General features: G+C 41.0%; 7 protein-coding genes and 1 long non-coding RNA gene across 29 annotated transcripts; 5 read left to right on the top strand and 3 right to left on the bottom strand.

Annotated features, from left to right (window-relative positions):
- Positions 1-6,235: 6,235 nt before the first annotated feature.
- On the bottom strand, positions 6,236-66,475 carry vps36 (vacuolar protein sorting 36 homolog). Its single transcript, XM_072262847.1, has 14 exons — positions 66,337-66,475; positions 56,553-56,621; positions 50,401-50,471; positions 41,490-41,604; positions 32,667-32,756; positions 30,678-30,764; positions 21,503-21,535; positions 18,510-18,587; positions 16,656-16,790; positions 14,365-14,430; positions 13,724-13,788; positions 9,648-9,732; positions 8,755-8,831; positions 6,236-8,672 (listed from the first exon to the last, which is right to left on the bottom strand). Exons 1-14 carry the CDS (start codon positions 66,430-66,432, stop codon positions 8,579-8,581), a joined length of 1,161 nt encoding a protein of 386 aa, XP_072118948.1. The 5' UTR covers positions 66,433-66,475; the 3' UTR covers positions 6,236-8,578.
- Positions 66,476-72,217: 5,742 nt separating this feature from the next.
- Positions 72,218-102,068, top strand: LOC140200693 (cytoskeleton-associated protein 2-like). The gene is made up of 9 exons (XM_072264270.1): positions 72,218-72,333; positions 72,522-72,612; positions 78,652-78,718; positions 81,002-81,969; positions 84,535-84,721; positions 88,629-88,799; positions 98,356-98,428; positions 99,749-100,283; positions 100,632-102,068. Exons 1-9 carry the CDS (start codon positions 72,273-72,275, stop codon positions 100,873-100,875), a joined length of 2,397 nt encoding a protein of 798 aa, XP_072120371.1. The 5' UTR covers positions 72,218-72,272; the 3' UTR covers positions 100,876-102,068.
- Positions 102,069-106,133: 4,065 nt separating this feature from the next.
- Positions 106,134-145,211, top strand: nek3 (NIMA related kinase 3). 9 transcript variants are annotated; one of them, XM_072264264.1, is made up of 17 exons: positions 106,825-106,841; positions 107,207-107,267; positions 110,236-110,366; positions 112,318-112,411; positions 115,335-115,432; positions 116,626-116,709; positions 116,969-117,036; positions 117,989-118,075; positions 120,401-120,455; positions 123,982-124,182; positions 124,284-124,362; positions 124,457-124,518; positions 127,705-127,816; positions 128,348-128,503; positions 128,618-128,752; positions 141,793-141,919; positions 144,421-145,210. In XM_072264264.1, exons 3-17 carry the CDS (start codon positions 110,247-110,249, stop codon positions 144,488-144,490), a joined length of 1,548 nt encoding a protein of 515 aa, XP_072120365.1. In that variant the 5' UTR covers positions 106,825-106,841; positions 107,207-107,267; positions 110,236-110,246; the 3' UTR covers positions 144,491-145,210. The 9 variants fall into 9 exon arrangements, with proteins under 9 accessions (XP_072120370.1, XP_072120365.1, XP_072120369.1 ...); XM_072264263.1 differs by having other exon boundaries at positions 106,835-106,852; XM_072264262.1 differs by lacking the exon at positions 107,207-107,267 and adding an exon at positions 107,609-107,807 and having other exon boundaries at positions 106,837-106,852.
- Positions 145,212-146,412: 1,201 nt separating this feature from the next.
- On the top strand, positions 146,413-192,175 carry LOC140200690 (serine/threonine-protein kinase Nek5-like). 4 transcript variants are annotated; one of them, XM_072264256.1, is made up of 22 exons: positions 146,413-146,550; positions 153,400-153,540; positions 154,738-154,834; positions 155,667-155,764; positions 163,470-163,553; positions 164,306-164,376; positions 166,471-166,557; positions 171,197-171,251; positions 172,627-172,827; positions 173,202-173,286; positions 173,861-173,985; positions 175,329-175,513; positions 176,082-176,160; positions 176,261-176,371; positions 177,570-177,653; positions 179,854-179,958; positions 182,402-182,476; positions 182,616-182,681; positions 185,744-185,885; positions 186,482-186,634; positions 187,960-188,077; positions 188,842-192,175. In XM_072264256.1, the coding sequence occupies exons 2-22, from the start codon at positions 153,424-153,426 to the stop codon at positions 189,122-189,124; spliced, it is 2,421 nt and encodes an 806-aa protein (XP_072120357.1). In that variant the 5' UTR covers positions 146,413-146,550; positions 153,400-153,423; the 3' UTR covers positions 189,125-192,175. The 4 variants fall into 4 exon arrangements, with proteins under 4 accessions (XP_072120357.1, XP_072120359.1, XP_072120358.1 ...); XM_072264258.1 differs by lacking the exon at positions 179,854-179,958; XM_072264257.1 differs by lacking the exon at positions 182,616-182,681.
- A 399-nt stretch (positions 192,176-192,574) lies between these two features.
- alg11 (ALG11 alpha-1,2-mannosyltransferase) lies at positions 192,575-200,634 on the bottom strand. 2 transcript variants are annotated; one of them, XM_072262844.1, is made up of 4 exons: positions 200,378-200,634; positions 196,117-196,350; positions 194,166-195,091; positions 192,575-193,080 (listed from the first exon to the last, which is right to left on the bottom strand). In XM_072262844.1, exons 1-4 carry the CDS (start codon positions 200,413-200,415, stop codon positions 192,803-192,805), a joined length of 1,476 nt encoding a protein of 491 aa, XP_072118945.1. In that variant the 5' UTR covers positions 200,416-200,634; the 3' UTR covers positions 192,575-192,802. The 2 variants fall into 2 exon arrangements, with proteins under 2 accessions (XP_072118945.1, XP_072118946.1); XM_072262845.1 differs by lacking the exon at positions 200,378-200,634 and adding an exon at positions 198,763-200,346.
- A 91-nt stretch (positions 200,635-200,725) lies between these two features.
- On the top strand, positions 200,726-344,374 carry LOC140200087 (copper-transporting ATPase 2-like). 2 transcript variants are annotated; one of them, XM_072262832.1, is made up of 21 exons: positions 200,726-200,735; positions 247,363-248,590; positions 251,186-251,413; positions 257,145-257,305; positions 259,416-259,577; positions 262,052-262,128; positions 262,217-262,388; positions 272,849-273,082; positions 274,317-274,408; positions 282,223-282,350; positions 290,309-290,463; positions 296,987-297,121; positions 313,337-313,531; positions 319,875-320,057; positions 320,874-321,075; positions 321,771-321,917; positions 322,832-322,974; positions 332,079-332,282; positions 332,404-332,521; positions 337,219-337,321; positions 342,799-344,374. In XM_072262832.1, the coding sequence occupies exons 1-21, from the start codon at positions 200,730-200,732 to the stop codon at positions 343,061-343,063; spliced, it is 4,338 nt and encodes a 1,445-aa protein (XP_072118933.1). In that variant the 5' UTR covers positions 200,726-200,729; the 3' UTR covers positions 343,064-344,374. The 2 variants fall into 2 exon arrangements, with proteins under 2 accessions (XP_072118933.1, XP_072118934.1); XM_072262833.1 differs by lacking the exons at positions 332,079-332,282; positions 332,404-332,521; positions 337,219-337,321; positions 342,799-344,374 and having other exon boundaries at positions 322,797-322,928.
- LOC140200090 (uncharacterized) lies at positions 310,051-380,458 on the bottom strand. The gene is made up of 4 exons (XR_011886558.1): positions 380,202-380,458; positions 347,965-348,257; positions 331,710-331,848; positions 310,051-312,364 (listed from the first exon to the last, which is right to left on the bottom strand). It is a non-coding gene; the product is annotated as an uncharacterized lncRNA (long non-coding RNA).
- Positions 380,027-454,398, top strand: LOC140200088 (copper-transporting ATPase 2-like). Of its 9 annotated transcripts, none has more exons than XM_072262835.1 (21): positions 380,027-380,202; positions 386,841-387,340; positions 391,724-391,951; positions 395,133-395,293; positions 401,852-402,013; positions 403,623-403,699; positions 403,789-403,960; positions 408,604-408,837; positions 410,209-410,300; positions 421,289-421,416; positions 426,691-426,845; positions 427,684-427,818; positions 429,985-430,179; positions 431,545-431,727; positions 437,019-437,196; positions 437,387-437,533; positions 439,067-439,209; positions 443,296-443,499; positions 443,663-443,780; positions 452,454-452,556; positions 453,961-454,398. In XM_072262835.1, exons 2-21 carry the CDS (start codon positions 387,316-387,318, stop codon positions 454,001-454,003), a joined length of 2,883 nt encoding a protein of 960 aa, XP_072118936.1. In that variant the 5' UTR covers positions 380,027-380,202; positions 386,841-387,315; the 3' UTR covers positions 454,004-454,398. The 9 variants fall into 9 exon arrangements, with proteins under 9 accessions (XP_072118936.1, XP_072118935.1, XP_072118938.1 ...); XM_072262834.1 differs by having other exon boundaries at positions 380,027-380,379; XM_072262837.1 differs by lacking the exon at positions 453,961-454,398 and adding an exon at positions 452,975-453,952 and having other exon boundaries at positions 380,027-380,379.
- Positions 454,399-486,434: the final 32,036 nt, after the last annotated feature.

Genomic DNA, 486,434 nt, shown 5'->3' with positions numbered 1-486,434 from the left:
ACAACTCTAACAAACCTGCCTGTGAGCATATTGGTCCCCTTAGGGTTCAGCAACATCCCGTCACTTATCAACAGGTCATACCTCCCCCGGAAGAGATCCCAATGATATAAAAACCTGAAGCCCTGCCACCTGCTCCAGTTTCTCAGCCACACATTAATCTGCCGGATCATCCTGTTTCCACCCTCACTGGTACATGGCACAGGCAGCAATCCAGAAATTACTACCCTGGAGGTCCTGCTTCTCAGCTTTCTACCTAGCATTCTAACATTATTCAGGAAATTAATACCTTAATTCTGAATCATTAACCCATGCCCAAGCAGGCACAATTATTCCCAAATCTTTCCTCCTGCTAACCAATGTTTCCTATCCCACATAATCATGAAATTTGATTTGATTTCTTCAGAGAATGTACATTCAGGGTTTGACCGCTGGGGAAACATGAGTTTGACAAAACCAGCATATTGGAGCATCATCGAGGCCTGCATACCACTGTGTAGCCTCCTGTCTGAGTGGAGGGGTGCAAGCAGTCCATGAGCTGGGTGGGTGGAATACTTCAGTTTTGACTCCCCATTGCAGAGCCTTCCTGTCTGCCACAGTGCAGTTTCCATACCATAACATGATGCAGCATGTTAGGATGCTCTCTACTGCGCATCTGTAGAAGGACACAAGCATTGACGTGCATAGTCCAGCTCTTTCAACCTCCTCAGTAAGTAGATGCATTGATGAGCTTTCCTGATTGTGTAAGATGTGCTATAGGTTCACGAGAGATGGGATATGTAGAACCCCAGCTGTTTGAAACTGTTTGCAATTTCCATTGCTGAGGTGCTGATGTAAGGGAGTGAATGGTGTGAGTTCCCCCGAAGTCAATAACCTTCTCCTTTCTCTTGTTGACATTGAGGAAGGTTATTTGCCTGGCACCAGTCCTCAAGCTTTCACCTCTTCTCTGCAGGCCGTCTCATCATCGTTGCTGATGAGCCCCTCCACTGCCGTGTCATTGGCGAACTTGGCAATGTGAATACTCAGGTGTTTGGTCGCGCAGACACACGTGAGCAGAGAGTACAGCAATGGGCTCGGCACACAGTGTTGATGATGGTGGTGATGGAGGAGTGGTCGTTCATCCTGACTATCTGCGGTCTGTTGGTTAGGAAGTCCAACACCCAGTTGCACAGTGACGTATTTAGACCAAGGAGTAGGAGTTTGTTCACCAAGATCTGTGGGACAATAGTGCTGCGTAATTATACTGAGTAGTCACAACAGATATTCAGTGTACAGTCCTTCATTTGTGCAATGTGGAATCGGCAATTTGGGCACAATTTGCTTTAGGATAAGGTTAGTATGTGGGTTCCTCTTAAGGGTCATTTTGTCAGTTGTACCTAGGAGAGGTGGGAAATATTGTAGGGCATTGGTGCCTTCAGAAACAATGTAGCACCATTTACTGACATCAAATAAAACTTTGTGGAAGTATAGATAATTCTGAAAGCAGCATTTTCTTCCTCTTGAAAGTTATGGCCAAAGAGATGCGGAGAGTTGGAAGAAGTAAAAATCATGTTAATTGTCTGAATGTCTTACTCGCAATCAAGTTGACGTTTGTTAAAGCTTGGTAGATGCAAAATTTTATGCATGGTTATTACACAAAATCACAATTTGTGGTTCAATTATTAAATCAATTTTAAAATTAATTAACATTATTCAGTAAAATAATAGCTTAATTCAGTCATGATTGAGATGCCCATGCCCATGCAGAAAGAACTTTTCCCAGATCTGTACTGATTGCGTTTTTTTTAGTTCAGTGTCTCCTGCTAATCAATGTTTCCTGTCCCACATAATCATGAAATTCCATTTGACTTCAGAGAATGTACACTCAGGGTTTGAGAAATGGATTGTTGAAACATCCATGCAGGAATTTATCAAAGAGCCATGTTCACGCTGAATGTAACACTTATTATACAGACATGCTCTTTATCATTCTTGCCGCCCCACAGTTCCAGAGTTGCTTAGAACTTAGTCATCTCAGAAATAGTCTCAATTATATAGTTACCATCACAGTGAAAATGGATTGGCCAAAACTAGCAACACCACAGTTTTACACTTGAAGTAAATTAACTTCATTTAGTTCATTAGAGGTATTTTTCATTTTATTTTTCATTGTTAATAAGCTCACATGGGCTTATAATGGTTGAGTTAGAATGGATACATTTCACTTCAAAACCATATTAGTTTTATATTTAAGAGAATACTAGACCAGTATATGGAGGAATTTAAGGTGGGGGGGTTATATGGGAGGCAGGGTTTGAGGGTTGGCACAACAATGTGGGCTGAAGGGCCTGTACTGTGCTATACTATTCTGTGTTCTATAATAATTAGCAAAAATTAATCCCCAAGACATTAAGTACACTTGTGAAAACATAGTTCTAGGTCCAGCAGTCATCTGCTGAAAAAGGTTCAAGAGACTGAACGTCTTCCCCAATTCTCAATTGTGAAGTGGAATTAAAAGTCAGATTTCAGTTTTAGCAACCAAATGGAATTCTTGAATTATAATTGTAATTATAATTATAAATCCAATTAAGTTATTCTAATAAATTATTGATTCTCTTTATTTATGTCTTCACCAGATAGTGGTGGTAAAATGACTAAAATACTTCCTTCTGCTTCAGATCTCAGCAGACTTATAGTCATGGTTTCACAATTAGTAACATACTGCCAACGCTATTCAGTGAAGTAACTTTTGAAGTGTAGCAGAACAATACCTACGGAACAAAAGCCATTAATAGAAATTTGTTAATAATCAGATATCTGCTTTGTGACCTTAGCTGAGGACAGGCCACTTGTCCCCTTTCCCTTGTTCTTCCAAGTAAGATGAAGATCTTTAACATCCAACAGAAGAGTAATTGAAGGGTTCTGGGTTATTACATCCTACAAAATCTTTTGCAATGTAGAATCTCACACTGGACCCTCAGCCTTGACTTTTACCTTAAGTCTCTGAACCCACAACCTCCAGCCACTTGGAAACAAGCAAAAAGGTGGGGACTCAGCTCGCGAATTATGGAAACCAGCCTCTCCTCCATGGACTCAGTCTACACTTCCTGCTACCTTGGCAAAACAGCCAACATAATCAGAGGCCCCAGCCACCCCAGATTTTCTCTCTTCTTCCTCCTTCCATCAGGCAGAAGATACAAAAGCCTGACGGCACATACCACTGGGTTCAAGGGTCACTTCTATCCCTCTCTTATAAGTGAACAATGCACTAGTATGATAGACTCTTGACCTTACATGCTATCTCGTTATGGCCCTGCACCTTATTGTCTGCCTGCACTGCACTTTCTCTGTGATCCTAACACTTTATTCTGCATTCTGTTATTGTTTTTCCATTGTATTACCTCAAAGTAAAAATGTGATGTAGTGATCTCTATAGATGGCATGCAAACCAGCAGTATTCACCGTACCTTGGTACGTGCAACCAATAAAACAATTTACAAGGGAATACTATCAGTTAGACAAAATCCTTACCAATATTTATATCCTGATAAAAACAGATTCATCCATCATGCATGGTACCACGGAAAAAACCACAACTTATGTTTATCAATTACAATTATTTGCAGATAACAGCTAGAGTAGTTGTATACAAATATATAAAAAATTATTGCCTTGATGAGGCCATCCAGTTTTAGTCCTTTCATGTTATGAAGGATATCGAACTTCTTGAAAAGACCAGAACATAAAGCAGTTTTACCTTAGGACACAGAATAAATTTGTATTTTTTTGCATCAAAGGTGAATTGACTTTCAGGTGATATCTAAAGCTTTAAAGGGGAGAGAGTGATGAAAGAAGTAGATTTTGTTCAGTGAGATACGCTGAGCATACACAAGAAGCGGTTCAATTCAAAATAGAAGTATCAGCTTAAGTGACAGGAAGGACTTCTTTTAAGAATCAACACCGTCTCAAATAGATAGCCAGGATGTTTAGTGAGATTGCTGCATGTATTTAAGAGGAAGCTGAATGAGTATGTTCAAGTTACAGGAAGTAAGGGGAATAGTTGTGACAAACAATTCCGTTTAGTGGAATTTCCAGGAACTAATGTACTTTCCCTTGGGAAATGCAAAGGCACTTGACTTGAGATTTTTTAAACCAGTTCATCTATACGATAATCTGGGCAAAGTAGAGCTGACAGTGCAGATAGGTTGTGCCATGTCTGAAGAGACAGAACAACAAACTTTATAGGCAGTTGGCAATTCCCAGTTTACACATCCTTTTAAGCACTTGGAAACTACTTGAAATGTTAACATTGAACGAATCAAATTGACTAAAGACTGGTTTATGTGATGGTAGCGATTTCAGCAGGAAGCCGAGATGAATCATAGAATGGAACAGCACAGAAACTATATTTATGATGGCCATTATGCCTATATATACTAATCCTACTTTCATGCATTATTCTATATCCCTTAATGCTGTCCTGTCCAAATGTCCCGCAAACTTTATTACTGTTCCTAGTTCATCACCTTGTCTGTCACGTCATTCCAGATACCAGGTACTCTTTATACAAAAATATTATCCCTTGGATTTTCTTTAAAACTCCTCCTTGTAGTTTTAGACAGCCTGACCATGGAAAACTGTCTCTATCTACCCTCTAAATAGTTCTCATGATTTTAGATAACCACCTTGTCACCTCAGTCTCCTTTGCTCCATGGAGAACAGGCCTAGCCTATTCAATCTCCTGTTATAACTCAAACCTTCAAGAGGACCACAACCTTGTCGTGGTTTGGAGGCTTGTGTGCCTTGATGACCTGAGAACTATGCTGGCTGGAGACAGGACTTTATGCTTTGGCTGTAGGAAGGGTCACCCATGCCTAACAGATCAAAGGGTAGAGGTCAGACTAAGAGTGGTCCTCTCCGGTTCTCCAGGTTCATGGTTCAGCTGAGGAAGGGTCAAACAAAACTGTTACAGAAACAACAATGAAGAAACCCTCTACATCTGTATGCAACAGTATTTCTGAGTCTCCACCTGGGACTTGAGAAGATGGCCAAGGACAGAGATGAAGGACTTCCATTGCTGGCCTAAACACCAGCACTGTAACAGGCAGCAAGTGAATTATAATTCAAGTCCGCCAATCCAGGCAACATACTTGAGAACCGTTCCTGCAGCCTCTTTTAACTTAATCACCATCTTTCCTCTAGTGTAGTATCCAACACTGCACACAATTCTCCATGTGCGGCTTAGCCAATATTTCACACAACCATAACATGAAATAACAATTATGCCTCAGCTGATGCAAGCAAACATATTATACATCTTCTTCACCATTGTGTACCTGTGCTGCCACTTTCAGGGAAACACGTACTTGTACGCGACGTCTCTGTTGAGTAACTCTCAAGGCCCTACTGTGTAGGTCCAGCTCCTGTTTACCATCCCACAGTGCATCACTTCACACTCTGGCTGAACCAACTTGTGAATATAAGAACGCAAACACAAGGAATTCAGCAGATGCTGGAAATTCAAGCAATACACATCAAAGTTGCTGGTGAACGCAGCAGGCCAGGCAACACCTATAGGAAGAGGTACAGTCGACGTTTCGGGCCGAGACCCTTCGTCAGGACTACTAGCTCTTCCTTCAGTTAGTCCTGACGAAGGGTCTCGGCCCAAAACATCGACGACTGTACCTGTTCCTAGAAATGCTGCCTGGCCTGCTACGTTCACCAGCAACTTTGATGAGTGTTGTGTGAATATAACAATGTTGTTTTTAACACTTCTGTGCTGGGACTTTCAATTGTAGCCAGCTCCTTCTGACAGCTGTGTCAATTGTGATATCCCCGAGTTTTGTTTATTGCCTGTAGTTAAAATTACGTAATCCTGTGCTGCAGTTTCACTAGGCTGGCACCTCATGTATATGAAGGATGGAAGTAATAAAGTCAATTCAATTCAATTCAAATACTGTGTTTTATTCTGTTCAATTAAGAAAAAGGCATATTGCATTAATCAATTCAAAGTATTGTCAAAGTATGCAAGTACAGTACAACTCTGATATTTGTCTACTCTAGACAGCCATTATATACAGAAAGACCATGGATGTTGGTGAAAGAAAAGACATCAACACCCCCCCGCATGAAAAAGAAACAAAACTCGCAGACTCCCAAATCCCCCCTCCCTTGCAGCAGCAACAATACCGGTCCCAACCCCCCTCACTCGCAGAACAGTGGCAAGAGCACCAGACCCCCAAACCCCCCCCCCTTACACACAAAAAAATTAACAGATCACCCACCCGCCAATCAGCTACAAGAGATAAAACACTGAAATATTGAAGGAAACCAATGTACAGTCCAATAATCACATAAATATCAGAATATCAGAAACATCTTTTAGTCTGCATATGGGGAGAGCAGCCGCCCGAACTCAGACCTTATGACTGCCAAGCCCAGTTCGAGCGCTGCAGATCCGGGACCGAACACGCTGATCCAGCTGCTGACCTCTCCACTGGGGGCCATTGCTGATCCCCACCACATTCACCCTGAAGCTTCAGTCTTCCTTGCTGCTCCGAGATGGAGTCGTTCACCTCATCTCTGGTCTTTTCCACGAGTCAGCTTGTGTTCTCAGCCCTTTGCGGCCCCGCAGTTGTACAACTCTTACTGACCTCATTTTTGGTGGGCTAAGCTCGTGTCTTTATGTTTCACAATATGAATAATGAAGATTATTTTTCAGACATAATGGGTGTGGGTGGGTACGTTTAAAGGAAATACAGAATTACAACATAAAACCATGAAGGCAAGTAGTTATCCTTATTGCATGGAGGAGATTAAAATGCTCTCTTCACACTAACCACCCTAAAGGGGAAGGGGTATATCCAAGGTGACTTGAATAATGCACTGTTAGTTTTATGTTTCCATAGCAGCAATCACCTTTATTAAAGTGCCTCGTCTTAATTAATTTGCAGATATCAACATGCCACCCGTTTCTTTTACAATACATACACTGCATCACAGCAAAATGGGAGTGCAGAAGGCAGCGTAAAGCAAAGGAAGTTCAAATCCGTGTTTGCATAACAAGTATGAAAATTTCCTGCTATACTGGACACTGAGTGTTTGGTTAAAGGATCACAGACAAGCATATCCTCACCGTGATTTGAATTCTGCACTGTAAGCGGGATGGTTCCAGTCAGGAGCATTGATATAGTAAATCTAATAAATAAAGCTGCCCAAACCTTTCAATGATAATATGGCTATGTTATATGGAAACTGGTCATTTATAATTAAATCAATATCCCCATGAAGTAGTGCACATTTTAACTTCTGTCAGAAGTAACTTGTTGATGTTGATGCTCCGATGTACAACAGAGTACTAAATGCAACTCGTTATAAAAGCTTCAGGTTCACAAGATCAGAATAAGTCAAATTCAAAACGAAGAGATCACAATACCTGGTCAGAGGGCTTACAGGTAACCCCTATGTTATAAATTAAACATGCCTGCTTTGTTATCTCATGAACAGTGCAACTTCCTTTGACCTAATTTACCTACCTAATCCTACTGAACCAGTATTTATCATTAGCCGTGCATCAGACTCTTACAACTTAACCCACTGGGTCATCTCCAATATCAATTTGGAATTTTGCCGCCATTCGGCAGAATGGTAAGGAACTGATTTAAAGCCACTGGTCAACTGAAGCTAAAAAAGTGAATTCAAGCACCAAACTCTGGTAACACTAAAAGACAATCACAGCATTTAGAAGTGAAATTCATCATATCCTTTGCTGGATCTGGACTTCTCGAACACTTGGCCTTGGCCACGTCCTGCTTCTCCGTTTGTTCGCCTTTCTTCATTCAACCCCTCCCTGTCCCCAGTGATTTGGACACATCGCTTCCATTTCCTTTCTGTCAAGGTCCTCCCCTTCCTTTGACTTCAGGTCTCTCACACACTTCTTCCGAAACTCAATTGATTCAGCTGCCTCAACAACTTCCTTTTTAACTAAGTCTTAGATTTCTTTTGATATCTTTCTTCAACACATGGAAAAAGAAATGAAAGCGGTGAAGAAGAAAATGCAAGAAAAATGAGAGACAGAGCAAAAGATAAAAGCAATAAACCAGAAAGACAGAATTAAACAAAAGGGAAAAGTACAATAACGTGGAAAAAAAACTAAATCGTGCTTTATAAAAGAAACTATGTAATTTCCTACAGATGACATTTGAAATACCAAACCAAACCGATTATTTCTATAACTTAAAAAAGGATATTTCTTTATTATTAATGCACAATAGAAAAACTCTTGGTATGCAGGATGTTAACAATTCAAACTTGTGGCAGTCTTGCATCATAAGATTTACCTTCACTTTCTCAGATGAAACCATCAGAAAAAGAAAAACACAGTATCTATAAACTGATGAAACTCATATGCTTGTTTTTTGCCTCTTTCACATTTACAAGGTAGAGTCCTGCATGCTGTTTAGCTCCCACCAGCTGTATCTTTCCACGACGATGATCTTGAAGAGCGTCTTGAGTTTAAATTTGTGACGTTCAGCAGTCTGTCATACACAGAGCAGTCACTGGCTCTAAGCAAAATACTGTCGATTTTTTTATTGGTGAGCTTTCAGTCTTGTGTCAAAAATAAATTTGGATAAAATCGCAGACATTCAACAGAATCATCGCGACAAAGGTGTCCAAACTTCTCTGCAAGCAGTAGCCTAAATGTAAAAATAAAGAGGCAGATGTATAACAGTGTTCAGCGCAGTTCTCAAAATACAGAATTCCGTAATAATTTCTCACCTTTCTTTGGCCAGTAGCACCGAAATGCCCACAAGTTTAGCATACTCTTCAGAACTAAGGGAACCTTTCTGTGACACCTGTGTCCAGAAAGAATGAAAACTCTATAAGTAGTTGGTCAAGTGGTAAGCTGACAGATATAAAAAGAGCATTAATTTACATTTATACACTTCTGATCACTTATTAATATGCTATGAGTATCGATTTCACCAATAAAGAGCAATTAAACAACAAATGTTACATTTCCCTTTGGAGGGAAATACTCTAAAGACATTTTGGCACAGGATTTTCCTGCAACCATCTACATCAAGGTTCAATGTGTTGTGATTTCAGAGATGTTCTTCTGCACACCACAAGTTGTAATGCGTGGTTATTTCAGTAAGTCACCTTCCTGTCAGCTTGAACCAGTCTGGCCGTTCTCCTCTCTCATTAACAGGGCATTTTTGCCCATAGATCTGCCGCTCACTGGATGTTTTTTATTTATTTTTCACATCATTCTCTGTAAATTTTAGAGACTGCTGTGCATGAAAATCCCAGGGGATCAGCAGTTCTGAGGTACTGTACTGACACCAACAATCATTCGACGGTCCAAGTCACTTAGATCACATTTCTTCCCCATTCTGGTGTTTGGTCTGAATAACAACTGAACCTCTTGACCGTGTTTGCATGCTTTTATGCGTTGACTTGCTACCACATGATTAGCTGATCAGATACTTGCATTAACGAGCAGGTGTATAGGTGTACCCACTGAGTGTAAATGGCGCCTAACTGGTCCTCAGCTCATGTTGTCGTTTATGTCTTGATAGATCATTGCCTGTACTTAGCATTCTTTTGTGAACAAAATAAACCTCAGGGTATTCATTAGCATACTTATTCTTAAATGGGAAATGCCTTACAGTGTCCAGAGCTGATGCGATCATTTCATCTTCATTGTGAGACTGTAGTTGAACCACCATTACTCCACTATCAAAAACACGCAATCTGCAGGAAAAGCAAACCTGTTTTATTTAGGATATTAAAAACCATAAAATCAACAGAATCTACCATATTTGTTTCATTCTCACATACATGAAAGCCACCTACTCCACTATATTTGGAGGACAAAGAAACAGGGAGATAAATGGTTATTAGGGCAATTTTTCAGCATCTGAAATTAGTCCCTTCCCATTCCTCTCCCCTGTTCTGTAGCTGTCGATCTCTGGTGAAACTAAGTGAATGCAATCTGCACCCAAACTTCGACAGTCTGTATGAATAGCAGATTCAATCACGGAGCTCAGCTTAATTTTGGCATTGCTTTTCAGCAGGCCACAGTGGTTGGTCATTTCACCTCCCAACTCTGGAGGAACCATTCCAGATGTAACAAATAGAGATTGAAGCTGGACTTGTAGTCTCAGTAGTTTACTACATGTTCCATTTATTCTTTTCATATCTGGACTATGCCAATGCCACATGAATAAAGGTTAAACAAAAATTGGAATCAATATAGCTATAATACTCTGCTGCCGTTCAGTGACTGTTTCCCATAGTTGGGGTGTTCACTCACTGATGTGGCTCGAACAAGAATTTCCAATTTACCCTGCACAGAAATTTCACTGGGAAGTGTCAACATGATAACACCCATCCCAACCTTTCCCGCAAACTTCGGTGGGGGAGGGGGGTGGTGGTGGGATACTGTGTCCTAGCTGTCTATGTGATACGCAGGCCAGGGCAGTATGATACGGAGAGTAAGCTGTTGCCCATGTAGCAGGCTCCCTCTCTCCACACAGCAGATGAATCCAAAAGAACGACAGAGACCAATACTGTTTAGCACTGACAGTGTTGCAGGAGTTGCCAGTCAATGTTGAACTCAACATAGATCTGCCTTAGGGACTCCAGCTCCAGATTTTTCCTTGGGGTTTACTCCCAAAGCCTTCCCCATGAGTGGATATAGCTGCAAGGCAGCGGGGGTTTGTGATCAGAGATCTCCTCCTCTTAGAAAAGCTGCCAACCACAGCTGACGAGACCTATTTGCCCAAAGTAATCAAATCACAAACAAGAGAAAATCTGCAGATGCTGGAAATCTGGAGGAACTCAGCAGGCCAGGCAGTATCCATGGAAGAAAGTTCAGTCAATGTTTCTGGCCGAGACCCTTTGGCAGGACTGGAGAAAAGAAGATGAGAAGTAGATTTAAAAGGTGGGGGAGGGATGACTCTACTCCTCAGCTTCTCTCCTCCAGTCCTGCCATAAGGGTCTCGGCCAGAAACTTCAACTGTACCTTTTTCCATAGATGCTGCCTGGCCTGCTGAGTTCCTCCAGCATTTTGTGTGTGTCGCCTGAAGTAACTGGTTTTAAGGCACCAGAAACCACTTCTCCTGTCAGTAGAAATGGTTCCACTGGGCTTAGCAGCTAAGCCACACATGAAGGCCAGGAGCTGGACTTGATCGTCAGAGTCTATTTGAGACGCACGCCATTGACAGCATTTAATAGGAATCGAGAACTTATCAGAATCAGAATCAGATTTATTATCACCGGCATTTGAAGTGAAACTTGTTAACTTAGCAGCAGCAGTTCAATGTAATACATAACTTAGCAGAGAAAAAAATAAATAAAATTTAAAAAATAAAAAGATGGAGCTGACTAGATTTACAACCTTCTGCAGCTTCTTTCGGTCCTGTGCAGTAGCCCCTCCATACCAGACAGTGATGCAGCCTGTCAGAATGCTCTACATCCCCACTACATCTCTTGGCCACGACAACCCATGGAACCACCTGATCAGGAGGCTGAAGAAATTTGGCACTTCCCCATTGTCCCTTACCAACTTTTACTGAGGCACTATAGGAAACATTTTATCTAGGTGCATAATAGCAACTGCTTTGTATGTGATTACAAGAAACTGAAGAGTGTTGTGGAGACAGATTCACACATCATGGAAACCAACCTCCCCTCTACAGAGTCTGTCTACATTTCTCACTGCCTCAGTAAAATAGCCAGTATAATCAAAGAGCCCATCCACACTGGATGTTCTCTCTTCTTCCCTTTCCCATTGGGCAGGAGATACAAATGCCTCAAACCACGTACCACCAGGTTCAAGGACAACTTATATCCTGTTGTTATAAAACTATTAAAATAATTTCCCAATATGATAAAATGGACTCCTCGCTGCATAATCTACCTTGTTATGATCTCACACATTATTAACCTGCACTCCATTTTTTCTGTAGCTCTTACTCTTTATTTTACATTGTTATTGTTCTACTTTAATGCACTGTGTAATGATTGGACTGAAGTGCAGAGCTTGCAAGACAAGCCTTTTGCTGTATCTCAGTACATATGACAATAATAAATCAATTACTCCTTTTCTTCACTTCAGACTACCAATACCTGAACAAGCAATAGTCACTCCTTTCCGAACTAACCCTGACATTGTCATTAAGCTTATAGACAAGAGTAGCATTTGCTGCTTGGGAATCAAACCTCTACTTTATGAGGCTGTTCGTAAATGTACGACACAACGAACAGTACACTGATGTCTTATTAAAAATCATACATTAGGTACAGGGACAATGGTGGATGTTTTGAAGCAGGAGGGCACTGAGAGAGGGAGAGATTAAAAATGTTTGCCATCAAACTGCTTAATTCATGCTGACGCAACTGTATTTCTATATTATATTGACTATCCTGTTATACATAATATTTATTATAATTACTATAATTGCAAAGTGCACATCTGAATGGAGATGTAACGTAAAGATTTTTACTCCCCATGTATATGAAGGATGTAAGTAATAAAGTCAATTCAATTCAAATTCACTGACTAAGACATCAGCACTGAATATCAAACTATTATTTTCCAGATCATCATTGCTTGTTTCCTCCTATTAATGTGCTCATCAACCTCCGAGGTTTGTTTCCACCTTCACCCTGGGTTCAACAAACAGGATTATGCTAAATGTTGGCCTGTTCTTGCCATCTGGAATGGTTTCATTCACTCTTAACCTACGATCACACACCTAACTACTGCCTTTTACTTATGGACATGAGTAACCTCTACATCCAACTCCCATATGCCTTCCGCTTCTCTTTTAAGCTCTGGTGTAATATGATACTATACACTATTACTTCCTCTTTTGTTTTGATGGACATGTTCTCATATTGAATAATCTCTCTACTGACTTCACATACTTCCTCCAATTTATTATATGTACCCAGATCTGTCCTGACTATGTCTCCATTTGGCAGGAAATCAGAAACAATCTTTATAATATTCTTATTTTCATGCACTTCTCTTCCTGGAGAACACTGATGCTACTCTTGTCTGAAATTGGATCCATCTTCCAGTGTGCTTTCAATTCCATCTCCTCCTAACTTTATTTATTTCGATCCCTTCCTCGATGTATATCCAGGTTCCTGAGGATAATTCCTGTCAACAATAATCTATTACTCATCTACCAATTCCCACAGTTACCTGTTTTTGACTTCCCCTTCCCCAGTTCCCTCTAAGAACTGTATTTCGTTATTCCACTTTTTCCTTCATGTTTCCTTTCTTAATGCCGCTTTCCACACAAGTGCTTCTGAAAAGATTTCCATTTACCGTAACTGAGACTGAACAGCCTTAAACTATATTTGTCCCAATTTGTGCATATCTGTCTTCAGTTCTTCCCTCATCACTTAAAAGTCAAATATCAAAATGATCCACAGTACAGGAATATTCTGTGACAGGATTAGTATCTTGCTTCAATCATTTTCTAATTTTTTAATAAACAAATGCTCCAATTAAATGTGTAAATTCTGCAAACGATGTTATTGGTTTCAGTAGTGCTGTGATGTATAAAATAACAAAGAAAACAAAAAATGGAAGAAGCCAAATTAATTCAACATAAAGTCAGTCGAATTACCACAAACTCATAATTGAAGGTGGAAGGAAATGCATCAGCTGTTGCCATTTTAATCTACTGAGCGCATGCAAATTCAATATGGACATACGTCCACTTGCCTCATTGGTAACTTCAGTGCCTCAAACATTTTGCAAGCATTCACTAAATCTTCTGGTGAGAGAAGCTGATGGAAACAAGATACATTAATTACTAAAGGAACTGAAGTTAAACAGAGAAAAACACTGATTTTAAAATATTAAGTCATAAAATGGATATTGATACTTGATGATACTTGGCACACTCTAGATTTTAGTTTTAAAATAGTTTGTCAATTCAAAACAGCAGGCACCAGCTCTCTGTTCAGATGATGTATTCCTAAATAACATCAGGGAGGAAAACTTGTAAAAAGGCAAAATAGTCGGTAGAACTTAAAATCTCAACAGAGAGGCAAAATTGCCTTCAATGAAGTAAATAGGGAAGGGGTTGTATTTGAGGCACCCTCATCTGACTCTTCAGGTGTCTTACCCTGGGAAGAGAGATCAGTTCAAAGACCTGCAACACTTAAGTGCTGATCAATAACAACAAAATACAATGATAATTGCTCATTAACTATCTGCCTTCATGCCTCTGTGTAAAAACCTCTTGAGCAACCAGTGTCTGTTTTAGATGCTTTAGTTGATCGAGCTTACATTGCAATGGCAGGTTTGATATTTTATATCTATATGAACATTGAAATTCTATTTGCGCATTATGGCATTACCTCCATTCCTCGAGCACGGTTTGTTAAACAGTAGACCTCTGTCAGTGCCATCATTCCACCTTGTTCCTGTCAAGATGAAGAGCATTTTCTTACACACTTCTCACCTGCCATCATCACTCCTAGTTTCCCTCCTCCTTCATTTTCTCCCATGGCTCACTCTCTTCATTCCTTCCTCCTCAGCCCTTTACACCTTCCACCTCTCACCTCCCAGCTTCTTACATAACACCCCTTCCCCCACCCACCCACCTTCCCCCTCACCTGGTCTCAGTTATCACTTGTCAGCTTGTACTCCTTCCCCTCCCTCTACCTTATTCCGGCTACTGTCCCCTTCCTTTCCAGTCCTGATGAAGGGTCCTGGCCCGAAACGTCGATTGTTCATTTCCCTCTATTGATGCTGCCACACCTGTTGAGTTCCTCCAGCATTTTGTGTGAAATGCTCAACAACTCTGCTTTTTCTATTTTATACCAATTATGTATATGACACCACGTTGATTCCCAATTAATCATGCCATTATTTTCTAATATGCTGTGCAGTGGTATTATAATGCACCTCTAATAACTTACATTTACGTGGGGCGGAGAGTATCCTTTTTCAATGTCCAGCAGTTTACAATCACTGCCACTTACTTGTGGCGACCGACTAAATCAAAAGCATTACTTTTATTGTATTCTGGGATGTAGCCGCAAAGATTTGTAACATAAGAAAAACTGCAGATGCTGGAAATCCAGGCAACACACACAAAATGCTGGAGGAACTCAGCAGGCCAGGCAGCATCTATGGAAAAGAGTAAACAGTTGACGTTTCACACCAGGACCCTTCATCAGGACTGGAAAAAAAGAATGACGAGCCAGAACAAGAAGGTGGAGGGAGAGGAGGAAGAAACACAAGGTGATAGGTGAAACCGAGAGAGGGGGAGGGTGAAGTAAAGAGCTGGGAAGTTGACTGGACATAAAAAGATGTGAGATCAATCCGTATATGGGTATAGAAGATGGATGAATCTCGGGATTAAGAGTGGCATCACTGTCAGAATATTGGATACCAAGAACATAGTGAGATATATTACAGAAACGGGCCCTTTGGCCCATTGCCAGTGACTACCATCAAATACTCATTTGTACATTAATCATATACCTAATCCATTTTATTCTCCTGTGGAAGTTGCAGTAAGACAATGATAGCCTGGGGCAGTTGTAGTCAAGTGAGGCTGCCAGAGACACGCCTGCTCAGTAAGATGGCCTGGGGTGACTGGCAGTGTGTACTCAAGCCAAACAAGAGACTTTTCCAGAAAGGTTTTCCTAAACCATAGCATCCCCTTACCCAATAGGGGATGCCGGAGACAGACGAGATAACAGAAGGATGTGAAACATACCCAACAACTAAAGCTCTATCGTCTTTACTAGTGTAATTTCAAAATATATTCAACTGTCTGCCTTAAGTTTCGATTGACTTTAGCATCTCTGTTGTGAATGGCAATTGATCTTGCGAATGAGGAATTCAAACAGATACATTTTACAATGGTCATATCCATAATTGATAAACCTATTCTGTATAGAGAGAGCAGTTTTCTGTTCAGACTTCAGAACAGTGTGGGTAATAGAGGCCCGTGCTATTCTCCTTGTGCACAAGTATAATAAAAGGAATTCTTGAGTCGGAAGAGTGCGTGCGTTATTTTAGTTATTTTATTATCAGTGACAACAGTTACTTTGACACCTCCACATTCCCTCCAACTCCCTTCAGATCCTGTCACTCATATCCACACTCGGGACAATTCACAGTGCCCAATTAACCATTAACCTGCACATTTTTGCCAATGCGGATGAAACTGGAGCACACGGAGCAAACCCATGCAGTTGCAGAAAGAACGTGGAAGTTCCACACACTGTCAGCATCAGAGATCACCGCAGCGTGAGACAGCAGCTCTACTTGCTGAGCCGAGAATCCTCTAAGCATTTAGTGCTTTGTATAATTTTTATATGCCAGCCAGTGGTGTAGTGGCATCTGCAGCAGACTTCAAGGCCAGTCACCCTGGGTTCAAATGCAGCTGGCTCCTTGCATGCTTTCCAGCCGCGCTGGGTCGAGCGTCAAGCTAGCAACTCTGCCCGTAAAACAGACAAGCGCTAAAGAAACGGCAAGGTTGTCACCTGATGCACCTGTGATGTTGTGGGAGGATATTATATTATTATAATTTTTATATCAGTGCTTTACAATTTTTAGTCTAGCGATGAGCGTCAGAAATTATTTAGTAGAATGCTAGTGTGTGTGGCGGGAGGAAGAAAAGAAATGCATTTACCTCTAATGGAGCTTGCAACATTCCTGCCAGTTGTTTCGCCAGTTGCATGTGATAATGTGTTCCAGATCCATGTGTTTCTCTGGTAACTGGATTAGCTATTCCCATGCTCAACAGATAGGATTTGAAACGGATCGTCTATGCAATAGAAAACACATTTTTTAGTTTCACAATTTTTTTTTATATAGATTTGTGTTTCATGTAAGAGGCTGGATAAAATTTCAAGTGTTTGAACTTTATTCTAGATTTTAAGAAACAGATGTGTCAGAGGAAAAAGTCTTTCCACTGGGTTCAGTTGATCTGCTGCTATTTATGAGTAAATTTCATCTCATCACTTCGCATGAACTTACAGTATATTGGTATTAGTTTCTTATTGTTATACCTACCAAGCTACAGTGGAAAAACTTCTCTTGCATACTGTTCCTACAGATCAAAACCTTTACACAGTGCTTTGAGTTAGAACAAGGTAAAATAGTAACAGTGCAAAAGCTACAGAGAAAGTACGGTGCAGGTAAACAATAAAGTCCAAGATCACAATGAGGTAGATTGTGCAGTCAAGAGCCCATCATATTGTTCAAGATTCGGACAACAGTGGAACAGAAGTGGTCCTTGAGCCTGTGGTATAAGCTTTCAGGTTTTTATACGTCTGGGGTGGATGGGGTCTTTGATTATGCTGGCTGCCTGGCTGATCGAGTGAGAAGTACAGACTGAATCCATTGAGGGAAGGCTGGTTTCTGTGATGTGCCGAGCTGTGTCCATATGGTTAATGTCATTATGCCAAGAAGTCTTTGCAAACCATAGAAGCAAACAATTAAGGCCATCTTTGTTAAGACTGACAATTGGTTGGCAACAACAATAAAGTTGAAGTATTTGGTCAGGTATCTAGTTTCCTCTAACAAGAAAATCTGCAGATGCTAGAAATCTGAACAACACACACAAAATGCTGGAGGAACTCAGCAGGCCAGGCAGCATCTATGGAAAAAAAATACAGTCGATGTTTCGAGGCAAAGTCCTTTGGCTGGTCCTGTGTACGTTGCTCTGGTTTTATCTGACCTCTTTATCAAAGTTCAAAGTAATTTCATTATCAAAATACATATATGTCACCACATACTATCCTGAGATTCACTTTCCTGCAGACAATCACAGTAAATACAAAGAAACACAACAGAATCAGTGAAAAACTGCAAAGATGGACAAACATCCAATGTGCAAAAGACAACAAATTGTGCAAATCCAAAAATAAAATTAAAATAATAATAATAAAAATAGGTAATAAATATTGAGAACATGGGTTGTTGAGTCCTTGAAGATGAGTCCATAGGTTGTGGTATCAGTTCAATGTTGGGGTGAGTGAAGTTACCCTCTCTGGTTCAGGAGCCTGATGATTGAGGGTGATTACTTTTCCTGAACCTGGTGGTGTGGGACCTAAAGTGATTGTGCTTTGTCACTGTTGGAAGAATGGGCAGTGAAATTGTTCCTTTGCCTTTGTCACTTATTGTTAGTTTTTCTTTCTTCCTTGAAATAAGCTTGACTCAATTTAACCTCCAGTCCAGTGGAGACTAATTGAAATTTGATGTTATCAATTCCAGCTGAAACTTATTCACCTCTTCAAGCTTAGAGAAGGGTGATATTGTACAAACCAACAAGTATTACTAACATACACAATTTTATAAAACTCTGTAATATCCAATCAAAATTAGCAAAAGAAGTACATTGAGCAAATTGGCTAAATTACTTAGATCAGATATGTAAAATAACATTTCTCTGAACAAAATTGATTGATACTTTGATGATAGTTTTCAAATTTGATGTTTAAATCAACTAAGATTCTAAAAGATTTTTTGATATACTTCTTACCTCATCCTCAGAAATATCTCCCTGCTTCTCCTTGATTTTGTTTGCTATTAATTTTGACAAGTCAACCATCTCCTTGGCCTACAAAAAAAATGCACTTTGGTCACTTAATTTACAGTGAACATATTCTATAATTCATTGGTATCCGAACATTTTTTAAAAAATTGCAGGTGCTGGAAATTTGAAAATTGAACAGAAAATGCTGGAAATAATAAAAAAAAAGAGCAGAAAATGCTGGAAGCACTGATTAATTGCTATTGATATGCCTGTCTAAAAGCCCCTTGAACACCACTGCTTCCACACTTGCAATGCATTCCAGAAATCTACTACTCCCCGTGTAAAAAACACCACCCGGTACAACCCCTTAAACTCCCCCCCCCCCATCTTAAAGCTACAGTATGTTTAAAAGTATGCTGAGATTTAAGTAATTCCTTTCACAGCTTATTAAAGTAAGTTACTTAATCTAACACGTAAATCACTGGAAGCATTCAGCATTTTGAAAGAGATGGGGGAGACCTTAAATGGATTTTTTGTATGTGTATACACTCGGGAGACAGACACTGTCTATAGATGTGAGGAAATGCAGCAGCTAGGTTATGGACCCTATACAGATTACATAGGCAAGGGTGTTTGCTATACTGAGGCAGATTAGGATGGTAAATCCCCAAGGTCTGACAAGGTGTTCCCTGAGACCCTGTGGGAGGCTAATGCAGAAACTACAGGGGCCCTAGCAGAGATATTTAAAGCATTCTTAGCCACGGGTGAGGTGTAGATTGGAGCAGGGGTCCCCAAACTTTTTTGCACCGCGGACCGGTTTAATATTGACAATATTCTTGCGGACCGGCCGACGGGGGCGAGTGTTCAAGTAGAGTTAAACTCACCTCAACATGTCTTTTACAGTTAGAGTTGCCAACTTTCTCACTCCCAAATAAGGGACAAAAGTAGCAGTCAAATACGGGACACTTGTGTTTACTCCGAGAAAGACTACCATGAAGCCTTGCGCGGGCACCTGTGTGCACATGTGTGACGTGCGCATGCGCGTATGTGCCGATTTTTTTCCCACAAATCGGTTTTGGCTTAATCTTCCCGACTATACCGTACATACATTATTTCTACTTTATATAGGCTGTATATTTATCATATCATTCCTGCTTTTACTATATGTTAGTGTTATTTAGTATGATTTGGTAGGTTATTTTTTGGGACTGGGAACGTTCAAAAATTTTTCCCATATAAATTAATGGTAATTGCTTCTTCACTTTACACCATTTCGGCACGAAAGGTTTCATAAGAACACTCTACCTTAGCGGGGAAATATGGGACAAGGGCGGTCCCGTATGGGACAAACCAATTTAGCCCAAAATACGGGATGTCCCAGCAAATACAGGACAGTTGGCAATCCTATGTTCAAGTTCAAAAGTGCATGACAGGGAACGAGGAAAGGTGCAGCTGACTCATATCGCTTCCTCGCAGCCCAGTAGCACGTGCTTTGTGGCCCGGTACCGGTCTGCAGCCCGGTGATTGGGGACCGCTGGATTGGAGAATAGCTAATGTTGTTCCATTGTTTAAGAAAGACTCTTAAGAATAAGCAAGAAATTTATAGGCCAGTGAGCCTGACATCAGTAGTGGGAAAGATATTGTAAGTTATTCTGAGGGACTAGATATATAAGTATTTGGATAGACGGGTACTGATCAAGCATTGTTGACATGGCTTTGTGCATGGTAAATCGTGTCTAACGAATCTTTTTTTGAGGAAGTTACCATGAAAGTTGAAGGAGGCAAGGCAGTGGATGTTGTCCACATGGATTTTAGCAAGGCATTTGACAAGGTCCCACATGGGAGGTTGGTCAAGAAGCTTCAGTTACTTAGCATTCAAGGTAGTAAATTGAATTAGACATTGCCTTTACGGGAGAAGCCACAGAGTGGTAGTAGGTGGTTGCCACACTGACTGGAGGTCTGTGACTAGTGGTGTGCCAAAGGGATTGGTGCTGGGCCCATTGTTATTTGTCACCTATATCAACAATCTGAAAGATAATGTGCTAAACCAGATCAGCAAATTTGTGGACAATCTCAAGATTGTGGTTGTAGTGAACAGCAAGGAAGGCTATCATGGCTTGCAGGAGGATATGGACCAGCTGGAAAAAAGGGCTGTAAAATCACTAATGGAATTTAATCCAGATAAGTGTGAGGTGCTGCACTTTGGGAGTACCAACCACTGTAGGTCTTACACTGCTAGGGCACTAAGGAGTGTGGTAGCACAGAGGGATCTGGAAACAGATTCATAATTAATTAATCAATGTATTGCATACAGGAGTTAGGATCCAATTTTTAAATTACATAAGATATTGGTGAGGCCTCATTTGAAGTATTGTGTGCAGTTATGGTCACCTACGTACAAGAAAGATGTAAATAAGATTGAAAGAGCGGAGAAAAATTTAGAAGGATGTTGCTGGGACCTGAGTAATTGGGAAAGGTTGAACAGAAGAAGACTTTATTCCCTAAAAGACTGAGGGGAGATTTGATAGAGATATACAAAATAATGAGGGGTATAGAAGGGGTAAATGCAAACAAGCTTTTTCCACTGAGGTTGGGTGAGACTACAACTCGTGGTCATAGGTTAAAGGTGAAATGTTTAAGGGAAACACGAGGGGAACTTCTTCACTCAGAGGGTGGTGAGAATGTGGAACATCCAAGTACCCATCTAAATTCCTTTTAAGTGTTGAAATTAAACCCACATCCACCACTCACACTGCCAGGATGTTACACTGCCAGGAATATAGAGGGCTATGGCCTGGATTCAGGTTGATGGGACTAACCCGACTATTGGTTTGGCGCAGACTAAATGAGCTGAAGGGCCCAATAATGCCTGACCTGCTGTAATCTTCCAGCACTTACAGTATTCACATTTTCAGGATCTACAATAATTGATTTGAGATGCTAGTTATTTATTTGATGTCAGGTAATGTCAGCTCACGTGAAAGATGATGATAGCTTACCTTTTTCATTAATTTATCAAGATCTTCAAAAGCCTAGAAAAAAAAGGGGAAGAAACTCAGCTTACAGTCAAACCTTTGCAGTCAGTAGTAGTCATAATTATTATCTTTTTTTAAATCACAACAGCGCTGTAATTAATTCTATGAAGGTTAAAGGTCACAAAGATGACTGTAAAATGTGAACAGAATGTTGACCAAGTACTCATGCCAGATCACACCTCAAATGAAGTGACTGATTCTGGTTGCTAAGAGATACAGGAAACATTCATATGCCAGAAACTTTGTGGAAATGTCATGAGGTCTGTTCCTGCATTGGAATCAGTTATCAAAGGAGCTTTAAGAGTCCTGGGGTTGACAAAATAGAGGCATAAAGATGAGTTAAGTACAATGGCAAAGGACGTGAATGGGTTGGAAGCAGTTCAGAGGATTTTCACAAGGGAGGAATGGGATGGTTTGCCTTATGAGGGCAGGTTGGACAGGTCAGGGCTGTGTCAGCTGCGATTTAACAGAGTCTTGACAAGATGGATACACTGAGATTGCAAAAGAATCTCGAACTGGGGGTGGGGTCTCTGTTTAAAAATAAGGATCTGCTTATTTAAGACACTGATGAGGTGTTTTATTTTTCCCTCTCATAGGGCAACTAATCTTGGGATCCCTCTTCCTCAAAGGGTGGTGAATCTTAGAATATTTTTATATAGATAGATATAGGCAGATAGATTGTTGATAAACAGGGAAAGAAAATTATTGGGGTTAAGTGGGAATGTAGAACTAAGCTACAATTAATTCAGTCTCAATCTTATTGGGTGGCAGAACAAAACTGAATGGCTAAGTGAATCTTGCTCCTGTTTTCCAACTTATGAATATAATTTGGAATTCTGATTTAAATTATATAATAGTTGGACAGTGGAAAGCAGGTGTAAGAAAGACAAATTAAAAACTGATACCAGGAGATGCTTCAACTTCCTCCCGGGAGGGGGGAGAAGATGGCGGCACGACTGGATGAATGAACATAAAGGAACCTGCCATGGCATCATTTTACCATTTTCTAATTGCAGGAAACTATTGTTTTTTAGTAGGACAAATATGGGGAGTTTCAGGGCAAAAACTTTTTTTTTTGCAGGGTAGACAGATGGTGATATTTGAGGCAGATTTGTAAAACATTTTTTAAAGTTAGGCTCGAGAATGAAAAATGAAGTGATAAATCTTTTAAAAAAAAAACACAATAAGCAACTTAGATTCAAATGGAAATACAAATAATTCCAATAGCATTGCAAAAATCACTCCCAGGATGCATTCCTGTTCTACACTTTACACTCATAAGAGAAAACACAGTATTTGGAGCAAATTCTCATTACACTTCCCTGAAAGGATTTGTTACAGGCAGCAGTTCAATATTTATAACATAACATGCACTTTCACATGAAAGCAAGCACCGAATAATTCTGATTTAGTTATCACATGTACATCCAAACACATAGAGAAACGTGTCATACAGTGAAATCTAGTTTGTTACGTGTGAACAACTTGAAAGAGGAACAAATAACATCACAGTAGCAACATGAGACTCCATTTAGAACATGAAAAAATACACATCATTCTCCAAGAAACAGAATTGAAAAAAAATAACTCAAGGAGAATTCTCCCCAAGGTGTTACAATTTCAATTACTGTTGTATGAGTGTTTCTCGAAGCAAGGTAAATGCACTTGCAACTTGCATACTGCATGATTCTACAAACAGCAATGAGGTAAATGCCTAGATGAGTTGGTTAAGTTGATATCCGAGGGTCATGAAATTAAAAATATATTCCTGCTTTGCTTGCAGACTACTTCTTATGTGGAGTGAAGACAGAGAATTTTGATGTAACTGGTCCACAAAAGGAATGTGTTTTTTAACAAAGCAGTGATCCTTCAGTAATACCCTGAAATATCAACCTAGACAATATGACTTTAAGCCTGAGAGGCAGGGATTGAACCTTCAAATATTCTACCAACAGCTCCCCTGCCATGAGCCATTTGTAGAAATATGATCACTTCAACTTACCTCATTAATATATACACAGTGTACTCTTTTGTCAACTATCATTAAGGTATCCTAAGTAAGGGGAAGAGTAAATGGAAGATAGTGGTGCCAAGAAATGGTACTCCACAATCTTGCTGAAATATGCACCAGTGCAGAAGAACCTATTAGCTGCTACAATGCTGGAGAAATGCAATGGTCTACTAGATGCTGCTGAACTGCAGGCAATGGTTCTGTACAAACTGAGTCCAAGTGAGGGCTCAGTTCTGCAGGTTATTATTCAATACAATCCAGAATTTCTTGTGAATTATAACAATGTAAAGGTGCTCCTGCATTGGTGCATGGAGCAATAGCTTGTGGCCACAATGAGCTGCCAAAACTGCCATCAGGATGATCTGAGTGTGATACCTGAAGCCCAGTTACTCTTCATGGGACAGCTACAACAGCAAGACCTGAGGACTTCGCTATACCTTAAAAAAATTTACGCCACTGTTGCCATGCGGGCTGGATTGAGCTCAATCCAGTCCAATATACTATTCTAGCAACCTGCTTTTAGAAATTCCTTAAGATAATTCTAGGCAGAACAGTGATACAGCAAAATGAGCCATGTTCACCCCTGACCTCCTGTGGTGTTTGTGCGCACTTTGCATGGTCTCCCTGTGGTGTGTGGTTTCCTCCTACATTCCAAGGACCAGATGGTCGATACGGTAATTGGTTGCTGCAAACTACCCTTAGGCAGGAGAATCTGGTTAGAGTTGATGGGGATATAGAGGGAAATAGGTTTCTGGAAAATAAGTAGAGGAATAGGGCTGCGCTGGGAGCTATCTCACAAGGTAATGATAAATATGAAAAGCACCACCGGTAATCAAAAGAAAACTAAACATCAATTTAAAGAAAATTAATAGCATCATGTTTTAGCTGAATTTTATACACTTACTGTTCGATAAAATTAATCTATAAGGACCATGTATTTCCAGTTATTTGAAATTTGAAATGAAAATTATACCGTACCATTTTGATTTCAAGCTAATATTTTAAAAACATACACTCAGTGGCCACTTTATTAGGTACATCTGTACACTTGATTGTTAACACAAATACCCAACTGGCCAATCATGTGGCAGCACCATAAATACATATAGACATGGTCAAGAGATTCAGTTGTTGCTGAGACCAAACAGAATGGGAAAGAAATGTGATCTAAGTGGCTTTGACTTTGAAAGATTGTTGGTGCCAGATGGGAGGGTTTGAGTACCTCAGAAACTGCTGATCTCCTGGGATTTTCACACACAGCAGTCTCTAGAGTTTACAGAGAATGATGCAAAAAACAACAAACATCCAGCGAGCGGCAGTTCTGTGGGTGAAAACGCCTTATTAATGAGAGAGAGGGCAGAGGGGAATGGTCAGACTGGCTCAAGCTGACAGGAAGGCGACAGTAATTCAAATAACCACCCGTTACAACAGTGGTGTGCGGAAGAACATCCCTGAACACACAGCACATTGAACATTGAAGTGGATGGGCTACAGCAGCAGAAGACTACACTGGGTTCCAATCCTGTACCTAATAAAGTGCATTTATCAACAGTCATTAATGTACAAGCTATTTCTGATTCATTATTAAAAATCTCAACATGTCTCTTCTAAACCGCATTATCGAACATTACAAATTCTTGAAGCAAAAATAAATATAAATGCCAAGAATTCTTTGGGATGATAAACCGAAAGCCTCGTGGAAAGTTGCAGGACTATTTTTCCTTTAAACGCCCACTAAATAGTCTACTTCGGTTACACCAAGACAGAATTGTTCAGAGAGATTCCATGAACAAAGGAGAACAGGCACACACCTAACAGGAACTTCCTCTGATAAACAGAAGGATTCTTATCAGTGACAAACAGGGCCGGCAGGAAACCTTTACTAAAACCTGGAGTGGGGTCACTAAATATGACACAATACATCCAGTAAAATAAAATAGCTTGTCATAACAAAAGGATTTAAAAAGAAATTCAGCAAACAGATTATTTTTACAATAAAGTGTTGCTTGTTTTATCTTTTGGAGAGCGGCAGATTATATTGTACTTTAACCCCATAAAACATGACAACATTTGTCATCTTATTTTGCTGTTTGCATGGTGGGTGGGAGGAATGCCAGAATAATTTTGGGAAGGGGAGTGGGGAGAGTTGGTGCTGTTTGTGCATGGGGAGGGAGGGGGCATTGGGCTTCTTGCATCTTTTTTCTGTCATTCATTCTTTCGGGGTTTTTCTTGTTTCGAGAATGTCTGCAGAGAGTAAGAATTGTATATTGTATACGTTCTCTGATATTAAATGGAACTATTGAACTATTGTGTCACGTTGCTTCAAAAGAAAGTTAAATCAGAAAAACACAGAGCAAATCTGACAGCTGAAAACTCCATTCCATGAGGTGTTGTGGACCATCAATAGTAGTAAAAATGTAAATCTGCCCGATACACTTAGTAGCCACTTTATTAGGTCCAGGAGCGGAACCCAGTGTGGTCTTCTGCTGCTGTAGACCAGGTTTGATGTGTTGTACATTCAGAGATGCTCTTCTGCACTCCATCGTTGTAATGCCTGTGTATGAGTTACTGTCACCTTCCTCTCAGCTTGAACCAGTCTGGCCATTCACTTTTGACAGCTCTCATTAACAAGGCGTTTTACTAACAGAACTGACACTCACTGGATGTTTTTTGTATTATTTTCTATCTAGACCAGCCATTCTCAACGGGGGCCATATGGCCCCCTTGGGGGCCCTGGCACATTGGCAAGGGGCCACCAACTGAAAACTGTGAGAAAGGAAGCCCCAAGGGTTTATGGGGGCCCTGGTAAATGAACCGATGAAATACCCAAGCAGCAACCTTCATCGGAGTTAATAGTTTCCCTCCTATTTATAATATCTTTCCAACACACCGTTTGAATTCGGCACACCTGGTAAATTCATCGCTTAAGCTCCTCCTACACAGCCTCACTTCAGAGTCAGTCGCGAATCAGACTGCACCGGGTCAACGTATTCAGTCAAGGGTTCTCACATCCATTATCGCCATACTTCATTCTCCGAAGATCAGCGTGTCTTGCTAGGCCTTTCTTAGCCTATTAACTTTAAAGTATATGTGTTTGGATATAGTATACGTTAAGGTAGGTTGTGAAAAGGTAGGTTTATTACTGCATATGAAATCACCAAAAAAAGAAATCCCTGGCTCCGGATGACAGCATTTTTTGTCAGTAATGTATCTGTAATTCACGCACTTATTATTTTCAGAAATAATTCTACCCATGAGTTCCTTGGCGAAAAAAAAGTGTTGGCAGTATTCAGTGGCATACTTATCGTATGGTTTCATCACATCTCCGCAAAACCCACCTTTGCCCATGTGTTTGAACTACATGACTACATTGTCAAACGAAAAAATGAGGCCAAGCAAATTGAAAAAAACATTTGGAAACCTCGCATCCGGAGAAGAAGGATAAACACTTAGATTTCTTCAAAAACCTTCAAGATAATTTTGAGAGAAGGCCAACGCTGAAACAAATGCTTATTCAAATGTCACAGAAATTAAAGAAGGGTCTTGTTGCATCATACAAAATTAGTAAACTGATTGCTAAAACTGAAAATGCTCACAACATTGGTGAGTCACTTATCCTGCCTTCAGTGCCCATAATAAAATCTGATGTCATGAATTTGAGTGCCAAAGAAACAATTCAGGCAATTCCTTTGAGTAATTCTACTGTTGCCAGAAGAATTGATGAGATGGCACGGGGCATTGAAGAGGGATTGGTCAGTTCACTACAATCCAAGAAATTCTCTTTACAATTAGACGAAACTACTTTACAAGATAACGACGCTCTTCTCATGGCTTATGTGAGATTCTGGAATGGAAATGAACTGATGGATGAGATGTTGTTTGCCAGGAGGATTAAAACAGATACTAAGGGACTGTCTATTTTTGAAGAAGGATTTTGCAAGGTAGTTTCCTTGACAAAATCCAGGAACAGAATTGATATCGCAACAAGAGGTGACCTCCAACTGTCATTGTCTAATTTGGAGCCTGATATCATGAAACTTGCAGAAAAACACCAAGCTCAAGGATCGCATTAGGCCTGATAGGTGTTTAATTTCATACAGTCTTTTTTTAAGTTTTGTCCAGTATGTCGGAATGTTCAAGTTTTCTTGGTGTTCAATAATAAATGATTTCCTGTCTATCCGTTCGTGTTGTATCCCTGTTTGAAAGAGGGGCCCTGGAACCTGAGAAGAGCTCCTAAGCAGGCTGTGGCCAAAAAACAGTTGAGAATCACTGATCTAAACTATTGTGCGTAAAAATCCCTGGAGGTCAACAGATTCCAACATACTCAAACCACCCCATATGGCACCAAGAATTATTCCACGGTCAAAATCACTTAGATCACATCACCTTTCTTCCCCATTCTGGTGTTTGATCTGAAAAACAATTGAACCGCTTGCCCATGTTTGCATGTTTTTATTGTGACGAAAGAGGGTTACAAAGAGTACACATAGATTAAGATGTTAACTGTCCTGTGCTGGCACCAGTGGGATCAGCAGTTGATCTACCACCTGTCTTCAGGAGAAAGAGAGATAAGGAAGACAATGGAGCAGCATTTGGAAATGTTAATGAAGAGATGAGAGAGTTTAACGGAAGGAGACACTGGTCTGAGAACTGTCAAGATCGGCTCCTTTTTGAACCCTGAACTGTTTGAAGTGTGATGGACAGGCGATACCCCAGCAGGGGGATAAAAAGGGACAGGTTCACTAAGGCAGGACACACACGACACCACGAGGTAACGAGACCTGGAAGCGGTGCGCCTCCCACAAGTCGATGGGATTTTTTAGAGGGCTGGTCGCGGGACCAAGCCATAGACGCACAGGGTGGAAAGGTACGATCGGTGGGAACCTGGTGTGTGTCCGCCCTTGCCTGGGTGCCAGGTTCACTGCAGAGGAACGATCGTATCTGAAACGGAGGGGTCATAGTCGGTGACCTCAGAAGACATTACAAAGGGCTCGCCCGAAAGCTGACTGTGAGGAATATCGAAGGTCTGTTTGGAATCCGATTTGAATATTCATTCGCTCTCTCTCTCTCTCTCTCTCTCTCTCTCCCCCACGGCATGGCAGTGATTACTATGAACTGAGCTGAACTCAATTGAACTGAACTTTGCGTCACTTTGAAACTGGTCATTTACCCCTAGACGACGATAGAGCTTGATTGATCCTATTATCCTAGTTCTGTGGACATGTGTGTTTATCATTGCTGAACTGTTGCATTTATTATTCTTTCGATCAGAGTAGTGTTACTTATTTCTTTAATAAAATTTTCTTAGTTCCAGTAACCCAGACTCTAACTGAGTGATCCATTTCTGCTGGTTTAGCAACCCAGTTACGGGGTACGTAACATAATACATTGAATCGCTGCCAAATGATTGGCTGATTCGATATTTGCATTAACAAGCAGGCGTGCAGGTTTACCCAAGTGGCCACCGAGTGTATGTAGCTAATGAGTTGGGGGTCACTGCTGTTTAACCAGTGAGGGCATCACTACAGGAATTCCCCAAGGCAGAGTCCTCAATTCAACCCTCTTCTGGTATTTCAATGTCCATTATTAGACGAGCATTAACAGGCAGCTTTACTGCCCTTGACATCTTGGTGGTATTTGACTAAGTGTGGTTTTAAGCAGCCTCAGTAAAACTGAAATCTTAGGGCCTGAAAGGGAAAACACTCTAGTGGCTGGAGTCATACCTCACACAAAGGAAGACGGTTGTTGTTGTTGGAGGAGGTCAGTCACAGCAGGAGTTGCCTAGGACAGTTTCCTGGGCACAGCTATCTTCAGCTAACTCAGCAGTAATTTTCTCTCTATCATAAAGTCAGAAGAGGGGATGATTGATGATGATAACACAATGTTCAATTCTGTTGGTAATCCTTCAGCAAGTGAAATATCACATAAGAGCATTCAGCAACATTGATTGGCTGATAACTGGCAAGTTGCACTTGTGCAATTATTGTGCCAGGGTAATGATCATCTCGAAAAAGCAAGTCAACCAGGTACTTTTAGCAGTGATTGGTAGCACCTTTATTGGGGTCCCACCACCAGCACACTGATTTCCATTGCCCAGAAAGTCAGACGTACAAACAACGCAGCTACAAGAGGAGCTCAGAGGCTGGATATCACATGGGAAATGACTCATCTCTTGACATCCTAAATCTTATCAGTATCTACATGGCACAAGACAGGAAAGTGATCGAATACTTTCCACTTGCCTTGATGAGTCTGCTTGAGATAATTAAAGGCAAAACAGCTCACTTGTTTGGAACTCCATCCACCACCCTAAACATTCATCCCTTCAGCACCAGTACAGAGTGGCTGCAATGTGTATCATTTACAAACTGCACTGTAGTTATGAGGCCAAGTTGCTTCAAGGAGGACCCCTACCACTAAGGACAATAGTTTTAGGCACATGGATACATCATGTGTCTTTTCCTCTAAGTCACATACCATCCTGAATTGGAAACATACTGGAAACTGAAAAAGGGTCTGGTGCTTTCCCTGCATTTATGACAAATAAATTCTTATCGGGCTCCCAGCCGGTACTTGTACTCGTACCCATAGCCATAACTGTACCCGGCTGGAAGCCCGAGAAGAGTTTATTCGTCGTATTGGAAATTCCTTACCAGTGGGTCTAAAAACTAGAATTTCCTTCCCCAATAGAATTGTGGAGTCCAAGATTGTGGCTTACTACTATTTTGTTCAGGGCAGTAAAGGATGGGTAATAATTACTGACCATTAAGTTACTAGTCTGTTAATTTACCTCCTGCACCTCCACTGTGCTGCGGAGACACTGGAACAAGCAGCTACACTAACTGCATTGTCTTCTGGGTTTAAACAGCTAACATCTCATTTTCTTTGAAGTCTCTACGGTAGATTAGAAAGCACAAAGTTTGGAATTTCTACCTTATTTATACACAAACTAAATATGTAAATATTAAAAAATATTCCCTTCTTAAATACCATTCAGCCACTCTGATTTTTCAGGCAGTAACCATCACAGAGTCCAGCTTTAACATTGCGCTCATGCCAGCAATGCACAGGAAATGGTCTCAGTAGAATCAGACATGTGGCTGGCCTTGAACATTTAGAAGAACTTACTTCAGAGATGTTTTTGTCGGTCTCCTTTCGTTTCTCTTCCAGCTTCCTTTCAATACCCACAATTCCTGCGGCTCTCACTCTTCCTGCCTGTAAAAATAGGACATTCTTAATTATCCTACAGGACAAATCTTCTATTCATTGTTTTTGGTCTTTCACAAATGCAAATATTTCCTACTATTTATGATTGTTAAAAACTCTCAGAGGAAATGCAGTATAAAGGGAAGTCAGTTATTTTTACTAACCACAGTTGTGACTTAGTTAAACTTAATCCTCTTTCAAGCAAAGAGATGTTGAGCAACATGCTTTTCAAGCCCCTACCATATTGCCCATGCAGTGACAACTGAGGGAAACACAAAATATAGGTTTTGTATTTTCATGTGCAACACACTCAGAATGCTGGAGGAACTCAACAGGTCAGGCAGCACCTAAGGAGAGAAATAAGTAGTTGACGTTGAGCTCAGACCCTTCATCAGGGCTCCCTTCAGTCCTCCAGCATTTTGTGTGTGGTACTCACAGTTTCCAGCATCTGCAGAATCTCTTGTGCCTTTGTATTTTCATCACTGGCATTATGTTTGGAGAATTCAGAAATTAATCTTAACTCTTCAGTCACTACATTAAATAGAATAATATCTCTGAAGAGACCTTTAGATTATGAAGACACGTAGTCCTCTTTTATTGTCATTTAGTAATGCATGCATTAAGAAATGATACAATATTTCATCCGGTGTGATATCACAAAACACAGGACAGACCAAGCCTGAAAAAACTGACAAAACCACATTAATTATAACATATAGTTACAACAGTGCAACAATACCATAACTTGATGAAGAAGTCCACGAGCACAGTAAAAGTTCAAAGTCTCTCAAATGTCCCACATCTCACGCAGACGGGAGAAGGAAGAAAAACTCTCCCTGCCATGCCGACCACGGTCTGACTCTGAGTCATCCTAAAACTTCGAGCTCTGCTCAGCTCTCCAACACTGAGTACTGAGCGCCATCTCTGTCCGAACGATTCGACCTCAACCTCGGTCGCCAACAGCAGGCAAAGCCGGGGATTTTGAGGCCTACCCTCCGAAAGATTCCTGACCACGCAGTAACGACAGCAGCGAACGAGCGTTTCAGAAATTTCTCCAGATGTTCCTCTGTGCTTTCATGTCCATTCTCCATCAAATCAGAATTGTCCACGGCCCCTATTTAACAGATACGACATCATTTTTCACCGGAGGGCTGCGCATGCGCAGGCGCGCTGCTCTCTCTCCTCCCGCCTTTTAGACAATTGTCTCTGTCTACTTACTGAAAGGACTATTAAACTTTGGGAAAATCTAATCTAGTGAGATGGGACAAGGAGTCCTTTCCTTCTCTTTCAGTTGTAAGAGTTTGAATTGAAATTATCTATTTATTAATCTTTCCATTTGCGCCGGGTTGATGTCCAGCTCGCAACTCGGCCTGGTAAAATAATACTGCGAAATGTCTGTGCGAGGAGTGGTGCCCCACACAGCCTTTTGAACTGTGCCTTGTAAGGCATGAAAATGCCCGACGCTGGCCTCTCATGTCTGAGTCAACATCATCATCATCAGCATCATTTATTACTGAATGTGACTACAAAATTATTAGCTTGGCTGAAAAGAAAGTGGTACAAACATGACACATGTTGAAACAATGGTCAACAGAACACAAAATCAATGTACATTATTGAAATATGGAGTTTTAAAAGTCATCAGACCAAATTTATGCTGTACCTACAATTGCCTTCACCCCAACAATAAAATGGAAGTGCATTATTATTCAGCTGAATAAACAAGAAAAAATATCAGTTCAATATATTAAAAGTGTAAAGAAGCAGGCAGCACAAATGGGAAACAGATACAAAGCAGTAGTGGATTCAAGGCTAGGGTTAGTTGCATATAGGTTCTAAATTGGTTTGAGTATATTAATGCACTTTTTTGCCTTATCACAATAAATGACGGAATAGCACAATAGTACATACTTGTGATCGACTAGCTGGCTGCATTGGCTGTGATACAGAAATATGCTCCCATCGCTTTTGAGATAATTCTTCTGTTAGTCGTCTATAAAACTGTAAAAATAATATTAAATATTGATCAAAGCTATACATAATCAGCACTTCACAAATGGTGTTAAGATATCATACTTCGATCTGCAGTTTGAACCACTATAACAACTACATCAAGACCCTTGCAGTTATATATAAAATGCCTTGGAAACGGTAAATTACAGGTATTTGGGGGTTAATGTAAATCATTTAAGAACTATGCGTATGACTTGTTCCCCAGGTCACTCCTCAGAATTAGACAATTTCACCATTCACCACAATTGGTCTTTGGACAGGTGTGTGGATCCCAGCTGATAAAGGACAAAATGGACAGAAAAAAAGAGTGAGAACAAGGCAGAGGAAGAGAGTGAGGCTGTGATTTTGTCCATTTTATGAAGCCATCCATCACGTATCGTTAGACTCAACTGTAAACAAGATGGAAACAAGGCTGAAGTGATCAGTTAGCTGATCTCCATGGTCCACTCTCCTTTCCTATCAGATTCCTTCCACTCCAGCTCTTTACTTTTCCTATCCACCAGGCCCCCCCCCCCCCCACCATCTTCTTATTCTGGCGTTTTCCCCTTTCCTTCCCAGTCCTGAAGATGGGTCTTGGCCTGAAATGTCGACTGTTTACTCATTTCCATAGACGCTTCCTGACCTGAATTCCTCCAGCATTTTGTGTGTGTTGTTCAAGATGAGGTGTCAGACCTTGGGGAGTAAACATTGATCATATGGACAGAACACAGATATGTACAAGATTTCATTAATTCCTCAACCTCTTAAACAATCAGCTTTCTTCTTATGAGCTTTTCAAAATCTCAATCCTATACTTCATTGTATATAGTCATAGTCATACTTTATTGATCCCGAGGGAAATTGGTTTGACTACCAACATGAGATTCATTTCCTAGCAGATATTCACAGCAGACAGAAAATACAATAGAATCGATGAAAAGCTACATACGAAGACTGACAATCAATATGCAAAAGACAAGCTATGCAAATACAAAAAAAAGTAAATAGTACTGAGAACATGAGTTTATAGTCCTTGAGTCCATAGTGCTACATGAATTACTCTGGTTTCCACATTTTTTTGCTTTCAATTTTAAATCATTATACAACGCTTCTGGCCAGCAGGAGAAAGAGAAAGGAAACAGGCACTGTTTTAATTCTAAAATTCAGTAGATCTCCAGGCCAAATCATAAATTGGTGGCACAAGAGGAACCAAAAAATAGCAGCCATTTAACTCTTGTAGCAGAAATAATTTTTGAGGTCCCTAAGTAGTCCATGGCCCTCCAAGTATTGACACTATCAACTACAGTGGTGCTAGAAAGTTTGTGAACCCTTTAGAATTTTCTCTATTTCTGCACAAATATGACTTAAAATGTGATCAGATCTTCATGTGCCTTAAAACTAGATAAAACCTACTCAATTAAATAAATAACACAAAAAACATTATACTTGTTCATTTATTTATTTATTGAGCAAAACAATCCAATATTACATGTATTTGTTGGAAAAAGTATGTGAACCTCTAGGAATAACAGTTCCTTTAAAGGGGAAATTAGAGTCAGTTGTTTCAATTAATGGGATGACAATCAGGTGTGATAAGGGAGCCCCCATCCTATTTAAAGAACACAAACTTGGGTCTTCACTTTCAAGTCAGATTTTCACCACACAAATTTAGTAAGTGTGCCATGCCTCGATCAAAGGAGATTACTGAGGACCTTAAAACAGAAGTTGCTGATGCTCACCAGGCTGGAAAATGATACAAAACCATCTCTAAATTAGAGTTTGGGCCCCACCAAGTCACAGCCAGGCAGATGGTGTACAAATGGAGGAAACGCAACACCATTGTTGCTCTCCCCAGGAGTGGTCGACCAACAAAAATCACTCCAAGAGCAGTCACAAAGAACCCCAGGGTAACATCTAAGGTGCTACAGGCCTCTCTTGTATTGGCTAATGTCACTATTTATGAGTCTACCATCAGGCAAACATTGAACAGCAATGGTATGCGTGGCAGGATTGCAAGGAGAAAGCCACTACTCTCCAAGAAGAGCATTGCTGCCCATCTAAAGTTTGCTAAAGACCACATGGATAAGGCAGAAGGCTATTGGAAGAATGTTCTGTGGACAGATGAGTCCAAAATAGAACTTCTTGGCTTAAATTAGAAGCGTTATGTTTGGCGAAAAACAAACACTGCATTCCAGCACAAGAATCTCATCCCATTAGTGAAATTGAATCTGAGTCACAATTAGGTTTATTATCACTGGCATGTGACGTGAAATTTGTTAACATGGTGGTGGCAGTGTCGTGGTTTGGGCCTTTTTTGCTGCCTCAGGACCAGGACAGCTTGCCATCATTGATGGAACTATGAATTCTGAATTGTACCAGCAAATTCTCCAGGAAAATGTCAGGGTATTCGTCCACGAACTCAAGTTCAAGAGAAAGTGGGTCATTGAGCAAGACAAGGACCCTAAACACACGTCAGTCTACCAAATAATGGTAAAAGCAGAAGAAATTTTATGTTTTGGAATGGCCGAGTGAAAGTTCTGACCCTAATCCTATAGAAATGTTCTGGAAGGACCTGAAGCAAGCAGTTCATGCAAGGAAGCCCACCAACATCCCAGAGATGAAGCAGTTTTGTAAGGAGGAATGGCCAAAAATTCCTCCAAGCTGATGTGCAGGACTGGTCAACAGTTACTGGAAATGTTTGGTTGAAGCTATTGAGGGGGGATGACATCGGACACTGAAAGCAAAGGTTCACATAATTTTTCCAACAAATACATGTAATATTGGATCATTTTCCTCAATAAATAAATGATAGAGTATAATTTTTTTGTTATTTGTTTAATTGGGTTCGTTTTATCTCGTTTTAGGACACACGAAGATCATTTTAGGGCATATTTATGCAGAAACAGAGAAAGTTCTAAAGTGTTCACAAACTTTCTAGCACCAGTGTATTTCCTTGGGTCTCCATCATGTTCAGCTCACCACCGTGGCCTTGACAGATCTCCTTCAGACAGGGTGGTAATATTTAAATAATAGGTACCAGAATGTTCCTTACCCACATCTAAATCTATCTCTACTCATCAATAGGCTTAACACTTCATAATCTTAAATCAGATACAATTTGGTCCTGTGAGGGCAAGATCAGAGGTAAGCTGTGGAGCACCATGTCTACTTATTGAAACTTAAAATACACTAAGTATTACTTCTGAACAATCTGAGTAAGATTTTGGACATGTGAAGATCAAAATAATTAGAAATAACTATTTTGTAAGACTCAGTGATTACAAAGCTTCATTTTAATGGGAAATGTTTAGTTAAAATTAAACAGTACTGCTCCCATAATGAACAGTTTGTTGTAACCACAGGAATGAACATGACCTTTGCTTATTAAGATCTACTGTATGAACATATCTATTCAATGTATGTTAGATAACATGTCTACTCAACAGGCAGAGGTTCCTTGCACTTAAACTGCATTGTTGAATAGCATTTTATTTTGGTCCAACCAGGTTCATTGCCACTTTCCCCACCTGCCTGGAACTCAGTTACTGAAACATGGTGTCTCTGTAGTCATTGAAGACAATACAGTGGCAGTGGAATTCATTACTGAAGGAGCAGAATACAAAAGCAGAAGGGAAATACTAAATGTAAATGGAGATTCAGATAGAGAACACCACTTGTCTAGATACATTAGTGATCTTCAATTACGAAAGGAAACAAAAGCATGAAAGGGCTAATAATTCATTGGGCTGTTTCTAGAAGCAATGCAACTATTTTCAGGCCTTTCTCGGGAGTACAGAATACTAAGACTTTACAATGTTAAGGGGTCTATTAGTGTGGGAAGAATCTGCTTCCACATGGGTAAATGCAGCATCTATGCAGAGGAATAAACAGTTGATGTTTTTGGCCAAGACTCTTCATCAGGACTACAAAGGAAGAGGGAAAAAGGAGAAAGGGGATATTCTTCAGCCGTTTTCCTTTTCCACATCATCTCCCAACTTCTCACTTCATCCCCACTCCCCCACCTACTTACCTTCCCACTCACCTGGCTTCACCTATCACCATTGAGCCTGAGCTCCTTTCCCTCCCCCACCTTCTTATTCTGGCCTTTCCCCCCCTTCCTTTCCAGTCCTGATGAAGGGTCTCAACCTGAAGCACTGACTATTCCTTTCCACAGATGCTGCCTGAGCTGCTGAGTTCCTCCAGCATTTTGTGTATGGTACTGGGGATTTCCAGCATCTGCATGAGTAAATATGGGAGCAAGATGGTACACATACAAGATCATAATTAACTGATCTAATAATCTTAAGAGAAATTTCTTTTCATACACTGTCGTGAATCTGTATCGCACTACCAAATGGAATGTTAGTGCTGGTGGTGTAGTGGTATCTGCATTCTGACTTTGGCTGGCTCCTTGCACACTTTCCATCCGTGCTGGGTTGAGCGTCAAAACAGCAACTCGACCTCATAAACAGACAAACACTAAGGAAATAGCAAGGTCGCTGCCCAAACCGCCAAATAAGGCACAGGGAGGAACTTTACCCTTTTGCGTTATCAAATGCAATAGCTGGAGAAAGCTTATCACTTCAAGAAGATTGGTATCTCTAACAGCTGGAGCCAAGTATTGTAGAGAAGGAGACGCGTGACTAGTCTCCTATTGTATTATTTAAGTTTGTGCTAACTTACGTTTGTCTTTGTCTTGCAATGTACTGTGCTGCTGCTACAAAAAGATAATGTACACCCTGTGTAAGCTATGATAGGAATAAACTTGAACTTGACTATGACTAGAATCATTGACAAATGGCTTGGAAGGATAGAATAGACATGAAAAGGTGCAGTGAATGAGACATTATTATTCCAGTGATAAACTAACAAACACCAGTTCATTTATACTGTATCTTCCAATTGTTTTGACTGAACATATGTGAAAAATACTGTTTAAACGCAGTAAAGCTGACTGTGGTGTAGTGGGCATGGGCTGAATCAAGGCAGTAGGGTCCGGGTTTGGGTCAGAGTGGGGAATGAGCCAATGTTTAGCCATTCCTGCAGCGAACTTGGAGGCAATTCGATTCAGCAGAACCGAGGCAAGGCAAGCGGAGGCCACGCAGAGTCAAGGCAGCAGAAGACCCGAGATTTGATCGATTTAAATGCTGAGCCGAATTGAGGTGGTGGGATACAGGCCCGAGAATGTATCGAAGCGGCAGGGTCCAGGTCCAAGAGCAAAGGTCCAGATGATTTAAGTGCCGGGCCAGATTGAAAAGGACAGGGAGGTACGGGCCGGTTCAAGCCGCTGCTCCGCGAGGTTTACTCGTCTCTGCACCGAACTTCAATTCATTACTCCGGGAGGTTTACCGTCTCTGCACTGAACTGTGGCTGTGGTCTTCAACTATCACAGCACGAACTCACTTTCGTGAACTTCAGTTCTGAATGCTATTTGTTTACTTTTATTGTTACAATTTTTTTTCTCTGCACGTTGGGTGTTTGACCGTCTTTTGTTTTAATGGGTTCTACTGGGTTTCATTGTTTTGCAGCTAAATGTAAGAAGATGAATCACAAAGTTGTATAAGTATACATACTTTGATAATAAATATACTTTGATTTGATCTTGACTTGAAGGTAAGGCACAAAACTGAAGAGGATAACTTGTTGGAGCAGATAGAGAAGCCTGAACAGGATGTAAAGGCAGGAAATTAAAAGTACGGCATCCCAGCAGTCAGCCAAGGAACGGCTGCTAGCTCCAAGGAGATCAAAATCAGGTCAGGTACAAGGGAAATTAAAAAAAAACTGTTTATATTATCATTGAGCTTAAAAAGGAAATGTCAAGGAGAATCACAAACACGAGGAATTCTGCAGATGCTGGAAATTCAAGCAACACACATCAAAGTTGCTGGTGAACGCAGCAGGCCAGGCAGCATCTCTAGGAAGAGGTACAGTCGACGTTTTGGGCCGAGTCCCTTCGTCAGGACTAACTGAAAGAAGAGATAGTAAGAGATTTGAAAGTGGGAGGGGGAGGGGGGATCCAAAATGATAGGAGAAGACAGGAGGGGGAGGGATGGAGCCAAGAGCTGGACAGGTGATTGGCAAAAGGGATATGAGAGGATCATGGGACAGGAGGCCCAGGGAGAAGGAAAGTGGGGGGGAAACCCAGAGGATGGGCAAGGGGTATAGTCAGGGGGACAGAGGGAGAAAAAGAGAGAGAGAGAAAGAATGTGTGTATATAAATAAATAACGGATGGGGTACGAGGGGGAGGTGGGCATTAGCGGAAGTTAGAGAAGTCAATGTTCATGCCATCAGGTTGGAGGCTACCCAGACGGAATATAAGGTGTTGTTCCTCCAACCTGGGTGTGGCTTCATCTTTACAGTAGAGGAGGCCGTGGACAGACATATCAGAATGGGAATGGGACGCGGTGGATGAACATAGAAGAATCAGGCAGCTCGTAAGCTCAGGTGGAGTACATGTAGCTGACAAATACATGCTGGATGAGAACCAAAGAAAAGTGGGAATTGGGACCGGGAGCATACGAGGTGAGAAAGAAATATGTGTTTCGAAGGTGGTCCATTGAGTTTTATGCTGACCATCGCCAAGATTTGTTTCATTCGTAAGGCCAGTGATGTTGTAGGGGTGGAACTGGACTCTCACACGGTGGTGTCTGAAAAGAGGATGCTGTCTAAGTTGCATGCCATCTTGGACAATGTCTCCCATCCACTACATAATGTACTTGGTGGGCACAGGAGTACATTCAGCCAGAGACTCATTCCTCCAAGATGCAGCACAGAGCGTCATAGGAAGTCATTCCTGTCTGTGGCCATCAAACTTTACAACTCCTCCCTTGGAGGGTCAGACACCCTGAGCCGATAGGCTGGTCCTGGACTTATTTCATAATCTACTGGCACAATTTACATATTACTATTTAACTATTTATGGTTCTATTACTATTTATTATTTATGGTGCAACTGTAATGAAAACCAATTTCCCCCGGGATCAATAAAGTATGACTATGATTATGACTATGACTATTTAAAGTTCTGGATTTATTTAATTACCCTGCTAGGTGGTTTTACAACCTGCTTATCTGCATCAGTGGCCCAGAGGTCTAAGTGTTAAGTTCACTATACGAGGAACTTCAGAAATGTCCAAAAGCTGCTTTCTCCACAAGTCAGAAACATCCATTTTCTACAGCAGCCCATATTGTATCGCACTACAATCAGTTGCTATGGTTGGCATTCGTCTGTCTCGAAGGACAATGAGTGATGATGATTATCATCACAAGCCTGGACGGAAGATATTGAGATCCTGGGATGCCCAGTCATCAAGATCCCCCTCTGGGCCTCACCAGTGTAGTCCAGAGGAAAGCTTATGAAGCAACACGTTTGGCACCAGCTTGGCTGCAGGAGCTGCCGGAAGGATGTTCAGTGATGTCCAGCTGCCTGAGGGGCTCCACTCCGGATTTGCTGTCTGGGTTCAGTCCCATAGCGTTCGTCTCTCCCGAGGCTGCCCACAAGGCAGTGGGGCTACTTACCCATAACCAGGGAACTGGTTCACAAGCACGAAGGCACATCCACATGCCAGTAGGCCAGTGTGCTACATGTGCTGGGGCCAGATCTCCTTCCCGACCTCGGTAGTTCAGCCTGAGTCTGAAAGAAGTTCAGTTTCCATGTGTCACCAGCGAGGAGGCACTACATCAGGCTTGCTGTTGGAGAAGCTACGTCCTGGCAGGGAGAGACTTGCACGTTCAGCCCTCCTTTTCGTGAGACTGCTAGCCAGTGGTGGAAGCTGAAAGTGAGAGTGCAAGATCTACCCACCACATTACAACACTAAATGCATCACAACAAACATTTAGACAGTTGCTACAATTCTCTAAATAATCACTATAACGCTACGCATAATTAGACTAGTAGAATAGATAGTGTCCAGTTATTAATGAATGCTAGGGAATATTGTATTATTATTACTACTCATAATACTATTAATATTTATTACTACTAAGTATTTTTTGCACTACCTTACTTTCCCTTTTCTATTTTCTATTCAAGATTTATAATTTAAATTTTTACTATTTACTATCGATTTGTACTCCAGGGAGCGCGAAGCGTAGAATCAAATATCGCTGTGATTATTGTATGCTCTAGTATCAATAGTTTGGCGACAATAAAGTACTACTAGTTTGAAAAATACAAACGTTTGTACTTTAAAATGTGTGGAAGAATTTGTGTCCAGTTGGATTTCTGTAAGTCAATCAATTATATCCATGGAGCCCCTGTACTAGATACCACAACTGATATTTCAATTTAATTTTTTGGAAGCATAATAAATGTAAGCATTGGTGAATTGTCTTACACAATACCGAGACCTCAACAATGGAGCTGGCAGTAGATGATGACACACCACAACGGGAGTGAAGGTGGAGGAAGCTGCGGCAGAGAAGGGTCCCCAGTCATCTTGCCACTGGACCCTGATCCCAATCCGTCAATGATAGTGTGGCGACTGCTCGTACATCAGCCTCCTCATACATCAGCCTCCTCATGTTAAACAAAGCCACGCGCAGGCACCCTCCATTAAGAGAATTCACCATAACTTCTCGGATTGAGTCCTCTGGCAATCAGCAAGTGGCAAAGGAGGCAGGATTATGTGGATCCCAGATCAGCCTCTAGACCCAGCAACAGCCAACCCCTTAGGAGAACATCATACTCAAGGTTCACACTATTACTGACAAAATATTTTAACTCTAGGTATTATAGTTACCTCAATCTGTCCGTGTTCCCTGAAGGATAGTTTGATGAAAGTGTACTTGCTGCTCTGATATGGACCAGGCTCTTTGTTGGATGGAACTGGGTGGAGATGGACTATTATCTTAGCACTGGAAATAAAATAAAAAGGTTCAGTTTTTAGGCATTTACTAAGTGAAATTTAAACTGCCCGGTTATAAATGTACATGGCTGTAGAGACAACAGACACTCAGAGGGATTCTGTGATGTTCATTCTTCTAAATTTAGCCAGAAGTTTACAAAATCTAATCACAAGAAATTAACCCAATTTTGATTTGATGTTCAGATGTTCAGCCTTAAAGAAAATGTTCAGCAAAGTTAGGCATTTCTTCAGAAGGGAAAATATGATTCCACTTTGTAACATGTATTTAAATGAGTGTTCAACGGTTCACTGTCCTCAGCATGGAATGTCTGTGACATTAAAGTACAGGGAAAACTGATATTCTCTTAATAACAAGGAACAAAACAAAACTGCCAATTCTTCTATGGAAATCTACTCTTGATGATTACATGGAAAGTCTACCACAGACAGCCCCTGCTGAAATAGACAAAGGATATTGCAATATAAATTGTCTGTGGAGTTGCAACAAATTATGCACCACAGAGTAATGCAGCATTGAAGCTCATCGTTCTAAAGCCGCAATCTGTTAAACTGACAAATCTTTCAGCAAATTAGCAACCAGATGCTTAGATTCACAGCAAATGTAACACTTCTAACATGATCAAATATCCAGAATGATAATTTTAAAAATTGATAACCATTCACATAACATTCAGGATAGTGATCATAGAGATGGATAGGTTTTAAGAAATGAGAGAGAGGCAAAAATATTATGGAAGAAATTTCCAGAGCTCAAGGCAATTGATAGGGGAAGTCAGGAAGATCTGAGTGCGTTTGGACTCAAGATCAAGAGGAATGAAAAGACCTCAAGAACACTATTGGGCTGAAGGAGATTACTAAAATACTTGGGTTGAGGGGTGGGTACAGAGGAGTGCATGGATGAAGAATGGCTGGAAGGTTTGAAGCAAAGAAGACGAGTTTTGAAATTGCTGGAACCGAATTCAAAGTAAGCCAATGGACACAGGGTTGACAGGTGAATGGGAATTAGTGTGCACGTGAGGGAATGGGAAAGGGGCTTATTTTTCTGACGAAGGGTCTTGGCCCGAAACGTCAACTGTTTACTCTTTTCCATAGATGCTGCCTGGCCTGCTGAGTTCCTCCCGCACCTTGTGTGAGTTGCTTTGGATTTCAGCATCTGCAGAGTTTCTCGTGTTTGTTTTTCTGTTGTCTTGCCTTGTTCCGTTGTTGTTGTTGTTTGTGTTGCTCTGTGTCGTATGTTGTGTTGAACCATGTGTGCATGACACGTTGATGACATTTGCAGGCTGTCCCCAGCACATCCTCGGGTGTGTTGGTTGTTAACACAAATGATGCTATCACTGTATGTTTCGATGTACGTGTGAAAAATAAATCTGAATCTGAAAGCTGAATTAGTTACACCAGGTTAGAACACAGAACATAAGAAGTAGGAAAAGGAGTAGGCCATCTGGCCCATCAGTCCTTTTCCACTATTCAATAAGATCATGGCTAGTCTGGCCATGGACTCATCTCCACCAACCTGCCTTTTCCCCGTAACCTTTAATTCCCCTACTATGCAAAAATCTATCCAACCTTGTCTTAAATATATTTACTGAGGTAGCCTCCACTGCTTCATTGGGCAGAGAATTCCACAGATTTACCACTCTCTGCGAAAAGCAGTTCCTCCTCATCTGTCCTGAATCTGGTCCCCCAAATCTTGAAGCTATGTCCCCTGGTTCTAGTCTCACTTACCAGTGGAAACAACTTTCCTGCCTCTATCTTATCTATCCTTTTCATAATTTTATATGTTTCTATCTTATTTTTTTTGATTCTTTTGAATCCCAGCATTCTGGATACCAGAGTTTGAATTTTTGGAATGTGCAAATTTGACCAGGAGAGCATTAGAACAATTAAGCCTTACAGTCAGAGAACACATCTACGACTAATGCCTATTCTCAATGCATTTGTCATCCTGTGCCCAATACATCTAGCTAATCTTCCATTATTAGATTCTGAATCATTACTGCATTAACACATCCTATGCAGCAGCTGTCTGTCCACTGCATTTTTAAAAATTCTTTCTCTTTCCCTTTCCAAATTCACCAGCCAGAATGAATCTTCCCCGTCCAATAATGTCTCCTTAGTTCCGACTATGATTGAAACAAACCTTGTGATGACACTGCTCCATTGCTTTGTTTGTAAATCAGGAATGCAGATAGATGACCTGGTAAAATTTTTACTGTCTTAAAGACAAAAACAAAAACATTGGTGCTAACCGCGGTGGAAAAATGTGGCTATTGGATGTAAGATTTTGGTAGTAGACCAACCTTGAAAAACATCATTACCTTGCTGCAATCATTATCCAGTAATTTTCCTTCAAAGCCCTAAATGGTAACATATTCCTGGCTCAAAGGTTTTGTATTTCCTCCATCAATTGTCATCTAATGATGACAACAATAACTTGCATACCCATACATCCCAAGAATTGGTGAAAAACTGTTAAGCCTGGCTTGCCTAACAGCAAAGATAAAAATGCACCAAATCTTCAAAAGGAAGTCAATCTATACTGATGATGCTGACCGGCATTTCATACCATGGAACATTTCTCTAGCTTCACATTCATCACCAGCATCAAGATGTCAAATGTCTTAGTTCAGGACAATGAATACCCACATCAATTAACATTAACAGTATGCTACTGAAGGTTGTGACAGCTTCACATATCTAGGCTTCAAAATGACCAAAAATCTGCCATCAATTCACAAAGTTGTAGCTACAATGTCCAAACTTTCAGAGAGCTTTCATTAAAGATTGGTATGCAGAATTAAAGTGTGAGATTGGAAATAATGTGCTGATCTGGATAGAGAATTGGGTGGGTGATGGGAAATGAAGGGAAGGAACAAATAGGTGTTTTCGAAATAGAAGACAATTACTTGTCAGCTACCCCAGAGATCAGAGCTAGGGCCCCAGCTACTTGCAGCATATATTAATGATTTACAAATGAGACAAGCTGGATGGGAGGGTGAGCATTGATGAGATGCAGAGATGCTCCTGGCTGTGTTGGAATGGTTGAAGGAGTGGGCTGGCACAGAATCACATGGATAAGTGTCAGGTTATCCATGTTGCGTTGATTGGTCGTCATTGTGGAAACTCAACTGTGACGTAGGAAGTGGGCCTCATCGCCGATTGGTTGCCTGGCAAACTCTGCGCTGTCTGGAATTTTGCCCACATTGATCTATAGAGGGGATCGAGGTCTATATGTCTGTTCATAGAATCACTTGCGGAAAACGATGCTTCCAGGGATTCCCTTGAATGCCGCATGTTTGCTTCCGCCATGACTTTCACTGATGCTCGGTTAAATTTGTGCCCCTCTCAATCTTCATGGGTAGAGACTAGGGAGAGTAGGTTCCACCCAGCTTGTGTCATCTGCAAATCATTAATATATATTGTAGTAGCTGGTGATCCTTTTGCCCTGTAGGAAGTAGTGGCCTGCAAACCCTGCCAGAGCTGAAATGCATCCATTTCCATATCTAACTTCAATCAGAATTGGTTTTACACTCTTAAAATAGCCTTCTATAGGTCATAACTGGACTTCATGTATAGTTTTGAATCGCCAGTCTTAAATGCTACAGGTCTAGCCCTCCTTTGGTTCATCCATGGCTTTTGGTTTGGGTGTGTCTGGCGTGTTCTCGAAGGCACACACTCATTCACACAGGTCTTGATGAAGTTGGTGACAGCTGTGGCATATTCACTGATTCGAAGATGAATCCATGAATATGGACCAGTCCACTGACTCAAAGCAGTCCTGGTAAATGCTCCTCCACCTCCCTTTACCATAAGTTCTTGGTCTTCACCACTGGTGTTGTAGTATTTGACAATGATAGCAATTATGTCAACTCCAGGCTTAAAAACAAGTTTGATCACCTACACTACATCAACCTTACACTGCAATTCAATCAGCTCTCCCTCAATTCGTCTTTCTTTTCCGGAAAGCTAACATTAATCTAGGAAAACCAATGGGATCAAATGCCAAAATATTGCAGGCACTTCCCAAAAGAATAATAAACTAAACTCATTAATTACTTCAAAACTTTGTTAAAGCACACGCTTCCTACCATAACAACAGCTTCAGTCAGGTTTGCTGCCAAAAGAAACACAGCATATTATCGTTACAGGTAAGAAGATTTTGTAAACAGAGATTCTACTGGGATGAATTATTATCCATGGTTACTATTTCAGAAATCATACCTATGAAAATAAAACAGATTTTTATCTGCTTCTGATTTCAATATTCTCATCAATTCAGTATCAAACTTATAATTTTAAGGCTTTTTAAAAAAAAATTTAGGATCTAAGGCTAGATAATGAGGGCCACATTGTTTCAGAACTAAGTGGTGATTATCAAAATCAAAACTAAGTGATTGCATCCAATATAATTACAATGCATTTTGTGAGTATATTTTTTCCTGAAATCACATCATTAAGCGCTGTAAAGTTTCGGGAACCTCTAGAAAGGTAATCTTCAATCTGCAGACAGAAGCTTGCATTAATGAAAACCATACCAATGATATACTGAAAGAACAGAATGATCTTTCAAACAAGTCATCCTGCAAATCTTGTGTTTTTATTTTACAGTTCATTTTGCTTTATTTTCCGAACAACAACTTCCACTATAGTCCTATTTCAAAAACATTAACTACACCGCTATGACTATAACCAATCACTTTTAACAATTTCATTATAACTACAACTTACACTTCATACTTCTTTACACCTAACAAGGTGGTTTGACATTCCATAATAACAGATTTTGCCCCTTTTTCACATGTCCTAGTTCCCCATTATCACAGTATTAGAACCAATGTCTGCTGTACCAGTATTAACAACAAGAGTCTGAATTGTGTCAGTTAACACTAAACCTCGAATTACATTTGATTTGTATCTTACTAAATTCAACATAAACATTTTACTCACTTGAACTGCAAATAATTACACACTGAGTGCATAATACTTTAGATCTTAAGCAGATTTATTAACAGTTTTAAAATGGGTTAACTATTTTATTTGCCTTACTTTGTTATTTGGAGGTAGAGCCCAGCAGGCCCAGTTACACCCATTTGACCAATTAACCAACAGATCTGTATGTCTTTGGAATGTTGGAGGAAACCAGAGGAAGCTCACGCAGTCACGGGGAGAACATGAAAACTCCTTACAGACAGCGGTGAGAATTGAACCCAGCTCGGCGGCACTGTAACAGCATTTTCAAACCGCTATGCTACCATGACACCTCAACCATCGATGCAATGATGACTCTGATTAGCAGGTTCAGTGTGGAACCTGTGAAATAATGCCAGACCATCTTCTTCCCTCTCGCTCCCGATTCCATGAACCTCCTAACCGCACATTTCACCCATCTGGCTCCATTTGCCTTTCATCTCTCTTTGAATGGTTCCTATTATTCCCCTTCATTACTTACAGTGCCTTGACAAAGTATTCAGTCCCCACAACTATTTTCACATTTTGCTGCCTCATTTTCTAAATTTAAATGATATTGAAGTAGAATTTGTTTGACCGAATCCACAAAACATTGTGCATGTCAAATCAAAAGCAAAGTTCCAAAACCTGTCAACAATTTACAAAAAAATTTTAAAAAAACAAAATTGTGAGGCTGACAAAGTATTCATCCCCTGTGTAATTACTATGCCTACTTTCCTCAGGTGCAATATACAGTATATCACCTAACTAAATCACCCAATTTGTTGAAGTAGAAAATTGGGGATCACCTGCTTTCAGTGAATTCATACGAATAAATACCCCCTCTCTCTGCAAGGCCGAACAGAGTAGTAGATTTTCAACAGAGCAAACCAAACCACTTGTCATTCAAGACAAGTCAGGGAAATGATAATAGAGAAGCATAAATCTGGGGAAGGGTACAAGCCCATCTCAAAAGCACTGAACATACTCAGAGCTCAGTGTAGTCCATAGTGAAAAAGTGGAAAAATATGAAATTATAGCCACACCACCTAGATCAGGCCTCTCCTCTAAACTTCTCACTGAAGAAGAATGGCTCTTGTAAGAGAGGTTACTGTGATACCAACGGTCTCTCGGAATGAGCAGCAGAAACCAGTGGCCGCAACTGGAGATGAAGTTCATGGATCCACAACCTCTAAGACCTTGAACAAAAAGGGTATTCAAGGAAGAGTGGCAAGGAAGAAACCCTGGCTTTAAAAAAACATACTCTTGGCCATAAAGACTTTGCAAATCATCACTTAGAAGATACGGTAAAGATGTGGAAAAAGGTCTTGCGGTCAGATGAGACTAAAGTGGAACTTATTGGTCTTGACACTAAGCTGTAAGTGCGGTGTAAATATAATACTGCAGATCAGCGAGGCAACACCATCCCTACAGTAAACTATAGAGGAGGTAGCATCATGCTATTGGGGAAGCTTCTCAGCAGCAGGGACTGGAAATCGGGTCAGGATTGATGGGAAGATGAATGTTGCTAAATACAGAGATCCTGGATAACAACCCACTAGTCCTTCCAGAAAGCTTTAACTGGGGAGGAAGTTTGTCTTCCAGCAGTGCAACAACTCAAAGCATACTGCCAGAACAACCATGGAATTGCTTCAGATTAGGAAAACTGATACCCTTGAGTGACCCAGTCAGATTCCTGACCTTAACCCAATCAAACATCTCTACCAAGACCTCAAGTTTGCTGTCCACCGTCGCTCCCCAACTATCCTGGCACAGCTTGAGCAATTTTGCAAGGAGGAATGGGCAAATCTTGCTCCATCATGTTCAGACAACCTAATAGAGACTCATCTGAAGACTACTGGCTGTAAGAGCTGCGAGAGGTGGTTCAACTAAGTACCAAACCAAAGGGAATGAATACTGACATTTCAGGTTTTGAAATTTTGGTTTTGCATGCTCTCATTTTTCTCCTTTTTTGGGGCTCTACTGTGAGAAAAGGAGCATGGATTCACAAAATTCACAGTTAAATTGATCAAAATCCATGGTTGTAATCCTCATTTCTGTGAACAAAGGGTTATGGCTGAATACTTTTACAGGGCACTGTATCAGATTGCAGCACTTGTAGCCTGTATGTCTGGTTTATAATCTCCAAATTCTCGCTCACTTTCTCTGCAGTTCACCCACTTGTCGCCACCTGCCTCTCTTTTTTTTATTTCGTCTGCTTCCACCAATATTCCCTCTAATTTGTAATGACCAGTGTGCTCAAAAATCTTGTGCTATGCAGTTTTTTGCCCAGTGACAACAACATGTGCGCACTGAATTTTTAAGTGGAAGTAAACCTGAAGCTATTCTAAGGAATAATAAGCTATTCCGCTTTAAATTAACTAGCAGTTCTTTGGAACTTCATACCCTTTGCTTCTTTGGAATTTGACATAGTGGATCAATCATTTCTTCAATAAAAACAGTATTTATAAGCTGGTTCTGAAATCCGCAGACGAATCATTGCAAACTCCATGTTGTCAACAGCGTTCACCTCAGAAACCAGAAAAGGAAATGTGATTGTGTACGATCGTAAAATATACTTAATACGCCAACAAGGTAGAGGGTGACAACCTTCTATGTGCAGTTTACATTCCTTTGTGCGTTAGAAGCAAAAGATGTGTGTGCACGCACACCTTACAGGAGGCATTGGCTTTCACCAATCACCCACCGGCCTCTGCCTCCCAACTCCAGCTCTTTTCTCCCCCGCCTCGCTGGCTTTCACCAATCACCCTCATTGCCTCGCTGGCTTTCACCAATCACCCACCCCTGCCTCTGCCTCCCCTCCCTTCCCTCATTATACTATCTTCCCTCTCCACGCTCAGTCCTGACACAGGCTCAAGACCCATAATGTTGACAATTCCTATTCCCCGCTCCCCCTCAGCTACAGATGTTGCTCAACACACAGAGCGCCTCCAGCAGTTTGTTGGTTTTATTTAGCTATGAATTATTTTATGCAGATGCTGGAACTCTGAAGTAAAAACAGAAAATGCCGAAAATATTCAGCAGATATTGGCAGCCCTGCATACTGTTTTACAGCCCCAGTGATGGGAAGATTGGGGTTCAACTCCCATTACTGGCTGTAAAGAGTTTATACATTCTCCCTGTGACTGTGTGGGTCTCCTCTGGGTGCTCCAGTTTCCCTACCCACAGTCCAAAAAAACGCACTGATTAGTTAGTAAAATGTGGGCATGCTAAATTGCTGCCAGAAGCACGGCGACACTTGCAGACTGCCCCCAGCACATCCCCTTAAATTATGTGGTTGTTGACACAAAATGACATATTACACTATGTTTCGATATACGTGTGACAAATAAAGCTAATCGTTAAAGAGATCTTTAAAATCTCTTGGAAAGTGGATTGATGAAGGGTCTCTGCCCCAATGTCGAACTTTTATTTCCCTGCATAGATGCCGCCTGACCTGCTGAGCTCCTCCAGTATTTTATATGTGTTGACAGAATTTCTAGCATCTGCAGAATCTCTTGTGTCTATACATTTTTGATTGATAATTTTTTTATTACCATTAGAACATTTTGGAAATAAAGTTATATTTTAAGCAAAGGAAATCAAGCCAAGCAGTGCAGAACAGCAGCCAGGACGTTCAGAACTTGTTCAGGCATGCACAGGAATCCCCAACTTGCTCACACCTCTGTAAGAAATGTTGTCCACACAGCACTAAAAATTCAAGCCAATATCTCATAAAAATGTTTCCATTGAAACCCCTGGTTCTTTGGATTGGATCCAGAGATTTACAGGATAAGGGATGGAGAAGATGAGTTTATTGACATGTTCAATATCTGACCTTTTTCCTATTCCAGCAGCTTGTTCTTCAAAGAAAACAATCTGTGACAGGGGCAATGCGATGCAACATTCCTGCATTCAAAGAAAAAGAAGAAATAATTTAGTAGCTAAACTTCAACAATTCTTCAATTTGGTTTAACAATACGCAGAGATCCACTTCCCTTCAGCAAAAAAAAGGGGCAAGATTCTGGAAACACTCAAATAAAAAATAAAATCAGGAAGCTGACCTTCCCACATTTTTGAAGTATTATCTATCTCTCTCTACCTGTCAACATGCACTCTAGTATTTCCTGTTTTTATTTCATTTTCCAGCATTTTTAACTTGACTCTGAGCAACATTTTGATTTTATAAATGTAAAACTGAAAATAATACATTGTGACTAATAATTGATGCAAAAGTACCTTCGCCAGGTTGTAATTTTATTATTTACATAAGACAATGTGTTGTGATTATCTGAGGGAAGTGAGCGACTTGCCTCCAGGCAAGAAGAGGGTAGACAATGAATGTACAATTATATCAGCTGAAGATGATATCCTCCAATACGCAATATCTGATTACCTTAGCCTACAAAAACTGCATTCAGTAAAATGATCATTTTCCACACCACTCAAATATAAATATGAATAAAAACATTTCATGGTAATTAAATTTTAGACATTTTCATGAGACGACATAAGTAAACACAAGTAACGATGTTGAGCTGACTTTTGATGTCTTTGACAATGGGAGCACAATCTCTGGGTTGTACAGGTGTTATAAATCTATGTATATTACTAACCTCCGCCGCACAAAGACATGTCATCCTACTCCCTTCAGAATTATAACATTAGAGCTCAAGAGGACAGACCATCCAATTTCCAATGTTCCAAACTGGTTCTCTATCAACTAACTGGATGATACTGCCCTCACCTGGATATGAATATTGAAACAGCAGTAATATTCTCTCTTCCTAGATCTTGTTAAAGATCTGTACTTGGTCCCCTCACCTACCAACTACCCATTCATGACGTAAGACCACAAGATTTTGGAGCAGAATTAGGCCATTTGGCCCATCGAGTCTGCTCCACCACTTTACCACGGCTGATATTTCCTCTCAGCCCCAATCTCCTGTCTTCTCCCTATATTCCTTCAAGCCCTGACCAGCGAAGCATCTGTCAACGTCACCCTTAAATATACACAATGACTTAGCTTCCACAGCTGCCTGTGGCAACAAATTCCACAGATTCACTACTCTCTGGCTGAAGAAATTCCTGTCACGTCCGATCTAAAAGGATGCCCCTCTATTCTGACGCGATGTCCACTGGTCTCAGACACTCCCACCATAGGAAGCATCCTCTCCACATCCATTCTATCAAGGCCTTTCACTATTCAATAGGTTTCAATAGGTCACCCCTCATTCTTCTGAATTCTAGTGAATACAGGCCTAAAGCCATCAAACACTCTTCATATGACAAGCTGTTCAACCTGGAATCATTTTCATGAACCTTCTTCGAACCCTGTCCAGTTCAGCACGTCCATTCTGAGATAAGGGGCTCAAAACTGTACACAATACTTCAAGTGAGGCCTCAGCAATGCTTTATAAAGTCTCAACATTACACCCTTGCAGTAGATGTAATGGGTGGAGCTAAGTTATGATGGCGCTAAAAGGCAACTCATTTGTTTGCATCTTCGTAAACAGCTATATTTCTATCTTTGATATCTCTTTTTTTTCCCCCTTTCAAGTTTCTTTTGAAGACCCTCACTTGGAATTACACTCTGACTTTGGTTCTTTCCGGGAATGGGACCTGCTCTCAGGGCCTCACGACCAGCCGCTTTTCGATATCCTGTCTCTTTTGTATAGGTAACACACACAAAAAAATGCTGGACTCCTGACGAAGAGTCCCGGCCCGAAACGTCGACTGTACCTGTTCCTATAAATGATGCCTGGACTGCTGCATTCACCAATATATTTTGTGTGTGTTACTTGAATTTCCAGCATCTGCAGACTTCCTCATGTCTGCGTCTTTTGTACAGGTCATACTTCGCCCAGAAGAAGCTCCTCAGCCACACATTCACCTGCCAAATCATCCTATTCTTACTCTCACTGGTACGTAGCACAGACAGCAATCCAGAGATTACTACCCTGGAGGTCCAGTTTCTCAGCTTTCTACTAGCTCCCTAAATCTCTCTTAAGGACCTCCTCACTTTGTCTACCTATGTCATTGGTGCTAATATGTACCAAGACTTTTAGCTGCTCACCCTCGCCCTTGAAAATGCCATGGACGCGATCTGAGACATCCCTAATCCTGGCACCAGGGAGCCAACATACCGTCCAGTTGTCTCTATGGTGCCCACAGAATCTCGTTTTTGTTCCTCTAAGGAATCTCCTATCAACACTGCAGTCCTCTTCTCTCTGCTCTTCTAAGCCACAGCACCAGCCTCAGTGCCAGAGACCCAGTCACTATGGCTCCCCACAAGGTCATTCGTAAGAACTAAGAAGCAGAAACGGAAGATGGCTGTAGAGACCATCCAGCTGGCTCATTGTTGCTGGCTCAAGAAATTCCCGGCTGATCGTATATTAGAAACCCACTTTTCTGCCTTATTCCTATACCGTAGGTAGGAATCATTTGGCATTGCAAAATCACATTTCATGTCTTTAGTGATAATATCGAGACCTTCTTCAGCACTTTTCTTGACTGCTCCTCTCTGACTAATCATTCGGTTTGTCTGACAAGACTATCCCAAGTAAGCAGAAATTTCCTTGAGTACTGGGAAATGAAGGTGCTATCATTAATCCTCTCTACAAAAACCAAGAATATGCCTCCATCTCTCTCTGCAGTAATGGTGAGATACTGAAGTGGATCACTTGCAAGGCTGCCATTCTGTCTGACTCTGTAAAGATTCTAACCACACATCCACACCATCACCTTCACCGCTACTGAAAATCACTTATCGTTGTGCTACTGAAACCCTACAGGTTTGACTTCTCTTGTAGTCTAAAGGGCTGACTTCACCTAAAACTTCGGCATCCATTTGTAATACCCACACATAGTTCTGGTCACTCCTCATGCCTGTGCTGGCTGATCATTGGCTCCTTACCCACTCATGTCTGGAATCTAAAATTCCTAAATTCACAGTGGTTCACTCTCACCTACCTTAGCAATCTTCAGATTTTAAGATGAGCTTTATTTGTCACATGCACATTGAGACGTACAGTGAAGTGTGATGTCTGCAACCAGCAAGGATGGTGCTGAGCAGCCCACAAGTGTTGCCACGCTTCTGGTGCTGACATAGCGTGCCCTAACTAACCCTAACTATTACATCTTCGGAATGTGTGAGGAACAGGAACAGGAGCACCCAGGGGAAACCCATGTGGTCCTGGGGAGAACGTACAAACTCCTTACAGACAGAAGTGGGAATCAAACCCCAATTCATGATCGCTGATGCTGTAATAGTGTTACGCTAACCGGTACGCTACTGCCCCACCTTCAACCTACAGCTTTCTGAAATTTCTGTCATCCTTCAATGCTGCCATCGTAAATATCAATCGTGCCAGCAGCTGCTTCACTAGTGAATTCCCTTACTGATCCTCCCTTCTCAATTTAAAACCAATCCCCTTGACCAGGATACGGACACTAGTTCCAAAAGCTCCCATTATTGTTGTTTTACATTTCCACAAGGCAAGTTCTTGTGAGGCAACTCAGAACTTCAATTAGTAACTTTTCAGAAAGTCAACGTGAACACAAGAGACTCTGCAGATGCTGGAAATCCAGAGAAACATGCAGTAAATGTTGGAAGAACTCAGCAAGTCAGGCAGCATCAATGGAGGGGAATAAAAATTCAATGTTTCATAGACACAAGAGGTACTGCAGATGCTGGAAATATAAAGCAATACGCACAATGTGCTGGAGGAGCTCAGGAGGTCAGGCAGTATCTATAGATGGGAATAAATGGGCTGAGACCCTTCATCTGCACTGGAAAGGAAGGGGGTAGAAGTCAAAATAAGGTGGGGGAGGGGAGGAAGTAGTACAAGGTGATAGGTGAAACCAGGAGAGGGGGAGGGGGTGAAGCAAAGAGCTGGGATGTAGATCATCAGAAGAGATAAAGGACTGGAGAAGGGGGAATCTGATAGAAGACAGAAGACCATGAAAGAAAGGGAAGGGGGAGGAACACCAGAGGGAAATGATGGACAGGTAAAAAGAGGTGTGAGAGGGAATGGGGAATGGTTGGGGGGGGGGGGTGTAAATACCAGAGGTTTGAGAAATCGATATTCATGCCAGCAGATTGGAGGCTACCCAGATGGAATGGGAAGTAAAATTGAAATGGGTGGCCACCAAGAAATCTTACCTTTTGTGGCAGATGGAGCAAAGATGCTCGACAAAGCGGCCTCCCAATCTTCATCAGGTCTCACCGATATACAGGAGGCTACACCTGGAGCACCGAATACAGTAAATGACTCCAGCAGACTCACCTGTGAAGTGTCACCTCACCTGGAAGGACTGTTTGGGGCACTAAATGGTAGTCAGGGAGGTGTAGGGGCAGGTGTGGCACTTGTCCTGCTTGCCGGGAGGGAGGTCAGTGGGGAGGGACGTGTGGACAAAGCTGGTGGGATCCCGTTAGAGATGGTGGAAATTACAGAGAATTACGTGCTAGATGTGGAGGCTTGTGGGTTGGCAGGTGAGGACAAGAGGAACCCTATCCCTGGTGTGGTGGTGGGAGGATGGAGTGAGGGCAGATGTACACAAATGGAAGAGATGTGGGTGAGGGTAGCATTGATGATGAAGGAAGGGAAGCCCTTTCTTTGAAGGACATCTCCTTCTTTCGGGAATAAAAAGCCTTATCCTGAGAGCAGATACAGCCAACGAGGAGGAACTGAGAAAAGGGAATGGCATTTTTACAAGTGACAGGGTGGGAAGAGGTAGAGTCAAGACAGCTATGAGAGTCGGTGGGTTTATAAAAGATGTTAGTAGACAGACTGTCTCCAGAGATGGAGACAGAGAGATTGAGAAAGGGGAGAGAAATGCTAAAAATGGATCAGTAAATTTGAGGGCAGGGTAGAAGTTGGAAGTAAATTTGGTGAAATTGACGAGCAGAGCATGGGTGCAGGAAGCAGCTCCAATACAGTCGTCAATGTAGCATAAGAAGAGTGAGGGAGCGATACCAGTGTAGGCTTGGAACATGTACTGTTCCACGTAGCCAGTGAAAAGGCAGGCATAGTTAGGACCCACGCAAGAGCTCATGGCCACACCTCGGATTCGAAGGAAGTGGGAGGAGCCGAAGGAGAAATTGTTGAGAGTCAGACAGAGGAGGGTGGCGGTGGAGGGGAACTGGTTGGGTCAGTTGTCCAAAAAGAAGCAGAGAGTGTTAAGGCCCTCCTCATTTTTGCATAAGATTCAACATTTCAGGCTAAGACCCTTCAACAGGATTGCAAAGAAAGGGGCAGAAGTCAGAATAAGAAGGTGGGTGGGTTAGTAGTACAAGCTAGCAGGTGATGGGTATGGAAGGGGGGATGAAATTAGAAGTTGAGAGGGATAGATGGAAGAGATAACGATCTGAAGAAGACGCAATCTAACAGGAGAGGATAATGGGCCATGGGAAAAAAGGAAATGAGGAGTGGAACCAGAGGGAGAAGATGGGCAGGTTAATAAGAAAAGGGGTGAGAGGGAATCCAGAAAGAGGAATGGAAAATGAGGGTGGGAGGGAGGGGGAGAAATTACCAGAAGTTGGAGAAAGTGATGTTTGTGCCATCAGGTTGGAGATAGTGAGATGGAATATGAGGTGTTGCTGCTCCAACCTCAGGCCATGGACAAACATGTCAGAATGGAAATGGGAAGTCAAATTAAAATGGGTAGCCACCAGGAAATCCTGCCTTTTGCGGTGAATGGAGTGAAGATGCTCGACAAAGCAGTCCCCCAACCTGTGTCAGGTCTCACCAATATAGAGGAGGCCGCACTGGGTTACAACTTGCCAGCTTGTACTCCTTCCCCTCCCTGACCATCTTATTCTGGCTCTGCCCCCTTCCTTTTCCAGTCCTGATGAAGAGTCTCAGCCCAAAATGCCAATTCCATAGATACTGCCTGACGTGCAGAGTTCCACCAGAAAGTCAACATTTTATTTTAGGTAAAAAAATTAACCTAGCACATATCAATTAAAACTACATTCAAGAAACTTACAGTTCTTTTCTGGTCTCTCCAAAGTAATCTGTGTGTGCTAAGAAGAAGAGTTCCCAGGTCAAACTGTGTCTGCAATAGAGAAATTACAATTAATTTTTCTACAAAGCTTGGAGCACGGTCAACAAACAACAGAAAAGGGGTTCTGTGAGTCAAACTGTTATGCACTGTATTATCAGGAACTATAGTAAGACTATTTTGCAACTGTAATGTGCAATAGATTTAATAGTGTAATTTTTTTTAATGGAACTGACAGGGTGCCAAAATTTAGATTAAAAAATCATACAAGCAGATAATTAAGCATTCCAGAAGAGATATTTTAACAGAAAAGATACAATTGAAAAGACAATTGACTGTTAAATATTAATTCTCTGTTAATAATCTCATTTTTTTCTCTTCTCAACCTGGAAAACAAAAACACAAACCACTCTTACTAATACCTCTCACGTGATAACATCTATTCCCGTTCATACAAGTTTGATCTACTTTTGAAGGCTTCATGACAGACAAACACAATTTATACATCACAGTCTAAACATGTGAAAACCGTTTCTTTAAAACTATTGGTGGGGGGGAACAAAGCAGCTTGCAAATCCCCCCCACAGTGAAGGAATATTCCCTTTTATTAGTCAAATGCTGATGACGTGTAGGTATCAGTATAAAAACTGAATTCATTTGGAAAGCACAAGTGGTTGTAAGTTCTTCCCTAAGTATTGCAGAATGAAATATCCAGCTGAAAACTAAATTAAACAATACAACTATGATGTTATAAATTAAAGGTAACTGAAATAAGTAATTTTTGTCTGATTTCTCATTGTGGAAGTGTAAGTTTAACTTAGTGAAATTGCAGATCAAACTATTTGCACAGGTTAGCATTGTTCCATGATGCCACCTGGTGGTCACACACTGATCCAAATAAAAGCTCACGTTTAAAGAAAACCCTGCGTATCAGTTTGATAGCACTCGTAAACAAGCTAACAACAGAATACAGATTCTTACACAGGCAGCTACTGCAGCACTCTCAAACAACAAGCAACAGACTACCTTTTGCAACTTTTAAAATAGAAACTAATACCTAGTAATGAATCAGAATCAAGATCAGGTTTAATAACACCGGCATTCGGCGTGAAATTTGTTGTTTTGCAGCAGCACTACATTGCAATACATAATAAAAAAAACTATGAATTACTCTACATATATTTTATTAAATTAAATAATTAGTGTAAAAAGAGAGGAAAAAGAGAAATTTTTAAAAATGAGGTAATTTACATGGATTCATTGTCCATTCAGAAATCTGATGGTGGAAGGGAAGAAGCTGTTCCTGAAATATTGAGTGTGTGTCTTCAGGCTCCTGTACCACCTCCTTGACGGTAGCAAAGTGAAGAGGGCATGTCCTGCGTGATGGGGGCCACTTTTTTGAGGCATTGCCTTTTGAAGGTGTCCTTGATGCTGGGGAGATTAGTGCCGATGATGAAGCTGGCTGAGTTTACAACTACCTGCAACTTTCTCCGATCCTGTGCAGTGGCTCCTCCATATCAGACAGCGTTGCAACTAGCTAGACTGCTCTCCACAGTACATCTGTAGATATGTGCGAGAGTCTTTGGTGACATAAAGAGTTCCCTCAAAATCCTAATGAAATATAGCCGCTGTCACAGCTTCTTGTAATTGTATTAATATGTTGGGTCCAGGATAGATCCGCAGAAATGCTGACACCCAGGAACTTGATCAGGACTTCAACCTCCCCTTCCTAAAGCCCACTGTCAATTCCTTGGTCCTACTGATGTTGAGTGTAACGTTGCTGTTGCAACACTACTCAATCAGCTGATCTTTCTCACTCCTATATGCTTCCTCGTCACCACCTGAAATTCCGCCAGCAATAGTTGTGTCATCGGCAAATTTCAGATGACACCTGAGCTGTGCCTAGCCACACAGTCGTGAGTGTCGAGCAGTGGGCTGAGCATACATCTTCGAGGTGCGTCAGTGTCGATCATCGGCAAGGAGATGTTATTTCCAATCCGCACTGACTGTGATCTCCCGATGAAGGAGACAAGGATCCAGTTGCAGAGGGAGGTACAGAGGCTCAGGTTTTGAAGACCACTATCATGCTGGTGCCAAATAAGGATAAGGAAAAGTGCCTTAATGACTACATCCCGGTGGCTCTGACATCATCATCGTCATGAAGTACTTGGAAACACCACACATCAACTCCAGCCTCCCAGATTACCCCAACTAAATACAATTCAACCACCATCTTAATAGGGCCATAACAGGCACCGTTTCCTTGATGCTACACCCATCTGTGCAGCGTCCGGATAACAAAGGCACTTGTGTCACAATCCAAGTTACTGACTATACCTCCTTTAATATCGTAATTCCATTTCCAGACTCCTGAAACAAGGACTCTGCACTCCCTTCCGCAACTGGTTTCTTGACATCTTGGCCAACAGGCCACAATCAGTAGGGATAAGCAACAGCAACTCTTCCACAATTATCCTCATCACCCATGCCCCACAAGGCTGTGTCTTCAGCCACCCACTTCGCTCCCCATATCTCCATGAATGAGTGGCCAGATTCTGCTCGAACTCCATCTATAAGTTTGTAGGTGACACCATCGTAAAGGGTCAGATCTCAAACAACGATGAACAGGAAGGAGATATAGAACCTAGTGGCATGGTGTCATGACACCACCTTTGCCCTCAATATCAGTAAGATGGAGTTGCTTATTAATATTGTATTTAGAGATGCAGCATGGAATAGAATCTTCCAGCACAACAAACTGCACCACCCAGCAACCTACCTATTTAAGACCAGAATACATAAGAGTAGAATGAGGCCATTCAGTCCATCAAGTCTGCTCTGCCATTCCATCATGGGTCATCCAAGATCCCACTCAACCCCATACACCTGCCTTCTCGCCATATCCTTTGATCCCTGACTGATCAGGAAACGATTACCTTCCACTTTAAATATATGCACAGACTTGGCCTCCACCATTGTCTGTGGCAGAGCATTCCTCAGATTTACTACTCTCTGGCTAAAAGACTTCCTCCTTACGTTTGTTCTAAAAGGTCGCCCCTCAATTTTGAGGCTGTGCCCTCTAGTTCTAGATACCACCACCAGAGGAAACATCCTTTTCACATCCACCTTATCTAGTCCTTTCAACATTCGGTAGGTTTCAATGAGATCCCCCCGCATTCTTCTAAATTCCAGTGAGTATAGGCCCAAAGCTGCCAAACGCTCCTCATATGTTAACCCCTTTGTTCCTGGAATCATCCTCGTGAACCTCCCCTAGACTCTCTCCAATGACAATACATCCTTTCTGAGATATGGGGCCCAAAATTATTGGTAATACTCCAAGTGCAGCCTGACTAGTGTCTTACAGAGTCTCAGCATTAGCTCCTTGCTTTTATTTTCTATTCCCCTTGAATAAATACCAACATTGCATTTGCTTCTTTACTACAGATTCAACCTGTAAATTAATCTTCTGGGAGTTTCGCACAAGGACTCCCAAGTCCCTCTGCACCTCTGATGTTTGAACCTTCACCCCAAAACATTGACAAGCAATGTGAAAAGTAGCGATCACAATACTGACCCTTGAGGAACACCACCAGTCACTGGCGGAAAACAAGAAAAGGCCCCTTTTATTCCCACTCGCTGCCTCCTGCCTGTCTGCCGTTCTCTATCCATGCCAGTATCTTTCCAGTAATGCCATAAAATTTATCTTGTTAAGCATCTCACGTGTGGCACCTTATCAAATGTTTTCTGGAAATCCAAGTAAGTGACATCCACTGCCTCTCTCCTTTGTCCACCTGGCTTGTTGCTTCCTTGAAGAACTCCTAACAAATTTGTCCAGCAAGATTTTGCTTTACAGAAATCATGCTGACTTTGACTTATTTTATCATTAGTCTCCAAGTACCTCGGAACCTCATCCTTAATAATCGACTCCCAACACTTTCCCAACCACTGATATTATGCTAACTGGCCTATAATTTCCTTTCTTTTGCCTTCCTCCCTTCTTATAGAGTGGAGTGACATTTGTAATCTTCCAGTCCTCTGGAACCATGCCAGAATTAAGTGATTCTTGAACGATCATGACCAATGCACCTGTTTCAGTTTGCCTAGCACTTTACCCTTTGTAATAGCAACTCACTCCTGCTCCGACACTCATGGACCTGTAGCACACCACTAGTGTCTTCCACAGTGAAGACAGGTGCAAAGTACCCATTAAGCTCATCTGCCATTTCTTTGTCCCCCATTACTACCTCACCACCATCATTTTTCAGTTGTCCAATATCAACTTTCACCTCCCTTTTACTCTTTATAAAGCTGAAAACACTTCTGGTATCCTGCTTTATATTATTGGCTAATTTGCCCTCATATTTCTTCTTTTCTGCTTCTTATAGCTTTTTTGGTTGCCTTTTGTTAGATTATAAAAGCTTCCCAATTACTTTTGCTACCTCATATGCCCTTTCTTTGGCATAATCTGACCCTTTGTCACCTCTTCCTAAAGACGCAATTCCTTCTCGTACCAACCGACCCACACCATTGCCTATGCCTTCCTGCCTATCCTTTCGATACAAAACATCCTTTGATGTTAAGCTCCTAACTATGGCCTTCTTTCAGCCTCGACTCGGTGAATACCACAACATCATGCCAACCAATCTCTAATTGCGCCACAAGGTTTGTCTACCTTATTCCGAATGCTACACACATTTAGATACAGCACCTTCAGTCCTGCATTCTTTACCCTTTTGAATTGTGCCTCTGTGGTACAATTTAACTCTTTGCTCTGTCTGCATTTGTACCCAAACATTGGCTTGTCCTTCCTTACAATCATGTAAACCTGTTGGCTCATCCTCTGCTCTATCATACTGTTTCCCATTTCCCCGCCATATTAGTTTAAACCCTAGCCTAATCACAGGACAATTTACAATGACTAATTAACCTACTAACCATTATGTCTTTGAACTGTGGGAGGGAACCAGAGCACCCGGAGGAAACACATGTGGCCACAGGAAAGAACATACGAAGTTTCTTACAGAAGACACCAGAATTGAACTCCCAACAGAGATGTCCCAAGCTGTAGTAGCGTCATGCTACTGTGGCACAATCAGTAAGGATAGGCAACGGCATCTCCTCCACAATTATCCTCATCACCAGTGCCTCACAAGGCTGCGGCTTCAGAACCCTACTTTACTCCCCGTACTCCCATTACGGCGTGGCCAGATTCTGCTTGAACTCCATCTATGAGTTTGCAGGTGACACCATCGTAAAGAGCCAGATCTCAAACAACGATGAGATGGAAAACAGGAAGGAGATACGAAGCCTAGTGGCAAGGTGTCACGACAATATCAATGTCAGGAAAATGAAGGAAATAGTTATTAACTTCGGTTCAGTACAAGCCTATCTGTATTGATGGTGCTGAGGTGAAAATGGCTGTGAGCTCCTAAGTATAAATTTCACCCAAAATTTGTCCTGGGCTGTAAACGTAACATTGCTGGATGAAATAACGACAGCACAAAAAGATCGTTACTTATCTTTTCACCCGTTTATTTCTTCGAGCTCAGCCGGCGAATGAACTCGGACCCGACATCAGGGAGAGACCCTTTCTCATCTCCCCGGCGGTTCTACAAGTTCACTGCCTGAAGTCAGAATTGTCAGAAGTTATAAGGCCACCGATACAAAAGAACAATCAGTTTGTTAACTATTCCGGTCAAGTCAATGGACTATTGATACAAAAGTACAATCAATTTGTTAGACACTCCAGACACCTTAAATAAAAAGGGAATGTCTTATCTGGTTTGCTGGAGCCACAATTTAATTACAAAGATAAGAACATCCGTCAAATTTGTGCTTTAATTAAGAAAGGAATGTTGTCTAATTTCCATCAGGTACTGCTTTTTGTCAAAATCAAAAGGTGTGAAAAGCCCAGGGACATTTGATGTGGATTTGGGCAAACTTTAATTATCTTGCTCCAAAGAAGGCAGCTGTGAGACATTATTCAAACACACTGCAGTCACAGACATAGTTAGTACTGAATCCATTGTTTACAGGAGTCTGAGAATCCCCCATTCCATTAAACTTTATCAGGGTCAGCAACATAAATGCTACAGCCAAGAAACTTCACCAATGCAACTTTAACTATATTCTGTATTCTGTTTTTCTCTTTACTACCTCAATGTATTTATATATGCATGATCTGTCTGGATGGCATGAAAAACTCTTTTCACTCTGATTCGGTACTTGTAACGATAACAAACTTAACACCAAGGCAAAAGGACTATTAACCGAGGTGTCCATGGACCCCAGATTGGGAACCCCTGGCCTTCAGGAAGACAGATAAAGATTTTTTAAAAGATCAGCTTTATTTGTCACATCTACATTGAAACATCAAAGCATATAGTTCGAGGATCCTGCTGAGAGCATCCCACAAGTGTTGCCATGCTTCTGGTGCCAACATAGCTTGCCCACAACTCACTAACCCAAACTGGAAAGTAGAACAGACGGAGGAAATCCACACAGTCATGGAGACAATGTACAGACTGGGGTGGGAATCAAACCCCTAGCTGTGATCGCTGGCGCTGAAAAGCAATTGCACTGACCATTATCAAAGATCAAAGGTAACCAGCCAGGTTTTCTCCTCATCGGCCTGTGCGCTGCAGAAGGCAGTTCCATCAGTTTGTAATATACTGTACCGCTGTTAAAACTAATTTTCAATTTAAGCCCTGTGTATGCAGGCCCATGATAAAAGGGACAAAATATTTTAATTATTGCCTTTGAAAGCCAGAAGTCCAAAGTGGGCCAATGCACATCTAGTTTGAAGACAACAGCTACTGACAATTAACTAAATTACAGATGCTGGAAATCTGAAACAATAGAAAATACTGGAGACACTCAGCAGGCCGGGCAACATCCGAGAAAGGGAATTAAAAAGAAACTGTTGGAGGAGTTAAGCAGGTCAAGCAGCACCTGTGGAGGCAATCACCTTCTAGTCCCTGTCTCAACCTACCTTCTCATCTCGTTATACTGGCTTACTTCCCTCTGCACTTCCGGTCCTGTGCATGATCAATGCTTTGGTTTGGGATCCTGCATCAGGACTGGGAGTGCAGAGGGAAGGCAGCTGGTACAATTGATGAGCAGCAGGGATGAGTCAGGGACTGGTAGGTGATAGGAGGGATCAGGTGAGACTGAGGAACGAAGGGTGTACTAGCCCTAGGGGTCCACAAGAGGTTCATAAGAATGATGCCAAGAGTGAAAGTGTCAATATATGAGGAGTGTTTGACGTCTCTGGGCTGATGGGGTATAGAGGATGAGAGGCCTACCTAAAAGATACTAAAAGGCCTGGGACAGAATGGACATGGCAACTCTATGATCTAAGAGCATGGCCTCTGTATAAATTAGTGTCCTTTTAAAATGAGATGAGGAGGAATTTCTTCAGTCAGAGGGTGGTGAATCTGTGGAATTCATTGCCATAGAAGGCAATGCAAGCCAGATCATTATATTTATTAAGGAAGAGATTGATAGATCCTTGATCGGTAAGAGGTTAAGGTTTACAGGGAGAAGGAAGGAGAATGAGGTTGAAAAACTCAGCCATGACTGAATGGCATTAAAAACTTGATGGGCCAAATGGCCTAATTCTATTCTTATATCTTATGGTGGGCAGATGGAGCCAGATGAGGGAGGGGGAGGGGAGATAGACCTGGAAGACCATGTGTAACCAGGTAAGAAAGAGAAGATAAGCAGATGGAACTGGGCGGGAGAAGAAAGAGGAAGGATAGGCCAAAGAAGAAGAAACATAGGCAGATAGGTGTGTGGGTGAGGGACAAGTAGAACCACATAGGGGAGAATGAAAAAAGTGAACAAGGGTGGACTGGTTGGAGTGAAAAGGGAACACAGGGGGTGTTACTTACCTGAAACTAGTCCCATTTGCTGACTATCCCTCTCTAACCTGGTTCTAGTTATCAACATTCAGCTTGTCTCATCTCCCTACCCCAAAAAGGCTCCACCTGCCTAACCCCCTTTCTTGCCCAAATCTGATTTCACTTGTCACTACCAGCTTCTGTCTTTACCCCCACTGCCCACCCTGGCACCATCTGCCCATCATTCCTTCTCTCATCTCATCTCTGGTACAGGGTCTTGACCTAAAACATCAGCCATCCATTTGTCTCCACAGAAACTGCTCGGCCTGCCGCATTCTTCCAGCAGTTTTTTTTTTTGCGGCAATTTGCAGCATCTACAGTCCCATGTGTCTCTTGAAAAAAAGGGAGTTCATGTTTAGTGTTAAAACAGGTAAAGAGAGAAAGCAAGTTAGCTTTAGGTCACCTTAAACCAGTTTGCTTTCAAAAACTCACCTGTCCAAACTTGCTCTCACAGTATCATAGATCAGAATCAAACCCAGGCCACACATATGATAGCAGCTCTGTAACAGCGCCTCAGTTATGTGTTGGTAACTGCATGTTTCTGATATGTATTATAATGTTGTTAAGTCCCTGATGTTTCTTATGAAAAGACTGAAAATCTGGCTGAGTGGTGTCCTAACAACAACCTCTCACTCAATGCCGCCAAGACAGAGACTGTAGTCTTCAGGTGAGGCAAACCAAAGGTCCATGAGCCAGTCCTCATCGGAGGATCAGAGGTAGACAACATCAGTGACTTTAAATTCCTGTGTGTCAATATCTCAGAGGACCTGCTCAGGACCCATCATATAAATGTAACTACAAATAAAGCACCTCTTCTTCCTTTGGAGTCTGCAGAGCGTCGGCATGTCATCGAAAATCTTGGCAAATTTCTATAAATGTGCAGTGGAAAGTGTGCTGACTGGATATGCTACAGCCTGGTATGGGAACACCAACGCCTCTGAGCTGAAAATCCTACAAAAGGTACAGGATTCATCACAGTACATCACAGGTAAAGCCCTCCCAACCACTGAGCATATCTACACGAAACATTGTTGCAGGAAAGCAGCATTCATCATCAAAGATCCTCAGCACGCAGGCCATGCTCTTTTCTCGCTGCTGCCATCAGGACTCATACCACCAGGTTAAAGAGTAGTTACCACACCTCAACCATCAGGCTCTTGAACAAAAGAGGATAACTACACTCATCTATTGAGATAGTCCCACAACTAGTGATCTCACTTGAAGGACTCTTTATCTTGTTATTTCATACTCCCGTTATTTATTGCTATTTATTTATACTTGCATTTGCACAGTTTGTTGTCTTCTATGCTTTTGCTCTTTCACTGATCTTGCTTACATTTACAGTCCTATAGATTTGCTGAGTCTGCCCACAGGAAAAAGAATCTCAGGGTTGTATGTGGTGACATATAAGTACTCTGATAATAAATTTTACTTTGAACTTTGAATGTTAAAAGTAAGTTGGGTCAAGAGGGAAGAGAGAACAGTGTTTGAATTGTTTATTGTTGACAGCTATAATCAGATTATAATAAAGTCCACAGCTTTAGTGAACGTTAAGATATTTTGGCTCCTCCACTAGCAACACCATTGTCCCTAGATCACCATTCCTTCGGGTTACAGCATCTCACATCCTGACTTTTAGACTGGCATTAAGTTGCCAGTTTCTCTTTACCTACGGCTTTTCCAATGACAAAAAGACAGATAGATTTAATCAAAGGTTTTGTTAAGTCGCTAATCGTTTAAAGCTATTTCATCTAAGGAAAAATCAAAACTTTGTTTCATCTTGAGGCCAAAACCAGGCCTAATTCCGCCTGAGGCTCGCGTACACTCGGAGTGGCCGGACCCGACCAACGAAACCCCACTCACTTTACCTTTTCGTCGCCATCGTATAAACGGACTCCGCGCTGCTGGATCACCAGAGTCTCGTTAATCTCCAGCAGGCCGCTGGCCCACACAAACCGGTCCATAGCCGGCCGGCCCGCGGACCCTCCAGGCCCCGCTCACTTCCGGCTCAAGCGACGCCAGCGACACCACCACCTGCTGACCAGCGGCAGCAGCGTCTCCCACTGTAAACGAGCAACCAGAGCATCTTCCTGCGTTCGCTGCATTCGGTTACAAAGCTCTCCCAAATTCTCTTTACTAACTCTGCGGAGAGTTATTCCTTGATTTACGAATTTTCGCTTTTATCACCTTTGGTAAAAGAGCACTGCAGTGTCTTCATTTCCCAATCTACACCGTCACGGCCCTTGCACCTCATTTTCTCCCCTTTGTCAGTAGACAATATAGACAGTAGACAATAGGTGCAGGAGTAGGCCATTCAGCCCTTCGAGCCAGCACCATCATTCACTGTGATCATGGCTGATCATCCACAATCAGTATCCAGTTCCTGCTTTATCCCCATAAACTTTGGTTCCGCTATCTTTAAGAGCTCTATCCATCTCTTTCTCCAAAGATCCAGAGAATTGGCCTCCACTGCCTTCTGGGCAGAGCATTCCACATATCCACCACTCTCTGGGTGAAAAAGTTTTTCCTCAACTCCGTTCTAAATGGCCTACCCCTTATTCTTAAACTGTGGCCTCTGGTTCTGGACTCACCCATCACCAGGGACATGCTTCCTGCCTGCAGCGTGTCCAATCCCTTAATAATCTTATATGTTCCAATCAGATCCCCTCTCATCCTTCTAAATTCCAGTGTATACAAGCCCTGTCGCTCCAATCTTTCAACATATGACAGTCCTGCCATCCCGGGAATTAATCTTGTGAACCTACGCTGCACTCCCTCAATAGCAAGAGTGTCCTTCCTCAAATTTGGAGACCAAAACTGCACACAATACTCCAGCTGTGGTCTCACAGGGGCCCTGTACAGCTGCAGAAGGACCTCTTTGCTCTTATACTCAATTCCCCTTGTTATGAAGGCCAGCATGCCATTAGCTTTCTTCACTGCCTGCTGTACCTGCATGCTTGCTTTCAGTGACTGATGTACAAGAACACCTGGATCTCGTTGTACTTCCCCTTTTCCTAACTTGACTCCATTTAGATAATAATCTGCCTTCCTGTTCTTACCACTAAAGTGGATAACCTCACATTTATCCACATTAAACTGCATCTGCCATGCATCTGCCCACTCACCCAACCTGTCTGAGTCACCCTGCATTCTCATAACATCCTCCTCACATTTCACACTGCCACCCAGCTTTGTGTCATTGGCAAATTTGCTAATGTTACTTTTACTTCCCTCATTTAAATCATTAATATATATTGTAAATAGCTGCGGTCCCAGCATTGAACCCTGCGGTACCCCACTAGTCACCGCCTGCCATTCCGAAAGAGACCTGTTAATCGTTACTCTGTTTCCTGTCAGCCAGCCAATTTTCAATCCATGTCAGTAACCTGCCCCCAATACCATGTGCCCTAATTTTGCCCACAATCTCCTATGTGGGACTTTATCAAAGGCTTCCTGAAAGTCCAGGTACACTACATCCACTGGCTCTCCCTTGTCCAATACTTTCCCTGTAACTGTAATACTGTACTACATTCTGCTTTTCTGTTGTGCGACCTCAATGTATTTATGTATTTAAATAATCTCGATGGATAGCTTGCAAAATAAGTTTTTCCACTGTATCTTGGTACACTTGACCACAATAAACCATTTCCAATACGCCATTCTGCCAAACATTTTGGTCATGTTATGTTGGCTCCAGATAAGTGGCGACATTTGTGGGCTGTCCCCACCAGAGTTTTAGGTTTAGGTTGTGTTGGTTGTGAACATAAATGATGCATTTCACTGTATGTTTCAATGTACATGTGATAAATAAATCTGAATCTGAATCCATTCACTGTGCAAAAGATTAAATCTGTTAATTCATGCTCAGACTTTGATACTAGACAGGCAGATTTTCCAGAATATTGGATACTATTTTAATAATATTCCAACACCTACTTAATTTGTATTTTTTTTAAACCATGCTACAGTGTGACCTGATGTTTAAAGTGGAGTGCAGGAAAGAGATCCAAGTTCTAAGGGAACATGGTAAAGAGAACTGGGAATTCCAGGATTTAGACCCAACCATTATGAAGTATCATCAATATATTTCCAAGACAGGATCAAAGTTCAAGTTCAAAATAAATTTATTATCAAAATACATATATGTCACCATAGACTACACCGAGATTCATTTTCATGCAGGCATTCATAGTAAATACAAAGAAACACAATAAAATCAATGAAAAACTGCACACAAGACAAACAACAAATATGCAAAAACGACAAACTGTGAAACTACAGAAAGAAAACGATAATAACAATAAATAAGCAAAAAATATTGAGAACATGAGATCAAGTGTCTGTGAAAGTGTGTCCATAGGTTGTGGGAACAGTTCAGTGTTGGGGTGAGTGAAGTCATCCTTTCTGATTGCTCAGTGATGATATCTGTTTCCAAACCTGGTGATATGGGTCCTGAGGCTCCTGAACCTCCTTCCTGATGGCAGCAGTGAGAAGAGAGCATGGCCTTGGTGGTGGGAGTCCTTGGTGATGGATGCTGCTTTCCTGTGACAGCATTCTGCGTAGTTGCTCAATGGTGAGGATGTTTTGTTTCCGTGATGGACTGGGCTGTATCCACTACTTTTTGTCAGATTTTCTGTTCAAGGGCTTTGGTGTTTCCATACCAGGCTGTGATGCACCTGGTCAATATACTCTCCACTGCACACCTATAGAAGTTTGTCTAAGTTTTAGATGACATGGTGAATTTTTGCAAACTTCTGAGAAAGAAGTGGCGCTGCCATGCTTTCTTTGTAATGTCACGTACCCCGTGACGGGAATAAAGAACTAGCAGAGATGGAAAACACTTTGGAGTCCAGTATTGCTTTAATTAATGGTATTTATTAGTAACTACGCAATACAGTAATATAAATGCAGATAAATCAAACAGGTTAGCAATGATTATATGCAAGTAAGTGTGGAAATATAGGAAAACCAAGCTTCTTCAAGTCTAGAGGTAAATAGATAAGTCTTACGATGATGAGTAAAGTTCAGTTCAGTTCGTGGTATTGAGTTAAGTAGTGATGGAGAGAGAGAGGGAGAGAGAGGGAGAGATTTGAGTCTTCAGGTGAGCTGACGCCATCGATCTTCCCGTTGTCCTCCGAAATCCTTTAGAAGTCACCGACTGTGACCACAACAAAGGGGACCGTTTTTCTGTGGTGAAACTATCAACCCAGGCGAGGGTTAGACACACAAATAACTCCCCACCGGTCACGCCCTTTTCACACTGTGAGAGCCATCCTCCAAAAACCCCTCTTTCTGTGGGCACAACAAAGCTCATTCAATGTCCAAAACCATGTGTCTATCTGTTTATCATCTGACCTTCTATTTATTTCACTGTGCCAAATACTAGCTGTCTATCAAACAGCTCCTCCCCTCTCTCTCTGTAAGAGTCATTTAACAATACTCAGGATTGATCTCAACTCACCCCTTTTCGGGCTACTGAAAATTTAAACCAGGACCTCACTCACTGGTGTCGTTCATTGATTAAATCCATCTTGACTCTGAGCATGTGTTTCTCTGTGTCTGTAACTGTCCTTGTAAAAAGTAAACACACTGCAGAGAAGCCATAACATCGATTGTCCATCAAATATCACCGCCCTTGGTCACCATGGCGACCCCGAGCTGCTCAGTGCCCTCTCTCTCCAAACTCAGCAGAAATCCAAAAGTTAGACTCAGTTCTTTCTCGTGCCTTAAAGCGACAGTCGACAGAAAATATGAACCTTCGGGGTTCATAACACCATCTCAAAGCAGTCTTCACCTCTCTATCTCTTAATAACAAGGTGTGCGGTGTTGAACAAATCTCTCTCTCTTTTTAAAGGTATAGTCCATAAAAAAATATGACCCCTAGGGGTACATAAAGGTAATGACACAGGACAGATCTAATGAAATGAGAACAGTGAGGAATTTAAAGTTGCTGACCCTCTCCACTTCCAATCCTCCAATGAGGACTGGCTCATGGGCGTCTGGTTTCCTCCTCCTGAAGTCAATAATCAGCTCCTTGGTCTTGCTGACATTGAGAGAGAGGTTGTTGTCGTGGCACCACTCAGCCAGATTTTCAATCTCCCTCCTATATGTTGATTCATCACCACCTTTGATTCAACCAATTATAGTGGTGCATTCAGCAAACTTCAATATGGCATTGCAGCGGTGCTTAGCCACACAGTCATAAGTATAATCTGGTCGAGCAGGGGTCTAAGCACACAGCCTTGTGGTGCGCTTATGGTGATGGAGATTGTGGAGGAGATGTTGCTGCAAATCTGAACTGACTGGCATCTGCTAGTGAGGAAATTGAGATCCAGATGGACAAGGAGGTATTGAGGCCTAGGCCTCGAAGCTTATTGATTAGTTTTGAGGGGATAATAGTATTGAATGCCGAGCTGTAGTCAATGAAGAGCATTCTGATGTATGCATCTTCACTGACTGGATGAGTGAAATGACATCTGCTGCTGTGGCAATAGGCAGATTGGAGTGGATCCTAGTCACTCCTCAAGCAGGAGTTGATATGTTTCATCACTAACCTCTCAAAGCACTTCACCACCGTGGGTGCAAGTGCTACTGGATTGTACTCACTGAGGCAGGTTACCACATTCCTCTTGGGCACCGGTATAATTGTAGCCTGCTTGAAGCAGGTGGGTATTTCAGACTGCCAAGGTGAGAGGTTAAAGATCTCAGTGAACACTCCAGTCAGTTGATCAGCACAGGCTTTTAGTAGTCAGCTAGGTACCCCATCTCGACCAGATGCTTTTTATGGGTTCATTCCCCCCACCCCTGAAGGATGATCTGACATTTGCCCCGAGTCTGAAATCACAGGAAAATCACATAGTGGGCCAGTTGGAAGGGAAATTGTTCCCATGTACTTGTTGCCTTGTCCTTCTTGATGCTAAAGGTGCAGCGGGTGTTGTTGGAGTAGCCTGGATGGGGTTAGCAACAGCAGTACTTTGTGGATGATAAGACCACAGCCTCTGCATGCAGAGGACATGAATGTCTAAGCTGGTTGTTGGCAACCAATCAACTGGGCTTGTTTGAAAATGAACAAACAGCAGATGCTGGAAATTTGAATTGAAACGGCTGCTCTGTCCTGCATTTTATGTGTGTGTGTTGGGGGGGGGGCAGTGAGTGAAATGAAAAAGACATCTTGGACGTACTGGAGTGAATGTGTTCAATCTCTGGTCAGGTCGGTTGTTTTAGAAGCCCAAGGAGAGCTCCAGAAGCAACTGCTGCAACTGACCAGCTAAATACCTCCAACATTACTCGTTTTATTTCAGATTTTCAGCATCCCCGCTATCTGCAGCCCACATTTTCAACTTTTGAACTCTCTCTCCTTTCTTTCATTCCTCACTGCCTGATCAGTTTTTCAAAAAAAACCTGCTGTTGCTTTTCAAAAGAGTTGTCTGAGTATCACGTGATGAACATCGCGCAAAAAATCTCCAACCACAATGAGGATCCTGAATCATTTCATTCAACGTTCAAACTGCGAAGAAGCGGGTTGGCAGAGCTAGCGAATACCAAATGCTGATCATTCTTTTTTTCGCAACATCACATTCTATTTCCGAACTCTCTTACATCATTATTCAAATAATATCTCAAGGCCATCCATGCGCCTGCGTATTCTCATGTCAGGGCGAAATCCTTGATTGGTCAGTTTGAGCTAATTCTGGAACGGAATAACCAATCGCCTGTAGGGAGCGAAAAATCAAATCCCGGAGAGCAACAAACGGCGGTTCGGATTGACAAGAGACGGAGACACATTTCGGTATAAAACGGTGACATGGCCACCGTCACGAGTAGTCATGTTCTGGGAAAGCCTCGGGAGCTGATATCTTATCAAGGTAGTGGCCAATATGTTTTCATAGAGCAGTATATAGTGTCTGGTCGCTCTGTGTTTGTTATAAACTTCTCTGGTCTTTTAAGATCGTCGATCAGCTGATAATATCCATTTCTGTATTTGGGTTGTCGCGGGTTAATACACCTTGTTTCGAAATTCGTAACTTGAATCTTTTTCTCTCTTTCCATGGAGAACAAAGACGTCAGAAGTTAGAGGAATATATTCAGAGGAAAAAGTACGCGAACAGCGTAGCAGCCCAAGCGAGGAGCCGTTTGGAGAGCAGGTGATTTGGATTATAAAGATTTGCACCTGTATATAACGTTTTTGGCGTCATTTTTAAATTATTTTAGATCTGTCTGAAGTACTTAACACGCAAAGATTTTTTTAAGCGCCTTCGTCGTTACAATGATGAGTTTTAGCAAGCTATCAATCAAGGTGCAGAAACGCTTCTCTGGTAGTTACTGTATTTTGAATGGCAAAATGCAGTATGCCGGCTCGCTCCGCCTTGTGTGACTCGTGATCTCAATGTCAATGCCTCGGATAAACACTCCGAAATCTTAGTTCAATGCCCCCGCTTTGGACGTTGGAATAACAGCTGTCAGTTTGAAATGTTACTGTAATTTGCAAATATTGTAGGTTTTAAAACATTGTGTACTGGGTAACCGGCTCTGTAATTACTATTTGAAAAATCATTATAGATACAGGTTAGTCATTCTACTGCTCAAATAGTGGACGTAATCCTACGTTTTGGGGAGCGGCGGAGGCTGTGGGGAGATCTGATAGAGGTTTATAAGATTGAGAAACATAGAGTAATCATTTTTTTTAAAGCAGTGTTGAAATCTCAAATAACAGATGGCATATATTTAAGGTGAGAATGGGTTGGTTCAAATGAGATAACGGAGGCAAGTTATTTTTTAGTGGTTGGACGCCAGAGGTTCGTGATCATGAATGTACGGGAAATGGGAGGACTGGCTAGACAGGGATTAGTTGAATTGAGCGTTTGATTACTAATGTAAGCAGTGTGACACAACATTGAGATTTCCGATTGGCTGAGCTGTTTTTGTTCATGAATCTAGTGATGGTGATGGCAATGGCAAGCTACTATTTCTATAGTGTAATGATGATGCAAGGGGACATGAAGGAAACCTGCACTGTGCCCTCCTGGGTCCATGGGGTGGAGCTACAGAATGTAAAGTTTTCATCTTGTGGTTCTAAGAAGGAGAACTTTACAACACAAACTTGAGAAAGTCTGCAGATGCTGGAAATCCAATGCAACACACACAAAATGCTGGAGAACTCAGCAGGCCAGGCAGCATCCACGGGAAAGGAGTAAACAGTCGACATTTCAGGCTGAGACTCTTTAGTCCCGCTGAAGGGTCCTCCAGCACTTTGTGTGTGGAACTTCACAACATATTACAGCCAATGACAATAGCATTAATTTAAAAACAAAACTTTCACAAATCTTTTGTTTTCATGGAGCAGAAGATGAACTGTAGAAATATAACAAGCAGACATTTCAAAGAATCCTGCTCTGGTTCGAAATTAACTGCACTTAAATTACTTCATCCCAGAATCTTTTAAAGGTGAGAGTTGTACATTGGGTAGGAATGATGGGTGTAGCTTCTTTGGGTAGGATGCTGCATTGAATCTGAATAAAGTATTATCATTGTTGATCTGGGCCCTGACATTTGTTACAACTTGGACTTGGATATTCACATTGCTGCTTTGATCCTGTTCTTCAGGTGTCTGTCAGCCCTGACACCTATTGAAGTAGTATTTCAAATTTGGAAGTGGAGAATCTTGGTGATGGATTGATTTGCATCTTTCATCCAGCCTATTACCAAATTTCAAGATTTACAGGGCTCCAGAAAATGAAATGAGATTAACTCCTGAGGGTTACTTTTGCTGGGGGAGATCAGTAGGATTTCAACTCTGCTTGTGCTAAGTTCCAAAATATTTCTCTGCACCCTGAGTAAAAGACACTTACAGCATGTGAAAGTTAGCATACATAGGAAACAACAAACACAAAAAATGCTGGTGAACGTAGCAGGCCAGACAGCATCTATAGGAAGAGGTACAGTCGACGTTTCAGTCTGAGACCCTTCGTCAGGACTAACTGAAAGAAGAGTTAGTAAGAGATTTGAAAGTGGGAGGGGAGTGGGAGATCCAAAATGATAGGAGAAGACAGGAGGGGGAGGGATAGAGCCATGAGCTGGAAAGTTGATTGGCAAAAGGGATGTGAGGCTGGAGAAGGGAGAGGATTATGGAACAGGAGGCCAGGGAGAAAGAAAGGGGCGGGGGGGAAGTCCAGAGGATGGCAAGGAGTTATAGTGAGAGGGACAGAGGGAGGGGGAAAAAAAGGAAAGAATAAAATTTTAAAAATAATAAATAAGGGATGGGGTACAAAGGGGAGATGGGGCATTAACATAAGTTAGAGAAGTCAATGTTCATGCCATCAAGTTGGAGGCTACCCAGACGGAATATAAGGTGTTATTCCTCTAACCTGAGTGTGACTTCATCTTGACAGTAGAGGAGGCCGTGGATAGACGTATCAGAATGGGAATGGGACGTGGAATTAAAATGTGTGGCCGCTGGGAGATCCTGCTTTCTCTGGCAGACAGAGCGTAGGTGTTCAGCGAAACAGTCTCCCGACTGACGCAGGCTGGAAAACCGTTTCGCTGAAGTCTTCTATATATTGGCGAGACCCAACATAGGCTGGGAGAACGTTTTGCTGAACACCTACGCTCTGTCTGCCAGAGAAAGCAGGATTTGCCTTTGCCTTTGTCTTTGCCTCCTCTACTGTCAAGATGAAGCCGCACTTAGGTTGGAGGAACAACACGTTGTATTCCAGCTGGGCAGCCTCCAACCTGATGGCATGAGCATTGACTTCTCTAACTTCTGTTAATGCCTTGCCTCCCCTTTGTACCCCATCCCTTATTTATTTATTATTATTTTTTTCTCTTTCCCTTTTTCTCTTTTTTTTTCTCCCTCTGTCCCTCTCACTATAACTCCTTGCCCATCCTCTGGGCTCCCCCCCCCCACCTTTCTTTCTCCCTCAGCCTCCCGTCCCATGATCCTCTCCCTTCTCCAGCCTTGTATCCCTTTTGCCAATCACCTATCCAGTTCTTAGCTCCATCCCTCCCCCTCCTGTCTTCTCCTATCATTTTGGATCTCCCCTCGCCCCCCCCACTTTCAAATCTCTTAATAGCCCTTCTTTCAGTTAGTCCTGACGAAGGGTCTCGTCCTGAAACGTCGACTGTACCTCTTCCTAGAGATGCTGCCTGGCCTGCTGCGTTCACCAGCAATTTTTATGTGTGTTGCTTGAATTTCCAGCGTCTGCAGATTTCCTCGTGTTTGCAATAGGAAACAACAGAACATTTAGGCAAGGAATCGGATGTGATCAAGAACAGAACTCTATAGAACACTTGGAAATGATCTGTAAGTTCGGTAGAAGAAATGATTATTGAAGATATGTTGGCAGAATAACTTGATTTGTTGGAGTTGGTTGAGAATTACTCTAAAATATGCAGTGATGTTTATTTCTCACTGATTTTACAATGACTGTGAGCACGTTGTTGATGAGGTGGAACTTGGATTCTCAAGGTGAGAGGGGGAGCACTATCCAGGTTGAAACAATCCAAAGAGGAACTCCAGAAGTGGAAATATTTGAATGTAAGCTGTGCAGCCTGCATCCTTTCAGAACAATGACGTATTGAGAAGGTTGCTGTTGACAGCAACCTTAGAACTGGGATGATTACACCAGCTTTGAAATAGGGGAAAAGTTGCTTGAGGATAGCAAACATTAATGAATCTGGCTTTGAATGACTGGTTGTTCAGGAAATACCAGAATGTGTCAGGTCTCATTGAACTGGAGCATTTTAAGATTTAGTGTGTATTAGCTGTATATTATTGTGAGCATTTTTCTTGCATATTTGTGCCTCACTGTTTGTTCTATGCTCTAATTGTTTCTCATGCTTTCTTCCTTGTACTTTTTTTCTGAAACCACTGATTATGAAATGTAGAAGCATGAGTCCAGTATATACTGTAGTGCTCAAGGTTCTGGATCATTGATCTATAGACAATTTAAATCCCAGCATGGTTGTTGGATAATTTAAGGATGAGGAAATTGTAAAAGTAGAAGAAATGTGATTAGAATTGCTGGTTTCAAAATTAATAAGGATGGAGCTGCCAGGTTATCAATGTTTGATTTGTATTTATAAAAAAAAAAAAAAAGGAACTCGCCTGGTTTTTGATGTTCTTCAAGGAAGGAAATGATGTTGTTATTTTCTAGTGCATCTAGTATGTAACTTGGAACTGCCATTCCACCTTAGAGTGATTATGAATGGATAACATGTGCAGGCTTTAGCTGCAGTGTCCATATTCCATAAAATAAAGTTGGCTCAGTGCATTCTTGTTTCTAGTCTGCCATTCACTAATCAGAATCTGGTTTAATATCACTGGCATGTGGCGTAAGATTAGTTTATGACAGCAGTACGAGGAAATGCATGATAGATAAATGAAGGGGGCTAAAACTGAATTGCAGTACATCTATGGTTGAGTTAAAAGTTGTGCAAAAAAAACCTAGAAATAAAGTAGTGAGGTTCATGGGTTCAATGTCTAATTAGAAATCGGTTGGCAGTGGGGAAAGAAGCTTCATTGAGATCATGGCTGTATCTCAAATCCACTTTTGCATTCCACCCTATATGTACTGATTCTCGTGACCATTTACGCTTTCCACAGTCCTTTGGATAAGGACATTTTGACCACCTCTGCATTAAGAAATTATTCATCTCAGTCTTGGGTAACTGATCTCCTTCTGAAACGACATCCCCAGTTCTAGACGGACAGACACTTCACTTGGGATGGTGTCAAGTAGTTTTGAATGTTGAGGCCATTTGGAGCAGCCATGGTTTTGTTGAACAATGGAATACGCTGGTGGGACCAAATAAGTTGCTCTACTTTGTTCTTGTGTAAATCCTTGAGCTAAAGGAAACTTGTCTCTCAGTAGCTATCCTGCCAATATCTCTCAAAATTCTGTAAATATCAAATGGGATCATATTGGCTTTCTAAGCTTCTGCACATATGGCTAATCTTGTTTAGTTACTTAGTCTTGTCCCAAAATCAGAGGTAATGCCCTTTCCCCTTCAAAACAACTACAGGAGATGCAATTCTTACTTTCTCCCTTCCTATTGTGCTGAGACCTGCATGATTTTTGCAAGTAGAACAGTGGATTTTTTTTATATAAATTCTTGTGAACAGGGAATATACAGTGTACAATTTGGTCTTTTACAATGGGAAGGGAAAACCTAAATACAGAATGTGATCACCTGCTGAGCACCTCAGTCTGCAAGGCCCATCATTTTAATTCCCCATTTCATTCTGACCCTGACCTCTCCCTTCGTTTGGCAACACTATTCAACCAAGCTCGATGTTGCCTTGAGGAACACCATCTCATCTTCAGACTTGGCATACTTTCAGCTTTCTGATCTCAAAAATGATTTCAACAATTTTAGATGGTCTTTTAATCTAATCTTTCATCTCACAATGCTATAAATGTTTTCAATCTCTGTTTGTTAATTTTTGGATTTCATTCATTTCCTCTTGGTGTTGCGTGTTCTGTAGCCTTCGTCATGGTCTCTCAGCTGGCATTGCCACTATTTGGATTTCTTAATGTCTTTTGGTCTCTTTTCTTTCATTCTGTCTGATCCTTCTCTGCCCGTTGGCAGTTTTATGCCATGGTGTTGCATGGTGACACAGCTACTTTGCTGCTTCAGCCTGGATTCAGTGCTCCAGTGCTGTCCATGTGGAGGCTACATGTTCTCACTCTGACCACGTGTCCTCCGGTTTCTGCCAATATTTCAAACATGAGCAAGTTTGGAAGGTAATTGGCCACCATGAATTGACTTGGAATGTAGACAAGTAGAAACGGAATCTGAAAAAAGGTGATTGGTGTAAATGGCTAGCATGGTCTCTGAGGACTGACAGGCTTGTTTCTGCGCTGTATGACTGTAAAGTATTCAAGCTTCATGTGTGCTGTCTGAACTTAATATTTCTGCTTCTGAATCTTTTGATGCAGATTTGTTGGTTCCACTAAGTAATTTCACAACTTAATTTAGCTGGCTTTTAAATATTACCTATGAATGTCTGGCAATTTTGTAGCCTCTCCCTCATTCGATGTAGGTGCATGATATGTCATCATTGTGATGTCATTACTAGGAAATTGAAATTTCTAAGTTTTTAAAATGGCAAGTACATGAGAAATTTTGGAAGCAAGCAGTGGTCACAAATGCTTTTCTGATTATACAAATCACTTTACTTGTAGGGTCTGCCTGAAAGACAAGACAAACTTTGAAAAAGTTCGGGTTGCTAAATGGCAGAAGGAAATAACGGTGGGTAACAGAAATCAAAGAAAAACTTTGTTAATTATTGCATCAATAGAAGTTTCATGTTATATTTTGTACACTCAAGGGTTAATCTCTAGCTTTGCAGTAGTGAGTTCCATTCATGATGAGCAGTGCTTAAGAATCCATGTGATTTTTATTAGTGTTGTAAAACCTGTCATCAGATAGAATTTCATCAGAGATGCTTCTGTCACTTCATTGTTTCAGAATGTTAGTCTGGATTTATTGATGGATTGCTGTCAACTTCAATGAAATATTAGCAATGTTATAACATTGTATTTCAATCTTTATTGATTACCTTTGCAAGTGTAAGGTATTTAGAATGTTAATTTCCTAACAGTACAATATATCAACAGCTATATGCAAAATATAGTATTTTATCTCTGCAGAGAGAGAAGCCTTTGATAAAGCTTGGTAGCTTTACTAGTCTGAGCTTTTTTTAAACAGGGAAATATAATAAATTATTTTAGATGACTGGAAGAAGTTGTAAGGATTTTATTATCTTTCTCCCTTGCTGCTTTCATATATGAGGAAATTGTATCTTGGGGAGCTTGATCTTGGGAAATGAATCTGGGCGAATGGGGCAACACTTTATGAACAGACCAGATACATGGAAGTTTCATAGTTGGGAAAGGAGGCAAGGTTTGTCTTCAAGTTAGTCCTAAACGAGGGCGGTGGGAGAGGCTGATTTTCATAGCATAAAGGTGATGAGTAGATGCTTGAGTAAAATAACGTCTGACAAATGGGTGTTTTATTTTGAAAGACAGTCGTCTAAGTCTTCAGTGCTATTTCCTTCTGATAAGGATGAAGGTCAAAGTTGATTAAGGAACCCTGGATGATGAAGAATATTGAAGCTTTTGATCGGGCGGGGGGGGAAGAAATAACCATATGACAAGTAGAGGCAACTGGAATTGAGTGAATTCCTGGAGGAATATAGAGGATGTAGGAAAGAACTTGAGAGAAAGAGGGAGTGTGCAAAAAGCCTGGAGATGTCCTTGGCAAAAATATCAGCAATTTCAAGGTATTCCATAGACGTATCAAGAACAAGAGGACAGCTGTGGACAGGGGATCTCAAGGACCACTGTTCCCTCCTGGAAGAAAAATTCCTGCTCAGAGGAATGGAATGGGAAAGTTGTTTGGGACTAAAGAGCAGTGTTTTATAGAGTAGAAAATATGGAACGGGTCCTAAAAGAACATTTTTTTTTCATCTGTACTTAAGAGAAAGATGCGCAGATGGTAGTGAATTTGGGGAGAGCTACTAATATAATCTAGAGCAGTGATTCCCAAACTTTTTTCAGTTACTGCTCCTTTGACCCCCAGACCACATTCCCAGCAACTACCTCCCCCTCCCTTTCTGATCATTACATTAAAACTATAAAAAATTTTGATTTACAATACACAGTGAAAGAAATGGGAACTACAAATTCAAAGTGGTGACAAGTGCAATTCCAGGAGGGACATGGAAGCTTGGGATGTGTGGAGAGGAGGTTTACCAGGATGCTGACTGAATTAGAGGGTATGAGAAGTAAGAGTTTGGACAAACTTGGATTTTTCTTTTTCCCTCCTGGAGCATCACTTGAATGTAACTTTAGTGAAAGGGGGGAAAAGCTTTGTATTACAGGGATACGTATCTGGAAAGAGCTGCTGAGAGGTGCAAGCAGGTACAATAGACACTGTTACATTGACACATGAATCTGGAGAAATAAGCAATATGTTGCAGGCAGCAATGGTTAGTATTGTATTCAATACATACATTGTGGGCCACGAGCTTATTCCTGGATGGTACTGTATTCTATAATGTGAAATTATTGGACAACTAACTATTTTTAAAAACTTTAAAACTTGAAAGAAGTTTTCTGTCCATTTTAATCAGTGGAAAAGTACAAAGATTTTGGTCTGTTTTCCCAGTAGGAAGCTCCAGAGAATGAATCCAGATCTAATGGAGGTAATAATGAGTATCAAGTTACATAGATTTAATGCGTGGTAAAAGGATTGGAGGGGAATTGGGAAGATTGTCTTGGTCTAGTCCTAGATCCTATAATCTGATGATAGACACTGAACCTGTCATTTTATTTAAATTACTTTGACAAGAACATCTGTAATTTCAAGACTCTAGACCAAGAGCTGAGAGGTAAGATTAGAATAGATGACTCTTTGTTTTTGGATGATATGACATGACAAGTTTTATAGCTGCTACACAGTAAATTTCTGTTTGGAAAAGTGAAAAGATATTGAAATCTAAAATTAATACTTTTAAGTATTTTATTTTAGGTACCTGAAGGCAAACAGCTGGAGCCAAAAAAACCTGTTCCAAACCATTCTGTATCCCAATCCTGTATCCGATCTGGGTCAACTTTATCAAAGCAAAGAGAAAAGCCATCCATACAGAATACTAACTCGGTTAATTTTAGAGCTAAAATGTCTGCCAACCAAATCACTCAATCTGAAAACCTGCCATCATCAATCCAAGAGGACCATTCAAAAGTTGAACAAGAATCAAAAGAAAATAACAGTGTTGCTCCGAGCAAAACTGGAATGTCTCTCCAAAAATCAATGGAACTGGAGAAAATGCCATTGAACCAAAAGCACAATTCACTCGTGGAGCAAAGAGGAAATATAAAGCCAAGAGCACAGAATGCCACACTTAGCCAATCATTCTTTGCAATGAAAAACAAGCAGGTTAAATTGATAGCTGAAAAGAGCAATACATCTAAGATGCCTACTTCCACCTTTAAGAAACCGGTGTTGGGTTCATTTCGTGGTAAAATTGTACAATCCAAAATCCAGTCCTTCAGATCAGCTTCTCAGCAGAGTGAGAGAAGGGAGAAGTCTGATCCAGTGGCAAGTCTCTCTGATACAGAGATAAAAAATAAAGAACCTCAAGACAAGCTGCACAAGCCGAGGCCGAAGGGGGTGGAAAATGTGCAGCCTGTTCGGAAGATCTGGAATAATACACCTCATAATAAAGAAAGGAGATTAACAGCAGCTTCTGCTCGCAGTACTACAACAAAGCAAAAGGCAATCACAGCCAACGTGCTGAACATCAAAATAGATTTTAAACAGTCTGGGAAAGGTGACACTGCAATAGTGGCAACTCAAACAATCACAACAAAGAGAATCACTGCACCCTCCCATAAAGCCCCCAAAGATTTACCTGCAAGACCCCCAGCGTGGAAGCTTTCAAAAAATTATGGCAGCCGTAAACCCATAAAAGATGGTGAGCCTCCAGCAGATAAAAGGTAAATATTTATTTTCTCTGATTATTCATACTTTATATTCAGAATATGGTAATTGTGAGTCAATAACCTTAATGGCTGTTATTTTAATCAGTTTTTAAGATATGGGAGCAAAATTAGGACATTCGACCCATTGAGTCTGCTCTACCATTTGATCATGGCTGTTTTATTTTACCTCTCAACACCGTTCTCATGTCCTCTCCCCTTAACCTTTGACACCCTTTCTAATTAAGAACCTACCAAGCTCCACTTTAAATATACTCATGAATTGCACTCCACAGCTGTCTATGGTGATGAACTCCACAGATTCACCACTCCCTGGCAAAAGAAATTCCTCCTCATCTCCATTCTAAAGGGATGTCATTCTGTTTTGAGGCTGTGCCCTCTGGTCCTATGATTCTGTCACTATTGGAAATGTCCTCACCTTGTCCACTCTATGTAGGCCTTTCAGTATTCAGTAGATTTCAATGAGATCCACCTCCCCCACCATTCTTCTAAACTCCAGTGAGTACAGACCCAGAGCCATCAAACTCATGTTAACCCTTTCATTCCTTCATTCTCATAAGGATTTGTGCATCACTGGTAAGGCTAGCAGTTATTGTATCCCTAATGGCCTTGAGAAGGTGGTGGTGGGCAATGTTGAATCTTTATAGTCCTTCTGATAAAGGTACTGTACCTTGAGATTCCAAGGATTTGGATGCTTAAATGTCAGTATGATTTCAAAGATGGAATGGTGTGTGATTTGGCAGGGAAAATGTAGTTAGCAGCTTTTCTCCTGCACCTGATGACTGTTGTAGTGTGGTTGAAATCACCAGAGAGACAGAGTCACTGGTAGATACAAAGCAGCTTCTTTATTTGACACAAGGTACAGCAGGCATCATACCGATGGAGATGCTTTCAGGACAAAGGTCTGCTAGCTTAATGTGGGCTCGATATTTATATGCTAAGCACAAAGGCAATCACTACTTTAAAAAGTTATAGACAATGCTTCCTATTGGAGCTACATACAAAATATCTCACTATACTTTCCTTCCAACGCCAACATGTCTGGGTTGGTATCCACAGCCTTAGGAATGTAAGTTTAGTCTACGATACATTTATTTGGCATTTCCTGTGCTAACATAGAAGACAGTTAATATTTATAAAGTATAGATAATACTGTCTTTGAAACTACAGCATCAGGTCAAACTACGGCGCCAGAAGCATCTGGTATTCACCTTTTTAGGAAGTGCATTGTGGTGGACTCGACTCATCCACAGTACTTTGTCAAATAGAAGTCTGGTGGCCAGAGTCATTTAAGTGTAAGCAAATCATCTACCCAAAAAATTCACTCTAACAATGACATTGACCAATGTATTGACAGATAACACCAAAGTTGCTCGAGTAGTGATGTTGAGGGGGGTGGTTTTGTAACATTACAATAGTGTCTCCTTCAACTGGCAAAATGAGTAAGGGGATGACGAACAGATTCTAGCTCAAAATGCATCACTTCACATTTTGGGAAGTTAAACCATCACCAGGACCTATACAGTAAAGGTAGGATCATGGAGCGTGTTGTAGAACAGAGAGCTTCAAAGGTGAAGGAGGTGTATTACTGTGCTTGCCTTCATTGGCCAAGGGATTGAGTAGGAATTTTTAAATAGTTGCGCAAAGTATTGGTTATGTCGTGCTTGGAATACTGCATACAGTTCTGGTTACCAAACTGCTAGAAATGTGTGATGAAGTTAGATGAGGTACAGAAGAGATTAACAAGGACATTGCCTGGATTGAAGGGCTTGAGTTACAATGAAAGATTGATAGGCTGCTGGGTCAGATATTTTGGATCAGGGGAGGCTGAAGTGCCATGAAAGAGATACTAGAATTATAGTAGGCAAAGACAAAGTAGATGGTCTGTTTCCCATGGCAGTGGTCTCCGAAACTATAAGGCATAGTTTTAAAATAAGGAAAAAGTTGTTCAAGGAGTTCCTGAGGAATAAAATTTTCAGAATAGTTGGTGTCTGTCATGAGCTGCCAAAGAAGGTGGTGGAGACAGGAACTGTAACACTTAAGAGGCATCTGGACAGGTACTTGAATGACAAGGGCCAAAGGGATATGGAACTAATGCACACAGGTGGTATTAATATACATGGGCATGATGACAAGCACAGATGCAGTGGGCCAAATGGCCGATTTCCAAGCTCTGCAACTCTGGCTCTTGGTCATGGGTTTGAGATGTTTCTGAAGGCTGAAACTTAAAATGCCAAAGATTTTATTTGGATGCAGTACAGAGTAGGCCTTTCCATCCCTTTGAGCCATGCTGCCCAGAAATTCCTCCCCCCTATTTCAATTCTAGCCTAATCACGGCACAACTTACAGTGACCAATGAACCTGCCAACTAGTCTTTGGACTGTGAGGAAACCGGAGCACCCAGAGAAAACCCACATGGTCATGGGGAGAATGTGCAAACTCCTTGTGGGCAGTGCAGGAATTGAATCTGGGTCACCTGTAGTGTAAAGCATGTTAACCGTACACTACTGTGCAAAGTCTGCACTTGTGTATTTTGGTTCATTTAACAATTTTGTTCTGAAGGAGAACACAACTGATGTCAAAGGAGAAATTAGTAAAACGACCAGAAACGATGCCCTTGCAGAAAAAGAAGTCTGCAGAAGAGCCAGTGAAATCACTTTGGACGACGATTGTGGAAGAAGAAAACCAGAATGAACTTGTGAACAAAATAAACCAGTCCCTCTCTGAGTGTCTGAACCGGATTAATGAGGTATTTACAACTTTTTATACAGTTGCATTTAATATAGGACCTCAGGTGGGAGGGACTAAGTGTAATATTGACTTGTGAACAACATTTCCTGTTGCAAAGGTCATTAAAGGCTCCCTTTAAACACTCCCTCTGCCAACTCATCCATGCCAAATGTGCTGCCCTGCAAGCTGATCCTACCTCCTGGCGTTTTGGCCTGTAGCCCTCTGTGCCTCTCCAAATCTATGAACTTGGCTAAATGACTTTTAAATGTTACTAATGTGCCCAATTACTTGCTGGCACTCATTCTAAGTACACACCATCCTTTTGCATGCAATCACTAGTGTTGGCAGTCCATTCCAAATGCGCACCACACCTTACATGAAGAAGATGCCTTGATATCCCTTCAAAATCTCCTGCCTTTCATCTTAAACCAATGTTGCCCTGTGTTTAACTTCCCCCTCCCTTGGGGGTGGGGGGGGGGAGAGAGGAAAAAATGTGCTTTCATCTGGTCTATTCCCTTCACGATGGTATATCCAGTATCTCTGTTAGGCCACTATTCCCTGAAACAGGGAGACTGAGTAAAGTCCCATTCTACACAACCTATCCTTGAAACTCAGGCCCCCAAGTTCTGGCAACATCCTGGTAAATCTTTTCTGTGCTCTTTCTATTTTAAACATGTCTTTCCCTATTTCTTTTATTAAAGATACAGAATAGGACAGACCCTTCAACAATCTACACTGCTTGGCAATCCATCTATTTAACACTAGCCTAACCTCAGGATAATTTCTAATTACCCGTTCACCTCCTAATGGTATGTCTTTGGACTGCAGGAGGAAACCCATATGGTTCATGAGGAGAACGTACAAACTCTCTGTAGACAGCGCTATAATTGAACGTCGAATGTTGGAGTGCACAGAGCAGTAATAATGTTGCACTAACTGCTATGCTACCATGGAACAGTGTGACCAAAACTGTCCCATTTTTGGGCCCTCGCTGTTGTCTGGTATAAATGGAACATGACTTCCTAACTTTTGTGCTCAGTGCCCTGACTAAAGGCCAGTGTGTCAGATGCAGCCTTTTCACCGTAACAACCTGTGATGTCACTTTAAGGGATCTATGCACTTGCTCATCTGGGTCTTTCTGTTCCACAACACTCCAGGACTCTACCATTCACTGTACAAGTCCAACTCTGGTCTGATCTACCCAAATCTAGATTGGGTAGATCATACCATTTGGCTAGGTATATGAACCAAGGATCATATACCTATCCAATGAACATCCAGTTGTACACCTGTTTTAGTATCCACAGATTTGCAAACCTTGCCTTGCGCATCTATATCAAAGTCATGTATATAAACCACAAAAAAATTTGTCCCTATACTACCCCCTGAGGCACACTACTAGTCATAGGCCTCCATTCCAGAAACAGCCCTCAACCATCGCCTCAGCACCCTAACATTGAGTCAATTGTGAATCCAATCCACTATCCCTCCTAGATCCCACATGATCTAACCTTCCAGACTAGCCTGTCATAATGGACCTTGTCAAGGGCCTTGCTAATGTCTATACAGACAACCACCACTGCCCTACCCTCTTGAAGAATGCCAAGAGATTTATCAGACATGCCTTTCCACACACAAATTTGTGCAGATTGTCCTGAAACAGACCCTGTCTCCAAATGTTGGTGGATCCTGTCCCTCAGAATCCCTTCAGCAATTTACCCACTGCTGCTGTCAGACTCGTCGGCTTATTGTTTTCCAGCTCTTTGCTATTTCAAACACTGGTACCATATTAAACACTCTCCAGTCCTCTGGAACCTCACCTGTAGTTAGAGATGAAGTAAAACTACAAGGGCCTGCACTCCCCCCCCCCCCCCCCCCCCCCCCCCCCGCTTCCCAGAAGGTCTGCGAAGTAACCAGGTCAGGCCCTGGTAAATACCAGGTATTGTAAATAAATACAATTTAATCACAAGCACAGGAAATCCTACAGATGCTGGAAATCCAAGCAATGCACACAAAATGCTGGAGGGACTCAGCAGGCCAGGCAGCATCTATGGAAAAGAGTACAATTGATGCTTTCACGACGTTTTGGGCTGAGACCCTTCAGCAGGACTGGATGGGGGGAAAAAAATGAGTAGATTTTAAAGGTGCAAACAACAGGAATTCTGCAGATGCTGGAAATTCAAGCAACACATCAAAGTTGCTGGTGAACGCAGCAGGCCAGGCAGCATCTCTAGGAAGAGGTGCAGTCGACGTTTCAGGCCAAGACCGAGGGGAGAGTGAAGTGCAAAGTGATAGGTGAAACCTGAAGGGGAGGGATGAAGTAAAGAGCTGGGAAGTTGATTGGAGAAAGATACAGGGCTAGAGGAGAGGGGATCTAATAGAGGACAGAAGACATCGAAGAAAGAATGCACTTTAAAGTCTCCAAAACCACCTTCTAGTAGATGCTCCTTTCCCTACAAACAATCTCACCCAATCAGCCTCTGCAAGATCCTGTCTAATGGCTCCAAAATTTGCTCTGCCCCTGTCCAGGGCCTTGAGCTATGAATCTGTAATTTTCTTCTCCATAATTATTGGGTTGTTAGAGATGGTAATCTTGGAGAACTTATTGAACAGTAAAGGCTTTTTATTGAGGTAACAGCATTCATCTAATAGTTTAATAGTACACTTTGTAATTTTTATTTTCTCAAGTAGTTTTCTACTTTGTCTTACAAACTTTTCAACTACTTGGGTGATTTTTCTACCCATCTCCCTTCTAATCTGGGGACGTTTTAATAATAAATAACTGTTCCGGCCCCAAGTAGGACACTATGTAGGCTACCAAAAGCTTTCTTAAGGGGAGAGTTGTGTTGTATGTCTGGGATCCCCCAATATCAAGTCTTTTAGTTTGCAACTGCAACATTTGGTGATGCCAAAAATGTACTTTTTGTTTGGCTGTGAGATGAAAGCCAATTTTTTTTTTTTTTTTTTTTTTTTTTATTAAACGATTGGCCTTTATTTTGTACCATGGCAAAAATGGAGACTTGGCCTGTTGGGGGAAGGGGGAAGTTTGACCTGCACTCAGTGGCCACTTCTGTTACATGTCTCTTGCCTAATAAAGTGGCCACCAAGAATATGTTCATGGTCTTCTGCTGATATAGCCCATCCACTTCAAGGTTCAACGTGTGGTCCAGTGAGCGATGCCCTTCTGCATACCATTGTTTTAACATGTGGCCATGAGTTACTATCACCTTCCTGGTCAGCTTGAGTCAATCTGGCCATTCTCCTCTGACCCCTCTCATTAACAGTGTTTTTGACCACCGAACTGCTGCTCACTGGATTTTTTTTTGTTTTTTTTTTCCATGCCATTCTCTGTAAACTCTAGACTGTTGTGCATGAAAGCCAAGAGATCAGCAGTTTCTGAGGTACTCAAACCACCCAGTCTGGCACCAACAATCATCAATTTCCTGGTCAGAATCACTGAAGATCACATTTCTTCCCCTTTTTTTGGTGTTTGGTTCTGTAAAACAAACTGAACCTCTTGAAATGTTTTTGTGCATTGGCAGATTAAGGATTTGCATTAACGAACAGGTGTACCTAATAGTGGCCACTGCGTGTCGTTATGCCAGAAATGGCAATGTCAAAGTTCATAGTTCTACTGTAATGTTCCTTGTGTATGTTTTGCATACACATTTTGCATATGTGGTGACATGTTCAGGTATATTCTGATAACTTAAAATATTTCTCACTTCAAAGTTTGTTGTTTTGAAGCCTGATTAATTTGCAATTGTGAATGCACAAGCAGATATTTTGCATCTGCAGATGGAAGATGCATGGTTTGAACTCCGTGCTGACATTTCCTTGCATCCTGCAGATGCTGCTCAACCTGAGTTTCTCCAGCAGTTTACTTGTTGTCTCGGATCTGAATTGTTTTGACTTGTTTTCCTCAGGGTTGCCCAAGTGAAGATGTTTTGCAGACTCTTGAGAATTTCACTGAGAGTGTCCCTAAGGCTAAGAAGTTTGCAAGGTACTGGATCTGCCTCGCCTACCTTGAGCAACGCAAAGGATCTGTCCACGACGTGATGGCTGTTTATGAACAAGCCGTTAGAACCGGAGCACAGGTATTGTTGTCTCTAATTCTGCAACCTGTGGTAGACAGAACATTTCTGTAGTGAAGCTCTACAATTGCGTGCATGATTGCATTTTGTCTATCAACTGAGAAAGAGCTGAGTTATGACTGATCTATCTTGCCACTGGCCACTTTCATTCATCATTTGACATCCATCCTCAAATGTCCCTCAGAACCTGGTGATGAATGCTCCTCTAGGTAAATATTACATTCTGCTCCATCTTTGTACAAATGTTTTGGGGAGCCAAGAAATGAGTTATTTACTCCAGAGTACCCAGTCTCTGTGTACCTGATCCAGGTAAGAATCGTAGAGCACTACGGCACTGAAAAAGCAGGCCCTTTGGCCCATCTAGTCCATACCAAACCATTATTCTGGCTTGTCACATCGAGCTGCACTTGGACCATAACCGTCCGTACCCCTGTCCAGGTACTTATCCAAACTTTTAAAATATTACAATCAAATCTGTATCCACTATGTCCGCTGGCAGCTCTTTGCATACTCGCACTTCTCTAAGTGAAGAAGTTCCCCTTAAATATTTCATCTTTCACCTTTAACCTAAGAGCTCTAGTCTCTCTAAACCGATTGGAAAAAGCCTGCATGTATTTACCCTATCTCTACACTCCACTATTTGTATACAATACCTTCACTGGCTGTGACTGAGATTGGACTATTGGAGGGTGACTAACGAGCCTTCACTTTGGAAAAAGCTGCATGGGCAAGCCAGGGAACTATAGGTTGGTGGTGGGGAAAGTTGCTGGTTGTGATTCCAAGATCTGCATTTGAAAAGGCCAGGACTGATTAGGGTTAGGCTACGTCCACACTACGCCGGATAATTTTGAAAACGAAGCCTTTTCTCTTCGTTTTGACCCTCCGTCCACATTGAAACGGGGTTTTCATCCCCCGTAAAATGGAGCTTTTCTAAAACACTGTCCAGAGTGCGTAAATTTGAAAACGATTGCGAGTTGTAATGTGGACAGGGTAAGTGGAGAGATTTTAAAATGACACCACAACAACAATGCTTTTTCTGCTTCTGTTTAGTACTGTGCAAGCACTGCTGGACGGCTGTTATAACACGCAGTTGGTGTGAACGACACGAGTTAAATTGTAAAGTGAGCTTTTTTGACTAGATCCCCTAAATTGATTTGATTGAGTCTATCTTTATAAATATTTATGTCAGAAATACTGCGCAGGTCTGGCGGCAGAAGATCCCACTCTCTTGTTGATCTTGGGTAGAGGACGGCTTCATGTTTGTGTTTACTCTATTGTCTACGTTAATAGCTTGTTTGGAATTAAACATCTCCACATTCTCCACTGCCTTGCTGACTTTGTAGTCATTCGTAACTCGCAGAAACAGCTCGACTTCACTGTCTGTCTAAACGAAGAAGTCCAGTCTGCTTTTTCCAGCGGAGGTTTTCTTTGTATTCCTTGAAGACATTGTTGAAAACTTCCTTTCACTTGTTGTTGGTACTCTAGTTTTTGACCAATGGAAATAGCACAACGCTGCCGCAGAAATGTAAATATTATACTGTTTCCTCTTCGCTTGTTTTCTGTAGCTGTGTCTGCGCATGCCCAGTAGGAGTAGTTTCGCCCAAATATCCGTTTTAGTGTGGACAGAGATATTTTGAAACACGCATAGTGTGGACGCCTATCGTTTTTACTCGAAACCGGTGTTTTCAAAATTATCCAATCTAGTGTGGACGTAGACTTAGTCAGCATGGCTCTGTGTGCGCGGAAATGTTGCCTCACAAATTTCACTTTTCTGAAGAGGTGACCAACAGGACTGAAGATGGGGATGAGACTGTTGCAGAGGTGGATGTTAGCAAGGCCTGTGACCAGGTAGGCTGGTCCAGGAGGTCTAAAATGTGATTCATGTGATCTTAAATATTAACAATTTGAATAAAATTGGTGGTAAAGGGGACAATGAAGAAGGTTGTCAAAGGTTGCAATGGGATCCAGAATGACTGGGAAGTAGATCACAGAATGGCACATGGAATTTAACATGGACAAGTGTGAAGTGATGCATTTTGGGAAGTTAAATAGGGCAGGTTACACAGTGAATGGCATGCCCTCAAATCTTGATGAACAGTCGGACCAAAGGATACATACTGTAGTTCCCTGAAGGTTAACCTAGGTCGACAAGATGGTGAAGAAGACATCAGCTGTGAATTTCTTGGGGTCATTGTATCCAGTACTCCCAATATGGCTCCTCTGCATTGGTGAGATCTGACGCAAATTGGATGATTACTTTGACGAGCTCCTCTGCTCCATCTGCCAAAAGTGAAATTTCCTGGTGACCAACCATTTTAATTCCTATCCCCATTCCCGTTCTGACATGTCAGTTCATGGCCTCCTCTTTTGCCATGATGAGGCTACTGCCAGGGTGGCAGTGTTCTGTCTAAGTAGCTATCAATCTGATGGCATGAGCATTGATTTCTCCTGGTAAATTTTTTTCCTTGCCCCTTCCCTCTATTCCCCATTCTGGCCTCTTGCCGCTTTTCCTTACCTGGTATCAGCTCCCCCTGGTGGCCCTCCTTCCCTTTCTCCCATGGTCAGCTCTCCTCTCCTGTCAGAACCCCTCTCCAGCCCCTTACTTTTCCCACACACCCGGCTTCATGAATCACCTTCTAGCTCATCTTCCCCCTTCCTTTCCAGTGCTGATGAGTGATCTCTGCCTAAAATGTCAACTGTTTATTGATTTCTACAGATGCTGCCTGACCTGACTTCCTTCAGCATTTCATGTCTTGCTCTGGCATACATGCCTTCAGCAGTCTAATCATTAAAAATAGGAGTCGAGGCATTATATTACAACAAAACAAGATGTTGGCCAAACCGCAGTTAGTACTGCAGTTCTGGTTGCCACGCTATAGGAAAGGTGTGATTGAGCTAAAGAGGGCACAGAAAATATTTACTTGGATTGGGGAGGGACTGAATAAAGTGGGATTGTTTTCTTTGCTGTGAAAGGGGCAGAGAGGAGAGCCAAGAAGTCTCTAAAAACAGTGAGGATAGATAGTCATTTTTCCCAGGGTAGGGGAGTTCGAAACTGGAGGGCATAGCTTTACGTTTAGAAGGAAAATATTTAAGAGGATGTTGGAGCCAAGTTTTTCCCAAATGGAGGGTGTTGGGTACATGGAGCAAGTTGTCGGAGGAAATGGTGGAGGCAGGTACAATTATGATGTTGGATGGATATATGAATTGCTCAAGTTATTGCAGTATTGAGCTCTCTACCTAGGGAATTGGTTCTCTCATTGAGAATAATACATGCAGAAAAGAGCATGTGTAGCCATACCATTCACCTATTTGTGGTTTAACGTCATTAACATTGATTGTTAACAAGGAAAATCAGTTTGCTGAACAAAATGCACTCAGTGGACACTTTATTAGGTACATCTTGTTAATGTAAATATCTCAGCAACTCAGTGCATAAAAGCACATTGACATGGTCAAGAGGTTCAGTAGCTATTCAGACCAAACATCAGAATGGGGAAGAAATGTGATCTAAGCAACACAATGCTGGAGGAACTCAGCAGGCCAGCCAGTATCTGAGGGGGAGACGGGTGGAAATACAGTCAGTGTTTTGGGCCAAGACATCAACTGTACTTTTTTCCCCATAAGATGCTGCCTGGCCTGCTGAGTTCCTCCTGCATTCTGTGCATGTTGCTTTGGATTTCCGGTATCTGCAGACTTTCTTTAAGAAATGTGATCCAAGTGACTTTGATTGTGGAATGATTGTTGGTGCCAGACAGTTGTCGTTTCTTTTGTTACGTAACCGGCAACAATGAATATTAATCGAGACAGGTTTTATGAAAACAACCAAACATTTATTAAACACATATAAGCAATAAGGGGGGAAAAAAAAACAAAGGAAAACTTTAACCAGAGGTTAAACAGGTACACAGCCGTTCATCAACTCCACTCGGCTCTGGTTCTTAAAGCGTTAAATGGGAAAACAGTTCTTAAAGCGATACAGTCAGATACAGTTCTTAAAGCGATAACTTCAAAAGTCCAACAGATTTACACGTTCAGTTGGCAGAGACTTCTCTGGAGAAGGATTTCTTCACTGACGCACCTTTACTGCCAGTTCTGTCCACAGGATTCCCGATGCCGAAATTAAACAGTTTAAATTGACTGACCTTAAATTCCTTTTAGAGACAGCACCTTGTTGCATGAACTCATTGCGCTATTGCAAGAGTTATCTCAATGCAGGTTCTCCAAAGACTCAATAAGGTCGATCCTTTATTAAACTGCCAAACGATGCCGACTTCTCTCAATCCTTCACTTCGATGAATTCTTCACTGTCCCTTCAAAACTGTCGGAATTGAGTAAATTCGCACTTCCAGCCACAAATTTCCAGTCCAAATACAATATATTGTAAGAGAACGCACCTTCAGTTTTAAAAATGAAACTGCGTCACAAAAACAAACACGCAACAGAAATCTGTCTTTAAATTTCAAAACATAATCTAACAAACTAGTGTGTTCTGCCTGGAAATCTACAAACTCAAAAACCTACTGTGTCACCTGAGTCGACCCTTATATAGTCACGGGGCACATGTCATCATGTGACCTCATCTGCGGGAAAATCACATCAGGTGACCTCCAAAAGACCATTACATCATTCTCACAAAAAAACAGATCTCCTTGAGCATGTAACACCTCCCTCCCAAAAAAAAAAAAAATTTTGGTCTCTTGAACAAAACTTTAACAATTTATACACAAAAAATACAAAGGTATAAAATTTACAAAATACACAATATATACAATCTTTCAGCCCTTTACAAACTAATGTACAGTAGGAGTGTTATAAATGATAAAATATCAGTCCAAAAAAAACAGATTTTCATTGTACATTTAACATCTAGACAAACAGTCAATGATCACATTATCTTTACCCTTGATATGAGTGCTCAAAATATTGTACTCCTGTAACATTAAACTGGATTATTAAATTGAAGTTTAATTTCCTTAACCCTTTTCCTTAACAGTCACAGTAGCAACCTCTCTCTCATAATACGGTTTTATCATGTTTATATGACACAACTGTGTTGTCTTTCTCCTATCTGGGATTTTTACCACATAATCCACCTCATTTACTTTAGATTTAATCTCATAGGGACCATGGAATTTTGCTTGTAATGGGTTTGTTTGCACTGGGAAAAGAACCAACACCTTATCTCCAGACTTAAATGACCTCATCCTAGCTTCCTTATACCACATCTTCATCTTCTCTTGAGCTAACTTTAAGTTTTCCTTGGCCAAACTACAAGCTTTGTACAATCTGTCTTTAAATTTCAAAACATAATCTAACAAACTAGTGTGTACTTCTTTATTAATCCACTGTTCCTTCAACAAAGCCAAAGGTCCTCAAACTCTATGTCCAAACACAAGTTCAAAAGGACTAAAACCTAATGATTCCTGTACTGCCTCCCTAACTGCAAAAAGTAGTAAATGTATACCTTCCATCCCAACCCTTTTCATTTTCTACACAATATACCCTAATCATAGTTTTTAGTGTAGAATGAAATCTCTCCAAGGCTCCTTGTGATTCTGGATGATAGGCTGAGGAAATAATCTGCTTTGCTCGCAGTTTATAAACTATCTACTGAAAGAACCCAGACATAAAATTACTTCCTTGATCTGATTGTATTTCCTTAGGCAGCCCAAAATAAGTGAAGAATTTTATAAGAGCTTTTGTCACAGTTTTGGCTGTTATATTCCTAAGAGGTACTGCCTCTGGAAACCTAGATGCTGTGCACATAATAGTTAATAAATATTGATGTCCAGTTTTAGTTTTTGGCAAAGAACCTACACAGTCTACAATGATTTTTGAAAATGGCTCACCAAATACAGGAATTGGTTGCAATGGGGCCACTGGGGTAACCTGATTAGGTTTACCAACAATTTGACATGTATGACACGATCTACAAAATGTTGCCACATCTTGTCTTAAACTAGGCCAATAAAAATGTTTAGAAACTTTGTTCATAGTTTTCTTTACCCCTAAATGACCACCCAAAGGAATACTATGAGCCATAGTCAAAATCTCATTTCGGTAAATTTTAGGAACAACAACCTGATGATTAACTTCCCATTCCTCACTAGCAGGAATTGTAGGTGATCTCCACTTTCTCATTAATACCTCCTTTCCAAAATAATATCCAACTGGTACTTTTCCAATTTCATTATCTGGAAGAGCTTGTTCTTTTAATTTAGCTATCTCAGGATCCCTACCCTGCTCTGCTATCATCTCCTTCCAAGATAAAGACCGATTTTCCTGATCAGACTTACCACCAAAATCCTGATCAAATAAGGTAGGTAAGAAAGTTTCTGATACATCCTCAAAATTCAAATCTTGATTTGAACTGTCATGGATAACAACCACATCCTTTACATCAGTCTTTTTAGCCATAGCTCTTGTTACAACACAGGAAGAATCTGTGTTAGAATCCCTCTGTGGTTCCTCAGAATTTGAATTTATTGTCAAATGCACTTCAGGAAAAACTTGTCCACCCGCTAAATCATTCCTTAACAAAAGAGAAACATCATTCACAGGTAAACTGGATTGTAGTCCTACTTTAACAACCCCTGTAACTAATCCTGACCTTAAATTTACTCTATGTAAATGTACTGGCATAAGGGCACCCCCTACTCCTCTTATATAATTTACCTCACCAATGTCAGACTCATCACTAAACCTTAACACACTATCTAATATTAGCGATTGCGAAGCTCCAGTATCTCTAAGTATCCTTATCGGTACTGCATTGGATCCTTCTTTCAAGGATACAAATCCTTCTGTTATAAAAAGCCTCATATCCCTTCTTAACTTGGTCAGACTCTGGCACATCTTCATGAATATTTTCTAAACCCTGTGGTTTTACAGGTTTTCCAATATGCTGCACACAAGCATCTGGGGCCACTTCTTTCTCTTTCCGTTTCAATTGAAAGTAGTTAGCCACTACATGTCCAGGTTTCTTAGAATAATTACAAATAATACCAAAATATCTTTCCTTCACATGTCTCCCTTCATCCTTTTCTCACTAGCTTCAAATTTAATGTCTGATTTACCTTGACTCTCTGTGCTAGTTTTCCTTTTAAAAAAAATTTACCTGGAGAAAATTTATTCTTGTGAATTAAAACATACTCATCAGCCAATTTAGCAATTTCCTGCAATATAGCAGTGTCCCATTCATTTGTATGTTCTCACTTCAACAGGAAGGCTTCTTTTAAATTCCTCCTGCAAAATCAGCTCTTTCAATTTATTATACTCCCCATTCACATTTTTAGAGGAAACCCATCTCTCAAAACACACAGATTTCTCATAAGCAAATTCCACAAGTTTTTTCCACTGATTTCTTTAAACTTCTAAATCTTTCTCTATACGCTTCCGGAACCATCTCGTATGCTTTTAATATATTCTCTTTAACAATATCATAATCCAGTGCTTGCTCAGCATTTAAAGCTGTATAAACTTGCTGTGCCTTGCCTTTAATTACACTTTGTAACATCACTGGCCATCGGTCCTTTGGCCACTTTAAACTCAGGGCAACTGTTTCAAAATGCTGAAAATATGCACCCACATCAGCTTCATTAAATGGAGGAGCTAAAACAACCTCACGACTAGCAATAAATTGTTTTGTAGAACCAGAAGACTGATTCCCAGACCTTATTTTCTCCATCTCTAGCTCAAATTTCCTCTGGTTTTCAGCTTCTCTTTCTCTCATTTCCACTTTAAATCTTTCAAACTTTAACTGTTCAAGATGGAACTGCATTTCCAGATTACTCATTGGAAACTTCTCTAACACCTCCTCTTCAAAATATTCCAAATTAATATAATATTCAGCAATTTTCCTTTGTATGAAAGCCTTGGTAGAATTTCTCGTAATTCCTTTAATATCCAACTTCATAGCAATCTCCAATACCACAGGTTTTCTCGCATTCTCTTGAAAATCCCGAGTCAGGCATCTTCAAAAACTCGTCAATATCCATTGTTGCCGAATACAACACACACACCAATCAAACCAAAAAAAAAAATTGGGTATTCCCTTTTACCAAATCAAAATGGCAATTGCCAGCACTTAAACTCAAAATCGGAACAGTTCCCGGACGAGCCCCCATAAAATTATGTTATGTAACTGGCAACAATGAATATTAATTGAGACAGGTTTATGAAAACAACCAAACATTTATTAAACACATATAAGCAATAAGGGGGGAAAAAAAACAAAGGAAAACTTTAACTGGAGGTTAAACAGGTACGCAGCCATTCATCAACTCCACTCGGCTCTGTTTCTTAAACTGTTAAATGCGAAAACAGTTCTTAAAGCGATCCAGTCAGATATAGTTCTTAAAGCAATAACTTCAAAAGTCCAACAGATTTACACGTTCAATTGGGAGAGACTTCTCTGGAGAAGGATTTCTTCACCGACGCACCTTTACTGCCAGTTCTGTCCACAGGATTCCCGATGCCGAAATTAAACAGTTTAAATCGACTGACCTTAAATTCCTTTTAGAGACAGCACCTTGTTGCATGAACTCATTGTGTTACTGCAAGAGTTATTTCAATGCAGGTTCTCTTCAACAAAGACTCAATAAGGTCGATCCTTTATTAAACTGCCAAACGATGCCAACTTCTCTCGATCCTTCACTTCGATGAATTCTTCACTCTCCCTTCAAAACTGTCGGAATTGAGTAAATTGGCACTTCCAGCCACAAATTTCCAATCCAAATGCAATATCTTGTAAGAGAACGCACCTTCCGTTTTAAAAACGAAACTGCGTCACAAAAACAAACACGCAACAGAAACGGAGGCACAACACGTTCTGCCTGGAAATCTACAACCTCAAAAACCTACTGCGTCACCTGAGTCGACCCTTGTATAGTCACGGGGCACATGTCATCACGTGACCTCACATCGGCAGGAATATCACATCAGGTGACCTCCAAAAGACCATTACATTATTCTCACAAAAAAAACAGATCTCCTTGAGCATGTAACACTTTTCAGTATCTCAGAAACAGCTGATCTCTTGGTTTTCATACACAACAGTTCTAGAATTTACTGGGTGGTGCGAAAAAACAAAACAATCCAGTGAGTGTCAGTTCTGTGGGCAAAAGTGCCTTGTTCATGAGAGGTCAGACTGATTCCAGCTGACAGTAACTCAAATAACCATTATGAAGAGCATCTCTGAATGGACAGTATGTCAATCCTTGAAGCGGATGGGCTACAGCAGAAGAGCACAAACATGGAAATGCACTCGGTGTATTTCTGAGTATACTTCTATGTTTATAATTGACAAAACAGGCATCATTAAGATTTTCCCGAGCCCCCCCTCCTTAAAATTAAAACCAATCATCTTTTGCCCTTACTACAATGTCACTGGCTAACAATGGGGAGGAGACTGCAGAATAAAGCACATTGTGAACACTACCTGGTCCATTCCTTTGCAGAGATATTGCTGAGACAGGTCTGACCTGAGAATGTAACTGGAATTTCTGGTACCGTGAGAATTGTACTGGTGATTTTTACACCACTCTTATTTTTCATTCAGCCGGCAGAAGAACTGCGTAATACACTGGCAGACATTTTGAGAAACACCAAGACTCCGAAGAAACCCTGTGATGGTGAGTTAGTATTTAGTGCAAGTGTACATTCTGGCTGAACGGGCAGCGCATCACCAGTGTGCATAGGAGGCTCACATCTCCTAACTCACCAGGATATCCACATCATTCTCTAAATGAATAATTTAAACAATGGGGCGGTCTTGGCTTTTGTTTTCACTCCTGCATATAAATCTGCAATATTTATCACTTTTTCTGTTGCTAACCCAAATATTTCCATCCTGGAATTAATGTGTAGATTTGCCTGAAATGTCTGCTCACTTGCTTCCTTTCAATTTGTACTTTACTGTCCTCATTTTGCTTATTTTTGATAATTCATTATTTTAAAGGTTCCCTTAAAATCGAAGTACCAAGCAGGAGCTTAGTACAAGGTACCTAGTTGCATCAAGTACAATTTGGGCACTGATTGCATTTAATAACGCTAATAAATCTGTTAACCATCTAGATAAGTCAAAGTCCAGTTACAGTCAATCTAAAAATGAATATAATTTTGATTATAGCAGCAATATTCTGGTGAAGGCAAATATTTTTGACGTGTGCCTGCGTGTGTGCGCCTGCATGTCCGTGCATGCATCTGTGATGTCTTTTTCAAGGCTTTTACAAGGCGCAGAGCAAGAGGGGGGAGAGAGAGAGAGACTGTGTAGCGCGCCACTCCTCACACAGACATTTTTACAGTGTTTTCCCTTTATTTTACGAGGTCGAGTTGCGATCCCGACACTCAACCCTGCACGGATGGAAGGCATATTCGGGAGCAGACCCGACTAGTTTCGAACCTGGGAACCTCCGCTCCCGGGTCCGGCGCCAATGTCGTTGTGCCACCAGCCGGCCCAATAATATTTCTATTACATCCACTTTTCTTCATCTGTGCTTCTAGCAAATCAGACTGAATTGAAACTGAATATTTCTTTGTAAGAAGTCCAATAATCTGGTCTTGGTTCCTTTCTCATGAAGAGTAACAGTGTGGGTTGTAAGGAAATGTGAATAATTCAAGAAAATGATATTTAAAACTCATCTTTTTTTAATATTTGGAATGTCTGAAGAGAAGCCCTAACTCACTCAACCTTTCCTCATGAGACAACAAAACAGTGACATTGTAGAGTTTCTTAAATCGGCACGTGATGTTTTTTTAAATAAAGTAGAAAACTATGGGCTGCATAGGAGGGACGAGTGGACTGGTCAAATAGTAGGTTTCTATAGATAGGCACAACATCCAGGTCTGAAGGGTCTAGAGTGTGCTGAACTGTTCTATGTTCTAATGATGCACTAGATGGCTTGGGGATCACAGTACAAATTTGACTAATGATACTGTCTCTTTTATCCAAGGCAAAAGCGAGGAGGATGGAGAAGGGCAAACTCCAGAACTGTCATTAGAAAATATGACTGAGCAGAAAGCTCCTGAGGAGACGGAAATGGAGGAGAAAGAAGTGGAAGAGGAAAATGGTGAATGGAGGCCATCTACAGAGGAAAATGAGCATGCTACAAACGATCCTGAGAACCTCCCTCCCGAGGAGCAGAAAATCTGTCCGTCCGCAATTGAAGAACAGAGCATTTCCAGAAAGGATGAAGATGCCACTGGACTGGAATCCGTTTCTAATGCAAAGGAACTCTCCACAGAGCAAGAGATGAAACCTGCAGCCAAAGAGCAACTGCCTCCTCTGGGGCAAATGGTGGAGGGTGTTGATGAAGTCTGTGGGGCACAGTCAGATGGGGATTATGGGATTAAAGAGATTGAAATGATTAAAAACATTAAAATTGAAGACATGAAGACCCCAGTGAAGCAAATGATGACACCAAGTAAAGTGAAAAATGGAGGATCATCTGTTAAGTATAATGTGAAAGCAACACCTAAACTGAAAAGGTATGAAATACTTGAATTTTAGCTGCTTTTGTTTTATAGAAAATAATTTGCATATAGTATCCTTGTGCATCTTGTCCTATGCAACATGTATAAAATGCTGGTGAAACTCATAGTATATCATCTATGGAGGGAAATAACTGGTCAACATTTCAGGCCAAGACCATTTCAATGAGCATTTATTTCCTTCCATAGATGCTGCCTGACCTGCTGAGTTCCTTCAGCATATGCATCTGTGTCCTGCAGAATCTCTTGTGTTTGTGTATCCTGTACTATAACCGCGATTGCTATTGAGTCTGTAACTGATTTATGAAGTTTGTTCACTTGGTTTACAAATATTTCCTCCTGCAGTGCGAAGAATCCAATTCGTCAGGAAAACAGCAATTCCAAGATCAAAGATTTGAAGTTTCTGACTCCCGTAAGGCGCTCCCGGCGCATTGAACAAGGATCTTCCCAGCTGCCTCTAATGCTGCAAGACCATGATCCCTGTGTTTTGTCCTTAGATGATTTGCAACAGTTGGGAGATGCTTCTACTGCCTATATGTTCAGGATGAATGACGCACTGCAAGAATATACAAACACTTCAATGTACTGAAGGTGTTAATAAAAGCAATTCTTAGCAGCATTTGGTTAACATGCAGTTCATTAAGTTTCTCACAATTTTCCTATCATTTGTATTCACTAAAGCAGGGTTCTTTGATAGTATTACACTGCACTAAACATAGAATTATTCCTCCTGCTGTCTCCATTGGAATATAGATTAATTTCTTGATCTCAAATCTACAGTCAACTTTCCCACCCTGTTGCCTAGCTCTAAAACCCTGACATCATTTGTCATATTTAATGAACACTTTACTAAATAGTTGTGTATATTTGTTGTAGTAACCTCATCATCCTCCTTTGCAACCCACTCACCAAAAAACTAGCCAGATTTTAATGTTTTTAAATAATACTTTGGCACATGATCTGTAACCTCTTAAACAATTTTTATTTGCAATATATAGCAACTTGTGCTTGGAAGCTATTGAACATGGATTCTGGGCATGGGAGGGATGGTGGAGTTAAATTTTAATAAAACTTGCCAGAATATATAGGTATGTAATAAAACTTGTTAAATTTTAAAATGTTGTTCTAGTTTGTCTTGGTGCTGCTGTTGAGTTGAAGTCAATACTAATTTGAAAAAAAAATGCTACAAATATTTTAGAACCCTTTCACCTTATTTTAGCCTTCTCTTGAGAAAATTTAACACTAAATCTAAAAAAAATTCCAAAATTATATCAAAAATGGTGGATCAGTTACTTGGTCTCAGTGCTAAACTGTGCATTTCCATTGTTAGAATTTAAATTGTAGGATCTCTTTGGTTGACCTGAAGAAAAGATGAGTATTTTCTCTCAGACTTGTCAGTGAGTGCCAGCATCCTCCTTTTTTTCCCTTTGATTTTCCACGTAAGGGATACTTTTACAATGCAAAACAAAACATAAAGCATTGGACTATCTGGCTTTTACCTTCAGTTGTGGCTGAGGCATTGAGGATGATGGAGAGCTGTCGATGCATCACCTGGGGGAGCAGTTCTATTTTTGTATCTAAGTTTTTTTTTCTTGTAGTAAAACATCATCTTTAATGTCTCCTATAACATTTTTGTACACACTATTCTATAATCTTTCATGTCTTGAGTGCTAATAATTCAAGCATTTATTCTTAAATTAGTGTTGTATTTGTCTTGGAATGAAAATGATCTTTTGTATTTAATGTTTTGTAACATCTTCATTAAATAACAATTCTGCAACACTCCTGTGTGATGCATTTTCTTTGAGTATTGTTTATTGTTATCAACTGAACTTGCCACCCTGAGTAAAGTACTTGGAGTAAATGGATGGCTATACTCCTTCCTCCCCAACATGGCAATTTAAGTATCCAGTGGGGTCAGAATAAATGTGGCCCAGAAAGGTTTTCTGCTGTAGTCAGCTTTCACCAGGATCAGTTTGACTATATTTCTTCAGTTAATTGGTTAGGTCAAATTCTACTTGATTGGGTTTTCTCTTGTGACAATAATAGATGGAGCAGAGTTTATGACCTTTCACATTAGTGCTATTATAGCACAATTCCCTTATCCAAACACTTTGAGAATAACTCCCATTAATCTGCAGGAACTCAGCAGGACAGACAGCATCTATGGAGGAAAGTGGGCAGTCAACATTATGGATCAAGACTCTTCATCAGTACAGATGAAGGGTTTTGACACAAAATGCTGACTGTCCACTTCCACTTCCTTCCATTTATGCTGTCTGACCTGCTGAGTTCCACCAGTATTATGCATGCATGCAGCTGAGTGTTTATGCATGTCAGGTTCCATATATCTTCAGTCTCTTATTTCCACTTGGAGAGCATGTTTATTCTGGACTTTGCTGAAGTAGCCATCAAACTGGCCTCTGTCCACCTGCCCCATGCAGTGAAGCACCATTTCATAGCCTGAATGTGCAAGCACAGTCCATCCCTTCTGGAATATTGCACCAACGCTAAGAAATCTGACACTTTTTTTGCTGAAGTAAAGATGATGTGGGAGGGGGGGGAGAAGAATCTCATCAGTTTAGACAACATCAGTGGAGAAAGCAAGAGCCAATGATTGAGGTCCAACACAGTTTGTCAGAATTCACAATACATGGGGGCAGGCAATTACAAAAATAAGTGTTTCATGCATTTTATTTTGTATTTCCAGTATCTGCAATTTTTTTTGTTAACTTTAACCTTTGCTGCAGTGTCAAACTGTTTTCAGATACTTTCCTACTTATTGTTTTCAAATTAAGGGTGGGGGTATGTGGATGATAGGACCAGCAGGAAACTGGCATCAACTGCAAGTCCAGAATATTGTCTCATAAAGTCTTTCCATACCTTCTCAGGGTATCAACAATAGGACATTGATTTAAAGAGAGAATGGGATTTGAAGGAAAGGTGTTCTTTTTACAAATAATGGTTAATGTCTGAAAGTCATTGCAATGTATTTAAGAAACACTTAGACGGACCCTGAAATTGGCAAGGTATAGAAAGATGCAGTCCTGGTCCAGGTGAATGGGATGATTGTCGAAGGGTAAGGGGATCGACAAGGTTGTGGTGAACTGAAGGGCTATTTTCTGTGCTGTGCAACTTTGGCCTGGTTCGAGGAAGCTATTTGTAGCAACCCCTTGCTACTGTTCTGGAAATAGAAACCAATTTGTAATTACAAACAAGAGTCCTGATGAAAGGTCTAGGCCCAAACCTTGATCGTTTCTCTTTTCCATTGATGCTGCCTGACCAGCTGAGTTCACATTGTATGTGTATTACCAATTTGTAATTGTAATTCTTCCAATCATTGCTTTAAAATCTCTTGACTTTCCATGATCACAGTGGTTTTATTACAAAGTAGTTGCTTATTCACTATTGGCAAATACCCACATCACTGCTTCTTGAGTGCTATATCCACCAAAACTCCCCTCGACTCAACTTCTCCATGACTAAACATTCCAGGTAGAAGATAATTTGACATCAGCCATCTGTCAAAGGAGAGGAATCAACCCCATAGCCGGTTACAATTGTTGTAATCCTCTGTAATATGTAATGTGAAATACTATGCAATTGAATCCTCAGCAGAGGGGGTGACTATTTCAACCTCATCACCTACATACAAAGCATCCTAGTCCATATATCCCAGTTAAGAGCCCATGGTACTGCAGGAAGGATAGCACAGATAGAGTATTGGCTGATTGACAAGAGGGAAGGAGAGGAAATAAAGGGAGCCTTGTCTGGCTGGCTGCCGGTGACTAGTGGTGTTCCACAGGGGTCTATGTTGGGACAGCTTTTTATGTTAGAGGTCAATTATTTGAATAACGGATTTGATGGTTTTGTGGCCAAGTCTGCAGATGGTATGAAGATAGGTGGAAGGGTAGGTAGCTTTGAGGAAGCAAGGGGGCTATGGAATGGCTTAGATTAGGAGAACAGGCAGAGAAGTGGCAGATGGCATACAGTGTTGGGAAGTGTATGGTCATTCACTTTGGTAGAAGGAGTATTTTCCAAATGGAGCGAAAGTTTAAAAATCTCAGTTGCATGGGGACTTGAGGGTCCTCATGCAGGATTCCCTACAGGTTAATTTGCAGGTTGAGTTGGTGATGAGGAAGGTAAATATGATGTCAGCATTCATTCCAAGAGAATTAGAATATAAAAGTAAGGAGGTAATGTTGAGACTTTATAAAGCACTGGTGAGGCCTCACTTACTGTATTGTGAGCAGTTCTTATTTAAGAAAGGATGTACTGACATTGGAGAGGGTTCAAAGGAAGTTCACGAAAATAATTCTGGGACTGAAAGGCTTATCATGTGAGGAGCGTTTGATGGCTTCTGGCCTGTACTCAATGGAATGCAGAGGGATGAGGGAGGAATCTCATTGAAACTTAATGAATGTTGAAGGAACTCGATAGAATGGATGCAGAGGGTATGTTTCTTAGGGTGGGGGAATCTAAGTCCAGAGTACACAACCTCAGAAATACAGGGACACCCATTTAGAATGGAGATGAGGAGGAATTTCTTTAACCAGAGGGTGGTGAATCTGTGGAATTCATTGCCATATGTGGCTGTGGAGGCCAGGTCATTGGGTATATTTAAGGCAAAGGTTGATAGATTCTTGATTAGTCAGGGCATGAAAGGATACGGGGAGAAGGCAGGAGACTGAGGCTGGGAGGGAAATGGATCAGCCATGACGAAACGGCAGAGCAGACTCGATGGGTCAATACCCTAATTCTGCTCCTACATCTTATGGTCTATTTGCTTTCTTTTTTGACTAGATTTTGAACTAATTTTAATTATCTCCCCTCTTGAACCCTAAAATGACATTTCTACTGTTAACTGTTTGCTTGTTATAACTAATTTTCTCTCTCAATGATATAATTGAGATTGCTGTTGTGGATTCTGACTCACTTCTGGCTTTGGTAATAAGTATCTTTGCTTATGAGAATAATTCCAGGAATGAAAGGGTTACTGTATGAGGAACGTCTGGCAGCTCTTGGGCTATATTCCTCGGAGTTCAGGAGAATGGCGGGGGGGGGGGGGAATCTCATAGAAACATTCTGAATGTTAAAAGGCCTGAACGGATTAGATATGGCAAAGTTATTTCCCATGGTAGGGGATTCTAAGACAAAAGGGCACAACTTCAGGATTGAAGGATGTCCTTTTAGAAATGAGATGCAGAGAAATTACTTTAGTCAGAGGGTGGTAAATCTGTGGAATTTGTTGTCATGAGCGGCTGTGGAGACCAAGTCATTGGGTGTATTCAAGGCAGAGATAGATAGGTTCTTGATTAGCCAGGGCATCAAAGGGTATGGGGTGAAGGCAGGGGAGTGGGGATGACTGGAAGAATCATCCCCATGATTGAATGGCGGAGCAGATTCGATGGGCTGAATGGCCTACTTCTGCTCCCATACCTTATGGTCTTATAGTCTCACCCACAGGAGCCTACTCCGCTTGCTGCTTGGATCAGAATCTCAACAATTTGGTATTGGCCGTTTCAGCTCTGTGATCTTCTGTTCACCCCCCTTTTTTTCAGCAATTTAAGACCAGAGTTGAATGGGTCAAATTGCCAACTCATGGCAGAGATAATCATGTTCATGGAGTCAAGAGGTACAGACTCGGGTCTTTTACCTAACTATCAATATTATCAAATGCCCGTCCAGTGTGGCACAGCAGATGGTGTTCCAGTGACACAGATGCAATTCTGACCTCAGGTGCTGATGTAAGAATGTTACAGGTACCCCCTGTGACTGCGTCCCCAAGAGCTGTAGTTTCTTCCCGCATCTCAAAGACATTCTGTGCGGTGATTTCATTGGCCGATGTGAATTGTCCGCAGTACAGGTAAGTGACATAAGAATTCGTGGCCGTGGATCGTTGTGATTGATAAGCTGAAGACAGATCAGCTTTCCAGGGAATTAAGTGGTGGAATGGGGCCGAACGAGCAACAAATGCCTATCTGCTTAACCGAGCTGATCGGACTACATAGTAAACGCAACAATTACCTTGAAGAAAATGAACATTACAAAGTAATTCATGCTCGCATCAGCCAGAAAGAGAAGGAAAACTGGGCAGAGGAAGGCGGAGCTTTAGAAATTTGAATTTAAGTAGTGGAGAAAAAAATGGGCCCTACACTTGCAATGAATAACTTTAGGTGGTAGAGGATCTGAGTGGCAAAGGAAACGCAGACTTGAATGAAGGCTTCACCAACTTTCTAAGTTTGTGCATGTCGTTTCCAGCAACTTCATTCCATTTCAATGTGAAACGGGTAGAGAGATGCTGTTTTTACAAAACTGACAGCTCAGTTGCGCAGAATGGTCCGAAGCTTTTGCCTGTTTTAGTTTAACACTGCATCTGCTCGTTGGCTGAAAACCATTGCACTATCTGGCGACAAATAACGACCAAAAACTGTTACACAGAGAGGAAAGTCTGATCGTAACAGACAGAACACAATTTCCGGGTACCCCAGCCACGTGATGATGGGACCGCCCGCTCTGACCTCAAATGCCGCTTATTTCCGGCTCTTGAAGTTGGTACGGGTGGAGTAAGAGCGGTTTGACTGTTTTATTTGTATTTGATTGGATAGTTTACAGTATTTAGCGGGCAGCCGGGGAAGAGTGGAGTCCCAGGTTTCAGTGAAGTCCCTTTGTTTCATTGTATGAGATCGTGGGTAGCGCCAGGACCTGCTGGTAGAAATTAACGCCTCCGGGCGTTTATATCCAGCCCGGATAGACGGGAAAGGTGGAGACGGCAAACGCCGGCTGCCCTGTTATTAGCCTAGTTCTGATTCCAAAAGTGCTATGTAGGAAAGTTTATGGATTTTTTGATTGTCATTTTCCATCCCCTGTTATATTAGAAAAGTTTACATCCTGTCCTTAACAAAAATATCCTCTCATAGATTTTCCAGTGCTGACTACTGACTGGATCATACCAACCTGTTGGGTTTAACGGTGTTACAGGTACTACCAAATTACATCACCGTTTTGGTACTGAAAGGATTTGTTTGCATATTAACCGGCACCACTGCGCCCTCACTCTGACACCTTTAGCATTATGTGCTTTTGCTGCCGCTCGGAGTGGTGCAGTCTGAAATAGTTTATTTGGACGCTAAAGCCTCGGCCTTCATACCAGCTCTCCTTTAAGTCTAGTTCAGGCATTCAGGTACACAATTAGTCTTGGGTGAGGGAGCAGCGGCCTTTTAGGGTGTGTCTATTTCACGTTACAGCTTTTCTAATACTACGTCTGCAGTTACTGTCCTTTTAGTACCAAGCTGTCTCACAATTTATCTATTGACCTGCAGAGAATTCGGGGTTACACAGGTATCAAACCGAATTTATTGAGGGGGAAACCCCTTCTCCTCGCAAAGAGGCGGGGCATTAACAAACGAGGTGCTGGGAAAAGTATGGTTACAACACATGGAGGAAGCTTCCTGCTTGAATGAACTTTGTCCCTGGGAGCCGAAAAGTGCATTTTAATCCTGCCCTCAGCTTTGTATTCAGGTAGCAACTTAAATGTGTACCAAATATTTGTGATCATTAGATATGATTTTAGAAGTTTGGCTGTTAATGTTGAAAATGTGGCAGCCAGTTTATGTACTGGAAGGTTGTTGTTGCAGGAATCTGGTTCAAGAAATGTGCTGCAGGCAATGCTCTTGAGGGAGGAATGCTGTCGTAGGGAACTTCTTTTCATGGTGATTCAGAATCATGCATTGGCCAGAGAAGTCAGAATGGGCTTTAGCTATCTGTTCATGCAAAAGCATCATCACTTTTCCCTTTGTTTTGTAATGAAATTTCAAGCCTCTCTCATTCAACATGCTGAGTACACTTCAGTTCATTGCTCAGTTAAATTCAGCTCATAATCTTCAGAAACCATAGAAAAACTACAGCACAGAAACAGGCCTTTTGGCCCTTCTTGGCTGTGCCGAACCATTTTCTGCCTAGTCCCACTGACCTGCACACGGACCATATCCCTCCATACACCTCCCATCCCTGTATCTGTCCAATTTATTCTTAAATGTTAAAAAAGAACCTGCATTTACCACCTCGTCTGGCAGCTCATTCCATACTCTCACCACTCTCTGTGTGAAGAAACCCCCCCCTAATGTTGCCTTTAAACTTTTCCCCCCTCACCCTTAACCCATGTCCTCTGGTTTTTTTCTCCCCTTGCCTCAGTGGAAAAAGCCTGCTTGCATTCACTCTATCTATACCCATCATAATTTTATATACCTCTATCAAATCTCCCCTCATTCTTCTACGCTCCAGGGAATAAAGTCCTAACCTATTCAACCTTTCTCTGTAACTGAGTTTCTCAAGTCCCGGCAACAACATTATGTAACATTGAAGTTCAATTGGAGTTAAGTTTAAACCTGTAAGGAAAAGAAAAACAGGACTTACTGTAAATGCCCAATTACATTATAATATTAACTGAAAATAAAAATCCACCATTCCCACAGTAATTTGAGACTTCTGGATTCTTCCAAGGTTCCTGTGAGAGAGACAATGAATTCCCTTGCATGCTGGTAAATGAGGAATTTTCATCGATGCCCATTTTGTTCCATGGTATTTCACGTACTGGTTCACCACTTTCAATGCTGGAGAAGTGACAATACAGTTTAAAAGTAAAGCAAGTATCTATCTGTAGTGGAGGAGATCAAAGTTGTTCCCCTTATGTCACAGAACAGCCAGTTGTATGCTGGTATGGCCCCTCAGAACTTACACTTATGGAGGAACTTCAATAAAGTGACCACTTGATTTGTTATCTCCATAAGATATAGGAGCAGAATTAGGCCACTTGGCCCATCGAGTCTGCTCTGCCATTTCATCATGGCAGATCCATTTTTCATCCCAGCCCCAATCTCTTGCCTTCTCCCCATATCCCTTCTTGCCTTGACCAATCAAGAATCTTATCAACCTCTGCCTTAAATATTTGTAAAGGCTTGACCTCCACAGCTGCCTGTGGCAATGAATTCCACAGATTAACCACACGAAATTCCTCCTCATTTCCATTCTAAAAGGCTGCCCCTCTATTTTGGGGTTGTGTCCTCTGGTCTTAGACTGTCCCACCATAGGAAACATCCTCTCCACATCCACTCTATCAAGATTTTTCATCATTTGATAGTTTTCGATGAAGTCACTCCTCATTCCTCTGAATTCTAGTGAATGCAGGCCCAGAGCCGTCAAACACTCTTCATGTGACAAGCCGTTCAATCCTGGAATCATTTTTGTGAACCTCCTTTGAACACATCCTTTCTAAGATAAGGGGTCCACAACTGCTCTCAATACTCCAAGCAAGCAGAAGGCTACCTCTGATAGCCTTCTGCAACTGTCGCCCATCTACTTCAAGTTTCTACGTGTTGTGCATTCAGAGGTGCTCTTCCAGTGTTGTAGCATGTGGTTATTTGAGTTATTGTCGCCTTCTTGTCAGCTTGAACCAATCTGGACTTCCTCCTCTGACCTCTTACTAAAAAGGTATTTTTGCCCACAGAACTGCTACTCACTGGATTTTTTTTCACACCATTCTCTCTCATCTCTAGAGACTATTGTGCCTAAAAATCCCAGGAGACCAGCAGTTTCTGAGATACTCAAACTATTCCGTATGGCACCTACAATCATTGCACGGTTAGTCACTTGGATCACATTTCTTCCCCATTCTGTTGTTTGATCTGAACAACAACTAAACCTCTTGACCACGTCTGCATGCTTTTATGCATTGAGTTGCTATTACGCGTTTGGCTGATTAGATATGTGCATTAATGAGCAGGTGTACCTAATATAGTGGCCACTGAGTGTAGTTAGATCTATGAGGAATGAATAATTTTCATACATATAATGATTGTTCAATAGTTGGACTTATAGAATGACTTATAAAGATTTTACTATCATGCAAGGTGGTTACCCCGTTAAAATAAAAATGCAATTTTTTTTCCAGACAGATGATTAATGATGGACCGTTACAAGGTACTGAAAGTTATTGGGGAAGGTTCATTTGGCAGAGCTCTTTTGGTCCAAGCTCGTAATGAAAATCATCAATATGTGATGAAAGAAATTCATCTTTCAAAGGTAAAGGTGATGTGAGATTATACTTAACTCGTTGTTGTGGATATTTGATTAAATTCCCTCTTTATGGCCCTTCCCATTCATCCATGGAATAACGATGCAAAACAACACTGGATTAAGAGCTAAGTAAAACGGATGATAAAATGCCGCCATATTGATGTGGCATCAGACGTGTTAAGAGACCAAAGTAATCTCCAGTACTGTGCCATCAGCCCTTATTGACAGCATTTCCTATTGTTGACAGTCTGCTGTGGGAAACAAATGAAATTAATTAAATTAGAGCTGGGGTTCCCAACCTGGAGTCCGTGGATCCTAGGGGTCTATGGCATAAGAAAGCTTGGGAACCCCTGAGCTAAAGCCTGGAAATCCGAAATAAAACCAGAAAATACACCACATACTCAACAGGTCAGGCAGCTTCTGTGGAAGAAGAAACAATTAATATATTAATACTTCACAGAGGCTCTTTGACTTTAAATGTGTAAGCAACATGGCACGGCAAGTGCAACTGACTGGTTTAGAGATTAATATGTTGTCTGGTCGCATGGAGTTGATGCAAATGCAGTAAATGAAAACCTCCACTGGAGATACTGGAAATCTCAGCAAAACAGACAACGTTAGAAAAACGCAGCCGCTATCAGTGGATAGAGAAACAAAATTGGTATTTCAGGGCAAAGACCATTTGTTAGAACACTCAAAGTTCAAAGTAAATTTCTTATCAAAGCATGTATACTTCACCATATACTACCTTGAGGCATTTACGAGAAAATAAAGAAGCACAATAGAATTTTTGAAAACTGTAAGTAACAAAGACTGACACACAACCAATGTGCAAAAGGAGAATAGTCCTTTTAAGATGGCTTCTGGTTAAGATGGAAGCAAAAATCTGCAGATGCTGGAAATCCAAGCAACACACAGAAAATGCTGGAGGAACTTTGTTTAATCATTTCCATAGATGCTGCCTGGCCTGCTGAGTTCCTCCAGCATTTACTGTGAGTTATCTGGTTAAAATGGCGCTACTTTCTGGTTATTAAAAAACTAAAAAATCTGACTAAAAACATCACTAAAAATACCTTCCCTGGAGTAAATTGTGTTAAATTATTGCCACAAACAATGAAAGGGCGAGCGATGGTGAGGTGAGTTTGGGGGATGAGCTGAGATGGTGTGTTGCAGATGGAGTTCCGATGCCTGTACAACTGGTCCGGGAACGAGGTTTGGATTGCTCTGGGCGCTGAACTGATTTGAAGAGCTTGAGAGCGGCTTTGGGCTAGGTGACGAAATCGGGGCCCAGAGTGAATCACTGGGCGGTGTGGTCTAGGCCCAGAGCCTTTCACAGCAGCAGTGCTGTGTCCTAGTGCTAGGTACAAGAGCCAAATTCGAGCCAAGAGCAGAATTTGCTTATTCTCCACTACAGTCATCTCCATGGTACTGAGGCTGTGAAGACTGCCCCGGCTGCTGTGCTCTGTGCCACTAATATGATGAACTGATAAGCGAGGCTTTGGGCCTACTTCGGGCTGTTCTAGGGTTCAGATCTGACGACTCACTTTTGGTTCGGAATGCTGTTGTTCGCTTCAGTTGTTTGCATGATTTGTATTTTTTTTTCCTTCTCTTGCACATTAAGAGTTGGTCTTTTATTTTTTTTTATTCTTTTTCTTTCTTTAATTGAGTTCTTTCAGGTTTCTTACTCTGTGAGCAAGCAAATCTCAAGGCTGTATAATTTGTACGTTCTTTGATAATAAATTGAACTTGGAATTTGAAGTTGTGCAAATAATAAAAAAAAGTAAAGGTGTTTCCAGCATTTTCTGTTTTTGTTCCAGTGATCCTAATAGTAGGGTAAGGTACAATTTATTTAGTTGCATCTATTATTCCAAACAAGTAAGAAACATTATTAATATATTTTTCATAATATCTTTCCCAAGCAAAATGTGGCTACATTCTTTTTACTTTATTTGTTTAGAATCCTATAGGACTACAACAATCAAGGAGAGAAGCCATACTCCTTGCCAAAATGAAGCATCCCAACATAGTTGCATTTGTGGACTCATTTGAAGGTGAGTGATTTGCGAAAGCATTCTTCCTGAGGTTTTATTTTGGTAAATATCCTCATTTTCCTATTGAACACCACTGAAAGGACTGGATTTAATAGGTCTTTCAGCACAGAGATGGGCTATTTCTTGTGACAGGTCCTTGCTGTTGTTTGTGCTCTGCTTGAGTCTTCTTATATTATTATCCATTATATCCCCACCATGGAGCACATGTACAGGAGTGTTGTCACAGGAAGGCAGCATCCATCATCAGGGACCTCCACCACCCAATCCGTGCTCTCTTCTCACTGCTACCCTCAGGAAGAAGGTACGGGAGCTTCAGGACTCGCACCACCTGTTTCAGGGACAGTTATTACCCCCCAACCATTGGGCTCTTGATCCAGAGGGGATAACTCCACTCACCCCAACACTGAAATGTTCCCACAACTTATGGAACAACACACACAAAATGCTGGAGGAACTCAGCAGGCCAGTCAGCATCTATGGAAAAAAGTACAGGTGACGTTTCGGGCTGAAACCCATTGGCACGATTGGAGAAAAAAAGGCTGAGGAGTAGATTTGAAAGGTGGGGGGGGAGGGGAGAGAGAGAGACGCCAGGCGATAGGTGAAACTTGGAGGGGGAGGGATGAAGCAAAGAGCTAGGAAGTTGATTGGTGAAAGAGACAGAAGGCCGTGGAAGAAAGAAAAAGGGGGAGGGGAGAGGAGCACCAGAGGGAGGCAAGGATCGGGCAAGGAGATAACGAGAGAGGGACAAGGAGATGGGAAATGGTGAAGTGGGGGGGGGGGGAGGCATTACTGGAACTTTAACAAATTGATGTTCATGCCATCAGGTTGGAGGCTACCCAAACAGAATACAAGGTGTTGTTCCACCAACCTAAGTGTGGCCTTATCCCAGCAGTGGAGGAGGCCATGGATGGACGTATCAGAATGGGAATGGAAAGTAGAGTTAAAATGGGTGGCCACTGGGAGATCCCACTTGTTCTGGCGGACAGAGTGTAAATGCTCAGCGAAGCGGTCTCCCAATCTGTGTCGGGTCTCGACATACAGGAGGCCACACTGGGGGCACTGAACACAGTAAATGACTCCAACAGACTCACAGGTGAAGTGTTGCCTCACCTGGAAGGACTGTTTGGGGCCCTGAATTGTAGTGAGGGAGGAGATGTAGGGGCAGGTGTAGCACTTGTTCCGCTTGCAAGGGTAAGTGCCAGGAAGGAGATCAGTGGGGAAGGATGAATGGACAAGGAAGTCGCGTAGAGAGCGATCCCTGTGAAAAGCAGAAAGTTGTGGGGTGGGTGGGGAAGATGTGTTTGGTGGTGGGATCCAGTGGAGGTGGTGAAAGTTTCGGAGAATTATGTGCTGGATGCAGAGGCTGGTGGGGTGCCAGGTGAGGACAAGAGGAACCATAACTCTGGTAGCTTGGTGGGATGACAGGTTAAGAGCAGACGTGCGTGAAATGGAAACAATGCGGTTAACGGCAGCATTGATGGTGGAGGAAGGGAAGCCCCTTTCTTTGAAAAAGGGGGACATCTCCTTCATACTAGAATGAAAGCTTCATCCTGAGAGCAGATGCGACAGAGACGGAGGAATTGAGAGAAGGGGATGGAGTTTTTCCAAGTAGCAGGATAGGACGAGGTATAGGCCAGATAGCTGTGAGAGACCCACAACCTATGGACTCACTTTCAAGGACTTTTCATATCATGTTCTTGATATTTATTGCTTATTTATTTATTACTATTATTTCTTTTTGTATTTGTACAGTTTGTTTTCTTTTGAATGCCCAAGTTGGTGCGGTCTTATTACTCTATTACGGATTTATTGATTATGCCTGCAAGAAAATGAATCTCAGGCTTCTACATGGTGATATATGTGCACACTTTGATAATAAATTTACCTTGAACTTTGTATCAGGATCCCATTAAGTGGATTTATGTTCAGGTACCTTTGAGTTAGGAAGAGTCTCCTGATTCATTAACACCTAATTTATATGTAGTTATGAGACTTCAACCTTGGAAACAACTTCTCCAAGCTTAATCAGGTGATCGCTTTACTGTTTTCTCAAAGCAAAAAGCATTCTTTTCCTGGGATGACGTGATGATATATTAGGTTTTGTGCTACTAATTGGCAATGGAATTTATGGACCAGTGTATTTTATAATTTCTGTAGAAAAAAATAATTTTTATAGTAAGACTGCAGAAGTTCACTTCAACAGGCGCAGTACCTCAGTCGAAGTAAATTTATTATGGAAGTATGTATATGCCACTATACGTTTTAGTGGCCACTTTATATGGCACCTGCTGTAGCTAACAAGGTGGCCACTGAGTCTGCTGCTGCTGTAGCCCATCCACTTCAAGAGATGCTCTTCACACCACTGTTGTAACACTTGGTTATTTCAGCTATTGTCGCCTTCCTGTTAACTTGAACCAATCTGACCATTCTCTTCTAACCTTTTTCTGTAACAAGGCATTTACACCCACTGCTGCTCACCGATGTGTTTTTTTTTGTACCTTTCTCCGAGACTGCTTTGTGTGAAAACCCCAGGAGTTCAGCGGTTTCTGAGAAACTCAAATCTCCCCATCTGGCACCAACAATCATTCCACGGTCAAAGTTACATTTCTTCCTCATTCAAGTGTTTGTTCCGGAGAATATCTAAACCTCTTGACCATGTCTGCATGCTTTTATGCATTGAGTGTGGCTGATTAGATATTTGCATTAATGAGCAGGCGTGCCTATTAAAGTGGCCACTGAGTGTATACTACCCTGAGATTCATTTTCTTGCTGGCATTCGCAGTAGATCTAAGAAATACATCAGAGTCAATGAAAAACCATACAGAAAGAGTGACAAGCAACCAATTTGCATTATAGATCTTTTAAAATTTAGTTTGTCCTGTACATCACATTAAACATAACAAGCATAATTTATCTTTTACAGTTGAAGGGCATCTCTATATAGTCATGGAATATTGTGACGGTGGCGATCTCACACAGAAACTTCTGCAGCAAAAGGGAAAACTATTCCCAGAAGAAATGGTATACATGATTTGTTAAAATTGAAGTGGACTGTGATATCAGGAGAGCAGAATTAGCGAGAATATATCATATTCAATTCCAGGGATGTCTGGGAATAAAACTGCAACAATCAGAGGTTGAGGGTGAGATAACAAATATCTCATCCTCATTGAAATGACCGTGTCTTGCTGAGATCTTTTGCACTTTTGAGGTTCCAGACTGCATGTGAGTAATTCTCTAAACTGCTCAGTGCAGTGCGAAAAGGATCCCAAAACCTCCACCTCTTGTTGATTGCATTCTAACTTCCCTGAGGCCATTGACGCTTGGAAAAATTGACCCTTCACATTGGGTAAGGCTTTCCAATTAACTGTTTAGATTGCTATTGATTGGTTTGGAAATTGCCCTCAACTCTGTAATGATCTCAGCAGCCTGGATTTTCCATATCAATGCTGTCAGACACAGGTTTTAGGGGATTTCTAGCATCCGCCAGTGGACTGATGCCCTGGACTTTCGCACAAGTGAAACTTGTTCCATCAGAGCTGTCTCATCAGTGTGGCTCCCATTTGTACCAAGTCAAAATGCTCTGACACATTGATATTTGGAGAATCACAGGCAACAAATTGGGGTGTAAGCAACACTCACAACACGCTGGAGGAACTCAGCAGGTCGGGCAGCATCCCTGGAAACGATGAGTTGACGTCTTGGGCTGGAACACTTCGTCAGGATGTGGGGTGTAAAAAATGCATTTGTTGTAGATGTGATTAAGCAGAAATATCAAAACTTATTTTTTAAATTAAGAATTTTAATTAGCAAGCAATTTTGAACCAATTACAGGAATAATTTACACAAACTAGGGTTGTATTCCAGGGAATTTAGAATGCTGACAAGTGGGAACTGTTAATGAAAATACTTATGGATAGTCTGTATGGGAATCCTGGACATGAAAGAATACTTTAGAAATTAAAACCTGACTACCAGGGCCAGTTGGAATCTGACCTGAGCCACAGACTTTTAATCTTTTTGATACCCAACCCAAACATGACTTGGGTCCCTTTGGGCTTGGGTCAGATGACCAGTCACTAACTATGATCTCATTAAATGATAGAAGAGGCTAGGGTTTCTGTGTTCTGACAAGGTAATTTAATTGGAATATACAGTTATTCTTCATGATGTTTTTGCCCAGTTACACTGTGAATTTATTAATATTCCTACAGGTACTGAATCTGTTTGTACAAATCTGTCTTGGAATGAAGCACATTCATGACAAACGAGTTCTACACAGAGATATTAAAGCTAAGGCAAGTGTGCCTTATAATAGCTTAAAAATAAATTGAACAGAGAATGTGGATTTTGCTAAAAATAATATAATTCTGCCAGATTAATAGTTTTTTTAGTCTGTTTTTAAAATGTGAAAGAAGAAATGCTTGGCAGTGTTAATTGGCAGGTTTATTGAATTCAGTACTTAAAAAGCAATATTACCTTCAATGAATTATGAATATATAATATTTTAGAATATAATAAGCAAATAATTTACCTTTGCTTGATCTTAAAATTCAGAATGTTTTCCTCACTAAAGTTGGAGTGGTTAAACTGGGAGACTTTGGATCTGCTCACCTTCTGAACAGGTAAATTCCAGGTGATGTCAGGGATTTGAGTTGATGCTTTTGATCATAGACCTTTTGACAAACCTCAAGTTGTATTAAGAACCATGCTGCAGAGTCAGCTTGCGTAGGTGGGCGGTCTGGTAGCATTAGTCTATTATTGTGCTAATTGTACGATCGGGGTTCAATTCCCACCAGTGTCTGTAAGGCGTTTACGTTCTCTCTGTGACTGCATAGGTTTCCTTTGGGTCCCCTGATTTCTTTCCACATTCTAAAGACGTGCAATTGGGGTTAAGGAGTTGCGGGCATGCTATGATGGCATTGGAAGCACAATGACACTTGTGGGCTGCCCATCATAATCCTCACTGATTTGAGCTGACGCAAACGATGATTTTCAATTGTATGCTTCGATGTTCAAATTTATTATCAAACTACGTATATGTCACCATAGACTACGAAATTCATTTTCTTGCAGGAATTCACAGCAGAGCAAAAAAAATATAATAGAATCAATGAAAAACTACACACAACAAAGACAGAAAAACAACCTATGAGCAAAAGAAGACAAAATGTGCAAATACAAAAACATATAATAAATAAGTACATCACTGATATTGAGAACATGATTTGTAGAGTCCTTGAAAGAGAGTCTTATAGGTTGTGGAGTCATTTCATATGACAAATAAAGCTAATCTTCAAATCTTCAGAATAAAAGAGTCATAAAATTTTACAGCAGTAAAAAGGGACCATCTGTTTGCTTGAAACAGCTGCTTAACACATACAAACTGCTGGAGGAACTCGGCAGGCCAGGCAACATCTATAGAAAAAAGTGCAGTTGACGTTTCGGGCCGTGACCCTTCAACTCCCCTTCAGCTGCTCAAACTTGTACCTGATAACTTTGAGTGTTATATACTCCCCAATTGCTTCTGAGTTCAAATGTTGTTTTCTTAATGTAATATTTCTTTCCTGTCTACAGCCCCATGGCTTTTGCTCATACCTACGTTGGAACACCGTACTACGTATCTCCAGAAATCTGGGAGAATAAACCATACAATAATAAAAGGTTTGTACTTGCATGCACTTGAGATGATGGGCAGGAGCTGATCCTGTTACGGGTGATATCATACTTTTCTAGGATGGATTTTATTTTTAAAGCCTCAGATGATAAGCAGGACACAAAAGAGACAAATACTTCAAATAGCTCGTATCTTACTCTTCGTTCTTTATGACATACATAGAACATGGAATAGTACAGCACAGTACAGGCCCTTCGGCCCACAATGTTGTGCCGACCCTCAAACCCTGCCTCCCATATAAGCCCCCACCTTAAATTCCTCCGTATACCTGTCTAGTAGTCTCTTAAACTTCATTAGTGTATCTGCCTCCACCACTGACTCAGGCAGTGCATTCCACGGACCAAACACTCTCTGAGTAAAAAACCTTCCTCTAATATCCCCCTTGAACTTCCCACCCCTTACCTTAAAGCCATGTTCTCTTGTGTTGAGCAGTGGTGCCCTGGGGAAGAGGCGCTGGCTATCCACTCTATCTATTCCTCTTATTATCTTGTATACCTCTATCATGTCTCCTGTCATCCTCCTTCTCTCCAAAGAGTAAAGCCCTAGCTCCCTTAATCTCTGATCATACTGCATACTTTCTAAACCAGGCAGCATCCTGGTAAATCTCCCCTGTACCCTTTCCAATGCTTCCACATCCTTCCTATAGTGAGGTGACCAGAACTGGACACAGTACTCCAAGTGTGGCCTAACCAGAGTTTTACAGAGCTGCATCACTACATCGCGACTCTTAAACTCTATCCCTCGACTTAGGAAAGCTAACACTCCATAAGCTTTTTTAACTACCCTATCCACCTGTGAGGCAACTTTCAGGGATCGTTCCCTGAAAGGAGGTCGTTCCACCCATACCTTCAAGCAAAGCCTAATTTCAGCTCAACAGGGGGTCTCCTTCTATGTTAACATGTTAGTTTCCAAATCCATTGTTACGCAGTCACCATTAATCTGGAAAAGTAAACAGGTCTTTCAAATTTAGAGCAAAGCAGAAGGCTATTCAGCCCATCGTGACTATCCTTTGTTGTGCAAGACAATAACAGTTTCCATTTTGTGAAAGGAACAGTGACTGTATTTGTTTAATTATTTAGAGCAGAAGTAACACAAATCATCCTCTGTGGCATCATATGCATATCTGGCTTCTTGATAGAATAAGTAGCAGGTGACCTTTACCAGAACATAAATGTTTGGATGGTGGGTAGGAGCAAAATTGGCCTTGACCATAGGCCAAAGGATATAGGTGCAGAATGAGACCAGTCGGCCCATCAAGTTGAGACTTGGGTAACACCTGTTGGGGGGTGGGGGAAGAAAAGTGCTTAATGGCATTGCCATTAGCTTTCATCTTGGATGAGGTGTTTGATAAATATTGATACCTCCAACTCCCAGCAACAGCATTTTCATTACAACTAGAATCAGAATCAGGTTTAATATCACAGGCATATGTCACAAAATCGTGGACTTTGCGGCAGCAGTACATTGCAATACATAATAAATGTAAAAAAGAACACTATTACAGTAATTATATAATGCATATCAAATAGTTCAGTAAGTAGTGCAGGAACAGAAATAATAAAAGTAGTGAGGTAGCGTTCATGGGTTCAATGTCCATTTAGAACTTGTACGGCAGAGGGGAAGAAGCTGTTCCTGAATTGCTGTGTGTTTGGCTTCAGGTTTTTGTACCCCTCTTCCTGATGGGTAACAATGAGAAAGGTCTTGTCCTGGGCGATGGGGTCCTTAATGATGGACGCTGCCTTTGAGGCATTGCTCCTTGAAGATGTCTTGGATACTACAGAGGCTAGTACCCATGACTAATTTTACAACTTACTGCAGTTTACTTCGATCCTCTGCAGTTACCCCCCCCCCACCTCAAACCAGACGGTGGTGCAGCCAGTCAGAATGCTCTTCACGGTACCTCCATAGACATTTTTGAAATTTTAGGGGATATACCTAATCTCCTAATGAAATATAGCTGCTGTCTTGCTCTTTGTGTAACTGCATCGATATGTTGGGGCCAGGTTAGGTCCTCAGAGATATTAACACCCAGGAACTTGAAATTGCTCACTCTCTCCACTTCTGACCCCTCTACGAGGATTGGTGTGTGTTCCCTCATCCTATTCTCTCCAAAGTCCACAATCAGCTCTTTGGTCTTACTGACATTGTGTCAAGGTTGTTGCTGCAACACCACTCAACTAACTGGCATACCTCACTCCAGAACTAGTTATTGAAGCAAAGGTTTCTTTAGGAAGAGTACACTAATGAAGACATAAAAGTGCTTTTATTTGATTGTAACAGCATTTTCAAATGTATTTCTTGTACTGTTTTAGTGACATCTGGGCCTTGGGATGTGTCCTATATGAAATCTGTACCCTGCGACATCCTGTAAGTAAGTTTTATGATGTTTGATGTGCTTCTGTAAGCAGGGAAAGCAGCTGAGGTATCTGGTATAGTTTAACATAGTTACCTTACCTGGTATAGTTTAACATAGTTATCGTCAAATATAACTTCATGGGTTGAAAAGGAAAAAGGCATTGTTGGCATGGAATACACAAGAAGCTTTTAGTTGCTATTTGGACTTCATATACTTGGTCCTACTGAAGTCAATGGAGCAGAATGTCAGGAGTTCAGTACAAATGTTGGCTGTGGAGAGGAAGATTTCACTACAGAGTCTGGGGTTCACCTTCAGAACAAACTTTCTCTTTACTACAAGCTGATGCCAGTGGGGGAGTTACCGTAGAACAAATGCTTCCTGATCCAAAGCCTTCATTATTTTAATGCTACTTCCACTCCCCCAACTATCTCTACCCAACATGCATTTTTTATACATAGACTGAAGTAAACCTTCGCTGAGTTCTATACCTAATAAAGTGGCCACTGAGTGTATGTTCATGGTCTTCTGCTGCTGCAGCCTATCCACTTCAAGGTTTAACGTGTTGTGTGCCCAGAGAAGCTCCTCTTCACAACACTGTTGTACACATGGTTATTTGACGTACAATCGACTTCCTGTTAGTTTGAATTAGACTGGCCATTCTCTGAACTCATCTCTCATTAACAAGGTGTTTTCACCCACAGAATATTTTGCTCTCTGCACCATTCTCAGTAAACTCTAGGGACTATTATTTGTGAAAATCCCAGGAGACCAGCAATTTTTGAGATACTCAAGCTCCCATATGGCACCAACAGTCATTTCACAGTCAAAATCACTTAGTTCACATTTCTTAGCTATTCTGATGTTTGGTCTGAACAGGAACTGAACTTCTTGACTGTGTGCCTGCATGCTTTTATGCATAGAGTTGATGCCACATGATTGGCTGATTAGATATTTGCATTAACGAGCTGGTGTATAGGTGTACCTATTAAAGTGGCCACTGAGTGTATGTGATATTTGACCTGACCAAGGGTCTCGGCCCAAAACATCGACTGTACCTCTTCCTATAGATGCTGCCTGGCCTGCTGCGTTCACCAGCAATTTTTATGTGTGTTGCTTGAAATTCCAGTATCTGCAGATTTCCTCGTGTTTGCGTTTTTAAATTTCCATCTGCCATTTTTTCAGCTCACTTTTCCAGCTGGTGCAGATCCCGCTGCAAGCTTTGATAGTCTTTCTCGCTGTCTGCACTTCCCAATCTTGGTGTCATCTGCAAATTTTCTGATCCAGTTTACCACATTATCATCCAGATCGTTGATGTAGATGACAAACAACAATGGACCCAGCACTGATCTGTGGCACATCATTAATCACAGGCCACCAGTCAGAGGAGCAACCATCTACTAGCACTCTCTGGCTTTTCCCGCAGTGCCTGTGTCTAATCCAATTTACAATCTTATCTTCAATTGCAAATGATTGAACCTTCTTGACTAACCTTCCATGTGGGACCTTGTCAATGGTTTTGATAAAGTTCATGTAGAAAACATCCACTGCCTTATCTTCATCTACTTTCCTGATAACTTCCTTGAAAAATTCTGTGCTTGGTTATAGGCCTGACTGCTTTGGCTTTCCGCTGCTAGGTTAAACAGTATCCAAAATGGTTCACCTGTTGTTGAGGGGGACGGCCACAGGGATACTCTTCACTGGCTGTCTATCCCTTTTTCCCCTTCTGATGGTCACCTAGTTACCTATGTCATGCACCTTGGGTGTAACTACCTCCCTGTGTGTCCTACTTAACAATCCCTTAGTATCCCAAATAATCCGGAGTTCATCCAGTTCCAGTTCCTTAATACAGTCTTTTAAAAGCTGCAGTTGGATGCACTTCTTGCAGGTATTAGTGGCAGGGACATTTGAGGATTCCTCTGCTTACCACATAAGAACATAAGAAACAGGAGCAGCAGTAGGTATTCTGGCCCATCGAGCCTGCCCTGCCATTCAATAAGATCATGGCTGATCTGACCATGGACTTATCTCCACCTACCTGCCTTTTCCCCATAACCCTTAATTCCCCTACTAGGCAAAAATCTATCCAACTGTACCTTAAATATATTTACTGAGGTAGCCTCCTGTGCTTCATTGGGCAGAGAATGTCACAGATTCACCACTCTCTGGGAAAATCAGTTCCTCCTCATCTCTGTCCTAAATCTACTCACCCGAATCTTGAGGCTATGTCCCCTAGTTCTAGTCTCACCTACCTGTGGAAACAACTTACCTGCCTCTATCTTACCTATACCTTTCAAAATTTTATATGTTTCTATAAGACCTCCTCTCATTCTTCTGAATTCCAGCGAGTACAATTCAGGGTGACTTAATCTCTCCTCATAGTCTAACCCCCTAATCTCTGAAATCAACATAGTGAACCTCCTCTGCACCACTTCCAAAGCCAGTATCTCCTTCCTCAATTCTCCCTTCTCTTCCTTCAAGGGACCTATGTTCAGTTTAGCCACCCTTTTCCACTTTATATAATTATAAAATCTTTTACTATCCATTTTCATATTTTGTGCTAGTTTATTTTGATAATTTATCTTGCCTTTTTTTATTGCTCACTTAGTAGTTCTTTGTTGCTTTTTAAAGTTTTCCTGATCTTCCAGTTTCTTGCAAGAGGAGCATTCTTCTATCCTGTCTGGCATCTGCACTGCTCTAAATGTGCAATAAGAAAGGAAGAATAAACACAGGAAAAAATCTGCCTACGGCCTATGCCTCTACTTGCCGAAGCCTCGATGAGCCAAAGCCTCAACACTCCCTCTAACGTTGGCCCATTCGTACAATGGCTGCCCCGCTTTAATCTAACTTGTTTTTATTGGACCCTGCCAAGTGCCTAATTATGTGCAATCCAATGCCTGCTCAGGAACTGTGACGTGCAAAAAGTGCAGACTGCCCCCATTCGCTTCTTTTAAACTCTTCTCTCCCTCTGTCAATCCAGTACCTGCTTGGGAACTGTGGCATGGACAGTATGCCGAGTGTCACAACTTGCTTCTTTTAAACTCTCCCTTTGCGCAATCTAATGTTCCAGTGTCTCCTTGGGAACTGTGGCATACAAAATGAGGCCACTTATGAAGTTATTGCTAGGGCTAGCAGCCAGGCATGAGTTCATTATAGTGCACTGTAGCCTACAGTTTGTGGTTCTGGCCAGATGAATCTGTAGGGGCCACTTGAAGTTCTTTACTACACACTCTCTCTGCTGTGTACAGAACCAAGAGTTCAGTTTTCCTTTCTGTGGGTTCACTAGCACCTACTACACAGCTGATGCTCGTATATGTTTAGTACAGGTGATCAAAGATAAATTTCTCTTCCAGGATTCCACGAGATACAGCAGCTAAGAGGCAAATAGCAAAAATTGCTAACGGCTATATCCTTTGACAAAGTGAAACAAAATGCTCCATTGAATGAAGTACTCTTTTAATATTATAATGTGTTCTAATTATTTTGTAAAATATTTATGACGGTGCAAATTAAATTATTTTAACTATTTTGCTTCATCAGTTCCAGTCTAATAGTTGGAAGAATCTCATACTGAAGATCTGTAAAGGCTCTTACTCTCCAATCCCAAGGCATTACTCTTATGAACTACATTATATCATAAAACAAATGTTCAAAAGAAACCCAAAGGATCGCCCTTCTATTAACACCATTCTTGCTAGGCATTGCTTTGCTAAGCTAATTAGCAATTTTTTATCACCTGAGGTAAGACAATCTAGTCTTTTTTAAAAATTATTATTTAAAGGGCTATTCTTGTGCTGTAATTTTTCAGCATTTTGGTCCATTGTATTCAATTTTTTTCACAGATGATGAAAGAGGAGTTTAGTGAGCCGACAGCAAAAAAGAAAAGATCTGCACAACCCAAGCAAAAGAAAGTACAGAAAGGTACTTAATAATTTTAAAGACGCACTGTCACGCATATTCTAACAACGGTGAGATTTATTCCATGTGCAGATCAGCATCTGTTAATCTTTTTCAGCCAGTATATCAAGTAAGTTTGAAGAACTGTCCTCCAGTGCAGGTGGAAGCAAAGGAAACACGGTTTGTATGAGTTCTTGGTAAATATGCTCTAATTTTAAAGTGCAAGAACATGCAAAGTACAAATGCTTATACGTTTAAAGAGTGAGTATAACATGGAACGTAGAACATTACAGCCCAGTGCAGGTCCTCCAGCACACAAAGTTGTGCTGATTTTTTAACCTATGCTAAGATCAGTCTGACCTTTCCCTCCTAGATAGCCCTCCATTTTTCTATCATCCATGTGCTTCTTAAATGCCTCTAATGTATCTGCCTCTATCACCATCCCTGGCAGGACATTCCACACACGCATTAAAGTTCCTATTTATTATCAAAGTATGTATATTATATACAATCTTGAGATTCATTCTTCTTGCAAGCAGCCAGAAAAACAAAGAAACGCAGTAGAATTCACACAACAAAGATGGCGTCACATATCCAATTTACAAATGAGGACAAATCAAAGGTTTCAAAAGTACATTTGATGTCAGAGAAATGCGTACAATATACATCTTGAAATTCTTTTCCTTCGCAGCCATCCACGAAAACAGTGGAGTGTTCCAAAGGATGAATGACAGTTAAATGTTAGAACCCCAAAGCCTCCCCAGTTCTCCATCCCACACGTAAGCAGCAGCAAAGCAATGATCCCACCTCCCCCACCAGCAAAAACAAAACATTGGTGCCCCCCACCGAGCACTCAAGTGTACAGCAAAGCATCAACAAAGACAGACTTGCAGTACCCCAAAGACTGCTTGTTCAACTTGGTATTCGACATACCACAGGCTCTCTCTCTCTCTCTCCCTAATAAGGGAGAAAGAGGTGTCTCCATTTCACAAATAAATGGAGCAAATAATGGAAAAAAAGACAAAAAACACATGGAATATGAAGTGTAGAGTTCCCTGTAAGTGAGTCCATGGCTACGGAGCCTGTTCAGCGCAGAGGTGAGTGAAGCTGGTCCAGAAGCTTGATGGCTGCAAGGCAACAACTGCTTCCAAGCTTGGCGGTGTGGGGAGCCAGGACTCTTGCACTTCCTGCCTGGCAGAAATAGCGAGAAGAGAGGGAGACTGGTCAAATGCAGGCAGACGGCACTGAACACCGGTTCAGTTTCCACTCTTATCCTCGACAATTTTAATCTTGCTTGATGCCTTAATCGGCACTTAATAATGGAGCGGCTACATGTTCGTCTTCCACTATCAGGCTTCGATGCAGAGACCACCTCCAGCGATGGACGCCCTGACCGTACCTGCACTCTCGGGAATCTAGTTCGGCAAATTCCCCAAGAGATTGCAGAAGTGCTAGATTGTTTAGTCAATTCAAACGTACATCATTAAAAGGGAAGTTGCAGACTGCAGCGACCGCAGTTCAAAACAAGCGTGTCTACTAGACTATCTAGTAGTTTTGTGAGCTGCCTGCAAACGTTGCTGTTGGTCGCTGATGTCATGTTGCTGAGTCATCTGCATACACTCTCTGTATTAAAAATAATTTAATCTCTGACAACGCCCTGATACTTTCCTCCAATCACCTTAAAATTATGCCCCCTCATGTTAGCGGGAAAAAGTCTCTGATTGTCCACTCAATCCATGCCTGTTATCAACTTGTACTGCAGTCATTTCTCATCCTCCTTTGCTCCAAAAAGAAGAGCTCCAGTTCATTCAACCTACCCTTATAAGACATGCTCTCTAGTCCAGGCAGCATCCTGGTAAATTCTCTTTGCATTTTTTCTAAAGCTTCTACATCCTAAAGATGATCACTGTACCTTCATAGTTGTTCTGAATCTCTAATAGCACCTTAGGGACGGCACAGTAGTGTAGCACTTTAGTATAGCGCTTTAACACGCCAGCAACCCTGGTTTAATTCCCGCTGCTGTCTGTAAGAAGTTCTCCCCATGACTGTGTGGGTTTCACCTGGTGCTCCAGTTTCCTGCCTCATTCCCAAGACCTATGTGGTTAGTAGGTTCATTGGTCACATGGATGTGATTGGGTGACAGGAGCTTGTTGAGCCATAAGACGTGTTACCAAACTGTATAAATAACAAAATAAGATTCATCTGAAGGACAGCATTGGTGTAAGAAGGTGGTTCCTTGCTACCTTTTCAGGGTAATTATCGATGGCCAGTGAATGCTGCCCATGTCAGTATCCTGAAAAATAAGTAACGAACCCAAATTTTTGTGATCTCTTTCCACACCTCTTCCCAAACTGAAGTAAGGTCTTGGAAAATAACACACACCACATTAGAGGATATAACTGATGATTGGGGAAATCCAGATGTCTTGGGAGAAGAATTTGTATTCTCAGTTATACAGAAAGTTGGGATTATGCAAATTGACAATGAACAGTTAATTAACATAAATCAGGGGTCCCCAACCTTTTTTGCACCGTGGACCAGTTTAATATTGACAATATTCTTGCGGACCAGACGACAGGGGTGGTGTTCAAGTAGGGTTGCCAACTTTCTCACTCCCAAATAAGGGACAAAGGTAGCAGTCAAATACGGGACACTTGTGTTTACCCTGAGAAAGACTACCATGACCATGAAGCCTTGCACGGGCACCTGTGCGTGCATGCGTGATGTGCACATACATGACGTGCGTGTACGTGCCGATTTTTTTTTTTTACAAATTGGTTTTGGCTTAATCTTCCTGATTCTGTTAAGTGAAACTAAACTGTACATACATTATTTCTACTTTATATAGGCTGTGTATTTATCATATCATTCCTGCTTTTACTATATGTTACTGTTATTTTAGGTTTTATGTGTTATTTGGTATGATTTGGTAGGTTATTTCAAGTTCAACAGTGTGTGACAGGGAATGAGGAAAGGTGCAGCTGACTCATCGTTTCATATTGCCAAATCGTATCATTTCCTCGCGGCCCGGTAGCACATGCTTTGTGGCCCGGTGGTTGGGGACCACTGACATAAATCATGGGACAAGTGTAGGACAATCCCTGATCAATTCAGTGTTCTTAGGTCATTGCTCTAGTGTGGGTAATTTCACCTAGTTCCCTCCAAGCACCATTATTGTGAAGTGCACCAAGATTTGGAAACACTAGTTGCTCAGAGCTGCTTTCCTCACTAATGTGGGGCTTAGTGATCCTCCACAGTGTTGCGAATATTTTGACAATGATACTGAAATATTCAGAGAATGGGGTGTCACGGGAGATGTTAATTTTGGAATTCAGCACCTGTTTGTTTGATAATTCCTCTGTTAAGGAAACTTCAGAGGTACCTGCAGATATTCAGAAGTGGAATCTGGCAGAAGGGGAGAACATTGCCAAGAGCCTGGCACAGAAGACACTGGAAGAGACAGCTTTGCAAATGGAAGGTAAGGTAGTTTTTATCCTCCCTGATCGGTTCACCTGAACTTCCAAATGTGTAAATTGTTCACTATTACCTGGCATCATTTATAGATTGCACAGATTTTAAACTTACCTTGGCGATGCCACTTATGACATGTATATATTTTTCATAATTTAAGGCAGTCTAACTTAATTATTTCTGGTATATTTGTTTTTGGTCTTTTTATATCCTATTTTCTGTTTTGTTCTGTACATTTGTCTCCGGTCTGCGTTCTGTGTGGAAAACAACTATTCCTGTTGTTGAAATTACATATATCATGTCACGATCTTTATATTTTTTGAAATGTACAATGAGTTATTGCTCATATCTGATTAGATACAAGTTGGTTAGCACAATTAACGCAGCTTTTTCTCCTAAATTTAAACAGGTGGGATTGAAATCCATAACAGAATAAGATTGTACATAGATTGTGTATATTGGAACCTTGATGAATGAAGCAGCATTTTCCTTGCATCCTGATCTTTATTTTTTTCTTTTTCTTTTACTTCATTCATAGCAACATCAAAGGGAAACCAAGCGATAATCCAGAGTAGGAAAGCCTCCAATGTGCATGCTCGAAAGAAGTGGAATGAATTCCCTCCAGACACAGTGTTAGGGATTCTTGAAAATGCTCCACTGTCATCCAGTGTCCCCGCTGAGGAAGTTAGCTGTGGTAAATTTGATTCTCTACGTCTTTGGCATTTTGTACAATGTATGTTGTTCATTCTTAATCTTCATGGAATGTTCTGGTTTTCTGTGGAGATACTGATATGTTGCTGTTCATTAGGTGACAGTGTGACAGTTTATCCTAAATCCAATCTGCGAAAACAATGGAACCAAGTGCCTCCTGAAACAATAATGAATTTCTTACAAAATATTAACATCAACTTGGCTTCTAAGACCTACACAGTAAATAAAGGAGGTAAGAAATGGGTTTAAAATGCTTAAAATCCTTTTCTGTTATCTGTTTTGCTTGGAGTTCTGTATCTAATAATTTTTTTTTAACAAGAGAAAATCTGCAGATGCTGGAAATCCAAAGCAACACACACAAAATGCTGGAGGGACTCAGCAGGCCAGGTAGCATCTATGGAAAAGAGTAAACAGTCAATATTTGGGGCTGAGATCATTCATCAGGACCCTTGAAACAGTCCCGACAAAGGGTCTCAGCCCGAAAGGTCGACTGCTTGCTCTTTTCCATAGTTTTTCTTTCCCTTATTGGTCATTAAATCCTCAGATCTTTCTGACTGATTTTTGTAACTACATAAGCCACTATTTGCATTTCGGCCGAAAGTGGCAGTTGTGTCTGGTTACACATTTCTGCTAATGGTGCTAATGAAAGTTATCTTAATAAAAAGCAAATTGTCATTTTGTGCATCCCCCCCCCCCCATTGAATCTTACAATTAATTGGCCTGACAGTGTTTCTCATCAAGCATTATAGGTGATCTAATTCCCGATTAGGGTATGTTTCCTTGAACCCATGTACTTTCTCAATTAGAAAACAACACCAGGTTTAACCACACACCAATACAATATGGTCCAGCTCCAGTGTGTTGATGTGCTGTTATGGAGTTATCCAGCTGCTGTGCATCCTCTTTCAGCACAAGGAGTCACTAATCACAGAGGAACATGGAAAACCTACAGCACAATACAGGCCCTTCGGCCCACAAAGCTGTGCTGAACATGTCCTTACCTGAGAAATTACCTACGGTTACCCATAGCCCTCTATTTTTCTGAGCTCCATATACTGTCCAAGAGTCTCTTAAAGGACCCTATAGTATCTGCCTCCACCACCCTCTGCGTTAAAAAACTTACCCATTCCACGCACTCACCACCCTCTGCGTTAAAAAACTTACCCCTGATATCGCCTCTCTCCTTCCAAGCATCTTAAAACTGTGACCTCTCGTGCTAGCCATTTCATCACTGGGAAAAAGCCTCTGATTATCCACAGGATCAATGCCTCTCATCATCTTATACACATCTATCAGGTCACCTCTCATCCTCCATCACTCCAAGGAGAAAAGGCCGAGTTCACTTAGCCTATTCTAATAAAGTATGCGCCCTAATCCAGGCAACATCCTTGAAAATCTCCTCTGCACCCTTTCTATGGTTTCCACATCCTTCCTGTAGTGAGGTGACCAGAACTGAGCGCAGTACTCCAAGTGGGGTCTGACCAGGGTCCTACATAGCTGCAACATTACCTCTTGGCCCCTAAACTCAATCCCACGATTGATGAAGGCCAATACACTGTATGCCTTCTTAACCACAGAGTCAACCTGCACAGCAGCCTTGAGTGTCCTGTGGACTCAGACCCCAAGATCCCTCTGATCCTCCAGTTCAATAGCCATTCCACTGTGAGAGTGCTGACCAGATCCCAGTTCCTTTCACTGTTCTGGCATTGGTACTTCCAGCCTCAACAGGAAGCCTCCTTGGGTTATTTAAACGAGCTCCTGGAATTAAAGTAGTGAGATCACCTTGAGGGTTTTGCCTCTCTCTCGACTCTACGCACTAAAGTCTAGACACAACGAAATTAAGATTATCTCAACAACTTTGCATGTTGTAAATGAGCAGAATATGATTTTTGAGCCACTGGAGATTAATATTGGTATAAATTATCCATAAAACCCCCCTTTCCCGTATTCACCTCAACTACGGTATCTCAGGTGGGTTTTCTACGACTACTTCCTCAGATGTAGACAAGTGATCGCTATCCATTTTACGCATCCCCAATTATTCCTTCCTCCACGCCCCCCTGCCCCCCCATTCAAGCTCACTTTCTTCAGTGGGAAAAAAATTGTCCTCAGGTCAGTGACAATGGCACTTTCAAACTCCTGTAGTTTGATGTTAGCCATGCTTGCTCTATCTGGACCCTGTTCTTTTTCTCCTGGTTAACTTTTCTCTCTCCACCCCTCTGCAAGATGTTTCACAATACTTGACAGGGACTTCTTCATTTAGTCAGAATTGTTTACATTGTAGTACGTTTCCTAATGTTACTGTCGCCATTAACTAGCAGAATACATTTAGTACTATAGCCCTGATCTATTATTGCAATGTAATGAATAACCATTCAATTTGAGAACAATGTTTTTAGCAACTTCATGTTTTATTACTAGTTCAAAAACTAGTAGCTTTCTGTTTTAAAACTTTTCATATTAATTTGATTTAGTTATCAGTAAAGGCTTAAAAGGTTTGATTGATATCTTTAAGTTAATGAGTTGACGTGGAGACTGTTGTGTAGTCATTCCATCAGTCGCCAAACAGGCTTGAGGAACCACCTTTTATTCCCCTAATCTTCTGAAGTGAAGGTCTGCTAAATGTAAGGATTTGAAAGTATCTGTCAGAATTAGGACTTCTGATTATGGTTAATGTTCAATCTCTTCATTTTAAAGTATACGGAATACTGGCACAAAAGTAAATATTTAAATTACAATGTCTGAATGTCTTGGTGCAATCAAGAACTATTTGTTTGTGACTTTGGACTTTTATTGAGGCCAATCCAGCTGCACCAAAGCTATGATAAATGTGGCACTGCATCATACTGTAGAAAGATTGAGTATATTTAGCTGCTTCTCCACTAGGTGGAGCTGTCATCTTTTATTAACAGTTTCTTTCAAACACAGTGCATTCCAGGGAATTGCAGCACATTGGGACCAGTTCATTTGGCTCAATTAAGTAGCTGCCCCAAATAGCTGAAGTTTTAATGGAAATATTTAAAAAGACAAACTACCATTTAACTCGTAAAATATTATGTATTTAAATGAAATACAAAATAAATTAGAACACTACCAATGCTACTATAGTACCTTAAAACTGTGCTTTTGGTCCTAATTTTTATCAGCTGAGGAATTAATCCAGTGTACCTACATGCTGCTGTGTACTTTCGACTGTAAATGAAAATTAGTATAGACACCTAGTGTAGATAATGGACTGCCTTCATACAATGCTTTCGATGATTGTATCCTCCAAATCTTCATTTTCATTGTAACATTCAAGATAATTGTCGATACCTTCAAATTTTTCGTAGTTTCTAACTTATTGAGTGGCGCATGGCCAAGTGGTTAAGGTGTTGGACTAGCGATCTGAAGATCGTGAGTTCGAGCCCCAGCTGAGGCAGCATGTTGTGTCTTTGAGCAAGGCACTTAACCACACACTGCTCCGGTCCACCCAGCTGAAAATGGGTACTGGCAAAATGCTGGGGGTTAACCTCGCGATAGACTGGCATCCTATCCGGGTGTGGGGGGGAGTCTGGTGCTCTCAGTTGCGTCACACCACGGAAACCGGCATAAGCACCGGCCTGATGAGCCTATAAGGCTCGGGACAGACTTTAACTTTAACTAACTTATTGAAGTAGTGAAATGGTTTAATTTTCACTCCCAGCTATTTCTGAATGCTTGAAACTGCAGTGAACAAAATGGTCCTGAACTGTCTTATCGCATATTTCCTGTCAACTATCAATGACAAAACCACTGATTTTTGAACAGAAGTGCATACAACTGACACCATTTAAAAACTGTTCACTCTAAGTGTGGTGTAGTGTCTAACGGACACACGAGTGCACACTTCTGGAGCTAGATATTGTTCGACAACAGTCTCCTGCCCCATTTAAGCAGCATTGTGTCCCAAATAAACAATGGGAATCACAGCTAGTTTTCGGATTGGTTTTTGTTCTTAAAGAGTTGTCTCAAATTTTGTCCAAATAAGCCGCTGCCCCGATTAACCAACGGCCCAATTAACCAGAGTTTATTTATTCATTGTTGGGCTAAGGTCTGCAACGAATCAGGCGATAATCCTGTGCCCTGTAACACTAGGGTTGACCCTGGGCTAGACTATGGTCGATTTCTGTACTCATCACGGTGGCAAGGTCTAAATTTGGTAGCTTGACAACGTCAGTTTCAGAATTCTATACCCTGGCTAAGTTCAAGCATGAATGATGGTCCATCCATATCCAATAAATATAGTCTGAAATATATCGGCACTAGAGTATTTTGTGTGGGTTGAGTTTGAGATTCACAGGGACGCAACAACTACAGTGAGACAGATTTCAAATACTTTAAAAAAAAACATGATGGAATGTTATGGAATCTCCAGTCATTTGAAAACAAAAAAAACAATAAAATAAATGTATAATTCTAAAATAAATAATAAAACATGCCCAACTCCTCTCATTGCCTCCCTAGGGGCTGTCTTTATCTTTGGTACAAAGTGCCTTGCTGTTGGGCCTGAGATGTGTTTTCTCAGCTGCTCCCATCTCAAACTTGGATTGTGCCCAGTACATTTTCTCTGCCTCTGTATAATCTGGAAGATTTGTGACTTTCTTGTTGTTTGCTTGTCTGTAAAAGGAGCCACATGCTTGTAATTATCCTCATTTTTTTCAGCAATTTATTTGCACAGCATTCAGTGCTTTTTATACACAGCACCCGCTGCCCCCGCAGTCACAATCTCCTCCAGGCCTCAGTAATTGGTCAGTGTTGCTACTTGACAAAAAAAGATGAACCAACTTCAAAGAATCTTAAAAGAAGAATGAATGAAGATACAGAGAATAAAAATAACACAGAAATTGTTATAAACCAGCGATTAATGTAATTAGAAAGGAGATTTGTATTTATTCTCTTTTCCACAATGTGGACCTCTCTAGCCAGAGCTGCGCTTGGTTTCAGATTTATTATCACACATACAGGATGTGCTGGGGTCAGCCCACACCCAGTGTGGCCACACATTCTGCGTCAACATCGCGTGCCGACGATGCTCGGCAGAACCACAGAGAGCTCAACCAGGCACCGACAGCAAAACAAACCCCGTCCCTCTCCCCCACCGTCCCACGCACATCCACAGTTCTCCAACCCCAAGGTCAGGCCGTTGCTGGACTCCAGCCTTCAGCGGTGGTAGGGTTAAATGCTCCTGCCCGGCTCCCCTTTGAGTAGGTGGTGGCAAGTTGCCTTCTTGAACTGAAGCAGCCCTCCTGAAACACTTGCTTCCATAGTGTTGGGGAGGGAGCTCCAGAACTCAGTCCAGATAACGATGAAGTAACAGGAATGTGTTTCCATGTCAGGAAAATGTAGAAAACAACGGCAAAAGAGATTTGCAAATTGATTTTTTTTTCAAATTACATTACAGTAGTTCTACTACAACAGAGATAGATAGGCTCTTGTTTAGTAAGGAGAAGGTAGGAGAATGAGGTTGAGAGGAAAAGTAAGTCAGCCATGATCGAATGGTGGAGCAGACTTGGTGGGCCGAATGAATTAATTCTATTCCCATGTGTTATGGTCTTAAGGTCTAAAAATTCCCTTTTGAGTGGCTGTAGTTTTAGAAAAAGACTGTGGCCATTCACCCTGTGTATACCCCTAATGATTTTATGGACCCCATTGAGATCACCCCTCAGCTTGTACTCTAGGAACAACAGTCTCAGCCTGTGAAGACTCTGCTCGTATCTCAAGCCCCTCAGTTCTGGCGACACCCTAGTGAATCTCTTCTGCAGGCACATCCTTCCTATAGCACAGTAATATGGATGAGATATTGGAAACGTTGGAGGGTGATGGAATTGCTGTATTTAAACTGATCTGAGGATTTGATCAGGGAGGTGTAAGGTACTTTTGATGGAAGCTGAAACGAATGATCAGAACTTTAAAACTACAGCCAGACCATCCTGGCCTTTGTACAAAAGGCAGTGAAAATCTTCAACTCACATCAGATCAAAAAAAGATGGCCGCGCTGCTGTGTTTGGCTGCTTGTCGTTGCCTATTGCCGTTCTTGTTTGTCCTGGTTCTGCTTGTGTCTCTGTGTATACATGATGTGCAAGCCACTATTGTTTACGATCGTCAAACACTACTGAATATTCGAGCCTCTGTCGTGGATTTATTCACTCGGGATTCCGGACAAAGAAGCTTTAACTGCGCTCTATTTTTCCAACTACCTGAAGGTATATGGGCTGGGCCCTGCGGCTACCACTGTAGGAAACGAGCTAGGAGGCAGAGTAAACGTGCAGGTGCCTTGGTTAAACTGAGGAACCTTGCCCGCTCTCACTCGGCACCGGTCTACCTTTTGCAACTTGACGATGTTGGACCCTGTCGGCCACATTGCTCCATTCCTCGGCGCTCCCTCGAGACCAGGTATGCCTTTCTCCGACCGGTTATCCCAGACACAGACCAGGACGCCAGGCCGCTGCCCTGCGGGCTCTCCACCAGGCCATTTGTGAAGCGCAGTGGAGAAGTCTTCCAGAGCTGCCGCCCTTTGGCGAGGGAGCCGTTGTCGGGTTATACTGCAATCCCAGTCAAAATAGCTCTGATCAACGCGAGATCCTTATCCAATAGGACTTTTATACTCAATGATTTTTTCACTGCCCAAGGATTGGATTTCTTCCTGGTGAAGCACTGGTGAGATTGCTCCACTTGTTGAGCTCTGTCCAGACGGCTGTAACTTTTTTAGCACGCCTAGACCCTCTGGACGTGGAGGGGGTCTAGCTGCTGTGTTTAAGAAACATTTTTATTGCTGTCTACAGAACTCTGATATTTCCCCAGCTTCGAGGTGCAATTAATTAAAGTGGGCCTGGTCGATCCCCTTTTAATTGCTCTTGTGTATCGTCCACCAAAAATACATAAAGATTTTATTACTCAATTTGTGGACTTCCTCTCAAATACTTTGCCCAACTTTGATCGAGTTCTGATTCTTGGTGACTTTAATATTCATGTTTGCTGTCCCGCTAAGCCTCTCGTAAGTGATTTTATGCATCTGCATGAGTCTTTTAATCTGGCTTTGCTTATCACCGGACCCACTCACATGCTAGGCCATACACTCGACCTGGTCTTATCGTCTGGTTTTCCGATCTGCAATGTGGAAATAATTGATGCGTGTCTGTGGGATCATAGTGCTGTCATGTTTGATGCACCTTTGCCTCTTTCCTCCACTAAATTTCATCTTCCTGTATGTTGCTCTCGTTACATTAACTCTTTGACTGCCAATAAGTTCTCTGAGGCTCTCATAGCTGCTCCTAATACCTGCACTATTGAGACTTCTCCCCATCTCAGCACTGAGAAACTTACTTCCTTATTTATTACCACCTGCTCTTCTATTCTGAATACTGTTGCTCCCTTTAAACTCAAAAAACCTAAGCGTAAAGGTCTCCTTTGGCTTAATGACACCACCAGAGCCCTGAGGAGGAAGTGCAGAATATCCAAACGAAAGTGGAAGCGTGATAAGCTTCAAATTTCCTTTGAAATTTTGAGATACAATCTTTACAATTATCAGGATGCAGTTAAGGCTGCGAGAGCAAAATACTTTTCTGACCTAATTTCTAACAACTCTCATAATCCCAAGGTCTTATTCAGTACCATAAATTCTGTCATTTGTCCCGCCCCCCAGTATGAATTTAGATGTGTCCCCTGCTAAGTGCAAAGTATTATTAAAATTCTTCATTAGCAAAGTTGAAAACATTAGAATGAACATTCCCCCCCCCACCACCCATGACCTAACCATCTCACTAGTCTGTTCATCTAAACTGGATTGTTTCCAACCCATCACACTACCCTCCCTACAAAGATTGTGTCCACCACGAAACCTGCAACCTGCCCCCTTTGACATTGTCCCCACTGCCCTCCTGAAGGATGTCTTTGACATAGCCGGTCCCAGCATCCTCTCTATTATCAACAGCTCCCTGGCCACTGGGACTGTTCCAACCTACTTCAAGCGCGCTGTGGTCCAGCCCCTCCTAAAAAAAACCCAACTTAGACCCTACCTTATCTAGTAACTACAGACCTATTTCTAAACTTCCACTTCTGTCAAAGGTTCTCGAAAAGGTTATTCTTAGTCAATTGCTGCCCTACCTACACCTAAACAACATCTTGGAAAGATTTCAGTCAGGTTTTAAGGCTTATCATAGCACAGAGTCTGCCCTGCTGAAAGTGCACAATGATCTCCTCCTCTCTACCGACTCAGGTGACTCTGCCATCCTAATTCTTCTTGACCTCAGTGCAGCATTCGATACTGTGGATCATGCCATTTTAATAGACTTTCTCCAGTACAGAGTTGGTGTTGATGGCACTGCCTTGAACGGGTTCACATCCTACCTCAAAAATAGAAGCTTCTCCGTCAACATAGGCAAATTTTCCTCTTCGCCAGCTAACTTCTCCTGCGGGGTCCCACGAGGTTCCATCCTAGGTCCCATTCTTTTCTCTATATACATGCTTCCCCTTGGCCAAATCATTCAAAGACACAACATTTCCTTCCATTGTTATGCTGACGACACACAGTTTTTTCTGCCCTTGAAACTAAACAACCAGTCAAACCTAGTCAGCCTTATGAACTGCCTTGAGGACATAAGGTTTTGGATGGCAGAAAACTTCCTACAGCTTAATGAAGGCAAGTCTGAAGTTGTCCTATTTGGCCCCCTGAATCCATCAAAGTGATTACCAACAGCCTTGGTAACCTGTCCACCCTTGTCAAACCCCGTGGCAAAAACCTTGGTGTGATATTTGATTCCGCCTTTCAGTTTGACAAGCAAGTTAGTGCAGTAGTAAAAGCCATTTTTTTCCAGCTTCGAACTATTGCCAAAATCAAGTCGTTTCTCTCTTTCAAAGATCTTGAGAAAGTTATCCATGCCCTTATATCCTCCCGCTTGGACTACTCCAGTTCCCTGTATACTGGGATTAGTCAGTCGTCCCTGTCCCACTTGCAACTGGTCCAGAACGCCACAGCCAGGCTCCTGACAGGTGCCCGGAAGAGGGACCATATTGCTTCTATCCTGGCCTCACTCCACTGGCTACCAGTACGGTTTAGAATTGATTTTAAGGTTCTCCTGTTTGTTTATAAAGCCCTAAATGGGCTGCCCCCCCTCCTATATCGCAGACCTTCTAACCCCTTATTCTACTTCCAGGTCCCTCAGGTCAGCTGACTTGGGGCTCCTGGTTGTCCCACGATCTAAACTTAAGTTCCGGGGTGACCGCGCCTTTGCTGTTGTAGCCCCAAGACTGTGGAACAGCATTCCCCTCCCTATCAGATCTGCCCCTCCATTGACTCTTTTAAGTCCAGGCTCAAAATTTACCTTTATTCACTAGCGTTTGAACCTTCCCGATGTGGCTGATTTTTTGGCTTGTGCTTAGGCTCATGTGTTGTTTATTTTGTGCCTATAAGCTGTGTGCCTTGTTGTTTATATCTGTGTTTCTTGCATTTGTGATTTTAGCTACCTGTTATGGATTGTACAGCACTTTGGCCAACATGGGCTGTTTTTAAATGTGCTTTATAAATAAATTTGACTTGACTTGACATCCCCCCCACAAAAAAAATCCCTGAATTCCAAATGAAGTGAAATTACTGAACTTAGCAGTCACTTTCTGTTAGATAGGAGTAACACAGGCTGTGGGGCAAATTAAGGTAAGTAGAGTAACATGGGCTGTGGAACAAATTAAAGTGTGTGGAGTAAGAATTAGTATCAGATTTATCTCTGATATGTGTCTTGAAATCTGTTCTGCAGCAGCAGTGTAATACAATACATTAAAATATACTCTGAATTACAATTAAAAAGTACAGCAGAAATATTGAGTTAGTGTTCATGGATAGTTCAGAAATCTGATGATGGAGGGAAAAGCTTACTTAGGCCCATTACGCCGCTGGCATTTAGGGCAGCAATAAAGCTCCTCCATCTCTGGCTCCGTTCATCATGTCAGTAGCTTCCTCTCAGATCTCATACTATCAGTCATACAAGTCCTGAATGGAGACTCAGGTGGTCTCACTCAGGTGTGGAAGGATTCTTCATTGCTTCATCCATAACAATTTTGTTTTACCAGTCAGGATTATTAGGCCTGAGCTGAACCTCTGAACCTAGGGGACTGGTGGACCACCCTTTGACCTGTTTGGCATGGGTGACCCTACCAACACCCAAAACAAAAAGTCCTGACTCAAGCCAACATAGTTCTCCAGGTCATTGAGGCATGCAAGCTTCTAAACCCAAAGACAAGGTTGTGGTCCTCTTGGAGCGATGGGAAAGAAACTGTTCTTAAAATGTGTGTGTATGTCTTTGGGCTCCTATACCTCCTCTATGATGGTAGTAAGGAGAAGAGGGCATGTCATGGTTGGTGGCAGTCGTTAATGATGGATGCCACCTTTCCGATGCATCGCCTTTTGAAGATGTCCTCAATGCTTGGGAGGCTGGTGCCCATGGAGCTGGCTGAGTTTACAACCTTCTGCAGCTTTTTTCCAATCCTAAACATTGGCCTCTTCTTACCAGATGCTGATATAACTGGTTAGAATACTCTCCATAGAAATTTGCAAATCATCTCAAATTCCTAATGAAGTAGCCAGTGGCATGCCTTCTTCAATATGTTGGCCCCAGGATAGATTTTCAGAGATGTTGACACCCAGCAACTTGAAATTCCTTACCTTTTTCACCACTAACATCTCAAAAAAGTCTGGTGTGTGACTTCCACTTCCTGAAGTCCACAATCAATTTCTTGGTCTTACTGATATTGAGTGTAAGGTTACTAATGCAACACCACTCAGTCAGCCAATCTGTCTCACTCCTGCACATCTCTTTATCACCATCTCAGATTCTGCCAACAACATTTGTGTTGTTGGCATATTTTTTGATGTTTGTGCTGTGCCTGGCCACACAATCGTGGTTGTAGAGAGGCCAGAAAAGGGGCTAAGCAGGAATCTTTGAGGTGTTGATTGTGAGTGAGGAGGAGATGTTATTTCTGATTCTCACTGACTGTGGTCTGATGATAAGTGGATGCAGATTAGATTGAATGTCCGACTCTTGTACTCTTGTTTCACCTTGCAAGGAAGAAATGAACAACAAATTAGTGCAAAGGAATCAAGAAACTATTAGAACTTTTAATTTTTTTAGTTCATCTCAAAGTAAATGGTAAGAGATGAACTGGAGACATTAAAAATTTAACTGCCTGTCTTTTGGTTGTTGTGTTTATGTGCCTGTTAATAAATCATTAATACTGACTCACAGAATCTCTTTTCGGACCTAATGTCTCATGACAGTCTATTGTCACAGTTCCTACCCTACTGTACAATTCTGGAATTTACTGGTATGGGATGGTGAATTTGACAAATGAAACCTTTTAGAACCTCATAGAAGTTGAGGTGGACAGATTCAATTTATTCTTTAATGTTGCATCCAATGCACATTACAGAGGAGATAACATTTCATCTCATCACTCTAGTAATTATATTCCTTTTGTAAATCATATGGAATATATGAATGTCAGCAAGTTTCAGCAGAACAATTTCTTACCACTCCAAAACAGACAATAAATATTTTGTATATTCAATATGGACGTGTGGTCGTATTTCTTAAAAAAATAGCAAAGCATGGTTAAGACTCGCTGAAGCAGTTTATGAGAGTTTAACCCTGTACTTAATACATGTTGTAACTAAACCAACTTCTGCAAACACTTTAAAAAAACTTGTTTTTTTTTAACACAAACCAACATGAAACATTTTTGGGAAGAGAAAGGCCATAATAATAAAAAAATTAGAAGCAATTCTGGAAATGTAAAACTAAAACAAAATATAGTGGATTCTGGTTAATTAGTCCATTTGGCTAATTGTGGCAGCCGCTTATTTGGGACAATTCTTAAAGAACAAAAAAAAATTGGGAAAACAACCGGGGTTCCCTTTGATTATTTGGGACACTATGCCACTTAATTGGGACAGAGTCTGTTGCCAAACATTTTCTAACTAGCTTCAGTCGCATGAACCTCTGTGGCTGTTAGACACCTCACCATGCTTAGAACGAATGGTTTTTGAGTTGCGTCAGTTGCGTGTGTTTGTGTTCAAAAAGCAGTGATTTTTGTTACTGATAGTTGGTGAGAAATAAGCAGTAAGACAGTTGAAAATTGTTTTGCTCACTGCAGTTTCAAACATTCTGGTATGGAGATGCTTGAAATGGCTGAGTGGAAGTGAAACTATTTCACTACTTTAACAAGTTAGGAACTACAAAGAATTTGAAGGTATTGACAGTCATCTTGAATGTTACAATGAAGATGGAGATTTGGAGGATGCAATCACCCTAAGCATTGTATGATAGCAGTCCATTATCTGCACTAGGTGTCTATGCTGAATTTGTTCATTTACACTCAAATCAAAAGAACGTGTCTGCAAACACTGGATGAATCTCTCTGTCGATAACTATTAGGAACTAATACAGTTTTATACTACTGTAGCAATTTTGGTGGTCCAATTTGTTTTCTATTTCTTTTAAATACATTTTTTTTACTCAGTTAAATGGTAGTTTATCTTTTTTTAATACGTTTTTAACTATTTCCATGAAACTTCAGCTAATTGGACAGCCGCTTAACTAGGCCAAAATGTACTGGTCCCAATGTGTCCAAATTAACGGAATCCACTGTATATAAATTTTGTATGTAAGTATAAAAACAGCACGAAAATATGAGTGGTCTTCTGTTATTTTAAACCTCAGCTCAGGAAGCTGTAAACATTCTTTGTGGGAGTGAAGGAAGAGTGGTGCCTTGCTGAGATTCCTGGTTGTCTCCATAGCAACCATTATCCTAATGCTCTCTATAAGTCAAAAGCCTTTCAATTTCCCTAGGTTCAGCTCTCACTAGTAACAAACAAGCAGAAAATGCTGTAAATGCTCAGTGAGTCAGGCAAAATTTGTGCTTTGTCTGAGAGCTGTGAGACCAGTCAGAGCACCTGCACAGCTCTGTTCTCACTCCATCTAATCTGGCCTCTCCTAACACATGGTCACATGGTCCTCCCTCCTGGGAAGCCTCAGGCGGCTGTCCCCGTATCACATGGATATGGAGAGGAAGCTGTCCAGGGTGGTGCAGCGTTTACTGATGTTTCCAGAAGTACTTGGCTGACTTAATGTGTAGGTGGATCTATGGATAACAAATCAGCAGACAAGGGCTGAGTGTATTAAATGTTAGCAATCGCTTGGAAAGTGATCTTCTGCCATTAATATTTCAATTTGATCCTGATTTAACAGAGCATTGTTTTTCCAGTGTCAGGAACCTATCACATTGGCCCACTCTCGGCTGACACCGGAAAGGCTGATAATGTCGATGGTGAAATAGAAACTATTGAGTTGGATCCAGACAGATTTGAACCTAGATCTGATGATGAAGACACGTAAGTTCAAAAATGATTCAGGCAATGGTATAGCAAACTCCTCAGCACCTTCATTTAAAAGGAACTGACAGCATGGGACAGTGAGCAAAAGTACTTTTGCCCTTCTGGATAACTGTTGAGTGGAAGGTCTCTTGAAAAGGGAGGGCAGAGCTAACACTGGGGTTGCTATCAGTATTTGTCTCAATCTCATTGTGGTGATTATCTGCAAATTCACCTGATTGTTTCATTGGCTTGATTTGTAAACCTTGGGCAATTTACTTAGTCCCAATATTGCAAGATAATTACAGGGGACAAGGCCATTCCCTCTAAAAAGATATAGATTAGATTAGATTATTAGGACACTCAGTCTTCGTTTATTGTCATTTAGAAATGCATGCATTAAAAAATGATACAATGTTCCTCCAGAGTGATATCACAAAAAAAAAGGACAAACCAAAGACTAACACTGACAAAACCACATAATTATAACATATAGTTACAGCAGTGCAAAGCAATACCATAATTTGATAAAGAGCAGACCATGGGCACTGTAAAAAAAAAAGTCTCAAAGTCACGATCGACTCCCGATAGTCCCAATAGCAGGCGGCAAAAGGGAGAAACTCTCCCTGCCATAAACCTCCAGGCTCCGACAACTGCCGATGCACTGAAAGCAGCCGACTCTGAGTCCGTCCAAAAACCTCGAGCCTTCAACCGGCCTCTCCGACACAGCCTCCTGAGCACCATCCTCTGCCGAGCGCTTCGACCTCACCCCAGCCGCCGAGCAACAAGCAAAGCCGAGGACTCAAGGCCTTCTCCTCTGGAGATTTTGGATCACACAGTAGCAGTGGCGGCGAAGCAGGCATTTCAGAAGTTTCTCCAGATGTTCCTCTGTGTTCTCATGTCTGTCTCCATCAAATCAGGATTGTGCACGGCACCCTACTTGACAGATAACAGATATCATTCACTGGAGTGGCCGCTGTGTGCTGTGTTGCTCCACCATCTCCTCCTCCAGTTGCAGTTAGGAATGAAATGACTACTGTCCAGAAATTACAACATCCTGTTGCCCCAGTCATTCTGTAATTCTTAAGCTACTTCCTTCCAATCCATTAGCTCTTCTATGCTGTCCAGCTGAATGAAATTTCTTAATTTGAGGCTCTCCATTGGTTGGGGTGGATGCTGGATGTTGTGTCCCAGCTGTCTATGTGATACACAGGTCAGTATGAAAGCCAGGGCAGTACAATATGGAGAGCAAGCTGTTGCCCATGTAGCAGACTGCTCCTCACCACCAAAGGAATGGCAAAGACCGATACTTCTTGGCCAAGTGGCATTGTGGGAGTCGCCAGTCAGCATTGAGCTCAATGAAGGACTGCTTAGGGACCCAGGCTTTGAGTCCTTGGACTTTACTCATGACGCTTTCATCGTGAATGGGTATAGCTGCAAGGCAATAGAGGTTTGAGATCAGAGTTTTCCTTCTCCTAGATGAGCTGCTAACCTTGGCTGACAAGCCTCATTTGCCTGAAGCAACTGGTTTTAATGCACCAGTAACCCACCTTTGCCTCTTATCAATAGAAATGGTTCTGCTGGGCTTGGTAGCTAAGCTACATTTGAAGCCCAGAAGCTAGACTTGGTTGTCAGAGGCTATTTGGCATGTATGCCATTGAGAGCATTTAATAGCTAGTGCAGCTTATCCCTGCTACAACCCCCCAGTTATAACTATCTTAAGGAGCCTTCTTAATCTATGCTTTTCATATAAACTAAAAATAGTTCCAGTACGATTCTGTGGCACAACAACCCACTTGATATTCCTCTCACTATCCCACCATCACGTCACCAGCACAATGCTATCTCAACTATCTACTCAAGTCAAGCTTATTCTCATATGCACAGAAAACAGTCTGCAATGAAAAACTTACTGGGAGCAGCATCAGAAGCACAATGTATCATATAAGGAATATTTACAGGAAAAACATAAATTACAGGTTTGACAAGAAAAAACAATTATACCAAAAAACACATTTAATTGTAGCTTGAAGTTGTCATGGTGTTGCTACTGAGGCAGGCTTCTGCAGGTTAGTTCAGGAGCCAAATAACTGAAGGGAAGTAGCTTGAACCTGAATGTGGTGATGTGGGACTTGAGGCTTCTGTACCTGCTGGCAGTTGGCAGTTGTGAAACGATGGCACTTTTTCCCATTATCGTGTACCCACATTCCTGATTTTGTTTTTGCTTAATGTGTTATATCATTTTTCAAGTAGGTCAGCAAGGTCTAAGATTTGGGGGTTTTGGAGAGTAGCAGGTGTGTATTCTGCACCTGAATGCACTAGAATTCTAGAGCAATGTTAGGTTTCCCATGGCTTTAACATTTGGCATAATTCCTATGAAGGCAGGGCTGTCTGGAGTCATCTGAGATGATGCCAGAGCAGAGCTATCTGTCCAACTCTCAATATGATCCAGATTGAATAAAATACTGTAGAAGTTTGCATGGAGCTTTCTGCTCTCTTACTGTTTGTTTTCTCTCTTACAGGGACTTTGAAGAAGAAGACGAGCCAGACTGGGTGGATGAAATGAAGAGTCTGCTGGAGAATAATCTTTAACCAAAATGTTATTTTCTTTTTTATTTAAATTCTATTAAGTCATCAGGTGTACATTGTTAGCCAAATGCCTGGTTGAAATCCATAAAGAAAATTGGGCTCAAAATGCAGAGGATTAGTAGTCTTCTAATTTTAATTTAGTAATTAAAGTTTGTTTAACTTTTTATTTTAATAAGCAAATCCCTGTTGAATCTTAAGACATTGAGAATAGTTTCTCTGCAATAATAGTAGTCAGTTTATTAACTTAAACTGAACGTTCTCTGGAAAAGCTGTGAATTAAAGGCAATACTGATTTTATGAACTGCACTTTGCACTCTTTGACTTTTCATCTCATCGACCAACAATACTAAGAATTTGTTTCTGCCCTTGAACTACATATCCCTCTCATCCTCTGCTCCTAATTAGCTCTATCTGTCTGATCTGTTACAGGTGCCAGAATCTTCATCCTTCTTTACTTCGTGTTCTCTGTACTTCTTGTCTTGATTGTTTGCTCTTTTCCAAAGCTGCATTGCTACCTGGGCCTCCTGGAGAAGGCACAGTCTTGAGTACACACACAAGCCACTGGAGCAATATTTTAATTGTGTTTTTATTTATTCTGGATAAAGGTTGTTCGTATAAAAAGAACCTCAGAAAATGAATGTACTTGGTGGATTAAAAAAAACACAGCGAGAGAAAAAATAATTAACACAAGATTCTGTAGATGCCACCGGAAATCCAGAGCAACACTCACAAACTGGTGGAGGAACTCGGCAGACCAGGCAGTATCTATGGAAATGAATAGAGTTGACACATCTTCAGCTTGAAACATTGACTCTTTATTCCTTTCCATAGATACTGCCTGACCTACTGAGTTCCTACACTGTTTTGTGTGCAGCATAGGGGAAAAAGGCTGGCTTTATTTGGTTTTCCTATATATCTGCATGAAAATATAGGGAATGTCACATGCCAGTCTTTCAACCATCCAGGAGTATTGTACTTAACATCTAATCTACAATTGCAGGAAACTATCCCTGTTTCCAAGAGAGAGAAAAAAAACACATGAAAAGGAATAAAATGATGATGAAGTTATCACCCATTAACAGGAGCAGTTATTGGACTATGTTAGTAACTTCTCATAGCAGTAAATACTGGATCATTTGAAATTACTTTTTGCGCTGTGCTGTACTTTGTAATCACGTGCCAAATGTTATTTTCATTTTGGAACACTATTCAATGCTCCTGATTTCAATGAATTATTACAGTCTCATCTACATGTCCTGGGTCTTTAATGTTTTCGACTCTGATTGGAGTCTATGAGAACTCTAATATGGTTGAGGAGCCTTCTCAACACGTTCACAGATCCCACAGATATCCAGCAGAGAGCAGCATACTGAAAATGATACCGCATTGTGACACTTTGCTGACGAACTCGTGAAAGTCTGTTGGTTGCTGTCAGTCAGGAAATATGAGCTTCATTGCCAAGGTCAACCAAAATGCTACAAAATAAATTTAAGACCAACTTGCATCCTTCATGGATTTTCACTCTATTGAATATGCTGGAAATCCAAAGCGCGCACACAAATTGGTGGAGGAACTCAGCAGGTCAGGCAGCATCAATGGAAAGGAATAAAGAATCGACACTCCTGCCGCCCTGATGAAGGGTCTCAGCCTGAAACATCGAAAATGCCCTGCAAATCAGCAACTGCGGAGAGGGAAATATGGTTAATGTCTCAGGTTGATTATCTTCCTTCATAAGGCGACACTGTATTATGCTGCTGCCATAAAACGGTCATTTTCGTGGCATTTATTCCTATGATGATAATAAACTTGTTTCTTCTGCACTTTCTGATTGGCCAGTCAGAGCGACAGGACTCATGATTGCAATTCCTGGTTGCAATGCATGTCGGAGGTTGTAGTTCTCCTTAGATCACCAATCTTGGTTTCCTTGCACCCATAGTCCCTGGGACCCATGTTGCTTGGTCTCCTTCTCCAGGGACGCCGGTGAAAGGCTTGATCTTTTGACCGGAGAGGTTGGGGTGTGGGAAACTCACGAAGGATAAGCGCTCCAATGGTTTTGATTGTCAGTAAGTACCGGTAAACTTCAGTAGGTGTTGGTTTAAAACCGAACTTCAGGTGTGCTGGTGCAAGGAAGGCTGTTGTTTGTTAGTCGTCATGGTAACCGCCCGGGATAGACGGTGCAAATCATTTTATGCCCGAGAAACCTGTCGGTCTGCAAACTGCAGGGCTGGAACTGTCACCGACAGCACAAGGCTCAGCAACTAATCCCGTTGTTTTGTAAACTGGAGCAGTTTGTTGGCGCGGTCGCAGTAATCCCGGGGGGAGCAACATTAAAAACGAATCTAGGACTGGGAAGTGTAGTCTTCAGATTAGTCCCGATTTCGACATTTGTTTATCAGGATAATTGTTAGGAATAAATAGGTTTAACCTCAAACTCCAAAAAAAATCTAATCTGAAACAGTTGCTCTGTGTTGCCTGCCTTCCTCTGTTTTTTACATCACCGAGACAATAAATCTTCAACGTCCAACAATGTTCCCTTTAATTTGTTATTTTTCACAGCTGCACGGACCAGCCATTGTTCTGAACAAGAAATTTTTACCTGACCTGAAATCTGCGCGGCTCTTTAAAGGATTTTTTTATTGTAATATTTGGATTAAATTTGAAAAATCACATACTTTTGATTTTATTGATTAATTGAAGGATATAATTAAATACAGTACAGCAAAGAAAATCTTTCACGTTTCGAAAACCTTTTTTCTCGACTCTTTTCATTACAAGTCCATTGTCTATAAACTCTATCCAGATTAATTTCGTTTCCAGATGAAATATACGCCTTAACCCCCATTAGACCATCGAAGTGTTTCTGGATTTACATTTGATTGATTCATACTTCAGACAGCACTAGAAGCTTGATATCCTACTGATATCACCAAGAATTGGCAGTTCTTCAAAGGCTTCATTTCTAAGCATGTAGTTCAGTGTAACAGTGAACATATTAACTTTCTCAAAAACGGGAAATTTGTAATTACTGTGTTTTTGAGGCAACGCTTTCGTCGTAGTTCGTAATAATAACTGAGTATTTTTTTTGTCAGTCGTACAACATTCTCTTTTCCAAATTCATAATCGGTAGCGTTTGCAATAACAACAGGGTCAAAAGCTTGCCTTTCTCTTAACTCATCGTCAGGAAATCTGTTATCTAAGTGATTACACACACGGAATGAATCGAATAATAGGGGCGGTATCGACATCGGAAATTATAGATACAAGCAGATCTTTCACTTTTTCACTTCAATAAGCAGCGTCGCCAAGATACAGTGGCCGTAACTTGTTAATTTTTGGTTTTGCTTACTGAAGAGCTTCAATTATATTCCAACAGCTTTTCTGAAAGAATTTACAAAGAGATGCCGTATCTAACATCGTTAAGGACAGTTAACTCTTCTCGATATTGTGCATTTGTTAAAATCTTCAGGCAGTAGTTGCAAATTGGATCGTTACATTCATTAACTCGGTCTTTGCAATACTGGATCAACACTTATATTATCAAAAAATTATACTAACATTATATCAAAGTAAATTTCAGCTACGTGGGCTACAACAGCTATATGCGCAGGAGCTAATCAATTACTGCGCGGCCACGCACCCCTGCAGCTTAGAGAGAGCAGTGTGCCCAAACCGTGTATTTTGCTACCGAGACCTTGTATTTTGCTATTTGGAATTATCATCTGTTGCTGTTAATTATTCTCTCCTAATTATGAGCTGCTACCATAAACTTTTGTTATGATTTAGTAAAATAAATTATATTGGAAAACAAGGCCTAAAATGAGAGGATTGGCCATGGTCAGTTCTGCTTGTTTCAATGAAAAGACACTGTTATTCTAAGCTTTATATTTTAATAGTGTTAGTCCATAGTGCATTATCGAAATTGGAACTGCTTCATGGGTCAAACTGAAATACACTCATTGGCCACTTTATTAGGTATGAGAGTGGAACACAGTCTGGTCTTCTGTTGCTCTAGCCCATCCACTTCAAGGTGTGTTGCTTCAGAGATGCTCTTTTGCACACCACTGTTGTAACCTGTGGTTATTTGACTTACTGTTGCCCATTTGCCAGTTTGAACCAGTCTGACCATTCTCCTCTGACCTCTCTCATTTACAAGGCATTTTAGCCCACAGAACTGGCTCTCAGCGGAATTTTTTTTTTTGTTTCTGTACCATTCTCTGTAAACTCTGGAGACTGTTCCCAGGAAATCAGCAGTTTCTGAGATACTCAAACCACCTCATCTGACACCAACAATCATTCCATGCTCGAAGTCACATTTCTTCTCCATTCTGATGTTTGATCTGAACAAAAACTGAACCTCTTGACCTTGTCTGCATGCTTTTATGTATTGAGTTGCTGCCGTATGATTGACAGATTAGGTATTTGCATTAACAAGCAGGGGTACAGGAGTATCTAATAAAGTGGCCGCTATGTAGAGTTTTAAAGGGTCACAAAACACTACAGCACTGAAACGGCCCACCTGCTCCATGCTGAACCATTAATATCCCTCATACCATCAACCCGTACCTGGTCCATAGCCCTCCATACCCTTCCCATCCATGTACCCATTTATTATTTATATTTTATCGAAAGGACAGGCAGGTTGGCAGAGGGGGTGGCATGGCTTTGCTGGTAAAAATGAAACCAAACACTTAGAAAGAGGTGACATAGAAATCATTGTGAGTAGAATTAAAGAACTTCAAGCATAAAAAGCCCCTGATGGGAGTTATATACAGGTCTCCAAACAGTAGTCAGGATGTGGGCTACAAATTACAATGGGAACTAGAAAATGCATGTCAAAAGGGCAATGTTACAATAGTCATGGGGGACTTCAATATGAAGGTAGATTGGGAAAATCAGGTTGGTGCTGGACCCCAAGAAGGGGAATTTGTAAATGCCTATGAGATGGCAATTTGAAAGGCGCAGGATAGAGATGGGGTTTAATAGATCAAGATTAGTGAGAAGTTAGAGGATTGGGAAGCTTTTAACAGAAGCCATGAGGGAAAAGATGAAATATGAAGGTACTATAGCCAATAATATCAAAGAGGATACCAAAATTTTTTCCCAGATAAATAAAGAGTAAAAGAGAGGTAAGAGTAGATATCAGACCACTAGACAATCACATTGGAGAGGTGGTAATCGGGGACAAGGAAATGGCGAATGTACCAAATAAATATTTTGCATGTCTTCACTGTGGAAGATACTAGCTGTATGCCAGAAGTTCAGGAGTGTCAGGGGGCAGAAGTGAGTGCCGTTGCTATTACTATGGAGAAGGTGCTTGGGAAGCTGAAAGGTCTGAAGGTAGGTAAATCACCTGGACCAGATGGATCACACCCCAGTGTTCTGAAAGAGGTTGCTGAAGAGATTGTGGGGGCATTAGTAATGATCTTTCAAGAATGACTAGATTCTGGAATGATTCCAGAGGACCAGAAAATTGTAAATGTTACACCACTCTTCAAGAAGGGAGAGAGGCAGAAGAAAGGAAATTATAGGCCTAGTGATTGGGAAGATGTTGGAGTCAATTACAGTATTAAGGAAGAGGTTTCGGGGTATTTGGAGGTACATAGTAAAATAGGCTAATGTCAGCATGGTTTCCTTAAGGGAAAAATTTGTGTGACAGATCTGTTTGAACTCTTTGAGGAAATACCAAGCAGAATAGGCAAAGGAGAATAGCTGGATGTTGTGTACTTTCTGAAGGCTGCTGACAAGGTGCCACACATGAGCCTGCTTAGCAAGATAGGATTCCGTGGTACTACAGGAAAGATACTAGCATGGATAGAGCAGTGGCTGATTGGCAGAAGGCAAAGAGTTGGAATAAAGGGAGCTTTTTCTGATTGGCTGCTTATGCACAGTGGTGTTCCACAGGTGTCAGTGTTGGGACCGCTTCTTTTTACATTGCATGTCAATGATTTGCATGATGGAATTGATGTCTTTGTGGTCAGGTTTGCAGATGATACGAAGATAGGTGGTGGAGCAGGTAGTGTTGAGGAAACAGGGAGGCTGCAGAAGGACTTGGACAAATTAGTAGAATGGGCAAAGAAGTGCCAGATAACTATAGCGTCAGGAAGTATATAGTCATGCATTTGGTAGGAGGAATAAAAGTGTAGACTATTTTCTAAATGGAGAATAAATTGAAAAATCTGAGATGCAAAGGGACTTGGGATTCCTTATGCAGGAGTCCGTAAAGGTTAGCTTGCGGATGGAATTGGTGGTAAAGAAGCAAATGCAATGTTAGCATCTATTTCAAGAGGACTAGAATATAAAAATGACAATGTAATGCTGAAGCTTTGTAAGGCACTTGGAGTATTGTGAGCAGTTTTGGGCCCCTTATCTAAGAAAGAATATGCTGGCCTTGGAGAGGGTACAAAAGAGGTTCATAAAAATGATTTTGGGAGTGAAAGGCTTGTCATATTAGAAGTGTTTGATGGCCCTGTGCTGTACTCACTGGAATTTAGAAAAATGAGGAGGTATCTCATTGAGACCTAATGGTTGTTGAAAGGCCTAGATAGAGTGGATGTGGGGGAAGGTAGGAGCAGAGAGGACAATCTCAGAATATAGGGATGTCCATTTAGAAAGGAGATGAGGGGGAGTTTCTTTAGCCTTAAGGTGGTGAATCTGTGGAATTTGTTGCCACAGGTGGCTGTGGAGATCAGGTTATCGTGTATATTTACGGTGGAGGTTGGTTGATTCTTGATTAGTCAAGGCATGAAGGGATATGGGGAGAAGGCAGGAGATTGGGGCTGAGAGGGAAATGGATCAGCCATTATCAAAAGGTGGAGCAGGCTTGATGGGACAAATGACCTAATTCTGCACTTATGTCATATGCTCTTATGGTTTACCTAATAACATAGCTACTGAGTGAATAAAGACATGGCCTTTAATAAATCCAGCCACATTATAATGTTGTAATTAAATTATGACAAATCAGTTTTTATTGTGTATCAATTGCTCTCACAGCTGATTGGAACATTGGGTTTTATTATTTCCTTACCAATTAATGGTGGTTCATTCCCAGGACAAAATATAAAGGTGACTTGTAAAATCTTGTACATGACTGTACCAGGGGTTTTCAGTCTGAAGTCTGAACCTGTGGGAATTAGTTCTGTTCATGGATAAATGTACCAGGTTCCCAATGTTAAGAAGAGATTAGATGGATTTGTTCAAAATTAGGGTTGATTTGAAGAAGAAAAATATGGAAAGTTATTTTCACTCTTAGCTGAAGCTGGAGATTGGTTCCAAAGGGAAAAGAATATTAGGGGTTCCTTGATGTTAGTCTGGAACTGAGCATCATTTTCATTCATTTTTATTTGCTCAGTCCTGAAGAAATAAGAGACTATACTGTCTATAAAGACAATCATTCCTCAATAGAAGATGTAAGTCTGAAATAATGACATTGCTATGATTAGCCATATGAAGACCTTAAGGTGACATCAAATCCATCAAACTTAAAGTAATTATTATTCCCGCAGCTATTGGTTATACTCCACATTTTCTTGATAGTAACACATAAAATGCTGGAGGTACTCAGCAGGTCAGGCAACATCAATTAAGGGAAATGAAAAGTCAATTCTGGGAAGGGGGTTTCAGATAGGTCTTACAGAACGGATGCATAATGATTTGATTTTCAACTGCTCTGCATGTGACTGCAAAAAAGTGCACCTAACCTGGGTTTGGTTGTACAAGTCGTCGGTTAGGTCGTATTTGGAATATTGTGTTCACCCTGCTTAACAACGATACCATTAAGCTTGAAAGTCTGCTTAGGAGATTTACAAGGATATTGCCAGGATTCAAGGGACTGAGTTATGGAGAGAGGCTGAGTAAGTTGGAACTTTTCTCTTTGGAGCGTAGGAGATTGAGGAGTGATCTTTTTCCTGGAGTTGGGGAGTCACAAACTAGTGTGCATCGGTTTAAAATGGAGTGGGGGGGAAGATTTAATAGGAATCTGAGGTGAAACCTTTTCATCCTGTGAGTATATGGAATGAGCTGCCAGAGGAAGTGTTTGAGGCAGATAAATTATGAACATTTAAAAGGTTCTTGGGCAGGTACACAGATAAGAAAAGTTTATAAAGCTATGGGCCAAACACAGGCAAATAGGACTCATTTAAATGGGAATCTAGGCCAGCAAGAATCTGCTGGGTCAGAGGTCCAAGCTTTGTGAACCTATGGTCTCACCAATGTAGAAGAGGCAATAGAATGTAGCAGACAAGTTGGAGGAAGAGTCCATGCATCACTGCATCACCTGGAAGGGCTGTTTAGGTCCCTATGTGGTGGTTAGGAAGGAGCTGTCAAAACAAATATTGCACCTCCTATGGGGTAGGGGGAAGCGCCTGGGCTCATGGGGTGGTGGGTAGAGATGGATGAGCAGATCAGCAGTCACAGAGGGAGTGGTTCCTGTAGAAGAAGAAAGGAAGGATATTGGTGTGGAGGAGATGTGGTTAGTGTGAGGGTGCCAGTTGCTCTGAGACCCACTCCCACCCATATCTTCTGTTCCTACTCCTTTCTTCTTTCTGCAGGGACTGCCACCTCTGTGACTTCCTGTTCTGCTCATTATTACCCCCTGCGCCCCCCTCCCCAGCAACCTTCCTTTCTGATTCACTTCCAGTCCTCCTTCCGCCCTCCTCAGTCCATCAGTCCCTGTTGGTCCCTGTTTCACTTCTTCTTTATACTGGCTATCTCCCCTCTCCATTTTAAGTCCTGAGGCAGGGTTTTGACGTGAAACAGGTACAAGTCCTTTCCCACCATCGATGATGCTCAACCTGTTTGGTTCCTCCAACAAACCTTTTGGTGTTGCTTCAGATTCCAGTATCTACTGTATCTACTGTCTGCATAAAAATGATCTTCAAATTTGCAATTAAAAGATGTATTTTTTGTTTTAGGTTTCTTACAGATTATCTACCACAATGGATAAATATGATGTTATCAGGCAGATTGGTGAAGGAGCATTTGGAAAAGCTTTCTTGGTTAAAGCCAAAGGTGACAGCACACGGGTTGTGATAAAACAGATTAAAATGGCAAAGGTGAGGGTGACATCCAAAATAAATCTACTCTAGACTGAAAATATGGTTAAATGTAAGATATTTAATGAACAAAACCAGTTGTTTCCTGCCAATAAGACAAAAATTGTACAGATTATATGTGGTTTGCATTTGTAATAACTACCTAACTGGTGAAACGTATTAAAATGGTTCTTTATGATCTTTTTAACAATCTCTCTGGTCTTCACTCTGCTTCCTGATCTTCTCCCCATTCTTTCTGACTACCTTCTAGTCTTTGCCTAATCTTATATTCTTTCCTGCATTACTAAACTTCTCTATGACCATCACCATCACCAACAGGAACCTACGCGCCCCCCCGTACTATACTACTACCTTCTGTCCAGCCCCCGCCCCCCCCCCCCAACTCACCACACTCCCCTTGCTTCTGGTTCTCCTCCACCCTTTCTAGATCTACTGCTATTATGGGTGATTATGGAAGAAATGCCTGCATGCATGCGAAGTGCTGAGAATTTCCTGTTATACTATGCATGAAGCTTTGGGTGTTGTGTACAGCAGAAATGGCACTCTCACAGTCCCAGACCAAAATGTCTTGCACCCGCCCTCTGCCCAGTCCTCTTTTCATAGAAACGTAGAAACATAGAAAACCTACAGCACAATACAGGCCCAAAGCTGTGCCGAACATATCCTTACCTTAGAAATTACCTAGGTTTACCCATAGCCCTCTATTTTTCTGAGCTCCATGTACCTGTCCAGGAGTCTCTTAAAATACCCTATCGTATCCGCCTCCACCACCGTTGCCAGCAGCCCATTCCACGCACTCACCACCCTCTGCATAAAAAACTTACCCCTGATATTTCCTCTCTACTTCCAAGCACCTTAAAACCGTGCCCTCTCGTGCTAGCCATTCCAGCCCTGGGAAGAAGCCTTCTTAACCACAGAGTCAACCTGCGCAGCAGCCTTGAGTGTCCTATGGACCCCAAGATCCCTCTGATCCTCCACACTGCCAAGGTCTTACCTTTAATTCTATATTATATTCCGTCATCATATTTGACCTACCAGGACTATAAAAATATGTCCTGAAGAGTTTCCGGCATCTTCAGTGGGAGGTTAATGACCTGAAAAATTAACTCCTTTCCTCTATCCATGAGCTGAGTTGCTGAGCACTTCCACGATTTTCTGTTTTTATAACTTAAAAATATTTTATCTTTTTGCTCTCAGATGCGCCAGAAAGAAAGAGAAGCTTCTTTTAAAGAAGTGATGCTTATGGAAAAAATGAAGCATCCTAACATTGTTACATTTCTGGATTCATTTGAAGGTCTCTATTTTTCTTTCTTTTCAGATAACTGCAGTATATTTTCAGTTAACTGGTGATTTAAAGTACTGATTTCTATCATGTGGGTAAAGACAACCAACCATTTGGTGATACATTGTCCCATTGCTTCTATTTCACAGGAAGTGTCCTGCTCGGCTAAAATATTTTGACTGAATTGATGTTTGGCACTAACCCTCCTTCTCCTCCTTCCTTTGCAAAACAATATGTTAGGATAAAGAGCTGACCCCAGTCCTTTAAGTACGAAAAAGGATTACATTAAAACTGCAAGTCTATATTTTGTGTTAATATACTTGAACATATATTCTGTGTTTAGAGTCCATTGTTATAGGTGCTGTGCTTCAGAAGCTGGAGAGACCCTCACACATTCGTATTTTATATGAACAATAAAGTAACTTCCTATGTGGGCCAGGTGTGATTGTTGTCTTGATCAATCCAAGGAACGTTTAGGTCTCCCATGGTCTAGATTTCTATAAATGGCATCCAGAACCCCATTCCAGAACCTATAGAAAGCCCTCTGGGCTTCCCATCATTTGGACTCCAGTCTGTACTTCCTACCAAAATATATTGATGCCATGGCTTTAGCAGAAGTCTGGACAGTTGAGTTTTTGACTTATCCTGGCTCCTACTTGTTTAAGCACAGCCTAAAATTAAAGCTAATTCCCACAATCTGTTGTTTGTTAGTTGAATACTTTTTCTTCTTGACTGCTTTCTTGAATTTCATTTAAAGCCATATGGATGATGTTAGTTAAATAAATCTCCTTTTAAAAGCCATGGACATGATTTATAAAAGGAATCATTTGTATCTCATTTGCAGAGAGACAAGATCTATACATAGTAATGGAGTACTGTGATGGTGGTGACCTGATGCACAGAGTCAATATGCAACAAGGTGTTTGGTTTGAAGAGGACCAGGTAGGGACCAAATATGCTCTTGATTTGGTGGGTAGACATGAGGCGTGCTGTATGCTGTAGGATGTGGAGCAGGGGAAGAAATCCTGGATTCACTAGACTTAAACAGAACAATAGAATAGTACAGCACAGGAACAGGTTCTTCAGCTCACTATGTCTGTGCTGAACACAATGCCAAATTAAACTAATCCCTTCTCCATGCACATTCAAGATTCAAGATCCAAAGTACATTTATTATCAAAGTATGAATGCAATATACAACCCTGAGCTATGTCTTCCCACAGACAGCCACGAAACAAAGAAACACCATGGAACTGATCAAACACCCAACGTGCAAAAGAAGAGCAAACAAGGCAAATGGCAAAAATGAGCAGAAAACACAATATAAAACATCAAACCACAAAGTAATCAAAACAGTCTGGAAATGTTCAGTTTAGTTCGGTCCAGTTCAATTCAGTAGCTTGTTGTTCATTAAATGCCAGCCGCAGAGCCAGTCTGCCCTGATCAAAATCGCAGAAAATAGCGATGAAAGCAGGAGTAATCAGAAATCTGAAATACATCATAACATGAACCATAGAGTCCAATTCACAAACCACATTTATTAAACCTTGCCCAAGACCCAAGATTTCAGCGCCATCCTCCTGCAGTGTCTAGCAAGAGGGAGAGAGAGACCGGTCAACCACAGGCACTTTCACTCAGAAGCAGCGAGCAAGAGGGAGAGAGGGACCGGTCAAATGCAGGCAGATGACACTAAATACTCATTTGCCTTCCACTCTCATCCCCGTTGATTTCAATCTTGCTTGATACTTTAATCATCGAGAAATGAAGTCGATCAAGGGGTTGTGCCCTGTCTCCTAACTTCTTGCCCTCAGGCCGAGCACTCTGCTCAGAACTCCCTCACAGACAGCAGAGTGCCAGGTTGCTCAATCAGCCTGAAAACACCATCAACATGTAAATCACTGGTTCCAATAGGAGCAGTATCATAATTGAAAAAAGAAGAAGTAAAAGAAATAGCTTAAATCTCCATTCCCTCCATATTCATGTGTCTATCTAAAAGTAAACACATCTATTCTCAAACAAGAGAGAACCACAGATGCTGGAAGTCCGAGCAACACACACACACAATCTCCTTTTAAGATTTTCCTTCTCATCATAAGTGCATATCATATAATATTTCTACTTTGTCGAGAGGCCTTGATGAAGGATGGTGAGGTCCCAAATGCTGAAGTACCTGAGGCAAGGATCAAGACAAGTTGTGAAAATGGAATGAGAACGGAGCGTAGAACAATATGCTGGACAATATCTTTAGTTGAGCTTATGACTGAGCATTGAACCTCATTTCAGGTGCTTCATAAATACTGAAGTTGGTGCCAACACATGATTGCCATTTAACGGGATGGTCCTGAGCCCATAAAGGTGCTGCGCCAGTTACTCTGGGGCGTTTGAGCTTCTAGACCCCAGAAGCTGGCATGGTTGGGTGCTTGTCATACCAGGACACTCTTCCCCACAGCTAACTCCAGATGGCCCTGGCTGTCCAGAGAGATGCTGATGATAGTCATGGATGAGAACCGGATCCAAGATTGTCCTTTACAGGCATCCAGCACCTTTCCTCAGGTCCGAATACCTCCCAGTCCAGAAGGTGTTGCTGAGTATCCCAAACAGTTCATGAGTCCAAATTTCTGCTCACCATGAGGACCACATTCCCCATTGATAAACCTGGTGGTGGTGGTGGGGCCAAGGGAATGGTGCTGATAGGTTTTGATTTAGAGATGTGGAAAGTGGGATTGAGCTTCAGGGTACTAGGGAGCTGCAAGATGTAAGCCACCGGGTTTACTTTCTTGAGGACCCTGAAGGGCCCAACGAACTTGGGCACCAACTTTCTAGACTCCACCCAGATAGGGAAATCCTGAGTGGAACGTCAGACCTGTTGTCCAGGTTGTGAGGCAAGTTCCTGTCTTCTCCTTCAATTAGCCTTGGTCTCCGACCTCCGGGTAGAGTCCAAAAGCTGCCTTACCTTAATCGATTTCTGCTTGCAGTGTTGGACAAGATCTTTGGCCGCAGAAACCCCAACCGCGGCCTCTTGCTCAGGGAAGAGTGACAGAGAATACCGTGTGCCGAATGCTGTAAAGTGTTGTGGGTAACTTCTGCCCACGTCAAATGACTGCACCTTTCCACAGGTCTTCCTGAGGCCAGGCATCTTAGGGTTTGTTTCAAATCTTGGTTGACTCTCTCTGTCTGGCCATTGGACTATGGGTGAAACCCACGAGAGACATGCTGGTGCACCAATCAGTTTACAGACACCCTCCAGAAACGGGATATGAATTGTGGACCATGATCCATGACAATCTCTACTGGAATACCATGGATTCTGAAAACCTGGTCCAGGACAATTTTGGCCATCTCCACTGCAGATGATGGCATTGTCCAAGGCAATGAATCTGCAGGCCTTTGAAAACTGATCGATAATTACCATGATAGTGGTCTTCCCCTTGGAAGGCAGAAGACCCATGACAAAGTCCATGGAGTTGTGTGCCCCATGGTCTGTTTGGAACCGGTAGAGGACGGAGGAGCCCTTGAGGATGGGTATGGGGCTCCTTGTTCTGGGCACACACCTCACATGCCTGCACATATTGTCCAGCCACTAATACCTTCTATGAACTCGAGAGTCCTGGCAATCCCTGGGTGAACAGTCATTCTTGATGAATGTCCACACTGGAGTACCTGATGGAGTTTGGGTTGAACAGTCAACATGGAGGACCATCCTTAGAAGTCTCCCCTTGTGCCTGGGCCTTGTGAACAAGCTCATCAATACTCAATTGATTGGTGCTATCACCTTAGCTCAGGGCAAAATGGAGGCAAGCTGCATCTCTCCTTCGAGTTTATTCAAATGACGAGACAAGGTTTTTGATTCTTTGACTCTGGTTGATACGCCAAGACAAAATTAAAACGGTTAAAGAAAAGAGGCCACCTGGCCTGCCTGGAATTCAGATGCTTGGCCTCCTGAATATAAGCCGGGTTCTTGTGGTCTGTCCAAACAATTAACAAGCTCATGGCCTCCTCAAGCCTAAGATGCCATTCCTCTAATGCCAACTTAACTGCTAGAGGCTCCTGATTCCCAATGTCATAGTTTCTTTCTGCTGGACATAGCCGCCTGGAGTAGAATGCACGCAGGTTCAGTTAACTGTCTGAAGGTGACCATTGAGACAACATTGGACCCACTCTGATGTCCAAAGCGTCCACCTCCACAATGAAGGGAAGGTCCAGTTAGGTGAAACCAAGTTGGGAGCCTATGTGAACCATTGTTTGAGCTCTGCAAAAGCAGCCTCTGCTTCAGTAGTCCAGATAAAGGGGCCCGTGGATTTCTTAGAGCCCTCAGTGGAGCTACCATGGAGTTGAAGTTCCTGATGAGCTTCCAGTAAAAGTTAACAAACCTCAGGAATCGTTGGACTCGTATGACATTGGATGGTTGTGATCAATCTCTGACTGCTTGTGTTTTGGTAGGGTCCATCTTGAGATTGCATGGGAGATGATGAAACCCAAAAATGAACTGGTCGTCATATGAAATTCGGACTTCTCTAGCTTGACATAAAGTCCATGGTCTAAAAGTCTCTTTAAAATATCCCTGATGTGAGTGACATGCTCCTCCATGGACTTTGAGAAGATTAGGATATCATCAAAGTAGACGATGGTGTACTTATGGAGAGTATCCCGGAGCAAGTTGTTTATAAAGGCCTGAATCTGCTGGAGGTTTGCAAGGCCGAATGGGATAACTAGGTACTTGTGGAGCCTTGTTGATGTATTGAATGCATTCTTCCACTTATCACCTTCCTTTATATGGACCAGATTGTATGCACTCCGCAGGTCTAACTTGGTAAATACTCTTGCTCCTTGGAGAATCTCGAGGGGAGTATTCATGAGTGGAAATGGGGTTACGATTCTTGGCTGTTATGTGGTTTAATCCTTTATAATCAATGCATGGCTGCAGGCTCCCATCTTTCTTTCGTACGAAGAAGATGCCTGCGGCGGCTCATGAGGTGGAGGGCTGAATGAATACCACAGCAAGACTCTCGTTTATATACGCTTACATTGCGCTTCTCTCTGGATCTGAGAGCACGTATAATTGGCCTCCATGGAGGACAAGAAACTGGCAGAAGATCGATAGCACAGTCGTAGGGTCAGTGTGGTGGAAGAGTCGAGGCCTTTCCCTTGCTGAAGATCTCCCTGCTGCACCTGATGACCCCGGGATCTCTGTCTCAGAGGCCGATGTTAGGCTGTGTTTAAAGATAGTGAACCATCACAAGGCAGAAGATCCTGATGGAGTACCTGGTAAGGCTCTGAAAACCTGTGCCAACCAACTAGCAGGAGTATTCAAGGACACTTTCAACCTCTCACTGCTACAGGCAGAAATTTCCACTTGCTTCAGAAGGCAACAATTATACCAGTGCCTAAGAAGAATAATGTGGGCTGCCTTAATGACTATTGCCCGGTAGCACTCACATCGACAGTGATTAAATGCTTTGAGAGATTGGTTATGACTAGACTGAACTCCTGCCTCAGCGAGGACCTGGACCCATTGCAATTTGCCTATAATAATATAGAAATAATAATATAATTGTCAATAATACAGAAACTAGTGTCTTCCACATGATCCCCTATCTTCTTCTGCAACACCACTGTCTGTTGCTGAATCTGCCTGGAACTTAGTGGTTGACTGTCCAAGACAGTTTTGGACATGGACTGGCTCAACCCTTGCAGTGATATGTTGAGTCAACAGGAAGTCCCCAAGTCCAGGTAATTACCAGCTGCCCCAGAGTCCACCAAAGCCTTCACCTGTCTTCTGTTAATACCCCAGGAGATCTCTGCCTTCAGCGTGATGCTTGAACCCTTAGGGTTGGGAATGGAGGCTGTTTCTGTCACAGTCCTCCCAGCCCAGGACAGTCTTACCAGTTGTCCTGATGGCTGCAGCTTCAGACATCTGGCCCACGGGTGACTTGCTTCCCTGCAGTATTAGCATTAGCCTCGATTCCGACGCCAGGACCTCTCATTGGCGGAGAGCCTTGTGTAACTGATCTGCGTGGGGTCGACTGAGTCCCAAGCAGGAGGCAGGCTGATCATCGGGGGGGGGGGTGGAACCGTGATGGGTTGGGGCCAGGCTTGGGTTAGCCCTCTTTGGCCCCATGATGTAGTCCCTCTTATGATCTGCCAGGCGACTATTGAGGCGAATGGACAGGTCAATGAGAACCTCTCCCCCTTGCTGGCTCTCTTAAGGTGATGGCAGCCTTTAGTTTGTCCCGGAGTCTGTGGTGGTATAGAGTGGCTAAGGCTTCTCTGTTCCAACCACTCTCTTGGGCCAAAGTCTAGAACTCAATAACATAGTCAGCCACTGACTGTCCACCCTGTCAAATCTTCATCAGGCAGTCTTCATCTTCATCTGGCTCCACTGGGGATGGAACATCTTCCTCATGGTGGCCATGAATTCCTCCAAGTCCAAACAAATCTCTGACCTTCGTTCCCAATGCACAAAGGCCCAGACGTGGGCTCTCCCAGTCAAGAGGGAGAACATGAAGGCCACCTTTCTGTGCTCTGAAGGAAACTGGGACGGCTGGAGTTGGAACACTAATGAGCATTGAGTGAGGAAGCCATGGCAAGAACCCAGATATATTGGCTCCACAGAGTGACTGACAGGCTCATCCAAGTGACTCTGCCTTCCTGCTTGTGGAGGTTGACACTCGGCAGCCTGGAGGCTGTGCATCTCCAGGCTCTGTCTGGAAATCTTTTCACTGTGGCTGGCCACAGCAGATGAAAGACACTGATACCCTGCCGGATCCATGTTTAGGGTCAATCATACTGTGACGAGAGACCTTGATGAAGGATGGTTTGGACGCAAATGCTGGAGTATCTGAGGCAAGGATCGAGACACGGTATGAAAACTGGAACAAGGACTGAACACAAAACAAAATGCCCAACCATATCTCTGTTGAGCTTACGATTGAGCACTGAGCCTCTAGATGTGTATTGTAACATCTACTCTGGGAGAAAGATTCTGACTGTCTATCTATACCTTTTATAATTTTATAAACTTCAAGCAGGTCTCCCCTCTGCCACTAACGCTTCAGAGAAAATAACTCAAGTGTGTCCAACTTCTCCTTCTCCTTCTAATCCAGTCAGCATCCTCGTCAAACTCTTCTGTATCCTTTCCAATCTCTCCACATCCTTTCTGAAATAGGGCAACAATAATTGCACACGTCTTTTGTGCATGTACTATCTAACGAGTCTCCTCAGGTATCTTCCAATTCTGATGAAGGGTTGTGGACTTGAAATATTAACTCTCCTTCATTCTGCACTGATGCTGAATCATTTTCAGAACTTCATTATTTGATGCCTGTGGTATTTTGATTTTCAATCTTGTGCCGGTGACAGGGAGGATGCCAAGACTAATTTGAAAGGGAAGGTGACTGCTGGGTTTGCAGACTGAAAGAACAAGGCAAAGCCAAATAGCTCAGACACCCTACAGATTCCATTTAATCAAAGGCCCATGACTCACATCTGACACGTGCAGATGCTCTCATCTAACACCAGAGGACTGCAAGTCAGCAATCAAGACAGAAGTTGTTAGTTATCAGTCTCGCAGGAGGTGGAAAGAAGACTTATAAAGTAGGCAGCTTTCCATGACAATTGGGGAAGGCCAAGCTCAGAAGTTGTTCTCATTGTGTTATGGATAGGTACAGTACAGAAAGAGACCCCTTGGCTCTCCAAGTCTGCACCAACCACCAAACATCACATCTTAACCCATTTCGTTTTCCACATGTTCCCATCAACTCCCCAGATTTTATCAGCAGACACCAAGGGTAATTTACAGTGGCCAATTAATCTCTCAATTTGCATACTTTTGGGAAGTGAGAGGAAAGTGGAGAACCTGAGGGAAAGCCAGGCAGTACTTTGGAAAATAAGGCCAGAATCAAACCTAGGTCAGGGTGAGGCAGCAACTCTGCCAGCTGTGAGAAAGTCATTTTACAAGGCCAACCTTGGCTGCCTTGATTATGCTGCTGGATTGAAGTAAATGTTGTACTCCCATATCAATAAGGCTAATGGGTTACAACTTTAATTTGTAAACACGAGATTCTGCAGATGCTGGAAATCTTCAAAGTTTTAAAGTACTTTTATTATCAACAAATACATAAATTATACAACCTTGAGATTTGTTTGCTTACAGGCAGCCACAAAGCAAGAAACCCAAAAGAACCCAATTAAAAAAAAATAAAGACCAATGCCAGATGCACAGAGGAAGGGCAAAAACATAATTCATACAAACAATAGATGTGAGCAAGAACATTCCGAACCAAAATGAGTCCTGAATACTCAAGAAGGGTCTCACCCTGAAATGTCATCTCCATAGAATATTCCCCTCTGTAGATGCTGCCTGACTTGCTGAGTTCTCCTAGTATTTTATGCGTGTTACACTTTAATTTGTATGCTTAGACTCCCACCTTCCTTAAGTTTGGAACCTACATGAGGCTGGATGGGAATAAGGCAGGTTGGAGCCAGAATGCCAAGTTTTCAAATTCTGACCAGTCCAGGGGAGAGGATGTGGGTACAGGGAAGGAAAGTGGGATAACTGCTAAAATGGCACTTATTAGGGTTTCCACAGTTGATTGTTCTTGAACTTAAATGTGAAACCTAAATGGTACTTCGCTAACCTTTCCATTAGGTCTTGGACTGGTTTGTACAAATCTGCCTGGGACTGAAGCACATTCATGATAGGAAGATCCTGCACCGGGACATTAAAACACAGGTAAAAGGTGAAGAAAATAATAATAATAAGCAGATATATTCAATCCTGTTGGAAACATTTTGAGTTTTTTTCAAAATATTTTACCTTTAAAATATCTTATCACTCTAAATATTTGATGGAATGCCAATCGCTAATCAAAATTGAATATACTTGAAACGTTTGTAGTGAAATAGTATCTAGAAATATAATTGTAATCGTTTTCAGCGATTACTAGATTTCAAATTAATAAATGTGAATGGTTTAATTAAAAGCCATTCTAGGAGCCTTTGTGTTGTGCCACACTCAGTTTATTACTAAGCTAACAAGACTTTCTGAAATGTCTACAATCCTAAATATATCTGAATTCCTGTGAGTTTCTTACCTGTGTATTCTTTTTCTGTTCAAAACTGTTTGCTACTCCCTTATGTTGGGAGTACCAAGTGAAATAGGTCATAAATTAGTACCACTGGCCTCGGGACAATGTTCCAATGGCCACTCCTGATAAAGAACGACCATTTTTTTCACTACCTCATTTCATCATGGTGATACAAAACGTTTCAGTTCCAATGAATTAAACACGGTGCAACTATGTTTATGTTCCTTCTTTTCTTTTGACTTTGTGATATTAACTGGCATTTGGGAAAAATAGTGAATTTCATGACTGGAATTAAACATTGGTTTTTCACACTAGAAAAATGGTCACAATTGGCTTGTGAGTGTGCTGTCTTTGTCATAGATATCTTTATGAAAACTAATAATATTTTCATTCTTAGAACATTTTTCTTTGTAATAATGGAAAAACTGCAAAACTAGGAGACTTTGGAATAGCACGTATGTTGAACAAGTAAGTTGTCTTTGAGATTACAGTTTTCTTATGCAAATAATCTAATGGATTGTGTACAGGAAACTTCAACCAAGATATACCATGGCCTTCAATTATGAAGGGAGGTTGAAAAAGTTAAATCAGGTATATTTAGAGATAACTCAACAGATTGACAGGAAGGTTTGATATAAATAGAGAAAACCTATTCCCTTGATGAATGAATCAACAACTGGAAGTTATAGATTTAAAATCATTTTCAAACAAATGAGAAAATAACTGAGGAGAAATATTTTAACTCCGAACGTTGTCATAATCTGTAATGTTCCTTCTAACAAAGTGGTGGAAGTTGGTTTCGCAAGTAATTGTAAATGAGTCATGGAGGGCTGTGGATGAGAAAATTAATCTGTTATAGACAAAAGGCAAGTGTTCTTTGAAATGACAAAAGCAGCTTTTACATTAGGTCTAAATGATTCCTAGATGTTGTGACAACCACCAATATGAGAGAACCTCACTTTGTATATTAACTTTGCACACTTTATTTATTGCCATAACAACATAGAAATTGTGTCATTGCAAGTTTTTGATTCCTAAAATGTAAACAGGATTATCATTTTAGTTCAATTTTTTGAATGGAAAAATATTAAAGCTATATCAGATTTCATATATAGAAGCAAGATATTAGGTCCATGGGTCTGCAAAAGCAATTTTAAATGACATTTAACTAAAGTGCTGAAGAATCAGGTGCCCTTTCAATTGCATTTTACAACCACTTGGAAAAATTCTTGTAGATGAGGAAAATGCTCTGAGATTCTGAGGCAATTTTTCCTCTTGACTTGCATTACAGTTAAGATACTTTAGAAATAGTTTTATACTCAATACCAAATGCTGAAAATCTGTTCCCCATAGGAATTCATAATGCCAACAAAACTGGAAATAATAATGAGCCTTATATTTTATTTTTGAACCCATGAAGCAGTGGTCTATTATTGATAATGGATCACATTTTTCAGTAACAGGATTTTTTTTTCTTCAGCTAAAGTTTGATATTTATTCTGTTTTTAGAATATTTGATTGTAGACTAGTATATTCCTTCCACATAGTCTAATATTGAATGGCTGTCATGATACAAATGAAAATCATTGCCATGAAATTAATTATGTTAATTGAATTAATTAATTGTAACAACAACAGATTATGTAAAAGTAATGCACTAACTAATAACACACTGTTATTTGAATTATTTTGTTTTCTACTATTCAGGAAAAGCTCCAATAGACAATAGACAATACGTGCAGGAGTAGGCCATTCGGCCCTTTGAGCCAGCACCGCCATTCACTGTGATCATGGCTGATCATCCACAATCAGTATCCAGTTCCTGCCTTATCCTCATAACCTTTGATTCCGCTATCTTTAAGAGCTCTATCCATCTCTTTTTTGAAAGCATCCAGAGACTTGGCCTCCACAGCCTTCTGGGGCAGAGCATTCCATATATCCACCACTCTCTGGATGAAAAAGTTTTTCCTCAACTCCGTTCTAAATGGCCTACCCCTAATTCTTAAACTGTGGCTTCTGGTTCTGGACTCACCCATCAGCGGGAACATGCTTCCTGCCTGCAGCATGTCCAATCCCATAATAATCTTATATGTTTCAATAAGATCCCCTCTCAGCCTTCTAAATTCCAGAGTATACAAGCCCAGTCGCTCCAATCTTTGGACATATGACAGTCCCGCCATCCCGGAAATTAACCTTGTGAACCTATGCTGCATTTCCTCAATAGCAAGAATGTCCTTCCTCAAATTTGGAGACCAAAACTGCACACAGTACTCCAGGTGTGGTCTCACCAGGGCCCTGTACAGCTGCAGAAGGATCTCTTTGCTCTTATACCCATGGGAGTGTATTACAGACATCAGTGCTTGTAAAGTTACTGTGAGCCACGTAATAGTTTTTCAATACTTGAGTTAATTAAGCTGCTAATCAAATTGGGTTTTATTTCAGAGAGTGGTTTTATATTAAAATGTATACTGTGGCTCAAAGTGGATCAAAGGTGTCAAATTATTTATGTTGCATCATATAATTTTTGCTATTTTGGTTTCCTGTTTTGTATTCTTCTTGTAGTACCATGGAGTTAGCACATACATGCATAGGAACACCATACTATTTATCTCCTGAAATATGTGAAAATCGACCATACAATAACAAAACGTAAGTATTTTGCATTTATCCTACTGCCGGTATCACCTTTTATTTAGTATCACCAAATTTTGACCATAAAATATTGGAGTGCAAACACATTATGGTCTAAATTTGGTTCAGCATTCATTCAGTTAAGTCCAGTCAATGAATAGGGCAATAAGTTATCGCAGTTCGGATCCCTCTCTGAAATTGGAAGTTTCATCAATTACAGGCCAGTGAAAAGATAATTCAAATGTAAACAATAAGAACATTAGAAAAAGGAGCAGTAGATAATCTGGCCCTGTGAGCCTTCTATACCATTCTTTGTGATCATAAGTGATCTACATCAATGTGCTATCCACCTATCTATTCATTCCCTTAATATCTAGGAATCTATCTATTTCTTTTCTGAATTAATGAACTCAATGACTGAACCTCCACAGCCTTCAAGAATAGAGAAGTCCAAAGATTCATCTCCCTCAACGAGAAGAAATTTCTCCTCATCTCAGCCCTTGAATAGCCAATCCCCAATCTGTAGGTATTGCAGGTGCTGGAATAACGAGCAAAATGTAAATGCTTGGAGGAACCCAGCAGACCAGGCAGCCTCTGTTGAGGCAAGGAGATGTTTGAGATTTTGGATGAGACCCTGCATGGGGACTAACTGTATAAAAGAAGCATAGTCAGCAGAGAGAAGAGAGAAGGAACCAGCTGAGGTGGAGGATGATGGGCAGATAGAGTCAGGTGAAGAAGATGAGGGATTAGTTTTGAGATAGAGCCTAGTAGATGATCAAATTTCAAAGTTCAAAATAAATTGATTATCGAAGTACATATAGGTCACCATATAGAACCCTGAGATTCATTTTTCTTGGGGGTATTCACAGTAAATACAAAGAAACAACAGAAAAAAACAAGCAAAATAATATCAAGAACATGAGATGAAGAGTCCTTGATATCCTTGATAGTAAGTACATAGGATGTTGGAATAGTTCAGTGTTGGGGAAGTGAAGTTAAGTAAAGTTATCCCCTCTGGTTCAAGAGCCTGATCATTGAAGGGGTAGCTTTTCATGGTGTTGGTCCTGAGGCTCCTGTACCTCCTTTTTGATGGCAGCAGTGAGGAGAGCATGGCTTGGATGGTGGGGGTCTCTGATGATGGATGCTATTTTTCTGTGACAGCACTCCATGGGGATGCACTTAATGGTGGGGAAGGCTTTACCCATGATGGGCTGGGCTATATCCACTAATTTTTCAGTCTTTTTCTGTTCAAGGGATTGGTGTTATCATACCAGACTATGATGTAGTCAGTCAATAAATTCTCCACTGCACATCTATAGAAGTTTGCCAAAGTTTTAGTTGACATGATAAGTGGAAGCAGGCTTTACTGATAAGGGATGAAGATGTACTTCCATAATCTAATCAATCATTCCTGGTATGGCAAACCAGCCACTGTTGCAACCTGTCCAGTGAATCTTCACAGCAATGCCTTTATAGTAGATATAGTCTTTCTTTAGGTAAGGAAACCAAAACGGTGCACAATACTCCAGGCGCAGACTGATCACGTTTTTATATAATTGTAGTAATATGTCGTTACTCCAGTACTTAAGTTTCTTTGTGTTAAAGACTAAAATACCATTTGCCTTCCTAATTACTTGCTACACTTGACTTTGGGCATTGGGATGAAATTAGAGCTCCTGGTGAAAATACACACAATCTCCAAATCCTGTGAACTCCACACAGAAAGCATCAGAGCTGTGCCTTGGTGCCTCCTCACCCTGTCCAGATCACAAAACTGACTACTGCTGAGGGTTGCTAAAATATTATCCATGCAAGCTGAGCATCCTCTTAGCTTTCAGCGGTATGTCAGTGAGGATACACCTTGTAGGATTAACTTCCCTAACACTTTGATCACATAATGGCAAAAGAAAATATTTTACATTTAAACAGAATCTGTTAAAATCAAAGTGTAACATTCAAAGAGCTTAGGCAGAAACTGAAATAAAGAATGAAACAATTTTGTGTGATTGTAGTTATTTTATTAGATCGGTGGCAAAACTAAGTAGAATATTTATCAGGGGCTGATCTAGTGTGACATTATGATGATCAATTGTATTCAAAGACAATACCTTAAAGTACATCAAAGTTGCTGGTGAACGCAGCAGGCCAGGCAGCATCTGTAGGAAGAGGTGCAGTCAACGTTTCAGGCCGAGACCCTTCGTCAGGACTAACTGAAGGAAGAGTGAGTAAGGGATTTGAAAGTTGGAGGGGGAAGGGGGAGATCCAAAATGATAGAAGAAGACAGGAGGGGGAGGGATGGAGCCAAGAGCTGGACAGGTGATAGGCAAAAGGGGATACGAGAGGATCATGGGACAGGAGGTCCGGGAAGAAAGACAAGGGGGGGGGGGACCCAGAGGATGGGCAAGGAGTATAGTCAGAGGGACAGAGGGAGAAAAAGGAGAGTGAGAGAAAGAATGTGTGCATAAAAATGAGTAACAGATGGGATACGAGGGGGAGGTGGGGCCTTAGCGGAAGTTAGAGAAGTCGATGTTCATGCCATCAGGTTGGAGGCTACCCAGACGGAATATAAGGTGTTGTTCCTCCAACCTGAGTGTGGCTTCATCTTTACAGTAGAGGAGGCCGTGGATGGACATGTCAGAATGGGAATGGGATGTGGAATTAAAATGTGTGGCCACTGGGAGATCCTGCTTTCTCTGGCGGACAGAGCGTAGATGTTCAGCAAAGCGGTCTCCCAGTCTGCGTCGGGTCTCGCCAATATATAAAAGGCCACATCGGGAGCACCGGACGCAGTATATCACCCCAGTCGACTCACAGGTGAAGTGTTGCCTCACCTGGAAGGACTGTTTGGGGCCCTGAATGGTGGTAAGGGAGGAAGTGTAAGGGCATGTGTAGCACTTGTTCCGCTTACACGGATAAGTGCCAGGAGGGAGATCAGTGGAGAGGGATGGGGGGGACGAATGGACAAGGGAGTTGTGTATGGAGTGATCCCTGCGGAATGCAGGGGGGGGGGAAGGGAAAGATGTGCTTAGTGGTGGGATCCCGTTGGAGGTGGCGGAAGTTACGGAGAATAATATGTTGGACCCGGAGGCTGGTGGGGTGGTAGGTGAGGACCAGGGGAACCCTATTCCTAGTGGGGTGGCGAGAGGATGGAGTGAGAGCAGATGTACGTGAAATGGGGGAGATGCGTTTAAGAGCAGAGTTGATAGTGGAGGAAGGGAAGCCCCCTTCTTTAAAAAAGGAAGACATCTCCCTCGTCCTAGTATGAAAAGCCTCATCCTGAGAGCAGATGCAGCGGAGACGGAGGAATTGCGAGAAGGGGATGGCGTTTTTGCAAGAGACAGGGTGAGAAGAGGAATAGTCCAGGTAGCTGTGAGAGTCAGTAGGCTTATAGTAGACATCAGTGGATAAGCTGTCTCCAGAGACAGAGACAGAAAGATCTAGAAAGGGGAGGGAGGTGTCGGAAATGGACCAGGTAAACTTGAGGGCAGGGTGAAAGTTGGAGGCAAAGTTAATAAAGTCAACGAGTTCTGCATGCGTGCAGGAAGCAGCGCCAATGCAGTCATCGATGTAGCGAAGGAAAAGTGGGGGACAGATACCAGAATAGGCACGGAACATAGATTTTTCCACAAACCCAACAAAAAGGCAGGCATAGCTAGGACCCATACGGGTGCCCATAGCTACACCTTTAGTTTGGAGGAAGTGGGAGGAGCCAAAGGAGAAATTATTAAAAGTAAGGACTAATTCCGCTAGACGGAGCAGAGTGGTGGTAGAGGGGAACTGATTAGGTCTGGAATCCAAAAAGAAGCGTAGAGCTTTAAGACCTTCCTGATGGGGGATGGAAGTATATAAGGACTGGACATCCATGGTGAAAATAAAGCGGTGGGGGCCAGGGAACTTAAAATCATCGAAAAGTTTAAGAGCGTGTCCATCCACGGCCTCCTCTACTGTAAAGATGAAGCCACACTCAGGTTGGAGGAACAACACCTTATATTCTGTCTGGGTAGCCTCCAACCTGATGGCATGAACATCGACTTCTCTAACTTCCGCTAAGGCCCCACCTCCCCCTCGTACCCCATCTGTTACTCATTTTTATACACACATTCTTTCTCTCACTCTCCTTTTTCTCCCTCTGAATATACCTCTTGCCCATCCTCTGGGTCCCTCCCCCCCTTGTCTTTCTCCCCGGACCTCCTGTCACATGATCCTCTCGTATCCCCTTTTGCCTATCACCTGTCCAGCTCTTGGCTCTATCCCTCCCCTCCTGTCTTCTCCTATCATTTTGGATCTCCCCCTCCCCCTCCAACTTTCAAATCCCTTACTCACTCTTCCTTCAGTTAGTCCTGACGAAGGGTCTCGGCCTGAAACGTCGACTGCACCTCTTCCTACAGATGCTACCTGGCCTGCTGCGTTCACCAGCAACTTTGATGTGTGTTGCTTGTATTTCCAGCATCTGCAGAATTCCTGTTGTTTACCTTAAAGTACATATTGCAGTGAAGTTAAACCATGTAAAAGTCTTCCTTAGAATAACATCACAACTATATTGAAGTCTTCTGTACTGAATCAACGCTATTTGAACACAATTTTTTATATTTATGGCTAAATCTTTTATATGGATTTCTTTTCTCATTGTTTGTGAAATTGTTTTTGATTTTTATAGTGATATTTGGTCTCTTGGATGTGTCCTATACGAGTTATCCACCCTGAGCCATCCAGTAAGTGCCATGATTGTCAGAAATAATACCAATGATGTATTTTTATGTGCAATTCTGAATGCTAAACAGCCAGTGCACCATCAATTCAAGAATATAAATGCAAAGTTCCTCCAGCATTTTGTATATGCTTCTCAGATTTCCAGCATCTGCCGATTTTCTCTTGTTTGTGATATAAATGCAAAATATGTTTAATAAAATACAATTCTGTTCCTTCCCACTAGCATGAAATAGTGCTTAAATCATTTCCAAGATTAAATAGAGTTGGGCAACTAAATGTTGAAACTCTACCTAATAGTACTATTATAATACTTTGACTACATATACCCTCAGAACTCAAGGTTCACAATTGCTTTCCTAAGAGAATTAAATATTGCCACAATAAATGCTGTACTTTCCTGTGATGTTACTCATCCAGAAACAAACATTTCTTTGTAAAGAGTGCAATTTTGATGTCAAGAATATTGGCCACTTAATTTTAGCTGTTAACCTCAGGGCCTGTTCTGCACTGTATCTGTAAATAAACAAATACATTAAATTAAATTAATGTGCTGGAAGTCTGATCCTGGTTCACTTTGCCACTTGATTCAGCACTGAATCCAACAGCAAAGCCAAGGTGTCCTCAACTGAGGGGGCCAGATGGACTCGACATCTGACCCCACTGCTCTATGACACAGTGGACTGGCACAATGTAAAACCATTCCATTGGTTTGCATGAGTTGCTCCTGTTGATTGAAAAGATAAATTGATTTCTAATTCTATTTTTTAATGCCAGTTTTAAAAATTAATTTCTAACAGTTAAACACATTTTCAGTAAATTGTCTTTATTTTGCAATTATTTAAGAATATTTAGATGGTTTTTAATGTCACTGATCTTTGGAGATATTTAAAACCTGTTCAAAGACTGCTGATCGTGGCAAGGTGTAAAAGAGCCGGCAGGTAATCAGAGGACCAGGTCCATGGAATCTGCCAGCTGAGAAGTGATGCTGTCTATGGATCACTCTGCTTAGCAGGTTGGCTGCGAGGTCGCAAGGCCAAATAAATTAAATGCAGAGCAAAACGTACATATGGCTGGGAAAATCAAGGCAGAAGATGATGTGCTGGACCAAACATGTTCCTCAATTGAAATGACACCCCCGAACTTGCAAACAATGAATTTGCCGCTGGGTTTAGTTTTCTTTATTAGTATTTCGACCATCACTATACCTTTTGTGTGCTTTCTGGTGTTGGGATATAACAGAGAATAAGAGCTGAATTGATTTAGATTGAGCATATCAAGGTATGTGTGTAATAAAGCACTGCAGATGAGCAAACTGGTATTATTTATACTAATGTTTATCATGTTTTGGGGTAAGATTTCAGTAATTTTATTTTGCAGTTTGAGGGCAGTAATTTGCATCAGTTAGTGGTGAAGATCTGCAAAGGTCACTATGCGCCAATACATCCCAGATACACTTACGACACGCAGATCTTGTTGGCTCAGCTATTTAAAGTTAATCCCCGTGACAGACCATCTATCAATTCAATATTACAAAAGCCATTCTTAGAAAAGCGTATCAGAAAATACCTAAGCCCTGAGGTAAGACTTTGTTCTATTACATTTTATTTTATTTTACTTTCAATATATCCACATTAAGTTTTATTTATTGTCCATTTAAAGCTAAAAACATGAACACTATCTAGAGGTCCTAATGCAAAGAAATGGAATATTTTATAATTTTATTGCAAAATATCGCAATGTAATTAACAATTAATCTTGTCCCATGGATATCCCTGAATTATTAATTCAAAAACTAGAAGCTGCTTTAAAAACTGACCAATTTAATCATAATAAGATTTGTATAAGGGAAAATAATGTCACAGTGAATTGAATCTTGTTCTGCATCTTCAAAATTTTGGTCATATTTCCTGTCAGTTAAATAAACAACATCTGTGTTTGTATTATGTTTCCAGCTGTTAAAAGAAGAATTCAGCCATACGGTTATTCACGGAAAGAAGTCGTCATCACCCAGACCTCCTAAGGCTACCCCAAGACCAGGTAGAACAGCACTTTATTTTTAACTAAATTGGCCTGTGCAATGCTGTGAGAAATTCATGAGATTAAGTGGATGGAATGGGTGTGTGTTGGAGCTGAAGTAGATTGGGACAGTTTATTTTGACTTTGCACAGTAGTGTAAAATAGTCATATTACATTTTCTGATTCTCCTAATTGTGATTGCATTGATTTCATTAACAAAACTGTAATATGGTATTTGTCATTATTATGTATTCAGTTTCCTCCTGTGGTATTTATAGAATGTACTAGCTAGGTAGGAAGCAACTCCCTCCTCTGAAACATCTCTTTGACTTGTAACCCAGCAGCCTGGGGAGATACTGACATTGACTGAGCCAATTCTCGCTACTTTTGTCATTTACTCAACAATATACCAAGTTTTAAAACTTAATAACTTTGTAAGCTGTTCAAAAATATATTTCAAATGAATTATGTTATGACACCTTCTATCTGGGTGCTTTTTTTGTAATTGACAGAGATGATGTATGAAATATACTGTAAAACATTTGGAAATACATCAGTTATTGATCCATTGTCTATTATTGTCTTTACCTGAAAGCTCCAAAGGTACAAAAAGGTAAATGTGATGTGAAGAAACCAGTAAAGGAATGTGTGAATAAGAAACTGCTACCAGCTCATTGTGGATGGAAGCCATTAGGATTGGTTAACAGACCAAATATCAAGGTGCAGTATAAAGAGTCTAAGTATACTCACACATACTGACAGAGATCACAACTGTGGTCCAATGGAAATTATTTGTACCAAGGAATCAGGATTGTAATAACTTAAATACCAAGAAGTGTACATTGTACATGTCGAGCCCATAATGAGCCCAAACTACTTCCAAGTGTGCTGTAGAAAATGAAATGTTTCTGAATTGTCTTTACTTCTGTAATGTGTAGTCATGCTCCTTTCCCAAGTCACAGTAATGAACCACACAAGGTTTTATCATAGTCTGATGTCCCAATCGTTATCATTCTTTTTCTACTTCTTCTTCTTGGACTCTTAACTCCCAGTGGAGCATAGGCCTCCTGTTTGCATCATCCAAAGTTGACGGTATGGTTGGTATGGATGTTTCTGTAATCCATTGTATCCACTGTACATTGGGATTGCCCGATACGGCTTCACCAGGATCCTGTTGGCCATCCTTACCCATTTCCACCTCACACAGCAGGGACATGGGGTTGGTCTTTCAGAGACTATCATTATTTTTACCAGCTTTATATCCCAGAAGGGGGCCACAGTAGTGCAATGCTATTACAGCTTGGGGGGCATTGGAGTTCGGAGTTCAGTTCCAGCACCATCTGTAAAATGTTTGTTTGTTCTCCCCATGACTGCACATGTTTCCACCAGGTGCTACGGTTTCCTCCCACAGTCCAAACACAAGTTAATTGATCATTGAAAATTGTCCTGTGATTAGGCTGGTGTTAAATGAGTAGATTGCTGGGCGGCGTGGCTCATTGGGCCAGAAGGGCCCGTTCTGCACTGTAATAAAATAAAATAATTTCAGTAGGTCATTCTGGAGAAAAAAAATGGGAATATGGGAAGCAATTCAATTAACTGAGTGCAGAATTCCCCAACTATTGAGGTACGATGTAATATTGTACCTCTAAATGCATCTCCAAATGCTAAATCCTAGTTCAGTAACTGGAACACAATGAATCCCCACAACACCCAAGTGTTTCATGAATATCCCTTACATTATGCTAGTATATTGTGAGTTATTGTTTGCCAACAGAAATTCAATACTTCAAGGTAATTCATTATACCATAAGTTACGTGCTTAGTATGTCTCTTAATAGAATATATAATAATGATAATCCGCAGCATTTCCAAATGAGGACAATATTTTGCACTTACTAAAGATGTAATGCAGCTAGTCTACCATCTCTGTTTGCAGGGAATTGAATACAAAGGATTTATTGCAATTATTTATTGATATACATTCAGACATAATTAAATTATTCTAGAACATAATTATTATTAAAATGAAAAAATTAAAACAATTTTGTTAACTATCCCTGCAGCAATTTAACTACCTATCACCTGTGAAACCACAGTCTCCCAAGTTTGATGGACGATATGGACATTATCATGGTTATCTAGATTACTTGGAGAACAGACGAAATGAACGCTTAGCTTCACCTGTGCCCCATTTCAACTGTTTAATTGAAGATCATAGACAGAGAGTGAATCATGATGCAATTCAATGGTACACATCTGTATTCTTTACCAATTACTGTATATCTGTAAAAAATTAAAGCTTTTGAGCCTAAAGAACAAACTGCATTTTGAAATAATACTTTGCATGCATTTTTTTAGAAGACAGTTAAGTGTTAACTGTTAAAGATTGCCTTCATCACTTTTAGCGATATGTTGAGCGAGGAGTACACATTCTTTTTAAATAGAGAAATTTCTTTGAAGCTAACCACAGCAGTGGTAACTGTCCTTCACAGATTGATCTTCCTGCCTTGGGAAATCAATCACTCTGAAGGTGAAGTAGAGCCGCCAAGAAGTTGTGTTGCATTTTCAACTGAGATTGTGATCAGCTACGCTGATATCTCCATATATAATTACCTCTGCAATGGATATTTGCGAAATGAAATAATATGCATTTTGTAGCAAGGTAGGTCTTCCAGGTTTTCATTTCGTTCATTGTGAATGAAAAGTAATTTTGTTTTTCATGTCTCAATTTCAATTGGGGACATGGGAGTTAATTGATAGAGCAAACGAGTCCAATGCAAAAACCCTAACAAACATCTCCAGATTTGTTGTTTCAGGCCACATGTGGCACACGAACAATACATTCAAAGGAAAATGGAAGCACAACAATATAAAATTAAAGCAGAGAAACAATTGGTAAGTAGCTATATTTGAAATTGATCATATGGGAATAGTTTTGTTACTACTTCTAATCAAAAGGTTTTTATTACTTTGATTTATGGCTTGTATGCTACAGGGTATACGCCCTCTGTCATCAGACCCTTCTGGTCATCGAAAACAGTATCCTGATGTACAGGCTAGACAGCATCCTGAGGAGAAAGGAAAGAAAAAAGGATTAAATGATGAGGTAAGCCATTTAAGAAGTTGGAATTTGTTCAATTGAATGTGAACGCAGTGCAGTGAAATGGGATGGATTTTATGGCTCAATTGTTCTCAACTAAGTGAAAAATCAGGCTCAAGGATGAATTTAAGCTATATTATAAAACTCTTTGTTTTTGTTATCCACAAAAATTTGCTAGCACCACACACCAATCAAAATTACTTGTGGTGCACTGTTCCTTATATATGGAGTTAGACAATTTAGTTTTGTGTGGAGCACCAGAAATTGAATTAATTTAGTCCACAATTCCAAAGCCTTGCTGGACAAATAATTATTTTGGGGCCCCACTAATTCATACCTTGTATAAAATCGCAGTGACACAGAAAACTGTGTGATAGTTATACTGTACATCACTTTGTTGATGTTCAAGATAAAATACTGGAATGTAAAAAGTATTCTTCACCAGTAAATGAAAGTATTGTGCTTGAAATTATGTCTTATGTCACTTAAGGAACAGAAGTTAGCTTGCAATAAGCACAATCATGTATTTGGACTTGGGTCAGAACGAGAAGTATATACGTAAGACCTCAGGATGGCACAGAGACACAGCTAGTAGAGCCAGCATCTCCCAGTGGCAGCAATTTTGTTTTAATCCTGTGCAGAGTTTGTACTTCTCCCTGTGACCACATGGGTTTTCCCAAGTGTTTTGGTTTACTCCCGCATCCCAAAAATATACAGGTTGGTAGGATAATTGGCCACTGTGAATTGTCTCTGGTGTGTAGAACCATGGGGTCAGGGAGGGGAGGTGTGGGGTCAGGTGACTGGGACCTGTTCTTATTGGGAACTTGGAGAGAATGAAGTGAGTTAGGATAGGATTGACATAAAAATGAATGCTTGCTGATTGACACAGACTTAGTGGACAAAATGCCCCATTTCTGTGCTGTATCTCTTTATGACTCCATGGCTCTGCTTGTTAGAATTTACTGTGTCTTCACCACGGAATCTCCATTGTGCATGATAATTAAACTTCATGTTGAGCAAAACTGTAATTCAGTCACAATACCGTGCATTACAAAGATTTCAGGAAATCTTACTTTATTTAAATTTTCCTATTTTCTAGGAAGCGTGCACAGAATCTCAGGATCTTAATAGATGTCAATGGCATTTTCTTTATGACTATCATAGAAGTAGTATAGTTTTCAAGCATTGACTTGTTATTTTTCAGGAATACTGTCAGCAACTTAAGGAAATAAGGCAACAGTATCAGTATGAGGTGAAAGAAATTAAAGAAAAAATAGAAGAAAAGAAGGTAAGGAGTGGAACTATTTGCAGAGGTGTAACATCAATTTGATACATGTTAACGTAAGCTGAACAATGCTATAAAACAATGTGACACAGATTGGTGCCTTTGAACCGTTTAACATCATTTATCTTAATTACGATAATTTGGCTGCCTGGCTTTCCATCTCCCCAGGATTCAGGATTAGTTGTTGTGAAGTATATTTTAGTCTGCCGACTACAATAGTTTCATATTTTCACCTCCTACAACAGGTTAGAAAATAAAATGTATTAAGGAATCCATTTTTGATTAAGGTTTTTTATAAACTGCTATGAGATATTTTTCCACATTTAACTTGCCGCCCAATATAATATTATTTCAATAATATTGCTTTAAGGAGATGTGCAAAATATTCTTGTTGAATTAGGAACTAAGAACATTCAGCACCTTGTCCACACCACCCACACCATACACATCCTCTTCTTTGCTAGTCTATTAACATGAAAATGCATGTCTGTGGGATGTTTACACACTTCATCGATAATAAAGGAACTCACTGTAGTATTTCATACAGGAATGGAATTATTATAGTGTTTCTGTACTATATTATGCTGTACTAAGTGTACCATATATTGTTGGGGACGTAGTTAGCTCTGTCAGCCTAGATTTAATCAATCTCTGCTCTAATACAAGTTTGCGTGTCAGGAAGACAACAAATGACACTTCCCCTACCTTTTCCTAATCTGCAATGCTGTCTTTAAGCTCAAAATATTATTGAAGAGTCTGTGGGCAAACCTCATTTTGCCCCTGGGCCCCATTCAATGTGGTCATCATTGATCATGCACTTCGGTACCCAGTTCCTACATATCTATCTATATCTTATCATCCCTTAAGAAATGGCCTGTGAAGAAATGTATCCTTATCTTAATTCTGAATTGTATACTCCATATCCCACTATGACTCCTAGTCCTGGACTCAAAGAAATCTTCCTGTATCTCATCTGTCTGGTCCTGTTAGAAATTTATAGGTTTCTACGAGAGCTCCTGTTATTCTTGTATATTTCAGTGAATATAGACCTAACCAACCCAATCTCTCAAAGTACATATATGTCATCATACACTAACCGGAGATACATTTTCTTGTGGGCATTCACAGTAAACACACACTAACACAGAGTCAATGAAAAACTGCACACAAAGACAGGCAAGTAACCGATGTGCAAATGACAACAAATTGTGCAAATACAAAAAGAAAGACAAAATAATAATAATAATAATAATAAATACATAAGTAAGTAAGTAATAAATATTGAGAACATGAGCTGCAGAGTCCTTGAAATTGAGTCTATAATTTGTGGAACCGGTTCAGTGTTGGGGTGAGTGAAGTTATTCACTCTGGTTCCGGTGCCTGATGGTTGAAGGGTAATAACTGTTCCTGAAACGAGTGGTGTAAGACCCAAGGCTCCTGTACCTCCTCTGTGATGACAGCAGTGAGAAGAGACCATGATCTGGATGACCTGTATCCTTGATGATTGATGGAGCTTTCCTGAGATAGCACTCCTTGTAGATGAGCTCAACGCAGGGAGGGCTTTACCATTGATGGACTGGGCTGTATCCAGTATGTTGGAGGAACTCAGCATGTCAGGCAGCATCAATGGAAATGAATAAATAGACATTGTTTCTTCAGGACTTGGCCCAAAACGTCGACTGCTTATTCGTTTCCATAGATGCTGCCTGACATGGTGAGTTCCTCCAGTATTTTGTGTGTGTTGCTTTATTTCCAGCATCTGCAGAATTTCTCAAGTTGATGGGCTGTCTCCACTACTTTTTGGAGGCTTTTCCATTCAAAGGCATTGGTGTTTCCATACCAGGCCATGATATAACCAGTCAATATATTCTCCACCTTGCATCTATTGAAGTTTGTCAAAGCTTTAGATGACATGCTGAACCTTTCACCATTTCTGCCACCACAGGAATCAGAGTAGTTAAGCTTCTTTGTCCTCATTTATGCCAAGCATATCTTTCCTCAGATAAAGCACACTAAACTCCATTTGGGACTTTACCAATTCCCTATGCATCTACAAGAAGATATCAACGCTCCTGGACCCTTATCTTCCTGCAATAAAGACCAGCATAACATTCGCTCCTGCATTTAGCATTTCATAGTTTCCGTTGGGGGAAAACAGAGGAATATAGAAGCACTGATCCTCTTCTAATTACATGCATTCTAGAATCACACATGTGTTTCAAGTGAGACGTACGATATCGACCGAGCAAATCCCAGAGACAAAATGGCTTATCTTCAGGAGCTCAGCAAAGAGAAAGATCCTGGTCAGGTAGTGAAGATTAATACTGAAATTGCTATAATATTTAATAATTTACTCAGGTTTAATCCAATGAAATATAACAAGGTACATTAACTGAGTAGTTTTTAAATCAATTGTTCAAAGTGGTGTGTTTCATATTCCAACATTTGATTTTCAGTAATTCTCTGTGCCCTATAAAGTCCAGCCTTAGTTCCAAGAGTACAATTTCCATAGGTCTGAGATATGGGTAGCTTCGTTCTGAAAGTCCCAGAATCTGAGTTCTCTGCTGAATTGAAAGATCATCACTAAGTTCTGTAAGACCAGAAAACAGGAGCAGAATTAGGCCATTCAGCCCATTGAGATTATGCTCCACCATTCCATCATGGTAGATTTATTTTCCCTCTCAACCTTGTTTTCCTGCTTTCTCCTGTAACCTTTGACACCCTTCTGAATCAAGAACCTGTCCACCTCCACTTTAAATATACCAATTGACTTGGCCTCCATATCAGTCTGTGGCAATGAATTCCACAGATTCACCACCCCTGGCTAAAGAAACTCCTCCTCATCTCTGTTCTAAAGGGACACTCTTCTATCCTGAGGCTGTGCACTCAATCTCCTGCAGTTGGATACATCCTCTCCACATCCACTCCACATCCACTCTATTCAGGCCTTTCAATATTTGATAGGTTTCAAAGAAATTCACCCCTCATTTCTTCTGAAATCCAGTGATTACAGGCCCAGAACCATCAAACACTCCTTATATGTTAATTCTTTCATTCTCGTAAACCTTTCTGGACCATCTCCATTGCTGGCATATCCTTTCTTAAATATGGGCCCAGAACTGCTCACAATGTCCCAAATGCAGTGTAACCAATGCCTTATTACATCTCAGCATTCCATCCTTGCTTTTTTCCCCCTAATACTCATAAAATGAATGCCAACATTGCATGTTCCTTCTTTACTACTGACTCAATCTTTAGGAATATTGCACTAAGACTTCCAAGTCCCTTTGTATCTCCAATTTCCAAATTTGCTTCCTGCTTAGAAAATAGTCTCATGCCTTGGTTCCTTCTACCAAAATGCACTTCCCAACCTTGTATTCCATCTGCCACTTCCTTGCCCATTCTCCTAATCTTTCCAACGGCTTCTCCAAGACTACCTTCTCTGTCACCTGTCTTTGTATCATCTGCAAACATGGCCACAAAGCCATCAATTCCATAATCTCTTTGGCAATCTCTCTTGCAATCAATCCCTTCGGTAGGAACTTTCTTTTGCTAGTGCTGCTGGAATCAGGCGACAGTTTGTAAGAACTTCTGCACCTTGTAGCTATAGTGTCATCAAGCTAGCTGAGCAACCAATCACATTAAAGGATTCACATAGACAGCAAGAATGAACCAAAATATATAAATTTTAATTAATTTTTCAAAGCTTAAACGTTGTGCCAAAGAAAGATTAGATACAGTACTGTGCAAAAGGCATGGAAACGTATATATAGCTAAGGTGCCTAAGAATTTTGCACAGTATTGTAGTAATTTAATGTATTGCACTGTACTGCTGCCACAAAAAAAAACAAATTTCATGACATATGTGAGTGATAATAAACTTGATTCTGATATGGGTCTCTGTTGTGGACAGAAAGTGGGAAAGGGATAGGGAGAGGGGAATCATGGTTGGGGAAAGGGGAAGGGAGAGGGGAGGGAACAGTAGGCACCAGAGAGACAATAAACTAATTGCTTGAAATCAAATGACCTTGCCTGCTGTCTCAGGGCTGGGTGAGTCTGCACCCACGCCACCCCCGTTCCTGGCACTGCTTCTTTGACACTGGTCCACATCCCTACTATGGGGCTCCAGCCTCGTGATTCCCAACATCCTTTGCTCCCGCCAGATTTACATATTCTCTGTCTGCTCTTTGTTGACAAATACAGTACTGTGCAAAAGTCTCAGGCACCCTAGATTTTTACATATTTTACTAGATTTTACTAAGACTTTTGAAGAGAAATATGTACAGACAGACAACACACATCAAAGTTGCTGTTGAACGCAGCAGGCAAGGCAGCATTTCTAGGAAGAGGTACAGTGTACAGACAGACTATTAGTTTACAAGATTATGTTCAGTAGAATTTGGAATGATAATGTAATGACAAATGATGTTGTCGTTATGCTCTTCATGGCCTTTTCCATCATTATGGTAGGAAGTTTCTTGAACTTACATGAATTTCAGGTACTTTAAACATACAGTACTCTGTGTGTGTGTGTATATATATGCTCAAAAATAACATATAAAGAGAATTTCATGGCTTATCATGTTTTCTTCCTCCCACAATTGTAAATTTAGATCATGAATCAAAATGAACTCCAGACCATAAACACATTAACAACATAATGCATTAACAAAATAGTTAAACAATGGAAACACGTTCTAGCGTGTTTTTAATTTTTTACTCAACTATTCAATATATTTTACACTTCCTAGGTTATTGAGGAAGAACTGAAACACATGAGATTTCATCATCCATTGGAAAGTGAAGTAGTAGAACAAGAACACAAGGTGAATTGTGGACTTACATTTCCTGGCAATACTTTGGAGTATATCACTGTTCATAGTGGATTCCCGATGCAGTATATTTGAAAGGCAGTAATCTAATGTTTCATAATAAGTAGTCACACAAAACTTCTCTTCCTCAAAGGGTGGTATAAAGTTTGAAATACGGCTGGATGGAGAATTGTATCATGAAGATTCCCAGCAAAAGGAGGTAAAGGAAATGGCTGTTATGTTTTCTAAACTTAAAGTATACTGATTCCCTAGGAAGAAGGAATGGTGAAGTGTGACCTTATAGAGGTTTATAAAACTATGAGGGCCAAGGATAAGGGTGATGAGCATAGTCTTTTCCCCTGAATAGATTAATAACCATTCTCTTAAAATATAATATCTTGACCAATCTAAAATAAAGAGGATAACTAGTAAGGAAAAGCTCACAAATTCTTAAATTTTAGCAGACAGTTTACTCTAAAATACTTAGGGGATTAACATGACCTCTACCAGCAAATGTGATGTGTCAGAGTGGTTGGATTTAGTGAAGAAAACTCCTAACAAGCCAATCAGAAGGACACAATAGGGTAATTGACCTGGTCCTCCCACTTGCCAAGTTAAGGCAACCATGTTTAAATTTTCCCTAAGGCTTGGATTGTAAGACAGATACAAGCAGCTGTCCATCTACATACGATTCATTGACAACACTCTTATTCTCACTGATCTGGAAGTGACCCAATGCTCACGTTGAGTAAAGTTTGCAGAATTTCAGTTACTTTGTTCATTTTCCGAGATAAACCTAACAATGAGTAACATCCTTCCAATGAATTACAAAGGTACTCTTCCAAAAGTAACAGAAGATACTTAAAAAGAATGGTTGTTTTCCCTCCACCATAGTGGAGAGAGCCTTTGACTGTATCTCATATACTTCCCACATTTCTGCTCTCAATCCCTCTTTCCCCTAGATTGAACAAGGATAGTGTGCCCTGCATTGGGATTAGGAGGTCAGGGATGAGGAAATCCCGTGAAGAATTTAAAAGGATTAAGATTACTTTTGAGAGGGAAATCATGAGCCAGGAACAGGGAATGAGATGATCCTGGTAGGAAAGTTTCTGGTAGGAAAGTTTCAGGAAATTCTCAAGAGCTTTCTATAGCTATGTTAAGAGTAAGATGATGGTTGAAGAGAGAGTAGGCCCCCTAGAGATTAACAGGACCACCTGATTCTCGACCCCTAGGTGATGGGTGCTGTTTTTAAGGTGGTTTAATCCCCAGTGCCTAACCATAGTCCTCAGACCTTGGGGGAGGCTTGAGAGGAAATTGTAAATGCCCTCATGGAGATATTTGCTTAAGCATTAACCACTGGTGAAGTTCCCAAAGATTAAATGGAAGGCCGCTAATGTTGTTCTATTGTTTATGAAGTGTAGCAAGGTCAAGCTTGGAAACTACAGGCTGGTCAGTCTGACATAAGTGGTGGAGGATTTACTGGAGGGAATTCTGAAGACAGGATCTGCTGGCATTTGGATAGACAATCTGATTAGGAATTTGCATGGTTTAGTGCAAGGGAAGTAGTGTATAACATGTCTTTTTTTAGTTTTTTAAAGAGGTATCCACAAAGATAGATGAGGGTAGGACAGTGGAGGCTGTATACCTGGACTTTTGCAAGGCTTTCGACAAGTACCCACATGATAAGTTGTAGAAGGTTTGCTCTCAAAGAATCCAAGGAAAGTTAGTTAAGTGGATTCAAAATTAGCTCAGAGTTGGGAAACAGAGGGTGATGCTTGAAAGTTTTCCCTTGGAATGGAGGCCAGTGACTAATAGTGTACCTCAGTGGTCAGTTTTGGTACTCTTGCTATTCGTTATTTATATGAATGATTTGGGTGGAGATTCTCAAGGCCTAATCAGTAAATTTGTGAATGGTAAGAAATTAGGAGGTGTTGACAGTGAAGAAAGTTATCATAGTTTACAGGGGAATCTTGGTCAGAAGGGAAGTGGGCTGAGAACTGGCAAATGGATTTCAATACAGATAAGTGTAAAGTGATGCATCCTTGGAAAGTCAAACCAACATAGTTCTCATACTCTGAATAGTAGGGCACTATAGGGAGTGTAATGTAACATAGGAACCAAGGAATACAAGTGCACAGTTCGTTGAAAGGGGCATCACAGGTAGACATGGTGGCGAAAAAGGCATTTAACATGCCGGTGTTCATCAGTCAGGGCATTGAGTATAGGAATTGGGACATTATGTTGTAGTTGCATAAGTTGTTGGTGAGGTTAAAGTTGGAGTACCTTGTACACTTTTGGTCACCCATCTGAGCTAATCCAATTTGGCACATATCCCTCTAAACCTTTCCGATCCTCTTACCTGGCTAAATACTCTTTTAAACATTGTAATTGTACCCATCTCCACCACCCCTTTAAGAAGTTGGTTCAATATACCCACCACCATCTGTATGGAAAAACTTGCCTCTTGGATCACTTTAAATCTTTCCCCTCACTGTGAACCTATGCCTTCTAGTTCTAGATTAATCTATTCAGGGGAAAAGACTGTGCTTATCAACCTTATCTATGGCCCTCAAAGTTTTATAAACCTCTATAAGATCAAATCTCACCATTCCTTCTTTCCAGGGAAATCAGTCCTAGCCTATCCAGTCTCTCCTTATATCTCAAATCCTCCAGTCTAGGAGGACTCTCTAGCTTAAGCACATATTTCTAAAGTGTGGTAACCAAAACTGCATTAAGTGGCATCAAACTAACATAATTGTAGCCTGACATTCCAACTCGTAGAAGTCATAGAAAACAGGCCTTTCAGCTCAACTGATCAACTTCTGACAATTTAATTTAATTTAATTGCGAGGAATAATGAAGAGCCCAGGCAAGTTGAACTCAAAAGGCATATTTCCCTTCGCAGAAATGTCAGTAATCTAGAACATACATTTTAATTCAGTCAGTCAAAGAATTTGAGGAGAGTTGAAAAGTAGATGGTCAACGAGTCTGGAACTTGCAGGATAAAAGGTGTGGAAGGAGAAAGCTACCCCTCATTTTAAAACATACAGTATGAAACCTTTCAGAGCCATATCAAAAGGGCTATGACTAAAACTTGGGAAACAAGATTAACCAGAAATCCGTTTCTGGTAAGCAAGTATATGATGAGTGGAATGTCTTCCTTTGGTGCCATGAATTTCCACAAATTTAAAATTCACCAAAATTATAATACAGCCTTAAATTTGATATAATTATTCTAAAAGATAAATTAGCAAAGATACTTTATATGCTAATATATTTTAGGAATTGGATCTTTTAAATAAGAGACTGACCCACGAGGAAGGCAACAACCTTAAACAGAAGAAATGGCAGTTCATCGAGGCAGGAAGTTTTATGCATAATCTAGCAAGTAAAACTTTGGAAGTAACATCTTCTCACATGGAAGGTACATAATAATTTTACTGTCCATTCATTTTACTCCACTCTATTGATGTGTTTCTAATTCCCATATTAGTACCATTATTTAACAATCAACAGTCTCTAATAGTTAAGCTGTTAATTAATATAACTGAATGAAATGTAACAATTTTAGTCTAACATTGTGTATCTAATATGTTTCCTATGTTATTAGATTGTTAAGTTATTAAGTTGAACAAGAGGGTGCTATAAGAAAGATTATCACCACCTTCTCAAGGACTTTTGGGAATGGACAATAAATAACTGCCTCACCAGCAGTGTCTAACTTCTGAAAAATAATTTAAGTTCCTGATTTGAATCTAATTCACTCTATTTCTATTCTATTCTTCTCCTGTTTCTCTTCAGTCCTCCAATTTTGCTGATTAAGAATAAAGACATCATTCACAAAAGCCACAGGTGCCTCATTTTTCTGTCTTGGGTCACACTTACAGCAATTTGTGACTCCAAAATTTTGAGTTAGGTAACAAAAATTGTGACATGCCACAGAGTTTCTTACCCCAGAAAATTTACAGCAATGTATGACTCTATATGACTGTTTCTGCACTTACTTTATCCTTTGTTTAGTTACTTCTGCAGTTGACCAGGTGGTTGTGATAGAAGCAGATGTTTCAAGAAACAGAAATCATTGGGAACTGAAACGACCAGATACCCTGCTGAATGCACTAATGGCTGCTGAACTGTCTTCAGGTGGTCTAACTGTTTCTGCAGACCACATTGGTAAAGAAAAATTTTGCATTTAAGTAGATACTACAGTAAAGTGGAATTTAACTACAGTATGAGATAAATTTTAATCAGAAAACATTGTAAGTTCTAAATTATGTACTAGTAAAACATAAATTTGTTCCTAAAATCAGTGATATTTAAAAAAAATCAGTATTAATTTAGAAAATGTGAAATACATCCCTGCTTTAATAACAACAAAATGTGCAAAGAAATGTGTATCTTATTATTTTTGAAAAACTGTTTATCCAACTTTGAACACTTAACATTAAGTATAAAAATCATTAGCCCAACCTTACTTGCCTATTTCCAACAATACCTTCCTCTCAAAAGCCTTGAAATATGTGTAGCTCTCCAAATATAGGGCAAAAACGTGTGATGTTCAGGAGGTGAAATTAGTTAATCTTAGCAATAGTGTAAAGAACAGAGATATGCATGTCACACCCCTAATGTAATTGCAAACTAAAAAGGACAGGTTTGTATGGTTGCTAGGAAGATACAGTAAACCAAAGTCAATGGCTTCAGATTTTTCTGTATTTAAGGATATTTCTGCCCATTTTGTACTGGATGTCTGACAATTTAGGGACAAGGGAGGGATAAAGACAGATGGTATTAGGTTCAGATAGATGCTGTTAGTATAGATGTGGAAACTGGTGTTGTTTCATGATGATGCAAAATAGGAGATGGCCAAAGATAATTCTTTGAGTCTCTGGAGCTTTCCAGAAGTGATAGAATGGATACTGGAACAGAAACTGATATTGATTCTCTCGCACTGATTGAATAAAATATTAACGAGAAACATAAGAGATTCTGCAGCAATTTCCTAATACCTGTAAATCTATATGACAAATAAAGTTGATTCTTATTTTTAATTGATTCTTATGGTAACCTCATTAGCACTGCATTGGAAATATGCTAAACAGTTAGAGGAACTGTGTCACCAATGAGATATTAATCTGAGATGCACAGCAAAATGCATTTTTTTTTTGCAAAAGGCCAGTACATGGCTGTAACATAGAATTGGGGAAGCTAACAGAATGCTTTAGTAATTTCTGTAGTATTTCTACATGCAATAAAAAATGACATTCAACAATTATATAGAATGAAGAATTACATGGTGATTAATTTAGTGATTTGGTTTGAAGGAGTATAAGTAACTATTGGCACAAAAGTGAAGTAAATGCCTTTTCATATGGTACTGGATCTTCCTACGACAGAGATAACAGAAAATCTGTGTTCACTGTATTGCAAATTAAGCCGCCGCTTCATTTAGTCTTTTAATACATGCCTATTATTGATTCACCCATGTTTTGGTTCAATAGATGGTAAACCAACTCCGTTGAGACCAACAGAGGAGAACTGTGATTCTGAATCAAATTCTCTGTCTGGCATTGAAGTAGATAATGAACGACTGGAGCCCAGATCTGATGATGACGACACGTAAGCATTTCCTTTTACTATTAGCTTACCAAAGCTTGTCAAATGTCAGTCTTTATGCTCCAAGTGACTCTTATCCCAACTTTCTTAAGTACAGCTGGAGCAAAGTTAATAATAAGCAGCATTTAAAGACTGCTAGTGGATTTTCTGCTTCAGAGCTCCAGCAAGCTAGGTTTAATCTTGACCCTTGGTGCTGTCCACTTGGCATTTGGCCAATCCCTCCATGCCCGTGTAGGTTCCATCCCACACCCAAAAATATACATGATGCCCCAAGTTGGTGAATAGTCTCTCCGGGAGTGAATGGGAACGCGGGAAGAATGTGTGCTTGACTGTCAACACAGACCTGGTGGGTCAAAAGTGCCTAGTACTTCCATGCACTTCAACGTATTTGGGCAATTACATTCCAAAGCCATACCAGATTAAGCTATATGAATTTATTCTGACACAGGATTTTCACATGGGGAGATAGAGGATAAAATTCCTCTTGCATTGCTGTTTTCCCCAGAAAGAACTGAATGACTCTACATAAAATCCATGTCTTTCAGTGACCTTGAAGCATTTCAGATTTTACACAGGTCACCACAATTGATTTGGAAATGATCCAGTTTTTTTTTAAAAAAAAGATATGACTCTAGCTTCATTTTGAGTTATAAGATTCAGTAGTTATGTAGTGTTACTCACAATGGACTATTTTGCACCGACTTACCAATATCTTTCAATGTTGTAATGTACAACCTTATTGTAAAATTTCTATGAATATTCTTTAGAAATTTTGAAGAATCAGAAGATGAACTCACAGAACAGCTGGTGGAGTCCTTGCAAGAACTAATTGCTCAACCAGCAGAAGCTCGTAATCATGAAGGGAAAGGAGCCAGTCAAAGTGCACATGGTGCACAGGGAGAGGAGAGTGAGGACTACACGGAAATGAATGTCTTCAATACTGAAAGCAAGCCGGTACAATGCTGTGATCAAAACAAAATGCCTGTACCTGATTCAGTTAAGATTGCACAGAACAAAATGCAACTTCCTGAGAATGATGTTTATGGGTAGTCATATACTCTTACAGCCAATGAACTAGAATGTCATTCCAAACATCCCAAGTCTAGAATTGATTATTTTAAACAAACACTAATTCCTCAAGCTGTTATTTGCATATTTTCTATTTGACTTTCACTTGCAGTAACCAACTGACAGACCACTTCCAATCTGTATCCAATGAATATATAATTATTTTATGTTTCTCCCCAGCGAGTAAACGTGTGTATGTTCATACCTGGAAAAAATGAGCAAAAATGTCACCTTAGCAGAAACAGTTGTAGGTCTGCTTGCCTACTCATCCCATGGAATTTCCTTATTTAGTCTCAACATTTGTTTTTAGAAAACATGGAATTGAGCCTGTTTATGAAGATTTTAAAATAGATTTGATTGGCACCTTTAAAGGATTATTAAATTTAATGCCAATTATAGAACAGTTAATCATAATCTGACTGATGGAAGCATCTTCTGGTGTATGATTGCACGATTCAGCAGTGTGGTACTGCTGTCACTGCAACTACACATCTTGCACCCATTGCCATCAACTCTTAACAGTCCTCTTCTCACAATCAACTCTGCTCTTAAATGCATCTCCCCCATTTCACGTACATCTGCTCTCACTCCATCCTCCCGCCACCCCACTAGGAATAGGGTTCCCCTGGTCCTCACCTATCACCCCACCAGCCTCCAGGTCCAGCATCTGTAACTTCCGCCACCTCCAACGGGATCCCACCACTAAGCACATCTTTCCCTCCCCCCCCCTCTGCATTCCGCAGGGATCGCTCCCTACGCGACTCCCTTGTCCATTCGTCCCCCCCATCCCTCCCCACTGATCTCCCTCCTGGCACTTATCCGTGTAAGCGGAACAAGTGCTACACATGCCCTTACACTTCCTCACTTACCACCATTCAGGGCGCCAAACAGTCCTTCCAGGTGAGGCAACACTTCACCTGTGAGTCGACTGGGGTGATATACTGCGACCGGTGCTCCCGATGTGGCCTTTTATATATTGGCGAGACCCGACGCAGACTGAGAGACCGCTTTGCTGAACATCTACCTCTGTCCGCCAGAGAAAGCAGGATCTCCCAGTGGCCACACATTTTAATTCCACATCCCATTCCCATTCTGACATGTCTATCCACGGCCTCCTCTACTGTAAAGATGAAGCCACACTCAGGTTGGAGGAACAGCACCTTATATTCCGTCTGGGTAGCCTCCAACCTGATGGCATGAACATCGACTTCTCTAACTTCCGCTAAGGCCCCACCTTCCCCTCGTACCCCATCTGTTACTTATTTTTATGCACACATTCTTTCTCTCACTCTCCTTTTATTCCCTCTGAATATACCTCTTGCCCATCCTCTGGGTCCCCCCCACCCCCGTCTTTCTTCCCGGACCTCCTGTCCCAATGATCCTCTCGTATCCCCTTTTGCCTATCACCTGTCCAGCTCTTGGCTCTATCCCTCCCCCTCCTGTCTTCTCCTATCATTTTGGATCTCCCCCTCCCCCTCCAACTTTCAAATCCCTTACTCACTCTTCCTTCAGTTAGTCCTGACGAAGGGTCTCGGCCTGAAACGTCGACTGCACCTCTTCCTACAGATACTGCCTGGCCTGCTGCGTTCACCAGCAACTTTGATGTGTGTTGCTTGAATTTCCAGCATCTGCAGAATTCCTGTTGTTGTCTTCTCACAATTATTCATTTTTAAAAACTTTTTTCTTGTTCTTGCCCACCACACACACTGTGAGTTATGGATCCAGTGTCATCTGCAGGAGTAAGCAGTGGCAGAAGCAGCTATTTTCGGCAACACTGCCAGAGGTGATCAATGAACAGAGCTTGCTGGAGTAAACTCCCAGTGTCACACCAGGGACACGTACTGTGTCATGTGGCACCACAATTATGCTCATTGGGATACAATAGGAACGGTTCTGAGCACTCAAACTAGGCATACAAGAAGTGTTGTGGAGCAGCACAGATGATCTAAACAGATTGATAATCTATCCTGGCTTTGCCAGCAAACATACAAAAAGTAAATTTAAAGTTCAAACTTTGAGCTTTAAAAAATTAAGTATTTCTGAAACAATAGAATATAGCAAATATTCAAGATATTTTAGCTGCTTTTTCCTCCAAAATGCAAGGGGGTAAATAAGAGATTCCCACCACACCACCAACATGGGCAGTCAGCTGCTCCCCAGTCAGTGTAATTCAGATTGCAATAATTTACGGGCCCTACTGGCTGAATATACAGTGGATTCAGGTTAATTGCGCCATCGGTTAATGGGGGCAGCCGATTATTCGGGACAAATCTTAACAAAAATAGAGAAAATAGCTGGATTTTTAAAATTTATTTGGGGCGCTTTTCCAGTTAGTTGGGACAGGAGACTGTTGCCAAACAGTTTCTAACTAGCATTAGTCACGTGCACTTGCGTAGCCATTAGACACTACACCATGCTTCAAGTGAACAGTGTATAAATAACGCCAGTTGCATGTACAAACAATAGTGATTTTTGTCACTGATAGTGGGTGAGAAATAAGTCGTAAGACAATTCAGAACTGTTTTCGTCTCTGTGGTTTCAAGCATCCAAGCATGGAGATGCCAGAAATAGCTGGGAGTGAAAGTAAAATTATTTCACTACTTCAGCAGGTTAGGAACTATGAAGAATTTCAAGGTATTGACAATCATCTTGAATGTTTCAATGAAATTGAGGATTTGGAGGATGGAATCATTAAAAACATTGAATCAAGGTACTCCATTATCTGCACTTGGTCCACACTGATATTGTTCATTTACAGTCAATCAAAAGAACACAGTGTACACTGGGTGAATTCCTCCATCAATAGCAATTAGGAACTAATACAGTTTTATGGTACTGTAGTAATTAGTATTCTAATTTATTCCATATTTCATTTAATTATGTAATTTGTAACTCAGTTTATCTTTTTTTAAAATAGCTTTTTAATTATTTCCATGAAGCTTCAGCTTAGTGGGGCAGCTGCTTAACTGGGCCAAAATGTACTGGTCCTGATGTCCTGCCAATGAACTGGAATCCACTGTAATTGCAAACGTTTCTGCATTCACATTCCTGGGTTTGCCATTCAATAAATAAAGGAGATACTGCCTCCTGTTAGCTGTTCAATTGTCTGTTATCATTTGTGACTAGATCTATTCTTTGCCTGCTGCTTTTACCTTCTGTGCTGCAGCTTCAACAGATTAACAACTCAATATTAGGTACATGGTTTTGGACCTGGCAAGCCCTTCTGCATCTCGCAAATCAGCATCTGTCTGACCTTCATCCAACAAAGGTAATAAACTTACCTTTATAATCCAAGTTTTATGGCTATTGTACTCTTAGCAGTTATTATTATCTTTACACTTCCTTATGTCAAGTTGCTTATATCGCCACTGAAACAGCAAACAAGGCAAATGAACTTGGAAAAAAATTAAACATCTGATTTGAATAGGGCTTTTTTATGGTCATATTTATTGATGAACATGAAGTCTTCAAAGATTTATTTTTATTTTTGTACTATACACAAAACAGTAAACATTTTCGAATATTTACAAACTATTATATAATATTTGCATTGTTTTGCCTCTACTCCCTTAGGATGGAGAGTGAGGAGAGACTCCTTATTTTACAAGTATTATTTAGTAATTATCTTAGCTTGAGCCATTATTTAGACACATTTAATAATCATCTTGGGCTAAAGAAAGGTTCCAAAGCAGATATAAATGATGTTTCAAACTCAAGGTCGGAGAATCTGCTCACAGACTGGCGTGCATTCTTTCTAATTTCCATTCTTTTTTCAGGTGATAGTGTTAGAATAGTATTCATAGCATCGGCGTAACTTTCTTCACTGTCTGCCAAGAAACCTGTTTTAGCTCCACCAAAAGGTACCACAATGTCAAGCTTGGGACCGCCCGAGTTATGGGCCAGAATAATGGTTCCTGCAGCCATGCATTCCACAACACCTATAAAAAAAAGAGGAGAAAATGATTAATGAGGCAGTTCAATAATGCAGTGACAAAAGCACATTCATTATATCATAGCATTAGGAACTTCCTAGTTTTTTGCAAAATTAGTATTTTGGAACACTACAGTGGACAGTTCCTTAAATCCCTTCCTTTTAAAGCAACCTATTTCTAGGCTTTCTCAATACAGAATCTTCATGCTGATTCAATGTCTAAATATAGACTTGTACCAGGACTACATGGTAGGTAGTACAAAAAAGTATCAAAAGTTGATTCAAACCACGTTCCAAATTTCCTGGTTCTAGTCTAGGCTCATTTTTTTAAACCAATTTTTCTTATCTAACTGAAATTTTAATCTTTTGATCACATCACATCTTTCTTTCCAATTGCTCCTGTTGAATGGAGGGATGGGATTTTGCTGCATTTCCCAACAGATTAAGAAGTGCTGCCACAACCACATATTTAAATATCTCAAAGAAAGCAATCCAGCCTCAGTCTATTGGTCCTATTGAATGAACTGCAAACGGGATCGGTAGCACCTGATGCAATTTCTTCTTTAACAGCTATATTATTAATATGCAGAAAGTCAAATTGCAAAAAGAAACTACATACCTGAATTGTTTTAGTAATTCATCACTTAGTATCTTTAAAATAACATGCAAACACAATTACAGCGTGAAAATCAATTATCATGACTCAGGTAGATTTACTTGTTGTTGTTATGGAGTCGGGATTTAACAGGGCATTTGTTCTAGGATGGAGAGACTTGGAGAAAGGGAGATTTGTTGTCCTATTGTTTATATGCTCATCTGTATTTATTTCAGTTGCACTAATTTAGTGTTCCATAAACATAAAAATGTTACTTATCCATGTAGTTTTGTTTTGAAGCTTAAGTTGTAGTTAAGTCTAAATTTACAGGCAATCCCTTAAGTACTTAATGCTAAATATCTCAAAAAGCACACGAGTCTATAATACTTCAAGCATTAAATATTATATAACCGTGAAGTGCACGCTAAAATGGTCCAAGTCAAAAGAAACTAGAAAGAATCACAGCTGAGATGTACATGATTATATAACATGCTCACCTATACCAAAATGTTCATTCCACATGGTATGCAGACCAATAGTAGCTTCAGACAGATGTTTTTTAAGTTCTTCAAATGAAATGTTAATCTTAAACTCAACATTCTCTTTTACTTCTAAATTTTCACAGAGTGTTTTTAGGCAAGATACTCGCTCTTCATCCTCAGCATTACGGCAGCCTCCAATCAGTATTAGTTTCACACTGCATTTCTGAGTATATTTCTGAAGGAACCCATGGAAAGCTTTAATTTGTAGAGCATGGTCCTTCTCTGGCCGAAACTGCCCAATTGAAACAATGGAATGTTCTGTCTTGTTACCATCATCTTCTAACGGAATATTTAACAATGTCTGAACATCACAAGGTGGACAGACAACATGGGTTCGATCACCTGCTTTCCAAAGAGCGAGAATATGATTCAGAGTCCATGTGGAATTTACCATTATAATGTCACTGCAAGAACCAACCAATCCATATAGCATGGCAAAAATATGGTAGTACACAAGTTTGAGATTGCTCAGGATAGGATTGTTTGATATAAAGGCTGCATTGTTAAATCTTGGGTTTCTGTCCTTCACCACAGAGAGCATGTCCGTGCTAATAGTAGGATAGTGAACATAGCACGCTACTTGGCAACCACCTAAGTACTTGAAGAGAGGAAACACATACGCATAGCCCATGGAATCTATACAAATATCAGGAACATACTTCATAAGGGCCTCCCATCCAAGCAAAACAGATCCCAGACTTTGACCTAGCAGTGTAAAATATGGATAAAACTTAGCTTCCACAAGGTATCGCTTTTCAAGAAAAATAAATTCAACAGGTTGGAGTAGTTTGATATTGAATCGTCTGTATGCTCCAGCGAGTATTTCTTGATCTGTGACATCATAATCTCCAGTGTAAATGATAATTTTAATATTGCCGTATCTGTGAATCCCAAAACATAAAAATTAGAACATGACTAAAAAAATGTATCATTTTTGTAAGTGCAGGCATATTATAGAAAATACTTTGTAGCACACTTGATGATCTTGATATATAGCAAGCATATATTAGTAACATTTATGATAAATGCAGGTTGGTCTTAATTTTAGTTATGCAATTAATTCATAGAACTTGATTAAAAATATTCTACTTATTCAAATATATATGCAGTAGAAATCTGCACCAACATTCATGACATTTGTACTATTTAGATAGTCCTTGAATTGTGAATGTTCGATTCAGGAATTTTTATTGTAATAGCATTAATTTCTTAAGCTTGAATGAAAGACTGCTGATGCTGAAATCTGAAGCACAAACAATTTTCTGGAAGAACTTGGTGGCTCGAGCACCATCTGTAGGAAAAAAGGAACTGTTGATATCTTGGTTCAAAACAGCATCCTTTCAGTTCGAAGTCCTTTCCTACCATAGCAGCTGCTTGATCCGCAAGGTTCCTCCAGCAGATTGCTTTTTGACCCTCTACAAGTGTTCCTTGATTTTTAAAGCTATTTTTCTTGTAAAGAATAGTCTGCAGATAGAGGACAGAGAGGGGAATGTCTAGGAGCCATTAATAACATGCTATGCAGGCTCAAACATGTTTCTGTCATGCATTACGAGTGTAATTTTACTAACTACTACAGTAATTTAGAAGTGCCACAAAAACTGTGAGGTCTGCTTCAGTGTAGTATAGCCCACAGTAATCTTCTTTTGACAGAGCTGTGGTTATAAATGCATGATAGAAACACATTTATTCTATGCAGAGACACAGACACATTGTTGGGCTGGAAGGGATCATGTGTAGGGAAGAACAAGGTCATAAGTTGATTTGAATACTATTAAAAAATATTATCATTGGGCTGTAAGTTTGCTTTTTACCTGCAGTCACAATTAAACAAAATATTTTTACAATTTAATCTTTTAGATGCATTTTTATGAAAAAATGCCAAATGAGACTCCGTGAAGTAACTCACCTTTCCTGTAACGCTCTTATTGCACACCATAACACCCTTTCTCCTCCACCCCCGGCATTGCAGTAAGGGTGAAAGAATGCTACTGACAAAGACTTCTTGACGTTGTTTCCCGGAGTTTGAGATGCTTTCTTCTTTGAACAGACCCAGAATCGAATGTATAGCAAAATAACGATGAGGGCAAACAATAAACCAGTGGTTACAGAAAGCACGGGAATGATTAACGACAGCAGAAACCTAATGTGGGGATAAAAAACATCAATGTTTGTATCACAAATGTAAAAACCTTAAGACTTTAGAAAATGTAATTTTCTTGCCACACTACTTGTAACCTCTCCCCTGAGGTTGGTCACTCGCGAAGACACACAGAAGTTCTTGGATTTTTTTGGATCCGTTTTGTATTACCCCTTTTACTCAGAAGTGGTCTAAGGAAATCAACCATCTCCTGTAATTTGTCCAAAGTACCTAAAAACATATTTCACTAGTATACTTGTAAAATTCAGAAGCAATCACTGTAAGAAGGCAGGATGTGGTGGTAGGCTGATGGTTTTGTAACAGTCCACATGGATAATTTCCCAACACATTCATCTGTGGAATTTAAATTCAGCTAAATAACACAGAACTCCTCCAAGTGGACACAGAAGAGACTGCAGATACTGGAGCAACAAACAAGGTGATGGAGGAACTCAGCAGATCAGACGGCTTTTGTAGCGAATAATGATAGTCGACATTTCAGGTCCAGTTCCAATGAAGAGTCTCAACCCAAAATATTGATTGACTATTTCCATCCACAGATGCTGTTTGGCCTGGTTTGTTGCTGAGGAATTTAACAAACTTGACCTCAAAGCTCAGATCCGAAGTAAGTATGCACACTATTAAGAGCCCGCAACTAAGATGACATAGTCATCAGACAGAGTGGAAAGTAAAATCTGAGTAGCTGAACTGTACATGGACAGTCTCAGAATACATTAAACATACTAATATATATGATTAAAACACTAAGTGGTTTCTGATAAGTGTGTAAAAGTACCTCATTGGATTATTTGACGTTTTTTATTTAGAGATACAGCGTGGAATAGGTCCACTTGCCCACTGAGCCGCACTGCCCAGCAACCCACCTACTTAACCCTTGCCTAGTCACAGGACAGTTTACAATGACCAATTACCCACTAATGAGCACATCTTTCGGAAAGTAAGAGGCGAAGCTCATGGGGAGCAACGTACAAACTCTTTACAGATGAGTTCAGAATCGAACTTCGACGCCCCGAGCTGCGGCTGTGTCACGTTAACTGCTATGCTACCGTGACTCCCTTTTATACTGCATGGTAGTTTGTACATTTACTGTTGGAGAATTTTTTGAATCACAATCATGACAATTTTCTAAATTGTCTAATTCTATTTGTACAAGTATCATCAACTGGTTGGCATCTGTCTGTCTCGAAGGACAATGAGTGATGGTGATTATCATCACAAGCCTGGGTGGAAGGTATGGAGATCCTGGGATGCCCAGTCATCAAAATCCCCCCCTGGGCCTCACCAGTGTAGTCCAGAGGAAAGCTTATGAAGCAGTATGTTTGGCACCAGCTTGGCTGCAGGAGTTGCTGGAAGGATGTTCAGTGATGTCCAGCTGCCTGAGGGGCTCCACTCTGGATTTGCTGTCTGGGCTTATGCCATAGCCTTTGTCTCTCCTAAGGCTGCTCACAAGGCAGTGGGACTATTCACCTATAGCTGGGGACCTGGTTCATAAACACCAGGGTGTGTCCACACACTGGTGGGCCTGCTCCGTGTGCAGGAGGTCCTCTGTAGTTTAGCCTGTGTCCGAAAGGAGTTCAGTTTCTGTGTGTGGCCGGCCAGGAGGCACGACATGAGGCTTGCTGTTGGAAAGACTATGTTCTGGCAGGAAGAGACTTACACATTCAGCTCTCCTCTTCATAAGACTGCTAGCCAGCTAAGCACCCCAAAATTGCACCTCCCCAGCAGAGAACATGTTAGGCAGGAATACTAACCGATATACTACCAAGGACTCAGCAAATTTTAAAATCAATTTTCATGTGGCAACATCTGCCTTTTCTCCTTAACTGTAACCATAACACCACATTTCACCTGATGGCTTTTCCCTTGTACTACCTCAAAGAACGTGCTTTGAAATGTTCGGTATAGATGCCTTGATTTCACTGTACCTCGGTACATGCAATTATTGTCAGACCATAAGACCCAAGAGCAGAATTAGGCCACGCAGCACATCAAGTCTGCTCTGCTATTCCACTATAACTGGTTTAGTATCCCTCTCAAACCCATTCGCCTGCCTTCTCCCCTTAACCTTCCATACACTGATTAATCTAGAACTTATCAACCTCAACTTTAAATATACTCAATGACTTGGCCTGCATAGCAATCTATGGCAAAGAATTCCACAAGTTCACCACCGTCTGGTGAAGGAAAATTTTCCTAATCTCTGTTCTACCTGGATGTCCCTTAATTCTGAGGCTGTGCCCTCTGGTCCTAAGATTCCGAACTATAGGAAATTTCTTAACATCCATTTTATCCAGACTTTTCAATACTTGATAGGTTTCAATGAGATCCTACCTCATTCTTCTAAACTCCAGTGAGTACAGGCCCAAAGCCATCAAATGCTCCTCATATACTAACCTTTTCATTCCTGGAATCGATCTCGTGAGCCTCCTCTAGACTCTCTTCAGCGAGTTTAAGATTCAGGACCTGAAAAGTTAATTTTCTCTCTCTTTCCACAGGTACCAACAGACCTTGTATTTACAACAGTGTCTGTTCTGATTTAGTACGAGGCATGCAAAGAGTAGAGGGATCACACAAAGCCAGCCTATGCAACGTCTAACTCTCCTACCCCTGGAATTGAACACTTCTCTCCTCCAACACCAGACCCTTGTTCAGTGTTTACAGCAGCAACACACACCGGAAGATAACAGGGATAACCCTGGGTATTATGGAGCAGTAAGTCCTACATTAGTGGTAGGCAAACTATCAGAGATGATTCTTAGAGACAGGATTTACAAGCATTTGGAGCAGCATAGTCTGATTGGGGATATTCAACATGGCTTTGTGAGAGTCAGGTCATGCTTTATCAGCTTGATTGACTTTTTCAAGTGGCAAAACAAATTAGAGCAGTGGAGTAGTATACATGGACCTTAGCAAGGTGTTCGACAAGATTCCCCATGGCAGGCTCATTCGGAGTCAGGAGGCATGGGATTCAGGGGAGCTTGGCTGTGTGGATTCAGAATTAACTTGCACACCTAAGGCAGAGGGTGGTATTAAATGGGCCATTTTCTGCCTGGAGGTGAATGACCAGTGGTGTTCTGCAGGGATCTACTTCGGGACTGCTACCCTTTGTGATTTTTTTATAAATGAACCATTTCTACTGATAGGAGAAGGGGTAAAGGCAGGTTACTGGTTCCTTAAAACTTTGAGCAGATAGGGTTCATCGGCTATGGTTGGCAGCTCATCTAGAAGGAAAACGCTGACCTCAAACTCCCACTGCCTTTCAGCTATACCCACTCATGGGGCAGGCTTCGTGAGTGAGTCCGGAGCTGGTGTTCCTAAGGCAGTCCTACATTGACCTCAACACTGAGTAGCAACTGCTGCAATGCTGCTGGTGCCAAACTGTATTGGTATCTGCCGTTCCCTTGGATTCATCAGTTCCGTGGAGAGGAGGAACCTGCTGCACGGGCAACAGTTTGCTCTCCATATTGTACTGCCCTGGCCTGCATATCAAGTAGCTAGCTAGGATCCCTGGTTGACCCTGACGAACAAAGGGCCTCAACCATAACTGCTACGAGCAGTGTGCTGTGGGTAATGTGTTTTGCACCTTGGCCCCAAGGAATGCTATTATGTTTGGCTACATTTATTGAATGATAATTAAACTTGAACTTAAATGCACAACATTGTGGGCCGAAGGGTTTTCATGTCCTATGTAAAATTTCATTTTATATATGTAAAATACAGGTGGATCTCATCTGTGGAAGGAAATGCACAGTCGACCCGTTCTCGGGCCAATTATTCCGGCATTTTAAGTGTGTTGCTCAAGACTTTCAGCATCTGCAGAATCCCTGGTGTTTCCGTATTTACGGTGAGCTCAGTTCTCCATTAATGATCCATCAGAACGGATACTTCACAGAGGAAGCAACCGAGCGGCTACACCAACCCCGGACACACCGTGGGCGTCACTAACAACAATGGTGGCTGCCCGCCCGAAGAGCGAAACCCCCGCTTTCCTTTCCTTTCCTCACCTCACCTCAGAAAGTCACACACACACCCGCCACTCGCGGCCATCGGTGACAACACGGCAGGTTCACCTCCGACCCGGACCTTCTCTCCGACCTCCCGATGTACTGTAGATCCTCTTTCAAAAGATTATATATTGTAAAAATTTATTCTCGCAGAACCATTGTCGCAACAATAAAAAGAAAGAAGAAGAAAAGGGAAAGTGGTGGTTAAACAAGCATCTTCGGAGGATCCCCCTGTTCAGAAACAGGCGGTGACATCACGGGCGGGGACGGACGGCGCGATGACGTCACGCACGCTCGCCGCGAACGGCGCGGTGACGTCACGCACGCTCGCTCTGATCGGCGCGGTCCGGTGATCGGATGTGGGTGAGTGACGGGTGACCGGGACGACTTGCTGGTCCGTGTAGACTCGCGGAGTTCTTTCAGTCCCGTCGTAATATCTGCAGTTAAAAAAATGCCACGCATGCCATATCTTTACACCACCTTGTCAACGTTTTGGAGTTTTGAATCTTGCAGAGTGGTTTGTTTATAAAGTGAAATCCGCAATCCCCTTTGAAGATGGTGACAGTTGCGGCACTGACATGTTCGCCCCTTCCTCAGGAGGTTGTGAATTTGTGATTTACCTGTAAAAATTAGGATTTCTGCAGGACTGCTCTCAGCTCTTGTGGCTTTTACGTTGACACACAACTTTCTTGACGTTTGATTACAACAAATAAGATGCCGGATGAACTCAGTGGGGGTCAGGCAGCATCTGTGGAGGGAAATGACTGTTGAAGATGCGGGCTGAGACCCTTCTTCTAGACTGGACAAGATAAAGTGCCTGGACTCGGAATGTCCACTGCTTGTTTCTCTCCACATAAGGGCCTGACCTGCTGCGTTCCTCCAGCATCTTGTGTATTGCTCCGGGTTCCAGTCTACGGTCTGTTGTATTTCCATTTGACTGCTAATTGGACGGGGTGGTTGCAAAGTTGAACAGGATAGATTGTTCATGGCTAATATTAAACAAAAAACGATGTTATTCACTCTCAGTGTTTTCTGTTCTCTACTTTGGGAGAACACAGCACAGCATGGAACATTTGGTCCTCAAGGTTGTGCTAACCTATTAATCTAATCCAAAACACTTAAGTGTCCCTATTGCATCAGATCAGCCTCACCCCAGCAGAGTGTTCCAGAACCTATTAGTGTGTTTTTAAAAAAAAACTACCTCTGACCTCATACCTAAACTTTCTTCCACTTACCTTTAGTGTATATCCTCCGGTATTGGCCATTGCCCAAGTAAAAGATGGTGGCTTCCCACTCTATCTATGCCTCTCAATCTTATACACCACTATCAAGTTGCCTCTCATTCTCTGTTGCTCCAAAAAAAGTAAAGCTCTAGCTTGCTCAACTTTTCCTTAAAAGTCATGTTCTCTAGTCCAAGCAGCATCCTGATAAATCTCTTCTGCACCCTCCATAAAGCTTCCACTTCCTTCCTATAATGAAGCAAACAGAACGGAACACAATACTCCAAGTGTGGTCTAACCAGAGTTTTATAGAGTTTCACCATTAACTCACAGCTCTTGAATTCAATCACTCAACTAATGAAGGCCAGCACACCATACATCTTTTTAAACAACCCTATCAACTTGCACAGCAACCTTCTCTCTGTTCCTCCACAATGCTAGGAACCGTGCCATTTAACTTGTACTCTACCTTCTATCAGGAAATGTAGGGGAGAATTGACTCAAACACAACAGTAGAGACGATTTGGCAGTGAGTAATAACTTTAATAATAAACTGTAAACTAACAAGCCATGGGGGCCACAAAACAAGAGAGAACAGATACTAAACACAACAAAGCAACAATGTAACTAAAGAACAAGAGTAATTGGTTGAGGCTGGTTGGTTCAAACAAGTGACCAAGGATTGTGGATGAGACATGGGTTTAAATAGGCTGCAGGTGATCAGTTGGAAATGATTGGCAGGTGACTCCTGTTAGCTGGGTGGAAACTGAGAGGTGACTACCTGTGTAGATCTGACACCTTCAAGTTCAGTCTTCAAAATGTATCACTGTACTCTTCAGCTTCATCTTCCACTTCTGCACCCAGATCTGTTTATATCCCGTTTCAACCTACAACAACCTTCGACGCTATCCACAACACCACCAACCTTCATGTCATCTGTAAACTTACTAATCCATCCTTCCACTTCCTCATCCAGGTCGTTTATAAAGAATCACAAAGAGCAGCAGTCCCAGAACAGATCCCTGCGGAACACCACTAGCTATCGACCTCCAGGCGGAATATGCTCTGTCTGCTACGACCCTCTGCCTTCTGTGGGCAAGCCAATTCTGAATGCAAGCAGTCAAGTTTTTATGGATTCCATGCCTCATCACTTTGTGGATGGGCCTGCCATGGGGAATCTTGTCAAGTGCTTCACTAGGATCCATGTACACCACATCTACCAATCTACTTTCATTAATTTACTTTGTCACCTATTTGAGAAACTTAATCAGGCATAACCTGACCCTCACCCAATTTTTTTCCCCCGACAGATACTCTCTGACCTGCTGTGTATTTCTAGAACCTTCTGCTTTTACAGGTCATCTCTGCATTATACTGGTGTGGAGTAGTGGGGGGGGGGCAGGTTTACATTCATAGAAAATGAGGCCATATCACAGTTTTCTGTAACATAAGGTGTGATGCGTCCATGAAGGAAAGCAAGCTGAAAAAAATTTAAATAAAATAAAACATATAATATTTATTGTTGGTTTACTTTTCCCTTCAAAAATTCTGTGAGCAAATTTTATTCCATAACTTAAAATCCTAAGTAATGATTTGTGAATTCTATAAGAGTAAATTTCCTTCTCTAATTGGCTATAATGTAGGAGGTCACCTGTATTTTCTAGTTTGCTGTCAGGTAGAATCAAAGTCATTCATACCATGGGCAGTCATTGCTGAGATGTTCTTGAAAATGCTCCTGCAAGTGGATTCAAACCACCCCTGAGACCTTACCTCTCATTAGAGTGGGGCATGTGGATTTTAACAAAATTTGAGAATTGGGAACAGCCCTATGAGTCTTAAAATAAGATAAAAATTCAGAACAGGAATAAACTGTGTGACACCTTCAGTCTGCTCTGTGCTTTGTTTTTGGCTGTTCTTCTGTTTCGAGCAACATTGTATCATTTCTTAATGCATGCATTACAAAATGACAATAAAAGAGGACTACGTGTCTTCATAATCATTTTCCTGCAATGTCCCCATGTCCCTTCATATATAGAAATTTGTCAATTTCTGTTTTTAATGAACTGTTTAACGTAAAGAATTCCAAAGACTCACTAGCCTCTGAGCATAGAAATTTCTCCAGATCTCATTCCTAATTGGCTTTTACTTTATTGTGAGACTGCGTACTCTCCTTCTGGACTCTTACTGACAAATCCTCCAACCTCTCAAGCCCAGTAAGAACTTTATGAGAATTATGCACTATTGATAGTTTTACCAGGACTGAGGAATCTGTGTATGTCATGGTTCTCAGAAAATTGCTCTCTTGTTGCCCATCATCTATTCTTAATATTTCTTAAGATTCAGGATTGTTTAGTATCATTTCCAGTACACAAGTGTAAAGGAGAACAAAATAATTGTTCCTCTGGATACGATGCAGCACAAAAAAAAAACACAATAAGATAAAGAAAACAATAATAAAAATACACAAAATAAAAATACGTAAACTAGCTTATATACATAGATTGATTGGTTGTCCATGAAGTGTTGCTAGGTACAGGAGAGTCTGTACATAAGTTGACTCTGATAGGAAATAATAAAGTAATGGGTGTTAGTGAGTGGAGGTGTTGATCAGCCTTACTCCAAAGGAAAGTAACTGTTTTTGATTCTGGTGGTCCTGATATGGATGCTACGTTGCCTCCTCCTTGGTAGGAGCGGTCCATGAGCAGGGTAGGTGGGATACTTCATGATATTGCTAACCTTTTCCTGGCACCCTTCTGTATATACTGTATGTCCTTGATGGTGCCAGTGATGCATTGGGCAGTCTTGACTACCTGTTGTATAGCCTTCATGTCGGCTGCATTGCAGTTTCTGTACCGTGCTGTGATGCTGCTTGTTAGTATGCTCTCTACCGCACATCTTCAGAATCTCGTGAGAATGGAGGTGCACAGTCCAGCTCTCTTCAGCCTTCTCAGAAAGTAAAGTCTTTGCTCAGCTGCACGAAAAGAAGATATGAGATGGATTTGGTAGACAGGGTTAAAAATAATCTCAAGAGGTTCTTCAGCAAAGGCCAAATAAGAACAAAAGTAATATAAGCAGGAGTACGCCATTTATCTCTTCTGCTTGTTCTGCCATTTGATAAGATTATAGGTTGCCGTTCACATTAGCACCACTTTCCTACAATACCCTACAACTTTTGGTTGCCCCTGATGCCTCAAAATGTTTGATCTTGGCCATGAATATACTCAGCAACTGGAACCTTTGTAACCTTCTTGAGTAAAGAATTCCAAAGATTCACTACTCTTTAGATCGGGGTTCCCAACCTGGAGTGCATGAACCCCTTACTTAATGGTATTTACCCCATGGCATAAAAGAGGTTGGGAACCCCTGTTTAAGATGGATAAATGTCTTCTGTCTATCCTGTATGACCAACTCCTCATTTTGTGACTCTCCAACCAGGGGAAGCATTATCTCTTTGTTTACCTGGTTGAACCCTTTAAGAATTTGAACGAGATCACTTCTCATTCTCATTCTAAACTCAACGGTATATGAGCCCAGTCTACTTATGATCATTTCATGTGATAAAGCCTAGAATTCTGGAATAAATTTGGACTAATTTCACTCCACTCCCTCAATGGCAACTATATCTTTGGACAGGGAGATCAGATTGTGCAGAATACTGCAGAAGTGATCCTGTGTAATTGAAACCTGATATCTTTACTCTTGTGCCCAATCCCTTTTGTCATGAATGTGTGCCTTTTATACATGTTGTGTTTCATACACAGGGACACCCAGATCTGTCTGAACACTGATAATTTTCAGTCTTTCTCCATTTAAAAATTGCTCTGCTTTTCCAATATTTCTATCAAAGCAGATGACCTTCTTGTTTGTCCTATTATATTCTACTGATATGTCGTCACCTATTACTGGAACCACACCTCATCCAGATGACTACACAACTAAGTCTTAAAAGGAGATCAAGAGTTAGCTGGCTTGGAGAATTGGCTTCTTGAAAAAAACTGAATTATGACTATATTGCAGATCAAAAATTCACATATTTGTAAGGTAGGAATTCTTACTTCATTAGTTCTAAAGGCAATTTCAAATCTAAAATCTGTTCCAAACATCTTTTCTGTGATTTTCACTCAGGGTTTATGTTGTTGATATCTTTCATTCTGATTTTCTGCACCAAATAAAAAAGCATTCACAAAATGTTGCCTTTGTGCTAGGTATGCAGTTGCTATGATACCACTGTAGTCTCTGCTGGAGCAGAGGATCAATCACAAACAAGAGAAAATCTGCAGATGCTGGAAATCCAAGCAACATACACAAAATGCTGGAGGAACTCAGCAGGCTAGGCAGCATCTGTGGAAAAGAGTAAACAGTCGATGTTCAGGGATGAGACCCTGGCACTCAACGTCAGAAAGACAAAAGAGCTGATGTTGACTTCAGGAAGGGTAAGACGAAGGAACACATATCAATCCTCATACAGTGATCAGAAGTGGAGAGAGTGAGCAGCTTCAAGTTCTTGGGTGTCAAGGTCTCTGAGAATCTAACCTGGCCCCAACATATTGAAGTAGTTATAAAGAAGGCAAGATGGTGGCTGTACTTCATTAGGAGTTTGTAGAGATTTGGTATCTCAACAAATACACTCAAAAACTTCTATAGATGTACCGTGGAGAGCATTCTGACAGGCTGCATCACTGTCTGGTATGGGGGGGGGGGGCGCTACTGCACAGGATCGAAAGAAGCTGCAGAGGGTTATAAATCTAGTCAGCTCCATCTTGGGTACTAGCCTACAAAGTACCCAGGACATCTTTAGGGAGCGGTGTCTCAGAAAGGCAGTGTCCATTATTAAAGACCTCTAGCACCCAGGACATGCTCTTTTCTCACTGTTACCATCAAGTAGTAGATAAAGAAGCCTGAAGGCACACATTCAGCGATTCAGGAACAGCTTCTTCCGCTCTGCCATCCGATTCCTAAATGGACATTAACCCCTTGCTCACTACCTCATTTTTTAATATACAGTATTTCTGTTTTTTTGCATGTTTTTTAATCTACTCAATATAAGTATACTGTAATTGATTTACTTATTTATTATTTTGTTTTTTTTTCTTTCTTCTATATTATGTACTGCATTGAACTGCTCCTGCTAAGTTAACAAATTTCACGTCACATGCCGGTGATAATAAACCTGATTCTGATTCTGATTCTGAAGTGCAATTTAAATTGAATAAATGCAGAACAATGAGACAAGAGTGGAGAGTGAAAGAACATTAATATATGTTCAATGGTTGTCAAAACTAATGAAAGCTGCTAAGGCCTTGAAATATTTAGTCAGGTATAAAGATAATTTCAGAAGGTGGATGCTTGAATTTTCACCTATCCCTTAAAATAACAGAAAAAATACGGACTTGGAAAAGCCACATGACTCTCTCAGATTTCTCTAGCATTCAATAAGATTATAGCTGATCTTTGGATTCTTTCAACCTGATCCTCTTATTCTTTGACTTTTCTAGATTCCAACATACCTTTAATGCAGTATGTGATCTATTAACTTTAGCCTTCTGAGGTAGAGAATTCCCAAAATCACAGCCCTCCAGGCAAAGAAATTTCTTCTGATCTCAGTTCCTTACCCTGTTGGGCACGTGGCCAAGTGGTAAAGATGTTCGTCTAGTGATCTGAAGGTCACTAGTTTGAGCCTCAGCTGTGGCAGCGTGCTTGTGTCCTTGAGCAAGGCACTTAACCACACATTGCTCTAGTGTCTGTGCGAGGAGTGGTGCCCCACACAGACTTCTAATCTGCGCTTGTAAGGCATGAAAATGCCCGACGCAGGGCTCTTATGACCTGAGTCGATGTTCCCTACCCTGAGAAAACGCACCCTAGTTCTAGGAGAGAATCATCCTCTTGCATTTGTTACCATATGCCTGCCTGAACATGTTCTGTTCACTGTTTAACATCCCAAGTGGCTGCCCTATCTTTGGCAGTATCCCATGACATATGCTGTGAAACTCCATCCTCAACATCCTCTGCCTCTTGTAAATAACCTCGCAATAAATAAGATTTTGCCATCTCATCTAATAGACTCCTCTGCATATACTTCTGACTACTGGATCATGCTCACTGTATATATTATAGGTGCTGGGTAAATGTAGATTCCTGTGTAAGGTTGCAAGTAGATCTGTGCTTATGTTTCCAATTGTTGTATTGGAGCATGGTATCCAAATGTTGGAATCAGTACAGAAATGAGCAGGATATGCATAACTTAGAGTAACTGAGTTCTTTATTGGAAAGCCTGGAGCTATTTAGTCTAAGGAAGAAAAAAAAACAGTGGATATGTTATTCAAGAATATTCAGGAAACTAATAAATTAAGGCATAGTGATATTCCAGTTTCAAATTTAAGGTTTAAGCTTAGAAGACAACATTTAGATTAATGGCATTATATAGAGCATGCTGAATATGCGGATGGAGATATCAGTAATCAGATAATACAGGTTGTGTGGGAAATGTTTGAAGAATATTATAGGGAAATGGAATTTTTGTCTAACTTTATATCAGATAAACCTGATTCCGAAATAGATGGATTTTATAATGTGTTCTAGTCTGACATCTGACTTGTGTAATATTCACATTGCTGATCAGAGATTCCCAACTAACTTGAATGCTTAGGGCCCACAGGTGAATTGGAAGCATTTGCCTTTGACTCTGAGGTGTAACAGATCCCAGTTGAATTGACACCATTGCAGAGATGTATGTCAGTTTACAAATAAGTTTACAGCACCGTTTGAACTTCTCTGCAGGATGCTGTTTATTAACATTAAAATCTAATACTTTTCATTGAAATAACCTAATATTTTTGCAATAGTTGATCTTAAAGTTGTGTTCATCTGGAAGTAGTTGTACATCACACCTGCGACAAACTTGTTTCTAAGTACAATGTAATATTTATAGATCACTCTGAAAGGGACATAAAAAGAGTAAGTGACATGATCCATGTAGTCAACTATTGCAAGGCATATTGGTGCTAACAACTTAAGGGAAATCATTGGTGGGGATCTCTCCTCAGTCATCATATTCATTAGAGTAGGACGTAGGGAATCCTAGAAAAATGACGCAAACTCTAGTTGTTGTATTATTTTCACTGTTTCCTTCAGTGTTCGAGGTGTGGGTAGATGCTCAATTCTTTTAGAGAGCAATTTCCAGAACTTTGATCCAACAGCAATGACAAAATATTTCCAAGGCAGATTGGTGCCTAGTTTGCAGGGCCACTTTCAAGTGGTGGCATTGCCATGTTTTTAAAAACGTAAACACGAGGAATTCTGCAGATGCTGGAAATTCAAGCAACACACATCAAAGTTGCTGGTGAACGCAGCAGGCCAGGCAGCATCTCTAGGAAGAGGTACAGTCGACGTTTCGGGCCAAGACCCTTCGTCAGGACTCTCGGCCTGAAACATCGACTGTACCTCTCCCTAGAGATGCTGCCTGGCCTGCTGCGTTCACCAGCAACTTTGACGTGTGTTGCCATGTTTTTGCTGCCTTTGTAGTTCTGGTTAGTAGAGGCCATGACACTGCTGCCTAACGAGTTTGGTGAGTTTCTTCAGTGCATCCTGTGGATAGTACAAACTACTGCAACTGTGCATCGGGGTGGAGTGAGTGAATGGTTGGGGATGGGTTGCTTATCAAGCAAACTGCTATGTTCCTGTATGGTGTCCAGCTTCTTGAGTGTTGGAACTGCACACTTCAAAGCATATAGATAGCATTCCATCATACTCCTGAATTGAACCTGCTAGATGGGGGCAGGCTTTGGGAAGTTCACCAAGATGTTGCCAGGGAAATTTAGGTTGTGGGAAGATAGATTTGGTTTGTTTTCCCTGGAGCAAAGGAGGCTGATGGGCTGTTGTGATTGTAATCAGAGTCACTGAAGCTGGTGTTACATAAGTCTGTATTCCTGGAAACCCTCTGGGTAGCGTCCCCTAAACTCAAAGAAAATCATGTTTTATACCCTTAAGATCAAAAGTAACAGCAGCTAATTCAATACAATTTCAATAGTTACTATGGTATTGCTTACTTCAATATTTTGAGTCTGACAGTGCTTCTGTTGAGTTACACACAATGGGAGACATCTCTGAATGTTCAAACACATTTGCTGGGACAAAGTAATTCACACAGATGGTCTAGGCACAGACATCCATATACTGAAAATTAATGTTTTGAGGACTGACTATCTGAATACATGCATGTCCCAACTTGTGATTGATTAAATATGCCTGTGACCATGTTTGATGTGTTAAGGGTGGCCCGATAGTGTAGTGGCTAGTGTAATGCTTTACAGTGCCAGTGAGTAGGGTTTAATTCCTGCTGTTGTCTATAAGGAGTTTGTACTTTCTCTCCGTGACCGCTGGGTTTCCTCTGAATGCTCCAGTTTCCTCCTAAATTCCAAAAGGTCGTATGGATTATTAAGGGATAGTCTGTTGGTGCAAGCTATGTTGGTGCCAGAAGCACGGTGACACTTGTGTGCTGCCCCCAGCACATATTCAGACCATGTTGTTTGTTGATAAAATTAAAGCATTTTACTATATGTTTTGATGTACATGTGACAAACAAAGCTAATCTTTAAGTGACGACGGAAGTCACCATACTTGATCTCAGTATTAATGGTGCAAGTAGCTTAGCCACTGTTTCCCGCTGTGATGCAGACCAATTAACATAACCCTATACCTCGCAGTGACAGAGGAACCAAGGTACAATATCCTCGTTAGTAGCCACTATCAATGGTTAAAGCCCTGGGCATTGCGGTTGCACGTGTTTCTACACTGACGGAGCAGGCTGTCAGACGGAACTATTGACTATTTCTTTAGTCAGCAGGTGTTAAATCTGTGGAATTCATTGCCACAGACGGCTGTGGAGGCCAAGTCACTGGGTGTATTTAAAGTGGACAGTACTGCAAAACTCACATTCACACTCACACTCACACATACATACAAACATAAACATAAATATATACAAAGCTAATTACTCTTATTTCTGTTTCCCAACCACCTTCCTATTTTAACCAATATACAGTACTGTGCAAAAGTCCTAGGCATATATATATAGTACTGGGAGGCTGATAGGTTCTTGATTAGTAAAGGTATCAAAGGTTACAGGGAGAAGGCAGCAGAATGGAATTGAGATCAATGCCTTGATCGAATGGCAGACCATACTCAATGGGCTGAATTAACTAATTCTGTCTTATGGTTTTACATTTAGTTGATCCATGCTTAAAGGTGTCACATTCGTTTCACTTCACAATCCATATTTCTTATCAGCCAGTTCCCTGCTGTGAGCCAGCAGCCAGTGCTCTGTAGAGAGTACTGTTTGGTTACAAAGCTGTCCTTTTATCTTCAAACTGATTACTGCTTGTAATTTTTATTAAGAACTGAAGACTGGTTCTTGTTTGAAATATTATCTGCTGTATTTACATAATTCGATAGCTCCTGTTTCCCTGACATGACCGAGCTGAGAAAGGTAATTAAAATTATGAGAGGTATAGATATGGTAAATTGTCAGATGGGTGGATGGGTGGAGATTCGTCTCTAACAAAGGAGGTATAAGGCGTTCCTTCCCTCCACTAGCCTGCAGGTCATCTTTGGACATGGTATAGCACCTGCTTAGCTTCCCGATCCGGGTCATGTGAAGCCATGCGAGCAGGTTGGGGATGGTCATATGAGCAGATGGTGCATATCACGTCCTGGTTATTGTGACCACTGATGCCAGGCAGACAATCTCAGAAGAGTTTTGATAATGGCTGCAGTCACCCATCTTGTAAAGACACTGGCCAGAATTGGCAAACCACCTCTAGAAAAATCTGCCAAGAACCATGATCGCCCATGTCATACGACATGGCAAATAATGAATGAACGAAATAGTCAGAATCTCTTTCCATTTGAGGTATCAAAAGCAAGAGAGCATAGGTTTAAGATAAGAGGGAAGAGTTTGAAAGGGGATTTGAGGGGAATGGACTTTATCAATGAATGGTTGGTATATGAAACTAGAGTCAGATGCAGTCACTATGTTTAAAAGACACTTAGACAGGCATTTACATAGGAAACGTACAGAAGTATCTGGACTTTGTGAAGGCAAATGCGACTAGTATAGGCAGGCAAAGAAGAGGTAGGCCAAAGGAGATCATTTCTGTCTGTGTAATTATTTGACTCTGACACTATAACTACATATAATATATAAAAAGAGAATCCATTTAGTATAGATGACAGTTTTTTTCTGATTTTTTGTAGTTAGATCTTAAACAATATTTCCTGCAGTACATCATAGAATTGCTTTTGTTTTATAATCCTGCTCGAGCTCTCTTAAATTTAAACAATCTCTCTCAAGAGAAAATTGGCAGGTCAGCTTTTATTTCAACTATGCTCCTAAACTGTGGAAATATATCTAAAACTATCAGAGATGCAGACTGAGGTGACACTTTTAAACACCGGCACAAACCTATTTATTTAACCTTGCTTTTAAGTAAAATCATTTAATCTTTTATATGTTTGCACTTTATCCCATTCTAAAGCAATTTGAACTACATCACTTGTAGGAAAAGTGCTCTATAAATAAGTTATTATTATTATTATATTTTCAGCCATTATGCCTTACCCAATTATTTGTTTTTCTCTGCCAAACAATGGTTAGTGTTGGCTGAAATGTACTCTGAACCAACCACTATGAATGCATTTGCCAATAGGGCACATTATGTAGCAGTTGTTAGCATGGTTTCTGGGTGGCTTTTTCCTTCCCTCGCTAGAGTAACAAAGTCAATTCTAGTTATAATCTTGAACTGCTATAGCTTCTTGCCTCCAAACATCATATCCTACCCCCCTCCACCTCCACAACCCAAACTTGTCTGCATACTTACACCATCATTGCAGCTCTTGATTGGCTCTTTAAAGAAAATACAGGTTGCACATTCCTGAATGCATGCCGAACTTAACTTTAATCCCATTTGACACAAAATGGATGAGAATTCAGGGATTCTAAAGCCATGCTGACTATTCCTGATCAGCTCTGCTTTTCCAAATTTACATAAATCCTACCTCGTAGGGTTTTCACCAATTGCCCTACCACTGACATGAGGCTCATAGGCCTGTAGTTACCTGGCTTACCCTTGATAAGAAAATTAACTGTCTTCCAGTTTTCTTACTGTATGACGAGCTGAATCATAGAACTGTAGTTAAAATTTAGTTCACTTTAACTTGAGATGAACTTCCATAGATAGATAACAGCTACCAATAACCCTGTGACCTCAGTCTCAGAGGCTGCCACGAGAGCATCCTTCAGGAGGGTGAATCGATGGAAAACATTTGGCCCAGACAGCATACCTGGCCAAGTACTGAAGACCTGTGCTAATCAACTGACATGGTACTGCAGACCAGTTCTAATCAAGTTGCTGGAGTGATTATGGACATTTTCAACGCCTTGCTTCAGGAGTCTGGGTACCCACCTGCTTCATGCAGGCTTCAAGAAGTGCCTAAGAACATGGTAACCTGCCTCAATGAATATCGTACAGTAGCACTTACCTCCACTGTGATGAAGTGCTTTGGGAGATTTGTCATGAAGAACGTCAACTCCTGTCTGAGGAAATGACCTAGATCCACACCAATTTGCCTACTGTCCCAACAGGTCAACAGCAGGTGCCATTTCATTGGCTCTTCACTCAGTCCTGGAACAGGTTGGCAATAAGGACAAATGCAATTGGATGCTTGTCATTGACCACAGCTCAGCATTCAACGCTGTTACCAATGGAAACTCATCACTAAGCTCCAAGACCTGGGCTTCTATATCTCCCAGTGCATAAGGATCTTTGATTTCCTCACCAGCAGACCTCGGTTTGTGTGGATTAGCAACAACATCTCCTCCACGTTCACCATCAGCACAGTTGGACCACAAGCTCTCTGTTTTACTCAGATTACGACTATGATTGTGTGGCTAAGTACAGATCCAAGTCTGAATCTCCAATGCCATATTTAAGTGTGTTGATGATACCACTGTTAGTTGAATCAATGGTGGTGACAAATCAGAATACTGGAGGGATTCTGATTCTGAATCTGATTCTAGAGATTGAAAATCTGATTGGGTGGTGCCACAACAACAACCTCTCACTCAGAGTCAGCAAAACCAAAGAGCTGATCATCAGGGAATCAGAGGTAGAAAGTGTCAGTAGCTTTAGATTCCTCTGTATTAACATGTCGGAAGATCTGCCCTGGGACCAGCAGGAAGAAGACACGAGAGTGCCTCTACTTTCTTAGAAGTTTGCATAGATTCAGCAAGTCATCAAAAACATTGGCAAACTTCTATAGATGCACAATGGAGTCCATCCTGACTGGTTACATCATGGCCTGGTATGGAAACACAGGAACGGAAAAGACTACAGAAAGTGCTGAACACAGCCCAGTCCATCACAGGCAAAGTTCTCCCCATCACTGAGTATATTTACGTGGAGCCCTGCCAGAAGAATGTAGCATCCATCATCAAAGACCCCCAATATCCAGGCAATGCTGTCTTCTTGCTACTACTATCAGGCAGGAGGTACAGAAGCCTTATATCCGGCACCACCAGGTTCAGGAGCAGTTATTACCCTGCTACCATTAGGCTCCTGAACCAACATGGATTACTTCACTCACAACAACTCTGACCTGGCTCTATGACCTACAGACCCACGTTCAATATTTTGTTCAGGGTGATTGCAGTCCTGACGAAGGGTCTCAGCCTGAGACGTCGACTGCACCTCTTCCTGCTGCCTGGCCTGCTGCGTTCACCAGCAACTTTGATGTGTGTTGCTTTAATATTTTGTCTTATTTTGCACATTGGTCATTTGTCAGTCTTTGTCCATGTATAGATTTTCATAAGTTCTATTGTATGTCCTTATCTTCATGTAAATGCCTGCAAGAAAATGAATCTGAAGGTAGTAAATGGTAACATGTCTGTACTTGATAATAAATTTTCTTTGAATTTTCTAACTTTGATGTCTTTGGTGCTCAGTTATTTCATTGCCATGTATTTTTATTTTACAAGATAGTCTGAACAGACCCAGTCTTTTGTTCATTTGTTCCTTGGTTGTACTTTGATGGAACATTAGTGTCCTTCATTCCAATAAGGATTGAACAAAAGAATGGAATACAAAATAAATTATATTCTTAAGGGATGATGTGAGGATAACACTGAACAAATACTGTGACCTTTTCACAAACTTAAAAATATAATGCCCACAATTCCCTTCTCACAACAGTGAAAAGCTGAGCAGATAAGTATAGGTTTTCTCTGAAGTAGAGCAAATTGCACCCTTTTTTTAAAATTCTAAGCACCTGGTAGGCTTTAACTCCTGATTTTCTGGTGGGATTTCTCCAGCATAAGAGATGTTGTTCTGTTGTAAAGCTCCCTCAAATGACATTAATAATTCATGGGACGGAAGGCCTTGGAAGAAAGAAAGGGGGAGGGGAGCACCAGAGGAAGGCGGAGGACAGGCAAGGAGTTATTGTGAGAGGGAAAGAGAGAAAAATAAATAATAATAATAAATAATAAATTAGGAATGGGGTAAGAAGGGGAGGAGGGGCGTTAATGAAAATTAGAGAAATCAATGTTCATGCCATCATGTTGGAGGCTACCCAGACAGAATATAAGGTGGTGTTCCTCCAACCCAAGTGTAGCTTCATCTCAACAGTAGAGGAGGCCATGAATTAACATATCGGAATGGGAATGGGACGTGGAATTAAAATGTGTGGCCACTGGGAGATCCTGCTTTCTCTGGCGGACAAAGCGTAAGTATTCAGCAAAGTGGGCTCCCTGTCTGTGTTGGGTCTCACCAATATATAGAAGGCCACACCAGGAGCACCGGATACAGTATATTACACCAGCAGACTCACAGGTGAAGTGTCGCCTCATGTTTCAATGTACATGAGATAAATAAATGAGCTTGGATCTGAAAAGCAATAACTGATGAGGCTCAAATTAACTAACCCTGTTTCCCCGTAACGATGGCTTAGAGGGCCGGTTCTCAAAATGCATTCTTTGCCAGGGTGCTCAGTTATTACTTAACATACTGATTACACTTAATTCTGCACCTCTCTTGTAAATACGATTTTTTTGTTTTGCAGTCAAAACTCTGTGGCAAAGGTGATTCATTGACATTTTAAACACCTCTTCCTGGACTGGGATGGACCAAAAGTATGGAAGCAGCCATGGAGCCCACATGATAGAAAGCTCCCCATTCAAGATTTATCCACCCAATGTTTACAGGGATCCATACCAAACCTCTCAAACAAAAAAACCAAAGCCCACACAGGCAAGACCAAAACAGTTCTCCAAGGTTCATGACATTCTATGAACTCAAATGCAGTAGATAAGAGGTATACTTTGCTTATGCTTACTTTCCCACATAGCCCTCCGTTTTTCTTTAATCCTACCGGAGATTCTCGGAAATGCCCCTAATGTTCCTGCCTCTACCACCATGACTGGCAACGCAATCCACACACCTACCACTTTGTTAAGAAAACGATCTCTGACATCCCTTCTAAACTTTCCTCCAATGACCTTAAAGTTATTGCCCTCCCCCCCGCCCTGGGAAAATGTCTCTGGCTGTCCACTCTGTCAATGCTTCTTATCATCTTGTAGAGCTCTGTCAGGACACTTCTCATCCTCCCTCATTTCAAAGAGAAAAGCCCTAGCTCGCTCAATCTATCCTCATAAAACATACTCTCTAATCCAGGCAGCATCTTGGTAAATCTCCTCTGCATCCTCTCTAAAGGTTCCATATCCTTCCTATATTGAGGTGACCTTATCTACTCTTTAATCAGCCCAGGCAGAACAAGCATGGAGACTTTAAAAATGCAAGTACAGGCATTTGTATATTATTTCTGTAGTATTACTCCTCTGCTAAGACCCTAATTGTATTTGAATTTCTTCCTTGTATCCATCCGTCCAAACCCCTCCTCTTCCTCTGTACTGATATAAAACCAAAGATGAAGTAGAAATTTAGTTAGAGAAGACAATTAATGATGCTAACTCACATTCCAGCATTTCATGCAACTACCTATTCAGTCACCAACACTCTGCTGGCATTAGACTTTTTTAAAAACCATTTAGCACAGCTTACTGCAGAAGAAGTCACTCAGTGTGAAGTTTGCCCCTAGTTCCCCATGAGTCATTCATTTCCTAGTTGAGCTCTCTTGTGATAGTGGCAACCAAATAAATGACTTGACTGTTTTGGTAATGGGTTTCTCATGCTGATAATCATGTGAGTCTAATATTCGTCTAATTTATCAGATCGGTGTTCTGATGCTTTTTGTTAACACGATTTCTGTACTTACTGTTGGATGTACATTGTGAAACGTTGTACTTTTGTATTAGAAGGCTTTGCTCTCTGTAAACATGTATGGTAGTTTATTCATCACAAGGCGATCAAGACCATCCATTTTCAGAGTGAGTTTATTTCTTCATGTTTGACTTTTTTGCCTTAACTTAAAGTTTTTCATTTCTGTTTGGAATTGTGTGAATACTTAGAGTACACAGTTTAAATGTGTATTGGATTTAAACTTTTCATTATTATCTGGTTCAGTTGTTATTTTCCACTGGATGTATTCCATTGCTTTAGCTATTAGGCTGATTTAGCGTCATTGTGTGGGCAGTAGTATAGTTCGTTGCAAATATTTTGGTCTTCTCTTTTATATTATTGGATGACTTACCTCCGTACTTCATCCTTTCTCTCATTGCTTTATTAGGTGCCTTCTATTGATTTTTAAAAGCTTTACAATCCTCTAACTTCCCACACTGTTCAAGTTTAAGTTCAACTTAATTGTCATTCAACTGTAAACGTGTATACCACTGACTGAAACAATGTTTCCCCAGACCAAGGTGCACAACACAGTATGTATAACTCACACACAACACATACAGCAATATTACCATAAATAAATTAACAAATAATAAGGTACATTCTACGACACAAGTTAAAAAAGAAAACAGTCTAACGCTACTGGTGCTTAATATGTGGTGAGACCTGGGTGGTGGCAGGGTGTTTGGTAGTCTCACGGCCTGGGTAAAGAAGCTGTTTCCCATCCTAACAGTCCTTGTCCGAATACTACAGTATCTCCTGCCTGATGGTGGGGGGGGGGGGGGGCAAAGAGATTGTTGGATGGATAGGAGGGATCCCTGACAATGCTAAGGACCCTGTGTGTGCAGTGCTCTTGATAAATATCTCTGATGGGTAGAGGAGAGATCCCGATGATCCTCTCAGCTGTCTTCGCAATCCTTTGTAGGGACTTGCAGTCAGATGCCCTGCAGTTCCAGTACCAGACAGTGATGTAGCTGGACAGGACCCTCTCGATGGTGCTCCCTTAAATATTGGTTAGGAGGTTGGTGGGGGGTTTGGGCAAGGAGAGAACCTCATTTGCCTCAATCTCCTCAGGAAGTTGGGACACTGATGTGCTTCCTTGACTGAAGATGTGACATTCAGGGACCAGGTGAGATCGTCTGTTGTGTACACTCCTGGAAACTTGGTGCTCCTAACTCTCTCCACGGAGGAGCCATTTATGTGCAATGTGGAGTGGTCAGCCTGCACCTTCCTAAAGTTCACAATCATCTCTTGGTCCTGTCCATGTTGAGATTCAAGTTGCTGTGCTCGCACCATTCTGCCAGCTGCTTTACCTCCTCTTTGAAAGCTGTCTAGTCATCATTGTTGATGAGGTCAACCAGTTTCTGTCATCAGCAAACTTGATGATTCGGTTCTTTTACCTAAAGTTCCCTAACAAATCTCTTTCATTGAAGCTCAACGTATATTTATTATGAAAGTTCATATATGTCACCATGTGCACCCCCGAGATTCATTTTCTTGTGGGCATACTCATTAAACCCTTAGGATAATAACCATAAAGTATCAATGAAAGATTTCACCACCTTGGGCATTCAACCGGTGTGCAAAAGACAACAAACTGCGCAAATACAAAAACAAAGAAATAATAAGAAAAAAAAATAAGCAATAAATATCGAGAGCATGAGATGAAGAGTCCTTGAAAGTGAGTCCATTGGTTTATAGGTTCATTTGGAAAGTGGGGTTGAGAGGAAAAATAAATGAGCCATAATTGAATGGTGGAGCGGAATCAATGGGCTGAATGGCCTAGTTCTGCCCCTATATCTGATGGTCTTATCTTATAATTTTGAGTTTTTATCTATCCTATTCATGGCTAATGAATATAAAGGGCACTGTGCACACGTGTAAGTACTTAATGCTTAATTGATGGTATTTATGCAAATAGAATTAGAAAACTCAGAAAACTGGCATGATTATGATTTAAAAAATTCTCCAATGGTACGTGTACAACCTACAATGCAACATGAATTTTTAAAAGTTTAAAATTAATGTATGCCTCTGAACTTGGATTTTTTTTTGGTTTCTAGGGATTTTTTTTATCAATTCAGAAAAGATTTACAGGGGATGGGGCGGAGTAGATTGATTTAACCATTGGATGTAATGGGCACAGATGTTAGATAAAACATAGCAGGCCAGGCAGCATCCCTAGGAAGAGGTGCAGTCGACATTTCGGGCTGAGACCCTTCGTCAGGACTAACTGAAAGAAGAGTTAGTAAGAGATTTGAAAGTGGAAGAGGGAGGGGGAGATCCGAAATGATAGGAGAAGACAGGAGGGGGAGGGATGGAGCCAAGAGCTGGACAGGTGATTGGCAAAAGGGATATGAGAGGATCATGGGACGGGAGGCCTAGGGAGAAAGAAAGGGGGAGGGGGGAAACCCAGAGGATGAGCAAGGAGTATAGTGAGAGGGACAGAGGGAGAAAAAGGAGAGAGAATAAATAAATAAATAAATAAATAATGGATGGGGTACGAAGGGGAGGTGGGACATTAACGAAAGTTTGAAAAGTCAATGTTCATGCCATCAGGTTGGAGGCTACCCAGATGGAATATAAGGTGTTGTTCCTCCAACCTGAGTGTGGCTTCATCTTTACAGTAGAGGAGGCCGTGGATAGACATATCAGAATGGGAATGGGACGTAGAATTAAAATGTGTGGGCACTGGGAGATCCTGCTATCTCTGGCGGACAGAGCGTAGGTATTCAGCGAAACGGTCCACGGCCTCTTTTTCTGTCTATTATTTCTTTTTTTCTCTCTCCTTTTTCTCCCTCTGCCCCTCTCACTACACTCCTTGCCCATCCTCTGGGCTTCCCCCCTCCCTCGTTTCTTTCTCCCTGGGCCTCCTGTCCCATGATCCTCTCATATCCCTTTTGCCAATCACCTGTCCAGCTCCTGGCTTCATCCCTCCCCCTCCTGTCTTCTCCTATCATTTTGAATCTCCCCCTCCTCCCCCCACTTTCAAATCTCTTACTAACTCTTCCTTCAGTTAGTCCTGGTGAAGGGTCTCGGCCCGAAACGTCGACTGCACCTCTTCCTAGAGATGCTGCCCGGCCTGCTGTGTTCACCAGCAATTTTTATGTGTGTTGCTTGAAATTCCAGCGTCTGCAGATTTCCTCGTGTTTGCAATAGGAAACAACAGAACATTTAGGCAAGGAATCGGATGTGATCAAGAACAGAACTCTATAGAACACTTGGAAATGATCTGTAAGTTCGGTAGAAGAAATGATTATTGAAGATATGTTGCGTTAGATAAAACATAATTCATTTAGAGCAGAAAGGGGAAGATCTTTTCACACTGACCTACTAAGCAGTAGAATCAACTAAAAGCAATGATGATTAGAGCAGAATTTGATAGGCTTCATAGATAGTTGCACGAGAAGTGGAGAAACAAATGAATTTATTATAGAGGGTAAACACCTTCATGGACAAATAGAAAATGCTGGAGTACTGACCAGGTTAAGCACCATCTTTGTGGGTATAAACAGCATCAATGTTTCAGGTCAAGGACCCATGAGACCATGTCATGGGAGCAGAATTAGGCAATTTGCCCCATCGAGCCTGCTCCATTATTGGATCGCAAACAACGGGAATTCTGCAGATGCTGGAAATTCAAGCAACACACATCAAAGTTGCTGGTGAACGCAGCAGGCCAGGCAGCTTCTCTAGGAAGAGGTACAGTCGACGTTTCAGGTTGAGACCCTTCATCAGGACTAACTGAAGGAAGAGTTAGTAAGGGATAAGAAAGTGGGAGGGGGGAGATCCAAAATGATAGGAGAAGACAGGAGGGGGAGGGATGGAGCCAAGAGCTGGACAGGTGTTTGGCAAAGGGGATATGAGAGGATCATGTGACAGGAGGTCTGGGGAGAAAGACAAGGCGGGCGGGGGAACCCAGAGGATAGGCAAGGGGTATAGTCAGAGGGACAGAGGGAGGAAAAGGAGAGTGAGAGAAAGAATGTGTGTATATAAATAAATAACGGATGGGGTACAAGGGGGAGGTGGGGCATTAGCGGAAGTTAGAGAAGTCAATGTTCATGCCATCAGGTTGGAGGCTACCCAGACGGAATATAAGGTGTTGTTCCTCCAACCTGAGTGTGGCTTCATCTTTACAGTAGAGGAAGCCGTGGATAGACATGTCAGAATGGGAATGGGATATGGAATTAAAATGTGTGGCCACTGGGAGATTCCGCTTTCTCTGGTGGACAGAGCGTAGGTGTTCAGCAAAGCGGTCTCCCAGTCTGCGTCGGGTCTCGCCAATATATAGAAGGCCACATCGGGAGCACCAGACACAGTATATCACCCCAGCCGACTCACAGGTGAAGTGTCGCCTCACCTGGAAGGACTGTCTGGGGCCCTGAATGGTGGTAAGGGAGGAAGTGTAAGGGCATGTGTAGCACTTGTTCCGCTTACAAGGATAAGTGCCAGGAGGGAGATCAGTGGGGAGGGATGGGGGGGACGAATGGACAAGGGAGTCGCGTAGGGAGCGATCCCTGCGGAAAGCGGGGGGGGGGAGGGAAAGATGTGCTTAGTGGTGGGATCCCGTTGGAGGTGGTGGAAGTTACGGAGAATAATATGTTGGACCCGGAGGCTGGTGGGGTGGTAGGTGAGGACCAGGGGAACCCTATTCCTAGTGGGGTGGCGGGAGGATGGAGTGAGAGCAGATGTGCGTGAAATGGGGGAGATGCGTTTGAGAGCAGAGTTGATAGTGGAGGAAGGGAAGCCCCTTTCTTTAAAAAAGGAATACATCTCGCTCTTCTAAATATACCTCTTTTGAGTTACTGTCACTGCAATCTGCAGCACATAATTTCCCTTTAATCCATATACATTTGAACCGTCTTAATGAACTACAGGTTTCACAATCTTCCAAAGGACTTGGCAGACATAACTCTCAAGCAAGCAGGTACAATTCCTTTAATCCATTATTGGATTATGGCTCATTTATTATCCCGCTCAACCCCTGCCTTCTCCCTGTATCCTTTGACACCCTTACTAATCAAGAAACTATCAACTTCTGTTTTAAACATATCCAATGACTTGGACTCCACAGCTGTCTAAGGCAATAAGTTTCACAGTTTCTTCACCCTCTGGCTAAAGAAATTCCTCCACATCTCTGTCCTAAAGGAATGTCCTTATATTCTGAGGTTCTAGACTCCCCCACTATAGAAAGCATCCTTTCCACATCCACCCCTTTCAATATTCGATAGGCTTTAATAAGATCCCCACCCATACATCTAAACTCCAACAAATACAGACCAGAGCCATCAAACACTCCTCGTATGAGAACCCTTTTTGGGATCATTCTCTTGAACCTCCTCTGGACCCTCTCCAATGCCAGCACATCCTTTCTTAGATAATGGGCTCAGAATTGCAGGTACTCCAAGTGTGGTCTCACCATGGCATATAAAGCCTCAGCATCACATCCTTGCTTTTATGTTCAAGACCTCTCAAAATGAATGCTGGCGCAGCACTTGCCTTCCTTACCACTGAAGTAAGAAGCTGGGAGGGGATAGGTGGAAGGGGTAAAGGGCTGCAGAAGGAGTAATGGAGTAGGAGAGGACGGTGGACCATAAGACCCTCAACTGAAAAAGGAGAAAGCAAATGAGTTTAAGTTGCACAGAGGAAGAAGATGAAGAGAACAGAGTGAACGTCTGTGCCGGGATGGAAATCAAGTAATAATTTGATTAAAAGCTATCCATTAGAAGCAGAACAGAAAAAGGAAACAAACTGAAACACAAAGGTCCAACCACATCTGTGGAGAGAAAAAGAAAGGTGAGCTATCTGAAGTTGTTAAACTCAGTGCAAGATGGCGTCAGTGAGCCACAGTGATGTTCAGCGGGCTGCCTACAAAACTTCTAAATATGCCTCTTTTGAGTTACTCTCACTGCAATCTGCAGCACCTAATTTCCCTTTAATCCACATACATTTGAACCATCTTAATGAACTACAGGTTTCACAATCTTCCAAAGGACTTGCAAGACATAACTCTCAAGCAAGCAGGTACAGTTCCTTTAAGCGGATGAAGGTGATGAAGGTTCATTGCCATGGCTGGAAGCAAGGCGGGGTGGGGGGGGGGGAGGAGGTGTGGAACTCCAAGCCAGACTGAAATACAGAGGAATGAGTACCCCTCTACCCAGCATCTTGTCAGCAAGGGTGTAGTCACTGGACAATAAGATCAAGGAACTGAGGGCAAGATGCTGTATCGGTGGGAAAATTTCCTTCAACTTCTCTAAACCAGTCCTGGGTCCAGCATGTAAATGCAATTGTGAAGCACGTCAGTGCCTCTCCTTCCTTAGAAGTTTGTGAGGATTCGGCATGGCATCTAAAACTTGGACAAATTTCTATAGATGTGTTGCTGAGAGTTTATTGACTGGTTGCATCACAGCCTGGTATGGAAACACCGATGCCCTTAAACAGAAAATCTTATGAAAGGTAATGGATATGGCTGGTGCATCACAGGTAAAGTCCTCCCCACCACTGAGCACATCTACGTGGAGTACTGTCGCAGGAAAGCAGATTCCATCACCAAGGACCCCCCACCACCCAGGTCATGCTCTCTTCTTGCTGCTGCCATTAGGAAGAAAGTACAGGAGCCTCTGGACTGACACTACCAGATTCAGGAACAGTTATTACCCCTCAACCATCAGGCTCTTGAACTTGTGGGAGGAGAAGATGGCGGTGCGATGCAGCGCGCGCGGCCGCTCCAAAATGATATCGTATTTGTTAAGTAGGTTCTGTGCACAATCCTGATTTGATGGAGACAGACGTGAGAAGCACGGAGTAATATCTGGAGAAACTTCTGAAATGCCTGCTTCGCTGCCGTTGCTACTGTGCGATCGAGAATCTCCAGAGGGGGAGGCCCCAAATCCTTGGCTTTGCCTATTGCCTGTTAGCGGGGCCGGGGTCAAAGCGCTCGGCAGAGAAGGTGCTCGGTGCTCGGTGTCGGAGGGCTGATCAGAGGCTCGAAGTTTTCGGACGGACTCAAGAGTCAGCTGTGGTCGGGTGCTTCCAGGATGCTGCATCGGCAAGTTTGCAGCGCTGGAGGTTCATGGCAGGAAGAGAGTTTCTCTTCCTTCTACGTCTGCGTGAGATGATGGGACTTTCGAGAGGCTTTGAGACTTTTTTTTTAACTGTGCCCATGGTCTGTTCTTTATCAAATTATGGTATTGCTTTGCACTGTTCTAACTATATGTTATAATTATATGGTTTTTGTCAGTTTTTTTTAGTCTTAGTTTGTATTGTGTTTCTGTGATATCATTCTGGAGGAACATTGTATCATTTCTTAATGCATGTGTTACTAAATGACAAGTAAAAAGGACTGCGTGTCCTCATAATCTAATCTAATCTAATCTAACTTCATTCAACTTCACTTGCCCTATCACTGAAGTGTTCCCACAGCCTATTGATTCACTATCAAGGAAGCTTTATCTCATGTTCCCAATATTTATTGCTTTTCTACTTATTATTCTTATTTCTCTTTTTTTTCTTTTGTATTTGCATAGTTTGTTGCTTTTTTCACATTTGTTGCTAGCCCATCCTGTTGAGCATGGTCTTTCATTGATTCTATTATGGTTCTTGGATTTGCTGAGTATACTCACAAGAAAATGAATATCAGGGTTGTATACGATGACATATATGTATTTTGATAATAAATTTACTTTGTACTTTGTAGAGTGTTAAATCCTGAAGGCTGCAGTGTGCCAAAACAAAGGTTATATTCCCTGTGCCTGGACTGAGGCATCTTTGGAATAATATTGGAGTCCACAACCAAAAAGGGACGCGTGCAAAGCAAAATTGAACTCACAGCCCCTGCAAGCTTAGGCTTGCCTTTACAATTGAACATACATTTTCATCAAAGTTGTCAGTTGGCCGCTCTGATGTAAAAATCACACTGAATTTCTGCTTTGGATTTGGATAGAACTTAAAGAATGACTGTTCCATGTGTCCAATGAAGACACAGTCATAGTGTGGACCATGTGAGTTACTGCAGGTGCACCTTTGACTTCAAGGACTGATTAAAGGAGAAGTTATTTAATGTAAAAAAAAAAGTGACTTCAGCCAGGCAAAGATGGTAGAGGGGACTATTTGATCTTCTATCAAAGTACAAAGTGATGAACCCTCACCTATTGTGCTGTGGGATGAAGGAAATAGAGGGATTGGGATCCACAGTGAAGATGTGCCATTTGGGAAAGCTTGAAATGTAGATGTGTTTAAAAGGAAATGGAGGTGTCACAAATATAAGGGGAAGGGCACTGAGACAAAGTGGAATTAATTAGGAAGAAAAGGCTCAGACTACTCTCGACCCACAGAAACAATGAGCCTACCAGGACTGTTATGCTTGTGGATCTTGGGGAAGAGGTTGAAATGGGCTGTGCAGGAATGGAGGATCATAAAGCTGGAAGCTGGGGAAAGAAGATCCCCAAGGACGTAAGGTAAAGTGACTAACTATGAGACTATGGAGTCACAATCCAGGCTCAAAGGGATAGGGCTGAAGTCAACGTAGCGCTAATTCTGGAATTCAGAAGTCTTAGCTTCATTCTTCTTCATTTTGGTTCTGAGTAATCATTTCTTAGCAGAAGCCTCAGTTTCATCTATCCATGACTCCAACTTAGTACTTTCTGAGCCTGACATCTGATTAAGTTCTCTTTTGGCAGTCTTTGCCTCTGTGCCTTCTATTTTCTGGCCAGGAGTCTTCATCCCAGACTGTGGATTCCTCTGATCTGGCTCAGTAACTAAGCTGCAAAGTTATAGGCTGGCGAGCCTGAAGTCAGAGTGGGTAAATTATTCATAGGTATTCATGCCTATTTGAATAGGCAGGTCCTGATTAGAGATAGTTAACGTGGCTTTGTGTATGACAGGTCATGTCTAACCAATTTTATAGAGTTTTTCGAGAAGATTACAAGGAAGGTTGATGAAGGGGAGGTGGCAGAAGTTGTCTCAAAGGACATTAGCAAGGCATTTGACAAAAGCCTGCATGAGAGGCTGGTCCAGAAGGTTAAGGTGCTTGGTATTCAGGATGAAGTAGTCAATGGAATTCAACTGTGGCTTATCATGAGAAGACAGAGATTGGTAGTAGATGGTTGCCTCTCTGACTGGAAGCCTGTGACTAGTGGTGTGCCGCAGGGATCGGTGGAGGGTCTGTTGTTGTTTATCATCTATATTAATGATTTAGATGATAATGTGGTAAACTGGAGTTGTGATGTTATGCTGATGTAATACAGTATAAGATGTTGGTGAAGCCTAATTTGAAGTATTGTGTGCAGTTCTGGTCAGCTGCTTAGATTAGATTATGAGGACACGCAGTCCTCTTTTATTGTCATTTAGTAATGCATGCATTAAGAAATGATACAATATTCCTCTGGTGTGATATAACAGAAACACAGAACAGACCAAGACCGAAAAACTAACAAAAACCACATAATTATAACATGTAGTTACAACAGTGCAACAATACCATAACTTGATGAAGAACAGGCCATGGGCACAGTAAAAAAGTTCAAAGTCTCTCGAAAGTCCCACATCTCACGCAGACGGGAGAAGGAAGAAAACTCTCCCTGCCATGCCCGACCACAGTCCGACTCTGAGTTGTCCAAAAACTTCGAGCTCCGATCAGCCCTCCGACACTGAGTACCGAGCACCATCTCCGCCGAACGCTTCAACCCCAACCTCAGTCGCCAGCAGCAGGCAAAGCCGGGGATTTTGGGGACTTCCCTCCAGAGATTCTCGATTGCACGGTAGCAGCGGCAGCAAACCGGGCATTTCAGAAGTTTCCCCAGATGTTCCTCTGTGCTTCTCACGTCTGTCTCCATCAAATCAGAATTGTGCACGGTATCCTACTTACAAATACGATATCATTTCACCGGAGAGCTGCGCGCGCTGAGTCGCGCCGCCAACTTCTCCTCCCGCTTACAGGAAAGATATCAATAAGCTTGAAAGATTTACAAGGATATTGCTGGAACTTGAGTGCATTGAGGAAAATTTTGAATAGGTGAGGACTTTACTCCCAGGAAAGCAGGAGAATGAGGGGAGGTCTTATAGAGATCTACAAAATTGAGAGAGTTATAGATAGGGTGAATGCATGCAGGATTTTTCCCATCAGGATGGGAGAGACTGGAACTTGAGGTCAAACCTCTTCACTCAAAAGATTGAGTGAGTCTGGAGCGAGCAGCCAGCAGACATGGCCAATGTGAGTTCAGTTGTAACATTGAAGAGTAGTTTGGAAAGGTACATGGATGAGAAAGGTATGGAGGATTATGATGCAGGTGGATTGGACTAGGCAGAAGACCAGGCTGGCACAGACTAGAAAGGCCGAAGGGCCTGTTTCTGTGCTGTAGCGCTCTAGGACTCAATGACTTAGCTTTGTCATTTTAGATTAGTGGGCTGGACTCAGTAGGTTGCATGGTGCCTTTTGTGCTGAAATAATTCTCTACTCCTAAACAGTTACACTTTCCTAATCATGAGGCTTCATAATTACCAACAGTAATTAAATTAGTTCCCCTTGTCTGGTGAGCACAAGAGGAAAATTGAATGGTGCTTTATTGGCAGATATCATGTTTTATCCAGGTTCTTCATGAATTCTGTGCGCACTTTAATACGATGGAAGTCTGATTGTAATAGATACAGATCAAAGGTCTTGTTAGTTAGTAAAAGGAAACGGTTACATTAAGGCACATTACACAGAAAACCAATAAAAATAAATTTTATGGATGGCAACAAAAATAGCAGATGGAAATATTCAAAACAAAAGGCTGTTTGGTAAACCTATGTTTGAAAGCAAGTTTTATCAATGAAGATATTATTTGCATTGCTTTATTATAGGCATGTGATTTTGCTTTGTTCTATAATTAGCATGTGCTTATTTATTTACATCACCATAAACTGGTGCCTCACCAAATCAGAGATAATGAAACCAGGTCAAGGTGTGATACACGTATTCGTTAGATTGAGTAACTCCTTATAACTTAAACAATTCTTCAGCGGGCTGTGGCTCCCTTCTCCAGACAGAAAGAAGTAACTGAAGCGATACAAGATTGGCTTCAACCAGCTGTCGTAGGTTTAGGGTGAAAGGTGAAATATTTACGGGGAATCTAAGGGGGGATTTCTTCACTTACAGGGGATGCAAACGAGCAGCCAACAGAAGTGGAGGGTACTACAAACACGAGGAAATCTACAGATGCTGGAATTTCAAGCAACACACATAAGGATGTGTGAACACAGCAGGACAGGCAGTATCTCTAGGAATAGGTACAGTGGACGTTTCGGGCGGAGACCCTTCGTCAGGACTAACTGAAAGAAGAACTAGTAAGAGATTTGAAAGTGGGAGGGGGAGGGGGAGATCCGAAATGATAGGAGAAGACAGGAGGGGGAGGGATGGAGCCAAGAGCTGGACAGGTGATTGGCAAAAGGGATATGAGAGGATCATGGGACAGCAGGTCTAGGGAGAAGGAAAAGGGGGAGGGGGAAAACAGAGGATGGGCAAGGGGTATAGTGAGAGGGACAGAGGGAGAAAAAGGAGAGTGAGAGAAATAATGTGTGTATATAACTTGTTCAGTTGTATCATTTTAGAGAAATTTGGATAGGTAAGGTATGGAGGAGAGCTTTGGTGCATGTAGATGGGACTAGGTAGAAACACCATGATGGTTTCTTTAAGGACACTGTTTCGGTGGATACTTGATCTGATTTCACTCTGATCATTAAGTGGACGGAGATGAGATCACAAGCACCTACAATTACTCTCTCACTGTTTATTGTTAGTATGAGGTTCTGTGGATATTAGAGTGGCATTGAATGATTGCATTACCAGTGTTTCTGACCTGTTCTTCCACTGCTTTGACAGGTTGCAGCTCCTTTGCACACAAGGTTGGAATGGGGAGACTTAGCAAGTCTAGGAAGTGAAGAGAATGTGATTATGGGGTAGCAGTGAAGTGAGAAAAGGGATTAAGCATGAGGGTACCCTCACCTTTGATGATTTTAGCCCGGTACTCATCACAGCTTCAGCTACAGATACCCCAGTAATGGATAGCATTATCCCCTCCATGGAGATTAGGACGTCCTGGAGTTTGTTCTATGATCTGTGCTGCTGTGTCCCAGAAGTGAGAAGGGTGTTTTAATGAATGCCGTTAATTATTTCATGATAGCTCTCTCATGAATGAACAGCAGGCAGTGCGTGCTTGCTGTTAGTTGTGGGGTGAGGTGTGCAGCGCTGGTGGGACTCTGAGGATGGGATTGGACAGAGTTTTGTTGAGTCTGAGCCCTGATTGATAGGTTGTAGACTGAAGTCTGCTGAAGTGACCGGCAGTCAGTAGTGGAGCTGGTGGGATGTGATATTCACTCTCCTGGACCACTGAGGTAAGACAATTTAACCTTTTGTGGCACTCATACAGGATCTCTGGGACTGGTTACTGGTGTTAAGCTCTGTGGCTGCTCGCTTCTGCTGTGACATAGGAGCAGAATAAGGATATTCGCCCCACTGGGTCTGCACCTCCATTTGCTCATGGCTAACTTATTTTCCCTTTCAACCTCATTCTCATTTGACTCTTACTGGTCAAGAACCTATCAACCTCCAATTTAAATATACTCAATGACTTGACCTCCACAGATGTCTATGGCAATGAATTCTATAGATTCACCACCCTCTGTCTAAAAAAATTCTTCCTCATCTCCATTCTAAAGGAATGTCCTTCTATTCTGAGGCCTGTGCCCTGGTCCTAGACTCCTCCACTATCATATGTGGTGCATTTGATGACCCTGGGCCTGTACTCAGTGGAATTCAGAAGAATGAGGTGGGATCTCACTGAAATCTATCAAATGTTGGAAGACTTCAGTAGAATGGATGTGGAGAGGATGGGGGAGTCCAGAACCAGTGGACACAGCCTCAGAATAGAGGGATGTCCATTTAGAATGGAGATGAGGAGGAATTTCTTTAGCCAGGGCATGGAATTTATTGCCAAAGGCAGCCACGGAGATCAAGTCATTAGGTATATTTAAGGCAGATGTTGACAGGTTCTTGATTAGTTAGTGCATGATGGGTTACAGGGAGAAGGCAAGAGACTGGGACTGAGAGGAATTAGATCAGCCGTGATGAAATGACAGAGCAGACTTGATGGGCCAAATGGCCTAATTCAGCTCTTATATCTTATGGTCTTATTGGAAACATCCTCTCCACATCTACTCTACCTAGGCCTTTCAATATTCAGTAGGTTTCAATGCGATCTCCACTCTCCCCTCCAGTGAGTACAGATGTTTCTGACAATACAGACTACTTCTTTCACTTTTCACTTAATCCACCAAGATCTCCAGTGTATGGACCCAAAACCTTGAAACTCTCTTAATTTCAAAGGCTCTTGGGCCCGCAGTGTACATACATCTACTGATGCTTCTGGACACATCTTCAGTGATGTTTCTGGAATCATTGGGTGTTTTGGGTCTTTCAACATCATACAACCTCCTCCAGGTGACCCAGCCGGGGCTGATTAGACCCCAGCTTGTGTCCAGATGGCTAGCTACTTATGATTCCATGGCTCCCCTTTTTTGAGCCACAGCCATCTTGAGGCCCTCTCTGCCGCATCGGTGGTACTGCGGATGGCTCTCCTCTTCCTCTGTCCCTCGATGCCCAAAATGCTGAAGGCTCTAACTAAAGAACGGGCTACGAATCCCCTCCAACCAACCTCCACTGGGAGACACCTCGCTCTCCAGCCAGCCTGCTGACAGTTGCTGACCAGTCCTGCGTACTTGGAGAGCTTCCTTTCAAAGACCTCTTCCAAGCTATCTTCCCATGGGACTGTCAGCTCCAGCAGCACCACTTGCTTAGTAGACTCAGACACTAGGACAATGTCTGGTCGCAGGGTGGTGGCTGCGATATGGGTGGGGAACTTCAGCTGCCCTTCGAGGTCCACCAACAGCTGCCAGCCCCTTGCAGAGGTCAGAATGCCTGCAGATATTCTTTTGGCAGGTATTGGCTGCTCCCCAGCTCTGACAAAGGCAATGGTCTGCTTGGAGGGTCGGGACCGCTTTGCCCACTCAACTCCTGCGCTGACGGCTTCAGCGATGGTCTTCAGGACCTGATCATGCCTCCACCTGTACCGTCCCTCACCAAGTGCCCTTGCGCAGCCGCTGAGGGTGTGCTCCAGGGTTCCTCACTTGGAGCACAGTGGGCATGCAGATGGCTCTGCCTTGCCCCATGTATGCAGGTTTGATGGACTTGGAAGCACATCGTGCACTGCCTGGATGAGAAATTGGATGCTGTGTGGTTCGGCTTTCCAAAGATCAGCCCAGGTCACTTTCCTCTCAATCGCATTCTCCCATCTTGTCCAAGCTCCCTGTTGCTTCATTCCCACTGCCTTGCAGACTCTCATCTCCTCCACTACTGCTCTCACCTCCTCCTGAACTAGACGACGCCTTTCCTTCCGTCTGGTGTCTGTTTGGGCATTTGGAAAGGATCCTAGCCCAGCTCGGCCTCGTGTGACCACTCCCACCAGCCCTCTGTGACGCAGCCTCGCCTCTGCCTCCTGAACAGCTTCCTCTGCCCTCCACTTCCTGCCAGTACTTACTTGGATCCCTGCTCTAGCCACCTTCGGGTCCCTATGAGTCCTCTGAGTCCCTATACTGTAGCACTTCTCTGGCTGTTGTTACCTTGAGTCCTTCCTCCAAGGATTTGAAGGGCAGTTGCAGTTTGTTGTGATGCTGCTCAGGCTCTTTGGCAGCCCCAGCCATCTCTTGAGGTGGTTGCTAACCCTTCTCTCTAAGGTTTTGACTGCCGAGATTGGAACTGCATAGACGAGGAGGGGCCACAGGATTCTGAGAAGCATGCCATGCTGATACACCCAGGCTTTAAACTGCCCAGGTAGGCCAGACTTGTCCACAGGTTTCAGCCAGCCATCCAACTCGGAGCAGGTGGCCTGAATGGATGTTGTGTCCCTTAAAGAGCTGTCAGAAACTTTGCCTAAGCTCTTGACTGGCTTTTCTGTGATAATCACTCTGCATGATTACTATCAATTTCTCCATAAGCCTTTCCTTTAAGAAGTGCAGGCTCTTTTTAACTTGAACTAGACACTGTTCCCTGCTGATATATCTGGCCACTTATTGATCAGGTTACTTAAAGAGCTGTCATCATTTAAATGACAGGCAATGTGAACTTGATATTAAGGGTGGCATCTAGCATAGTGCTGTTACAGTGTTGGCAATCACCGATCAGGGTTTGATTTCTGCTGCTGACTGTAATGAGTTTGTCCATTCTCCCCATGACTGTGTGGGTTTCCTCTGGGTGTTCCAGTTTCCTCCCATATTCCAAAGACTAGTCAGGGTTAGTGAGATGTGGGCACGCCATGTTGACACCGGAAGGTGGCGACACTTGGGAACTGCTCAGCACAATTCTGGCTGATTTCATTTGATGCAAATGACATATTTCATTGTATGTTTTGATGTACGGGTGACAAGTAAAGCTGATCTTAACATATTGACTGTATTTCAATCAACTGCATTGTTTCTGGATTTTTGAGCGTCGCCCTCAGTTTGAAGCTGAGTGCTTAAATTTCTTTTGCTCTGCGAGTCAATTAATATAATGTTCCTTCCTGAAACAGTTAAAAGTTCTTGTTACAGGATTCACCATGTGTTTATTCGGAGTTGCTAACCTGCACCTTCTGTTGCTTAAGAAACCTTTTTTAACTATACCATTCAAGATTGGACGCAAGTGACTGCTTTGAATGCAAACAATTCACATTAAACCTGTACTTCAAGATGATTGGAACGGAGTCTTCATCATACTTTCTGATGGAAAATCTGTTTATTAAGTCCTATGATTTAAATTTAGTTTGATATTGCTTCTTAATTGTGGGCATTAAAATTGAACCGTGTTTTAATTAAAACTATCACAGCCAAGGTTTGAAATTCTTTCATGGATTAATTACTAATACTGTAGCAACGAATTGCACACAGCATTGTATGATGACAGACTTGGGCACCTTTGCACAATGTTTTGCCCTTGTTTCAGATATCAGATACAATAAACGGCTTTCAGTTTGACCTGTGGTGTACAAAGATTAATAGCACTGGAGGCAGGTCACTGAATGCATAGCGCAAAGAAGTTGTTAGCCAATGACTGAAGTGGGTGGAGTCTATGTGCAGTTTGTTGTATTTGTTTAAACAACTCAGAACTCAAATCATTCTGTTCCTGGACTTCATAGCAGGAGTTCTTTCTTGTCAAAGGGTACACAGGGTTTTTGATATTTTACGCTTTCACCGAATAGTTGAGAAAGCAGCAATGAAAGGATCTAAAAAAGAAACCACGCACAATGAGGTTCAAGACCAAGCCAAGGCAGATAGCATGGGTTCCGAATGGGGTGACAATGATGCTTTATCTCCAGTTTCTGGAAATGCACTTCAGTCACCTGTCACTACAAGCACTTGGGCACAGCATGGAAGGGATAAAAACTTGCTGCTCTGTGACGAAAGCAACGTTTCACAGGTGTGTGATTCTAGCAAAGAAGAGGCAAATTCAGCTCAGGTTAGTGCCATACCATTTCATGTGGATCACGTTCAGATGGTGTCGAGGTCGGCTTATCACTCTGAAATGAAATCCAGATGCCTTGCAATTGCTTTCTTGAATTTCTACTGTACACGAAAAGAATTTCTTTGAACAGTGTTCGATATTGAGTATTTAACAGGTGAATTCTATTTCAGTTGGAATTTTCAGCATCTGTGATTGTAACCCAACTTACTTGACAGGATTGCAGTTCGCAGCCTTGTAGCTGAAAGAGTAGGTGTGGAGAGGATGTTTCAATTAGTAGGAAGCCTGAGATTAGAATAAAGGGATCTCACTTTATAACTTGAGAAATTTCCTCAGCCAAAAGGTAGTAAGTCTGTGGAATTCTGTGCCACAGAGGGCTGAGGAGGCCAAGGATGTTTAGGGTAGAGATTGATCGTTTCTTGATTCAAATTTTGAAGTTCAAAGTAAATTTATTGTTAAAGTGCATATATGTTAAGGAATAGATCAAAGATTAGCTTTATTTGTCACATGTACATGGAAACATGCAGTGAAATGAGTTATTTGCATCAATAGAACCATAGAACACTACAGCACAGTACAGGCCCTTCGGCCCTCGATGTTGTGCTGACCCATATAATCCCAAAAAAAGTACTAAACCCACACTACCCCGTAACCCTCTATTTTTCTTTCAGTCATGTGCCTGTCCAAGAGGCTCTTAAATACCCCTAATGTTCTAGCCTCCACCACCATCCCTGGCAAGTCATTCCAGGCACCCACAACCCTCTGTATAAAGAACTTATCCCTGATGTCTCCCCTAATCTTCCCTCCCTTAAATTTGTACATAAGCTCCCCGGTGTTTGCTATTCGTGCCCTGGGAAGCAGGTACTGGCTATCCACCCTATCTATGCTTTTCATAATCTTGTAGACTCTATCAAGTCCCGTCTCATTCTTCTATGCTCCAAAGAGAAAAGTCCCAGCTCTACTAACCTTGCCTCATAAGACTTGCTTTCCAATCCAGGCAACATCCTGGTAAATCTCCTCTGCACCCTCTCCATAGCTTCCACATCCTTCCTATAATGAGGTGACCAGAATTGAACAGAATACAAGTGTGGTCTCACCAGAGATTTGTAGAGTTGCAACATGACCTCTCTACTCTTGAACTCAATCCCCCTATTAATGAAGCCTAGCATCCCATAGTCCTTCTTAACTACCCTATCAACCTGTGCAGCGACCTTGAGGGATGCATGGATTAGAAACCCAAGGCCCCTTTGTTCATCCACACTCTTAAGTAACTTACCATTAACCCCATATTCAGTCTTCTGGTTTGTCCTTCCAAAATGCATCCGACACAGTCAGAGGATGTGCTGGGGGCACTCCACAAATGTCACCATGCTACTGGTGCCAACATAGCCTGGCCACACCTACTAACCCCCTGCCTTTGGAGTGTGGGAGGAAACCAGAACATCTGTAGGAGAGCCTCGCGGTCATAGTGAGAATATACAGATAGTGGCAGGAACTGAGCCCCGATTGCTCAGACTGTAAACCATTACGTTAACTGCTACGTTACCTTGCTCTCCAAAATATATACTACCTCGAGATTTATTTTTTTTGCAGGCATTGACAAGAACAGAGAAATAAAATAGGATTTTATGAAAAACTATGCACAAAGATGGACAAACATCAATGTGGAAAATAAGACAAAGTATGCAAATAAAAGTAATATTGAGAACCTGAGTTGGTCAGGGTGTTAAGGGTTACATGGAGAAGGTGGGAGAATAGAGATTGCTAAAGAAAAAAACAGTCATGATTGAATGGTGGAACAGACACAATGGACTGACTGGCCTAATTCTGCTCTTATGTGTTAGGGTCCTATGGTCTTATGTAGTTTAATGTACAGATTAAGTTTTTATAGTGATAGATAAACAAATCTCTAAGTATCATCATATAAAAATTTACAATTACAATAGTAAGTAACATGTCAATTATGGCAAAAATTTATCACCCTTCTATGTTTAATATAGATTAAGTTCTATTATTTATTGGAGAAAAATATTCAGCTCTTTATGTGAAGTTACTTATTAATGTCATTACTCCATGTCCTAGCCTAGGAGATCAAAACCAATAGTCAAAAGTCCACTGATACTAGGGCTTGTTAGTGGGTGAGGGACAGAACAAAGGAGTACTATGGTAACTGCTTTCTGTGCTGCTTTATGTTTTAGTCAACTGCTAATGGTTAGAATTGTAAAAACAAATATCCTTCAGAACTTTAAGAGTGCCAAATTATGACCAGTGCCCAATGAGGGTCATCATAAACAAGTACAAAAAGGTAGAGTCGAAACAAAGAGAACAAAAGAGAAAAATTTAAAAAGTCCTATAGTGTTTGACATCCTTTTAGTGGAGTATTGCAGGACAGATGCTTGACTTCAGAGAACATTCCAACTTTGGTAAATATTAAAGTGGGTGTAAGATCAAAGTCCACTTTTCAAATCTAAAACTGAGACAAGAAATTATTATAAAATGATTGAAATAAAAAAGGATGAAAATAAAAACAATGACTTACGGTAACTGGTTGGCCTTGTATAAGGTGAAGGACCTAATTAGCCCTTGGTTTACTGTCCAGACTTTTCTAATAGAGGTGTTGGTGCTGCTAGAAGTACGGAGAGCGCATCATTTTAAGGTGGTTGGACAAAAGTATAGGGGGTGTCAGAGGTAGGTTTTTCACACAGAGAGTGGAAAGTGCATAGAAAGCACTGCCCCAGCTGGTGGTAGAGACAGGTACATTCGAAACATTTAAGACACTCTAAAATAGGCACATGCGTGAAAGAAAAATAGAGTGCTTTGTGGGAGGAAAGGGTTAAACTGAATTTGGAGTAAGTTAAAAGGTAGGCACAATATTGTGGGCTGAAAGGTGTGTGCTGTGCTGTATAGTTTGATGTATCATAAGTGTTGGTGTTCTAATGAAGGTAGCCCCAATTTCTCCAAATAATCACATTTTCTTCCTTTCAGTGTGTAGTTTAATGAATCCGCTTTTTCTTTCTGTTTAATGCCTCAACATGGTGCCCCAAACTGCATATAACACCCTGATATCAATCTTTCTAGTGGTTTACCATTTCATTTTATCTTGTGTTTTCCATGTTATTTTGCAATAAAACCATCATCCGTCAGCTTTTCAATGACCTTATGTGATTTATATTTTACTTTTAAAATCTTCTGAACCTCAGCCAAATTCCTCTGCTCTCTCATATCAACGAGCCTTTCCATGTATCTGCTCACATTTGCTGGCATTGGATTTCATCTGCTTTCAACCTACGTGTAAAATTTACATACGATGCCTTTTGTCCAAATAATTGTCATATAAACAGAGGCATTCTCAAAACAGAATTGTGTGAAACATCAAAATCTGCTTTCAATTATTTAGAGAACATGTAGCAGTGCAAATGATAGTGCAATTCTTTTATGCATCTTTGATATTTTTACCATATTTACTCTGTCTGAACAGTTAATTTTTTTACTAAATGTAAGGCTTTGTTACATTCTGTATCACCAATTTTTTCCAATTAATAGATTACTTTTTGACCTAATTTTACAAAGATTTTGTCAGCTTTTCCCCTGATATTTTTGCTTTGATGGTGTTGTACTCCACAGAAATTGGGAAATGTATCAATGGGTTAATGAAGGGGTAATTTTTATATAGGAGTTTTGGTAGTGCAGGTTGGACCAGAAAAGTAAGAGAGGCTTCAGAGCAAGCACATTTAATGGTGAAGGGGAATTGACAGCTCAAAGAACTTCTCCCTTCAGGATCCTGCCGAAGGGTCTCGGCCCGAGACGTCGACTATACTCTTTTCCATTGATGCTGCCAGGCCTGTTGAGCTCCTCCAGCATTTTGTGTGCATTGCCTGGATTTCCAGCATCTGCAGATTTTCTCTTGTTTGCTCTTAAGGATATTTTCCCCTTCCATTGTCATTTTCTTGCAATTAATTTAGTGAACTGAAACAAATCAATATAAGCATGAATTTTGGAAACCAGAAATGTAAAACTGAACACTTGACTCACAGACATGAGGAAATCTGCAGATGCTGGAAATTCAAGCAACACACATCAAAGTTGCTGGTGAATGCAGCAGGCCAGGCAGCATGACTAGGAAGAGGTACAGTCGACGTTTCGGGCCGAGACCCTCCGTCAGGACTAACTGAAAGAAGAGCTAGTAAGAGATTAGAAAGTGGGAGGGGGAGGGGGAGGGGGAGATCCGAAATGATAGGAGAAGACAGGAGGGGGAGGGATGGAGCCAAGAGCTGGACAGGTGATTGGCAAAAGGGATATGAGAGGATTATGGGACAGGAGGCCTAGGGAGAAAGAAAAGGGGGAGGGGAGGAAAAACCCAGAGGATGGGCAAGGGGTATAGTGAGAGGGACAGAGGGAGAAAAAGGAGAGAGAGAAAAAGAATGTGTGTATATAAATAAATAACAGATGGGGTATGAGGGGGAGGTGGGGCATTAGCAGAAGTTTGAGAAGTCGATGTTCCGCTTACAAGGGTAAGTGCCAGGAGGGAGATCAGTGGGGAGGGATGGGGGGGAATGAATGGACAAGGGAGACACATAGGGAGCGATCCCTGCGGAAAGCAGAGGCAAGGGGCAGGGAAAGATGTGCTTAGTGGTGGGATCCCGTTGGAGGTGGTGGAAGTTACGGAGAATAATATGTTGGACCTGGAGGCTGGTGGGGTGGTAGGTGAGGACAAGGGAAACCCTATTCCTAGTGGGGCGGTGGGAAGATGGAGTGAGAGCAGATGTGCCTGAAATGGGGGAGATGTGTTTGAGAGCAGAGTTGATGGTGGAGGAAGGGAAGCCCCATTCTTTAAAAAAGGAAGACATCTCCTTCGTCCTGGAATGAAAAGCCTCATCCTGAGAGCAGATGCAGTGGAGACAGAAGAATTGCAAGAAGGGGATAGCATTTTTGCAAAAGACAGGGTGAGAAGAGGAATAGTCCAGATAGCTGTGAGAGTCAGTAGGCTTATAGTAGACATCAGTAGATAAGCTGTCTCCAGAGACAGAGACAGAAAGATCGAGAAAGGGGAGGGAGGTGTCAGAAGTGGACCAGGTAAACTTGAGGGCAGGACTCTTCTTTCATTTTGTCCTGATGAAGGGTCTCGGCCTGAAACGTCAACCGTACCTCTTCCTAGAGATGCTGCCTGGCCTGCTGCGTACACCAGCAACTCTGATGTGTGTTACTTGACTCACAGGATGAACCACTGAGCAATTGGATGCAGCTGATGGTTATTTTAACACGCCATTGTCAAGAACCCAAAAATAGGATAGGAATAAGCCACCAGACTTCTTAATAATGATCGTGATCAATCTGTGCAGGATTCAACACCTCTTCTGTGCCAGTCCCCCATAACCCTGAATTCCTTTATCTTTCATATATTTATCCTTCACCTTAAATATATCTAATGATCTGATGTCCACCACCCTTACTGGAAGAAAATTCCAGTGACTCTCTACATTCTAAGAGAAGATACAGTTTTAAATAACTGGCCTCTTTTTTTAAAACTATGTCCTTTGTTCATAACCCACCCACTAGTGTAAACATTTCTATATCTACCCGGCTAAGCCCCCTTAGGATCCTTCATGTCTGAATAAGGTCACTCACCATTCTTTTAAACTCCAAGGAATATAAATACAAAGTGTCTAGCTTTTCTCGTTATGATAACCCTCACTGGAATAACATTATCAATCATGCCTCAGTTTATACTACTCTTGCCTCTGAATGAGCAAGCTTTGGGTTCAGGTCCCATTTCAGAGAATTGAGCATAAAATATTGGCCTAATACTACAAAATAAGAGCCCAATTATTTAAAACTGAGAGTGCTAGAGGCTAACTCAATAGATATATTGAGAGTGTAGATTGATAAATGTATGGCAAACTGAGGAACTAAGGATCATGGGGAACTGACCAGATAAGGAGAAAAGGCCAGCACAGATCAGCAGTGATCCTGTTGAATGGCGGGGTGACCAATTCTGCTCCTATTTTATGGTGTTCTTTTCTCATTATCGAAGGGCTGTTTGCTCTATGCATCATGTTATTCATGATGTCTTAATATACATGAAGCTAAATAAAGTTGAAGGATTCTGTATACTTGGAAGATTTCTGTCTGGGTCTGCAGAACATTGTGTTAAACCTTTGAACTTCTATTGCTGATTATATGGTGAGTTTTCTATCCTCCATCAATGCTTCCTCTTCCTTTGAACTTACACAGTTCCTACCTCTCACCCAAAATGTAGGAATAAGCAAGGCTATGTAATGCGAAGCTTATGTTCCTTTCACTGATTCAAGGAACTACACAGTAGGCCTGGTAGAATTTTGTGGGTTAATGTTCTGACAAAGAGTCATTGATCTGTAACGTTCTTTCACTCTCTAGAGAAGCTGCCTGATCTGTTGAATATCCCAGCACTCTCTTTTTGTTTTGAATTTCTAGCATCTGCAGTTTAACAACTTTTGAAATGTCGTTGCCTCAGATGCCAACACATACAATAGTCACGTTTTGGAATCAGTGACTCACAGTTATATGCTTTGGAAAGTGAAGTGCAGTTCTGGTCTGAAAGAAATGGAAAGTATATGATAGAGAGGATGTAGTGGTGAATTACCGGGATGTTGCCTGGGATGGAACAATTCACAATTCAATTATGATGAGAGACTATCATTTAGGTCTGTTCTCCCTGGAGCTAAGGCAGTTAAGAGGGAACATAATTAAAGCACATACATTTTTGAGGGTTTTAGACAGGCCAGATGCAGAAATATTTCCCCCATATCAGAGCTAGATGAACCACAGCTTTAGAATAATGGGGAAGGGATATGAGGAAGAACTTTTCACCTAAAGAGTGATAGGTAAATGGAATGTACTGCCTGAGAGAGTGGTTGAAGAAGGATCTCTGACAGCATTTAGGAAGTGTCTAGTTGAGTACTTGAATTGCATAGGCTTGGGCGGGGCAGGGGGGTGGTGTGTAGGGTGCTGTGGATTACATGCTGGGTGATGGAATTAATAATGAAGGGTAAACTTGGCATGGCTGAGTTGGATGGATGGCTTGTTTCCATGCTGTATCATTATACGAGTTATCAAATAATTATGGAAGTATTATGGCACAGAAGGAGGCCATTTGGCCCATGGAATCTCTACTATCTCCCAGTAGACAGTTATTCACTTTTTCTCCATAATTCTGCACATTATTTCTTCTTCTGTTCCCATCCACCTCCTGATCGCTCAGCTTAATTCTGTTTCTACCACCCTTTCAGAAAGTACGTTCAAATTCATGGCTACCTGCTGTGTGATTGTTTTTAGCTTTTATAGTCTATCCTTTAGCTGAAATTCCTCAGCCCTAGAACCATTCCAGATTTTTCCACTTAGACCAAAGGACATTGGAGTAGAGTTATGCCGTTCAGCCATCGTCTACTCTGCCGTTCCATCATGACTAATTTATTATCACTCTCAATTCCATTCGCCTGCCTTCTCTCTGTAACATTTGATGTTCTTACTAATCCATCCTCTGGCTAAAGAAATTCCTCCTCAGCTCTGCTCCAAAAGGACATCCTTCTGTTCTGAGGCTGTGTCCTCTGGTCTTAGACTCCCTCAGTACAGGAAACATCCTCGCAATGTCCACTCTACCTAGGCTTTTCAATATTTGATCAATTTCAATGAAATCTCCCTTTGTTCTCCTAAACTCCAGCAAGTACAGACCTAGAGCCCGCAAACACTCCTTATGCATTAACCCTTTCATTCCTGGGATCATTCTCGTGAATATCCTCTGGATCCTCTCCGATGCCAACACATCCTTTCTTAAGTAAGGGGCCCAGAATTGGACTCAATACTCTAGCAGTGACCTCACGGTGTTAAGAATACACAACATAAGAAATAGAAATGGAAGTAGGCTATCTGGCCCCTCAGTCCTGCTCTACCATTCAAGATTATGGCTGTATTCTGTACACATTCCTTGATTCCCTTAATAAACAGAACTATATGGAACCCTGTACTAAACATCAAGCATAGAATTGTAAAGCAGCCAGCCCCTTGGTTCGTGAGGTCTGTGCCAGTCATGATGCTGATTTAAACTGCACATCTGCTCATACATGGTCTACTTCTCTCAATACCTTGCCTGTTAAAGTTGAGTGAAAACTTGCCCCTCAGGTATCTTTTCAATCTTTCTCCTCTCACCTTAAACCAGTTACGTGAACTCTAATAGTCTTTTTCTCTCACAACCATGATCAAGATCAGAGTTTTGTTGTCTGCACTAAAAAGATGGAACCATCCCAAAGGCACAGCTTGTAAACTTATTGTAAACTTCTATAATGTAAACAGAACTCTTATCAGTCCTTAATATTGAAACCAAACAGAATCACAGAAAACATTCCCTAAAATATACAGAAAATTTAGTAATGCCATGTAATAATTGAATTTGACTTATTAAAGTTACCAGGAGCCAACATTTGCATCATTAGGTAATACATCATTTCCGAAGTTTGGAAAAGTATTTAGAACTTTAATTGCTTTATGTTTAAGGGAATATGTAATACAGAGTTAGAGTAATTTTAGAAGCCTTTAGTCTGAATGACAATGCACTTGGGGAAATTACAGTTCAGATTGTGAATGGAGATTAAAGGTGGAAACCCCAGGAGCTCTACCATTATTTGAGAACTAGTATGCCATAATTACTTTAATTATATGAACAAAAAATATAATGAGCTTCAGCAATTACATTTCTGATTTCCTTATCTATCTAGTTTAACCATTTGAGAACTATTATGTTAGGCAATACATTTTTTAAAAAGATAAAAGCAACCAAGGGTAAATTTGTTCTGTTTTGGATGTGAGCACTGGTAATTATTGCTCAGCCTGGTTGCTGTGAAAAAAAAATCACAGTGGGTCATCTTTATTTCAAATTAAAAGTATTCATTCACAAATTACAGTACATTTGTAAGTAACTATTCATACAATCGAGATTAATGTTAAGCCTTCTTAAAATGTCATATCTATTCCTTGTGAAAAAAGTTGTTTTTTTTTCATTAGTTCCGGTCCCAAACTGTGGCCTTTCCCAAAAGAGTCTCTGCAGTGGTCATAGCAAGCTTCATTGCATCCCTCAGCATTTAGTTCTACACCCAGGATACTCCTGTTTATAGCATTTGTTCACCAGTACCACCTTGCATCTGAAGACCAGCTAGTTTTAGGCAGACCAGAAGTCATCTTTGAATTAAATGATAATCTTCCAGCTGCAGTTAATGTTTTTCTCAGCCTGTTTCCTTGGCAACAGCCAGAAAAAGTGCAAAGTCCTGTGTTATGCATGAATTTAGGATGAGCTTTCATGAAAACTAAAGCATCTCTTATAAAAACCTCTTGGTAAGCGGAAAGAGATACCCACACCACATCCACCCCGATCATGGAGCACTGCCACAAGAATGCAGTATTCTTTATCAGGAACTCTCACTAATCAGGCCATGCTCTCTTTTCACTATTGCCGTTGGGAAGGAGGTACAGAAGCTTCAGGAACAGTTATTTCCCTTCAACAATCAGGCCCCTGAACCAAGTGTGGTTAACTTAATTCACCTCAATGCTGAACTGATTTCATAACCTATGGACTCACTTTCAAGGACTCTACAACTCCTATTCTCAGTATTATTTGCTACTTTTTATTTGCAGAGTTTATTTATTTTATAAATTGCTTGTTTATCAATCTTTGTGTGCAGTTTATCAATGATTCTATTGTATTTCTCAGTTCTACTGTGAATGCCTGCAAGAAAATGAATTTCAGGGTAGTAAATGGTGACATATAAGTACATTTATAATAAACTTACAGAGAACTTTAAACCCTGAGGAGAGCGTACATTGGTGCTGAGGCACTGGCTTTCCCTGAAGGATTTGATGGGAAATGTCCTTTCCACCACCAATCACGTAAGGTCTTGGTGCTTGTCTGAAAACCCTGGCAAGGAGGCATTCTGTCAAATGAGAGAATGCTTGAAAAACAATATATCACTATCTGACAGGATCCAAATTAAGGAACCATTTTGTGGCAATGTGGCCAGACCCATTCTTCATAACACTGGAGGAGAGCCTCAGTCCTCACCACTTATCTCTTGTAGAAAAGTCTGCAGAAGAACACCCTTGATTACAATAATCAGGCAGTATTCCAGACCCTGCGGAAAGGAGATGGTAGAGCTTGTTGTGTGGTTCCCAAAGCACTTGTTAGTGATGCCTGGTGTTTGTGGAAACTGGATTTAGGCACAATTTGATGCAACCATGAACAGTGTGTCCATTTCTTCGAAGTGTTCTGGTTTCCTCCCATGGCCTTGTGATGTGCCAGTAGATTAAATGGGCAGCAAAGGATTTGAGGTGGAGTTGCGATGGATGAGAGGGCGTGATGGATATAGAAGTGTGGATGGGTTATGGGGAATGCCATAAGTAAATTGGCATGAATTTCATAGGCTGAATGGTCTTTCCATGTGGTATGAAAAGACTCTGCTTGAAAAAGGCACCGGTGAAGCAAATAGATAAAATATTCTGGATGGGGAATGTCACCAAGAATGTCCCAAAAAAAGCTCCATCAAACCTGGCTGTGGCAGATAGTTAGAAACTAAAAGGAGAGAAATGCCTACTCAAGCTCATCTTTACTGAGTCTACTTATGTACATTTGCTCTTGTCAGTAGTGTTAGTGGCGGCCCTGTGGAGATGTCCCTTCCTTCACAATGAGGACAACCCGCACCATTGTGTCTTGCTTCCAGATGAAATGCCTTTCAAACAGATCGAGCAGCTCTGAGTTGGGTATCCACATGATGTGGTGGGACCTCCACAGCGCTTGATCATCATCTGTAATTTTCAGTCCTCCTGTTTCAGTGAGGAGAGCATATCAGAATCCATATCTAAAAGTAGACACCGACCTTGTAAAGTACAGGCTACATGTCAGAGTTAGGTTTTCTGCACAGAGAGATATGGGTGCACGGAACACACTGCCAGGGGTAGTGGTAGAAGCAGATACGTTATGCGCATTTAAGAGACTCTTGGACAGACACATAGATGAAGGAGAAATCGAGGGCTATGCAGGACAGAGGTGTTTGATTGTTCTCGGAGTCGGTAACAGGGTCTGAACTGTGCTGTACTGTTCAGTGTTCTGTCTGATGATCAGCTGAAATGGCAAAACATAGCAAGAGAGAAGATATCCAATGACCATTAGACCATATCAAAGCTCAGAGGTCTTCCCACAATCAATCATGTAAAGGGCGGGGGGGGGTCAATTAAACAACTACCAGTAGGGTTGGTTTTCACAGACAGCCCAATCCTTGGTGATTGTAATAACCATCATAACAGTGCCAAACACAAGGCTGAAATGCTTGCTGCCATTTGCAACAGCAAATGCTAAATGATCTCCTCCCATCAACAAAGTGATTTATCCCACGTGAGGTCAGGAAACTGAGTAGGACTAAGGTACAGGCTTCACAAGAGGACAGAGCCTTGACTGCAGCATTAGTCTGCACATGGGGGGTTAGTTGGACATCCCCACTGAAATCTAGGTTTCTAGCACTTGCAGTTCCCAGCTGCCTCTACGCTTAAGTTCATTCAGCAGAATCTTTATGAGGTCCAAGTAGGGAGAATGAACATCCTCTGGGTTCCTTGTTGGCACTGAGTCTGGTGGTGTGGCTTGGAAGGGAAAAGGGTAGAAGAGGACTGTAGTAGTGACAGGAGATTCCACAGTTAGAGGAGTAGATATGAGATTATGTGGATGTGAGAGAGACACCCAGATGGTATGTTACCACTCAGGTGCCAGGATCAGGGGTGTCTCAAACTGGGTCCAAGACATTCTAAAGCGGGAAGGTGAGCAGCCAGAAGTCTTGGTAGGAAAGGGAGGAGGTCCTGAAGAGAGCATTAAAGAAGTTAGGTAGAAGGCTGAATAGCAGGACCTCCAGAGTGGTTATCTCTGGATTGCTACCTTTGCTGTGCACCAGCGAAGATTAAGTATGGGATGATTTGGCAAATGAATACATGACTGAGGAACTGGTGGGGGGGACAGGGTTTTAAATTTCTTGATCAATGGGATTTCTTCTGGGGAAAGTATGACCTGTACAAAAAGGATGGGTTACACCTGAACCCAAGGGGGACTAATATCCTTGTGGGCAGGTGTGCTAGAGTTGTTGGGGAAGGTTTAACTGAAATTGGCAGCAGGATGGGAGCCAGAATGATAGGGCTGATGATGGGGCAGTTGGTATACAACGATGCAGTGTGTAGTGAGACTGTAAGGAAGGACAGGCTGAAGGTAGGGCAAAATTGCAGTCAGTGGGATAAGTTGCAGTGTAACATGGGGGCAAAATCATAAAGAATGATAAATACAAGACTGAAGGTGTTATATTTGAATGCATACAGTTGCAAAATAAGGTAGATGATATTGTAGTACAATTTGAGATTGGTAGGTATGATGTTGTGGCTGAAAGAATATCTTATTAGCTTAACATCCAAGGCCACACATTGTATTGAAAGGGTGGGCTGGTGAGCAGAGGGGTGGGGTAGGCTATGTTGGTTAAAAAAAATTAATTCAAATCTTTCAAAAGAGGGGACACAGGATTGGAAGATATAGAATCCTTGTGGGTAGAGTTAAGAAACTGCAGTGTAAACATGATATATAGGCCTCTCAACAGAGGCCAGGATGTGGGCTACAAATTACAAAGGGAGATAGAAAACGCATGTCAAAGGGAAGTGTTACGATATTCAGGGGGATTTCAATATGCAGGTAGATTGGGAAAATCAGGTTGGCGCTGGATCCCAAGGGAGAGAATTTGTAGAATGCCTACGAAATAGCTTTTTAAAAGCAGCTTATGGTTGAGACCACTCGGGAAAGGCTATTCTGGATTGAGTTTTGCGTAATGAACTGCATTTGATTAGGGTGCATAAGGTAAAGGAACCCTTAGGAGGCAGTGATCATAATATGACAGACTTCATCCTGCAATTTGAGAGGGAGAAGCTAAGATTAGATGTATCAGTATTACAGTGAAGTAAAGGGAATTACAGAGGCATGAGAGAGGAGCTGGCCAAAGTTGATTGGAAGGGGACACTAGCAGGGATGACAGCAGAACAGCAAAGGCTAGAGTTTCTGAGAGAATTTGGAAAGCACAGAATAGATACTGTACATCCCAAAGAAGAAATATTCTAAAGGCAGGCTGACAAGGTAAGTCAAAAATAACATCAAAGCGAGATACAGGGCATATAATAGAGCAAAAATTAATGGGAAGTTAGAGGTTTATGCAGCTTTCAAAAACAGAAGGCAACTAACAACACGCACAAAATGGTGGAGGAACTCAGAAGGCCAGGACTGCCGAAGGGTTTCAACCTGAAATGTCGACTGTACTCTTTTCCTAGATACTGCCTGGCCTGCTGAGTTCCTCCAGCATACTGTGTGTGTTGCTTGGATTTCATGCACCTGCAGATTTCCTCTTGTTTGAGAAGGCAACTAATAAAGCCATAAGGAGGATAAGATGAAATATGTGGCCAATAATGTGGCACCAGCAGTATGCCGGAAGTGCGAGTGCATCGGGGGGTGGGGGAGACACACTCCTTTCCTATCAGACACCTTCCTCTCCAGCACTTTACCTTTCCTACCCACCTGGCTTCACCTATCACCTTCTAGCTAAGATCCTTCCCCTCCCCCTCCTTTTTTATTCTGGCATCTTCCCCCTTCCTTTCCAATCCTGTAGAAGGGTCTTGGCCTGCAACACCGACTGCTTATTCCTTTCCATAGATGCTGCCTGGCCTGCTGAGTTCCTCCAGCGTTTTGTGTGCATTACTTTGGGTTTCCAGCGTGTGCGGACTTTCGCGTCTTTATGAATTGCAGCCTTCTGTGTTGCCCTGGAGGTAAGCGATCTCTGAAATAACCTTGTACCATTTGTTTCTTTCAGGTGCCTTTAGGGAAACACAATGATACTCTTGTCTACACTTCTACAGAACAAAGCCCGAAGTCTTTACGGTACAGCATCAATAATGTTGGACTGGAGGCCAGCCTGAGTGAACTATTTCCTCTACCAGTTGGGATCAGCAATGTTTATATCAATATTGTTGGCATGACTTGCCAGTCATGTGTGCAGTCAATAGAGGGACACATTTCTAAACAGAATGGCATTGTTAGTATTAGGGTGTCTCTCAAACACAATACTGCTCTGGTGCAGTATGAACCAACGATAATCACCGCTCAACAGATATGTGAGGCAATTGATGACATGGGCTTTGAAGCATTTCTCTCTAATCAAGATCCACCTCTGCTTGAGAAGAAAGTTCATTTACCCATTGAAGCAATGGTGAAAATGAAGGTGGAAGGCATGACTTGCCATTCTTGTGTAAGCTCAATTGGAAACAAAATCGGAAAGCTGCGTGGTGTGAATCGAGTTACAGTCTCCCTTAACAACCAAGAAGCAGTTATAACTTACCAGCCTCAGGTGATTCAACCCGAAGAGCTTCAAAACCAAATTAATGACGCTGGTTTTCAAGCCACGATCAAGAGCAGGACCCGTTCTCTGAAACGAGGTGTGAACAGCTCACAAGATGGTAAACAAAATAAACCAGTGAAATCAAAGAAGGCGGCATCACGTTCTGCCAGGAACCCCATGACAGTAACTTTCTGCATAGAAGGGATGCATTGCAAGTCCTGTGTCTGTAACATTGAAGGAAATGTCAGCGAGCTCCCAGGAGTGCAAAGTATCACAGTGTCTTTGGAGGAAAAAAAAGCTATTGCAAAGTATGATCCTCTCTTGACTAATCCAGCATCATTAAAATCAGCTATAGAGGCTTTACCACCAGGAAAATTTAAAGTATATCTTCCAAATGGAATGGAAATGAGAAGTGAGACTTCTTTATCAATTCCACTGACACCATTAATACATGAGCCAAACGGTAGTATTCAAAAACACTTTCAAACTTCCACCATCACAACTGCCTTCAACATTGGAGGAATAGCTCATAATTTTTCCATTCAGTCTATAGAGAGTGAGATCTCCAAGAGAAAAGGGGTGAAATCAATTGAAGTTTCAGCAGCTGAAAAGCAAGCAACAATCCACTTTGACCCAGCATTAACAAACTCAGAGGAACTGAAAACTGCCATAAATGAGATGGGATTTATTGCCTCTGTGTCTGGTAGGATATCAAATTTTTACTTGACTGCTGATGATTTTTGAATAATATTTTCATTGTTCTAATAAGGTATTTATTAAGAGTAAGGAGCATCTAAGATGCATTTCTCACAAGAGTTTTGATGGAGGTCCAAAGAGTGATGTTGAAGGAAGGCAGATGGGTGGAGCAGAGGTGAGGAATGAGGACAATGTGAAATGCTGCTCACCAGCATAAGTCTGGTATCGGAGTCACTGGAGGAGGGCGTAGAGCAGTTAATAGCACTTTAGTGCAAATAGTCTTTTTCCGTAAACCTGTTTCCAGATAAATGCCAAGAAGTTGGTTTTGATGTCTCGTGAAAGGAAAAGCAGGTAAGTTCAGCAGAGGATGGTTATGATTTTCCTATGAAACATCAACAGATCTCCTGCTTGTCAGGCATAGAGAGAGACAGCAGTAAAACAGGCCATTCGGCCCACTGAGCCTGTGTTGACCATACTTTAGAATTAGAATCAGAATCAGGTTTATCATCACTGACATTCGTCATGAAATTTGTTTCTTTGCAGCAGCAGTATAGTGTAATACGTATAAAATGACTAAGTTACAATAAATATATAAAAAGTAATAAACTAGATGGGCCAAAGGTGCTATATTTCTCTGTGACTCTACATAAGTAGTGCAAAAACAGAGAAAAAATGAGGAGGAGTTCGTGGATTCACGGCCAGTTCAGAAATCTGATGGCAGAGGAGAAGAGGCTGCTCCTAAAACGTTGAGTGTGTGTCTTCAGGCTCCTGTACCTCCTCCCTGATGGTAGCAATGAGGTGAGGGCACGGCCTTGATAGATCTCCTTAATGCTGAATGCCGCCTTCTTCAGGGATCCCCTATTGCAGGTGTCCTTGATGGAAGGGGTTCTTGTGCCCATGATGGAGCCTGCTGAGATTACAAGTCTTGGCGGCTTTTTCCGGCCCCGTGCATTGGTGCTTCCATACCAGCTGGTGATGCAGTCAGGCAGATTGCTCTGCATAGTACATCTGTAGAAACATGCCAGTCTTACCTTAACGCCTGTATTCCCCACATTATTATCAACTCTCCCTCATTCCCGCACACCCTCAAATCCTGCCACTTAGCTGCACAGAGAGGCAATATACAGCAGCCAATTAACCTAGTGACCTGCACACTTCAGCAGTATGGGGGGAAATTGGAATACCTGGACAAAACACAATTCATCATACAGAGAATGTGCAACCTCCACGTAGACATAGTCCAAAGCTCAGGCTGGAACCCAGGTCACATCAGTGTGAGGCAGCAGATCTACGAGCAGTGCCACTGAGCCACCATGATTTTTCTTACATTATGGAAAATCTCTTATTTAACAGGAGGCCGCCTTCATCCTCCTCACTGGCCCAGTGAAAATTTCGTCATTGTTCTATTGATGTTGTAAGATTCTGGTTAATGTTGTAGAGTTTTACAGCTTGGAAATAGGCTCTTTGGCCCAACTCATCCATGCTAATCAAGATGCCCTCCTGAGCTAGTCCTATTTGCCTGTGTTTAGCCCATATCCCTCTACACCTTTCCTGTCCAAGTATCAGTACAAATGTCTTTTAAATGTTGCACCCACCGCTACCACTGCCACTGGCTCCTCATTCCATATACCCACCACCCTCTTGAAAACTAGCCCCTCAAGTGACCTTTAAGTCTTCTTTCATCTTAAACTTACACCCCTAATTTAGACTTCCCTACCATGGGGGAAAAATGACTGTGACAACCCCTCTTACCTACAGTATGTCACACATGACTTTATGAACCTCTATAAGATCACATCTCAGTCTCCTTCACTCAGGGGAACTGGTCTCAGCCTATCCATTCTCTCAAGCCCTCCAGTGCTGTTAACGTCCTTGTGAATCTTATCTGCACCTTCTTTACCTTAATCACATTATTCACATAACATGCGAACAGAACTGCTCACAATACCTCAAGTGCAGTGTAACCAACGTTTTGTGCAGTTGTAACATGATGTCCTAACTATTGTCATCTACAACACCGCCCACAAATGCAAGCCTGCCATATGCTTTCTTTCAAACCTGTCCTCATGTGTTACCACTTTCAGGGAACGATGTAATTGTACCCCTAGGTCCCTCTTTTAAACAATGCTTCTCAGAACTCTGCCATTTAGCATGTATGCCCTGCTCTGATATATCTTTCTGAAATTCACCACTTTGCACTTGTTTGAATTGTATCTTCCCGGGACAGTGATTTGGTCCTGGGGCCAATGAGGGGGTAAATTTTAGTGGAGTTGAAAAATTGAGAAAGCAGTACTGTTCATGGACAAGGCCTTCATGTGAGTTTGTAAGAAGCCTACTCCATTACAAAAAACAGTGGTATTTGTTGAAACTCTTGCGGAAAACAGCACCTCTCCCCTTTAGCCATTGAACTAGTCTCCTCCCATCAGAAAGTAGAGGTGAAGTTCCACTTTGCTGTGTTTACTTCTTGTCTTCCTGAAAATTCAAGCATAATTTTTCTTTCTATCAAGAACTTTGGTAACATCCCTCTTTGGCCAGAGGTATTTATGTTTCCTAGATTATAGATACTGGTGGCATGAATGACTTTTTTTCATTATTTTAACAGAATCTTCAAGTCATTCCAATATAACAAACAATGAACAGTCTGCTGAAAGGAAGGATCAAGCTTTGCCATCTAAAGAGTATGTCCTTGAGTTTCTGCCGCCCAGGACCAGGTCCAGTAGCCAAAATAATGAAGACCCTGTGGCAACAGAGAAATGTTTCCTACAGATTACTGGTATGACTTGTGCTTCTTGTGTTGCCAATATTGAAAGAAATCTTCAAAAAAAAGAAGGTAAGCAATGATTTTCTGCTGGCCGTGTAATAACATTTAACAGTCAGTATGAACTAATTGCACAGTTTATCCAGCTGTAGAATTAGGCCGCTCGGCCCATGGCTGATTTAGTTTCCCTCTCAACCTCATCCTCCAGCCTTCTCCCCGCAACCTTTGATACCCTGACTAACCAAGAACCTATCACCCTCTGCTTTAAATATTCGCAATGACATGGCAATGAATTGCACAGTTTCTCCACCCTCTAACTAAAGAAATTCCTTCTCCTTTTAATTCTAAATGGTTGTCTCTCTATACTGAGGCCATGTCATTTGGTCCTAGGCTCACCCACTATAGGAAACATCCTCTCCGCATCCACTCTGTCCAAGTCCTTCTGCAGATGTCCTGCTTCTTCAACACTACCTGGCCGTCTTATCGATCTTTGTATCGTCTGCAAATTTGGCCACAGAATCATCAATTCCATCATCCAAGTTATTGATGTATAACACGAAAAGGAACAGTCGTAATACTGACCCCTGCGGAACACACCTGATACTGGTAGCTAGCCAGAATAGGCACCCTTTATTCCGACTCTTTGCCTCCTGTCACCAGACAATTTTTTATCAATGCTACTATCTTTCCTGTAATACGACAGGCTCTTATCTTGTTTAGCAGCCTCATGAACAGAACTTTGTCAAAGACTTTCTGAAAATCAACATAAATAACTGACTCTCCTTTGTCTACCCTGCCTGTATTTTCCTGAGAGAATTCCAACAAATTTGTCAGGCAAGATTTCCCCTTAAAGAAACAAGATTGTAGATGACAAGTCTTCTTTATCATGTGCCTCTAAATACCTCAAAACCTCATCCTTAGTAATGGACTCTAGCATCTTCCCAGCCACTGAAGTCAGGCTAATTGGTCTATAATTTCCATTCTTCTGTCTCCCTTCCTTCTCACTGAGTGGGTGGAGTGGCATTTGCAATTTTTGTAGCCCTCTGGAACCATTGCAGAATCCAGTGATTCTTGAAAGATAATTACTAATGCCTCCACATTCTTTTCAACTACCTCTTTCAGAACCCTGGGGTGTAGTCTATCTGGTTCAGATGACTTATCTACCTTCAGACCTTTCAGTTTCCCAAGCACCTTCTCCTCAGTAGTATCAACTACATTCACATCTGCCCCCTGACACACTTGAATTTCTGGCATACTGCTAGTGTCTTCCATAGTGAAGACTGACGCAAAATACTCATTAGGTTCATCTGCTATTTCTTTGTTTCCCATTACTACCTCTTCACCATCATTTTCCAATGGTCCAATACCCACTTTCGCCCCTCTTTTACTCTTCTTGTATCTCAAAATCTTTTGGCATCCTCTTTGATATTATTCTCTATCTTTCCTTCACATTTTATTGTTTCTCTCATTACGTTTTTTTTTAGTTGTTTTCTGTTGATTTTTAATCGATTCTCAATCTTCTAACTTCCCACAAATTTTTGCTATCTTATACGTCCTCTCTTTTGCTTTTATGCTGTCTTTAACTTTCCTTTCAGATATAGTTGCCTGATTTAGAATACTTTAGAATACTTATTCATCTTTGGGATTTATCCATGCTGCACCTTCTGAATTACCCCCAGAAACTCCAACCATTGCTGTTCTGCCATTATCCCTGCCATTTGACTTTGGCCAGCTCCGCTCTCATGCCTCTGTAATTCCTTTTACTGCTCTGTAATACTGATGCATCTGACTTTATCTTAGCCCTCTCAAACTGCAGGATGTACTTCATTCATATTGTGATCACTGTTTCACCAAGGGTTTCTTTACATTAATCTCCCTAATCAAATCTTGTTCATTATGCAAAACCCAATCTAGAATTGCCTTTCCCGTAGTGAGCTCACCACAAGTTGCTCTAGAGAGCCATCTCATAGGCATTCTGCGAACTCCTCTTGGGATCCAGCATTAGCCTGCTTTTCCCAATTTACCTACATATTGAAATCTCCATGACTATCATAATATGGCCCTTATTACATGCCTTTTCTATTTCCCATTGAAATTCTACATCCTGGCTATTGTTTGGCTTCTGTATATATCTCCCATCTGCGTCTCTTTACCCTTACGGTTTCATAACTCTACACACAAGAATTCTACATCTTCTGATCCTATGTCACTTCTTTTGAAGGATTTGATTTCATTTTTTGACCAACAGAGCCACCCGGCTCCCTCTGTCTAGTTGCCTGGCCTTTCAATGCAAGGTGTATCCTTGGATGTTAAGCTACTAAGATCTTCTTTCAGCCACATCTTAGTGATGCCCACAATGTCGTACCTGCCAATCTCTAACTGTGCTACAATATCATCTATCTTATTTCATATACTGTGTGCATTCAAATATAATACCTCCAGTCCTGTATTTATCACCCTAATGAAATTTGCTTTCATGTTATACTTCACCTCATCATACTGAATGCAACTTTGCCCTGTCATCGGCCTGTCCTTCCTCACATTCCCACTACAGATAGCAGTGACTTGTATACCAACTGCCCCATCCTCAACCCTATCACTCCTGCCAATTTAGTTTAAACCTTCCCCAACAGCTTAGGCAAACATGTTTGCAAAGGTATCAATCTGCTGTAACCGTTCACTTCTGTGCAGGTCATACCTTCCCCAGAAGAGATCCCAGTGATCCAGAAAATGATTTAGAAAACTTAGATTTTTTAGCAAATCATAACATGAAAATAGTTATATTGTATAGTACTTTATAAGGCACTTTGGGGGCAATTTGTGGTATTCCCAACTCTGGATCGGAAATTTAAAGGCCAACACTTTGATTTTGCTTTAACTTTCAAACCTTGTTTTGGGTGTGTTCAATAACAATGTACCAAAGTAACATCAGTGTTTGCTTTTCAAAATATTTGATTATACATGTACTGTTAATGTCAGTGTCAATATACTGGTCATTACACCTATAATCCTGTGATATTTAGTTTAGGACAAAGGTAAAGCTACATTGTCTTGTTTATTCAACATTTCAACTTCTGAATTAAACACTAAATTGAAGCCCATTGGCACTTCTAAAAGAAGAGAGGAGAAGTTCTCCCAGTATCACTCGGTTAATCAATGCCCAGTCAAATTATCCCATCCTTTATTGCTGTATGCTTTATCTTCCATTATAAAAGCTCCTGTACTTACGTGCAAAATAGTGTTGACCTGGTTGCAGACTGTAGAACAAAAGCTTGCCTTAATCTGCGGACTGTTGTCCTATATGTGACTGGGGCACCTGAAAGTAAGAGAGTCCACATTTCGGGGGCCTTGTTTTAGGGTGAGAGGGGATGATCTAGAAGAGACCTGAGGAGGAACTACTTCACACTGAGGTTGGTGAGTATATGGGATGAGCTGCCGGGGAAGTGGCTTATGCACAAACAATGGTATAAGAGGCACTTTGATATGGAATGGATGGTTTTAGACAAGTATGAACACAATGCAGGGAATAAGGGCAAACTGGGCGGGCACTGTAGTGGCATGCTTTTTCTGGGCTGAAGGACCTATACCCTTGTTGTGTTGTTATATGACTCTTATTCTATATCAGGCGCAGACTTCTTCCTCACCCTTCTTGTCTATTTCTTCAAAACATTAAGAATCCTGGAATCCAAATCCTGGTCACTTTGGAACCATAAGTCTGTTAAATGTTGGATCATATCCTTAATATCTATCTGTGTCACTGATTAACCTGATTGTGAATGCTGCTTACATTCAGATCAAGCACTTCCAGTTTGTCGTTTCACCATTTTTTTCTGCCTTAACTTTAACTGGAAGTATGCTCTCATGTTTGTCTACCTTGTGCCTAAAAAATGCAGACGTTTTCGGGTAATATTACCAATATTTGAGCTTGAATCCTATTATGGCATTTAAAGAAGTCAGATTCATTCAATCAATTAGCCAACTTGTGATCATTTTCACTGACAGTGGCCTCAAGGGTAAATGGAGGTAAACAAGGCATTTGGCATGCTGACCTTCATCAGTCAGGGTATTGGGTATTGAAACTTGGGTTGTTATGTTGCATTTGTATAAGGTGTTGGGAAGACTGCACTTGGATGGTTTTGGTCACTGTTATAGGAAAGACGTCATTAAGCTGGAAAGAGTGCAAAGAAGATTTATGAAAATGTCAGGACTTAAGGGCCCTGGTTATATGAGAGGTTGGGTAGACTAGGACTTTATTGCTTGGGGCATAGGAGACTGAGGTTGACCCCCTGGAGGTGTATAAGATCACAAGGAGCATAGATAGGGTAGATGATGGGGTAAATTTTTTTTCCAGGGAAAGGGTAAGCTAGGGGGAGAGGAAAATTTTTAAAGGGACCTGTGGAGCAACATACTCACACAGAGGATGGTGAATAAACCATTTGAGGCAGGTCCAATAACAACATTAAAAAGATATTTGGGTAATTACATGGATAGGGATTGTCTAGGGCAGGGGTTCTCAACCTGGGTCTGTGGACCTCTTGCTTAATGCTATTGGTCCATGGCATAAAAAAGGCTGGGAACCTCTGGTCTAGAGGGATATGGGCGAAACATAGGTAAATGGGACCAGTTTAGGTGGGCATCTTGGTTGGCATGGAGTGGTTGGGGTGAAGGGCCTGTTTCCATAACGTATGAGACTATTATCTAGATTGTTGGAGGTACAGAAATCATAATAGTCTTATCCATTCTGTGCCTCCACATTTACTGTAAGTATTAACTACATTCTCAGACAGTGTAGCAAACAAGTTGGTTGTAGCAAATAACTTCAATAAAATGTATTGGTTAAACTAGATAGGTGCCTCTGTATTTCCCATCCATTCGATTCTGACATAACATGACCCAGACTAGTTGACCCCTGCAAATTCCTCCACTCTAACCTCTGGAGACAGGTCAAAAATTGAGTCATTTGTTCCACAGACAAGTCAAGCAATAATGTGACAAAGTCAGAAACTTGTACCTTCCTGTTAGCCTTCCAGGCTCATTAATAACCATTACTGCATAGGTCAAGTCCAAAATGGCCTACGGTGACCTCATCAGTCCATTGTAATCTGCTTTACCGAACCCTGGTAAAATTAAGTCATTGTGAGTCAATGGGAAAGTTATCCACTGGGTGAAATAATTCCTGGCACAAAGGAAGATGTATTTGTTGGATGACATTATTTTGGCCCCAGCATATTTCTGCAGGGACTCCTCAAGACAATGCCATGTGTCCAACCATCATTCGTCACTTTATCAGATTTTGGGGAGGAGGTTGTTGGCCTTGCTTTGCACATTCATAGAGTCATAGTTTGATGAACTTTTTTTTTCATTTCCCATATATTTTACAAATTTTCAAGAAGTGTGGATTTTTTTTTAGGGTGGCATGGCAGTTAGCTCAATCACTTTTACAGCGCCAGAGATCACTTGTCCGTAAAGAGTTTGTACATTCTCCCCATGACCATGTGACTTTCCTTTGGGTTCCTGGTTTCCTCCCAAATCTCAAAGGCATCCATGTAGGGTTAGGGTTAGTAAGTTGTGGGGCATGCCATATTATTGCCAGAAGCATAGTGACACTTCCAGGCTGCCACTAACACAATCCTCCCTGATTTGATTGGACGCAAATGACGCATTCCGTATGTTTTGATGTTTTGATGTACATTTGACAAATAAAGCAAATTTTTTTTATCTTTGTAAACAGCTCAGCACATTTTGCCGGCTGTTTTCTGACTGCATATGAAATAGCATTTTAAACATAGTGTGTGTCTTTTAGGTATACATTCCATTCTGGTAGCACTAATGGCAGGAAAAGCAGAAGTGAAATATAACCCGGATATCATCCAACCTACTGCCATTGCAGAATTAATCAAAGATTTAGGTTTTGGTGCTACCGTGATAGAAGACACATCTTCAGCTGGAAAGCTAGAACTCAATGTAAGTATTTTTCATGTTCTGTGAAATAACTAATGGTACTGGGTCCATTGACATTATTTTCAATTATTTTGAGTAATTATTAGTTAAACTGGCTTTCATGTCTTCTGCAGACTCATACTCAAGCATTGTGCATATGCATCCATGTCATTTATATAAAATACCAGTAGTGAGAGTCCCAACACTGATCCATCACACTATTACTCACCAGCCTCCATTCTGACAAACAAGCTTTAATCACCACCCTCTGCTTCCAACCTTCAAGCCAGTTCTGAATGCATCTAACAAAGCATTCCCTGGATTCCGTGGGACTTAATTTTCCAAGTGATAGAGTCAATCACATTTTTATTACTGAAGCTTTATGACATTCAACAGGTAAGTACAGTAACTTTTGATGAATGATGACAGTATACGATAGACAATAGTATATATATATATATATATATGATATTTTCTTCATAATTAATGGATCAGCTGAAGTAGCTTACTGAGTGGTGAAGCGCAGAGTAACTCTGAGCGAGATCGAAGAGAACACATCAGTGGAATGCCATAAACAAGCCTAAGCATAAAAGGATTTTCTCTGATATAAAACTGCTGAAAAATGAATGAATTGAAAAGTAAAAAATCTCCAGGGTGTTAAAAATTTGAAAAGAAAACAGACATTTCAGGAAATACTGTAGCTTGGTCGATATCTGTGGAGCGAGAAACAGAGTTAATCAAAACAGGATTATAAGAACAGTGTGCAATCTGTCTGTCTGGGGCTACAATGTTGATATATTTAAAATTTTTCTTTACATTATTTAAACTGGACAATAATTAGAGATTGTGTTGGAAATTCACTCCAGCATAATTTACAGCTGTTGGACAGATTATCTTTATGATTTTGTTCTCTCCTGTTTCAAAAGTCTTTGTGTTAATATTCTATCATGCTGTATTTCTCTTGACAGAAGGAATTCTCCACTCTTTCTGTCAAGTGAAATATATTCTGTCAGCCCATGGGATTTATGCTATCTCACAGAGTAAAACCATTTTATTGCAGCAGGCTATCAAGAAGGCGAATGGAATGTTGGTCTTCGTTGCTAGAGGGATTGAACTTAAGAGCAGGGAGGTTATGCTGCAACTGTACAGGGTACTGTGAGGCCGCACCTGGAGTACTGCATGCAGTTCTGGTCTCCTTACTTGAGGAAGGATATACTGGCTTTGGAGGCAGTTCAGAGGAGGTTCACGAGGTTGATTCCAGAGATGAGAGGATTAGACTATGAGGAGAGATTGAGTCGCCTGGGACTGTACTCGCTGGAATTCAGAAGATTGAGAGGAGATCTTATAGAAACATATAAAATTATGAAAGGGATAGATAAGAAAGTTGTTTCCACTGGTAGGTGAGACTAGAACTAGGGGACATAGCCTCAAGATTCGGGTGAGTAGATTTAGGACGGAGATGAGGAGGAACTGCTTTTCCCAGAGTGGTGAATCTGTGGTATTCTCTGCCCAATGAAGCAGTAGAGGCTACCTTAGTAAATATATTCAAGACAAGGCTGGATAGATTATTGCATAGTAGGGGAATTAGGGGGTATGGGGCAAAGGCAGGTAGGTGGAGGTGAGTCCATGGCCAGATCAGCGATGACCTCATTGAATGGCGGAGCAGGCTCGACGGGCCAGATGGCCTACTCCTGATCCTATTTCTTATGTTCTTATGTTATTAATCCTATTTTCTCACATATTTCCCTGCAATGTGTTTGTCTTACTTGCCCTAGTAACCTACGCAAAGGTGATTTGCAGCAGCAAGTTAGCTTAGCACAGCTTTGGGGTGTGGGAGGAAATTGAAGCACCCAGTGGAAATATTGGGAATATTGGGACCACATGGTTATAGGAAGTACATGCAAATTTCACATAGTCCATGCGTGAGAGCAGGATTGAGGCCAGGCCATTGGAACTGTGTTAGAACAGCGCTATGTATGTGCTACTGTGTCACAATGGTGCCCGGTACATTCGTGCTTTCATCCCGTTTATAAATACCACCTTCATGATGTATATTGATCCTGAATATTAAAGTAACCATGTTAGCATTGTCTTCTCATAAAAAGGTCCTTTGCAATATAACCTATACTTTTAGGTTACAGGAATGACTTGTGCTTCTTGTGTTCACAATATTGAATCAAACTTATCAAGAGTTGATGGCATTTTGTATGTGTCAGTAGTCCTTGCCACCAGCAAAGCCCACATCCAGCTGGATCCAGAACTATTGGGCCCACGTGATGTCATCAGGATAATTCAGGTACATCAAATTCTGAAAGGCTGAAAATAATCATGTGTATAGTGTATATACCCTTTGATTACCTTAAGGCTCATGATTTAACTTGTTTTATTTCGCTCCTGCAGTAATGTGGGAATGCATTGAGAGGCAGAGAAGCCATACTGATCAAAATTCCAGAGGTCTATTTCCATCCCTTCTTCTTTGCAATGATGTCAAGGCTGTACTCATCTTCACCTTCAGTGTTTTACCTCATTTTATTTTTCAATCTTCTATAAAGTTATTATAAGCATTTTCCACTTGGCGAAATGCCATCCTCTTTTCTCAGGGTATCTGCCTTCGCTCTGCTCTTAGCTATTCTTCAGCTGCTTGCCCTTTGAATCTGTGGTGTTTAAATTTACAGTGTCACCTATGGTTTATAGTGGATAATCTCACTAACTAAATACAAACTATAGTGCAGTGCTGAGGAAAGGTTGTGCAATTACAGGGTCCCATCATTGAGAAGAAACATTAGATTGGGACCATAAATCCCTTCAAATGAAAGGAAAATATTCCAGAGGACGATCAAGTCCTCTCTACTGCTTTCCCAAGGCAATGTTAATCCAGCATCTGGCAGATCTTTCACCTACCACAGAGTAAAGATGTCCTCATGAAAGCAGAAATAAATAAAATAGATATCCTTCAACTGACCACACAGAAACAAGTTACAGTATGAAACTGATAACTAGAATGTATATAACAGAGAGTCATAGTCAACAAATATGGGCACGTGGCCAAGTGGTTAAGGCGTTCGTCTAGTTACCTCAAGGTCGCTAGTTCGAGCCTCAGCTGTGGCAGCGTGTTTGTGCCCTTGAGCAAGGCACTTAACTACACATTGCTCTAGTGTCTGTGCGAGGAGCGGCGCCCCACACAGACTTCCAATCTGCGCCTTGTAAGGCATGAAAATGCCTGATGCAGGCCTCTCATGGTCCAAGTCGATGTTCCCTCCCCTCCCCATAGTCAAAGAACTATATAGCACAGAAAATGGCTTTCAGTTCACCATACCCATGTTCACCTTTTCTGTTATCTACACTGATTCCATTTCCTGGATTAAGTCGACATCTTTCAATGCCTTTAAGTGCATGTCTTAACATCTTGTATCTGATTCCACCACCTTCGCTGGCAGTGAGTTCCAGGTATTTAAAACATTCTGGACAAACAATTTTTCCCTCAAATTCTTTTCAAAACTTCTTCCTTACATCTTAAACCTATATCCAAGAAATTCTGCAGATGCTGGAAATCCAAAGTGACGCACACAAAATGCTGGAGGAACTCAGCAGGTCAGGCAGCATCTATGGGAGTGAATAAACAGTCAACGTTTCGGGCTGAGACCCTTCTTCAGTCCTGAACTTACGCCCTCTTGTTTTTGATAACACTAATGCCACCAACATGGGGAAAAGATTCTGACTATCGATCCTATCCATGCCTTTCTTTATTTTACATACAGTACATATCCTTATCAGGTTGTACCTGAGCCTCCTTTGCTCTAAGGAAATCAAACCCAGCCTCTTCAACCTTCCACAAGTTAAAGTCATCCAACCCAGGCAAATCTTGGTGAAACTACCCTGCACTCTTTCCGCTCAACCACATCTTTTGTACATTGTGACAAGCAGAATGGCACACAATACTCAAAGCGCACTCTTTAAGCGTTTTGTAAAATTGCAACATTGAATACACCTAGAAAGTTAAGCATGCCACCTGCCTTCTTCACCAACTTATTGACCTGTGTTGCTACTTTCAGGGAACTTTGAACCCTGAGGTCACTCCATTCAGCAACATTGCTTAGCCCCTTACATTTTACAGTATACATCTGCATCCTGTTTGACGTCCTGAAATGCATCACCTTGCTCTTGTCAGGATTAAGTTCCTTCTACCAATGATCAACTCACCTTTCCATCTCATCTGTATCTTGCTGTAACTTTAGACAACCTTCCTCTCTATCCACAGCACCACCAACTCTCCTGCTCTCTGCAAACTTTCCAGTCGTACCTCCTACATTCACATCCAGGTCATTGATATAGATCGCAAGCAACTGATCCCTGCAGTACATCACCTATCAGAGGATCATCTCTTAACCAGTGCCTTTTACCAGCTATCTCCAAGACTTTCAATCCTACCTCTTAGGGTTTTCTCCAGTAATTTCTCCGTCATTTTCATAAGGCTCACTGGCGTCTAGTTACCTGGTTTACTTCTGCTATTTACTTATTTAGTTTCCTACTGCCTACTTTATGGCTTTCTAAAAATACAGTTTATAGTACAATATTCTTTTCCTACTGAAAAATTGGAAGGGTAAGGGTACTTCATAATTTGTTGGTTGTGGCCAAACAAATTGTGTCGATTGGTCATGTACAGTTATCTTTACCATTTAATTTGTTAATGAAGATGTGCAAGGATAAGCACACCTCTAGTTCTGTGACTCTGACTGGATTCTATCTACTGAAACAACTTTTCTATTTTAGGGACTTGGCTTTGGAGCATCTGTGGTCAAAAGAGATACAGCAATAAATAATCTGGACCATAAAGAGGAAATAAGACAGTAAGCCAATTAATATCTTTCTTAATAGAAAGAGGAAATATCAGTTTAGTCTGAATGATAATATGTTATTGTTTTTTGTCCATTTAAGGTGGAGGAAGTCCTTCTCGTTTAGCCTTGTTTTTGGCATCCCTGTCTTTGGCCTAATGATATACATGATAGTGATGGACAAGCACAGTGGCTCCATGCCTCCAGAACAAAATATTATTCCGGGTTTATCGCTTCTTAATCTGGTTTTCTTTATTCTGTGTACTCCTGTTCAGGTGAGTGAAATTTTTTGGAAAATGTAGAAGTGATCTGGTAATCCTGCTGAAGTATTGGGCACAGGACAGTCAAATTGAATGTAACTTAACAAATGTTACTGTAGTATAGGACATCAGTTGTTCAAAATCAACTTTTTCAACAGTTTAATCATAAAAGGCCCCTCATCTTCCCTTCTGTGAATTGATTTAAATTCTAGCTGTATTGCTCCAAAGTCTCTCCAATATAAGTAAAGAAAGTTAAAACAATTTGATCTGGCTGACCTGCTTGACATCTCCACTGCTTTTCTGTTGGGATATTCTTTTATTGTATGTTGAGATGCTATTGGTGATATTAAATGCTCATCTAACAACACACATCAAAGTTGCTGGTGAACACAGCAGGCCAGGCAGCATCTCTAGGAAGAGGTACAGTCGACGTTTCAGGCCAAGACCCTTCATCAGGACTAACTGAAGGAAGAGTTAGTAAGAGATTTGAAAGTGGGAGGGGGAGGGGGAGATCCAAAATATAGGAGAAGACAGGAGGGGGAGGGATGGAGCTAAGAGCTGGACAGGTGATAGGCAAAAGGGATGTGAGAGGATCATGGGACAGGAGGCCCAGGGAGAAAGGCAAAGGGGGGGGGAACCCAGAGGATGGGCAAGGGGTACAGTCAGAGGGACAGAGGGAGAAAAAGGAGAGTGAGAGAAAGAATGTGTGTATAAAAATAAATAACGGATGGGGTACAAGGGGGAGGTGGGGCATTAGCGGAAGTTAGAGAAGTCGATGTTCATGCCATCAGGTTGGAGGCTACCCAGACGGAATATAAGGTGGTGTTCCTCCAACCAAATGCTCATCTGGTGGTTTTGCAAGGAAAAGCTAAAATTCTAGATACATGCACTAAATAGAAGCAAACATTTATGTTCTTATGAGCATAAGCATATGAGAAATAGGAGAAGGAATGGGCCTTTTTGTACCCTTGAATCTCTTTGCTTTTCGAAAACATTATGGCTGATCTTCAAAATCAACAGCGCTTTCCTGCTCTATCCCTTGACTAACTTAATACCATAATTCTATTGATCTCTGCTTTGAATCAATGACTGAACTTCCACAGCCCTCTAGGACAGAGTATTCCAAAGATTCGCTTCTTTTTGAGTGAAGGAGTTTCCTCTCATCTCAGTCCTAAGTGGCCTATCCTTTACTCTGAGCCTGGGAACCTTGACTATAGATCAATCGGTATCTAATCTGTCAAAAGCAAAGAGTTCTGTTTATTTCCCTGAGATCACTTCCTACTGATCTAACATCTTTTTCTCATTAATTATTTTAGAAAGGCGTTTAATGATTAAAGGAGATTGTTCCTTCCAAAGCTTTAGCTGACATTTCGAGTTCTAAAATGCTTACTGAATGCTATAACTTATTTAAGTGTGAACATTTACTCTGCACAGAGGACGTTTACGCGATGCTAGCAACATGGGACCAATATATGCTCTATAATCCACTTTATTTAAACTTTAGGGATATGGGAAAATGGCGTTGAAGCTAACATTGGATCAGCCATTATCTTAATCAAGAAGCATAGTTAGTATGGGTGGGTCTAAATGGCCTTCTGTTCCAGTACATTTTTAAAAGTGTTTTTGTATCGGTCTAGGTTTCAGTGAGTAGAAATTTGATTGCATGCTGAAGTTATATTCCAGAAGTTTTAATATATTAAAACTTCTGGAATGTAACTTAGTCAATAGCTCCATCTTGATAATGGGATGATCTTTGAGCCAAAGATAATAGACCTAAGACACTAATTAAAGAACAAATGCATTATCCCTGTACCCTGACCAATATATATCCTTCAATTAACATTGCTAAGAGAAATTATTTTGTCGTTATCATATTGCTGTTCATGGGAACATACTCTTTGAAAATTGGCTGCCATATTTTCAATATTGCAGCTGTCATAAGACTTTCATGATATTGTAAAGCGCTTTGCGACAGCCCTGGTTGTGAAAGGCTCCAAGTAAGTGCTGATCTTACTGATCTAATATTGCAAAAGTTTTGTTTTCAAAATTCATCATTAGCTGGCCATTAACTATGCATTCTTGGAATCTGTTTTATATGATCACTACACTTGCCTTAGTATCTAACATTATTAGATTATTCTTTTGAATAACTGGATACATTAGGATATTGTATGATTAGAATTCTATATTCTATCTTGAAAATGTCAACTGCTCAGTTCAACTTCTACTTGACTTGTCGGGTACTTGGTAAGCTACCCAGCAGGAGATAACAATGAAGATAACAGTCCTTGTAAATTAATGAAGGCTGCTTTGAAAAACAGGCACATGGTTTGAGAGTGAAACAAAGGCAGAAAAGTAAAGGAAAAAAATAACTGGAAGGTTTTTGCACTGGAACATTGTGATGTATTCTCTAGTCTATCTTTGACCTGTTTGGCACAGGTGACTCTACCAAGAGCCAAAGCATAAAGCCCTGGCTCCAGCCAACATAGCTCTCAGGTCATTGAGGCACGCAAGCCTCAAAACCACTATAAGGTTGTGATCCTCTTGGAGGAGACAGCATCTATGGAGGGGAATAAACAGCCAACATTTCAGGCGAGACCCTTCGTTAGACACAAACTGTTGGAGGAACTCAGTGGGTCGGGCAGCATCTATGGAAGAGAATAAGCAGTTGATATTTTGGGTAAGACCCTTCATCAGTCCTCTCTGTTCCCCTCCATGGATGCTGCCTGACCTGCAGAGTCTCTCCAGTATTTTGTTTGTGTGTGTGTGTGTGTGTGTGTGTGTGTGTGTGTGTGTGTGTGTGTGTGTGTGTGTTGCTCTGGATTTCCAGCATGTGCAGAATCTCTTGTGGTTATCTCTGAGCATGTACTTCCTGCTGCTAGTTAACAAACATTTCTGAAGTGACTTTGGAGAGCACAACAGCTTTTCAAGTTCATGTGCATCCCATTTGTTGACTCTGCCCCAGTAGCTGCTTCCTTGGGTTAGACCAGTGTTTCCAAACTTTTTTAGCCCCATGAGCCCCTAAATTGAAAAAAGATAAAAGAGAGAAGAGAGTGGATATAGGATCACTAGAAAATGAGGCCAACAAGATATTAACGGGGCTCAAGGGGATGGCAGATGAACTAAATGAGTATTTTGCATCAGTCTTCACTGTAGCAGACACGAGCTGCGTGCCAAGTGTTGAAGGGTGTGAGGGAAGAGAAATGAGTGCAGTTACTATTACAAGGGAGAAGATGTTCAAAAAGCTGAAAGACCTAAAGGTATATAAGTCATCTGGACCAGATGAACTGCAACCTAGGGTTCTGAAAGAGGTAGTGGTAGAGATTGTGGAGGCATTAGTAATGATCTTTCAAAAATCATTGGACTCTGGAATGGTTCTGGAGGACTGGAAAATTGCAAATGTCACTCTACTCTTTAAAAAAGGAGGAAGGCAGCAGAAAGGAAATTATAGTCCAGTTAGCCTGGCCTCAGTGGTTGGGAAGATGTTGGAGTCAATTGTTAAGGATGAGGTTATGGAGTACTTGGTGACACAGTCAGCATGGTTTCTTTAAGGGACAATCTTGCCTGATGAGTCTGTTGGAATCCTTTGAGGAGATTACAAGTAGGATCGATAAAGGAGATGTAGTGGGTGTTGTATATTTGGACTTTCAGAAGGCCTTTGACAAGGTGCCGCACATGAAGCTGCTTACCAAGTTAAGAACTCATGGTATTACAGGAAAGTTACTAGCATGGTTAGAGCAGTAGCTGATTGGTACGAGGCAGAGAGTGGGAAAAGAAGGATTCTTTTCTGGTTGGCTGCCAGTGACCAGTGGTGTTCTGCAGGGGTCGGTGTTGGGACCGCTTCCTTTTATGCTGTATATTTATAATTTAGATGATGGAATAATTACTTTCTTGCCAAGTTTGCAGATGACACGAAGAATAGTGGAGGGGTAGGTAGTACTGAAGAAACAGAAAGGCTGCAGAAGGATTTAGGCAGATTAGGAGAATGGGCAAGAAGGTGGCAAATGAAATGCAATGTTGGAAAATGCATGGTCATGCACTTTGGTAGTAGAAATAAATGTGCAGACTATTTTCTAAATGGGGAGAAAATCCGAAAATCTAAGATACAAAGGGACTTGGGAGTCTTTGTGCAGAACACCCTAAATGTTAGCTTGCAGATTGAGTTGGTGGTGCGGAAGGCAAATGCAATGTTAGCAATTGCAAGAGGTTTAGAATATAAGAGCAGGGATGTGTTGCTGAGGCTTTAAAAAGCAGTGGTGAGGCTTTACCTCGACTACTGTGAACAGTGTTGGGCTCCTTATCTTAGAAAAGATGTGCTGGCATTGGAGAGGGTTCAGAGGAGGTTCACAAGGATGATTCTGGGAATGAAAGGGTTATCATATGAGGAACGTTTGATAGCTCTGGCTCTGTACTCACTGGAATTTAGAAGGATGACGGGGGATCTCATTGAAACCTTTCGAATATTGAAAGGCCTAGACAGAGTAGATGTGGAAAGGATGTTTCCCATGGTCGGGGAGTCTAGGACAAGAGGGCACAGCCTCAGGATAGAGATGCAGAGAAATTTCTTTAGCCAGAGGGTGGTGAATTTGTGGAATTTGTTACCACAGGCAGCTGTGGAAGCTAGGTTGTTGGGTGTATTTAAGGCAGTGATTGATAGGTTCTTGATTGGCCACTGGATCAAAGGTTATGAGGGAAGGCTGGGGAGTGGACATGTGCAAATGACTGATGCTAGAAAGAAACTGTTCAACAACAGTCCGCTATCCCAATTAAGTGGCATCATGTCCCAAATAAATTACAGGAATCCTGACTATTTTCTCAGTTTGTTTTCGTTCTTTAGGAGTTATCCCAAATAAGCAGCTGCCCTGACTAACCAATGGCCTAATTAACTGGAATCCACTGTACATACAGTATGTGTATAAATGTGGCTACACAGATTGATAGGGAAGTTAAAAAAAAAAGCACGTGGCATAGTTGCCTTTGTAGCTGGAGCGTCAAGTTCATGAGTTGGGAAGTTATATTGCAGCTTTATAAAACTGATATGGCTGCATCTGGAATCCTGCATTCAAGTCTGTAACCCAATTGTAGGAAGGATATAGAAGCTTTGGAGAAGGTGCAGAAGAGACTTACCAGAATGCTGCTTGAACTGGAGGGCAGGTGCTATAAGGGGAGGTTAGACAAATGGGTTGTTTAATCTGGGGTGGTAGTGGTGGAGAGGTTTTAAGATTGTGAGAGGCACAGCAGAGAAGACTTTTCTTTTTTCCAGCGTTGAAATATCTAATACCAGAGGGTATTAAGTTGGGAGAGGGTAAGGTGAAAGGAGATATGTGGGCCAGATTTTTTAACATGGAGAGTGGTCGGTGCCTGGAATGCACTGTCAGGTGCGGTATTTGAAGCAAGTACGATAAAGGCATTTGAGGAGTCTTAGATAGGCACATGAATATGCAGAGAATGGAAGAATATGGACATTAGGTAGGCTGATGGGATTGGTTTAGGCAAACATTTAATCACTAGTGTAATTAAGTCACTTCTGCATGAACTGCAATGTTCCGACAAGAACTGTCCTTTGTTATTCAAGTAACAAGCCATGGGTAACAAAGGACATTAAGGACATCCTGAACGCTAAAAAGAGGGCGTTTAGAGATGGGAATGGGGAGGAGCTGAGGGCAATACAGAGGGACCTGAAAGCCAGGATCAGGGAGGCTAAAGACAGGTACAGGAGGAAGCTTGAGTGGAAACTCCAACAGAACAACATGAGAGAGGTTTGGAGTGGGATGAGGACCATCACTGGGTTCCGGCAAACTAGCAACAGAGGAGCTGAAGGCAGTGTGGACAGGGCCAATGAACTTAACCTGTTCTTTAACAGATTTGACATTGTGGCCCCTGCCCATCCCCCACATGAGTCACCTGTTGTCAGCCCCCAACCAACACATATTCCACTCTCCCCTCCTACCCCTCCTCACAGTCCCCCACCCTGCTCTCATGACTATACCCCTTCCCCACACGAAACCACCACGGTGGGCTTCACAGCTGAACAGGTGAGAAAACAGCTGAAACGTCTCAACCCAAGCAAGACTGCAGGCCCGGATGGTGTCAGTACCAGGGTGCTCAAAGCCTGTGCCCCTCAGCTATGTGGAGTACTTCGCCATGTCTTCAACCTGAGCCTGAGTCTCCGGAGGGTTCCTGTACTGTGGAAGATGTCCTGCCTCGTCCCTGTGCCGAAGACGCTGCGCCCCAGTGGCCTCAATGACTACAGACCGGTGGCATTGACCTCCCACATCATGAAGACCCTGGACAGACTTGTTCTGGAGCTGCTCCGGCCTATGGTTAGGCCACACTTAGATCCCCTCCAGTTCGCCTACCTGCCCCGACTAGGAGTTGAGGATGCCATCGTCTACCTGCTGAACCGTGTCTACGCCCACCTGGACAAGCCAGCGAGCACTGTGAGGGTCATGTTTTTTGACTTCTCCAGTGTGTTTAACACCATCCGCCCTGCTCTGCTGGGGGAGAAGCTGACAGCGATGCAGGTGGATGCTTTCCTGGTGTCATGGATTCTTGATTACCTGACTGGCAGACCACAGTACGTGTGCTTGCAACACTGTGTGTCCGACAGAGTGATCAGCAGCACTGGGGCTCCACAGGGTACTGTCTTGTCTCCCTTTCTCTTCACTATTTACACCTCGGACTTCAACTACTGCACAGAGTCTTGTCATCTTCAGAAGTTTTCTGATGATTCTGCCATAGTTGGACGCATCAGCAAGGGAGATGAGGCTGAGTACAGGGCTATGGTAGGAAACTTTGTCACATGGTGTGAGCAGAATTATCTGCAGCTTAATGTGAAAAAGACTAAAGAGCTGGTGGTAGACCTGAGGACAGCTAAGGCACCGGTGACCCCTGTTTCCATCCAGGGGGTCAGTGTGGACATGGTGGAGGATTACAAATACCTGGTGATACGAATTGACAATAAACTAGACTGGTCAAAGACCACTGAGGCTGTCTACAAGAAGGGTCAGAGCCGTCTCTATTTCCTGAGGAGACTGAGGTCCTTTAACATCTGCCGGATGATGCTGAGGATGTTCTACGAGTCTGTGGTGGCCAGTGCTATCATGTTTGCTGTTGTGTGCTGGGGCAGCAGGCTGAGGGTAGCAGACACCAACAGAATCAATAAACTCATTCGTAAGGCCAGTGATGTTGTGGGGATGCAACTGGACTCTCTGACGGTGGTGTCTGAAAAGAGGATGCTGTCCAAGTTGCATGCCATCTTGGTCAATGTCTCCCATCCACTACATAATGGACTGATTGGGCACAGGAGTACATTCAGCCAGAGACTCATTCCACCGAGATGCAACACTGAGCGTCATAGGAAGTCATTCCTGCCTGTGGCCATCAAACTTTACAACTCCTCCCTTGGAGAGTCAGACGCCCTGAGCCAATAGGCTGGTCCTGGACTTATTTCCTGGCATAATTTACATTACTATTTAATTATTTATGGTTTTATTACTATTTAATCATTTATGGTGTAACTAACAAAAACCGATTTCCCTCGGGATCAATGAAGTACGACTATGACTATGACTAATTAGTTTGGCTCAACATTCTAAACTCTGAATTTCCTATTTCAGTTTCAACTACAGTGTCGTTTAGGATTGAGTTCAAGATTTGCACATTACTAGTGACCAACCAGTCAAGTTTGTAAATCACAGTGTATTTTGAAATGTTTAATTTAGTTGGTGATTCTAATAATCTACACAGTAAATGAAAAGCAGTCTCTCTAACCAGGTGACCATTTTGTACTGAGGTTTCATTGTAATTCAATGGGTCCATATCTTCATCTCTTACTCAGAAGTAATCATATACATGTTGCAATTCACAGATAACTCTTTAATGATAAAGAATTTTTTTTATTATATTTAAATTATGCTGTAACTTTGTTCACTGAAGGGTGGGTTATATTTAATTGGTTGGTGTGTCACAGGTTTTGACGTGAAAGTCAGGAAGTCTGATTTCTAGTGGTTGAATTTCCGTTGTAGAAATATTAAAACAAACAATGGGCGATGTTAGGATCCACCAACGCTGTTAGTTAAACAGATTTAGGAACTAAATTTTTAAAAAAATGCTTCAAGACTGGTTGAAACACTGGCCTTGATCCAGAATGTCCATGTGAAAATATCTTGCGTATGAGAAATAAATTAAGCAGGAAAAGCAATTACATTCCATTGCTAATTGAAATTCTTAGAAATTTTCATGGAAATAAAATGTTGTAGAAAGAGGATTATTTATGGAAAGAGTAAGTGCCAAACGTAGAAGAGCTTGAAGGGACAAAGAGAAGGCCTTGGCGAGTAGGATTAAGGAGAACCCCAGGCATTCTACACATGCGTGAGGAACAGGGTATGACTAGAGTGAGGGTAGGACCGAACAGGGTTAAAAGAGGAAATGTGCCTGCAGTTGGGCGAGGTAGGTCGGTACTTAATCAATACGTTGCTTCAGTATTCACCAGTGATTGGACAGTGTAAAACAGACTGACATACTGGAACATGTCAATGTTAGGAAAGAGGATGTGTTAGAGCTTTTGAAAAACATTAGGATAGATATGTTCCTGGGACTGGATGGGATATACCGCAGATAACTACCGAAAGTGAGGGAAGAGATTGCTGCGCCTTTGGCAATAATCTTTGCATCCCCACTGGCCCCAGGAGTATTGCCAGAAGATTATGGGTGGCAAATATTATTTCTTTGTTCAAGACTGGTAATAGGGATAATCCTAGAATTATAGATCAGTGAGGCTTGTGTCAGTATGGGCAATCTATTGTAGAGAATTCTTTCAGTCATGATTTATGAGCAGTTAGAGAAGTATTGGCTGATTCGTCTTAGTCAATGTCGACTTGTAAGGGACAGGTCGTGCCTCCTGAGCCTGACTGAAATTATTTAAGTAAGTTAAAAAACAAGTTGATGAAGAGTGAGTAGTATATAGATATTAGTAAGGCATTTGACAGGGTTTCCCATGATAGGCTCATACAGAAGGACAGGAGGCAGGAACTCAGGGAAACTTGGCTGCATGGGTTCAGAATTGACTTGTTCACCAAAGACAGACAGTGGTAGTGGTTGGAGTGTATTCTACCTGGATACCAGTGACAAGTGGTTTTCCACAGGGAGCTGTTCTGGGACTTCTGCTCTTTGTGATGTCTATAAATGACTTGGATGAGGAAGTGGAAGGGTGGGTTAGTAAGTTTGCAGATGACACGAAAGTTAGTGATGTTGTGGATAGTGTAGAAGGTGTCGTACGTTACAACAGGACATTGATAGTTTGCAGAGCCATGCTGAGAAGTGTCAGATGGAGTTGATGGGATGGTTAAAACATAGAAAATAGGTGCAGGAGTAGGCCATTCAGCCCTTCGAGCCTGCACCGCCATTCAGTACAATCATGGCTGATCATCCAACTCAGAACCCTGTACCTGCCTTCTCTCCATACCCACTAATCCCTTTAGCCACAAGGGCCTTTATCTAACTCCCTCTTAAATATAGCCAATGAACTGGCCTCAACTGTTTCCTGTGGCAGAGAATTCCACAGATTCACCACTCTCTGTATGAAGAAGTTTTTCCTCACCTCGGTCCTAAAAGGCTTCCCCTTTATCTTCAAACTGTGACCCCTCATTAAGAAGGCATATGGTGTGTTGGCCTTCATCAATTGGGGGGGGCGGGGTTGAATTCAAGGCCTCCAATGTACTGTTGCAGCTCTATGAAACTCTGGTTAGGCCACTCCTGCAGCATTGTATTCAATTCTGGTTGCCTTATTGTAGGAAAGATGTGGAAGCTTTAGAAAGGGTGGAGAGACTTAACAGGATGATGTCTGGATTAGTGAGTGTGTCTCATGAGAGAAGGTTGAGTGAACTATGGCTTTTCTCTTTGGAGTAAAGGTGGATGAGGGGCACCTGATATGACGAGAGGCATCAACAGAGTAGGCAGTCAGCACCTTTTACCCCGGGCGTAAGTGGCTAATACAAGAGGGCATAATCTGGAGGTGTTTGGAAGAAAGTGTATGTGGGATGTCAGAGGTAGGTTTTTTACACAAAGAGTGGTGGATGATGGAACACACTGCCAGGGTGGTGGTGGAGGCTGATGTATTAGATACAGTTAAGAGACTTTTGAGATAGGCACATGGATGAAAGAAAAAATGGAGGGCTATGCAAGAGCAAATATTAATTTAGAAGTATGTTAAAAGATGAGCATAAAATTCTGGGCCAAAGTAACTGTACTGTGCTATACTGTTCTGTGTAGTGCTGTACTGTGCTGATGAAGGGTCTTGACCCAAAACATTGACAGTTTTTTCCTCTCCATAGATACTGCATGACCTACTGAGCCCCTCCAGTATTTTTGTGTGTGTTTCACTGTTCTCTGTTCACTGAAGACCAATTTTCTGTCTGACCTATATTCCATATATTTCACTGAAGTAGACTCCTAATTGTCATATATTTTCCTAGTTTATTGGAGGATGGTACTTCTACGTACAAGCCTACAAGTCTCTTAAGCATAAATCTGCCAATATGGATGTGCTCATCGTTCTGGCTACTACTGTTGCATATCTGTACTCCTGTGTAATACTGATTGTGGCCATCGCTGAAAGGGCAGAACAAAGTCCAGTGACTTTCTTTGATACTCCACCAATGCTGTTTGTCTTCATTGCCTTGGGGAGATGGCTGGAGCATGTAGCAAAGGTAATTCTTCAATTGTATATTGCACTGGTTTTTATTTTCCATCTCTGAAAATGTCATTGAACTTAATATCTAATCCTAACTGAATTTTCATTCCTGTTTTCTCTGTGTTCCTTTTAAATTACTTATTCTTTCAGTTTTATGAATCTCATGCTTCATATAGTCATATTGTTGCTAACATTTGGTCTTGTCATCAAGTTGTCAAAATGTTCTTATTCCTGGTCATATGAGCTTTCCAACATGGCAATTAAATTGTGTGAACTTTCCTTTACAAACCTAATCACTGTTAAAATTTGCTAGGACAAATTGGTACAATGGAGCCCTTTACCAACCCAACGAAACACCTCTCTTATTTTATGTAGTATTAATACAGTTATTAAGCTGTATTAAAAACTTTGCGGACGGGAGTTCAGAAATCACATGATTTGGGTGTAAAATGATGGCAATGCAAGATTATCTACTGCAGTTATTTGGATAGATCTGATACACTGGATGAATGGATATCCAGCACGGGGGGATCCAATCACAAACAAGAGAAAATCTGCAGACACTGGAAATCCGTGCAACACGCACAAAATGCTGGAGGAACTCAGCAGGCCAGGCAACATCTATGGAAAAGAGTGCAGTCGATATTCGGGTCAAAACCATTCAGCAGGACTGCCGAAAGAATCCAACATGGGGGATTAACTTGGATGAAGTTTGCATACAAGACCATAAGACACAGGAAAAATGTTAGGCCATTCGACCTATTAAGTCCGCTCTGCCATTTCATTATGGCTGATTTATTATCCCTCTCAACCCCATTCTCCTGCCTTCTCTCCATAACCTTTAATTCCCTTACCAGTCAAGAACCTATCAACCTCTGCTTCAAACATACCCAATGACGTGGCCTCTACAGCTGTCTGTGACAATGAATCCACAGATTCACCAGCCTCTGACTAAAGAAATTCCTCTCATCTCTGTTCTAAGGGGATGCCCTTCTATTCTGAAACTGTGCCCTCTGGTGCTAGACTTCCTCACTATAGGAAACATCCTCTCCTTGTCCATTCTATCGAGGCCTTTCAATATTCAATAGTTTTCAATAAAACCTCCTCTTATTCTTCCAAATACCTAGGAGGCACTTCAACAAGAAATCAGGAGTGGAGTTGAGAATGAAATGGATGTAAGGGAGCATAATGGGGTGAGAGTTTCCTTAATAAAACATTTCAGATTTCTAACGGATTATTTTTTATTATAGAGTAAGACTTCAGAAGCTCTTGCCAAGCTGCTATCCCTTCAGGCTACGGAGGCAACAGTGGTAACCCTGGGACCAGACAATTCAATACTGGGGTAAGAGAACATACTGAATTAAACCAGTTGTAATAGCCTCTTACAAATATTTGGAACAAAACTTTCATTTAGATCACTGCCCCTATGTAATATGTTATAGTTCTATTTACATTGTTTTCCACTTTAATGCTCTCTGACGTGTACAGAAGGTGATAACTTGCTCTTATGCTTCATCAGCTTCCAATTAGTAACTGCACGAGAACGGTGCATATTGTCCTGTTATGCAGGTACCCCTATACCTATTAACCACAAGTCATGAAAGATTTAGTTTCACTACCTTCACCTGTAGTATGGAATTGCCATAAATTAGGCTTGTTTCTTAAGGCCTTGAAGGTTAGGCAGACCACTGTTTTTTGACGAGCCTTGTCATTCTCCTGCTTGAGATCAAAACAATTGGATATTTACTGCGGTTGTGATGTTCAGTTGCAGTTCACTATTAACTTTGGATGGTGCATTGTGAAACATGACAGTTGATTTTTTTTAAAAAAGCATTAAAAAACATTTTATTAACTGAAAGGACTTAGAGAGATATAGTGCCATGTGTTGGAAGTAAGAGAAAGAATTCAAATAACATTATTGTAGATGCCTCAAGCCATGTAGATTCAGTAATCACCTATTCAGAATCAAAATCAGACTCAGAATCAGGTTTACTATCACTGACATATGTTGTGAAATTTGTTATTTTGTGCAAAGAAATAGTGCGATACTCAAAAATTACTAGAAATTACAGTCAGAATATATTGAAAAAATAAGTATTGACAAAAGAGAGCAAAAAGTGAGGTAGTATACACAGTCCATTCAGAAATTTGATGGCTGAGGGGGAGACACTGGTCCTAAAACATTGACTGCATATCTTCAACCTTCTGTATCTCCTGTCTGATGGCAGCAATGAGAAGGATGTTGAGGGTCCTTAATAAGGAATGCCGCCTTACAGAGGCATTGACTTTTGAAGATGCCCTCAGTGATGGGGAGGCTAGTGCCCATGATGGAACTGGTTGAGTCTACAACCCCCTGCTGGTTTTTTTGATCCAGTGCATTGGAGCCTCCATACCGGACGGTGATAAAACAAGTCAGAGTGCTCTCCACGCTACATTTGCAGAAATTCGCTAGAATCTATAGTGACATATCAAATCACCTCAAACTCCTAGTTGAATGGAAAAATACCCTAGCAGGGATGACAGTGGAACAGCAATGGCAAGTGTTTCTGGGAATAAAGCGGAAGGTGCAGGATCAGTTCATTCCAAAGAGGAAGAAAGATCCTAAGGGGAGTAAGGGGAGGCCGTAGCTGACAAGGGAAGTAATGGACAGTATAAAAATAAAAGAAGAAGTATAACATAGCAAAGAGGAGTGGGAAGCCGGAGGATTGGGAAACTTTTAAAGAGCAACAGAAGGTAACTAAAAAGGCAATACGCGGAGAAAAAATAAGGTACAAAGGTAAACTAGCCAAGAATATAAAGGAGGATAGTAAAAGCTTCTTTAGGTATGTGAAAAGGAAAAAAATAGTTAAGACCAAAATTGGGCCCTTGAAGACAGAAGCGGGTGAATTTATTATGGGGAACAAGGAAATGGCAGACGAGTTGAACAGGTACTTTGGATCTGCCTTCACTAGGGAAGACACAAACAATCTCCCAGATATAATAGTGGCCAAAGGACCTAGGGTAATGGATGAACTGAACGGGAAGGCAGATTATTATCTAAATGGAGTCAAGTTAGGAAAAGGGGAAGCACAACGAGATCTAGGTGTTCTTGTACATCAGTCACTGAAAGCAAGCACGCAAGTACAGCAGGCAGTGAAGAAAGCTAATGGCATGCAGGCCTTCATAACAAAGGAAATTGAGTATAAGAGCAAAGAGGTCCTTTTGCAGCTGTACAGGGCCCTGGTGAGACCACACCTGGAGCACTGTGTGCAGTTTTAGTCTCCAAATTTGAGGAAGGACATTCTTGCTATTGAGGGAGTGCAGTGTAGGTTCACAAGGTTAATTCCCGGGATGGCGGGACTGTCATATGTTGAAAGATTGGAGCGACTGGGCTTGTATATACTGGAATTTAGAAGGCTGAGAGGGGACCTTATTGAAACATATAAGATTATTAAGGATTGGACACGCTGGAGGCAGGAAGCATGTTCCTGCTAATGGGTGAGTCGAGAACCAGAGGCCACAGTTTAAGAATAAGGGGTAGGCCATTTAGAATGGAGTTGAGGAAAGACTTTTTCACCCAGAGAGTGGTGGATATATGGAATACTCTGCCCCAGAAGGGTGTGGAGGCCAAGTCTCTGGATGCTTTCAAGAAAGAGATGGATAGAGCTCTTAAAGATAGCGGAATCAAAGGTTATGGGGATAAGGCAGGAACTGGATACTGATTGTGGTTGATCAGCCATGATCACAGCGAATGGCAGTGCTGGCTCAAAGGGCCGAATGGCCTACTCCTGCACCTATTGTCTATTGTCTATTGAAATATAGCTTCTACTGTGCCTCCTTTGTAACTGATCAATATGATGGGTCCAGGATAGATCTTCAGCGTTGTGCTATATTGCGCTGTGGTCTGGGTGCAGATCGATGGGACTAGGCAGATTAATGGTTCGGCATGGACTAAATGGGCAGAAAGGCCTGATTTTGTGCTGTAGTGTTCTATGACTCCATGTTGGCATCCAGTTAATAAAATATGGATAAAATATAATGATTTATGCATTGACTTTGATATTGGAAAGTGTAAAGGTCATAATAACCCTCAGTTATCATACCACCAGCTCCATTCAGTAGATTAAATATAAGGCAAATCATTACTTCTACCATATGTGTGGTAAATCAGAGAGGTTACTTCTCAGACATACACAGACCAGAGTTAAAATGAGAATAAATGCCCATACACATCTGAACACCTCCCCATTGGAAACAGTTCATTTACTTGCTCCAAATAAACCTTAAAAGGTAACTGAACCTTATGCTAAAAATGAAGTTTAAGCAGATGAATAATGTTTCGAAGTTCATGTTGGACTTCTCCAATGTTCTTTGCTTAATTCCTGTTTTTAATGTGTTCACTCCTGGTTGCGTTCAGTTACATGGAAAATGCTAGCTATCTACTATCTCCTTTTATGTGGGCTTGGTCATTAAACATCAGTCGATTGTTTAAGTGCGGGATGCATCATAATTATACCCATTACTTAATAGTCTGTGCCTACTTAATGCAATTAATTTCACAGTTCAGTGTAATTGAAAATAACATTGTCCTTTGTAATCTAATTGCTATGTGAAAATTTAATTTCTGCAACCACATGAAGCATTGATCATCTACAACCTGTTGCAAAGCATTCGTTGCATGATTCTCTTGTCTCCTTACATACACTCAATGGCCACTTTATTAGGTCGACTCAGACCATGAGACCATGAGAGGCCTGCATCGGGCATTTTCATGCCTTACAAGGTGCAGATTGGAAGTCTGTGTGGGGCGCACAGACTAGAGCAATGTGTGATTAAGTGCCTTGCTCAAAGACACAAACACACTGCCACAGCTGAGGCTCGAACTAGCGACCTTGAGGTAACTAGATGAACGCCTTAACCACTTGGTCACGTGCCCAACACGTACCTTTATTAGCTACTGGAGTGAAACCCGGAGTGGTCTTCTGCTGCTATAGCTCATCCACTTCAAGGTTCGACAAGGTTCACAATGTTCACTGGATTTTTTTTTGTTCTTCACACCATTCTCTGTAAACTCCAGAGACTGTTGTACGTGAAAATTCCAGGAGATCAGCAGTTTTTGAGATACTCAAACCACCCTGTCTGGCACCAACAATCATCCTACGGTCAAAGTCACTTATATCACATTTCTTCCCCATTCTGATGTTTGGCCTGAACAACAACTGAACCTCTTTACCATGTCTGCATGCTTTTATGCATTGAGTTGCCACAACATGATTGGCTGATTAAATATTTAAATTAATGCACAGGTGTACATGTGTATCTAATAAAGTAGCCACTGAGTATATAATCAAAAAAAAGGGGTGAAATTATTCAAATCTTGCAGATGAAGCACCTGCTATTTTTATCAGTCATCATTTCCTGATCATTTGCTTTTCCTTCCAGTCTACTTTCTTGCTTAATTTTCACCTTTAATATTAACATTTTATACAATACAGTGAACTGCATTTAATTAAGATACTTCAGTGGAAGCTAATTCTTTTCAATTGGAAGACAAGTACTAGCTTTACAGATGGAGTTGTTTCTCAGAATCAGAATCGGGTTCATTATCATTGACATATGTTGTGAAATTTGTTGTTCTGCTGCAGTGCAAAGCGTAAAAAATTACTGTAATTAAAAAAAAGTGGAAGAGATGAATAACGAGATAGTGTTCATGAGTTCACACACTGTTCAGAAATCTGACGGCAGAGGGGAAGAAGCTGTTCCTAAAACACTGAGTCTTTGGGTTCCTGTACCTCCACCTCGATGGTAGTAATGTGAGAAGGGTATGTCCTGGATGATGAAGGTGTTTAATGATGGATGCCATCTCCTTGGGGCATTTCCCTTGATGGCAGGGTGGGTTGTGCCATGATGGAGTCAGCTCAGTCTAAAACACTCTGCAGCCTTTTGTGATACTGTGCATAGATGCTGCCTGACTTGCTGAGTTCCTCCAGCATCTTGTGTGTGTTGCTCAAGACTTCAAGCATCTGCAGAATCTCTCATGTTTCAATAGTTGCTTCCTCTCCCAGCCAACAAGCCTCAACACAGAGGCCCCAGCTACATTTATGTGGCTACAAAGAGCAGGGCAAGTTATTTGTAACTCTACGCCAGATTCTTGAAACAAACACTCTGTTCTGAATTGTCATGGCAAGGGTACCTGGTGGACAGTAGAATTATTCTCCTTGAAAAGGTGTAACATCCCCACTGACATGTTCAAATCTCTGGGCAATGTCTGCTGAAAATGGAAAATGGGATATCATTGAATTCCTTTATCAGGTGTATACAAAAATTCAGCTTAAACATCTCTCATCTCACCTGCATCCACCCAACTGCCCCCTCCCCCCCCACTTGTGATTGGATCTGCAGATCCCACATTGTCTTCATCAGCCGCAGCATTGGAGTGGAAGCAAGAGACTGCCAATGATGAAGGAGACTGAGCTAGGAGAATCTTAGGCAGTCTCGGGAGAAGAAGAAATGATGGCACCACTTTCACCAGATCACTAAAAGTAGCATGCAATGGTCTTTCCTCCTGCTCATATCCGCATGTACGTGTTCATGCTATTTTACAACTAAAGTAATTAAAGTTAACTGGGTGGATTTACTTTTGGCGATGGTGCAGTGAAAAGATGTTGCTTTGGCTCATGGGCCGGAAATGTAGTGTAAATAAGGAAGGTGGTGTTGATGGCAGTTGTGATTGCCCTAAAATAATGCAGGTGAGCAACTAACAATTTAGCGAAAGCAAATGCTCTCTTCCTGATTTTCCAACATTAAACATCTGACTTAACATAAGCGACTTAAGCAAGACTTAAAAAAAGAGCAGATTCCTTCACATCATTTGTTCAGATGATGCTGTGATTGAACATATTTCACAACATGTCAGTAGTGATAAACCAGATTCTGATTCTGAAACAGCCATTTAGAAGAATCTACCCATTTTTATGCTTTGGTGCCTCTGTTTGCAGCTGTGGTATACAGGTAATTTTCTCCCATACCGAACTTCTCGATCCGTTCTCATAATCTATTATGTTGAGGCTGAACATGAGCAGGAACAGGAAAGGAAATGACACAAGTATCAGTGAAAAGGCTGTATTGACAGAGACCAGGGTATCTACTAACATGATGTATATATCACACACCAGGCACCACTATGCTACATTAGAAATAACTTGCTTAATGAGGAGGAGTTTATATGTTATGGAAATATATGACTTGGCAATTCTGATAATGCAGCACTTCCTTATTACTACACTGCAGTAGCAGCCGAACTCTTTGTGCTTAAGTCTGCAGAAATGCACAATCTTCTCACAATTCCTCCTGCAAATAACAAATAGTTATTATGCACATTTCCTTTACATTGTAATTAGACAGCACAGTAAGACCCAGGAGCAGAATTAAACTGTTTGGCCCATCGAGCCTGCTCTCAACCCACATTCTCCTGCCTTCTCCCCGTAACCATTCCAAACACACATATGCTAGCAGCTGGAAAGACAAGGGCAGCAAAAGCATAGAAACAACACCAGCTGGAAGTTGCCCTCCAAGCTACACACTCTCCTGATGTGGAAATATATCCCTGTTTCTGGGCCAAAATGTTGCTACTCACTCCCTAACAGCATCAAGGGTACACCTACACCTCATGGTTCACGAAGGCAGCTTACCACCACCTTCTCACGAGCAATGATAGATAGGCAATTAAATGCTGGTTCACCCTGTGAATAAATACAACTATATTGGGCAGTTTTAAAACTTGTCTAACACAAACCTATTCTGCCACTGTTGGGCTGATTAGGTTAAAAGCCTGGATTTTTTTATTTTTCCACAAATCATGCACTGAGACGCTTGTCTTCATTGTTGAGTCCAACTTCTTGACTGAATTCAACACACGGTTATTGTGCTTTTGGATTTTTCTTACTCCAAGAAACAAATTCTTATCCTTCATATTTGATATTAGAAACTAATCATGAGAGTCAAAGAAAAACTACAGAGAATACTTTTTTAAGGGGCCATTAAACCATTTCTCAATGTATTCTCATGGAATTCAATAAACTTATGTGCCTCAGGTGCTGGAACCTAGATGGCATTTCTGAAACCAGCAGGTGATTAATGCTGCACAATGGGCTATATCAGCCATTTGTTCAAGTTCATCAGATCTTTGTATTTAGTAACTTTTGTACTACACAAATATAAAATCTTTAACTTTGTTCCCCATTCTGGCTCCCTTTGTACCTCTTCTCCTCACCTGCCTGTCACCTCCCTCCAGTGTCCCTCCTCCCTTCCTTACTCCGACGGTCCACTCACCTCTCCTATCAGATTCCTCCTTCTTCAATCTGTTATCTTTTCCACGTATCGTCTCCTAGTTTCTACTTAGTCATAGTCATAGTCATACTTTATTGATCCCGGGGGAAATTCGTTTTTGTTACAGTTGCACCATAAATAATAAATAGTAATAAAACCATAAATAGTTAAATTGTAATATGTAAATTATGCCAGGAAATAAGTCCAGGACCAGCCTATTGGCTCAGGGTGTCTGACCCTCCAAGGGAGGAGTTGTAAAGTCTGATGGTCACAGGCAGGAATGACTTCCTATGACGCTTTGTGTTGCATCTCGGTGGAATGAGTCTCTGGCTGAATGTACTCCTGTGCCCAACCAGTCCATTATGTAGTGGATGGGAGACATTGTTCAAGATGGCATGCAACTTGGACAGCATCCTCTTTTCAGACACCACCGTCAGAGAGTCCAGTTCCATCCCCACAACATCACTGGCCTTACGAATGAGTCTGTTGATTCTGTTGGTGTCTGCAACCCTTAGCCTGCTGCCGCAGCACACAACAGCAAACATGATTGCACTGGCCACCACAAACTCATAGAACATCTGTGGTGGCCAGTGCTATCATGGCCCTCTCTCCCAGCCATCTACTTTCCCTCTCACCTGACTTCACCAAACATCTTCTAGCTTGTTTCCCTTACCCCTTCCCCTCCACCTTCTTACTCTGGCTTCTTCTCCCTTCCTTTCCAGTCCTGATGAAGAGTCTTGGCCCAGAACATTGATTCTAATCCTCTCTGTAGTTGCTGCCCGACTTGGTTGAGTTCCTTCAGTATTTCTCTTGTGTTTTGTCTTTGATTCTGTTTTTTTTTTGGTTCAGCGAGGAGCAGGTAGCTGTGGAACTGGTCCAAAGAGGTGATGTTATAAAGGTTGTCCCTGGTGGCAAGTTTCCTGTGGATGGAAAAGTAGTGGAAGGTTCCTCAATGGCAGATGAATCTCTCATTACAGGTATGTTCTGATTCATATGCTGGATTTCTCCCCATGTCTTGCATTTAAAAATGTCAATTCATTGTCTCCCTGTAATGACATTTGATAAAGTAAAACAGGAAAAGGTGCTGTTCATCTGTATAGTGCCATCTTTATTCCCCCCACCCACTTGTTGTATATATGCTGAGAGGTCTGCATACAGCAACCCAAGGCAGAGAAGCACAATGAGTTTCACATCTCAACTCAGTGCATTGTTTTTGCTTAAATTCATCTAACCACTTGTCAACATAGAGCTTAATGGTTATTGACTGAAGTCAAATGTTCATTCCCAGAATACGTTTGGGTGCTTATCCTGCCTTCTTATGCCAATGAACAAAAACAGTAAGATTTGTCCAATCATAGGCCGACTCTCTGGTGCCATCTGTCGCCACATCAGTATCAAGAACAGAAGAAAGTCTTCTGTTTTTGAGCTTTGATTTAAAAGAACATCTACTGGTGGTGCTGAACTCATGATGGTCTACTTGAATATGCAATTTTCTCCCTGTACCCTGTAGGTCAAAGGTCCCTTAAGCTTGATGATCTCTTCAGAAATTCATAGGAGCTTTGGATATCACTTTATCCGCAGAACAGAAATCTAAATATCAAGATCTCTCTATTGATGCAGTTGGTGTTTGGAAACCCAGGAGGACAAATTAGGCAAGGCATTTTGCGGTTTTTACCCTCTTACAACATAGGAGGAGGCCACTGGGTTCATCAATTCTATGCCTTATATCAGAGCAATCCCATCAAGCCATTTCTTTCATTTAATTTCCTACAGCCTATCTTCTCTCATATACTCTCCACCACTACTTACTCTAGAAATAATATTACATTATCTGATTTACCTACCAAGTACATCTTTTGGATTGGGGACGTGAGGGTGGAAATGGACTTTTGGTCGCAGGGACAAAATCCAATCTTCACATGGGCTGCACCCAAGGTTAGGATTGAACCTGGGCCACTGGAACTGTTGGCAGCTCTAACCTTTGCACCTCCGTGTTATTGCACTGTACCTAATTGATTAATGATTTAACAGCAAATTGGCAGGTTTTGTGTGAATTGTATTCTGGTATGCAAGGAGAAATGGAGGCAATTTATGGGCAGGAGGAACAGATTGAAATCCTTTTTCATTCAGGCCTTCCAAAAGGTTTGCACTGACTTTTGTTTGTTGCAGGAAGATATAATGAGGGCAAAATATGTTGGATCTTATTTTATTTCCACGAGAGCTCAAATTTGTGTGAAATAAACTAAGAATTGTTATCTGGAGAAGTAATCGATTAAAGAGATATATCTGAAGATTGATATTTCTGTCAGTGGTGGTCAGCTGTGTTGTAAGCATTTCTAGTTACTTCAGGTGGACACCAGCCACAACCAGAAAATGATGCTGATTTCACTTCACTATGACCTATGTGAAAGCAGTTTTGTATAAGGTTGCACCAATTTCTTTGGTGCAGGACTTCTAAGAAGTCAAAAATCTGCAGGACCCAAAATAACAAGCAATATACTTGCATTTTTCTCAAATGTAATAACATTTGCCACTAACCTGTGTCCTGAATAAGAATCAAAGTCTTCCTTTGATTCTTAGACTGTTGGTACCTGCCTGATTGTTACTGTTTCATTATTCTGCAGTCATTTTCAAGTGCGGAGATTTAGTTGTAATAATGAAACATCACTAGTTATTCACATATTCTGAATCATGTTACACAATAACTGCAGTATTCAAGTTTCATATGAACATCATCATTATTATAATCTTTGTTGTAATCATTTAGATATGTATTTTATGTTTCAATAGGTACACTTAATGTCAGGGAAATGTATACAATATACATCCTGAAATTCTTTTTCTTCACAAACATCCACAAAAACAGAGGAGTGCCCCAAAGAATGAATGACAGTTAAATAAAAGGCAAACAACAGGAATTCTGCAGATGCTGGAAATTCAAGCAACACACATCAAAGTTGCCGGTGAATGCAGCAGGCCAAGCAGCATCTGTAGGAAGAGGTGCAGTCGACGTTTCAGGCCGAGACCCTTCGTCAGGACTAACTGAAGGAAGAGTGAGTAAGGCATTTGAAAGTTGGAGGGGGAGGGGGAGATCCAAAATGATAGGAGAAGACAGAAGGGGGAGGGATAGAGCCAAGAGCTGGACAGGTGATAGGCAAAAGGGGATACGAGAGGATCATGGGACAGGAGGTACGGGAAGAAAGTCAAGGGGGGGGGACCCAGACGATGGGTAAGAGGTATATTCAGAGGGACAGAGGGAGAAAAAGGAGAGTGAGAGAAAGAATGTGTGCATAAAAATAAGTAACAGATGGGGTACGAGGGGGAGGTGGGGCCTAGCGGAAGTTAGAGAAGTCGATGTTCATGCCATCAGGTTGGAGGCTACCCAGACAGAATATAAGGTGTTGTTCCTCCAACCTGAGTGTGGCTTCGGCTTTACAGTAGGGGAGGCCGTGGATAGACATGTCAGAATGGGAATGGAATGTGGAATTAAAATGTGTGGCCACTGGGAGATCTTGCTTTCTCTGGCGGACAGAGCGTAGATGTTCAGCAAAACGGTCTCCCAGTCTGCGTCGGGTCTCGCCAATATATAAAAGGCCACATCAGGAGCACCGGATGCAGTATATCACCCCAGTCGACTCACAGGTGAAGTGTTGCCTCACCTGGAAGGACTGTTTGGGGCCCTGAATGGTGGTAAGGGAGGAAGTGTAAGGGCATGTGTAGCACTTGTTCAGCTTACACGGATAAGTGCCAGGAGGGAGATCAGTGGGGAGGGATGGGGGGGACGAATGGACAAGGGAGTTGTGTAGGGAGCGATCCCTGCGGAATGCAGAGAGAGGTGGGGAGGGAAAGATGTGCTTAGTGGTGGGATCCCGTTGGAGGTGGTGGAAGTTACGGAGAATAATATGTTGGACCCGGAGGCTGGTGGGGTGGTAGGTGAGGACCAGGGGAACCCTATTCCTAGTGGGGTGGTGGGAGGATGGAGTGAGAGCAGATGTATGTGAAATGGGGGAGATGTGTTTAAGAGCAGAGTTGATAGTGGAGGAAGGGAAGCCCCTTTCTTTAAAAAAGGAAGACATCTCCCTCGTCCTAGAATGAAAAGCCTCATCCTGAGAGCAGATGCGGCGGAGATGGAGGAATTGCGAGAAGGGGATGGCGTTTTTGCAAGAGACAGGGTGAGAAGAGGAATAGTCCAGATAGCTGTGAGAGTCAGTAGGCTTATAGTAGACATCAGTGGATAAGCTGTCTCCAGAGACAGAGACAGAAAGATCTAGAAAGGGGAGGGAGGTGTTGGAAATGGACCAGGTAAACTTGAGGGCAGGGTGAAAGTTGGAGGCAAAGTTAATAAAGTCAACGAGTTCTGCATGCGTGCAGGAAGCAGCGCCAACGCAGTCGTCGATGTAGCGAAGGAAAAGTGGGGGACAGATACCAGAATAGGCACTCCCCCTTCTGTCTTCTCCTATCATTTTGGATCTCCCCCTCCCCCTCCAACTTTCAAATCCCTTACTCACTCTTCCTTCAATTAGTCCTGACGAAGGGTCTCGGCCTGAGACTTCGACTGCACCTCTTCCTACAGATGCTGCTTGGCCTGCTGCGTTCACCAGCAACTTTGATGTGTGTTGAATGACAGTTAAATGTTAGAACCCCAAAGCCCCCCCCAGCTCCTCCCTCCCATGCATAAGCAGCAACAAAGCAATGGCTCCCCCCCACCGTCAAAAAAGCATCAACGCCCCCCCACCAAGTACTCAAGCGTGCAGCAAAGCATCAATAAAGACACAGACTTGCAGTACCCCAAAGACTACTCATTCACCTGGTAATTCGACATACCACAGGCTTTCTCTCTCCCTAATAAGGGAAAAAGGCATGTCCCGTTTCACGGTGTGAGGGGAGACATAACAAAACAACTCGCTGACTCATGGTGTTAAAGGACTGCTGCGTCACTTTTTCCGAGCTCTGTGCTCTGGGCACACAGCCAGCAACAAGCCTGCTGCTTCTGATCTTCCTTGTTCTCCCGCGACGCATCAGTTGTTGGCAGTGGTGGCACCGCCCTTGAATCAGCCCGCCTCCAGAGCCATGAAAATCCAGCACCCTGAAGATGCGTTAGTCTTCTAGGCCACGTCCTTGGCTTATCGAAAAACGGACGGTCTTGAGGCCCCGAGAGCGAGGAACTGAAGTCAGAGTGTAACTCCAGGTCAGGATCTTCTAAAGAATCTTGAAAAGGAAAAAAGGAGATATCAAAAATAGAAATAAAGCTGTTTCCGAAGATGCAAGCAAAGGAATCGCTGTTTAGCGCCATCATCACTCAGCTCCGCCTCTTCATATCTCCATCTTAACTTTTCCACTTGGTTCTCCCTATTTGTATACCAATACAAAGCAGATAAGTATACTTCCATATTTCCTTACAACACAGAAAGTGGCCATTTCAGCCCATCGAGTCTCTGCTAGCTCACAAAGCATTCCCATTCCTCACTAATTTTTCCTGTAACACACCCGCTCCTCCTTCATCATCATAATGCGCTGTGCCATATGACGTGGACGACCATGATCTTCCATCTTTTGATCATGTCTGCTCTTGGCAAATTTTTCTACAGAAGTGGTTTGCCATTGCCGCCTTCTGGGCAGTGTCTTTACAAGATGTGTGTCCCCAGCCATTATCAATATGCTTCAGAGATTGTCTGCCTGGCGTCAGTGGTCACATAACCAGGACTTGTGATATACGACCATCCACCACCTGCTCCCATAGCTTCTTGGGACCCTGATTGGGGGGCTAAGCGGATGCTGCTCTTTGCCCAAGGGTGACCTGCAGGCTAACAGAGGGAAGGAGCACTTTACACCGCCTTTGGTAGAGCCATATCTCCACCCTGCCATCTTGCCCTCTCCATACTCTCATCAGTTCACCGCAGATTCTGCTGCTCACCGACACCCGGTGGGCAATTTGTAATGGTCAATGTATGCTCAGACAGTGGGTGCAGGAGAAGACCCGTCCACCTGGAGGAAACCCACATGCTCACGGGAAGCATATACAAACTTTATACAGAAAGCACTGCAGGTCGGGTTTGACTCTGGGTTGCTGAAGTCAAGAGGAGGCAGCTTTGCTAGCAGTACTAATCTAAACACAAGAGTAAAAGAAAATAGGATTTAAACAGGACACCAGGCCCCAGAAAGGCTCAATATGGCCATGGCTGATCTGTGCTGGACTCAACTCTTCTGTGCTAAAACCCTCAGTGACTCAATCTCCATCTTAAATACGTCATATGATCTGCTGCGGATGAACAGAATGAGTTACAAGCCCAATATACTGCATTCCTACTTTTACAATGTCAAAAATAAATGTTTAAATAAGGAAAAAATGTTCAACTAAAGATTGCTGGGCAATTAGTTTTCATATTTGAGAGACTGGATATTTGTAGGATCGCCAGTGTGGTGAGTTAAGGCTGGTCATGAGGCTCCATTTAATTGGATGGTAGATTGAGCTAGTTTAATTCTCAGTGACCTGTTCCACACAGTAGTGAACACTGAAATGATTAGTCTAGTCACCTAATCTTTTAGTGCTTCAAGAATCACTTTAATTGCAGGAATAAAATATTATTGCATCTGCTGCTATTTTCTTAAATTATTAAGTATTGGAGTCCTGGGTAATAAAAATTGAAAAGATGCTTAGATACAGTACAGTGCCATTTTATTGAAACAAGTCAAATTTGATGAAAAATTCCCTTAGGCAATAATGGAATATTCTCCATGTTGGAAATTTTATATTTATTATACAATGATGAGCATTTGGTCGATGATGCCAGATGAGATGAACTTGTTTATCTCAACTGCCATTCTCATTGCGACAAACACAATAACAGAGAGAGCACCATCGCTCGGTGAGAACCAGTTAAACCACATACAGATGGGGTGGGGGGAGATTATTGCACACCCTGGTTACAGTCAGAGTGACCCACAAGCAAACAACTGTATGACCTGAGCTAAAATGTAACAATAAACGAACTTGAACATCTCACCATAATTCCACAAGTGCATTTTAAAACAAGAACGATAAGTCGCACTGGCTGCTAGGAATGCTGGGGCAAGCTGTCGGCCATGCCCCCAGGGCATCACAATACTTTTCATTACTGAATCCCAGGTGATTATGGTGGTGACACTATCTAATCTACTCAATATTTTGAATAGATTTTGAATTGATAGTTACTTGGATATATATCAACCAAAAGATTTATTCAGAAATTTGGCTTAGTATTTCAGTAGATTTATGAGTAATAGCTTCAAAGTAGTAAGAAACCTTCTGTAGTAATGGCTCAAACCACACCCACCACTGTCCTCGTTACTGTTTGTACTGAACTAGTGCAGATTTCCCAACCATAGCTAACTGTAAAAAAATGGCGCTGTTCTTAGGATTGAGGCTGAGAGAAATTCTGGTAGGAAAGTTCCTGGCTTAGTTGGCTGTAGTGTTCTAACAATGAGGAACTTCCAAAACATTCACATAGAATACAAGAGTGTTTGAACTATTTAATTGCCTTAACAAATTAGTAAATTTGCAATGCATTTCAACACAGAGCAAGAACAACGTAGGCAGGTCTTGTTGAGAAGAACATGGACGTTGGAATGATTTGACATCGTTTAATTCACCCACCCAAACTGATTGTAATTTCCTCCCAGCATCATTCTCATTGTAGTGACATCCATTATCCCTGTGAACCTTGAGATTTCGCTTCTATTATTCCATGTGAAAGATTAGTTCAATTACTGGTTTTAGTATGAAACATAAATTCCTGAATGCTGACACTTGCTTTTTAACTCTTTGAACCTGTGTTCCCTGTGTTGTGTTTACAGTTTAGTTTATATAAAATTTCAACTAAACATACTTAATCGTCAAGAATTCTGTCCATGTTCTTTGGTAGCCCATTCCATGTACCCACCAACCTCTCTGTGAAAAACTTGCTCCTCAGGTCCACTGAAAACTTGCCCCTCTCACTTTACGTGGATATAGATTTAGACGTCCTTACCTTGGGAAAATACTATGGCTGTCCACCTTATCTATGTCCTCCATGATTTTATAAGCCTCTGTTAGGTCATCACTTAAGCTCCTTCACTTCAGAGAAAATATTCCCAAGCTATTATTCTCTCTTTGTAACTCAGTCCCTCCAGTTTCAGCAAAATTCTCGTGAAATCTTTTTTGCACTTTTTCTGCTGTGTACATACATCTAGTGTCCAGAAGCATCAATAGATGTATGTACACAGCTAACTAAACACCTCTGTTACCTTGCAATAGACAACCTGCTGGAGGAAATCAGCAGATCAAGAAGCATCTTTGGGAAGCAAGAAATTGTCAGATTTTAGGTTGAAACCCTACACCAGGACTGGTGCAGGGTTGAGTCCTCTGAATCTGATGCAGGGTTTTGACCCGACATGTTGACAATTTCTTTTCTCTCTCAGATACTGCTTGACCTGCTGAGTTCCTCCAGCAGGTTGTTTATTGCTCCAGATTACAGGCATCCGCAGTCTCTTGTGTCTATATATTTTCTATAGTATGGCAATTAGTTCTGCTCACAACATTCCAGGTGCAGTCTCACAAATGCCTTGTGTAGCTGACTCAGCTCTTGTACTCCGTGCCCCATACAAAGAAGTAAGTTGTTCCCTACACCTTCTTCACCACCTTCTGTCCCTGTGTTGTCGTTAAGGGATATATGTACTTGTATCCCTAGATCTTTCTTTTCTTCAGGTGGGAGTTTCAAGCGTCTGCAGCCTTTATTTGGAACTCATGGATTCTTTCCAGCATATGAATGTTCTCAATGTTTCTTGACAAGCACACACTTGGTTGAGCTTAGTTTATGTTCTTGTCTAGACTTCAAGTTTGCACAAATCTAAAATGTATGCATATTGAGTATGGAATTAACACCTTTGATTCACACTGTGCACAATTGTGTTTTTTTAGGTGAACCCATGCCAGTTCTCAAAAGAGCAGGAAGTGTAGTGATTGCTGGTTCCATTAATGCACAGGGGACTTTGCTGATTCAAGCTACCCATGTGGGTTCAGATACAACCTTGTCACAGATTGTTAAACTAGTAGAGGAAGCACAGACATCGAAGGTAAATCTGACACCTTTGGGCTATCCACTTAATGCCCAGTTGTATCTCTTACTCATCAACAGGAGATATTGAAAAGTGATTCATTTGTAATTAAACTGTACAATTAAAATATAAAAACATGATATGCTCATCACTGGGAGTTTGAAATAAAATCTGAATTTGTTGGAAATACTCAGGTTCGGCAGCTCATCTGAAAGAGAAACAAAGTTAATATACGGTCAGTAGTCAACCTAAACCATTAACTCTGTCCATTTCAATGTTATTGCTGTAAAATCATGTTGTAAATTTAGAGCAAAACTTCACAAGTATTTTTGACTCCTATTAACAATGTAATTTTTGCAAATTTTATGGTCGATGAAATGTAGGAGAGTCACCGGAGATAATGTTTACCTTCAAAACTTGGAATTTGATCACCCACCCATTGCAAATCCTTGCCAATTTTCATTTTTAATAAAACTGATGAGTGTTGCTGATCCCACCACTGTTTCAGGCAGTGAGATCCAGGCACCCTCTATCCTTTGGATGCAAAACCCCCAGTCAATTATGCTTGCTACTTGTTAATTTCTCTGCCACAGGAAGCAGGTCCTTCTTGCTTAGCTGGTCATGATTGTGTACACCTAAATTAAATTTTCATTCACTCTCCTTCAAAATGAGGAAAATAACCAGAGTATGTTTAGTACAGTAATGCCTCAATAATCGAGCATGCTCAGGGTCTTGGTGGTGTCAGATTGGAAGATTTCCCAATTATTTCAGTTGACACCCAACTCACTTTTAATTCTTTTTTTTGTTGTTACAGGGTATTATAATGAATTACAATATATTTATAATACAAATAATAATTAATAAAAATTGCAGTAAACCAGATAAGTTTAAAGGGAGGGTGGGCCCCAGAAAGTGAAAAGGGAACACAGGAACCATGGACCCAGTGAATGGAAATGGAGTCTTTTAATATTTATAGTAACTTTTCAACTTCTCACTTTATCATACATTCATGTTCTATGATTTGTAGAAGGTTTATCAATTAATTAAAATTAGATTTTTCCTAAATATGAACCCATGCACACCACCTCATTACTTTTGCTCTCTTTTGCAATACTATTTATTTTTTTATGTATTTATTAATATAACACACTATATATAAACAAAGTGACAAATTTCACGGCATATGTCAGTGATAATAAACTGAATTCTGATTCTGAAACACAAAAACTCTACAGATGCTGGAAATCTTAGCCCTTCCCTTCCAGGTTTATTGTCTGTGAAAATTCCTTAATGTGATCAGCTGCCCAACCAGCTTGATAACATCATCACAGTTGTATGCCAGAATCCATTTGAAATGAGACAGGACACAAATGAGGCAGTTTTGGACTAAGATTGCTGAATCTTTGAATAAAGCTTGAAGCAAACGGTGTGTCAACATGTTGCCACTGACCTCAAAGTCATTGTCTTGCATCCACCCCTGGATGTATCTTAGATGTTACAACCTGCCAAATCTTGTTCTTTTGCCAGGACCCCTCAATTTACCTCTGAAAAGCGGCCAGTGAGTGAGTGGGCCAGTGAAGGAGTGGAGCTTTGAGGCTTTGACTCGAGAGATCCTGGCAGTTTTGGCAGTTGGACGGTGCAATCAAGTCAATCAAGATTTGAGTAGCTCAGCAGAAAGCAGTTGATTAGACAATCAAGATTTGAATAGCTCAGACTCAGCAGGAAGCAGCTGATTGGGCAATCGAGGTCAGGTGACCAAGCAGTTTGAACAGCTCAAACAAATAAATAGAGGGGTAGCTCGAGCGGAGCGGCCACTGAGTGAGTGGGCCGGTGAAGGAGTGGAGCTCTGAGGCTTCGACGAGAAGAAGCGGAGGATGAGCTTGTTCCCAGTTAGTCTTTACAATGCCTCCGGAGACGGTGATGTGCCTCTCATGTGAGATGTGGCAGTCTTGGGGGAAGTCCCCTGTCCCGCAGAGTCACATCTGCCAGGTGCATGTGGCTGGGCGATCTGGAAGACCGTGTAAGGAATCTGGAGCAGCACCTGGATGACCTTTGACTCATAAGGGAGAATGAGGCAGTCATAGATGAGAGCTACAGGGAGGTAGTCACACCTAGGCTGCCAGAAGCAGGTTGTTGGGTGACAATCAGAAGGGGGAAAGCGAAGGTGAGTAGACAGGTAGTGCAGAGCACCCCTGTAGCCGTTCCCCTGAATAATAACTTTACTGTCCTGGATACTGTTGGTGGGGACGACTGACCAACTGACACTGAGTCTGACCTTGTGGTGCAGAAGGGTGGGACGGAGAAGAGGAGAGCTGTCGTCATTGGGGACTGTATAGTCAGGGGAGCAGACAGGAGATTTTGTGGACGTGAGAAGGACACCCGTATGGTTTGTTTCCTCCCGGGTGCCAGGGTCTGGGATGTCTCTGACCGGGTGCACGACATCCTGGTACGAGAGGGAAAGCAACCAGGAGTTGTGATACATGTTGGCACCAACGATACAGGCAGGAAGAGGGATGAGGTCCTGAAGTGTGAGTTTCGGAAACTAGGCAGAAGGCTGAAGAACAGGACCTCAAGGGTGGTGTTCTCAGGATTGCTGCCAGTGCTATGTGACGGTGATGGTAAGAATTGGAGGAGATGGCAGTTGAATGCGTGGCTGAGGAGTTAGTGCAGGGAGCAGGGTTTTAGATTTTTGGATCATTAGGATCTCTTCTGGGGAAGGTGGGACCTGCACAGATTGGATGGGTTGCACCTGAACTCGAGGGGCAGCAATATTCTTGCAGGTAGGTTTGCTAGCATGGTTCAGGAGGGTTTAACCTAATTTGCAAGGGGGATGGGATCTGGAGCGATAGACCAGTGAAAGAAGTGCATGGAGTAAAGCCAGATTTAACATATAGAGAGGATTTGAGGAAAGAGAAGCAGAATAAAGGGTGTAAAGGTAGTAAGGTAGAAGGGCTAAAGTGCGTGTACTTCAATGCAAGAAGCATCAGGAACAAAGGTGATGAACTGAGAGCTTGGATACATACATGGAATTATGATGTAGTGGCCATTACAGACACTGGGCTGGCACCAGGGCAGGAATGGATTCTCAATATTCCTGGATGTCAGTGCTTTAAAAGGGATGGGGAAGGGGAAAGGGAGGAGGGGTGGCATTACTGGTCAGGGATACTAATACAGCTACAGAAAGGGTGGGTAATATAGCAGGATCCTCTTTTGAGTCAGTATGGGTGGAAGCCAGGAACAGGAAGGGAGCAGTTACTCTATAGGGAGTATTCTATAGGCCCCCTGGTAGCAGCTGAGATACAGAGGAGCAGATTGGGAGGCAGATTTTGGAAAGGTGCAAATATAGCAGGGTCGTTATCATGGGTGACTTTAACTTCCCTAATATTGATTGGCACCTGATTAGTTCCAAGGGTTTAAATGGGGCAGAGTTAGTTAAGTGTGTCCAGGACAGATTCCTGTCACAGTATGTGGACAGGCTGACTAGGGGGAATGCCATACTAGATCTAGTACTTGGTAATGAACCAGATCAGGTCACAGATCTCTCAGTGGGTGAGAATCTGGGGGACAGTGACCACCACTCCCTGGCCTTTAACATTATCATGGAAAAGGATAGAATCAGAGATGACTGGAAAATTTTTAATTGGGGAAGGGCAAATTATGAGGCTATAAGGCTAGAACTTGCGGGTGTGAATTGGGATGATGTTTTTGCAGGGAAATGTACTATGGACATTTAGAGATCTCTTGCAGGATGTTAGGGATAAATTTGTCCCAATGAGGAAGATAAAGAATGGCAGGGTGAAGGAACCATGGGTGACAAGTGAGGTGGAAAATCTAGTCAGGTGGAAGAAGGCAGCATACATGAGGTTTAGGAAGCAAGGATCAGATGGGTCTATTGAGGAATATAGGGTAGCAAGAAAGGAGCTTAAGGGGCTGAGAAGAGCAAGGAGGGGGCATGAGAAGGCCTTGGCGAGTAGGGTAAAGGAAAACCCCAAGGCATTCTTCAATTATGTGAAGAACAAAAGGATGACAGGAGTGAAGGTAGGATTGATTAGAGATAAAGGTGGGAAGATGTGCCTGGAGGCTGTGGAAGTGAGCAAGGTCCTCATTGAATACTTCTCTTTGGTATTCACCAATGAGAGGAAACTTGATGACGGTGAGGACAATATGAATGAGGTTGATGTTCTGGAGCATGTTGATATTAAGGCAGGGGAGGTGTTGGAGTTATTAAAATACATTAGGACGGATAAGTCCCCAGGGCCTGAGGGAATATTCCCCAGGCTGCTCCACGATGCGAGAGAAGAGATTGCTGAGCCTCTGGCTAGGATCTTTATGTCCTCGTTGTCTACGGGAATGGTACTGGAGGATTGGAGGGAGGCGAATGTTGTCCCCTTGTATCAAAAAAGGTAGTAGGGATAGTCCGGGTATTATAGACCAGTGAGCCTTATGGCTGTGGTGGGAAAGCTGTTGGAAAAGATTCTTAGAGATAGGATCTATGGGCATTTAGAGAATCATGGTCTGATTAGGGACAGTCAGCATGGCTTTGTGAAGGGCAGATCGTGTCTAACAAGCCTGATAGAGTTCTTTGAGGAGGTGACCAGGCATATAGATGAGGGTAGTGCAGTGGATGTGATCTATATGGATTTTAGTAAGGCACTTGACAAGGTTCCACGTGGTAGGCTTATTCAGAAAGTCAGAAGGCATGGGATCCAGGGAAGTTTGGCCAGGTGGATTTAGAATTGGCTTGCCTGCAGAAGGCAGAGGGTCGTGGTGGAGGGAGTACATTCAGATTGGAGGGTTGTGACTAGTGGTGTCCCACAAGGATCGGTTCCGGGACCTCTACTATTCGTGATTTTTATTAACAACCTGGATGTGGGGGTAGAAGTGTGGGTTGGCAAGTTTGCAGATGACACAATGTTTGGTGGTGTTGTAGATAGTGTAGAGGATTGTCAAAGATTGCAGAGAGACATTGATAGGTTGCAGAAGTGGGCTGAGAAGTGGCAGATGGAGTTCAACCCGGAGAAGTGTGAGGTGGTACACTTTGGAAGGACAAACTCCAAGGCAGAGTACAAAGTAAATGGTAGGATACTTGGTAGTGTGGAGGAGCAGAGGGATTTTGGGGTACATGTCCACAGATCCCTGAAAGTTGCCTCACAGGTGGATAGGGTAGTTAAGAAAGCTTATGGGGTGTTAGCTTTTATAAGTCAAGGGATAGAGTTTAAGAGTCGCGAGGTAATGATGCAGCTCTGTAAAACTCTGGTTAGGCCACACTTGGAGTACTATGTCCAGTTCTGGTCGCCTCACTATAGGAAGGATGTGGAATCATTGGAAAGGGTACAGAGGAGATTTACCAGGATGCTGCCTGGTTAAGAGAGTATGCATTATGATCAGAGATTAAGGGAGCTAGGGCTTTACTCTTTGGAGAGAAGGAGGATGAGAGGAGACATGATGGAGGTGTACAAGATATTAAGAGGAATAGATAGTGGATAGCCAGCGCCTCTTCCCCAGGGCACCACTGCTCAATACAAGGGGACATGGCTTTAAAGTAAGGGGTGGGAAGTTCAAGGGGGATATTAGAGGAAGGTTTTTTACTCAGAGAGTGGTTGGTGCATGGAATACACTGCCTGAGTCAGTGGTGGAGGCAGATACACTAGTGAAATTTAAAAGTACTAGACAGGTATATGGAGGAATTTAAGGGGGGGGGAGGCAGGGTTTGAGGGTCGGCACAACAATGTGGGCCGAAGGGCCTGTACTGTGCTGTACTATTCTATGTTCTATGAAGCTATGTCTAGAATCCACAGCTTTGTAATGAGGTTGTCACAGCAAACTGCGATGGTACTCTGATTATCAGGCACCTGCATCTTGTCTTGGACATGGTTATGTTCCAGTTCTAACAAAAACCAAGTTCTAGATCGAAGTAATTTGTTCTTAGTTTATGAAGTTGAGTGTTCACAGTATACTCAATTAATCTGAAATAAGTAATTTCATCTGAGTATTTGCAGTGTTAGAATTTCTATTAGGAAATAAACACTGCAACTATGATAATGTTCAAGTTATTTAAATTCAAAGTAATAATGAAATCACAATTGTGTGCTTATATTGAAATCTAAATGTATCTGTGTGAACATGACTCTTTTCTATTTAAGCATTAGGACTTCATTCTTTATAATTTTTAATTCTTATTATCTCATTTTGGAGAATTATAAGGTGTGACAAACAATGTAAAAAATGTACATACTTTCTGTGTGAGACATTAAAAACAAATGACGGAGTGCTATACATTAGAGATTTAGTTTCAAATTTTTATGGAAAGTATTAGCAGTTTAAACAACTACATTTGGACACCAAAATTCTTCTGATGTTACATTAATTATTAAAACTCCTGTTCTCTTATGGTATATTGTATGAAATTGGCAGAGAATGGAGAGTCAGAAGACAAAGATAAAAACAATATAGATAATAATCTTCATGGAAATTGGCAGTAATACATTTTTGACATGAAAACATATCTTAAATTTGTATTTCATTTTATGATTTTTTGCAGGCACCAATTCAGCAACTTGCAGATAAACTGAGTGGATATTTTATTCCTTTTATTGTTTTCGTCTCTGTGGTTACTCTCATCACTTGGATCGTCATTGGTTTTGTTAACTTCGACACCATGAAAACACATTTGTCGGTAAGTAGCCTCCAGGATCTACTACTACAGAGTGTCGGGCTCGAAGGCTTCGTGCAATTTGTTTTAATGTAAGGGTAAAGCAAATGCCACTGTTTTGTAAAACTTTTGGACAATGCCTTATTTTATGGCATTCTTTGTAAATCTAGGATGACAACTGAAACCAGTAAACATAGAAAGGTACACAAGGTGGGACCTGTACAGAGGGAATGGCTAATATCTTAGTGGGAAAGTTTATTAGATTTACAGAGAGATGGGAACCTGAGTACCAGAACAGATGGTGGAGTTGTTGTGGAGAAAGATATTGTTAAGTCTACATACAAAGTCATGTATTAAAAGGTTGAGCATGGTGTGACTAATGTTCTGAGCTGAGTATATTTCAGTGCAAGGAGTACTGCATGAAAGGCCGATGAGCTTACATAGAAACATAGAAACATAGAAAATAGGTGCAGGAGTAGGCCATTCGGCCCTTCGAGCCTGCACCACCATTCAGTATGATCATGGCTGATCATCCAACTCAGAACCCTGTACCAGCCTTCGCTCCATAACCCCTGATCCCTTTAGCCACAAGGCCCATATCTAAATCCCTCTTAAATATAGCCAATGAACTGGCCTCAACTGTTTCCTGTGGCAGAGAATTCCACAGATTCACCACTCTCTGTGTGAAGAAGTTTTTTCTAATCTCGGTCCTAAAAGGCTTCCCCTTTATCCTCAAACTGTGGTCAACAGTGTGGATCAACACAGAATTATGACATTGTAGCCATTAGTGAGAACTGGTTGTAGGAGGGGCAGGACTGGCAGCTCAGTGATTTGGGGTTCCATTTTTTTTAGACATGGTAGAACAGGAGGGATTAAAGGAGAAGGGGTTTCATTATTAGTCAGGGAAAATATCGCGGCAGTGCTCAATCAGGACTGACTGGAGAGCTCGTGTAGTGAAGCTTCATGGGAAGAACCGAGGAATAGGAAAGGTATGACTACATTTATGTAAAACAGTGGCTATACTTCTTTAGGAGTTTGAAGAGATTTGGTATGTTAACAAATACACTGAAAAACTTCTATAGATGCACTGTGGAGAACATTCTGATGGGCTACATCACTGTCTGGTATGGCGGGGGGTGCTACTGCACAGGACGGTAAGAAGCTGCAGTGGGTTGTAAATTTAGCTGGCTCCATCTTGGATACTAGCCTACAAAGTACCCAGGACATCTTTAGGGAGCGGTGTCTCAGAAAGGCAGCGTCCATTATTAAGGACCTCCAGCACTCAGGGCATGCCCTTTTCTCACTGTTACCATCAGGCAGGAGATACAGGAGCCAGAAGGCACTCATTCAGTGATTCAGGAACAGCTTTTTCCCCTCTGCCATCTGATTCTGAAATGGACATTTTACCCTTGGACACTACCTCACTTTTTTGATATATATTATTTCTGCTTTTTTGCATGATTTTTAAACTATTCAATATACGTATACTGTTATTTATTTATTATTATTATTTTATTTTGTTTTTTCTATATTATCTGTTGCATTGAACTGCTGCTGCTAAGTTAATAAATGTCACAACACATGCTGGTGATAATAAACCTGATTCTGATTAATGGGATTATATTATAGACCACCAAATAGTCCATGGGATTTAGAGGAGCAAATTTGTAGAGAGATCGCAGAAACATAAGATTGTGATAGGCTATTTTAACTTTCTACATATTGACTGGGACTCCCATACAATAAAAGGGCTGGATGGGATAGAGTTTATAAAATGTGTTCAGGGAAATTTCCTTAATCAATACATACTAGTCCCAATGAGAGAGTGTGCGATGTTGGATCTGCTACTAGGGAATGAGACGGGATAATGATGTAAGTTTGTGTGGGGAACACTTTGTATCTATTGATTATAATACCGTTAGTTTTAAGGTAATTATGGAAAAGGATAGGTCTCGTCCACGGTTTGAGATTGGAACAGCAAATCATAAACACGAGAAATTCTGCAGATGTTGGAAATCCAAAGCAGCACACACAAAATGCTGGACAAACTCAGCAGGTCAGGCAGCATTTATGGAAATGAATAGATAGTTGACGTTTCGGGCTGAGCCACTTCTTCAGGGCTGAGAAGGAAGTGGGGGAGTTGCCAGAATAAAAAGCTGGAGGGAGGGAGAGGAGGCCCAGCTGGAAGGTGATAGGTGAAACCAGGTGGGTGGGAAAGGTAAAGGGCTGGAGAAGAAGGAATCTGATAGGAGAGGAGAGTGGACCACAGGAGAAAGAGAAGGAGGAGGAGACCCAGGAGGAAGTAACTGACAGGTGAGAAGAGGTAAAAGGTCAGAGTGGAGAACAAAGGAAGTGGGGCAGGGAGCAAAATTTGTTTACCAGGAGAGATCAATATTCATACCATCAGGTTGGCGGGTACCCAGATGGGATGTAAGGTGTTGCTCCTCCACAGTCACCTTGGCACAAGAGGAAGCCAATGACCGACATATAGCAGAGATATTTAACACATCCTTAGCCATGGGATGAGGTGCTGGAGGCTTGGAGGATGGCTAATGTTGTTCCGTTGTTTAAGAAGTGTTCTAAGAATAACCAGGAAATTATAGGCTGGTGAGCCGGATATCACTAGCGGGAAATTATTGGAAGGTACACTAAGGCAGTGGTCCCCAACCACCGGGCTGCAAAACATGTGCTACTGGGCCGTGAGGAAACAATATGATTTGGTGGTATGAAACGATATGAGTCAGCTGCACCTTTCCTCATTCCCTGTCACGCACTGTTGAACTTGAACACCCACCCCCCCCCAGTCAGCTGGTCTGCAAGGATATTGTCAATATTAAACTGGTCCGAGGTGCAAAAAAGGTTGGGGACCCCTGCACTAAGGGACTGAAGGAGACTGATTAGGAATAGTCGAAGGATTTCAGCCAGAAACTTCAACTGTACTCTTTTCCATAGATGCTGCCTGGCCTGCTGAGTTACTCCAGCATTCTGTGTGTGTTGCTCGGATTTCCAGCATCTGCAGGTTTTCTCCTGTTTGTGATAAGGATTCCCAACATGGCTTTGTGCGCGTTAAGTTGTGTCTACCAATCTGATACAGTTTTTTTGAAGAAGTTACTAGGAAGGTTGATGAAGGCAAGGCAGTGGATGTTGTCTACATGGACTGTAGCAAGGCCTTTGACAAGATCTCACGTAGAAGGTTCAGTTGCTTGGCGTTCTAGATGAGGAAGTAAATTGGATGAGACGTTGGCTTTGTGGAAGAAGTGGTCGTAGATGGTTGCCTCTCTGACTGGAGGCCTGTGACTAGTGGTGTGCTGTAGGGATCGGTGCTGGGTCTATTATTGATTATCATCCATATCAACAAACTGGATGATAATGTGGTAAAGTGGATCAGCATATTTGTGGATGACATCAAAATTGGGGGTGTATTGGATGGCGAAGAAGACTATCAAAGCTTGCAGCGGAATCTGGTCCAGCTGGTGAAATGGGCTGAAAAATGGCAGATGGAAGTTAATTCAGACAAGAGTGAGTTGCTGTGCCTTGCAGTGACCAACCAGGCATGGTGAGTGGTAGGGCACTGAGGAGTGTTGCAGAACAGAGGGTTCTGGAAATATAGATCCATGCGTGAAAACAGTGTCACAGGTAGATAGAGTCATAAAGAAAACTTTTGGCTCATTGGCCTTCATAAATCAATGTTTTGAGTACAGGTGTTGGGATGTTTTGTTGAAATTTTATAAGATGTTGGTGGGGCCTAATTTGGAGTATTGTGTGCAGTTTTGATCACCTACCTACAGGAAAGATGTAAATAAGATTGAAAGAGTGGAGAGAATTTACAAGGATGTTGCTGGCACTTGAGGACCTGAGCTGTAGAGAAGGGTTAAATGGGCTAGGAGTTCATTCCCAAAAATGTAGAAGGTTGAGGGAGATTTGATCGAGGTATACAAAATTGAGGGGTATAGATAGGGTAAATGCAAGCAGGCTTTTTCCACTGAGGTTGTGTGAGACCAAATTGAGCTGATAAAAATCAAAAACCCACAAATGTTGGAAATCTGTGATAAAAAAAATTCATTAATGGCTAGTCAGACAGGATCTGTAGAAAGGAAAACAGTCAATACTTCAGGTCAAACTAAATGCCAATTTACAGTAAACATGTATGAACGTTCATGTGTCACTGTAAAATATACACCAGCTTTACACCTCAAGCACTCCGGACTTGATAGCATCTGACAGTTAGCACCAGGAACTCTGCTGTCCGAATGACGGTTTTTCATAATGCAACATTAAATCAAGGCCCCATCTACATCTCCAGTGGGTATTAAATTCCTGCCAACATGGCCAGAAAAGCACAGTGGTTCTGCTGGTGTTCTGTCTAGTATTCATCCTAGGGGTGTTGTTTAAAACAAATGATCTGGCATTTACTGTTTGTGGAGCCTTGCTGTATTCAAATTGGCTGTTGTGGTTCCTACACCTTTCATGGTTATTGGCTGTTAAAGTCTTTGTACTATGTGAATATAGTTTGAGTGCAAATTCTTCTGTATCACCTAAACTATTTCCTCCTGCCTATATTTTTGCGTATGATCTGCTTTTGGTGGGAGGTTTTGTTTGTAAGTTCATCTTCTCTTAAGAATCAAACGGCCAGGGTGCAAGGACTATTATAATTTTTTGGGGTGTTGCATTTTGATATGAAAATTGAGTCAAACATGAAATGATCCTCGCCAAATCTTTGTATTTCTAATAACTTCTGCAACCTAACAGGGTCAGGTGAATAGGCTCAGCTGCAGAATTTGCTAATATTGCCTGTCAATAAGTGTGGTAGCAAAGTATAATCACCCAGTAATGTTGGTTACCTTATGGTCTAGAGATTGCTCCGTGCTTTTGACATTAAAGCAGCATTGTGGGTCACACAAATGCAATGTATGAAAACCACATTTCCAGCATAAATTTGTATTGCCAGATTCACAGAACAGTGTTGTCCTGTTTCTCTAAGTAATCCCTTGTTGAAAGTGTGAGGGGATCCAGGAGTGCCCCTATTAACTGTTTGAAGAGAGACAGAGAGAGACATTCATCATTGATGGTTTGTTTGGAAAGGACAGAGAGAGGCAGAGTTATTTACCACTCTGGATTGGTTGCGCGACCTTTGACCCTGGTTGCAGGACAAAGGCCTGCTGAGACAGGGTGTGCTAGTTTGTTGGATTTTGTTTGGACATTTGGAAGTAAGCACCTGCAAGGTCATACTGTTATTCAGTGTAATGTGATGGAAGCAAGGTGTAGTGAAGGTTGGAGAAAGTTGATAAAGAGATTGTTTAGCCTCTTTCATATTCTCATCAGCCTGATGGTGGTACTAAGTTTAATAAACAATGGAGGCATGTTGACAGCTCTCCAAGATAAGAGTGTTTCAGCAATTCAGCTGATGAGCAAAGCTGCAGTTGAGGCCTATAGCAAGACCACAGGTTTAAATTATGATGTGTCAGAGACCTTTCTACCTTCCAGATTTCAGCAGGACTTAGGGGGTAGTACAGCTGATAAGGGTAAGGTGTATAAGAAAGGTTTGTCTTTGTTGAGAAAGGAATGTATCAGGGAATGGAACAGAAGCGAGATTCTGGAATGGTGGCTTTAAGAGAGATAACTCTCACAGGAGAGGAGGTTCAGAGAGAGTCAGTGGGATGTTACCTTAAAGATGGGGTGTTGATGAGGAGGTGGAGACCAGCCACTGTGCCTGCAAGTCACGTGGTGGTTTTGAAAGGTTACAGGGCTGAAATTTTAAACATGGCTTACAATATGCCTTTAGGTGGACATCATTGTGTGAGAAATGAGGAAAATGGAAACGAGGGGGTTCCCCTCCTTTTATTTATTGTTGGAGATTTGATTCAGAAGGCAATGAAGGGTAATTTGTTGGAACCTGTGTTCAGTTACAGGCCAAAAGGACCTTTGACCCTACTCAGAGAATTCTGGAAGGGATATCAGACATCCCACCTGCGAGAACTCATTTCAGGGAGGTAGCACCATCAATTTGCCGGAGACTTCTGGGAGAGGTGGGATGTCTGCAATAGAGTAGCTCCTTAGCAGCTGGCCAGCTGGTTTAAATAGCATTAGCTATGCTAGTGAATGAATGACACTTGTTAAACTCACCTCAACATGTCTTTTACAGTCTTAACCCACCATGGGCAATAGAAAAGTCACTGTTGCAAACAGCGCAGCGAGCAACAATGTCATTATTTTGACCCCTATTAGGCAGGGGTACACTTTAGTGTAGTCTGGGGTGATGTACATTTTTATCTGGAACACTCTGCAATGGCGCGCTCTCGCTCGCTGTCTCTCTCGTGGTCGCTCGCGCGCTCTCAAGCGTTCTTGCTTGCTTTCTCTCTCGCTTTCTCACTCGCTCTCTCATGCGCGCACTCTCTCACGCGCGCGCTCTCTCTTGCGGTCGCTCTCACGCTCTCTCTTGCTTTTCTCTCGCTCGCTGTCAAAAAAATTGATTTCCGTGATATTGTATATAATTTGCAGGCATCAGCGAGCCACTATTAGTATGCGGGAGACTCCCGGAAGTTCCGGGAGAGGTGGGATGTCTGGGATATAGTAAGCTTTGTGACTTTGCTAAGGAAAGTTTACAAAATGGTCGAGTCAAAATAAGACACTTGTTTACTGGAATTGCGGCTGGGAGAATTGTTGGAGTACAAAATGGAGTCGATAAATCTGATAATGGAATGGAAAAACATGTTTACCCATTGAATCTAGACTCACCAAGATGTCAGAATTCCATTGTTTTGGAAAATATTACTGATAAGGTCCACCGGTTGGACCCAAAACCAAAAAAACAAGTAAAGGGACTAATTGGTGTTTTGAAATGGTGCACAGGTGCAGTGAATGACATCATTATGAATTTAGCCAAGCCTATGAAATGGTATCTTCACAGAGTGAACTTTGAGAAAAGTAAAATGGGTGGAGAAGAAATTAGAAACAAGAAAGAACAAAGAAAGAGAATGGATGACTGGATTGATAGAGTGGGGAAGGCTAAATACCTTATTAAGATTGATTTGTTAGAAGGATACCAGGGTGTTCCTTTAACAGAGAGGGTTAAAGAGATATCAATATTTGTGACACGGTCTAGACTGTGTGAATACAATGTTTTACACTTTGGGATGAAGAATGCTCTAGAAACATTTCAAAGAATGATCAATTCAGTGATTAGTGGGTTAGAAAGCACAGGAGCTCATCTCAATGATTTAGTGGTCTGGAATGACGCATGGGAAGAGCATATTGCAGTTGTAGAAAAATGGTCTGACAGACTTTCCAAGGCCAATCTTACTGTGAACCTCACTAAAAGTGAGTTTGGCCATGCCACAGTTACATACCTGTGTTATGTGGTGGGCCAAGGCCAACTGGCTTCTATACAGGCCAAGGTTCAAGCTATTGCTGAAGTTCCTGTTCTGACCGACAAGAAATCTTTGAGAAGGTTTTTAGGAATGGTTGGGTATCATCATAAGTTTTGTAAGAACTTTGTTGACATCACTCTTCCCCTAACAAAACTCCTAGGGAAGAGTGAAAGATTTGAATGGAGTGACCTTTGCCAGGAGGCATTTGAATGTCTGGAAACCATCCTGTGTTATCATCCTGTGCTCAAAGCACCTGACTTTTCTTTTTTTTTTAATTTTATTTTTATTTGGATAAGGAATTCACAAATATCATGTACTTTTTTCACACATATAACCTTTTCCATTTTTTTATATGTATAAAACTACAATTATTTATACATTCTTAAGTACACATTGAGATGATATAAAAGGAAAATAAACATTTAAATAGATAATTATGTACTGTGGTAAATCTAACCTATTAGGCTAAGTAATGGAATTAGTTGTTAAGAAAAATGGTAATAATAGTTTCCATATAACCCTTCTGGACCATTTCCACTGGTCCAAAATGTTGTATATAAGCCTATGCATCAACCATTGTAGGTGTTTATATCCTAATTTGTTCATGCTTGCTCCTGCCCGCAGACATAATTATCCAATCCCTATGTACTTATTTACTTAATTTTTTCATTTTTTTATCCCTTTCCCAAATCTTTCCCTTTACTTGTGTTAATTCTCTATTTTCCAAAAGAAAACAAAAAAAAACAAACATTTAGACTAGGGGTGCTTACGTTAGCAATATTACTGTGTTGATGAGAAGAGCAGTATAAATCATTAGGAGAGTCATCTAAAGTCTGCTCGCATTGGGGTTATATATTCAATCCATTTATTCCAGATTTGATAAAATTTTTCTTTTTGAGTTCTCAGGGAGTAAGTCAACTTTTCCATTTTAAGTATTTCCAAGATAATTTCGTACCAATCTTCTAATGTAGGTGGTATTGGATTTAGCCATTTTCTAGTGATTGATTTCTTACTTGCCACTAAGAGGGCCTGCAGCAACTTTATATCTTCCTTCTGTTCAAGAAACAATACATGCCCCAAATAGAGTGTCTCAAAGTTCAGAGGTATCTGGGACCTAAGTACCTTAAATAATGTTCTATGAATACCTTCCCAAAATAGACTTAATTTAGGGCAATCCCAAAAAATATGAAAATGATTTGCCTCCTTGGAGCCGCACCTTCTCCAACACATCACATTTGTATCTTTATATTTTTCCTGATATGGGGTCTTGAAGTATCTTATAATGTTTTTCCAACAATGTTCTCTCCAAGTCAAAGAATTAGTCAAGGACCATTGAAAGCTGCAGATTTTCTCCCAAGCCTCCTCTGAAAGTACCAACCCCGCTTCTTTCTCCCACTTCTCTTTAATATACAGTGTATTTACATTTTTAGCATGGGAGAGTGCATTATATAATCCAGAAACTGATTTACTAGGTATTGAACTGCAAGCCGAATTCAGAATCTTGAAAAATTCTAATTCTACTGTTGATAGGTCTGTATATCTACAACTCTGGTTAACATAGTTTCGTACTTGAAGGTACCTAAAAAAGTCATTATGTTCTAGGCCATGTTTGTCCTGCAGGATTTGGAAACTTTGTAATACTCTTTTATCTATAAATGAGAGGTAGGTTGTAAGACCTTTCTTTATCCGTAGCTCAAATCTTTTGTCTCCTCTGTTGGGAAGGAATTCGGTATCATATGCACACCATCTAAAGAGTTTTAACATATTATTAATTCCACATGAATTAACCACCTTCTGCCATACTTTTAATGTAAGATTTATCCAAGCGTTTTTAAATTTTTCCAACTGGGCCATCAATCCTTTGTCAGCTATTGAGGCCTGAAGAGGAAAACTGTCAACTAATCCAAATTCTATTTCCTTCCACCTAGCCTTATATTCCCTATTACACCAATATAACAGAGGGGTTATCTGTGAGGCATAAAAATAATTTCTCAGGCAAGGAAGAACCATACCTCCTCCTTCCTTCCCTAACTGTAAGGTGTTATATCGAATTCTAGGTTTCTTTCCTTGCCAAATGAAGCGGGAAATCCATTTGTCCCATTCCCTGAATTGATTATCATCCACCTCCACCGGTAAAGTATGGAAAAGATACAATAACCGAGGAAGAATATTCATTTTTATAGTATTTATCCTTGAATTTAAACTTAAAAAGGGGATAAGATTCCATCTATGCATATCTGCTTTTATCTCTGAGATTAATGGCCCATAATTTACCTGTGACAGTGTTGAAAGATCCTTCGGCAGGGTTATTCCTAAGTATTTTAATGATTTAGCTTCCCACTTAAGATCATATGTATCCTGCAATTTTTTGGATGGTGTATAATTTTGACATAACCTGCGTTTTCTTTACGTTTATTTTATAACCTGATATTTTCCCAAGGTCATCCAACAGTGTAATCAATCCTATAAATGATTTTTCTGGTTCACTCAGATAGACCAAAACATCATCTGCGAATAACGCCACTTTCTGTTCAATCCCTGCCACCTTGATACCTTTTACGATTTCGCTCTGTCTTATTAGTTGGGCAAGCGGTTCAATATATAGCGCAAAAAGGAGAGGAGAAATTGGGCATCCCTGTCTAGTGCCTCTCTCTAAGATGAAGGAGTCAGAGAGGTCCCCATTTATCTTAATTCGGGCTGTAGGGCTGTCATATAGAGTCTGAATTACTTTAATAAACTTTTCTTGAAAGCCGAATCTTCCTAACACTCTGTATAGGAATGCCCAACTAACCGAATCAAAAGCTTTCTCAGCGTCCAATCCTACTACCATTGTCTCTGTCTCATTCTTATTAACCTGTTCTAATATGTGCAGAGTTCTCCTTATGTTGTCCTGTGTTTGTTTTTGTTGAATAAATCCAGTCTGGTCTAAGTGGATTAGGCCAGGTAAAAGCTTTTCCAATCTGTGCGCTAATATAGATGTAAATAGTTTGTAATCTAAATTAAGAACACTAATTGGCCGATAATTGCCACATTCTAGTTTATCTTTACCCTCTTTAGGAATAACTGAAATAATCGCTTCTCTCCAGGAAGGTGGAGTTTCTCCTCTCTGCAAGATCCAATTAAAGGTGTTAAGTAGTAATGGGGCTAACTGTGTCTTCAGGGACTTGTACCACTCTGAGGTAAACCCATCAGAACCCGGGGACTTTCCAGCCTTTAACCTAGAGATGGCCACGTTCAGTTCTTTGACAGATAATGGTTCTAATAAACTTTCATTTTGTAAATCTGTAAGTTTAGGTAGATCTAAAAAATTCAATACACTGTCTATATAGGGCTCATTGGGGGCCCGGGGTTGGGAGTACAGCTCTCGATAATATGTTTCAAAACTCTCTTGAATTTTCCCTATTGTACTCTCCACAAGCTTTGTCTTTGGATTCTTTATTTTATGAATTGTATTGTCTGCTTGTTGTTTTCGTAATTTATATGCTAATAATCTAGCTGATTTACCTCCTACTTCATAATTCTTTTGTCTCAGGTAAAGAAAATTTCTTTGAGTTTCCAACGTATAAATATCGCCAATTTCACTTTGCAATTTCCTAATTTCCTGTTTTCGATTTGAATTACTTTTGTTGCTATCTACAACTTGAAGTTGTTTTAATTTCCCTTGAAGGTCTGCTAATTTTTGTGCATTGATTTTTTTCATGTGAGTGGTAATGGAAATAATTTTCCCTCTCAGTACAGCTTTCAATGTATCCCATAAGATCACTGGTGATGTTTCTCCCGTGTTATTAAGGTCTAGATATTCTTTGATTTCTCCCCTTAATCTCTCCATTACTTTCGGGTTATTGAGCATATGTGAGTTTAGCCTCCATAGTGTTTTCCTCATTTTCCTTTCCAGGATTAGAGACATAGAGACTGGGTTATGATCTGACAGATCAATTGTTGCAATATTACAGTTTTTTATCCTGAGTCTATCTGTGTTAAAGATAAAGAAATAGTCTATCCTTGAATAGGCTGGATGAGGGAAAGAGTAATATGTATAATCTTTACTAGTAGGGTGTAATTCCCTCCAGACATCTATAATTCCCAACTCCTCCATCAATGAATTCACTTTCCGAGTCAGAGGTTTATTCTGAGTAACTATTTTTGAAGAATCTAATATAGGATTTAATCTAATATTAAAATCCCCTCCACAAATTACTACCCCTTGGGAAGTGACCATTAGGTCAAAAATGTGTCTATAAAATGACCATTCACAAACTGGAGGAGCATAAACATTCAGCAATGTTATTTCTGTACCTTCTATTCTTCCTGTGATTTTTACGAACCGTCCTTCTTTGTCTCTAGTCTCTGAAATATGTTCATAATTAAGAGTACTTGATATTAAAGTAGCTACCCCTCTTTTGTGACTCAATTTATATGATGAATAAAATACATGCTTAAAGCCCATTCTTTTTAATTTTCCATGTTCAGATTGGCTCATATGTGTTTCCTGCAGGAAAGCTATTTGTGCCCTCTCTTTTTTCAATTTGGATATAATCTTATTTCTTTTAATTGGATTCAAAACCCCATTAACATTATAGGAAATTATTTTTACCAATTCAGTTTGCATTTTTCTCTAGCAGAAAAAAAAACACTCTCCTTTTCTAACCAAACAGTAAGCAATCCCTTCTCAACAGTAAACCAAGACATATAACCACACCCTAGACATTTTTGAACGTGCAACATTTGAAAATTTTTCCCGACTTCCCACAGTGAGGCCTGAGCACCGACCCGCCTCAGTTCAGAGGGATAACCTCTATCTTCACCCTGTGTTAGAGGGCCCTCAGCAGTTTGAATAATCATAGAGAATTTTCTCCTACTTATGTCTCGACCATATTGTTATCATTCAAGTTATTCCGTCTAGTTTATTTTCAGTTACCAGTTTTCATTTTACCTTTAAGTCCGGTTTACTCTTTTCAGTCATCTCTCTTAATTAATCTGTGTTCTCTGTACATTCACGTCTGAATATTTGCAGCTTTTCCTTGTAGTTTGACACTCTGGTTCGTGTGGAGCGTCCTCGCCCCACTAACTGCTGCGACTTCTGCCGAATCCTCTCCAGTAGCGACTCCGGTTGGGTGATAACTTTAATAGGTAGTCCCCGGTCCGCCAGGTCCAATGTTGCCTCCTCCACCGTAGCGTAAGTTTTTGTCCCTTCGTCGTAAAAGACTCTCAGCCAAGCTGGATACAGGGTCTGGAATCTGATGTTGTTTTCCTTCAGGACTCTCCGTGTTTCCGTATATTCCTTCCGTCTGGCAAGAGTCCCCGGTGCGTAGTCGTGGTCTAAACTGATTTTACAGTTGTTCCACATGAAACCTTTCTTTTGCCATGCCCTTTTAAGCACCTCTTCCTTCGTTCTGTAACTGAGAAATCTGACCAGAGTCGATCTGGGCTGGGCGCCTGCTAGAGGCTGTGGTGCCAACGCGCGGTGAGCTCTTTCTATCTGTAGGTCTTTTGCGGCCGGTATATCAAGGTTCTCTCTAAGTAGCTTCTCCACGAAGGGAATCATCAATCCGGGTTTACCTTCAGTTCCTTCGGGAACTCCGTAAATCCTCACATTTTCCCTTCCCCAGCGGCCTTCTTGATCTATGAGCTTCCACTGGAGCTGGTCTTGCAGCTTCAGCATTTCTGCTATCACCTCCTCTGCGTTTTGTAGCTTCTCTTCAATTCCAACAATCCTCGCTTCGGCTTCATCTATCCGCGAGTTAGTTTTTACTATTTCTCCTTTAATATCTTCCAGCTGTTTGCTGTTATCTTGTCGGAACTTGCGAGCACCTGACTTTTCAAAGCCATTTTCTATAACAACAGACACTGGTGACGAAACTGCTGGGGCAGTACTGTTACAGAAGGGAGCGGATGATATTGAACACCCAGTAGCTTATTTCTCAAAGAACTTTAATGTACACCAGAAAAATTATTCAACTGTTGAAAAGGAATTACTAGCACTTATTCTGGCTTTACATTTTGAGGCCTATGATCAGAGACCTCAAAACCTTTCTGTTGCTCAGAGACCACTTGTGGTTTACATAGGTTATAATCCATTGATGTTTCTAACTAAGATGAAGGATAAGAATAGAAAGGATAAGAATAGAAGGGTGTTAAATTGGAGTCTGATATTGCAGGAAGGTGATTTAAAAATCAAACATGTGAAAGGTACTGACAATGTTATAGCTGATTAGTTATCCAGATGTTAAGTTGGAAATTGTACACATTTTTTTTGCTTTGTCATCTGACGTTTTTTCCCTGTATTGTTTAAGACCCTGTGATGGACCTTTTTAAAAAAAAAGTCGCCTTCGTCAATTTTTTTTCCCTGACGAAGGGGAGTGTGAGGGGATCCAGGAGTGCCCTTATTAACTGTTTGAAGAGAGACAGAGAGAGACATTCATCATTGATGGTTTGTTTGGAAAGGAGAGAGAGACAGAGTTATTTACCACCGATATGTTGCTTTTGGAAAAGAGAGACAGAGAAAGACGAAAATCAATAGTTGGACTGTCACTTTAAGGCATTGGAAGTAACTTTGGATTTCTACTGAGTTTGGAGTTGGAGACAGCACCAAGCAGCTCGAAGGTTGCTATGGTGACCAAAGGCAGACTGTTGGTATCAAGGACTTGTTGGCTGCTTGTGCACTCCTTTACAGACAAAGGAAGGAGGGACTCTTTGAATGACAGGTGATGCTCAGCCTGGTGAAATCAATGGGAGGTCAGATGATACAGACCTCAGGACACATGACCTGGACACTGAATGAGCATTGTTGTGCCTGCAGAGAAAGTGGGTTTTGGAGGATCGATCAGGCGGATCGATCCAACTTGTTATTCCACCTGTGAAGAAGGGGTTGAGTGGTGGGGAGTTGTCTATGTGTCCACTCTTGCCGGGGTGATAGCTCCACCACAGGAAAACCAGTCCCCCCTGGTTAAAGTCACAGTCGGTGACTTGTAAAGGATTTCGGAGGACGACGAGAAGATCGATGGCATCAGCTCGCATGAAGACTCAACTATCTATCTCTCTATCTCTCTCTCTCTCTCCTTTACTCAACATCGTAAGACTGTATCTTTTTACCCCTCGACTTAAAGAAGCTTGGTTTTCATACATATGTATTTCCACACTTACTGATTTACGTACTTATATATATAATCATTGCTAACCTGTGTGATTTATCTATTTTTATATTACTGTATTGTGTAGTTACTAATAAATATTAGTAGCTTATAGCAATAGAAGACTCCAAAGTGGTTTCTATTTCTGCTGGTTCTTTATCCCCGTCACGGGGTACGTGACAAAAGTTATATTGTCAATTTGAGTAAGGTGTTCCCTATTCCTGTTTTTGCACGTTCTTGTGGATGTTGCTATGTAATCAAATGGCTGAAGTCCTTTTAGGTAGCTCTTAAAAGGCATATGCTCCCCTACAAATAATACTCTTACAAATATAGGAGCGGATTACTGGTGGAAGAATGGATTCTAGAATGATGGAAGGGAGGGCAAGCCGTTGGGGTGTGATAAGGGGAAAGGAGAAGAGGCGAGGATAATATGCCCCGGGTATCAGAGCAGTCTGAAGTGGCTTGTAAAAGTCAGTGGCAATGGGAGGGTATTTGTTTATTCAAAGAGCCATGGAGGATTTCCAGAGCTGTAACCTCAAACACCTGCCTGGAGGCTTCCGAGTTTGCTTCTGTAAGGACTATGAATAATTCTGTAAGGTCTGTGAATATTTGGATTTTGGAGAAATTTGCAATGCAAGCCACTGTCTGTTGCTCTGAGCTGAAGGCAGAGTAGATGTTGTCTTCTTCCCTTGGACATGGAGTCTGGTGGTCTCAGTAATACAGCAGTAGGCAGGAACTTGTGAGATATAACAGAAGTCAGCTGCAGCAGCCTGGAATAATGAAATATAAGATACATTTGACTTATTATTGTCACATATATCATGAAGAGCTTTTGTTTGCATGTTATCCAGACAGGTCAGTCCATACATAAGTATATCCAGGCAGTACAAATGGGGAAAAAAAGCACAGGATCCAGAATATAGTGTTACGTGATGGAGAAAGTGCAGTGCAGGTAGGTAAATAAAGTGCTATGGCCATGATAAGGTAGATTGAGAGATAAAGAGTTCATCTTTATTGTTAAAAAAAGGTCTGTTCACAAGTGTTATAACAGCAGGATAGAAGCTGTCCTTGAGCCTGGTAATATGTGTTCTCAAGTTTTTCTTACTTCTGCCCAGAGGGAGGAGAAGAGAGAATAATCAGGGTGGGAGAGGTCCTCAATTATGTTGGCTGCTCTCCTAAGACAGTAGAGAGCAAAGAACAAAGTCAACGGTGGGGAGGCTAGTTTTCAGATGGACTGACCTGCACTGACAACTCTCTACAATTTCTTAACAGTTTTGGTTCGAGCAGTTGCCATTACCAAGCTGTAATGCATCCAGATAGGATGCTTGATATGGGACACCTATCAAAATTGGTGAGGATAATGTTGACAGCATCAAACTGAGTTTCACAGTGGGGAAAAATAGAATTTGGAATAACAAAAATCTCACTGGGAAATGAAGAGAAATTCCCCGCAGGTGAAATGTGTGCAGAATTGAGAAGGGTCTCAACCCAAAATGTTGACTGTTCATTTCCCTTCGCAACTGTTGCCTGACCTGCTGAGTGCCTCCAGGTTCTTTGTTGCTCCAGATTCCAGCATCTGCAAAACTGCTCAGGTCAGTGTTAACCTGAGTTTCACTTGTTTTGTTGCTGGAGCTGCATGAGTAAATTTCTAGCCTCGTGTTCAGCAAAGGACACTCAGCATTGTCTGGTTTTATACTATATGTTGACTCATTATGTTATGTTTTTGACTCTCCCTTTCTTAGGGCTACAACAAGAATATTTCTAAAGCTGAGCTGATCGTCAGATTTGCATTTCAGACCTCCATTACAGTTTTGTCTATTGCATGTCCGTGTTCGCTGGGACTGGCGACACCAACAGCTGTGATGGTGGGTACAGGAGTGGGGGCTCTAAATGGCATTCTCATCAAGGGTGGAGAACCACTGGAGATGGCACACAAGGTCAGTGGCTGGAATGTGGTCAAATAAAAAAAAAACCTCCATGAAAGGTAATAGATTTTTTTCACCAGCAAAAGCACTGGATGAATATTTTGATGAGCAGCTAATCAAAAGATGACAAAGGCTGGTAATTTTTCTCAACAAAAAGAAAAAAATTGCAGGGTCATGGTGGAGGACGGGTGAGTATATGATATAGTCATAGAGCAATATAGGCCTTTCAGCCCATCTGGTCCATGCCAACCACAACATCCTCCTTGCTCGTCCCAGATGCCGACACTCACTCATAACACTCACAACACGCTGGAGGAACTCAGCAGGTCGGGCAGCATCAGTGGAAGCTGCCCGACCTGCTAAGTTCCTCCAGCGTTTTGTGAGTGTTGCTTTGGCCCCAGCATCTGCAGATTATTTTGTGATTACCACTCATAACACTCCAAGCTCCTCCCCTCCATGTACCTGTGGTAAACCATATATATATATGTTGTAACTGGGTTACCTGTCTGGACACGCCCCTCTGCTGACTGCCCCTGTGGCTCCTCCTACAGACCCCTGAATAAAGGTGATTTCGCCTTTGCTCCTCTTCCTCAGTCCAGGGGCAGACACTCAGCATGCTGGAAGTCATATTTTACTGCGAATAAAGGCCTTTCAGTATTTACTCTACTTCAGTCTTTTGGAGTAATTGAAGATGCATCAGTACCTATCTAAATGCCTCTTAAATGTTGCAATTGTACCCACCATGACCCCTTCCTCTGGCAGCTCATTCCACGCATTCATCATCCTCAGCATGAAAAAGCTGCCTCTCAGGTCCTTTGTAAATCTTTCACTCTATATTTATGCCCCCTAGATCTGGTCCTCCCTACCCTGGGGAAATGACTGTTACCATCCTTTAATCTTTGCCTCTCATATTTTTAAACATTTCTATAAGGTCGCCCCTCATTCTCCCACATTCTAAGGAATGAAGGCCTAGCCAAGTCAGGCTTTCAAATATTAATCTTCAGCTGTACTCACAGCAAATATATTTCTAGTTCGACTATGTAGTTCTGTACTAAATTACTGCATCATGAATTTTCTAAGTCTTTACTAAGGTCAGCTTTCTCTGCAGCAGAGGAAGCTGAGAGATGACATGATAAAGGTGTATACAATTAAGAGAGGCATAGATTGGGTAGGTAGCCAGTGTCTGTTTCCGATGGCAGGGGCTTTTAATACCATAGGGCATAAACTTATGATGAGCAGGAGGAAGTCTAAAGGACATCTAACAGAGAAACAACCTCCGGTTGTTTAATCATAAATACCGAAGCCTCGTTGGAGTCTGGAATGAGCTACCAGAGGAGGTGGTGGAGGCAGGAACAGCAACAAAATTTGAGAGGCATCATTACAGGGTTTTGAAGAATCAGGACACAGAGGAGTATGGAATAAATGCAGGCAAGTGAGATTAGTATAGATAGACATCCTAACCAACAGGAGAAGTTATAGTATGGGAAGAAGAGACCGGATGCAGCATGTCTAAGGTTGCTGATGATACTAACTTGTGGGAAAAGCAGGTTGCATGGAGGATGCAGGGAGACTGTAGAGAGATGTAGATAGGTTAAGTAAGTGGGCAAGGTTCTGGCGGGTGGAGTACAATGTTGGTAAATGCGAGGTCATCCATTTTGGAAGTGAAAATAGAAGATTGGATTTTTTTATATGGTGAAAGACTGCAGAGGACTTGGGAGTGTTTGTGCATGAATTGTGAAAGGTTGGTTTGCAGGTGCACCAAGTTATCAAGAAGGCAAGTGGAATGTTGGTCTTCATTGCTAAAGGAATTGAATTTAAGAACAGGGAGGTTATGCTGCAACTGTACAGGGTACTGGTGAGGGGAGTTCTGCTTCCCTTAGTCCCCAAGTCTGGATCCCTCAGGGAGACAGATAACTACCGCAGTATCAGCTTGACCTGCATCTTAGCAAAGTTATACAATCAGATGATCGTGAACAGGATTCGCACTGCCATTGACCCTAAGCTAAGGTTCAATCTGAATGGTTTTTGACAGAAGCGCACAACAGTAATGCAAATACTTGCTCTCTGTAGAATCATCAAGGAAGTCAAGAAAAACAACCTACCAGCCATGCTTACTTTCATCGATTTTCGCAAAGCTTTTGACTCCATTCACCGAGGTAAAATGCTGAAGATCCTGAAAGCTTACAGAGTGCCAGACCATCTACTGAGAGCAATAGATCCAGCTATACCAAAACCATGGCGAAAGTCGTATCACCAGATGGAGAAACAGCAGTGTTCGAGCTCCTAGCTGGTGTGCTGCAAGGAGACACTCTGGCACCCTACATCTTTATAATCGTCCTTGATTACGCTCTGCATCAAGCTACCAAAGATCATGACAAGCTTGGTTTTACCATAAAACCAGGACGAACCAAAAGGGTCAGACCAGTTACGCTCACAGATCTCGATTTTGCAGATGACATAGTCCTGCTCTCTGACCAGATGGAGGAAGCACAGCAGCTACTGACAAAAGTAGAAATTGAGTGCAATAAAGTTGGACTTCACCTAAACGCTAAAAAGACAGAGTACATGGCGTTTAACTGTGACGAAGGTACTCTCAAGACGGTAAAGAATGATACCATTAAGAAAGTCTTTGACTTCAAGTACCTCGGAACAAGAATGATGAGTTCGGAGAATAACATAAAGATACGGAAGGCGCTGGCGTGGAGGCTATGAACGGCATGAAGGAAATCTGGAAGTTGAACCTGACCAGAGAGCTTAAAAAGAGGATCTTCATAGCAGTCATAGAGTACATTCTCACGTATGGATGCGAGTCGTGGACACTCACCAAGACGATGCAGAAGTCTCTGGATGGTTGCTATACACGAATGCTCCGGATGGCTCTTGACGTGAGTTGGCAACAGCACATGACGAACGTCGAGCTCTATGACGACCTACTGATGCTCACCATTAAAATCGAGGCGAGAAGACTGAAACTAGCGGGGCACTGTCTATGTCATCCCGAGCTACCTGCCAGCCTAGTCGTCATATGGGAGCCCAAGCATCGGAGGATGAACCCTGGGCGCCCTCCCAAGACTATGGCTGACAGGCTCCTAGAAGACAGTGGCGTGGCTAATGTAGATGAACTGAACACATTGATGAGGGAGAGGAAGAAGTGGAGAGTCCATCATCGTGCCCGACGCTGGCCCCCTCGGCCAGAGTCGACGTAATAGTAGTAGTAGTAGTACTTGAGGAAGGGTATATTGGGTTTGGGGACAGTGCAGAGGAGGTTCACCAGATTCACTCCAGAGATGAGGGAGTTAGCCTATGAGGAGAGATTAAGTCATTTGGGATTATACTCACTGGAATTCAGAAGAATGACAAGGGATCTTATAGAAACATACAGTTGAAGTCAGAAGTTTACATACACCTTAGCCAAATACATTTAAACTCAGTTTTTCACAATTCCTGACATTTAATCCCAGAAAACATTCCCTGTCTTAGGTCAGTTAGGAACATTATTTTAAGAATGTGAAATGTCAGAATAATAGTAGAGAGAATGAATTATTTCAGCTTTTATTTCTTTCATCACTTTCCCAGTGGGTCAGAAGTTTATATACACTTCATTAGTATTTGGTAGCATTGCCTTTAAATTGTTTAACTTGGGTCAAACATTTTGGGTAGCCTTCCACAAGCTTCTCACAGTAAGTTGCTGTAATTTTGTTCCATTCCTCCAGACAGAACTGGTGTAACTGAGTCAGGTTTGTAGGCCTCCTTGCTCGCAGATGCTTTTTCAGTTCTGCCCACAAATTTTCTATCAGATTGAGGTCAGGGCTTTGTGATGGCCACTCCAATTCCTTGACTTTGTTGTCCTTTCTTTCTTTTTAAATCTTTTTATTGAATAAGTATACAAAAAGGTAAGCTATATAGGCAACTTTGTTGTCCTTAAGCAATTTTGCCACAACTTTGGAGGTATGATTGGGGTCATTGTCCATTTGGAAGACCCATTTGCGACCGAGCTTTAACTTCCTGGCTGATGTCTCGAGATGTTGCTTCAATATATCCACATAATTTTCCTTCCTCATGATGCCATCTATTTTGTGAAGTGCAGCAAAGCACCCCCACAACATGATGCTGCCACCCCCATGCTTCACAATTGCTATGGTGTTCTTCGGTTTGCAAGCCTCACCCTTTTTCCTCCAAATATAACGATGGTCATTATGGCCAAACAATTCAATTTTTGTTTCATCAGACCAGAGGACGTTTCTCCAAAAAGTAAGATCTTTGTCCCCATGTGCACTTGCAAAGGTAGTCTGGCTTTTTTATGATGGTTTTGGAGCAGTGGCTTCTTCCTTGCTGAGCAGCCTTTCAGGTTATGTCGATATAGGACTCATTTTACTGTGGATATAGATACTTGTCTACCTGTTTCCTCCAGCATATTCACAAGGTCCTTTGCTGTTCTGGGATTCATTTGCACTTTTCATCTCTAGGAGACAGAATGCCTCTCCTTCTTGAGCGGTATGACGGCTGCGTGGTCCCATGGTGTTTATACTTGTGTACTATTGTTTGTACATATGAACGTGGTACCTTCAGGCATTTGGAAATTGCTCCCAAGGATGAACCAGATTTAACATCATAATCTGACCTCAATCTGATAGAAAATTTGTGGGCAGAACTGAAAAGGCGTGTGCGAGCAAGGAGGCCTACAAACCTGACTCAGTTACACCAGTTCTGTCTGGAGGAATGGAACAAAATTACAGCAACTTATTGTGAGAAGCTTGTGGAAGGCTACCCAAAACGTTTGACCCAAGTTAAACAATTTAAAGGCAATGCTACCGAATACTAACAAAGTGTATGTAAACTTCTGACCCAGTGGGAAAGTGATGAAAGAAATAAAAGCTGAAATAAATCATTCTCTCTACTATTATTCTGACATTTCACATTCTTAAAATAAAGTAGTGATCCTAACTGACCTAAGACAGGGAATGTTTTCTAGGATTAAATATCAGAAATTGTGGAAAAACTGAGTTGAAATGTATTTGGCTAATGTGTATGTAAACTTCTGACTTCAACTGTATAAAATTATGGAAGGTAGTTGGACCAGAACTGGGGGACATGGTTTCAAGATTTGGGGGAATAGACTTAGGACTGCATGGCCAGATTCCACTTTGACTTCATCGATAAGTTTGCAGATACTGTAATACCACCATAGTGGGCTATATCTCAAAAGTAATGATAAGTCAGAGTACAGGAAGGAGATAGAAGCCCAGTGACATGGTGTCATCACACCAACCTTTCTTTCATTGTCAGCAAAACAAAAGAGCTGATCATTGACTTCAGGAAGGTGGAGTGGTGCACATGCTCCTGTTTACATCAAAGGTGCTGAGGTTAATTAAGAGGGTTGAGAGTTCCAAGTTGATGCCACGGCTAAGAAAGCTCACCAGTGCCTCTACTTTATCAGGAGGCTAAATAAATTTGGCATGTTGGCTTGGTGTTCAACTGCTCTCTCCATGACTACAAGAAACTGCAAAGAGTGGTGGACACATCACAGAAACCAGTCTTCTCCATGGACTCTGCCTATACTTAACACTACTTCATTCAAGCAGACAGCGTCATCAAAAATCCCACCATCCCGAGGCATTCTCTCTACTTCTCCTCCCACAAAAGCCTGAAAGCACATATACCCAGGCTCAAGGACAGCTTCTACCCTGCTGTTCTAAGACTATTGAATGGTTCCCAAATACAATAAGATGGATGCTTGACCTCACAGTCTACCTTACACTTTCTGCCTACCTGCACTGTGCTTTCTCCGTGACTGTAACACTTGATTCTGCACTCTCTTATTGTTTACTTAAATGTATAATATTAATGAATTGATTTGTATGGATGGTTTGCAAGAGAAGTTTTTCACTATACGTTGGTATATGTGACAATAATAAATCAAATTCAATGATGGTCAGCTTGGATATGGTGGGTCAAAGGTCTTGTTTCTATATTGTACGACTCTTTGACTCTGTTAAATCAGAAATCATATGACACTTCCTATTACTGCCATTCTTAGCCAGCTTCAACGTTCTAATTCATCATGAGTTTTATAGTGATGGGTTATAAGATCTATTTGCAGAATCCTACTCAGTTTTAAATAGAGCTTGGTTCTTTGAGTTGTCAAAGCAGCAATGATTTCTTTACTATGTCTGGGGGTGCTGACTGAGTTACTTATACGTACAAGATAGAATTTAATTTTTTATCATCTAATCTTGTTACATGGTTTAGTATTCTTATACTTTAGAGGAGAGGCTGGAAATTGAAATTGATAAAAATTATAACTTGTATTTGTGAACTTATTGTGCTGTACTGAATACAGCTATTGTGTCTCTAGATAAAAGTGGTGATGTTTGACAAGACTGGTACAATTACACATGGTGTTCCAAAGGTAATGAGGGTTCTCGTACTGAGAGATCTAGCTGAACTGCCACTGAAGAAACTGATTGCAGTTGTTGGCACTGCAGAAGCCAGCAGTGAACATCCTCTTGGAAATGCCATCACTAAATATTGTAAAGAAGTAAGTCACAGACATTCCCTCAAAGCTTCCACTAATTTTAAATAGACCTATAAAATCCTTTTTTGGATTTCACAATGATACACTTGACCACAGATTAGTGGCAGGAATATCTATGAAAATGTTGATCCAATGTTATTTTAAATATTCTGTAAAGTAACATATTAGCTATCTTCTCTTTTTCAACCATTCTCTTGTAAAGGTGAAGATAATACCAGAACTCAGCTTTCAAAAAAACCAAAAAAAAACAAAAGTCTTCTCCCACTCCATCTTCCTACCACCACCAATCTCTGTTCCTGCCTTTCCATCCTCAGTTCCACCAGGAAGTGTGAGTAACTTGTGACTTCAAATTTTCAAACCTTTTGTCCTAACTACATTGGCTAATTTCAGATCTAGTTCTAATATCCTATAAGTAGTACTAATACTTTCTTATACTGAATTACCCTGAATTGCATGGAATACTTCAGATCAGGCTGAACTCATAGGATTTACAAATTCAGCAACGTTTCCTTACACTTATGTTCAACGCCTGTGTGTTTTAAACACATTGGCATTTCTACATCCATTCAGGATTTATGGACCAACAATCATTTTTGAAGTCTTTTCTTGGGCCTTGTCAAAGTTTTGCTATTCAGGGAATATATTTAGTTTTCATTTCCCATAGTAGGCCACCATGAAATTTATTTCTTCACTTATACTTTTCCTGAACCACCTTAGTTAGTTTCTCCATCATTTTCTGTTTTATTTCAGATTTCCAGCAACGGCTGTATGGATTTAACATCAACTTGTATTACAGTAAAGTTTTTCTGTCGATTTCAGGAACTTGGGACAGATGTGCTTGGGTACTGTACAGACTTTCAGTCTGTTCCAGGCTGTGGCATTAGCTGCAAAGTTACCAATATTGAAACAGTGTTGATGGAAAGTGAACGAACTCTCAACAAACAAGGGGAAGAAAGCACACATTTAGTGCAGTTTAATGACTCACCTGCCACACCCTTCTCACAGATTACTGAGGGAGAAGGTAATTATTTTACTCCTAAATTTGCAATACTTTCTTTTAGGATGAAGTCAGATTCATGGCACCAGTGAAAGGTGGATAATAATATTAAAAACTAAATTAATTTTATTATAGTGAAGCTATTGCAACTTCGTTTTTGCCAGTGAAAGCCTCTGGTTTAAAATAATGATCTTTGTGATTGTCGAGCCCATAAGAATATGTGATATGAGAAAGGGTCCATTATTTTATCCTAAAGCCCAAAAGGTTGTTGAAACTTCTCAGAAAAAATCAGGAAGGAAATACTGTACATAGAGGTGCAACACACTCAGATTGCTGGAGGAGTTCAGCAGGTCAGGCAGCACCTATGAAAGTGAACAAACAGTCAACATTTTGGGCCGAGATATTTCAAGACTCATGAGAGGTCCTGATGAAGGGTCTTAGCCCAAAATGTCATCTCTTTATTCCTTTCCATAGGTGCTGCCTGACCTGCTGAGTTCTTACAGCATTTTGTGTGTGTTACTCTGGATTTCCAGCATCTGCAGAATCTCTTGTGTTTATAATGCAAGGAGAGCAGCATTCTAACTCTTCTCCATATTACTGAATACCTGTGTTCCTTAACACTTTTTGGACGTCCTTTTGACTGAAATGTCACTTAAAGATCACAATGATACGACTTGGTGAGTAATGAAGGAATGAATTAAACTTTTTGTCATCTTTAGGTGCAGTGGCTTCCCAGGTCTATTCTGTGTCAATTGGAAACCGGGAGTGGATGATGCGTAATGGATTACATGTTGGAATTGACGTTGATGAGGCTATGATTAATCATGAAACAAAAGGACAGACTGCAGTGCTGGTGGCAATCGATGGTAATCAATCCAACCATGGAGCTGCAATAGTTAATTTAGAGCAGAACATGATTGTGATTACAAGTTATAATGCAAAAGGAATGGCAACAATTCCAACTACACGAGTAGAGGAGTTAGGCAAAATTTATTTGACACATCTCGAATAATTTCATTTAGGCTCATGGTCATGAAGTACAGCACAGAAACAGGCCCTTCAGACCATCTCGTCTGTGCAAACTGTTTGTCTGCCTAGTCCCATCGATCTGCACCAAGACCATAGCCCGTCCATCCCCCTCCCATGCATGTAGCTATCCAAATTTCTCCTAAATGTTGAAATCGAACCCACATTCACCACTTCCAGGCCTGGGAGAACTGACAGGTTTAAGGGGTCAAACACAGCAATAGCCCCTGTGGGGGGGGGGGGGTGTAGAATTGCTTTTACTGCACTACTCATGGGACTGAGTTCAGGGAGTCATTATTGGATAAATGAGCAAAGAAAGTTTCACAAAAGAATTCAGAAACTGCTAATACTGGGAAGGTTCATAGGAAATGAGTCCAAAAAAGAGAGTGGGGGGAAAAAAAGGAAGTTTAAAATAAACTAGAAATTTTAAATAAAATACGTTGGGACTTGATGGAGACTGAGGAGTTTATGGTTGTACTGAGTTTAAAATATTCTGTGTGTACTCAGTGACCACTTTATTAGATACATCCTGAACGTAATAAAGTGGCCACTGTGTGTATGTGTGTGTAAAATGAGTCAGTTATTATCCCAATTTGACAGGAGTAATAAATCAGTAAAAGATAATGACTAATATTGAGCCACTTACTGAATCCATACAAGTTTAAATCACTTTGGGTCAGTATAAAGTTTGAAAGTTTGTGTCTGTATTTTTGTTATAGTTCCATGTGGTATCAACTGTGTTCTTTCTGGAAAGGTACACTCTGTGGGATGATTGCGATTGCAGATACTGTCAAACCCGAAGCAGCCCTGGTTGTGTGCACCTTGCAAAGTATGGGAGTGAATGTGGTGCTCCTAACAGGGGACAACTGCAAAACGGCAGCAGCAATTGCCAGCCAGGTACCTGTCAATAATATCTCATTGCTCCTCACATACAGAGTGCCTTGCTTTTAATTAATTATAAAACAGTACGGCACAGGAATATGCCCTTTGGTCCAGAAAATGAGATATATTTAAATCCCAATTCTTGATTTCTGCACAAGAATTTTATCTGAGAAGATAGGTGGCTATCTCTAGAAAGGTTTAGCACAAAACTCAGTGGCCGAGGGAACTCAACAGGTCAGGCAACATCTGTGAGGATGAAGAGCTAGACAACATTTTGGGTCATTTGGAGGGAAGATAGCAGGTATAAAACTCTGAGAGGGTGGGGTGAGTCAGTAGCTGCTAAGTTGAACCAGGTGATGTGGGGAATGATGGTCAGAAGGATCTAGATGGTGGAGGATATATGGAGGGTAGACCAGGGTGAAGAAACCCAGGAGGATAGATGTTGGGGTGATGGGCACAAGGAACTGTGAAAGTTGAACAAAGGGAGCGAGAACAGGTGGCCCAGAAAGAATGTGAAAAGAACTCCAGGGACATGACTTAACTGAAATTGGAAGGTTCAGTATTCATACCACTGGGCTGTCGGCTACTCACATGGAATAAAAGGTATTCTTTTTCCAGCTTGGCCTCATCGCAGCAGTGGAAAAGGAAAAGGACAGACAGGTCTTTATGGGAAGGGAAGTTGAAGTGACATGCTACTTGTTTTCTCTCTTTCTCAATCTTAACTCAGTTTCTCTTTTCATAGATCTGCTTGAACCGAGTGTTCTCAGCATTCTCCGCTTTTTATTTCAGATTTTCAGCATCTGCAGTTCTCTGACTTTCTTCAATTCTCAAAGCACCCCATCCTACTATGTAGCCAAGGAATTAGCTTAACAATAAAGGTCTATTGATATGTTGATTAGAATTGTCTCTGAGCACTAAAGAATAACCTGATGCATTGACTTCATCTTTTATCTTGAAATACAAATGCAATAGGTTAAAAAGGTTCAAAGGTTCATTTATTATCGAAGTGTGTATGCACTATATAACTCTGAGATTCGTCTTCACCAGATAGCCACGAAGCAAAGAAAAGCAAGGAGGTCGTTCAATCCTCCCCACACAAAAAAAATTTACATTATGCAATGGGAACAAGAGCATCAGCTCCCCCCCCATGCAGAAAAAACTAATTGGACAAACTGTTAGAGCATCAAACCCCAAATCCCCGTACAATAAAACACTTAAAGATCACGCCAAATTTAAATAGTGCTATGGCAAAAAGAGCATCAACCCGCCCCCTGCCCCCCAGAAAAACAAACCTGGCAAAATGTGAGAACATCAAACCCAAACTCTTACCCCCCAATACACAAAAAAACCTTACAGATCGTGCCAAATTTAAATTATTCTGATGGAAACAAGAAAGAGCTAGCAAAAACACATAATGTAAAAGACATAAACTCGAAAAGAGTCCAGTCCAATCCATAAATCGCGGAACTCCAGCAGCCTCGAGGGAGAGGGAGACCACTCAAATGCAGAGGCAGAGCAGTGAGGGGGTTAGGACATTCTCACACAGACACCTTATCCAGCGGCATTGAGTGCTGGGCCATCCCACTGTTAGAGCTGAGACTTACCAAGCAGGATTACTTCCACTAATGAGTAGAAAACCTGCCGATGCTGGAAATCCGAGCATTTTGTGTGTCTTGCTCTCTTCCACTAATCTGCCAGCATGCCTGAGGTTGAGGAGGTTCCAGTTCAAGAGGCTGCAAGTAGGGACTGATGATAATAAGTTTATCTTTAAGCAAGTCCAATTGAAATGTAGATCGTACAGAATAAAAGATGAAGGAGATTTCTGCAGGTGCTGCAAATCTTAAGCAAGATACATAAAGTGCTGGAGGAACTCAGCAATTCAGGCAGCATCTATGGAGGGAAACAAACAGTCAAGAGACATTTCAGGCTGAGGTGCACCATCAGGACAGAATCAGAATAAAGATGATTATAAACACAAAACTTCCACTGTTTATTCATTTCCTGCAGATGCAGCCTCACCTGCTGAGTTCCTCCAGCATTTTGTGTCTTACTTGTGCTTCTAATTTTTAATCACTGTTGTAAAGTTTCAGAGGCTGAAGGACAAACTGATAAAAGTACATTATATCAATTTATAGGAGGCATAGATATGGTAAGTCTTTTTTCATAGGGTGGAAATGTCAGACACTATAGGGCATAGTTATAAGGTGGGAGAGCAAAAGGTTATGGGAGATTTCCAAGGCATATCTTGTAGGACAGGTGTCTAGAATGCTTTGCACAGACATCATGGGCCAAAGCCCTGTACCTGTGTCGTACTGTTGAATGCTCCATGCAAGAGCAATAGGCAGGCAGTAAAACAGGGAAGTCATCCTATGCACTAATCTATGTACTTACTGTATCTAGATAACTTTTAAATGTTGCTAATGTACACAATCACTATTACTCATAGCTCATTCCAAACGTGCACCACCCTTTGCTTGAAGAAGATGCCTCTGACGTTCTTAAATCTGTTGCTTCTGATCCTAAACCTATAGAATGTAGAACATAAAACAGTGCAGCACAGTACAGGCCCTTAGGCCCACGAGGATTCGCTGAACTTTTAACCTGCGCCAAGATGAAGCTAACTTTCCCTCCCACATAGCTGTCCATTTTTCTTTCATCCACGTGCCTAAATAATGTTCATGGTCATTTTTGAACCCTCTCCAGTTTCAGCACTAAGATAAGGGGCCCAAAACCGCTCTCAATACTCCAAGGGAGGCCTCGCCAGCGCTTTATAAAGACTCAACATTACAGACTTGCTTTTGTATTCTAGTCCTCTTGAAATGAGTTCTAACATCGCATTTGCCTTCCACACCACAGACTCAACCTGCAAATGATCCTTTAGGGAATCCTGCACAAGGACTCTCAAGGCCCTTTGCACCTCAAATTTTTGGATTTTCTCTTCATTAAGAAAATTGTCTACCTTTTTATTTCTTCTACCAAAGTGCATGACCCTACACTTCCTGACACTGTATTCCATCTGCCACTTCTCTGTCCATTCTCCTGATCTGTCTAAGTCCTTCTGTAGCCTATTTCCTCCAAACTACTTGCCACTCCACCTATCTTTGTATTGTCTGCAAAATGTGCAACAGAGTGATCAATTCCACCAACCAAATCATTGACATATAACATAAAAAGAATCGGTCCCAACAGAGACCCCTGTGGAACATCAGTAGTCACCAGCAGCCAACCAGAAAAGGCTTCCTTCATTCCAACTCTTTGCCTGCTGCCAATGAGCCACTGCTTTATCCGTGCTAGAATCTTTCTTGTAATACCATGGGCTTGCAGCTTGTTAAGCAGCCTCACGTATGGCACCTTGTCAAAGGTCTTCTGAAAATCCAAGTTCACTACATTAACCGATTCTCATTTGTCTCTCCTGATTCCTATTTCCTCAAAGAATTCCAACAGATTTGTCAGGCAAAATTTTCCCTTGAGTAAACTTTTCTGACAATGGTCTATTTTGTCATGTGCCTCCAAGTACCCCAAAACCACTTCCTTAACAATCAAATCCAATATCTTCCCAACTACTGAGGTCAGACTAACTGGCCTCTAATTTCCTGTCTTCTGCCTCAATCCCTTCTTGAAGAGTGGAGTGACATTTGCAATTTTTCAGTCTTCTGGAACCATTCCGGAATCCGGTAATTCTTGAAAGATTGTTACTAATGCCTCCACAATCCCTTCAACGATCACCTTCAGAATGCTGGGGGTGTACACCATCTGGTCCAGGTGACTTACCTACCTTCAGACCTTCCAGTTTCACAAGGATTTTCTCCCTAGTAATGGTAACTTCATACACTTGATGACCCCTGATACCTGGAAATTCCACCATATTGCTAGTGTCCTCCACAGTGATGACTGATGCAAAATACTTAGTCAGTTTGTCTGCCATTTTGTTGTCCCCCATTACTACCTCTCCAGCATCCTTTTCCAGCAGTCTGATATCCATTCTGATTTCTCTTTTACACTTTAAGTATTTGAAGAAACTTTTGGTATCCTCTTTAATATTATTGGCTAGTTTACTTTCGTATTCCATCTTTACCTTAATGATTTTTTTTTTAGTTGCCTTCTGTTGGGTTTTTAAAAGGTTCTCAATCCTCTACCTTCCAACTAATTTTTGTTTTGTTGTATGCTCTCTCTTTGGCTTTTAAGTTGGTTTTGACTTCTCTTGTTAGCTATGGTTGTGCCATCTTGCCTTTAGAATAATTTTTGGGATGCATATATCCTGTGCCTTTCAAGTTGCTTCCAGAAATTCCAGCCATTCCAGCCATTGCTGCCCTGGAATCATCCCTGCCAGTGTTCATTTCCAATCAATTCTAACCAACTCCTTTCACATGCCTCTGTAATTCCCTTTACTCCACTGTAATACTGATACATCTGACTTATCCTTCTCAAATTTCAGGGTGAATTTGATCATAATCAATTACAGTTCATTGCATAACACCCAATCCAGAATAGCTGATCTGCTAGTGGGCTCAACCACGAGTTGATCTAAAATGTTATCTCATAGTCATTCTAGAAATTCACACTCTTGGAATCCAGCACCAACCTGATTTTTCCAATCTATCTGCATATTGAAATCCCCCATGACTATTGTAACAATGCCTTTTTGACATCCATTTTCTATCTCCTGTTGTTGTTATTTGTAGACCATATCCCTACTACTGTTTGAGGGTCTATATATAACTCCCAGAGACCTGACCACTGTGGCTCCCCACTGGTAGTTCCTCCCCCTCAGTTGTATCTAAAACTGTATGCTTATTATTGAATCATTTATGTATTATAGTGCAATACATAAAATTACTGCAGTACTGCTGAAAAATCTTTCTTTTTCAATCTTTTTATTAATTTCATAGAATGAAAACATAACATAGCCTAAGACTTTTGCACAGTACTGTATGTACAGGAAGTATATCAATAAGCTTGAAAGAATGCTGAGAAAATTTACATGGATGTTGCTGGGACTTGAGGATCTGAGTTATTGGGAATAGCTGAATAGCTTATGACTGTATTCCCTGGAGTGTGGGAGAATGAAGTGAGATCTTATAGAGGTATACAAAATGATCAGGGTATAGACGGTAAATACATACAGGCTTTTTCCCCTGAGATTGGCTGAAACTAAAACTAGAGATCATAGGTTTCTGGCGAAAGGTGAAATGTTTAAGGGAAACCTGAGGGAAAATTGTTTCACTCGGAGGATGGTGCGAATGTGGAACGATCTGCCAGCAGACGTGGCAGATACAAAGTTTTAAGTAAACTTATTATGAAAATATGTATCTGACACCAATACTATCCTGAGATTCATCTTCTTGCAGGTATTCAGAGTGGAACAAAGAAATACAATTGAATCAATGAAAATACACACTGCAAAGAAGACTGACTAGCAGCTAATGTGCAAAAGAACAAATAATAATATAATAAATAAGTAAATAATACAGACCATGGGATGTGGAGTGCTTGAAAGTGTTCGTAGATTCAATCGCAGCATGTGAGAGAAGTTTGGATAGATACATGGATGAGAGAGCTATAATTCTGGTGTGGGTATATAGGAGTAGGCAGGGGAAAAGCTTGGCATGGACTAGAAGGGCTGAAGGGCCTGTTTCTGTGCTCTATTGCTCCATGACTATGAGCTATATGTTTCTACTTTTCTAGATTTGACCTCCGTTGAACAGTAATATTTCACACTGGGAGAAAAAATAGTTGTTGAATATACACAATGATTGATAGGGCCAAGAGCATATTGAGAAATAGAGGGACTCTGATGTACAAATCCAAACACCCCTGAAGGTGGCAGCACAAATAAATTGATGAACATGGGGAAAAAATGTAAAATCTATTGCTTCCAGGCCTCTGTGATCTCTGTCTTAGAGACCGATGTCAGAACATCTTTCAAGAGGGTGAACCCTTGCAAGGCGTCAGGTCCCGATGGTGTACCTGGTAGGGCTCTGAAAACCTACGCCAGTCAACTGGCAGGAGTGTTCAAGGACATCTTCAATCTCTCACTGCTGCAGTTGGAGTTTCCCACCTGCTTCAAAAGGGCTACAATCATATAGTGCCCGAGAAGAGCAGGGTGAGATGCCTCAATGGCTCTCTTTCAATTGCATTTGCATCTTCTATGATAAAGTGCTTTGAGAGGTGGTCATGGCTAATTCAGCTCCCAACTAATCAAGGACCAGGACCCACAGCAAATTGCCAGTCACCACAATAGGTTTATAGTGGATGCAATCTCACTGGCTCTGCGCTCATCTGGATCACTTGGACAATAGTAATACCTACATCAGGCTATTGTTTATTATTACAGATCAGTGTTCAACACAATTATATCCTCAGTTCAAATCAACAAGCTCCAAAACCTGGGCCTCTATACCTCCCCCCGCAACAGGATCCTTGACTTCCTCAATGGGAGACCACAGACTGCGCGGATTGGAAATAACATCTCCACCTCGCTGACAGTCAACACTGGTGCACATCCAAGATGCATGCTTAGCCTGCTGCTCTACTCTCTCTACCCCACGACTGTCCGGTTAGGTACAGTTCAAACAGCATCTACAGATGGCAACGAGGAGGCGTACGGGAGCGAGGCAGATCAACAGGTTGAGTCGTGAAGACCAAAGCATTGATTGTAGACTTCAGGAAGGGGAAGTCAAAGTTGAAACTACATTTATTATCAAAGTATGAATACATTATACAACCTTGAGATTCATTTCCTTACAGGCAGCCACAAAACAAAGATGCTGAAAGGGGATAACTTCACTTGCCCCATCACTGAAATGTTCTCACAACATATGGACTCACTTTCAAGGACTCTTCATCTCATGGTCTTGATATTTATTGCTTATTTATCTATTATTATTATTTATTTATTTATTTATGTACTTGTGAAGTTTGTTGTCTTTGGCACACTAGTTGTACACCCAGTTGGTGCGGTGTTTCATTGATCTGTTATGGTTATTTGATTTATTGAGTATGCCTGCAAGAAAATGAATCTCAGGGTTGTATATGGTGAAATGTATACTTCAAATTTTTGAATTTTGAGAATACCATCACTCCATGGCTTGGCTCAAAGCCTATTACCTCCAAGTAGGAATGATACAAGTTAGGTACCAAATGAAATCCAACTCGAACCAGGATCTATACAGCACAGGGTCCTGGGGTGCATTATAAACAGAGGGACCTAGGAATGCAAATGCAGAGTTCCCTGAAAGCAGAATCACAGTTTGATAGGGTGGTGAAGCTGGCATATGGCATGCTGGTCTTCATCAGTCAGGGCATTGAGTATACAAGTTGGGAAGTCATGTTGCCGTTATACAAGATGATGGCAAGGACTCACTAGTGGTATTGTGGACAGTTCTAGTCACTCCATTATAGGAAGTATGTTATTAAACTAGAAAGAGCGCAGAGGAAAGATTTACCAGGATGATTTGTGACCCTAAGTTATAAGAAGTTGTATAGACTAGAACAGAGGAGTTTAAGGGGTCACCTGATAGAGGTATGTAACATCACGAGTGACATACACCAGATGAAAACACATAGTTATTTTCCCAAGGAAGTGGTGCTTAAAGCAAGGCAGCATAGTACATTCAGTGCCACTTTATTAGGTATACCTGTACACCTGCTTGTTAATGCAAATATCTAATCAGCCAGCAACCCAGTGCATAAAAGCATGCAGATGTGGTCAAGAGGCTCAGTTGATGTTCAAAGCAAACATCAGAGTGGGGAAGAAATGTGATCTAAGTGACTTTGACTGTGGAATGATTGTTGGTGCTAAACAGGGTGGTTTGAGTATCTTAGAAACTGCTGACCTCCTGGGGTTTTCATGCACAACAGACTGTAGAGCTTACAGAGAATGGTGCAAAAAACAAAAAAAAAATCCTGTGAGTGGCAATTGTGTGGACAAAAATGCCTTGTTAATGAGAGAGGTCAGAGGAGAATGGCCAGACTGGTTCAGCTTGACAGGAAGGTGATAGTAACTCAATAAACCATGAGTTATAACTGTGGTGTGCAGAAGAGCATCTCTGAGCACACAGCACAACACATCGAACCTTAAAGTGGAGAGGCTACAGCAGCAGAAGACCATGAACATTCCTGGATTGAAGGGCTTGTCATATGAGGAGCATTTGATGGCTCTGGGCCTGTATTCACTAGAATTCAGAAGAATAAGGGTGACCTCATTGAAACCTATGGAATTTCTTTAGCCAGAGTGGTGAATCTGTGGAATTTGTTGCCATAGGAAGCTGTGGAGGCCAAGTCTTTATGTATATTTAAGGCAGAGGTTGACAGATTCTTGATTGTTCAGGGCATGAAGGGATACAGCGGGAAGGCTGGAGATCATGGCTGAGAGGAAAATTGGATTAGCCACGATGAAATGGCGGAGCAGACTCGATGAAACAGATGGCCTAATTCTGCTCCTATACCTTATAGTCTTATGGTCTTGTATACTACTGCTGCAAAGAAAATAAAAACAAATTTCTTGACATATGTGAGTGCTGATAAACCTGATTCTGATCTGAGTCTCTTCTGTGGACTTTGAGTGGGAAGGCGGCAGGGAGTGGAGAATCATGATTTGGAAAAAGGGAAGGGAGAAGTGAGGGGATGGGATGCAACAGAGAGACATTCTGTATAGATCAATAAGCTTATTGTTTGGAATCAAATGACCTTATCTGGTGTTTCAGGGCTGGGTGTGTCTGCACCCACGCCATCCCCCACCCTTGGCATACCTTGTCTGCCACCTGTCCAATACGCCTCCCATGGTGCTCCATCCTCGTCATTCCCAATATTCTTTGCTCCTGCCAGACTTACAAACTTGTTCTCTGCTCCGTGTAGACAAAACAGTATTGTGCGAAAGTCTTAGGCACCCTAGAGAGATAGATAGATAGAGATCGATATATAGATATATATATAGAGATAGAGATATAGATATATATACCTAAGACATTTGCACTGTACTGTAATTGTACCTATTTGGAAAATCACAAACCTATTTACTGGGTTTAAGGGCATAATTCACAAAATATAAAGATAAATATTTTATTTATGGCTAAAAATGTATTTCTCTGTTCTTTCCCATTTTTTATTCATTCTTTAAGGTTGGCATCAAGAAGGTGTTTGCAGAAGTTCTTCCCTCACATAAAGTAGCCAAAGTTCAGGAGCTTCAGGATCGGGGTAAAGTAGTTGCAATGGTTGGAGATGGGGTGAATGATTCACCTGCCTTGGCTAAAGCTGATGTGGGAATTGCCATTGGAACAGGCACGGACGTGGCAATTGAAGCAGCGGATGTTGTACTTATTAGGGTGAGCAAATGTTCAATAAGCAGCATGCATACAATATTTGAATAGTTTTTTTTATTTTCATTATCTTCTGTTTACCTCTTTTGTAATTTGTAGTGATACGCATCCTGTCTTTTGCCCCCAGAATGACCTCCTGGATGTTGTGGCTAGTATCGATTTATCAAAAAAGACAGTTCGTCGAATTAGAATAAATTTTATATTTGCCTTAATTTATAACCTGGTAGGAATTCCTATTGCTGCGGGTGAGTAGAGGTTCTTTTTTACATTTTACTCCTTTATTTTTACGACTTGTTCATCTTATAAGCAATTAATAACTTTGTACATTCAAAGGCTGCTCAAGCTATAAATGGGAGGAAACTGGGATAGGAACCAGTGAAAAGTTAACAGAGCATTGAACCTACATCGAACTCCAAAATAATGTGCTGATGGCTTCAGTAGGAAAAGTTGATGAATTTGATAGCACTAGTGAAGGCTGGGAGTTGTATATCGAGAAGGTGGAACTGTATTGTAACGCGAACAATGTGGAAGAGCAAAAGAAAGCCCCTACGCTTCTTAGATTAACGGGCCCAAGAATGTACAGTCTCTTATGCAACTTAGTAACCCCTGCAAAACCATATGCAGTGCTGCATATTGTGTAGTATCCTCTGCCACGAATAAAAGACATTTTTGCATCTTTAGCAGGCGGGGAGAGGTTTTCAAAGATTGTCTTGTCACAAGCCTATCTGCAAATGGAGACTGAGTAGTCAAGCAGGAAGTTCTTCGCAATCAGCACTCACTAGAGACTGCTCCAGTACAATCGTCTCGTCTTTGGTGTCGTATCAGTTCCAGCAATTTGGCAAAGAGCAATGGACCAAGTGCTCCAAGATACCCCGGAACACAATGTTACCTTGATGACATCATCGTGTCTGATAAAAATGATGGGGAGCACCTCCAGAACCTTGGTAAAGTGTTTACCAGGCTGAATGAGTATAGTCTGCATGCAAAGACAGAAGAATGTGAGTTTTTCAAGAATGAAATCTCATATTGTGGACATGTCATAGTCGTGCATGGCTTACATAAGTCACAGGAGAAGATTGAAGCAGTGCTACAGGCACCCAAACCAGAAAATGTCTCACAACTCAGGTCATACTTGTGCCAATGTAAACTACTACCACCAGTTTTCCCAAACATTGCATCCTTTGAATGCACTGCTACAAACAGGAGCAAAGAGGGAATGATCAGAAAGATGTGAAAAAGTGTTCAAGAAAACAAAGAGACTAATAACATCCGATGAACTGCTCTCCCATTATGACCCATCCCCCTGCCCATCAGACTGGTGTACAATGCATCCCCTTAGGGCATTGGAGCCATTTTTCATCACACATTATGAAAGATGGATCTGAATGCCCGATTGCATTTGCTTCAAGATCACTGACAAACACAACGCAACTACGTACAGATTGACCAAGAGACTGGTATGAGGAATAAAAAAAGTTTCACCACTACCTCTACGGACAAATGTTTACACTAATGACAGACCACCGGTCCCTTGTGTCCATTTTCAATCCCAGGAAGGAATTCCAGTGATGACTGCTACCCGGTTACAACGTTGGGCACTATTCCTGGGAACCCACTCTTATGACATAGAGTTCAAGGGTAACAAACAACACAGCAATGCTGATGGCTTGACATATCTTCCGTTCTTGGCAACCACAGAAAAGTCTTCATACTGTGATCCAGCAGAAGTTTTCCACACTGCATTACCAGTTGCTGGTAACAAATTCTGAAATACAACCAGAAACAAGGAATAACCCAACATTGTCAAAAGCCTTTGAAATCACCATGTAAGGATGGTCAGCTCATGGTAACCCTATGATTCGAGAGTTCTCAGCGAGACAAGACCAACTGTCGGTATGTTAAAGAACACTGATGTGTGGATCTCATGATGTAGTTCCCTTGAATCTATGCACCAGAGTGTTAGAGAATCTGCATGAAGACACCTGGATACAGTCAAGATGAAGAGTCTCACCCGGTGCTATGTGCAGTGGCCCGGAATAGGTAAACAAATTGAAAACTTGTCCAAAAGCTATTTGGGATGCCAAAGAGTTCCAAATGTACCCCACAGGCACCATTACACCCATGAGAGTGACCGTCTTCACCATGGCAAAAAGTACATATTGACTTTGCTGGGCCATTCATGGACTCCATGTTTCTGATTGCTGTGGATGCTCATTCAAAGTGGCTGGAGGTTATACCACTGAAGTCAACCATCTCAGCAAAGACTGTCTCTGCTCTGAGGCCTATCTTCGCTAGAAATGGCTTACCCAAACAAATTGTGAGTGACAATGGATCACAATATATGTCAGAAGAATTCTGACTATTCATGAGGAAAAACAGTATGTTTATTTGGAATATAGGTTTATGAAAGAGAAACAGAATGTTTTATACATATACAGTTTTATGTTGCATTAATCTAAAGAGGATGAAGTGTAATGTATGAATCTATTTCTTTCAGAGTAATGCCCCCCTTTAGTACTATGTAATGATCTGCTCTCTGTGCATGCGCTGTTGTCTACACGTGTGCATTGCTCTCTCTCTCTCTTTCTCCCCTCAATGTGAATACACCAGTTAAAGCCATCTTCCTTGTGCATGCTTTAATTTATATGTAAATGTGTACAGACATAACAAGTAGAGTTGATTATCTTGAGACGGAGAGTTATCAGACATCCCACCTCTCCCGGAAGTTCCGGGAGTCTCCTGCATATTTATAGTGGCTCCCTGATGCCTGCAAATTATATACAATATCCTGGAAATCGATTTCTTTTTTGAGAGCGAGCGAGAGAGAGAGAGAGCAAGAGAGAGAGAGAAAGAACGCGCCATGGCAGAGTGTTCCACAGAAAGAAAATATAAAACGTACATCACCTCAGACTACACTAAAGTGTACCCCTGCCTAATAAGGGTCAAAAATAATGACAGTGTTGCTCACTGCACTGTTTGCAACAGTGACTTTTCTATCGCCCATCGTGGTTTAAGATTGTAAAAGACATGTTAAGGTGAGTTTAACAGGTGTCATTCATTCATTAGCATAGCTAACATTATTTAAACTAGCTGGCTAGCTGCTAAGGAGCTACTCTATTGCAGACATCCCACCTCCCGCAAATTGATGGTGCTACCTCCCTGAAATGAGTTTTTGCAGGGAGGTGTCTGAGTTATGGAGGACACACTGGATCCAGTACATAAAAATACCCACAGTTTACATGATCAGTCCTATATAATTCCTCTATGTGAATGGATTTCTTCTAGAGATAGTTTTAACAAGGAGGCAAGAGTTTCTCTGTATTATAAAATAATGGGGAGAAAGAAATTAAAAACAAGAGAGAATCTGCAGATGCTGGAAATCCAAGCAACACACACAAAATGCTGGAGGAACTCAACAGGCCAGGCAGCATCTATGGAAAAGAGTGCAGTCGACATTTCGGGCTGAGACCCTTTGGCAGGACTGGAGAAAAAAAGATGAGAGGTAGATTTAAAAGGTGGGGGAGGAGAGAGAGAGAAGCACAAGGTGATTGGTGAAAATGGGAGGGGGAGGGATGAAGTAAATAGCTGGGAAGTTGATTGGTGAAAGAGACAAGGGTCTGGAGAAGGGGGAGCCCGATAGGTGGGGATAGAAGGCTGTGCAAGAAAGAAAAGAGGGAAGGAGCACCAGAGGGAGGTGTTGGACAGACAAGGAGATAAGGTGAGGGAGGGAAACGTGGATGGGGAAGGGTGAAGGGGTCAGGGGGAGCCATTACAGGAAGTTTGAGAAATCGATGTTCATGCCGTCAGGTTGGAGGCTACCCAGATGAAATGCAAGGTAGTGTCTCTCCAACCTGAGTGCAGCCTCATTGCAACAGTAGAGGAGGCCATGGATTGACATATCGGAATGGGAATTGGAAGTGGAATTCAAAGTGTGTTTGCATTATTGAAGTATTGTAATTAATTCTATTAAGTGCTGTAAAATATATTCATCATTGCATACAATGGTGTATGATATTTATTTTGTGACTTGTATAACAAACAAGTTAAACATTCTGTCACATTTGCAATGTAAAGAATTAAAATATTTTGTTGAACTGCCACAGATGTTTCAGCTGAGGAATGTTAACAGAGAGAATATAGAAACAATATATTGTGATGTGCAGCTCTCCCAGGGTGTCCAGGGAGGTGAATCACCCCTGGTGAAGGGGGCAGCTCACTCGCCTTTGGTCCCCACTGGATACTTAGCTCTCACCTGTGGCTCCAAGTAGCTGTTTGCACGTGACCACAGGCAAGTCCCAGTACACTGCTTCGACAGGTGGGCTAAGCCAAGTGAGGGTGGCTGGCAGCCTCATATCCCGGTGAGATAGGGACATGCCTGTCCTGGCATGCAAAGCCAGCTCTGGCGGACTGGGCAGATGAGACCTACAGTGAGATCCGACAGCTAGGAAGGAGGTATTGCGATGCTCCTTGGAGAGCGAAGGGCATGACAAGGAATAGAAGATGGTATGGTCATCCACTGCAACCAAGGAAGACCCCAGTTTGTGATATTTGTTTGTACCACTGGAGCAGACTTTTGAGATCCATTGCCCCAGTGCAATGGCTTTTCCTCTTTTAAAAACTCTCCCGCACAGGTTTCTTGTCATCGATGGATGACCACCATTTCGATGTGCAAAACCTGTGAATAATTCTGTAACTAAGTAAAATGGTGTCAAGATTATGATTTTTCACTTGCGGATAAGTAAGTGATGTTTCCTGTGTTGATGCACAATAAAGCTGCCTCTGGAATCCATGTTTGGTTTGAAGTCAGAGAACTTCTCTTTCCTTTGATCTGTGTTGTTAACTGCTAGTATGCATATGACTAGGTTTCACTTCGGTGTAAAATGGGGGCAACTTCCTTAATGATCCATTGTTTTACATTTCAAATATGCTATGTGTTTTCCAGGTGTGTTTTTGCCTTTGGGCCTAGTTTTACAGCCATGGATGGGTTCTGCTGCAATGGCTGCTTCCTCTGTTTCTGTGGTCGTTTCTTCATTATTGTTAAAACTGTAAGTAGCATAACAATTTTACAATGTTCAGTCAGCTAGTAAGAAATAATATATGCTGTTTCTCAAACAAATTGACAATTTAAAAAGGCTGAAAAATACTTTTTTTGCATTTTGAAAGATAATGATGAATTACAGGTTGTTGTGGATAACTCAGCTTCACCTTTAATTCAATAATAAATCATTATATATGGAATTGGAGGCTACAATTCTGAAGTGATCTAATAAAAGATGCAGAGAGCATGTCTCTCACCATGAAGCACTTTGCCCTTCTGTCCTTGTCCTTCTTGATCTCCCTCTGGATTTATGACACACCTGATCACATCATAGGCTTTCATTATCCGTCCCGGTGGTAGAACACATTGGCACTGTTACAGTGTCATAGAAGAATACAGCACAGAAACAGGCCCTTTGGCCCATCTAGTCCATTCTGAACCGTTTAAACAGCCTACTCCCATAGACCTGCACCAGGACCATAGCCCTTCATACCTCTACCATCCATGTACCAATCCAAACTTTTCTTAAACATTGAAATCGAGCTTGTTTGCACCACTTGTGCTGGCAGCTCGTTTCACACTGTCACAATCCTTTTTATTCCCTTAAGCTTTTCAATTTTCACCCTTAACCCATGACCTTTAGTTGTAGTCTCACCCAACTTCAGGGGAAAAGTCCAGTTTGCATTTACCCTATCTATATCCCTCATAACTTTGTATACCTCTATCAAATCTCCCCTCAGTCTTCTACATTCTAAGGAATAAACTCCTAACTTATTTAATCTTTCCTTACAATTCAGGTCCTCCTGATCCGGCAACATCCTTGTAAATTTTCTCTCTCTTCTTTCAACCTTATAGTAGATAGATGACCAAAACTGTACACAATACTCCAAACTAGGCCTTACCAACATCTTATACAACGTCACCATAACATCCCATCTCCTGTACTCAATACTTTGATTTATGAAGGCCAATGTGCTAAGAGATTTCTTTACAACCTTGTCAATCTGTGACACCACTTTCAATGAATTATGGATCAGTATTCTCGATCTCTTGTTCTACAGGATTCTTCAGAGGGCTATGCGGTAGGGTAGGTAATTCCAGGCAGTTTCTAGAGTAGGTTACATGGTCGACACAGCGTTGTGGGCCAAAGGACCTGTCATGTTTCGTAGGTTTCTATGTTCTATGTTCAGTACCCTACCATTCACTGTAAGACCTACCGTGGTTGATCCTATCAAAGTACAACACCTCACAAACTTTGCAATCAAACTGAAATGTTTATTTATTTCAGTGCAAGCAATAATGGACTGGCATTACTGAGTACAAAATAACATTGTGGAAATAAGCTACAGTTGAATCATGCTCTGAGGATCCCCACAGCATCTGTTGACCCTGTGATCTCTGCTTCGGAGGACGAAGTCAGTCAGTTTGTCTTTCAAGAGGGTGAACCCTCTCAAGGCAGCAGGGCCCAATGGAGTACTTGGTAAGGCACTGAAAACCTGTGCCAACCAGCTGGTGGGTGTTCAAAGACGTTTTCAATCTCTCACTACAGTCGGAAGTGCCCACTTGCTTCAAAAGGTCAACAATTACACCAGTGCCCAAGAAGAGCAGCCTATCGTCCAGTATCACTCACATCTACGGTGATAAAATGCTTTGAGAGGCTGGTCATATCTAGAATTAACACCTGTCTCAGGAAGTACCTGGGCCAGTGAAATTTGCCTTTTGCCACAACAGGTCTACAGCGGACGTAATCTCAATGGCTCACCAGGCGGCCCTGGATCATTTGGACAATTCAAGTACCTATGTCAGGATGCTGTTTATTGACTATAGCTCGGCATTTCACACCATCATTCCTATAGTTCTGATCGAAGGGCTACAGAACCTAGGCCCGTGTCCCTCCCGCTGCAACTGGATCCTCAACTTCCTAATTAGAAGACCACAATCTGTGTGGATTGGAAATAACATCTCCACCTCGCTGACAATATGTGTGCTTAGCCCACTGCTCTACTCTCTCTACAGCCAGGACTGTGTGGCTAGGCATAGCTCAAACAGCATCTATAACTGTTCTGATGATACAACCATTGTTGGCAGAATTTCAGATGGTGATGAAAGGGTGTACAGGAGTGAGACATACCAGTTAGTTGAGTGGCGTTGCAGCAATAACCTTGCACTCAACGTCAGCAAGACCAAAGAGCTGATTGTGGACTTCAGGAAGGGTAAGACGAGGGAACATACACCAATCCTCATAGAAGGATCAGAAGCGGAGAGAGTGAGCAAATTCAAATTTTCGAGTATCAGTTCCTCTGAGGACCTAATCTGGACGCAACATTTTGATGCAACTATATAGGCAAGACAGCGGCTATATTTCATTAGGAGTTTGAAGAGATTTGGTTTGTCAACACTCAAAAACTTCTACAGATGTACTGTAGAGAGCATTCTGACTGGAACATCACCGTCTGGTATTGGGGGGAGGGGCTAATTAATGCACAAGGTCAAAGTAAGTTGCAGAAACATGTAAAACTAGTCAGTTCCATCATGAGTATTGGCCACTGTAATATCCAAGATATCTTCAAGGAGTGCTCCCTTAGGGAGGTGGCATCCATCATTAAGGATCTCCACAACCCAGGACATACCCTCTTCACACTGTTACCATCAGGAAGGAGGTACAGGAGCCTGAAGGCATACAGTCAGCAGTTCAAGAACAGCTTCTTCCCCCTGCCATCCGATTTATAAGTGGACATTGAACCCATGAACACTACTCACTGCCTTTTTTAATTTGTTTTTTTTTTTGCACTATTTATTTTAATTTAGCTATTTAATAGACATATAGATTAGATTATATTAGCTTATGAGGACACTCAGTCCTCGTTTATTGTCATTTAGAAATGCATGCATTTAAAAAATGATACAATGTTCCTCCAGAATGATATCACAAGAAAAACAGGACAAACCAAGACTAAAACTGACAAAATTACATAATTATAACATATAGTTACAACAGTGCAAAGCAATTCCCTAATTTGATAAAGAGCAGACCATGGGCATGATTAAAAAATAGTCTCAAAGTCCCGATCGACTCATCATCTAACGCAGGTGGCAGAAGGGAGAAACTCTCCCTGCCATGAACCTCCAAGCGCCGACAACTTGCCGATGCATTGGAAGCACCTGACTGCAGCCGACTCTGAGTCTGTCCAAAAACTTCGAGCCTCTGACCAGTCCCTCTGATACAGCCCCTCCGAGCACCATCCTCTGCTGAGAGCTTCGACCCCGCCCCGGCCGCCGAGCAACAACCAAAGCCGAGGACTAGGGGCCTTCTCCTCCAGAGGTTCTGGACCACACAGTAGCAGCAGCAGCGAAGCAGGCATTTCAGAAGATTCACCAGATGTTCCTCTGTACTCTCACGTCCGTCTCCGTCAAATCAGGATTGTGCATGGCACCCTACTTGACGAATAACAGACATCACCACCGGAGTGGCCACTGTGAGCTGCGTTGCGTCGCCATCTTCTCCTCCCGCTTATACTTAATGTTACTTAATATACTTAATTTGCCCACTGCTGCTTAGGTCAGCAGCATCTGTGGAGGCAGAGGGTTTACTGATGTTCTGGGTTGAGACCCTGCATCAGGACTGGGAGTGTAGAGGAAGGATAATATGCAGAGGTGAGGGGTTTGGATGAGGTAGGAACTGGCAGGCGATAGGTGGAATCACGTCAGGAAGGGGTGATGGATACATGGAGGCACCTTGGGGGATGGGAGTGGAGGTAGAGACAGACTCCACATCTACCATATGATTCTTCACTATTTCTGCTAGCATTTCTCTCTATATTTATTTATCATCTATTTCATTGTACTGCTGCCGTAAAGTTAACAAATTTCACAACATATGCCAATGACGTTAAACCTGCTGATATGAGGATGGATAGATAATTTATGCAACAAATCCTACTTTGAAATAATTAGGTTATTTGAAACTGTTAACAATAAAGATTAAAAATTATCACCATTACAGTGACAGGCATTTTAGCCCTCAAGTATAAAATATAGATGTATTCACTGCTGTGAGCATGAGCAAAAATTGACTATTGTAAAGAGATTTGATGGATTTGCTGTCACATTGAGAAGACAAATTCTTCTTTTCCTTTTTTAAAATTGATTTCCTGGCATGCATCTCACATTCCATGTTCTTAAAGTTATACCATTGTGTTTAATGTGGGAGAAATCACAAGTATAAATACAATGGAACTGAGGGAAAATAAAACCTGTGGATTATGTTTTGCTTATCATAATAAATATAAATTGATCAACTGAGCGAAAAGCAAGCTGGTGGAGAAACTCAGAGGGTCAGCAGCATCTTTGGAGGCAGAGGGATTACTAATGTTCTGGGTCGAGACCCTGCATCAGGACTGAGAGTGCAGAGGAAGGATAATATACAGAGGTGAGGGGTTTGGATGAGGCAGTAGGTGGAACCACGTCAGGAAGGGGTGATGGGTACGTGAAGTCACCTTGGGGGATGGGAGAGTGGAGGCAGAGACAGACTCCATCAGCCTCCACATCCACCATATGATTCTCCACCATTTCTGCCAGCATCTATGTGATCCCACCACAGAACACACCTTCACTACCCATGCATTTCTAAAACCAATTTGTAAATCCCTGGGTCACTGATCCCTCCCCTGGCACTTACCTCTGCAACTGTAGGAGCTACAATATCTGTCCTAACACTGCCTCCCTTGTCATCATCCAGAGCTGTTATCGCCCCCTCCACATGAGGGAGCAACTCACATGCATCGTCTTCAATCTGCTCTATAGTGTTTGATGCTCGATGCAGCCTTCTCTACATCGGTGTGACCAGGTTTACACTTACAGTTATTACATAAGTTGCAGGCTACTTCGACAACATTTCCAGAAGTTTGTTCTTCGCTATATATTCCAGCATCTGCACTATTTTGTATCTCCAGTGGACTTTTCTTCAATCAGATCATTGTTGCTGTACATAATTGATTTTCAGTATTGAAAATAACCATAAAACATACAACTAGAATTAGGCCATTCAGCTCATCGAGTCTGCTCTGCCATTCCATCGTGACTGATTTATCCCTCTCAACCCCATTCTCCTGCCTTCACCCTGTAATCTTTGCCACCCTTACTAACCAGCAGCATATCAACCTCCACTGTAAATATACCCAATGACTTGGCCTCCACAGCCGTCTGTAGCAGTGAATTCCACAGATTCAACACCTGCTGACTAAAGTTGTTCCTCCTCATCTCTGTTCTAAATGAGTATCCTGTATTCTGAAGTTATGCCCTCTGGTCCTAGATTCCCCCACCGTAGAATCTACACATCCATTCTGTCTAGGTCTTTCAATATTCAATAGGTTTTGATGAGATACCCCTCTTATTCTTCTAGACTTCAGAAAATGCATTGAGAATGTACTTGATGATTAAGGTGTAACATTGTCTTATTCATTGACTTATTATTTTCAATTTTAGCTACAAGAAGCCAAATACAGAAGAACTTGAATCTCAAGCACAAGGCCACATGAAGCAGTTTACACCGTCACAAATTAGTATTCATATAGGAATGGACAACAGGCGTCCAGACTCTCTGAGGCTCAGGGCCTGGGAACGATTAAGACGTGTCAGTCGATTATCATTACCATCTGATAAGCGATCAAATCAGGGTGTATCTGCTCATGAAGAACACGAAGAATGCTCTTTGCTGGTTAGAGAACAAAATGAAGAGCATTCCATCTAAAGATTTATGAAGGTTGTGAATTGAAGAAATAAATTTACAAAACCCGTAGTCCATTCAGCCAGGACCTCATTAAAGGGTCAACAGTAGCTAAATTGCCCATCACGTATACCCTTATTGGATGTTTTCCATGCATTTATACCAAGCTGCTTTATTGACCTTCATGTGCTTTAAACTAAATTGTGTAAGAATATTTTTTTAAGGTTTAGATTTGTGAAAAAGACATTTTGTACTTAATTAATGCTAATTAGTCTTTTAAAGTCAGTAGTGCATAAAACCTCAACAAATCCTAACAATTTTGTTATTTTAGACTTCACACCATGTACAATCCTGAACAAACAGAATTCCATTAAATGTTAGCTGGTATAAATATCAATATCTTTAACGACTACCCTCTTTTATTTTTAAAACTGCCAATAACAATGCTTATACCTCCCTATTGTTTTAAGTCACCAGATGAAAAATAATTTGCATAAACAGTTTAAATTAGTATAAACCCAGAGCAACACGCAAAATGCTGGAGGAACTTAACTGCTGAGTTCCTTTGGCATTTTGTGTGCTGTAATTGATTAGCTTCCTGGTTTTAAAACTAAGTTAAATCTTTTATTCACCATTCCTCATTTCCGAACAAAATTTGGGAACCATACAGTTGAGAAAAACATCTGATGAGTTCTTTACTGACTGAATTGTGCTTGCTAATGGTTGGTACCTGGGCTGAACAAAGGTGAAGTTACCAAGTTCAGAAATGTACTCAGCATCCACTGACAAAAGCATTTTAAAGCATCCTCACTCCTAGATTCAATTATCCTTGACTTGAATCCAGAACAAATTGTTTAGTTCATCCTCACCTTCATCTCGGACAGACATGTAATCATAAAGGCCATGGCCCAAGTGAAGAACAAGGTCTTATGGTAGTGGTGGCAAATCTTTCTGAGAGCATGTGCCCAAATTGGCGATATTCTTCTAAAAATTTCTCTTGCAGGCTATGCTAATTTTGAGCAGAGAGTATGATTAATTAATGAATTAGTAACAATAATTATGGATGTTTTAAGGAAAAAAGATGAGGTCTATTTATGTTTTGCGCTGTATTTTTTAAAAAAACTCCTTCGTGTGCTTTCACAAGTAGGTAGTCATTTCAGATCTGTTTAAAACTTCCTTGTTGCCACTGTTATGTTTTGTAACTCCAAAACATTAAACTAATTGAAAAAAATACGGATCAGGGAACAACTTATCTAACTTCATTTTTACTTTAAGTGATGCACACGCATATGACGTGATGGCGTGATGACATATGCCATTCACATACTTTTATATATAACCTGCAATAAATATTTAACCAACAAAGAATGCTTAATAAACAATATATTTACAATATTACTGATACACTAAACATACACAACCCTTGTGAAACAACATTTCTCTAAGGTTTAGGTTTGTGAAAAAAGACATTCTGAACTCAATTAAAGTTAGTAGTGCATAGAATACACAAGAGAGAATTTTGGTCATAAATTCATAACTTAATCTCTTCTTTCTGCGGTGAAACTCAGAGATCCTGTATTCATTATTATCTTCAAAAATGGAGATAAATACAATCATGGTAACTACAAACTGTCTCCCCCTGGGCAGGGCATATTGTTCACACCAGACTCTGGGAACAGATGGTTCCAAACTCTGTCATAGCTAAAGATTAACAGATACACAGAAGGAATGGGAAAATGATGTTACCCAAGCCTCCTTGAAAGAAAATGTAAAATCCATAATAGGTCCACCTGGTCATTGGAATCTGCTGGCCATGATTGCTCAAGATGGAGAAGGAACATTCCAGATGGCACTGAGGATCTCAAGTTCATGCATTGAGATCATAAGGAAGCCCTGTGTAATAGTGGAAGGAGCACAACAACTCACAAACTAACCACCTGCCTTTCCCAATAACCACCTGAGGCAGTCTGCTGGTCCCATCTTGGCCTTCTCGGGAACTGGAGTGGAATCAAGTAATCTTTGACCTTAAGGGACTGTGAATGGAGAAAAACAAGTGAAAGAACAGGACAGTATACAGCTAATTCCTTCCTTTTGTCAGCTTTCCTCAGGTGCAAAGCTCTACAAAATCAAATCACTGAAGAACATGTTAGAATGAAGAAATAACATACATCAGATCTTGACACTGGAGATATTTTGTGGCATATATATTTTAAACAGTAGATGGGTGTATGCTTTTCAGCACATTCAGGAACTAGTTAATAGGAGGGTGGTGACACAGTAGCGTAATGGTTAGAACAACGTTCTACAGTGCCAGTGATTAGGGTTCAATTCCTGCCACTGGCTGTAAGGAGTTTGCATATTCATCCTGTGACCATGTGGATTTTCTCCAGGTGCTCTAGTTTTCTCCCACATCACAAGATATATGGGTTAGAGTTAATAATTTGTGGGCATGCTATTTTGGCACCGGAAGCATGGTGATACTTGCAGGCTGTCCCCAACACTTCATCAGACTGTGTTGGTCATTGAAGCAAAGAATACATTTCACTGTATATTTCTATGTACATGTGACAACTAGTGCTAATCTTTAAACCTTGAATGCTGATAGCTGTAGTCTGTGCTATGTGATAATAGTACAGAGGCAACATATCCCTTTAATGTTGCCACAAGTACAAATTTCCTGAAAGCTACTCAGATTTGATTTTCTTCACAGATCAGGTTCCAAAGTTGTAATGAAGCTGTTGAAGGACACATTATAATAAAGACAGTTACAGTATAAATGTTTTTTTTTGTTCTGGATGTGGATGCTGCTGCTCATCCTTAATCACCCGTCAGAGGCGGTCAGGTGTCTTCTTGAACTGCTGCCATCCTTCTAGGCTGACTTGGAGGGGAATGGGAGCTGGTGGTGTTCCCACGTACCTGCTGCCCCTTTCCTTCTGGTTGGTGATGGTGGTGGATTATAGAGCTGCTTCTGAAATAACCGCAGAATACTTTGTATTTGGTACTTACTACAGCCAGAGGTGGAGGGAATGAGTGCTAGTGTGGTGGATGAGACGGCATTCAAGCAGACTGCTTTATCCTGGATCTCTGGGTGCTGTTGGAGCTGCACTCATCCAGGCAAGTATGATGGACAGTATGCTATCATACTCCTGACTTGTGCCTATAGTTGATGGCTTAGGGTATCAGGATGTGAGTTGCTTACGGCAGGATACCCAACTCTGATCTCTCACCGTATTTCTGTGGTTGGCTCAGTGTTGCTTCTGGTCAATAATACATTTCCAGGATGTAGATGGGGGGAGGGAGGCAGAAATAGTAAAGTTGTGCTGACGAACATTGCCTAGCAGATTTGCAATACAAATGATATTTACTGCATCCTTGTTAGTTTGTTGTCCAATTCTTATTCATGCTGCCATAGATTGGAAAACAAAACTGCAGATGCTGGACTCTGCAACAAAAGCAGAAAATGCTTTTGCTCAGCTAGTGAAGTGGGATCTGTAGCAAGAGAGATCGATGAAGATTTTGCATTCTGAACTGGGAAATTCAGAAAGTCAAAAGAAGAGCCCCTAATCTGGAATGTTCCACATTCCACGGATGCTGCTTGAGTAGTTGAGTTCTTCCGGCATTTTCTGTTTAAGTGCTGGAATAGATTGCTTTCTATGAGAAGTTTGAATGGATTGAACAGCTTTTCATTTTTAACTTACAAGTGTTGAAAATTATTTCTTGTTGAAGCAGGTGAAGATGGTTAGGCTGAAGATACCATCCAGGAAGGCTCCTACAGTTATGTCCCGAGCAATGTTCCCTCTAATTTGTAATGACCTGTGCTGTGCAATTTTTTGCCCAGTGACAACAACATGTGCAAACTGAATAATTTCTTCACTAAAAACAGCATAAATAAGCCAGTTCTAAAATCTGCAGACAAATCATCGCAAACTCCATGTTGTCAACACTTCCGCATCAGAAACCGGAAAAGGAAATGTGATTGTCATGATTGTGAAATATACTTAACATGCCAGCCTTTTGTCTGCAGTTTAAGTTCCCTTGTGTGCTAGTAGCAAAAGATGCATGCATGTGCACATGCGCAATGTTCCTTAGAGGGAACATTGGTCCTGAGGTTGATATAATTAACTTCCAGTAGCCTCAATCACAAACAAATGCTCAATTGTCTTGTATTCTTGAGATTGTTTACCTTCAAACATGCAGGTGAGTGCAGTATTTTGGTTGTTAAATTCTAAATAGTATCTAAAATGTTTCTTAACAGATCATGAATGAATTGACATAATATACAGTATCTCTAGAACTATATCAGCAGGAAATACACATTTTGGGGTACATATTAATGGAGAATATTTATAAATTATTTTTCTAAAAATGTAAAGTTTTGTGAGTTTTGTATTCTTGCTGTCCAACATGATAATATATTCTATTTCTGAAAGCAAGGAACTTCCCAGTTTGATTTTCAACAAATTAATTGTAAAAAGTTCAAGTTCCAAAGGCTGTTATAGTCTAACTTATAACACAGTCACTTAAAACAAAGGTTTTTCTTTAAGACTTAATATTACAGGTTGACCTCTGAGCAGCCTAAGCTGGCATTACACAAAATAATGCTCCTATTTCTTAAAGAGTTGATGAGAAATTTCTGTTTAATTTTGCTATGCTAAATTAAAATGTACAGCTGAGTTAACCTTTAGAATAAAAAAAAGCTTGGGAAATGTTACAACAGATTTTGATAGTTTACACAGAAAAGGGAAAGAACAATCCTTTAACAGCTGAATGATATGTTTCAGCAGTGTATAATATCCTCAACATTTGAAACATAGAATCTCTGTTTAAAGAAATCACAGATTATGTAAAAGGCATACTTATGTTCTTAAAGTACAATTTACAATATTGGAACTTTTGCAGTAGGTGTAAACAGTTAAAAAACTTACCATTGTAATTGATGCAAAAAGTTATACATTCCCCCTCTCGCTTCTTTTTCCATTCCCCAGTTTGGTTACCCTCTCACCCCTTTTCTTGACAAGGTCCTTTACGGGGTGCTTATCCAGAATATTAAGATGCATATTATCCACAGTGAATTGGCCGCTTGAGTTCAGAATTGGCTTGCCACAGAAGACAGAAGGTAATGGTTGATAGAGCTTTTTCTGGGTGAGCGGCCTTGACTAGTGGTCCTCCAGAGGGACCTATACTAGGACTTCTCCTGTTTGTGATATATATAAAGGACCTGTGTGAAAATAGAGATAATAAGTTAGCAGTTGATATTAAGATTGTTGATGTGGATAATGGATACAGCGGTACACAGATCAGATACTGACATGGGCAAAAAAATGGCAGGTTAGTTTAATCTGGCCAAATGTGAGGTTTTGGACTTTGGGAGATCAAATGTAAAGTTTTAGCAACACACATAAATGCTGGAGGAACTCAGCAGGCCAGGCAGCATCTATGGAAAAAAGTACAGTCGACATTTCGGGCTAAACCCTTCGGCAGTCCTAGAGAAAAACAACTGAGGAGTGGATTTAAAAGGTGGGGGGAGGGGAGAGAAAACCACCAGGTGATAGGTGAAACCTGGTGGGGGGGGATGAAGTAAAGAGCTGGGGAGTTGATTGGTAAGAGAGGGAAAAGGGGATGGGAAATGGAGAGGGGAGGAGGGTCGGGGGGCATTAACAGAAGTTTGAGAAATTGATGTTCATGCCATCAGTTTGGAGGCTACCCAAACAGAATATATGATGTTGTTCCTCCAACCTAAATGTGGCTTCATCACGACAGTGAGGAGGCCATTGGATGGACATATTGGCATGGAATGGGAAGTGGAATTAAAATGGGTGGCCACTGGGAGATCCCGCTTGTTCTGGCAGACAGAGTGTAGACGCTAAATGAACTTGTCTCCCAATCTACATCGGGTCTCACCAACGTACAGGAGGCCACAGTGAACACAGTAAATGACCCCAATAGACTCACAGGTGAAGTGTTGCCTCACCTGGAAGGACTGTTTAGGGCCCTGGATGGTAGTGAGGGAGGAGGTGTAGGGGCAGGAGTAGCACTTGCTCTGCTTGCAAGGATAAGTGTCAGGAGGGAGATCAGTGGGGAGGGATGAATGGACAAGTGAGTCGTGTAGGGAGCGATCCCTGCGGAAAGTAGGAAGTGGAGGGGACGGAAAGATAGACCCGACGTAGATTGGGAGAGCTTCTATCGACGCAGAACATCTACACTCCATCTGCCAGTACAAGTGGGATCTCCTGTGGCCACCCATTTTAATTTCACTTCCCATTCCGATATGTCCATCCATGGCCTCCCCAATGTCATGATGAGGCCACACTTAGGATCGAAGAACAACACCTTATATTCCATTTGGGTAGCCTCCAACCTAATGGTATGAACATCGATTACTCTAAATTCTGGTAATGCCCCCTAACCGCCCCCTCCTTCTCCATTTCCCATTCCCTTTTCCCTCTCTCACGTCAGCTCACCAATCAACTTCCCAGCTCTTTATTTCATCCCTCCCCCACCAGCTTTCACCTATCATCTGGTGGTTTTCTCTCCCATCCCCCCACCTTTTAAATCCACTCCTCAGCTTTTTTCCTCCAGTCCTGCTGAAGGGTTTCGGCCCGAAATGTCGACTGTACTTTTTTCCATAGATGCTGCCTGGCTTGCTGATTTCCTTCAGCACTTTGTGTGTGTTGGTTGGATTTCCAGCATCTACAGATTTTCTCGTTTGTGAAATGTAAAGTTTTTATTAAATTTCAGGTATAAAACTGTGGAGTATTGCAATCAATTTTCAAATCAAGTTTAAGTTTATTGTCATTCAACCGTATACCTATATACAGCTAGATGAAGCAACGTTCCTCGGGACCAAGGTTCGTAATACAAGACATGTAACTCAATAACACCACAATGGTAATATTACCACAAATAGATTAACAAATAATAAGGCACAAGTCAAAAAGTAAACAATATACATAACTCGCATTTCGTACGTGATGAGACCTGGGTGGTGGCAGGGAGTAAGAATTCTCATGGCTTGGGGGATAAAGCTTGATAGAAGATAGAAGATAGAAAATCCTATGGCATTACAGGGAAATCCTGGCATGGACAAAGGAATGGCTGATGGGCAGGAGGCAGTGGATGGGAATAAAAGGGGCCTTTTCTAGTTGGCTGCCAGTGACTAGTGATGTTCCTCAGGGGTCAGTATTGGGACCGCTACTTTTCACATTGTTTGTCAGTGATTTAGATAATGGAATTGATGGCTTTGTGGCAAAGCTTGCGGATGATTTGAAGATAGGCGGGGGGTAGGTAGTGCTGAGGAAGCAATGCGTTTGCAGCAGACATTAGACAAATTGGAAGAATAGGTAAAAAAGTGGCAGATGGAATACAGTGTTGGGAAATGTATGATAATGCATTTTAGTAAAAGGAACAATAGTGTGATCTATTATCTAAAAGGGGAGAACCATCAGAGGGTCAGACAGACTTAGGAGTCCTCATGCAAGACTCCCAATAAATTAATTTGCAGATTGAGTCTGTGGTAAAGAAGGCAAATGCAATGTTGGCATTTATATAAAAGCAAGAAGATAATGCTGAGCCTTTATAAGACATTAGTCAGGCCACACAGAGCATTGTCAACAGCTTTGGGCCCCATATTTCAGAAACGATGTGCTATCATTGGAGAGAGCCAAGAGGAGGTTCATGAGGATGATTCTGAGAATGAAGAGGTTAACATATGAAGAGCATTTGGTAGCTTTGGGTCTGTACTTAGTGGAATTTAGAAAAATGTGTGGGGATCTCATTGAAACCTACCGAATGTTAAAAGGACTAGATAGGATAGATGTGGAGAGGATGTTTCCTATGGTGTGGGTATCCAGAATTTGAGGGCACAGACTCAAAATTAAGGGGTGACCTTTTAAAACAGAGGGAAGGAGGAATTATTTTAGCCAGAGTAGTGAATCTGTGGAATGCTCTGCCACAAATTGTGATGGAGGCCAAGTCTATGGGTATATTTAAAGCGGAAGTTGATTGTTTTCTGATCAAGTCAGGGCATCAAAGAATATAGTTAGAGGGCAGGTGTATGGGGTTGAGTGGGATCCAGGATCGGCCATGATGGATTGGCAGAACAAACTCGATGGGCTGAATGGCCTAATTCTGCTCCTATGTCTTATGGTCTAAAAGGGAGCCAGTAAATTTTTCTTTAGGGTCAAATTGTCTAATACTATATATAGGGAATGTATTTAGTGAGTTCAAAAGAGATGCGTGGAACAAGTTTTTTTTTCACGCAGAGAATGGTGAGTGCCAAGAATGTGCTGCTGGTGGAGGCAAATATAATATAAGGCTTTCAAGAGAGTTTCAGACAGGCAGTGAAATGTGCAGAAAATGAAGCGATGTGGATATTGTGTAGGAAGAAGGGACTTGTTTCATTTAGGTACTTTATTAGTTTAATTATTTTAACACAATGTTGTAGGCCAAGGGGCCTGTTCCTGTGCTTCTTTTTCTTTTTATTCTCTCTCTCTCTCTCACTCCATCTCTCTCCCTCTATCTCTCTCTCCTCCTTTATTTATCTTTTTTCCTGTTTGCAGAAATTCTTTTGTTTGAACATTTGCACAACTTAGAGCTTTGAGTTCCAGAATCCATTCTTTTAGGAGCACCTATCCCTTAAACTGAAGTTGTAAGAAATATTATAATGCAGTTTTATCAATCAACAATAGGATATTAGAATAGCCTTTTCAATTGACAATCAGATTCCTTATAAATTATATTAATTATCTCATTACTGTAAAAACAACTCTTAAGTGATGGAGAGACTTTGCTTAAGGGGTTACACATCATCCCTATGACTACTAATGCAAATGAAAGCTCAGGATTAACCTTGCAGACATCTTGGAATGCACTATCTTTCCAGTAAGGTTAATAGGGACTAAACCCAATCCAATTTTAAATAGGACTCATCTTGGAATTATACTTAATTGTCAATAATAACTCTAAATTTGACCTGAGAAATAGATACAGGCTATCAACTCAAATACCTAAGTCATGTTTGGTCACTCTTGACTTTGTCATGAAATTTTTGTGTTTTCAATGTCCAAAGACAAAACAGTAGTTCTCCAGAGACAAGAAAATCTGCAGATGCCGGAAATCCAAGCAACACACACAAAATACTGGAGGAACTCAGCAGGCCAGGCAGTATATATGGAAAAGAATAAACAGCCGACATTTTGGGCTAAGAGCCTTCAACAGGACTCCAGGGAGATCTCTTCTTGAATCCCCACAGTAGGGGAAACAAAAGAAGACCAGAAAATCTAAGCAGGAAACAGAAAATGCTGGGAAAGCTCAGCAGGTCAGGCAGCATCTGCGAAAAGCGAAGCAGAGTTACGCTCTCAGTCCAAGATTCCTCAACATAACAGGGAAAGTGAGAAAACACAAATTTACATTGAAGGGAAGATGGAAGAGGGGTTAATCTAGATGGTTCTACGAATATTTGATTACTAGGACAACGCTGACTTCACACTACAAGAGATATTTCCTTTGTCCTATTCAAGCCATTCCCCACCCTCCCTGTACCTCGATACTACAATTTTCTTAATTTTTCAGTTCTAACAAAGGGTTGTTTGTCTGCAACATTAACTCTGTTTCTCTTTCCACAGACAATGTCTAACTTGCTGAGCATTTCCTGTTTTGGGGGAATGGGTAGTGTAGTGGTTAGCGTAACGCTATTACAGCTTGGGGCGTCTCAGAGTCCAGTGTTCAATTCCAGCACTGTTCTGTATGGAGTGTCTGTACGTGGGTTTTCCCTGGGTGCTCTGACATCCTCCCACAGTCCAAAGGTGGACCAGGTAAGTTAATTAGTCAATGTAAATTGTCCCGTAATTATGTTAGGGGGATAACCTAATTGGGGGCTGTGGGGCAGTGTGGTTCGAAGGGCTGGAAGGGCCCACTCCATCAGTAAAACAAAATAAAGTAAAAAAATAAAAAATAGTTGTTGCTGGAAGCATGGCCACACTTCCAAGCTGGCCTAGCACATCCTTGACTGGGTTGGTCTTCGATGCAAATAGCACATTCACTGCAAGACTTTGATGTTTCATTGCACATGTGACAAGAAAGTTAATCTTTAAATACATTTCTTCAGCATAATACTAATTTTCTTCTACATGTATTCTCTGAGAAAACAATCCATGGGTTTTTACACAGTTGCCAGCTCTCCATTGCACGATGGGGGCAGGGCCTTAAACCATTTAGAGCCTCTGGTGACTGTAACAAGTTTCAGGCTTCCCCAGTACATGGTTCTGCAACATCAGTCATGTGGCCCTGGATGACCAGCAAATTTCAGACAGAATCAAAGGATATCTTTCACCGTTAATGATTTCCTAAATATTTACCTTGGAAACAGCTTGCCGAATGAACCATGGCAACGAAGAGCAGACCTTGCTAACAAACACACTTTTCACACCTTACTGGCAAAGTCAGGAAGCAACGGATTATGGTATCATATATAGCACAGCCAATTCAAGGGCAGTACATGCTGGCTTTGAGACTCCAGTTGTGTATCAAGACAACATATAGTTACTTCAGCACAAATGCGACACAACTCATCTGACTCTTGTCTGTTTTTTTTTAATGTGAAGTACATCAGAAGGTAAACAGCTCTGAATATTGATATGTTTATTATGCATCTTTTTGGTACCTAGTACTTTCATGTGCTATGGTTAACTACAATGATTCATGGGTTATTGTTCTTCCATGAATAATATTCAGGTTGGTGACAAAATGACCTTTTTGCAGAACACATTTTGTTAATTAAATGCTGTCATGGCATGCAACACAATGAATCAATAGATCTGAATTACTGTAATTACACATCATAAATATCGAACTGTTTTGTTCGCAGCATTTCTTTTCCTTCCTATCCTAGCATCCAGATTAAATCTAGTACAAGCTCGTCAGTTCTGCTACTGAAAGAGAGTGACTGTATTTCTTTCAGCACTGACATTTCAGTTCATGATAATGGTGACCTCTAAAGAAGCTCAAGTAACTTTTCAGTAAACAACTTGATTAAAGAAGTATGAGAAAGTTAAATGTTTCAACATTGAATTCAAAAGAAAACTAGAACAGTTGCTAAAATCAGAAATACTTACAGCTGTTAATAATGCTAACCTCTTTTGAAATCATCTCCCAGCTTTCAGCTTCATAAGACCATAAGGTATAGGAGCAGAATTAGGCCATTTGACCCATCGAGTCTGCTTCACCATTTCATCATGGCTGATCCAGTTTCCTCTCAGTCCCTATCTCCTGCCTTCTTCTCATACCCCTTCATGCCCTGACCAGTCGAGAATCCATTAACCTCTGCCTTAAATATATGTAAAGATTTGGCCTCCACAGCTGCATGTGGCAACGATTCATTATATAAGCTAACATCACCAATAGCTTGAACCTAGTCTACCCACATAGACACTATGGCCAAGAAAGTACACCACATCTCTAAATCAGTGCAAGGCTAAGGAAATATAGCATGTCCCCATTTACCCACGCCAATATTTTATAAATGCACCACAGAAAGTATCCAATCTGGATGCATCACAGCTTGGTATTGTAATTGCTCAACCCAACACCATAAGAAAATTTAGAGAACTGTGGACACAGCTCAGTACATTATGGAAAACAGCTTCCTCTCCAAGGATTCCATCTATACTTCTCACTGCCTTGGGAAAGCAGCCAGCATAATCAAAGACCCATACATGAGGTATTTCAGAACTCTTAGTGAAGATACAGTAAAGAATTCAGAAGAAACGTTTAGTGATTTTGGAATATCACAGAATTATTGTAATTGTACCTAAGTTGTTCAGTATTAGAATCAGATTCAGATTTATTATCACTGACTTATACGTTGTGAAATTTGTTGTTTCATGACAGCAGCACTGTGCAAAGACATAAAATTACTATGAATTACAAAATAAATTAATAGTGCAGAAATGGAACAACGTGGTATTTATGGAGTAATTAGAAATCTGGTGGTGCAGGGGAAGAAACTCTTCCTAAATCAATGAACGTGGGTCTTCAGGCTCCTATACTTCCTCCCTAACGGTAATAACAGGAAAAGGACATGTCCCAGATTTCTACTCATGAAGAAACCACAGCAAGAAAAGAAATTTGGAATCCTTGTGGCATAATTACATTGCATTGCAATTGTTTAGTTAACTTGACTCTCCAACTTTAATGAAGCATATTTTCATTAAGAAAGAGGATGTGCTGGAACTTTTGAAAAACATTTGAATACACAAGTGCCCAGGGCTGGACAGGATATACCCAGGTTAGTAAAGGAAGCAGGGGAAAAGATTGCTGTGCCTTTGGCAATGATCTTTGCTTCTCCACTGGCCACAAGAGTCGTACCAGATGATCGGATGGTTGCAAATGTTAATCAGAATTGCCTTGCCCATAGACGACTGAGGGTGGTTATAAAAGGGGTGTAATCTGCTTGGAGGTTTGGGACCAGTGGTTTTCTGTAGGGATCTGTTCTACTGTGATTTTCATAAATTACTTGAATGAGGAAGTGGAAGGGTAGATTGGTAAATTTTCAGGTGTCAACGTGGTTGGTGGAGTTATGGGTAGTGTAGAAGGTTGTTGTAGGTTACAATGGAGCATTGAGGGGATACAGAGCTAGGCTGAGAAGTGGTAGATGGAGATCAACCCAGAAAAGATATAAGCTAGTTGTAGAAATGAACTATTCAATCAATGTCACAAGCTATGAGTACTAGTTTCTTGTCATTTTACCATTTTAACAATCTTCTCCTGAATACACTGATATTTTCACACAATTGATTGGCATCTACTGTACTTGACAGAATAAGGGGGCAGGGTGGAGAGGAGGTGTACAAGCTAACAGGTGATAGCCAAGACCAGATGAGCAGAAAGGTGGGTGGGTGGGTGGGGAGACAGAACGATGTAAGAATTGCGTGTCAACTCGAAGAGGTAAAGGGCTGAAGAAGAAGGAATCTAAGAGGAGAAGTCAATGGACTGTGGAAGAAATGTAAAAGAGGACAGTGGACCATGAAACAAAAGGAAGGAGAAGGGGAACCTTACATAGGTAAGGGGAAGTGAAGAAATGAGTGGGTAACCAGAATTGGGAAAGGAAATTGTATCATTTGCTGTTCATCGTCACTTTAGAAATTTTAAAGGAAACAAGTTAATTGCACCATTTCCATTAATTTAGCCCCACTTTCAATAGTCCATTGTGAATTGTTTATAGTTAATTGGTGTTATTAATTACTATTCCAAACATACTTTGCCCATGTGCTTAATAAACTGCTTTTAGTATCATCATTATTATTACATCATATTTTGATCACTAAAAATTAGCAATGTGTAATTGAGGAAGCATAGTTGCTTAATTGATATATTATTTGACCATTGAATTATTATGTAGACTATAATCAGTTACAATATCCAATTGATTAAAGCAGAAATATCTGAATGTGTTACATGACCTCACAGATTAACATGAAAACTGTACTGTTCTTTAAATAAGACAGTCAGGATAATTTGATTAAATTACTTCCCCAGTTCAAGTAGATTAATTATCACAATGGGTTCCCTTTGATTTCTCATCTTTATTTTAACTGTTTCAATATCAGCTGATGACAGTTTGAAGCTATCATTTTCTTTTCTAAAATCTCAGCAGAGGCCATCATTTGTCAGTTTTCAATTGTATCAGTGTGTGGGTGCATTGTTCAAAACCTCTGAATTTTGAATAGTGCAATCATCACCACAGAAATACCGTGAGATACTTTTATTTTTGCTTCATTAAGCAAAGCTAACAGTATGGTAATGAAGAAAAAAGCATTCTACCAGTTATATATGCTGCAATATTTCTGCAATCAAAAAAGCATCTGAAAGCGTTATTGTTAACTCAATGCAGCTTTTGAAAAAAGGACAATGCTTTTGCTGAACAACTATATTTCTTTATTAGTTGCAAATAATTCCAACCTTAATTATTTAGTTTCAAGCAATGAACCTGCTTTGATGAAGCAGGTAAATTCTTCACTGAGTCCCTGTCTTGGTATCTTCTGTAATAGTTAAGTCTCTGGGATTATTCTACCACTGACTTTACATGGCACCTTTTTGTATGTTCCTCTCTACATCGGTCAGACATATACTGAGTGAATACTTCATTAGCTACACCTGTTCACCTGCTTGTTAATGCAAATATCTAATCAGCCAATGATGTGACAGCAACTCAATGCATAAAAGCATGCAGGCATGGTCAAGAATTTCAGTTGTTTTTCAGACCAAATGTCAGAATGGGGAAGAAATGTGATCTAAGTAACTTTGACCATGGAATGATTGTTGATGCCAAACTGGGTGGTTTGAGTATCTCAGAAACTGATGACATCCTGGGATTTTCATGCACAGCAATCTCTAGAGTTTACAGAGAATGGTGTGAAAAACAAAAAATAAAACAACCACTTAGTGACAGTTCTGTGGTCAAAAACACCTTGTTATTGAGAGAGATCTGAGGAGAATTCTTAACTGGTTCAAGCTGACAGGAAGGTGACAGTAACTCCACTAGCCATGCATTACAACAGTGGTGTGCAGAAGAGCATCTTTAAATGTACAACACATCAAACAAAGTGGATGGGCTACACTACAGCCAGCAGAAGGGCAGTATGGTAGCACAGTGGTTTTATATCCAGACGTATGCTTTGGCAATATGATTCTGTTGAGTCAGTCCAAGGACAAGATCAATAAATGCATGCATTCCGAATCAGATTAACTAGAAACTAGACCCATCCACACAATAGATTATTCTAGTGAATGATACTTTTGATGAAAAAAGTTCCAATAAGCCATTTCTTGAAAAGTACAAAAGAAAAAAAAGACATTAAAACAACATTGCCATATTAAGTAATGGCACTAATTGGAGAGGATTCAAGCCTTTCACAGATACACATGTAAGCTTTTATCATTTCTGTGAGTTACTGCATTCAGAAGATGACCTTCAAGCACATAATTGATCAGTCAATGGGAATGGAATCTGGAATGTTTTCTTTGGTGAAGTCCTTAAGCAGGTTGAAGCTTAAAAGTCATTCAGTGCTGCTATGAACTTAAGGTACTCACTTTTTTCAACAAAATCCTTTCAGAATTGAACTCAGAGTCTGAATTAACCAGTTTTGCAGGCTTTCTTTGTATGAATAATCCTGAATTTTTTCACACTGTTACCAAGGATACAGATGGCCAGGAAATGCACGTTCACGGGTACCAGGGACAGCTGACACTGCACCTAACGAATAGTTTAGGAGCGCTTTGGTCTCCAACTCAATTTCCAGAACATTTCAGTGCCTGAGCATTTAAATTAACCTGAAACTCCAGTGTGGCTCCAAAGCAGTAATCCACCAACGACGGAAATATTCATTAGATATGCACCATTTAATTCAAAAGAAAACAACATCAATAAGAAAAATGATCTGGTGCTTTCCCGGTGTATATGACGAGTCTTTTCGGGCTTTCTGCCAGGTACAGGTATCAATTATAACCGATCTTTTGATGCAAACTCTGCCTTCTTCATCAGAGATGATGTCTGGGCATGTCTAGTTTGGTGGTATTTATACCCCTGTAGTCCGTCCCTCCCGATTGGTTAGTCCTCATCCAATCAGGTTTTCGTTCTCTCACCTGTTTACAATCAAATTCCAGTTCTTACTTAGTGCGAGACCTTTGTCTTTGTTAAAATTTGATCGGTGCTGGGTCTGTTGTTTGTCATTTATATCAATATTCTGGATGATGATGTGGTAAAATGGATCAGCAAATTTGTGGATGACACCAAGACTGGGGGTGTAGTGGAGAGCGAGGAAGACAATCAAAGCTTGCAGATGTATCTGGACCAACTGGAAAAAAGGGTTGAAAAATGGCAGATGGAACTTAATGCTGACAAGTATGAGGTGTTGCACTTAGGGAGGATCAACCAATGTAGATCTTACATGGTAGAGGCATAGAGGCAAGGCAATGAGGAGTGCAGTAGGACAGATGGATCTGGGAATATAGGTCCATAATCCTTTGAAAGTGGCACCACAGGTAGATAGGGTCATAAAGGAAGCTTTTGGCACATTGGCTTTCATAAATCAATTATTGAGTACAGGGCTTGGGATGTTGTGTTGAAATTGTATGACATTGGTGAGGCCAATGTGGAGTATTGTGTGCAATTTTGGTCACCTACCTACAGGAATGGTATCAATAAGATTGAAAGGGTGCAGTAGAAACTTACAAGGATGTTGCTGTGACTTGAAGACTTGAGTTATAGGGAAAGGTTGAATAGGTTAGGACTTTATTCTCCAAAATATAGCAGATTGAGGGGAGATTTAATAGAGGTATACAAAATTATGAGGGTATAGATAGGGTAAATGCAAGCAGGCTTTTTCCACAGAGGTTCGGTGGGACTAGAACTGGATGTCATGGGTTAAGGGTGAAAGGTGAAATGTTTAAGGGAAATGCTGGGTACCTTTTGCTAGGTCTTATGACAGAAAACCAATAAACAGAGTGGATCTGTTCAAAGGCATGATTATTACTTGCAATGAGAAGACCACCTCCACTCCTTAATGGATGACTGGGGCTTCTGTTTTACAGCTTACAAAGTTCATTTTTATACAAGTTTTTAGGCTAGTTTTTGACTGTTAACTGTTCTGGGAGTCATCTGCAGTAGTCAAGGCCACACAATATAGCAACCTTCCCTTAGTTACACAATGCACAATGATCAGAACATTACTTACGTCCTATTACATACACACTTAGCATATAACCCAAAGCACTCTGGGATTATACAAATTCCATTTTGTCACATCACATGATTAAATACATAAAAATATGCAAAGTTTCAAATATACTTCCACAGGAAAATGAGGGGAAACTTCACTCAGAGGGTGCTGAGAATGTGGAATAAGATGCTAGAGCAAGTAGTGGATGTGGAGTCGATTTCAGCATTTAAGAGAAATTTGGATAGGTTGAATTTCAGGGTTGATAGGTACATGGATGGGCACATGAAGGCCTATGGTCCTGGTGCAGGTTGATGGGATTAAGCAGATTAATGGTTTGGCATTTCTGCTTCTGTGCTGCAGTGTTCCATGACTCTATTCTATTCTACCTCAGTGGGTCAAGTAGCATCTGTGGGAGGAAAGCAACTGTCAACCCCAAATGTTAACAATCATTGCCATTAACTTCATTTAGGATTTCTGTGGGTCAGTTCCCAGTGCTATTTCAGTCAGGAATCCAACTTTGCGGAAAAATATCCAACCATACAGTACAACCAAAAGCTTCTCTTCTGTACTGGGGAACAGAGAAGCAAAGACCGACCTTCCCCTTGAGTGTAAATATTGTCCTTGTTGTTTAATTTACCCTTTTTGGTTTGTGCTTTACACTTAAACCTTTTCAGACTGCACATGAGCAATGATCTCTTTTTGATCGTGGTTCTAAAGTTAGTGAGTCCTTGTTTTCCATGTGATAATGAGTTCTTCTTTCCATGTTAACACACTTCCTCCAATCCTATGACTTCCTGGCACGAGATTTTATGTGACAGTTTGTCAAATCCCTTTTGTAAATATTAATATTGTAGTATATATCTAAATGTTCCTTTCTTTTGACTGTAACAATCAGCTTGTCACTTCCTCAAAGAACTCTAGCAAACTTAATCTTTCTTTTTCATAAAACTATATCGTCTTGGTTCAATTGTATTAAGCTTCTCTAAATAATATTGTCTTTAATTAGAGACTACAACATCTTGCTAACAAGATGTAAATGGCTCACAGTTTTCCACTTTTCGTCTCCCTCCTTTCTTGAAGAAGAAAGCTATATTTGAAATTTTTTAATTCATTGGCCTACATAGGAGCTTTGAAAAAACTTCAATCGATGCCTCAACACCAATGCCCTTGAATGGAAAATCTATAAAAAGTAGTGAATATGGCCCAGTCCATCATGGCTAAAACCTTCCTCACCATTGAGCACATCTATGTGGAGTATTGTCACAGGAAAGCAGCATTCATCATCAGAGACCCCCACCACTGAGATCATGCTCTCTTCTCACTACTGCCACCAGGAAAAAGATAAAGCAGCCTCAGAATTCACACCACCAGGTTCAGGGACAGTTATTGCCCCTCAACCATCAGGCTCTTGAACCATCACTCAACTTCACTTGCCCCATCACTGAAATGTTCTCACAAACTATGGACTCACTTTCAAGGACTTTTCATCTTATGTTCTCGATATTTATCGCTTATTTATTTATTAATATTATTGTTGTTCCTTTCTTTTTGTGTTTGCACAATTTGTTGTCTTTTGCACACTGGATTTATGCCTAGTTGCTGTGGTCTATCACTGATTCGAATATTTATTGGTATGCCCACAAGAAAATGAATCTCAGAGTTGGATATTGTGACATAAATGTAATTTGATAATAAATTTTAACTTTGATGCAGGCCATTGAATCCTTGTGGATTGTTTGCTTTAATCCTGTTAGTTGTTCCAATACCTTGTTCCCTGTGATAGGGTTTATAACAATATTTTTCATGCAGTTTGCAACAATCCCATCTGTTATCTTTCAGATATTTGTAGTGCCCTTCACCGTGAAGACTAAAGTATTAGTTTAAATTATAAATCATATACAAGAAGAATGTTTCTTCTCATTAATTCCCCAGTCTCACCTCCAGGGGATCCACACTTACCTTAACTACTCTCTTCCTCTTAGTATATCCATAAAGGTTCTTGCCATTTGTTTTGATATTACTTGCCAATTTTCTCTTAAGAATCAATTTTCTCCCTCGTTATTAGTTTTGTCATCTCTCATTGCTGATTGCTGACAAACTCCCAGTTTAAGCAAAACCTATTTATTATGTGTAGTTTTATCAATAAAACTTCTGAATAACATTTGGGAAGCTGTTGCCTCATTAGTGTTTTAATTTGAAAATTTTGGATTGTTGCAAAAAATTACCAAAAAAATGTGATGAGGTCAGTCAACGTCTGGCCAGATAAATGAGGATTCAAGAGGACTTCTATGAATTCCTCAGGATCAGCATCAGATAAAACTTTTCAAAGTCTATTTTTCAAATAACTTCACTCACCCACCTTGCTATCCAGCTATCACATGAACAGTGCTCCTCAATGCTTCCACACCTTGATCCAACTGAATAAGGCACTTAATCACACATTGCTCTGCGATGACACTGGTGCCAATCTGTATGGGTCCTAATGCCCTTCCCTTGGACAACATTGGTGTCATGGAGAGGGGAGACTTGCAGCATGGGCAACTGCTGGTCTTCCATACAACCTTGCCCAGGCCCACGCCCTGGAGAGTGAAGACTTTCCAGGCGCAGATCCATGGTCTTGCAAGACTAACGGATGCCTTAAAAATATAATCAAACATATATTTAAAAACGCAAACAACAGGAATTCTGCAGATGCTGGAAATTCAAACAACACACATAAAAGTTGCTGGTGAACGCAGTAGGCCAGGCAGCATCTCTAGGAAGAGGTGCAGTTGACGTTTCAGGCCGAGAACCTTCGTCAGGACTAACATATATATAACATAACGTCAGGACATATATTTCACAGCCATACCATCTGTGTTGCCAGTAAGCATAAGGACAGCTCCCTGAGGAACACAAAAACTGTGTGCTTTACTGGGATTATTGTGACTCCCAACTAAGGGGTATGACTGCCACTTTATCTTGCTTCTCAGAAACCCAGCTGAAACAATGAATACACTGAAGGCAAGGTTAAGGCAGATCTTTTGGTCCTGATGTTTGCTCCAGAACTCTTCACTACTGTGACAGATGTAAGTTTTACAAAAAGAAAAACATACCCAAATTGAAGAGGCCAAAAAATATTTCCAACGTACCAATATTGATTTTAAACTAAAGAAAAAATGTTCAATGGCCATGACTGAGAAAGCAACGAGCTTTTTCAGTGTTGTGTTTTGTAATTCCAAAACAAAAAAATGAAAGAAAAACAAGGAGCCAATAGATAAGCGTCTGTACTTCATTTTTACAGTAAGCAAGGCATACACATCATGTGGTAGCGTCACAACGTATGCAATTCAAGTATTTTTACATACAGTATAACTCATAATGAATTATTTAAATGAACAAGAATCCTTAAACAATATATTTACAATACCGTATTACCCAAATACTGCTGAAATATTAAACACATAACATCCCTCCCTGCTTAGCTATAAAATCCAACTCAATATAGAATGCATCTTAACTGTACAGATTGGATGGGTTGCACCTGAACTTGAGGGGGAGCAATATCCTTGCAGGTAGGTTTGCTAGCATGGTTTGGGAGGGTTTAAACTAATTTGCAAGGGGGATGGGATCCGGAGCGATAGACCAGTGAAAGAAGTGCATGGAGTAAAGCCAGATCCGACATATAGAGAGGCCTTGAGGAAAGAGAAGCAGAACAAAGGGTGTAAAGGTAGTAAGGCAGAAGGGCTAAGGTGTGTGTACCTCAATGCAAGAAGCATTAGGAACAAAGGTGATGAACTGAGAACTTGGATACTTACATGGAATTACGATGTAGTGGCCATTACAGAGACTTGGGGGGCACCAGGGCAGGAATGGATTCTCAATATTCCTGGATTTCAGTGCTTTAAAAGGGATAGAGAGGGGGGGAAAAGGGGAGGAGGGGTGGCATTACTGGTCGGGGATACTATTACAGCTACAGAAAGGGTGGGTCCTCTTTTGAGTCAGTATGGGTGGAAGTCAGGAACAGGAAGGGAGCAGTTACTCTATTGGGGGTATTCTATAGGCCCCCTGGTAGCAGCAGAGATACAGAGGAGCAGATTGGGAGGCAGATTTTGGAAAGGTGCAAAAATAACAGGGTTGTTATCATGGGTAACTTTAACTTCCCTAATATTGATTGGCACCTGATTAGTTCCAAGGGTTTAAATGGGGCAGAGTTTGTTAAGTGTGTCCAGGACAGATTCCTGTCACAGTATGTGGACAGACCGACTAGGGGGAATGCCATACTAGATCTAGTACTTGGTAATGAACCGGGTCAGGTCACAGATATCTCAGTGGGTGAGCATCTGGGGGACCGTGACCACCACTCCCTGGCCTTTAGCATTATCATGGAAAAGGATAGAATCAGAGAGGACAGGAAAATTTTTAATTGGGGAAGGGCAAATTATGAGGCTATAAGGCTAGAGCTTGCAGGTGTGAATTGGGATGATGTTTTTGCAGGGAAATGTACTATGGACATGTGGTCGATGTTTAGAGATCTCTTGCAGGATGTTAGGGATAAATTTGTCCAGTGAGGAAGATAAAGAATGGTAGGGTGAAGGAACCATGGGTGACAAGTGAGGTGGAAAATCTAGTCAGGTGAAAGAAGACAGCATACATGAGGTTTAGGAAGCAAGGATCAGATGGGTCTATTGAAGAATATAGGGAAGCAAGAAAGGAACTTAAGAAAGGGCTGAGAAGAGCAAGGAGGGGGCATGAGAAGGCCTTGGCGAATAGGGTAAAGGAAAACCCCAAGGCATTCTTCAATTATGTGAAGAACAAAAGGATGACAGAAGTGAAGGTAGGACCGATTAGAGATAAAGGTGGGAAGATGTGCCTGGAGGCTGTGGAAGTGAGTGAGGTCCTCAATGAATACTTCTCTTCGCTATTCACCAATGAGAGGGAACTTGATGATGGTGAGGACAATATGAGTGAGGTTGATGTTCTGGAGCATGTTGATATTAAGGCAGAGGAGGAGTTGGAGTTGTTAAAATACATTAGGACAGATAAGTCCCCGGGGCCTGACGGAATATTCCCCAGGCTGCTCCACGAGGTGAGGGAAGAGATTGCTGAGCCTCTGGCTAGGATCTTTATGTCCTCGTTGTCCACGGGAATGGTACCGGAGGATTGGAGGGAGGTGAATGTTGTCCCCTTGTTCAAAAAAGGTAGTAGCGATAGTCCGGGTAATTATAGACCAGTGAGCCTTACGTCCGTGGTGGGAAAGCTGTTGGATAAGATTCTTAGAGATAGGATCTATGGGCATTTAGAGAATCATGGTCTGATCAGGGACAGTCAGCGTGGCTTTGTGAAGGTGTGTCTAACAAGCCTGATAGAGTTCTTTGAGGAGGTGACCAGGCATATAGATGAGGGTAGTGCAGTGAATGTGATCTACATGGATTTTAGTAAGGCATTTGACAAGGTTCCACATGGGTAGGCTTATTCAGAAAGTCAGAAGGCATGGGATCCAGGGAAGTTTGGCTAGGTGGGTTCAGAATTGGCTTGCCTGCAGAAGGCAGAGGGTCGTGGTGGAGGGAGTACATTAGATTGAAGGGTTGTGACTAGTGGTGTCCCACAGAGATCTGTTCTGGGACCTCTTCTTTTCGTGATTTTTATTAACAACCTCAATGTGGGGGTAGAAGTGTGGGTTGGCAAGTTTGCGGACGACACCAAGGTTGGTGGTGTTGTAGATAGTGTAGAGGATTGTCGAAGATTGCGGAGAGACATTGATAGGATGCAGAAGTGGGCTGAGAAGTGGCAGATGGAGTTCAACCCGGAGAAGTGTGAGGTGGTACACTTTGGAAGGACAAACAGCAGAGTACAAAGTAAATGGCAGGATACTTGGTAGTGTGGAGGAGCAGAGGGATTTCGGGGTACATGTCCACAGATCCCTGAAAGTTGCCTCACAGGTGGATAGGGTAGTTAAGAACGCTTATGGGGTGTTGGCTTTCATAAGTCGAGGGATAGAGTTTAAGAGTCGCGATGTAATGATACAGCTTTATAAAACTCTGGTTAGGCCACACTTGGAGTACTGTATCCAGTTCTGGTCACCTCACTATAGGAAGGATGTGGAAGCATTGGAAAGGGTACAGAGGAGATTTACCAGGATGCTGCCTGGTTTAGAGAGTATGCATTATGATCAGAGATTAACGGAGCTAGGGCTTTACTCTTTGGAGAGAAGGAGGATGAGAGGAGACATGATAGAGGTGTACAAGATATTAAGAGGAATAGATAGAGTGGATAGCCAGTGCCTCTTCCCCAGGGCACCACTGCTCAATACAAGAGGACATGTCTTTAAGGTAAGGGGTGGGAGGTTCAAGGGGGATATTAGAGGAAGGTTTTTTACTCAGAGAGTGGTTGGTGCGTGGAATGCACTGCCTGAGTCAGTGGTGGAGGCAGATACACTAGTGAAATTTGAGAGACTACTAGACAGGTATATGGAGGAATTTAAGGTGGGGGGGGGTATATGGGAAGCATGTTTTAAGGGTCAGCACAACATTGTGGGCCGAAGGGCCTGTACTGTGCTGTACTATTCTATGTTCTATATTCTATATGTACAATATACTATACAATACAACTTCTATACAGAAATCCACAATGTAATAAATTTAAAATTGTCCCATTCAGACCTAAAGAATTAATCGCAGTGCAGGATTTCTTGCACTTATAGGATGAATTCTTTCCTGACAAGACCTTCAGCTTGGAAGGTGGAAGTTGTGCCTGTAAAAACAATCTCACGTCTGGGCCCTCCTTCGTTGTGGTTGGACTGTAGGTTGCGGTTCTGACAGCCCTGGACACCTTTCTTCACCTTCCCTTTTCTTCGTCTAGTTTGCGCATCTTGATCTTGGGGAAATGCATTTACTTCACTGGAGTATTCACTTATTAATCCTTCTATTGTTCCCTTTCCTATCTGATCTCTCTCCTTGGTTTCCTCATCCGCAACATCATCTGATGAATCCTCTATTTTCACATCTCCACTGACTCCTTTCTTTTTGGCCTTCCATTTATCCAGCTGGGCTTTGGTCTTTGCATCTGCCTTTACAATCAACTTTTTGTCTCCCACTTGAAGTTCATGCAATAACTTTAATGCACGTGGAAAAGATTCTGGTTCTTTAAACTCACAATAGTCTAATGCTTGTAAATTTTCCTGAAGCTCCTTAAACTCTCTTCCAGCTTAAAACCAAGCCACATTTCGCAAGTAACAGTCTGATTAACATATCGGAATCTTTCTTACAGTAGATATGTTGCTTACAAAAACTGTTGTAGTCATACCTTTGCTTTCACCACTTTCAAGATTCCTCTGAATAACATGATCCTTCCTTGGTCCAATATGCTTTCCAACTGAGACACAAAGAATGGCCCCAACACCTATTTGCTCTCTGTTAGTTGATGATGTATAGCATGGAAACAGTTGAGGCATCATCCAATATCTTTCTTAATTCACTTTCAGTTGACTCTATTTCAGGGTGGATGGATTTCCAATCAAGTTGTAGTTGTCATGTCCCCAAAATACTGGCCCTTTTTGTTAAACGATATACAAGCCCAATGTGGCTTGTTAGTTGTTGCTCTTCACTGTTACGAATGTCATTCCCACTGGAATGATCTTTTCTGCGGTACAGTATAAGATCTTAGCTGGATATCTACATGCTTCAGTTTAGTATCTTTGAAATGCCGTTCACTAATTTTGTGGAATGACAAATTGCCGAGCCAGTGTCTAATTCAATTTTAATTAATTTGCTGTTCACTTCCAGTGTAAGCCATATTGTTTGTCTATTGTTAGCTTTCACATTATAAATCTCAAGGCTACCCAGTCCAATCATTTTCAGATATTTCATCACCAAAATGCAGATTAGTGCTCTTTTTGAAACTGGAACTTATCTTTTCCTCTTCCCTGTGTAGTCCATTGATTTTTGTCTGCCGGACAAACTCTTTGTAAAGTGTCCTCTTTTGTGACATTTTCTGCAAGTTTTGCCTTTAAATCTGCATTGGTCTGGTGTATGTGAACCCCTGTCACAATGTTAACATAATTTGTTCAGCCAGGTCGGTTTCTATTTAGACATTGCAATTTTGTTCATGCTCATTTTCGTTCCTGACTGCAACTCAGTTGTGTCTTTGTCTACTATTTCCATTGATACAGCAATTTCAACTACTCTTTTAAATGTACGCTGTGTTTCAGTTAGGAGCCAATTTTGAATGCTTTCTTGTAAGATTTCCCCAAACTAAATGACTTCTCACTGTATCATTAAGCCGATCAGTGAACTGACAATGCTTGGACAACTTCTTCATTTAACCACATACACTGGACTCCCCTTTCTTTTGATTCTGCTTATGAAACCTAAAGTGTTCTGCAATCAATAATGGATTCAGGTCTGCATGTTTCCACTGTACCTTCATGATATCAGCACAGCTCATTTTGGCTGGTTTGGTTGGAGCAGTTAATCCTCTAAGCAAACTGTATGCCTTTAAACCCAATCCACTCAGCAAAACTCGCACATGCTTCTCACTGGCTATTTAATTTACTTCAAAATACTGCTCAATCTGCTCAGTATTCAATATCCAGTTATTTGTTGCATAATCAAACACATCAATCTTTCCAATTTCTTCTAGTTTTCATGACTATTGAATTGAATTGACTTGACTTAAATTGACTATTTCTTACATCCTTCACATACATGGAGTAAAAATCTTTACGTTATTATCACCCAATGCTTACTGTTTATTAACCCATGAACTCATCAGTTTCTTGCCTTTTTAAAAAATAATCTCCTGTATCTGTCTACTTTTCTGATGGGCACATGCAGTGCTCTTTTTTTTACTTGACCGTTTCTAGCTGCACTTTGTAAAAAAAAATTCAAATGTTTCACTGCGTTTCAACAGGTAGGTACTTGGTTCGGGTTCATTTTTAAAATACTTTGTCATCACTGGTATATTTTGTAACTCCAAAACATAAAAAGGCTAATTGAAAGGAAAACAAGGAACCAGGAGATAAATGTGTGTACTTTGTCTTTATTTTAAGTGAGGCGGGCACTTATCACATGTAGCATATTTTTAGATATATCCCATAATGAATTATTTTAAAAATGAACAAGAATGTTTAATCAAACATAATAAATACACAACCCTTAAAAATGAAAGTGCATAAAAATGCTGGAACTACTTAGCAAGTCATGTCACCTAGGTGGAGAGTGAGGGAGTTCAGAACAATGTCCTATCTTGGTTTAATACCAGCCACTTAATTGAATCATAGAAAGTGATTTCCGTCACTACCGGCACCTACTGCTTGCGTGTATGAGTGTATGCTATGCTTGAAAGACTAGTCAATTCCACTCCCACTGCATCTACCCATGACTTTCAACAGCAAGGGCAAATGCTTCATCATATGAGAGGTCACTGGCGAAAGTGTTAAACCTGTTTCTCTCCCTGTCGGTGCCAAGTATTGCCAGCATTTTACGTTATAGTTTTAATTTTAGTATTCTTTCCAAGTTTGCGTCTGACTGCTGACATCATGAGTCCTGAAGCCACAACACCTCCAAAACCAAACCTCCTGTAGTGATCAGTTTTCTCACCCTTTCTTACCATAGAGTGCAGGCTTACACTTTGAAACCCAAAGTGCCCTTTAACCTGACAGAAGCGGACATGGTTTGTATAAGAGACAATGGCCGGTGCAGTATTTTTGGCGATGGCAGTAAGTTCGGAATCAAGTTGTGACTGGAAAATGGCAGAGAGAGAGAACATCAAGGAAAGAGCCAAGCTGTTGAAGGAAGTTTTTGGCGGGAGTGGAAGTGAACTAGAGATGGAGGTCAGCGGGAAAGAGGAACGGAATGGAAAGAGGAAGAAAAGAAAGCAGAGATACGGGATATCAAACTCTGAGGAGTCAGCGGCTGATCAAAACAGGACAGCAAAACAATGGAAAGAAGATGAGATTAAAGCAATTATAAAACTAAATGAAGACGGGCCGTCTTTTGGAGATTGGAACCCGATTCGTTTGACGAAGATGCTCAACAAAATTATAGGCAAGATTAAAGGAGCAAAGATTTTAAGAAATGGATCGCTATTAGTGATTTGTCGGGATAGTACTCAGCAAGGCAAAGTGATAAGATTATGTAAAATAGACGGCAAAGAAGTGCAATGCTCAATACCCAACAATAGAAAGTGGACTAGAGGAGTTATTTTGGGGATACCAACAAAAGTTACTATGGATGAGATTAAACAGAACATAAAAGGAGCAAAAATTATTGAAGCCAAACGTTTGAAAGTTACAAGAAATGGGAAAAACTGTGATAGTTTATCGGTAATGATTAACTTTGATGAAGAGAGATTGCCAACAAATGTTTACTTAGGGTAAACAACAGGAATTCTGCAGATGCTGGAAATTCAAGCAACACACATAAAAGTTGCTGGTGAACACAGCAGGCCAGGCAGCATCTCTAGGAAGAGGTATAGTCGACGTTTCAGGCCGAGACCCTTCGTCAGGACTAACTGAAGGAAGAGTGAGTAAGGGATTTGAAAGTTGGAGGGGGAGGGGGAGATCCAAAATGATAGGAGAAGACAGGAGGGAGAGGGATGGAGCCAAGAGCTGGACAGGTGATTGGCAAAGGGGATACGAGAGGATCATGGGACAGGAGGTCCGGAAAGAAAGACAAGGGGAGGGGGGACCCAGAGGATGGGCAAGGGGTATAGTCAGAGGGACAAAGGAGAGTGAGAGAAAGAATGTGTGTATAAAAATAAGTAACAGATGGGGTATGAGGGGGAGGTGGGGCATTAGCGGAAGTTAGAGAAGTCGATGTTCATGCCATCAGGTTGGAGGCTACCCAGACGGAATATAAGGTGTTGTTCCTCCAACCTGAGTGTGGCTTCATCTTTACAGTAGAGGAGGCCGTGGATAGACATGTCAGAATGGGAATGGGATGTGGAATTAAAATGTGTGGCCACTGGGAGATCCTGCTTTCTCTGGCGGACAGAGCGTAGGTGTTCGCAAGATCCTACATCTATGGACTCCAGAGCCTGCCGGCCCCGACGCTAGCAGGCATGAACTTCAGATTGTGGCTCCTGCCATTGACCTCGCCGGCTCCAACACCTCAGGGCACATTCAAAACCCGGACCCCAGCAACGACCATGAACACCTTCACAGCGATTGCGCAACTTCCAACTGCAACGCCAGCCTTGAACTCCAGGCCGGGTCTTCAAGTGCTGCTGTTGTGACTCCCGTCTCCCCTTCCCCCACCACCACTCCGCAGCCCCGTCTTCCTCAGATCCCACCGTCAACTCCTGGGCCCTCAGAGGCTCCATCTTCCTCTCACCCCAACCATCCCCTCTCCTCTGACACCCCCAGCCTCCCCCCTCCCCCCTCTGATCCGAGCTCTCATCCATGCCGGGTCTTTACCATCCCCTCCGACCTTCAACTGTCAGAGGCAGAGCGCTCTGTCCTCAGTAAGGGCCTCACCTTTGTCCCCCTTCGCCCACATCTCAGCGAGTTCCGTGTTCGCCATGATGCGGAACTTTTCTTCCGCCGTCTCCATCTCCGAGCCTACTTCTTTGGCAAGGACTCTTCCCCCGCCACCGATGACCCCTTGTCCCGTCTTCAACCCTCCTCTTCTTCATGGACACCCCGCTCTGGTCTTCTGCCTGCTCTTGATCCCTTTATCGCTAACTGCCAACGGGACATCAACCGTCTCGACTTCACCGCACCTTGTTCCCATTCCAACCTCACTCCTTCGGAACGCTCTGCTCTCCACTCCCTCCGCACTAATCCTAACCTTATTATTAAACCCGCTGATAAGGGGGGTGCTGTTGTAGTTTGGTGTACTGATCTCTACCCTTCCGAGGCACAGCGACAACTCGCGGATACCTCCTCTTATTTACCCCTCGATCGTGACCCCACTAAGGAGCACCAGACCATTGTCTCCCACACCATCACCGAATTTATCCTCTCAAGGGATCTCCCATCCACTGCTACCAACCTTATAGTTCCCACACCTTGCACTTCCCGTTTCTACCTCCTACCCAAGATCCACAAACCTGCCTGTCCTGGCCGACCTATTGTCTCAGCTTGCTCCTGTCCCACCGAACTCGTTTCTGCATACCTCGACGCGGATTTATCCCCCCTTGTTCAATCCCTTCCTACCTATGTTCGTGACACTTCTCACGCTCTTAAACTTTTCGATGATTTTAAGTTCCCTGGCCCCCACCGCTTTATTTTCACCATGGATGTCCAGTCCCTATATACTTCCATCCCCCAGCAGGAAGGTCTCAAAGCTCTACGCTTCTTTTTGGATTCCAGACCTAATCAGTTCCCCTCTACCACCACTCTGCTCCGTCTAGCGGAATTAGTCCTTACTTTTAATAATTTCTCCTTTGGCTCCTCCCACTTCCTCCAAACTAAAGGTGTAGCTATGGGCACCCGTATGGGTCCTAGCTATGCCTGCCTTTTTGTTGGGTTTGTAGAACAATCTATGTTCCGTGCCTATTCTGGTATCTGTCCCCCACTTTTCCTTCGCTACATCGATGACTGCATTGGCGCTGCTTCCTGCACGCATGCAGAACTCGTTGACTTTATTAACTTTGCCTCCAACTTTCACCCTGCCCTCAAGTTTACCTGGTCCATTTCCGACACCTCCCTCCCCTTTCTAGATCTTTCTGTCTCTGTCTCTGGAGACAGCTTATCCACTGATGTCTACTATAAGCCTACTGACTCTCACAGCTATCTGGACTATTCCTCTTCTCACCCTGTCTCTTGCAAAAATGCCATCCCCTTCTCGCAATTCCTCCGTCTCCACCGCATCTGCTCTCAGGATAAGGCTTTTCATTCTAGGACGAGGGAGATGTCCTCCTTTTTTAAAGAAAGGGGCTTCCCTTCCTCCACTATCAACTCTGCTCTCAAACGCATCTCCCCCATTTCACGTACATCTGCTCTCACTCCATCCTCCCGCCACCCCACTAGGAATAGGGTTCCCCTGGTCCTCACCTACCACCCCACTAGCCTCCGGGTCCAACGTATTATTCTCCGTAACTTCCGCCACCTCCAACGGGATCCCAACACTAAGCACATCTTTCCCTCCCCCCCCCCGGCTTTCCGCAGGGATCGCTCCCTACGCGACTCCCTTGTCCATTCGTCCCCCCCATCCCTTCCCACTGATCTCCCTCCTGGCACTTATCTTTGTAAGTGGAACAAGTGCTACACATGCCCTTATACTTCCTCCCTTACCACCATTCAGGGCCCCAGACAGTCCTTCCAGGTGAGGCGACACTTCACTTGTGAGTCGGCTGGGGTGATATATTGCGTCCGGTGCTCCCGATGTGGCCTTCTATATATTGGCGAGACCCGACTCAGACTGGGAGACTGCTTTGCTGAACACCTACGCTCTGTCCGCCAGAGGAAGCAGGATCTCCCAGTGGCCACACATTTTAATTCCACATCTCATTCCCATTCTGACATGTCTATCCACGGCCTCCTCTACTGTAAAGATGAAGCCGCACTCAGGTTGGAGGAACAACACCTTATATTCCGTCTGGGTAGCCTCCAACCTGATGGCATGAACATCGACTTCTCTAACTTCCGCTAATGCCCCACCTCCCCCTCGTACCCCATCTGTTATTTATTTTTATACACACATTCTTTCTCTCACTCTCCTTTTTCTCCCTCTGTCCCTCTCACTATACCCCTTGCCCATCCTCTGGGCTCCCCCCCTCCCTTTGTCGTTCTTCCCAGACCTCCTGTCCCATGATCCTCTCATATCCCCTTTGCCAATCACCTGTCCAGCTCTTGGCTCCATCCCTCCCCCTCCTGTCTTCTCCTATCATTTTGGATCTCCCCCTCCCACTTTCAAATCTCTTACTCACTCTTCCTTCAGTTAGTCCTAACGAAGGGTCTCGGCCTGAAACGTCGACTGCACCTCTTCCTAGAGATGCTGCCTGGCCTGCTGCGTTCACCAGCAACTTTGATGTGTGTTGCTTGAAAAATAAGGATACAGTATTAATGAGTAGAAAGGATTTCGTGCTTTTTATGGTGGATGCAATTAATTGTTCAGCACGAACAAGCAAAAGAACTGAGAAAATTAAAATTATCGTCAAGTCTGCAGACAAGTATCTTGGTATTAAAGGGATTAGGTGGGAAGAAGTCAAAGAAAGGCTGAATGGAGGATCCAACAGTTCACAGGCGGGGAAGATGGAATCTTAATTGCAGCATATTTATCGCAAATGGTCAACAATTTAAGAAATGTTTCAACACTTAAGGAAAATCCTCAGGTTTTATGGTTGAATCCACCCTCAGGTTTTATGGTTGAAGCCCAGGGAAAATGTGCAGAACTCCCAACAACAAATAGAAGTACCCGACAAGAACAACAGTGAGTTGGAAAGAGATTGGAAAATGGAGGAAATTATTACAAGGATACAAAAGGAAAAGGAATTGGTTGCAAAGTGAATTATCTACATTCAGATTAAAAAATGAAAACATGGAAGCAAATGAAGAAGAACTCCGAGGTCTCAGTAAACAACTGCAGGCTACGATCCAAGAAAAGGAAAACCTGAAAAAGCAGATAGACTTGGAAAAACATCAATTTTAAAAGTATAACGTGCGATAATTACTATTCTTTGACAAGATGATTTTAGTCTTACAAGTGATGTAGATGAAATCAATGTAATTGAGGTAATGCAACTACACGAAAACGTGACAAAATTGGGGAAGAATTGCAGTTTGCGCCATTATCGAATGAGAGCATTAAGCATTCATGAGGAATTGAGTGATGCTAATGGAGAACTGCAGGCTGAACTAGATGGTATAAAATAGAGAACTCCAGGACATATTTGGTTGGATGCCCGGGCTCAGAGGAGGCGGCTATAACTCGGTTGGAGCTGTTCGACAGTAATGAAAGACAGCGGGATTTCGGCTGGGAGTTCGCTTGACTGGAAGCTGTGTTTTGTTTGATGCGTGAATGTGGTTTGGAACCTGTTGAGGGAAAGAGAGTGGGGAAGGAACGGAAATTGCTGGGAGGGGGTCGTTTGGGTCCGGTAATGGCGGACAAGATAAGAGGCGGGGTTGAGGAAAAGAAAGTGGAGAAGGGGAGGGATAGAGACTTGGGACCAGAGGTAGGCAGCTGGGGAGAGGTGGATTATTGTGAAGGGAGAAATAAAGGGAATGAGGAGGTAGTGAGGGGTCAGATGAATAAAAACCAAGACAAAGGGAATAAAAGAATAAGAAATGATAGTGGAGAAAACTCTGAAAGTGAGGAAGATGAACAAGCTCAGAGAGGAGGTGTTGTCATAATTAGGTTTAATGAGAAGGCTCAGGGACATATGAAGAAAATTAACCAGTTTGTGCTAACAACAACTCTGACAAATAAGATAGGGGAAATAGTATTTGCAAAAGTCCTTAATGATGGTAACTTATTGGTAAGATGTGCGAATGAGGAACAACTTGAGAAAGCACTCAAGCTAAAAGAGATAGGAAAATGCAAGGTGGAATACACTGGGAGGGTGGGAGCACAAAATAGTGGTTGTAAAGGGGTGATCACGGGGATACCAATGAGTATAAATATGGAGGACATAAAGAGGAATATCAAAGGAGGGAAAGCAAAGACTGAAAACAACAAAGGAGGGAGTGAAAAAGGAAAGTGAATCTGTATTGATCGAATTTGAAGAAGAAAGAGTGCCAAGGAAGGTGTTCCTGGGTTTCACGAGTTACCCAGTAAGGGTGTATGTGACAAAACCACTGAGGTGCTATAATTGTCAAAGGTTTGGACACGTGGCTAAAAACTGTAAAAGGCAGAGGAGATGTGCTAGATGTGGGGGTGATCATGAATATGGAAAGTGCGGAACAGGAGTTCAACCAAAATGCTGCAATTGTGGAGGAGCTCATAATGTTGCATATAGTGGGTGTGAGGTTGTCAGATGGGAGACTAAAATTCAAGAAATAAGGGTGAAAAGAAAGATCACTTATGCAGAAGCTGTAAGAATGTCAAGAGAACAGAATAATGCTCCTAATGAACAGGGAGCAATAGGGAAACGAGAGATGCAACAAAGAACAAATGACAGGATTTATGTAGACAAAAAGGCTCTAGTAACATTCATTGCAGGAGTGATTAATAGTACGGCTGAGGTAAAGTCAAAAAGTGACAAAATTCAGCTGGTGGTAAAAGCAGCAGTAAACCATTTAGGGTTAGTAGGACTGACATGGGAGGAAGTAAGGGAGAACCTCAGTAATCAGTCAAGCCAGGAAGTGTCATGTGTTGGTTAATACTAATTATGATGATTCTTTTACAATGGAATGCAAGGAGCTTACTGGCCAATAGCCAGGAATTCAAGCACTTTATTAAAGAAATGGTTGTAAAACCAGATGTAGTGTGTATTCAGGAAACTTGGTTGAAACCAACTTTAGACTTTGTGGTATATGGGTATACAATGATAAGGAAAGATAGAAATCTAGGGGGAGGAGGGGGTTGTGCTCTGTTAATCAAGCAAGGTATACCATATAGGGTACTGGAAAAAGGAGATGATCAGGAATACATAGTGGTGGAAGTGTGGGAGAGAGGGGAGGGAGTGGTTATAATTAACTACTACAATCCTTGTAAAAGGTTGGATTTGGACAGCCTATTAAAGATACAAGGACAAAACAGACATAAAGTAGTGTGGTGTGCAGATTTCAATGCTCATAGCACAATATGGGGGGATCAGATTACAGATCCAAATGGAAGGGTAATTGAAGATTTGATGGAAGAAAGGGATTTGGTGTGTATGAATGATGGTAGTGGCACAAGGATAGATATAACAACAGGAACTGAGTCAGTGTTAGATATTACGTTAGTGTCTAATACCTTGGCTGGCGTTAGTAACTGGGGAGTTTGGACTGCTTCAACAGTAGGCAGTGATCACTACCCAGTTTTGTGTTCAGTGGGTGAAAGAGTTGAAGTAAGACCAGGTGGCGGAACCCCAAAGTGGGTGTTTGAAAAAGCTGATTGGGGTAATTTCCAGAAGTTGAGTGAAGAAGGGTTGACAAAGATTGATATTTCCGGAAATGTAGATGAATTAAACAGTCTGGTGACTTCAGCAATTATCATGGCAGCAGAAGGATCTATACCTAGGAGAAAAAATAGGATGAATAGAAAACTGGTACCATGGTGGACAGAGGAATGTTGTCAGGCTGTAAAAAACAGAAATAGAGCATTCAGGCTAGTTAAAAGAACCCATAATATGCAGCATTTGGTTCAATATAAGAAAGCACAGGCAGTGGTGAGAAGAACTATACGTCAAGCTAAAAGGGCAAGTTGGAGGAGATTTTGCGACAAGGTAGGAAGAACAACACCTGCGGGAGAGATATGGGGAATGATTAAGAGGATGGGAGGAGATAGAAGGGAATGGGAATATCCAGTAATGATATCTGAGGAGGAAACTGCAGTCTCCAGTAGGGATAAGGCTGAGGTCATGGCCAAATCATTTGTACCGATACACAGTTCAGAAAATTTGTCTGAAGAGGGGAGAAGAAGAAGGGAAAGAATAATGAGCCAACACCCAGGTGTGTTAAGCAGGAGGGAAGGAACAGATGATATAATTGATGATCCATTTACATTAGCAGAAATGGTGAGAGCAATAAGGAGATTGAGACCAACCTCCCCAGGGAAAGATCTGATATGCTCTGTGATGCTAAAAAATCTAGGAGAAGGAGCGCTCTTGAAGTTGCTGCATTTTTATAACAGAGTGTGGGAGGAGGGAAGATTACCAAGTACATGGAAAGAAGCAGTAGTAATTCCAATAAGGAAGCCTGGCAAGGATCTGTCAAAACCCACTAGCTACAGACCAATTGCATTAACATCGAGTATATGTAAGATAATGGAAAGGATGATAACAGAAAGGTTATCATATGAGCTTGAGAAAAGGGGAATGCTGGCAAGTTATCAGAGTGGTTTTAGAAAGGGAAGGAATTCCATGGACTCAGCGATTATGTTAGAGACTGAAATAAGGAAGGCCCAGGCAAATAAAGAGTCAGTAGTGGCAGTGTTCTTTGACAATGAAAATGCCTATGATATGATGTGGAAGGAAGGATTATTAATTAAACTGCACAAGATGGGGGTTGGTGGGAGAGTTTTTAATTAGATTAAAGATTTTTTGTTTGGTAGAAAAATTCAAGTTCGGATTGGATCAGAATTATCAAAACAGTACCTAGTGGAAAATGGCACACCTCAAGGTAGTGTGATTAGCCCGTTACTTTTCATCATTATGATCAATGATGTCTTCACAAAGGTACCAGTGGATATAGGTAGGTCACTGTTTGCGGATGATGGGGCCTTGTGGAAAAGAGGTAGGAACATGGACCATATAATCAGGAAACTACAAGAAGCAATTGATGAAGTGGTGGAGTGGGGTTATGATTGGGGATGAAGATTTTCAGTAGATAAAACTCAAACTGTATTTTTTACCAGGAAAAGGGTTGAGGTAGGGAAGAAGTTAAGGATGTATGGGCTTGAATTAGAAAGGGTTGCATCATTTAAATTTCTGGGAGTTATATTTGATTCACGATTAACACGGGCAGACCATATCAGGAAAGTTGAGGAGAAATGTAAAAAAGTAATAAATGTGATGAGATGTTTGACTAGTAGGGAATGGGGAGCAAGTTGTTCAGCTTTGAAGAGAATGTATGTGGCTTTAGTAAGATCTGTATTGGATTATGGAAATATAGTATATGGATCAGCATCTAGGTCTCTTATAAGGAAACTGGATGTGATTCAGGCTCAGGCCTTGAGAGTGTGCAGTGGGGCTTTTAAAACGTCACCAGTGTCAGCACTACAGGTAGAAATGGGAATAATGCCTTTGGAATTAAGGATGCAACTGATGGCAAACTACTGGGCTAACTTGCAGGGGCACAATGATTCTCACCCTACTAAAGGAGTGTTGCAGGAGTGCTGGGAAAATGGGAGGTTTTAGAGGGATACCTTTAGTCGGGTAGGGAATGATATCGCGAAAGAATGTGGAGTGTTTGATCTGAGGATAAGTCCTTCAGTAGTTTATCCGGTTGTAGCTCCATGGAAGCTTGTATGGCCTGACATAGACTAGCATTCGTTAGAGGTAAAAAGAAAAGAAAGATATAAAACAGATTTGGTAAATGCATTTAACTGTCATGTGATAGAAAAGTATAGTGATTATACTCACATTTATACGGATGGTGTGAAGGAACCTGAAACAGGAGTGACAGGGTTTGGGGTGGTAATACCAGCAAAAGAAATTGGAATCAGCAGAACATCTAATAAGTTAGGGGTGTTTACAGTGGAGATGCTGGCAGTGTTGGTTGCGTTGCAATGGGTGCAGAAAGCCAGACAAGCCAAAGCATTGGTATGTTCAGATTCATCCTCAGTTCTAGCAAGTTTAAGGTCTTTTCACACAAACAGTCAGCAAGATGTACTTTATGAAGTCCTTCAGTTAGTTACAAGAATTGCAAATCAGGGAGGTCAGGTAAAATTTCTATGGGTTCCAGCACATGTAGGGGTGAAGGGGAATGAGAGGGTGGATGAGTTGGCAAAGAGGGTGTTAAAGAAAGAAAATGTGGAAGTGCACATTAGTATCAGTAAAGCAGAGGTTAAGTGTGTAATCTGGGAAAAAGTCAACCGAATGTGGCAAGAAAGATGGGACAGAGAAGGGAAAGGGAGGCATTTATATCAAATACAAAAGAGTGTTGCAGTTACTAGGGTAGGTAATGGAAACAGAAGAGAGGAAATTGTGTGGACTAGGTTAAGGCTGGGGCATTGTGCATTAAACAAAACATTGAAAATGACAGGGAAACACCAGACAGGATTGTGTGAGGAATGTCAGGAAGAGGAGTCAGTAGAACATGTAGTTCTGAGTTGCAGGAAGTATGGGATACAGAGAGAGATGATGAGAAATAAATTAAGGGAGTTGGGGATGCAGGAATTCACATTAAAAGGGTTGCTGGGCATGGGTGGGAGAGCACAAGTCCGGATATTTTTAGCGTTTTTAAGGGGTACAGGGGTTTTTTATAGAATATGAGGAATAAACAGGAATAGGATACTAGGATGGTCAATGATGGGAGGGTAAAGTGTGTGTGTGTGTGTGTGTGTGTGTGTGTGTGTGTGTGTGTGTGTGTGTGTGTGTGTGTGTGTGTGTGTGTGTGTGTGTGTGTGTGTGTGTGTGTGTGTGTGTGTGTGCACGTGTGCGTGTGTGTGCGCGTGTGCGTGTGCGTGTACGTGTGTGTGCGTGCGCGATTGGGTGAGGGGATTTAGGATGTATGTCTAGTGCACATTCTGGAGCAGAGGGTGGCGGTAATGCACCATTAAGCTGGATGCCAACCGCCGTAAAACAAGATACAGACAGACAGGCAGATATTTGGTGGGAATACAAGAAGTCTAGCAGATGGCAGTAATGCACTGAAAACTGGTTGCCAACCACCATAAAACAAAAAAGTAGTAGTATTTTTGGCAATCCGCCACACTTACCGTAAGTTCAGACGGATATTCGGCGGTGCCTTTCAGCCCGATGTGCAATTCGCGAGCCTCGACGGCGCCAGGCCGCGCGGAGCTTTGGAACGCCGCGCGCTAAATTAAATCGCTTTGCCCGGGGAGCGACCGTTGCCGGGCGGGTGGAGCTGCTGCTCTGCGGAGGCTTAGTTAACAGGTTAGTCGCGGTCAGTTGCCGTCCCCACTCATCAAGCTGATGCCTACGGTCGCCAGGGACCGCTGGCACACCCCGACTGTCAGCTGGGCACCAGCACTTCCCCTGCCGGAGGGAAAGGGCGGTATTAGGTTTGTACCTGAGTGGCATTGAGAAGGTGGCAAAGCACCTTCAACTGTGCAGTCCGTCAGGTGATGATGTCCCCACAATGTTGTTGGGGAGACAGTTCAAATGGTAATGTACTTTTCTTCAGAACAGTGCCCAGAAATGAAAATAATTCTCAAGATGTAGCCGCAATTGTGTCTTGGACAATATTAGTATTTCCCTAATTTACACAGAATAATCCATTAACTTTCTTGATTGCTTCAGCTGTATGGCCCCTTTTTGTGCTTCATTTACAAGGATGCTCAAATTTCTATGTGCTCTAGTGTACTGAAGTGCTTCCCCCCTTTTAAATAATTAGTGAATTTCCTAGCTGCATTAACTTTTAACTTTTTGCTCTAATACCAAATCTAAATTAATTTTTAATATGGCTTCTTGTCAATTGCCTTCTGAAAATTCATATGTACTACATATACTCATTCCCCTCTATCCACACTAGCTGATCTTTCCTCAAAGAGCTCTAATAAACTGAAGAGAAATTGTAAACATGAGAAAGTCTGCAGATGCTGAAAATTCAAATGACACACAAAATGCTGGTGGAATGCAGCAGGGCCAGGCAGCATCTATAGGAAGTACAGTCGACATTTTGGGTTGAAGAGAAATTGTGTCCCTTTCATGAAGCCATGGTTAATTAATTTAACCTGTTTTATTGGGATTGGATTATTATTGCTGTGTGTACCAAGATACAGTGGAAAGCTTGTCTTGCATACTATTTTTGGAGATCAAAACATTACACTGCTAGAATATGGTAAAATAACACTCAGAATTAAGTGTAAAGACTACTGTAAAAGTGCAGTGCAGATAAATGATAAAGTGCAAGACCTTAAGACCATAAGACATAGGAGCAGAATTAGGCTATCTGGCCCATTGAGCCTGCTCCACCATTCAATCATGGCTGATCTTTTTTTCCTCTCCTCAGCCCCAGTTCCTGGCCTTTTTCCCGTACCTTTGGTGCCATGCCCAATAAAGAACCTATCAATCTCTGACTTAAATACACTCAACGACCTGGCCTCCACAGCTGCATGTGGCAATAAATTTCTGTGCATCTCTGTTTTGAAAACTCCTCTATTCTGAGGCTGTGCCCTCTTGTCCTAGATACTCCCACATAGGAAACATCCTTTCTACATCTAGTCTGTCTAGGCCTTTCAACATTGGAAAGGTTTCAATGAGATCCCTCCCTCATCCTTCTGAATTCTAGAGTACAGACCCAGGGCCATCAAGCGTTCCTTGTATGATACCACTTTCATTCCTGGAATCATCTTTGTGAACCTCCTCTGGACCCTCTCCAATGCAGAACATCCTTTCTAAGATGAGGGGTCCAAAACTGTTCACAATAGTCAAGGTGAGGCCTCACCAGTGCCTTATAAAGCCTCAGCATCGCATCCTTGCACTTGTATCCTAGACCTCTTGAAATGAATGCTAACATTGCATTTGCCTTCCTCACCACCAGCTCAACCTGTAAATTAACCTGTAGGGTGTTCTGCACAAGAACTCCCAAGTCCCTTTGCATCTCAGATTATTGGATTTCTTTCCCCGTTTAGAAAATAGTCTGCACATTTGTTTCTACCACCAAAGTGCGTAACCATATATTTTCCAGCATTATATTTCATTTACCACTTTCTTGCCCATTCTCCTAATCTTCTTCAGCCTACCTGTTTCCTCAACACTACCTGTCCCTCCACCAGTCTTCATATCATTTGCAAACTTGGCAACAGAGCCATCTATTACATCATCTAAATCATTTATATGGCCTCAACACCGACCCCTGCAGAACACCACTGGTCACTGGCAGCCAGCCAGAAAAGGATCCTTTTATTCCCATTTGCTGCCTCCTACCGATCAGCCATTGCTCTAACCATGTTAGTAACTTTCCTGTAATTCCATGGGCTCCTAACTTGGTAAGCAGCCTCATGTGTGGTACCATGTCAAAGGCCTTCTGAAAGTCCAAATATGCAACATCTACTGCATCCCCTATATCTATCCAAATTGTAATCTCCTCAAAGAATTCCAACAGGTTTGTCAGGCAGGATTTTCCCTGTATGAAACCATGCTGACTTTGTACTATCTTGTCCTGTGTCACCAAGTACTCCATCACCTCATCCTTAACAATTGACTCTAACAAATTCCCAACCACTGAGGTCAGGCTAACTGGTCTATAATTTCCTGTCTGCTGCCTTTCTCCACTCTTAAAGAATGGAATGACGTTTACAAATTTCTAGCCTCTGATACCATGCCAGAGTCTAATGATTTTTGAAAGATCATTTCTAATGCCACCACAATCTCTAACACTACCTCTTTCAGAACCTTAGGGTGCAGTTCATCTGGTCCGGGTGACTTGTGTGTCTTTTGGTCTTCCAGCTTTTTGAGCACCCACTTCTTTTCCTTCACATACTACAACATCAGGCATATTGCTATTGTCTTCCACAGTGAAGACTGATGCAAAGTACTCATTTAGTTCATCGGCCATTTCCTTGGCCCCCGTTATTATTTCTCCTGCCTCATTTTCTAGCGGTCCTATGTCCACTCTCATTTCTCTTTTATTTTTAACATACTTGAAAAAAACTTTTACTATTCACTGATATCATTTGCTAGCTTGCTTTCATATTTCATCTTTTACCTTCTAATGATTTTTTCAGTTGCTCACTGTAGGTTTTTAAAAACTTCCTAATCCCCTATCTTCCCACTAATTTTTGCTTTGTTGTATGCCCTATCTTGTGTTTTTACAATGGCTTTGACTTCCTTTGTCAGCCGTGGATGATCTATGTTACCATTTGAGTATTTCTTCATTTTTGGAATACATATGTCCTGCACCTTCCTCATTTTTCCCAGAAACGCACGCCATTGCTGCTCCTGACATCCCTGTCAGCAGCTCCTTCCAATTTACTTTGGCCAACTCCTCTCTCATACCACTGTTATTTCCCTTACTCCACTGAAATACTACTGCATCAGACTTTACTTTCTTCCTATCACATTTCAAGTTGAACTCAATCATATTGTGATCACTGGTTCCTAAGGATTCTACTACTTTAAGCTCCCAAATCGCCCTTGGTTCATTATATAACACCCAATCCAGTATAGCTGAACCCCTACTAGGCTCAATGACAAAATGCTCTAAAAAGCTATCTCTTAGTCATTCAACAAACTCACACTTTTGAGATCCATTACCAACCTGATTTTTCCAATCAAACTTCATGTTAATATCTCTCAGACTACCATAATATTGCCCTTTTCTATTTCCTGTTGTAATCTGTGGTCCACCTCCCAGCCACTGTTGGGAGGCCTGTGTATAACTGCCATCAGGATCCATTTACCCTTGTAGTTTCTTAACTCAACCCACGAGGATTCAACATCTTCTGATTTAATGCCATTCTTTACCAGTAGAGCCACTCCACTCCCTCTACTTACCTTCCTATGCCTCCAATATAATGTGTAACCTTGGACATTCAGCTCCATCCTTCAGCCAAGATTCAGTGATGGCTACAACATCATACCAGGCAATCTGCAAGATCACAACAAAGTAGATTGTGAGGCCAAGAGTTCATCTTATCGTTGGAAAGAAGCTTTCATTCAGCCTGGCGATATATGCTTTCAGGCTTTTGTGCCTTCTGCCCACTGGGAGAGGGGAGAAGAGAGAATGTTTGGGGTAGGTGGGGTCTTTTATTATGCTGGTTGCTTTTCTGAGGCAGCCAGCATAATGAAAGGCAGAATTCAAAGAGTGGAGGCTAGTTCCTATGACGTGCTAAGCTGTGTCCACAACTCTCTGAGCTTCTTGTGGTCACGTGCGGAGAAGCTGGCATAATAAGCCATTATGCATCCAAACAGAACACTTTCTCTGGTGCATCAATATAAAATGTTAAGAGTCGAACTGAACTTGCCAAATTTCTCAATCCTCCTGAGGAAGTTGAGGTATTGGTGAGATTTTTTGGCTGTGACATGAACATGGTTCAGTAAGGACCAAGCTATTGGTTATGTTCACATCTGGGAACTTGAAACTCTCAAACTTCTCATCCTGAACATTGTTAATATAGACAGAAGCATGTGCACTGCTCCCCTTTCTGAAGTCAATGTCCAGCTCTTTTGTTGACATTGAGAGAAAGGATGTTGTCATGACAGGATGTCACTCATGAATAAACTGTTCTTGGACTTCCAGCCGGGTACAGGTATCAATTTTAACTGACATTTTGATGACAAACTCTGCCGTCTTCAGCAGGGATGATGCCTGGGCACATCTAGTCCGGTGGTATATATACCTCCATCCTCTGCCCCGCCTGATCAGTTAGTCCTCATCAAATCAAGTTTCCGCTGTCCCACCTTGTTTACAATTGAATTCCAGTTCTTACTTAGAGTGAGACCTTTGCCTTTGTTAAAATTCCTTTTTTCTAGTTTGATCTCTATAGCTTCCTTCACCTGGCGATGAAAAAGCCATTGGCACGACACAGTAGTTTTGTGCCATTGAAGTCCCTCCTATGGCTGTTGAGAATGCAATGTTCTGCTACTGCCAATTTCTCTGGGTAATGATGTCACTGAATTCTTTATCTCCTTCCTGTTCTCCAACTTATTACTTGAGATGTGGCCCACTACTGTGGTATCTGCAAGCTTGTAGATGAAGTTAGAGCAGAATCTAGTTGAGTGTAAAGGAAGTAGAATAGGGTACAGAGGATGTAACCTTGTGGAGCATCAGTGTTTGGAATAATTGTGGTGGAGGTGTTGCTGCCTATCCTTACTGATTGTGGTCTGATTTTCTTTTTCAAGGATCCGGCTGCAGAGGGAGGCATTAACTCCCAGGGGCCGGAATTTGGTGATGGGTTTGATTGGAATAATAGTATTGAAAGCAGAACTGTAGTCAATACACAATAGTCTATTGTTGGTGTCTTTACTGTCCAGTTGCTCCAGGGATGAGAGTAGGACCGAGGAGAAGGCATCCATCATAGACCTGTTTCGATGGTAGGCAAAGTGCAATGGGTTAATGTTGGGAAAGCTGGAGTTCGTACGTCCCATGACCTGCCTCTTGAAGTACTTCATTATGGTAGATGTTAGAGCCACTTGTTTCATTGGCTGTTCTCTGATTATGACAGATAAGTGAAATAATTGCTCTCTGATGATCCTAACATTAGTTGTGGGGAAATTATTAGAAGATATTCTGAGGAACAGAATTAACCTGCATTTGTCAGGATTGATCAGACTTCAATGGTTGTCTATGGTTACCATGCAGAGATTGCCTTTGTGTTGCACATGCACATGGCATGTTGATGATTTGGGAAATAGGTGCCTAATGGACGGCTGTGCATGAGCTAAACTGGAAACAAATAGCATGGCCTCAGATCGGGTGGCCTTGTAAAGTTTTAAGAGCAAATGACTGGAAATTTATTATCAGGTCCTCACGTGATATAGATATATATATATAGATATATATAGATATATATATATCGCTTACTCTCTCACTCACACACTCACTCACTCCTGGAGGAACTAGCAGTCGGGCAACTTCTATGGAGGGAAATTAATAGCTGATGTTTCAGGTTGAGACCCTTTATCGTAGATGCCAAGTTCCTCCAGCATTTTGTGTGTGATGCTCAAGATTTCCAGCATCTTCAAAACCACTTGTGTCTCACACTTGATATAGCTAGATTTTTATATGTAACCCCTTTCTCAAATTTGGTTCTGTTCATTTGGCATGAAACTTCATAAGTAGGCCATAATGGCTAATCTCTACAATTTTGCTCACGGATGCATGTAAATATAGAATTTTGTCCTTGGTAAACAATGTTAGTTCAATCAATACTTCTAAAATGAGCTGGACAAATACCGTATCAAATGAGTCAAAATTTGTAGATATAGACATTTTTGCCATTAAGTAGTCCTGGCAGATCCATGGGAATATATTGCATTGCTTCCAGTTGTTTTATCAGATTAACTATGAAATACTAAATCTATAGTTTTTTTTTAAAAAAAAGCAATCTTAATTCTCTTTTCTTTAAAAATATCTACATTCATAGTTGGTGGCACCTGGGGCCCATGTGTCTGAAACTTCTTTTTGTCCTTTCCTCCCTCTGATCTAGATTCTAGATTTCAACTTTTACCATCACCCTCATGATCACCACTCTTAAATAATAGTTCTCAGGGATCAAACCCAAATCCCCTCATCAGTGGCATCTTCCAATTACTAATGAGCATTTGGAGTAAAGTCATTTGGAGAATGGTCTGAAACTGTCCACTGTGTTCCTGGAATCAAAACTAAGGCATCTGAACATTTTTAAATGATTCTTTGAAATAACATAAAACTTTTTTTTATATACATTCAGGTGCCTGTTCTATTCAGATACTAACAGCTACTTGTTGACTGTACGGAGGCAATGCACTGAAGGCTTGGCTTGGCTTGCATTGCTAATATTAAAGAAGTTGTCAAAAATCAGCAGAAGTGTATTTCAGGAACAAAAAAATATTGTGGAAAGTGAACCTTCCTTGACTGGTGCATCATTAAAAACACTGAAGAAATTTAATGGCTTCTTTCCAAGTGAGATAAAATGAGACAGCTTCAATTTCCATCAAAACCATGTCTATATCTGCAAGTTGGAGTACTTAAAAACATCTGTGTAATACAACCAATGATGTGATCATTGGCATTGGAGGAATTAAACTTGATTGTGCACCACCTCAGAGCAGGACCTCTCAAAGAAAAGAAGCACAGTTGAACAAGATATCACCATTCAAAAAACAGAACAAATAACTTCAGTACATCGTTTATAAACTCAGAAATTGGGAAATGCCATAGATACAATGGGGAATAGTACCTCTCTATATGGTAGGTTAACTGAACTTTTGACTTTCGGCTTAATCACATTTTAAGTATTTTCACATTGGACGATGGTAATGAAATCATTTCTAAAAGTAAAGTTTCAAGTGATATTTATGATGCATCTCTGTAAATAAATCGGATGACTATACATAAAAGAGCCTATCTTAAAGTGAGACAGGACTCAATAGGGCTTAATACAAGTGTACAGCAGGACAATATGTGAAATGCAGCATGATGTTTGAATCTGAGGTATCTCAACTCCCAAACCACACTTGGAAGTGGGAAAGGGCACTGAGCACTTACAGGTATTTGAGGAGTAGGCAGCCTTCTTCATAAAACACAAAAACAGGCTCTTTGGACCAGTGAGTCAGTGCCAACCATCAAATACCCATTTCCTCTAATGTACACTGATCCGACACTAATCCCATTTAATCTTATCACATTCCTATCTACTCCCCACATTCTACCATTAGATTCTTGTGGGGACATTAGTAATGATCTTTCAAGAATCATCAAATTCTGGAATGGTTCCAGAGGACTAGAAAATTGCAAATTTCTCTGCACTTTTTAAGAAGGGCAAGAAGCAGATGAGGAAATTATAGGCCAGTTAGCCTGACTTCAGTGGTTGTTGGAGTCTATTATTAAAGATGAGGTTTTGGGGTACTTAGAGGCACATGATAAAATAGGCCAAAGTAAGCCGGATTTCCTTTAGGGGGAACATTGCTTGACAAGTTCTTTGAGGAAATAATAGGCAGGATAGACAAAGGAGAGTCGGTGGATGTTGTCAGTTTGGATTTTCAGAAGGCCTTTGACAAGGTACTGAACAAGATAAGAGCCCATGGTATTGCAGAAAAGGTGCAGGCACGAAGAGAAGATTGGCCGACTGGCAGGATGCAGAACGGGAATGAAAGGGGCCTTTTCTGGTTGGCTGCCAGTGACTAGTGGTGTTCCATAGGGGTCAGTGTTGAGAGCACTTCTTTTCACATTATATGTCAATAATTTGGATGACAAAATCAATGGTTTTGTGGCCAAATTTTCAGATGTTACAAAGATGTTTGCAATTTTCCAGTCCTCTGGCACCATGCCTGAGTCCAATGATTTTTGAAAGATCATTACTAATGCTTCCACAATCTTTTCTGCTACTGCTTTCAGAACCCAAGAGTGCAGTTCATCAGGTCCAGGTGACTTATGTACCCTTAGGTCTTTCACCTTTTTGAGCACCTCCTTTGTAATAGTAATTGCACTCAGTTCTCCACCCTTCAACATCTGGCACACTGCTAGTATCTTCCACAGTGAAGACTGATGCAAAAATACACATTTAGTTCATCTGCCAACTCCTTGACCCCCATTATTATTTCTCTGGCCTCATTTTCTAGCGGCCCTATATCCATGCTCATCTCTCTTTTATTTTTACATAAAAGCCTTTTATTTTCACCTTGATACTTTTTAGTAGCTTTCATATTTCACTTTTTCCCTCTTAATGATTCCTTTAGTTGCTCTCTGTAGGTTTTTAAAAGCTTCCCAATCCTCTGTCTGCCGACTAATGTTTGCTTTGTTGTATGTCCTCTCTTTTGCTTTTACATTAGCTTTGACTTCCCTTGTCAGCCATGGTTCTACTATTTTGCCATCTGAGTATTTCTTTGTTTTTGGAATACTCCTATCCTACACCTTCCTCGTTTTTCCCAGAAACTCACACCATTGCTTCTCTTCTGTCATCCCTACCAGCAGCTTCTTCCAATTTACTTTGGCCCACTTCTGTCTCATACCACTGTAACAAATACACTCAAAAACTTCTATAGTTGTACTGTGGAGAGCATTCTGACAGGGTGCATCGCTGTCTGGTATGGAGGGGCTACTGCACAGGACCGAAAGAAGCTGCAGAAGGTTGTATATCTAGTCAGCTCCATCGTGGGCACTAGCCTACAAAGTACCCAGGACATCTTTTGGGGGCAGTGTCTCAGAAAGGCAGCATCCATTATTAAGGACCTGCAGCACCCAGGGCATGCCCTTTTCTCACTGTTACTATCAGGTAGGAGATACAGAAGCCTGAAGTCACACACTCATCGATTCAGGAACATCGTCTTCCCCTCTACCATCCGATTCCTAAATGGACATTGAAGCTTTGGACACTGCCTCACTTTTTTAGTATACAGTATTTCTGTATTTGCACATTTTTAATAATCTATTCAATATGCGTAATTGATTTACTTGTTTATTATATTTTATTTGTTTGTTATTATTTTTCTCTCTCTGCTGTATTATGTATTACATTGAACTGCTGCTGCTGTTAACAAATTTTATGTCACATACCAGTGATAATAAATCTGATTCTGATTCCACTGTAATACTGCTACGCCAGACTTTCTTTCTATCAAATTTCAAGTTGAGCTCAAGCATATTGTGATCCTGCCTCCTAGGGATTCTTTTACCTTGCACTCCCTAATCACCTCTGGTTCATTATGTGACATCCAATCCAGTATAGTTGATCCCCTATTTGGCTCAATGACAAACTGCTCTAAAAAGCTATCTCGTAGCCATTCAACAAACTCACTGTCTTGAGAACCGTTACCAACCTGATTTTCCCAATCGATCTGCATGTTAAAATTTTCTATTTCCTGTGGTCCACATCCCAGGTACTACTGGGAGGCCTGTATATAACTGCCGTCAGGGTCTCTTTAACCTTGCAGTTTCTTAACGCAACCCACAAGGATCCAACATCTTCTGATCCTATGTCACATCTTTCTGTTGATTTGATGCCATTTTTTAGCAGCAGAGCCATGCCATCCCCTCTGCCTACCTTCCTATCCCTCTGATACAATGTGCAGCCTTGGACATTCAGCTCCTAACTACAACCTTCCTTCAGCCACAATTCAGTGATGGCCACAACATCATATCTGACAATCTGTAATTGTGCAACAAGATCATCCACCTTATTTCTTATACTCCATGCATTGAGATATAACACTTTAAGTCCTGTATTTGCTACCCTCTTTGATTCTGCATCCCTATTTCACTGATACCCTGTGGGCTGTAATTTTGTCCTATCATCTGTCTACCCGTCCTGACAGTCTGACTGCACATTACCTTTGCTTTTTTACCATCCGTCCTATCCTGAGTCCATTCAATCCTGATCCCAACCCATGCCAAATTAGTTTAAACCCTCCCCAAAAGCTCTAACAAACCTGCCCACGCAAATATTGGTTTCACCTCGGGTTCAGGTGCTACCTGTCACTTTTGAACAGGTCACACCTCCCCCTGCAGCAGCTTCTCAGCCACGCATTAATCTGCCAAATCATCCTGTTTCTATCCTCACTGGCACATGGCACAGGCAGCAATCCAGAAATTACTACCCTGGAGGTCCTGCTTCTCAGCATTCTACCTAGCTCTCTAAATTCTCTTTTCAGGACCTCTTTGCTTTTCCTTCCTATGTCAATGGTACCAATATGTACCAAGATATCTGGCTATTCTCCCTCTCCAAAATGCTGTGGACATGATCCGAGATGTCCCTAACCCTGGCACCTGGGAGACAACATACCATTTGGGTGTCCCGTTTACGTCCACAGAACCTCCTGTCTGTTCCCTTGACTATTAAGCTCCCTATCACTACCTCTCCCCTCTTCTCCCTCTTTCCCTTCTGCACCATTGAGCCATGCTCAGTGCCATTAACCCGATCTCTGTGACATTCCCCTGGGAGGTCATCCCTCACAACAGTATCCAAACTGATCTATCTTATGGTCTTACTGTCTTGAGCACTGGAGGAAACCTGCACAGTCACAGAGAACATGTGCAAACTCCACACAAATTTGGATTGAATCTGGGTCAGTGGAACTGAGGCCACAGCTTTAGTATCTTCCACTATATTTCCCTGACCTTTTATTTTCATGCCAATGCCAAAAATGTTGTTTTAAAAGGGACTTGTGAGGACGGAAAGGAAAAACATTCAGGAGACTATTGGCATGATTTTCCCATGCAGCATGAACAACTAGAGGTCCATTTCATCCTCCCAACTGAGCTGATCTATTTTATTGAAAATTTATTTTGATGTGTAAGATCCTCATTTGTATTCAGGGATGTAGCTTTCATGAAACTATGTTGAATGCCCATCCCATTGCCAAAACCAGTGGTATATGTTAGGAGCTGTATAGAATATTTGAACCTGAGCTATATTTGAAACTTGCCCTTTCAACTACGCATTTAGTCTGCTTCTGCCAGAAAACAGAGATGAACTCCTTTATTGATGTGTTTGCTTCACTTGTTCCTGCAAATGCATGTAAATTATTTCATTCCATAAAACAGCGTTTGGAGAAAGTAATGTTATTCTGATCATGGACTTTTATGCGTCCCAAATCATGGATACTGATGACATGATAATTGTCATTATTTTAACAGAGTCTCCGAGTCATTCCACACCAACAAACAATGAACAGTCTGCTGATAGGAAGAATCAAATTTTGCCATCCAGTGATCATGTCCTTGAGTTTCGACCATCCAAGACCAGATCTAATAAGCAAAATAATGAAGTCCCTGTGGCAACAGAAAAATGTTTCCTGCAGATTACTGGTATGACTTGTGCTTCCTGTATTGCCAATATTGAAGGAAATCTTCAAAAAGAAGAAGGTAAGAAATGATTTTAACTGGCCAATAATTTAGTGATATTTATCAGTTGTAGTTGAAAAGAATAATAGTCTAGATTCCAATAAAGTGCAATTGATGTCACTCTCACTTCTGGATCAGAAGGTCACAGATCCATATGTATCCTGCTTGGAACTCGGTATACGTTCCCAGAAACAAAGGTGCTAATTGAATCAGTGCTAACTGGTTATTGCATTATATATAGAGGGCTGACAGCATGATGATGCTGGAAGTCTGGCAATAACAACTTTTACTCTTCCTGTCTTGGGATTCTCCATGCCATATCCCAATGACTTACCCCAATGGCTTGGTAGGTTAGTCAGTCAATGCAAGTTGTCCCTTGTGCAGGTGAATGGTAGGATCTGGGGGGAATTTATGAGAATATAAGGAGAATGAAAAAAATGGGAATAGTTTAATATTTGTGTAAATGAGTGGTTGATGGTCAGCAGAGTATTTCATTGACTATGATTGAAACCTTTTCTCACAAGACAACCCACCTATTGTAGGTACAAGTCTAATAAACTTCCTTTGAACTTCCAAAGCACTAATGCACTTAAATTAAGGAGACCAATACTGTACAAAATATTCCAGGTGTTTCAACAGTGTCCTATGTAACTGAGGCCTTATACTTTTATACTCAATCTCCTTAACAATAACTGATGGTATTCTGTAAGGTTTTCCAACTACTTTGTGTACCTGTGCCCTAGCCTTTTGCAATTCATACAATAGGAAACCAAGGTAGCTCTGCTCATACCTCTACAATCTCTTACCAATAACGTGCAATTTTTATTGCAAAAATATACACTTTCTCACACTTGCCGGATCTTTGGCCACCCACTTACCCAATCTATTTCCTTTTGTAGCCTCCTTATGAAAGTTTCCCAATTTATTTTACTACCTGTCTGTGTATCATCAGCAAAGTTAGTTAACATATTTTCATTGAAATAGCTTCATAGAAGCCGCTTACATCATATAGAAAGCTGAGACACAGCACTGATCCCAGTGGCATACCATTTGTTACAATTTTCCAACCAAAAGAAGGTTCATTTATGCTTACTCTGTTTCCTGTAACCCAGTGAATCTTATGTCCATGCCAGTATGTTACATAACATGCCACGAGTTTTTCTTTCACTTTAAAGGGGCATCTTAACAGATGTTTTTTGGAAATCCAGGTTTGGTACGTCTACCAGTTCCCCATTATCCACAACAAATGTTCCCTGAAGAGCAACAATAGTTTGGTGAAATGCGATGACTTGCCTCATTACTTTGAACTTTTCTAACTGCAAACGTGATGGGGCTAACAGGACTTAGCCATTTCCATCATGGGCACAATCCGCCCCACCATGGAGGACATTTTTAAGAGGTGGTGCCTCAAGAAGGCAGCATCCTTCATTAAGAATCCTTAATATCGGAGGCATATCCTGTTCTTGTTACTACTGTCAAGGGGGAGGTACAGAAGCCTGAAGACCAAAACTCAATTCAGAAACAGCTTCTTCCCCTTTGTCATCGCACATTTCTCAATAGTCCATGAACACTACCTGATCATTCCTCTTTTTTGCATATTTGTAATTTACAGTAGTTTTTTCTTTGCACTGTACTGATGCCACAAAACAACAAATTTCACATCATAAGACAATGATATAGAATTTTAATTCTGCCATGTAGTAGCTTCTTCTGTTTTTTATAACTAAGGAAAGGCTATTATTAAGATATTAAGCTAATTGACTTCAAGTTTTTAGCAGTTCACAACATTTGAGAGCAAAGAAACAATCTTCTACTTTCCAATTTAATGGAGGCATTTTGGAAAATTAAAATCACATTAACTACTTGTAGGATGAAGTCCAGAATTTCGCTTCCTGCTAAGAATTTGATTTCATCTTCTTACCAACCGAACCAGCCCCTTCTGCCTAAATGTCTGTCTTTTCAATAGGTTATAGATTCTTGAATTCCATCAAACCATTACACCAACTCAATTCATTGAGGAATATAGTGCAAGTAGAACCAGGTGTGCTTACAAATAATCCTGAAAAAATAACTCAAGATTACATGCAACCTCAGAATCTGTTTAGTATTTTTACAATGTGTCTGGTGGAAGGCAATTAAACAGCTAACAGGAGGAGAAGTATCCATGAACCTTCCCATCTTCAATCATAGCAGAACTCAAAATGTTACTACAACATATTAAGTCAGAATGTTTGCAGCCACTGTCAACCTGAATTGCCTGTAGGATAATCAGTCTCGGCCTTCTGATGACCCTTCAAGTCATGGTATCAAGAAATAGTTGTGCATTTTGGTTTCAGTAAAAGCAATGAACACTTCCATCTTGTTTGTTAAACTAAAGTTTAGTACTACAGAAGTAGCTAATCTGTGTTGTAAATTAATTTACGAACTAGAAAAATAATTGTGTCCTTTCACAAGAAATAGGACAAATTTAATCTGGCCAAATGTCATTGTTTTAGTTTATTGTAATCTTTAAAGTGAAGCTACATGTACAGTAAGTGAATTACTGATAATCTGTTCATTGGTGTTCAATTTGTGTTCAACAGATTAATAAGACTGCATCATTGCCTTGGCCCAAACATGGGCAAGGAGCTGAATTTCCAAGGTTAAAGTGAGAGCACTAGATTTGGACTAGAGAGCACAATTTTACTGAGTTATGGTAAAAACTCAATGCAAATTATGCAGTAATCAGTCTACTGGTTAAGGGGTGGGAACGTCGACTTGGACCATGAGAGGCCTGCGTCGGGCATTTTCATGCCCTACAAGGCACAGTTTGGAAGTCTGTGTGGGGCACCACTCCTCGCAAAGACACTAAAGCAATGTGTGGTTAAGTGCCTTGCTCAAGGACACAAACACGCTGCCACAGCTGAGGCTTGAACTAGCGACCTTCAGATCACTAGACAAACGCCTTAACCACTTGGCCACATGCCCAACACAACTACTGGTTAAAGGAAGGTGTATTGGATGGCAGTCAAGGGATTTCTGCAGGGATTCCTCAGAGTATTGTCCTAAATCCACCTTAAACTTTTTCTACATCACACTGTCAATGTGAGGGACAGCTACTTGTCTTATTTTGCACATTTTGTGACCTTTTTCACTTCCCATACATGTTTATGATTTATCCTCAATGTGAAATAACATTTTAAACATAGTGGGTATCTTTTAGGTATACATTCCATTCTGGTAGCACTAATGGCAGGAAAAGCAGAAGTAAAATATAACCCAGATATCATCCAACCTACTGCCATTGCAGAATTAATCAAAGATTTAGGTTTTGGTGCGACTGTAATAGAAGATATGTCTTCAGCTGGAAACTTGGAACTCAGTGTAAGTATGTTTTATATTCAATGAAGTAACTAATGGTATTGGATTCAATAACATTATTAAAAAATACTATTTCAACTTATTATGGAATGCATTTCCAGGGAGTCTGGTAGTACCATGGTTAATTGACTGAACTAAAATCCCAAGGCTTGTGCTTTTGTCAAGAGACATGTGTTCTAATTCTGCAACAGAAACAAAGATAAATAAATAAATAAATCCAGGGCAGAAAGAATGATACTTTCGTGAAAGTGAACGGGCCACTGTAAAAACCTTGCAGGTTATTAACGTCCTTTAGGGAATCCTTACCTGATCTCCCCTCTGAATTGGCCTAGGGTGCCAGGCTGATCAGGTGACATACTGGCCTTGTCACATCCCATGACAAGTATATACTTTTAAAAAGTCAGAAATAGAATTCCACTTTTCCTCTTTGATATTAAACTAGTGGTGTGGTTAGTTTAAAGGTCCAAGATTATGTGTGTCTTGTGACAGAAGCCAATCAGATTTTTTTACTGAAACTTCGTTTGCTGGTGAAATTGGCTTAAGACCATAACATATATTAGAGCAGAGTAAGGACATTTGATCAATCGAGTCTGCTCCACCATTTCATCATGGCTAATCCAATTTTCCTCTCAGCCCCAATCTTCTGCCTTCTTCCCGTATCCCTTCATGCCCTGACCATTCAAGAATTTATCTGTCTTAAATATACATAAAGACTTGGCCTCCACAGCTGGTCGCAGCAAAGAACTCGACAGATTCATTACTCTCTGGCTAATGAAATTCTTCCTTATCTCCATTCTAAAAGGATGCCCCTCTATTCTGAAGTGGTGTCCTCTGGTTTTAGACTTTCCCACCATGGGAAACATCCTCTCCACATCCACTCTATCAAGGACTTCCACCATTTGATAGGTTTCAATGAGGTCACCCCTCATTCTTCTGGATTCTAGTGAGTACCATAAGACAAAGGAGCAGAAGTTGGCCATTCAGCCCATCGAGTCTGCTCCACCATTTTGAATACAGACCCAGAGCCTTCAAATACTCTTCCTATGACAAGCCATTCAATCCTGGAATCATTTATGTGAACCTCCTTTGAACCTTCTCCAGTTTTAGCATATCCTTTCTAAGATAAAGGGCCCAAAACTGTTCCCAGTATTCCAAAGAGAGGCCTCACCAGTGCTTTATAAAGTCTCAACATTACAGACTTGTTTTTATATTCTAGTCCTCTTGAAATGAATTCTAACATCACATTTGCCTTCCTCACCCCAGACTCAACCTGCAAACTAACCTTTACAGAACCCAGCATAAGGACTCCCAAGTCACTTTACACCTCAGCTTTTTGTATTTTGTTGTCCATTTAGAAAATAATCAACCCTTTCATTTCTTTTACCAAAGTGCATGACCACACACTTCCCAACACTGTATTCCATTTGTCATTTCTTTGCCCATTCTCCTAATCTAAGTCCTTCTGTAGCCCCTCTACTTTCTCAAAGCTATCTTCCCCTCCACCTATCTTCATATTGTCTGCAAATTTTGCAACAAAGCCATCAATTCCATCATCCAAATCGTTGACATATAACGTAAAAAGAATCGGTCCCAACACAGACCCTGGCAGCTAACCAGAAAAGGCTCCCTTTATTCCCAATCTTTGCCTCCTGCCAATCAGCCACTGCTTTATCCATGCGAGAATCTTTCCTGTAATATCATGAGCTTGTTAAGCAGCCTCACGTGTGGCACCTTGTTAAAGGCCTTTTGAAAATCCAAGTATACAATATCAACTGATACTCCTTTGTCTATTCTGCTTGTTATTTAGAAACGTAGAAAACCTACAGTACAATACAGGCCCTTTGGCCCACAAAGCTGTGCCAAACATGTCCTTAGAAATTACCTAGGGTTACCCATAGCCTCCTATTTTTCTGAGCTCCATGTACCTATCCAGGAGTCTCTTAAAAGACCTGATCGTATCCGCCTCCACCATCATCGCCGGCAGACCATTCCATACACCCACTACTCTCTGCATAAAAAACTTAACCCTGACATCTCCTCTGAACCCATTTCCAAGCAGTTTAAAACTGTGCCCTCCCATGCTAGCCATTTCAGCCCTGGGAAAAAGCCTCTGACTATCCACACGATCAATGCCTCTCATCATCTTATACACCTCTATCAGGTCACCTCTTATCCTCTGACGCTCCAAGGAGAAAAGGCCAAGTTCACTCAACCTATTTTCATAAGGCATGCCCCCAAATCCAGGCAACATCCTTGTAAATCTCCTCTGTACTGTTTCTATGGTTTCCACATCCTTCCTGTAGTGAGGTGACCAGAACTGAGCACAGTTCTCCAAGTGTGGTCTGACCAGGGTCCTATATAGCTGCCACATTACCTCTCGGCTCCTAAACTCAATCCCTCGATTGATGAAGGCCAATGCACCATATGCCTTCTTAATTACAGATCCAATCTATGCAACAGCTTTGAGTGTCCTATGGACTCGGACCCCAAGATCCCTCTGATCCTCCACGCTGCCAAAAGTCTTACCATTAATACTATATTCTGCCATCATATTTGACCTATGAAAATGAACCACCTCACACTTATCTGGGTTGAACTCCATCTGCCATTTCTCAGCCCAGTTTTGCATCTTATCAATGTCCCTCTGTAACCTCTGACAGCCCTCCACACTATCCACAACACCTCCAACCTTTGTGTCAGCAGCAAATTTACTAATTCTTCAAAGAATTCCAACAGATTTGTCAGACAAGATTTCTCTTGAGGAAACGATGCTGACTACGGCCTATTTTATCCTGTGCCTCCAAGTGTCCTGAGAGCCTATCCCTAATAATTGACTCCAACATCTTCCTAACCACTGAAGATAGACTAACTGGCCTTTAGTTTCCTTTCTTCTGCCTCTCTACTTTCTTGAAGAACGGAGTGACATTTGTAATTTTCCAGTCTTCCAGAACCATTCAAGAATCTAGTGATTCTTGAAAAATCATGACTGATGCCTCCACAATCTCTTTAGCCACCTCCTTCAGAACCCTGGGGTGTATGCCATCTGGTCCAGGTGTCTTATCTACCTTGAGACCTTTCAGTTTCCCAAGAACCTCCTTTCAAGTAATGGTAACTTCACACACCTCATGACCATTGACACTTGGAACTGCCACCATATTGCTAGTGTCTTCCACAGTGAAGACTGATGCAAAATACATCTTCAGTTCATCTGTTATTCCCTTGTCCCCCATTACTTCATCTCTAGCATCGTTTTCCAGTGGCCTGATATCCACTCTCACCTCTCTTTTACACTTTACGTATCTGAAGAAACTTTTGGTATCCCCTTTGATTTTATTGACTAGCTTACTTTGTATTCCATCTTTATCTCCTTAATAACTTTTTTAGTTGCCTTCTGTTGGTTTTTAAAAGCATCCCTATCCTCTTACATTGCTCTATTATATGCCCTCTCATTGGCTTTGACTTCATTTGATAGCCACAGTTGTGTCATCTTGCCTTTAGAATACTGCTTCCTCTTTGGGATATATATAAGCTGTGCCTTCCAAATTGCTTTCAGAATTTTCAGCCATTGCTGCTCTGCTGTCATTCCTGCCAATGTTCTTTTCCAATGAATTCTAGTCAACTGCTCTCTCATGCTTCTGTATTTCCCTTTACTCCACTGTAATACTGATATGTCTGACTTTAGCTTCTCCTTCTCAAATTTCAGGGTGAATTTGGTATTGTGATCACTTTCTCCTAAGGGTTCTTTTACCTTAAGCTCTCTAATCAATTCTGGTTCCTTGCACAACACTCAGTCCAGCATAGCTGATCCCCTAGTGGGCTGAAACACTAGCTGCTCTAAGAAGCTATCTTGCAGGCAGTCTAGAAATTTCCCCTCCTGGAATCCAGCATCAACCAGATTTTCCCAATCTACCTACATGTTGAAACCCCCCATGACTGTTATAACATTGTCCTTTTAGCATGCATTTTCCATCTTCCATTGTTATTTGTAAACCACATCCTTACTACTGTGTGGGGGTCTGTATACAACTCTTATCAGGGTCTTTTTACTCTTGCATTCCTTAGCTCTATCCACAATGATTCGATACCTTCTGACCCTATGTCACCTCTTTTTAATGATTTGATTTCATTTTTACCAAAAGAGCAACACCACCTCCTCTGCCTTCCTGCCTGCCCTTTCGATACAAGGTGTGTCTTTTAACATTAAGCTTGCAGCTATAATCTTTTCTCTCCCACCATGATTCACTGATGCCTACAACATCACACATGCCAATCTACAATGGTGTTACAAGTTCATCTACCTTAAGTGGGAGGTTATGTTGGGACTGGATATAAATAGGCTAATGAGTGATTAAAAACTTGGCCGATGGAGTGTAATGTAGGCAAGTGTGGTGTTATGTACTTCAATTAGAGGAATCTGAATGCAGCCAATGGCCGTCCATCAAGAACAAGAAGGCACGGTTTTAAGATGAGAAGTGGTAGTTTTAAAGGGATTTGAGGGGAAGGTTTTTTTTAATTCAGAGAGTACTGATATCTGGAACTTATTGCCAAAGAAACTGATTCTGATTCTGGAGTCAGATACAATCATTGTCTTAAAAGGCATTTAACCATGTACTTAATTGACAAGGCATAGAAGCATACAGATCAAATGCAGGCAAATGGGATTAGTGTAGATGGCGAGAAAAGGTCAACATAGGCATGGAGGGCTAAGTGGCCTGTTTTTGTGCTGCACCAGCTTAATGACTCCATTACTATTAACTAAATGGAGAAAGGTTGCAGATGAATGAGGTACAAAGGTACCTAGGTGTCCTTCTGCAGGAATCACAATGAGTTAGCAAGCAAATACAACAAATTGCTAAGACCCCAAATCGTAAGTCTTGGTCTCCTTATTTAAGAAGGGATATGCTAGCATTGGAGACAGTCCAAAATTGATTAATTAGACTAGTCCCTGAAATGACTATCATAAGTGTCTAAAGAAATTAGATCTATATTCATTGGGATTTAGGAGGGATGCTCAGTGAGATGTATAGTACCCCTGTATATGATCCATAGGAGGCATGACAGGATAGATAATGAGTTATTTCTGCTTGTAGGAGAATCTCAAACATGAGGCCACAGTTATGTGATGGGGATAGTCATCTCCTAGAGGATATATCCGTGGAGTTTTCTACCACACATTCAAGTTTATTGTCATGGCCATGCATACTCAGTGTATAAATGTCATGAGCATTTTTGCAGCAGTTGCGCAGTGTATTATTTACCAATGGTGCCGACGTAAATTAACATAAATTATACATAACTTACATGACAAAATTGACAAAATTATATTGACATTAGTGCAGGAAATATACTTCGAGTAGTATCAGAATTCAGAAATCAGAATTTTTCAGGTCAGTTCAAGAGCCTGATGGCAGTGGGGAAGAGACTATTATTGAACATTGAGATGTGTGTTGCCCGGGTGTTAGGGGTCCATAATGATGAGACTGGATGAGTCCACCACCACACCCTGTAGGCACATGTATTCCTAGGCTGCGATGCAACCAGTCAAAATGCCTTCTTTCTGTAGAAGGGTATCAGAAATTGCAATGTCATGCCAAATCTCATTAAACTTCTAATGAAATTAGAAACGCTGGTTTGTCTTATTCATGATTGCATCCCTGTACCAGGCCCAGGATTAATCCTCTGAGATTTTGACATCCAGTATCTTGAAGCTGGTCAGCCTTCCTACAGCAGACCCTTCATTGAGGACTGGTGCTTATTGTGAGAGATGACACTAGGGACAGATAATCTTTTGTCATATTAGATTATAGCCAGGTTTATGAGCTAAGTGGTCCACACCTACCTTTATTTTCCTATGTTCTCATGAAACATAATGGATGATGGCTTGATATAATAACCCTATCATGCAAGAAAATGTTTTAAGACATAATTCATTATAAGCTGCTTTTTCATTATTGCCTTTAGTGGTTGACTGTGTGGCTCAGCATGGTATTATGAGCCTTCTGGGTGAGATGCAAGGAAGCACCATTGACAGACCTTAGAATAAACTGGCCTTGGTTAGCCTCTGAAGAAAATTACAGAGTAAATAAACAAATGCTTGTGCTGTCTAAATGAGCTCTCAACATTAGTGCTCTTTTTGTTATAGATTTTCTTAAACTTGACAGGTAGTTCTAACACACAAAATGCAGGAGGAGCTCAGCAATTCAGGCAGCATTTCTGGAAGGGAATGAACAGTCGACATTTCATCAGGACTGGATGAAGGGTCTCTGCTCAAAATGTCAACTGTTTATTCCTTTCCATAGATGATGACTGACTTGCTGTATTCCACCAGCATTTTGTGTGTGTTGATCAAGATTTCCAGCATCTGCAGAATCTTTTTTTTTTATCTACAGGTAGTTGTAAATTCATTTTTCAGCATAAATTGCATAATTTGACAGATTATTTTATGATGTTCTCTTTGATTTTTCAATTGGATTAAGTCATGAATAATTAATAAATAATATCAGCAATTCTTTCTCAATCATAAGTTCTCTTTTCTTTTGCAACATTACTTGTATCTTTTAGATTACAGGAATGAATTGTGCTTCTTGTGTTCACAATATTGAATCCAAATTAAATAGAGTTGATGGGATTTTGCATGTGTCCGTGAATTTTGCCACCAAAAAAGCCCACATTATGCTAGATCCAGAACTACTGGGACCACGTGATGTCATCAGAATAATTGAGGTAAATCCAGTTCTGAAATTTATGTTTGTTACTATTAATATCTATTGCTCTTTTGAATTTGTACAGCTTTATTTGGCTCCTATGGTAATGCGCCAATGCATTTGGCTGCAATAAAGCCACATTTAGTACAGTTCAGCTCTCATCTCTTTACAATGATAAAGCACCACTCGGTCTCACTTTCCTCTCTTAGCCTCAGGCTCTTGACCGTTGGAATCTGGATCCCTCCCAGGGTAAAGTGGAACAGGTCAGCCATCTGCACCCAGGGATGGGTGTTGCCATCACCGTCAGGTCGTCCATGAATGCTGTTATGGGGGTGCTGCCAAGTACCAGATCTAGACATGGGGTCTCTATGTTCCATCTCCACTGACTTGACAATCATGTTCATGGCCAATGAGAAGAGTGACACCAAGATTGTGCAGCCAATGATTATGCCCTTCTGCAGCCAATGCCAGGCGGATGTTAGTGACCCCGAGAAGACTCTCAACCTAAAGTTGCTGTAATAGTCCAGAATGAGGTTTCAGATCATCTCTGGAACATGGTGTCTTGTCAGTGCTGTAGCTTGTGTGGGATGGATCCAATATTCAATATTTTATCTTCCTTTTAAAATGTTTCTTTCTTTCTTCATAGTTGTACTTATTTTAGTCTCCCAACTCAATCGTCACTGATTTTCTTCTCATTAATAAAAATAAATCCTTTGACTCCTATTGATTATCTTTTCCACTGAGGAACAAAGGAAATAGGAGTAGACCTATTGATTCCTTGAGCCTGCTTTGTTATTCAGTAAAATTATAGCTAGTATGTTTTTTTTATGCCTCAACTATACTTACCTTACTGATCCCTATAATTCTTGGCCACATTGAAGTATAAAAATCCATCTGCTTTTGTACTGAATATACCTAATATTCACTATTCACTAGAGAATTCCAAATACTTGTAATTAGAACAAAAAGCTCTTCCGCCTCTTACTATTTTGGTAGTCTCTTTATTCTGAAATAATGTCCTTTATTTCTGGAGCCTCCTACGTGGGAAAACATCCCTATCAAGTCCCTTGGGGCAACTATTCATTCTTGTAAACTGCAGAGCGTGTAGGAAAAATCTGAACCATCTTTCCTCAATGGACACTTACCTCATCTTAGAATTAATTCATGATCCATCGCTGCACTGCACTGCAGCAAAGATAACAACATTCTTCCTTTAAAGAGGAGACTAAATCTGCAGATTTTATTTTTGATCATCAAATTAGCAACCCCCTCATCAGATCTTTTAGCAATTCTCTTTTTACCAGCTTTTGATATTTCATTTCCTAAATATTTCCCCTACTTTTGATGTCCTATCCAGTCTCTCATTTGCTCTTATTTGCATTTAATTATTTTATCATTATTACTATTTTAATCTATCCCATTTTCACTTTTATTAGGTTTCTCAGCACCTTGTTTAAGCATGTCTTTTTAAAATGACAACAAATGGAGAAAACTGATCATATATGTTACTCTTATCACAGGTCTGATTCATTTAGTCTCTCATTGAAGATGTATGTTAATCAGTTTAGTTCACTGTGCTTGATTACACGTCATTTTATCTTATTTACTGAACTTCATTTCCATTACAGGGACTTGGCTACAGTGCATCTGTAGTCAAAAGCCAATCAGCAGTACATAATCTGGACCATAAGGAGGAGATAAAACAGTAAGCGTGTTTATGAATTTCTTTAAACAATAGAAATCATTAATTTACCCTGAATCATAATTATACTTTTATTTTCATGTAAATTTTAGGTGGAGGAAGTCCTTCTTGCTTAGCCTTGTTTTTGGCATTCCTGTTCTTGGTCTAATGATATACGTAATGATAATGGACAACTATGGTGGGTCCAGAGCTCTTGAACAAAATATTCTTCCTGGGTTATCAATTCTCAATTTGGTTTTCTTTGTTCTCTGTACTCCTGTCCAGGTGAGTTGAAACTGAAAGTTTATATATAACAGCTTAAATATTGAACATAGCACAGTCAAATTGAACCTGTATTCTCATGCTTTAATGTAGGGCTGGAATTCTGTTATTTAAAATAAGCCTTTTAACCAAATTAGTAATACAAGCTTTTCCATTGGCAACCTCCACTTATGTACCTCCCTTTGAATCTTTGCTTCACTGTCCCTTGGCTCTTTCAATAAAAATGAAGGGAGTAATGATGATTGATTGATTGACTTGAGTTTTGCTTTTCTGGTAGAACATTCCCAATCTATTTTTCTTCAGATACCGTTGCTAAAATTACATATACATTGGGTGACTTTGCAAGGACAAACTAATATCAGCTGTAATAGTATGCATGAAATCATGTTTACGTATGATTACCATGGGGTTTCAGTGAGTTGAAAGGGAGGAGGGGAACAAGGGTTCTGCTCAGTTGAAAGGGAGCCATGTGGGCTGGAAGGGATGTCGGGAAATGTCTATCGGTGAGCCAAATGGTGAATCAGTTTCCAGGTATTGTAATCAATTAGAGGTTATTTGGATTTTTTCTGCACTTTTCTTTTCATTACATCTAGAATCCTTGAGTTTTATTTGTGTTAAATCATGTGTTTTTTGTAAAACTGTTACCAACATAATGCAATTTGTGCTTGATAAACTACTAAGTAAGAATTTACTATGAAGCTATTGGCCCATGGAATTCAAATGAAGCCACATTATGGTGCAGCAGGATTGCTTAAGATATCGTAAAAGTCAGAAAAAGAAGTATAAATAAATGGAAGTGCCTTAAGTAGGAAAATGTGATGAACAGTCAATCTTATTGCTATTCTTAAAATTGAGAGAATATTCTGTAGTTACAGAATATGGCAAATCATGATAAGAATTGCCCCAAGGGCCATAGACAGTTTGACAATGGCTATGAAATTTAAGTGCAGACACAATAGAGAAATGAAATGCATCTCAAATTGTTTTTGAACTATGAACAGTTTTCGTTGAGCCTACTAGGGGATCAGCTATGCTGGATTGGGTGTTATGTAATGAACCAGAGGTGACTAGGAAGCTTAAGGTAAAAGAACCCATAGGAGGCAGTGATCACAATATGATAAGAGTTCAATTTATAATTTGATAGGAGGAAAGTAAAGTCTGACATAGCAGTAGTTCAGTGGAGTAAAGGAAATTACAGTGGGATAAGAGAGTAGTTGGCTAAAGTAAATTGGAAGGTGGTGCTGGCGGGGATGATAGCAGAGCAGCAATGGCGAGAGTTACTGGGAGAAATGAGGAAAGTGCAGGATGGATGTATTCCAAAATCAATGAAATACTCAAATGGTAAAATAGAACAACCATGGCTGACAAGGGAAGTCAAAGCTATTGTAAAAGCAAAAGAGAGTGCATACAACAGAACAAAAATTAGTGGGAAGACGGAGGATTGGGAAGCTTTTAAAACCTGACAAAGAGCAACTAAAAGAATCATTAGGAGGGAAAAGATGAAATATGAAAGCAAGCTAGCAAACTATCAAAGTGGATAGTTTTTAAAGTATGTAAAAAATAAAAGCGAGATGACAGTGGATATAGGACTGCTAGAAAATGAGGCTGGTGAAATAATGTTGGGTGCCAAGGAGATGGCGGGTGAACTGAGTGAGTATTTTGCATCAGACTTCACTGTGGAAGACATTGGCAGGGTACTTGATATTGAAGGGTGTGAAGGAGGAGAAATGAGTGCAGTTACTGTTAAAAAGGAGAAGGTGCTCAAAAAGCTGAAAGACCTAAGGGTACATAAAACACCCGGACAAGATGAACTGTACCCTTGGGTTCTGAAAGAGGTTGTGGTAGAAATTGTTGAGGTATTTAGTAATGATCTTTCAAAAATTATTGGACTCTGACGTGATGCCAGAGGACTGGAAAATTGCAAACATTACTCCACTCTTTAAGAAAGTAAATTGGAAGGTGGTGTAAGCAGGGATGATAGCAGAGCAGCAATGGTGAGAGTTACTGGGAGAAGTGAGGAAAGTGCAGGATAGATGTATTCCAAAAACAATGAAATACTCAAATGGCAAAATTGTACAACCATGGCTGACAAGGGAAGTCAAAGCTTTGGTCCACAATACTGTGCTGAACACTGGTTACCCATAGCCCTCTAAGATGCCTAAGGGCATGCACCAGCTGGACACTGAGGAGATAAGGTCCCTTTCATTCTGATACGGAGTGAAGTACGTTTGTAGATAGATAAATCATGCCCACTAAGCAACTTTCATGCAGTTTGTAACCCCAGCAAAGCTGTGTACTTTCTTCCTCTGAAGATCTCTGGCAAGGGAGTTGGAAACATAGTTAACTCTCTTTGAAGAGGGAATTCAGTCACTCCATTTACATCACAGTGGACGGCAGGTGACAATATACTGAAAATTACCCTATCTTCAGTTGAGCACAAGTCCCAAGGATAAGGATACATTACCATGGGCCACCCCTACATCCTCTGGCAGTGAGGTCCCTGGACTGTTCTGAGGTTGTTCTGAACCAGCTGCTAAATTTCAGTGAGTAGGCTCTTCTGGAAATTCAAATGCCTCACTGAAGTCAAGGTGGGAACATTCCTCCTCAAATATTCCATGACTCTGTAAGTAGTACATGACCTCATGCTTAGTGATCTGCTTCCTTTCTTCATCCAGCTACTTATTCAACTCTGTGTTCCCTCTGTTCATTCTCCTAATGTTGATCGAACACATGCAGAAGACAGTCGTGAACATCTGCTTTTTCCATTCTTTGAGGAGATTACAAGTAGGATTGATAATGGGGATGCAGTGGGTGTTGTACATTTGGATTTTCAAAAGGCTTTGACAAGGTGTCATGCACAAGGCCTCTTACCAAGTTGAGTCCATGGTATTACAGGAAGTTGCTGCATGTTTACAGCTTTGGCTGATTGATAGGAGGCAGCGAGTGGGAATAAAAGGATCCTTTTCTGGTTGGCTGCTAGTGAGTAGTTGCGTACTCCAGGAGTCGGTGCTGGGACTGCTTTTTATGCTGTATATCAATTTAGATTTAGATGATGGAATAGATGGCTTTGTTGCCAAGTTTGCAGATAATACAAAGATTGTTGGAGGGGCTGGTGGTGTTATGGAACAGGTAGGCTACAGAAGGACTTAGATTAGGAGAATGGGCAAGATGGTGACAAATGAAATACAATGTTGGAAAATGCATGGTTATGCACTTTGGTAGTAGAAATAAATATGCAGACTATTTTCTAAATGGGGAGAAAATTGAAAAATCTGAGAAGCAAAGGGATTTGGGAGTCCTTGTACAGAACAACCTCAAGTTTAACATGCAGGTAGGGTCAGTGGTGAGGAACACAAATGCAATGTTAGCATTCATTTCGAGAGGTCTCGAATATAAGAGCAGGGATTTAATGCTGAGGTTTTGTAAGGCACTGATGAGGCCTGCCCTTGACTATTGTGAATAATTTTGGGCTCCTCATCTAAGAAAAGTTGTGCTGGCATTGAGAAGGGTTCAGAGGAGGTTCACAAGGATGATTGCAGGAATGAAAGGGTTATCGTACAAGGAACATTTGATAGCTTTGAGTCTGTACTCGCTAGAAATTAGAGGGATGAGGGGAGATCTCATTGAAACCTTTCGAATGTTGAAAGCCCTAGGCAGAGTAAATGTGGAAAGGATGTTTCCCATGGTGGAGGAGTCAGGGACAAGAAGGTGCAGCCTCTGGATAGAGGAGCGTCCATTTAAAACAGAGATGCGGAGAAATTTCTTTAGGCAGAGGGTGGTGAATTTGTGGAATTTATTACCACAGGCAGTGGGGAGGTCAGCTCGTTGGGTCTATTGCAGTCAGTGCTTGATGAGCCTTGATTGGCCATGGTATCAAAGGTGATGGGGAGAAAGCTGTGGAGTGGGACTGAGGACAGGAAAAAAGGATCAGCCATGACTGAATGGCAGAGCAGATTCAACGAGCCAAGTGGCCTGATTCTGCTCTTATGTCTTATGGTCTTATTTCTGCTTGCCAAAATTGTGCCTTAAGAAGTGAACTATTTCCTGAAAATTACAAGATGGTCTGAAACTTATTTATTCAACAATGTAGTACCAGGATACTCTCATTACCTCTAGTTAACAAACAAATCTTATAAATCATCATGTATTATAATAGGTATGATTTATCTGGTGTCCAGAAATAATCTGTAAATAAATTTTGCTCGGCATCTCGGTCTTTCTTAATTAATTTGTGTACATGTATTCAAATGTGAAAATCAGTAACTTAACTTTGTAATATATGTCATTTTATAATAATTTAAATTAGTTAAATTTAAATTAACTAAATTAATGTACTAATATCTTCATTAAATTGTATCTTAAAAAGGTGTTTGGAAAATGTAAGTATTCACTTTGAGTAAACATTTCAGATATTGGATCAACTGTAGCTTTTTTCTTGAATTTTCAAGAGAATATTTTTACATTTTACAGTCACAAATAAATTGTAGAAAATTACGTATCTTTCACTGCTACTAGAAGTTCTAATACATAGCCTGGGAATAAAATATAGGAATATAGGAAGGGTATAGTTGCCTGATGAAAGTTGCCTGTTCTGTATTCCATGCATTTAATTGTTAAAATATTTCAATTAATATATATTTTTTAAGTTTATTGGAGGATGGTACTTCTACATTCAAACTTATAAGGCTCTTAAGCATAAAACTGCCAATATGGAAGTGCTCATCATTCTGGCTACTACCACTGCATATCTGTACTCCTGTGTAATACTGATTGTGGCCATCGCTGAAAGCGCAGAACAAAGTCCAGTGACTTTCTTTGATACTCCACCAATGCTGTTTGTCTTCATTGCCTTGGGGAGATGGCTGGAGCATATAGCAAAGGTAATTCTTCATTCAGACAATTTACTGGGTAAAATTGTTTCCAGTTGAAAATTTTGCTTAGTTGTTATTCAGTGTGTAAACCACAATGAACCTTTACCCCATTTGGTTACCTTAAATTTTACTTCTTGCTCTTCTGAAGCCATTAATGGATTATATGATTTTATTGTTGCTGATCTTGGCTTTTAAGATGCCAAAATGACTATTACTAGTGATATTCTTGACAGTAAATATTATTAACGTTTCGGTTTGCAGAAGCTAGCAAGACCATAAAGTTCTTATTCTTGGAATTATTTATGTCCTAATATGGGTAATTAAATCGTGCGAGTGTTCCCTGATTTTTTTTTCTCTCTACTTAATTCAAAGACACAAATCCAGTGGGAGAATTCTAACTTCTAATTTCTTATCAGTTTATTTTATTTTTCCTGACTAACAGAAAAACATAAGGTGGTCTGGTCTTTGTGGTGCATTAGATGAACCTGTTATTCCTGTTATTTTATTCTGATGGTCATCACTTTGGAAAGCTACTCACTTTCAATGTATGCTGGTATAAATTATTGAAATGCAGCCTCCTGCCAGCCAACCAGCACACTGTACATTCATTACCAATACCATGTAGCTATATTATGCCCGTCGTGCTCTCGAATTGGCAATTCTCTTGAGGCAGGAAAGTAAAAAATTCAGATAGAAGAAATTGGTAAATAGATAAATTTGTTTATTATTTTGACATATTCTGAGTTACAATAAAAAGCATTGCTTTGAATGCCATCCATACAGATCATTTCATTGCATCAGTGCACTGAGGTGGTATAAAGAGAAAAAAAATGCGAAATGAAATGTTAGAATTACAGAGAAAATGCAGTGCAGGCAGACAATAACATGCAAGACCACAATAAAATCAATTGAGGTCAAGTCCATCTTATTATACTGCTAATCATTCAACAGTCCTATAGAAGCAGTCCTTGAGTCTGGTACTTTGTGCTTTCAGTCTTTTGGGTTGTCTGCCTGATTGAATGGGGGATAAGAGAGAATGCCCAGAATGAGTAAAGTCTTTGATTATGTGGCTGCTTTACTTAGACAGAGAGAAGAATAGACAGAAACCATGGAGAAAGGGCTGGTTTCTGTGATGTGCTGAGCTATGTCCACAATTCTTTGCAGTTTCTGCAGTCTTTGTTAGAGCAATTTTATTGTCAAACTTGGATATGCCTGGTAATTGATCAAAATAGGTACCAAAGGCAAGAAAGGCATGTCTTGGAGAGATTTTAATAGGAAATAAGGAGAGATTTGGGAATGAGGTGGGGGGGGGGTGTGCAAGTGGATGATATAAACAAATACAATTATCTTATGATAACATCACAGTTTCCTGTATTGTAGAGTAAGACTTCTGAAGCATTGGCTAAACTGCTTTCCCTTCAAGCTACAGAGGCTACAGTGATAGCACTGGGACCAGACAACTCAATAATGGGGTAAATTATCAATTTGATTCCAAACTGTTGCAAAGGCTTTTTATAATCTAGAATGTTACAGTCTTACTTTCATTGTTTTAACACTTTTATTCCTCTCTGGCTACACCACCCAATGCATAGCATTCAATGTGTTTGTGCACTAATTAGTCAATTTGCACAGGCTATTTCAACTTCGTTATGTAGGCTAACTGGAAACTGTAAACGAATGATAGCTGTTGAGTCATGATACAATTTCCCATACTCTCATGTATATGATAGGAAAGTGGCTAGTTTCAATGCTTCCCCCCAGTAATAACCAAGATAATTTGTTTAGGGCTGTTGGATTCTGGTGCTTGTATTCAAGGTTCTTGTAGAAATTATGAACAAGGCATCAAACTTGCTGCTTCACAATTAAGAGTTGATTGAACAAAGGGAACAGGGAAAGAAGAGTGACAGGGGGTGTACTACTTAAAGAAGGTGCCTAGCCTAAGCAACTACTTTTATGCCCATAGAGATCAGAAAAATTCCATTCTAATCTGGAGATAATAATAATCCAGTTACTTAGTCAAATACTGCAATTAAAATGTTAACCAATGAGAAAATCACTTACTCACTTAATGCAGAGCTTCCAGAACTTTCCAGTTGTTACACTTTGTATGAGTGCTAGAGGTATATTAAACTGTTATGCAGATAAAGACTACTTAAATACAAGCAGATAATTATTAAGCTGCAAAAAAAATGACAATCTGTTGGATCCAACAATCCTCTCTGATTCTAAAACTTGCATTTAGAACCATTACATCTGTAAATTCAGAGGCAGAAAAATGTGGTAGCTACATTAGATTTGAAATAATCAAAAGACTACATAGGTTATGAAATATCATAGGGTATATATTCTTCAAAGTATTTATATGATTATGTCATAGTTAGGCAAATTAGTAGGCACACTTATGCGAGTATGAACTATTCTGTTAATGATTGCCATTAAACAAGTAAAAAATATTAAATTATGATAAAACATTTTAGAATGACTATTATGACTTGTAATATTGAGTAACCCCAGCTTCTGAGACTTGAATGAATCCAATCAAAGAAATCCCATCCGTCATCTTGATGTATTTTAGCTGCTTCTTTATGAATATGGTCTGCTAAATTAGTTATGCCTTCAGACTCACCAGGTATATAGCACTCCTTATCTATAACTGGACATGTCCTGTTAACTGCTAAGAGAAATTCTAATGTCATAGGATTTTGAAGGACCATCTTATGCATGGCAACCATTTCTTTTGTTTCTTTTCCAAAAGTTTCAGAAGGGTCATTGCTTATTGTTTCTAATGCTACAGCAATGTTTTTAATCTCTCTTGTACTCCTTGCAACACCGTATTCATGTACATATTCTGCATGGAGAATGGTGACCAGTGGTGTTCCGCAGGGATCTGTTCTGGGACCCCTCCACTTTGTGATTTTTATAATGGCCTGGATAAGGAAGTATAAGGGTGGGTTAGTAAGTTTGCTGAGACACAAAAGTTGGAGTGCCGTGGATAGTCTGGAGGGTTGTCACAGGTTACAGCGGGACATTGATAGGATGCAGAACTGGTCTGATAAGTGGCAGATGGAGTTCAACCCGGATAAGTATGAAGTGGCTCATTTCGGTAGGTCAAATTTGAAGACAGAATATAATATTAATGGTAAGATTCTTAGCAGTGTGGAGGATCGGTGAGATCCATAGGACACTCAAAGCTTGACAGGTTGACAGTGTTGCTAAGAAGGCATATGGTGTGTTGGTCCTCATCTACTGTGGGACTGAGTTCAAGAGCCATGAGGTAATGTTACAGCTATATAAGACCTTGCTCAGACCCCACTTAGAGTACTGTATTCAGTTGTGGTCACCTTATTACAGGAAGGATGTGGACGCTATAGAGAGAGTGCAGTGGAGATTTACAAGGATGTTGCCTTATGAGAATAGGTTGAGTGAACTTGGCCTTTTCTCCTTGGAGCGACAGAGGATGAGAGGAGACCTGATAGAGGTGTATAAGATGATGAGAGGCATTGATAGTGTGGATAGCCAGAGGCTTTTTCCCAGGGGTGAAATGGCTAACACAAAGAGGCATAGTTTTAAGGTGCTTGGAAGTACTTTGTAGGTACAAGGGGGATGTCAGAGGTAAGTTTTTCACACAGAGAGTGGTGGGTGCATGGAATGCACTGCCAGCATAGGTGGTAGAGGTGGATACAAAGGATCTTTTAAGAGATCCTTAGATATGTACATTGAGCTTAGAAAAATAGAAGGCTATGTGGTAGAGAAATTCTAGGTAGCTTCTAGAATAGGTTACATAGTTGGCACAACATTGTGGGCTGAAGGGCCTGTAATGTGCTGTAGATTTTCTGTGTTCTATAAAATGGGAATAAAATTGATGTAAAACAATCTCCTTCTGAAATGAGTAGTTTACTTCTAAATCAGGAGGTAAATGTAAGGTATGTGTATGTATCATGGCAGAAAAAACATACCCTTAATAAAAAGATCCTAACCAATTACGTGGAAGAGAGATGTTGGCTCCATTTCCCCACATAAAGTACATATTGTTCTTTGAACATTTAGTTTCTTATTGTTTGACAGGAGTTTTGTTGAATTATAATATTTCTGATCATTAATAATACAAGTATACATTATGAGTCATGTAAACTGGTACATTATGAGTGGGGGAAATTGGCAAAAATATAACAACAAATAATATTATAATAAACTTAAGAATGTTCAGTAGTTGTCAACGCATGAAGTCTTCTGGCTGGTTAGTGATTTACTCACTGTAGCCCAGCAGCATAGGCACTTTGAGCAAGAGGTTACCAGCACATTAACTATGGTGCTTATTGTCCTTGTCAGATACCACTTTAGCTCGCTTGCAGTGGCAGGCATGTATCCACTTACTTTTACTTTTTACCTTCCAACTTCCATTGAGTTGGCAATTAACAGCACTTGATAAGGACCTTCCCACCAGCTCCTTATGCATTTTTTTAAAATTAGGATCCACTCACCAGGAATCAGGCTGTGTCCTCTTCCTGTTGTATCTTCTCAAGCTGCAGAAATGTATTGAGAGGCAGACTGTACAGCTTGAATTAATTTCACATTATAGTTAACTAATCTGTTTGCCAGAATGTATGTATCAGCCTCTCTGAGATTGAGACCTCCTGGCAGTAACATAAAATGCTCTGTTACTACCTCAAATGGATTTAGCTTAGTTGACTTGTTTGGGGTTGCTCTGATACTACACAGACCATAGGAAGAGCTGTAACCCACAGCACACCTTCCTCTCGATACTTAATCAGTCATTGTTTGATGGTTCCATTCATTTATTCAACTTGGCCTGATAACTCTGCAATGTGACAGTGAAAAGACCATTCAGTGTTCATTGGTCGATATTATTCCGGACAAATGCTCCACATGAAATGTGTTCCTTGGTCAGAGTCAAGGTGACATGGCAATCCCTATCTAGGAATATTGTTCTCGGTCAGAGTTTTTGTTGTGGGTGTGGCAGTGGCTTTCTGTGCTGCAATAGCTTCCACCCATCTTGAAAACTTGTTTACTGTTACCAGTATTTCTGAGTATCCTTGACACGTTGATAAAGATATGTAGTCCATTTGCAAGTGGGGCAGGAACATTTAATTGTAATTTTTCCAGTGCTTCAGGATTTGTTTTTTGGCTTAAACATTTTTCAGGCTAGTGCACTGAACTTTAGATCCAATTGCCATTAGGAGAATCTTTTGCAGTCCAATGTGTCCTAGGGAATGTACTTGCTGTGCCAGATAAGGAAACAACATATAGTTGGGGCTACTGGTCCAGGACTAGTGCCATATTTCATGTATGTTTATCTGTGATACAGAGTTCAACTTTGTTTCCATAATTCCACTTGTAAGGTTCACTGCATGTGTTCTTGATACTTATTTTAATTTTTTTTTATTCCCTCCCATGTGTTTTTTTTGCAATTTCTTCCACAGGTGCATTTCTATGGTTTTCCTTTGTAGCCATTTTGGAGTAACTTACATTTTAGTACAGCAAATTCTGATGGCAATCCATAAGTTCTTGAATAAGTTGGACATTTTAATTCAGGTTCCAACAGCTGTAAGAAATCCTCTTTGTCTCCATAGGTTTCCAAAGTCATGAACAACTCCAAAAGTATTTTGAGAATCAGTGTAGATATTAGCTGATCTTTCTTCTGCCAACTTTCAGGCTTCAATCATAGCTTTTAGTTCTGGTTGTTGCATAGAGGCACCAAGAGCCATGCTTCCTGATGCCAGCACTTCAGTTCCAGAAATCACCATTTGGATTCCTCAATCATTGAGGAGCCATCAGTGTATAGAATCAAATCATCGACAGAGTAATAACCAACAGGACGCTGTCAGTCTCCATGTTCTTGAATTAAAACTACGATCATGTGTTTCTCATTGACTTGCAGGGTGAATTGTCTGCCTGTATCAGGGGTTCTTAATGCAGCATCACCTTTAAAGTTTTAAACACTTTCAGTTGCTCTTCATTAAGAATCACAGGGTCTTTTGAGCACTTACTGTCCTTCAGCAGATTGTTGAGTGATTGAGCAATAGTTGATGGATCTGCCACTAGCCTGTCAATACACTGATTAACAAAATCAGTAGCACCATTTTCTGGAACTTAATATATACCTTCTTGTTCTTAATAAATTTCACATTGCTGGTATTTTTTGTCTGGAATGTTTCATTCATTTTATCAAACTGAGATATCTTACTTGAGTAAAAGTTCTTAGTAAGTTTCACGACTTTGGCCATTGTTTTTATTCGATCTTGATCACTTTGAGATCTCAGAAAATTAATACATTGTAACCATTTAGCAAATAGATTGCTCCATCACCCAAATAGATAGCAAACATGTTAGTTCAACAAACAAACAGATTGCGACCAAATAGATTTATACAACCGCTATTTTCAGCAGGTATCAAAATAGATGGCTGTGCAACCAAAATAGATTGTAATTGAATAGATTAGGACAAAATAGATTGCAACCAATATTACTACAGCTGTTTCTCCTTTTTCAATAGCAACACAGCAATTTCCAATCCTGATTTCCATCTGATATTCGAAGCCAAAACTTTTCTTTCAGAAAAGAAGTTCTCACCCCATTTATTGAGCGCTAAAAATTCCCATTTCTTTGTCCTTAAATGTAACAATTTTAAAACTCCAGAATATCCTGCTAACTATGCCAAAATTGTTGGATTCTGGAGTTCTAATCCAAACTTCTTTAGAAATCAATAATGAGGTGTAAAACCTGTTGTTTCATAATCATTTTACTAAAAGTTGATAGAACAAAGAGGACAGGAATAGAACAGAGACAGGGAGGCTTACTACTTGAAAAAGAGAGGATCTGAAGATTATGCCTAGCATAAAACAGCTACATCTATATCCATGGAGATAAGAGAGATTCCACTCTAATCTATAGATAATAATCTAATTAGGATGTATTTAGTCAATACTGCAGTAAAAAGTTAACCAATGAGAAAGACACTTTAATGCAGAGCTTTCTGGGCTTTCCAGTGGTTATACTTTACACTAGAGGCATATTGAATTTTTATGCATATAAAGATGACCTAAAATACAACTGGATAATTAATTGTTAAACTGCAAGGAAAATGACAATGAAACAGTTGAATCCAACAGGGTATATAGGAAAAACAGATATATTCTTCAATTTGAACTTTGAACTAGATATTCAATGGGATTATAATTCTTGGTTGCAATTTCCACTAGTAACTTTGGATGATTTTTTTTTTGAAATGTGAAAATCGCTATCCCTATTGCCTGGGGGCATATAAAATGCAAAACATTCAATAAACTGAAAACAGTAAATAAACTGCTTTGCTTAATGATGACTTTTCAAACAAAGCCTCTATACATATGACCTCTAGTTGGTGTCGCACCCCACCTTTCTCCCCACTTTGTATTCCTCTGTCAAATATCCCCTATTCTCCTATGCCAAAGGAAAGAAGTCTTAACCTATTCAACCTTGCCCAATAACTCAGGTCTTCAAGTCCTGGCAACATCTGCTGTGTACCATTTCAATCTTAGTATTATCTTTTCTGTAGATTAATACTGAAATACTCCAAATTTGGCCTCATCAACATCTTATACAACTTCAACATAACATTCCAACTCCTGTGCTCAATACTCTGCTTTATGAAGGTCATGTGTCAAAGGCTCTCTTTATCTACCTGTGATGCCTTTATTCTACCAAATTCTTCTCTGTCCTACCATTCACTGTGTAAGTCATACCCTGATTTGTCCTCTCAAAGTAGAACCTCTTGATCGTCTTCCCAAGCAGGACTTTGCATAAGCCTTACTTAAGTCCAGGTAGACAATGTCCGCTGCATTTCCTTCATCAACTTTTCCAGTAGCATCCTTGAAAAATTCTATAAGATTGGTTAGATCATAAGACCATAGATATAGGAGCAGCATTAGGCCATTTGGTCCATCGAGTCTGCTCTGCCATTTCATCAGGGCTGATCTATTTCTGACTCAGCCCCCAATCTCCTGTCTTTTCCCCATAACCCTTCATGCCCTTATTAATTAAGAACCTATCAACCTCTGCCTTAAATATACCCAATGATTTGGGCTCCACAGCTGTCTGTTGCAATGAATTCCACAGATTCTCCACTCTCTGGCTAAAGAAATTCCTCCTCATCCTCCATTCTAAATGGATGTTCCTTTGGTCTGAGGTTGTGTCCTCATGTTCTAGACTCTCCCACTATAGGAAACATCCACTGTATCGAGGTCTTTCATCATTCTGAATTCCAGTGGGTACAGGCTCAGAGCCATCAATCAGTGATCATATGTCAACTCTTTCATACCCAGAATCATTCTCGTGAACCTCCTTTGAAACCTCATCTACTGTCAGAACATGTTTCTTAGATAAGGGACCTAAAACTGCTCACAATACTGGAAGTGAGACCTTAGCAGTGCCTTATAAAGCCCCAGTCCTCTCAAAATGAATGCTAACATTGCATTTGCCTTCCTCACCACCAACTCAACCTTTAGGGAATCCTGCACGAGAACTCCAAAATCCCTTTACTCTGGATTTTTGAATTTTCTCTCCAGTTAGAAAATAGTTCACGTTATTATTTCTTCTACAAAAGTGCATGACTGTGCACTTTCTGACACTGTATTCCTTCTGCCATTTCTTTGCCTGTTCTCCTAATTGGTCTGAGTCCTTCTACAGCCTCTCTACTTCTCAACACTACCTGCCCCTCCTGCTATCTTCATATCGTCTCCAAACTTTGCATCAAAGCCACCAATTCCATCATCCAAATCATTGACATAGAACATAAAAAGAATCGACCCCAACATAGACCCCTGTGGAACACCACTTGTCATTAGCAGCCAACCAGAAAAGGCTCCCTTTATTTCCAATTTTTGCCTCCTGCCACTCAGCCATTGTTTTATCCATGCTAGAACCTTTCCTGTAACATATGGGCTCGTAATTTGTTAAGGAGTTTCATGTGTGGCACCTTGTCAAAGCCTTCTGAAAATCCAAGTACACAACACCTACTGATTCTCCTTTGTCTATCATGTTGTTACTTCTTCAAAGAATTCCAACAGATTTATCACACAAAATTTTCCCTGAAGGATACCATGTTGACTTCGGCCTATTTTATCATGTGCATCCAAGTACCCCAAAACCATATCCTTAACAATCAACTCCAACATCTTGCCAACCACTGAGGTTACACTAACTGGCCTATAATTCCCTTTCTTCTGCCTGTCTCTCTTTTTGAGTGGAGTGACATGTTCAAATTTCTTTTCCTCAGGAACCATGCCAGAATCTAGAGATCCTTGAAAGATCAATAGTAATATCTCCACAATTTCTCCAGCCTCTCTTTCAGAACCTTGGGGTGTAGACCATAGGATCCAGATGATTTATCTACTTTCAGACCTAGACATGACCTACCACACACAAAGTTATGTTGACTATCCCGAAGCAGTCCTTGGCTATCCAAATACTTATATATCCAGTTCCTTAGAATACCTTCCAATACTTTACCCATTACTGATGTCAGGATCACCAGCCTGTAAGTTTCTTGCATATTCTTAGAGCCTTTCTTGAACAATGGAACAACATTAGCTATCCTCTAGTCCACCTGCTCCTCACCTGTGTCTAAGAATATTTTAAGTATCTCTGCTTGGGTCCCTGCACTAGCCTCCAACAGGTTCTGAGGGAACACCTTGTTAGGCCCTGGGGATTTACTCACCCTAATTTGCCTGAAGACAGCAAGCACCTCCTCCTTAGTAATCTGTATACAGTCCATGACCTCACTGCTGTTTTGGCTCAGTTCTACAGCCTCTGGACCATTTCCTCAGTAAATACAGATACGAAAAATCCATTTAAGATTCCTCCCCCTCCCCCCACCATCTCTTTTGGCTCCATGCATAGCTGGCCACATTGATCTTCAACTGGAGCATGTTGTACTTTGCTATCCTTTTGCTCTTAGTACACCTATAGAAACTTCATCTTGACTGCCAGTGCAAACTTATGCCTTCTTTGAGCCTTCATGATTTCCCTGTTAAGTGGGTTTTTTGCATTTCTTGTACTCCTCAAGCACCCATTTGCTCCTTGCTTCCTATATCTGTCATACACCTCCTTTACTTAGCCAGCGCTTGAATATCCCCCAAAAGCCTAAAGTGTTTCTTCATCTGATGTAGAATCAGTCAATCACATAAAACTAATTTATGTTTTTAAACTTATTTGGTAGGGAGTTGGGAACCAGAATGCAGAGACTCAGGATAGGACAGATGATTTATAAAACAAAGCAAAGGTAGCATACAGTCAGACAGTTGGGAAGGGCAGGCAGATGATAAGACAAAATTGCAGCCAGTAGGGTGAGTATGAGTCATTAAGGATGCAGAATCAAAATGGGTAGCAAATACAGTACTCAAAGTGTTATATCTCAATGCACGGAGTATAAAAAATAAGGTGGGTGATCTTGTCGCACTATTGCAGACTGTCGGGTATGATGTTTTGTCCATCACTGAACCATGGCTGAAGGATGGTGTAGTTGGGAGCTGAATGTCCACAGTTACACATTGTATCAGAGGAATAGGAAGGTAGGCAGAAGGCATGGCATGGTTCTTCTGATAAAGAATGGCATCAAATCATTAGAAAGATGTGATATAGGATGAGAAGATGTTGAATCCATGTAGGTTGAGTTAAGAAACTGCAAGGGTAAAAAGACCCTGACAGCAGTTATATATAGGCCTCCAAACAGTAGCTGGGTTGTGGACTACAGAATACAATGGACAAATAGAAAAGGCATGTCAAAAGGGCAATGTTATGATAGTCATGGGAGAATTTAACGTGCAGATAGGTTGGGAAAATCAGCTTGGTAATTGATCTCAAGAGAGTGAATATGGTTAATGCCTACAAGGTGGCATTTTAGAGCAGTTTGTCATTGAGCCTACTAGGGGATCAGCTATACTGAATTGAGTGTTATGTAATGAACCGGAAGCAATTAGGGAGCTTAAGTTCAAGAACCCCTTAGGAGGCAGTGATCACAATATGATTGAGTTCAATTCGAAATTTGATAGGGAGAAAATATAGTCTGACCTAGCAGTATTTCAGTGGAGTAAAGGAAGTTACAGTGGTATGAGAGAGGAATTGGCCAAAGTAAATTGGAAGGAGATGCTGGCAGGGATGACAGTACAGCAGCAATGGTGTGCTTTCTGGGGAAAATGAGGAAAGTGCAGAATTGACATCACTCCACTCTTTAAGAAGGAGGAAAGCAGCAGAAAGGAAATTATAGACTGGTTAGCCTGACCTCAGTGGTTGGGAAGATGTTGGAGTCAATTGTTAAGGTTGAGGTTATGAAGTATTTGTTGTCACAGGACAAGGTAGGACAAAGTCAGCATGGTATCCTTAAGGGAAAATCTTGCCTGGCGAACCTGTTAGAATTCTTTGACAAGATTACATGTAGGATAGATAAAAGGGATGCAGTGGATGTTGTAAATTTGGATTTTCAGAAGGCCTTTGACAAGATACCACACGTGAAGCTGCTTACCAAGTTAAGAGCCCATGATATCACAGGAAAGTTATTGCCATGGTTGGAGCATTGGCTGATTGGTAGCAGGCAGCCAGTGGGAATAAGAGGATCCTTTTCTAATTGGCTGCCAGTGAGTAGTTGTGTTCCACAGGCGTCGGTGCTGGGATCGCTTCTTCTTATGCCATATATCAATGATTTAGATGATGAAATAGATGGCTTTGTTGCCAGGTTTGCAGATAATATGAAGATTGGTGGAGGGGCAAGTAATGTTGAGGAAACAGCAAGGCTGCAGAAGGACAGGGACAGATGAGGAGAATGGGCAAAACGGCAAATGAAATACAATATTGGAAAATGCAATGTTGGGGGATTTCATTAAAACCTTTTGAATGTTGAAAGGCCTAGACAGAATATATATGAAAAGGATGTTTCCCATGGTTGGGTAGTCTAGGACAAGAGGACACAGCCTCAGGATAAGGGCTGTCCATTTCAAACAAAGATGTGGAGAAATTTCTTTAGCCAGAGGGTGATGAATTTGTGGAATTTGTAACCACAGACAGCTGTAGAGGGCAGGTCATTGAGTGTATTTAAGGAGGAGATTGATAGGTTCTTGATTGGCCATGATGTGAAAGGTTACAGGTTGAAGGCTGGGGTGTGGAACTGAGGAGGGGAAAAAAAGAATCAGCCATGATTAAATGGCGGAGTAGACTCGATGGGCCAAATGACCTAATTCTGCTCCTATGTCTTATAGTCGTATACACCTCTGTTTTTGAAGTCCAGGAAACATTTCTATAGTCGGATTTACTTGTGTTATATTAATCATTTGTTTTATCCCGCAAGTCTTTTGTATTTGATAATGGTAGTGAAAATTACATAGTTTATATCAGAAATTACAATTTTCAGAACATTCTGCAAACTGCTATCTCCAAGCATAAATATTCTCCTTGATTTTGATTCTTTTAGTGAGGAGCAAGTAGCTGTGGATTTAGTCCAAAGAGGTGATATTATAAAGATTGTTCCTGGTGGCAAATTTCCTGTTGATGGAAAAGTATTGGAAGGTTCCTCTATGGCAGACGAATCTCTCATTACTGGTATGTTTTTTTTTTATTCACTGGGCTTACAGTGTTTCTTTCTGTGTCATTTAAAGATGTCATAATATTGACTGTCATAAAACAAATACCTAAACAATTAAAAGCAATTTAGTGGGGATTTAAATTTTCAGAATCTAGGTTTTGCAGGCAAGGCCACCATTTGTTGCCCAGTCCTAGCAGTTTTTTGAGGAATTAGTACTGAGCTGCCTTATTATTTATTGTAGACTCTCTGATGAAGAAACTCCTATAGAATTGTTGGGAAGAGACTTTCATGATCTGGGGCAAGCAATAAAGAAGGAATGTTGATATATTTCCAAGTCAGAGTGGTGTGCTATTTGGAGTTAGTAGAGTTCCTATGCATATGCTGGTGGTAGAGATCACGGTACTGATGGAGCAGTCCAGCAAATAGAGCTAGTACATTTTGCAGGTGTTTCATATTGCTGCCAACATGCCAGTAGTTGGGGTCAGTGGTACCAATTGCTGAGTTTGGTATTGAGAGTACATAGCACACCAAGACACCAGCCTTGCAAGTGTAAGGGCTTTCTTCTTTTATGTTACTGCGAAGGCTAACAAAATGGCTTCTTTGTTATAATTAAAATGGCTTTTCTGTAATAACTGCGCTGTAGGGTGTTCTCTCTCCCTCTCTCCCCCTCTGCCCCTCTCCCTCCCCCTTCCCTCCCTTCTCTCTCCCCCCCCCCTTGTTTGGGTTATGTTATTGATAAGAGAAGGAACGAACCAATTGGGATAGATGTTATTCTTTCTTGTGTGTCTGTAAGCTATTGTTTCGCGGGATTTTGGCGCAGAAGGCAGATAGGGACAGATTGAGGAGACACGATGCTGTAAGCTGGGCGGCAGGACCGACCCTGAGCGGGAGTCCGAGGCCCAGGGTCTTAGGAGAGGAGACGAAGACAGACTCATGTGGAGTGTCTGGTCAACCACTGTGGTTGGTCCCAGGTGGCGGGTCGAGGGGGTCGGAGGGGATCAAATGGTGGACAGAAGACTCCGTTACTTGAGCTCCAACTGTTTGTGCATGAAGTGGTTGAACTTTGATAAGTTTGGCGCCTTTTATTTTCCTTTTATATTTTATCTCTATTAATTACGTAGTTCCAGTAAGATCTATAAAGTGTAATCATTTAATTGCATATGGTGTATTGTCTGTTATTTGGTGGGGTGGGGTATATCACACAGCATCCACACAAACTTGATTACACATTTTGGCGGGGCCGAAGGCTGCTCCCCCTAGACAAAAGCGAGTTGAGTGTGCCCGAGGCTTACCGGGGGCTACACAGGATATTCAACTCAACTTTATTAACTTCCTTGTACAGTATGTGAATTCCTCACATGTGGGAGTCGCTAACTGAGTGGTGCAGGAACAACACTATTAACTACTACTACATCAATCAACCAGACCATTTTGTTCTGGATGGTGAGAGTTGTTGGATCTACAAGTGGATCATGCACCATGCTCAGGCTTTATAAATGATGAACAGGCTCCAGGGTATCAGTTTGTGACCTGCTATTGTAACCGAAGAAGTGAAGGTTCTCTTCAATAGAGTCTGTTACAGAATGTTTATAGTTTAGAACTCAAATAATACACTGAGTATCTGTGTTTCAGCTGGTTATTCTTTCTCTAGATCATACTTACTGTCACCTAAAACCTAAGGTCTAAACCTTGCTGCATGCAGCTATGGAATCGTTCATTTACTGAGGAGTTGTAAGTGGAGTTGAACATTGCGCAATTATCAGGTACATACCTACTTATGACTTAATTATGGGAAGAAGTAGCTGAAGGTTGTTGAAGCTAGTACATTGACTTGAGATATCCCTACGACGATATCCTGAGGCTCAGATGATTGATCTCTCACAACTCTAACCACCAGTCAAAAGAATCATCTTCACTGTAGAAAATAAAATGTTTTGTACTCTCATTTTAAAATGTTATGCAGTATTGTACCATAAAGAGCAGTAAACAGATTTAGTTTTTTTACTGTTTACTGCTCCTTATGATATTTTATGATATTTAGAATTTTTAAATGTCATTATATTTTACAGAATGTTTTTCATGTGCCTAAGACTTCTGCACAATACTGTATAACATTTTAAAATGAGAGTACAAAACATTTTATTTTCTACAGTATCAATTAAAACTGCATCAATTCTCTTAGGTACACTCATGCAGTTTTATAAGAAAATTGGCTGGTAGGTGTTCCAAGCATCTTGGAGAACTTGCCTTAGTTTTTCTCCAGACTTTGGCTGTCTCATTTGCTTCTGTCTCTCCAGGTAATCTTAGACAGCCTTGATGATGTTGAGATCAGGGCTCTGTGGAGCCCATACCATCTGTTGCAGAACTTTTTGTTCTTTTCACTTTCATAAAGATAGTTCTTTATACCCGTGGCCATGTGCTTTTGGTCATTATCCTGTTGCAGAATGAAGTTGGTACTGATCAAACGCCCCCATGGTAGTATTGTCTGATGAATAAGAATCCGCTAGTACTTCTCAGCATTGAAGATTCTACTATTTCTAACCAGATCACCAACTCCATTTGCAGAAATGCAGCCTCAAACCTACAGGGAACCTCCACTGTGCCTCACTGTTGGCTGCAGGCATCCATTCATACAGTGCTCTCCAGCACTTCTACAGATAAACTGCCTCCTGTTTGAGTCAAAAATTTCTAATTTTCATTTGTCAGTCCAGAGTCCTTGCTGCCATTGTTCAGCACACCAGTCCTTGTGTTTTTGTGTGAAGGTGTGAAAGCTTTGTTTCCACTTTGGAGGAATGGCTTTTTGGCAGCAACTGTTTCAAGATGCATGCATTAGGATGCTCTTTATTAACAGCAGCTTGGCATTCAATACCATCATCGCTTCAAAACTAATGAAAATTCAAGACCTTGTGGAATTGGATCCTCGATTTCCTCACTTATCGTAGTTAATTCAGGTTGGCAACAATATCTCCTCCACAATCTCTATCAGCACAGGTGCACCACAAGGCTGTATGCTTAGCCCCCTGCTCTACTAGCTTTACACTTATCAGTGTGTGACTAAGCACAGCTCTAATGCTCTCAAGTTTGTACGCTGGTTTGAATGTTCAAGTTGGGGTGGCCTTACATTGATTCTATTACGGTTATTCCAGTGGCTTCTGTGAGTTCGAATCTGATAGCAGTGCTGGACTTCTATCAAATTGGAAAGAATGTCTCATCAGTTGCATTCAATTTCCATGGCCAACCACTGCATTTCTGGTTTTCAACCTTGCTCATTTCTTTGTGCTTCTTCAAAAGAGCTTGGACAGCACATCTTGAAACTCCTGTCTGCTGCAAAATTTCTGCTAGGGAGAGACCTTACAGATGCAGGTTGACCATCTTGTGCCTTGTTGCCATGCTTACTGTTGCCATGATGTGAGAATTGATCATTTGAAGGTTAAACTATCATATCTGCTACACCTCCATCTTTTAGTTTGGTTGTCCATCACCCAGTTTGATTGCTTCTGCACCCGTTTCTGTTTCAATTAATCAGTTTAGTTCATTCAACTCATTATGTCATTCTTCATTAGCATCCTGTTAGTAACCTTTGTTCAATCATGCACTGGGCTATATACCTACAACATAATCAAGTTTTTATTTAAAATATTTATTATTTAATATGCTTTCTTTAACAAAATACAAGAATTTCTCTAACATTTAATTTTTTGGAGAATGAATGCTTGGAAATCTAAAATTTGCTCTTTTATACTGACACCCTAATGCAGAAGACAAAAAAAATCTAAAACAAAATTTATATAAAAATCTAGGCTGACTAAGACTTTTGCATAGTACTGTAACTTCGACCTCCAAGTAATGAGATTTGTACATGCACTTCGTTACACCATTGTGCCATCCTGGGCCAATTGCTTGTTCAGTTTTTTTTTAGTAATTTGATTTTCTGAACGCAAAAGATTACGCTAAGTTTTCCAAAGTAGATGATATCTAGTCTACATAATGGGAATATTGTACATACCATTTTAAAATTTGTAAATCTCAGTGATGGCTTTGGAATAGTACCTCGCATTTTACCATATTTAACACTCTAGATTCTTCAATTATTCTACCTGTGGGAATTGATGTTCACAGCAGAGTACATTATCTGCTCATCCTACTCAATTGTTTTAAGCATACACAGAGCTCATAGTTATTTGGATACATATCAATCTACAGAATTATTCAATGAATTGGTCCCTAAGTAGAATGTATTTATTTTGTAGACTTGAATAAACACTTCAAAATTTCAGGAATTTCGGTAACCATTGCCTTTATCCTCTATTGTCAAATGTACTCTCTACTCTTATACCCAGAAGGTTCACACTAGGTAATTTAGTGTATAAGGCTGGCTCCATTCTCAGTCCCAAAGTTGAAAGAAATTACGGTAGCGTAGCGGTTAGCATGACGCAATTACTGCTCAGAATGTCGGATTTTGGAGTTCAATTCTGATGTCATCTGTAAGGAGTCTGTACGTTCCCCCCATGGAATGTGTGGGTTTTCTCCGGGTGCTCCAGTTTCCTCCCACAGTCCAAATTAGTAGGTTAATTGGTCTTTGTAAATTATCCTGTGATTAGGCTAGGGTTAAATAGGTGAGTTGCTGGGCGATGTAGCTCGAAGGGATAGAAGGGCCTATTCCGCACTATATCTCTAAATAAAATAAAATAAATGACAGCCACCACATCATACCCCTGACTTAGCTACTGTCAAAGCTGCATCAAATTAAGTTTCTAACATCAGAAACATTAAAAAAAAGTTCCGAAACCATTAAAATATGCAAACTACTGAATTGTTTTCAAAAATTATTAAATATACAATCCAATAACTGTTGTGCAAGATAGGCAAGGGATTTTGAGATTGGAGAGAAAAGGCTTTGCTGAGATCATAAGGTAAGTGTATGGTGACTATTGACTTTTGTATGAAGAAGAAACTCCTGATCACCAACATTTGTATTACCCATTTGACCCATCTGTTCCACCTTGTGTTATCTGTATAATTTAATTTAGGTGGTACTCCAGATAAACATATTTTATTATTAACAATTTTACTTTCTTCTATAAGATCAGCTTGAAGGTGTGAGTCCCAAGTGTCTGAATCTTTATAAAATGTATTGGTTCTCTCTCAAAGCAGATTATTACATAGCTAACCTATGTTCAGCATAGTTTATATTATTGTTTTGACTTCGTATTTTGCTGAAGTATACTAAGTATAGAAGTCAAACTACAAATTTATGCTCTCCATGATTACTTCATGGTTTTGTTTTTCAGGAGAGCCTATGCCAGTTGTAAAAGGAGTAGGAAGTATAGTGATTGCTGGTTCTATTAATATACAGGGGGCTCTGCTGATTCAAGCTACCCATGTGGGTTCAGACACAACCTTGTCACAGATCATTAAACTAGTAGAAGAAGCACAGACATCAAAGGTAAATCTGACACCTTTGTGCTATGAAGTTGAAGTCTTGTACGAAACACTGTCAGGAGCAACACTGTCAGGTTCAATCCTGACTTCTAACTGTATAATATTTGCAAGTACTCTTTGTGAATTTTGTAAATAACTTGGATCAGAAAATTGAATGTTGGGTTAATAGGTTTGCAGACGGATAGTGTAGAAATATGTGTGAAGGTTATAATAGAACATAGGCAGGATACAGAGCTGGGCTGAGAAGAGTCAGATGGAGTTCAAACCAGAAACGTATAAAGTGATACACTTTGGAAGATTGAACTTGAAGGCAAAGGGCAAGATTAATGGCAGGATTCTTAGCTGTGTGGAAGTACAGAGGTATCTTCAATCCAAATCCCCATAGGTATCTCTAAGTTTACTTCTGGGCTTTGACAAGAATCTGCAGATTGGTGGTGATATGCTAATAAGGTTTATAGATTATGTTGACGTAGTTTTACTATTAGACTTGATGTTTACTACCATGTGCTATATACTGTCAACAAAAACTTTCTTAAATCAAAAAATATCTGAACAATATCTTTTTCATAAGTGGTTTGATTAAAAGCTATTGCACAGAATCAGGGGACTTTAGGTAACATTGACGATTATCTGAGAAGTAATGAAATCAATGCATAAAGTATTTAAAAACTATTCTCGTCCAGAATGGCATTAATAATTTGACAATGAATGAAGGAGGTATGTTAAAGATAAAACAAATAAATTAAACTGGTTTCCATAGATTTTTTTTCCATACACGAGTACAATTTTTAAAGTTCAACTTAGTTTATAAATTTTAAATACAATATATCTTGACTTTTTAGGCTCCCATTCAACAGCTTGCAGATAAACTAAGTGGATATTTTGTTCCCTTTATTGTTCTCATGTCTTTGATTACACTCGCTGTCTGGATTATCATTGGTTTTGTTAATTTTGACATCATGAAAAAGAACTTGGCAGTAAGTAAAAATGGGGTTTTAACTTTTTTTCTGTCATTTGTTTTGGGGTTTTTCTTCTGTTTCATGGATGTCTGTGAAGAGTAAGAACTTCAGCTTGTATATTGTATACATTCTCTAATATTAAATGGAACTATTGAACCATTGAACTGCGTGTATATCAAAGTCAACAAAATAATACTCTAGCCATCATAAGAGAAGCAGCTTCTTGATTGATTTTTTTTATCACAATATTCCTTACAAGCAAGTAGAGAATTAGATCTTGGAGAAATTATCCTAGTCGTCTAGACTTACTTGATTGCCAAATAAAACACAGATGTTAAAAAATTTGCATGATCCTTCAAAGCCTTTAATGTCTCTGAGTGGTACATCACTGAGAGCTTGTACTTGAAATCTCCTATGCCAATCCCAGGAAGGAAGTTAATTAGTATAAGATGGTGTCAACTAAATATTTTTGCTAGTTATTACCTGTTTCAATAATGTTTTTTCAAACAGGTGGTAAGTTTTCTAACAGTTTCAGTATCAGAACCAGATTCACCCACCACTTTGTCATACCAAATTGCATCACATCTAATTCTTACTCTGTTCATTCTTTAAATTGTTGACCAAGTTACTAGCTTTCTCTCTCAGAGGCATAATCTATTGGTTTTGGTTTCCAGTCCAAACAGCTGAGAATCTTTTCATATTTTAACAGTGTTACTGCTTATGCAACTTATCTTGGTAAAACTTAAAGGTGTTTTTAAGTGTCTAAGTCACAGAATTATAATAAAAAGCTGTTATACAAATGCTTCACACAATATCAACATTACTTAGCAAGGCTAAGACTTGAAAAGGATGTTGCATCAGTTGACATTTGGACATGCCTCTACTCTACCTTTAGATGAGATAAAGTAACTTGAAGTGGTTTGCTGCCGAATAATGTAATAACAAATATTACAAATTGAGGTCTTACATTCCTTATTGTGGCACTGTAATAATGCAGTGTTCACTGAATTGATGTTAACTGAACCATTGGCGTAAGTATTAATTTGATGTGTTTGCATATGATACAAAAACTAAGGGGTAGAGCGTAAAGGGAAAGACATTGAAAAGTATAGAGGAACAAAAGGAACTTGGAGTATACATCCACAGAGCTTTAAAAAGTAGATACAGTAATGTGTTTTACGAAGGCATACCAGATTCCTTCCTTTGTTAATTGAGCCACAGAATTTAATAGCAAGGAAAGTAGGCCAGTATTTTTTAGACAGTCTTTGTTAGCTGCAGATTGCATATAGTATACAGTTGTACATTCAGTAAAGATATGATTGCACTGAGGAAGGCGTTACTCAGATGTTGTCAAGACTTAAAACTTCACCTATGTAGAAAAATTAGAAAGCTGGCATAATTTTCTTACGGGCTGAGTAAAACTATTTTTGACGTGTATAAAATAAGGTAACAAGACAGAATAAATTAGAAGAACTTGTATTGCTTTCAGATATGAAGAACATTGCATTGCAATGGCCACAGAATTAACTTCGGCACAAAACTACTGTGCCGCGCCAGTGGCTTTTGGGATCAGCTAGTGAAGGAAGCCATTGAAATAGAACGAGAGAAAAAGAATTTTAACAAAGATGAAGGTCTAGTTCTAAGTAAGAACTGGAATTCAATTGTAAATGAGATGGTACAACGGAAACCTGATTGGTTGAGGACTAACCAATCAGGAGGGACATTTGACGGGAGTGTATATACCACTGGACTAGACATACCTAGGCATCATTCATGATGAAAATGGCAGTTTGTTATCAAAATGGTGCTTAAAAATTGATACCTGTACCTAGCAGGTATCAAGAACATATAATATTCAGATGATGAGGCAAAAGTCAATGGGCATAAATTTAATGTAATTTCAGGTTTTGAGGGGAAATGTGCACTTATTTCACCCAGAGTTTGATAGAAAGCATAGTGCCAAAAATAATGGTAGAGGCTGAAACCTTCACCACATTAATGCAGTGCTTGGTGTGCATCTGAAAAACTGTGACCTGTATAGCTGTGGATCAGATGCTAGGAGGTGGACTTGGATTGGGTATTGTGTTTTGGTTTTACAGCACGAATACATGGGCTGAATAGTGTCTGTCTTATAATCCTTCTTTGATTCTATGACGTTAAATGACATTCTTGATTTGTTTTTAGGGATACAACAAAAATATTTCTAAAGCTGAGCTGATAGTTAGATTCGCTTTTAAGACTTCCATTACTGTATTGTCCATTGCATGTCCCTGTGCTCTGGGACTAGCTGTTCCTACAGCTGTCATGGTGGGAACAGGCATCGGTGCTCAAAATGGCATTCTCATCAAAGGTGGAGAACCACTAGAGATGGCACACAAGGTCAGTGGCTGTAAATAATTACCTTGGTCACACAGGAGGAACATTCTGATGGGCATTTGGTCAAGAGATAATAAAACTCATTATTTACAGGGCTGTGGGGAAGGAGAAGATAAAGGGCCAACATTGCCCTTGGTTTTGTGTCATCAGTAATGTAGATGATTCGCACTTGATCCTCTCATCCAAATTATTGATATCGATTGTGAGCAATTGGGTCTCACTAATACTTTATCACTCAACATTGTTACAATCTCCTAATCTGTTCCATGTATTTCTACTGTTTAAAAAAAGTCCTCAATCCACAACAGATACTATAACTGCCAAAAGTTTACAGTGTAAATACACCACATCCCACTGATTTCTCCTCGTATCTTTTTCTGCAAGATGTCATCAAAAGTCTCTAACCAGTGCATCAAATGGGATTACCCCTTGAAAATCCACGTAAATTATGTTCAATCCTTTTATTATATTTTGCTGCTGCTCACTTAAAAATAGGTTCTAGCATTTTCCGTACCACTCGAATTATTTTTACTGGTCTATATTTCCCTTCTTTCTCTCTTCTATCTTAAATAATGGAGTTATATTTACTTGCTTTATGTCTGTGAAATTATCCTAGAATCCATGGAATTTTGAAGTCAAGTACATCTGCTATTTTCTAAGCAGTCTTTCAAAACCTTGGGGTGTAGGTCAAGAGAATTTGGGGAACTGATTGGCTTACAGTGCTATCAACTTCTCAATACTGTACACTTTTTTGTTAATTAATAAGACCATAAGATATAGGAGCAAATTAAGCCCATTGAGTCTGCTCCGCCATTCCTTCATGGCTGATCTATTTTCCCCCTCAGCCCCAATGTCCTGCCTTCTCCCCATATCCTTTCATACCCTGACTAATCAAGAATCTATCAACCTCTGCCTTAAATATACCCAATGACTTGGTCTCCAGAGCTGCCTGTAGCAATGAATTCCACAGATTCACCACTCTCGAGCTAAAGGAATTCCTTCTCATCTCCCACCTAAAAGGATGTTCCTCTATTCTGAGGCTGTGTCCTCTGGTCTTAGATTTCCCATCATAGGAAACATACTCTCCACATTAAGATTAATTTATTTGAGTTCTTCATTCACTCTAGTTCTATTGTTCTACACTCTTTCTGGGAGCTCTTCTGTGTCATCTTACATGAAGCAAGAAACAAAATACTTGTTCATTTTCTCTGCTATTTCCTTATTCCCATGTACAATTCCTTGTATCTCATTATGTGGAATCCTATAATTATAACTTTTCCTTAAAGGTCTCTAATTTCTATTAGAAAAATAGCTTGCATTTGACAACTTTGATTATTCTACTGTACTGAAAAGAGCTTTTGTCTCTAGATAGACGTGGTGATGTTTGACAAGACTGGTACAATTACACATGGTACTCCTAAGGTAATTAGGGTTCTTGTACTGAGAGATGTAGCTGAACTGCCACTGAAGAAACTTCTTGCAGTTGTTGGCTCCGCAGAATCTGGTAGTGAACATCCTCTTGGAAGTGCCATTACCAAATATTGTAAAGAAGTAAGTCTCAGATATTTTTTCACAGCTTCTCTCAGTTTCTTAGCTGAATCTACAGTGTCTGGTAAAAGTACTCAGCCCCCAATCTTTTGCTCACGTAAATGAGTATTACAACCAGTGATTTTGAGCAATTTAACAGAATTTTTATCTGTGAATCACATGCTCCTTTTTTCACAGTAGAGCCCAAAAACAGGAAAAATTGTAAAGGATGAAAAACTAAAATTTAAAGACTGAAATGTCAGCAGTTCAAATATATTCATCCTCCATTGCTTAGCACTTAATTGAAGTTCTCACAGCTATTACAGCCAGTAGTCTTTTTGGATAAGTGGCTATTAGCTTTGTACAATTGATGGAGCAAGATTTGCTCATTTCTCTTTGCAAATTTGCTCAACCTTTGCCAGGCTAGTTGAAGAGTGCATGTGGATGGCAGTCTTGAGGTCTTGCCAGAGGTGTTTGATCGGGTTAATGTCAGGACTCTGACTGGGTAAATCAAAGATGTTAATTTTCTTCGTTTGAAGCCACTCCATGGTTGCTCTGGCAGTGTACTTTGGATCATTATCCTGCTGTAAGATGAACTTGCTCCCCAGTTTAAGCTTTCAAGGCTGATGTTTCGTAGCTGATGTGCAATATTAGATTTGCATCACACACATACAGCTTAGTGTTGAGGCCAAGGAGTTCCACTTTTGTCTCATCTGACCACAAGGCCTACTTCCACATCTGTTCAGTATCTTCTGAGTGACTCTTTGCAAAGTCTTTATGGGCAAGGATACGTATGTTTGTTTTTTTTAAACTAGGGATTCTTCCTTGCCACTCTTCCATAAATACCCTTGTTGTGCAAGGCTTTAGAGGTTGCAGAGCCATGAACTTCACCTCCACTTGCAGCTATTGACTTCTGCAGCTCACTCAGAGTGACTGTTGGCATCACAGTACTCTCTCATACAAGAGCCATTCTTCTCTGGCGACTGAGTTTAGAGGGGTAGCCTGACCTAGCAGCATGGCTGCGGTTTCATATGTTTTCCACTTTTTTATGCTGGACTGCACTGAGCTCTGTGGTATATTCAGTACCTTTTAGATGGTCTTGTATTTTCTTCAGATTTGTGCTTCTCAATGATAATTTCCCGGACTTGACAGGGATGGTGGCGAGGTGGAGATACATCTCTATCAAAGGAGGTGTAAGGTGCTAGCCTACAGGTCATCCTTGGGCAAAGTGTCACACTTGTTTAGTCCACCAATCAGGGTCACATGAAGCCATGAGAGCGAGTGGTGGAAGGTTATATGAACAGCTATTGCATATTACAAGTCTGGTTATGAGACCACTGACACTAGACAGACAATCTCTGAAGAGTATTAATGACGGATGGGGCCACCCATCTTGTAAAAACACTGCCCAGTCAAAGGCAAATCACTTATGTAGAAAAATTTGCCAAAAATAATCATGTTCATGAGACCATGATTGCCCCCTTCATATGACATGATGCATAATGATGATGATAATGATGACTTGTCTTGAATGCTCTTTTGTCACATTTTGGTTTGGTCTTTTGAAAATCTACCATATTGTTGACCTTTGGGGGGGTGGTTGGTATTTATTCTTATGAATTCAATAAAAGCAAGTGATCCTCCAATTTTCTACATCAACAAATTGGGTAAGTAAGTTGGTAAGATAATACAATTTTCTGCACCTGAGGAAAGTTAGCAAAATGGATGAATAATTTTTATAGCCTCACAATTTTGGTTTTTAATTTTTAGTAAAAGCTGATAGTGTTTTGGAATTTTTCTTTTGATTTGACATGATGCACAATGTTTCGTAGAATTAGCTCAAAATCCTACTTCAATATATTTTAAATTTAGAAAATGAGACAGTAAAATATGAAAGTAGTTGTGGGGAGTGAATACTTTTCAAGCCACTGTAAATTTCTCACTAAAATCAGATGTTTTATTTAGCGATTATATGGTGGGTTTAATTTTAGCTATAGGAATCACTGAGAGCCTGTTGGAATAATGTTATGAATGCACCAGAGACTACAGATACTAGGATCTGGAGCAACAGACAATCTGCTGGGTTTTGACCCAAAATGTCAACACTCCTGTTACAGAGCAACATTTCCTTTCCTCCACAGATGCTGCTTGAGTCACTGAATTACTGCAGCTGATTATTTATTGGCCCAATGCTATTTTGAATATTGTGCAGGTTAATTAATGAGAGCTCTGTTTATGTTGGAATATTTTATTCTTGTTGAGGTGAGGATAATTGTCTTTAACAAGCAATTGCTTTCTTTAGTTTCCACCCCATCACCTACCAATCTCAGTTCCTGATCTCTCCATCTTCATTTTTCATGTAGTGCAACTTCATATTTTCAAGCAATAATCTGCCAGTGGAGTTCAGTGTGTTGAGAAGATTCTGTTGGGTGAGACACTGCATCAGACCTGTTATCCTTCGTCCCTCCTCCATCCACCAATCACCCACTGGCCTTGGTCTCACTGCTCTCTGTCTCTTCCCTGTGCTCATTATCTTCCCTTTCCACTCTCAGTCCTGATGTAGAGTCTCGATCCAAACATTAACAGTTTCTTTGTCCTCCACAGATCCTGCTCCATCTGATGAGTTCATCCAGCAGATCAATCGTTGCTCCAGATTTTGGCTTTATAAAATCTGTTCTGTCTTCAATTTTCAGAACTATGTTAGCACATTCCAGATCTGATTCTAATAAATTGTCTCTGCCTTTTAATCAATTCTAATTTTATACTGGGTTACACTGAGTTGCATAGAATGTTTCAGATGAAGCTGAAATAATAGGTTGTTCAAATTCAATAACATTTCTAAGTGTTTAAACATGCCCATATGTATTAAACTCCAAATACCATTCTTATTTGGTATCTAAAGATCCATTTTTACTTTTTTTATTTCACCATGTTAAAATTTGAGCTATTCAAGTATATTTTTATTCTTCATTTCCTTTATTGTGATATCAGAAAATTTGTCTCTTCATTTATTCCTCTGATCACCTCTGACAGATCACAGAACAATAGAGGAACATATCTTTCTGCCCATGGTGTTGTGCAAAACTAATTAAACTAAAATAAAACATCTAACTAAACTGATCCCTTCTGCCTACATGATGCCCATATCCCTCCATTCTCTGCACATTTATTATTGGAATTGGTTTACTATTGTCACATATACCAAGGTACAATGAAAAGTTTGTTGCCTGAATGTTCATACAGATCAAATCATTACACAATGCATTGAAATAAAACAATAACAGAATGCAGAATGAAGTGCAACAACTGCGGAGAAAGTGCAGTGGAGATAGACAATAAGATGCAAGATCATAATGAGGTAGATTGTGATGTCAAGATACCTTCTTAACCTATTAGGGGACTGTTCAGTAGACTTGTAACAGCAGGGTAGAAGCTGTCCTTGAGCCTGTTGGTATGTGTTTCAGACTTTGGTGCTTTCTGCCTGATGGGAGAGGAGAGAACAAAGAATGTCCAGCATGGGTGGAGCTTTTGATTATGTTGGCTGTCCTACTGAGGCGGCAAGAAATATAGACCATGTAGGAGAGGCTGGTTTCTGTGATGTGCTGAGTTGTGTCCACATCTCTCTGCAGTTTCTTGAGGTAACAGGTTGAACCATTGTCATATTAAACTGTCATGCATTCAGATAGGATGCTTTCTGTAGTGCATTGATAGAAATTTGTAAGGGACATGCCAAATTTCTTTAACCTTGTGAGGAAGAAGAAGCATTGGTGAGCTTTCTTGACTGTGGCATCTACGTGAACAGGCTATTGGTGATGTTCACTCCCAGGCAGTTGAAGTTCTTAACCCTCTCAATCTCAGCACTGTTGATGAAGATGGGAGCATGTGCACTGCCCATTTCTAGAAGTCAATGACCAGAATTTTTGTTTGGCATTGAGGGAAAAGTTGCTGTCATGACACAAAGTTACTAAGCGCTCTCGCTCCTTGCTGTACTATGATTCATCATTTTTTGAGATACAGCCACTGCAGTGGTATCATCTGCAAACTTATAACTAAGAGTCTCTTAAGAGTTTTGTATTTGCCTCCAGCACTCTGTAAAAAAAACTTGTCCCACACATCCACTTGTATGCGTAAAACTTATTTCACACGTCTCACTTTGAACGCATGCCCTCAAGTATTAGTTATTTAAACCCCAAAAAAAGATACCAGCTGTCTTTCTATGCTTCTCATAATCTTGTAAAGTTTTACTGTCTCCCCTCGGTGTCCCCTGGAGAAAACAACACAAGTTTTTCCAACATCCCTGATGATGATGGGGCCTAGATCTGAAACATTAAGTGCTTTGTTTCACAGATGCTGCCTGATGTACTAAGTGTTCATTGAATTAGACTATATAATTGTTATTTTCTGTGCAGTTTAATAATTAATTAGCTGCTTGTATTTTTTTATGTGTATGTCAGTAGTGTAGTGGTTTTGGCACTGCACTTTGGAACCAAGAGTCTTGGGTTTAAATACGGCTGGCTCCTTGCACGCTTTCCATCCATGCTGGCTAGAGCATCGAGCTAGCAACTTGGCCTCGAGAAAACAGATGCTAAAGAAATAGCAAGGGTGCCACTAGATGGGCCAAACAAAGCATGGAGAGGAACTGGAAAAAGGGATTATCTGATTGGTTAACTCTTACCTACAAATTTGAATGGAATGTTTCTATCAGTAGTATAAAAAGAGCTGAACACATAGGCTCGCCATCTTTCTTTGTTCTTTTTAGACTGTTCTTAGCTACTAAACTTTTGCAGTTCTATGTTTCCAATTCTCTTTGTTCTATTGGTGCTTAATAAAATGATCATGAAGCAACAAGTTTTATGCCTTTCTTGACTTCTGAAAGAGCCTTGGATCAAAGCCGTAAGAATCCGACTGTTTCCAACGTTTTGTATTTTAATTCCAGATTTCTAGCTTATACGGTTTTAAAAAAATATTTCACTTGCAGTCATCTTCTCTGAATTAGTTGTGAATTATTAGTGCCTCTTTGTTCTTTATATAGGTGTTGGGATTTTTGGGATGTTTGTTAACTTAAAAATGCAATAAAAATATTATTTGTATTGCATTTCAAGGAAGTCTGGCATTATACAGGTGGACCTTCACTAATCTGACTACCTGTAATCCAGTTCCTTCGATAATCTGACACTGATTATGCTTAATGTGATCTTTCTGTAATTCGGCATTTTCACTAATCTGGCACCCCTCAGGTCCCAACGGTACTGGATTAGTGATGGTCGACCTGTGTTAATAATTACATTGACATGAAGTTTCTCTTACTTTTTCAGGAACTTGGCACAGATGTGCTTGGGTACTGTATGGATTTTCAGTCTGTGGCAGGCTGTGGCATCAGCTGCAAAGTTACCAACATTGAAACCATGTTAATGAAAAGTGAACCGAGTCCTAACAGAAAGCAGAAACAGAGTAATAATTCATATGCTGCAGTGTTCTCACAAATAAATAAAGGTAAATATTTTACTTCTAAATTTGTATTTATTTGAATGAAGGCAGATTTGTGACTACGGTAAGTATTTGGAGAACAATCCACAAATGGGCAAAAAATGCACCAAGTGTATCAAAAGCATTGTAAAAAATGTGGGGAACAAGTGTAAGTGCGGCAAGTAAGTTAATTCAAAGAACTTTATCTCATTCGCAGGTGCAGAGACTTCTCAGATCTACTCTGTGTTGATTGGAAATCGAGAGTGGATGACACGCAATGGTTTACATGTTGAAAATGATTTTGACAAGGCTATGGTTGACCATGAAGTTAAAGGAGAGACTACAGTGATGGTTGCTATTAATGGTAAAGCTAATACAATTAGCCCAGAGAAGGAACTGCTAAAATATAATTTCCCACTTAGGTTGTGTCACATTGAGAATACAGATCATTATCCAAAACAATTGGCACCTGCATGATTTCATTTAGTTTAACATTTTTACATTTTTGGTTGAATTGTGAAAAATAGAAAAATTGTGCATATTATAAACAGATCAACAGATATATAAGTAACTAATATTGTCAGTAACTGTTAACTGTAGGTACTAATGCCAAACTAAACTTTGAGTCAACTTGTACACCCCAAAAGAATGGGATGTCAATGGTTGAATTAAATAGCCTCAAATCCAACCCCAAAATGTTTTCAATCCACACATATGATGTAACTGAGATGGGATAGGGCACAGGCACCTCATCATTTCTTCGAGGTAAGCTGACTTTTTAAATAGGATAATGAGGCTAGGAACCTACAAAGGTAATAGGTTTAAGCCCAGTCAGCCAGTTATTCTATTTCTAACAGAACACAACAGCTAAAGTGGGGCAACCATGGGGACAAGGAAGTACCTTTACGTACAGCTCAGTGTAAAAGTCCAGTACTTTAGTACAGAAATGTTAATGAGCAAATACACCTGGCAAAGCTCTGCAAAGAAAATCTCAAAAGAATGTGAAAAATAAATGAGTCTAGGAATAGCCATGTGAAAGCAAGAGAAAAAGTAGGGAAAATTACAAATTAAAACTGGATTTTTGGAATCTTCCTGGATGTTTTATGAATCTTCATAAAGTTATAGTTTTAAAATGATATTATATTATTGATTGCTAATGTTTTGTGAATTAGCTGAAGGTATCTAATAAAATGGCAACTGTTCATGGTCGTTTGCTGCTGTGGCACATCCAATTTAAGGTTCGACCTGTTGTGCATTCAGAAATGCTCTTCTGCACACTGCTGTTGTAACAGATGGTTGATTTACATTGCTTTCTTTTCAGCTTTTTCCAGTCTGGCCGTTCTCCCTGACCTCCCTCTCAGTCCTCTTATCAGCCCTCTTTTCACCCACAGAACTGCTGCTCATTGTATGTTTTTGGTTTTCACAACATTCTCTGTAAATTCTAGAGATTGTTATGTGTGAAAGTTCCAGGAGATGCACAGTTTCAAAGATACTCAAACCCCCGTACTTGCACCAACAATCAGTCCAAGGTTAAAGTAATTTAGTTCACATTTCTTCCCCATTCTGATGTCTGGTCTGTACAACAACTGAATCTCTTGATCATGTTTGCATACTTTTGTATGTTGAGTTGCTGCCACTTGAATGACTGATTAGATATTTGCATTAATAGCAGGTATACCTAATGAAGTAGCAACTGAGTGTATGCGATAAATAAAAAAAAGATAAAGGCTAGTTTAAACTTAATGGCAAGTAAATATTTAAGCAACTATGATGATTAATATTGAACAATATACTAAGTTTGAATTACTTTGAGGAGGTACAAATAGAACTGACATTTTATTTCTGAAAATTTATTGCATTTTCTGATAATCTATAAAATATGTTTTTCTCTGGAAAGGCATGCTATGTGGGATAATAGTAATTGCAGATACAATCAAACCTGAAGCTGCAGTGGCTGTGAGCATCTTAGAAAATATGGGAGTGGATGTGGTACTTCTAACGGGTGATAACCTCAAAGTAGCAACTGCAGTTGCTCGCCAGGTAGATACAGTGGTAAAAACATCTATTTGCTCTCCATGTACATTACTGCATTTGAAACTGTTTTTCCTTCTATTTTAAACTAATGGCACACAGTGGATATTGGAATCTGCAGCAACAAACAGTCTGCTGGAGAAACTCAGTGTGTCAAGCAACAACTGTGAAGGAATCTGCCTCAGGACTGTTCATTGTTCAATTAATGTTTACTCTTGATATTGCAAAACACCTAACTGCCTGGATGGCACCTCCATTCAAAAAAAAACAAAAAATAAAAGTGTGTAACTTATTCTGCCATTTAATAAGATCATATCTTTATTTTCCTCATAAGCCATCACTGTATTACAGATGAACGATCTGTCTGCCTCAACTTTGAATATATTTAGTGATTTAGCCTTCACAGCAGACTTGAGTGGAGAACTCTAAAACTTCAGAACCATCTGTGAGAAGAAATTCCTCATCTTAATTGTAATGGGTAACTCCTTATTCTGATAGTATATCCTCTATTTCTAAATAGCTCCACAAGCAGATACTTCCTCTGGGTATCTGTCTTGACAAAACTCACATATTATCTGGTAGAGATGTGACCTGCTCCTCCTCCCCTTTCTCCCATGGTCCACTCTCCTCTCCAATCAGATTCCTTCTTTGGCCCTTTACCTTTTCCCCACGTCATCTCCTAGCTTCTTACTTCACTTCCCCTCCTCCAATTACCTAATTCCCCCTCAATTTAGCTTCACCTATCACCTTCCAGCTTGTACTCCTTCCCTTCTCACCACTTTCCGATTCTGGCTTCTTCCATTTGAACAATAGTGTACCTCGTATGTAGGCCATTATTGCCACAGTAAAAGTAGATTTCCAGTCGAGTTGCACCATGCATTTCCTAATATTTTTTAAAACTAATCTCCTTACCTGTCTTCTTACTAAATTCCAGCAGAGAAGACTACATAAACATTAAAATTCCTTATGAACATAAAAGTGCAGCACGGGAACAGGCCCTTTGGCCCATGATGCCTGTGCTTATTTTTTGTATCCTATTCTACTCCCTATATGCTCAAGCCAGATTCTGCTCTAGCTCCTTTGCAGATGATACCATCAGAGTAGGCCGCATCTCAGATAACAAGTCAAAGTACAGGAGGAAGACAAGAAGCCTAATGACATGGTGTCATGACAACAACTTTTCCCTCAAGTCAGCAAAATAAATGACCTAATCATTGACTTCAGAAAATGGCAGTGCACATCAGTGGTGCTGAGTCCAAGTTCCTAGGAGTGAACATCAGCAATAGCCTGGCTTGTACACATGATAACAGAACAGCTAAGAAAGCTCACCAGTGCCTCTTTTTTTCCTTCAGGAGGCTATAGAACTTTGGCATGTCCCCTTTGTAATTCACCATCTTTTATCGAAGCATCATAGAAAGCATCTTATCCAGCCTTGCCTGTAACTGCAAGAAACTGCAAAAAAGTGGTGGACATAGCTCAGTACATAATGGGAACCAGCTCTCCTCCTTTGTCTCTGTGCACATTTCTCATTGGCTCAGTAAAAAACCAACATAATCAAAGACCCAGCCATCCCAGACATTATCCTCCCCCTTCCCATCAGATAGAAGATTCAAGAATCTGAAAGCATGTACCCCCACCAGGCTCAAGGACAGCTTTTACTTAGCTGTTATAAGACTTGAGTAGTTCCTTAGTGCAATCAGATGGACTCTTGACCTCACAAACTATCTTGTTATCTTGTGCCTTATTGTCTACCTACACAGCTCTGCTGCATCCTCTAGAATTTTCTATGTTACTATCTCTGTAATACTTTGTTCTGCACTCTATTATCATTATGCCTTGTTCTACCTCAATACACTGTTTTAATGAACTGATATGTATGAGTGGAACATAACACATTTTTCACTGTACCCCAGTACAAGTGACAATAAAAGAATTTACCTCGCCTGTGGTTAAAGAGGATACAAAAATCTCTGCTGAGGTCCCAGCAATTTCTTCTCTTGCCTCTTTCAATAACCTGGGTTAGATACTATAAAGGCCCTGAAGACTTACATATCTTAGTGTTCTTCTCCTTGATATCAACATATCCTAGAATATCAGCATTCCCCTCCCTGATCTCACAATTCTTCATGTCCTTCTTGGTGAATACCAACGCAAAGTACTTGTTTAGTAACTATCCTTTAAGCCTTCTATGACTGATGTAGTTTTTAAACAATGGGAAAGATTGGGCATTACATGTTTCCGGGATCTGCTTGTGGGAGGAAGTCTTTCTTTCTTCAAACAATTGTCAACTAAATATAGTTTACCAAAAACCCATTTTTTTCGGTACTTACAAATTAGAGATTTTCTACGATCTCAATTATATACATTTCCTAATAGTCCTGATAAGAACGTATTAGATGAAATTCTTAATATGAAATCATTCTATAATGGTTCAATATCCAATATTTATGATATGTTGTTGGGAATGAGAGATGATTCTTTAAACAGAATTAAAAATCTTTGGGAACAAGATTTACAGACCTTAATTTCTGAAGAAACTCGGAATGAGATTTTTAAATTGGTTAATACTTCATCGTTATGTGCTCGTCATTGCCTCCTACAATTTAAAGTGGTTCATAGGGCTTATATGACCAAGGGTAAGTTATCTCATTTTTATATGGATATATCTCCCTACTGTGATAGGTGTAACAATGGAGAAGCTTCATTTATTGATATGTTTTGGATGTGCCCAAGTCTTGGAAAATATTGGAAGGAAGTATTCCAAACTTTTTCTGTACTCTTTAAAGTAAATTTTAAGCCTAATCCTTTGACTGCCCTATTTGGTATTGTTGGAAGGAAAGATATTATTTTAAAGACATCTGATCTGCACATTCTGGCTTTTATCTCTCTTAAGGTTGGGAGGGTGCTTTTGTTGAAATGGAAGGATGCTGTTCCGCCTAATCATGCTCAGTGGTTACGGGATGTTATGGCACGCCTAAATTTAGAAAAAGTTCATTGTTCAATTTCTGAATCTAACCAAGATTTTCAAAATCTGTGGGGGCCGTTTTTAAATTATTTTCATAATCTTTGACTTCTTGTTAAAGTACAGAAGTTGGTTAATAGTATATTTTATTATCTGATAAGTTTTTTTCCCCTAACAGCTTCAACTTTGGTAGTGGGTGTAGATCTTTATTTTTAATAAAATTGTTTATATTCTAATACACGAATTAATCTAATCTATATGAATATAGAGTAAGGAGTTCGTTAATGTGCTTCAATATACTGTATTTGGTATTATTATATTTTTTCTTTTTTATAATATGTATTCTCTTGGCTCTGTATTCTTTTATATAGAAATCAATAAAAAAAATTGGAAAAGAAAGAAAGTAACTATCCTACTTCCTCTGGCGCTAGGCATAAATTCTCTTCTTTGTCCTTGGGTGATCCTACCTTGCCCCTATTTATCCTCTTGTTTTTAATGTTTGTGTAAAATGATTACCTCCTTCAAGGAGATGAATATACAGTGTTCACATTTGAAGTCCTACTTTCAAACAAATATTTGTTCTAGATAATCAGACGTACAGTACACTACTGTGTAGAAGTCTTAGGCACATGTAAAAAATCTGTAAAGTGATAATACTTTCAAAAAAAATGAGTTAAAAAGCTCCTATAAAGCACAGTAAGCTGTATCAAAAAATTACTATAAAGCACAGTAAAAAGAGCTAGATCAAATCAATATTTTGTGTGACCATCCTTTGCGTTTAAAATTGCATCAGTTCTTTTACTGTCCTGCAGTCTCATAAGCAAATCAACAGGTTGGTTGTTCTGAGCATCTTGTAGTATTTGGCACAGTTCTTTTACAGACTTTGGCTTGCTTTCTTGCTTGCTTGATGATGTTGAGATCTGGGCTCTGTGGAGGCTATACTGAAGCCTTATAAAAATATTTAGTGTTGCTAAGACTTTTGCACAGTACTGTATATCTATGAAAAGTGGATGAATGATGGTCCTATTTACTTCACTCAATTAAAGGATAATTTAATTGTTATAAATGAAGTTTTTCTATTAATAAAAAAAAGAAAAATATCTCTATTTTTAGAAGTGTTTTCTATTTTTAAGGTTGGCATCAAGAAAGTGTTTGCAGAAGTTCTTCCCTCACAAAAAGTAGCTAAAGTTCAAGAGGTCCAGGATCAGGGTAAAACGGTCGCAATGGTTGGTGATGGTATAAATGATTCTCCCGTCCTGGCAAAAGCTGATGTGGGAATTGCCATTGGATCTGGCACAGATGTAGCTATTGAAGCAGCGGATGTTGTGCTGATGAGAGTGAGCAAATGTTAACTAAGTAATGTTTGTGTATTCTTTATTGTCTATATTATCAAATAACGGCCCGAAGGTAAATAGTGAATTGAAATTCAATATGTGAATGTGGCTTCTGCTTGCTTAATATAAATTCTGTGATGATATGCATTCTGATTTTTAATTGCAGAACAATCTCTTAGATGTTGTGGCTAGCATCAAATTATCAAAAGAAACTGTTTTCCGCATTCGAATAAATTTTATTTTTGCATTAATTTTTAATCTGGTTGGAATCCCTATTGCTGCTGGTAAGTGGATGCTTTTTCTATTTTTATGTTTTATTTAAACCATTCTCCCCTTAAAGTTAATTAATGGAATATTTTAAACCACTTTCAAAGTATTAATGGGGAAAGAACTAATGTTGGGAGCTGGTGAGAAATGAGCAATACTTTAAAAACATATGTTTGCTCCAGATTTTGTTGTGATTTTCTACAATACTAGAAAGTTTTGGATACCAATGAAACATTTCATTGCACCAGAATAGCACAAACCGTTACAAATCTGTACAACTTGGATGCCATCTTGGTCCCCAGATAAATTTTGATAGAGAATTGGAGATGTAGAGAGGAGTGGGAGGGTGCAGTCTCTGCAATGGCCAATCAGCAGTGAAATGCAGTACTGCATTAGATTACATGACTATACAATTTACCTACTGTTTGGCAGTTTCTAGTGATCTTCATATAAAAGACAATTATTTTTAAATCTTTTACATCTTTATCAGACATATGTTGGCATGCTACTATAACTGGAACTGCCATACAACAATATTATAGCACAGTCTATGCTGTAGAGATAGATGGAATGCCAAATCATTTCTATTTACACCCACATTCTTTAATGTGATCACAGCAGCAAATGTAATTGTTGCAAAAATGCAAATATTGGCATATTGTACTTAATTGTATTTTTCCACTGAATGCTATTTGTCCATTTCTATGATAAAGTTACTTTTATATCATGTAGATTCGTACAAGTACTGTAAAATTTAGCATGTATGTGAAACTTTCAGCAATTACTCACAGCTTTTTCAGCAGAAAACAGATTGTTAACTAATACTCATTCCCTACCTTGTAGTTGGTAGCCCATTAGGTTGAGGGTAGTAGGTGCAGGAATACCAACATTTGTAAGATGCATAGCAATTGTTTTAATATTCCATTTTGAATAAGGCTAATTTCTAAAGGTAGTTTCAATGGGTAACCAAGCATCTGCATGTTATAAAATTATTGGGACAAGAAATTGTTGAAATCATCTTGAAGGTATTGCACAAGTGGAAGATTTCACTTATTTACAAAATAAAAGTCTCTCTCTCTGTCTCTCTCTATCCCCTCCCCCATGCCGCACCACACCACACCATTCTGTTGTTGCTGCACTGTGCACACACTTCCTCGGTATATTTTCATAATGGATCCTAAATTGAGCTGATGCAGTGGGGTTGGCTTTATGGTGCCTTTCCCATCACACATGGTGGAATATGCCTTTTCTTTAGTAATGGGGATGTGTATATCTTGTTTTTATACTTATGTTTATTTTGTAACATGATTGTAACTACATTGTGGAGTGCATCATGTTCTAATTCATGTGTAGACTTAAGTTAAATGCATCAGTTAATTTGTGGTTAAGGCATTGGACTAGCGACCTGAAGGTCGTGAGTTCGAGCCCCAGCTGAGGTAACGTGTTGCATCCTTGAGTAAGGCACTTAATCACACATTGCTCTGCGACGACACTGGTGCCGAGCTGTATGGGTCCTAATGCCCTTCCCTTGGACAACATTGGTGTCGTGGAGAGGGGAGATTTGCAGTATGGGCAACTGCCGGTCTTCCATACAACCTTGCCCAGGCCTGTGCCCTGGAGAGTGAAGACTTTCCAGGCGCAGATCCATAGTCTCGCAAGACTAACGGATGCCTTAAAATATACGTAACACTGCTTTTTGATGCACCTAATAAACACCCTTGCATATGTGCGTGTGTGTGTGTATGTATGTATATATATAAAAAATATGTGTGTGTGTGCATGTGTGTGAAACTAGTCACAAAGCATCTCCATAGTCTCAAACAAGGTTCTTCATCGGTGATGACCCAAATCCAACAGTGTCTGAACAGCCTGTCAAGAGCCTGGGTAGATGGTACAACGCCAGCCTCACGGACAAAGAGCAGTTGCAACATCTAAAACAGCACATCACCATTGGCCTGGATAACATGGACAAGACCTTGATGCCTGGAAAACTAAAGCTCTGGTGCTTGCAGTTTGGATTCCTACCTTGCGTGACTCACTGTCTATGAGGTCTCACTACCAACCATGAAGAAGCTCAAGCTAACCATCACGTTGATGATAAGAAGTGGCTCAGTGTCCAAAGGTGTATCAGTAACATCAGTCTCTATGGTAAAGGAGTCCCAGGTAGGTCTGGAAGCAAGTGGGCCCACCAGTCACAAGGTCATAATTCCAAAGCGTCGACGCGAGAAGAGTCAGACAGAAGTGCAAAGCTGTTTTCCTGGCTAAGCAGGGCCAACGTATGTGGTAGGAAAGTATTGAGAGGAGGAAAGTTAGCTGGAAGGACATGTGAGAGGTGAAAGCAAACAGACTTAGCTTTCTCATCAGAGCTACATGTGACGTGCTTCCCTCACAAAAAAAAACCTCCACCAGTGGTTTGGTGTGGACCTAACTTGTGCCCTCTGCCTGATTCCGGCAACCTTCGAGCATATCCTGGCAAGCTGCAAACCAGCCTCACACAAGGTATCACAGCGAGGTCTTGAAGAGTGTGGCAGTGGCAATCGAGACCAAGAGGATAGCAATCATCTCCTTGCTCCCTGGGATGACTAAAGCTCTGACACCAGCAGCATTCATCTGGGAGGGAGAGGAAAGACCAACTAATCTCTCTCCTAAGCAGAAACAGGACAGATGAACATGGCCTGTGACTGGAAAATGCAGGTGGATGTTAATCAACAAGTCACCTTTCCACTGGAAATTGCTGCCACCAACCTTAGACCAGACTTGGTTCTCTAGTCCAACTCATTACAGATCATCTACATTGTGGAACTCACAGCCCCATGGGGAGATTTAGTGGCTGAAGCATATGAGCGCAAGACGGTACACTATGCAGATCAAGCCTCTGAAGCTCAGTGACAGGGCTGGAAAACTAAATTTGCCCAGTGGAAGTGGGTTCTAGTGGATTTATAGCCACGTCCACCATCAAAATGCTGAAGGAGCTAGGAATCCATGGTTAGACTCTACTGCAAACTATCAGAGCCACATCAGAGGTGACAAAAAGAAGCACTCACTGGCTTTTGATCAAGCAAAAAGACCTCCCTTAGGTTCCAAGATTGCATCAAGAGAGTGGGAAGACACAATGGGGGTGGTGATTCTGGGATGCCAGAAGTCATCGTCAAGCCCTCCAGAGTTGTAATGGGCTAATCGATGAAACATCAAGGAGGGAGGGTAGGGAGGGTGCCCACTTGAAAACTCTTGCATGCCAATCCTGCGCCATTCTCAACATCAAGGCAGACTCGAGCAAGTGCTCACGACCCATTGGCACAAGGGATATTAATATCATCCTGTTTTTTTGATTTTGTGAGTATGGTGTGTGTGTATGTCTGTGTAAATATGTGTATGTATATATGTGCATAAATATCTGTGTATGTGCCTATATATGTATGTATATGTGTGTTTGTTTTTAGGGATGACTTCAGGTGGTGATACTTTTTATTCAGCATGATATCATGGAGAAACCTGCAGCAGAGTGCAAGGCTCTAAGTTACAGTCCCATTTTGGCATATACAGTGCCTATAAAAAGTATTCACCCCGTCTGGAAGTTTCCATGTTTTTTTGTTTTACAGCATTGAATCACAGAGGATTCAGTTTGGCTTTTTGACAAACATCAACAGAGTAAGACTCTTTTATGTCAAAGTGAAAACAGATCTCTGTAAAGTGATCTAAATTAATTACAAATATAAAACACAAAGTAACTGATTTCGAAGTATTCATGCTCCCCCTCTCTAATATGACACACCAAACATTAACTGGTACAGCCAATTGGTTTTAGAAGTCACATAATTAGTTAAATAGAGATCTGTTTTTGGAGACCTGTATGGAGTCAAGGTGTGTCCATTGATTGTAGTGAAAATACACCTGTATCTGGAAGGTCCAACTGCTGTTAAGTCAGTATCCTGGCAAAAAACTACACAACAAAGACAAAATTACACTCCAAGAAACTCTGTGAAAAGGTTATTGAAAAGCACAAGTCAGGAGATGGACATAAGAACATTTTAACGTCACTGAATATTCCTTGGAGTACAGTTAGGTTAATTATCAAGAAATGGAAAGAATATGGCACAGCTGTAAATCTGCCTAGAGCAGGCCGTCCTCAAAAACTAAGTGACTGTACAAGAAGGGGACTAGTGAGGGAGGCCACCAAGAGACCTATGACAACTCTGGAGGAGTTACAAGCTTCAGTGGCTGAGATGGAAGAGACTGCACATACAATAACTGTTGCCCAGGTGTTTCACCAGTCTCAGCTTTATAGGAGAGTGGCAAACAGAAAGCCACTGTTGAAAAAAGTTGTATTTTAACTTCATTAGTCCACAGGACTTGTTTCCAAAATGCATCAGGCTTGTTTAGATGTTCCTTTGAACTTTCTGAATAGAACTTTTTGGCCGCAATGAGCAAAGGTATGTTTGGAGAAAAAAGAGTGCAGAATTTCATGAAAAGAACCCCTCTCCAACTGTTAAGCACGGGGGTGGGGGGGGGCGGTGGATTGATCATGCTTTGGCCTTGTGTTGCAGCCAGTGGCACAGGGAACATTTACTGGTAGAGGGAAGAATGTATTCAATTAAATACCAGCAAATTCTGGAAGCAAACATCACGCCATCTGTAAAAAAGCCAAAGATGAAAAGAGGATGGCTTCTACTATAGGATAATGAACCTAAACACATCTCAAAATCCACAATGGACAACCTCAAGAGGTGCAAGTTGAAGGTTTTGCCATGGGCCTCACAGTCCCCTGACCTAAACATCATCAAAAATCTGTGGATAGACCTCAAAAGAGCAGTGCATGCAAGACAGCCCAAGAATCTCACAGAACAAGAAGCCTTTTGCAAGGAAGAATGGGCAAAAATCCCCCAAACAAGAATTGAAAGACTCTTAGCTGGCTACAAAAAGCGTTTACAAGCTGTAATACTTGCCAAAGGGGGGGGGTTACTAAGTACTGCCATGCAGGGTGCCCAAACTTTTGCTTTGGGTCCTTTTCCTTTTTTGTTATTTTGAAACTGTAAAAGATGGAAATAAAAAAAGTTTTTTTGCTTAAAATATTAAAGAAATATGTCATCCTTAACTTTATGCCTTTTGGAAATCAGTTCATCTTTTACTCGCTTAGCTATTCACAGTAACAGAAATTTTGACCAGGGATGCCCAAACTTTTGCATACCACTGTGTGTGTGTGTGTGTGTGTATGTATATATATATATATATATATATATATATATGATATAATTGTTGAAGAAAGTGCAAAAATGGGTTTATCTATCACTTGCAAACAGACAATGTATGGTGATATCCAAAAAGAAGGAGAATCCTATCTGCAGGCTGAGAATAAACGGGGAAGACATAACACAAATACAGAACTTTTGCTACTTAGGAAGCTGGGTGACATCAGATGGCAGGTGCAACGTGGACATCAAAAGAAGAATAGGGATGGCAAAAGACACCTTTACGAGAATGAAGAGTATACTGACCAATACTAAACTAGGCATGACAACCTGCCTCAGAGTACTGAAATATTACGTTTATCCAGTTATGTTATATGGCTCAGGATGTTGGACAATATCTAGTAACATGAGGAAACAAATTGTAGAAGCAGAGATGTGGTTTTTGAGGAGGATGCAAAGAATATCATGAACGAAACAAATATCTAACAAAGATGTCATGAACAGAGCAAACACAAAAAGAAATAATGTATGAGATCATGAAAAGGCAATGTACCTTCATTGGACATGTGATTAGGAAAGAGGAGTTAGCATGCACGGTAATTATGAGAAAGATTGAAGGGAAGAAAGCAAGAGAAAGACAAAGACAAATGATGATGAAGACAGCAGCCAGAGAACTTGAAATGAATACCAATGAATTGATCCACTTGACCCGAAACAGGAGTGTGTGGGCCATGGCAGTCAAAGCTCAAACTGGTCATGGCACCTGATGATGGTGATGATGATATGTATGCATTTGTGTTTGAGTGTAAGTGTGTGTAAATATGTTTATGTATTGCATGAGTATCTGTGTATATGTATGCGTATGTCCATATATGCATATGTACATGTGTATGTGTGTATATGTGTCTGTATATGCATATATGTGTGTGCATGTATATGTATGTGACTGTATATATGTACATACGTATATGTTTGTATACGTGTGTGTATGGGTACATTGTGTCTGTGTGTATGTAACTATGTATATGTATGTGTTTAATGGTTCTATTTAATATCAGAGAATGTGTACAGTATACAACCTGAAAATCTAACTCTTCACAGACATCCAGAAAACAGAAGAATACTCAATGAATGGCAGAAAAACGTTAGAACCCCAAAGCCCCACTCCCCCTCCCACACACAAGCAGCAGCAAAAGCATCAACCCTCACCCTCACCCTCACCCCACCTACTCCAGCAAAAGCATCAACCCTCACCCTCACCCTCACCCCACCTGCTCTAGCAAAAGCATCAACTCACCATGCAGCAATAGCAAAGAGGTTATGATCTAGAGTCAGTCAAAAAATACTGTCCATCCCAACACGTAGGTAACCTAGACAGGTTCTCTCTTTCAGTAATGAAGGAGAGTGAATTATTGCTCCTGCAGTGACGAGAGGGGAGACCAACAGCACACTGTTCTATGCAGGCCAGGCAGCATCTCTAGGAAGAGGTACAGTCGATGTTTCGGGCCGAGACCCTTCGAGTCACAGCACGAGTCCTGACGAAGGGTCTCAGCCCGAAACGTCGACTGTACCTCTTCCTAGAAATGCTGCCTGGCCTGCTGCATTCACCAGCAACTTTTATGTGTGTTACTTGAAATTCCAGCATCTGCAGATTTCCTCGTTTTAGCACACTGTTCTGATGTCACAATCTGCCACATCACTTGTCCGAGTTCCCCAACTCGAGGGCCAACAGACTCTCACTCACTGTCAAAAGAGAGAGAGGGAGAAATCACAAGTGCAGGGGCCTTCTGTTGACAGCAGAGTACATTGCCTGCCTGTTATCTTGATGTTTTAATCTCCCACATTGCTTTAGTCGGCGACATCAGTGAGGAATCGGGTTATCCACAGGGACACACCCAGTCCAACTGTGGATCATGGACTCTGACAGGACCCCAGCTGCCTTGAAAAAGACATGAAAAGAGAAGAAATTAAACTGTTTGCGGATGAACTGGAAAAAGTTGCCCAAGTCCGCAAAAAACTCTGGTGCCCTTTTTAGCTCCTCCCATTTCTGTATGTAAATATTTGTGTGCATGTGCATTTAAATTTGTATATGCGAGTGTGTGTATATGTAAATGCATTTTGTGTGTATACGTATGTGTAAATTATGTGTGTGAATATGTGTATGTATGCATATGTGTATATGTGTATGTATGTGTTCTGCATATATAAGTAAATGTATGCACATACATCTTTACACACGTACATACCATGCATACAAATACACATATGTACCCATGTGCATACATTAATACACACACACACATGTATGTACATATACATGCACATTGACAGACTTATGCATATACATATGTACAGACATATATGCAACACATTGACACAAAGGCATACATATCCACTCAGACACATACATATGAGTGGATATGTATGCCTTTGTGTCAGTGTTGAATATATGTCTGTACATATGTATATGCATAAGTCTGTCAATGTGCATGTATATGTACATACATGTGTGTGTGTGTATTAATGTATGCACATGGGTACATATGTGTATTTGTATGCATGGTATGTACATGTGTGTAAATATGTATGTGCATGCATTTGTATTTTTATCTGTGCATGTATGTATATATGTGTGCACACATGTATATGCATAAATCTGTATGTATGTGTAGATACATACGAGGGGTGATTGATAAGTTTGTGGCCTAAGGTAGAAGGAGTCAATTTTAGAAAACCTAGCACATTTATTTTTCAACATAGTCCCCTCCTGCACTTACACATTTAGTCCAGTGGTCATGGAGCATACGGATCCTTTCTTTGTAGAAGTCGGCGTCTTGGACTTCCAGAAAGTTGTCCACAGCAGGGGTGATTGATAAGTTTGCAACCTAAGGTAAAAGGAGATGAGTTAAACAGCTCTCGTTACATACACGTGCAGTTCAACTCTTTGAGTGATTACGCAGAAAATTTGAAGTTAAATCCTGGGAACAACACCTGTGATCTCAGTCCAGAAGAGTGCATTACTAGTACAACTCTACTTAGTGCTCAACCCAACGTTGAAGCTGCTTGGCTTGATCAGATATGAATTCTCCAGTCATGGACTTCAGACAGGCAGTCGTGCTGACAAAGGGGCCTGTGGCCTTGTTGATGCCTTCGTGCAACTCTTGTGTCTGCTGCACAAGTTCAGGCAGTTGTTGGTGCAGTGGTGAGCAGTCTTCTGGGACCTTCTTTGCAGCTTTAAGAGCATCTCAGATTCTGAGGTTGAGATCATCCTTGTAGGCAAGTAAGGCTCTTCCTTTGACTTCAGTCACTGGTTCCATTTCCTCACAGCATTCTTCATACCAGTCTGCTTGTGTGCATTCTCTCTAACTGAATGCAGTGATGGCTGGGTTGTAGATGGCAGATGGTGTGTGTGTGTGTGTGTGTGTGTGTATGCATGTGTGTGTGAGTGTGTGTAACATACAGAGAGAGAGATAGAGAGATTACTGTCTTCTATGTATTTTCCAGGTGTGTTTTTGCCTTTGGGCCTAGTTTTACAGCCATGGATGGGTTCTGCTGCAATGGCTGCTTCCTCTGTTTCTGTGGTCGTTTCTTCATTATTGTTAAAACTGTAAGTAACTGTACTTAACTTTTCCTCATAATGAGTCTGCTTAAATTCACTGATTTATGATTTTGAAATACTTAAGTATTTTGAAACACTTTGAAAGGTAACAATTGTAATTGACTAAACTGAGCCATATGGAAGCTGTAATTAGGAATTGTAAAGATCATTATTCATTTCCACAGATCTTCAGGAGAGAATCTAGTTCTCCTGTTTAAAGTTTTTAAACACAAAAATCGTAATAAACCATGAACAACAGTGTCAGTTGCTGATTTTGAATGTAGACTGGTAACATACAGAATTACATTTTTACAATGGTAGCATATCCCAAATAGCAGAATCCTTTTGAATATTCACTACTGGTGGCTGGTCCGAAAAATTTTGAGCACAAATACCAGATACCCAACATATATTTCTTTTGTTACAGTTAGAGGGATATCTCCCTGAATATACAACTAGCCAGAACATTAGTGACAAAATGGACCTTCCCTGAAATACATATCAACTGGCAAGGAAACTGATCACTTAATACCTTCCTTGATCTGATCCATTTCTGAAGTTTTCAATAAGCACCAATTAACATGAACATTCATCTGTTGTGTTGGCATTGTCATGCTCATCTTGTCTAACCATGTGGTAGAACTACATTAATGATCATACTGAAATGCTAAATTGTCTTGTAGGATGTAATAATTGACTTTCCATGCAATGGAAATGTTTATAGAAAGTAAAATCTGCCATTTAAGTGTGATGAAGTGAATATGGACAGTTAAAGGCTTTACATAAAATTCTCTCTGAAGGTATTAGGTTTGGTGGAAGTAATTAAATATTTTATGTTAAGGGATGGAAATAAAGCATAGAACATAAAAATCTACAGCAAATTACAGGTCCTTCAGCCCACAATGTTGTGCCAACCATACAACCTACTCTAGAAACTGCCTAGAATTTCCCTAACCCATATCCTTCTGTTTTTCAAAGCTCCATGTACCTATCTAAGAGTCTCTTAAAAGAACCTATTGTATCCACCTCTATTCTAAGAATAGAAGTTACACGTTCTAACTATGCATTAAAATCCATAATTCTATTGGACTTTTATATTTTACTCATTAGTTTCCTGCATTGTTGAAAAAAAGGAAGTATATCCTTCCTTCTTGCACCTGCTCTTCATTTCCAGTTCTTAAACTCATTCCATGGAATTTGAAATAGGATAAATGATGATTGCAGACATAATGTGTGCTGTACCCATCAATATTGAGTTGGACAATTGATTAGGTATTATTTATTTAAAATTAGTGTCAGTGTTTAATTAATTTTCTTATTTTAAAATAATTGCACCTATTTGGTGATTAAAATAGAATATTTTTCCATCCATAATCTTAAATGTAATTACAATCTTGTTATTTTCAATTACAGCTACAGGAAGCCAAACATAGAAAAGCTTGATAATCAAGCATAAGGCGACACTAACTACATCCATTTAAATTTGTTGAAAGGAATGAAAGTTCCTCCAAAGTTTAATATCTGCACCCAATTAAAATATATTATTCTCTTAATTCACTAAAGTGAAAAATTATCAAATCAGAGAATAAGTCTTCAGGATGAATGTGATGAATGGTCTCCGCTGACTGGAGGATAAAATGAAGAGCTTGTGTCTAAGGATTGATGAAGACTGAATTGCAAAAATATATTTGTACAGTGTGAACTTATGAAGAATAAACTTTTATAAATGAAGTATGTTTTTACATAAATGTACACACCTTTCTGAAACAGTAGTTTTTTGAAGTTTAAGTTTGTGAAGGCTATTCTAGTCTTAATTAATGCTAAATACTTTACTCCTTGGAAGTCTGTATTGCATGAAACTGCAATAAAACTTATTTTAATATTTTACTCAGATTTCAAATTGATTCAATTCATTTCTGAATAGAGTGATTTTCTGTATACATTAACTATAGAAATCATTGATATTTATAAGGGTACTTTCTACTTCACTTTTTAACTAATCAGATGTTATTAGTGTTTCCATCGTCTTTTCTATATTTAAGAATATAACCAAGATATTATTGTAGTCAACTCTCAAAATATACAAGTTCTTCTCAGGTTGCAAACATTTCACTTTATACATACAAGGACTTAATAGACCAGCGGGATAGATGGGATAGATTTGCAGGGTTGCTGGCATTTTGTGTCATGTGGAGACAGGGCATTTCTGCATGCCATTACCCCAAACTGCAACAATTATTGGCCAAGCTGAGAACACTAAGCAGACTCACTTGCTCACTTGATGAGACTGCTAGACCGCTGGTTCTGTGCTGTTGTGTCCTGTTCAAATGTTCATCCTGTCCCACATACTTTTAGTTTACTCCAACTTAGGAACAATTCAAGTTATGAGCAGTTCTCAGGAACGAACTCAGTCATAGCGTGGAGAGTACCTGCATCGTGTTCAGATCTGCAGCAACCTCTTGAATAATGAAGAAAAAAGTTTCTGCTCTTTAACTAATTGGTATGTTAGACCAAATCAGGCAAGGAAATAAATTGGGGAAACCTGACTGAGGAAGAAGTGTGTGCTTGCATACATGCAAGTGTTATCAAACTGTATCTGTAATTTGGTCCACAGGCATTTTGTGTCAGGCCTGCCAGGCAAATCCTGGTTTCTGGATACCTTGAATTTGACCAAGACCAGGCCTTTCAATATTTGATAGTTTTTAATATGATCTAGCAATGCTAAACTCCAGCAAGTACAGGTCCAGAGTCATCAAACGCTCCTCATGCATTAGCCCTTTCATTCCCAGGATTATTCTCATGAACCTTGCTGAACCCTCTCCAATGCCAGCACATCCTTTATTAGATATGGGGCACGAAACTGCTTACAAAACTCCAAATGTGGTCTGACCAATACCTTATAAAGCCTCAGTGTTACATCCTTGCTTTCATATTTTAGTGTCCTTTAAATTAATGTTAACATTATATTTGCCTTCCTTACTACCAGCTGAACCTGGAAGTTAATATTTGCAACTCCAATTTCTGAATTTGCTTCCCATTTTGAAAATAGCCTACACCATTATTCTTTCTTGCAAAGTACAGGATCATACACTTGCCTTCCCTATGTTCCATCTGCCACTTCTTTGCCCATCTCCTAATATGCCTGAGTCCTTCTGCAGACTCCCTGCTCTCTGAACACTACCTGCTCCTCCACCTATCCTTATATCATCCTCAAACTTGCCACTAAAACATGACTTCCATCATCCAGATCATTAACATACAACGTGAAAAGTAGTGGACCCAAAACTGCCCCAATGGCAGCCAACCAGGAATGGCCCATTTTATTGTCACTCTTTGCCTTTTGCCTTTTGCCTTTCAGCTAGTTCCTTTGACTCTCTTTTGTCTATCCGGCCCATTATTTCCTCAAAGAATTCAACAGATCTGTCAGACAAGATTTCCCCTTAAGAGAAAGCATGCAGACTTCATCCTACTCCAAAACCTCATCCGTAATAATAGACTCTAACATCTTCCCAACCACTGAAGTCTGGCTAACTGGCCTATAATTCACTGTGTTTTGCCTCTCCCTAAAGAGTGGAGTGATGTTTATGATTGTCCTCTGAAACCCATTCCAGAACCTAGTGATTCTTGAAATATAATTACTTAATGCCTCCACAGTCTCCTCAGCTACCTCCTTCAGAACCCTGGGATGTAGTCCACCTGGTCCAGGTGACTTGCATATATACCTTCAAACCTTTCAGCTTCCAAAACACCTTCTCCATGGTAATAGTGACTACACTCAATTCTACCACCCTGATCCTCTTAAATTTCTGGCATGTAACTGGTGTTTTCTACAGTGAATAATGATGCAAAATACTTATTCAGTTCCTCTGCTGTTTCTTTGTTCCCCGTTACTACATCTCCAGCATCATTTTCCAGCAGTCCGATGTCCACTCTTGACCCTCTTTTATATATCTGAAAAATTTCTTTTATGTTATTAGCTAGCTTACCTTCATATGTCATTTTTTCTCTCCTTACTGCTCTTCTAGTTGCTTTCTGTGGGTTTTTAAAAGCTTCCCAATCCAACTAGCTGCCAACTTCCATTTGTTATATTGTATTCCCATTCTTTTACATTGATGCTGTTTTTGACTTCCCTCGGCAACCATGGTTGCCTCATCCTCACTCTAGAATTCTTCTTTGGAATCTCCTCTGCACCCTTTCAATGGTTTCATGTCCTTCCCTTAGTGAGGTGGCCAGAATTGAGCACAGTACTCCAAGTGGTGTCTGGCCAGGATCCTAAATAGCTGCAACATTACCTCTCAGCTCGTAAACTCAATCCCACAATTGATGGAGGCCAATGCACCATATGCCTTCTTAACCACAGAGTCAACCTGTGCAGCAGCTTTGAGTGTCCTATGGACTCAGATCCCAAGATCCGTCTGATCCTCCACACTGCCAAGGGCCTTATCATTAATGCTATATTCTGCCATCATATTTGACCTACCAAAATGAACCACCTCACACTTATCTGGGTTGAACTCCATCTGCCACTTCTCAGCCCAGTCTTGCATCCTATCAATGTCCTGCTGTAACCTCTTGACAGCCCTCCACACTGTCCACAGCACCCCCAACCTTTGTGTCATCAGCAAATTTACTAACCCATCCCTCCACTTACTCATCCAGGTCATTTATAAAAATCATGAAGAGTAGGGGTCCCAGAACACCACTGGTTACCGACTTCCATGCAGAATATAACCCGTTTACAACACACCCTTTGCTTTCTGTGGACAAGCCCGTTCTGAATCCACAAAGGAATATCCCCTTGGATCCCATGCTTCCTTACTTTCTCAATAAGCCTTGCATGGGGTACCATATCAAATGCCTTGCTGAAATTCATATACACTACATCTATGGCTCTACCTTCATCAATATGTTTAGCCACATCCTCAAAAAATTCAATCAGCCTCGTAAGGCATGCCCTGCCTTTGACAAAGCCATGCTGACTATTCCTAATCATATTATGCCTCCCCAAATGTTCATAAATCCTGTCTCTCAAGATCTTCTCCATCAACTTACCAACCACTGAAGTAAGATTCACTGGTCTATAATTTCCTGGGCTAACCCTACTCCCTTTCTTGAATAAGGGAACAACATTCGCAACCCTCCAATCCTCCAGAACCTCCCTCGTCCTCTTTGATGATGTAAAGACCATCACCAGAAGCTTAACAATCTCCTCCCTTGCTTCCCACAGTAGCCTGGGGTACATTCTGTCTGGTTCCGGTGATGTATCCAACTTGATGCTTTCCAAAAGCTCCAGCACATCCTCTTTCTCAATATCTACATGCTCAAGCTTTTCAGTCCACTGCAAGTCATCCCTACAATCGCCGAGATCCTTTTCCGGAGTGAATACTGAAGCAAAGTATTCATTTATTACCTCTGCTATCTCCTCCAGTTCCATACGCACTTCTCCACTGTCACACTTGATTGGTAGTATTTTCTCACATCTTATCCTATTGCTCTTCACGTACTTGTAGAATGCCTTGGGGTTTTCCTTAATCCTGTCCACCAGGGCTTTCTCATGGCCCCTTCTGGCTCTTCTAATTTTATTCTTAAGCTCCTTCCTGCTAGCCTTATAATCTTCTAGATCTCCATCACTACCTAGTTTTTGAACCTTTCGCAAGCTCTTCTTTTCTTCTTGACTAGATTTACAACAGCCTTTGTACACCATGGTTCCTGTACCCTACCATCCTTTCCCTGTCTCATTGGAACGTACCTAAGCAGAACCCCATGCAAGTCTCCCCTGAACATTTGCCACATTTCTTCCGTACATTTCCCTGAGAACATCTGTTTCCAATTTATGCTTCCAAGTTCCTGCCAGATAGCCTCATATTTCCCCTTACTCCAATTAAATGTTTCCCTAACTTGTCTGTTCCTATCCCTCTCCATGCTATGGTAAAGGAGATAGAATTGTGATCACTATCTCCAAAATGCTCTCCCACTGAGAGACCTGACACCTGACCAGGTTCACTTCCCAATACCAGATCAAGTACAGCCTCTCCTCGTGTAGGCTTATCTACATATTGTGTCAAGAAACCTTCCTGAACACACCTAACAAACTCCACCCCATCTGAACCCCTCACTCTAGGGAGATGCCAATCAATATTTGGGAAATTAAAATCTCCCAACACAACAACTCTGTTATTATTATTCCTCTCCATAATCTGTCTCCCTATCTGCTCCTCGATGTCCCTGTTACTATTGGGTGGTCTATAAAAGAACACCCAGTAGAGTTATTGTCCCCTTCCTTTTCCTAACTTCCAACCACAGAGACTCCGCAGACAACCCCTCCACGGGGTTGACTTCCGCCTTTTCTGCAGCCGTGACACTATCTCTGATCAACAGTGCCAAGCCCCCTCCTCTTTTGCCTTCCTCTCTCTCCTTTCTGAAACATTTAAAGCCTGCCACTTGAAGTAGCCATTCCTGCCCCTGCACCTCCAAGTCTCTGTAATGGCCACATCATAGCTCCAAGGGCAGATCTACGCTCTAAGCTCATCTGCTTTGTTTATAGTACACCTTGCATTAAAATAGACACATTTCAAACCATTCGGTCTGAGCGAGTCCCTTCTCTATCACCTGCCTATCCTCCCTCTCGCACTGTCCCCAAGATTTCTCTATTTGTGAGCCAACCGCCCCTTCCTCCATCACTTAAGTTCGGTTCCCACCCCACAGTAATTCTAGTTTAAATTCCCCCCAACAGCCTTTGCAAACCTCCTGCCCGAATATTGATCCCTCTGGGATTCAAGTGCAACCTGTCCTTTTTGTACAGGTTCCACCTGCCCCAAAAGAGGTCCCAGTGATCCAGAAATCTGAATCCCTGCCTCCTGCTCCAATCCCTCATATGATAAAGTTTTGCAGATACTCTGGAACCAAACAATAAAATGCTGATACATGATGACGATACCAAAACAGCATATTCCTATTGTTTTATTAATGTATAGAAAATTCCTGAACACTATTCAGTTATGATCTTCTCAATGGATAAAGTTCCAAATTAATGCTGACAGGAAGCCCACAAAGCAGGAACCTCACTACAGATGAGAGTATTGATCTGCGTTATATAGTAAAAATGATATCTTCGATTGTCCTGCATTCATAATTGTACATACTTCGCAGCACACTGATGGGCAAAGTATTATGGTCATGGGCATCCAGCATACCTGAACTTTGTAAACAGTATCTAACAGGAATTAATGAAGTTTATAAAGCTTAAAGACATATTCAGATAAATGAGTTTAATTAGTTATTCTGTTAATTAATTTCAAGCTTAACCTTCTACTTTTTACTAGCTGCAGACAATTATCATCTTTTCTAGTTAGATGGTCAGATTATCAGAGTCATTAGCCTCTTATTGACCTCCAAAAACTTCACACAACTGGGAACAGAGAGTCTTTGTGACTTTGAGTAGATAGGTGCCTTGACCTATTTGCAATCCCGGTCTTCTCAGGATTATATCTGTACAACTGCACTGCTTTAGTTGGAAATCGACTTTAACTTAAAGTGGAAAGATAACATTTGTAAAACAATGTTAATGAACAGACATGTATTCAGATGATGCAAGAAATATGAAACTGTGAAAGACAGTCAAATATCCAAACAAAGATTGAATTATAAAATATCCAGAGGGAAGATATGTCTACGAAGGTTCTCAGTCATCCAGGTCATTGTATATCAAGCAATAGTAAATCAAGGCAACTGGTCTTGTCTAGAAGACATTTCTCTACTCATCTGAGAGGCTTTTTCAATCCATGGTGGGTTGCAGAGATAAGACTAATGACCATTTTATTACCTCCATGAATCTTAACAACCCACATAACTGCTATACCTTTAAACAATGCACAGAGTTTATAAGCCAGAAAACTACCCACCATGGATCAGAACTAAAGAAGCCTCTCAGATGAGTGGCAAAATGTCTTCTAGACAACGCAGCAAGTCAAGTTGCTTTGATTTACTACTGCTTGATATCGAAAAGGAATATTTATTTACTGAAACCGACATTCTAGAAACATAGAAACATAGAAAACCTACAGCACAATACAGGCCCTTTGGCCCACAAAGCTGTGACAAACATGTCTTTACCTTAGAAATTACCTAGGGTTACCCATAGCCCTCTATTTTTTTAAGCTCCATGTACCTATCCAAGAGTCTCTTAAAAGACCCTATCGTTTCCACCTCCACCAGTCACCAGCAGCCCATTCCACGCTTTCATCACTCTCTGCATAAAAAACTTACCCCTGACATCTCCTCTGTACCCACTTCCAAGCTCCTTAAAACTGTGCCCTCTCGTGCTAGCCACTTCAGCCCTGGGAAAAAGCCTCTGACTATCCACATGATCAATGTCTCTCATCATCTTGTACACCTCTATCAGGTCACCTCTCATCCTCTGTCGCTCCAAGGAGAAAAGGCCAAGTTCACTCAACCTATTCTCCTAAGGCATGCTCCCCAATCATCATTGTAATTCTCCTCTGCACCCTTTCTATGGTTTCTGCGTCCTTCCTATAGTGAGGCGAACAGAATCGAGCACAGTATTCCAAGTGGGGTCTTACCAGGATCCTATGTAGCTGCAACATTATCTCTCGGCTCTTAAACCCAATCCCACGATTGATGAAGTCCAATGCATCGTATGCCTTCTTAACCACAGAGTCAACCTGTGCAGCAGCTTAGTGTCCTATGGACTCTGACCCCAAGATCCATCTGATCCTCTACACTGCCAAAGGTTTTTACCATTAATGCTATATTTGACCTACCAAAATGAACCACCTCATACTTATCTGGGTTGAACTCCATCTGCCACTTCTCAGCCCAGTCTTGCATCCTATCGATGTCCCATTGTAACCTCTGACAGCCCTCCACACTATCCACAACACCCCCAACCTTTATGTAATCAGCAAATTTACTAACTCATCCCTCCACTTCCTCATCCAGGTCATTTATAAAAATCATGAAGAGTGGGAGTCCCAGAACAGATCCGTGAGCCACACCACTGGTCACCAACCTCCATGCAGAATATGACCCATCTACAACCACTGACTTCTGTGGGCAAGCCAGTTCTGGATCCACAAAGCGATGTCCCTTTGGATCCCATGCGTCCTTATTTTCTCAATAAGCCTTGCATGGGTTATCTTATCAAACGCCTTGCTGAAATCCATATACACTACATCTACTGCTCTACCTTCATCAATGTGTTTAGTCACATCCTCAAAAATTTCAATCAGACTTGTAAGGCACGACCCGCCTTTGACAAAGCCGTGCTGACTATTCCTAATCATATTATGCCTCTCCAAATATGCATAAATCCTGCCTCTCAGGATCTTCTTCAACAACTTACCAACCATTGAAGTAAGTCTCACTGGTCTATAATTTCCTGGGCTATTTCTACGTTCATGTTCTAAATGGGACTGTTCATGTTCACCGAATTAACATGCAATGTGTAAATCATTATCTACTCAATTTCTCATACAAAAGCTGAGGGTCAAAACAATAGAGTGGAGGTGGTAGGGTGGGGCCGGGTGGTGGAGTGAAGCCTTTAAAGCTGGTGTCATCTATTTGCCAAACCCTCAGAGACTGGCAAGTTTATTACACCACACATATTGTCGTTAAGAAGTCAGTGAATGATTTGTTAGATGTTTGATCATTATAACAACCGAGATGGTTAATTAATCATTCAACGGGGTGTACCCCTAGACTCTAGGGTATAGAGAATCCCTCCTTTAATAACTCAAAGCAACATTTCAAGTGTGACATTATTATTTTTAGTGAAAAATGTATTTACTTTTCTCAGGATTCCTGTGGTTTACATTTGTTCCCTCAATGTGTAGAGTCATGGAACTCTAAATATAGCACAGAAGCAGGCCTTTTGGCCCATCCAGTCCATGCCAAGCCATTAATCTGCCCCGTCCAATCAACTTGCACCAGACCATAACCCTCCATTCTACTTCCATTCATACACTTACCCAAATTTCTCTTAAATGTTGAAATCAAACCTTCATCCACCACTTCCACTGGCAGGCTGATCCACTTCTCACCACCCTCTGAGTCAAGAGTTTCCCCCTCATGTTCTCTTTAAACATTTCACCTTTCAGCCTTAACCCATGGCCTCTAGTTTTAGTCTCACCCAACCTCAGTGGAAAAAGCAGAGAGTACTGGGTGCATAGAAGCAGCAGATGCATTAGGGACATTTAAGAAACTCTTGGATAGACACATGCATGATAGAAAAATGGACAGCTATGTAGGCAGTAAGCTATATTTTATTATATTATTATAATTGGCATTGACCAAGGAATACATATGTACAACAACACACACAACATACTGGAGGATCTCAGCAAGTCAGGCAGCAACTATGGAAGGGAATAAACAGTTGATGTTTCTGCCTGAGGCCCTTCAGCAGGACGCTTTGTGTGTGTTGCTCAAGATTTCCAGCACCTGCTGAATCTCTTGTACACATAGGTACAACATCTTGCATAAGGTATTTCCTGTGTCTAAACAGTAGCATGCTTAGAATGTAACATACACATTGGCAGCAAGTTTCTTGTTTATCCTTTATTAGTTTAGCAGAAGAGCTCCCAAGAACTTGAGTTGAAATCACATCAAAGTTGAAATTACAGTTGATGATGATCCCTGGCATATAGAAAACCATGAAATCCACAAACATATTGTAAGCAAAGCAACACAAGTAAGGACAACCACTGTGAAATAGCCAAAGGCAATATGAAACTTGCTGGTCAATTGTATTATTAATCATTCTTTTTCTCCAGCCAACGTACTTTTCATCCCTCTTCCCTCCGGGTGAAGGCTCAGGAGCTTGAAGACTCGTACGGCCAGATTTGGGAACAGCTTCTTTCCAAATGTGATAAGACTGCTGAACGGATCCTGACCCGGATCTGGGCCATACCTTCCAAATATCCGGACCTGCCTCTTGGTTTTTTTGCACTACCTTACTTTCCATTTTTCTATTTTCTGTTTATGATTTATAATTTTAATTTTTAATATTTACTAATTTTTACTATTTTTAATATTTAATATTTGTAATCCAGGGAGTGGGAAGCGCAGAATCAAATACTGCTGTGATGATTGTACATTCTAGTATCAATTGTTTTGGCGACAATAAAGAATAAAGTATAAATATTTATACTTAGCATATTTGTAAACTCTGAAACAAAAAATATACAGGTGTTAAAACTTTAAAATAAGAACAGAAAACGCTAGAAAACTCAGCAGCACAGGCAGCATCACTGGGGAGAGAAATAATTAATATCTTGGGTCTAAAGCACTCCTTCATAACTGAGAGACATGATAGTCTCAGTAGCAGAGGGTGGAATTGCTCTGAGACAGTGAATAATGTGGCAGTGAAGAGCATTTACACTTCTTCATGTAATTTGTTACTGATGTCCATGTAATGCTGCACAGTCTGGCCTACTGGGTTATACAAAGCAGATCAGGGAAAGGAAAAATGGTATAGGAGTTACAGTGCATTTCTGTATTAGGTGTTTCAGGGCAAATACCTACAATAGGAGAATAGGATGGACAACTGTAATGGAATCTACATTTTCTTTCATGCATGAATCAATTTTGGTTCCTTTGTTTTTTATTGAACTGCCAGAGCCAATTATATCTCTATTAAGATGTTTTCATTAAAATATATGAGATTAATTGCACAGATCTTAACAAGCTGTTTCCTCAGAGAAGAGAGTCAAGAAATAAAGACATGGGGTATCTTTTGGTCAGAGGGTAGGATTGGAATGGAACAGGTTCAACATTTCTGGTTGGTGATTTTGAATCACAGCACAAAGTAAGGGGATCGCACAGGAAGGTGAACCAAAGGTATATGATCAATCACGATCTTCAATAATGAGAAGCAACCCCAAGGTGTGTATGATCCACTTCAACTCACAAAAGATTCTGCAGGTGCTGGAATGCTTGAGCAACACACACAAAATGCTGGAGGAACTCAGCAAGTTATGCAGCATCTAAACAGTCAACTCTTCAGGCTGAGACCTTTCATAAGATCTGAAAAGTAAGAATGAAGAAGGAAGAAGGTGAATAAGGTGGAGGGGGAGTGGAAGAAGTACAAGTTGGCAGATGATAGATGAGATTGTGTGAGGGGGTAGGAGGATGGGTGGGGGAGGACAATGGAAGTATTAAAGTGAGAGGTAGTAGGTGGAAGACTTGTATCTACTTCAACTACAGTATTTATTTGGTAATTATGTTCTAATTTTTAGAATAACAAAGTTAACGGCATGAAAGTAAATGAATTCAAGATAAACCCTACTTCTGAGGAGACAAATAATCAATATATATGGTACTAAATTTAAACCTTGAGTTGAAACTACATGGAAATAAGGTTGTTTTAATTGGGCTAATGGATTTCCCTGTCCTTAAATACTCTTAAGTGCTTATCATTATGATGATCATGATCTTCAGGAAAACTCTCAATAACAAATCATTTTGATTGATCAGCAGACACCTTCTGTGACAGTGTAAGTATGGTATCATCAGAACCTTAGAATCATAGGAGTCATGGGGAAGTAGAGAAACATGCTATTTGACCATCAAGATTGTGCTACCCATCAACCCCTATTATCACTAATCCTACGTTAATCCCATTTTTTCTTCCCATTTTCTCATCAACTCTCCCACTCACCTACACATGAGGGGCAATTTACAGTGATCCTTGTGCTACCAACCCTAACTTCCTTAGAACCTGAGTGGATACTGGGTCATCCAGAAAATCCATGTAGTCACAAAGACAACATGTAAACTTCACACACAGCACTCAAGGTTAGCAGCTCTGTTAGCTGCACCACTTTACACTAGCCTGATGAAAGTGGCTAACACCTCTTCTAGTTTGTTCCCTTTTCAATGAAGCATGTTTCATTGGAGGTTGATTCATTCAAGAGATAAACAGTTCATCATTTCTGATACCTAGTAACTGCACTTGCCATGATTAATTATGGTGATTCATAGGTTATAGCTCTATCATGAATGAAATAAGTATAGGTGACAAATTAATCATTCTATAGAATATGCATAGTTAACTAAATGCTGTTGCATTCAAAATTATGAATAGATTTTGATTACTGCAATTAAGCATAATACCTATTGAATTGTTTGAGGCATGGTGATATTTCTATTGTCCAACTGTCCTAAATGACAATTGTACAATAATTATGTTCCCTTTTCAATAGCCGAAACTATTTCTATTGAGGCTGCCATCTCAGTACATTATAAAAATACCTGTCATTCAAGCACCGTATTCATTCTTCATTCCTCAGAGCTGTTCTGCCCTTGTGCTGAAACTCCCAAGCTCCCAAGACAGGAGCAGTTTTAAGGAAATATCATGGTTTAAAGAATTAATATACAAGGCCAGGTTGTAGCAACTGACTTGTACACCCATGAGATTAGAAGTCCAGTGAATGTTCTTGGATTGTCAAATTGATTAAGAAATGCTTTGGAGATTTCTATAAAAGAAGGTTATCAGAAATCAAACATTTGGATTGGTAACTGATGGATTAGCATTGTACAAATTAGTTTCATCCACATTTATTGCTGTATATGTTTACCTGGAATAATTAGCTGTAACTTTTGAGGTTCACAGAACAGTTATCTGTCTGTTGTTGCGCCTTCCCAAAGTGACTTTCATTATTTAAAATTTAAATATGTTGTCACTACATTATAATAGTCAAATCCTCTGGGAACCATTCATCTGTAGAGATAAAAGCCTTAAATTACAAACACATATTTGATACTTCACACACAAAAAAATACAAGGTGTTGCATCCCCGTAAGACTATAGGACATAGGAGCAGAATTAGGCCATTCAGCCCATCGAGTCTGCTCCACCATTCCATCATAGCTGATCCCAGATCCCACTCAACCCTCTACACTTGCCTTCTCGCCATATCATTTGATGCCCAGACCAATCAAGAAACGATTAACTTCTGCCTTAAATATACGGATGGACTTAGCATCCACCACAGTCGGTGGCAGGGCATTCCACAGATTCACCACTCTCTGGCTGAAAAAATTCCTCTTTACCTCTGTTCTAAAGGATCACCCCTCAATTTTGAGGCTGTGCCCTCCAGTTTTAGACACCTCCACCATAGGAAACATCCTCTCCACATCCACCCTATCTAGTCCTTTCAACATTCGGTAGGTTTCAATGAGATCCCAACACATTCTTCTAAATTCCAGTGAATATAGCCCCAAAGCTGCCTAATGTTCCTCACATCCTTTTCGTCTAGGTTATATCTTCCCCAGAAGAGATCCCAATGATCCAGAAATCTGAAACCTTGCCCCCTGCACCAAACCTCAGCCACTCATTCATTTGTTCTATCATCCTATTCCTGTCCTGACTAGCATGTGGTACTGGGAATAATCCAGAGATTACTTTGGAAATCCTGTTCTTCAGCCACTTCCCTTACTCCCTATACTCACTGTGCAAGACCTCTTCCCCCTTTCTACCTGTGTTATTGGTGCCAGTATATACCATAACCTTTGTCTGCTTACCATCCCTCTTGAGAATCTTCTACAGCTGCTCTGAGACAACCTGGACCCTAACACACCATCCTGGCATCTCTTTCATGGACACAGAAATTCCTGTTTGTCCCCTAATGGTCAATTCTCCTATTACCATCGTTCTTTTGGGCATTCACTGAACTATGTAAGAACACAGCAGGCAACTAAAAAAGACATAAGGCGAGAAAAAATGAAATATGAAGATAAGCTAGGCAATAGCATAGAAGAGGATACCAAAAGTTTTTGCCGATATATCAAAGTAAAAGAAAGGCAAGGATGGACATTGGACCACTGGAAAATGATGCTGGAGAGGTAGTAATGGGGAACAAAGAAATGGTAGACGAACTTCATAAGTATTTTGTGTCAGTCTTTACTGTGGATGATACGAGCAGAATGCCGGAAATTTGAGGGTGTCAGGAGGCAGAAGTGAGTTCAATTGCTACTACTAGTGCTTGGGAAGCTGAAAGGTCTGAAGGTAGACCTTTCACCAGGAATGGACCAAGGTTTGGAAAGAGGCAACTGAAGAGATTGTGCAGGCATTAGTAGTGATACTTCAAGAATCACTAGATTTGGGAGTGGCTCTGGAAGACTGCAAAATTGCAAATGTCACTCCACTCTTTAAGAAGGGTGGGAGGCAGAAGAAAGGAAATTATAGACCAGTTAGCCTGACCTCATTGGTTGGGATGTTGAAGTCCATTATTAAGGGTGAGATTTTGGTGGGATGTGATAAAGTCAAAATAGAAGGAATTTAGAAGGCTGAGAGGGGATCTTATTGAAACATATAAGATTATTAAGGGATTGGACATGCTGGAGGCAGGAAGCATGTTCCCACTGATGGGTGAGTCCAGAACCAGAGGCCACAGTTTAAGAATTAGGGGTAGGCCATTTAGAACGGAGTTGAGGAAAAACTTTTTCACCCAGAGAGTGGTGGATCTATGGAATGCTCTGCTCCAGAAGGCTGTGGAGGCCAAGTCTCTGGATGCTTTCAAGAAAGAGATGGATAAAGCTCTTAAACATAGCAGAATCAAAGGTTATGGGGATAAGGCAGGAACTGGATATTGATTGTGGATGATCAGCCATGATCACAGTGAATGGCGGTGCTGGCTCGAAGGGCCGAATGGCCTACTCCTGCACCTATTGTCTATTGTCCATAGTTTCCTTAAGGAGAAATCTTGCCTGAAAAATCTGTTGGAATCCTTTGAAGAAATAACAAGCAGGATAGACAAAGGAGAATTAGTTGATGTAAACTTGGATTTTCAGAAGACCCTTGACAAGATGCCATACATGAGGCTGCTTAACAATTTAAGAGACCATGGTATTACAGAAAAGACAGTAGTATGGATAAAGCAGTGGCTGATTGGCAGGAGGCAAAGAGTGGGAATAAAAGGAGCCTTTTCTGGTTGGCTGCCAGTGACTAATGGTGTTCCACAAGGGTCAGTGGTGGGATCGCTTCTTTTTACGTTATATGTCAATGACTTGGATGATGGAATTAGTGGCTTTGTTGCAATCTTGCAGATGGTACAAAGATAGGTGGAGGGCAGGTAGTTTTGAGGAAGTAGAGAAGCTATAGAAGGACTTAGATTAGGAGAATGGGCAGAAATGGCAGATGGAATACAGTGTTGGGAAGTGTATGGCCATGCACTTTGGTAGAATATATAAAAAGCTCTTCTAAGCAGAGAGAAAATTCAAAAATTGTTGGTGCAAAGGGTCTTGGGAGTCCTTGTGCAGGATTTCCTAAAGTTAACTTATGGGTTGTGTTGGTGGTAAAGAAGGCAAATTAGCATTCATTTTGAAAGGATTAGAATATAAGAGCAACAACGGAATGCCGAGTCTATATAAGACATTGGCCAGTCTGCATTTGGAATTTTGTGAGCAGTTTTGAGCCCATTATCTGAGAAAAAATGTGCTGGTGTTGGAGAGGGTCCAGAGGAGGTTCATGAGAATGATTCTGGGAATGAAAGGTTTAACGTATGGGAAACGTTTGATGGATCTGGGCCTGTACTTGCTAGAGTTTAGGAGAATGGAGGTGAGGGTCAGATCTAATTGAAACCTATCAAATACTGGAAGGCCTAGATAGCGTGGGTGTGGAGAAGATGTTTGCTGTAGTGTGTGAGTCTCAGACTAGGTAATACAGCCTCAGAGTGACATCCATTTAGAACAGAGATGAGGAAGAATTTTTTTAGCCTAAGGTTGTGAATCTGTGGAATTCACTGCCACGGATGGTTGTGGAGGACAAGTCATTGAGTATATTTAAAACTGAGGTTGATAAATTCTTGATAAGTCAGGGCGTCAAAGGAGAATGGGGTTGAGAGGGATAATAAATCAGCCAAGATAAAATAGCAGAGCAGGCTTGATGGGCCAGATGTCCTATTTCTGCTCCTATGCCTTATGGTCTAAAACGAATCTCCAAGTAGTATATGGTGATATATATACTTCGATGATATACTTGTTTTGAACTTTAAGATTCAGTAAGAGAGTAAACTTTGGCTAAGCCACACTTTGAGTATTGTCTGCAGTTCTGGTCACCCCATTAAAAAAAGGATGGGGTCAGTTTGAATAGTGTGAGAAGAGATTTACCAGAATGATGCCTATATTAGAGGGTATTAGCCTTGATTAGAAACTGGACAAACATGGACTGTTTTCTCTGACATGTCAGAGGCTGAGGAGAGGCACGATAAACCTTTATAAATTGAAGAAAGACAGAGGAAGGGTAGACAGTCTGAATCTTTTTCGGAGTGTAGAAATTCAAGTACCAGGGGGCATATCTTTAAGGTGAGAGAAGGAATGTTTAAAGAAGATGTGCGGGGTGTGATAGGTGGCTGGATCACGCTACCAGAGTTGATGGTGGAAACAAATACAATAAGGGTGTTTAAGTGGCTTTTAGATAAACACTTGAATATGCAAAGAATGGAGGGATATGCATAATGTACAGGCAGAAGCAATTAGTTTAATTTGGCATCATGTTCAGCACAGGCTTCGTGATTTGAAGGGCTTGTTTCTGTGTTCTACTGTTCTATGTTTTCAGTTTAAAATATTATTTAAACACTGAGGTTATGTCATGTCATATCATTATTTCTCACCATGTTTTCTTTTTTTGCATCATAAGGGATTCACTTGTGATTCCACAGACAGTATTGATAATGCAATGTGATAAAAAGCCAATTTTAATTTTATTGTTATGAACCAAAATAAAGCCATTCTCATTACAGTAGCATTCTCTTCTAGCAGTGCACGGAAGTGTTGAAAGGAATCAATAACAGAACATTTAAAGCAAATAGGATATCGACTCTATAACACACAGGAAAAACTAATGTGCATCCATTTTAATGAAATTTTGTGAGTGGTAACATTTTGTTATTGAGGGTACTGTTAAGACAAACTGATTAGAAATAGTCAGCATGGTTGTGTGCAGGTCTCACAAAGTTGACTGAGTTTTCTGAAGAAGCGGCCAAGAGGATTGATTATGAGCAAGGTTAGATTAATGAGGCAGTGGGTGACTAGCAGTGTAATGCAGGGATCGGTACTGGGTCCACTGTTGTTCATTATCATGAACTGTTTTATCATGGCACATATCATCTCCAGCCTCCCATACAATGGTGACCCACGGAAATTATTTACCACTAGACCAAGTCCATCTCCCTGGCTCAACAAATATCTCTGGCGCATCTGGACAGTAAAGACACCTATATTAGACTTTTGTTTATTGTCTACTGCTCCATCTTCAAAACTATAATTCCAAGCAAACTCATCTCCAAACTGCAAGACCTGGGACTCGGCACCTCCCTTTGCTTTGGATCCTTGATTTCCATTTCAACAGACTTCAATCAGCAAGGATAGGCAGCAACACCTCTACCATGCTCCACAAGGCTACATCCACATCTACACCCCAAACACTCCTGCCTGTATGGACACATTCTGATTCAACTCCATCTACGAGTTTGTAGACAATACCACTTTAGTGGGTCGAATCTCATATAGGTGCAGAAAAGATTGACAAGGATGTTACTGGGGCTTGAGGGCTTCAGTTGTTAGAGTGACTGGACAAGCTGGGACTTTATTTATTTATTTATTGAGATGCAGCACGGAATTCACCCATCCAGCACCCTGAGCCATGCCACCCAGCAACCCCTGATTTAACCTAATCGCAGGACAATTAACCATGACCAATTAACCTACCAACTGGTACACCTTTGCACTGTGGGAGGAAGCTCACGGAGTCATGGGGAGAACGTACAAGCTCCTTACAGACAGCGACAGGTCTCCGGAGAATGGGAGGCAGAGGGGTGACTTATAGAGGTCATTAAAATCACAACAGGAATAGATGATGTGAATATTCACACTTTCCCCAGGGTAGGAGAGTCTAAAATGAGAGGGCATGGATGTAAAGTTAGAGGGGAAAGATTTAAAGGCCACTTGAGGGTGACATTTTCACATAGAGGGTGCTGGGTTTGTGGAATGAGCTGCAAGAGGAACTGGTCAATGTGGGTACAATTTTGTTTGGACAGGTGCATGCATAAAAAAAAAGTTTAGAGAGATTTGGACCAAATGCAGGCAAATGGGAGAAGCTGGGACAGGTAACTAACTCGGTCAGCATGAGTTGAGCTGAGGGGCCTATTTCTGTGCTATAACTTTATGACACTATGAGATATGAAAGATGATTTGTACTGGGGATCTCTACAGACCTATTTATGTTCCACAGCTGTTACATCAACACGGGTAATACTTCTGCTTGTAAACAGAGTTGGCATCAAAGTTCCAGCAGCAAAGCAGTAGAAGCCCAGAGGAAATTCAACCCATGGGTGTGAAGAATACTGACCAGCAGATGAGGAGGAGAAATGGCTTGATCAAGCATGATAGGAAGAAAGGCTGTTGCGAGCCATGTGTACTCAAAAGACGAGGGAAATTAGGAAGCCAGAATTATATTTCATGGAAAAGTTGTTATTGGAAAGAAAATGGGAAAGAGCTTGTGAACTGAAGAAGGGTAGAAAGTACGACAATCAGGGTATGAAGAGATGGCCAGGAATGACAACAGAAGAAGCAGGATGGACGATTATCTCAGAGATGAAGAAATCCATTAATTTATCCATCACTTTACATACTTTCTGAGAAATAAGTAAGTTGTACTTTTTCCATGATTTCAGACACTCTTCTAATGCACCATTTTGCAATGATTATATTGCAAATTAGTGTTTTAATCAATATTTCAAATGTGCATGAAATGTGATTAGTAGAATATTTTTGGTGTCAGTATTACTGCACCTTATTCTGAAAATACTAAAAGCTAAAGCTAAATAACTTTGGTTATTTACACCACTATCAGTTCTAATTAAAGTCACAATACCTGGACATGTGAAGTGTTCTCATAGAATGTCATGAGTATTGTTCTGTTCTTTAAATAAGGCAGCCAGGATCATTTGATTAAATTACTTTTCCAGTCAAGTAGACTCATTGTCACAATGATTTCCTCTTGATTACTTCTCGTTATGAGGTAAATGCTTCAATATCAGCTAATGACAGTTGGAAGCTATAATTTTCTTTTCTGACATATCAGGAGAGGCTACAGTCTGCCGATGTAAATGTGTATCTGTGTGTGGGTGTATGAACAAGGAAGCTAAGTGGTCCTATTGTGAAATACAGCCATGCATTGTTCAAAAGCTTTGAATTCTGAAGAGTGCTATCAGTAACAGAGTGAAGCTTGAAGTGGAATTATTGGTTGATTAGGAAAGGCTAATGGTACAGTATTTGGATAATGAGGGAAGGGCCTTAAGGATCGAGGGATCTAGAGAAATGATCCTGAGAGAGTAGCACTGCACTGAACCAGCAGATATATACAGCAGAGACAAGGAGTAAATGAGCTTCAAACATTATGAACTTGCAAACCTGGATGAAATTGCTGAAGAAGATGTTAAATACATGGGATATGACCAAATGGAAAAATGGCTGGAGTCGCTTAGTACTTTAGTGCCAGGGTGTTTAATAGGTGTGTCAAAAATCAAACTGACGAACATTGGCAAAATTGACTAAAAGAAAACTGCTAATATTTATAAAAAGATATCTACCTGAAAACACAACAATAGGTCCATACTGTTTTTATTCAGTGTCAACTCCTGCCAGCCCCAATCTCTCTCCCTCACTGAGGATGTTGAGCTCCTACTTGTTTGGCACTAGGACAGACCATCTTTAATTACCAATGAAGTTAACTTACAACTTCATATCAATTGGAATAGGACATACCCCACAATGTAGTTCCAATCACCACAAAATAAACAGAAGTATTAACCTTCAGTACAGTATACAAACAACATATACACATCCCCACTACTAAAGAAATGGAATATTCTGTTGTGTATGACAGGAAAGGCACCATTAAGCCAAACCGAATGCATCAGTTCGGTTTAGGACTCATTACAAGAATATACCAAGCATTGAAGTGCATGCGTTAAGTGCAATGACAACAGAATGGCAAGGCAATGTCTGTGTGTGTGTAAATGCATGTGTGTTCGGAGGGCATTTACCAAGAGCTCTCCCTCACAGAAGACACGACGGGATATTTCTGCCAGAATAAGAATCTTGAAAACACTGCAAGGGAGATTATGGAGATGGGAGAAGGAGCATTGAGGAAGTAGAAGGATTAGAAATAGTTTGCAACTTCTATAAGCTAGGAGGTAATTTGTTCTCAGAATGTGGGCAAAACCATCCAGGCTGCATTTATTGGTCATGTCTAGATGCCCTTAAAAGAAGATCTGGAGCCTGCTGAAATCTGTCATGTTTTCTTTTATTAATGGATCATTCAAAAAGCCCTTGTAAGACAACTGAATTGTTTAGGCTAGGAGTCACTTTGGATCTGAGGAAGCAGGAATAGTAGGTTACTTTCAGAAAAGTATAATAGCAAACTAGTTGACTCATATAATAATTAAACAGTTTTCACAACAACTATTCTGGTGGTTGTGCATAAGTTAAGCAAGATTTTCAACTTTTAGCTAGATAACTGGAGGCCAATTCATAAGTTAACCTGGGCCTTTGTACCTCCCTCTGCAATTGGATCCTCAACTTCTTAACCAGAAGACCACAACCTGTACGGATTGATGATAACATATCCTCCTCACTGACGATCAACACTGGCGCACCTCAGGGGTGTGTGCTTAGCCCACTGCTCTGCTCTCTCTAGACACACGACTGTGTGGCTAGGCATAGCTCAAATACCACCTATAAATCTGCTGATGATACAACCATTGTTGGTAGAATCTCAGGTGGTGACGAGAGGGTGTACACGAGTGAGATTTGCCAACTAGTGGAGTGGTGGCATAGCAACAACCTGGCACTCAACGTCAGTAAGACAAAACAGCTGATTGTGGACTTCAGGAAGGGTAAGATGAAGGAGCACATACCAATCCTCATAGAGGGATCAGAAGTGGAGAGAGTGAGCAGCTTCAAGTTCCTGGGTGTCAAGATCTCTGAGGATCTAACCTGGTCCCAACATATGAATGTAGTTATAAAGAAGGCAAGACAGCGGCTATACTTTATTAGGAGTTTGAAGAGATTTGGCATGTCAACAAATACACTCAAAAACTTCTATAGATGTACCATGGAGAGCATTCTGACAGGCTGCATCACTGTCTGGTATGGGGTGTCTACTGCACAGGATCGAAAGAAGCTGCAGAGGGTTGTAAATCTAGTCAGCTCCATCTTGGGTACTAGCCTACAAAGTACCCAGGACATCTTCAGGGAGCGGTGTCTCAGAAAGGCAGCGTCCATTATTAAGGACCTCCAGCACCCAAGACATGCCCTTTTCTCACTGTTACCATCAGGTAGGAGGTACAGAAGCCTGAAGGCACACACTCAGTGATTCAGGAACAGCTACTTCCCCTCTGCCATCCGATTCCTAAATGGACATTGAATCCTTGGACACGGCCTCACTTTTTTAAATATACAGTATTTCTTTATTTTGCACTTTTTAAATCTATTCAATATATGTAATTGATTTACTTGTTTGTTTATTTTTTTAAATTTTATTTATTTTTTTCTCTTCTAGATTATGTATTGCATTGAACTGCTGCTGCTAAGTTAACAAATTTCACATCACATGCCGGTGATAATAAACCTGATTCTGATTCTGAAGTTATAAATGAATGTGGAACATTTCAGCACACTACAGGTCCTTCAGCCCACAGTGATGTGCAAACCTTTTAACCTACTCCACGATCAGCCTAATTCCTCCCTCTCACATTGCCCTCCATTTTTCTTCCATCCATCTGCCTTATCTAATAGTCTCTTAAATATCCCTAATGTATCTTCCTCCACCACCATCCCTGGCAATGTGTTCCATATACTTACCATTCTTTTTGTGAAAAATCTACCTTTGACATTCTCCCTATAATTTCCTCTGATCACCTTAAAAATACCCCCTTGTATTAGCCAGTTCTGTCTTGGAAAAATCTCTCTGGCTGTCCACTTGATCTATGCCTCTTGTCATCTTGTATGCCTCTATCAAATCACCTCTCACCCTCCTTCGCTCCAAAGGGAAAAGCCCTAGCTCACTCAGCCTATCCTCATCAGACACGCTCTCAAATCTAGTCAGCAGTCTGGTCAACCTCCTCGGCATCCTCTCTAAAGCTTCCATATTGTTCACTGTTGATCGTCAGCGAGGAGGATATGTTATCACCAATCCACACAGGTTGTGGTCTTCTGGTTAGGAAGTTGAGGATCCAATTGCAGATGGAGGTACAGAGCCCAAGCTTAACTTATGAATTGGCCTCCAGTTATCTAGCTAAAAGTTGAAAATTGTGCTTAACTTATGCACAACCACCAGTATAGTTGTTATGAAAACTGTTTAATTATTAGATGAGCCAACTAGTTTGCTCTTATACTTCTCTGAAAGTAACCTACTATTCCTGCTTCCTCAGACCCAAAGAATTCAGTTGTCCTACAAGGGCTTTTTGAATGATCCATTAATAAAAAAAATAACCATGACAGAGCTCAGCAGGCTTCAGATCTCCTTTTAAGGGCATCTAGACATGACCAATAAATGCAGCCTGGATGGTTTTGCCCACATTCTGAGAACAAATTACCTCCTAGCTTATAGAAGTTGCAAACTATTTCTAATCCTTCTACTCCCTCAATGCTTCTTCTCCCATCTCCATAATCTCCCTTGCAGTGTTTTCAAGGTTCTTATTCTGACAGAAATATCCCGTCATGTCTTCTGTGAGGGAGAGCTCTTAGTCCAGAAATGAATACAGTATTCCAAGTGTTGTCTTACCTGGGGTTTAGTATAGCTGTATCCTTACCTTGTGGCTCTAATCCAACTCTAGGGGCACTCCTTATGTCACATTACATTAGTTATTTATTGTGCATCTAATTATAAGTATACTTTAAAAACTGAATGTGCCATGTGTCATAATCTCTGATATGTCATTGTACCAGGTAGCGATTTTAGTTAACTGCCTTCAAGCAAGATATTTTGCAGCTGGTTTGAATCAAAGAGCCTACAGCAATACTACCGGTGCTAAGGTTGGGATATTGCTGCTCGAGGGAGTCAGCAATTCAGTACAAAGTTAATAGAGAATGGGGTTTTCTAGGTAGAGAAATGATAATGACAATCTGTGGATATGCCAGAAAGGTCGATAGGCTTAGGAGATACAAATAATGACAGACATTCGCGTTGTATATGAAATGACAGAAGATGTTTCTGGGGGCAAATAATATAGTTGAAATCCATGGGAAGAACAAGACTGATGATCATGGCCATACACAAAAAGAGGAAGGTGATTGGATGAATTTTGAAGAGGTAAGTATGTTGAAGAGAGTAGGCTGCATGTACATTTGTAAGGCCTCCTATGACTTGATGGTTCCTTGTCCCACATGGAAGCATAGGCGGCCTTAAGCATCTGGGGGCCAGTTTCAAGTGTTAATGTGGGGCCCTAACCCCGCTTCCCAAAAAAAAAGAGTTTGTTAAGTGTGTCCAGGACGGATTCCTGTCACAGTATGTGGACAGGCCGACTAGGGGGAATGCCATACTAGATCTAGTACTAGGTAATGAACCGGGTCAGGTCACAGATCTCTCAGTGGGTGAGAATCTGGGGGACAGTGACCACTGCTCCCTGGCCTTTAGCATTATCATGGAAAAGGATAAAATCAGAGAGGACAGGAACATTTTTAATTGGGGAAGGGCAAATTATGAGGCTATAAGGCTAGAACTTGCAGGTGTGAATTGGGATGATGTTTTTGCAGGGAAATGTACTATAGACATGTGGTCGATGCTTAGAGATCTCTTGCAGGATTGTTAGGGATAAATTTGTCCCGGTGAGGAAGACAAAGAATGGTAGGGTGACAAGTGAGGTGGAAAATCTAGTCAGGTGGAAGAAGGCAGCATACATGAGGTTTAGGAAGCAAGGATCAGATGGGTCTATTGAGGAATATAGGGAAGCAAGAAAGGAGCTTAAGAAGGGGCTGAGTAGAGCAAGAAGGGGGCATGAGAAGGCCTTGGCGAGTAGGGTAAAGGAAAACCCCAAGGCATTCTTCAATTATGTGAAGAACAAAAGGATGACAGGAGTGAAGGTAGGACCGATTAGAGATAAAGGTGGGAAGATGTGCCTGGAGGCTGTGGAAGTGAGCGAGGTCCTCAATGAATACTTCTCTTCAGTATTCACCAATGAGAGGGAACTTGATGATGGTGAGGACAATATGAGTGAGGTTGATGTTCTGGATGTTGATATTAAGGGAGAGGAGGTGTTGGAATTGTTAAGATACATTAGGACGGATAAGTCCCCGGGGCCTGACGGAATACTCCCCAGGCTGCTCCATGAGGCGAGGGAGGAGATTGCTGAGCCTCTGGCTAGGATCTTTATGCCCTCGTTGTCCATGGGAATGGTACTGGAGGATTGGAGGGAGGAGAATGTTGTCCCCTTGTTCAAAAAAGGTAGTAGGGATAGTCCGGGTAATTATAGACCAGTGAGCCTTACATCTGTGGTGGGAACGCTGTTGGAAAAGATTCTTAGAGATAGGATCTATGGGCATTTAGAGAATCATGGTCTGATCAGGGACAGTCAGCATGGCTTTGTGAAGGGCAGATCATGTCTAACAAGCCTGATAGAGTTCTTTGAGGAGGTGACCAGGCATATAGATGAGGGTATTGCAGTGGATGTGATCCATATGGATTTTAGTAAGGCATTTGACAAGGTTCCACACGGTAGGCTTATTCAGAAAGTCAGAAGGCATGGGATCCAGGGAAGTTTGGCCAGGTGGATTCAGAATTGGCTTGCCTGCAGAAAGCAGAGGGTCGTGGTGGAGGGAGTAAATTCAGATTGGAGGATTGTGACTAGTGGTGTCCCACAAGGATCTGTTCTGGGATCTCTACTTTTCATGATTTTTATTAACGACCTGGATGTGGGGGTAGAAGGGTGGGTTGGCAAGTTTGCAGATGACACAAAGGTTGGTGGTGTTGTAGATAGTGTAGGGGATTGTCAAAGATTGCAGCGAGACATTAATAGGATGCAGAAGTGGGCTGAGAAGTGGCAGATGAAGTTCAACCCGGAGAAGTGTGAGGTGGTACACTTTGGAAGGACAAACTCCAAGGCAGAGTACGAAGTAAATGGCAGGATATTTGGTAGTGCGGAGGAGCAGAGGGATCTGGGGTTACATGTGCACAGATCCCTGAAAGTTGCCTCACAGGTGGATAGGGTAGTTAAGAAAGCTTATGGGGTGTTAGCTTTCGTAAGTCAAGGGATAGAGTTTAAGATTTGTGATGTAATGATGCAGCTGTATAAAACTCTGGTTAGGCCACACTTGGAGTACTGTGTCCAGTTCTGGTTGCCTCACTATAGGAAGGGTGTGGAAGCATTGGAAAGGGTACAGAGGAGATTTACCAGGATGCTGCCTGGTTTAGAGATTATGCATTATGATCAGAGATTAAAGGAGCTGGGGCATTACTCTTTGGAGAGAAGGAGGATGAGAGGAGACATGATAGACGTGTACAAGATAATAAGAGGAATAGATAGAGTGGACAGCCAGCGCCTCTTCCCCAGGGCACCACTGCTCAATACAAGAGGACATGGCTTTAAGGTAAGGGGTGGGAAGTTCAAGAGGGATATTAGAGGAAGTTTTTTTACTCAGAGAGTGGTTGGTGTGTGGAATGCACTGCCTGAGTCAGTGGTGGAGGCAGATACACTAGTGAAATTTAAGAGACTACTAGACAGGTATGTGGAGGAATTTAAGGTGGGGGGTTATATGGGAGGCAGGGTTTGAGGGTCGTCACAACATTGTGGGCTGAAGGGCCTGTACTGTGCTGTACTATTCTATGTTTTATGTTCTATGTTTTAAAAAAAGCGAATATTCATGTTGGTTTGCATCAATAATGGTATAATTTCGGACTTAAACGTTGATGCATTATATGCACTTTCAGCATAATGGACAGACAGCTCAACATAATCCAAACAATTCTCTTAATTAAAAACTGAAACAATGACATTTTTTGCTTTGGAGTGAGAAGCCTCGCCCTTTTCAGCAACTAATGCATTGAATGGCATTATGTGTTAGGTATCAGCTGACATAAGAACAGCTTAAACAATTTCCCTCTAATTAAATTAATAACAAAAGCAATGTCACATTTAATGAAAATTCACACTTATTTAATGAGCAGTGTCTGAAAGCTAACTACTGGAAGTTTACAACAAACTGTGTCTTGTGCTCTTTCAGCACCATGGACAGCTCACGTAAGGCCTGGAGAGCGAACAGGAGGAGAGTGAGAGAGAGAAATTATGATTTGTGGAAACGCCGCCTAATCGCCTATACACATTTTGAGTGAAAGACGTGGTTTATTTTATTATTTTAATTATAAACTTTATTTCTGCTAAAAATGTGTTAAAAGACTGACCACTAGAACTTCACCACTCCCCTGTGCTTGAGTGCCGAGAATGCTATAATAAGCTCATCTTTGTCCAGTGATCTTGTTATTTCATGCTCAATTGATATCTGAGCGAGAGCTGACAGATGCTCCTGGAGCATGGTTGTCCTCAGATGCATTTTGATGAGCTTTAGCCTCGAAAAACTTCTCTCTCCACTTGCTACCATCACAGGCACTGTCAGCATGAGTCTTAGAGCAATGGTGAGGTTAGGATACAGTTCAACCAGATTGTTGCTGTAAATGTAGCTCAGAATCTGCAGGCCAGTGGTTTCTTTTGCAGGCACGGCACTGACAGCAGCCGACACCTCGCGCAAAAGGTCCTCGGCATCCACATCACCAAGTGTCCTCTCCACGTTTACGCAGCTGTCTTTCAGTGTGCGACTTTGGGTGGCTTTTTTCATTTCCTCTCTTCCATAAATGAAACCAAACAGACTGTAAAATGACTCCATCAGCTTGAAGTGCTCACTAATGCCTGTGATGGCAGAGTCCACTAGTGGAAGGAAAACTTCTCTCTTGTACTTGGATATGGCCTTGAGGGTCATCTGTGGCACGTTCTCATTTGCTTGTGACGATGATACAGCAGCAACTGCGGTCGGCGGGCCTTTTACAGATGCTGGACCAAAGAAAGATGTATCTTTTGGGAGACTATTTAGACATTTTGTTTTGTTGTCTAATATTTTCCGTTTTTCAGCGCCACTAGGATAGGAGCGTTTCATTTTCCTCTCATTGAAAAGTAGCCTTCTTTGCTGGGATCAATGTTTACAAGTGAAGTAAATATTTTAATGTATTTTCTCACATGTCAGTCAGCGAGCGCCCACTGGTGGTTCGGCTGGCAATAGCAGGAGAATATTGTGGCGTCCGGGAGCTGTGCATTAAATTTTTGCATGTCAGTCGGGGGCCCCTGGGAGGGCGGGGCCCGTTTCAGTTGAAACAGGTGAAACATAGCTAAGGCCGTCTATGTATGGAAGACTGGTCTACAAGGTAAGAGCACGTGGATCCAGGACTAATTGGCAAATTGGACTTGAAATTTGCGAGGTGATAGGAGGCAGCAGATAATGATTAAGGGTAGTTCTTTTTTCAATTGTTTGATTGTTTATCATGGTAAATTGCACTATTTGCCAAAGTTAGTAGCAAGCAATTAAAAGAACACCATCGCACTTTGGGCAGATGGGTGAGCCTGTTCAGTGAAATTTTGGACAATGATTGTGCCATTACAAGAATCTACAAATGAGGTGAAAGGTGAAAGGCAAAAGGTTCTGTACAGGATGGTGTAGTGAGTTACTTTGAATTGAGCTTGGGCCATACAATATTAACACTGGGGAAGAACTCTTTGTCGGCAATACTTCTGTTGCTTACACTATTGCTGAATGAGCTGAATCAGGTACAGAACCATTTGGATCTATTAAGAGAGGACTGCAATGCAATGTGAGAGATCTTTTCAGACAAACATAATAGGTATGAACTTACTAACAAAAAGATACAGGAATTCGGCAAGTCATACCGTATCTATGGAGAGCTGACATTTTGGAATGACAACCATAGTCTGGACTAGAGATGAAGGATCGCAACGCAAAAAAGAGGAGGCACAATGACAGAGAACCTTAAGAAATTATCAAAGTGGAAATTGTGATTAACACAATATAACCATGTATACATATTTCTGTCAATTATTAGCTAATTATGCAACTTTGTATGTGCAATCATTAACTGAAAGTGTGAATTTATGTATGTAGGCAGATTATTGTATGTGTTGTTTTTTTCTTTTTTAAGAGAAAGTAATGTAAGTACTTTCAAGGACTCGGTATACCACGTAGTGTATTTTTGACACACACTAGATTTAACTAACTAGTCATTCATTGGAAAAATGAACTTATGTAATTGCAGTCTCCTAAAGTTTGTTTTTCAACAGGGTCTTGTTATGAAAAACTTCGTTGAACTAATGCGAAAGAAGCACAATAGGAATTAAATTGGAATTTATAAACAACAACAGGGGTAACTTTAAATCCCACAATGCACTGTGGAAAAAATTATAGTTGAAGTTTCAAACTGTACTCCAATTAACTGATTTCCAGTTCTTACGGCCATGGGTTGGGACAGCAAGGATCAGCTTGCTCTCAGGAGGCAGGACATTTGCTTTTAAAGAGCATGTATGTTTTCATGTTCTCCGGTTTGTTTTCTGCTGCCTATTTCCCAGAGATCCAGAATGCCAACACATAAACAGAGGAGAGAAGAGCAGGATCCATGAGGTAGTTGCCCTCACAGCATGACCTATAGTACAGAAGAAGCAACGTGGTTTCTCCAGCCTGAACAGGCTTGCTTCTGGGTGGCCTGGAAAAGTCATCCCAAGCACTAGCCTTGTAAATGTTCAGCTCAATCCAATTCCCATAATTCATCAATTTTCCCATCTTCCTAAATCAACTCCCATGTCATGCTCCCGTTTCTCCTCCCTTACCTACCATTTTCTTCTTACCTACTTTCCCACCAACAATGGAACTGATGCACCAAACCAGCTGCTGGGGGATGGGAAACCTATTGAAAAGATACCCTGCTGTGAATCTTGAAGAATATTCAGTGAAGCCTAATTTCCAGTTTGCTGTCTGAATTCCTCACAGAGCCAGTGCTCAGTCAGTACAGGAGGAAATGCTGCAGTCTCTTTACAGAATAATTATACTTCCTGAAAAAATGGAAATCTGGTATGGGCCTTCATAAAGTGCCAGAATGTAATTAATATTGGATTCTCCAGATGAACGTTCACATGTAATAATAAGACTATATTCACATCACAATAAAATGCTGAGATAAACACAGATCTCTAATAATGTAATCCTAGAAGGTTTCATCTGACAATATTGTCCAAGCAATTTTCATATCCTGTGATTGCCAATAATCTACTCTGTTCTTACCTTTAAACATCTCTACCGCTAATTAACTGATTATGTTGTAAAAAAAAATTGAAACTCTCTGCAGTACCAGTGTTGCGGAGAATGGATGAACCCAAACGCAGGACACTGGCATGGAGATAGAGTTGGGATGCAGACGAGGGCGTGAGCGAGGCTGGAGCTGAACAGCAAACAGGAGGATGACAGAAAAGGCAGGCGACAGGCAGTACTTATCTTGACACGAAGCGTTGCTGGAGCTGAACGGCAAATTGGAGGGTGAACGAAAAGGCAGGCGGCAGGTAATACTTGTCTTGACATGGAGAGACAGAGTTACACAAGCAAACCTCAGTACTGAAACAAAACTTAGAATACACAATCCTAAGCAGTCGGGAACGTGAATGACCACACTGGCTGAAACAATGATCTGGCGATGAGTGGATGCAAAGCCAGGGTTTTATGCTGCAAGTTTAGATGAGAATCAGGTGTCGCAATCAAGGAGCCCGGGAGAACACAGGGAAAAAGGGAATTAGGAGAATATGAGTAATTAACGGTCGGGACTGTGACAAACAGTGTAAACTACTGTAAGGTGGATTTCAAACTACACTGAGCTTGTCACTTCAGAAAATAATCCCCTTTGAAAATATGGACAAGATAAATACAGTATCCATAAACAACTTATTAAAAAAAATGGCAGGAAAAGAGAAATATCTACCGAAATTCATCTACATTCAAGCGTTATTGATATTTAAGAATATATTTTCATCTCTCAAGTGAAATAATAAACTGAGTCTCAACCTGTTCTCACTTGAGGCAATATTTCAGAAGACAGAGAAGTTCTCCCTGATGCCCTGACCAATTTTATTCACTAAACACCCACATACAGTTCATATTGTATTCACACTGCAGAAATCATTTAGACAGAACATAACCATTGTACTTCTTCCTCCTCTCCACATCCCCCCCACCTTCTTATTCTGACCTCCTCTTTCTTTCCAGTCCTGATGAAGGGTCTTGGCCCAAAACATCAACAGTTTACTCTTTTCCATAGATATTGCCTGGCCTGCTGAGTTCCTCCAGCATTTTGTGTGCATTGCATAATCATTGTAACATCATTTGACATTATTAGATCCTAGAAAGGAGAACTTCTTCTACCAATCTCCAAGGGTCTACTTAAGTTGCAAGCAGCCCACTTGTTTACAAACCTCTACATACTTGCTTCAGGCAGAGGCCTTTTATCTGATTAATAACCAAGCAGCTTAGGACCTTAAAGCAACTGACTGATGTTCAGTTATAATATTTCAGAATGTAATAATGTTTTAGATCATGTTTCTACAAAATCGGGAATAATGAACGTAAATAGCATGCCTAAACTTGGAAGAAATTAGGAGCGGTACTATGTATCCTTCGGTTAAATTTGAAGAAACTTGGAGGCCATTTATTCAATATTTTCATATAATGTAGGTTGACCCCTTCTGAATCCTTTGTAGTAATTTTTTTTCATTTATAGAGGAGCGGAGTTAACGACAAGTAATTTTAGCCAAGGTAATATGACAGCCCAAGCTTTGTTTGTTATTTTTAGTTTAGTTTCTTTTTAATTTAGGGGGGGTTTCTTTTTCACTCTTTATTAATATCTTTTTCATGGTCAATTACTATGAGATTGGGAGGCTAAACTATATTTGCTACTTGGAATCTGTGCTTGTACATGTTAACTGTTATTATTGTAATCCCAATCTCTATGTATCATTACTATTATTGTATGTTTAATTTTGAAACCTAATAAAAAGATTGAAAAAAAAAGGCTTTACATCCATCTATAAAGTATGCAATAGTTTATAGCCACACTCATCTTTTAGAAATGGGATTCTAATGTATCATTCCCATGGTAAGGACAAGGCATTTGGCCTTGAAATTATCACAATTTCTACATGTAGTTTTTCATTGATTCCATTGTATTTCTTTGTTTTACTGTGAATATCTGTAAGAAAATTAATTTCAAGGTAGTATATGGTGACATATACTGTAATAATAAATCTACTTTAAAACTTTGTTAAATTGTGCTAGTGAGCACCTCTGGTTCAATTTACAGTCATGAGGAAAATGGTTGAGATTTTTCAGGAGGAAATTCACTTTAATGCTTTTCAAATTTACTAAAAAAATTCAGTTGCTAAAGCTGCAACCTACCGAGTGTGTTTTTCACTCACTGAGAAACAGGGCACAAACCCTGAAACAGATTGATAAAGAGCCATTAATTAAAAAATCCCTGCTGTTCCATAAACAGCGTCCCTCATCCTCATTTTCTGTTGCTTAGCAACTTTGAATAAGCAGAGCTGGATGTCCTATTACTTATGAATGCTTGTTTGTAGATTTTGTAGCAGAAATCAATAGTATGGCTTCTACCAGTGTAATAAACCCATACTTCGCAGTTGTGTGGTGAGTTATCATATGGTGATGGGCAGTAAGTAGAGGGCAAACAATAATAAGGACCATAGGGAGAGAACTTGGCATGCATCCCATCATTCCTAGAGGAAATGGCATGGCAGCTATGATTTCTGTATATTCAATAGACAATAGACAATAGACAATAGGTGCAGAAGTAGACCATTCGGTCCTTCGAGCCTGCACCGCCATTCTGAGATAATGGCTGATTATCTACTGTCAATACCTGGTTCCTGCCTTTTTGGAACATTCTGCCATGGCGCGCTCTCTCTCTCCCTCGTGGTCGCTCGCACGCTCTCAAGCGCTCTCGCTTGCTTTCTCTCTTGCTCGCTCTCTCGCTCTCTCGCTCGCTTGCTTGCCCTCACTCTCTCGCGCGCGCTCTCTCTCATGGTCGCTCTCTCGCTCGCTCTCAAAAAAATTGATTTCCGTGATATTGTATATAAATTGCGGGCATCAGGGAGCCACTATTAATATGCGGGAGACTCCCAGAACTTCCGGGAGAGGTGGGATGTCTGGACATATATACAGGAGAGTGTCCGATAAAGGCCAGCAATACCATGAAAGATCCCACCCACCCTGCTTATCGACTGTTTGTCGCACTCTCATCAGGGAGGAGGCTACACAGCATTCTCAGCAGGACTACCAGACTCAACAATAGTTACTTTTCCCAAGCAGTAAGGCTAATGAACATGTCCACCAAAGAGCCTACCCTGTCGCCTCTACTATGTCAGATGCCCCTGTACCTAGCATCACCTTGTGGATATGTAAATAATATCAATCTATGCACATAAGCTATTTTATGTACAGTATTTATATTTGTTGTGTTTTCATTATTGTGTTCTTTATTATTATGTCTGCAGTTGAGAGGGTAAATAGTTTCGAGTTCCTTGGTATATGCCTCACTGATGAGCTCACCTAGACTGTACACATTGGCTTTGTGGCAAAAAAGGCACAACACTATCTCTTCACCCTCAGGCGACTGAAGAGGTTCAGCATGAATCCCCAAATCCTCAAGAGCTTCTACAGGGGTACCAGTGAGACCATACTAACTGGCTGTATTATCGCCTGGTACGGGAACTGCACCAACCTTGATCGCTGGGCACTGCAGAGAGTGGTACGGACTG

Source organism: Mobula birostris, chromosome 7 (genome assembly GCF_030028105.1).
Source record: "Mobula birostris isolate sMobBir1 chromosome 7, sMobBir1.hap1, whole genome shotgun sequence".
Taxonomy (NCBI): Eukaryota; Metazoa; Chordata; class Chondrichthyes; order Myliobatiformes; family Myliobatidae; genus Mobula; species Mobula birostris.
The sequence above is the reverse complement of the archived record's forward strand: the minus strand, read 5'-3'. Positions and strand labels throughout refer to the sequence as shown.

What these genes read in the sequence shown, in the direction of transcription:
- vps36 (XM_072262847.1), bottom strand. Translation starts at nt 66,432, where the DNA reads ATGGACCGGTTTGTGTGGGCCAGCGGCCTGCTGGAGATTAACGAGACT. An exon ending in GGAGAGACCAGAAAAGAACT is followed by an intron (nt 50,472 to 56,552) that starts GTAAGTTTCTTG and finishes CTTTGAATGCAG; the next exon opens with GAATGTTGCATCGCATTGCC. An exon ending in GGGAACACGGACAGATTGAG is followed by an intron (nt 32,757 to 41,489) that starts GTAACTATAATA and finishes TTATTTTTACAG; the next exon opens with TTTTATAGACGACTAACAGA.
- LOC140200693 (XM_072264270.1), top strand. Translation starts at nt 72,273, where the DNA reads ATGGCCACCGTCACGAGTAGTCATGTTCTGGGAAAGCCTCGGGAGCTG. An exon ending in GGAGCTGATATCTTATCAAG is followed by an intron (nt 72,334 to 72,521) that starts GTAGTGGCCAAT and finishes CTTTCCATGGAG; the next exon opens with AACAAAGACGTCAGAAGTTA. An exon ending in GTCTGAACCGGATTAATGAG is followed by an intron (nt 84,722 to 88,628) that starts GTATTTACAACT and finishes TGTTTTCCTCAG; the next exon opens with GGTTGCCCAAGTGAAGATGT.
- nek3 (XM_072264269.1), top strand. Translation starts at nt 110,247, where the DNA reads ATGATGGACCGTTACAAGGTACTGAAAGTTATTGGGGAAGGTTCATTT. An exon ending in ATTTGTGGACTCATTTGAAG is followed by an intron (nt 112,412 to 115,334) that starts GTGAGTGATTTG and finishes TATCTTTTACAG; the next exon opens with TTGAAGGGCATCTCTATATA. An exon ending in AAACCATACAATAATAAAAG is followed by an intron (nt 118,076 to 120,400) that starts GTTTGTACTTGC and finishes GTACTGTTTTAG; the next exon opens with TGACATCTGGGCCTTGGGAT.
- LOC140200690 (XM_072264256.1), top strand. Translation starts at nt 153,424, where the DNA reads ATGGATAAATATGATGTTATCAGGCAGATTGGTGAAGGAGCATTTGGA. An exon ending in TTAACAGACCAAATATCAAG is followed by an intron (nt 173,986 to 175,328) that starts GTGCAGTATAAA and finishes CTATCCCTGCAG; the next exon opens with CAATTTAACTACCTATCACC. An exon ending in AGATCTGATGATGACGACAC is followed by an intron (nt 188,078 to 188,841) that starts GTAAGCATTTCC and finishes AATATTCTTTAG; the next exon opens with AAATTTTGAAGAATCAGAAG.
- alg11 (XM_072262844.1), bottom strand. Translation starts at nt 200,415, where the DNA reads ATGGCCGCGAGTGGCGGGTGTGTGTGTGACTTTCTGAG. An exon ending in TGTGTGTGTGACTTTCTGAG is followed by an intron (nt 196,351 to 200,377) that starts GTGAGGTGAGGA and finishes TCCCCACATTAG; the next exon opens with GTTTCTGCTGTCGTTAATCA. An exon ending in ATAAGAGCGTTACAGGAAAG is followed by an intron (nt 195,092 to 196,116) that starts GTGAGTTACTTC and finishes TGGGATTCACAG; the next exon opens with ATACGGCAATATTAAAATTA.
- LOC140200087 (XM_072262832.1), top strand. An exon ending in AAATCTTCAAAAAAAAGAAG is followed by an intron (nt 251,414 to 257,144) that starts GTAAGCAATGAT and finishes TGTGTCTTTTAG; the next exon opens with GTATACATTCCATTCTGGTA. An exon ending in TCACTAAATATTGTAAAGAA is followed by an intron (nt 320,058 to 320,873) that starts GTAAGTCACAGA and finishes TGTCGATTTCAG; the next exon opens with GAACTTGGGACAGATGTGCT.
- LOC140200088 (XM_072262835.1), top strand. Translation starts at nt 387,316, where the DNA reads ATGGGGAATAGTACCTCTCTATATG. An exon ending in TTCTCTGTACTCCTGTCCAG is followed by an intron (nt 403,961 to 408,603) that starts GTGAGTTGAAAC and finishes ATATTTTTTAAG; the next exon opens with TTTATTGGAGGATGGTACTT. An exon ending in TTACCAAATATTGTAAAGAA is followed by an intron (nt 431,728 to 437,018) that starts GTAAGTCTCAGA and finishes TTACTTTTTCAG; the next exon opens with GAACTTGGCACAGATGTGCT.